Source organism: Molossus molossus, unplaced genomic scaffold (assembly GCF_014108415.1).
Source record: "Molossus molossus isolate mMolMol1 unplaced genomic scaffold, mMolMol1.p scaffold_m16_p_18, whole genome shotgun sequence".
NCBI lineage: Eukaryota > Metazoa > Chordata > Mammalia > Chiroptera > Molossidae > Molossus > Molossus molossus.
This window is the reverse complement of record NW_023425353.1, coordinates 2,054,829-2,631,544: the sequence shown is the minus strand read 5'-3', so window position 1 is coordinate 2,631,544 and position 576,716 is coordinate 2,054,829. Positions and strand designations below refer to the sequence as shown.

The window sequence follows — 576,716 nt, the reverse complement described above, 5'->3', positions numbered from 1 at the left end:
TGCTTTTAATGCTGTGACTAATGACACCATGTAAAGGTGATGTCTCCTGTCCTCTGCATATAGCGCCGATGAACCATTCAAGGTAATAACTCAAAGAAGCCAGAGCGGCTATTTGTATGGTGAGATAAGGGAAACTAATCCCAACGCCCTAATATGGCCCTCCTCACACTAAAAATGACTTAGAAGCGCGAGTCCCTTTCGTGAGAATGTCTCGGGAAGCCAACACTTAGAAAACAAACACGGCAGTGCACCCTCGTGTTTCCACGGGAAGCACTGTCGTCTCCCGGGACTGGAAGTCGAGGAGAAGGGTTGTTTATAAAATGCAGAGCAAAGAAGACACTGAGGAAGCAAACATGGTCATGGACCTTCAAGAAAGGGAGGATGATGTTAATTAACTGCATGTCGTCACTCTCCTTCAATCCTTATAAAACCTTCCATGTGCTTTGCAAACTACTCTAATTGTCTCATCTTCACCGAAACTCAGACACTTGGAGCTTAACTTGTAAAAAATAAATAACAGAGCTGTGAGCAAGAGCACACCTAACAATGGCGAGGCCTCAGGAAGAGTGGGCGGGCAGAGTCCACACCTTGGCTGCAAGACCAGCAGGAAGGCAAAGTGCAAGAAGAGCCCCGCCCTCTCCCACTCCCCGAGACTCAGCCCCTCGCCGAGGCTGCGCTGGGAGCGCTGAGAAGCACCACTGCCCCTGGATCCACTCTCCGTGCTGGCGCCACGGGGCAAGACTGCCACCCGTCCAGCTGCCCTGTGAACAGTCCTCACAGAGCGCCCTCTGCTCCAGGCTCGGACCAGCATGTCATCTGCATGCCCAGATTGCAGGGGGCTTTGGCAGCAGCAGGAGACCCGCCCTAGCAATGTGGAGGAGTCTTATTTATACTCTGGGTCTGCAGACCAAATTCTGGGGTCTGCTCCAAGTGGGCACAGCTCCTCCCTCTCTCTCTCAGTTTCTCTCCTCTCCCCTCTCTCCTTCCTCCTAGCCCCCGAACTCTCTTCCTTGCATAGCAGCTGAGGGGGCCAGTGGACAATGCGCTGCAGACCGCCCCCCCAGCGTCTCCCCGTGCGCTCAGCAGGGCACTGCCCGGCTCCTCCAGGGCTGCCTGCCACAGGGGCGAAGGAAATGTGTGTTAAACAAAAGAACGAATCAATGATTGTGCCAAGGTAGGGAGGTTCTTGTAAGACCCTAGCTTTCTTTGGATTTATTTTAAAATATTTTTAAAAGAAAAAAAATGGAAAAGGCCTCATCATCTCAGAGGTAGGAATGCGTTTCTGGGGCATAACAACAACAACAAGCTCAGAAACTATAAAGAAACAACTGATAAATACAATCATGTTAGATTGAATATGGCAGAAATAGTAGAGCAAATTCAAAAGATAACTGAAAACACTAATAAATAACTGCATTTCAATAACCTGGGGGGGAAGGTCTAATTTTTTTTTTTTTTTAAATCCTCACCCGAGGACATTTTTCCATTTTTTTGCACAGATAGAGTGGGAGGGAGAGAGCAGGAGAGAGAGAGAGAGAAACATCGATGTGAAAGGAACACATCGAGTGGCTGCCACCCACACAACCAACCAGGGCCGGGGACAAACTGCAACCAAGGTACGTGCCCTTCGCGGGAACCGAACCCGGGTCTCTCCAGACCGCAGGCGGATGCTCCAACCGCTGAGCCAAACCGGCCAGGGCAGAAAAGGTCTAATTTTTATGGTACATATAAATCTCTCATAAATCAATAAGTCAATAAATAAATTCAATAGAAAATTAGGCAAATAACATGCAAGAAAATACAGATGTTGCCTAACCAATAAAAAAATTGTGGCTAATCTTACACTAAGGGAAAACTTGTATATAATTTTATTTATTTGTTTTCATTTTTTGTCCATGTATTTCTGAACCAGATGTCCAGGGATAAGCAGAAAGCCTTGAGCTCCAGAGCAAAATGGAAGTATACTCAGGCAGAATAATGCAGCAGCATCTTCCTTCATTTGACATATATTAATTGCATAAGCAATTACAAACACCGGTCCCATCTGTGAAATGGGAACAGTCTCAGCACTGCCCTCCTTCAGTCAGCCTGGCGACTTCACAGAGGTGCACTGTCACTGGATCTAAGCTGCCTTTCATCCTACGCCAGACACTGAGCTACAGCAAGCAGGGTGCTGACAGCTTGCACAGAGAGCAAGCGCTGCAAGCTCCCAGGGAGGCCGACAGCGCCCAGTCCCAGCTGTCAGGGGTTCCAGGAGGAACTGGGGCTCAAACCACACCTGAAGGGCAGAAGGTCTGGACGTGCCTCACATAACGTGCTTCCACAGTTCGGCGTGACAGACAGCCAGCACTTCGTGGGCTGGGCGCCGAGGAACAGACAGCCTCCACTCTGGGGAGTTCCGAGTTTAATAGGAAAGAGGAATTATACATGTTTGAAAAGCAAAGAAATAACCAATCCCACATCCAGCAGGAGGGTCACCTGCCTGCATTGGCTACAGGAAGAAATGCGGGTTGTGTGCATGGCCATCCTGGGACAGGCGGGGTGTGACGGTGTGCACGGTGCTGATCACATGATGCGTTACGACTTAAGTGTGCTGCATACTGTATTTAATAGCTGCTACGGTGCCTTGTTGTTTTTCTCATTTTAACATCTCCCAAATTGTGATGCCTCTTAAAAGAGATAAGAAAGCACATGGGTTAGTTGATTTGGCTGACATTCTCACTTTATTACTGGTATATAAAAGCAAGGTCTGAGTGATTCAATAAAATATAGTATATTCTTTTTTATGTACCAAGTATTACATTTTAAAAGATAATAAAATGTTTTTAAAAACTACATTATGCCCTTTTACCAGCTGGATAGGCTGGGTATGATTGTGTGTGCGTGGGAGCAGGAGGGGCTTGCCGTCCACGCGCTCAGGCACAGGGGGCAACTCATGGGCGAATCCTGCTGCCATCGAATTCAGTTCTGGCTGGGAAATCAGAATCCATTAACACAGAAAGTTTTTCTGGGACTGTGATTTTGTTTTCATCCAAATCCACAATCAGTGCATGTCCTCACCCCACACCCTCACCCTTTCTGTTGGTGAAAAGGCAATGCAGTGGGATTGGAAATTGTTTATCTACAAAAGCGACCATTACTATTTACTCAAATTATTATCAGCGTCCATAACACCAGAAATGATTTAGTCCGTAACTTACCCAGGTATCCCAATCATCTTGATACATGATCTAATTGAAAAATAATTTGGTTCTAGATGGCCAGAGGTGCATCAATCCGCGCGCTCCAGCTGGGGCACCTGCCTGATCCAGACGACTTCCCCCTCCCCTGAGCCCGCTCTGGGTGCCTCTGGGAGAGACAAGGGAGAAGTCGACAAGTGTGGGGGCCACTCCTGGGAGGGAGCAGACCGCCTGGTATTGGCAATGCAGGCATCTCTACTTTCTTTTCAGAGCGATTATAATTTAATATGGTAAAATTATGTCATTAAACCTACTCAACAGGAATGAGTTCTCCTGATATGCAGTCAGAAAGACAGTCCGTTACTCTATCCCTAAAATATATCTATTACCTTTTTGTGTCTACCCACTACTTCTCTTTTTACCATGATACTTGAGATGAGTTTCAGACAGTCTGGCAGGAGGAGAAAAAAATAAAACAACCCTGAAACTTGACACTTATCTTACTCATCAAGACCTTTTTGATCTTTGTGAGTGAAAATTAATCCTTAACTATAAGTACGTTCGCTGACTCCCCAAAGCACAAATTTCTAACGTCTTCTTACATTCTCTACAAGGGCCATTACTTATTATTAGTGCCGTTTCCCCTCTTTGTTAGGAAAGCACGATGATTTAAGTTAATGAGTGAAGCTCACACCCAAGGGGAGGACTTCGCATGCTGTTTTCCAGTGGTGACTCTTGACTATAAGCAGATTGGAAGTATCAACTCTAACAGTTCCCTTCTACCTCCACCTGGAGAGTGTGGGTTGTTTCCTCCAGGGTCCGGGCCTCTGAATCTTGTTGCATTGCTTCTATTTGTCACCCCGCTTTCCTGAGTTCCTCTGGGCCCTTACAGGCAGGTATGATGGGGTCCAGAGTGGGCTCTGAGGTTTGAAATCCCGCTGTTCACCTTGCTGGCTAACAGCACGGTTCTGTCGGGTCCTACATGTGAGTACGGATTTCTGCACGGCCACTGGTCACTGTGTCCCACTGGGCAAGTTACTGTGGAGGCGTCTCAGTCTCCTGGACTGTCACATTGGAACACTGCTACCGAGAGCACACGTTTGTCTGGCGCACAGAGCAGAACAGCCGAGCCTTCACTAGCTACCTGCCACGCGCGGACGCTGCTGATGCTGTGTTATCCACGTTCCTTTGTCAAGACCCGGACGCCAACCCATACACACCAAACTGGCAGCGACTAGTCAATGTATCGGGACTGTCATGTCATAGGAAGGCTGTCTAGGACAAGGCGGGCACAAGGTTCGGTGGAGGAAAGACCTGTGCGTGTGGGAGACAGGCAAGGGGATTCTGAATTCTGCTCATCTCTGTCCACCACCTAAAGACCCAGGGACCACTGCTGCCCGCCCACGTGTATCTGAAAGGCTATAAAAAGAGCCCCTGGAAGACACAAGGTCATGATCGCTGCTCTGCTGGACAGAAAGCCACAGGTACAGTCAGTAGTTTGGCAAAACCAAATTCCTTTCAGTTATGTCTAGTAGGAGATGCATGTCTGTAGTCTTTTGTTGTTGTTGTTGTTTTGGACAGAGCTAATGAAACATACTTAATTACGTACTGGTCATACTTTGCACAGAAAACTAGTAAAAAGAATTATGACATTTAGATCCAGCAAGAACTTAAGATCGGCTGCTACCCCCAGGAGCTACTTTTTTCCACTGGCCTCTTCTACAGATAAGAAACTGGAGGTCCACAGAACTGTGTGCTGGCCCAGAGAACTTTGGCAAAATTGTTCCTGGAGTAAGGTCCTAGGACTTTCAGCATATTTTTCTTTCTACTATATTAGCCTGACTTTCTCCCCACACGTTAGTGTGTTAGTTCACAACAAATCATGCATCTTCCCAGCTTCAGTCCCTGTCACCCTAACAGCGACCCGGAAGGCACAAGCTCCCAGCAACCCCCTGGAAACATGCACTTGTGCTCGGCTCCCCTGGGCCCCACAGAGGACCCAGCAAACGTTGGCAGACACTGTTCACAAGCATCACCGACGCCAAGCCCACTAAAGGCTGACCATTTCATTTACTACCACAAAATGCAACAAGTGTCATTATCTGCAGTTTACAGATGGAGACGCTGAGGCACAGAGAGGCAAAGCAATGTCTTTATGCTCTCATGTGCAGGAAATGGTTGGCAGGTCCTGATCACAGGGCTGCAGAGCCCGGCTGCCCAGCCCAGCGGCTCCCAGCACCTCTGGGCTCTCTTCCCCTCCGCAGTTCTGTCTCCCGCTTCCGTCCCTGCAGAAAGCCGAGGAACCAGCATTCATAAGAGTGTCCACGGCGGACAGAATACTAAGATGACCCCAGTGACCCCTCTCGACTAGCGCCTCCTGTGAATATGGGCAGGACTTGTGAGTATGAGGGTATACCAAACCCTTGTTTATGTCACTTTACATGACACAAGGGATTTTGCAGATGTGATTAAAGTCCCTAATCAGTTGACTCTGAGTTCATCAAAAGAGAGATTTTCCTTGTTGGACCTGGCCTACCTAGGGAGCCCTTCAGCAGTCTGAGGCTCTCCCTGACGCTGATGAGAGACGTTCTTGCCGTGGCCTCGAAGAGACAGACGGCCGTGTGGAGGGCAGGGCTACCCGGCAGGGAACAGTGGGCAGCCTCGAGGGCTCCAGGCCTCACTCCCATAGCCACGAATTCGGACAACCAGGAACTTCAAAGAGGACCGTGAGCCTCAGGGGAGATCAGGACCCGCTGACACCTTCGTTGCAGGTGGGTGAGAGCCTGTGCCGAGGCCCAGGGAAGCCAGGCCTGGACCCCACAGAAACTGTGACACGATAAACATATGTTGTTGTCAGCCACTAAGTTTATGGCATTTTGTCCCACAGCAACAGAAAACACACACACACACACACACACACGTCAGCATTTGCTATTACTCAAATACACATTCCTGTTCACTGGGCTCAGTGTACCTACCTGAACAACCAGAAGGGTAGAGTGGGAGGGCTCTGAGCTCCCTCCTGTTTGGAGGTGCCTAGAAAGTCTGCCTGACAACTCAGCAAGCCTGCGGCAGACTGTCTCCCTGTCCTCAGTCCGCACGCCCAACCAGCCACCTCCAAGCCCACACTGGCCCGTCTAACCCAGAACACTGAGCTTTGTGACCGAGGGTTTCCAACTGTTGTCACCGTTCAGCTAGATAAGCGCAGCCTGCTTTCCATGACTGTCAGAGGCGGAGGTGAGCCTGGCCATGGCGCTGTGTCTGCTGCAGGGCCTCCTGCACACCTGGGCGTCCTGTGCCAGAGCCAGGTGAGCCCACACGCCGGCAGACCGGGAGAAGGAGCTAACACAACGCCGTCACTGTAAAGGTGTATTGCAGTTCTCATAAATCCAAGCTTTATCTTGAATTAAAGGGACTTTTCCCAGTCCAGCAACACTTCCTCCTCCCGAGTCCAGCCCAGACGCTGTGCGCAGAGCTCACTTCAGCTCCCCGAGTGAGCTGAGGTTCTGAGCCTTCATCGCAGCCCCACCCCACCCCACCCCCACACGGTTCCCACCCACCTAGGGATGAGTCTGTTACTTGAAAAGAAAATAATACATCACTGCATACTAATCCTGTTGGGTAAACAGGGGACGACAAAAGACACACAGGCAGTGACCTGGTCGCGTCTGCTGGGAGCGGCTGCGCCAGGCACGGTGAGGAGGAAGGTCCGGCACAACACAAGGAAAACCACTCGAAGCTCAACTCTAATCAAAGGTAATTACTTTAAGAAACAATCATACGTGATGAGAGAGCACACCACATCACGTGTCAGATAATTAGTGGAATGAATGACAGCACTTTTTAAATACTGTATTCTTGGCTTTCTAAAGTTGTGTTTTCAGAAGCACAGCAATAAACATTCATAAATAACACTGACTAAGCCCCTACCAGACATATGTGACACACGGTGCCCAGACCTGCAGTGACTGTGTATGACTGAGACCAGCCTCAGAAACAAGGTTTATCACTGTCTAGATACTGTGCAATCCATTTTCCTACATAATTCTATCATGGAATTGCTTAAGCCTGATTCCAATGGTAATGGGCCTGGGAAACAATGTATTCTTTGAGGAAAGCTCTAAAACCAGGATACATCTAACTGCTGTACAAACTAGAAAAAACACACTAAGGGAAAATATTTTAGGTATATGCTGTAAAATCACGACAAAAGATATCCATGAAAAAACATGTTTCCTGGGAGCATGCAGTTGCTACTGGTTCTCTGCCTCTGTACACGGCTCACTGGAGGACACCATGGTAGGGACAGAGTTGCTCTGCGGGAGAGCACAGGGCTCAGTGCCTGGTCACCTCGTTGGCCTCGGCGCTGGCCGCACCTACGACGTGACGACAGCAGCAGCCTCTCCTGGGTGCGCACACTGCCTGGCTCGCCGCTCCCAGGGACCCAGCTCCCCCAGTTCCACTGCGGAGCCGGCGGTGGTACTGTAACAAGAGCAAGGGGTGTTGTTTTTTTTTTGGTTTGGTTTTGGTTTCTACATTTGCAATAAAATTTCAAAATAGAGATTTTGAATTTGTTAACTTGGGGAAAATACAATTATTCAATTATTGCAACAAGATGTCTGCTGCTACTCCTATGAAACACTGTATCCATACCCAATCACAGCGAGTCTGGGCAATTATTTCTTTTTGACAAGATGCTGATATACAGGCCACACATACCGAGTTCAGACTGAAGCTCAGGCTTGTCCCGTCCAGAGTTCATGTCTTTACGATGTGTGTTCTCAAAGGTACACAAGGTACAAGAAGGAATACGCCCGGAGAGCGCACACAGACTAAGCAGTCCTTGGGTTCTGTTTGACACAGAAGCTTTTGGCATAAAGCTGCCCCAAGAGAAATAAAATGCTGGCCACATATTATTTTAAATTTAAATTTAAAATGTAAATTTAAGTAGTTTTAAATTTCTGGTAAATTTAAGTAGTTTTAAATTTCCTAGTAGCCACAATAATAAAAGTACAATGAAATGGGTGGAATATTAAATATTATTTAACCTATATGTTAAAAATATTATTACTGCAACATGAAATCGACCTAAAATTACCAATGAAATCCTTTGCATTTTTAAAACACTAAGTCTACTGTCTTAAACCCTGGTGGTCCCACTTTGAGCGACCTCCAGAGCCCAGCACCACTGGGCGCTCAGCGGGCACCGGGCACTGGGCTCGGCTGGACTGAGCAGTGTGCCAGCTCTTTGCCAGGACCACTCGCGCCGAACGACACTGAGAGACCATTTGTGCCACTGGACAGCGCCGGGGAGGTTTTCTCTGGCATACCCGGGATTTAGAAACAACTCGAGCCGTTCACCTTGTTCTCAGGTGTGATTGAACATCCGTATTCTCAGCTGCCAAGACTCCGTGATATTCTCGCCTCTAGCGGGACATCAGGCCATGCTCAGGGCTGCGGGCAGAGTGCACAGCTCCACCTGCGTTCTTTCTTGACATCAGGGAGACGCCACAGGACGCAGGTGGGACAGACAGGGTGGCCCTGCAGCGCAGGTGACCACAGAGCCAAAGGCTGGTGTCTCTCCCTGGGCTTGTGGACAAGCAACAGAACAAGCCTGTACTTGCTGAATAAAGAGAGACCATGCGCTCCTTTGGGAGGCTTGGCCCGGCTAGGTGCGCACGGACCCCCCGGCAACAGCAGTCCCTCTGCAGGGGAGTCCCTGGCAGAGCACTTAATGGCAAGAGGAATCAGGGCGACTGCTGAAAACTGAGTGACCTCTGGCAGCAAGACATCCCAAGGAAAAATGGAACTAGCTCTGGAAAGTGGAAAAGTTTCAAGAGAAGGTGGAATGAATAGCCAAGGGATCCTGCTGTCCACCCAGGCCGTGGGAGTGAGGAGGGGCCTCCTTCCTCCACCCACTCCTCACACAGCGCTAGGCAGGCACAGGAAGGTGTCACCAGCCCCAGAGGCCTCATGGTGGACACGTCCGCCACCCACCAGCCTTGGGGCCTGTGCTTCGAGGAGGGTGCACACCCAGGAGAAGAAGAGAAAGGCTCTTTAAAAACAAAAAAACAAAACTGAGCCTGGATGAAAAAGAACAAAAATGCAGGGGGGACAAAAGGTATTTCAGGGATGAGCTCGAGGGGCAAGGAGGCCAGGGCGCACAGGAGGGCAGGCCTCCTGGCTGGCTGTCCTTCTGGCCTACCCCTCGGGAACAGGGAGAGGTGCTGGCCAATCAGGACTGAAGGGCGGGGAAACAAGTAGATGTCTTGACCAGATGACTAGGGGAAACCCAGCCTTAAAGCCTGGAGAAAAAGACAGGCCGCCTGTTTCGGGTGGGGAAGGAAAAGCGCCCGGAGAGGATGAGAAGAGACCTGCAGGGAGAGTGGACTGTGCGGGCCGTGGTTAGTGACGGGAGGGGCTGCAGGTCTGGAAGAAGCCAGAAGACTAAGTAGGCACTGCTGGGGTGTTGGGATATAGAGATGAGGTTGGGGAGAAGGCAAGGGTAGGAAATAGTCAAATACAGAGAGTACTTAATTGTGAATGCCTGCACCTCTGAGTGCCTTTTAAAAACTTGTGCTCTGGGCCCAGGAACAAAACAACGAAGACATTGAAAAGATGAGGCAGAGGTCAAGTTCATCCCTGAAATAGATGGCTCTCAAATGCAAACAGAAAGGCTACCCGCTCACCTGCACCCCAAAATGGTAGACATTCAGTCCAGTCACTGAGTAACGGGGGGCAGAGTTGAGGAGACTGAGGGAACTTCTGAACACATCCTCTAAGCTCTTCGTTACAGAGAAGGAATGGTGCCAGCCGTCGGTGCGGTGCCCAGCGTCACACCGCACACCAGTGGCATTCTTGAGACAAGAATGTCAGCTCCTGACACCAAGCTGTTCCTTCACTCCTGCCTTCCACCCAGAGTCACTGCCAGGCACACACGCTAGCGCCCAGGCAGAGGGTGGCTGGGCATTCCCTCCGAGCCATCGCGCCGATGTGCAGATGACCGCCACGGACAGCAGGTGCGGAGGCAGGGTCCAGAGGCCTGTGAGCTCAGCAGCCATCACACCTGCCCTGGCACCGGCCCACCCCTCCGAGCCATGGCTGTTTATATACAGGCAATGGGGAAATGGTCCTTCCACAAAATACCACAAAATAGCCAAAGAAAAGAATGAACTCCTAGAGACAGACAGTGGATTGGTGGTTGCCAGAGGTGGCGAGTGGAGGTGGGCAAAGGGTGCAAATAAATTAAAATAAATTTGTATATAAATACGTTATAAAATAAGTCATGGGGACGTCATATACAGCATGGTGACTGTTGTTAATAACACTGCATTGCATACTGGAAAGTTGGTAAGAGAGCAGATCTTAAAGTTCTCATCACAAGAAAAAACTTTTATAGCAACGTGTGGTGATGGGTGTTTGCTAGACTTACTGTGATGGTCATCTTCAATATATACAGATACCGAATCACTATGTTGTACCCCTGCAGCTAATTTAATGTTATATGTCAATTATATTCCAATAATAAAATAATTTAAACAATAAATAAAATATTTAAGGACCCCAAACGAAGATACAGATTAACACAGGATTGAACAATGAAGTCCTCTGTCTGGCCTCTGAATTCCTCTGAATTCAGCCCCCAAACCACACTCTAAAATTATAAATGGTTATCACCACTCCAGACACGGGGAGCCAGGAGCGGTCAGCCTGACCGTGAAAACGAAGTGTCGGAGACGACCTGAACCTGAGAAGGGAGCGTCTGCCGACCGCGCGGGCCCTCCGTGGGGCCTGGAGCAGAGCACGGAGGGGGCTCCTGGCGGCCACATTTTCAGAGGACAGCAGGAGGCTGGGCAGAAGCCAGGGAAGGCGAGGGGAATGAGTGCAAGGGAAACGGGACCTCTGAGGAGAGGTTAAAAGGGTTGATGATTTAGCCTGAAAAAGCGAAGGTTAAGGGGTGGCTTAATCGCTGCCTTCAAGTGTATGAGAGGTTGTTACAAAGGGGCCTTCAGCAAGCTGTCTTCTGGACCAGAGGACAGGTTTTGGTGGCAGCAGGAGACAGAGTACGCAGGTGACAGGACCGGCTGGGTTCTGGGTGGGCCGGACCCCAGAGCTGCTGTGACGCCCTCTCCGAGGACAGCCTTTGCACAGCTCCCGTTCTCTCCACCACAGAAGGCTCTTCTGAGGGTCACAAGGTGGAGTAGAGACCAAGGGAACCTAAGGAGTCACTTCTATGCTGCTTCAACTTCTGGTTCATAACTGGGATACGGCTTTAACTAAAACTCCATTCCCACCGCGTGGGGGTTAAAAAATCAAGTCCTGGCAAGATCCACAGAATGGGTTAGTGATGACACCATTTTATAATGTAATAAAATAGATGGGGCTTTTCTGCTGTTTCTTTCTTTTTTTTTAAATTCTTTATTGATTTAGCAAGAGAGGAAGGGAGAAGGAGAAAGAGACAGAAACATCAATGAGAGAGAACATCAACTAGCCGCCTCCTGCATGCCCCCACTGGGGATCGGGCCCACAACCTGGGCATATGTCCTGACCGAGAATCAAACCAGTGACCTCTTGGTGCAGGGTCAACGCTCAACCACTGAGCCACACCGGCTGGGCTTTTCGTTTTTTGTTTTTTAATGACAGTAAACATAGCAAGAAAAAAGAAGCTTTAATGAACAGTTATGCTTAGAAGGGAAATTAGCCCAAATGTAAGACACCCTCATGTCCCAATTCCGTTAAATTATAGATGGAATGTAGATCTGCCAAGTGCACCCCAAATTCAAGCTAGACCCCAAGATTCTCTTTCCTTCCTTCAAAAAAAGGCATTTATGGCAGAGGCTCAAGAACCCACAAAGAAAGTCATTTTACAGCATCTCCACGCACCCCCAGTCATCTGAGGGGCCGGAGGCCACCCCGCACGGGCCACACGGCAGACTTCCAGCTGCCACCGGCACACGTGTACTTCCCCGAGGTCGGCCTAGCAGAGCTTTGCCGAGCACTGGATGGCACACCAGGCGTGGGCCTCGGCACGACTCACCCTCGAGGGGCCGCGGCCCTCACTGCTCCGGGCAGAGGGAGGCTCTAGGAGCCAAGCAGCATTCCCGATGGGGAGGAGAGCTCAGAAACTGGGCCCGCATTCGGCCACGGCTCTTTGGCATCTGTGGCCCTGACAGTAGAGTGAATTCTGACAATCCGTAAGAACCAAGCACAAAGCCTTCGCTGGCTTTAGGTGGAAACAAATACTCGCACTTCAACCCATTGACTCTAGAGCAGTCCTGTTCACATGGTCGCGACCAGCCACTGTGGCTACTTGCATGTGAACGAGTCACAACTGATAAAATGTAGAGGTTAGTTCCCAGTGGCACTGCCGCAGGCCCAGCACGCGAGCCCAGGGCGCAGAGGCTGCGGAGCTGGCAGACGGACAGCATCGTCCCGGCGCACAGCGGCCCAGGGCAGCCCTGTGCTACCACACCGAAGCCTACAACAGACCGCAGGAGTCAGCTACTTAATTTTCTAGATGTGGAAACGGAGGCCCACAAAGAAAATGTTACTAGTCCAACCAGTAAGCGGTCACTTCCCGCCTCAACCCCAAGGAAGTGCAGCTTGAACAACAGTGACATGTCCCTCAGTCACGAGGGCCCTGGGGAGACGAGAGAAGGCGCTGGCTGACCTGATGAAACTTCTCTTTTTCTGGTTAGTCCTCACCAGAAGGTATTTTTCCCATTGATTTTTAGAGAGTGGAAGGAAGGGAAGGGGGGGGGGGGGGGAAACATTGATGTGAAAGAGACACATCAGTTAGTTGCCTCCCATGTGGGCCTCGACCATGGCCAGGGATCAAACCTGTTTCCCAGGTACGTGCCCTTGACCGGGAACTAAACCTGAGACCCTTCGGTGTGCAGGCTGATGCTATGACCATTGAGCTACAGTGGCTAGAACCCTTATGAAATTTGACAGGTAGTAAAAGTAGATGAAGAGATGGTCCAGGTGCCTCGCCAGTGTGGCTCAGTGGTTGAGCGTCATCCCACGCACCAAGAGGTCGCCGGTTTGGTCAGAGCACAGGCCCAGGTTGTGGACTACCTCCCCAGTGGGGGGCGTGCAGGAGGCGGCTAATCGATGTTCTCTCTCATGGATGTTTCTCTCTCTCTCCCTCTCTCCCTTCCTCTCTCTCTAAAAATCAATAAAGAAAGAAAAAGACAGGCCTGGTGGATGCTGTAGTATACGCAAAGGGAAACAAACATTTCTGTGGGCTTATGACTCAACCTTGGCTGATTTTTAGGTCCATGGAAATGTGGCCAAGGAAGAGAGGAGAAACCAAAGCTTGGTTTCCAAGGCTCCTCTTTCTACTGCTGCGTAACAAGCCACCTGAGAACTCGGGGGCCTGCAGTAACTCTGCCTTTTTTCTACAATCGTGGGGACTGGATGTGCTCAGCTGGGTGCTTCTTCACTGGGGGTCATTATGCAAGTATACACAGCTGGGAACTGGTCTGTCCCTCCGGGATGTGGTGTCTCTGTTCTTTTCTGCCTGTCCCTTCTCCAGCCGTGGCCGCTCATGACCCAGCAGTGCTGCCCGCGAGTGTGTGCCTGGAGAGCCACGCAGAGGCGCCAGGCCCGCGACGCCCAGAGCCTCACGTTCTCCAAGTCGCCCACGGCGGGTGGAAGGCTGCCAGGGAACCTGAGGGGACTTCGAGCCACCTGCTGATGAAAGGACGGTGAAGACGGGGCCGGTTTTAGCAAGGCATCCGCACACGCTGAGCTAAGGAATGCACGCACTCAGTTCAGGAGGAAACGAGGCCTGAGAATAGAGCATCGGTGCTGTGCTTGGGGAGGAAAATCAGGTTTGGTGAGTGGGCTGCAAAAGAGCAGTGGCCACAGCGGTGTGCTAGGTTGTTACAATTTCAGCGACGTGACAACAGAGCCCAGGCTCCTGGGAGGCAGCGTGGAGCTGGCAGGAACTACTCCAGAGACACCGGAAGGCGCCGGAGAGAAACTGAGTCAACGTCTCTGGTGAGAGGAACTAAAAACATGATGCATTATTTACCCAATGGGAAACACCTGCTCAGTAGGTTAAGTTTTAGCTTGGGACAAATTTAGAACAATCCTACCTGCAATTACGTTCAGATTCACAAAGAATAATGACAGCCACAGGCCCAGCCAAGTCGATGCCGACACCCAGGGAAATGTACCTTGGTGCTTTCTAACCTGGTTTCAGTCGTCACTTACAATCATTACAATTCTGCTGAACAGGTAGCTCCCCTGATTAAGAAAGTTAAACACTGGCCATTAGCAAGCCATTACTTGGAAAGCTGAAGCTGTAGGCTAGATCACAGGGTGTAAGAGCTACTTAGCTAACTGAAACCAGGCCAGCATACTGGACAAATGCAAGGACACACGGCCTGGAGTTCTGACTGCCCCTGCTCTCCATGGTCTGTGTTTCCTACATCTCTCCGGAAACGCGCATGGCCAGGGCCGCGGTTCTCACGGGAGGAGCTGAGGTGGTTGGAGCTGCTGCCTGCTCTAGTTGGGTGCATCCCCAGTTCCTGAGCAGAGGGGCAGCGGGGACGTGAAGATCCCCATCATCTTGTTGGAATACATTTTGTGGCAAAAAGACACATTATAAGCAACTCCATCTGGGATATTTTTGGATCTTTTCAATAATGAAACGCGCTGTGATGAACACCGAAAGGAGCCCGGGTGAGTGGTGTGTGGGAACTGCCTCCAACGGTCTTCCCTAAGGTCCACTCTGGCAGACAGAGACTACAGGGCCACATGCTTTGGGGACCTGCAAGATTCATTTCATACATTATTTTCTTTAAAAAATATTTTTGTTAATCCTCACCAGAGGATATTTTTTTCCATTGACTTTTAGAGAGAGTGGAAAGGGGGGAGGGAGACAGAGCGACATCGACTGGTTGCCTCCCTCATGCACCCCGGCCAGGGCTGGGGCTCGGCATCTGCAACCCAGGCGTATGCCCTTGACTGGCCAGGGCAGGCACTGGTTTCTCAGAAGGAATATTTCCCTTCTTCCCTGAGCTCTTTAAAACAAGAGGTCCTTTCCCAGTTTTGAAGCTACAGGAAGTAGAGAGCAGGTGGGACTGGGAGAGAGGGATAGTTTTCCGGAAAGCCTAGAAAGTAAGCCGTTTCTGAGCCATCCACTGCTACGTACCAGCACATGGAAACAACCCACGAAGCTTCTTGGGGAACACAGTGCCCCTTCTGTGGCCTGCGCCAGCTCATCAGGGCACCTGGCTGGGTGCGGCATGGGCGGATGCGCTGGCTAGAGGAGACTCCGGTTGGGGACAGCTCTCCACTTTCACTTTTCACGTCTCACAAAATGTTCCTGGTGGCCCACATGGCTCGTCACCGCTGCCATCGTTCTCCCAAGCACGGTCAGTCTGCCTGTCCTCGTTGGAAGATACACCGAAGCCATGAGGACAACGAGATCAAGCTGATACCCCATCTACACCGTGTTTCCTTCAGTCACACACACACGTGAGCTCACAAAGAACAGTTCCTGAGACAGAGCTGCGGCCTTGTGCAAGGCTGGCGTCAGTAAGACCTGTGAGTCACACGTGAATCAGTCCCTCTGCTGGCAGAACCTTTTTCCCAGGCACTCTCAGGGTAGGCCTTTAACAGGCCCTGATACTTCAGTGAAAAACTGAGGTGCCAATGATTTGTAGGCTAAATTAATGTTAAATACTTCAAAGGACTGGACAAATAAGTCAGCAGCAAAAGTTTTACGAGTTCACCTCCTTCAAGGGAACGTGGAGAGCAGGGTTCCGCCGCGTGGCTTCTGGTCGCCCCTTCTGCCCTCGGCATCTGTCTGAAGTGTGTGGGAGACAGCTGCGTTGTGGCTGTGACGCAGGCGGCGGAAACACAGGACAAACAGGCTACAGTACGCGAGCGTTCCTGCAGCCATGAACGTCCTGCTCACGCTCGCGGCGAACGGGGCGCCGTGCAGGCCCGATGCGCACAGCACGGTCCACACACTGACCATTCGCAGATCAGTGCCGGTGGCCACACGTGGCGTCGCCACGTGGAAACATGTCCACTCTCTGTCCCTTCACATTCCAGAAGTAGGGAAAACAGTAACGGCAGCAAAATCTTTTGTTCAGTTTAGTTAATCACTCATATATGAAAAACTTCAACGAGTACTACATATGAGCTTTGTGCATAAATACGTCCGTCCTGCCAGAGGCCAGCAACACAAACGAGTCTCACAGTTCAAAGCAGCAGAATTTTCACAGAAGCCACACACACCTGCCGTTTTGAATCAATTCTTCACATTTCCTCCCAAGACAATGAGATGTCAGAAGGTGACCCGCACCCTGAAGTGAGGAGGGCCTTATCCTCTTCACCACGGCCACTGTGGGAGGTCAAGGGCCAAAGGTCTGCCGGCCAAGCACCGGTCTGCCTGCAAGCCCGACACAGAGCATAGCCAGAGCCTCCGCCTCAGCCAGCGCCCACGCCCACGGCGATGACAGAGGCCTGGGTGGGGGCTCCCAGCCGGCTCCGCCTCAGGACCCAGCTGCCTGCACACTCAGGAGGTTGGTTTAAGGGGTGAAGGGATGGAGGACACCAAAGCAGAACAAAACACATTTTGCTAGAAGCAGTGAAAACCATCAGGACAGAAACTGCCTAACACTAATTCCCAAAGACTAGCAAATGTATACAGAAAAACAGAGCCATGGTTGTCACCACAGCCTTCAGCAAGACCGTCTCACACGGAGACAGCATCATTCTCAGAGGCCTGTCTTGTGTCTCCTTGTATTGTGTCTGCTGACCATTGCTATCTTTAAAGAAATAAAGCTTATTTTCTCCCTTCACTTACAAGCTAAGATACATATTATCGCACAACAAACACCGAATTTCCTTGGAACTTCGAGCCACCCACCCCAGCCCATTACACTTGAAATTATTTGCCTCCAAGATTATAAGGGAAAAAGTAAGTGGTTAAGATGACCAGAGTAACAACTGTTTTTCTTCCTTGAACCAATTTGCATAGCATTTTTTCTAGTTGTCCCAAAATGCATATTCTTCAAGGAATATTTCAGGCATTTAAACGGAAAGTGAACTCCCATGAATTTTGGCAAAAATAATGGAAACAAGGACTGAAACAAAAATATCCAATAAAACACTTTCTCTTTCCTGAAAGAGATGGAAATAAAACACACCCTGAAAAGAAAATTATTTTATAAAATGTTACTAGGAATAGCTTTCACCAAATTGAAAGGAAACACTATTCTTTTTTTTTTTTTTGTAAAAAATCAAAACCTGTTTCCCAGAATGACTTCTCTAAAATCATCAGCACCTCACAAATTTTTTGTTTAAAGAACATTAAACTCAATTAAGCTTTCTTTATATTCACAAAAAGTTAAGAAAGGGGGCCAATTCTGCCAAAAGGCCTTATAATTATTTCAAATAAAAGTAAGTAAGTCGCAAAGGACTAACCAGACATTTCAAAAGTGGTCATATTTTTTTCTTAAGTGTGAGAACTGTTTCTTTTTCTATATAAAAATCTATTGAAATGTTTGCTGTAACTGATACAGGCCTGCCACGGAAGAATTTCTGTGGAGACGGACGTTTCCTGGCTTACTGCGGGTGCTCACCCCCCCGGCCGTCTCGCCTCTGACTCGTCACGTGGTCTGTTCGGGCGAACCATGGGAGAGGAAAGGGTAAGTGCGGATTTCAGTCAAACAAATCAGAAAAAAAAAAAGAAAGAAAAAACCTGGCGAGAATGGTCTAGACATCACCCAGCAAGAGACAGCTAAGACAGCCTGAACCACAGGAAGGCCTGGACCCTTGGGGTCTCCGCACGATTCACAGGTGAAGTGGGCAGCAGGGTGCATCAGTCACCGGCCTGGGGCACCTCCTCACAACAACTGGCATTCTCTGCACGTGTAAAATGAGAAGCACCGTTATCCTCAAGGAACTGCTGTGGCTGGTTGCAGCAGGAACATGACTTCCGAACAACGGGGCTTCGTTCCCAACTAACACAGCACGAAAGCAGGGCGAGAGGCAGGTCTGACGGCGCGACTCGAAGAAAACAACTCGGTTTCCCAAAAGGACTTTAAGTTACAACACTATCCACATTCTGGAGACAAACATCTCCTAAGTATTCATTTGAAAAATATTCAGAGAGAGAGCCCAACACTCACTTCCTCCTCCACTCCTGCCACATGCGCGGAGCTTGCGGAGGGCCGTCTCCCAGGCCCGGGGCCAGGGCAGGCCGGGGGTAAAGGGCCACCCTTGCCGCCCAGACACCAGAGCCACAGGGAGGAGAAGACAAGTCCAGGAGAGGCCACCACAGGCAGAGGGCCACGGTGCTGCCCGGGGACGACCTGCCACCACTCACCTCCCAGAGACTCCAAGTTCCGTCCTTTAAACTTTCCTTGAACTCTGTGTAATTAAACACCAAATCTGGCAACCCATGCTAATTTTGAAAGGCACTCCCTGGGAATTTAGCAAAAGTTTAAACAACTTGTTTACATGTATTTGGCCCATCTGTTTAAACAAAAAGTTTATTTTAATAGGAGCAGACCTTGGGTGTAAGCTCCTTTTGTTCCTGGGGCCACTGCGGACCTCGGACCCGGCTCGGTCCCCAATCTGCATTCTAAATCTCCTCTGTAAACAAAACTCGAATAACAACTTTTTATGATAAATGTCGAACACCTCCAAGATGACAGCTGCAAAATAAACCCCACTTTTATAACCAGGGAGCATTCTAAACACACAGCAAACACTTCTCTATATGCTGTTCCCTTCCAGGGAAACACACAAAGAAATGCGCGCAGATTCCCGACGACCGCTCTGAAGTGCGTGCCTTCCCATCATGCCCAGTGTGTTCCCGCCCCATGATGCCCTCACTCTTGATTGTGGAGATGATGGTGAAGTGCACAGAGTATTTACTGATCCGGTTATCTTGTTCTGTGACAGGCAGAATCAATCAATCAAGAGGGCAGCTTCGCGCTTACATATTCCAGGCACATCTCCGCACTTCAGGATACGAGATCACAGTGTTATCCAGCCAAATTTGATCAACAAATGCGGTTCCCCTGCGCACAGCAATCTCAGATGAAGATGTTATTACGTGGGACTGAGCACAGTGATAAAGACAGCCCGGCGCAGCTCTGAGGAGCGGCTGGCCCTTCCTGACAGCCTCCGTGGCCAAGGCGGCGAGGTCCCCTTCTTCCAGGATTACACACGTTCCCTTGATTGGAAGAAAATCATGCTGTACATCACTGGTGACCCCCAAACACTGCACTTCCCCATCTAACACGAAAATCCTCGAGGAAGAAGCAACTACATGTAGTGTAGCATCCCTGGCACAGTGCTTTAAGGAGTGTCGTGTTTAAAGCCGAGAGACAGTTCACCTGAATTTTCATAGGGCTCTTCTGATGCTGTTGTTACTGTTACCATGAAAATGGTATAAGCTAATGTCTGAAAGACAAAAACATGTTTTCATACTTCAGTCTATAAATAATATCACGTCTATGACACTGCGTGTAAGTTGGTGTCAGTATTTCAAGGGGATCTCAAAAAAGTAGGAGAGAATCTCTTATTGTACTAATAGCTGTACCTCAGTACTGCCCTGCAGTGATTTTACATTATTTAATCCTAAATCCCATCTTTTGGATTCTACCTTCCTCTTGCATTTTAAATCTTTAATGGGAGCCTTTGGCGGTCTATGGGTTCAATGATTAGATTGCTGCAGAGAGAAACTGGAGAATTAATCATCATTTCCATTTTATGCTCTTGTACCACACCAAAAATGACTTGCTCGTGGGGCTCAGTCCCCCACTCCCACAATATGTTCCTTAACACTGAAATGTGGAGCTTGGTTTCAGATGCGGCGTGTCCAAACGGAGCCAGCAACAGCCTTAACTTATTCTTTAAGATTTGTATTCTGGGTTTTCATCCAAATTTCATTTAGATTCATTTTAATTAAAATAAATTTATTGGTAGAGGTTATGTTACATGCAGCCTCAAACCAGGGCAAGACTACCCCAAACTAATTGTAGGAATGATGTTAAAATTGTTTATTATCCTTTTATGAATTTTCCTACTTAAATTACAGCATCGCACCACTCGATGCAAAATGTGAAACGCTACCCACAGTTTATTATAGAAACGATAGACGCATTAATCCGACCTTTGCCCAAATAGCTCCACGAGGAACGAGAAAAACCCACCTAGTCAGCTATCACGTTGCGAGTCCCATCAAACTGCTAAATCTATTAACTTTGTTTTCTTTTTTCACTATTATTAAACTGGAAGGAAAAATTCAGCTGGAAAACCGTGCCTTTTCAGTTCCCTTGTCATCATGTAATAAGTATGAGAAATATATGTGCAATGGCCAAGTGGCCGGTAGACAAAACACCCACTCTCCGTGACGTACTGTTTTCCATACCACTCAGACAAAATCAAAACAACAGAGCTGCTGCAAACAAAAACAAAATAACATTTCCCATCAGCGTTCCAGACAGAGACGCTTGCAGGAAAGGAGCTGGGACAGGACCAGGACAGAGCTGCCTACCTCCACCCCTGCTGGAGCCATTTCTGCAGACACACGGCACTCACTCGAACACTGCCATTTAACAGTTGATAAAATGTTTGCCGGGGCTGGAAAACTTTCATTTCTTTTTTGGGCACACATTTGCCCTGTTGAAAGTGATGAAGTGCTCCTACTGAACCAAGGGCCCACAGTACTTTTTTAACAGGGAAGACTTATGATAGGGGACGGAGCTCGGGCTACAGAAGCCCCGAGGCAGGTGTGTGATCTGCTTAAATCTTTCACTGAGAAACACAGCCGTCGTCCCTGGTGCTGCTCAGCCCACCAGGCAGGAGGAGGTGATACTCGGAAAACCGAGTAATGCTCTCCTTTCATAGCTGAGTCACATTTCTGTAACTTTATTAAGGCGCTGGCTCCCTGGAAGTTACGGGATCCTGGTCTCCCTAGATACCTGCTCATAAACGGAGGCAGCGCGGTCGCCGTGAGCAGCTGCGGCGGGCTGTTGTCTCTCAGCATCTCCAGCACAGTGGACTGTCAGCGGCCCTGAGCTAACACAACCCCTGCGCTCTGCCCTCGCCTCGTCTAAGCAGCTCCGTTAACATCTGCCCCCGAGCGGCTCTCTCTCCGTCCAGTCCCTGTCTTCTAACAGATGTCATCCAAGCCTAATCAAGCATAAAATGGTCATAAATATTTCTTTCTGGTAGATTTCACATTCGCATTTCATGCAGGCACATGATATTTTTCTGCTACCTCCAGGGAGAGACTAATGCAAAAACCAGCTACTTCCATTCTGGCCTCATGTTCCGTTAGTAAAATGCAGAACATGGTCTCAGTTCACAGACACAGAAAGGCACAGGCTTTATCTCTGGTCTTTTAACTGCCCCTCCGTTGTCCCCTTTTCCACCCTGAGTACATCTTCATTCTACGATGTGCACATATGCGTGGGAAAATACACAGCAAGATAAAAGTGAGACCATGTCTGCCAGAGTTCAGTAACTTTAGGTTTTCAGTTTTCAACATGACACTCCTCAATGACTGGCCAAAAGAGATTTGTTCAGACAGCCAATTCTAATAACAAGCTATTTAGAAGGTAGATCTAGGAAGTAGATACAAAGAGGGCTTTTCTATTTCAGTTTATTTTAGGCACAATTTCGCAACTTTCTTCGTCATATGTAGTGAAAACTATGGGACGATCCCATGTCCATATTTCAGGTTCATGCCAACCTACCAGCTGAACAAAGGGGTTCACCACGAGACAGGCCCCCTTCCAGGTCTGAAGCCTGGACCAGCTGGGAGCCCTGCAGAGCATCAGGGAGCCCCCGGGACGAGAGGAGGCTCCGTCATCAGCACAATCCCATTTGTGTTCAGCAAACTTCATAAATAATGAGTCTTAATCTAAAATAAAACTACCCTAATAATACTGTTACGGCCATATGTCTATGTTTCTCTTTCTTATTCCTTTTGTCAAAACAAAAATCTTATACTGCTATGTGAAGTGAACCGAGAACACTTTGCGGTATATATCACAACAATGGCACCCCTCACTCAGTTGAGCTTAATATTTGATTACTGCTAGTCAAATCAAGCTTTCAGGCAAATAATCTCCATTTTTAAAGTTAATGAGATATGGTCATGTCGACAACAGCTTGCAGAAATTTTTAATTTTAATTCCTGCGGGCTGTGCTGGCCTCTTTTACAGTGACTACTGTATGAATGAATCAAATTTGCCAACATGGCTTATGTAGACAAGTGCACACTAATTAAAAATACCCACTGGTACCATAATTTAAATACCATGAAAATAAACTGTGAAAGTCGCTCAGATCTGGTCTCGTGGTTGCCCGAGAGCGCGCTTCCTCTGACTGTAAGATGTTCTGTTCCTGTATGTTCTGAGCTAAAACTGCTTGCAAATTTGAGAAATTTGGGACTTTCATGTAATTATACAGTTTGTGTTAATATTTGTTTAACATAAGCTGTTAAGCAGGCCTCCCACAAGGACCCCGTTGAGAAAACCATGTCGCTGGGGCAAGTGACACATTAACACTCGTCATTTAGGGCCCACCCAACGCCTCGGCTTCTGTGGGGCACTCTCTCTTCGGAGGCTGAGCCAGGGCGAAATCAAACTAAAAACAGTGTATTTCTGTCATTCTTTCTTTTCTGTTTTTATTCTTTTTAATATTTGTATCTTAACCACTTGTCTTCCTCCTAAAGAAGGTAGGACACGCTTCTTTACCTAAATCTAATCCTTAAATGCAGCCATAACTTCCTTTCATCCACCCACCCATCCATCCTCTCGCTCTCAGCCCCCCAAACATTTTGTTCCTTAATTTAAATAACTTTTGGCAACAAAATTCCAAAGTCTGTCTTTGCTGGAACAGAAGCACATTCCATACACTGTGAAAGTCGACAGCTCGAGGGGTCGAGCTATTTGGGGGGTTAAATATGCAATTACCTTTGACTAAACCAGAGATACAGAGATAAACCAAGGAAATGAAGTCCCCAGGTCCCCTTCAGAAGCCTTCATCACACTCTTTAAGTGCCATTTTCAGACGTGCAATCACGGCTCGCTCTGTGCACGGCCTCGCTATTCCTGGGGGAGCGGGTCTGAAGACAGCCGCTCGCAAATGCCATCCCGCAAACAGGCACTCCCCTTGCTGCTGGTACCTTGTGTCCGGCTCCTGGCTCTGCCATCCAGGCCTTTGCTCTGCTGTGACGTTAGAGTACGGAATGAGCGGTCACCCACCACCCAGAGTGTGCACGGGGATTATAAATAAGAAGTCAGAGAGACTCGTGCACACTGCTCTTGCATTAGCAAGCCGCTTCGCTCTCTTCCTCCGTCCTTCACACCGCACAACCAACAAGCTACTAGCACCTCGAATCTCAGGGTTTCTCCGAGGGACACGGACCAGGAGGCGAGGGTGGGATGTGGGCGGCTGCACTGCACACACCGCTCTCGTCCCAACCTCATCTCCAGATGTCCTTCAGAGCCGGTGTCTGGTGATGGCCTTCATCTCCATTTACATTTCTTCTGTTGACAAACAGAGTCCATGAATATTAATTATTCTGAAGTTTATTTGCAGAAATGGCACTTTCTAATCCTGATCAATTATTTATTGAAAATCTCCACCACCTAATAATCTCATTAGCATTATTATACTAAGGCCAACAGCAAATATTCCTTTGATAAGTAACCACCCAGCCGCTATCCTGCCTGCCAGGCCTCCCGTAGCCCCCTTGCTCGGTCATGGGTAACCCAGCTTCTGTGTCTAGGAAGCTTCTGGGTTGGTCCTCCATTTCTGTCATAAAAGAAAATTCACATACAGCGCCTTTTGTTTTAAAACAAAAAGTTTCTGATACACCAAAGGAAAAATTGAGCTCTCATCAGTGTGATTCAGTGGTTAGAGTGTCGGCCCTCGAACCAAAGAGTCACGGGTTCGATTCTGGTCAAGGGCTTGTACCTCGGTTGCAGTTGGTCCCAGCCCTGGTAGGTCATGTGGGAGGCAGCCAGTCCATGTGTCTCTCACATCGACTCTCTCTCTCTCTCTCTCCCTCCCACTTCTATCTGAAGATAAATGGAAGAAATATCCTCGGATGAGGATTAAAGAAAGAAAAAACGAAAACTAAAGCCTTAGAAAAGACACGTGTGCCTACTTTCCTATCTTGCAGTGTGTAGAGTCACTAAATGAAAATCTACAGGGGCCAGAACCCCAGTCATGGGGCAGGGGCGCCCCAGGGCAATGCACTGGTTTGGGGGCCCGAGGCTGAGAGGACAGATGCAAACAAAGGACACAGCCCCACAGAGACTCCACCTCACATTCCCACGTGGCCCTTGGCTTAGGGGGCATGTGACCCACAGAGCCTCATCTGTGTCCCCGAATGCCCGTTGAAGTGTGTGGGACGTGACCAACAACCTTCTCTCACAGATGAGGAAATGGAGACTAAGCAGGGCAGGGACAGAATCCAGGAGTTTTTCACCCCAATTTATTGATTGGTTCTATCCTAAAGATGAGAATTTCTTTTCACTTACTTCTGCCTTTTTGACTCACAGCTGGCATTTTAAAGGGCATTCGTACATGGAGCTTTATGTTTTAAAGGTGCCTCTTCTTCTGCCGGTGTGGCTCAGTGGCTGAACGTCGGCCCACGCACTAAGAGGTCACTGGTTCAATTCCCAGTCAGGGCACTTGCCCAGGTTGTGGGCCCGATCCCCAGTGGGGGGCATGCAGGAGGCAGCTAGTGGATGTTCTCTCTCATTGATGTTTCTATGTCTCTCTCCCTCTCCCTTCCTCTTTCTCTAAAATCAATAAAGAAAAAAAAAAATTTTTAAGGTGCCTCTTGGTGATTTGTTAGGTACCACAATTTCCAAAAATCACCACAGTACCAAATACCTAAAACAGAGCCTTTGATCACAAACCAATGAGAAAAAGAACAGCATGCAACGTTAGAAGCAAAGGCATCTGGAAATGACTCCACTTGTGAGCTGGTAGAGCAGGACCCAGAACAGCGGCTCACTCGTCGGTGTTCTTGGGTCTCATCTGCAGGGACCTGTGTTTCCAACCTGGAGCTCACTTCTTACCCCCATTAGTCCAGGGTCACCTTCTGTCCTACTGCAGAAGCAGTGTCTCATCTATTGCTGAAGAACATGAGTCAGTCAGTATCCCTAAAGATTTCTAAAAACTGACATGGTTGGATAGGAATAATCAGCCAGGAAGACAATTCAGTTTCACTCTCAACCCCCAAATCTCCATCCTCTCTCCTCCTCACCTCCGCCGCAGGACCATCCTGACTCCATTTACAAAGTTTCAAGAATGGAAAGGGACTCCACCCCCCAAAAAAGTTTCTGGTTTTTGGGGGTGAGGGGGTGGGGGGTCTTTTGTCCTGCATAAAACGTTGCAAACATAAAAGAGACAGAATTGTCTTTCAATGCAACATAGTAGCTGTTATCCTATTAGTAAAACTATCCATTTCTCACAGAAGGACAAAACCTGACCCAAAGTCAGGATGCTGCCCATCCAGGCAGAAACCCTGGAAGGTACATGAGGGAGGGGCGCCGAGTCAGCAGCCAGGCATGCAGACTCTGCATGTCTAGAAGGACCCACAGAGCTCTGGCAGGTCCCATAAGAACGGGGCATGGCCACGAGGACTGAAGTCACCTTACCAGGGACCGCTGGCATGTTCTGGGCATCTTAGCTTCTTTCCCCAAAGCACAAGGAAATGTGTGCTTGCAGGAGCCAAGATAAGCACAGTAACTGAAGCTTTACGGAATGGGAATTGGGAAACGGACCCTGGCAGGAAGGATGGAGCTGGGAAGTGGTTGTTTTTTCCCAAGAAGAAAGTGAAAAACAAGTCACCAATCTTGAGGCACGGTATGACCAGCAGAGAAACTTGAACACCTGCTCCACAGAAAACCTTCCCCACCTGCTTCTGTGGTAAGACAAAACCTTCCCTGAGCCACCATCGGTGCACCCGCTAGGACAGGGCTTGGCAAACTGCTGCTTGAGCCCAATCTGGCCCTCTGCTATTTCTGTAAATAAAGTTTTATTGGGACACAGCCATTCCTTTCTGTGTTCACACACAGCACGTGTGACAGTGACAGAAAAAGCCAAAAATGTGTATTATTCACAGTAAGTTTAAATGTCAAGTTTACTGACCCATGCCCTAGACCAGTGGTTCTCAACCTGTGGGTCACGACCCCTTTGGGGGTCGAATGACCCTTTCACAGGGGTCGCCTAAGACCATCGGAAAACACATATTTTCAGCTGCTCTATCCGTCTCCAGGCGGGTCGCCCACATACGACGGGCCGCGGCGAGCGGAAGGCTGAGAACCACTGCCCTGGGCAGACCACAGGGAACAGCAGGCACTTCTGGTAACCGAGGGCCAGCGTTTAACAGGGCGCCTGCGCGGGTCCCAGACAGGCCCTGTGCGGGCAGCCGCAGGAATGGCATTTCTGAGTCTTCCATCCTGACAGCCCACGGAAGGGCCCACACCACAGGAGACTGTTTCTAAGCACCTCAGGGGCGCCCGCGCCCACGCCCACGCCCACCGAAGGGTGAAGCCTCTGTTTGTCTGAGCTGAGCTGCTTCACCCACAGTGTGAGCTGGGCGTCTGCGGAGCGTGAGATGCTCTGAGGCTGCGGAGAGAAAGGGAAGGGAAGGGAACGCATACCCACACCTTTGGGTGGGGAGGGAGGGAGGAGCCCCGGGACCTGAGAAGGCAGGCACAGTCAGGAGACGTTTCCTGGGAGGGGCAGGTTCTGAAAGAGCTTGGTGCCCACAGCGAGGGGTGGGAATGCCCCATTACTTAAACAGAACATGCGCAAGGAAGATCTGTGAGCTGGCAAGGAGACGGGCAGCCCGGGGCCTGTCAGGGCATCTAAGTTGCTCGAGGGGCAGACATCTGAGCCCCGGGGCCCAGGGACCCACCCCCCCCTGCTGGGAGCTGAGGCAGCGATTCCCAGCCTACCAATGACCGCACCTTTGCGGTCCTTACTTCTCAAACAGCAACCAAAAGTGGGAGGTTTCACGTTATGACTTTTCTTCTAAAAACCTGATTTCGCACTCACTCTGCTGCCCTTGTCAGAGGCAGAGGTGTCCGTTTGTCTTTAAAGGAGAGAGAGGAATCTAGACCCAAAGTGGGCACTGCGGCCTGGGCTCTGGGCTTTTGTGTTGGTGCAGGACACTGATCAACTAATAGGCAGCGGATCTGATGGTTAAAGCAAGACCTGGGTGTAATCAGCTGACTTCCACAATCAGCCCGGAAAGTGGGTGCTGTTTCCCAAACGGGAAACAAACATGCTTTATGCCAGGGAAACGCAGTTTGACTTCAGGTCTTTAGAACTCCGCCCCAGCCCTATTCTGCGGCCTTCGGGAGGGCCAGCTTCTAGTTGCTGTGCTGAGCACCTGCTCTTTGCTGACCCGAGAGGCATTGGACGTCAGCAAAGCAGGTGAGCCTGGGAAACATTAACACGGAACACGGCTCCGGAGCAAAGGAGACTTTGTCAGCAGAGCTGATCACTCTGGAACCGTCCACTCTTCCACGTCCTAGAACCAGGAAAACAGCCGCAGCCACTTCAAAAGGGCTGACTCGTTCATCTGTGCGACTAGGCGAACACTGTCTTCAGGAAGCACAGGGACCGAAAATGTGGTATCCAAATGCGTTGTTGTTGACTGGGAGAGGGTTTGAGCCAGTTCCCTACACTAAGAAAACAGCGGTGTCTCCCATCCTGCCAGGCCCGACGCTGGGGGGCACCGGGGCCCAACATGAGGGCAATGAGAGGCACGTGTCCAGCCCAGATGGCACTCTAAGTTGTCTATAAGATATCTGTGCAACCACGCAGCTTCTTAAGAGCAGACTTCTTAATAAACCGGGCTTTCCCCTTTCTTAAAAGCGAGCACTCTGCCCTGACTAGTTAAGGGGACAGCCATCTGGAGTTTTTCAGGGTGGCGTCCTGGTTCAGAGGTTCCAGAACCTGAACTGTCCAGACTCCTCGTCCGAGCACACTGCCCAACTCGTCATGTCAGGGTCAGACACAAGCCTTCCCCCACAAGGGTTTGACACAGAAGGGACTGGGTTCACTTCTGCCTGGTGTGCCCCCTTGGGTGTTCATTGGATGGAGGCAGCCATGGGGGAAGCAGGACCCTCCCCCCGAAATGGAAAGAAAAACTCAGGCAGCCAAGCACAGCCACTTAAGAGTAAAATTGGGCACATTTGCTAAAAATAGGGGTACGGCCTGCAAATTGGAAAGGGTGGAACCTAAACAGCTCCCGTGTGTGGGAGTACCTGGCATTTTCTGACTGACGCAGCAAGAAACAATGGTTGAAATGGATGCCTCCGAAGGAGAAGGCTTGGGGGCCCTGCCGGGAGGGAGGTCTGCGACAAGAGGGTTCCCTTCGCTCCCGGCTGTGGGAGCAGGTGCGTGTGGGGAGAAGTGGCGTGTCCAGGCCTCAGCTGCGTGCACCTGGGAAGCTAATTAAGTTTCTTCCTGTGAAGAACAGGAATTGAAGAGCGCTGAGCTCAGAGGGCGCCCGCGAGAACAAACCCCCTAACTCGCGCCCGAGCCCGAGCGCAGACTGGGAGACAGAAGCGCCCGGGCATCCGGCCACCAGTACCGGCACCGCTTCTGATCCTCAGGATGCTCGCAGCTCCGACCCACAGACCTGCGACAATGGAAGCTTTGGGGCTCGACACAGAGACGTGAGCTCCTTTACCGAAAACGGGGGATTCCCTCCCATCACACCAGGGCAGAGGTTTCCCCCTGAAAGTAACTAAGAAATGTGCCCAAATACTGAATTACCTGGCAAAGCTGGGGGACGGTGAAGGGGTAAAGTTAGGAAGGAATTAACTAGACCATGAACTATGAAATTTGAAACAAAGAAAACAAATTTACCCTAAAGCTAGAAACACAAAATATGAAATTAAAACTTAGATGAAAATGTGAACCACCGTGTAAGAGAATCAACCTTCACAATCCCACTGATAGCATTAGTGCTGGATTTCCCTTTTAATCTCTAAAGTTCATGGTGGGGATGGGAACAGGGATGGGTACAAAAGTGAAGGATGATTAAAAAAGGACGCCCTGGCCAGTTTGGCTCCGTGGTTAGAGCACTGGCCCACAGACCAGTAAGTCACGGGTTCGATTCTGGTCAAGGGCACATACCTGGGTTGCGGTTCATCCCCAGCCCTGGTCAAGTTGTGCAGGAGGCAATCAGTCGATGTGTCCCTCTCACATTGATGTTTCTCTTTCTCTCTCTCTCTCTCCCTCCCTCCCACTCTATCTGATGATAAATAGAAAAATATCCTCAGATGAGTATTAATATAAATAAATAAAAATAAAATAAATAAATAAATAGGATAAAGCATGTCCACCAAAGTGTCAGAGTTGTTACTTTGATGAGATTTTAGGCAATCTAGTTGGGATGTCCTCTGCTTTCCTAGCTGCATCTTCAACCCTTTCTACAGTGAACATGTAACTAACTGCGCAGCAGAAAATTCAGAATTTCTCGACATTCCATTCTCAACTGAGGACATCTGAATGACCCCACCTCCACAGCGCCCACGCCGAAGGTCTCAGCCCTGCGTGGGCACGGGGCACTAGTGGGCATCTCCTTCAGCACATTCAGCAGCCCTAACTGTGCAGATATTTTATGGGAGTTTCACAAAATGCACCTATAGCTAATTATACGCACAAATTGGAGAACCACTAAAATTCTGGCTTAAAAAAAAAAAACTCCCCCCCATTCTTGAGAAACTTCTCAGCCTTCACAGGAGCCCAGTGCTGTCTCAGTGGACCACGAGGGGCCTTGCCGGACAGCATCTTAGGGAAGACCCTGTGAGTGCAACCTGCAGTATTTGCTCACCCAGATCCAGGTCCACCCCGCAGAGACCACACAGCGGCGGCAAGGACCAGGGAGACATGAAATCCCTAGCGTGTGTAGAAACTTAGATGTCAGAGAAGAAAATGCAGGCACAAGGAGCTTCCAGGAAAAAAAAATAGACATGCCCATAAAAAAGTTGCTTCTTAAAATCTGGCCAAGCAACATCCCCGCCCCCCCCCCCCCCCCTGCTTGCTTGCAATGGATACTCTTAGTAAAGAAAACATGGTAGATTTTTTTCTCCGTAGCCTGTATTTGATTTCCAATTAAAATTAAATATAAACTGAAATGCCACCTGGATTTTAGCAAAATCCAATCCCTGCCCTCCACCCCTCCTTTTTCTTAAAAGAAGGACCTGGGCTTACATATACAAACATTTCGCTAAATGACCCATGGCAAATTGCGTAATGCCAGTAAAAGTTGTGTTTTTTAAGTTATGAGCCCCAAAGATTTTATCTGAAATAAAACCCTGATTCAATTCAGATTCTGAAGGCAAACTGTGTCCTGGACTCGGCCCCTAAATTTAAAACATTTGTGTGTGGGGCCCTTCAGAAATGTTGCTAGTAGGTGAGGAGAAGAAAGTCTGTGTTTGTCAAGATGTTTTGTGTTCTGGAATGATAAACTGGGCACTAATTGCCTACCAGAACTGGTCCTCTGCAGTCTCCGTGCCGTGGCCGGGCTCAGCGAGGAGCTGCGTGGTCCGCCTGGCTGGGCCCCCATCTCACCCGCTCCGGGAAGGAGGACGGGAACTCCCTGCTCCAGGCTGAGCTCTCCCAGGAGGTCTCCCAGGTGACTGGGTCTGCATGGAAGGTGAGGGCAGCAGGCTGGAGAACAGAATGGCACTGAGACACACGTGGTCCCCTCCTGGCCCACCTTTGGGTCCCTAGGACTCCCGCCACACCTTTTCCTGTTCTCAGAAGCCGAGCGACAGCAGACAGTGTCCTGCGCACTTCTCAGGGCTGACCGCCATGCCGAGGCCTTTCTGCATGCTGTTTAATGCGCTCCTCACCACCTTCTCTGGAAGCTCTGCTTTCCCATTTGCAGATGAGAAGAGCAAGGCCGGAGAGCCGGGGCTTCATTCATGCAGTAAGTGCTGGAGGTGGGGCTTGAAACCTCTGTCAGCAGGGTTCCGGGGTGTCCTAGCTCCTCGCAGTGACAGAGTTCTCCAGGGGAAAGGGCGTGACTGGGCAAGCAGCTAAGGATCTGCCTGACTGCCCACACCAGGCACAAGGAAGTGCTCATGACAGGGAGGAGACTGGCATGGGGCAGACAATAACCTATGGAGAACTACTGCATCGTGCCACGGTGTGCGTGCACACGCTCTCTCGTTGTTAATCCTCACCTGAGGATATTTTTCCATTGATTTTTAGATAGAGTGGAAGGGACAGAGGGAGAGAGAGAAACATTGATGTGAGAGAGACACATTGATTGGTTGCCTCCCACATGACCCCAACCGAGGCTGGGGATCAAATCTGCAACCCAGGTACATGCCCTTGACCAGAATCGAACCTGTGACCCTTGGGTGCTCCGGCTGACACTCTAACCTCTGAGACAAACCAGCCAGGGCAAAGTGCAATTCTTAATTGGTATTCAATATTACCTAAAACATATGTGTAACCATTTACTTAACCTTTTCTCTAATGTCAGAGATCCAGGATATTTTTTTTCCATCTTATAAATACTACTGTAATGAACATCTTCAGGTTTAAATCTTTCTATATGTCTCATATTATTTCTATAGGTTAAATTCCTGATAATTATGATCATAAAGAATAACAACAGCTAATACAGACCATTTACTGTGTGTTGTACAATCTTGTAAGCATTTTACATTATACTCAGAATATTAAATATTAATATTACCCCCATCCGATGAATGTATAAACTGAGATACAGAGTAATGAACTGATTTGCACAATTACCCCACTAGTGAAAGCCAACTATGCTGGCTCCATAGTCCACGCTTGTAGACACTCTTTTTAGTGTCTATCATAGTGTGACCCTCCCAACAGCAGCAGAGAACAGGTTAAAAGTATCAGAAATGCAAATCATTGGGCCCTACTCCAGACACTACAGAATCAAGTCTTGAGAGTGGGTCCAGAAGCTGATTTGAAGACACCCTCCCGATGATTCCAATACACATAAAAGTCGAAGACCCTGCTGAATGCCACACACCGCCTCAGTAAGAGTGTACCCCCAATCCAAGGAGGTGTCTGTGCCAAGCCTCTTGATGCCCAATGCCAACAAACTAGCCCAGATGGCGACACAAACTGATACCCCGTTGGCCCAGAAGGCAGAGCCGGCGCTGTACTTATCGTAAGCTCTGCCGCTGTAGCCATGGATTCTAACCAGTTTATAGGTTCTGCAGTTAGAAGAGCAGAGTCTGTAAACATGGCGATCACATCTGGACAGACATAATGCCTGAGGACTTGCAGAGACTGCTTTATGCGACTCCTTGCACTCAGTTTCTTCAGAGCTGCTACTTAGTGTGACATCCGAGACACTCACGGACGAGGTCCAGGGACACGTCGTAAGCACTCACAGCCCAAAGAGGAACCTTCCCCACAGTAAAGACAGGTACAAACACACGATGAGACATAATAGAAAAAGCACGAATACCTGAGGAAAGGACTGACCAGCTAACAAATCTACTCAAGCTGTAGTAAGGCTCCTGCAGTGTTTTAATGGGGTTGGGGGCACATGAAACTAACAGAAAAGTATACAAACACACGTACACACACTTTTCAGAGCAAAGGATGCTGGGGTTTCATCAGATTCATAAAGAAGGGACCAGGTCCGGCTGGTGTGGCTCAGTGGTTGAGCAGCGACCATGTACCAAGAGGTTGCCGGTTCGATTCTCGTAAGGGCACATGCCCAGGTTGTGGCCCCGATCCCCAGCGGGGAGCATGCAGGAGGCAGCCCATCGATGTTCTCTCTCATCGATGTTTCTATCTCTCTCCCTCCCCTTCCCCTCTTTCTAAAATCAATAAAGAAAAAAAAAATTTTTTTAAAAAGGGACTATAACCTGCAGAATGTAAGAATGACAGAATGAAAGATAAGGGTTTGCCAGAGAAACCCATCCCCTTAGAAAACTGAAGAGACCTCACTAACTGTGAGACACATCTGATAACGAACTTAAACAGAAACCAACACACGGCCACTGTGTCTCCTGGGAAGATCGTCAGTTCCTAAGCCGCCAGACTGAGCCAGTGTCTCCAAAATCTGACAACTATGTTAAAATTAGGTATTAAGGCTTCAGCTGTTCTAGCTATCTAATAAATACCAATGAATTAGAAAAGTTTTAATATAAAAGTACATGAAATATGGACACCAACCAAATGACCAGCCTTGCCGGCTGCACCTACTCTGCAGATGGTCCACGCACTGGGCAGTGGCCTGGAGCCCGCTGGGCACAGAGCTGGTGCCCAGCCCAGATCTCGCCTCAGCACAACCTCCAGTTGCTGCGCAACACAAATCCACCCTTTCTTACCCCAAAATTAAAAATGGCAATGTGGGCCCTGGCTGGTTTGGCTCAGCAGTTGGAGCGTCTGCCCAAAGACTAATGAGTCGTGGGTTTGATTCCGGCCAAGGGCACGTACCTTGGTTGCAGTTCATCCCCGGCCTCGGTCAGGGTCATGCGGGAGGCAACCAGTCATATGGCCCTCTCACATCGCTATTTCTCTCTTTCTCTCTCTCCCTCCCACTCTATCTGAAGATAAACAGAAAAAGAAAATGTCCTTGGGTGAGCATGAGAAACAAAAAAAAGCCAAAATGGCAAAAACATGTCTCTCAGACATGTGATACCTGAGCGTAGCCTACAGTTCAGTACACGCAGCGGCCCAGCACCTCCTCACTGACAGGGCTTGACTACAGCAGGTGTAACCTACTGAATTGGTTTCCTAAATTTTTCCATGGTTTTTAAAACCCCACCAATACAGACACAAAGAAACTCTTCTTCTCTGGGTTACTGAGGACTTACTGCTTATATCACTCATCTGTGGATTAGGCATACGCATCTCTTCTACAGCTTGCCTTTATTTGCTTGGAATTTCTCATCTAATTAGATATTTAATGCGTAGGCTGATGTCCTGTTCCACTCTGGTTAGATGATGAATTGTATAAATGCAGGGAGACATATTCAGGATACGCTTTGTATCTTCCTGCAAACATGGCCCCCATCGTAGGAGAGATGACTTCTTCTTTTTTTTTTTATCCTCACCCGAGGACATTTTCCCATTTTTTTTGTTCAGGTAGAGTGGGAGGGAGAGAGAGGAGCAGAGAGAGAGAGAGAAACATCAATGTGAAAGGGACACATCGAGTGGCTGCCACCCGCACGACCGACCAGGGCCGGGGACAAACTGCAACCGAGGTACACGCCCTTAGCGGGAACCGAACCCGGGTCTCTCAGGACCGCAGGTTGACGCTCTAACCGCTGAGCCAAACTGGCCAGGGCGAGAGACGACTTCTTATGCCCATTTTCTTTGGTGAGACAGGGTCAAGGGCTTTGCTCTCCAAGTGACTCACTTGGTGTCCAATCTCCATTTCACTAGTAGGCCACCTGACTAGTTTTAGAACAGCCAATAACGCCAAAACTTTTCATTTCTAAGATATATTCAATGAAATGTTTAGAAAGAAATTCTGCAAGTAGGATGATACCTACAAGTTAATTTATCACTCCAGAAAATGCAAAGTGATGTCTTAACTTGTGGTAGTTTCTTTGATGAATAATTTAGAAAAGCACGTGGGAGGGATGGCCCCTCAGCTCGGGAAGGCTGGTCCACGCCGGCCATTCTCTGGCCCAGCTCACAAACTTCTTCTGTAAGGAACCAGACACTAACGGGAGGGGGTGGGGGGCGCATCTGTAACAAAAATAAATAAAGTTTTTTAAAAAAAGAGACAGATAATAAGTGTTCTTGTCTTTATGAGCCATGTGTTTTCTGTGGCAACAACTCACCTGCTCTGTCGTAGGAAGAAAACTGCCACAGATGATCACAAAAAAGTGGTGTAGCTGTGTTTCAATAAAACCTTCATTAAGGAAAATAGGTGGCAGCCTTGACTAGGTGGCTCACTTGGTTGGGACATCATCCCTTACCCCCAAAAGTTGTGGGTTTGATACCCAGTTGGGGCACGTATGGGAGGCAAGTGATGATTGATGTTTCTCTCTCTCTCTCCTCCCCCTTCCTCTCTCTCTAAAAAATCAACAGAAACATATCCTTGGGTGAAGATTTTAAAAAGGGGGGCAGATTTGGCCAGATCTGGCTTTCTCCTGCTGGCTTAGTTCACCAATTCCTAGTATAGTCTATAGGCTTCACAGTGTTTTGTACCTAAACCTACCCAGTGAAGGTACTAGATCAATGGCTGAAACAAGTTTAAAATTATTACCAGAATGTAATCTTGACAACTGTAACTGAATCACTATTACAGAATATAATCTGGACAATTATAAATGTGAAGAGCACATATTCAGCTTGTGCACAGTGCTTGTCCCCTTAAAAGATGCTAATGACACAGTAAGTCTCCATATAAATGCATACACATATCACACACAGCACAAACTCTGTGTTTCTGCGACAAGTGTAAAATTAATGAGATAATCAGGAGATCATCATAAAATGCACGTTGTGAGGCATTTTCACTTAGTCCTTTTGGATGTTGAATTCCTATTGAGTTGAAATGGAAATATCACGAGTAGGAGGGAAAATGAGGCCAGGTGAGCAATATTATCACAGTATTATTTATCATACACATTAGGACCAGAATAGCCAGGAAAGAATGAGCATTATGTCATTCTCTCCCAGTCTTTAACCTTGCAAAAGGTTGTTGGGTTTGCAGAGAGGATAACAAAAGTCAATACAAGAGGCTATAAAAATGGAACGACTTCTTACCATGCAACCTTGAAAAATTAATACTTAATAATTATAATAATAAAAGGCCACTTTTGCCTTATTTTAGGATGTTATATATTATTTTATTAAATTTGTCCAAAACTCTTTTTTCTTTGGCTCTTAGAGGCATGGCTCTGCTGTTGAAAAGCAAAAGACATTTTACGCACAATTTTCCCTCTACTGGAAAGAGGTATATTGTGCCCTTCAGTGAACATCAAATTGATATTATCATCTCTTAGTTTATATCTCACTACTTAACCTTCAGATGAAAAGTTATTGGCTCTGAATGACTAAGAAGACACCGTGTCAGCTCCTCCGACATGGAGAGGGAGCTGGGGCAGGAACAGAGGTAAGACGGGCTCCCCACCGGCTGAGCCGACCCTCTCCAGAGAGGCTGTGCATCCGACAACTGTGCACAGTTGTGTGGAGGAGGAGTTGTGTAATAAAGGGTCTGCTTAAACTTTGCTGAAGATGAATCTGTTAGGAAGTTAATTTTATTTTGGGCTCAGTCTTTTACAGGTGTAACAGCATTAGCCCAAGAAGAACCACAGGGTTACCAACTCAGAAACTGAGAAGTATCCTGGCAGGAGGATTAGGACAACAGAGGCCCAGCAGCTTTGGCTCAGCAATTAGAGCATCGGCTTCCTGGACCTAAGGGACGTGTACCTAGTGACAGGTTCGATCCCCAGCCCCTATTGTGGTCGTGCAGGAGGTAACCATTCAATGTGTCTCTATCACATCGATGTTTCTCTCTCTCTCCCTTCCATTCTATTTAAAAGTCAATGGAAAAATATCCTCAAGTGAGGATTAACAACAACAACAACAAAAAGACAAGAGAGCTCCTTCCCCTCCATTCAGGTCTGTGCAGGGCGCAACTTGAACACAGGAGCATGGCCTTCACATCTGAAGCAGTTCCATCTGGACCTTGCCAACAGGCTTCCAACAAAGAAAACTGTCTAATGATTGCACGTTGTGTCTTCCAACAGAGGAAATGTAACATGCAGCCCCTCACTCTAAAAACAAATTCATTCTACGAAGCTGTGTCAATATGGAACAAAGACTTTATCAAAGACCTAACATCTTAGTTTTATTCTCTAAAAGAGATAAGTTCATTCCACGATCAATAGGAAAACAAGCAGTTTATCAGCACTGCCCATGCAACTTTGGAAGATATGATCATTAGTAACTGGCCAGGGCTAAACGGAAAATGCCAGATAATTTTATCTGAATAAACATATACAATCAAAATAGTGAGTTTTAGTGAATATAAGAGGGGTCTTTTATAAGAGGGGTCTTTTTTTTAAAGGATTTTCTGAAATAAGTCTGTCCTTTACTTACAAATGTGTATCTGTTCTCTTTCTCACATCACCACAACCCCGTTAGGGACAGGTAAGAAGGAGCCTGGGTTCTTCTCCCCCGAATGCTTCTCTGCTGTGGGGAGGCCTCAGATAGACATCCTGCATCATCCTCCACCACTCCACTCCTTGATGTTCTCACATCCAATTCAAAAGGCCCCGCCGAGAGCAGAAGCTTCTATTTTTATTACGTCTTTTTAAAAATTGATTTCAGAGGAAGAGGGAGCGAGAGAGACACACATCAGTGAGAGAGAAACAACCATCGGCTGCCTCCTGCATGTACTCCACTGGGGATCAGGCCCACAGCTGGGCATGTGCCCTGACTGATAATTAAACTGCTGACCTTCTGGTGCATGGGTCAGTGCTCAACCACTGAGCCACACCAAAATAAGCCAGTCAAAGACAATTATCACATGATCTCACTCATATGTGGAATCTAATGAACAAAATAAACTGATGAAAAAATACATTGAGAGCCCTGGCCGGTTTGGCTCAGTGGTTAGAGCGTCGGCCTGCGGTCCGGAGAGACCCGAGTTTAGTTCCCGCTAAGGGCACGTACCTCGGTTGCGGTTTGTCCCCGGCCCTGGTTGGTCGTGTGGGTGGCAGCCACTCGATGTGTCCCTTTCACATCGATGTTTCTCTCTCTCTCTCTTCCTCTCTCTCCCTCCCACTCTATCTGTACAAAAAAAAAAATACATTGAGAGACATGGAAGCAGGGAACAGACTGTGGAACCTCAGAGAGAAGGGGGTGGAGGGAGGAGGGTAGAGATAAACCCAGGAACGTATATGCACATATGCACAACCGGTGAACAATACAGTGCAGAGAAGGGAAGGGTGGGGGGAGGGGGTCAAAAGGGGAGAAATGGAGGGACATCTGTAATACTTTCAACAATAAATTAAAAGCAAAACACAAAACAAATAAACAATAAAACAAAACAAAGGCCCTGCCGATTTCCCAACACTGGACCCAGGCCGTCCCCGTGCCCCTGGCTCCCTCCCTCCCAGTGAGCCCGAGGACTGCACTGTGCCAGGCACTGTGTGCGTCTAGGCTCCCAGGCACGAGAAAGGCCATCCCTGCCCTTATGGGGCTTACAGTCAACCAAGATTCAGCTGTAGCTGGAGAAATGCAGGGAGCAAGGAGGGTCAACAACCGAGCGCCCTCAATTAAATGAGGTAAGGGTTAGTTCCCCGTTACTAAATTCTGGACCAACTGCAATCTCTTGTCACTGCTATTAATCTCCCAGGGGGCCCTTTCCTTCCAAGCCAGGCCATATCCAACCTGCCAATTAACCTTTAGTACACTTCCTCCTGTTCTGAAACTTCCCCTGGCTTGGTACTCAGGCCTCCCACAAGCTGAGCCCATTAACCACCTGCCGCAGCTTCCACCGCTACTCTTCAGGCTCTGGGCAAGTAACCCCATCACTGTCCCATGCTTCCCAACATCCCACTCAGCAGTTTGCTCCCCATATTTACTTACACGCAGACAGGCACAACAAAGCCGTTCAATGAAAGAATGTGCAAAAACAGGAATGAATGAATTTTAAGAAATCCAGAGCTAGGAAACCCGGTTATGGTTTCCAGCGCAGCATGTTCACCACCCACTTGGGACAAAGCAGAGCCTGGTCCCCATCTGAAACTCCCTTGACCACGTCTCCGTGGGAGAGGAAAAGAGAAATGAGGTTGTATTTCTCTGAACCATATCAAACAGCATTTAGTGAAGGGTCTCTGGAATGTCACAAGTAACACTTCACAATTACAATAGATTTGAGTTCAAAGACCAAGTGATGAAAAGAAACTTTCTAATATGGGGCTCAATTCCCTGTATAAACTTCCTTTCTGTGGCTCCATCTACCACTTGCATTTATAATGCTATTCTACTTCGTCATAAAAGCAGTCACCTTGTAACCCTTTTTATCAAGTAATCTATGCACTACCTAAAAGTACATTGGACCCCATCAGGGAGCTACAGGTTTGCATTATACAAACACGCCAATTCTGCCCACTCAGCACCCGTGGTCAATAAAAGCAAGTGCTTGCAAAGCAGCGAGTGGGCTCCTTGCCTTCAGAGGACAGACAGAAGCCAGTTCTGTAAAACAAACTCTTTGCAATCACCAAAGCTAATCTGTCAACAAATTACCATTAAAGTCATACCTCCTAAATGTTCAAAAAGAGATTTCTGATTAGACGAGAGGTAGCAAGTATTTTTTTTATTATTATCATCAGCTCACGGGTCAGGGCGTAAAATCACCGTGTCAGAGTCATGAAGGGCTGGGCAGGAGAGTGCACGTCCCTCCTCGAGAAGCATGGTGCGTGTGTTGCTGTCACAGGCTCGCTTACCCGTGTGCGTGGCTCTTTCCTTCCCGTCTCCTGTGCCATCTACTTTTCAATGGAGACGTCAATGTGCAAACTGGTACCCACCACTCGAAAGAACTTAATGCAAGGCTCACATCGCATGTGACATAAATCTTTGAGAACAATATTTGGATTGGGGGGAGGGTCTAAGCTAACAGAGTAGAGACTAAGTCTAGCATTCAGGGTGAAATATGCCTTTTCCAGAAATAGCCACAAAAGGAATTGAGAAAGTGGAAATCATTATTGTTGTGGCTGCTTTTTCCTTACTGGCCAGAATGATCTGAATTCCTGTCTCAGTTTGTATTGTTTTGCTAACATTTTGTGGCATCGATTCCTACGGGATAGTTTTGACCATTAATATTTTCTATGATATTTGAACTCAGTCTCCAAAAAGAGTATAGCTTAGCAGAGAAAAGCTCCTTTAAAATTATAGCTTGGGTTTTCTCCTACCTGTGAAGGAAGGTTCTCGAACCCACCACGGTGCCTGGCCCCATGTGGGCAACCCAGTAAATATTAGTCCTCTCTACAGTCCCTTCCAAAAGCTTCCCTGTTTGGACACAGATATGCCGGCATGTTTTCCCTCCCAGTGGTGGCCTTTCAGACAGTACCTGCAGCCGCAGTGAGTTCCTAACAAAGGTCTTAACCTTTTTCAAAGAAAAAAGAGAGGTGAGGTGGTCCCCGCGCTGTCAGCCCACACCTGAGCAGGGGACAAGCCAAGGACGGCCAGTGGGTTGCTGGCACGAACCCCGGAAACACGGGTAAGAATGAGAAGCAAAGGGCTGGGTCCCTTCCCACAGGGTCACTGCCCATCCACCCTGACCGCTGCTTCTTCCAGGTCTGTCTGGACAGAGGCAGTCAGCGCTGAACGTGTGGGCAGAACAACTCCCTCTTCTGCTCGGTATCCACTGGTACTGGCTGCAGCAAAAACTAAATGAAGAATGTACCTGCCAGCTTGAAAATGAAGAGAATTTTACATTTTGTATTGATTTATGCTAAAACATGGACACTCCGGTCATTATGACTCCATGCTGCCTGCGCAGACAACCCCGGGGTATCGCTCAGGACCGCCTGGCCTGCTCAGACAGCTCTCTCCACCCACAGGGCGCACGGCCAGATGCCCTCCGAGTCCCGCCTCATGTGTCTTGTGTCCTGACTAACCCTTACCTCCTCCTCACTCAGCGGCAAAACCAACCCGAGGAATCCTCTTCCTTCCCTCCCTTTCATGACTGTCAGATGCTCCCTATTCCTATACCTGTCTTATCTCCTTAGTAGTCACTCCAAACTCCGGCTCTCTCTTACCTTCACCTGAAACATGCACCACTATCTTTCTGGCTAAAAGGTCCAACACCTTAAACCAAATATCAAAAAGGCTATATGAAGTACACACAGCACTTACCCACACTCTACATAATACATTTTCAAATTCCATATAGAGTTTCTCTTTTTGTGTCTTTCTCACAGACTAGCTCTGACGGCCCCCACCCCTAAATGACAGCCAGCCTCAGAACCACAGCCACCGAAGCTCTCCCGTGATAGTCTGCAGACGGCAGTTGCCAGCCAGGTGGGACACGAAAATACAGAAATCAGAAAAGCCATCATCACATAGGATGCTGCTAAGAAATAGCCGTTTTTCTCGACAGCCCTCATCTGCGCCGAAGGAGCATCCGCAGCGCCGCCTGGCCGCCGCGCTGGCCGTGGACACTGCTCCGCGCTGACTGGCCGCAGCGACATGAAACACATGTCTGCCTTCTAAACCCCGAGACTTGAAAACACATTAACCCCCCCAGTTTATGAAATTGCTTTGGACGTTTTAAAACCCTGTCTTTCAGAAGAAAACCTGAGCAACCGAAACGGCACTTGTTGCCGGGCTCGTGCTGGAGGCAGATGGCACGCGGCTCTTCCGGGCCGAGACGCGGGCGGCGCAGGAAGAGGGAGAGAGCAGTTATGGGGCTGGGCAAAGAAGTACTCAGTGGCTAACAGAAAGTGCTCAGAAACTCTATCAGATTATATCATTAGAGAACTATTATTCTAATAGTCTTGTGGCTCAGATACAAGCAGAGCTGAAACATTACAGACAATACATTTAGCTGGGGGAAGGGTGGTCATGGGCAAGTGGATGGCAGCACCCCTCCTTGGCTTTCGAGAGATGAGGGCATCTCCAGACCCAAATCACCAGCTCCCCGCCTGGAGGGCCCACAGGCCAGGCTCCAGGGGGGTCTCCGGCCACCGCGAGGGCTGCAGGCTCCCTACTCCCAGCGCAGGTCAGCTCCCAGTAACTGTCGTCCTTGCGAAAACAGTGGCTCAGGGTGAGCAGATCTGATTTTTTCAAAGAGAAGATGGAAAAGCTAGATTTCCCCCATTTTCTAGGTTGCCGACTATGTAATTAAAAAAGAAATCTATTTGAATACAATTCAGTCAACGCGCAGACCAAACCCAGCACAACAGTCGCTCCTGCCATGTCTTCGGGAACACTCCACTCTGAAGGGCACTCACTATCTCTGGTAATTATCCTCGATAATATGGATCAAACCCGAAGAGGCTTGAATTTATTTATTTTAAATCCTGGCACTAGGTAACAATTCTCCCTGTAGCACGAATGACTGTAGTGGTACAACTGGAAAACCCTCCCCAGTCAGGCTCACAAGCAGCATAATTAACTCATTTTAAGCCCGATCTTTTAGCTCCATGGACTTCTACCGTATCTTACAGCTCTAATTCTCTTGCACTGTCCTACATTAATCAAAGCGGTAACCCTGTTGTCTTTGTACTACAGAGCAGAATGTGCCCCTGGCGAGGAATGGGGGAAAGTCAACAGGAATTAAATTTCAGTGCAACTGTTTACTCAACTGTGGCCTGCAGTTATTGAAATTTTATCCGCGGTTTTGTGTGACTGCCGCAGTAATGAATTCAGCATGGCTGTGATTTTCTCACTTCAAGTAAAAACCTGTAGAATAAAGATGATGAAAACAACCCTAGTCCATCATGTTGATGCTCAGGTTTCTCCAAAATGTTTAATTGGTGCAGTTTCAGTCTGGAAGAAAACTCTGATAACTCTAGTCCTGTGAAACTTTATGAATCCTGCAGTTTTTTTCTTATTTCATCTACAGATTTCCTTCTCCCCCAACAACCTGTTAAAAGCCTCATTGTGCACTTAGGGGAGTCAAACAGCTGTCAGCATTTTATTTTAAAAGACCAAACAGGCCTGCCAGCCACAATATGCAAGGTTACGGCCACAATGGTACACCCAGCTGCTTTCTCTCACCCTAAAACAGAGCAATGGCAAACAGGAACACATAGCTATAAAAATATCCTAAAGAGTTTTGAAGTAGAATCAAAAGACAATGACCTTTATTTGACATATTTTCCAAAGTGGTCACAACCAAAATAAAAAGGGGAGAATAACTAATTTTGCTATTGTGCTTTTTACAGAAGATGCTGTTAAAGCGCACTTCATAACCTTCGTCTATGCCGTTGCTGTAACAAGGTGGGGGGGGGTGTCTGTGTGTGTGGTATATATGCAAAGTTTTTGGCTGACTTACTACTTTGAGATAGTGAATGATTTTACGTTCCTCAAATAAAATTCAGAAGTTAATTTCCCATTTATTTAATTAATGCACCCTAAACAGTCATCACTTGGGGTTCATGCCACACTGGTTAACGGCCCTCCCTCCACTGCTCCGTGAAGCAGAGCTGAGCTGGGCCTCAGCGTGGCGAGGGCACAGAGAACAGCAGCCCAAACACCAACTCCTCCTTCTCCACGTAAACCATACACATCTGCGAGCACAGAGGAACAAGCACATGTAGACACACGGTGCCCCGCCGCCGCCACTGGGCGGCTTGGGCTAACACCTCCATTGTTTAGAATCAGGCCATTTGGATGAACTTAAATGCAGTTTCCCCACAGCCACACTGCACACCCAGCAGACACAACGTCCTAGGTGCCGATGACAGAGACCGAGTCCCCGAGACAAAGTCCTCGCTCTCCGTTTCCCTTTCTTTCCCTGATGGGTTCTATGGTGTCCTGTGGATTCCACCGATTTCCACGAGACCAACAATCTAACGATTCCTTATATTTTAAATAATTCTTAGCAAAGAGAAAACAAAATATGGCTCCATCCCTTCGCTTCTCTCAAAGTCGGGGGAATGTCTGAGAGAGGCTGCCGCTCTCTCCTCCCCTGGTAATTTCTGCTTCTTTCAGAAAGGCCCAAAGAGGCATCATTTTTTTCTCACCTTTTTCCAAGTGGCACCGTAACTATGTACTGTACAACTGAATCAGGGACTAATATAGAACAAAAACCATCCATTATCATTAACAAAAACTAATACTATGTCCTGTCCAAGAGAAGTTCAAAACCAACGCCGGTCTTCAGGTAAATGCTATGTACTCATCTGAATTTTCATCAGCACTTTAGCCACACATCATTCTCTGGAAATACTGTACCTGTCACTCACAGGGACCCATCTACATGCCTACAGAAGACCATAACAGGAATGAGTACATCCCAATTCATGTGCATTTTGGGGAGCCACCCAACAGATAATATAACACACTGATAGGATCTGTCCACACCCCACAGCCATGTGCACACAAGAAAGGCACGTGGGTGGCCCGAGCCCTACATCCCTGCAGGCAGCAGGCAGCACTTCCTTTTTGTTTTATAATCCTCACCCGAGGACATTTTCCCACTTATCTTCAGATAGAGTGGGAGAAAGAGAGAAGGAGTAAAAGGGAGAGACAAAGAAACATCAACTGGCTGCCTTCCCTACAACCCTGACCAAGGCTGGGGATGAACCGCAACGGAGGTCCATGCCATCGACTGGAATCGAACCCACGACTCATTGGTTTGAGGCCCCACGCTCTAACCACTGAGCCAACCCGGTCAGGGCAGGCAGCACTTTCTTACACCAACGACTGCGTATTGCTGTTTTACCTGTTATTTACCCGATTCTGCCTGAATTTCTATTAGTTTCTACTCTTATTCACCCAATCTTTTCTCTCTCACAAGCCCTTATTTTTCTTTTATCTCTTATCCCTTATTTTGATTTCTTCTTTATAAGGCTTACTAAGTCGATGAGCCATTTCCTTTTCATTAATATAAAGCACCGTGTACCACTCCAAAATTTCATTTTATTCCAAATAGTTCAACTTTATGCAGACACTGGGGGCTGGGTGGGAGTGGCCAGGGGTGCTCTCAGTCTCATTCTCAACAACCGCGCCCCAAACGGCTTCCCCAGACTCCGCACTCCCAAGGTCTTGAGAATCTGTGTCCTAAGCCAGCACTTGGACGGCACACTGGGGGCCTAGGAGATGCTGCTGAACCTCGGCGGGTGAGCATGACACACTCCCAGGTGTCAGCGTCCCAGTGAGCGGTAGAAGCACCCACCGCCCTCCAGGCCGACTCCCCAGCACAGTACCTGCTGCTGCTGCGCGTGCGCCAGGTCGGCGGGGCCCACGTCCACGGCCAGCGCCTCCCCGTTGGCCCGCCCTTCCCGGAGGCTGCCGCACTCCAGCAAGTGGCTGCCGCTGCTCGACCCGTTCTGGATGGCTGCACCGTTGCTTTTTGTCTCAGGCCCAGATTCTTGCATCATGACTCAAAAACCTGGTGCAGGGATTTCCAGGAGGGCGTGGGGAGAAAGAAAAAAGGACAAAAGCAGCTGTTAAAACAGTTGTTGTGCATAAGGAGAAGGTCCTGCTGTAAATGTTGCCAAAAATCCGTAAACAGTTGTCATTTTCTTTCACTGGGTTTATCCCTCACTACTGGGCAGCCCCTGGTTCCCAGAATGGACCTGTCCGTCCAAATTCAAGTTCTTGTACTGTTTCAAATACGGTATCTTTTTCCCTTTAGAAAAAACAATATTTTCAGGCGAACCTAGAATTTTTGGTTACATTTTTGTGATTATACTTGAATATTCTGCTCAAAATCCATAAGTCACTCTATACAGCACAGTAGGTATAACACTGAGTTCTGGAGTGGGGACTCAGGGTGATGTCACACTCTCAGGAAAACACTCTCAAGGCCACGGAGGTAATTCGTGTTGAAGACCCTTCCAGTCAAATACCAAAATGCATTTTAGGCTGCATGCTCCTGGGAGTCACTCAGATACTAAAACTCTTCAACACCGGCCATTCTGATAGGTAGGCCACTTTCAAAGAGGAAAAAGTTCCCACTTTTCAGAAGCTAAGTAAGTTCACACTTTGATCTTTGTCTTACAATTAAAATTGTCCTGAGAAATCCCATTCCTATTACGTGTTTCTCATGCTGAATTACTAGCGTCTAGGTTGGTTTATGGCCTGAAAAGTTTGGGCCTCCTTATATTTCTTCTGGAGAAAATCTAGCCTAGGCAAACCAAAGAGCAGCTGAATCTGTAAGTATTAAACATCTAATAAAATGCATATACATATACAGGTGCCCCTAAAATGCACACACACCCTAACAGCTGATAACTCACTGAGTTCTCACCCCTTTTCAGGTTTAACTGATTTGAAATAATGGGTGAAGCCAGGTTAAGCTTTGAACAAAGAAAATTTATCCGCCAGACTTTTATATGGGGATACATAAGAGATAAAGTTTACGGCACAAAACCGGCCGCGGTTGACGTGAGGGCAGCTTTGGAAAGAGAACCCACAGAATAATGCCTGCCATGTGGCGCCCCGCTCCTCACGGGGGGCCTGGGCCAGAAGGGCCTTCGGTCTGAAACAGGCATTGACAAAACAATTAAACAATGTCTGCAGATTCTGTTACATTTTGAAAATGAATATATTTTAGTAAACACTGGCTTTATAATTATTCAAAGTGTATACACATTTTCGGGACACCATATACATGCATATTTACATATGTACACATACACACATACCAGAGCAAGCGGGAGGTGAGCAACCAGGGAGTATCACCTGCGTAAATACATTTCACATGCCACCGCGTTACCCTCTAGGTACAAAACCATTAGCCCAGGGCACCAACACAGCTCTTGGTAAAGGTGTCCACTTACAACAGAAGACAGATAATATTTGCTAATGTCTACTGTCGCCATCTACTGATCACAGTGTAGTGCCTCCTGCAGGTGATTTACGATATTCCCCATTTAGTTCTGATGACAACTTCTACCCCCCTGCGGATGAGAAACCGGGCTCCAGGGGAGTTGCTGTGGTTCGCCCGGCAGGAGCCCCAGCTGGGAACGGTGGAGGCAGAGCTGAGTCCACCACGTGTTTTCCTGACACTGAGGTGAGGGGCTCAACAATGAGCCTGCGGGGTCACACTCCAAGTTCACAGAGGAGAACTTCAAAACGGGAGAACAATAGTCACGAAAGGAAGCCGACGATCCAAACAGGACAGTGGAGAAATGCCTGTGTAATGAAGGCTGCGACGTGAAATCCCAATCCCAGACAGAAGGTCCAACCGGCGGGAAGACTCCAGAGCGCTGCGGCGCCTCCTCGCACGCGGGACACGCGGCAACAGGGCTGAACCCGCACGTTTCAGAGGAGGCTGCCTTCTCGCTGAAACTGGCTAACCTCTCTTCTACAGACTTGCACAAAAACCAAATGGAAGAATTACAAGCAGAGAAAGTTACATCTTTCTCCATCCCCTTTCAGTGCAGTATGACCCAACCTGAGTACAAAGCCACGCTCAGAAGACGCACCTGTCAGAGCCCGTGCAACCCAGACAGGAATCGAGAATGGCATTTTTGTTAACAGGTGGAAAACGGCTCAGAAGCAGCAGCTGATTCACTCTCCTCCCTTCAGATAGGAGTAATTATTGGCCTTTAAATGTCACATCAAACCCTAAGGTTGCAGAGTAAAGAATCTATCAAAAAACCACCACCACTTCCTCTAAAATGTAAGAACCAGGTAGTACAAGTACCTTGTTTATCACCAAAAAAGGGAATCAATTTGGGAAATCTAGTGACTTCCTTCCCCGTGTTTCAGGTCCTGCCCCACAGCTCAACCTGTCTGGGGGAAGGAAGCTGGCTGGACAGAGGGCGCTGTCTCGGGGCAGTCAGCACAGACAGCTACTGGGCAACAAGGACTTGTAATGAGCACACCTAATGAAACAACAAAATACTACTTTATTTGTGTATTTCACCTCTGGAAAGCCTGTTCATATTAGGGACTGGATTCCCCAAAGGCAACACTACCTACACATACAAGCTGCTCTGCCCGCACGGAGCCAAACATCCAGTTCTTGTGGAGCATGGCTGCTCACCCACCAGGTGACTGTCGGAGCGCCCGACATGCAGACGGGGGTCACGAGAGGCTGGCCCTGCTGTGCCCTTGGTCCGCATGCTGGTGGGTACAGGGAGAGCAACATCCACCGCCCAACCTGGCGAGAAGGCTCAACTCCATGCAGTCCAGGGCTGCCAGGTCCTCTGGCCCAGGTCTGCAGGCATCAGGCCACGCAGCTTGTCTTGCGAATCAGGTTGTGGGAATGCAGGCTTTGGGACCGAAGCTGCAGAAAGGATTATTTTGGTCTGAGGATGTCCTTAATTAGTCAGGTGCTAACAGTAGTCTGTAAGTAGGAAGATGTAACATTTCCTGTAATCTCCCACACCGACCAGGAAAGAGAAGCATTCTGAAATGCACATGTGAAAAATTAGGAGTGCCAATGTCTAAGAATGTTTCTAGTAATACTTTGCTGGGCTATATTTCTTCTGATGGAATGTTCCAAGCCATTTAATAAGCCTTTAAATCTGTATCAAGCTTCACAAACTACAAAGCCCTCTGATGTACTTTTCAAACTCATAACACGCCAATGAGAGATCAAAGGCAGGTGATGTGACCCCCAATTCACAGGCAATACAACTAAATCCCCTATTTCAGACATGAACTTGTCCATTCAATAAATGACAGCGAATTTACAATTTGCAAAAGTCCTGTACAAAGTCCGATGAGTAAATCAATGAAAAGAAAACCAAGTTGTTCCAGAAAAGATAGCACTGAAGGTGACCCGTGGACAGAGAAACGCATCTCACGCGCAAAGGTGTCCGTGTTCTGCAGCAACGCGTGCGCATGTCCTTTTCTGTGGAGCTTCACGGTTCTGGTCACCAGGACGCATGTCTGTGTGCGAGGCCCTGCCCTCGAACCTGGAGCCCTTTCCTCCTGGAGGCCATGCCCGCTCCCCGGACTCTACTGTGAGCAGTGGACACCTGCGCTCTGGGACACACGGAACAGGAAAAGGTGCGCATCACCCACAGGGCTGCAGGTGAAGACGGCGCCCAGGGGCACAGCCACCCCCACCCATCCTTCTCCAGAGACGACGCCAAGCCCTCCTCTGGCTGCCCAGTGGCTTCTCAGGGTGAGGCTGGCCTGTTCCATCCTGCAGGACCCATCCGTACCCATGCTGCCTTGTTTGGATTGAGTGGATCACGTGGGATCCCCCCGCCAAGGCTGATGCTCAGATCACACAGACGGCAGAAAACTTGAGGAGCCGAGATGGCTGCCTGTCATCTCGCCTGGAAACATCACAGAGCTTCTCATTTCAAAAGATGGATGTTTGTGCTGAAGGGACTTACAGAAAAGGGTAACAGCTGAGTTTGGCTTATTTGTTGTTGTTGCCAACAGAGCTGCTCTCTGGAAGTATTCTGGAAAATTCATAATGTCCAGACCAATGTATTTATAGTAAATTAGAGCAATGCTTTATTATTATGATTATTTCCTTGGTTACAGTGTTGATGCTGAAAATTTAGGGAAAATAAAGCCCTTGTTATCATGCCGGTGAAGGATTCTAAGCCAACAGAAAGCTCAGTCCTGAGTCCAGGGCAGTTAATTAAGGGTGACCAAGTCAGGCAGAAGTAAATTAACTTGGCTGATCAATTATTTATATGAAGCAGAATAAATGCCCTTAAAGAACTTGGTCTGTTCATGAAAGGATGTGTAAATTAAACTAAACATAATTTTATAAAATATATTTCCACTTCATGGGGAGAAGAGAAGAAAAGTTAACTACAAAATTACTTTTAGGAAAATGATTACAGTGATCACTCAGTCCCCCCCCCCCCATCGAAAAGAAAACCCTCTTTCTTTTTGTTCATCCGTGTGCAAGGAAAGATGGAAAATGGCATACATTCTGAAGAGATAACAGAAGCTTGGGGGAGAAGGGAGTGAGGGAGGGAGGGAGGAATAGAAGAAGGGATGGAGGGAGGGAGGAAGGAAGGAAGGAATAGAAGGAGGGAGGTTGGGGAGGGGAGCAGGGAACCGAGGCAGGAGGAAGAGGTCATTCTAAGAACAGGTGAATTTCTGTATTTTGGAAATATTGGACAAGCAGCTCTCACTTCATCCTCAGTTACACGGCATGAAGAATTCATAGGTGGACAAGAACGAGGGTGGGAGCGCGCCCAGCTCTCGTTCTAACAGAAGTCCTCTTCCATCGCTCATGCTGCACCGTGAAGGTTCAAACTCCGATGATCGTGCTCATGCGAGTCAGGACATTGGAAGGAAAACTGGTCTTTATTAAGATGTAGAGCATTCATTTGCTCCTGGTCTCATGGGGTAAATGGGTTTCTTTTAAATGTGCAGGATGTATACCTGGCCACACAATGCTCTCAAAGGAGTCTCGAGGAGCATGTGCAGCTCAGGGTACCCCACCCCCCACCTCAGGCTCACAGCAGGGCAGCCTGGACACTAAGCCAGCTCACTCTCACCAGCCTACAGCACGTGCTCCTCAGCTGCTCCCCCTCCACGTGGGAAGACACAGGGCTGGTGGGAAGATTACAAGTGAAACTCTGGGTCAGGACAGCGGGTGAAGGAAGGGCATGACGGAGGGGCCACACTGGCCCTGAGATGCTGAATCTCTGTCTGTAGATGGGGTTTGGGAGCATACTCTTAAGGAAAAAGAGGAGGAGACAAAACAAGAGAAACAGCACAACAAAGCTGATTGTTTTCTCCTCTGAGATCCCGCCACAAACTGGACAAGCCCTTCAGACACCTCTCTGCCCACCGCTTCATGGAGAGACCATCCGTGGCCAAGTTTAGGAGGAGATCAGTGTGCTGCCTACCAGGACGACACCACCTTCCAAAACCAAATGTTCATGATTTTAACAGAAAGGCGTAAATATTCTAATCCAGGGCAGTTCAAAAAGTAATCAAGGGAATGAGCCGGAGGGCTATGCTGATGTATGCACAGCTAGTGACCCACAGGAAATGGGAGGTAGCTACAATGCCAAGCCCTGCACTCGCTGAAGTCCTGGTCTGATGAGGGGCGGCTAAAATTAACACCCAATTAATTTCCGAATTGACAAACAAATGAAACCCATAAATCTACTTTCTCATTAATTTTCTTGTGGTATAATTTAAAGCAGTAATATGAGGGCAAAAACTGAGCATTATCCATCATAAATATCAAAAAGATAGCACCGTAACCCCATAAATTATGCATATTACCTGTTGTTAAAAATGATTTATGTATTATCAACTTTATCACGCACTGTAGAGGTCTAGATCTATCTTTAAAAATCTGGAATTTCATTTAGCACTTCAGAAGAAAAAGTTCAGGGGCAATGATATTGTCAAAGCATGTTAACACACACACACACACACACACACACACACACACACCCCCGTGGCCACCTTTTCAGCCATGTAGGACTTAAGGGCAGAATTTGAATCTCCCTAGAACTTAGATTAGCAGAGGCTGAGGGTGCCTCAAGGGTGCAGGGATGGGCAGCAGCAGGGCCCCCCTCCAGAAAGCTCTGGCGTTGGCCCCCTAAAGGAGCTGCTCATCTCTCCCGCCTTCAAGAACACAGGAGTGGTCCAGAGAGTCTGGGGGACCTCCAGCTACGGGCTCCGCAATGCCAGCAAGCCCCAGTGGGTGAGAAGTTCGGGAGGAAACTATGCTCATTGTTAATACCGTAATATGGTTGCTCTCTACTTTACAGTTCAAAGAAGGAAAAGAAAGAAATAGGAACTAATTTGTATTTATCAATTAAACCACTCGTACTTTATATTTATCAATTAAATGAAAGAAACATTCAGATTAAAAGGATCCTTCTCCACCTCCACTTGTTTAATAAGAATTAATTTAAATTCCTTTATCTAAAACTTTACTTTCAGGCACATCATATAATAGGAATTAAACCCATAGTTTCTGAATTTTTAACTAAAAGATTAAATAAGAGAAAACCCAGACCTAACCTCTAAGTCAAATGCGATAAAGGGCTTGCACTAGCCACCACCTTCTATCTTTCTACTTTAACCACCGTTTCCTGTCCACCTCTGGGATGGCCGGCCGTTCGGGAGTTCTGGAGCTCAGAAAGTATCTCCAGCCACTAAGTCATTTTAAGTCTTGATAGAAGTAGGATTGTCCCAGTTGTTGAAAATGTAAAGATAATCAACCAACAAAAACCCATGGTGAACAGTTACTATGCATAAGGACAATCAGATGGGTTGACATTGGTCAAGAATAGCATGTTTAATGCTCCCTGTCCCTCCCACATCGGAGCAGTGAGAGGGACAGGCTGGTAGTGAAAGGATGGTCCTCACCAGAGGTGGCCTCTACGCGACCAGGCTCCCGGTGAAGACCGGGGACGATGTTCCCAAGGACAAGGTGCTTCTGAGTCCCGTGCCCAGGCCACCACCCTGCTCGGGACACTGGAGATGTCTCTCACAACCTGTCTCAATCAAACCTTCCTGGACATGGCAATCTTTATAAGACATCAATGCCTGCAGATAACAAGCCTTCCACCCTCGTAAAAGTTACAGATGTCTACTGTGTATCTTCAGAGCGGAGCTGCTGTCGGCCGGCTCCCTCTCCCCCGCAGCCACGGCGCCCTGGGGAGCCGCCGCGGAGCAGCAGCGCAGAGGAGCCAGAGCTCCACCACACCAGCGGGGCTCTGCCACGAGGAGTCTCTGACGCTGGGGCACTGCACTAAAATGCATTTTCACAGAACAAAATAAGTTTTAAGTCTGAGAACGGAGCCTGCTAAACTTTCCTTATTCGGACTCAAACAGCCGAATCTCACGCAGCCTGGCGAAGTCGCGACCAGCGACCAGTTCAGCCTGTGTCCGCTCCAGTGTCCGTGTTCCGTGGAATTCGCATGCGGGCCGGGGCCCGTGGCCCAGCTCTGCCTGTCATGCTCCAGGGCACACTTCTGTCCCTCCCACCCACCCAGCCCTGCTCACAGCTGTGTGGGGCTCGGCACAGGCCCGAGTTTCTCCACCAGGTGAAAGAAACACTCCTTTTATTCTTTAAAAACTCCAACAGGCACACATGTATCCCCTCAACGTTACTCTCACAGATGATTAGTAGCCTTTTTCTGACATAAAAGGCCACCCTTTGCTGAAGGTCACAACCCCGACCTCCACCCTGGCTGCCTCTGCTGTGTCCCTGTAATTTACAGAAATGCCAGCACATCCTGCCCGTATCAAAAACAATGCGACTCAGAAACAACAACAAACAATGATTGAAAAAACAAAGAACAAAGATGATGTGAGCTGTTTTCACTGCTGTTTGCAAAACAGGACAAATGTTCTGTGTCATCTAATGTGGCACCCAGTGTCCAAGGGACAGCCACACGCAGTCTAAATAAGGGACACATTTCTGCTTTACTGAACTAGAGATAATATGACGCAGAGCCTCACTGCGAAATTGGACAAGTAAAGTAACAGGTGAGAGTAAAACCTGGAGCTTTTAAAAATACATTAATATGTATTAATTACTTGATTTCCTCCCAGTTAAGACGTCTCTGTTTATGAGACAGGGTTTATTCAGAGCACATCGAACTGAAAGTCAATCTTCCTGTTTCAGCCTTGGCCAAGCACACCCACCACGCAGGGTCACATGCAGCCCACACAACACACAACAGACAACGCACACAACACAGAACCCAGCACGGTACCTCTCGGAGGCCTGTGCACAGCACTAGGCTTTGCTCCCAGACTTCCTAAGTCCTGTTTGCTCCATAAAGAGTTTCTAGCCATCTGATGTGCTATCACTGAGCTAGTGGCCTTTCAGGAGCTCTCCCTTCTGAAAGAGCAAACAACGGCATAGATATCATTACACTAAGGAAATCTCTTAGAAAAACCAAACAACTTGCTAATCTCTCAGCCCCTTCATCCAAGCAAAAGATAAGAAAAGCAAACCTAAGTCTGCCTCAACCACATTCCAGGGACAAGTTCCCCTTTTTCTTTCTTTATCAAAATTCTAACGTAAGTTTTTTTTTTTCCATGTGTGTTTTTTTAAACAGACCTTGCAGGATGAACTGCTACTCACACCCGCAAACAAAGCAGTATTTGTTTAATAAGGATCGCTGCCATGGGTACAGTAAACAAGGGGCCGCATTTATGTTTATGAACAAACACATCATCTTACAAGACTAATTTAACATTAACCAGGTGGAATAATCAACAGATTTCATAGGTGACACTGGGGGCAGGACTAATGTCAACAGCACTGGCAGGAGAAAGGGGCCACCTTCGGAATCAAGGTCGAGGTAAATGCATTACAGGGTAAACAGCTGCAAAGAAAGCAAGATAAACAAACAGTCATTCTTCTGACATTTAGAGGCAGAAAGGTTGTGTGTTACACAGATCAGCTGCTGACCACCATGAAATTAGACCATTTGGAGACAGGGCCTGCTTGTTTGCACAATGCCATGTTTGCTTATAAACAACCATTTGCTGTTACCAACCTGGCATTACTCATCATCATATAAGCCAGAGCAAATCGAGTGAGATCCGGTTAACTCTTTACTGGTGACATTACTCAGAAATAAAAAAGAATGGCCTCTTATAAGAATCAAGAGGTCACTCCCCAAAAGGCTCAGTCTACACCAGGCTTGTGGATAAAAATAAAACATCCACACGGTTTAAACTACTGAAGGCTGGACTTGGTAACAGCTTTAAAAAACTGTAATGTTTTCATGCCTGAGTAACTGCATTCATTTTCTAGGCTCGTCTTTTATCAATGAAATATATGGGTCACACACAGTCCGAACCTTGAATGTTTTATCTAGAAGGAAAACCCTGATTTTCCTTTCTCCCCAAGACACCTTGAAGTGCACTGGGTCCACATACAAATAGGGCTGTAGTATTCTCAACCACCCTGCAAAAATAAAACTGTATCAGGTTATAATGTTGCCCTTAAAAAAGATTATATTAAAAATTAATCAGTTGATGTTACATATAATCACTCAAGAGTTCATCTTGTCAGCTTAATGAAGAAATCTTAAGTTGTCAAAGCCAAGAGTGAATAAGTTCAATGGTCTACTAATAAAAGTGTTGTGAAGAAAGAGTTTATTTTCAGAAACTTGCTTCCTGTGTACTAACATGTAAAATAGCTTACTGTATAGGAAAGTTACCATGTCTGATCAGAGATACTATGTTTTGATACATAATTTACAATTAAAGTATTAGTTTGAATCTATCTTAGATGCTTTAACATTATTAAACTACTTAATTGCTATATGTGTGAATAACGTTTTTCCATTACTTAAATTTTTGGGGGGGGAGGGTACGTGCCCTTAGCAGGAACTGAACCCGGGACTCTCTGGTCCACAGGCCGATACTCCAACCGCTGAGCCAAATGGTCCAGGGCCATTACTTAAAATTTAATAAGCAAAACCTACTTGAAAAAGAGTTTGGTAATTGGTATTTGGTAATCTATAGTTTACACTGGATATCCAAAGCAAAACTGGAGATGAAGTTAAGATAAAGATGCACCTCAGACTATCCTGGCAATTACATTAGTAACAAGCAGATTGGTGGGATTTCCATGTGTGTCTAAAAAGACAACAAAATTTTAGTGGCCGCCCCACTTAACCTGGTCCCTACCCGCCTCCACCATAAACTCCGTAACCTTCTCTGTCCGCTCTCTTCCCACCTCCGGCTCCAATGAGCCAATCTGTTCTATAACCTAAGGCGGGTTTTTCTCTGTGCTGTCTGTGCTGTGGTTGATTTCCTAAGCTACTCTCAGCTGACGTTCTCCCTTCCCAGAGCAGCACAGCCCCAAAGCCAACAACGTCTGGAGAAGACATTTCACAGGGCGACGAGTGTGCCCCCCTGGCTGTGGGCCTGCACCACCCATGGCACCTGGAAGGGACACTGAGACCCTCCCTTTGCTGGCCTAGACAGGCATGGGATTCCAGCTGTCCCGCTGCCCAGAGAAACCAGCCTGCTCCACCCCCAGCGAGGGTGCAGTCTCCCCGCTGAGCAGCTCACAGCCTCTTCCTCAGGCTGGGGTCCGAGCTTCTCACGCTTCACCTCCTCGCTCTCATGCCAGCCGGATGACGGAGACAAAGGGAAGGGAAGTGTCTCCCCCAGCGTCCCAGGGAAATTCAACAGAGACACAATGAGTGAGTCACAGCGAACGAGGGCCCCGTCCTGCCATCCTCATGCCCCCTCTTAGGGAAATGCAATCACCCACTATCTATCTATGTCCAGTATTCACCAGGAATTCTCCGGACCATCCTTTTTATTTTATTTTCCTAAGGCCTGAATAAACTAGACTAGCAGGAAAAGATCATAAACAGAGTTTACAGTCCTAAATGGTGATCCAAAGAGTTGTAACCATTTCTCTTAACAAAGGCCAATAATTGAGCCCTGGAGTTTTTAAAGTCAAACCAAAACTAGGCACGTAATCACCACCCTCAGGGACTCTTTGGTGCGGAGATCCAACTGACTCCTTACTGAGCAAGAGGAAAACAAACAAGCTGACAAAACCACACCTGCTCCGCAGCTGGGGGTCCGAGCGCCCTAACGCACCTTTGGTTTTAGCTCATGTGCCCAGTTTACTTAACTTATTTTGTTCCCCACAGACCCCAAATTTTTTAAGTTTCTGTTTTTGTTTTTTGTTTTTCACTAGATACATAAAATAAGTTGAAGAGAAAGATAGTCCATTTATTAAGAAGTCTTTCATATCCTGTTTGGGATATGATTTTACAAACTTGAGCGTCCCCAGGAGGCGCTGGGGAGCCCGATGGGCGAGGACTGCTTTCCTCTTCCTACAGCTCTTCTCGGGGTGGCGACCCTGCAAGTTCTGAGACCTGTGCAGGGTCATGCGTCCAGGCAACGCCAGCGCCCGTGTCTCCAAGCCCCGAGCCCTCCCTTCCTCTACCGCCGTGATTTTGCCATCCCCATCCACACCTCCACCAACCCTATTTTTTGGTTAATCCTCACTTAAGAATATTTTTTCCCATTGATTTTTAGAGCACATGGAAGGGGAGGGAGAGAAACATGGATGAGAGAGACACATCGATTGGACACCCTGACCAGGGTGAGGGAATCAAACCTGCAGCCCAGGTACATGCCCTTGACCAGAATTGAACCCGAGACCCTTTGGTGCTAGGGCCAAAGTTCTAACCACTGAACCACAATGGCCAGGGCACCGCCAACCCTATTTTTAAAATGTATTCACCTTTGACAAACATAAATCTATTTCAGAGGAAACTTTCTATCACTTCGTCACATGGGAAGCCAGTATGTATCCCTTTATGGAAGAGAAAAACTTTATAATAAATGTAATACAACCTAACCAATGTTATTAAATTCTACTGATCCTGCTCCCACAAAGGCCCTGAGCGGAGCCATGTTCTTTCTTTGTTAAATAATGAGCTTACAACTGGAAGAGAGAGATTAAAGACACACTAGTACCAAATGGAGACTTTCTGCTTTGCTTTATCAGAAGGATTAAAACAGCCTGAAAACGGGATTGCTTCAACATCAAATCACAATAATGAGAACTGGTGAATGATTTATTCACCATCTAAAAACGCTCTTCCAACACACCAGTGAGTGGTACAAGCTTGTGTGCTGGGAGCTGAGCTGGAGGAGACTTCAGAGACCATGTGAAGTGTGTGTCCTTGACCCCTGCACACGCCGTTCCTGACAATGCCTTACAAAGAGCCTACTGTGCACACTTACGCTGCTAGAGAAATAAATAACCTAGACTCTACTCCTGCGCCAAACCGAGTGGGCTCCGGAACCACGGGCGTCCCACCCTCACAGAAGACAACTTAACAATCAAACTGGCAGCTTCCACACAAGCCCCCCTCCCAGGCCCGCCTCTTCCCATACCAACCTTTCTGCAACACAGGTTCAGAGTTTATTCAGTACCAAGTGCGTATTATATGATAAAAACTATAAGCATATCATTCAAATGTTTTATTGGTCAAAAAGATAGATGCTTTTATTAGTCCAACCTTTTCTGTAATGGAATGCCACTGACGACCCAGCATTAGCCTCATTCCCTGCTATTAATCATACTTCTAAGAGCTCATTTTGCCTTAAAATCTTAAGAAATTGCTATAATTTAAAGGCATGGTGTCTACATAATGGGAAATGCCTCAAAGATTGTAACATTTCACAAAATAAAGTATTTTTTTAATTGGAACAATGACCATGATGCTAACGTATTGTAAAATGGGAATAATTTATATATATATATGAGAGATAAGCTATTTTTTTATATTTGTGGCTTCCCACATCTGTCCACGTTAATCACGTCCTTTGGGAAGTTTATCAATCCAAAGGCACAGGCTTGTACTTTTACATAGATTAAAATCAACAGAATAGCACCAAACAAAATATAAATATGAAAGGGACAAAACCTAATGTAAAAGATAAAAGATGTCAAAAGGCATCTGTGCTTGACGACAACCCCACCGGTGGTGTGTTCCTCAGCCCCATCACAACCCCTGGCTGTGCCGCCTGAAGGGAGCCAGGGCGAGCTTTCTCAAGTGACTTTAGGATGAACGACGGGTGTTGGCCAACTTACTCTGTACAACTTCAATACTGCTGGATAATGACACCCTGAACTCGTAAGTCCTCATCTCATGAAACCACCCTCATGAACATTTAGTACATCGGAATACTATAAAGAAAAATTTTTATCAAAATACAGAGCTAAAATAAATCTTTTTTAAAAGTGACCCTTAATTTTTACTACTATACAATTAAAACCCAATATATACAGATCTTCCAATCCTGTATGCACATGGAAATGGAGAGAGCATGTGACATGATGAGGGAGGCTGCAGTCAGGTGTGAAGATGATGAACAGATCTGATAGGAAGAGCTAAGGAGAATGAGAATCAGTAGGCCTGCATTCAAGAACCCAGATGCCACCTTGCAGTCAGCGGGGCTGACCTCAGACACTGTGAAGTAGGCAGAGGCCGGTGACAAAGTGCAGGTGGGGCTGGGCATGGACCTGCTCGGGGAGAGGCGCTCACGGCTCTGACTGAGGGGCCCCTTCGCACAGAGATCTGCTTCCCGGGAATGGTGTCCACGGTCAGGTAAGTTCCTAGATGTTGGACCCCTCCGCCACCACCTGACTAGTAAATATTCCAACGTCTTCTTTCTCAAGAGCTAGGAGGAAGTGCTGAGCCAGGGAGGGTACTTAAGAAGAGACTGCCACAGACATGCCAACAAAAGGGCTAGGGCTTGAGGTGCCCAGCACTCTACAGTGGGCACCAACAGCAGGATCCGTGATGGCAGCCTCCCCTCACACACTGGGTATTGTGCCACCGTATGGCTACAGAGTTGATGGTGGGACCATCTCATGTCTGGGGACTGGAATCTCAACAGGACTCATTCATCAAGTAAACATCCAAAGAACCTTTTGAAAGGGTGTTTGAATTCCTTGGCATTTCCATGGTAAATGTGAGGGGAGGGGGAACCGGACATCTTTAAACAGGAATAATACATGGTACCAGTGTGAGACATAATGGAGCCAACGGGCCCATTAGCATCATTGATACGTAAGACTCAACGAAGATACAGCCTCTGGATAACTAACCGATGGAGGTGTCAAGGTGTTCACCCGAAGGGCGGATCCTTGTGGCACTTCCTTTGTAGACCGATACAGGTGCAAGGGCTCGGTCTCATTGCAACGGCTCTCCAAACAGAACCACACACAACTCCAATGGACAAGGAGTGACCACTTTTTGTACTGCTCCTGTGGTACAGACCTCAGCTACACAAAGCATGATTTTATGGAGAGTGGCATAGGTAGCTTCTGGAAATGCAAATTCTCAGGCCCATCTCACACCTAATGAATGAGAATGTGCATTTTGCATTTTAATAAGAACCCCCAGGTGATCACAGGTACACTGTGGTCTGAGAAGGCAGGTGTAGGGAAAAGGGAGAAGCCATCCCCCCAGACACACTTGCACTGGATCCGCTACTCTGCCAAATCACAAGTTTTCAACAAGATACCCAACCACTTTTTCCACTTCCTCATCTCTAAAATCATACTGCTCGGCATCTGGGCTCACTCATCCTCCTCAACAGTTTTCACTTTGTAACTAATATGTTCCAGACTATGTATTAAGTTTGGGGCAACAATGAGGAACAAAAACTGATACAGATCCATCCACGCGGAGGTGGCTGTCTAATGGAGAAGACACACATTAATCAATTAGTCATACAAATAAGTGGAGATTATAACTGTGATAAGTGCTACCATGAAAAATTCACAGTGCTCTGAGAGCACACAAAGCTAATATATGCAAAGTGCCTTGTATGTAGTAGGTGCTCAATAAATCATAGCAATTATTGGTAGCCCATAAAACCCAGACCTTTGGGAAGCTACTAAAAAATTCCCAAGTGCAGAATACTCTTCTCCTCATCATAAAATAAGGACTGTGTTTTCAGTCAAATTATTATTTTTAAATGTTTTCCTGCTTTCTCCTGGCTATAGGGGGAATACTATAACATCAACAAAGTCAACATTTCTTCTAATGACAGCTTAGAGAATGACATTAACTTTCTGGGTTATTGTTCAGAATTAGCCCATGTTTACCAAGCAGTAGTTGAAGGGAAAATGCAGAGCAGGGGCAGAGAGGAATACACACACCGGCCTCATTCCACACAGCCTCTGATTATCATTTTACTTATTTATTTAGATTATCATTTTAAAGCCTCGATACCTAAAGAAAATCTTTAGTTGGCTTTTCAGTGGCATTTGTCCTTTACATATTGCAGTTTGTTGAAGTCAAGAAAGTACACGCTAATAACTGCAGATAGGATTAGCAACCTGTACCTCATATTGTGGACACAGTGGTTAATTATTAGTGCCCTTAACACAAGTCTATGCAGGGAGAAACTGGACTGAACAGGAATCAGAGGGCCTGTGGCCAAGTCCCCACGGCCGAGGACGCCTACCCCCAGAGCAGAGTGGCTTCAATCTACTATAGTGAATGGCAGCTCTCCTGACATCACAGCTGGGTGTGTTGGGTGTTCCTAGATACAGCCCTGCAATCTCTACCAGGGCTTCTCTGTGCTCATTTCCCATGGATCTGTGCACTTAAAAAAATTTTAAATATGACATAATGTCTCCATGTTTATATAAGTTTTTGGTTCTTTTCCAAAAAGTGGGCTTCCTTCCAACAGGTGGATTCTTGTGATGGAAGAATTCCGACCTCACTTGTATCGGGATGTCCTGACTGAAAAATACAAACTAGAGTAACAGCCGATTTGGAACAGGCAGAGATGCTGGGGTGGGCAGGTTATGTGAAACATGATTTGTGTCAAGACATCGATCTCAACGTGTACTAGCTGAGTGATACAACCACCAGCTCCCACCAGATACTAGAGTATCGACTTTGATTTTTACACCCTGAAGTATTGTTAGAGGGAGTAGGACGGTCACCAGCAGCTTGGTTAGCAGGCACAAGTGGGTGGTTGCCATTTACTGCTGCCTGGAATAAGAGATATATTTAGGATAATTTCCCTTGGATCCAACAATTAAGAATGCAAAGCCTGAGAGGAAAGGGTGCCTCCAGGCACACTGGGCAATGTCTGGAGACACTTCTGGCTGTCACAGCTCTAAAGGCTCGCTGGTGGGAAGCCAGGGAAGCTACCGACAACCCCACAATACAGGCCCCACAACAAAAATCACCCAGTCCCCCATGCCAAGTGTCATGGCTACGAGAACTGTTCTATGCAAACTTGGACTGTTTTTATTATGAGATCAAAGCAATGAGTCCTGTTTCTTGTTCAGTAATAAATTTATAATGTGCCTTAAAATTTTAATGACCTGTGGTTTTTGCTTGCATTTCTATTTCACAAACACTACTGACCTGAACACCTCTTGCGGGTCAGGTGAGGCAGGACGCGGCTGGCGCCCTGACATGGGGACGCGGTGTTGGACTGCCAGGGGTCAGGCGCAGGAGGGCCGGGCCGGGCAGAGGGGCGCGCTGGCAGGCCAAACCAAGGACAGGCGCCTGGAAATGAAGTGGTCAAACCGAGAGTGAAGACCGGAGCTGGGCCATTCACTGAGCAGGGAGCAGGGGCGGTCTGGGACAAGAGGAGCTGTTCAGGAAGGAAGTGTGGGTAAGAGCCACGACGCCTCCAGCGAGGAGCCGGGGCGATGCACGAGGGCCTTCGGTCCAGGACTGACGAGTGCTGAGGACAGGCGATGACCAGGGCTGCCTCCCTCCCACCTCCTGCCCTGAGTGCCTGATCCCTCGGGCTCGCTCACCTGCGGCCAGGTAGGCCTGCCAATGTGAACGGTCCCCAACCACCAGCTCCTCCAGCTCCTGCGGCTGACCGAGCGCTCCCTCACCCCACTGCTTATCCTCAGCCCCAGGTCCTGGGCCCAGGACCAGCTGGCCCACCTCACCTCTCTGGGCAGGTATTCCTGCCCATGACGGCTCAGGCCAGTGGACACTTGCCCATCCTGTCCTCACTCGGCCCTGGGGGCACTGTCCTTCACGTTCTCTCCTGAGAAAGTCCCTCTTTCCTTTGCCCCCAGGTTTGCCTGCTCCTGGTGGTTCGGGCCACACAGCTGTCGGCTCCTTCCTCCCCGAATGAGCTTAACGTCTACTCACTCTTAACTGTTCCATCTGGCCTCGGTTCCACTCAGGGCCCCAAAGTTTTCCTGGAGGGTCAGAGGTGTACATTCCTGAGTGTGGGACCTGGGGTCCTTGGGGCAGAGCGCCAGCGCCGTGCACCCGAGAAAACCTGGGCGCATGGGCACGGCTGAGTGCCAGCAACACTTCCCTCCAAACAGAGGCCCCCTGCTGCAGCCCTGACCCTGCTCTGGGCACCCCCAGGACAACACCATCCTTCAGTGCCTCCACTTCACGCCTGCTGGCCCGGCGACTCGAGTCACTGAAGAAGTCAACGAGTATCCTTCCGGACACTTCTACTTCGGCATCCTAAAAGAACCTCACTTTGTCTCAAACTGAGATCACCCACTTCTTCCTCTACCCAACCCCAACCCGGGTTTCAGGGCAGGAGCCACATTCCGTCAGGAATGATCAGACACACGTGCGTTCCCGTGTCAACAGTTCTCCTCCACTCTTAATCACACCTGCTCCTCGCACCCTGCTCCAGGGCACCTGGCCACCAATTCTTAACTGCCACGGGGGCGACCACGCCCTAACCGGCCTCCTCCCTGGCTTCAGTGGCTCCCTAGGGCCTCAAGTGTGAAGCCTCAACGTCAAGGCTCTGGTGTGGGCGCCACGGGCCACGGGAGGCCATCTAGCACTTAAAACGTGGCCAGCATGACTGCAGAACTGAACTTTAAATGTATGTGTAATTGTAATGCAAATTAGTTTAAATTTAAATTTAAAATTGATATTCAGAGCAGTCATTGAAAACCTTTTAAGTATGTATTAAACAACTTATATATGTAAATCTATTAATCTACTTTTTCAGCTGTAAATTTTATGAAATTTAAATAAAGATCAAGCATTTCTGATGAAACTTTAATATCCAAATCAAGGTGATTTTTCAGAATTAGTATGAAAGAAAGGAATGTAATGTGTTTTTCATAAATTGTAATATTGATTATATGTTGAAATGATGATATTTTGGATAAATTGCATTAAATAAAATAAAATTTACATCAGATTCTTTTCACTTTTTCTTTATTTATAAATATGTTTTAATTGATATTTTAGAGAGAGAGGAAAGGAGAGATAGAAACATCAATGTGAGAGAAACATCGATCAGCTGCCTCCTGCACGCCCCCTACTGGGGACTGAGCCTGCAAACCGGGCATGAGCCCTGACTGGAAATCCAACCGGGACCTCTCAGTCCATGGGAGGATGCTCAATCCACTGAGCCACACTGGCTGGGCTCTTTTCACTTTTTAAACGTGGGTAAAAGAGAAGTTAAAATTCCTCACACGGATCTCATTTTATTTCTGTGCTGGGCCAGGCACACAGCCCTTCGGGCTCTGGCTGCACAAAGGTCCCCCTCTTCCCCGTGCTGTGGCCATACTGGAAACTACTCTCAGGCCTCAGCACTTCTACGCATGTCCTCTCTGCCACGAACCTTTCAGGAGCCCACTCCTATCAAACCTCCAAGTTCAGCTCAAGCCAAGGAGCTTTCACAGAGCACCCCCACCACTAAGCCTGGAACAGTTCTCCCATAGGATCTCCACATTTTCCACTAAACTCTCCAAGAGCACTCATTATACTGTTCCAATCTCCTGAATGCTTAACCGGAAGCCAGGCATCATGTCTTATACCTAACAGGTACCTGGCAGTTTGATAAAAATCTCACTGTCATACAGATGGACGGATGGATGGATGGATGGATGGATGGATGAATGAAAAGATATTGTGCAGCTAGAACCAATGACCTGGGAGCTGATTATAAGAGCCTAGGAAGCATCGATGAGGTTTCTCAGATTTCCAGCCCAGGTGATCAGGAGAGTAATGACGCTTCTGTGAAAGAGCCAAGTGAAGGAGAGAGGCATCTCTTGGGGGAGAAGCAGAAATGAAGCCAGAGCCAGACCAACAGCTCGAAGGGGGTGGGCAAGATTTGGAGCAGAGGGGAATTTCCGGAACAAACCACGGTCATCCCTCAGTGGGGGAACAGAGAGACCGCCATTTACTGAGGATTACATTCTAGTCCCTACACGTCCCCTGTGGGGTACACATGAACCCTCTTTTTTTTTTTTTAAAGAAACACTGCAGATCAGGAAGTAGTAACACACATACACACAGCTGGTGGACAAAGATTTGAATATCAACATCATCCATCTGTCTACTGTACTACAGTCAGGGTGGAACCAGCCTAGGCAGTGACAGAAGTTAGCGCGGAGTTTCGAGAAGGAAGGGTGGTTGGCTTTTCAAGTGGCTCGGAGAGCTTGAGTATCATATGATGGGGAAGGCAAAAGGGAATTCCCCTACCTGACACCAAACACCTACATCCTCCGCCCGTTCCTCCTTTTCTTCTGAGAGCAGACCCCTGCCGCAGCAGTCACCGCCACCCCCTTCTCTCCTGCCCCCCACTGCAGGCTCCCATGGCCACTTCAGCTCCATGTCTCCACAGCTGCTGTCTCCACTTTTCATCTCCCACTTGCAGTGTCCACACTGTGCATTCTGAATCCTCCAGGCGAGGCAGTCATCCCTAAACTCTGAAGCCGATGACAGTCACGCGCTTCCCCAGGTCGGGGCAGGAAGGCGGGGCGGGCCCAGAAGGGGCGCTCCCAGCAGGCAGGCCCCAGGCAGCAGGTGCAGGTGGGCAAGCCGTGGACCCAGCAGACCAGACACTGTCACACTGGACAGCCAAGGCCACTCTTTGAGACTTCTCCTGTAGCTCCTGGGCCCATGTGCCCGGTTCGCGGACTAGTTCTACAACCCTTCAACTCTTTTGTCTTTTTAAAAGACTTCAATATTTCTACTTGCCCATTCAACGCTGGTATTTCTTATGATTCCCACGTGCCCTCAATGTATGCTTTAACCCCACCTATTGGGGGTTAGTTAGATCGGATACCCAACAGTTACTTCTCTCTTTATTGCTTATTTCCACCACTCATTGCTTTCGATTCCCTAAAACTCAGGATGTCCAGCACCGAATACTCTTTCCTCAAACCTTTCACTTTCTCTGATCAGGAGAAGGTCGTTGTCATCTCCTTTGGCAGTAAGCTGATCACCAAGGCAATTCTTAGCCTCATTTATTTGCCATATTTATCCCCCCTTTTCACCATGCTTACCCTGCAGTGCTTAAGGAACCTTCTGTGACCACCATGAACATCACTCAAAACAAAGGTCAACCTCTAAAGCTCTTCCGTTTGCAAAGGACAGTCTTAATGTCTTTGCTTGGAGGAACAGGCCCCCTAGGCCCCTTCCCAGACTCCGGCTGCCTGCCCCTCTAATCCAGCACTCCAGTTGCTGCTTCCCAAACATACTTTGCTCTTTCATATTTCCACGTTTGCTGTTTTGTCCCTGTGGGAGGCCCCTTTTCTACTACTTTGATTAATAAACTCCTATAAATGCTTTGAAACCTTGCTCAAATGTTACCTTTAGAGAGAGCGCATCCTAGGTACTACAGGTGCATTTCATTTTTCCTTTGGCCAAGTTCAGGCACACTTCCATATGCCAATGACTAAATGTATCCTCCCACTGGGGCAAAAGCATCCTATCGTGGCTTCACTGAAGCCTAAGGTAGCAGGAACCATAGTGCTCAGCAGAGGTTTGCTGACTGCCTGACCGGGGTCATGAGCGAGGGCGGGTGTGGCACAGAGCCACGGGCAACCACAGCACTGCCCGGAATCCACAGCTGCCTGGTGCCCTGGGGGTGCCTTCCCTCCTGCACCCTGAGGAGGTGCTCTAGCAGAAAAGCACCGCAGACTCTGAGTTTAGAAAGGGGAAGTTTAACAAGTCACATGACAGCCATCTTTACAGTAAAAGAGGAATTAAACCATATGCTGAGATCAAATGCAGGCATAGCAGAGGCTCAAGTGTGGTGGGCAAGTTCTACGAAGGTCAGTGCAGGAACTGAGGGGCATCTAACCCACGAACCCCGGGCCAGGAGCCCACGAGCGCTGGCCTCGGCAGAGCTGGGCGTGTGGCGTGGCTCTGAGGGTGCCAGCTCTCCAGGAGCCCAGGCATCCAGGAGCCCAGGCACGTGGTGGAAGCTGGAGCTGCGAGCTGCCAGGGCCAATGCAGTGGGGGACCAGAGGCGAGGGCGAGATGGGAGACAGCATCCGATTGAAATGTCTGGCAATTGACTCGGTGCTGGGTGGGGAGGAGGCAGACACAGGACAGAGAATACAAAGTGCCATCAACACAAGTGGGAGCTGGCTGTGGCCAAAGGGAAGGTTTGAAGGCCCAGGCACAGCCCACAATCGGCCGCTATCAGGGGGAGACAAGCTCCAACACCCCCGTGGACGCCCGGATCCACGGACACTACCGAACCCTCTACACCAGTGGTTCTAACCTTCCTGATGCCACGACCCTTTCATACAGCTCCTCATGTTGTGTGTGGGCGTGTCTACATGTGGGCGTGTCTGTGGGTCTGCGTGTGGGCGGGTCTGCCTGTGGGCGGGTCTGCGTGTGGGAGTGTCTGCGTGCGGGCAGATCCGCCTGGAGATGATAGAGGATGGTGTCTTGGTTCCTAAGTCGATTGGAAATGTTTTCCGATGGTCTTAGGCAACCCCTGCGAAAGGGGCGATCAACCCCCAAAGAGGTCGTTACCAACAGGTTGAGAACCGCTGGTCTACACACTGCCTTTTCCGATACATACACCCTTATGGTAAAGTTTACTTTATAAATGAGACACAGTGAGAGGTTAACAATTACAACTAATACTAACAGAAGAATTATAACAATATACTGTAATACAAGTTACATGAGTGTGGTCTCTCTCTCACAATGCCTCACCTTACTGCAAGACCCCGCCCCCCGCCACTCTCTCCATGCTGGAGATGGTACCTAAGCGAGGAGATGCAGGGAGGTGAGTGACTCAGGCCTTGCACCTTGGTCTGGGCCACGGCAGGGGGCCTTGGACACAGCAACTGCGATACCAAGGCAGTCGATCTGAGAACCGAGACAGGCCTGTGACGGACGGAGAAGCTGGACAGAGGTGTGCCTCCTGCCCGGGAGGACGGAGTGGGCTGCAGGTAGGTAGCACACGCCTCAGAATAGCATCTAATTTAAACTGACCAACTGTTTACTTCTGGAATTTTCATTTAATATTTTAGGACCCAGGTTGACCACAGGTAACTGAAACCACGGATCGGGGCTTACTGTATCCCCAAAACAGACTGAGGTTCAGACAGGCTTCTAAAGTCACCAGCAAGTCAAAGGGAGCGGATCCAGCCCCTCACACTGTGGCAGGAGGCATTCCGTACACATCTTTAGACATGTGAGCCAGTGACTGTGGGGACAGAACCATCCCCTCACCCAGGGGTCCCACACGAACCGCCAGTATCTAATTTATCATCAGGCTCGTTAGAAAATAACCACAGATTAACAGGGCACACCAAGGACAACCCACAGACCATTTTAACAAGGTTATATTGGACATAGGTTATATCTAACATGATATAGGCAATATGCTTAAGAGCTAGAAATACTCAGCTACAAGGGTTACTCAAGTCTGCCAGGCCCTGGCCCATTACAGTCAGTAAACATCTCTTGAATGAATGAACAAATACTATAGGTTCAGCGTATAAATGAATGATGCAATATACTTTACTTATAACACCTATAATAAACACCAGCTACCTTTCAAAATCATCACTCAAGGAACAATATTCACTGAAGTCAGACTGAACAAGCAACATGGAATGAAGGCATCTTGTGTCTCAAAATTTTAGCTGAGCCTGGCCAGTGTAGCTCACTGGTTGAGCATTGACCCCTGTACCAAGAAGTTGTTGGTTCAATTCCCAGTCAGAGCACATGCCCAGGTTGTGGGCCCGATCCCCAGTGGGGGCTATGTAGGAGGTGGCCAATCAATGTTCTCTCTCATCAATGTTTCCATCTCTCTCCCTCTCCCTTCCTCTCTAAAATCAATAAGGAAAAAAAAATTTTTTAATTTAACTGAGAGGTGACAGTGTGTGCAGGTCCTAATTCTGCCACTTGCCATGTTATCCCAGTGCATCTGACACATGATGGCCATGCTGCCCACGCCCTTTGCCTGGTGGCCACGGTGCAGAAGCAAGCTCTCCACTGGATGGCCGCACCTCCCCGTGCTGGTGTGAACGACCGGAAAGGAAACAGCTAATCGGAGAATGAACACTCTCGTCCCAGATCACATCATCCAGGAGAGAAAAAGTATGTGAAACAAATAACTCTTAAACAGGAGAGAAACATTTTCAAGCTCTAAGCTAGCTGGTGTTTGTAAGTATCATGGGGCAGGAAAACTCCCCAGCTATGTGGCAACTGCTAATGCTACAGATAGATTCTGTCTGAGATAAACACAGATTTACATATTGGTCTGTCTGTTAAACACTCCTTTTACTATGAAGAATTTTTCTTTATACGAGTGACTTTTTCACCACTCATTTCCAATCCCTGCCCATGGGCTTCCCCTGGCCAGCACTGGGGATTTCTCCCGCAAACACCAGTGCCAGAGGACCCTGCAAGGCCGGGTCTGGAACAGAGGCCAGTCAAGGGGGTGCGAGGTGACCTCAGGGCAGAGCAGATGGACACACGGGCCCACGGAGACTGAGCACAATCCTGTCTTCAGACGTTTACACACTGTTCATGGTAAGACAGTAGGTTCACAGAAACTTTCAACTTCTAGGAAGAATCATTGGACCCGAGTGCTACCCAAGTGGAGAGAGGGAGAGCAGAAACCTGTGTGTGCTTCTGCTTCTCAGCAACTCTCCTTGACACACCAAGGACATGGCACGTCTTCCTGCCACGTGGACTCCTCCGGGAGCAGAAGTCTAAATTACATCGATTTCAATCTTCCCATCCACTAGTGCCAACTAAAGTACTGCTTAGGAACCCGCGCGTCTCGCTGGTTCTAACTCGCAGCAGCAATCTCGCATCTCTCTCATAGTGAAGCTGGGTCCTTCCAAGTGCAGGCGCCTGTACTGAGCCTGCAGGCACGGTCACCGCCTTCCCGGGGTGGCTCCTGCCAGCACCCACACAGGTTGCCCGGGCCTCTTCCCACCTGGGTGCCTTCCCTCTCTCCTCCTCCTCACATGGCTGGTCTCACTCTCTGTCTGCCTTCTTGTCACAGTCTCGCTGTCACAATCACTAGCTCTGTCCGCCACGTCTCAGAATTTTCTGTCTTCCTTCCATTAGTCTCCCCCGTGGCCCCTCGGTCTCTCTCAGGATTTCTGTCCCTCCATCCCTATCTCTCTCCATGGCCCCACCTTGCCCTGACAGTCTGTGTGTGCCCTGGGTGAGCTGTCACCAGCCAGTGAGGGGCGTGGCAAGCACCCTGGTCGGACTGGTGCTTCCCACACTCGGCATCAGCCTTGCAGGGACACCCGGGGCTGGGGCCCAGGCCCTCCTGAGGCCCCCTTCATGGTCACCGCCACTTCGCATCTGCTCAGGATGCCCTCATCATGCGGCCCACGTGCCAGGAGCAAAGCGCCACGTGTGAATGGGGAAGGCCGAGAGGCGCACGGCCCTGCATGGGGAGCCCACACCAGCAACACCCGAAGCCCAAGGACTGAGTCGGCGGCGTCAGTCACTCTCAGGCCCGGCCTGGTCTCCGCTTATCTAACGGTCTATTGAGCTCTCAGTAAGTCCTGTGAAAGGAAGTCCTACGATAACGTTTCCTGAGACTCCCAGACGTTTGATTAAGCAGTTATAAATCTTAGAGCCGCCTTGTCACAGCAGAGCCAGACTGCACCAGGCTGTCAAGATCGCGTAAATGGTCTTGCTCTCTTACAGGTCTTTTCCAGCCTCATACCATAGATTAAAGATTTTTTAAGATAAAAAAATGGTTACCGTCATGCTTAATGTTAAAAAAAAATAATCAAAGCGTCTAAAGTGACAGTTTTCAATCTTCACATCCTGAAAGGTGTTTACCCGCTGTTCCCTGGCCAGCCTTCGGAGCAGGGGGGCCGCCGCTGGCCCACGCCGGCCCACGCCGGCCCACGCTGGCCCGGTTCTCCGCAGCAGCTAGGTGAACAACCTGTATTAAGAACGTGTGTGTGATGTGCAACCCCGGTCTTCCAGGAACTGGCTCCAAGAGTGAGACAGAATGAAATCAATACCTCTGAGGATGGGAGGGGATCCAGAAATCTCTTTATAGAAGCTCGTGTCAAATTCTATCGCGAATTTGGAATTGACACATTATTCTAGGAATGACCAGAGGTTACCATCAGCAAACCTGTGGAGAAAGGGGTTTCAATCCCACAGGTCACAGAAGCAGAGGCTACTGAGGGACTCTGGGTCAATGGGAGCATCCTCAGCCTAGTGACAAGATCTGGCATCTAAGTGAAGAAGTCACTGTTTTCAATTCTCCATGTGTGCTGGACTTACTGGGTTAAATAAAGACATGACAAGCTATAAATCAACTTGCTTTTTTCTAGGGCGTTTTCACTCAGGTGTACTCCGAGTGTACATTAAACTGCAGCCCCATTAAGCAGTTACAATGAAGGTAAAGGGCGCGGGGCTAAATACCACAGGACCCGGGATGGATCTCACAGCTTTAATGGAATCAGGTTTTTAACAACTCTTTTTTCGTTAAATACAGTCCGTGTCAGGAAGATGCGTCCCCCTCGTAAAGCAGCGCAATGACAATGTACAGTGGCACTAACACAAGGACATAGTTCATCATGACATTTCCAGCAATTCCCAACTGATTAGGGTCATTATGTTGGAGGTCTGATTTATGTTGTCATTTCCTCTCACCGATCCTGCATCAATGAATCTTAATGAATTGGTAAATAAGGGTGAAGATTACACTCTCTGACACTGAAACATTCCTCATTCTCAACACCCGAGATTTATGTAGCCAATTAGTGACTAACAGAGAAAATTGGCTGGCAGAAAAATAATATTCTTTATGGTACAAAATGGAAAAGCTTGCTCGCTGAAGGGCAAGCCACAGCAAAAGTCCATGAAGTAGCTTGATACGTGGAAACACAAAAGACGTTCACAATGGACTGCAGTGGTTTCTTAGTAAAATGATCCTCCTGCAGGGCTTTGTTTCTGTTTTTTTGATGTATCATTTTTTAGATTATTGGCTTAATAAGTGGTCTGTATTTTATAAACAAGAAAAAGTTGGCCTTTGGGAGGGAAGGAGTTAAGTACACCCCTGTATTAGACCAGTGCTAATTCTTTATACTTACTGCAATAATGGAGAAAAATAAGTGAAGATGACCCATTTTCCCCCAATTTTAACCATTATGCCGGTTTCTCCAGCTTGGTGCAGACAGGTAGCCATAATCATTTGTACCTAATCAGGGAGCTCCGAAATCCTTCATTCTGATTAATTACAGGTAAGTATGCTTAAAGTACAGAGCATGTTTCAATACCAGAACTTTTTAATTTAAAAAATAGCCTAATCATTAACACAGAAATCACTCTGCTTACTAGTATTATTTTACATTCACCTGTTCCTGACCTCATTATAATACCAGATGAAATGACTGTCATAAACAGAAAAAAAGGTAAAAATTCCCCAATGAAACATAATTCAGAAAATCTTGGCTTCACCTAGAGACTGAAGCATCACCCTACGCTGTGCTCATGAATGCAAAGCATTGCTTCAGAGTCATTACTGCTTAAACATGTACTTAATGTTGAATTCTGTCAAGAAAAAAAAGATTCTCAAAATCCACATATTTATTCAGATTTTATCACACAGGTTCCATGATATCTTTGTAGAGTATGCAAATCAGACATGTCTCTTTCTTTCTGCTATTTTCTAGTCAATGTCACCAACAGAGCTTTGGAATTTAAAAATATATCTATTTAAAGCCGAAAGTCTTTTTTAAAAGCATCAGCTTCCGTGGGGTCTCCACGCCATCGTGTGAGGGTGCTCAGCGCCCAGCGACGGTGACCAGGTGGACCTGCAGGGACAGTGCACCTGCTCCTCTCAGTACTGGATGCTCAGGGACCTCGGAGTGTCCTCCTTGAGGGTGACTGCTCCGCCGGGGCTTCGGGGTAACTGGGCTAGTTCTGCCCGGCTCGCATCACCCGGAGGCGCGGCAGCGTTCGGGCCTCCCGGGACACGGTTCCGCAGCGCTCGGAGCAGCGGCGGGCGAGGCCGGGGCGCGGGCAGACGGCCGGCACAGCGCAGCTGCAGCGGCTGCGGCCTCCCCGAGCGTCGCCGGCGGCCGGAGGCCGGCGGCCGTGTCCAGAGAGGCCAAGCGAACGGCGCCGCTCTGGAAACAGATCGCTCCGCTGTTGTTCTCTGAACCAATTTGTCCGAGAGCCAACAGAGCAGGCCAGTTAAGTCACAGAGCAGGTGGCACCTCTGACGTGTTCTGTGCCAAGACACACACCGGCATCGCACAGGGCCCTGGGCACAAGACTGTCCTCAGCAGTGGCACTGTGCGTCCAGGACACGTGAACAGCTCAAGTTGTAAATTTCTTCCCCTCAAAGAAAAAAAGTCAAGAGGCAAAATGCATCTCCTTTACCTGTGACAGTGAATGGATAATATTTTAAAGGGCTAAGTGCTACCACCATCCAAAAAATAATAATAAATACAAATATGCTGATCCAATCCTTAGCTAAATACCAGCACATGAAACCTGCTCAGCCAAAGCGGTGTGCAGAGCGCCGAGTCTGGGGAGGAGAGAGGATGGCGCGAAGCTCACAGGTGGCGGGCGACAGGCGGCTCTCAGACCTGGGAGGAGCCAAAGAAAACTCCACACATGTTTTATTTTAATATCACTATTTGATACCAATTCCAAATGAAAGTGTTTTGTAAAATATTTTCACAGTAGGTGGCATCACTTATCAACTGTAGGAGGGGTGTGGTGGTTTGAAGCATTTTCCTTTATTAAACTATCAAATAATTATATAAATGGCTTTCACACATTCTGTTCCATTCGAGATACACCTCCAAGTGCAGCATCTTGCCAGCGCCAGGGAACATTCCAATAGCTTCTGACTATCCAGACACTGCTTTTTTCCTTTCCTATTTAATTTTATGAGAAAAAACCTGCAAGTTTGCAAATCCACTTTTCTTCGGTAACAGACCATTTTGGTGGAAAACTGTGTTTCTGCAGCTGACAGCAAGTCCTCCTTTTCTCAGTGGGGACAATTTAGTTTAAAATAGCTTCTTTACTTGAACCATGAATCCATTTTACTCATCCCGACATGGAAAAATGAAGATGCTTTAAAATTAAAAGGAAAATACAACTAAGAATGAACAGTGACTTCCAGGCCCAATAGCACCCAACACACTTCCTTCCCCTTGCACTCAAAGGAAACAAAGTAACTGGTACTCCTTTCTACATTGTAAATGCAAGGAATCAAACAGCAAGACTTCTGATGCTGTAAACACTCCAACAAGAAAGAACCCATCCACCTATGGTTACATTATAAGAAAACTCCTAGAGCTTCTCTGAACTTTCAAGAGAGAATTGATACATTACAAATGTCCAAAGCAGGAACAGATGAGCCAGCTCAATGACCTAGTGATTACTTTGGAGAAAGTATGAATTCTGGACACTCTAAATTTCTCCTTATCAGAAAAAAAGTAGGGACGAAAAACACTATTTTTCAGGCAAAATTTTTAAAATATAGAGCTAGGAAAAGACAAAAAAATCCAGAAAAAAAAGCTAAACAGTTAAAATAATGACAAAAGATGAGTAGATTGAAAAGGCTTTTCCATTTTTGTTTTTTTCATTCTGGTGCATAAATAACTTGGTGGACTCTACTGGATCGTGGTCTCTGATGAAATCAAAGAATGTAGGGTGTCAGGACCTAGAATCCTAGAAATTTAGAATAAGAGGCACCGGCAATTTGCCAAAAGGTAAAGAGTTCATACTTCTGCTATCTCCTGTAGGAAGGACTCATCCATTTCTTGGGTGTTCCTCCCACTGCTTGTGGAAAGAACTCTATACCTGAGAACGAGTTACATAGCTCAGAGGGGAATTGGCACCTGTCCTACTTCAGAACACCACCTGGAACAGACTTCCTGGGACTGTCTAGTCTATTCTAGGCCACTTCTGAAAAGAGCATGTATCCAAAAAGAGCGAACTCTAAAGAGGCTAAATAGATAGCAAACTGAGATAACATAAGAGGAATCTGATGGCATTGAGATCAAGGATGTGTCACGATTTATTAACAGCATTCAATCAGCCACATTCACATACGGTATCTCATCATGCGGAGAGCAGGGAGGGTAAATAGGTCCCACGCCGGAGGCTGGCACTCTTGAAGAGAAAGACTCACAGGCCATCGTCAGGGTGGCCGACAAGTGCTGTGATCAGTGAGCAGTGTCACTGTGAGCACGGGTAGCGGGGGCAGTAAGGAGTCTTACCCACTCGACAGTGACTATGGCAAAGGACCCTCAACTGGTGCTCCACGTAATCTCCATGGTTGTGAACAAACGCTAATAAAAAACATGATTTCTCAAAGCAGCAAGCCTGTCCATATCATCCGATCTCCAAAAGCGAAAATAAAGAATAGATTTCCAAAAAGAAATGGTTTGAAATCTGTATCAGAAAAAGGGCTCTGATAGGACGCTGAAGGCGAGTCCAGAGCCCAGCAGTACTGAAATAAACGTCCACGCACGCAGGGGGGTTATAACCACACTCCCTGCACAATTCCTGTGGATGCATGAGGCCAGAGAAGAAAATAATGTACATGTTTTTGGACTAACATCCAGAGGGGCAGTGAAGAAATCATTTGGAATGTATAAAAATGGGATCAGAAAGAGGAGTTAAGGCCTTGGTACATCAAACTTCCTTTTAGCCCAAATCAAACATCGATACATGATAGAATCTTTGCCTTTGTTTTGGTGGAGGGAGGTGTGTTCTCAACGTTCTCTGGGATTACAGCTATTATCTTGAGTGTCAGAGCTGTTACACTAGCTTTAGCTTTTATTACTGACCTTTGAGGGTACACGCTTACTTCCAGAGGCTCAGCAGTGTGGTGTTCTTTGGTCAATTAGGAGAGATGGGGGAAAGAAGGCCACACCTCCAATCACAAATCACTGAAATACCTTTCACATGTATAACAGTACAAGCAACCACATTAAAAAAAAATAGGTTTGAACCATTAAATCAAAAAACCAAAAAAATATTTTAGACAACCAGAGTATTTGCCAAACAGCAGTTAGGGACCAGCACCTCAAAACACAGCACAGTGAAAGGAAGGCAAGCTTTCCTTTCTTCCACCGATTTACTGGCAGCATGCTCGGACCCCGCACTGGAGGCGCCAACTATGTGCACCACCAGCCTGGGCTGGGCTGGGGCGCAGAACCTTCCAGAGCCCCGAGGACAGCTTAGGAGCAGCTGCTCACTTCCGCTCAGAAGGGGAGCTGCTGACAGGCAGGGCAGGGGCACGGGTGGGGGTGGGGGCGGGGGCGGGGGCAGGGGAGGGGAGGGCACCCCTCCGAGGCATCTGCACAGAATGTTTAGTGTAAGTGAACTGAAGCCGTTTTCCTCCCAGTTGTGCACAGGACAAAACTACCACTGACATGACTCCCCAATGAAGTCCCAAGAGTCAGCAGGAGGCAACAAGGGGTCAGGTGGCTGAAAACAGAAGCACTATGTGGGACACTTCAAGCAGTAATTACAGCCAGTAGCCAGTGGCCCAGAGACATCAATACACTAAAAACCACTGTGTGTTGGGGACTGACCTTGTCCAGGACCCATTTCCTTTGGCTGTGTCACATCTAATACCCTGTGCCCTGATTCCTTAAGGACCAAAAAGTAAGGGAGGATAATATCCCATTTGAATGATGCTTTTAATGGATGAAGTGACAACTGTAATTTCCACGTGTTCACTGCAGTGAAGGCTGCCATCCATTGTGATGGGGAAAATCTTAGAAAAGACTGCGGATCAACCTTCCCTGGGTTTTTAAGGACTGGAATGGATGTTTGGGAGTGGGGGGCTTGGAGGCATATAACTCATTTTTGGGGGGTTACTGGGAATTTACAATTAAAATCATGATTTCCCTAAATCATCTGTATAGTAAATAAAATGTGGGGAACATGTGAATCTTTAGTGAATATGGATAATAAATCCTCTTGAAAAATCAAAGAATCTTTTTATTAGACCAACAACACAGCTCCAACTTGGCAACCCCTGCATTTTGTGTCTTAGATTTACATGATCTAGGACATTCCTTACTTGTCCAGATAGTATACACGCTTCTGCAGGCGGAGAGCCCACCATGCCTAATAAGACAGGTTCCTAATCAATTATTTGTTGAATGATGTACATTCAGATAATGTTGTTCTCTTTCTTGGGGAGGGGGGGAGAACACCAAACTATATTTATACTTACTGTTTACTTAAGGCAGGATACACCTATATTGTAAAGCATATACATCACAACAGTATCAAAAAGATAAACGCATCTATTGACCGAAAAGAAATATTCCAACAGGAGCCTGCAGTACCAGGGCCCCAAGTACTGATTGTTATAGGTTATCAGAGCCCAGCACAGACTCATCTGGGACAGTCACAGAATCCCGTTTCTTCCAGGATCACCTGTGCCAATGGGATCATCATGGTGGAGTAGCTCAGTACAAGTTCTTCAAAAAAGTGGGGCACGCGCTACTCTCAATCTGATCAGGAAGGACAAGGTGTTGATGAAAACAAGGGGGTTATTTCCTTTGTATGTTCCATGTAGAAATACTCACTGTCTGGGGCCTCCTCCTAAACCCTCACCCAGCCTGCCCTGTGTGCATGTCCTCTGCCAGGCACCTACTGTAACTTTCTCTCACAGAAACATCATCAGAACCGCACAGTGATTTCAAAGTATCTACCAGCCACATTAAAAAGGTAAAAAGAAGTGAAATTACATTAAAAAATATTTTCAGTTAACCTAATGCATCCAAAAATATTTTAATTTCAACATGCAATCAACATAAATGTTATAACTGAGCTCACATCCTTCGTCTGTCTGTGCTGGCACGCCGGGTATTTTCTGTGCGTGGGCTCCGCCTGACCGGGCCACATCTCAAGGGCCACATCTGTGGGGCCCCCCGCTGGACAGGGCAGGCCTCAGAGAGCTTCCCGAGAGTGAGGGAAGGGGTGCCGAGACCAGGCAGAGGGAAGGGCTGGAAAGGAGCCCAAGGACAGAAGGCAGACTTCCCTCAGGTCCCCGCTGCCTCCTCTACAAGCGGCCCACCCCTGGCTCAGTGAGACACGCTGTGAGTCTGTACTGTCCACGGGATCTGTGCAAACATCTACAGACCCATGTGTCTGTAAACTCTGCAGCTGATCGTCACGTTGCCAGCTGTCAAGAGCAAAGGAACACAGCTTCAGTGAGAGGGAGGGCGCACAGCTCTTCCTCCCTCCAGAAGGAGCTGTGTGTTTGGGAGTGGGGTGGTGCCGAGAAGTGGCTTCCGGCCACGCCTTTACATCACCCCAAAGACTGGGAAGTCAGGGCTGTCTCAGCTACTCAGGGTACACAGTGAAAGTCTAAATCCTCCAATATGAAAAGTCTTAACTACCACAGGCACAGGAACGTATCTGAACTATCTTAGGAGCATGGAACACCCCAGTTCCATCCAGCTCCATGGGGCAAGTAGAGGTGATAGAGTGAGCAAAGCCTGTGCTGGCAGAGGGCCTGGGTTCGAGTCTCAGTCAGTCTCTTACGACCTGCGCAAGCAAGTTCTTCAATCTGAATGACCGTCACCTTCCCCATCAATAAACAGGCCAACAACCGTGCCCTTGCCCAGCCTCCACGGAAGTGAGATGGATGAGATGCGTAGCTGCTGCTGTGCAGTGAGTGTGTTACACACACCATACAGTCATACAGCGAGTACCAGCGGTGTGTCTACGGCGTGTCCACAAGGATGACCAAGATTGAAGTGCAGTGGCCAGGAGTGAGGCCTACGGCTTTCTGAAGGGGCACAAGTCCCGGTTCCAGCCCTGCAGCTGTGTGACCTGGGGCTGCCACTTCCAGGATATGAGACTAAGCACCCGCCTGGAAAGGCCCTTGAAGCGTGCAGTGGCAGTCACCCCGGACGGGCACTCGCGCAGGGCCTGGCCCCAGCTGCTGCGTGGTGCTGTTGGCTGTTCATCACAAGCAGTCAGCACTACCCTGAGCGAGGCGCTGCCCACCCAGGACCGCTCTGGTCTAGCTGCGGACACTCGCGAAGGGCTCCCACACGGGGAAGGGGCCCATGAGGAACAGAACAAGGGCTTCACCATCTGAATAAACCTGTTTTTCCCGTAATACTTACAAGCCTACAGGAGCGAGCATGTTGATTTTAATCAGGAACTACTTCTTGAACACCTACTGTGTGCAAGGCACGATTCCAAGTGCTGAGAATCCCTGGTCTCCAGGGAACTTACGTTCCGTGGTGACTGTCCTGCTTGTGCGCTCTCCTTCCTGAGATGCTACAAACTTGCCAGTGGGATATTTGTTACAGCTTGGTCTGAACTGAGAAAGTCTAGACTAGATTATTTAATACAAATGAAAATGTTCTATGGTACATAAAATCATTTTCCCCCTACCCCCCTCCCTCAATTATATTGAAAACAAGAAAGTTCCACTTTTTTTTTTTAATCTTCGCCCAAGGATATTTTTTAATTTATCTTCAGACAGAGTGGGAGGGAGAGAGAAAGAGAAACATCGACGTGAGAGAGGCACACCGACTGGCCGCCTCCCACATGACCTGGAGCAGGGCCGAGGACTGAACTGAGGTAAGTGCCCTTGGCCAGAATTGAACCCGCGACTCTGGTCTGCGGGCCAGCGTTCTAACCACTGAACAAACTGGCCAGGGCAAAATGTTCCACATTTTTTGAAAAATATAATATTGGATACAGAATTATAGCCATAGACAAATATTTTTATAAGCTTTTTTACACATTTTTGCATTCTAGGGTACTTTTGAAATTATATCAAGGAGAGAGTTTAAATTGCTTTCCAACAGCTGGACAAGTGGGCGGGGTGGCAGCATTTGCTCAATAACAGCACGTGGGAGGGGCCTGTCACCTCCACTGAAGTCCCAAGGGTAGGCAGCGGTGCCCTGTGCAGGTGCCCCAGAGCCAGGCCGAGACAGCCGAGCACACTTAGCCCCGGCACCACCAGCACACCCTGCTGCCAACCGCCAGACAAGGCAGCCTCCCTGCGGGCAGAGCTGGGGGAGGGTGGAAACCACTGGCCAAACTTGGGTCGGGAGGCACAGAAATGGGGAATGCTTCAAAAGGGAGGGCAGGGCTTCCAGTTCCAAGAAATGAGATGGACACAGCCAATTACTCTTTTTAATACTCTCCTATTTGCTGAGGAAGTAGCCTGCAGGAGAGTCAGGCAGCTTGAACTATTTTTAGGCCTATGACCCTTTTAAAAACACAGCTAAATCCAGTCCTCAGTTACACCCACTCAACTCCCACTGGCTTCAGCTCGAGCCACTGGAGAACCCGAGCACAATGCAGAAGAGCTTAGCTATGCCCTTTGCCGTCTTTGTTCAGACTGAATGACAGCTCACTGGCCAGGGCTACCAGAAGCCACAGGGCGGGTCTCCTGGCTGGAGGGGGGCGGCCACCAGGGCTTCTTTCTGAGGGCGGCATGTGTGCCATGTTAGGGTTCGCAACTGGGTGACACTTGTGTTTTGACAACCCAGGCAGAGGAAAACACAGGAGCTCCTCTGGAAGATGGCAGTCAGTCTATCCTGGAGTGTGGAAAATTAGAATCTCATCTGTAAGAGTCCAGATTTGAAAAACTGTAATATGTGGGCTAATTTTTATCTCCAATTAGCAAGGGGTAATTACAGTAAGGGATCTCATGAAGTTCACTGCTATTCAATGCAACACAATTCGCACCTGTAACTACAGTGCGGTGAGAACAAGTAACTCAGAAATAACAGAGCCCAAGTCTGACCTGGGAATGAAGAGCATTTGGCATCTCACATCGCTGACCTGGGAGCCTTCACAGACATGGGAAGGACACTTTGTCCCCCTCACCCTCTCTAATCCTTCCTTCTTAAGGAACACTCAGCAAGATAATGGACCCCTTAAATGTTACATCGGCTGTCCTGCCTTATTGTGGCGAGAACTCTTCACATCAAACAGTCATCAGGACTATTACAAAGTGGGCTTAGAAGAGGGGCTGAGAAGGAGCGGTGTGAAAAGAAGTGGAAAATTAAAGCGGAGGCAGTTGAAGAAAGGGCTTAATTTACTGGCATGTACAGTATGCAAATGAGATTACTCTCAGCTTAACTGCATCATTTATGTCCATAATAACGGCATCATCATTACAGGGCTCAAATTAAATTACACCGTAATTAGCATATCAAAGTGATTGGTTAAAGTTTAAAACAAATACCCAATTTTGTTAATGAACAGCTGTAATTGTCATGTACACTTCAGTGAAAACTCTCTAAACAAATATATGTTTTAGAAGAGATGAAATTTTTTTTTTAAGTAGACAGGTCTATAGCTGAGGTAAATTACTTAAAAAAGAATGACATGGACTATTCTATTAATGTTAATATATGCTGATCATTTCCTGGTAATAAAGCGTTCTATCAAAACAAGGCTTCGCTTACATTTAGACACCTTCCCTGCTCCTGAATGTGACAACCCCAGAAACCTGTTTCCACTTGGAGTGATGATAACAATGCAGGGGTGACCTGTCTCCAACAAGAAAAGGACATGTTCAATAACATGCTATTTCTAAACCCCACACTTATTGAAAAGATATCCGTGTTCAAATCGTGCCGAGTCAAAGCTGATTTTCTCTACATTCCAACCCAAACAGGGAAGAGTGAAGAGCCAGAGAACCAGCCAGACTGACGGGACAGACCAGAGCTCCCAGCTGACGTCGTGATAGCACATCACACAGCTTCCAGCTCAGTTGCCCCTTTCAGACCACAGCCACACAGCAGATTCAAACAGGATGGCACCAGGCAAGCTTCCGCTCTCCCACGATCACAATGACCAGAGGGCGGCTGGCTACTATTATGTCAGCGTCGCTGGAGTGAACAGGCACACACATTCGAGCTGTGCAGAACCACACACAAATAATAAGCTTGTTTTCAAACCTTTTTGTTATCATTTAATGTCAGAAGTGTCTACACAAACATCAATAATCTTGAGGCTCACACGCAAAGCGGCACTTTGCCTAAGATTCTTCCCATTTCTTAAAAATGTGCCCCATATGTTGCTCTCTGATGTATCTGTGAGGATAACCATCCACTGTGATGTACAACAAGGCAAGCCAAACTATATTTTTCCCCCAAAAGAAAAAAAAGCACTTTCAAATATACTTAACAAGCAAATTGAATGTCTTATTAAAATCGTATTATCTAAACAGTGTTCAAAAATTTAAAGAAAGTAGCTTTTCATTTTATTCATCAAGGAATCCATTAAAGCTTAGGCTCTGAAGTAGTATGTAAATTACGTGCCTTTCAAGGTAGAGCTGGGGCAAATCCACTCCATCAACTAATGATGAACCTCATTATGGCAGGGAGGATTCATAATGAGGAGAGAACCACGCCAGTCCATGTTCTAACATAAATCCCTGTAAAATCTGAATATCTCCCCGCCTAATTAAAGGCTACTAATTCCAATCACCCCTCCATGGCTCCAAAGTAAAAATAAACCTCTTTATTAAAAGCACAGTCTACAGTTATATTTCTAAAGCAGTGCTGGATTCTGTTTGGACTCAGAACCTACCACTCAGATATGTTTTACGACAAGCATAATTAGCAGCTTTCTAAGATACAAACTTTGAGGCTGTTCAAGCCCATTTTGGTTAAATCCACTGGATTTCTCTTTTTCAAAGCGCTTCACCTTGACGGGGCTACAGTGCACAGAGATAATTCGCAGCCAAGAAGCCGACAGGAGTGTGCAGGCATGGTAACAATGTAACAAAATTCTTAGCACTGCGCTCGCAGAAGCTGAGATGTTCAGAAAAAGCCAAGCACTGTGGCATGAACCTGAGGTTGCATTTGGACAGGGACACATTCGAATCTGCTTGGGAACGACACACTTGGTTCTGCTCACTTTTAATGCGGTTTGAACTAATGAACAAGTCAGCCCAGCATCTCGCAAGCCAAAGAACTATTCCCTCTTCTAATCACCAACTTTGATTTTTTTCTTTTTTTACTGAAAACTATAGAATGCAAACACAGCGTTGCCAAACATATTTATTATGATTAATAGCCTGTAATATACCTCACTGAGGCCTAATTTGCCCTTGTTTTCAATTATGAATCGACACCACTCTATTCCAGTCCCCCTTTCGGGTGGAGATAAAATAAATGTCTTGCAGTCTTCACTCTTTCTATTGTATTGCCACTCAGCAGGGCACAATTAGTTAAAAACAGCAAACCTCTACCTTGGCTCTAACAGAGCACCAGATTACGCAAAATTCAAGAACAAAATCACGGAGAAATAAGTAGAGGTGTCCAGGGAATTAAAGTAATTAGACCCAAGAAAGAGGAAAAGCACATATGCCAGTCATCCAGACACTGACACCTTTACATTACAATTCAGAAGAAAAGAAAAAAAATTCCGAGATCCTTTATTTAATTTTGATAAACTAAATGTAGAATCCAAGGAGGAATCTTCTCTGCTGTCATAAATTCAAGCATCCCCAAATGTCTGAGCCCCAGCTTTGTAATCAACGAACACATCAGTGTGATATCAAGTGTAGAATTTCAGGAGCTAACGAGTCCATTCCACCAAAGATGCTGCTGCTTCTTTAAGTTGCAGAAAAATAAACTCCACTACATAAAAGCTGCCACAGTGCGTGCTCTCTCATCCCTGGGCTCCAAGCATGATCCCCTCCTTTTAGGTCAGCCACTCATGCGGTAGGAAGACATCCCTCCCAAAATAACTTGGCCCTCCCCCCGAGCAGAGTTGAGCAACCTACCTTTGTGCTGGAGTTGCAGAGAATAACAGGCAAGCCTCAAGACCATGAGGATTTGGCAAAGACCAGGTCAGTTGAAGGAAAAAAGGGAGAAAATAAGAAAAAGAAATAACACAAGTGGAAAAGAAGAACTGGAAGAAACAACAGGAAAGCCTCCCCATGGAAGCGGTGTGGCTGCCAGGCCACCGGTGTCTTCACCAGCCTTCCCCAGTGTTTACACCAGTGAGTACACTTCTCCTTCACAACTGGTGGCTTTTTTTCTTCTTTTTTTTTGCAAATCCATGCATGACAATTAAAAGCAACTACACCTCTCCGTTTGGGTGGGGGCCACAAAGACCTCGGCAATATTTCTTTACAATGTCTCTATCACTGATGAGCATTAGTTTGAGTGACAAAGGTCCCAGGCTAAATCAACATTCTTACCTTAATGTTCCTAGTACAAGGCTCCAGGAAACATAACTCATGAGACATGTATGCAAAGATATGTCTCAAGGAATTAATCCAGAGCCCTCAGATGAAGTGAGGGAAAAAAGGAAAACGAACATGCAGTGGCTTATTTCCAAACAAATGCAGCTCAGCCTGGGCAGCGATGGCATAAAACCAGGTTTGCACTACACGGCGCAGTGGCAGAAGCGGGAGTTCTGCAGGATTTATTTGACACTTTTTCCGGGAAGCCTTTTGTGGAGTTGCTCCGCTTGTTTCTTATTGTCTGAGCGGCAGTTAGGAGCTTTCTCCCGGAGGGGCCTCTCAGCCCCTGGGCTTGGCCGCTCGGACGGGGAGGTAACCATATTAGGATGTGTATGGTAAAGTAAACAATAACATAGTTGCAATGAAATGGAATTTTTTTCCCCCAGCTAATGGTGTCGGGGCCAGTCCTGTCTTTTTAGCCTTTCCCACTAATTTTGTTTCCTAGTTCAAACAGGCCCTCCTCCTCCTTTTTAAAAAGTGTTAGCTGTTTCCAAATATCTGACTGTAAATTTGCTGAGAATGTTTGCAATGTAAGAAAAAGCTTTTAACATCCAAATAAAGACCCTGCCAGTTTAATCATTAAAGGCGATGTGAATTTTCAAACCCTCTCAGATCCCAGCCCTGGTTCCTCACCTCTCCATTCTTCCTGAAGGTTACAATTACTTGGTCATTGAAAAGTGCCTTCTAAATAAATCAGATATTTAAAGAAAGAGGCTATCACCTTCATAAAAATTCCACATTCACATACTGTGTCACTGAGTGGAGTCTTAACTGCTCATGCGCCTGAAAATTTATTACCTGAAATTTCTAGGATGGTTACTTTTACGTGATCTAGCTCTTTCACACCTCATCCAAACCCCCTCCCAAAAGAAAAAAGCAAGCATAAAATACTGTTGTCAAGTCATCCTTTACCAATTAGCTGATAAAAAAAAAATCCAGAATGAGTTTCCAAGATGTTACAGATTCAAGAAAAGTTCTGTGGGTCCAAAGACAACAATAAAAAGTAAGCCTGCTTTCTGGCCACTGTCACTCAGTATGAGATCCCTGCCCCCAACCAAGCAGGAGGGAAACACAACCCTCCAAGGTCAGGGCTGGCTGGGGAGGACAGCAGGGCGGTGAGGACCACAGGCTGGATCTGGAGAGCACCAGGCAGCTCTGTGAGCCCGCCTCCGCCCCCACACAGCAAGCTTCCATGGCTCACCCCTAGGTGCGCGCCCCGGCTGCTCCTCCCAGCAGTTTCCTGGAGAGATCTGCCAAGATGAGGGCATTTAAATAGCACCCAGCCCTTGGTGTGCAAGGGGGAGCCGAGGCCCGGCCCTGCTGCCCGGGAGAACCCCAGGAACCAGGCATCAGGCAAAACATGTGGCATGAGCAAAAGGGCAGAGCAGGGGAAGAAATGATACATGCAATCAAGAATGAAGCGGGCTGACTAAGCCAGGAAAATACAAGTGGCCCTGGTGAGACTCCGGGGCTCAGGGAGGAGCGCCTCAAAACCGCCGGGCTCTTATCAGATGCCTAACACACAGAAACCTAAAACCCCACTACTCATGTTTTATTAAAACATGTTTAGCATTCTTCTTAAAGATAGGTTTTAACCCCAAATACCCATGAAATTAAATCTCCTATGCCATTTATCTGCACTGCTGGGCAAAAACTAAAGTTGAGCTAAACAGAGAGATAGCAAAATCAATAAATCACATGAAACAAGTAGCAGTTCAAAAGTTCAAAGATACGGCGGCCAGCTCGGTGCTTCTTAGCGCTCACCCCATAGCAACTCGTCTCCGTCACTCCTCACAGTATAGACAATTTCATGGCATCGTTTTCATTAGCCTGTCTCATGGAAAATTGCTAGCTATTTATGTATACGCTAAAATAAATTAGCCATTTCATCGAGCAGTGTGATTCTTATAAAATACATTAACACAATACTCGATTTTCCAGTTGGAGTAAATAAATAAATCAATAAATTCAATACAGGGTGATTCTTTTATTGTGCCGCTACAGCTCTCAGCATAAGTGTTTTTATTGGGTTTATTTGTTTCAATAAAAATTGAAATGGACCAGTGATCTCAGTGCTAGCATCTCAAAAAAAAAATCTATCCAATATTTGGGAAAGTATTGTGCAGAACACTCAAACTTATAATTTTATTCAAAAATCATATTCATTTTAATGATCATTCCACTCAGTTCTGCGGGGATTTCACAAAGGAAGAGAGAAAATTCTGCCAGGTGTGTGGCTCCTGCAGTCCCCTCTGTGCTCCAGACCGGGTCTGGGGTGAGGCCCTGGAGGGCCAGCGGCTTCGCTGGGCTACAGCCTTCTGCCGGGGGTGCACCTGTTCTCTGGACAGGGACAGACATCGGTGGGAGACCTGCCAGGTGGCCTTCCCTGTCACACCTTGCGGAACGCCCCTGCTGGTGGCTCAGAGAAGGCCATTCACTCTCACCTCTGGGGAAAGACTGGGCCATTAAGACAGCAGGAAAGGCAAGAAGGAAGCGAGAGCGGCTGCTGCGCAAAGCCCGGCTGAGGGCCTTCAGCAGCTCTGCAGGCAAAATGGAGACTCCACCATGCGTGAGATTTTCCCGGAGTCCCTGGCACGGCTCAAGTCAAAGGGGAACAGGCTAGTGGACACCATGTCTGTGCCTGCCTGACATCCATGCTCCTCTTCCTCCAGTCACGGCAGCCTGACTTTTCTTTGGGAAAACACCCCACTCTCCATCTCAGTCCCTGGGGTTCACAGGAGGTTGGTGCCAATCTCCCAGCTCCAGAGAGTGAAGCCCCAATTCAGGTCTGACCAGTCAGTGTGCTCCTCTCTGACGGCCACCCTGACCGACTGTTGGATGAACGTGTCCCACACCAGAAAGTGGCTCAACCACTAGTCTTCTGCAGGGCCCACTGAGAGGGGGACCCTTTCGCTGGGCTTCGGAAAGCTTTATGAACACAGACTGGGCTGCCCCGACAGAGAGACAGCCGGACGAGGCAGGACACAGTAACTGAGAAGTGAGCACAGAAGCAGGACAGACTCCCAGGGAAGCCCACAGCCTCCTCCTCCTCCTGGGCTTTGCAGGTACCTGAGCCAGTACAATTCTGTTATTTCCTTAGCCAGCCGGAGTCGGCTTTGGATTACTTGCAGCCAAAAGGTACAATACAGGAGCTCAAAGTACATGTGCGTCCCATGTGTTTCTCCCTCTACCCAATGCAGGTTAGCTCTCACGGCGCAGCAGGCCACCACTCCCGTGGCGAGTACACAGATTCGTGGTCCTCACGTACCCTATGCAACCAGATCACCAGCCATGTTCTCCCTTCCGCTAACACCGGGAAGAGTTGGAAGAGTAAGTCAGGAGCCACCGTCAGAAAGGACTGAAGATGGTCTCAAGGCAAACCGAATGGAAGATCTGAAGCAAATCCAGCATGAGGTCTAAGACAGACCCGGGTGGGGTCAGGTGAGGTATGGACAGACTCATCAGTTAGGTGCACAGCCTTGGCTCCCAAAACAGGTCTCACGTCTCCTGACCGGATTCATGGACCAGGAGTAAAGATCTGGTTCCTTCCTCCTCTGAGAGGAGACGGTGCTGTGAAGAGGAGGCAGGAGGGAGAGGTCCTCAGTCACTGATCACAAATAACGAGTGAGGGAGCTGGTGAGTCCCTGACACAAGCTGCACATACCTGCCAGCCCCAGTCCTTCTGAACCTTCACAGCCCCATTAACATGCATATAAAAATTACCAGCCGTTTGCCCAGCTGGGGTGGCTCAGTGCACTGAATATCATCCCATGGTCTGAGAGGTCCGGGTTCAATTCCCGGTCAGGGCCCATGTCTGGGTTGCAGGCTTGATCCCTAGTAGGGGGCGTACAGGAGGCAGTCAATTGATGTTTCTATCTCTCCCTTTCTCCCTCTCTAAAAAAATCAATAAAAACATATATTTTAAAAAATGACTACTAGTTTGACCAAATACCTTCAGCCTACCAAAGTCTCAATCTGCTGAACAAATGAAAAATTATTTTAAGACACATAAACTTCCAATTGGCGAATGTGATAGTATTGACAGAGGGGGAAGGAAGGTAGACAGTTATCAGTCACCCTCCAGTCTCACCCTGCACTGGTTCTTGAATCGTAACACTGCCACTTCCTGCATGGACAAGAAGCAGACATGTGTGCCATGGAATTCCCAGTGTTTTCCTATTTCCAGACACAGCAAACCGACTCAGGTGGAACAATCAACGCCACAGAGCGAGTGAGCGGGCGAGAGCTCGGCTCAGGTCCGGCAGCAGCAAGCTGCAGTGGGCTCCCCCGCCACGGCCCTCCCTGTCCTCGCTCCCCTGAGCTCAGCTTCACTGCCATAGGCATACTTCTCAAGTCTCTAACCCTAACCCACTCCGAGCTAGAGGAGATGACCAGGAAAACACAAACGTGTCGTCACAAAACTCACCATGCTGTACGGAGGAGACAGACGTGAGTTGGGGACGAGGCGACACCGGGCTTGGGGAGGGAGCTCATTCAAGCAGCTGCACAAAAAGGGTCCGGAGAGCAAGGCTTCGCCCTGGCTCCAGCCCAGCCAGACTGGCAACCAGGGCCCCGACTCCCCCGAGGGCAGGAGAGGACCCCAGATCCATAGAGCCAGCCTTTCTTGGGCCTAATAATCATAGTAACACAAACAATAACAAAACAACAATAAAAGCTAACAACATCCTTATTTTTAACATGCTAGAGACTGTACCAATCACTTAACTTGCATTTCCTCACTGAACCTTTAAATAACCCTGTAAGATGCAAACTGTTACTATTTCCATTTTGTAAAGGAAGAGACTGAATGAAGCTCAGAGGAGGGACAGTGACTTGCTCTGGGCCACACAGGAGCTAAGCAGCACAGCCCAGGTCTGCAACCAGCTCTGCCTGGGGTGCCCGGTTCCTAGACGTCACTGGCATCCACCTGCTGCCAGGAACAGCTGTCAGCAGGAGCCCTGGCCGCTCACACTGGTATCCTGGCTCCTGAGGCTAGCCTGGGGGAAGGACAAGCCAGCCCCCTGGAAAGTCCACGTGCACAGTCAGGGACAGTGAGGGCAGAGGAAGGAGAGGAAACACCGTGAGTGACAGCTGGGCTTCCCCGGCAGCCCTATGATCCTCCCTTCCCTCTAACTAGGGCCCCTGGACTTGGGACAAGTCTTTTCTACAATTAAGCTCAAGTTTTACCCCTACTTTGAACCCATATCATATCCAAAACACAGACTCTGTACAATGTTGGTACTGAGAGTTGCTTTAAAACTCCATCTGAGGAGCTGGAGACACAGGGCCGACCCACGCTGGAGAGCAGTCTCTCAACCCAGTACTACTGACAGCCCAGCTGGCAACTCCTCCCCGTGGGAGCTGTCTTCTGCGCTGTAGGATGCTCAGCAGCATTCCCACATGCCGACAGTACCATCACTACCCCAGGTAGTGACCACCAGAAATGTCTTCAGATATTGCCAAATGTTCCCTGGTGGGGACAATCACTTCTGGTACATTCATCTAGAGAAATATTGCCCAGTAGAACGTTCTGTAATGATGGAAATATTCTGTCAATGCAAAAGCCATTAGCCACAATTGAGCACATGAAATATGGCTAGTGCAGTAGAGAAATGATTCTTTAAAAAAAAAAAAATGTTTTTATTGATTTTTTTTTTTTTTTTTTAGAGAGGAAGGGAGAGATAGATAGAAACATCAATGTGAGAGAGAGAGAGAGAGAGAGAGAGAGAGAGAGAGAGAGAGAGAGACATCGATCAGCTGCCTTTTGCACTCCCCCTACTAGGGCTTGAGCCTGCAACCTGGGCTTGTGTCCTAACCAGGAATCGAACCAGGACCTCTCAGTCCACAGGACGATGCTCAATCCACACCAGCTGGGCAAAAAATGAAATTCTTAAATTTATGTAATTTTAATTATTTTTTTAAATCCTCACCTGGGGATATGTCCATTGATTTTAGAGAGAGGAAAAGGGCGGGGAAGGAGGGAAAGAGAGAGAGCAAGTCAGAGAGAGAGAGAGAAACACCAAACTAAGAAACATCGATCAGCTATCTCCTGTACGTGCCCTCACTGGGTATCAAGCCTGCAACCTTTTGGTGAATAGGACAATGCTCCAAACCACTTAGCCACCCAGCCAGGGCTTTGATTGTCATTCATTTAAATGCAATAGCCACACACATCTAGTGGCTACTGTATCATAAACCATGCAGTTCAGAGGTGTCAGCAAATTTCCATGTTCATGAGACTCCTCACACCCACAGTTGGAGATTCTATGTATCGAAATTTATATTCTTTTCAACAGCAAACAATAAAATCTCTGAAATGTATTGGTTTGGTCATGACTTTTAAAATTCCATTCTCATTTTGAATCTTTTAATTTATATAAAAAATATCATCCAGCTCCTGGCTGGTTTGAGTGTCAGCCTATGGACCTAAGGGTTGAGGGTTCGATTCCTAGTCAAGGGCATGTACCTGCGTTGCAGGTTCAATCCTTGGTTCCAGTCAGGGTCTTGTGGGAGATAACCAATTGATGTGTCTCTCTCACATCAATGTCTCTCTCTCTCTCTCTCCACCCCCACCCCCTCCACTCTATCTAAAACTAAGTAGAAAAATATCCTCGGGTGACAATTAACTATATAGATAACATCTAACTTTTACATAAATTATAACCAGAGTTTTGTTTAGAGCTGTAGATTTATTTCACTGAATAACTCGGTGAGAGTCATACTTGAGGATTAGAACCCAGTACTCTCTTTAAGACACCAATTGCAAATAATTGTTTTCCCTGCAGAGAATGTACTTGCTGCCATCTTCCCAATACCGTACCGCGAACCGGAACTTCAGAGCCGGCACTCACTCTGCCCTCCAAACGGGAGCACCTGGCACAGTGGGAGCCGGGACACTGTGATAGGGCTCTTAAACAGGGACTTTCCTGTACGCTGTTGCTCCCCACAAACTAGACGACACGCGTCAGGTGGAGTTTTTATCCCCGTGACTCCAAGTGGGATGAGTTTTTCGCTTAGGGAAGAAGATTAGTTTGGATGTTACAAAGTGACTGGAAGACCAGCCGCACAACATTATAAATACATCACAGCTGTCAGGATGTGTCTTTCACAATGAGTGAATACAGAAGCAAAGAGCACTCTGGGGGGAGGGGCAGTCATCCCAACTCCATATGCAGGGTGTGGAGCATCTAGAACCATGGCTCTGAGCAGACGCTAAGCCATCTGCAGAATGGGTGATACACAGAGAGCCCGAGATGGGATAAAGCCTGGGGAAGAGGAAAGTAAACAAAGAGTGTCTGCGTTACCCACCTCCTCTCCATACTCAGAACTGCAGCTTTCGTTATAACGTGGGTATCCACAAATGCACTGTCATTCTAAATAATACTGGCAATCCTAACACATTCAGACCCTTTACTAGGCACAATCTCCATCTGGATCAAGTGAAAAGTGCCACTCCACGTGTACACAGGGCCAGACAGTCCTTCAACAGCCATTCCCTACTCTTTCTGCCCCTCCTCCTACTCATCAAGCTGAAAACAACAACCACACGTTCCCTTGGCCAGCTTCCTCTGCATTTAGGCAGAGGTACTGAACTTAGTTCTGATCCAAAGATACTGGGGGGAACTGCCTGAAAACATTTTTCCTCCTTGATTAGATGAACAGGACTCAAAACAGGTCTCTCTCCCTCACCCCCCTCTTTTTCCCTCTCTGACGTGCTCCCTGCCCCCACTCTGTGCCTTACATGCAACCCTGTGGGAAGGCGATGCCTGGAGCCTTAGCAGCCCTCTTGTGGCCTGAGGGAAAGGTGGGAAGAATCAGACTTGCCAGCCCAGCAACCAGATGCCATGCAGGTGTTCAGCTGATCTTGGGACGGCCTAACTTCAGACTCTGGGCCAGTAAGTAATAAATACCCTTATGTTTTCAGGCACTATTGGTAAAGTTTTCTGTTACTAAATGGTGAACATATGCTAATGAATCAATCACAGGAATGACAAGAGAAAAATCACATACATGGGGGGCAGGAAGAGATAAACCAAAGAACTCATACACACATGCATAACTGATGGACACAGCAGTGAGGTGAAGGTGGGGGTGAGGCAGGAATGGGGAGGTGGGTGTCACTGAGGAAAAAAGGAGAGACATTGGTAATAGTTTCAACAATAAAGATAAAAACAAAACGTATCCAATGGCACGTCACAAGGTGCAGTTTCCGTCATCAACTCCACCCCGGCGAGGGTGGGGCCGATGGCAGCCCTGAGCTGAGGAGGGAGCCCCTTCCCTTCTCCTGAGCACCGAGGGAGAAAGGCCTGTGGCCCGTGGCCCAAGGACCGCAGTGGCCCTCACTTTTATGCGCATGGCACTCGTCACAGGAACCTGCTAAAAGAACACATTTGAGGGCCTCACACCCAGAGATCCGAACCTGCATTTGAAATAGGCCCTCCAGCCCGGCTGCTGCCCAGTGGTTAGCGCTCCAGCCCACTGCGATTCCGATCAAGGGCACTACCTGCGTTTCAGGTTCCATCCCCGGCCCTGGTTGAGGTCTCGGGGGAGACAACCAATCGATGAATGTGTCTCTCTCATGTCGCTGTTTCTGTCTCTCTCTCCTCCCCCTCCCTTCCACATTATCTAAAAATCAATAGAAAAATGCTCGGGTGAGGATTAACAGAATAATAATAATAAAAATAAATAAATAAAGTTGCACCCTACATGATTTTCCTATAAATGGGCCACAGGCTTACCTGGAGATGCCCTGAACTAGGTACAATCAAGACACCAGGAGAGTGACAGGGAGTGAGAGGGCATTGACAAAAGAAAAAAAGAAAGAAGTCCCTGGAATGACCAGAGAAAAATCACGTCCTTGAGGGAAGTAAACTAATCAAAGTGTGATTAGCCAGTTCTCCTGTTACCTAAGAAGGTTCCCTTGTCACTTGAGAGCCTGTCACTGAAGGAAGTGATTCTCAATCTTCAGAGGATCCCTGAAGAAAAACGCCACCAACTTGTATCAGTGCATGCGACCTCTGCAAGGCACTGGCGTGACCCACTGTGCCGCCCCTCACCCAGCCTCCAATGACTCTGCACCAAGGTAGGATGCTTAGCCCACTTTTGAAGAAGTAACAGAAGCAGAAAGAGGTGAAACAAAATGTCCTAGGGCAACAACTGTTACAAAACAGATGGTCACACGGTGGGGGAAGGGTTACATGCATGGCCCCAAATGCAAAACGCAGAGAGCGCCACGTGCGTGATAAACGTCTCTTGTCCTAAGACCTAACAACAGAAGCCTGGGCCCAGGCACGCAGGCCGCACGCAGTCCTGTGAACTGAACCCTGGCGCACCCACGCTGAAGCCACCGTCCGAGCAGGCAGGTGTCTGTCTCCACGCCCTGCACGGAAGGGGTGAGGCCTGCATCACGTAGCGCTTCTGGTTCACCCAATGCTTTATCGCCAAAGGGGGAGAAAAAGGTAAAGATAACCTACAAAGGAAGCATAGGCTAGGAAAAACAGCTGGAGACACTGGAGGTGGGTTAGCATCATGGATCCGTGCTGGTGTGGGGAGTGGGTAAGGCGAGGTGCGATTTAGCTTATGGTGGTTCAGAACCGTCATCAGCCAGTCTGGCTTTCTAATTCCAGGCTGTGTGATCTTGAGTAACTAGTCTGACCTCTCTGAGCCTCAGGTTTCCCATCTATAATATGGAAATGATAGAAATAGCTATACTTTTGAGTTCTGATGAGGATTAAATAAAGTGATACACGTCCAGATTCTCACTTAGTACGCACTAAGCATTCAATCACTGTTACTGTCATCATCCTCGTCATCGGAGCCAAAGGGTAATGAATTCAAAATTACCTTAAAGTGCCCAGCACAGGGCTCAACATGCACTAGGTACTCGATAGATGTGTATCCTCTGCTTTTCCCCTCTCTTCTCTCTGCAAATAACTCAAAGATCTCATTCTGATATGATGCACTTATGGCAATTTTTCAAAATATTAATGAATTCATCCACTAAAATGGTGCTGAGCTTGATGTTATGGTTGATACAAAGTGTCAATGCATGTGTGCATTTAATAACTGTTTTTAAAAAGACAGTATGTACTCATTAAAAATAATTTAAAATATGTAACATTAACAGTTATATGTTTTTATGTATTATACATGTAAGGAGCCCCATTCCATTTTCTGCATTTCTCTGAATTGAGGACAAAGACCATTTATAATTTTTAAATGTTAATTTATAGGTCAAATTTTCTGCTATAAACATGTTCTACTTATATAATTTTGAGGAAAAAATATTACTTTTCAAAACATAAAAAAAGATAAGAACAATCCAATTTCTATTTTTTTTTAAATTGGTTTTCTAACAATTGGTAATTTGTCAACTACATAAATGACAACAAATCTATGAGAAATAAAAATTTTTCTAAACATTTAACTAACCTAACCTCGATGCCCTTTATAAGTTACTCTTCACTGTTCCTCCTCCTTCCTCACTTACTGTCCTCACCAGGAACACATTCCTCCCCAGGCTCAGCTCTGCCTTTCTCTTCCCAGGAATATCTCAGGGGGGGCATCTTTGAACCCCCTACGGGTGTGGCTGGAAATCTACATGAGAGTTGGGAACACAAAAATAAAGAAGCCATTAAGGGCCACGAGCACCTGGCTGGCTCCTTTATGGAGCTCTGTGAACTGCTGTTTGCTCAAAAGTTTTGCCTTTTTGGTTGGCTGGCCTCAATCAGCTCTGTGAATGCCAAGACTTATGACCAGCAATGACACACTTAACTGTTACATATTAATGTTCATGATAATGCAATCTTTCATTTGGGTGATTTAAAAGTCCCTCTAGTCCGACTTACAGTTAGACACACACTGAATGCTTCATCAATCATAACCATTTTTATTCTCAATCTTGTGCAAAAATACTAGAGAAGGTGAATTTCAACTACACACTGAAGAGGGCTTTACTATTAGCCTGAAAATGTCTCTTGTCATTTACACACTGGATCCCCCAGTTTCTGCTTAAACAACGCCTGCGTCCTCCCCTGCAGCAGGCTAACCTGGAGTCCAAGGAAAGCCACGCTCGGCCTCTCATGCGGGCCGCATCTCCCTCGTGCGGACGAAGAGAGCCTGCCTCAGCTGTGGACTAGACCAGTAGCTCAACACCTCAAACACTGAGGAGCAAGAAGCTGGAGGGCAGAAACCTGGGCTCGACTGGAAGGAGGATTTCGGATGAACTCACACTGAGAACCAAGGAGCCTGCCGGGGTGGAGCCTTTAGTCAGCGACCACACCTACCCCAAAAAATGCACCAGAAAGAACCAACACTCCTCTCCACTGCTGTGAGGGCTTGGCACAGGCTCATGGCCAAAAGATTCCCACAGTCAACCCTGGACAAGGCAAGGCAAGCTGGGGGCAGAAAGCAGGCCAGGCACTGTCCACACGGCTGTGGACCCACCACAGCTGCGACGGTCTTTTAACATAGAAACACAACTTTTCTAGCAACACATAAATCTGAACCCAAAAGTGCTTTGCTTGGGGCAGGGGAGAATTAACCTATCCCTTAAAAAAAATGTGTTTTTAATCTAACATATAGTCCCTGTTAAAATTTTGATTTTATAATCTTTCTTCACTTTTATCTTCTTGAATTTGCCATCTCAACAATCACCTTTTAGGTTAATACATTTATGTCTTTATTCTTAGGTATTTATAGGTTGATCTCTTGAGGCAAGGAAACAGTGAATTATTGGAATTCAGTGTGGAGATGCTTTCAGGGTAAAGGTTGTCTGTTTATTAGCAGAAGAAATGCATTCAACTAATTTGACTTGTAAGTCTGATAAAATCTCCCTGGAAAACGGATTCTATTATGATGAATAATCCTTTGAGGTGAAAAATGAGAAATTTACACACTGGGTTTTATTATGTATTAATTCTAACAGGGTCTGAAAAGAAACTCGAGTAAGCCATCTTTTAGATGTTGGAAAATGGCAAACTTTCCCGCAAACTACAGGCAAGAAGTAATTAAAGTAAATGAACATGAAATTAAACAGCACCCCCATAAAGTGGGATATAAAAGTAAAGATTATTACGGGAAAAAAAGATTGTCTTCCTGCTCTATATTAATCTCATGAATTGTGCATTTACTCTATTTCTTTTATTATTTGACGATGGGTTTTTAGAACTCAGGTTTTATTAAGACTTGCTGGAGGAAGGAAGGACGTCAGGAGTAGCCGGCTACAGGTCTGGGATATTCCTGACCTTTCCCAGGGAGGTAACGACCAGAGGAAGCCATCCAAGGTGAGGGGGTGCAAAGCTGGGAGGTGTCCTGACACCATCAGTGAGAGTCAGAACAGTGGACACAAAGAAGGGCAGACGCGGAAAGGGGGCTGTGTTCTCGCAAAACCCGCAGCTCTCTGCAGTAACCCGCTATCCCTGCAGAGTTCAGGGCGGGTACTGGAGAGCTGGGAGGCGATCCAGAATCCACTCTAACTTCCACCTCCTTGGGAGAACTGTGCCCCCAACCCTCTCTGAGGCAAGCAAGGTGGGGTTCCCAATCGAGGTCCCAGGCCTCTCTGCCACGGGGTAGACATACGACGCACACAAGGCCCATCTGATTCATCGACGTGGACTGATGTGAGGATGGACAAACTCACGTGTAAAATGAATAATAACCAGATCTGTAATTCACAAACCGATTAGCAGGAGCAAATCTGACAATACGCACGACATATCCAGGTGTCCTGAGGTGCAGCTGGCCTCCCCAAAATAACTACTGTGCGGAACGGTATCTGTGCTTGGGGCAGACACACACGAGTGACCCAGGTCTTACCTCCAGGCAAGAAAATGTGGCTTTCAAGCCTGAAGAGAACACAATGAAACCCAGAGCAGATCTGAGCACAAGTTATCCCGAAGCAGAACACACTGTGGAAGCCACACAAAGGAGTCGCACTGGCCTCACAGAGACGTCCAGCCAGCCTCCAAGGACGGGGATGCAGTCAGGTATGGAGGGCGGGGGAGGCCGAGGGGCATCCATGCTGAAGGAAGTGGCACACAAGCTGCCCGGGGCAAGGGCAGGGCAGGGCAGGAGAGGGAAGAATAAGGGGTCAGGCGTCAGCTCCAGGAGCCCCAGGACTGAGCTGGACTCTTGCCCCTGCATCTACCCTGAGCTTCCAGGGCAGGGCCTGTGCCGCAGAGGGCCCAGGGTGCCTCCGTGGACAGCAGACAGGATGGGGTTGGGCGGGCAGGGCCTGAAGGCCATGCTGAGAAGCCAGGTCCTCCCACAGTCAGAAAGGCCAGGGAGGAACAGAGCGGGAGCAGCCAAGGGAGGACGTGGGAGGAGAAGGCAGAGCACGGGAGCTCTGGCCAGGCTGCGTCTGGGAACGTGTTTTTGAACTGAAATGATCCTGTGTCTGGCACAATCACTGACACCCTCGAATCCAGACCGCAGAGACGGCTTCGGCCATCCGCTGGCGACGGGGTGCGCCGCGAGGAGCGACAGGAGCCAGGCTTGTGCACAGCCTGGCGGCCCGTCTGCAGGTCAGCGGGAAGCCTGAGCGGAGAAGACCCACGGCGTTGACCAGGACGGCTCAGGCACACGGCCTGCAGGAACGCTGCCCGCTGGGGCTCCTGCTGTTTCCTGACCACCCTCATCCGCCGAGGATGGTGACGGACGTGCCCAAGGTCCCCAGGACTGGTCCCAAGTCAGTGATCCTTATGTTGGAAGAAAACTGAACCCCATGGCATCTGGTAAAAGGTCAACTCCAGGCAACTGCCCATTTTCTACAGATGCACGAGATGGTTGTGGGTAGCTTCTGTACCACGGAAACGCCTACACATTAACCCAGTATCTGTACAGGGGAGGGCCGCCAAGAGCCACCGCAGGGACTGCTGGGCGGGGCTGCTGTGCGCGGGCTCAGCCTGTCACTGTCCCAAGCCCTCGGACAGCGATAGGGCAGGAGGCTGAGGGTGCCCAGCTGGCGCTCAGGATGCACCAGTGACATAGGGGAGGGGGAGGTCCTGCCAGGAAACAGCCACAGGGGTAAGGGGACACCTCCTAGCTGGGAGAGGAGGGGGCAGAGAAGACGGGGCGCCCTGCTTTCCCACTAGGCCTTCAGCAGGGTACCCCTTGGGCCACGTTTTAGCCATGAACGTACGTGACGTCTGTGCGTTGGAATCACCTCTGTCAAGTCTTCACCCCCATATCCCAGACAACACACGCAATGCTGACTTGCTTCTGTTTCATATTTGGACCAGTTTTTTAAACCATGATTTAGGGTGAATAACACTAACACTCAAAGGAAAGTAAAAAAGCGTAAATACAAGGCAAAAATAATTACACTATGACCCAAGATTTGGGCACGGCCTGCATGGGTGGTTAGGAGGGTGAATGCACGATTCAGTTGATTCCCTTTGTGTCCACAAAAATATGAACAAGGCTGTGCCTTCATGTAGGAACTTGATACTGAGCAGCATCTCTGGGTCACCTTACATGCAGAATGAAATCGGTCCTCGCCTACTGTGGCGGGAACCATGGCGTGCGCTGGGGACGCCACAGGTCGCCATCCTCAGGGCCCTGACCTGCTACAGGTGGGAAAGGCCCTTTCAGAGGACCCGGCGAAACCAGCCCTCCACCTTCCTATTTATTGACCAACAGAGGAGACCCAAAGCCATGGGGAAAGGTGAGTTAGACTTCAGGTAGATCACCGCCTGCCCTGCCCCTAAGCACGAGCTGCTGATAGAGTCTGGACTTCGCTAAACCATGCGCCGCATTCCCGTCTGTGAGGTATCCTTTCAAGCTACGCAGCCCCACAGACACGTTAACGTAAAACAGAAAGAGTCCCTGACAATAAATGTAGATACAGGTAGGAAGAGAAGCATCACACACCCCGTCATTTATACCTTGGGAAGCACAGTGCTGCAGGTCCCTGCAAGGCTGCCCTATCATCAAAGTGGTTATCTTACAGCACATTAAGCTTTAGATGGTGTTCAATACTTAATAAATCCATATAAATAATGCCACTTGTGGTAAATTATCACAAAGTTTTCAACACAACATAAAGCACATTAATAAAAAAAATCTTAGTTTTTTTTTAAACTGTAGTTTCCAGGTCTGCAATCTGAAAGTAAGACCAATTCTTGTACTTTGACATATTTAGTTAAGAAAACATAAAAATGAACAAAATAGTAAATCACAGGAAAAAGTCTTATTTCTGAAAAAACTAGGCCAAAATATTAAAACAGGACCTAAAGCCCTGGCCAGTTTGGCTCGGCAGTTAGAGCATCAGCCCACAAACCTAGGAGTCACAGGTTCGGTTCTGGTTAAGGGCACGTACCATGGTTGCAGTTCAGTCCCTGGCCCTGGTCATGCGGGAGGCAACAAACTGATGTCCCTCTCTCACATCGACGTTTCTCTGTGTCTATTTCTCTCCCACCCTCCTCCCCTCCCACTCTATCTTAGATAAATGGAAGAATATCCTTGGGTGGGGATTAAAAAACAAAAACTAGGACCTACATTTGCTAAGGTCTGATGTAACACTTGATTAATATGATATTCTTCCCCTTGCTGAATTCTGACATTCACACACCCACTCTTGAAGAAGCACAGAACAGCGAGACAGGCACAGGTCCCTTGACACGTCGCTGAGCAGGAGTCTAGGTGGCTATAGAAATACTCACAGACTCCTAGATGACCTTATCTCTGGAAGGCCTGCTCTCCTGTCCACGCCAGAAACACCAATGTTGTTATCAGGGGACACAGGCAGTAGTCCCACTGTGAACTACTTTACCTTGGACCATCGTGGGTCCAAAACAAAGCCCAATTGCACAGCCTACAGGATATTCATTTCTCAATAAGAAGGCACCAAGTTATCTAGAAATATACTTTTTTACTACCTCCACATAAGTCCTGATTATTATTAAGTATCATTTATTAAATCATTTATCTACTGGTTTACTCAACAAACAGCATTTATCAAATCCGTACTTTATACCAGACACTGAATGTTGAACCTACAAAAAAAGATAGGAGCCCAGCCAGCACCATAATTTTGGGGCAGGAAAAAGAGGGTTAGGATATGCCTAACACACCCAGAAATAAATAAGCAATATAATTTTTATACTCATGGTTTATTTCCAACGTCAAATTTATGTAGAAAAAAAAAGAGGCTGCCCTTTAAAAGAAAAAAAAATGTCAGCAGATCAAAGCATCATTAATCACTGTCTCTTTTAAATTAAAAGGTTCACAAAAAGGTGGGCATGGAACCAATGTGGGAAACAAATCACTCCCTTGCTGAGTGAGGGTCAGAGTCCAAATGGGAGGGCCCCGGTGTTTGCCCAGCTCATCTCCGGTGCGACGGATCCAGAGGAGAGACTTCCGCTGCAGCTCTGACAACAGGAGGCTCGGCTTATGCTTTTTAAGAAGTGACACTTGGGTGGTTACTCCAGTGTTGTGACTGGTTTGAGAAATAAACCTTCCAAATGGTCTCTCGATAAGGCTCTCCTTTCCTGATTGGCCTGGCAAACCCTGAGCCACTGGGAAAGTGTTTCATAATGACTGTTTGGGTGCACCAGGCCTTGCACCCCGAATGCCAGGTACACCCATGCACCTGAGAAAGGACTTCTCACACAGTGGCTGCAAGAATTCATGGAACCCCAAAAGGGACTCATTTAAAATCAGGACTATCTCACCAGCTGGTGTGGCTCAGTGGACTGAGCGTCCTCCCATGGACTGAGAGGTCCGGTTCGATCCCCGGTCAGGACACATGCCAGGCTTGCACTCGATCCCCAGTGGGGGCGTGCAGGGGGCGGCCAACCCATGTTTCTCTTTCACACTGATATTTCTATCTCTCTCTCCCTTCCTCTCTAAAAAGTCAATAAAAACATATTTTTAAAAAAATCAGGAATGCCTCAGGAAGCAGCACTCTGGTCAGGGTCCCGTTCCCCCGCCTCAGAGTCCGCACCCACAGGCTGGCAGGGCAGGCGCAGGAGGCCGTGCCCACGTCCTGTGTGCACACCGCCGGAACACCCACCTCTGAGGGAGCCAGGCTTCCAAAGGAATTTAAATGTTTACAAATGAAAATGAAACAACTTAACCCTAGTCTATGCTGCGCGTAAAGCCGGGATGTCAATAGCTGCTGAAAGGGTGCATCACAGTTAGGATTTGGGGATGGGCTTTAATGGTTCTACTGCAGTTTATCGCAGGCTTGACTGTCTAATCAGGTGAGGGCCCATTTTTAAAATTCCACTCTTGTGGAATGTCCATGGCAACAGCGAGGCACCCCTGCACCAACCCTTCTTCATACTTCACACTCGTCATGAAGCTTATATTCATTACTCCATCATTGTCTTCTGTCGTTTCATTCATTGACTTATTTATTTTTGTGAATCCTCACCAGAGGATATTTTTCCATTGATTTTTAGAGAGTGGAAAGGAGGGAAGGGGAAAGAGAGAGGGAAAGGGAGAGAGAGAGAGAGAGAGAGAGAGAGAGAGAGAGAGAGAGAGAGACATCAATGTGAGAGAGACACATCAATCGCTTGCCTTCTGCATGAAACCCAACTAGGACGGGCATCGAACCTGAAACCCAGGCATGGGTCTTGGACCCATGACCTCTTGGTGCATGGGCCAACACTCTAACCACTGAGCAACAAGGGCCAGGGCTGTTTCTTCTTCTTCTTTTTTTTAAAATAAATATATCTGTGTTAGAAAGAGCAAGTGGAGATAAAAATATAATGGATACATTCACAGTAGTCACAATGATGACATGCACCAGTCACTGAGTGTTCACCGCATGCTGGCACAGTCCCAAACGCTGCACACACCTTCTCAGATTTATCCCTCTCGACTGCAGAGTAGGCACTACTCTAGTTTCCCATTTTAAAGGTGAGAAAACTGAGTTCAGGGTAGAAGGGCTGAGATTTGAACCTGCCAAACAGGTGATTAACCAGTACCTCTTATGCTTAATACATAATTAACCCTGAACAGAAAATAACCAGTGGAAGAGAGCCAGTTGGGGGAAAGTTTTACAACTACAGCACAACACAGCTAATCTCATACTAATGGTGAAAAGTTGAAAGATTTTCCTCTAAGATCATGAACAAGACAAGGATGTCCACCATGACCATTTTTATTCAACATAGTATTTGAAGTCCAAGTCGAAAATAAGATAAGAAAAAGAGAAGCACCAAATAATTATTTGCAGGTGACATGACACTGTACAAATAAAATCCTAACAACTCTACAAAAAATGACCAGAACTAATAAATGAAGTCAGCAAAGCTGTTGGATACAAATCAGTACACAGAACCCACTGCATTTCTACACACGAACAGCACATGATCAGAAAGAGAAATAAAGAAAACAATCCCATTTACAACTGCACCAAAAAGCATAAAGTACCTAGGAACAAATTTAACTAAAGAAGTTAAAGACTTTTACTCTGAGAACTATAAGACACTGAAGAAAGAAATAAAAGATACAAATAAGCAGAAGAATGTATGATATTTGTGGATTAGAAAAATTAAGTTAAAAATGTCCTTACTACCTAAAGCAATATACAAATTCAATGTAATACCTATTAAAATACCAATGGCATTCTTCTCAGAACTAGAAAAACTAACCCTAGAAATTACATAGAACCACAAAAGACCCTGAATAGCCAATGAAAATTCGAGAAAGAACAAAGTGAGAGATATCAAACTATACTACAAAGCTACAATAATAAAAATGATATAATGCTGGCATAAAAACAGACATATAGATCAATAAAATAGAATAGAGTGTCCAGGAATAAGTTCCCACTTATAAGGTCAATTAATCTACAACAAAGAATGCAGGAATACAAAATGAAATAAAGGCCTGGCTGGTCTGGCTCAGTGGACTGAGCGTTGTCCCATGGACTGAGAGGTCCAGGTTCAATTCCCAGTCAGGGCTCGATCCCCAGTAGGCGGCGTGCAGGAGGCAGCTGATCAATGTTTCTCACATCAATGTTTTTCTCTCTCTCTTAAAAAAAAATCAATGAAAAACATATTAAAAATTATTTAAAAATGGGATAAAGGCAGTCTCTTCAATAAATGGTGTTGGAAAAACTATACAGATACATGTATAAAAGAATGAAATTAGACCAACTTCTTACACAATATACAAAAATAAACTCAAAGTAGATTAAAGACAAATATAAGACCTGAACCCATGAACTCCTAGACGAAAACAGAGGTAGTGAACTCTGACCTTACCCTTTGCATATCTTTCTGGATATGTTTCCTCAGGCAAGAACAAATAAACAAATGGGACTGTATCACACGAAAATGTTTTTGCACAGTGAAGGAAACCATCAATAAAACCAAAAGACAATGTACTGCATAGGAGTAGACGCGGCCAGTGATACATTCGATAAGGGTTCAATATCCAAAATGTGTAAGAAACTCATATAACTCAACACTAAAACCCCATAAACAATCCAATTAAAAATAGTCAGAGGACTGAACAGACACTTCTTCAAAGAGGACATACAGGTGGCTAATAGACATATGAGAAGATATTCAACATCACTAATCATCAGGGAAAAGTAAATTAAAGTACAATGAGCTATCACCTCACACCTGTCAGAATGGCTACCATCAAAAAAAATCAACAAGTGCTGACGAGGACGTGGAGAAAAGGGAACCCTCGTGCACTGTTGGTGGGAATGCAGACTGGTGCTGCCACCGTGGAAAGCTGCATGGAGATTTCTCAAAACACTAAAACTGGATCTACCATACGACCCGGCAGTTCCAATTCCAGGTATTGTGCCAAAGAAAACCGTACCCTGAGAAGACACAAGCGTCCTGTGTTCACTGCGGCATTATTTACCAGAGCCAAGGCATGGAGGCGGCCGGAGTGTTCCCAGGAGAGGAATGGCCAAAAAAGAAGTGGTGCATATACAATGGAATATTACTTGGTCATAAAAAAGAATGAAATCTTGTCACTTGCGAGAACATGGGTAAACTTAGAGGAGATTGTACTAAGTGAAATAAGTCAGGAAGAGAAAGACAAATACTGTTTGATTTCACTTATATGTGTAATCTAAAAAAATAAAAAAGAAACAAAACAGAAACAGACACACAGATACACAGATTAAGCTGATGGTTGCCGAACAGGAGGGGAATGGGAAAAATAAAAGCCATTTTCAGTCCGGCACACCACTCCTCCCCCTCACCCAAGAAACCCTCCAGCACGGGTTCCGCTGGTTGCTTCTCCAATCACCCTCCTTCTTCCTCAGCACCAGGATCCTAATCTTGTCTAGGCAGCAATGTGCTCAATGAAAACATTTGCCATTTCAGGCTCTTGTCATTGAGAGTAGCCCTAAACAAGGCCCTGCCGATGAGATGTGGATGGGCCTTCGGACAGAGATCATTCCTTCTGAAGTAAGAAGGCAAATCAGGAAGATATATTTCACTTGACAAAGAGGCAAACTCTGGAGAGAACAAATGTCTTTGTCCTTTACTCTTTCATGTTCTTCCTGTACCTTTGATGTCTGAAGGTCCAGGGGCCACCTGTGACCCTTAGAACAAAGCCATATGGAAAAGCCCCAGCTTGGACCAGGGGTGCCAGCCTTGGGGGGCCTCCTTCTAGAGCACTCTTGTTAACAGAAATACCCTCTCCCCCATGTCATTAAGCTGGGGGGCTGCAGCTGTGGCCCATGGGCCAACCCTGGAGGCTATTTATGTCAAGTTTTATTGGACCAGAGCCATGCCTGTTCATTTAAGCGTTTTCTGTGGCTGTTTTCATGCTACAACAGCAGAGTTGGATTGTTGTAACACAATGTACGGCCTACATTGCTGTCGGGCTATTTACCAACAAAGTGTGCCAACCCCTGGAAGAACTCATGTAGTCAGGTTCCTGGTCTGCACCGATGCAATCCTGATGGAAACACAGCTAGCCATGGCAAACTCCCAGTGTGTAAAGCACATAAATGCACTTCCTACTCAATCGATGTTCAATGGATGAGTATATAAGTTCTACCGTGTGCCAGGACCGTTGGGATCTGCTAGGCACAGAGAGTGAACTCTGTCCCTGACCCTTCAGGACTGGAAATCTTTGTACAGTCACATGCTTCAGAAACAGTCATTTAAGTTGTAAGTGCTCAGGAACAAACACCATACTGTGTCAACATATAATCAGGGAGCCTAACATGAACCGAACTAGTAAGAGGAACCATCTCTGAAAAAGTGACAATTACCTATTTCTACAGAAAGTTGCTCTACCTACCCAGCTTCTAGTCACACATAAGCTACTCCAGATTAGTCCCTTTTCAAAGCACTACAGGGCTATTTAATAATTGCCATCCTGAGCACACCCAAAGGAAACCAAGCTTCTCAGGGGGCATCTGTCTAGAAAATCTCACTCGGTGACTTGAACACCTTCCATATGACGGAACTGCACATCCGGAAATAGTCTGAAGGGGAAAAACATTTTGGCTTCTATATCCAATAGATAATTTAATTCTCAATGTAATTTTTGCATCAGTGACCCCGCGATCAAGCCACATGCCTGTCACCTTATCATGGACACCCAACAACCCTGGAGACTTGCCCTAGAGTGACTTCCAGAGCGGACAGGCTACTGTGCCCTGAAAGGAAAGAAAACAAAAGGGATGTTTCTAGACCATGAATTCAAAAGACCATGGAATATTTATGATCAATTGCCAACAAATATAAAATCCGCAATTCTAGAATGCAGTCAAGTGAGAAACAGAAATGCAAGACCATAAAATCTCGACATCAGTGTGGAGAGCCATGGAGGGCCTTATAGAGAAATCAGTCCAACCCCGAAGTCCTCACAACTCCAGAACACTGGCCCGCGGAGGGTCTGACTGAATGCTCTAATGCTCTGGCACTTGTCCCTCAATCTTCTATGGCTGGTTTGCCAAATTTCATACTGGATTAGAAGGGCAAGGGGGCCCAGTGTTCTCATCATCAGCCTCCCACTCTGGGTTTCCAAGAACAAAACTGTCCATTAAACAGCCATCTCACAGACGTACACAACTAAGCAATTGATAAGAGTCCTTTATTAGATACTCTGAACAATATAAAAACAAAACAACTCACATTTTATGTACTGGGGCTCTCCTCTACTGCCTTTATACTTACTCATTATTGTACTTACTTTTCATAGACACCTTTTAAAAATGGGCCCAATTCCCCCACTTCCACAGAGGAGGGAAGGAGCTCAGAGAGGTCAAGCAGCTGGCACAAGGTCACACAGAGAGACTGCTGGGATGAGGACCTCGCTCCTCTGATTCTAGAGACCTCCCTCCTTGCCACGTGGACACCCAGCGCTCCCCTGCGCTTCTGGGCAGGAGGGCTCTCCCTGAGAGGTCCCAGCTCCCACCCCAGGAATTAGAGGTGGTAGGCCAGAAAACAGAAAGAGGGAACAACAGATTCTGTTTCCTCATCTCTCTCAGGAAATGTCTGGGCTGCTGCTCTTCGGTCTACTCACCACCAGCACAGCGCTGGCCAAACGACACCATAGGCCAACATACTGAGAACTGTCAGCGCTGTTCCAGGGACCCTGCCACTGACCCAGGAATGCAGTGGGGAGACCAAGTAGGGGTAATCCCATCTCCTTGAAGTCAAAGACCCAAGAACTGAACAAACAGCTGCCCTGAGCTGCAGACTCCCGTGGGGCAGCCCTGAGGCCGGCCCACCGTGCGAGCGGCACCCACGGCCAGTCCCCTTAGCTCCCTTCAGTCCCGGAGGGTCAACCTGGTCTCCTTAGAAGACAGCCACGAGTGAGAGAGACCCACGAAGCTCGCTGGCTTGACAGGCAACCTGGCTCTTCCTCCAGGACGCACACACCGACAGCACAGACTCTGCAGACACGGGGCAGACGGGCTCCCCAGGCTGAGCCCGTCGCCTGTGAGCCTGGTGACAGCGTGATGAGCTCCACGGCCACAGCGTGCGTAGGGGACACAGGAACAACGCCGAAAGAACTGATAACGTGCAAAGGAAACAGAACAGCAAACACATGCAAATAACCCTCATCAGAACCCCACTGAAGGAAGGGGGTGCAACAGGAAGGCAGCCCTCAGGCATCAAAAGCAAGGGCTCGCCTTGTCCCCGGAAACAGTGAGGGTACCACAGGGGGAGAACCAGGCTCCCAAGTGCAAGCGGCCACAGGGGCAGCATGACCCAGAGCACGCTGGCCCTGAGCCCAGCAGACGGTGGGCTCGTTTTTACAATGGGAAAGTCCCTGCAGGCGGCAGGCAGGGCAGAGCCCGGACAGCACCTGGGCGAGCGGCCTGCACATGTGTCGGTCATGGGGAAGCATACAAGCCACCCAGCCCAGACACATTCCAGGCACACGCCTGCACTTTCAATGCTCTCCGAAAGTCAAGTCTACCCTCCGGTCACAGGAGCCCATGGGCAGGGCTGCATTTAACCCGAAGCTCCTGATGGAGCATGTCACTGAAATATATCAGAAGCAGTATTTTTTTGTATTGGTTAATCCTCACCCAAGGATATTTTTTCATTGATTTTTAGAAAGAGTGGAAGGGGAGAGGGGGGAGAAATATCGATGTGAGAGAGACACATAAATCAGTTGCCTCCCGCACGACCCTGCCCAGGGCCAGGGATCGAACCTGCAACCCAGGTACGTGCCCTAGACTGGGAATTGAACCCGTGACCCTTTGGTCCACAGGCTGATGCTCTAAACGCTGAGCCACACTGGCCAGGCCCAGAAGGAGTACTTTGGATAAAGCATGTGACGTACGCTATCATATTACATATCACTGTATGTCACATGTGTGGAAACGTTAACTTATTTAAGGTAAATGTTGGGAAGACAGGGTAAATTGCATTAATCTGTTTGGCGTTTGTATTACCTATTAGTACCTCATGAGCCTGACGTACGGGAAGTGGCCCAGGGCTCTCCCGGCTGCTGAGAGCCTTCCTTTTATAAATGTTGTGAAAAGAGAGTCAACATTAGACGGTCTTAGAAAAGTGCAAAGGAGTTCACAGTAGATCCATGTGGACAGAATGCAAAACCAAAACCAAAGGCGAGAGACCAACAGCTGGACACTCTCAGAGCGCAGCCCAGGGCAGCAGCACGGTGCCCAGAGGGCGGCAGGGCGAGTGAGCACTGGCTGAGCTGCCCTCAGCGGGCACCGGTCTACCGCCTGTGATGTGTGGGAGGGAACAACCGTCACCTAAGGAAGGACAAGGTCATGCAGCGAAAAGCAAGAACAGAGACCCAATTTGCAAAAGAGTCAACAGGCAGGGCACGGGGACACTGCTGTGTGAAACTGGGCATCAGACCAGGCAGGTGTGACCACCTCTGGTGCACGGGCCGGCAGACTCTTAAAAATGCCTGCGCTTTAATAATTTTGACATTATTTCAGCTTCTAAATTGCCATGAGCTAAATGAAGGAGGCAAAGAATAACTCTCCAAGTCACTCAGTCACATCAAGGACATACACTCAGTGTCCCAAACTGCTTGAGAGCCAAGGACTGTTACTTCAGAGACACAAGGGGCAGACACACCCAGAAGAGTGGGAGGGGCAGGTAACAAAGCACCCCTCAAACAAGCCGAGGAATTCAAATGGACCTTCAACCCTGCATGCCAGGGAGACACCGGGAGAAAGGAATTCTTTACCATCACTGAGAAGAACAGGTTACCAGGCAACAACCAATGTGCTTCTGGAGACACGCAGCGCCAGCCCTCTGACCTAGTGACAAGTCAGGTAGATTAAGGAGGAATAGCAGATGCACTCTCACGGACTTCTGCTCCTCCCCCAAGGCCGTCCCTGTGAACTGTCATCAGCAGGCAAGGAGAATGCCAGCCAGCACGCCACACCCACCAGGTGTTATCATCGGTGTGCTGTCAACCTGTGGACACCTAACAAATGATGTTCCACAGGTGTCCGCCAGGATTATTTCATCTCTACCCTGAGACCAGAAGAGCCTCCTCGGCCCAGCGCAGGAGCCTGCATCAAACCCCAGGGTCCTCTATCGCCATCCGGCATCACCGCTTCTCTTATTACCTCCAACGTAGCCGCGACTCATCTCTGTGGTGAGACAAAAGCGGGGAAGGTGCTGAGCACAGAGATGGAAATCCGCTCGGCAGGAGCACCATCTCCTAGGCTCACCGCCACTCACCGCAGTTCCTGATTGTCATGTAATGACACACGGCACTGCCCGCCAACTTCAAGGGCGCTGATGGGGAAACTGTCCCAGGAGGCCTCAAACCCAAGGGGGCTCCAGAGGCTACGGAACTGCCAGCCTGCAGTCCATCCACAAAGACCACATCCAAAGACCATACCCAAAGGGTCAGCTGTGAGTGGCTGTGTTCTGAACGTCGCCTTGGAGGCTGCAATGTCTGAAGCAGCAGCTGACCCCAACCCAGAGCTGCCAGGAAACACTGTCCCTCACACACCCTAGGAAAGTAACACCGAGGTCACTCCAGCAGAAAAAAGAAGAAACTGCAAAACTGAATGTAACATGCATTCATCTAGACCTGAATTAATAAAATTCCACCGAAAAAGGATTTTTCAAAATGCTAGGTCCAAGAATACAGCCATAAAGTTTCATCCTGAGGAGCTCCATTGCTTCGGTTTTATTGCCAGTCTCCCCCACTTCTAAGTCCCTCCTGTAAACATTTACACATTTCATCTCAGCATTAGCACTAAACAATATTCATTAAGAGTCTCGCAAAAGTGCAACATGTAAGTAAGTCAAACCTTTGGTGCTCTATTTGCAAATTTCATGGGCCACTAGGGATAATTAAAAGGGCAATTATATAAAGTTGATACAGTTTTGAGAAACAAATGGCATTTTCTGCTGAGAGCACTTGATAATTTGATATTTCGCTTTCAGGGGCATCCCGTGCTCTTTTATAGCCAGGCAGCCAAATAAACAATAAATGTTCCCTAACAGCCTCTAATGATTGTTTTTGCCCACTGATATCACTCACCATTTCAGTCCATAAATCATATGCTAAGAGATTGAGGTAAAGATAATGAAAAAGTATTAGAAGCCATTAAGCCAGAGGAGAAACAAGTCAGGCTAAAGGCGCTGACGTCTCTCTCCGGCTTTTCTGCGAAGACACCGGGCAACGTCTGAGCTCCGCAGGCTGCGGTGCCGGCCCCTGTTTAACCACCACTCCCAAGCCAGCGAAGTACATTACAGTTCATGAAAAATACAGCGGAGAGACTGCTAGTGGCAGAAACATTTAGCTTCCTTGTTAGCAGCCTCCCCAAGTGGCACCTTTTCACCGGCAAGTTGTTTATTATGCTCTGTGCCAGGCAAAACTGATTAAATGGCGCTCTTCAGAATCAAAGCGTTATAAATTCATGGAAATACAGCAAGCAATAAATTCCACGGAATTAAAAGCTTACTAGTGCTATTAGCATTTCAGGGCGTTTGAACTGTTAATACTGATGTGTGGAGATGGTGTGCCTCTGAGACCGGCAGACAGGCGAGGCAGGCGAGCAGCTTGGGACATGTTTACATTGAAGGCACTGGCACTTGGCACTTGTTATGGCCACAGGAATGGAGGAGGGGAGCCATTCTCTCCCAAATTCTCGTCAGCCCTAAAAAGTCAATTCCCCCATGAAGAGAAAGGACACCCAATAAAGTTTGCACACGGGAAAACAAGCGTAAAAAACAGTTTACGCCAAGGATTTGTGCTTTGAAGGAATGGAAATTTCATCTTAACAACTAAGAGGGATAAAAGTTTTATCTTGTCCCCGGGTCTTAGCAGGGATGGGGTGCACAATGTAACTGAGTTGATCTAGGTTTTCCTACAGGACAGATTACCCCACATCAGGCCCCAAAAGGTCATTAAGGAAGGTTCGGTGCATGGGTGAGGTGGCCAGTACATTTCCCTGGATTGTCCATGTCTCATCTTTGACTCTCTGGAGGTTTACCAAGTGTTACTCTACAGTGACAAGGCGTAAAAGTCATCCCTTATGCCGTCAGACCAGTGCAAGACACAAAGTAGTGCCCTGGCCGGTTTGGTTCAGCGGTTAGAGCTTCGGCCTGCGGTCCTGAGAGACCCGGGTTCAGTTCCCGCTAAGGGCATGTACCTCGGTTGCAGTTTGTCCCCAGCCCTGGTTGGTTGCGCGGGTGGCAGCCACTTGATGTGTTCCTTTTACATCGATGTTTCTCTCTCTCTCTCTGTTCCTCTCTCTCCCTCCCACTCTACCTGAACAAAAAATGGAAAAATGTCCTCGGGTGAGGATAAAAAAAAGAAGAAAAAAAAAAATACACAAAGTAGCAACTTCCTTGCACCCACCTATTCCTCCCAACAGAAATGCATCTGGGGATCTTGGCCAGATGGATGCAACTATACAGGAAAGAACAAAAATTAAGAAATGCTTCTTAGCCCGGCCAGTGTGGCTCAGTGGTTGAGCGTCGACCCAAGCATCAAGAGGCCACTGGTTCTATTCCTGGTCAGGGCACATGCGAGATTGTGGGCCCAATCCCCAGTGGGGGCGTGCAGGAGGCGGCCAACTGATGTTCTCTCGCATCAATGTTTCTGTCTCTTGCTCCCTCTCCCTTCCTTTCTCTCTAAAATCAACAAAGAAAAGTTTTGTTTGTTTTTTTTAAATGCTTCTTAAAGCCCTGGTTTGGCTCAGCGGTTAGAGTGTTGGCTTGCAGTCCTGAGAGACCCAGGTTTGGTTCCCGCTAAGGGCATGTACCTCAGTTGCAGTTTGTCCCCGGCCCTGGTCGGTTGTGCGGGTGGCAGCCACTCGATGTGTCCCTTCACATCGATGTTTCTCTCTCTCTCTCTGTTCCTCTCTCTCCCTCCCACTCTACCTGAACAAAAAATGGAAAAATGTCCTCGGGTGAAAATAAAAAACAAACAAACAAAAAAAATAAAATGCTTCTTAAAGATTTAGATATTTTTGAGAAAAGGTGTGAGAATATATTTTCCTTCTTAAAAGAAATAATGATTCTCAACAAGTATAGTCTGATCACTGGAAAATACAGCTTAAGACAGTGGTTCTCAACCTTCCTAATGCCATGACTTTTTAATACAGTTCCTCATGTTGTGGTGACCCCCAACCATAAAATTATTTTCGTTGCTACTTCATAACTGTAATTTTGCTACTGATATGAATCACCATCGGAAATATGTGTTTTCTGATGGTCTTAGGCGACCCCTGTGAAAGGGTTATTTGACCCCTCAAGGGGTCGTGACCCACAGGTTGAAAACCACTGGTTTAAGAGAAAGTGCGCTCTTAAATCAAGAATTACCAAGGTTCTGAAAAAAAGGCAATCTAAAGCTGTCAATCCAGACAGATATCCAAAACATGTCGCAACCATTCCAGAGTTGGCCAAAATGTGCCACTTTCTAACAAATCAAGAAAACCTAGTTCCTGTAAGAAAAGATCCGTGTGCACAGCAAAACCTGATGACGGCCCGCTGGTGTGGACAGTCACCTCCGAGGCGAGGGTCCACACGCACCTGGAACGCACGCACCCCTGCAGCTTCTGCTGCCACAGAGGCAGCGGACATTTACCAAAACAGAAGGAAGACAGAGAGGAAAACCTTACGGAGAGAAACTCGTACCCACTCATATGCTCCCAGGGGCTCGTCCAAGGCCAGGCGTGGTTACAGGTAACACCTCACAGGTGCCTGAGCTGTGAACATGCTGTTCACAATGTTCTGTCTCCAAGACAAGACCTACTATGTGCAGAGCACTGACGGGGATGAACAAACAGAAATTGCTGTCCCTACACCCGAAAGCTTACGTGCCACTGGGGAGAGCACGGTAAAGCACCTGTTACATACTCCAAATCAGGAATCAGAAGAGTCTTAAAAGACAGGCTCTATCCCCACTGGGATTTTAGGGTGACTTTAGGATAAGGCATACACCCCAATACAACCCGTGAATAAGGCAGTACTGTATCAACATTCTATACACATAGAATAATGCTTTTTTGTACGTGCAGTAGAGTCTCTGATTTTAGGAGAATGAAGAATAAAACCTGGATAAAGATCACTGGGGAAATTTTATATCACAATGAAAATGAAAAACAGTATGAGTAATTTGCTCTTGCCAGTGGTCTCTGCGTCACAGGCAGGTGAGCCAGAGGGTCCACGGGAGGCTGCGTGGAGGACCAGTCCCACACTCACACCCCACTCTTCTCTAGTGACCTGTTCCCCTTCAAAACCAGAAACTCCCATCCCAGTGCTTCATTCCCACTGGCCGACAGCCCTGTAATGTCAAGAAGCGTCACTCAAGTGTTCATCAAAAGAGAAGGCATTTCCACTGTCAGCGTTGATGACTCGCTGGGATACAAACGTCTGGCCCTTGTTAGTGGATCACCTTGGTGCCCTTTCTGACTAGACAATGGGATCGGTGGAGAGCACTGGGCCTCCCTGACGTTCCGACTGCTAACCTTTCAAGGGTAACAGACACTGTCCAGAGCTGCCAGGGGAGGGCGTGGCCCCAGCACAGGCCCGCATCTGGGGCTGAGGTCTTCCTTGGTTTAGCAGCTGCAGCACCCGCAGAAAGGAAATCCCTCTGCACCTCGTTGGGGCAGGGCCTCCTCCTTCCCACTAAATGCAAAATAGGACCAAGGAGAGGCCTCACTTCACTGCACAGATCCGTCTCCCTCTTTCGTAGTCAGCTGCTGTTGTCCACGGCACAGAGGTGGTCAGCTGCACGTCCTCTGCTTCCATGTGCCACCAAAGAATAGCCAGGGTTGGCTTTGTGGGAGGGACAGAAACAGCCAAGGCTGGCCATGTGCTCAAGCTCAAATTCCAGAACTATAGGTACCGAGGGGCTGGGAAGGGGCAAGTCTGACTAACTCTCCACTGGTCACTGCCCTACTGCCCCGGGCAGAGCGGAGCCAGCTTCTAGCCCATGCCCAGGCCCACTCCCTGCCTCTTCCTCCTCAGCCACAAACCAGGAGGCTTCCTCCCCCGCTAACTCCTTGTTTTCATGGGCTTTAAGACCTCGGTATGTGTTTCCAGCACAAAAGTTGGCTGATACTCCCATGCTACACCCACCCCCTTCAGTCTTCCTTGAAAAGAGCCCCAGGCTGACTCCATGATTTCAATACCTGGGAATAAAGATGACAAAGCCTGTCCTTGGAACACAACCCTTTTGCTAATGGGGGGGGACTACTGCTTGAAAATAGGGCACTGATTGTGCAGCCCAGACAATGAGCAAGAAAAGGAACTGGGGAAGGACACCTAAATAACGATACAAAGGAATGGATGCACCTGCCAAATGTGTGCAGTGGACAGAGGAGGGCCTGAGGGCGGGGCGGGGCGGGCGGGGCCGGCTGGTAGGCTCTGGATGGGAGGCCGGGGCCCTGCGGCTGGGCGGCTGTCAGATCTTGGTGGGAACTGAATGCTCGCCTGTGCTCTTCTGAGACTGGCCTTCACCCTGCGCCTCCGGCCTGCCTGATGACCGGGCCGCCCCTCGCAGGAAGCTCCGCTCTGCGTTTCCCTGAGGATCTCCCACTACGAGCTCGGGGGGAGATGAGCCCTCCCTACGCAGAACTCTTCTTCGTCCAATTCACATCAAAAAGGATTTCCAGCCCAGCCGGCGTGGTCAGTGGACTGAGCAGCGTCCCATGGACTGAGGTCCTCGTTGGATTCCCGGTCAGGGCACAGGCCCGGGTTGCAAGCTCCATCCCCAGAAGGGGGCGTGCAGGAGGCAGCCGATCCCTGTTTCTCTCTCACATCGACTTTTCTCTCTCTCCCCCTTCCTCACTCTCTAAAATAAACCAGTAAAAATGTTTTAAAAAATTAAGAAAGGATTTCCATATTAGCTTCCCTACCATCTCTTACACACGGTGACCTCCCCAAGATCTGCAGAAATATTTTATCATCTTAATGTTCTCAGGCCTCCAGAACCCAGCCTGTAGAAGGGGCTTGGGGTTTATCAATTTTAACTGAATCACAAGCAGAAATAGAAGACAGAGATGAGTGAAAACTGACCCTCAGTCCCCCAAGAAGCAGGAGGCCCAGGGAAGCCTGAGAGCGGATGCTGCGCCCGGCCTCCCGAGCTGCAGCGCTGGACCGAGCTGGGGAAGGGGGCCCATAGCAACGGCGACAGGGAAGAAAGCAGAGGCAGAAACGTAAGGACGAGCTTTAGGGCTGGAGGGCGTCCAGCCAGGCCCAACCTGCCCGGTTCAGTCTCTTTCTGCTTACGCCTGCATGGGCGGCAAGTAAAGCCGCGTTCTAGGTGACACGATAGGAGTCTGTCACCAAATTAACACTGCACAGAAGACAAGCCACACAGAGTCAGCAGCCCAAGTGAGAACATGGTTGATCTGGGCTGAATCAACTGTTTCTTATCACTGGGTTTTGAAATAATCAGCAATCCTAGCTGACTACAGTCCAGTACCTGATCTTCTTCAGCAGGCTGGCTGCCCTGCAGGGGGCGACTCTTCCTCCCTGTGTCCCAAACAGCCCTGTCTACAGTCACAGATGCAACAGCACAGGGGCGCATGGGGACCTTCGTTCTGCCCCGGCGCCAGCCCGCCCTCCGGAGGGGACCACTGTCAGCGGTGTCTCCACTCCTTCCCGAACACGTGCCCCCCCACCGCCTGCTCACTCCACGTGACGGGACGCGCTCACGTTGTCCCCCCGCCGCCGGCTCACTCCACGTGACGGGACACGCTCACGTTGTCCCCCCGCCGCCTCACTCCACGTGACGGGACACGCTCACGTTGTGTCCCCCCCCCCCCCGCGGGCTCACTCCACGTGACGGGACACGCTCACGTTGTGTCCCCCCCCCCCCGCGGGCTCACTCCACGTGACGGGACACGCTCACGTTGTCCCCCCCCCCCGCGGGCTCACTCCACGTGACGGGACACGCTCACGTTGTGTCCCCCCCCCCCGCGGGCTCACTCCACGTGACGGGACACGCTCACGTTGTGTCCCCCCCCCCCGCGGGCTCACTCCACGTGACGGGACACGCTCACGTTGTCCCACCCCCCGCGGGCTCACTCCACGTGACGGGACACGCTCACGTTGTCGCCCCCCCACCCCCGCCTGCTCACTCCACGTGACGGGACACGCTCACGTTGTCCCCCCCCCCCGCGGGCTCACTCCACGTGACGGGACACGCTCACGTTGTCCCCCCCCCCCCGCGGGCTCACTCCACGTGACGGGACACGCTCACGTTGTGTCCCCCCCCCCCCGCGGGCTCACTCCACGTGACGGGACACGCTCACGTTGTCCCACCCCCCGCGGGCTCACTCCACGTGACGGGACACGCTCACGTTGTCCCCCCCCACCCCCGCCTGCTCACTCCACGTGACGGGACGCGCTCGCTTGTCCCCCCGCTGCCTGCTCACTCCACGTGACGGGACGCGCTCGCGTTGTCCCCCCCCACCCCCGCCTGCTCACTCCACGTGACGGGACGCGCTCGCGTTGTCCCCCCCCACCCCCGCCTGCTCACTCCACGTGACGGGACACGCTCACGTTGTCCCCCCCCCACCCCCGCCTGCTCACTCCACGTGACAGGACGCGCTCGCTTGTCCCCCCGCCGCCTGCTCACTCCACGTGACGGGACGCGCTCACGTTGGCACACACAGCGCTGGGTTCTCTTTCCGCAGCTGCACAGCCCATCGGCCCACCCAGGAGTGGCCCGCAGTCTGACCGTCACCCTGGCAGACATCTGGGGAGTGTCACTGCTTTGCCCCGCGTGTGCATGCTGCACCCCCACAGACCCTGCCAGCCCAAGAGCTCCTTCCCTGAAGCAGCAGCGGATGTCGGCCGCGGCATTTGTGAACTAAGGGTCAACAATCTTATGGCTGGAAAAATAAGTTCCCATTACCTTTCACAGGCTCTCTACCTGGGCTTGCTTTTTTGTTTTTTAATTTAATCTTTACCTGAAGATTTTTTTAAAATTGATTCTTCAGAGACAGGAAGGGAGAAAGAAAGAGAAATATTGATCAGCTGCCCCCTGTAAATGCCTCGGCCTGCGGCTGAACCCACAACCTAGGTGTGTGCCCTGACCAGGAACCAAGCCTGCAACTGAAACTCCAACCACCTGCTGAACCACCTGGCCAGGGCCCCATGGGCTTCTTTTTTTTTTTTTTTGGCATTCATCTTCAGACAGAGGGGGAGGGGGGGAGAGAGAGAAACATCAACGTGAGAGAGGCTCATCAAGTACTTGCCAACCACATGACACCAACCGGGCCGGGAACAAACTGCAACCCAGGTACGTGCCCTTAGCGGGAACTGATCCCGGGCCTCATCAGTCCGCAGGCCGGCGCTCTAACCGCTGAGCCAAACTGGCCAGGGCCTGGGCTTCCTTTTTACTGGCATCTGGTGGGATCCAATGATCAGATGCCGTTGAGGGACACTGTGAACGGAACAAAGAGGCACAGCGCTGGGGTGTCAGCTGATACCCAGCAGCAGAACCCAAACAACCAGGTGAAATGTCCCACCACCACCCTTTAAAAATTAATACATGTTATAGACCTTTGAGGAAATCATTTGTGCCCACAGCTAGGGAACACGTGTCTGCTGGCACATCTCACGCCCCAAAAACCAGAAGCAACACGTCATTGTCCTTCCTGTGCCCCAGCCCTTGAGCAAACACAGGTCACGGGAAGGTGCTCACTGGTGTGCATCCATCAGACAGCACGGAGCAAACGCCTGACTTCTGCTGCACAAAACACTCAGATTTCCACACACAGCTGTCGTCACCAGCAGGGGCACTGGAGTGCCGCCGGTCTTCACGGGTGGGGAGGCGCGGGGGGCTGCAGCAGCCTCCTCAGAGGCTTCAGAAGGTTCCGGAGCAGGGAAGGAGGAAGTGAAGAGGGAAAGTGGACATTTTCCGAGATGGACACTTGCAGACACGCCTTTCCTACTTCGACTTGAACACTTGTGAATGGTGTGATTCCCCTGTCACCGCTGGGAGGGCCGCCCTGGGGATGGAGCGGGGGCGGCGGTGGGGGGGGGGGGACGGGACATGCACAGAGACACATCTGTTTTCATCGGGTGCTTTTAACAGTCAACTTCTTAGTAATCAAACAAATGTTAGTGTTTTCACTTGTTTTTGGTATTAGACCTTAAAAGGAAGGAAAGGGTACAGGAGAAGAGACAGGGATTCCCCATAAGAGGGCAACCACTGGGCTGAGCTTGTGGCTGGGCCGGGTCCTTTCCCCTTTCTGGGTCTCAGTTTCACCTTCAGTGAAGTACAAGGACTGGAACACAGAAGTCCAATACTCCCTGTGAGTCCTCTCAGAAGCCACGAATCTAAGGCTGCGTCACCGAGTGGCCACTGGGGTTTTAGAACGAGATGGTGTGAGGGCCACACAGCAGAGGGGTACAGCGCAACCGTAAACCCCCATGGACCTGGTGTGGCCACAGTAAGCAGGCAGACAAGAGAACTGACATTGTATACCATAAAGCTGTAAGTACATTTTAACTTTCCAGGGTACACAAACTGAGACCCAAACAAAGCAAAATTTGGGGATGTAGAGGCAATCAAATGAAATGGATGATTTGCTCTGGGACCCGAGGGGGACGGCAGTGGAATTGATCATGGGCGGAAGGATGACCGCTGTCCCCAGAAAGGACACAGCTCTTGTGGCTCCGCTGCTGAAAGCCAAGCTGGAGACGGGGAAACGGGACCATTCAGATCAGAAAAGAAAAAGCCTAGCAACTTAACGTCCAGAAATTTTGCAGTCGGTTAATTAACGCAAACTATGCCTCACATGACAGGAGGGGACACGGACAGGCCGACGCCAGGTGTGATGTCAGGTGCCTCAGGTAAGTTTTAATATTACTTCAAAGTTGCGGGAGCTGGGTGACCATCTAAAATCACAACAGCATTTATGAAACTAACTCTAGAGACTGGGCTGCCCTGGGTAACCCAACGAGACCGGCTGGCAGGGTCTTCAGAAGGACCCCGAAGACCCACTGCTGCAGGACGAGGCACAGCAACAGAAGTCGCCATGGGAGACTAAAGGTAAGACTTACACAATATGTAGTAATGGGGGAAATAATTAGGATATTTTCATGTGAAAGCATGAAACGAAACAGCATATACCATGCACGTCGATGTATACAAAATACTGGCGAGAAACAGATGCAATGCTGAGCCTTTCAGGGGACGCCGCCAGTGAAATTCTTCTTCATACATTTTCTTTCTAAACTTTCATGCTTCCCTAATTTCTTCTAATAACATTTTACAATGAAAAACAAGTTTAAAACGCATGTATGTGTTTTTTTTACAAAGAGGAACTGTTCTTCCTTAATGGTGTTTATTACCCAAGTAGAGACCCAATGCATGTTTTCCGTTACTTTACTTACAATTTCCTAGATGCTGGAAGATTTGGGACCAACCTTAGAAATCTCAAAAATGTTCAACCGTGTTTTAGAATTTTTGAATAAGCTCGAGTCTGATGCTCTTAGTTGATTTGAAAGATGGATGAACCATCAAAGACTACCTATATTAGTATCCAGTAAAGGGACAGACTGACATGTGGCTGGGGCACAAACTAGTCCTTTACTAATCTAGAGACTCTGTTAACCACACCAAGCTGTGATGTACTTTAGATGATTAAAAATAACACATTTCAAGTTAGAGATGTAAGTATATCTCCCTCCCCCTCCGGTCTTTGATTTAAACTTTACATCTCAAAGGGGCGAAGTGCACAGGACTCCTGTATGTCGCAGTCAGATCTCTGATGGCTTTCCTCAGACTGCACTGGGACGCCCTGACACGGGGCCCAAGGGGCGGGGCATGTGCCAGGACCTTAGCCAAAAACCTGAGGAGCGAGCACCACTCCTGGAAGAACCAACCACCAATCACGGTGCCTAATTTCCACAAGCCAGGGTATGTTAGAAGAGCAAGATTCAAATATTTTGACTTGTTTCAGTTAACTATGACTTCCACGTCGACAAACCCAGTGGTCAGTTCTTCGTCGTCTTGCTCTGGACATTTTGGGTGCGTTTCCCACAGCTGGCAACGCTGTCCTCCCTGAAACCGTCCTCAGTAGGCTTCCGTCCAGCTCAGTCCCTGAGCCGTCCTTCCACCTCTGACCCCGCTGTCTCTGTGTCCTGTCAAACCTCAATGGTGCTGTCGTCAGAAGGCCCATCTCAGACCCTTCCCTACTGGGCTCACCACTCTCCTGCCCCTTCTATCACCTGCGTGCTTCACAGCCTCAGGGTGCACCCCAGGGGCCACCTCTGGAGCCACGAGCCCAAACCCCAGCTGCCATCTCAACCTGGGTGAGCAATCAATAGCTCAAACCCCGGAGGCGATTGGTCTCCCCTGCTTCCTTCATCCACTCTGGACAACGTACTTAGCTTAACCAAACTTCGTCACAAAACTAAGCCCTCTGTGCACGTCCTTGTAAAAGCCAGTTTGAGCAAGATTCCCATCAACTGAGTTCAACCAGAACCCCTCTGCATATCTGGTCACCCTCCACCATCCCCGGATGGCTGATGCCTGTTCGTCCTGGACTATCTGAATCGAGTCCTCTCAGATCTATTTAGCCAGGACCCTCCCTTTACCCCTGATGATTTTCTCTTAATAATTTTCCACCCACGGACCCCCACCCTGTCCCTTGGCTATGAATTCCCATGTACCCTGGCTGTACTCGGAGTTGAACAGTCTGTCTCTCACATAGAAGATCTCACTGCTGCCCTGGCTCAGCGGCTGGAGCGTCGGCTTGCGGACCAGAGAGTCCCGGGTTCAATTCCCGCTAAGGGCACGTACCTTGGTTGCAGTTTGTCCCCGGCCCTGGTTGGGTCGTGTGGGTGGCAGCCAGTTGATGTGTCTCTCTCACATCGATGTTTCTCTCTCTCTCTCCCTCCTTCTCTCCCTTCCGCTCTATCTGAAGATAAATGCAAAAAAAAAATGTCCTCGGGTGAGGATAAAAAAATAATAAAAAAATAAATGGAAAAAAAAAAGATGTCACTGCTACGTCCCTATACCTACTGTGATACCCTGAATGAAGTCTGCCTCACTATCTTTAACAAGAGGAAATGGCCCTGGCCGGTTTGGCTCAGCGGTTAGAGCATCAGCCTGCGGTCCAGAGAGACCCAGGTTCGGTTCCTGCTAAGGACATGTACCTCGGTTGCAGTCTGTCCCCGGCCCTGGTTGGGTCGTGTGGGTGGCAGCCACTTGATGTGTCCTGTTCGCGTCGCTCTCTCTCTCTCTCTCTCTCTCTCTCTCCTTCCCACTCTATCTGAACAACAACAACAACAAAAGGGAAAATGTCCTTGGGTGAGAATAAAAACAAAAAACAAAAAAAGCAAACAAGTGGAAGTGTATTTTAATCCCCTCCACCCTGGCCAGGCAAAGGCTTCCCTATTCCAGTAAATGGCAGATGCCCCTTCCAGCACCTGCCCGACGAAGACCAGGTGCAGTGGACTTCCCTCCCTGCCCAGCAGCCGAGCGTCAGGAGTCCTGGGGGCACCACAGGCATCCCAGTCCTCTGCTTCCCCTTCCAGGACACCCCGAATCCACCACCTCCCACCTCCTCCTCCGCCGTCCTCGTCCTGCCACCATCAGACCTCGCTGGGTTATTCCAAGTGGCCTCCCAACAGGTCCTCCTGCCACCAGTCTTGTCCACCCAGCGTCTCTCTGCAAACCAGCTTCCAGAGGGACCCAATAAAGCATGAGTCAGATCTGTCCCACCTCAAGCCCATCAGTGTCTCCACATTTCACAGAAAGACTGAGTCCGATCAGCCTGAATGCAGACTCAGTCTGGTCCTGTGACTTCCTGACCTCATCTCCTACTCTCTCACTCGATGACTGCTTTGGCCACAATGGCCAATCTGCTCTCCTTACAATACGCCAAGTCCTTGTTCAAAGGCCTGTGCATCACTGACTGTTTGCAGGGGCAGCCCCTTCCCTCCTGCAGCTCAACCTCTGTGGCTCCTCCCTTTCCTCCACAGCACCTATCAGCTCACAGGTACGCATTCCACCCTCCCAGTGCCCTGCCCCACAGAGCTTGAGCCCAGGGGGCTTGTACCTGTCACTCATCATCTGAGCAAGCTGTCTCATAGAAACACAATGCTTGCCACATACATAATTTTAACCACACGGTTAAAAGTAAACAGAAACAGCTGAAATAAATTTTAATTTATTTTACTTAACCCAATATATGCAAAATATAGTCAATCCAATGTATAATCAATAAAGAATTATTCAAATATCTCACATTCTTTTTTCCATATGAAGCCTTTGAAACACTTTGTAGACTTTAAACTCACAGCACATAGAAGCTCTGGCTAAGTGTCCAGTGCTCATGGCCACTCGTGTCCGGTGGTTTCCATGTTGACGGTTAGGCCTACTATACTTTATTGCGTGTTTATTCAATTGTTTTAAAAATGATTGTGCACAATCCACTAAATTAAGTTTCTAACCTACAACTGGGTCCCCATGCCCACTTTGAAAATCACTGTCCTTAGTGAACTCGAAGCGTGCAATCTGTAATGAATGACTTTAGGGCACTTCCTCGGGCCTCCAGGGCCTGCTCAGGACCCTTTAGGGAAACAGACTTCCCAAGAAAAGAGGCTTGATGGGCAGGGCAAGGAATTAAAAATCCATGACCATCCGCTGACTGAAGTCATCACAGTGCAGCCAATGATGCAAGTCTGCTTTTAATTAAAAGGTACTTTTAAATAACTCACTGCACTGCCAGATAATTAACAAAACATCTAATTACCTAAAATTATATACTACATACATGCTAATATAAAAATTCAAGGGAAAATCTGCACAGTTTTCACACTTCAGAAAGAGTGTATCTGAATTGAGCAGAAATCCGTCAAGTTCCCCCTTCTCTTCTCCTTCCTCCCCCCACCCAAGGCAAAGGCCATGGGGTGCAACAGTTTACATTTGGGATGAGGTACAAACGATTGATCTGCGTTTTCCATTTCTACAAAATCTCACTCACCAATAATCTTTGAAAAAGCTCCATGAACTTCAAATCCAAACTCAGCCCTGGGCAGAAAGTATCAGCTCTTAAAATGGCCTAAAAATAAAGGCTGTACCATCCATGTTATCTGGTCTTTCAAAGTTCTGGAGGTCACTGGATACAAGGGTGCGCAGTCAAGGCTACACGATGACCTCCCCTAAGCAGGGGCTGTTGTTGCACAGCTAAGCTTCGCATTTCTCCCCGAGGTTTCTTAGTTACCAAAAAAGGACAACCGTTCCTGCATCTCTGTTACGCTGCTACACTGTCACCTGAGCTGGGAACTTCTTGACAAGATGCTCAAGGTGAATCTTATGCAGCTGGGACATGTGTGCCCTTAACAGACAGAAGAGCAAAAATATCATCGTGAAAAAGTGAATGAAACCATTTGTTATTTGGTTTTGTATTTTTGATTGTTCAACTGTGTAAAACACAGCCCCTGGATAACGGCTGCAAATATTGTCCTGGCTACGAAGTATGTCTTCATGCACATTTCAGCAAGCGTCTTTTGCTTGAAACGAAAGCTAGTGAGCATATTTCCCTGGAAATCAATATTACATTTTTTTCTTTGAAACAAACATTCAGAAAACAGCTCTTGTTTACGGAGTGACTTAGTTTAGCATTATGGTCGACAATGTTTAAAAACAGCTAACTTTCAAATTCTAAAGCATAACTGCTGACAGGTCAAGTCAGCTCTGTGGAAATATAAACAACATGAAAACAGTAATTTCCCCCCAATTCCATCTCTTGTGAGAGCTTTTCATTCAGGCCACTTTGTTCCATTTAGTACTGAGAACTCGTACAATTCTGAGGTTGCAGGACAGTTAAAAATGGAAAAGTTTGGATGGACCGTGAACACACTCTGCTAAGTGAAAGAAGTGTCACAAAACACACACAACACTCGACTGGATGTTGTGAGCGGGCTTGGCCGGCGCCTGATACAGTTAGAAAGTAGACACTGTTGCCAGTGGCTGGGGAGGGCAGCGACCCAACGGGCATGGGCCTCTTTCTGGGGTGACAAATGTTTTGACACTGGATTGTGATGATTGCTGCGACTATACAAACACACTGAGCAGTGCCCTTTCAATGAACGAATGTACTGTGTGTGAATTATATCTCAATAAAGCTATTACCAAAAACGTGCCATGGCTGATAAAATTCACAATACTGACATGAAAGATACAAGAAAATCAAGTTAATCCAACATAGTTTCCATTTAATACTATATTACATAAATCCCTGACCCCTGGTCTCCCTGTTATAGAACACATTCTCAGAGCAACCACTATCTGCCTTCCTAACACATGTCCTCATCCTTCAGTGCCCGTCTTCCTCTGCAGTGTAAGCCCTCTGAGGGCTGAGGACAGAGATGGTGTCCTTTCTACACAGTACTATGATCACAGCACCTGACACACATCATCATGAAGTATCTGCAGTAGAAACTAACATCTGTATGCATGTAGTATGTACATCTGTATGAATGTATGAATGAATGAATGAATAAAATTATTGGATTGGGGCAAGTCAACTAATCAAGTTGATGTGTACTAACTGTCCCCTGAAGTCTGTTCTCCAATCCTCCCACACTTGTGGTCACCCACATAGAGACATTTTCCCAGCAGCCACTGCAGCTTCTTGTGATCATATGAGCATGCTCTTACCAATCAAATGTCAATGGAAATAGTGTGTGCAATTTTTAACTCATTCGCTTCAAAAAAAATCACTTGCTTAGACGTCACTGCTTCAACTATGTAGATAAGGGCAAATCCCAAAGTAGGAGGGCACAAGAGGGAGAGAACCTGCCCCGCCCACGATGCTGGCTGAGTTGTTATGTGAGAGATAAGTAAACTTGTATTGTATCTGTCATTGCATGTTTAGATCTCTATGCTACAACAGCCTAGTCTGCACGCTGACTGTGGCAGCGCAGGCACGTTGTGTCTGTGTGTGGCTGTGGGTCTGGGGGAAGCCGGAGGGCTTCAGGGCTTAACGAACAGACTGACTGGTGGTTTCTGTTCAATGAGACCCTCCCCCCGTGTCTTCATAGCAACTTCATGAATTAATAGGCACGTCATTCAAATGCTGAATGTTACAAAGAGGTCACTTTGAATGGATTTAACTCAGAATATTTTCATTATGTAAATATTTACATCACATACATATACACTCTCCAAAGAATCAATGAATACATTTTAAATGGCTGAATAGTCAATTTTTGCTTTTTGTAACCAAGAAATAATTTGCAATATGTAAGACACAATGAGTAGAGTCTATAAGAATGAATTATAACTCCTTGATCTAACAACAACAACAAAAAATAGCTCAGATTGAGGGTGGGGGAAAATTGCAATGGTTACAAATTCTTTTAGATTGTTGAACTTTCTCTCAAATAAGGTGACTATTAAAAAAACGAACCACCAGATGCAATGTGAAGTTTGAAGATGCTGGTGTTTTAAAATAACCATTTATTATAATCCGTATGATCTATTGTCCTCGATTCCCAATGCCATTCAGAATTGAATACAAGATGATGAATTTTACAAATTATATTTGAATTTGAAGCAAAATGTATGTGGGTGAATTACCAATTGGGGGCGGGGGTGGTAGGGAGAAACTGATACACAAACCGTATTAAATCACCAAACCAAAGCAACCATGATAGAATGACATCTATATAATTGTGACCAGAGCGAGCTGTCTCTTTACCTCCAGTCTTGACATTCTAGATGACCTTGGGTAAGTTCCTAACCATCTAAACTACCCCCGTTTGTAAAGTGGGGATTATAATAATTGCCAGCTACCTCTCAGGAATGCTAGCAACCAGAACCGTTTTATAAAATGCTCAGATCTACTTGGAAAAAAATTGTTAATACCACTACCAAGTATGATGACTGTTATTTATGATTCTTCAGACCTTTGTAACTAAATTTGAAAAATGGCTTCATCTGGTTTTCTGTTTGCCTGACCACCTTCTGCACATAGCCAGTTGTTCCATAATGCCAACGCAGGCAGATTTATTTGCATCTATGCTGACAGCTAATGATTCCCAGATTTCAAATCTGGGCATGGCATTTACTAAGAGCTCCTGGCATCTACAATCTGCATCCTTCTCGTAGTGTGGAGGGTAGTGCTGGTTTCTTACCCACCACTGGGCAGAACAAACTTGTTTTTCTTTAAGGTTTATTCACTGGGAAGAAACACTAACCGTTCTATCCACTTTAAAAATCTGTTCCTAGATTTTATATTTTTAACAAACCTTTTTTTCCTTTATATATAAGAGCTCAAGATATATGAGGATTAGTTTTGTTTGTTTGTTTGTTTGTTTTTTCATCCTCACCCGAGGGCATTTTTCCATTTTTTGTTCAGATAGAGTGGGAGGAAGAGAGAGGGAAACATTGACGTGAAAGGGACACATCGAGTGGTTGCCACCCGCACGACCCAACCAGGGCCGGGGACAAACTGCAACCAAAGCACATGCCCTTAGTGGGAACCGAACTTGGCTCTCTTTGGACTGCAGGCGGATGCTCTAACCACTGAGTCAAACCGGCCAGGGCATGAGGATTAGTTTTAAAGGATCATTGAGCTTGTTACAAGGTAAAAAAATTTCATGTTATTTATTACTTATTTGAATCCAAATACCTTAACTTATTTCTAAAAAAATTTTTAAATTAGAGTCAAAACACAGATGGAATTGATATTGTAGCAGAAAACAAAAAGAATTAAATAATAAAATGTTAACTGGGGGTTGGGAAAAAAAATCAAGTTTATTTTAAAATACATCAACAACAAAAAGTTGTAACAACAACAAAAAAATTGAAGTTGAAAAACCTACCAAGATTGAGTACAAACTCTTACTCTGAGCTTCCTAGCAGTCAAGTCAACATAAAAATGTTGTGATGTTGTTATTTAGCTTCTTTGTGTCACAAGAGGAGGCATCAGAAGAAAAATGTACCTGGAATTTAAAAAGGGTTCCTTGAGCAACAAATAGATCCTGAGACGTGGAAGCAGAGAACCAAATGAACCCTCAGATTGGGGGGTGGGGCCAACCAAAGAGCTCGCACACACATACACACAGCCCACGGACACAGACAAGGGGAGGAAGCAATGAATGAAAAGGGGAGGGACATCTGTAACACTTTTAACAATAAGGGTAAATTTTAAATAAATAAATAAAAAGGGGTTCCTTATGTTCAGGATATTACATAATGCAACTATGTTCTTGACAGTAATTATGAAGAAATCATGTTTTGGTAATATAACATTGAATGTCAATTATAACTGAAAAATAATATATTTTAAAAGAAAGTATTTTTTTCTCTCTTAGTCCACACTAATGACAAATTTTAGAAACTTTTGTTTTAATCAAACTCACCCGACTCATGATATTTGTAACTTTGAGCAATATTACAAAATTTGGCAAAATCACATTGCACAAATTTGATTACGTCCATTTTCTGACCATGGGTATAAGTGTGGACGTTGTAAAAACATCGAGTCGGAAGAAAATCATTCATGCTCACCGGAGACTCCAGAGCAAACAGTGAGAGCCTCCTGAGGACGTCCTGCTTGAACAGATACAACTCTCTCTCCAGCTGATCTTCAGCTTTGCTTGATCATAATTTGTAGCTTCATCAGAAAACTTTGCTAACAGCACGCTGGGTTAAGCACGCAGCACGGTTTGCAGGAGAACCCTGGGCTGAGACCGCACCGGTTCCAGAGACGAGGACACACTCTGAGGAGCTGAGCAGAGGAGCACGGCCCGCAACACAGGAACATCACTGTGCGCCCTTCCAGACAAACCGAGGGTTCCGAGAAAAGACGAAGCTTTTCCTTCTTACCAAGAGAAGACTGAGTCTCAGCACAGGGAATGCTCTGCAGAAGCCATGCTCTGAGCTGACAGCCCAAACCGCTGGCTGGGATCCCCCCTTTCCAGGCTGGACCATCCAAAAGAGACCGTCCTCGAAGGACCAACGGGTTAATTCAAACTACAAAGATGGTGAGAGGCGGCAAGCTGACTTTTTGGCCCGGATCAAATGTGCCGAAACGCAAGTAAGGAAACAAATCATTACCCTTGTGATATGTTCTAGAACCCCCAAATCTGGGTGAGGTGAAGACAAAGTGACATAAGAGTCTTCGCCTTTCAAAGGTTCCACGAGAAAACTGCTCAAGGGGAGCCAGGAGCCTGTACCTCACAGACCCAGGGACCCGGAGCAGCGAGAGCGGGGCACAGGCTCGGGGCGGCCAGCCGGGGCAACCTGCTGAGGACAGACCGCGTCCGTGCTGCCGAGGGCACACAGCTCTGGCCCAGGTTCAGAAACACAGGGAAGACACTACCTGAGGAACCTAAGATGTTAAAATGACGCGAGACCCACTGGTAGGAGATGAAATGCACACTTTAGGGATAGAAAATGCGCACGCACAAGCCATTTCACCGGAGTGCTCCTTGTCCAACCTCCCAAATGTGAATGAGAAAATTCATTTAGCTTTGATTAATCAAGCAACATTAGTCTCTCAGAAAACTTCTAATTTTAAAATCAAGCACTTGTCTGATTTTTACACAAGGTTAAGGGACAAGGCACTGACATCACAGGGCAGCCCCACACCGTTCGGCAGTGGCATCCATGTGGCATGTTGCTGTGGCGCCAGGTGACTAATTTCTGAAAGAAGTGATTCTGAAACTGCTCCATGAACATCAGTCGGATGACACGGCTTCAGCTCGGAACACACACTTGCGTCACTCGTTCCGGCATATTCTTTCTACGAAATCACCACTTTTGTACTGTGACTGCCTGTCTAACTTCCAACCTACCATTCAACATACCCCCCGAAAGTTCAGCGTCAACAGAGGGGAAATGTTTGATATTTGGGGGGAAATGTGACTCTATGGACCATTTCTTAAGGGCAATCTTTTCTTTAAAGACCTTCCAAAATGCGCCACATACCCACTTACACAAACACACACACACTCTGGGAAGCACGAGACCAGAAGACACCTGAACCCAGGTGCCGCCCCGCACCTGCCCCGCTGACAGTATCTGTGTTTACCTGTTCTGGCTTCTGCTAAACGATCTTCAGTCACAGTCACCTCAGAAGGTCACTTCTCACCCTGGAAACAAAAGAGAACATCACAATCTGAATGTCAAGAGAAAGTGGGAACCACCTCTTTTTCCTGGGAGAGGAAAAGAAAGCAGAACGAAAGGACTAGATTATATTTGATGGCAAGTGACTTTCAGAGTTAATAAAAACAAGCCCAAAGACCTCCACTTTTCTGGACCGTACGCCTCTTCAAGACAACAAAACAACCCTGATGGAAAAAGTGGAGGTGAAACAGTTCAAATTCTGCGTATGAACTTTTTCTTGTCTTGCCGTCTATCAATTTATTTTCATGTGGAATAATACATGAGTCATAGGTCTTTGTTTTTGGAAACCAGACTGCTATTTGAGTGGTCTGTTTGGTGAACATCACCCTCTGATTTCATTAGAGCAGGGGCTTCCTCTTCTCCCTTTTCGGAGGAGGTGGTTATTGCAGACAAGAGGCGGTGGCCACCCTGGGCCTTTCGGAATGAATGAGAGTGTCGCGGTGTTCAGTCGGGGAGGGAAGGGCTGATCAGCTACTGAAAGCTGTTCTTAGAATGTTTTCCATTTAGCACATCTACCAGATTAGATGAACTAAGTCAAATTAAAATGGTTCGTGTCAGATGAACCACACAATTGAAATCGAGTTGCCAGGATAAAGGAAGGATGACACTTCCTCGCACGTCACTCCTCGGTCCACGCCCTTACGCGGGCAGAACAGCACACCACCCTCTGAGGACGGCACAGGCTGCCCCTCTCTGCCCATGGAACTGGGCCAACATGAGGCACCAGGGCAAAGAACAACATTTCTTTACTAATTTAGATCAAGTTAGCAACAGGGTACAGGATTCATTCCACATCCATTAACCAAATGCTCTTATGATTTTTTTAAGATGGTGAAATTATATCATTTTACTGAAATGTTAATATCCTACTACTCACTCTTCAGAACAACATGTAATAACATGGTTTAAATTTCATACAGACTGTATTCCTGCTCATCCCTCTGCTGCGGGCCCTTACGGTGCAAGGCAAACCTCACTGACAAGAGTTAAATCCTACTCCACGGGGGCTAAAATTCTGAGAGTGGGGCTTTGCTGTGTGCTCTCTTTGAGGGATTGATCCAAGGCCAACTTATGACATTCCCACAAGCAAGTGTATGCAGATTCTTGCCATGAAGATTGGAAAGAAATACAGGCTCTGGGTGAAATCATAATTTTCATGTTTACTCTAAGAGGAAATTGGAGGTTTTCACCATAAATGTTCACCATTTGGGTGGGGGAAAACCCTAGCTCTGAGACTTAAAATTACTATTTTGCAACCTGTCCGAACCTTTTGTTTTTACACAAAACAATTCAAACAGAAAATGGCAGTCTGCACTTTCCTGTTGATGTGTGAGTCCCCAGGACAGGCCTCTCCAGTGGTGGGGATCCACCAGAGGGCAAATGTGAGGAGGATGCCGAGCAGGGGCCCAAGGGCCCTCCCGGCAGCGAGCGCGTCCGCAGAGCAGCCCGGCCACACAAATCAGAAGAGCTCAGTAGCTAGGAGGTGCAGGGATGATCTCCCACCTCACAAACCCCATCTCCACCCCCCATCCCAGGCTCAGGGGAGGTGAGCCGGGCAAGCCCTGCACAGCGCACAGACCTCCACGTCCCCACCCTTCCGCCCCTTCCGCGGGCACTGCCTCTGCCGGAGCTCCCCCGCCGGCCCTCCTGCTTATCGACGGGATCGAGCTTCTCTGCGTGGTGGGCGCTCAGATCTGTAAATGCAGACTCTGCGGTGCAGATGAGACTGCTGTCACATAGGCCTGGCAAACAATTGGCCTTATTACAATTTAATTTTTAAAAGCTGCTGGAAATGCCTGCTTGGAACAAAGTTCTCGCGCGCCCTGTGCGGCCGGCAGGGCGGTGCCGCTGAGCCGCTGTGGCTCCCGCAGCCTTGGCTCGGTGACGTGGGGTGGAGGCTGGCGCCTGCACATCAGATCCCCCGATTTATCAATACCAAAGCAATACAAAGTCGGTTACATGTCCACGTGGAAACTGCCGCAGGCCACCTCTCCCTCCTGGGGAAGTTCCGCACATCTTAGCGCCTTCTCGGACCTGCCCAGAAAGTGATGCGTTTCTGTGGACTTCAGCTTTTAGTACATGTTAGCAACGTCATCTGAAAGATACTTCTCTGGCTTTGCTGAGACTAGATTAATAGTTCAACAGCTGATTGACATCATGCTGAATTAAGTGCAATGTGTCAATATAGCAGACAAGAGGGCACAGTTATGGGGCCTAGAAGAATAAGAAATCAACCACCAGAAGAAAATCTGCATTTCATTTTTTCCAAAGTATAAAACTTGTTTCCAAACTATACTTGCTATTTTTTAAACAATCAGTTTGCTTATCAAATCTTTCAGTCATTTACCTAAATGCTTACGGGCAGCGTGATCGCTAAAACTCAAATTATATGATTATGTGAAGCTTTCAGGTTAAAAAAAAAGATAAAAGAAAAATATTCTTTTCCAGCCCACTTGTCTTCTAAAAAAAATGCAGTCAGCATATGAATTGCGTTTTTTTTTTTTTCCTTTTTCTTAAGTTTCCTGTTGGTTTTAGACTAAGAAAGCGAGCCAGGGATACGGTTAATAGAATCACTTCTTTCCTTCACATCATTCTCCACACTTGGATCCTGGGCACTCGAGTCACCTGTGCGGCCTCTCCCCTGCTGTTCCATGGCCACATGACCCTGGGGCAGACACCCACGGAGCTGTGCCCCAGGTCAGGAGAGCGCCAGTCCCTCCCCTCCTGAGAGCTGGCCTCTACACCCCTGACAGGTTACACGGTGCGTCCCTGTCACCTTCCCATGGGTACAGCGGCCCCCACTTAATCCGTGTGGTGAATGGTACACCGTGCTAACTGGTGTGGCTTACCTGGAACCAAGTTGCAAGTAAATGTGGAGGTGTGATTTCATCTCACAAGATGGCAAAGAACAATATATCCTCTATTTTCCCACAGAAAACAGCCCCCTTCTCTCATGGCAGTTCGAGGGAATGATTTGCATCAGGGTTTCTGAATTATATTTCATTTTAACGACTGCACAAAAGTGACTAAAGGATGGCCAACATATGCCGTCTCGAACTTCAGCCCAACAAATGTTGGCTGAGAAGCTACTGTGTGTCCTGTCACTGGGGATGCAGGGAGGTGACGGCTGCTCCTGGCCCAGGATGAGGCAGCAGCTTAGCAGTTCCTGCTTGGCCGGAGGACCCTTCTCCTGACGTCCAGAAACATGGTTCAAACTTCCCGTACTTCCAAACACTCCAATCAAATGCCATATCCTTCGTTAGAGAAACAGATCTACATGGGCCAATTTCCAAGCAACTGGAAATTCTCTTCAGTGAGTCTTGGCTCGTGGGCTTTACTGTCTCATCGAAGATCTCCTGGACAAGCAGGAGCACACCAACACAAATCGGCTAGCTAAAAATCTGATACAAGCGTAACCTCATTTTCTGCACTCACGAGACAATCCGCTCAGAAATCAACCCCAGCGTGTGTTTCCTCCTCTTCTATTGACTTAAAAATTGGCCACATTTTGAGTCAGGTTTACAAACAAAAACAAAAACAAAAAAAAAAGGGAAAAGAAAGAGAAGGAAAGAGAAAAGAAGGAAGAAAAGAAAAAGGAGACGAAACAGAGAGAACAAAACAGGGGGAAAGGAGAAGAAGGAAGGAAGGGAGGAGACGGGAAAGTAAAGAAGGGACAAGGCAGCCGTGTGGTTCCGGCGCGGGGACCAGAGGCCACTGTGGACCGAGCCTGGCTGGATGGTCTGCAGTGAGGACGCGTCGCGGTTTCTCACTGTCCAGGGAAGCTAGCACTCTGCATCCACCTTCCCCACATCCCCTCCCACCGCCGCAGAACAAGACTTCCTTCCTCCTCACCCTCGGGGACCCTCGCCAAACCGCAGGACCTAGCTTCGGGGTCCACTGGCAAGGAAACCCTCAAGCCCCACACGTAAGCCACGTGGTGTGGGCAGTCCTGGAGGAGGCTCCCGGTGATCTCTGGGCTGGCAGCCCCAGCAAGTCCACACTGGCCCACACTTCATTCAGAAAAAGCACTCTCTTTCCGTACAGAATGTAAAACCCTGAGCACGGCCATGTGAAAATATTTTATAGTATCCTTTAACAGCCTTTAAATGTTGAAACCTAAAAACAATATTTGCTGTTTTCTCTTTGAAGCGCGAACAAAGCCTTTGTTTTAAATTTACCTTCAGTGTGCAATAAGAGTTAATAATCAAATCCATCCCAACCCCCACACATTAAACAAAAAGATAGAAGAAATGCAAATAGCTATTGTCATGGAAAGTTAAAGTACCTGTCTGTATTTTTAAGTGAAAACTATTATCTCTATCAATCAAAATTTAAGAATACAATAGGGCTAATCACAGAAGGTGCTCTGACTGAGTTACTTCTCCTCATAAAAAAGTATTTTTCCCCTTGAAAACCCAGTGTAAAAGTCATATACTTACAATTAGATAGGGTATTTGTAATTTTATTATTAAAAACCTTCAGCAGCCTCACTGTTAATAAATGTTTCTAAGTCTTTAAAGTGATTTGTACCCGAGAAGACCCAAGTCCTCACATATTTTAATAAGGTTGATACAATTTTATTTAAATCTTACAGTTCCCAGCTGCGGGGGAACAGCACACTCTTCTGTTGAAAGGAGTGACTCAAACCGAGGCCACAGTGACTGTAATAAAACTCCTAGACCAGGGACACAATTCCCAGTCCCCGAAACATCCTCGCAGAGGACATGCTCCCTCGCATGGCTTGTCTTCCTAACCGGTGATTCACGTGGAAACTGTGACGCTCCAAACGGAAGCAGCATTCCGCCCTGGCCACCAGCACAGTCCAAGTGCACAGTGCATCCATTTCTGAGTCTTTTCTTTTTAATTCAGTTTTAAAAACACTGCATTAGCCCCTGAATATGGTAATTTCTAAAGAAAGCACAGGAAAAAAAAATAGCAAAATCTAGTAAAACAAACAGCTCAAGATTCAAATTCCTAGAGCCAACAGTTAAAGGGGAGGCCATTGTGCGGCTAAGCCTGGATGGATGTCTCCACCGCGGGGCCAAGGGGCTGCCTGTCAGCCTCCCCAGCAGGATCAGATTTCCTTCCCTGCAGACCGCCTCTCTGAGCATCAGGGCCAAAGTCTCAGTGCTGGTCACACCAGTGAAAAGCCCCTTCCTCTGCACTGGAGGAAGCCTCCTGGGGCACACCCTGCCGAGGACCCGTGGACAGCCCCGCTTCTCTCCACACTGTTTGAAGCCTGTTAGAAACAATGGCAGCATTATCTCCACGACAGTCACAAAACAGGATTTGTTAGGACAAAGAATAATAAAGCTGCCCCTGCTCCAGCCTCCAAGTTCCTTGGTGCCCCTCCCGCCAGCCACAGCTCAGCCGCATTTCCTAAGGGCACCTGTACTTGTCCATTTCAAGGGCCAGCAAGTGACAACAGCCCAGGAACCGGACGCTGTCAGGAGGCACCCAGAAGAGCGGCAAAGTAGCCTCTTAACATGTGTAAAACGAAACAAAAGTAGCCTTGGCTTCCCACACACTTACCAGCTCATGGTGAGGCAGGGAAGCTTGGGGCCCCAGAGGCAGTGTTCACAGGAGAGAAAGTTGAGAGTTGGAGGAAGGAACTCGGGCACTGGGAAGCCTCGGGCGCTGGGCTAGGGCTGGCGGCAGAGGGAGGCAGGACTGGAGGTATGTGGGCTAAACACAACAAAAGCCTACCCTAGATTCACTGTGCAGGAAGAGGCCCCTTTGCATAAACACAAACACTCAGCAAATGAATCACTGGCTGGATAGACGCCCCTGCGCCTTCTACCTGTCCTCTCCCACCCGGGACTCCGCAGAGCAGGGGCTGGGACTGAACCAGAGACAGCTAAACGTTATGTAGCTATAATAACAATTAAAATGGATTGCATTCATTAGCAGTTAAGCACTGACTCCTGGGGAGGGGAAGGGAGGGGAGGGGCAGCAGGGCTGCTGTTAGATGTGCAGCTACTCCACCAAGACCCGCAGACCAGGCCAGCACCAGGGCGCTCATGGGGGCCCAGCCACCATCACTGGGAGGTGGAAGGGCCACGTTTTTCAGCCACAATTGAAGGCAAACGTAGTCGTCCTGTTTCTCTGCTTTGACACATTATAAACTGATCCTTGTGAGTCTATAAAAAGGTCTATTTTATATATGTGTAAAATATACACATATAAAATACAGAAACATTTATGTACATGCATGTACCTGTGTATATACTCACACATATAATATTCACGCTTATCTAGTTAAAGAGAATAAACCAAAAAATGCCACTTTACACTCCTTAGTTCACTAATGATTTAAGGAAAATAATTTGAATTGTTCAAAAATACATCCCGAATGCCTGCCTTTCAAATGCCATCAGTCCGTGACCACTCATCTAAAAACATTGCCCATGTATTAGAAAGGATGCTTTCAACTGAGTGGTCTAACCACTTATAATTTCAATTAAATAACATAATTACAGTCAACAATTTTCTCCATTTCGGCAGAAAGTATGCCGTACCTCAACATAATCTGTCCTCAGAAGCAAGGGACTGAGGGGGGAGCAGGCGCTGGGAACTCTCTGCCGCCGCACACTCAGCCTGACTCTGCTGGAGCCCGGCTCCGCGTGGGTCCTAGTGGCCTAACAATTCCATTAATTTTTGGCAGTTTGAATGATTTTGATTGAAACGTAAATAAGGTTATGCTCAGCTAGTAATGTCTGATGCACCTAGTTCTTTGGGGGCACGCCCAGCACCGTGGTACCACAGGATGTGTCCGGTGTCACCTGGACTAGAACAGGGTCGGACCCTCCAGAGCCTCAGAGAACGTACCCCAGTTCTGTTAGCCACGGGAAATAGGTGGTTTCTAGTTCAAAGCAATTTTACTGTTTATACAGCACTGTTTTGTGGCTGTATCAATCTGCCACAAAAGCATAAGAATATTACTGAAAAGTCTAAAAAATTGCAAACAAACAAAAAGCCCATTTCAAACGTATGTCATGATATAACATGAAGACAAGAGAAACAAAATTAAAAGATTCTTAAAGTCTCAAAGGATGAAACGCAGGATACCTATTCTGTTGTTCACCATTTGTCTTAAACGACCTTCCAAAGGAGGTGTTCGATAACCTACTTCTATAGATGGTAGTGATCTAACCTTGATGCAAATAAACCACAGAACCAAATTTAATCAGTATATCACTTCGAAAAGCCTCTGTCCATCCCCATGGAGCTTCTAATGACTATTTTGGCAGGTCTGGCAGGTAGTTAGCTCCCAGCTCATCTACATCTCTTACTGGGTGAGCAAGCTAATGGAAGTGCTGTTAGTGGAATCCAATATTAATGCTCCGGATTGCGCAAACCTGGATGCAACCGAATATATTACACAATTATATGTGGTATCTAATTCCATAGGTATTAGATACTGTACTCTAAATTAATATTTTAATGAGGACAGTGAAATAAAGACAATCCAGGTAAGGGATCCGTGCCTGGTGGTCCAGCTAAGCGCTTTGCTGCAGGGGTGGGGGACGCTGGAGCAGTCACGGATTGACACACTAGCCCTGTGCAAGCTTCAGATGCTGTGCAGAGTTAAAGATGCTACCCTCACACAAACACCACTCACTGTCAGCTCCAGCGCGAAGAGGGGGTAGTTGCAGTGAGACCTCCAGAAAATAAACAGGGTGTACAGTTTCAAAGGCTGCAGACACAGACATTTCATTGTTCAAGCCAATTATCAGTGGAAAATAATAACAACAGATGGATTCAGAGTCACTGACTTTTCATATGCACTTCATCTCAGCGGAACAGATGATGAAACGCGAGAGCTATCTCAAAAAGGCAAAACATCTTTCAGTAAAAGAACTCTTTAGTCCAGATGGGGACCTTCTAAGTCTGCTGATTATCTTCGTATAATGTTGTAAGATAGACTTACTAAAACATTTCAAGAGCTGATCAGAGATGATGCTCACAATGGCTTCATTATTGGAAGGAGTTGCCTCAGATGTGTGGCTAAATCGGCAGAGATTTCAACGAGGTTAGGACTGTACGCTTCCTGTTTTCTCTTCGGGGACGGTAGGTTCCAAGGAAAACTGGAAATCCGTGCACAGTGGGAGAAGAAGCCATTGCCCAAGGACCCTGTGTTTGCGCTCTGCTCTTGTTTGAGCCCAGAGAGACAGACAAACAGAGACAGAGACAGACACACATGCGCGCGTGCGCGCACACATACACACACACAGAGAGAGAGAGAGAGAGAGAGAGAGAGAGAGAGAGAGAGAGAGAGAGAGAGAGAGACTGGAGCTGTGCAAAGGACGTCGAATTATTCTGAAGCACTTTATCAATGGGGAAAAGAAGGAGCTGCAGAGCAATTCTCATCAGAAGCCTTCAGTGACAGAATATCATCCCTTAGACGCAGTTAGACATCTCAAACATCTCTTGCCACAGTGATCGCAAAATAGAATTTGCTTTTAGTAGGAAATAAATATAAATTTCAATGGCGGTGTAATAAAGAGTTCTAATAAATGCCAACCAAACACACAGGCAAAAAACTCACCAACCTACCCAAAAGCACTGCCACTTAATTTAAATATCAGCAAATCAGACATGCTGATAAAATACAACAGGGAAACCACGACCTGAGAACCTGCTACAAGCAATAAAAAAAGTTAAAATCTCTCATCAGATAAGCTTCACCACTATTGGAATAACAATGTATCTGTCCTGTCATCTGCCCCTATCCATCCATCCATCGTCAATTCCACACTCGTAATACTGCAAAACTCTTTCCAGGAACTGACGTGGGATGCGTCCGAAATTGTCGTGCGAACAAGAAAAGCTGCCCCTCCCGCCATCTACTGACATACTTAACATTTTAAAAATATTTTTATGAACACACTGTTGACTTCACAAGTTTGCAACTTAAATAACAAATAAATGTGTAGAGCAAGGCTTTCTTTCAAAGCACTCTGACAGAAGTAACTTCACAGCAGAACATGCGCGGAGAAAGCATCGCCGAGGGCAAAACTCTGCAGCTGCTCAGAAGCAAAGGAGAACGGAGCCGTGTCCTACGCCTTCTGGATGTCCTCAGACTGCACGAGGCCCGCCCACCGGCCGGCCCGCACCAGGCCACGGGACCAAAGGGCTCGCTCTGCGTCCTGCGCAGCCAATTCACACAATGCACCGGGAATATAGAAGTTGATTTTTACACATAAACTGGTATCTTAATTTTTTTCCCTCCACTTCAACGACTGTTGTTGCTGTTCCTATTCCAAGTGGGGCTGTTGTGGAAACCCTCGGAGGATCTTCCTGGGATGAGATGTAGCCGCATGGACTTATCTGTTTAGGCTCAAGACAAGACCCCCTTGGACACCCTGATCTCAACCGTTTTGTGTTTTCTGTTACAGCCAGAAACTAGATGTGGACATCAGAAAAAAATCCAAAAATTATTCCAGTTAAACTTTTACCTTTTTTGCTCTAAATTGTGGGCTGTTTCCCCCACTTACTATTTGAAACAACTGCACTCATTTTTAATCACCCTCCTTGAAAGTCAGCTTGTTGACAGGGATCGTCCTTCCCTGGCTCATTCCAAGAACATTCCCTGAGCAACCACCTTGGTGTCAGGGGCTGCTGGACGATGGGCAATCAAAACCTCTGCTGTGCCCCAAGAGTGGCCTGCTCCCGCAGACCAGGAACTCTGCACTTCGTTATTATTTTTTTAATCCTCACTCGAGGACATTTTTTTCATTTTTTGTTCAGATAGAGTGGGAGGGGAGAGAGAGGAAGAGAGAGAGAGAAACCTTGACGTGAAAGGGACACATCGAGTGGCTGCCACCCACACAACCAACCAGGGCCAGGGACAAACTGCAACCGAGGTACATGCCCTTAGCGGGAACCAAACCTGGGTCTCTCTGAACCACAGGCCGATGCTCTAACTACTGAGCAAAATGGCCAGAGCAAACTCTGCACTTTATAAAGAATCTCCTGCCCTGGCCGGTTTTGCTTAGCGGTTAGAGCATCCAGAGAGACGTGGGTTCGGTTCCCGCTAAAGCAGTGGTTCTCAACCTTCCTAATGCTGCGACCCTTTAATAGTTCCTCATGTTGTGGTGACTCCCAACCATAAAATTATTTTCGTTGCTACTTCATAAGTGTAATTTTGCTACTGTTATGTCTTAGGCAACCCCTGTGAAAGAGTCGTTTGACCCCCAAAGGGGTTGTGAACCACAGGTTGAGAACTGCTGTGCTAAGAGCACGTACCTCGGTTGCAGTTTGTCCCCGGCCCCGTTGGGGTTGTGTGGGTGGCAACTAGTCGATGTGTCTCTCTCACGTCGATGATTCTCTCTCTCTCTCTTCCTCCCTCTCACCATCCTGCTCTAGGTGGGTTCTGTCTCAGGCGGGCACTCAGCGGGAATCAAGACTTGCGGGGGCGGGGGGCGGACAACAGGGACGAGGGGACAGGAGCCGGGGTCAGAGAGCAGGACACAAGCATCTGATATACTCCTGCTTTCTGGCTGACAATGGCTGTCCCCTCCCCACGTCCCTCTCCATTCCTGTGTAAGACGACCTGGCCTAGATTCTCGGGGGGCTGATCTGTCTCCGCTCTGGGTGTTTCTGCCCGACAGAGGCTTCTGGTCTGGACAGCAGCTGTGATCCTGGGCACAGAGCAACGGCAGCCAGCGGGCCGACAGGCGCAGGGCTGCCTACCAGGCCCAGGTCGGCGCAGCTGGGCCAGAGGACAGTGCGCAGGGACAGTCTTCCCAGGGCCACATCTGGCTCCGGGCAGCCCCGATCTGAAGCTAAACCAGTTTTGTTGTTTTTTTTCTGGTAAAGTTCAGACAGCAGATGAGACCAGTCATATTAATTTGACTGTGTGCAGATCAATGTGGGACAAGATGTCAGAATGTAAACCCTCTGAAGACCTTCACCTGTCTCCCAGCACGGAACAGTGGCCACACGCGGTGGAAAGAACTACCCTGGCCAGCGTGGAAGGCGAATAAGACCCTTCCTGTGCGCACTCCAGCCCCTCCCATCCCACGTGTGTGTGATGGTCACACTCTGGATCCACGCAGCAGAGGCCCCCGTGGCTCCATGTGCTGTGGGCGCCTGGCCCAGGGAGGAGACGGTGGAGAATGAAGCCGTCCAGAGTCAGCACAGACCCCCGACAGTCCGTCCTCAGAACCAGTGTCCCAGCACGCAGCATATCCTGACCTTCTGGGTCCCGAAACTCACACTGTGGAGCCATGGGCCGCAGGGCGTGCAAGGGTCTGACAGTAGAAACTTCCCAGAGAAGAGTCAAATGATGACGTGACTTTTCCTGGCACCTTTCGGGCCAGTTTCCTTTCCCATGTCCCTCTTCCTGAGTGCCCGGACACCTGCAGATCCCAGCGCCCTTCTGCGCTCAGCCCTGACCCCTCTCTAAGCTTGCCCAAAGCTCGCCACCTCCCTGGCTCCCAGTGAATTGCCACCATGATTCAGAACCAGGCGGGACCCACCGTCTGGGCTCCTTGGCTACAAAGGCTTCTGATACTTGGAAGATGCTATGCGAATAGCAATGCTAGGGAACTTCAGACCCTAGGACAACACAGCTCTGCGGAATGGCCCAGGCCCAGGAAAGGAGGAGGGCTGTGAGCAGAGGCTGCCCCTCCCCAGTAAGCAGGTTCAAGTTCCTAAGACAAGAATGCCTGATATGGCAGACCCCTGGGCAAGCTCAGCATGTGGTCTTCCAGGAAGGGAAGCTACTCAGAAGGCCCCTGGATGAAGCTGTGCCTGAGCTCCTCCCTTTTGTTGTGGAAGCAGCAGGGGTGGGGCTGTGGGTGGGGGCAATTCTCTTCACAGAAGTGTAGAAGGTTTTTTTTTTAATCCTCACCTAAGGATATTTTTTTACATTAATCTTCAGACAGAGGTGGAAGGAGAGGGAGGAAGAGGAAAGAGAGAAACATGGATGTGAGAGACAGACATGGACTGGCTGCCACCCACACAACCCCAACCGTGGCCTGGGACGAACCGCAACCGAGGCATGTGCCCTTGGCTGGAATTGAACCCAGGACTCTGGTTCGGGGGCGATGCTCTTACCCCTGGGCCAAACTGGCCAGGGCTAGAACGTTTCTGAAAGAAGCTCCTTCCACGGAAGGAAGGGCAGTCCAAGGCGACCCACACCCAAAACACACCGGTCCGTACACCTGGTCTGTGGAATTACTTTAAAAGCAGAAGTGCCTTTGCAGTCACAGGGAAGTCTGAGCTCATCACGCTGACCCAGGGCGAGGGCTGCAGTGACGGACGCCCAGAGCGTGGCTGGGCCCAGCGTACAGACAGCAGAGCAGAAAATGTTCCAACTTAGGAAGGATGGGAGGAGGGGCCAGGCTGAGATGTCCAGGGTGCACATATTTCTTTCTTTTGTTTTTTGGTTAATCCTCACCCAAGGATATGTTTCCCAGCTGATTTTTAGAAAGAGTGGAAGGAGGGAGGGGTAGAGAGGAACATTAACGTGAGACATATCAATTGGTTGTCTCCCACATATGCCCCGACCTGTGCCAGGGATGAACCTGCAACTCAGTGATAGGCCCTTGACTGGGAGTTGAACCCACAACACTTCAGAACGTGAGCCGATGCTCTAACCACTGAGATAATGGGCCAGGGCAATATCTTAATGCTTCCTTGGCTGTCCCAATTAAAACTAAGTACCTGCCCAGCCGGTGTCACTCAGTGTGAGCGTCAACCCTGCACCAAGAGGTTGCCAGTTTGATTTCCGGTCAGGGCACATGCCCAGGTTGTGGGCCTGATCCCCAGTGGGGGGCGTGCAGGAGGTGGCCATCGATGTTCTCTCTCATTGATGTTTCTATCTCTCTCTCCCTCTCCATTCCTCTCTCTCTAAAATTAATAGAGAAAAAGTAATAAATAATAAACATAGCGAAGTGCCGTATCTCAGTCCTCAGTGTGCAGCTCAGGCTAGTTCACGCCCACGAGCACGCATTCCAGTGCCTGGGCCCACTCAGCTCGGCTGCCGCTGGGGGACGAGCACACTCCTTCACTCTGGCCCGTGTGCCCACCACAGCAGGACGGCGATGATGGCGCAATGCGCTTCTGGGGGATAAAAGCCGTAACGCAGAAACATGCTTAGAAAAGGGCCTGGCACAGGGTGTCGTTACAACCGGGGAGAACGCAGCTGCAGGAGCCCCGACGCCCCCACACCGCAGGGCCACCTTCCCAAGGGCGATACTATCTGCTCCCGCGCGTGCCGGGCTGGCAGACAGCAGACACGTGCCACAGACTGTAAACTTCTTAGGAACAGGGTCCAAAACAAAACCAAGGCACTTGCTTCCCCTGGGTGTTAGCTGGAGAAGCACACACGCTGCTCGGCGCCCGCCTGCCTCAGTGGAAGGGAAGTCATGAGCTGCACGGGCGGCCATCTGCGCTCCGTGCCCGCTGCTGGGCCCACGACAGGCCCACGGGGGCTTTGGGGGGACGTTCAAAGAAGGCAGAGGGGCATCGGCCTGGGGCCCCAGATATTCAGACAGTTTCTGTCGTTTCAAGTCTGTGCATAGGTTCTGTTACTGATTTAGGAACTTAAACAGCTTGTTTATTTTTTAAATGCCTTTTAGCTCACCTTTAATAACATGTTTCTTTGACTTGGCTGAACTATGCCTCAGAAGACTTCCAAGCGGGAACACGGCTGGGTGAAAGGTTCAGTGAACTAATCCACACCTGGTCCATGTAAAAAAAGGCTCATATTTTCCATATAGAAACAAGTCTCTTTATACAAACCATGCTTTTATTTAATTGCTGAGGCACTTTCCACGCCGTACAGTCTTTACAAGCTCCTCCAGTGGGGTGGGGAGAACCACCACCTCGTCACACCTGTAGCTGTATCAGGGACAGAAACAATAATTATCTTCACCACAACAGGGAAGCGCAAACTCCATTCAGAATAGAAAGTGGTAGATTTATTTTACCAGAAATTCCCTGACCAAGTTTTACTGATAACAAAAGACAAGGCAGGATGTCCCCCAAGACAGACTGGGGATCAAGTGAGATGCACTGTGTCTCCACAACCCAAACTTAGATTTCTTCTGTACCTGTCGTGTGGCCCAGACTTTTAAGCGGAAGGAAAAAAGCTTAAACGGGAAAGATCTCAAGTGAGAGAACGAACCACTCTAGAGGGAGAGGCACCGGGGAGCAGTGCAGCCCCGCCCGGGAGGACCCGGCGGACGGAGGCCATGCACAGGTGTGGATGAGGCAGGGACTGGTCCCCACTGCCCAAGCATGTGGGACGCAGGGGCCTGACTCAGGGCTGGACACCGGCCCTGCAGCTCGATTCCACACCTCCCTTCTCCCGCCAGCGCTCCGGGCGTCCTGTCCCTTCAGTTTCATTTCTATTCATTCATTCATTCATTTTAATCCTCACCTGAAGGCATTCTTGCATTTATCTTCAGATAGAGCGGGAGGGAGAGTGGGAGGAAGAGAGAGAGAAACACTGATGTGAGAGAGACACATCGAGTGGCTGCCACCCACACGACCCCAACCGGGGCTGGGGACAAACTGCAACCGAGGTACGTGCCCTTAGCGGGAACCAAACCTGGGTCTCTCTGGACCGCAGGCCGACACTCTAACCACGGAGCTAACCGGCCAGGGCTTCAGTTTTATTTTTAAAAACATTCCTTTCAATCAACTCTGGTGTGAAGTAAGCAGACAGGACATATTCCCACACCTCAGTTAAGAGGGGGCACAGTTATCTCCCTGGAAGGCAGGACAGTGGCTCCGCTCCTGGGCTGCAGTAAGGCGCTGGCATCGGGTAAGCTCCTTCCCTCCTCCAGACCTCAGTCTCCTCGTGGGGACAAGACATGGCCCTCGGGGACGATGACCAGCTGGTACACGTGGTCACCTACTGAGTTGTTAAGACGGATACACTTGAGCACTGGGTGGGAAATGCCTCTGCCCCCAGGCTATCTGGGTACAGGCTTGGCCACTACCCTGGACATCCCAGAATCCTGACAGGCACGGCAGGGCTGCCCAGGGTCTGTCCCAGACAGCCAGTGCTGTGCCCATCACCCAGGTGCTCTGAGAGGCCCTTTCAGGCTATTGGCAGAGACCGCCAGCCAGCTCATGCCCTGGAGGAAGCCCCCACCTGAGCACAGAGAGGGACAAGCTGCATAAACAGCCAGAGGGGCCACCTCCCTCCTCAGGTCACTCCCCTCCCTTGGGCATCTGTACGTTGGCTTATGAGGCAAATCAGTGGAATCTGAGGGCAAATTCCTGGGGTGACATTTGTTTTCAAAGGCTGGAAAGAAATACATCATTGCGAACCAACCCTCAAAGTGAACGCCTGGGCTCAGAGGGAAATACCAACACATGTAATCAAGTTATATCTACCATGGAAATTGCTAGTAGCTCGTACCTTCTGCTCCACTTTTACAGCTCTTTAGGAAAAGGAATATCCCTCCATCCACGCTCCCAGCACAGCAGGGCTGAGGGGTTACACATGCTGAAGTACCCGGGGAAGGAGAGAGTGTCCCATTGTTACCCTCTTCTCCACCCCCCCCTGCCCCCGCTACCACGACTCAAAAGTCACTCAAAAATTCTGCTGGCTGACATGACGCCATGCCGTCACTTGATCAGGTGTGGGGTACCACATGGTATGAATAAATACTTATCCACAACCGCATATTAAATGGGAATTTGCAAAGGCGAGCTCTGGAGACAAAGACGTTTCTATATAGAAATATTAACTAAGAATTTAAGTAAATGGCCCCACTGGAAAAAAAAGTTCTAAAGTAGCAATATAAACTATATTTAATGGCAACAAAAAACATTTTCCTTTTGGGAAAGCAATCTGGGCTTCTAAAAGTCACTGCCTTTCACGTGACTTAGCACGGTGTGCCTGAATTCTTTCGCTTCTGAAAACACAGATGCCAGGCCCCAAAATTCCACTTTGTGAGAGTTAATTTTTTAAATTAATATCCCAAATATAATACTCAAACCATTTTGGCACCTTTCCCCCATAACTGTTATTTCCTTGAGCCTGAGCATCATGCCTCCCCAAGGACATCTGCTCCCGAAAGGGGAGAGACCGCGCTCGACACACACAATGGAAAATAGATGCACAGCAGCCTTCTGGTCTGACATAAGAATATAAAAATGATATGAGCAAGAACAGCTTCGTTTACATACTTTTCAGTCACAGCTGCCGCTCCGAAACCACAACACCTTTAAAATGACATTTCAAGGAAACAGAGCCGGCCGGCGCTGGCCATGGCTCGGTCGCTACGCCGAGTCAGGGCGTCTCTGCACGCACACACCTCACCGAACCCTGCGTACTGGCTTGGTCGAAAAGAAAAGAGTGACTCATTTTTAAATACTGTCGTGATAAAAAAAAAAAAAGAATTACAAATAATTTTACCCAGCAGGAATTCTTTCTCTTTCTTTTAAAATCTTAGGAGTCAGCCGTGAAGCAGAGTTGGGAGAGGAGGGACGTGCCCACTCTTCCTGGCTGACATTTCTAGGTGCTCGGCTCCTGGGAGCCCCGCCTGGGAGGCTCCTCGCTCTGAAAGAGATACACGCTCTGCCCTGGACAAACGAAAACAACACACAATTAAATCAGGCGACTCAATTAATAAATTACTTTGGTGGACCTTGCAGGCCAAGTCCTATTTAATCACATAATTTAAAAAATATTTGCACACTGCAATCACCGAAATTGCCTTTGAGGTTTCATAATACATACTTAACACTTGAGTAGGAGAACAAATTTATTTAATAAATGCAGCCCTAAGTGCTAGAAGGCCATACCACTCAAACTGCAGAATCACTTAGCACATCCTCAGAAAAAGCAAATAAACTTCCCCTGCTTAGCCTCAGACCGCGCAAACGTCAGGAGGCGGCGCTTCCTCCCTCACGGTACCTGTAAATCTGACCATTTGGAGAGGCCACAGAACAGAGCTGATGCATGGAATGGTTCCCGTTAAACACAAATGAAAGATAAACTGAGGTGAGAGATGCCAAGAAGCCCACAGTAAAAGCGCATCAGAGTGAAACAGAGAGAGGTCACACTCCCTCCCCACCTTCCACTTCGTAGGACAACAAAATGCACCAGGAATCCACGTGGGTGTGGAGTGTGGAGTGTGTTCTATGAGGGAACCACGTTCCAAACCAGGAGTGTGGCCCGGCCAGTGCAGCTCAGTGGTTGAGCGTCAGCCCTGCACCGCCGGCTGGTCTTGAGGTCAGGGCACATGCCCAGGTTGTGGTGCCGATCCCCAGTGGGGGGTACGCAGTGGGCGGCCAACTGATGTTCTTTCCCTCTCCCTTCCTTTCTCTCTAAAAGCAATATAGAAAAAAAGACTTTCAAATGTAGGGGTGAGAGGACTTTCTCAGAAAGGATGGAATTACATGGAACCCAGAAAAAGGGCAGAAACCTTTGCAGGGTCGTGGCACTGCTGGGAGGGGAGGGGACCACTGGACTGCTTCGGTCACCGTGCTAGGCCCACTCATCCCCAGTGAGCCTGCCTGCATCACAGCCACGCCTCCTACGGCCTCTGCTCCTGGGGCTGCGTGGGGACTGTGCCAGGAGCGCCCAGGGGCCGTGCCCGGTGCTGCGTCTGGGCTCCACTCCTGGACTTCTGCCCAGTGCAACGCAGCTTGCTCCTCCCACAAAGCCTCCGCCTGGCTGTTAGAAGGCATCTCACATTCTGAAACTTAAACTCTGCCCATAAGGTTTAAGTGAAAGAGTCTGGTGAGACCTTATTCTCTGTTATCAAACAAAGTAAGCAAATCCGCCTCAGTCCCATCCCCAGTCCCCAGCTTCTACAAAGAGCTGCCTCCACTCCACGCTGCGTTCGCACCCTGCTCGGCGACCCCTGCACCGAGCCGGACCTCGCGGCCAGGCACTTGGCACCAGTTGCTCCTCGTCCGGTCTGGTGGCCGCACTCGGGAGGTTGACACTGTCTTCTCTCCAGTGTTCCCCTGAAACTCTGGCTCTCACCATCACTGGGCCCTCTGCTCCACCTGCTCCCCCCACCACAGTCCACCGGCAGGCGAGGCCAACGCCGTGGAGGCAGCCTGGGCACCTCCTGACCACAGCCAACAACAGACCAGCTCTGTCTCCCTCCTAAACCCCGCCAGGCCCACCAGCCCGCACCACAGCCTCCTCAGGGCCCCTTCAGCCTCCTCCTCAGACGTGTCGTGCAGAAGGCAAGCTGATCCCGCTCGACGTGAATTCACGAGTCCTCTCAATGCCGCCTCGCCTCCCTCGCAGTGTCTCTGACCAGGATGCATCTCAGACTCCACGTGGAGGCTGAATGTCGCCTCCCTGTGCAGGTCCCGCCTGGGCCACACCAGTCTTCGCTTCCCAGGGCCCAGGAAGCCGAGCTGACATGCCCAAGGTCCTAGAGGCTCCTCTCGATGTCGGCCACTGTCTGTCTGTCCCCTCACCTCCACTCCAGCAGCAGAGCGGCCACACGTCTCGCTGGCCGCACAGAGCCCGCCTGCACCCATTACTCAGCCCCTTTCCGGAGAAGCCACCGTCCCGCACGGCTCCGGCACACATGCCACGGCCTCCTGGACCATGCTCGACCTCCCGTTAGGTCTGAGTTCTGCCGTTTGTCCCACGGGCCCACAGCGCTCGCCCTGACATAGGGTACGTCCATGTCATCGTCTGCTCCAGGCGACGGTCTCTCCCAGTAACCATAGACCAGTCTACCAGGCCCCTAATATACCTACTCATTCGGTCACTTATTTAACTGAGATATGATAGACAGCCAATAAACTAGTTTCAGGCGTAACACTATCTTCTTGAATAAATACAGTTATTAATTCTAATTAACAAAGTTAATGACAATTCTTTGGTTTCTTCCTAAAGTCTTCTGGGTAATAACTCTAGCTCCTCCCCCCATCAGGCGCCCCACAAGGTGGACTCGGGCAGAGTGTCTGCAGTTTGTTCATAGCTCTGAGGAGTCAAAGATGTGATCCCAGCTGATATCGATGTGAATGACTGAGGTTTAATTTGGAGAAAAATATCTAATGCTCCCTTGAAGTGAAATCACCTCATTGTTCATGATACAGTGCAAAGAAAATAGAACAAGCAAGGAAGCTATAAGCATTTAATCAAATAGACTCCTTATAAATAAGAATTGAGATTCACTATCCACCAAAAATGCAATTACCCTCCCCTCCTAACAGCACCCTGACTTAAACTGCACAAGGAAAGAGCTTCCAAGTTCCTAGACGATTTTACATGAAGGTTCAGATACCCATGCCCAACCCTCTCCTGGCCCCGTGGTCTGCTGGGCTTCGGCCCTGAGCGCCTCACCGCGCCCCAGCTCCAGCATCTCCGAGTGCGGCCCTGTGGTCTGCTGGGCTTCGGCTCCGAGCGCCTCACCGCACCCCAGCTCCAGCATCTCCGAGTGCGGCCCCGTGGTCTGCTGGGCTTCGGCTCCGAGCGCCTCACCGGGCCCCAGCTCCAGCATCTCCGAGTGCGGCCCTGTGGTCTGCTGGGCTTCGGCTCCGAGCGCCTCACCGGGCCCCAGCTCCAGCATCTCCGAGTGCGGCCTGTGGTCTGCTGGGCTTCGGCCCTGAGCGCCTCACCGCGCCCCAGCTCCAGCATCTCCGAGTGCGGCCCTGTGGTCTGCTGGGCTTCGGCTCCGAGCGCCTCACCGCGCCCCAGCTCCAGCATCTCCAAGTGCGGCCCCGTGGTCTGCTGGGCTTCGGCCCTGAGCGCCTCACTCCACCCCAGCTCCAGCATCTCCGAGTGCGGCCTGTGGTCTGCTGGGCTTCGGCTCCGAGCGCCTCACTGTGCCCCAGCTCCAGCATCTCCGAGTGCGCAGTCAGCCTTCCAAACAGTGGGAAGGAAAGAGCTGTTCCAGTCACTCCTGTGACCTCCCGTCTCTGGCAGATTCAGTAATGGTGTTCAAACAGAAAACCTGGCACCAGCCCACCACTCCAGAAATGACAGGACGTGAGTGACCAAGGACAGAGCCAACCTCTGGAGACGGGCAGCACAAAAGGGCCGCAGAACATGCTTTCTGGGTTCACCTTTCAGAAACCCAGAACTAAAAATATCGGAAGAAATTTGCTGTTTACAATGTAATTAAAGGTAATTGACGGATGCAATCAAATCTTATTTTGCATAATTATGACTTGGCTGAGTCACTTAACTTCTCTCATCCTTAATAATTCCTTCATCTGTGAAATGGGGCAGGAGTCTCAGAGCCATGGGGACCGCGGTCTGCTCCTGGGGGGTCGCCACCTCGAGTGCACAGTGCGAACAGGGAAGACAGCCCTTCTCGACACAGTTCCGACCTACTCGCTCGGCGGGCCAGCCGCTGTCGGGGACCCACAGAGCCCGTGGGTGTCAGTGAGCAGGAACTGGGTCCCTGCCCTCAGGAGCGCAGTCAAGGTCTGCACTTTCCAAACAGGAGTCATCAGTGGACACTTCAATTAAATCACACATGTCTACTCACTACACGTAAATGAAAACTGGAAGTCCACTTCCTCGGCCGGCAGGTTTCCAGTGCTCAGGAGCCACACGTGCGCCGGGCTGGCCCTCTGGCCGCCACCCTGCGGCGTGGGCACGGCCGTCATCTGTCATCTTCCAGGGCTCGCGAGCGGCTCTGACCTGGGGGGGAAGCAGCCAGGGGTGCGGGACCAGGAACACACCGGCACCACCCTGACGACGGTGCAGTGGCAGTCACGTTCCTGAAGAGCAGAAAGGAGGTGGCAGGTGGGGCAGTCCTCGGGGCAAAGGCCCGGCATCCTGCGAGGCGCCGAGGCCCAGGAGGGCGGCCGCAGTGCACCAGGAAGCCCTGGCCAGCGGGCAGCCCGGCACGGGGGAGGGGCCGCACAAGCCAGAGAAGGAGTGAGGACCCCTCCCTTCAGAAAACAGTGCCGCAGAAGCGCGAGCGGCCCATGGGAAGTGTCTCATGGAAACAGCCGCCACGCAGGCTGTCACCTGGAGAAGGCACGCAGGAACTCCACAGAGCTCCTGGGGACGCTGAGGGTGAGCTCCCCGACTGAGTTCCTCCTTCTCCAGACTTGGAGCTGGCCTCAGGGAGTCGCGAATCCCAGTGCCACCGAAGTGCAACCAGGGTCGAACGCCAACGGAGACGAGCGAGAGCGGAGACTGCGGCCAGGCTGGAACACAGAAGCGCAGGACCAAGGCTCCCGCGCTGCCAGGAGGTGACCGGGACCTCGCGTGACGCAGGAGCACAGGGGACGAAGAGAAATGCTGATTTTGGTAAACGTTTCTAAGGCCATCAGTAGGACCTGGAAATGAGCATGACCCATCGCAAAAGAGAAAAACAGAATACAGTATGACAGCTCTGTCCACGGCAATATGACTGGTATTAAACCGCAAAAACTGAGCAGGTTTGCAGGGAGAACAGTGGCAACAGCGCAGTGCTGGAGGTGAGCGACCCAGAGCATCCGGTGGGAAGGTCCGGGCGGCCAGAGGCGATACTGCCGGCCCGCCGGGAAGCAGGCAGAGGGAAAGGCAGAGGAAGTGTGCGCCCCGAACCCACCGAGCTACGCAGCTCCCTGCACAGCAGCCCACGGGACCCTGAGCCACAGGCACCTCCACAGGCGGCTGCCTCCTCACCTCCCCCCCACCGCACGCCAGTGCCCGTCTGCCCGTGTCACCCGCAGGCACTCGTCCCAACAGGACCACAGACTGGCTGTGCGAGCCTGAACAAGCCATCGGACTCTGGGCCTCGGCGCCGTGTCTTCACAGTCACAGGGGAGAGCTGGGCTAGGACAAGATGCCGCCAGGGGTCCCTCCAGTGTGAAAACTGATGCGTGACAGTCAAAAGAGCAAAAATGATGCAACACTTATAATTTCTAGCAGTTATATATGCACCAATTTATATAAAATTATATTTATTTATATTCCAGATATAGTACATAATCCTAGGATTTATATATATATATATACACACACACATTTCATAAGTTACATATAGATTTTTAAAAATTATATGCATATATATATATATATTCCCTGCCCCCCTTGTCTTAAAATTAGTCATCAGCAAGACATGCCCCGCACCCTGCTGAGTCTCGCATACCAGCGGTCTCGTTTCTCCTTTGCTCAGGTAAGAGCTGAAATTCCAGTGCAGGCGAGGCAGAGCCCGTAACAGCGCCGCCCTGCAGGCCCGGCCCAGCGAAGCGGACGCCCTGTCTGGCTCAGCCCTGCTGCCCCTGGGAATGTGAGCCCAGTGTAGCTGCACTTTCTTCACACAACAACTTCAGAAACTGTTTTAGTGCAATCTCTTCATGTTTAAATGCTGGCAACCAATACAAATTATTTAAAATGCTGTGCAGACTGCCTGGACAGTGTGGCTCAGTGGTTGAGCATCTACCCCTGCACCAATAGGTCACCGGTTCGATTCCTGGTCAGGGCACATGCCCAGGCTGTGGGCCTGATCCCCAGTGGGGGGCATGCAGGAGGCGGCCAGTCAATGTTCTCTCTCATCATTGTTTCTATCTCTCTCTCCCTCTTCCTTCCTCTCTCTAAAATCAATGAAGAAAAAATATTTTTTAAAAATAAGTAAATAAAATAAAATGTTGGGCAGACCAAATACAACAGGCCCAAGGCTGCCATCCTTTAAACCTGGACAACATGAGACAAGACAGAGGCCGTCTTAAGTTCCCATGACCGTTCTGACCTCTGGTTTCAGTCTGAGTTAAGTCTGACCCGCAACCCTAGCCTAGGACTCAGCAACCACTCTAAGAAATCTTGTACGAAATGCACACATTTTTATGAAACATCTGTGTGGGATCTGAATGGAGACGATAACACCTGATGAATAAATTCTGTGGGTACACAATATCAGGTGGATTTCAACACTTAAAGACAAAAATGTGATGTGTTATAGTCCGGCAATACCAGCCATATACCCCTCAGCGTATTTAAAATGAAAAAAGCCGTGCTGGTTTGGCTCAGTGGTTAGAGTGTCGGCCCACGGACCAAAGTCTCGGGTACGATTCCGGTCAAGGGTACGTACCTCAGTTAAGGTTCTTCCCCAGCCCTGGTCGGGAGGCAACCAATCGTGTGTCCCTCTCACATCGATGTCTCTCTCTCTCCCTTTCTCTCTCCCCTCTCACTCTATCTGTAGATATTTGAGAAAATATACTCAGGTGAGGATTAAGAAATAATAATAAATAAATAAAACATAAAAATGCTCTTTGGGGCGGCAATATCACTCTCTTTTTTCCTTTCAAACAGGGAAAAATACCCTTCTCTTTTCGTTATACTTTTGTTGTTGTTAATCTTCACCCAATAATAGTTTTCCCCTGATCTTTTAGACAGAGTGGAAGGGAGAGAAACATAGATGTGAGAGAGACACATCAATTGGTTGCCTCCCTCACAGCCCTGACTGGACCAGGGATCAAACCTGCAACCGAGGCAGGTGCCCTTGACCAGGAAAAGAACCCACAACCCGACGGTCCTTGGGTCGATGCTCTTACCGCTGAGCTGAACCAGCCAGGGCTTATGATACCTTCTTAAAAAGTGGAGGGTAAGTGATCGGCACACATCAGCAGGAGGCCGTGTGCACGGAACAGGCACACCCTCTTCTCCGGAGCAGCGAGATGGGTCCCTCTGCCCCTAGATCAGCCTCGAACCCATGTCTCAGGTCAGGGAGAGCCACTGCTAACCAGAAGCAGTCTTCACTCAGAAGGGCTGTCCTGTACGTACCCAGTAGTTGAGAAATCCATGTGAAAAGCACAGAAAGAAATCCAGATAAAAACAACAATCCAATGACAATTATACTAAATCTCCCAATGACCCCCCTCCCCCCCAAAAAACCAACCCTGGTAGCAACGTGGGTTTCAAGCTCATTCTCTATGTAATGACTGTGAAGGCTCCGCACAGACCCTGTAACAGTTCTTCAGGAGGGACAGTGCGTTTTCGAGGACCGGAAGGGAGTGAGGGAGCATCTGAGGCCAGGAGCCTGGGCATAGGATTCCAGTTCATGTGAGGAAAATGCAACAGAAGCAAGAAAGGCTCTCATGTCACATGTCCTAGGTGGGTAAATATTAGGGTGAAGTTGTAAGCAAATCCCTAACCCCACAGGTAGTTGGAAGGAAGGAGAACACAAAGGCTTAGGCGTTTGGAAAGATGGGCTGGGCTGGGCTGTCTGGTGTAGGAGGGTCCTAGTGAATTTGAAATCTGGGGGAACCTGCGGGAAGGGGGTGCAAAGAGAGAATAACCCAAACTAACAACAGCAGCAGTAGAAAGAGGAGGGATCATCAGAAAGCAACACTTTGAGTACCAGGCACAGCACTACACTGTTCTTACTCCCATTTGACAGATGAGCAAAGTAAGGTCCACAAGTGGGCCCAAGTCATACAGATGATAAACGGCCTATCACGGGTCTGAATCCCACTGTCCGCACTGGAAGCTCTGCTGTCTCCCGGAGTTAGAGACAAGAGGGCAATGTGGAATAGAAGCAGGTAAAGGCCAAACCAGAGGTGAGGAAACAAAGGATGCCTTCAGGGACGCTTGCGAAGGGGCGACCTTGGAAAAGCAGTGCAGGAACAGCAGAAAGAGAGGGAGTGACAGGCAGGCGGCCACTCCGAAGGCAGAGTGAGGTCGGCTCTCGGGCGAAGGAGGTCTCCCCGCTGCACACAGACATGTCACTTGCTTCCCTTCTCACCCGGCCAGCGGTAACGGGACTGAACTGTTTAAATGTGTACCCACAAATTATGAAATGTGACCACCAATCAACTTCTCAGACAAAGTTATAAACAGAGCAAATGACGTCCTATAGAGCGTGGTTCATCCTATGACATGTAAGTGCTCATGCGTGTGTACTGATGACAGGTTGTATCTGAATCTCAAAGCTCCTCTAATCTAACTCTCACTCTTTTGCTAATTATAATTAGCCCTTTCAAAATCAGCAGCACATAGCCCTGGCTGGTGGTGTTCAGCATGGGCCCCACGTACCAATGGGTCTCAGGTTCTATTCCCAGTCAAGGGCATATACCTGGGTTGCACGTTTGATCCCTGGCCCCAGCTCAGAGCACATGCAGGAGGCAACCAATCCATGTGTCTCTCACATCATCGATGTGTGTTTCTCGCTCCCTCCCTCCCTCCCTCCCTCCCTCCCTCCCTCCCACTCTTTGTAAAAAAATCAATGAAAAAATACCCTCTGCTGAGGATTAACAATAACAAAAATTAACTGCACATGTATGTTTATTTTTTTATTAACAAGATGCAGAAAATTTTTCTGAATAAGAAATGTCCTCCCAGCCCAGCTGGTGTGGCTCAGTGGTTGAGCGTCAACCCTGCATCAAGAGGTCACCAGTTCGATTCCCGGTCAGGGCACATGCCCAGGTTGTGAGCCAAATCCCCAGTGGGGGGCATGTGGGAGGCAGCCAGTCGATGTTCTCTCTCATCAATGTTTCTATCTCTCTCTCCCTCTCCCTTCCTCTCTCTCCTCTAAAAACCAATAAAGAAAAAAGATTTTTTAAAAATAAAAAATAATGTCCTCCCAGGACCTTCCTTCATCCCTCTAAACACAAGAGAGGGCCATACATATACTTCAAATATAGTTATTTAAAACTACATCTGAAAGTCCATTCCCTAGCATGAAAAATGTTTAAAAATATTTTTCATTGGAGAAACAAGTAGAATTCAAGATACATGACTAGCTGAAAAGACTGTGTCAACACTGAAGAGCTTCATATCTTGAGAATTACTCTGGGAACCTAGCTCCCATTTGGTACTACGGAAGAACCCTGTCACCTTTCAACCAGAAAGGCGGCCAGTTCTGCCATCAGAAAGAGTGTCCTTTGCTCCTCAGAGTAAACCTTCCAGCTGAAGTACGTGGGTGCAGCAAAGATGGACTTCAGTCCTCAAAGAAACAAGTGTATGACTTCTCTGGCTTACTTCCTAATATATCTCTGTCCATCAGCAGGACCCTGGGTAAAATCTGCATCCAGCACGAGCGGCCGTGGGGCAGGGGGGCTGTGAGAAGCAATGCATAACTCCATCTACTGGTGACCTCAGCAGCTACCGTTTGGCCAAGAGACTGACAGTTTAGAAATGGCCAAATTGGCTCTATTCAGTAATCAATACCTTTACCTGGGGATGTAGAGCCTGAGGATCAGCCTGGTGTTGACTGACCAATTAGAATGTGACCTTATCGATTCACTTGGCTGTGATGGTTGAAACAGCTGGAATATTGATTCAGCCAAACACTGAGATCTCCTTTCACAAAGTCTAGACCTATTACATGTCACAACAAATGGCAATCAGCATACATCTGTCAAGAATTACTTTAAATGTAAATGGATTAAATTCTCCTACAAAAAGGCACAGAGTGGCTGAACAGGAAAAAAACAACAACAAAACAAAACCCATCTACCCACTGCCTATAAGAGACTCAGTTTAGATGGGCCCTGGCCGGTTTGGCTCAGCAGTTCGAGCGTTGTCCTGCAGTCCAGAGAGATCGGGGTTCGGTTCCCGCTAAGGGCTCGTACCTCGGTTGCAGTTTGTCCCCGGCCCTGGTTGGGTCGTGCAGGTGGCAGCCACTCAATGTGTCCCTTTCACATTAATGTTTCTCTCTCTCTGTTGCTCTCTCTCCCTCCCACTCTACCTGAACAAAAAATGGAAAAATGTCCTTGGGTGAGGATAAAGAAATAAATAAAATAGATGTAAGGACACACACAGACGGAAAGTGACGGGACGGACCAAGGTACTTCATGCGAATGGAAACCGAAAGAAAGCCAGAGTGGCTACACTTATATAAGACAAAGTAAACTTTAAAACAAAAGCTATACTAAGAGACAAAGAAAAATGTCACATAATAATAAAAGTGTCAATTAAAAAAGAAGATATAACATGTATGCACCCAATGTAGGAGCACGTAAGTGTATAAAGCAAATATTAACAGACCTAAAGGCAGAAACAGGCAGCATTACAAAAATAGTAATACCACACCTACATCAATGGGTAGATCACACAGACAGAAATCAATAAGGAAACACTGACCTACAGTTTTGCTGGACTCTGCAGGACTTCAACCAATATTTACAGACTGTTCCATCCAAAAGCAACAAAATATACATACTTCTCAAGTGCACATGGAACATTTTCCAAATCAGATAATAATTTAGACCACAAAACAAGTCTAAATAAGTATACAAGAATTGAAAACATATTTAGTGTATTTTCAGACCACAATGGTATAAACCTAGAAAGTAATTGCATAAAGAACACTGGGCACCTGCTACAGGAGCTACGGGGCACTGCCATGTCCCATGGTCCCAGAGCTGGTTTTGACCCCGCCCACTCCCCCTGCCCCCAAGTAGTTAGGACTCTATGGAAATGAAAACAGTGTTGGGGGGTGGGGGTGGGGGGGACTGAAAAATCACCAATATGTGAACACCATTTTTTCACCCAAGGGCCAGCTCTCCAAGTAGAACATGCTTTTAAAGCTATTGACCAGCGTGGCCTTACATCAGTCACCATCAGAGGGAAAGACTGTGCAGCAATTGTCACACAGAAGAAAGTACCTGACAAATGACGGGATTCCAGCACAGTGACTCACATTCACGGTAACTGGAAACACTGGCGGTGCGATGACAGGAGTGACGGCTGACAGCAGCCCCAGGTGCAGAGGGCATGCTATGAGGCGCCAACTGCCAATCCAAGTGTGGCCACGAGGTCCCTGCGGACACGCTGTGCAAAGAACGGGTGCTACTTCCAGGCGTCAGAGCGCTCAAATGAGGCCTCTTGGTTGCAATGTGATCTTAACGGGTACAGATGAAGGGCAGGCCCTCAGGTACACAGGTGTGACTCTGCAGGTTCCACCATGGGTTTAAAGCCACTGCAAAAGGCCTTCAATACACCGAGTCAACAGCTTTCTTGGGGATAAAAAGTGTAGAAGAAATTTCACTGGACATTAAAACACACAGTGGAAACTGTAATTACGTCAACTGTTATATCAGTTTCAAACCTTCAGAAATAGAAGTTACAGTAGTTACAGCTGAAATCCATAAATTCAGGATTCTTACAGAAGCAGAGATTGACGATCACCTTGTTGCTCTAGCAGAGAGAAATTAAACATAGTAGTCAGCTTACCAAATCCATGAAGCCACTTGCCTGTGTGTTTGGTAACAACACACCAACATGACGGTGGCCCCTGGATTGAAAGAGGAAACCCTCTCACTCCTCCTGCCCCTGCAGTAGTTAGGACTCTACAGAAATAAAAACAGTGTTGGGGGGGATGGGGGGAAGAAAACTGCAAAATTCACCAATATGTGGAGATTTAGCAACGTGTTACTGAACAATTAATAGGGTTAAAAAAAAAAAAAGTCAAAACAGAAATAAAAAAATATCTTGAGCCCTGGCCGATTTAGCTCAGCAGTTAAGAGCGTCGACCTGCGGACCAGAGAGTCCTGGGTTCGGTTCCCACTAAGGGCACATACCTCGGATGCAGTTTGTCCCTGGCCCCAGTTGGAGTCGTGTGGGTGGCAACCACTCGATGTGTCTCTCTCACATCGATATTTCTCTCTCCCTCCCATTCTGTCTGAAGATAAATGAAAAAAAAAAAAAACTATCTTGTGAAAAATAAAAATGAAAATGTGACACAAAAATTTATGGATGCAGCAAAAGCAGTTCTAAGAGGGAAGATCATAGCAATAAATGCCTGCCTAGGAAATAAGAAAATCTTAAACAACCCAACTCTGTACATCAAGGAATAGAAACAGAAGAGCAAAGGAGCCTAATGTTAATGAAAGGAAGGAAATAACAAAGATTAGAGCAGAAGTAAGAGATTAAAAAAATAATAGAAAATATCAATGAAATTAAAAATTGGTTCTTTGAAAAGATAAACAAAATTGACAAATTTATAGCTAGATTCACCAAGGGAAAAAAGAGAACTCAAAAGAAGTGATGAAAGGGGAGATGTTGAGTAACCCGGGAAGATTTTCCTGTCCATTTGGAGGATTAAGTCTGCTTGCCCGCAGTTTCCTGGAGTGTGAATGCACCTGTTTACCAGTGAACTAGATCCCTGCTACCTGCTTCACCTTCCCAGACAGATGAGAACAAGTATATACAAATTCTGATTTCCAAAATGGAGATAAGCAATTCATCAGATGCAGAGTTTAGAAAACGGGTTATAAGGTTGCTCAAGGAATTTGGTGAGACATTCAAGGGACTTAGTGAGACCTTCAAAGAACTTAAAGAGACCTCTAAGGAACTTAGTGAGAACATCAACAACATAAAAAAGGACCAGTCAGAAACGAAGGATGCACTAACTGATATATAGAATAATTTACAGGGAATCAATAGTAGAGTAGGTAAAGCCAAGAAGCAAACTATCGACTGTGAATATAAGGAAGCAAAAAACACCCAATCAGAACAGCAAAAAGAAAAAAGAATCCAAAAAAATGAGGAGTGTAAGGAGCCTCTGGGACAACTTCAGACATACTAATATTTGCATCATGGGGGTGCCAGAAGGAGAAGAGAGAGAACAAGAAATTGAAAACCTATTTCAAACAATAATGACAGAAAATATCCCTGACTTGGTGAAGGAAACAGACATACAAGTCCAAGAAGCACAGAGAGTCCCAAACAAGATGAACCCAAAGAGGTCCACACCAAGATACATCATCATCAAAATGACAAAGGTTAAAGACAAAGAGAGAATCTTAAAAGCAGCAAGAGAAAAGCAGTTTGTTACTTAAAAAGGAGTTCCCATAAGACTGTCAGCTGATTTCTCAAAAGAAACTTTGCAGGCCAGGAAGGAGTGGCAAGAGGTTTTCAAGGTGATGAAAAGCAACGACCTACAACCAAGATTCCTCTATCCTGCAAAGCTATCATTTAGGACTGATGAACATATCAAGAGTTTCCCAGACAAGAAAAAGCTAAAGGAGTTAGTTCATCACCACCAAACCAGTATTAATGAAATGTTGAAGGGTCTTCTTGAAGGAGAAGAACAAAACTATGAACAATAAAATGGCAATTAATATATATCTATCAACAATTGAATCTACAGCCCTGGCTGGTTTGGCTCAGTGGTTGGAGCATCGGCCTGAGGACCAGAGAATCCCAGGTTCAGTTCCCACTAGGGGCAAGTAACAAAAAAAAGAAAAAAAAAAATTGAATCTACAAACAAAATGAATAAGCAGAACAGAAACAGACTCATAGATACAGAGAACTTTTTGTTGCTTGCCAGATGGGTGGGGGTTGGAAGGTTAGGTGAAAAAGATGAAGGAATTAACAAGTTCAAATTTGTTGTTAGACTGATGAACCTCAAAGGGAAGGCGGAAGGGCAGGATGAGATAAACCAAAGAAGTTCTATGCATATGTGCATAACCAGTGGACACTGACAATAGTGTGGAGAAGGCAGATGTGGGACCGGATTGGGGAGGAGGGGGTCAATGGGGAAAACAAGGGGGGCCATCTGTAATACATTCAAGAATAAAGATGAGTCAAAAAAAAAAACAAAACAAAACAAAAGAGCGATGTTACAACTGATACATAGAAACATAAAGGATCATAAGAGACTACTCTAAATCAATTATATGCTAAAAAATTGTACAACCCAGAACAAGTGGATACATTCCTAGAAACAGAATTCACCAAGACCAGTGGAATCTTGATGAAATAGAGTATCTACACAGACTGATTACTCAATAAACAAAAACCTCCCAACAAACACAAGTGCGGAACCAGACAGCTTTACTAGTGAATTCTGCCATGCGTTCAAAACCAGTACCAATCCCTCCAAACTCTTCCAAAAAAGAGAAGAGGAGGGAAGTCTTCCAAACAATTTGATGATGCCAGTATTATCCTGATACCAAAAGCAGACACAAGAAAATAAATTACAGGCCAGTATCCCTGATGAACATAGGTGCAAAAATCCTCAGTGAAGTATTAGTAAACAGAATTCAACAGTATATTAAAAGGATTATACATCACTATCAGGTGGGATTTATTCCAGGGATGAAGATGGTTCATTATCTACAAATCAGTCAACGTGCTATATCATATTAACAAAATGAAGGATAAAAATCACATGATCATCTCAGTAGATGCAGGATAAGCAGCTGACAAATTCAACATCCATTTATAACAACAACAACAACAACAACAACAACCTCTCAACAAAGTTGGTGTAAAGGGAACATACTTCACCATAACAGAAGCCACGTGTGACAGACCCAGAGCTAACATCAGACTCAACAGTGAAGAGCTGAGAGCTTTTCCCGTAAGAGGGGGAACAACACAAGGACACCCCCTCTCCCATCGTCCAGTGGATACTTGAAGTCCGAGCCAGAACAATTAGGCCATAAAAAGAAACAAAAGGCTTCCAAATGGAAAAGAAAGAAGTAAAACTGTCACTATTTGCAAATGACATGATATTATGTATAGAAAATCCTAATGACTCCATCCAAAAACTGTTGAAACTAATACAGAAATTCAGTCAAGTTGCAGGTGGCTCATTTGGTTGGAGCATAGGCCCATATTCCAAAAGGTTGTGGGTTTGATTCCTGGTCAGGGCACATGACTAGGTTGTGGCTCGTATAGGAGGCAACCGATGGATTTTTCTCTCTCACACTGATGTTCCCCCTTTTTTCCTCTTCTCTCTCTCCCTTCCTCTGTCTCTCTAAAATCAATAAAAACATATCCTCAGGTGATTAAAAAAAAGGAAGAAAGAAAACCATCCCACTTACAGTTACATCAAAAAGAATAAAATGCCGCCCTGGCCAGTTTGGCTCAGCGGTTAGAGCGTCGGCCTGCGGTCCGGAGAGACCGGGGTTCGGTTCCCGCTAAGGGCACGTACTTCGGTTGCAGTTTGTCCCCGGCCCTGGTTGGTCGTGCGGGTGGCAGCCACTCGATGTGTCCCTTCACGTCGATGTTTCTCACTCTCTCTCCCTTCCTCTCTCTCCCTCCCATTCTATCTGTACAAAAAATGGAAAAATATCCTCAGGTGAGGATAAAAAAAAAAAAAAAAAGAATAAAATGCCTAGGAATAAATCTTCCAAGAGGTAAAAGAACTGTTTACTGAACAGTAAAAGACACTAATGAAAAAAACTGGAGCCATAAATAATGAAAAAATATTCCACATTCATGGATTGAAAGAATATTGCTAAAATGTCCATACCACCCAAAGCAATAAACAGATTCAGTGCAATACTATCAAGATTCCAAGGATATTTTTCAGAGAAATTATACAACCAATCTTAAAATGTATATAGAACCATGAATGACCCCAAAGAGACAAAGCTGAAGGCATCACACTCTCCAATTTCAAACTATCTTACACATTTAATTATTATAGTAATTAAAATAATATGGCACTGGCATAAAAACTGACACCTAAATCAATGACACAGAAAATAGCCCAGAAATCAATGCACACATGTATGGTAAATTAATTTATGACAAAAGACTCAAGAATATACATTGGGGAAAGGACAGACTCTTCAATAAATGGCAACCCTCCAGAAGAGATAATATAATTGAAAAGGCAACCCACTGAATGAGAGAAAATAGTTGCAAATCATGTATCTGACAAAGGACTACTATCCAAAATATATAAAGAACTCACACATCTCAAGAGCAAAAAAAACAAAAAACCAATTCAATTAAAAATGGGCAGAAGATCTGAATAGATATTTTTCCAAAGAAGACATACAGGTGGCCAATAGGCACATAAAAAGATGCTCTACATCATTAATCATCTGGGAAATGCAAATTAAAGTCACAATGAGATGTCACCTCACACCTGTTAGAAGGCTAATACAAAAAACAAAAACAAGAAATGACAAACAAGTATTGCTGAGGATGTGAGAAAAGGATCCTTGTGCACTGTTGGTGGGAGTGTAAACTGGTGCAGCCACTATGAAAAACAGCGTGGGGGTTCTCAAAAAGTAAACATATAACTGCTGTATGTATTTATCTGAAGAAAAGGAAGCCAATTGGAGAAGACAGATGCTACATCATTTACAGTAGCCAAGACATGGAAGCAGACAAGTGTCCATCGACGGATGAATGGGTAAAGAAATTGCAGTACATATATACAATGAAATATTGTTCAGCATAAAAAACTAAAATCTTGTCATTTGTGACAACATGAACGGGACTTGAAGACATTACAGTAAGTGAAATAAGACCGAGAAAGGCAAATATGATATGGATTCTCTTCTATGTGGAATCTGAAACGGCTATGGTCAGTGCGCGGGGCCCCCGAGAAGGCGGCGGGTGCGCAGGGCCCCCGAGAAGGCGGTCAGAAGACTCTGGAGCAATCACAAGCATAGGGCCCTCAACACCGAGCTGCTGGGACTCCATCTAGGACAGGAGCCACACTGAGAAGCACTTGTAGAAACAGAACCAAAATGGAAAAGGGCTGAGGAAAGCAGGAGGGCAGAAAGGATCCTCCAGTGCACAAGGAGAACACAGTCCAGGTGCCTGGAGAAGGCAGGACAGCAGTGGCCCAGTAGTAGAATTAGACCTGAATAGGAAGCTCTATGAAGTCAGAAGAGCCTTCCAAATCGAGCCTCCCTATTAAAAGTTCAGAAAAAATACTTACAAATAAAAATGAAAAATAGAAAAATTTTGAGATCAAATACTACACAGTTATAGGAAAAAAAGGAAATAATAATAATAGCCTACAGAGAATGGAAAAAAGCACACACCAAAGACAAACTGTAACCTATTACTTTTAAATGAGCTGAAAGAGATTAGGAATATGATATGAAACATAAAAAAATAACATAAATCATAAGTAGAACAATAAAAACGGGTGAAGAAAGAACAGATTCTGAAAAACAGAAAAAAATTCAGTCTAATATTAAGAAATATACTTAGGCTCAGCTGCAGGCACCAAGAGGTGAGCAGTCCAATGCAGGGCACACGCCCACATTGCCCGCGAGCCCCACTGGGGGCAGGCAGGAGGCGGCCAGTCCATGTTCTCTCTCATGGATGCTCCCATCTCTCCCTCTCCCTTCCTCCCTCTCTAAAATCAATAAAATGAAAAATTTATTTTTAAAAAAGAAGAACTATAATCAGGAGGATACAAGAGTGAATAAATGCAACAAACAATGCCTTAAAGGTAATAAAAGATTTTTTTAAAAAAACAGAGGAAAATTTTAAAAGTCAGCAAGCAATAAAGATAGAGGATCTAAGGCAGGGCCCACTTGGAAGATAGGTGAAGTAGACGCAGCGTGTGGGAAATACGAGTCTTCCTTTGAAAAGAAAGCAAAGGAAGAGACCTGTCCAAATACTAAAAACTGTAACTCAAAGAAACTCCTGAAATAAACAAACACCTGGGACTGAATGCTTAAAGAGGACACTCACTACTTGAGCACACTGAGCCCGAGTAACCAACACCAAGAGTACTCTAATAAAATGACTGGACTTTATGGCTTTAGACAGAAGAAAATGAAGTAACATAGTCAAGATACTTAAGAAAAAATGTGAACCAATAATTGTACACCCGACAAACTACTTGTCTTTAAGTATAAAAGAGCAGACAGCCAACTGTTATGAAAAGACCAGAATTCAGGGAACAGAGTCGTGTGAGCCCTTCCTGAGGTGCTTCGCAGAGAATGAGCATTGGGTGCGATGGCCATTCACACCAGGACAGCTCTGAGCCCCGAACACACTTCCTGTAGAACTGAGACTGGCTGACGGGAAAGTCCACCATGGATGCTTATGTGCACTAAAAAGACAGACATAGTAAACCATTAGAAAATAACAGAGATTAGGAACAATGTATGTAATAAGATGTCTAATTCTTCTTGGTAATCATAAGTGAGGTTGTAGGGTTAGTACTATTATTCTGAAACTGTTGTATGTGTAACGTGGATCAATAAGCAAATTAGTAATTATATATTCTAATTCTCTCATCCCCCATATTCTTGAGAACCAGGATTCTCAGCAAGGAGCACATGAGATAAACATGTAATAAATAGTCCGGCTGGTGTGGCTCAGTGGATCGAGTGTCGTCCCATGGACTGAAAGGTCCCGGTTCGATTCCTGGTCAGGGCACATACCCGGCTGTGGGCTCGATCCCCAGTAAGGGGTGTGCAGGAGGCAGCTGATGGATGCTTCTCTCTCATCCATGTTTCTACCTCTCTCTCCCTCTCTAAAATATCAATAAAAACATATTAAAATTAATTTATTAATTAGTAGGTAAGAAGCTAACTACAAGCCCTCTAATCCTGAATATGAAATGGAAACAGTATAACTTCATGAGGCCTAGACAACACAATAACCAATTCAGCAACAATGACATTGTTAGCACTAAGATAATTGTCTTGAAACACATATTTCCACCAAAAGAAACAAAGTTTTCTTGGCCAAATGGCTAATTTCAGTTCTCAGGCAAGACCATAAGGTGAGTCGGAAGCACCCTGCCCAGCAGGGAGCAAAGGGCTGTCAAGACCAGGAGGATCAGCTCGGGGCGGTCAGTGCACAGAAGTTCCATGATCAAAGATGGACCATGTGATCTTCAATTAAAAGTAAGAATTTCCATGGGTGGAAACCATCAATATTTAAATTCATGATTCAGAAAGATATTAAAATTCACTGTTACTTTCAGAGGGTGACATAAGACCAGTTTATTATTTTTAAACCTGTAAATAGCTGGAAAGAACCAGACATGTACCCTGTGTCTCTATATGAACAGTTCCACTGAGTAACCAAAAAGCAGATGAAAATCACAAAAGTATTCCCGCCAATACAGTAGAATAAGAAAATCACCATTTTGCAAGTCCCAGTGAATGAATGGATCTAGGCAGTGAGCTTTAATCTGTTAACATCACAGAAAGAAAGGCTAAGGCAGTATGTCCCTCCTGCATGAAAAAACACACCACCACTTGGTGTTGCCGAAGGGACCACACATGCACTCTGGACACAGCTGCCCCGGTGCGGGGAACAGAGGCGCAGAGGGGCAGAGGAACACAGGGGCAGAGGATGTGATCAGCAAAATCCAGACTTGGAAACTCCAGCTCAAGTGGCCAGTTCTCCAAAAGGGGCAGAGTAAAGAAAAGAAAAGGAGAGAAAACCTGTAAATTAGGAAACTTGGAAACCATATCGACGTTTAGAAACTGAGCGGTGCTGGACTGTGGCATGTGTGGGCGCAGACGTGGGTGATGAAGCAGCGGCGTGAAGCGGCTGCTAGGGAAGTACTGGCTCTTTTGGGAATGGACTGGAAGTGGGAAAAGGTACAGTAGGGGCTTCTCGGTGACAGGCAAAGTCTGATTTCTTGACTTGAATGGTTGTTGTAAAGATATCACCTTAAACAACAAAGACACGTGGTCCACTAGCCACACTTAGCTACTACAATATACATTAATCAAAATTAAATAAAATTTAAAATTCAGTTTCTCAGTCATCCTAGCCACATTTTAAGTGGTCAGTAGACAGTGGCTACATTTTGGACAGCGCAGAAATAAGATGCAATGTATAGAACGTGTGTGTGTGTGGGGGGGGGGGGGTTCTATAATCGTGCTTTACTTTATACTAAAAGATTTTAAGTGCTTACCCCCAAAATACATTACACAATTGCATTTATTATAATTTATCTCAAATACACAAATGTTGGCTATTTCTTGAAGCAATGACAAACGGCATACACCTTCCAGATGAGGGATGAATAATGTAAAACCACTTCAGAGCATTAAGTAGCAGGAACCCAACAAATCCAATGGATATGATTTTAAAGTGCTGGTGCATGACAGAAGAAACTTTCATCTCAAGGACAATGTAGCTGTGCCTAGAAAAGTTTAGTGAACTCTTCTTGGCAATGGACTGATTACTGCTCATTTTGATCACTGTGAAACATTTTTTAGACATTGAGAGATGACAAGGCTGTGGCAAAACAAAGTAGCAGAGTCCCTGCCAAACGAACACTGTGAATGAAGCAGTTAAGACATGTACCCGGATTACATGGGAGGACCGAAGCGTTCCTTCCACAGGGCTGGGGACCCCTAGGTCACACACCCCATACCTCTGACCTCGCTGGGCTCACAGTAGGTACGGAGGGGGATGTTCCCCTGAAGAGACTTGAAGGGGTGTATGAACAGGAACAATGAAAGCTTGGCCAATAGAGTCATACAATGTTTTCAAATAAGAGCAAACGAGACCCAAGAGAAATAGGAGGTAAGATGTCCACACAGATCAAAATTGGATCTACAAAAATAGGTTACATAATATAACAGAGGGCTTAACAATACATAATTTAGGGGTAAGACCAGAGAAGCTCAAGGAACAAATGCACAGAGGCAGGTGTCTATGAGGCTCTCTGGCGTGGGCGGGTCAAGCATGAGGGCCATGGCAGAGGACAGTTAAGGGGCATTTTGAATCAAGCAGAAAAAGGGAAGGAGGAAAAAAACATCATAACTATAAATATCCTTCCAATGGGGTCTTTAATTACCCAGGGAGAATATCAATATTTTCTTTAAAATAACATCATTGATGCTGAAACATGAGGAAAAGTACAAGACTATGGTCCTGTGTCCAGCACAGAAAGGAGGGCACGCCGGGGCCTTCCAGCTACAGGGCGTGAAAAGCCAAGCTCACCTTTGCTCACCATGTAAAGTTCTACACACCAAAGAACAGGCGAACTTTAATTCAAGCGAAAAGACACCTATCTAGCCCTGGCTGGTTTGGCTCAGCGGTTGGAGCATCAGCCTGCGGACCAGAGAGTCCCGGGTTTGGTTCCCGCTAGGGGCACGTACCACCCCCCCCCCCCAAAGAAAAGGAAAGAAAAGAAAAAGACACCTATCTAGAACACAAGGCTGGAATGGGTTAAGGGCAAATTATAAGAAAAAGAATAAAAACAAAAATCAACAGGGCCTAATTTCCTGCCATATTGCAGTCTGAGCTTTTTAATCTCAGAAAGTCCATCATACATTTTGTGTCTGGATATGATCCAAATACTCTGTACAGCTCTCTTTTACATCTTATTCTATAGAGAAAGGGTTGGCAACTGAAATCTATTATGATGTCAAAAGGTAGTTGACAACATAAAATGTACCCCGCTGAGCTGATGCCACACATGGTTAAATTTACAACAACAGAAGTGATCATAAAACTGTAAGACTGCAAATTAACCACTGATTTCTAGTTCACTGACATAAGCAATGGTAAAGACGTGGCTAACGTCCAAACATCCTTACCACTGTTTAGTTTGTCAAAATCTATCAGGAGCATTTCAACCATGAACCTGTCCTCCAAGGTCCGTCGTCATTCCCACACTTGGGTCAGCACGGGTGGCACCCCAGTGAGCCTGGGTGAGCACAGAGCCCCGAGGACGCTCCTCGGCTTTGTGAGTCCTCCTCCTGTCAGGGTCTCACTCTTGGGTAAGGACCGTTCTTCCTTTTAATTCCTCCAGATCACTTAAAAATTTGGCTCTAATTCTGTGAGCTATGTCTGTCTGCTTAGAAAATTAGTTCTCATTCTAGTGTAAGGTTCCTACTGGGCTCAAATTAGCAAGATTTTCTGTTTACTTCAGATTTGGGAGCCAGAACGCGGCAGCAGTGTGTACTGGAGGAGTTAGCTGACTCCTCCAGTGGGAAACCCCGCAGGTAGGGAGGTCACACTTTAAAAGGAAATAAACACAATAATTCCTTTCTCAGAGAAACTTAAGATACAGAACCTCATGGCTTCCTCCACCAACAATCAACTCTCTGACATATGCTCAGAGATGACAAAAAAGGAAAACATCTTTAACATGTAAAATCTCTTCTGAAAACTATTTCATTCACAGTGAAAGCATGGCTAAACTATTTCATTGCTCATTGATAAATACCAAAATGTGGTTAAGGATAATAAAATGGCTAAAGAAATAAAGAAATCAAAGACAAATGCCTTTTAAAAATGTATTCAGTGAGGAATTCTCTTTTTGCATTTGTGTGTATGTACAGTCCCCCACCCCCCGCTTTTCCATTGACATATGTCTGGAACAAATTTAACATACTGCTGAAAAGAAAAAAATTAAATGTTTGGCCATAACACTGCTGGCGAGAACAATCGGCAAGCAGCACCTTGTCTATCTAGGAGCTCTGTGTGCACTTGAGCAGGAGCCTGCAGGCCCAGCTCCTGACTCGTCCCTACAGCGCGTGCAGACAGACGCGACGGACACTGAATAAATCTGGCACACACTGCTTGTGCCCAGATCGGCTTGTTTCACGTTTCTTGTCTGGAGGAAGCAATTTCTGTGCGACACCTGCACCTGGAGCCCACCGCACGGCCCACACACAGGGAGGGCTGCAGAGCCACAGATCTACGGACAGTGAGAAAGCTCCATTCTATTCTTATTTGCAAAAAAAAAAAAAAAAGGTGCTTTTTTCCCCATGGAACATGTCCGCACTGAGGAAGAGAAGGCAGAGACGCACCCCGGGCCTTACATCTGGGGGGTCAAAGCCCCAGCCACCTCCACTGAAGGTAACGTGGGTGTCCCTCAGTAGCCTCAGGCTGCCTGCAGTAAAAAATACATGGACCAACCTGTCGCTTCCTTCCCCCGCGTGTGTGGCCTAAAGGCCGCTGTCAACGTCAGGGAGCTGCCGCATTAAAAACTAAGCTTTTTCACTTGTGTGTAGTTTCTAAACCCTAAAACTAAATGAAGTCCTGAGAGCAGGTGACATAACAAGGGTGCTCTTTTTGATTTCCTCAAGAAAGTCTTCACCCTGGCCTGTTTGGCTCAGCGGTTAGAGCGTCGGCCCGCGGACCAAAGAGTCGCAGGTTCGATTCTGGCCAAGGGCACACACCTCAGCTGCGGTTCGTCTCCAGTCCCGGTTGGGGTTGTGCGGGTGGCAACCATTTGATGTGTCTCTCTCATGTCGATGTTTTTTTTCTCTCTCTCTCCCTCTCTCCCTCCCACTCTGTCTGAAGATAAGTGTAAAAAAAAAAACACAAAAACACAAATCCTTGAGTGAGGATTAAAATAAAAAGTCTTCACCTGAAAAATGGCCCCAAAATACAGGAAGTAAAACTAATAGTACTGATGAGAGAACAGACCATTAAACAATACAGCTGGAGACTCCAATACCCACTAACAATAATGCCTAGAAGTAGACAGAAGACCAATGAGGAAATAGAAGATGCAGACAACACCAAGGACAGACAGACATCCAGCAGACACCTATAGGCATTCAGCAGACACCTGCAGACATCTACCAGACACCTAGAGACATCCAGCAGACAGCTGGAGACATCTACCAAATACCTACAGACATCTAGCAAATGCAGACATCCAGCAGATACCTGCAGACACCGACAGACACCTACAGACACCGACAGACATCCAGCAGATACCTACAGACACCGACAGACATCCAGCAGATACCTACAGACACCGACAGACACCTACAGACACCGACAGACATCCAGCAGATACCTACAGACACCGACAGACACCTACAGACACCGACAGACATCCAGCAGATACCTACAGACACCGACAGACACCTACAGACATCCACAGACACCTAGCAGATACCTACAGACACCCGACAGACACCTACAGACACCCAGCAGACACCTACAGACACCCAGCAGACACCTGCAGACACCCAGCAGACACCTACAGACGCCTACAGACACCTACAGACACCCAGCAGACACCTACAGATACCTACAGACACCTACAGACATCCAGCAGATACCTGCAGACACCTATAGACATATAGCAGACATCTAGCAGAAACGTATAAAAAATTCCACCCAACGATATAATACATTCTTTTCAAGCACATCTGGGGCACTCTCAAAATAGACCATACGCTGGGCCATAAAACACATCTCAATAAATGTAATGGAATTAAAAATAAATAACACAAAGAAGTTTGAGAAATTCACATATGTGGAAATTAAACCACACATCCCTAAATAACAGGTCAAAAAGAAATCACAAAACAAATCAGAAAATACTTTGAGATGAATGAAAGTAAAGCCACAACCTAACAAAGCTTCTAAGACACTAGGTAAAGCAGTGTTCAGAGGGCAACTTGTAGCTAGAAATAGTTATATTAAAATAGAAGATTCCAAATAATCTGACTTAATCAACCAATTAACAAATGGACCAATATATCCTAGCGCTTCATTCTCCAGTCATAAGAACAAGCACCTTCCATAGTAATCATTTCCACTCGGGGAAGACTCGCATTGGCGCTTTGTTACACGAATGTGACAATGCCATTTATCCATGGAAGTTCTTGGCAGAACATAATTCTCCACTTGATAAGTTCCTACACGAGGGAACGAGAACACAGAAGTAAGCGGAAGACGGGCTCTAAGAGCGAGCCCACGTTCTCTCTGCTCACACGCGCTGAGGCAGCAGGTGCCTGGCGCACGGCCGCCGCTCCTTCAGATGCCCACATGCACCCCGTGTGCTCGGGGCACTGCACACCAGTGTGGACACCAGGTGCAGGCCATCTTCCTTCGCCAGAAAGCATTTACTGGAAGTCTCCAAAAAGGAGATACATGACCTCTGCCCTCTCCACTAAGACCAGAGGGGCTGACTTTGGAGTGGGGGAGGGAGAGGAGGCACATGGTAAGGAGAAGAAAATGAGAGAAGCAAGGAAAATTGTTAGTTCCTAAAGTACACCGAGTTACAGAAGACCATGTCATGTGGTCTGGGTAACCAGAAACCCTGACCCTAAAAAGACAATGGAACAGAGACCACCTTGTTGAACAAGTGATGTTAGAATGCAAAAGAGTGAACACACTGGATTTTAAAAGCAAACAGACCTTGATTCCAGTGTGGCTCAGTGGTGGAGCCTTGACCCCTGCACCAAGAGGTCACCAGTTCGATTCCTGGTCAGGGCACATGCCCAGGTTGTGGGTCCAATCCCCAGTGGGGGGCATGCAGGAGGTAGCTAATTGATGTTCTCTCTCATCGATGTTTCTCTCTCTCTCCTCTCCCTTCCCCTCTAAAATCAATGAAGAAAAAATAAATAATAAAATAAATGTAATTTTGAATTAATTATAGACTTATAGGAAGTAGCAAAAATAGTGCAGAGTCCCATATGGATGACATCTTACACAGCTGTCATATAGTATCAGAACCAGGAGATGGCCTTGGTACATTCATGTTAACTGGACTACAGTCCTTCTTCAGTTTGGTTACTTTCTCTATAACCTTGGCTGACTTCATGTAGCTACTTCTTTGGTCCTCCATCTCCTTCTCTGGAACATGAAGGCACTGGGAGGAGCAATGTCCCAGTACCTGTCAGGAGTCAGCAAGGTAGCGCTAGTGTCGCTTACAATAGAAACTGACACACAGCATCAACCTCATAGATTACCAGCATCTAATTATTAACAAGACTTGGGGATTTCTAGTTCTGCTTTGACACCTTTCGGGGGGCCCTTCCTACTACCCACTGATGTGGACCTGTCATCTGCCACCATGTTTAGTTTGGCCAAATCCAAAGCAAATCTAGTTCAAAATTCCTTTTTGGGTGAGCACATGCCCTGACAGAGAAGTGACTCAGGCACCACCAACAATGCCTTCTAAAGCCTTTGACGGGGAAAGCAGTGAACCATCATCTAAGAATAATCTTAGACTTTAAATAGCTTTGCTTCCCCTTTTTGGGGGGTGAGGGATAGGCTTTGTGGGTTGTTTTTTCTAATGTAGGTTTTTAAATCTTTAGATTTTTTTAATCGAACAGAATGAATGCAAGCCGGGATCCACCTGCCAGTTTCCAGCCCTGCTTGGATCACCAGTCAAGGGAAGCAAGGCTCTGCAGAAGGTGAGCTGTTCAGCAGGTGCTAACTGGGCCTTGTGTGCACACCAGCCAAGGCTCCACTCTGGGGCTAACCTCTCGCTCCCATCAACTGCTTATGTGAGCTCATCCAAGCTCCTCCCACTTGGGCAGGGCAGACAGGTGCCAGTACCCAGAATGCTCCTGGGCCCCCTCACAGCTACACTTTAAGGGCACCAGTGCTTGTCATGGGGAAAGAAGACCTTTGCTGGATTTTCCAGCAGCTTTGAAATGTTCAAATCTTGAGAATGAATGAATCAGAAACTTGAAGGATTTTTTTGTTCTTTTTCTTTTTGCAAATTGGCTGCATTCTCAAAACCTGCCCCCACACACAGTCTGAAACACTGAAGTGTCTGCTCTGTTTCTATCAACAGACATTATTTGGAATCACTCAAAAGGACAAATAATATGTCCACTCATCAGCCAAATGGCCAGAGAAGACATCTTCCATTCTCTTCAAGTCAGACCAAATAAGAATCGTAGTTGGATATTTTCAGCTTTGGTTTCAAATTAGAGCAAGCACCTCAACCCAAGAGATCACAGGGATATCACTCAGTATTAACTAGACCACAGGAACATGATTTAACAAACACAGAACTATTACCAATTAAGTAGCCTATAAGCTTTGGTTTCCCAATCTCAAGATTTATTTTTAATTGGATCAACAAGACTTGGACCTGTAGAAAAGCAACTGATTTTTTATTTTATAAAATACACCAAAATGATCAAAACCTGATTTTCCACCTGAATTAAAAAGATGTCTTTAGTCTTGTGGGCCATGGTCCCCTGTCCAGTTTAGCTCCTCTTTTCCCAACTTGAACATGTTTCCCTTAATATCGCTTCTTTTTCTCTGTCCACGTGCTATGCCAGATGCCTGCTTATGTTGGCAACAGAATCAAAGAAGGGGAGACACCCAGAGTGCGTCCCACAGGGAGCAGCCTCCCCAGGAAGCAGGGCTCTGCTGCTCCTTTCTGCGCCCTGAAGGCGCACAGCCTTCTCCAGCACCTTGGGGTGGGCTGGGGCCCCTGAACTACCTACTGGAACCGTGAATAGCAGGTGTGGGCAGGGACCGTCTGAAGGTTCACGATCACTCAGCGCTCGTGAAAACAGGAACTGGCCAAAGAAAATGCAGGAGGGAGGCGGTGAGGCAGCCCGACGTGAAGCAGGACAGGCGCTCTTCCAACACCAAATCCGAGGTACGGAGATGCCTTTCATTTCAGAAAAAGCCCAGCAAAAGCCACATCCTCAGACTGAGAAGGTGAACTCTGACTTCGGTTCTGGGATTAAAATCCTCACCAAATGGCCATCGGGCCAGGTGAACGCTCTACGGTGTGAGGAGGGGCTGGCTCGCCGTGCAAGGACAGCAGAGCGGCGGCCAGGCTGCCGGTGCCACGGGGAAGGGCGCCAAGCGCAGTGTGAGCACCAGGCACTCACAGCACGGATCACCGGAGCAAAGCTCTCCTGCAGACGCGGGTTAGTGACCTAAGCCTCACACTTGGAACGGCCGTGTGACTGAGGCTGTGATATATAAAGTAAGACCCGAGTACCAAAGTTTTGATTTAGCCAAGAAACCGTGTCTGGTTCAGTTGGGTGGAAGAGGCATTCTTTGCACTGAGCAGAGAGTTATGGTGAACAGCTGCTAACCATGCCCACAGAGGGGGTGACTGTTTTCTTCCAGAGCACTTTAAAAAAGCAAATGTAATTAATGAAACCACACAATAGTAGTACCCAACCTTCCAACAAGTCTGCGTGCTTCCACCCACACACCTGAGTTCATTAAAGAAGCACTTCACTGAAGAAGTGCCCCGACGATGCCATTAGACCGCGTGGGGACCACTCACGTGGACAAGATTGTTCTGTGTCTAGGGCTGCTTCACAGCACAGGTGGCCTTCACCTCCTCCCTCGCTCCCTGGGCAGCTGGCTTCCAGACGGTTCTCTTGCTCTACCAGCTACACCTTATTATCAGTGTGTATTATCCAGGTAACTAGATCCCTGTTTTTAAAACAAATTCATGTTCTAATGAGTTTGCCTTACACATAAAAGTCCCAGAGTACCTCTCTCTCCAACCACCTCTTCTGAAAATGACTAAGAATCCACATAATCCAGAAGGTTTGGGTTCTTTAAAACTCCTTATTTGGCTTGTTCTTTCAGAAGAAATGGGGAGGGAGGGAAACTGAACTATTCGGGCTGACTGTCATTCAAATCTGTCAAGGTAGAGCTCAAAACATCACTTTACCTTTGAACAACCAACTCTGAGCCCCTCCACAGAGTCACCCAGGAGTATTTTTAAATGTTCCCAATTAAGAGAAAATAATCAACTTCCATTCTGAGTTAAGCAAACTCCTGCTCCATCTCTATTAGAAGGGTCTTCTAGACTCAGAAAAGCCAGATTTACATAAAGTAGGTGCTACCATTCAATACAGCTAAAATCTCAGGTCTCTCCTTTCTCCCCTATAGTCATGTCAGTATGACCAACGGACAACACACTATTTCCCATAAAGCTAGAACACAGCAATCCATGAAGTTCAGACTTCAGTAAGCCTATTTAAAAAGTAGACAATAAATTCATTAATCCCATTTATTCCATGGTTGCAGAACTGGACAGGGTCCCGGACGTGGACCATCTCTCGGAGCAGCGTAGGAGCCTGGGGATGGGAGCTATCGAATCTCCACTCTTCTGATCAGCCTTCAGCAAATACCAACTCAGCACCTCCTGGGTGCCAACACTGAGTTGTGTGTGTGCGTGCGTGAATGCTCACACGTGGGCATGTGTGCCCAGCAGGGAGAAAGTGTGGGGTGAGGTGTTATCTTTTTAATACTACTGATAGCTGATAGAATCTTGAGAGGAAATTAACACACGTTTCAGGGTTCGGTGGATCTAGAGTATTATTCTTATGCTTACTGGTCTGCTCACTTTCCACAGGTGAGTGTCACGTGCTGACAGGAAGGGAAGCGGAGACAGAGGTGGGGCCAGCGAGGTTCGACCCCCACCTGCCTTGAAGCAATGACGGACGTTAGACAGACAAGAGAAGGGATGACAAAGGCCCAGTTTCATTTACTAACTGTCCAGGCCGCAAAGAGCGAACCTCAAAGTAACCCACTGACTACCCAGCACAGTCATGATTCATTCTTACCAGTCAGTCCAGCATCAGAGGCCACTGTGGTCGGAGTAAAATGTAACCATGTGCTGCTACATGGAATTCTGTCTGTGCAATAGAAGGGTTAAGTCAGCTACAATTTTCAAGCTTTAAAGGAGAATTCTAAGCTTTTAGGTATATTCCTAGTGAATGATAATGTGTTGAATGTTATCATGAAAAAAAATTAAGGGAAATAATTCTTTATTCTCTTTAAATTTTCCTTATGAAATGCATCATTTTAACCTAGTGCATTTCAACATACTTATCCATAAATGTAAATTTGTTTTCATAAGATGAAGAGCCTTTTAATCCAAATTGCACAGTGATGCTTCTACAATGATCTGTTGTAACTTAGTAATCAGAGTTAACAGACTGCCTAATTAACCAAGTCATCATTTGCCAAGATCCAAATATGGGATGGATTGTGGGCCAAGGAGAAATATGATGGACATGAAATTATTAATTCAGGGAAGCATTAAAAGCATGTGGAGCTCAAGTTCTTTGCTAAATCTTACCAACTTTAATAGCCTTCGTTTTTATAATATAAAGTAATGTGAAAATAAAAATATATTCTATACAGGGTGTATAAAAACATTTAAAAATCAACGAGTTACTGATATACTTAAGTAACTTTCTGAGCCGCTGACAACCTACGAGGTAACCACCCCAGATGCTCTCAGTACTGACAAGGAACCCGTCAAGTGCTCGGGGGTGCAGCACCACAGTGACCGTTTCGTGTGATCAGGATGTTCCTTCTCTACCTAACCCCTAACCACTGGAAGGTACAAGTTTGTTGGTTTGTTTTTGAGAGTATTACTGATAGTCCTGTCCCTCTCCCTTCCCCACCTCCATTCAGCCCCTGCCCCACCCAGGCCTTCCGCACACTATTGTCTATGCTCATGGGCTATGCATATAAGGATATGTTATCTGCTTAAGCTCTTCCTGTCCCCTCCACCCCACTCCACTTTGAGATCTGTCCGTCTGTTCCATGTAGCCTCTGGACCTATTTTGTTCCTCAGTTTATGTTCATTTGATTCCACACGTAAGTAAGATCATGTGATACTTGTCTTCCTCTGACTGGCTTGTTTCACTTAGCATAATACTCTCCAGGTCCCTCCATGCTGTCCCACAGCGTAAGATCGCTCTTTCTTACAGCTGCATAGTATTCCATTGTATAAATGTACCACAGGTTTTTAAAAAATGTGTTTTTAGTGCTTTTTAGAAAGAGAGGAAGGGAGCGAGAGATAGAAACATCGATGTGAGAAACATCAATCATTTGCCTCCTGCACGCCCCCTACTGGAGATGGAGCCTGTAACCCGGGCATGTGCCCTGACTGGGAATCAAACCAGGACCTCTGAGACCATGGGACGAGGCTCAATCCACTGAGCCGCACCAGCCAGGCTGCTTCCAGATCTTGGCTATTGTAAATGACACTGCTATGAACACAGGGGTGCATGTACTGAATATGATACTGCTATGAACACACGGGTGCATGTATTGCAAATAACTGCTGTGGTATCAGATGCCAAAACCAAGCTTCAGAATATTTCCTGCTCACAAGATTATGGATAAACAAACAATATCCAAACTTTTCAAAATCCTTAGGGACGTATTTCTAAGAATTCTACCATTCACCGCACCAAACCTTAGCCGTGGCAGCCTCACACCTCACTCACTCTCTCACTTAGGAGACGGAAGAGCGCGGTGAATGGACAGACGCACGTGGCTGACCTGCACAAAGCGGCTCCTCGCCAGCTGGTGTCCCTACAGTGACGTCGCCAGCACAGCCTGAAAAGACCTGTGATTTTAACTGAGCTAAGATACTTATGTCCGTGTTTAAAATACTGAGCCCACCTGTATGTTAGGCCTCAAATGCAAGTCCAAACACAGGGTTCAATCTGAGAAGAGATGGGAAATCCACCAATCTGACCGTTTTCCCCTTGGTTACTTGGTGACTCCTATTCATCCGCTGAGGCCCCCGCCGAGACACTCTGGTTCTGTGAGCCCTTCCAGTTTGCCTCCTCCCCACCACACACCCGCAGTCCACCAGGACTAGACATAGGAACAGACGGGCAGTGTGGCAGCGGACACGGCCCTGTCTCCTGGGGAAGCCGTGGGTAGCATCCAAGGCACAGCCCACCTCCCCTAGTGAGTGTCACTGAGACGTCAGTGTGGAGCAGACAGCTTCATGGGGAATTCTCAGGGGATACTCAGCTGGCTAGTGGGCTCTGGGATACTCAAAGGCTCCTTCCAACCCTCTCGCCCGTGTATTTACTGTGCACCAAACACAGGGCTCACTGGATGCAGATACAGCCACCCTTATAGAATTCTGCCCCCTCTTCTGAAACCAGCACCCTTTCACCCCTTTCCACTGCCTTGTGTAGACTGAACGCCAACCACAAACACCACCCATGACTCCAGGGGCCCACTGCAGGCCACACACTTTCATACCCCTGCCCCAATCAGCTGCAGCCCCAGGGAGTCTCAGCGACAGGTGACCCCACACACGGGACCGATCGCAGAGCCAGGAAGACCCCCACCCTATGACAGTGGCTAGCATTGTGAGAAAAGGTTCCTTTCTGTTCAAGTTGCTATTAAAAGATTCCTGAAAGCACACCATGCCAGCCTGGCAAACACCTGCATGAACGTGTCCAGAGCAGAGCCCAGCACAGGCGCGAGGCGGAGAGCCAGACGTAACCGTGTGGCACGGCCCCCTGCAGCTGACCTCCCTGCAGTCTGCTCCGCCACTTGACTGCAGACTCTCTGGGAAATCACGGGTGACCCCTGGACAACACGGTTTGAACTGCATGGGTCCATTTACACACTCCTCCCCCCTGCAATGAACACCTGTGCTGACCTGCGGCCGGGAGCCCAGAGACACAGAGGCCGACTGTGTGCGCTGAGCCACGCATTTTATAGACGGGCTGGAGCAGCCGCAGACTTTGGTGTCCGCGGGGTCCTGGAACCATTCACCCTCAATACCAAGGGGATGATTTAAATTTTGGAGAAGTCAAAAGTTGTATGTGGACTTTTTGTTTGTTTGTCTTGTTAATCTTCACCCGAGGTCATTTTTCCATTGACTTTTAGATAGAGTGAAAGGAAGGGAGGGAAGGAGGGAGGGAGACAGAGAGAGACATTGATGTGAGAGAAACATATTGATTGATGTCCTCACACATGACTCTGACTGGGGCTGGGGACTGAACCTGCAAGCTAGGCATGTGCCCTTGACCGGGAATTGAACCCACGACCCTTCGGGCCACAGGTCAACGCTCTAACCACTGAGAAACACCGGCTAGGGCTCTATGTGGATTTTCAACTTCACGAGGGCCGGCACCCCTCACCCCATGTAGTTTGAGGGTCAGTGGTAATTCCTCTTCCTGCCTATTCTGGTCACAAGTACTCAGAGGCCTAACATACAGGTGGGCTCAGTATTTTAAACATGGACATTAAAAATGGTCCACTGTTTGTGCTAACAAGGAGATACTGATACTTCAAACCCTGTAAGTAAAAATTGCTTATGTGTGGTCCCACACAACTAGCTTTTATATAGTTTTTCAATATATTTACTATATATGTTTTTACAAACCTAATATTTTCATTTTTGAAGGTGAATGTCCTTGAGGTTTAGCTTATGAACTTGTGATTCTACTGGCCAAGTAGCCAAAGGTCTCACCATGCTAACCAATGCGACCTCCAAGTGCCCAGGTCTTCACGGGTAAACAAGTTACAAAAGAAGGCATCCCGGGAACCAAGGATGCGCTGCACCGCTGGCCGGGAGGGGCTGGCAGGCGGGACGCACCTGGGGAGGGAGAGCCCCTCACGCACTACCCTTTTCCACACAGGTGATCGAGAGGAACAAATCAATTGCTGGGTGGTCAGAGGCTAATACAAAATAAGATGAGGGCTACCAAGATGAGGTTAATTAGGATAATGTACCAGAGAAAAATGACTCAAAGATCTAGAGAAAATGTCTTAACAGGCACATCCAAGTAAGGACAGAAAATGCCAATGACAAGATTGTCCTTGTTCCTAATAACCCTGGGACTTACTTTTTTCCCCATTGGTCTTGATCTAGCAGGAAGAGTCAAAGCATCGGGACAGTCAGGGGTGCCATGCAGCTGCAGCAGCCCTGGGGACATCACGCGCAAGTGGCGCAGCGCCCACACGGTGAGCAGCCTACGTCTGGGGGGTTAGAGCATGGCCCCAGCGGAAGGGTGCTGGGTTCAAATCCCACACTACGCCTCAGTTTCCTCATCGCAAAACGAAGTTTTAGAATCGTAGCTCTCATTGAGTTTTTGTGGCTTAATATGTACCAGGTGGATTTGTGTCACCGTGAACGAATGATTTGGGACAGATATAGACAAAGGCAAGGCATGGCCTCTCTGGATGAGAACACTCAGGGTAAAACATCAGGTTTACTGATGGTGTCTAAGTTGGCATTGAGAAATTCCACCCCAGCACCTCTCAACCCGGCTCACCTGGCACCGAGGGGCCACTGCGCCAACCTGGGCCCGGGCATGCACACCCAAGTCCCACCGCACGTGGGCTGCTTCCCTTCCATGTCCGCTGTTGAGTTTCTGAAATGCTCTCTGGGGATGGGGTGTCCCATGGCCTCCGAGATGTGAGCAGCAGGGACTCGGCCACTCGGAAGAATGGTCAGTCCCATGCAAGTCTCCCCAGACTGTGTGCAGCACTTGACGGAATTGCGTTGAATTTATTTTTATAGGTTGAGAGGGTATAAATTAATAAAAATCAGTGGCTCTTTTCATTTCTTAGATAAACCTCACTATTCATCGTGAATCATGTAAATAACAGTATGTGATCAGACCTAGTTCACCTTCTTAAAACAACTTTTCTAATGACTGATTTGAGAGAGAGAGGAAGAGAGAAAGAGAGAGAGAGAAACACGAATCTGTTGTTCCACTTATCTGTGCATTCACTGGTCGGTTCCTGGGTGTACCCGGCCAGGGATCAAACCCACAGCCTCGGTGCATCGGGACGATGCTCAAAGCACCTGAGCTCCCCGACCAGGGCGACGCAGTTCATCTTCTACCAGCAGAAAGTTAAGGGACGCAAAGACAGACAAGTCCCTCTGCTCCGTGTCCCCATGCACAGGAACAATGCACACCGAGCACACGTGTGCCAACACAACACCGTGACGATACCCTGTTCTCCGAGGCGGGGAAAGAAACCCACTAACGCGGAGGGTATTTATATCTCTCTCCTATCTGTGAGATGGAGTTTTCGTTAGAAAATAACATGTAAATTCTCAGGACAGAACATCAAGGGTAGTGTTTAAAATATAAAAATTTTCAAGAATTTAAGACACGGTCTATTGTGAGGGGAGATCAGACCAGCTCTGAAAAACATAAGGGCAAAACGCACCCACAGCCAGTGACCAGGACGGAGCCGCAGCCTGAACGCGGACCTCGGGCAGGTTCACCACCTGCACACCCGAAACAAGTCATCAGCAACCGAGAGCCCACATGTCAACAGCAGATATGAAACAGACCACCCCACTGCTTCCTCATTTTGCATTTTTCACTTTTAAAGGGAATTCAGTGCATGAAACACGAGCAAATACGGTAGGGAGTTAAGGCTCTTCACTGCGTTAATGAACCCCTTTAAAACGAAGGCTGCAGGAAGGGCAGTGCGTTCTGACATCATTTTGGGTGCCTCTGCTGATCTTTCTAATCGTCTGTCCAGCCCCGTGCCAAGCACCGGCATCACCTCACTGCATCCTTGCAGCGACGCCACGAGCCCGTACCCTGCCTCAGGTCAGTAAACTGAGGCCCAGAAAAAGGAGTCCGTCCATGGAAAAGCGTGAGTGAACGCGAGGGCTTAGCGGGAGCTGGGAATCTGATGTCCTTGCCTCCCACCCTGCTCCACCCACACGTGTGCTGGGCCCAAATGGCAGATGACTGTGCCTCCGGGAGGGTGATGAGTAACCCCTTCTGGATGGGACACATGTGCACGGTGAACACTTTCCAGAGAAAGCCCGAGGGCAGTATCCTATTTCTGTAATTAAAGGGTTTTATTTCTTCTGCTCTGTCACCCAGATGTAGTACATGGAAATACAGAAATTCACAGGCAATTTCTCAAATGTACTTGGACGGATTCGATACATCCTGGCTGTGAGCACGCCTGCCATATTTAGGCCTGTCCCCCAGGAGGGAGTCACCCTAGGGCAGACACCTCCCTTCCCCTGGCTGAGACCCGGTGAACAGGTACATACATTCAAAAGGGGCAGATGCTGCCATACAGGGAACAGGCAGGAGCCTGGATGGAGAACAGTGGGGGGACTTCCTTCAACATGGGTGACTGGGGAGCCTGTCTGAGAAGCAGATGCCACACTGAGCACAGGGCGCGAGCCTGCGGACACAGAAATGGTTCCGGGCGGAGCGCATGGACGCAGCGTCCAAACAGAACATCTAAGCCAGACACCGCTCGGAGTTCACAAGTCTTCTGAACAGGCGAGATCTTCCAGCCTCTCTCTCCAGAGTCTACAAAGCTTATGTGAAACACTCTTCTTTTTAATTCCTCTGTTTTAAATTTTGTAAAATTGTGGCAAAAGGCAGGTAACATAACGTGTCACTGTAAACATTTCTAAGTCTACCGTCCAACGGTGTCACCATCTCCAGAACCCTTCTCATCTTCTCCACCTGAGCAGACTCTCGATGGGCACTAATAAAGCCTGGGGGTCAGCCCCCCAAACCCAGCACTCTGTGATACCTCACCGCCCGTGAGTTCGCTGCAGGCTCCTGTCCGCAGGTGGTGTCCCCTGACTGACCATTGCCCCACAGTGCTCAGAAACTCAACAGGCGGCACGGCTGAGACACACTGCTGCTCCGGCCACCTGGCGCCGCTGGCCGTCCCTGCCCAGCCACGCAGCCGCTCGTGTGCGATGCCATGGCTGTGTGAGGGCCATTCCCAGACCCGTGGGCCCGGCCTGCTGTGCAGACTCAGCACAAGGCAGGAACTGGGATGAGGTGGGAAGTGAGCATCGTGGAGCAGCCTATACAAGTGAAACCCCAGTTTCAGATTATCATCAGCAATACTGACATGAAAGCAGTTCGTGAATTTTGCTTGCTAGGCAGGTCCACTGTCTGAGTAAGTAAAAAACAAAAATTAAAAAAAAAAAAAAAGAACTGCACACCTCTTGGGGGAAATTGTCAAAATGGGGCCCAGCAGGCAAAGTCCTGTTAGCAGGGCTGTCCAGCGGCCTTGACCATGGGCACCGAGACCACCTCCCAAGCTCCACTGAGAATAGGGGACCATCAGGCAAGAAGTAACAAACGTGTCTACCAGTAAAACCACTGCCCACGAACCACCCAAAGGACAGTAAAAGTCCTGGAAGACAGGTTTCTGCCCCACATCCGGAGCGGAGCACTGCCCGGCTCTGTGCCCAGCTCTTCACAGGAGCGACATAAGGAGGCCATGGTCCAGACAGGTTAAGTGACTTGCCAGGGTCATTGGCCACTCAGGACAAAAGGCTGCATTCACATCTGGGCTGATCTAACTTCAAAGCCGTCACTCTTAACCACACTGCTGACCACACGTGGACACAGCAGGCCTTCCTCAACGTCGCTGCGTGCGTCAGAGAGCACGTTTCAGGAACTTCACGGCGGCAGGTGCAGCAGGGGGCGCTCTGAAGCACAGGAAAGTCTCATTCTGCTTCTGTGAAGGGGAGATTTTCACAAGAATAACACCGGCCAGTCTGGAATGGAAAGACTGGACGGGCTGGCTCCCTGGTTTCCCATCCTCCGAGGTGAGCTTTGAGCAGAGATTAGGGGACAGCAACCCACAGAGGTGCTGAGTGGGGCGCACCGTCCAGCCTGGGGAAGGTGAGGCGCAAGGCTGCCCTGTGGCCAGGAACCGAGCTGGGTGGGCACCGGGCCTCTTGCCGGTGCTCAGGCTTCAACAAGAGCTTATGTCTAGAGGACAACAGATCCAACAGAAAATTCAGGAGTTTAAGTTGATAGGTCTCTTGAGAAAGAAATTTATTTCTCAAGATTTGCTATGGTACTTTCAGTAAGAATATTACGGTCCTAAAATATTTACTGAGATATATATCTCTGCCGAGAACCAAATATGCTGAAATTCTAACATGCAAAATTCAAGTAAGACATCACCCAAGCAAGTCAGTGGAAGACAAGGCATTAGAAAATAAATAAAAATTAAACACGTAAGAAACAGACTGATACGATTTTGTGTAACTATAGCCGTTGCTCAGTAACCATCCCCTTTCCTTCATTATTGCTGGACCCTGGAGTTCATCTGGGACATCAGATGTCTCAAGTCTCAGGATATATTTCCAAAATGCCCTCATGTTAGGTTGGCAAAAGGGATGTAAGTAGAAGTCACTGAGTAGACTTCAGGCAATGTTCTTTAAGAGGGAAAATTCTTTAAATTTCCCAGCCTCGGCTCGGGGAACACATTTTGTCCCTTGCACTTCTGCTTCCTCCTTTCAGGATGTAGAGGTGATGGCTGGAATACAGCAGCCACGTTGTGACCTTGAACATAAAGCAACACCTGAAGAGGAAGACAGAGCAGAAAGAGGGGGTACACGTGCTCTCCCCGACATCTTTCCTGAGAGCAAACACATAACTAATTTTTTGTTGTTGTTAATCTTCACCCAATGATATTATTTCCATTGCTTTCTAGAGAGTGGAAAGGAGGGGAGGGGGACAGAGAAAGAGAGAGAGATACAGGAAGAGAGAGACAGGGAAAGGCCAAGGATAGAACCTGCAACCCAGGTACGTGCCCTTGACTGGGATTCAAACCTGCTACCCTTCAATGAGAGCAGGCCGACGTTCTAACCACTGAACACACTGGCAGGGCCACAACTAATATTTTAAATTAATGTAGTGCATCTTTGTGATTAGAGAACAATTCTTAAGTGACATAATAATATGAAAACCTATTTAAAGATTACATCCATATTTTTGTGAGGAAACGACCTGGAAAATTCACAAGTTGGGAGTCTGATTCCCCTTCCGTTCACCGACTGTGTGCCTGTGTGACCTCCGCTCAGCATCACAGCTAGTCCAGGAAGCATATTTACGGAGCCCATCTCCATGTTTTGACACGCAAGACTTGTGAAATTCAAACATACATGTAGGCAGCCAAAGCATTATTATTTATTAAGGCCTATATTAAAGGTAGAAGATCTTAAAACACTCTCAGGTTCTGATGATTAAAGGAAATGTAATCGTTCTGCATTGGCACTTGATCTTCCACCTGCCAACATCTGCCCGCTGATCCCTTCATCCATATTTGATACGGAAAAGACATTTCAACAGCCTGTCCATCAGCTGTAAACGGAAGCAGCGCACCGACAAACCACAGGACTCAGAAAATGAGCGCTTCCCTCCTCCCTGTGGGCTGGCGGAAGCCCAGAGAGGAAGGCGAAGAAGCCGCCCCGCAGGCTGAGCCAGGACGGCTGGGAGGGGTCTGTCCCTACAGCGGCCCTGCGTGGTGCTCAGGGCAGGTGTTCGTATCCCCATTTCTCCTTGATAAACAGTTTGCTCACAAATGGAGGGACTGACACCCAGGGGCGTGTCTTGTTACAGCCCAGCTGTCCCCCTTCCATGCACTAGATCAGGGTCAAACTGTAGTCCGGAGGCACACTTGGCCCACTGCCTGTTTTTATGAATCAAGTTGTGTTGGAACAGTCATGCCCGTTTGCTTCCATACCGTCTATGGCTACTCTGGCGCGATACCAACAGAGCGCACTAGTTACAACAGAGACTGTGCAGCCCAGAGGCTGGCAGTCCTTACTCTCCGGCCTTTACAGACGGCTCGCCAAAGCTGCCTAAGGTCAGCTTTCCACAGCGTGACCCCAGGTCTGGGTTCTGCTCCTGAAAGACGGCGCATCCTGGCTGGCTCTGGCTTCCATGCCTGGCAACCAGCTTCCTTCGCCTTCCTGGCGAGTCCTATACCCAACACTCGCCACCTGCAAGGTGGATGGCAGTTTTAAATAGTGTACACTATTAGCGTCGTCTACCTCTTACCTTTCGATGTGTCTCACAGCCATAAAAAGCCTGGAAGTCACTGGCTGGGGGCGTGCATGATGCCACAGGACCGCAACACACAGAGGGCAGGCACTGTGGCAGAGAGAACAGAGTGGGCGGGTGAGCAATGCAATACATGCAGCATGTGTACTACATGTAACACACATATAGCACATGGAGCCACGTCAGAGGTGCCTCAGCATGTATTCTGTTCTTTCCCTTCTGCAATCGGCGTGAGTTCACGCAAGTGTGAGATTACACAGTCACGTGCAACCGCCACTGGAACACAGCGTGGCTCATGTGCAAAGTTTGGTTCCTTAAACTTCCATCATTTCTTTTTTTTTAGGATAAAGTCTCGTAATCACAATGTCATCTCATCCTGAGAAATAAGGGCAGGTTATCCATGAGTTCCAATGATGGTTCTGCTTTGGGTCTGGTCCTTTAGTCGCTCAGAGAAGCCAACAGGGTGATGAGAGGAAATAAACACACATGCACACATGTTCTGCACACACACATGCAAAATCTTGCTTGCCACCATGTACAGCTGTTTCCAGTTGTCTTCAAACTACGATAGAAGGAAGCCCTGGCACAGCCTCCCCGCGGAAACAGCCTGTGTGCGCGCGTCTGAGGCTGAGTGCTCAGGGCTCAGTCGGGTAATTAGGATATTTACCAAATTCAACTCCTAGTATGCTGAGTTGCTAACAGAAATCAACTCATCCTCAAATAGTTTCAGAAAGCTTTCTGTGAATGCCAGCCAGGGGCAAAGGTCTGCATGCCAGGCCTTGTCTGCGTAGGTCCTGGGAAGACATTGCCACTGTGCGGCCCTCGGGAGGACAGGAGGGAACCGGACCTGCAGAGTAGAAAGCATGAGCAATTCCGTGTGTGTGTGGTTCTCTTTCAACAGCAAACGCAGGTAAAACTCCATGAATGTATGTGTTTTCTAATCCACTCAGACAGATAAGTAGAAACCGAAAAAGAGATGTGCGAAGCGCATGATTTGAATAGCCACGCACCTGCGGAAACTGCGTGGGCTGAGGTCTGCAGCCCAGGAGGCTGGGCGGCTCCCAGCGAGTGCCTCTCGATAAGAGGGACTCAGGCAGCCCGCTCCCCACGACCTCTAGGTGCCTATGTGAGTGTCAACTGTGTGCCTGATACATTACGGCTTAGAAGCTTCCTTGTCATGTGAGTTTGCCATGGTGTGCTGGTACTGCCCGTCTTCAGCTTGGCAGCTGAAGAGTATGATAAGAATGCATCGAAAATATTTTTAAAGTGAATTTCAGTTGGCAAAAGCTGTGCTCGTCCGAACTCAGTTGATGAACTCGTTGATGGGCACCCACCACCACAAGCTAGGGCCCACTGTCCCCAATTATAAGAGCAAGGAGAGGACAGAGTCAATCATATTGTTTTCCATCAATCTACATGCTTCCTTCAGAGCTGACATTATCCAAACGTGTCTGCTGCTTAACAGAAAGTGATGGGCCGCGGGCTCCGCACAGGAAAGCCGGCTGGGACCACGGCTGGGACCACGGCTGGGACCACGGCAGGGACCACGGCAGGGGCTGGAGCGCTCCCGCCGCCAGTGTCCACCTGAGAAACGCTGTACGCCTGTGAACCACTGCACTGTGGGCCACGTTAATAATGTGCTCACTCCGGACGTTCCGGCGACGCGGAGGGGGATGTGGGTCCGGCCCCGCCCCTCACGGGCACTCACTGACGTGACATTGGTGGGCACGGCGCCACCAGACTCCACGGCGTGGCTGTCCGCCTGTCGCACGCCAGGAGCCAGCGAGCTCTCGCGGCTGCTCAGCACACGGCGCCCCACTAATTATTCAAACAGCGACGTTAATGAGAACCCTCGTGTTTATTTTCAACAGACTATCCAGTGCCGAGCTTCTGTTTGTCTGATACGGTCACTAATTAAAATGTGTTTCATGAATAGTAAATCCGAATTTGAATGTAACAAAGCAGCCCTGGAGAAAAATAAGGAACAGCTGATTGGAAACCCATCCTTACCAGGTCAACTTCTGTTTCTGCTCCAATACTGTCAAGGACAAAGTGACAGCTAGCAGAAAATGCCATGACTATCAAGGAAAGTGAAAGGAATAGTTTTCGTCACGTGTCCATGGACAGTCTTGGCTTCCCAGCGAGGCCGCTGGATACAATGTGGCCAAGAGCGACTCTCGGATAAACCTCACCGACTGTGATGCTGAACAGAGACCCTTTGAAGTTTGTTTTTCTGTGGAACGACCAAGAGCTTTGTTGACTTTACTGTGCTCGTCCAACCTTACAACAGTTTGATTTTTGATGAAACTGTCTCAAATATGATCTTCACAAAATCACTAGATGCAATTGTGTTCTTTCAAAATCTGTTGTGAAACTGTACTATTGAGAGGTGTGCTTTTAAGTGTCTTTAATATCCTCGTTTCTATGCTGCTAAACCTTGCCATCGAGTGCTCTCCACTTTAAATTAAATTTCTATTTTGGTGTGATTAATTTAGTCCTTCATTTTATGGAGTTATAATACTAAAATAGTCATATAATGATAATTTAAAATGAATAACATTTTAAAGAGTGTGCTTAGCTCTAGCAGAGTGGACACCCTGAGAAGCTCCTGGTGCCGTTTGCTGGAAACTGTGCACTTTCAACGAAACAACAGTGGCTGCATTTCAACAAATGTTCTGTCTGCCACAACTGTAACGAGTCTCCTCAGAACTGTGAGTGACTACTGATTTTAAATAGCAAAATAACTGTGTGTCTACACAGACCACCTTAAGAATAAAATGTCGCTGTGTAACTTCTGGGGTGTGCACGCCTGAACTTGGTGTGTGCACACGTGATGTTCGAGTGCCCAGACACGTAAATGCACACAGCATGTGGGAAGCGGGAGCCGATCTCAGACTACTAATGTGTATTTACACACGTATACAGATCAACTGTCCCAACCCAGCACTACCTTCTCCAAATCCTGCTATTTCCATGGGTACCTATTACAGACAGGTTTGCAGATTATTAGCATATCTGTGCAATTTATATATTCAAGCATTTGGCCTCCTTAATGGTACAAGAGGTGGCCAGCCTGTGGCAGAGCCTGACTCATCGAATCCATTCCTTGTTCCTGAGCCCAAAGCTGGGATGTACGTCCCAGCCTCCCTTGTAGTTGGGTGGGGCCCTGAGTTCTGGCCCAACAGATGGAAGTGGGTTTGTTCCTTTCCTTCTAACCCTGAGCCCTCCGGAACCATCCCTACTGCCCTCTCTCCCCTTCATTATGGGCCCAAAGGCCCAGAGGACAAGCCCCAGCCCCTGCTGAGGGTGGGGACCCTGCACAGTCCCTGAAACACCACATGAGCACAGCCCCCAGCCCCGTTCCCCACCAGCCAGCAGAGGGGCCTGAGAAATAAGCCTGCGTTGAGGTAAGCCTCCCAGACTCAGGGATGTTTGCTACAATTGCCAGCATCTTCCCAGACACACAGACAGGCCTTTCTGAATTCTCCCTGGTTCCAAGGGTACCCTCGAATCCCAGGCCCCCACACATATTCAGAAGCACTGTGGATTTGAACAAAACTCCAAAGATACTTTATAGTTGTAGTGATTACTCCTCTAACTAAGCTAAGGGCAGAAAAGAGAGAGGACACCCAAAGGTCATGTGTTAGGTGTGTCTGTCCTTACCGAGTCCCCACCTCTAACGAGGGAAATATACGCCAACGCCATGAAATGCAGACCCAGCTAATGTTTTCCCTGTCAAATGTCTCTTAGCTTTCAATATCCAAATTTTATAGAAAATGCTGATTTCTAAATCAAACATTTTTGGCTGTTACTAAGAAAAGGAAAAATTCTGTGACATCCTCCAAAGTGTAACACAACATTTTAAATAAAATGTGTCAGGTTACAATACAACTGGGGGACACTGGAACCTCTGCGGAGGCTTTGAAAGCCAGCTGCAAAGGGGACGTGTCTCAGATGTTCTTGGTGATTCAAAGAAAAAGCCACATTTAAAAACAAAACCAAACCAAAAGATAACAAGTATATTTTGAAACCATATTAATTGTTGAGTAATTAATATTTTAGACACTTACATTCTTAATGTGAAGGTGTTGAGTGTACATAACGTGTTTTGCTACACGTTAGTCATGTTTTCAAACGGGGCTCACAAACCTCTGTGCAAGGCCAGGCAGGGACACTCCAGACCGCGGGCAGCGTTCTCTCCTGCAACTCACTGCGCCATCCTCCTAGGAAAGCAACCACTGGTGATGGGTGAACAAATGGGTGTTGTGTTCTGATAAAACTTTATTTCCCAACACAGGCGGTGGCCAGATTTGGTCTGAGGGCCAAAATTGACAACTTCTGTTTTAGAAAACTGATTGGAAATTTTGCATATTGACATATAACACATTCTGATTTCTCCTACGTAAAATATGGATTCGGATCTGGTGAGCACTTTCAACCATGATATTTGGTCGCCAGGAGTGGGTGGGTCACTGATGTCCTGCAGAGCGGCCTGAACTTGCTGAAGGTTCAAGAGACCGACAGTCAGCCACACTCAGTTCCCATGTGAGTTCTAAACTGACTGCCAGTCCTGCCTCGAAGTCATGCTACCTTCAAAGGGCTCGTGTGTCCATATAAGGTGTTTAAAGGCATTCCATGGCATTTTGAACAAAAATCCCAAAACTATTGTACCAAAAACATACAGCAAATGGTTTTTCTCAGCCTGCAGAGTGAAGTCCCAGGGTGCAGGTCACGTAGGCAACAGTCACCTCATATCAGTGCCTTCTTTAAAAAAGCAGATTAAGAAATATGTAGATTTAAAATTTCCCTGTGTGCTAGGAACAAGAAATGATCACCTCTAAAAGTTTTGAAATCAGGCAAGAAGTCTCCTCAAACTAGACAGAACAGCATTCCTGAACCTGAAGGCCATTCTCCACTAACCCATTTCAGAGGAGGTGCAATGTGTCCAATGACAGAATATGCCAGAAATAATGTAGCAAATATATTCCCCTATTATTCTCTCAAAAATGAAAAGTTGTTGTAACAAGGTTTCAGTTCACTTTTTTTTAACTGTGGCAAAGTTCAGAAACATACGCACATAGAAAGATGCTTTAAAAAAAATCTGTTTCCCATTAATGTGTTTTTGTTGTTGTTGTTGTTTTTACAATAGTTAAGTGTACAAGATGATTTGAAACAAATAGATACATTTTGTGAATCCATTTTTACCTAAATTGTCAATCAAAACAGAACAAAGTGCTCTTTCTGCCACCTCGGGGCCTGTGGAGGCTGCTGGGAATAGGACTTCTACAGTGACATATATGTCTGGAAGGCTGTGGTCCAGGCCATTTTGGGGGCTACCCGGGGGTCTCTGGGAGCAGAGGGAGCTCACGGTATTCTTAAAATTGATGATGTTTATGCGAGAGATGAAACCGAACTCTCTCTAGGCAAGAGACGTGCTCATGTGTACAAAGCAAAGGACAACAGTGACTCCAGCGGCAAAGGAACCCAACCAGTCACCTGCAGAAAGGATCTGGCTCCTGGAAACAGTGGGTGGTTTGGGCCAAATTCCGAAGCAACCATCCTGCTCAGGCCATTGGACACAAAATGCATGTAGCACTGGACCCTCAAGGATTTGAACTATCGAAAAATAAGTAAATAAAAGTGGATTTGTTCTCTTGTAAAACAAACAGAAGAAAAGCAAGTAGATGACAAAGTCTGAAAGGAATATTTTGTAGCCACTGAAAAGGATGCTGGGAATGGGTGAATATTTGCACGTGCTTGTTACAATGTGACATGACCTGAGCAAGGTAAAAAGTCAGGTCTTCAACAGGCCCACCATGGAATAAAACTGTCAATAAAGAATAGAAAGAAAAAAATGGTGTTTGCCCTGGAGGGAAAATAATCAGGTGATATTTTTATTTAGAATGTTTTATGTTTTTTATTTTCTAAAACAAAGCTATTTCTGAAATATTGGTTAAAGAACATGAAAAAGTTATCTGAACTTCAAGAAGAAGACATTTACAGCCATTTATTAATGGTTTTTTATTGCCTTTTTTTCAAACCAGAAGTGTCTTGAGAGCAGATTCATGTTATCTCTCATGTCTCAAACAGTATTTACAGCATCTTCTACCCTCAAGTAACATTCCTTCAAGCAAATGATAGTCCATTTTACTTTTAAAAGTCATCTTAATGACATTCTATAAATAAATTTTTTATACTTCAAACGTTTAAAAATTAAGTCATTTAAAAAGGTTGATTGCTTGCAGATTATAGCTGTAAATAAATTATTTGATGCAAAATTATACTTTCTCCTCTTTCCTTTTTCCATGATGGCACACAATAATTCGTCTTTTAATAACTTAAAACAATTCTGAGTCATTTGCTCATTAAAAACAAAATACATCTTAATCACAAAGCTTGTCATTTCATAAATATTTACCCTAAATGCAATGCCTGCTTTAAAGCTGGGACAAAGCTCCTGACTGACAGGTAACTTCTGTGAAGAAGGAGGGAGGAGACCTACTGTGTCCTCTGGGAGAAGGGCAACCTGCTCCCTTCACACTCCCTTTCTGTGGAGACTCTTTTCCAACAGCCAAAACACACAGCAAATATGCCCACCATTCATCATCGTTCTCTCTCAGCTGCACACACATGCACATGTGCACACACGCGCACACATTCCCCTGCACTTACTCCTGGCTCACGTACTTCCAGTGGCCCCCAGCGCTCTCGGGGTAGAGAGCAAACCTTTCCCTTGGCCCTTACGTGGTCCTCATGCTCTGGCCACTGCAGCTCTCTCCAGCCCCAGCTCAACCCCACACCTGCCCTGGCCCTGCCTGGCTCCCCACTGCGCTTCGCGCCGGCTGGCAGAGGGCAGCCCCGTCTGAGGAGGGCACAGAGACCTCAGCTCCTTTCTGTGGACTACCAAGGGCAACAAGAGGGTGGGAGAAGAAACCGATCTTCAAAAAAATAGGGCATCCTGAAGTAAGCATTTTATATTTTACTCCTCTTGATGTATCATGAGAAACTTAAATAAACACAAAAGTAAAAGCCTTTAAAGCAACTTCAGTTTTCTCCTTACACACGCCGCAGCCCCAGCCCTCCGCAAGTCCACAGCACCGGCACGTGGGAGGCTCGGCCAGCCCCCAGCAGCAGGGAACCCTTTCCTCCGAACTTGTCAAGTGTGAAGTAGAAGAGAAAAATAGGGCCCACTGCAGGAAACACGCAGGTCCCGCCACAGGAAAGGGCCTGCGTGTACTCAGACTAGTTCCCCACTCAAGGTGGCGTTGTCCTTCATGGAGGAAGGGAGCCAGCTGCCCGGGGCCCGTCGGCAAACTGCCCTGCTGAATCCCAGGGCAGGGGAAGAGGAGCTGTTTCTCGAGATTTCCATGAAAGACACCCTACCATGCCATGCAACGCCAAGGGCTCTGAGGACCAGCCCTCTTCCTACACGTCAGAGAACGAAGGTATTTGCTGATGAGCAGGCTGCAAAGACGGGAGGGGCTCTGCCTCTTTCTGACCCAACCTCAGCGGCTGAAAGCAATGTAACATACTGTCCAGGACTATCACATGCTAACTAACTCCATTTCACGTATTTCCTCCTGGGTGCTCACGACTGCGTGGCCCGTCCTCCCCGGCACTGAGGTCGGGACGAGGTGCCTGCTCTCCATCAATGGATGTGACCGGAGCAGGCACGCCACTGCGCAGCCTGGCAACAAAAGCCATCCGTCTCCCTGTTCCTCTTCCCCCAAGAGACACCAAGTTCCTTGTGACAAACAAGACCGTGGAGGTTCACGGCACACACTGGCATGAGGAGACTACACACACCTTTACACTGTTAAGCTATAGAAATGTGTGGCTTACCAGTCGCAAAAGCCTGCACAACACACCCTGAATCCATAGGTCACACCTGCTTATCGCCTTCATAAAGATTTGCCTTAGACAGCCGGTGACGACGGTGGGCAGGCAAATGCTGACCTCACCTCTCCCCACGACCACATCAAATGTACAACCAAGCTAACACCATCATTCAGAACCGCCCGACCTCGAGCTGCACAGAAGACCCATAACTAAGAATATAAAGAGGCCACATAGAGACTGATAGGAGGGGTGCAGGTGTGGACGGGCTGGTCCCACACCCACGTGTGACAGATAAAGATCAGGTGGGATGCCTCAGATGCAGAGGTTCCCCCTGAAGAGCAAGGGGTCCCTGTCCCACACGCGGCCCCCACCCGGGGCTCCAGCGGCAGGAAGAGAAGTCCTATAACTTCCGGCTGTGAAAACCAGGAAGATGAGGCTGCGTGAGACGGGGCTTCTGGAGTCCCAGGTGCTCCTGGAGTCCCAGGTGCTCCTCTCCAAGGGCTGCGCACGGACTGCTCGGACTCCTGTGCTCTGGGATCCAGAGCGCGGACTGCAGCTCAGAGGCACCAGAGACACATGGGGAGGAACGGAATTGCCTGGTTTCAGGGCGAGAGCTGGACGGGCAGCTTTTTTGTTCCTTTGCTAAGCCCTCCCCCTGTAGGCACAGCCTGGCATCCAGTCTGAGTCTCTGTCAACCCATTCACACTGTTCCTCCCACCCCAGGGATTCCCCGAGACCCCGCCCACCCAACCAATGGGCCATCCAAGAAGCTCCAGTGACTTTTCCAAACAAATAGCCTGTCTGGGCTCATGCCCATACTTCCCTAAAATCTCTCAAAGGTTCGCGAACTCCAACAAGCAGCACTGACCTCAGCGTGCCCTGCAGCACCTGACGAGCAGCTCCATGCCGGGCCCCAGCGGCAGCCAGCTGCACCTGGAAGCTCAGCCCTTCCCAGGCACCTCTAAGCCTAGCACAAGTGGCAACTATCTGCAGACCAGTTTGTAGTTCATACCAGGGGGCTCCAGGCAGGACACAGGCAGCAGCTGATGTGAGCCTGCACCTCCCAAGAGGCCCCAGAGCAACTACACCCAGTGGCCTCCTTCAGATCACAACAGACAACCACCCAACCACCTCCACAAACAACATACTCCGAGTGCACACCCAGCAGGCACTGGATCTTGCTAAAGGGAATCCTGCTCCATGCCACTCCTCCACAGCTTGGGGGCAATCCCTCCCACTGACATGCCAACAGCAATCAAGCTTAACTACAACAGGGGGCACATACAACCCACACAAGGAACACATCTGGAAAGCCCAGTTAGGTTACCAGGGAGACTGGACCCCACAGAACACCTACTACAGGAGGCCACTCTACCAAGACCTGGAGACACAGCATCTCTGCTGAATACATAGAAACAAACACAGGAGACAGCCCAAATGAGCAGACAAAGAAACACATCCCAAATGAAAGAACAGAACAAACTTCCATAAATAAATAAATAAATAAATAAATAAAATGGAAACAAGGAATCTACCAGATGCAGAATTGAAAACATTGATTATAAGGATGCTCAATTATCTCAGTTAGAACTTGAACAAACAGGGAGGAAACGAACAAACAAAAAAAATGGAGACAGAAAGAATAAAAAAGTATCAGAAATGAAAAATACAATAACTGCAATGAAGAATATATTAGAGGAAATCAACAGTAGATTAGATGAAGCAGAGGATCAAATGGCGATTTGGAAAATAAGATAGCAGAAAATACCCAATCAGAACAGCAAAAAGAAGTAAGAATCCAAAACAATTAGGACAGCTTAAGGGACCTCTCAGACAACATTCACACCACAGGGGTACTAGGAGCAGAAGAGAGAGAGCAAGAAGTTAAAAATCGATTGGAAGATACAATGACAGAAAACTTCCCTAATCTGCAAAGAGATACACAAACCTAGGAAGCAGGGAGTCCCAAGGCGATGATGCCAAAAAGGCCCACAGCCATACACACAAGAATTAAAATGCCAAAGATTAAAGACATAGAGAGAATCTAAAAAGCAGCAAGAGAAAAGAAGTTAGTTATACTTACAAGGGAGATCCCATAATACTGTCAGATGATTTCTTGACAAAAACTTTGTAGGCCTGAAGGGACTGGCGTAAAATATTCAAAGTAATAAAAAGCTCTGACCTACAACCAAGATTACTGTACACAGCAAAGCTATCATTTAGAAATAAAGGGCAGATGAAGAGCTTCCTAGACAAGAAAAAGCTGAAGGAGTGCACCACCACCAAACCAGGATTACCAGAAATGTTAAAGTAACTTCTTTAAGAAGAACAGAAATATGAATAATAAAACGGCAATAACTACATATCTATCAATGCTCCAATCAAAAGACGTATTCTGTGAAGTATATGATTGATCACTATACTGTACTTCTGAAATTAATACAAAATAATACTGAATGTAAACTGTAATTGAAAAATTTAAATAATACTTCGAGTCGGAGGGGGCTCTTAGTTTTAATAAAAATATACAGCGTGGCTGAATTGAGAAGAAAACAAGACCCTTACATATAGTGTGTAGAAAGACACTTTAGATCCAAAGACACACAGATTAAAAGTAAATAGATGGAAAAAGGTATTTAATGGAAATGTAAATTTATAAAAAAGCTGGGGTAGCAATGCATAAGTAAGACAAAATACACTTTAAAACAAAGGCTATAACAAGAGACAAAGGACCAAGCAATTCCACTTCTGGGCATTTATGTGAGAAAAAAACAAAAAAAAAAAAACAAAAAAAAAATACTAATTCAAAGAGACAAATGCATCCAGGCCTGGCTGGTGTTGATCAGTGGGTAGAGCGTCAGCCTATGCACAGAAGGGTTGTAAGTTCTATTCCTGGTCAAGAGCATGTACCTAGGTTGCAAATGTAATCCCTGGGTGGGAGTGCATGAGGGAGGCAACCAATCAATGTGTCTCTCTCACATCAATGTCTCTCTCCCTTTCTCTCTCACCCCCCCTCCACTCTCTCTAAAAATCAATGGAAAAAATATTCTTGGTTGAGGATTAGCAATAAAAAAGGGATATATGTATCCATATGTTCACTGGAGCATTATTTAAAATAGCCAAGATATGGAAGCGAGCAAAGTGTCTACCAGCAGATGAGCGGGGACAGAAGCAGCAGCGCAGACAATGGAATATGACTCAGCTGTACAAAGGAGTGAAATCTCGCATCTGCAACGTCGGTGGAGCTAGAGGGCACTGTGCTGAGTGAGATGAGTCAGACAGAGGAATATAAACACCATGTCACTTCACTTATATGTGGCATCTGAACAAAAAACTGAAACAAACTCAGATACAGAGAACAAAGTGATGGTTGTCAGATGGTAGGGGGTTGGGAGACAGGTGAAAAAGATGAAAGGATTAAGAAGTACAAATTGGTAATTACAAAATAGTCACAAAGACGTTAAGTACAGTATAGGGAATATAGTCACTAACACTGTAATAACAATGTATGGGGATCAGATGGGTACCAGATTTATTGGTATAATCACTTGATAAGATACATTAATGTCTAATCGCTGCATTGTTCACCTGAAACTAACATAGCATTGCATACCAACTATAATTTAAAAAATGATTTTAAGAAACTGATTTACTTTGTAAATAGTTTTGGTTTTGTCTACACTTCTCTGATATTGGTATCATGGGACTGTATCTTAATATTTTGTTTATCCCCTTTTTTATAAAGACTTGCCTTCCAATAATCAGTTAAAAAGAGTAACAGATAATTAAGTCATTAAGAGAAAAAGCATACCAAACAGGAAAAAAAAATTGGGGTAGCAATACTTATATCAGACAAAACAGAATTTAAAACAATGGCCATAATAAAAAACAAAGAAGGACATTACATAATGATAAAGAAATCAATCCAACAAGAGCATATAATCCTTGTAAACATTTACACACCCAACAGAGGAGCACCTATTCCATAAAACAAATGGACATAAAGGGAGAGACTGACATAATACAGCCTTGCAGGGGGGCTCTAACACCCCATTTTCTCTACTCTTGTTCAACGTAGTACTGAAGTCTGCTTAGCCACAGCAATCAGACAAGAAGAAGAAATGAAAGGCATCTAAATCAGAAAAGAAGAAGTAAAACTGTCATGTTTGCCAATGACACGATACTGTATCAGAGAACCCTAAAGATTCCACCAAACCATGAGAGCTGACAAACAAATTCAGTAAGAAACAGGATACAAATAAGTATCCAGAAATAAGTTGCATTTTTATATACCAAAGAACAATCAGACAGAAAAACTAAAAACAAAAACAAAACCCAATTGTATCAAATAAAATACTGAGATATAAATTTAATCAATGAGGTAAAAGACCTGTACTTGGAAAATTATAAGATACTAAAGAAATCGAAGAAGACACAAATAAATGGAAGCATAGACTATGTTCATGGACTGGAAGAATTAACATCATTTAAATGTCCATACTACCCAAAGCAATCTACAAATTCAATGCAATTCCTATCAAAATACCAATGGTGTATTTCACAGAAACAGGACAAATAATCCAAAAGGTTATATGGAAACACAAAAGACCCTGAATAGTCACAGCAATCTTGAGAAAAAAGAACAAAGTTAGAGGAATTACACTACCTAATATCAAACAACACTACGTACCTATAAAAACAGCCCGGTGCTGGCAGAAAAACAGACACACAGATCAGTAGAACAGAACAGAAAGCCCAGTAATAAACCCACACCTATATGGTCAATTAATCGTTAGACAAGATACAATGGGGTAAAGACAGTCTAGTCAATAAATGGTGTTGAGAAAATTGGGCAGATACATGCAGAGAAATTACACGCTATACAAGAATAATCTCAAATGGTATTACTTGAAACCATAAAACTCCTAGAAAGAAAAAAACATAGGCAGTAAAATCTCTGGCATTTCTTTAGCAATTGGGAGAGCATACTCTCTAATACATCTGATAAAGGGTTACTATCTTAAACTGTATAAGAATTTACGATACTCAACACTAAAGAAACAAACAACCCAATTAAAAATGGACAAAGGCCCTGACTGGTTTGGCTCAGTGGTTGCAGCATCAGCGCACAGACCAAAGGGTCTCAGGTTCAATTCCTGGTAAAGGAAAAGTGCCTGGGTTGCAGGTTTGATCACCAGCCCCAGTTGGGGTCGTTCAAGAGGCAGCCCCTTGATGTGTCTCTCTCACATTGATGTTTCTCACTCTTTCTCCCCTTCCCTCCCTTCCACTATATCTACAAAAAAAAAAAATCAATGGAAAAATGTCCTTGGGTGGTGAGGATTAACTTTTAAAGAGCAAAGGACCGGAATAGACGCTTCTCCAAAGAGGACATACACATGGCCAAGACATATGAAAAAATGCTCAGAGTCACTACTCATCAGGGAAATGCAAATTATCACCTATATTACCTATCAGAATAACTACCAACAATAAATAAACACCAAGTGTGGAAGTGTTGACGAGGATGTGGAGAAAAGGAAACCTTCATGCCCTATTGGTGAGATTGCAAATTGGTGCAGCCACTAAGGAAAACAACATGGAGGTTCCTTTAAAAATTTATAATGTGCCCTAGCCAGTGTGGCTTAGCGGTTAGAGCGTTGGCCTGCGGTCCAGACAGACCTGAATTCGGTTCCCGCTAAAGGCACGTACCTCGGTTGCAGTGTGTCCCCGGCCCTGGTTGTGTCGTGTGGGTAGCAACCACTAGATGTGTCCCTTTCACGTCCATGTTTCTCTCTCTCTGTCTCCCTCCCACTCTATCTGAACAAAATATCGAAAAATGTCCTTGGGTGAAGATAAAAACATAAATAAATAAATAAATACATAATAAAAATTTAAAATGTAACTGCCTTATGACCCAGCAATTCTACTTCTGGATATAGATCTGAAAAAACTTAAAACATTAAATCGACAAAATATATACACCCCTGTGTTAACTGCAGAGTTATTTAAAATAGCCAAGATATGGAAGCAACCCAAGTGCCCATCAATGAATGTGTGGACAAAGCAGCTGCAATGCATATGCACAATGGAATATTACATGAAAAATAATGAAATCTTACTATTTGTGACAGCATGAATGGACCTAGAGGGTATTATGCTAAGTGAAATAAGTCAGACAGATAAAGATAAATAGCATATGATTTCACTTATGTATGAAATCTAAAGGACAAAATTAACAAACACACGAAAATGAAACAGACTCATGGACTGATGGTTTTCAGAGGGGTGGAGAGCTGGGGGCTGAGTGAAAAAGGTGAAGAGTTTGAGAAGTACACATTAGTCGTTACAAACAGTCATGGGGGTGTAAGGTACAGCATAGGAAATGTAGGTAACAATATTGTAACAAGTATGTATGGTGCCAGGTGGCTGCTGGAAATATGAGGGGACACTTTGTAAAGTAGATGGTTGTGTAACCACTATGCTGTCGCCTGAAACTAATCCAAAATCATATTGAGTGTAAACTGTAACTGATTAAAATAAAAAGGCATGCATTTGACAGCTACTTTTCCAGCATTGATTACAGGCCAGACACTGTTTGAAGCCGAGTACAGCCTGAAGTGAGCCAAACAAGACCCGTGTCCTCGTGCGGCCCACAGTCCAACAGGAAACACCAACACATGCGCATGGGAATCTGACCCAGGCACAGGAGGCCAGAACAGGCTTCAAAGAAGAAATGACCTGTGAGCCTGAGACACTAAGGTGAGCAGGGCTGAGCTGGAGGTCAGGAGAGCAGCTTGGGTCCTCCAATGGCTGAGTCTCTGGTGCCCCTCAGAAAGATATGAGCAAGAAGAAATTCTGGGCCTGAAAATAATCAATCTGCCTTCTGCAATGACTTTTAAAACATAACTTGGGAGCATCAGTTCTTCCAAACCCCACCAAGGCCAACACATTGAGCAATACAGAAATAAAGAATGCTGTTACCCTCTCCTCGTGGCTCGATGGTATAAGTAACACAAAACCCTTGTTTTTCTACCACTGACAGGAGAAAGGAGTGGGTTATTCACGCTAAAATTGCTTTTCTAAATTGTGAGAAAACAGTGGCAAGAGAAACGAGGCAGCTTCAGGTCACAGACCACAGCACTACTCGTTCTTAAAGGTCTATCCACCTCCTCCTGTGTAAACAGCATAATTATCCCTCCAAAACACAAAGTGGGTTTTGGTTATTCTGTTCTTTAATTCCATAAACCCTTGAGCAAAAAGACTCGAATAAGGTCGAGACCAGGCTTCATCAGCACTGGCCCACCCCTTGGCTGAGCTGCCTCATCCACGGAGGGACAACAGTGGCTTGGGGAACTGGACAAGTCCTTTCCAGCACCAGTAACTCATAAAGGGGTGTGCGCATCAGAACTGCCAGGGGAGCTCATGGCAGCTGATTGCTGGGCCCTTCCCCGAGGGTCTGATTCACTAAGGCTGGGTGAGGCTGCTGGGGGTGCCGCTGGTACCACGTGAGGCCGGCACCACATGAGGCCAGCGCCCCAGCGGCCCTGCTCCCACACCTCTGAGTGTGCACCTGTGCGCACCCCCGGAGAAGTGGGTCTTCTCCTAAGTGGCACGAGCTGAGTCTGTGTGGGCGTGCCTCTGCCTTTTCCTCCATCCCCAGGAAGTCCACGCTCAGAACCTTTCTCCAGCAGCCGGCCTGGGGTTGACTCTGACCCGAGTCACAGCAGCTGCCCAGGGAGCCTCGCGGCAACCTCAGAGGCGCAGGCCCCGCTGCGCTGTGTGGCTCCCTGCTCCCATCTGCGCCTCTCCCGCCACACACTTGCTCCTACTTTGAGACTCGACCCTCATGACTCCTCTGCCTGGAAAGTTCTTCCTCCAGCTCTTGTATATGGACGTCATTCTTAACCTGTAGATCTGAAGTTAAAAGCCACCCCTCCCATGATGCCTGTCCTGATAGAACTAAGTGATCTTCCCAAGGTCTGCGCTATCCTTTCCGTCGTGCACGTTCATCAGGTGAATAGACTGCTCCTTCATTCCGCTCCTGGAAGGAGCGCAGGTCGGCCTCCCTGCCCCTCCCACCACGCACAGCACGTGACTCTCACATGCAGTAGGCACTCCAGTACTGGATGCACGTATGACAAAATCGAATTCTCCTGTGCTATTCTTCAGTTAGACAACGAAGAAAAGGAAAACCCCATAACTTCAAGCTGTACTGTAACAAGTCACAGAACCCAGGGTGAGTTGCAATGGCATTTGACAAACTATAAGCTACACTGTAACAAGTCACAGAACCCAGGGTGAGCTGCAATGGCATTTGACAAACTACAAGCTAGACTGTAACAAGTCACAGAACCCAGGGTGAGCTGCAATGGCATTTGACAAACTATAAGCTACACTGTAACAAGTCACAGAACCCAGGGTGAGTTGCAATGGCATTTGACAAACTACAAGCTACACTGTAACAAGTCACAGAACCCAGGGTGAGCTGCAATGGCATTTGACAAACTATAAGCTACACTGTAACAAGTCACAGAACCCAGGGTGAGCTGCAATGGCATTTGACAAACTATAAGCTACACTGTAACAAGTCACAGAACTCCTGATGAGCTGCAGCGCACGTGACAAAACTAAAGTCACAGGAGCACAGCACCTATGCCAGGACTTCAGGCATCAGAAACTGAAGTGGGCTGAGAGCTAGAGGACCACCCCTCCTACATCGCAAACGCCCCCAAGAGACCCACTGGATGCTGTGCAGCCGTTTCACAGAATATCTGCAAGGTTGCACCCTGACCCTTGACATCTTGAATGTCTAATGTCCCTGCTCCTGCCAGGTGCAAGGGGGAAGCAGGTACTTGAGTTCTTTGCAGGCTGAGCTCCTCTCCTGCCGATGACTCTGAAAAACCACTTGTAAGTAGCATATGTTAACCACAGTTCGTAAATTTGTCACAGGTGTTTGACTAAAAAGGGGATACAGCCTTTTATGATAGCTCACCTCTGTTACGTCATTGTTGTATTCCACACCACACCTCAAAGCTAGCAAGTCTTTTCTACACCATGGCAGCCAGGACGGGAGTGCGGCATGGTTTGCGTAGGGGCGTCCGCATGCTCAAAATGTTCATGCCTTTAGAAAAGCACATACTATGTAGAACTTTAACATACTTATCATAAAAGCTGACACTCACCCAGAGGAGGAGAGGCAGCCCGGTGACTGCGCTGCACCTGGCAGCTCAACAGAGTGTGGGGTAAACACTCTTCACCTGGCGGCCGAAGCCCTGGGAGACGACGGGAATGAATATTCCAAGTCTACTATACCAAAAGATTGTTCTAGGATTGTTTTTTCTAATCACTGAAACGCACTGAGCTTTTTAGCAGCCTGGCGAGATGAGATCTGTGCCAGTGACACTCATTTACTTCCTGCGTGGTCTCGAAGGTCACCTCCTTCTGAAACTCATTCTGTGGAGATTTCATGGGTTCCATCCTTTCAAAGGTTCCTTCCTGTCCACACACTCTCCGAGTCTACACGTTTCTGGACTTGCCACAGGTGGACAGATGCAAAAACATAAACACTGTGAGAACTGCCATCCTTCAGCGAGAGCGAAGGTGTGTGTGGGGGGCTGTACTCTGGTTTATTGTATCGATTCAAATAAAGTTATGTTTCCATGTTCCGCAGGAGGGTGAGTTGATGTAGTAATTACCTGTTCCTCTTGACAAGTAAGGTAATTAGTGTAGCAAAATACTACCGCAATGTGTGCAAATTTAGGCCACCATAATTAAAGCACCCGTCTGTTCAACAAACTGTTCAATTAAGAAAAAATATTGATGGTGCACATTTTTTGAAATTAGAAAACGTATGGAATGACTGGCTCTCCCTTGGTTGACATCCATCTCCAGAAGCTTTCTCAGCAGGCCACCCCCCGCAGGGCTGTCACGGGGCGGCTCCCCGGGCAGACCACGTGTTTCTGCACGGCCTCAATCATGAGAGTCTTCTGTGGAAGTGTTTTATTTAGCATCCATAAAAAGTACACCAGTCAGAAAATGAACTCAAGGAGTACCTGAACCCCAAAACTACAGCAAGTAGCAAAACACTGAGAAGTTGTTACTGTGCAACTATCAGCAACAGGCTGTCGTCAAGCTGTGCAAGTCCAAGGAGCGAGCTGTCGTCGGCATCATGACCTGGCAGGAGCGTGTCTGCTGGCCAGCGTGGACGAGCTGGGGATCCCACACAGAATGGCTACCTCTGTGTTCCTGGCACAGAGACCGTGGTAGCGAAGTTGGCCTCCCTGTTTACTCTGCTTTCCTGTGTCTACAGGTCGTTTTCGACTCAAAGGTTAACGTGTGCAACAAGAATGCCTCCCGGTCCTTTACCCGAAGCAAAATGACCTCCTAGCTAACCTGCCACGTCTGGAGGCAAATGCCCAAAGACGTTCAAGCAGAAAATCTGCCATAAGACTGGAAGGAAAAGAATCCCCCAGTTTCCAGACTGAGGGGAAAGCGATTCCCTCCAAATGTGTTCACATTCGCACATGCACACACCATACACATGCACAGACGTAACATACACACACGTGTACATGCACACGTGCACACAATACACACACAGCTACATAAACACAAGAGCTGGCTATTATCTACAGGAGATGTGGGGAACTGGTCAGGGGTCTCACAGTTTACTTAAGGAAATCCCAAGGGTTTTTTCCTCTTAATCTTCTACTCAGATAAATTCGAGGAAGACAGCCGTTGGCCTGAGGAAAGAAACAGCTGTGACGCAGGAAAGACATGCTGTATGATCTCAGTGTCATTTAAAGATGCACGCATTTGTTTGGGGTTGTGTTTTCACATTTCCATTTAGCATATTTTAACTTGGGAGACATAAAGATCTAGAGAGAACTAACTAAAAGTTACCTTCAAGTGAATTCTTAGCTTATCATACTAAAATTAAGTCCTAAATGTTCTGTGTCTGAGAACTTGGATGTATCCCCAAGTAAAGAATAAAAAGTACAAGGAGACATTCTAGACCGAAACATGGTGAGAAAATGAAATGGTTTCTCCAACTAAAATACTCTGATTTCACATTTGGAAATAATAATGATGTCATGAAGAGGACAAGGATGAAGAAATCCCTGCCCTAGCTGTTGATAAAACAAGGCGAGAATGTCCTAGCGGGGAAAGGAGTGTGGAAAAGTCCCCTTGGAACTCAGGTTACACGGTGGAGCCGAGCATTAACTTTTAAAATGAACATTTTTATTTTTAACTCTCAAAATTTGAAAGGATGCTAAATCTAAATTCAGGTACATGAATTGAGGACCTGACAGAAGATTCATGGAGAACAAACCAAACTTCTGATTCTCAAATGCTGCAGAAACCTCTGAACAAGCCAAGGACATTCGGTACCGTCCTGGCCCCTGGTGTCACAGCGGCGGAGCCGCAGGCGCGTCCTGTGGAGACTAGACTGGATGGCCTCTGATGGCCTGAGATACCACCAAATGTCACAGAACTATGCATATCGATTCTGTCCTTTGATCTCACCAACCACTGAGCTAAGAGTAAGTCCATCTTACAGACAAGTAAACTAAGGCCCAGAGCAGCAGCTGACCAGTGTGGCTGAGCTCCCCAAAGTTACCGCACCAACTTCTGTTCCCATTGGCACAGGGAGAATCCGTCCCCTGCCGGCCCCGCTGCATCCATTCAGAGTATCTGAATGATATGTTACTTTCGGCGCTTACAGTTGTGACTCATGTCTTAACACGTGTACCTTAAAATTACCTGGCATACTGGTCAACATGTTCCAAAGCCATGGTGGCGTCACCCAAGTTGGAAAAAAAAAATCTGGCTCCAAATTCTGGCTGAGCCATTTGGTGAAAAGACCAACCTGGAACGTGCGACCCTAGGAACCCAGAAGAGCAAATGTGTCTAGAATTTGCTTTACCCCAAAAGAGGACTCAAGGGCTCACCATCTTCAACTTCCAACTGCACGTGAGTTAGGCCCTGGGTTAACTTCCCCTGCCTGGTGGCGTGGCACTGAGGTCTGCTCAGCTCCCAGTCCTGGCCGTGGGGCTGGGGGCAACTTGGACAGGTCACGTCCATTCTCCAGATGTGGAAACTGCTGCAGGCATGGAAAAAGGTGACGAGTCGAGAAAGGAGGAGGTGAGGAAGGTCTAATAACACCTGTTACATCTGTTCCTCTTTCACCTGCAGAAATGTGAAAGTGAGAGAAACGTAGAATAGATTCTTCATCCTTTTTCATTCTCAAAATTAATAAAAACTGGAGGAAAAAACTAAATGGCAACGGGTGAACAGATGCAAATGAAGTGATGTTGTTAAGGTGTTAAACATGTGAGTCAATGTTTCCTGCGTTTAAACAACTTTAAGAGAGTTCAGGGGGCCACAAAGACTCAAATTACCCAGATTCTGATCTTTTTTTTTTTTTTTAAATCCTCATCCAAGGATATTTTTCCATTTATCTTTGGACATAGCGGGAGGGAGGGAGGCAGGAAGAGAGAGAGAGAAACATTGATGTGAGAGAGACACACCAACTGGATGCCTCCCACATGACCCGAGCAGGGCTGAGCACCAAACTGTAACTGAGGTACATGCCCTTGACTGGAATCGAACCCACGACTCTTTGGTCTGTGGACTCTACTGCTGAGTCAAACCGGCCAGGGCCAAATTCTGATCTTACCTGAATGTCATGCACACTGCCTTTTTACACAGAGAAAATTATTTGAATCCAGACATAAAAAAATATGGGAAAGCGAGATGGACATGTCAAGTGTTACTGACCCTACAGCTACATGTCCTCTACTATTTAACTCGTTTAGGCATCCAGCAAAACAACAGCAATTGAAAGGCTTTTTATTTAATTAGGTAAATAAAGAATATTTTTTCCTTATCGCCCAATGTGTTCAGAACTATTTTTACATAATCCCATTGAACACAAACGCATCTGATAACTGGGATACACAGTCCCCGGTTCATGGTGGCTCCGCTGAACCAAGCTTGGTCTTTACAGTGGTGCCAAAGCAAGATTCATCCAGCGAAGCCCTTTTTCAAATTTTGAATTTCGATCTTTCCTGGGCTGGCAATCTGCGGGACAAGCTCTCATCACTGGGCATTAGGAAGTAGGCTTGTGCTCGAGGCTTGTGCCCAGCTGAGGCTACAGTGAGTGCTGTGCACACCTGAGGTGGTTGGGCAGGCTGAGGTGTGGCAGGTGCGGGGCAGGTGCGGGGCAGGTGCGGGGCAGGTGCGGGGCAGAAATGCTGCTTTGAGGCATGATATTTTCAGGTTCATCAGGAGCCGCAGCCGCAATTGAGAGCCCACAGTGAGGTAGATACTGCTTCGCCGCCATTGTGCATGGAAAACTGAGGCTTCCAAAGGTGAAATCTCTTTCCCAAGGTCACAGTGTCACTGAGCCACTCAGCCAGAACGGGAAACCAGATCTCTTCCCAACGTGAGAAATCACTTAACAACTGAGGACGACCCTCAGACACGTCAGCTAAGACCCTGGTGTAAGGTTTCCTGGTTCGTGTTGATGCTGGAAAGTAAAGCAACTTGAGAAAACAACTATGTTTTAAGAAACTTGTTTTGAAATAAAAATCAGTTTTTGTACTGGTAACATGAAGACTGACTATTTTCCAGGTTACAGTAATAATCTTTACCCTATGAATGCTATAGAAAATGCTTCCCCAAAATTTGGTGTTATTTGCCTATCTCTATACAAAGCAAATATATTTGCACAGTGTTAACATCTAAATTCTTGTATCCTCAAGACTCCTGTCCCAAGTATGCGATGAAGCCACACAGGTCCTGGTTTTCTAACACAGAATGTCGTCAAGAAGTAACCAAGGGTTCCTGTCCAAACTGTGCACAAAATGGAATCAACAGAGGCCAAGGGAAAAGCCCGCACTCGCGGCTTAGCACAGAACTGACCACCACACAGGGACAGTCAGATGAAGACACACTGTCCCGAGGCACTGACTCACTTTGCTCCTCTGGCCAGGGGAGAGGGAAAACGACCTTCAGAAACTTCTGGAAGACAGTGATGCAAAGCACTCACAACAAAGGGGTTGCCGCTGGGAGACGGGTGGGTGCTCCAGTACTACACACTGTGAGGCTAGGAGATGGGTCTGGGTATTGACTGACTGACAAAATATTCAAGCTTTTGGCAACTCCTGACCTCAGAAGTTCTTCTCTTCCCTCAGATACTTGCTCCCTCACCAAAGCAGACCTTCCTTCCCGCCTCTGCATCGCTGGCCTTGGCTTTTTCCGGTTTTGTGTTGGAAACTCTCCCGTCATGCACGTGCTGTTGTGTCTGTCCTGGTGCTCTCTGGTTGGGACAGCCGGGTCACAGGGACAGACAACGGCAGTGACGCCGCAGTTCCAGATGTCCCAGCTCCGACGCGAGCACATGGTCTGCCGACCTGCCGCCGGGCTGCACCCTGGGCGCCTTTCTCCCTGCTCCACGCCAGTCCCCCGTTTCACCAGGACGCACCCCGTGCCCTGTTCCGACACCAGCGGTGCCTGGCTCGGGCTCCAGGCCTGGCCGCGAGCAGGCGCCTGCCGGCCACAGCAAGCCGCGGGCCCTGAGCTGAGAACGGGTTCTACCTTTTCAAATGGGGGGGTCAAAAGAAGAGGGATGTTTCATGACATGAAAAGCAATTTCTGTGTCTGTAAGTGAGTCTTCGTGAGACACAGCAGGCCCGTGTCCGTGCTGCTGCTTGCTGACGCGAGGTCACAATGCAGGTGGCGGCAGCAGCAGGAAGGAGCCACCCGGGAGCGGAGAGCTGCTGGCGGCCCTGGCGGGAAGGGGGCGCCATGTCCCTGCACCGTCCTTCTGCCTTCAGTGTTTACCAGGTTACCCTACAGCTCTGGCAACTGACACCAGTTTTTCTTAAGGGATAATGTAAACTCTCCTTTTCAAATAGACTGATTTATATTCCAAGAAATAAGGGGACTTAAGAGGAAGTAGAAACAGATAAAATATGGGTGCTATTTAAATCAAAATCAGGAAAACAAAAGCAAAATGATGAAGATTGCCTAGGAATGGTGGAGTTTTAAAAAGAATAAACCAAGAAGATGGTGCAGGCAGGGAGGGGTGGGGATATAAAACTAAAGACTAGGTAAATAAGCTATCCAGATGGGGGCAATCTCTCTGCTGAGGTCACCGTGGAGCCTGAAGGGTGGACCCCGAGTGTGCAGGTCAGGCAGGCTACCCAAGAACATCGGGGTGGCTGTAGGGAGCAGGTTCCGACTTCACACCCACAAGACCCTGGCACACTGGCCAAGAACCCCTCGTCCGGCCATCAGTGAGATGGTCCAAAACAACCAAGGTCTAAGTCAGGTAAAACAACAGCAAAAAGCCAAGAGCTCAGTATGAGTCCAGGCCAAATGCTTCACAGCAAACACCCCTTTGCACGGATCATGTATCGAGTGTGACTTAAGAAGGTTCCCTTATCCTTCTGCCCAAAATGCACTACACGCGAAGGCTTCCTGCAGGTGACAGTAAGTTCGCGTCGCACTGAGGACACTTCACACTCTGCAGTCTGATGTGCACCGTGCTTCTTTAGCAATGGAGTTGCCTTGACAGTTTATACTCTTTCCAGAAGTTTCTATTTGTATAACTCTCACATGATCGTGTTTGCCTCTCATTACTTGTACTGAAAATGCATCTCTTCTGGGGTTTCTCAACTAAACATTCCCCCAAGACGCAGTTGTTTTTTGAAAGTTCCACTAACAAGAATTTCTGTTGTTGAGTCATAGATACTATGGTAGCAGGGTTAAAAGTCATCACCTTTTTCTTTCCATATGATTAATATTTTTATAACAGGCTAGTAAAACTTAAAACTTATCATATTTTTTTTTTTAAAAAAAGGCTTGAAATGCTGAATTTTAAATTCTGGAAATAAGACGAGTACCACCAAATGTCATTCTTTCCACATCTGCACAGTACTCCAGCTGGTCATCACTCCGTAGATGTCACCACTAGTTTCATCTGCGACTGACTCTGAGGCTGAGCCGAGAGCCCCCTCCTCTAGGCTCGATGGACACCACTAAATTCTAAGCATGCCCCCAGCACAGACACCCAGTTCCAGAAGACTCTACTAGCTACTACTTATTTGTTAAGTATTAATTAACTTATACAGAGTATCTACCAAATTGCCCATCAGAGCTACAGATGGAAATATTTGTGGCCGAAAGCCAAGGAACTTGACAGTCTGGTTACCCCAGAAGCCTTATCTCATGCAAATGAATGTATTAACTTCAGTCCTTCTGAAACATAGAAACCAGCTCAGTGACATGCACTCCAGATCCCTCCCAAACAGCAGCATCTGACAAGGGGGGAGTCACAGGGTTCTGGGAAGGGTGACTCCATCCCAGCTGCAGTGCTACAAAAAGACCACCAAGGATATGCAAAGAACACACAGTCCATCCTCAGGGCATCAGGGGTGGAACGTGTTAGAAACCAGTCCAATTAGAGTTTCAAGGAGTTTTCTGAAAACCTTGAGAGAAGATTCCCTTTTCCTCTCTCTGTTTGGCGTGTTCAAGGAAATCCGTGGCCCCGCAGTTGCGAGGAAGCCTCTGAGGGCTGCAAACAGGCCCGTCCGCAGAGGCCACCGCTGTGGCTACAGGAATGGCCGTGCTGGACCAAGTCTCTCCTGCGGCTGAGCTTCGAAGGCCTTGCGTGAGACCGCGCGAGCCTAAACTAGGCTTTGTCACTCACAACCGAATCACTCCAAGGTAACGACAGGACACTCCGGGGCTGCATTTCCTGGAACCCCGGGCTTCCGGGGCCCTGGGCTTTGGGAACTACTGCTCTGCTGATGAACAGACTTCATATATTTAGACAGCATACCAGAATGTGTCAACCAATAAGTGTGTATTTCAAACTTGACTATTTGTCCCCGTTTCTGTAACTCCAGCCCACCCGGCACTGTGAGAGAGAACACACGGAACTGCCCGATTATGAGGAGCCGTGAGGAGCCCCTCAGGTGGCCACCGCAGGCAAACCTCCCAGCTAGCTCTGGACCCAAAGGCGCCGCTTACCCAGCTCGGTAACACCCTTCACTTCAGGGGAAGGGACAACATCATCATCAGAGAAGACGTGCTCTACACATGCCATTGGAGTGCTAAGCCTGGCCAGGGTGGTGAGGTGCTCAAGACACAAACGAAATGCTGTTAAATATTTCCAGAAATTAGGTGTTTGCCAGACTTCTGCCCCAGGATTCAGAGGAAAGAGACCGCGGTCCTGGTGTAAGAAAATAAGTATCAATGAGAAAATGCTGGTATCCAGGGCCTGTACTTTGAGAAAACCCATCTGGGCTGACCAGGGCGCAGATGTCAAGAACGGGGTTTGTTGGGCCAACACTAGACCACAGCCTCCGCCAAGCAGTCCGAGCACTGCAGAGGGCGAGGCGGGACGGAGTCGCTGCCTGTGCAGGTTCAGAGACAGCGGCTCACCCCGCGTGGGCCCTGCTGACATGCTGCCTGGCGAGTGGAAAAGCAGGCCCAGGAGCCCGGCTCCGAAGGACTGGGAAGAGAGAGGATGCTCGATTGGCGTTTTTAAGAAACACGAGCAGGTAACAAAAAACACAGAAATGAGAAGAAAAAGAGGAGAGAGAAAAAAGGACAGGTTCGGCCACTGGAGGTCGTGACTTTCAGAGAGAGCCACCCAGAGACATGCCAGAGCCGGCGAACATGCACGTAAGAACAGGTGCTGAACACTGGGTTCTCGTTCTGAGGAAAACGCCCCCAGATCCCAGCTCCTGGACGCCCCGTGAGCCGTGCGGGAGGACGGACACCCTGTGAGCCGTGCGGGAGGACGGACGCCCCGTGAGCCGTGCGGGAGGACGGACGCCCGTGAGCCGTGCGGGAGGACGGACACCCTGTGAGCCGTGCGGGAGGACGGACGCCCTGTGAGCCGTGCGGGAGGACGGACCCCTGTGAGCCGTGCGGGAGGACGGACCCCCGTGAGCCGTGCAGGAGGACGGACGCCCCGTGAGCCGTGCGGGAGGACGGACCCCTGTGAGCCGTGCGGGAGGACGGATGCCCCGTGAGCCGTGCGGGAGGACGGACGCCCCGTGAGCCGTGCAGGAGGACGGACGCCCCGTGAGCCGTGCGGGAGGACGGACCCCTGTGAGCCGTGCGGGAGGACGGATGCCCCGTGAGCCGTGCGGGAGGACGGACGCCCCGTGAGCCGTGCGGGAGGACGGACCCCTGTGAGCCGTGCGGGAGGACGGACGCCCCGTGAGCCGTGCGGGAGGACGGACCCCTGTGAGCCGTGCGGGAGGACGGACCCCTGTGAGCCGTGCGGGAGGACGGACGCCCGTGAGCCGTGCGGGAGGACGGACCCCTGTGAGCCGTGCGGGAGGACGGACCCCTGTGAGCCGTGCGGGAGGACGGACGCCCCGTGAGCCGTGCGGGAGGACGGACCCCTGTGAGCCGTGCGGGAGGACGGACCCCTGTGAGCCGTGCGGGAGGACGGACGCCCGTGAGCCGTGCGGGAGGACGGACCCCTGTGAGCCGTGCGGGAGGACGGATGCCCCGTGAGCCGTGCGGGAGGACGGACGCCCCGTGAGCCGTGCGGGAGGACGGACGCCCCGTGAGCCGTGCGGGAGGACGGACCCCTGTGAGCCGTGCGGGAGGACGGACCCCCGTGAGCCGTGCGGGAGGACGGACGCCCCGTGAGCCGTGCGGGAGGACGGACGCCCGTGAGCCGTGCGGGAGGACGGACGCCCGTGAGCCGTGCGGGAGCACAGCGCAGAGGGAGCTGGCTTCCAGCTCTGAGCACAGGACAGTGCGCAGCAAGGAGGAGAGACTATGGAGGGTCCTGCAAGCACATCAGTCGTGAACACAAAGCCTGCACAGAGGCTCCCTCCCTGGAGCTCCTGTGGGAACATAATCAAGGCTGTGGCCAATTTTATTAGAATCTCAAAAGTCAGGGTGACCACCGTTGATAAATGATTTCTCAAACCATCATCACTAAGCCCTCAGGAACATGGCCAGCAGAAGCCCCCAAAGAAATGGGGTGAAGACCTGCAGGTTTGAGTTAAATCTCCTCTCCTCACATGAGCGTCATCATCTGCGAGGGAGCTGCATGGCTTTCACAGGATGCAGCAGGAGCACTGGGTGTCACCGAAGCTTTGTAAGGTGTTTCAAACCATCCTAACCCTTTGGTAAATATCCACGTGAGGAATCAAGGAAGAGGAGCTGAGGTCTACTGTCCCGGCGGACAATTTTGTCAGGGTGACATTTTAAGAACCTGGAAGGAACTCACCCGGTGGTGTCTTGGGGACCAAAGAGCACGATCCCCTTCTCCAGTCAGTCACTCAGAAGAGACGTCCCCATAATGCAGCTTCTCTGGCTGCTGGGAAAGACGTTTAAAACCTGGAGGTCTTCACGGTTAACCCGACTGGTAATTAAGTAGACGCACAGGAAAAGTACTCCGAACCACCGCCCTTCCCTAGTACAAGCAGCGAGGGAGCAGGGAGCCTCCAACATGCATCTCGGCAGATGAGCGGGTTTTCACGGGAGAAAATATCACCCCAAATGAAAAGTTAACACATTTATTGACCACACTCTTAGCCCATATTTCACAACATAATGGTAATCTTGCTGAACTCTGTGAAATCCTATTATAGATCATTTAGCATTTACTACAGTATTTAAAGCAGCCAGGCTTCTGTGTTGGAATGTGTTTTGGCAGTGGGGGGAGGGTGTATAAAATTCTCTGTGTGGTCTAAACCTCACACACTCTGGAAGTAAACTCTGTCTTCCCTCTGCGGCTCCCCACCTGCAGCCCAAGGAGCAGAGGTCTCCCCCAGTGCCGCTGGGCAGACTGGGCCCACCCATCCCCTGCCTGCTAACCCAGGTGGGACGGGCTCCCAAGTACACGTACGTGTGCTCAAGGGAACGGCCATGCCCATGATACAGAGCACACACAGCGATACATATGAATGTATATGGGAATACATATATAAATATGTACATGAATATGTATACAAATATGAATATGGATAGGTATGTGTCTAAATCATGGCCCACAAATCTGTCGTCTTCCAAGTGCAGAAAGACTTTCTTTATCTCCTCAGACTGATTTATTTCCTGGTCTCCCTCCCCAGAGACTCTTTCTTCTCCACCCTCACTGAACCCACTGGCCGCCTCCTCCAGACTCACTTCCTCAGCGTCAAACCCACCTGTCCAGCCGGACACCTTCCCCATGTCATGGTCAATGTGTATCCATCATTTTCCAGAAAGGCCCTGCCTGCACCTAACGTGGCACCCAACCCTCCTCTGGCGGCTTCCGGGCCTGCCCGCCCTCCCACTCTGGCACCCAGTGCCGGAACAGCAGCCTGGCTCCCAGTCCTCCATCTGGTTCACACAGACCAGCCCATGCAATGTCGCCTTCCCAACCCCTTCAAATACCAGCTGAAGGCTCTGCCTGTGGCTCTTCCGTACAGCTTCCTCCGATGGGCTCCACACCACGCGCTCTGAAATGATCCACCCAGGGGTCCCCTGTGCCTGGAGAGCCGGCCCGCCCACTGGCTGTGCACTCAGATGTCAAGAGGCTGACACAGTAGGCCAGTGCCCACAGCGGCCACGGCTCTGTCACCACCCTGTGCCAGGGGAGGATGCACACCCACTCCAGACTCAGTGTCCTCACCTGCAGGGTCGTCATGGAGAATGCTAGCCCCCGTTCCCTGAATGTTATAAGGAATAAAACATAAGTCATTATGCTTGGTAACCAGCCCATAGCAAATATTTTCTGCTATTATTATTATTATTAATCGATGTAACTGAAGAAAGCCCTTGCTTTTTAACCTTAATTTGAAGTCCTCCATGGGCAGGTACCTTTCCGACTCTCCTCCCCTTATGAACTCTAGGTCCCAGCCAAGGGAAGTGTTCATTGTCCTCCTCGTGGACCAAGCTTCTTCTCTGGTGCGTCTTCACTCTGTTCTCATGAGCCAGAAAACCACCTCTCTTTCCTAACCCAAATCTCCAAAGTTTACATTTTCAGCAAGCTGTAGCTTAAATTCTCCATGGGGATTAAAAAAAAAAAACAACAAAAAAAAACCCTCACTTTTCTTAGCACTTTATTCCTAAGACAGTATTTGAATATGAACTTTTGTTTTCTCAAAATTGCCTATAGCAATTCTATACACAGACTGAGCTCCCAGCTCCTACGTGGTGGATTGGCAGGGTGGGGGAGCCAAGCCACCGTCTCCGGTGCTCCGTGGGCCCCTGCAGCTCCCCTAACAACAGAGCCCAATCTGGCTTCCAAACTACCAGGAGTTAGTAAACATATCATCTTTTTTTGGTTAGTTTAATATTGATATAATTGGAGTAATTAATGATCATATATCTAAAATATCTAGAATTATATCTCATTTCTTTTCTTTTCCCACTATGAGCAGGGATTTTAGATGCTTTAATAGATCATCCAGAACAGATTTTAGCTGTCAATGAACCCACTTGATACCTACATGACTCCATGTTGCTTGAAATCTGTCTCTTTGAATTAATGTTTATTCTGTGCAGACATGTAAACTTCTTACAGTGGAATATGAACAAATGTGTACCAATTCTTAAAAGTGATAGATGCATCTGTGCTTATTACATAATGTCAGCTCAATACTACTCCGTGTCATCTTCACGTTGTATTTATGGGAGCCCCAGGCGCTCCCGCTGCAGGTCAGAAGCAGCCACTGCTCAATTAAATTCGGCAGCCATTCCAACCATGAGCATCTTTAAGAGAATGGGCGGTCCTCTGCTATTAAAAGTTCAGAGCTGTCAGATCAAGAAACTGACTTGGTAATAGTCAGGGGCCTATAATGCCAATAGTGAAACAATGCTAGAACATACAGTAAAAAGAAAAGTTCTGTCAATGTTTCCCCCTGAAAGTCTGTTTCTATACATTCGCTACATATCCAGCAACGCCAAGGCCTGGAAAGTAAAACCCTTTGCACTGTAGCCTACACAGCCAGCGGGTTTCCTTTTCTAACTTTATATTTTTAATGTCCTGTGGACTCGTCATAAAGCATTTCCAATGTAATTCTCCTGCTTCCCAATTTTAACCATCGCCCTTATTTAAACAATTGCCTCTATATTTAACAGATCCCGCATCCATTCTGAGGAGCTAGGATGCTGAAAAAGAGCGTGTTGCTCTAAACCACACCCTTCAACTGCCTGACGTTTTAAGCAGCTCAGATGTTAACCGTCCCAGGCCTCACAGCAGGGGCCTGGAACCACATGCGACTGCCCAGTGACCCCGAGAAGCACTGTGGGCAGGCTCGACAGTTCTCACTTCTGGGCTTCGGGTGAAATGTTTGTATAGATGTGGTCTCTAAACTCACCCTCATCAACAACAACATGCGTAGGTCTGCAACACACCTGCATATTTCCTTTGAGGTGAGACACTGTAACACAGTCATTTTTTAACCTGCAGACTAATAGGCCTCTCATTAAAATAAAAAATTAGATGAAGTTTCCCAAAGCATAAGGTGACCGCTGACGCTCCATTGCTCCCAGGGTTCTCCAGGGAGGAAGGGGAGGAAGGAAACAAAGTAACAACAGTAAGAATGTCCAGCCGTGTGTCTGCCGCCAGGACAGAGCCCCCGGCGTCTGCAAGGTGGGCAGGTGGAAGATGACCTGCCGTGTCTTGAGAAGAAGAGAAAACGTTGCCCCTGCTGTGTCACAGGTGACGCTCGCACCTGGATGTGAAGTGGACGGAGCCATCTCCCCAGGAACAGCAGGGACCACGGAGAGTAGCCTTTTCACTTCCTACTTTCTGTCCTGAGAAGTCAGGTAACAGGAATGTTTGAGTCACTCTTCCATGGAAGGTGTGGCTTTGGGAGACGTTAAAGAGAATCCTCGCCTCCATCAGCAGAGGAGAGAACAGGAACTCGCCCTCTCCACTGACAGAGCACAGGGCAGGCCACTGGTCCCCACAGCGCCCCGCCAGGCCCGCACCCAGCCGCCTCGCCCCTGCCTCGCCCGCCGGGGCACAGTGCCAGCCGGTCTGCGAGGTGCACGCACGTTTCCAGCAAAGGAAATGCAGGAAATCGGACACGTGCCTAACAGGCAGTTGCTGTGGCATAACTGAGGCCTGGATGACTTCCCCGAGGGGCGGGACGCCCCGGGGCCAGGACTGTCACCTGGACAGGTGGGGGTCTGCGGCAGCCTTGGGCTCACAGTGACCCTTCTCCAGGCAGAACCTCTGCGACAAGGAGGGAGGACTAACACACTGACATGTAAAGGAATAAAATCGGAAATGAAAATGTTGAAGCTGAAGAGCTGGTGTGAGGAGCCCTGCTCCTCACAGGAAAACAAGCACCTTCAGAAGCATCTCTGCGAGGTGATACAATGTGTAAATCACAACAATTAAAAACCATTAAAGACAGAGTCATTGAGAACTCCTGTTTGGGTAACAATGACTTTCTTGAATTCCTTGTAACAGAGGGTCTATTTTTAATCACTCTTTTTGCAAAAACTTGCATAATTTAATAATAATTGTGGATTTTTCATTTTTATGCATCCACATGAACATAAAGAGAAAGCCATAAATTATATACTGACTCCAGCTGCTCAATGTTGGCATTTTGTCTTTAAAAAGAGAAGTTGGGAAATCGGCTGGCTGGCCCAGGGAGGGAGGCGGCCCAGCCCAGGAGCCCCGCGGCCCAGCGCTGGTTCCTGCCGGCGGCCAGGCCCCGGGAGCCGCCTGCAGACCCCCGCGCTGCAAGTCTGCACCGGGCTCGGAAGGGCAGTGGCCCCGGGAGGACGGAAGGAAGGGACAGAGGTGCCAGAGCTACTGTGCACTGGTTCTCGCCTCCCTACCAGCCAGTCGCCTCCCAAAACGCACGAGGCCTTCTCCTGGCCCGGCCCAGCCCTACCTGCTGTGATTCAAAACCTCCTTTCTCCAAGTCCACCAGCCAAGAGACTGCAGACAAGGCGGGGAGCGAGTCTCCCAGACAAATAAAACACACTCCTTCGGTGGACTCCGAGGGCCAGCGAGCTCAGGTTCACAGGGAGTGACAAGGCTTCTGTGGAGCCGGCCTGACCCCAACCAGAGGCGCAGAGCTCTGGTGTAAGCCAACAGCGGGCTGTGATGTTCCCACCGCCCAAGACCCTCCACGTGGCCCCCGGAGCCCCAGGGACGATGTCGCTGAGGGTGTGCAAGCAGGAGTCAAGAATTCTGCAGGGAGGGAAAATAACCCAAGTCCCCAAAGAGCAAAGGGTTATTCCATGGCAACTTTTCTCTCTAGTTTCCAGGAAACAGAGGCTGACTTCTCTGTGGAATGGCACCCTTTGAGCCCCAGATTAAAAATGGTCAGAAAGGGAAGATTTTCTTCCTTTCCTTTGCCCGAACTGCTTTGAAATAACAGTTAAAATCATTGTGCATTTGGTTTATATGGTCAATTTCATGTTGCGCATATTTCACCACAATGAAAGCGATGTCCTCTGCCTCGTGCAGCCTGGCTCACTGTCGCCCAGGTCGGACAGCTAATCATTTAAGGGCGAGTCCTTTTCGAGGAAGAAGTCATACTGTTTCTTCAAAAACTCTGCTCCAACTAGTTGCCTCTTCCTCCAGACACTATTACAGAAAACAGCTCGCAAACATGTCACAGGCTCAAACGCCGACGGGAAGGGAACAGGGGTCTGTCGGAACGGGGATCTAAATGTTCTCCACCTACAATAGCAACGCTTATTTCCCTCAGGGCAAAAATATCACCTATTTCCAATTCCAGATTGAACCGAGGAGGGTTTCAATATTAAGAATCAACTTTAGTGACTTCCTCTAGTTTAAAATTAGAAACCTTTTTCTTACTGTCTTAACCACCCACGCCTACTGCCCCCACCACAAAAAGTTTGATGTTTTAGACACAGGTTGAAAAAAATCTGTCCAACTAAACAAAGGCCGCCTTTCTTCTCAAGTGAAGAGGAGAGTAAGCATTTGCCAACTGTCCCCAACGCAGCCCTGCAGCAAACTGTCCGAGGCTCCAGTGACTGTGCTGTCCTCCTCCTGTCCTCCCGCCCTACCTGGTCTGGTCGCTGGCGAGAACCAGAAAGCCACAGGCACACCCGGGCTCTGCTTGCGCAGGCCCCAGCCCTCCGGCGCCAGGTTCCTGCCAACGTCCTCGCAGCCGGTGGCGCAGGCCGCAGGGTTCACGGTCGCTGCAGAGTGCCACCACACTGAACATCTGGTCATGGGTGGAGGGACTGCCCGGTGACTCGCAGCACTGGGCAGCTGATGAAAAATTCAACATTTTCCTTGTTGGCACAGTTGTTTTGGAGAATTCTCCAGAGCTTCCTGAATTATATTAAGAAAATTTCACTGCAGCAATCTGTATCTGTGAGAACAGCTGCTGCTGAAAGGGACCTGCTGCTGTCTCCGAGCTGCCGGACCTCGTGTCGGATCAGGGCAGTTGACTACATTTGTCCTTGAAAACTCAGCCCTCGCTCTGAGGCGCTGGGCAGAGCCGCCGGCAGAAGGGCAGCTCCCAGGTGCTGCGTTCCACACAAACACACCTCCTCATCGGGGTAAAAATCTGCTCCCAGCTCAGACCTGTCTCAGGGTTTCTCTCAGCACAATGTTTCCAAACAGTCACCAAAACTGTTGCTGGGCCGCGAAAGCAGAACCGGTCCTGTCCAGCCCGCCTGCCCTGCGATGGCCAGCCCCACGCTCCCTGTCCTTCCCCAAGCCCAGTGCAAGGCAGGGGCCCAGACACTCGGTTTCACCCTGAAGGATTCTGCACTTGGCTAAGTCTTTATAACCCTCAGGTGACATCTGAAGTGACGGGGCCATGCGCCGTGCGGGGAGTCACACGCAGGGCCACTGCCGCCTAGGGAAAGACATTCTCTAAAGCATAACAACAGCCTTTAAAGAAATCAGCGTGTTAATATGCGATATATTATTATTCGTTGCTGTTAAACAATAAAGGAAGTGGTAAGCTGAAGCCCAGCTAAATTTAGGCTATATGCAGCATAAATTTCACTTCTGTGTACAAATGCTAACTTGCATATTTCTCCATGGTAACTAAACTGATTAAAACAACAGTGAAGTCAGCCTTAAAACCACCTTTATAACTAGAAACAACCTAATTTTCTTTTTTTTAATCCTCACCTGAGGACATTTTTCCATCTATCTTCAGACAGAGTGGGGGAGAGAGAGAGAGAGAGAGAAGGAGAGAGACAGACAGAAACATCGATGTGAGAGAGACACATCGACTGGCTGCTTCCCACAGGACCCCAACCCGGGCGGGGGACCAAACCACAACCGATGTACGTGCCCTTCCCTGGAATCAAACCCACAACTCTTTGGTTCACGGGCTGATGCTCTAATCACTGAGCTAAATCAGCCAGGCCAGGAACAACATAATTTTTAAAAACTACTTGAACTGCCCAGCCGGTGTGGCTCTCTGTTTAAGCGTCATCCCACGGACTGAGAGGTCCCAGTTCGATTCCTGGTCAGGTCACGTGCCCAGATTGTGGGCCTGATCCCCTGTGGGGGGCATGCAGGAGGTGGCCGATCGATGTTCTCTCTCATTGATGTTTCTATCTATCTCTCCCTCTCCCTTCCTCTCTCTCTAAAATCAATTAAAAAAAAAAATTCATGAACTGTGGAAATTCCACGGGCCTGTGTTAGGTCCCCAGGAGAAAGTTCACCCCACAGGCACAGGACTGCAACATGCTCAGCCCAGGTCGCAACCAGTCCTTTTCAACTAGTCAATGTTTTCTTGTGTTGGCCACTCTAACATAAGTGGTATGTTAAGATTATAAAGGCTAAGACTCTAATACTTCTTTCCAAAAAGGAGGCTATTGTACCACTTGGAAGGGATTCACTCACCTAGAAAGCATCTTAACATTTTACAAAAATATAGAATGAAAGAAGCAAGAAAACCCAGAGTGCAGTGGCCAGCGTGGTAAGCCACTTTCGGAAGCACCTTTTCTTTGAGACAGTCTTATAATTTACTAATGAAGAAACCAGCTACTTCACTGGTGAAATTAAAAAAATAATTATAATATGTCCAAGAATAGTAAAAATATAGGTATAAGCAATATTTTCTCATTTAATCATAAAACATAAAAGTAGATTTGAATGTGAATCATTCTGAAACCTTAGAATTAGGTTTAGAATTTAAATCCTGAAAACCCCTTGAAGTTGAAACATAATCATAATAGGTCAGGTTTGGTGTGAAAATCATGACTCATATTCATGACACATATTCAGAAATGCCTCATATTAAAACTTTATTATAATCAAAAATTGATCCTCAGGTTTTTTTTTTTTTTTGGTCTCCTGGTCTTTACATGATGTAATCTCTAAGGCCACATTTCACACCGTTAAGTAATGATGACTATAAGACTCATGATAAAAAAAAAAAACTCATAAAATGACACAATTTATAATTTCATATACTTGCCTCTTTAATATCACGTACATTTGCACAGTGCATTCTAATTAGATAACAATGGTATTCCTATAATGTCTATAAAACCTGTCTTTAAAACCAAATTCTGTTAAAAATAGTCTTTTCAAGCTGACATAGCCCATTTCCAGGGTCATATTTAAAATAATTAGCGCTACTGCTAGTAAATGTTCCAATAAAACTAAAAAATGATTTCTAAGCAGAATGCAAAATTCTCTAAACCTTAACAATAAAAGTCTTCAAGTAATCTGAGATCATCTTTCCAAGGGGTATCTATGAAATCAAAGAAGTGTAAGATTTTTTTTAATCCTCACCTGAGGACAGTTTTTCATTTTTTTGTTCAGATAGAGCGGGAGGGGGAGAGAGAAAGAGAGAGAGAGAGAAACATTGATGTGAAAGGGACACATCGAGTGGCTGCCTCCTGCACCACCCAACCAGGGCCGGGGACAAATTGCAACCGAGGTACACGCCCCTAGCAGGAACCAAACCCGGGTGTCTCTGAACCACGGGCCGACGCTCCAACCGCTGAGCCAAACTGGCCAGGGCAAAGTGTAAGATTTTAAAATTCAGATTCCCTGGGGCCAGGCACAGAGCTCCTGAAAACGAAGCTGGGAGAGCGGCCTGACGCGACCTGCTGCCCCGATCCTCCGGCATGCCCAAGTGCCAAGACCAGAAGCCCGGGAAGCAGGGCTCCAGGACGCGGAGGACTGTCTGGCAGCCCAGGCTTTACAAGAGAAGGTCAAACAGCTGTATCTATGAGTGTGACTGGTCCCTGGAAACCATAAGGAACAGGGTGAATATATCCATCATGAATGCATCTGCTGGGTTTCTCCAAAAGTTATAGAAAATCTCTTCAGTGAATAAAAAATGAATTTTTTTATAATTAAGAACATTGGGTATTTTAGTAGGTGGAGGGATCATCAGTAATAATGGCTCCCGAACATTTATAAACGATGTTGCACTTATCCAGTCGTTACCACAAGCAGTAAGTCATTTCATCACTATACCAACCTGTGCTGAAGGCATCATCAACCTCGTGGGTGAAATGACTCATCGGGGACACTGAACCCTGTCCAGATAAAGTTGAGACTTGTCCTGGGACTCTCACTCTGGTGTCCCTTCAGCTCTATGCCTCTCGATCGGAGAGCTGAGGGTAAATCCAGGTACAAGCATCCATTTCCCCCAGGTAACACCTGAAGACTGCTTTACCACTTGAATTCTTTAGCTTATGACTGAAAGATTCATGGTTCCCTTTTACCTTGAAAATAATAGAGCAACAGAGCTCCGAGGTTGCATGAGTCCTGGCATACAGGGTCCAGGATCAGGCCACCTCATCTTCTGCCCGAGCGATTTCCCTCTCCATTTGGCACACCTCATTGCTGCCTTCGTGGTGCTCCAGACCCGCCAAGCTCCAGTGCCTTCCACGGTGAGCACTGATGCCCCCCGAGTCTGGAGTGCTTAGCGCCAGCTTTCTCCCCACTGCCCCCCGCCACTCAGACTCAGCTCCCATCACCTCTGAGAAGCCGTCCACAGCGACTGTCTAAGTGCCCAGACGCATGTTCCCCATCACCTTGCTTCTCTGCACAGACTTCTGTGTGACCCTGTTCTCTGCTGTGCCCGGTACCCACACCCTACCAGGGAATCGGCCGTAAGCAGCCAGGCTCTCTGTGGGGTTCTGTGCAGTGATGCCCTGTACTGACCACCGCCCAGCACACAGAGTCTTCACCCCACCTCACATCGTCCCCAATAATGAACCATCCTTCCCCAGGAACACGAGTCCCTTTGGAACGGTCAATTCCTTTCCAGTTTCTTGCATGAGTGGTGGGGGGTCATTTATGAAAACTTGGCTGCTTCTGAAGAGAGCTGGGTTCCTTCGATGACATACAGAGTGAGAGACACCTCTGGACCACTGGGTTACAAAATGCTGAGTTTAGTTACATGGAAATCCTTTGTTAATTAACCCTAATGTTAATTAATCACTCCACATAAAGGAGGAAGCTAAAGACAGGGAGCAGGCTTCTGTGTAGAGGGGGAGTCAGCAGACTGAACCGAGCCACCCCCGGGGACCCTGAACACTGGCGCCTGGAGCAAGAGGACAGTGAGGACCCACAACGCCCACGAACCGCCGCCACGAGAGCAGGCGCAGCCACACCTCACGGGCTGCGCTCACCTGAGCCAGGTGCCCGGAGCTGCCACACACTCGCTCACGGTCCCCCCAGCCCGAGAGGAGGTACACCACTGCCGTCTCCTTTCTGGAAGCTGCAGAGCCAGGGTCGGAGCCCAGTCTGGGTCCAAGCCCACACTCTCATCCTAAGCTGTGTCCTGGGGGAAGAGGCTTCCTACCAAGAACTCGGCAAAGCATGGAGAAGCCGTGGGCAGGTGAAGTCAGGCCTGAGGCAATCTGGCTTCCAAGTAACACGAGTTCTGGCAAGGGGAGGAAAGTCAGGCATAAATGTCACATGTACTTAAAATGACAGAAAGAATACATACTAATGGGCAGGACCAGCTACCTAATGTGTGGGGCCCAGTACAAAATGAAAACGCGGGACCCCTTCTTTGAAATGGTCCAGGACTTGCACCTGGGACAGGACAGCACTAGCCAAGCGGAGGGCCCGCTGAGCACAGGCCTGGGCAGCCACACGGGTGCCCGCCCCAGACAGCCCTGCCTCTCAGTGTTCATTTCTTTGGAACTTTACTCCCTGCATTCTAATTGTATTCATCTCTTCTGAGGTTCAATGTATGAGTCATGAAGAACATACATATCTGAACGGAAGGGACAGAGTTAAGGAGGATAAAGCAGGTGTCGTTTTCTGGGTGTACTCTCCGCCGGTCTCGGGCTGGGTACGAGCCACCAAGTGGCAGTCCCTGAAATTGCAAGGCGAGTGCCTGGAGGCCAGGTGGGCAGGGAGCCTACCTCACTGGGTTCCAGGCCCCAGGCTGCAGAGCAAGGGGATGGAAGGAGCCACCGCACCGCTCGGGGAGCTCTGTGGACTATTACTTATCACTCAGGACAGTCTCTCTGGGTGGGTGTGTCTGTCTTCTCCAAGCAAGAGGCTGAATGTGGGCTGCCGTCCCTGCGGTGCTTTGCCTCAGTCTACAAATACTTCTCGAATGTACTTTATGAGCCGGATAATGTGACAGGCCCAGGGACACAACTCCTGCTTCTGTGGAACTAACTAACTGGAATACGGTGAGGGGAGTCACAATACACGCGCCATCCCAGAAAGGTGGCAAACCGCGTCTTAGACCCGGAGGAAACGCCGGGAGAGAACAGGCGGGCCAGCGTGGGAACGCCGCCCAAGCGCCCACAGCCCTGCAGAGCTCCGCTGAGACCCCCAGGCCTCCCGCTGACACGGGGGAAGTGTCCTGCCCACCCGGACGGGACAGGGGAGTCCTATGTCCTAGCAGTATTTCCAGGTTCCCGCTCTGCAGACCCGACCCTACACTGTGCCTGTGCTCCACACACTCTCCCAGGGAAGTGCGGAGGAAGACCGCGCAGACGGGCAGGGAGGGAGAGCAGGCCACTCCTCGGACCGCAGAATGGCTTCATATCACCATTTTCTGTTTCTTTCTTTCTTCCTCCAAACGCTAGTAAACACTGTGTGTTCCAGCCACTCACAGATCCGATCGCTCCGGGTCTTAGCATTATTCTAACAGCTTGGCCTGTGTGAGCAGCAGAGCACCAGGGACGGACGGCGCGTCCCCTGCGAGGAGACCTGACCTGACTGTGCGTCTAGTCTGTGTGCGGTATGTATGTCAACAGTGCTTAGGTGAGGCCCCACTTCCAGCCCCTTCTCGTTTCTCTGAATTCTCATATTTAACTTCTCTCTTTCTTTTTTTTACCAGTGCTGGGATTTTCCCTCTTTGAAACCTGACAGAAATGTAAGACATCTCAGTTTTGCTATGAGACACTAAGCAAATTGAAAATATCACTAGCACCTCAGTCTCATGCATTCCCTTTAGACACCTGCTTTGCTGGTATAAGCTCATGTGAACCTTTCTCACCCCGGTTGGATTCGGACGTCAAGTCGGTACACAACAAGCACACCCGTGGCCCACCCGCCACGCTCCCCACCAGGGCACACGGCCGCTCCGCTCCGTCCGCCACACTCCGTGAGCCTCTGCAGAGAAGCTTTTAACAGCACATCTGGCCGCTCATAAATCACCACACTGTGTCTTCCTGCCAAAACTCCTCCTTTATCTAACTTACATCTTCATGAGGAGATAGGAAATCACACGGCGCAGCAGTGACAAACAATTGTAATTATGTCATTAGTAGCCGTTTAGTGTACAGAGGTGCTCGGAAGGGACTCAGAGGCGCAACGAGACCCCGGGGAGCAGACCGGACCCTTCAGCACGTGCGTGCCAGGAGCAACATGCGGGCCTGGTCTGGGGCACGGCGGCAGGAAAGGCACGCCACTCCGCCAGCCACGCAGCCATTTCATTCCCCGATCGACCTAAAAATAAAAAGCATTTAATAGCTTGATAAAAGTTATTTGTGATGCCGATTATAATATTTATTTTTCAACTTTTCATACAAGTGACTCTTTGTGTTAGGAAAGGAACTCGAATTATTTGGGTTTAGACAACCGAACGACCGGATGTGCGCACGCACGTGCACGCACACACGCCTACATTCTGGTGCCCATGCAGGGGCATGTGCATGTGTGCACACACATTCCTGCAGGGGTCAAACACTCTGTAAGGACCCCAAGCAGTGAAGGAAAAGCTACAAAACAAAGATTTAAGAAGATGTGTCACTTATCCCACACCCTCCACCTCCTGCCGTGATGTTTAATCCTCAGAAATTCCAGCAGGCTCCAAACTACATTCGACCCTTGAACAACACTGAGGTTGTGACTCCCTAAAAACGTAACTGGTCGGCCTTCAGATCCACAGGGATTGGTTCCAGGACCCCTGCGGACACTCAAGTCCCTTACATGAAGTGGCCCAGAGCTATGCACACAGTGGCCCTCCACAGTCCTGGATTCCCAGCCACAAGTCGAAATACTGTTTTCAATCCATGGTTGAATCCACGAATTCGAAACCTGGGGATACAAAGGCCAACCATATATTTCTTGAAATGAGTGCAAGTATGCGGTTCGAATTCTTGTTGTTCAAGGTCAGTTGTACCTGAGTGTTCCCAAAGTTCTACAACCCTATGCACTTCTCCAAAGACAATAAAGTCAAATGTGTGCTTCTGCACAGCACAGAGCTCAATGTCTACCAGACTGAGGCAGCAAGACGACCAGGGGACAGAAAAGGTGAGGCAAAACCTGGGAGCGCCCCAGCCAGCTGGGATGGAACATGCTGAAATGGCCTCTCCCATCTCGGCTCTGAAACCCGCACACCTATGACGGGTGAGGGGAACACAGCGGAAGGCAATGGGCGGACTCCAACAGCAGCAGCATCACTGTACAGTGACGTCGGTCGCCTGCTCGACCTCTGCACTTCTTAAGACTTTCATTCTACTGTAAAATCCTTACATGAGATCACCTTTGAATCAGTGGATAGAGCGTCGGCCTGCGGTTCAGTTCCTGAGAGACCCAGGTTCAGTTCCCGCTAAGGGCGCATACCTGGGTTGTGGTTTGTCCCCGGCCCTGGTTGGGTCGTGCGGGTGACGACCACTCGATGTGTCCTTTTCACGTGGATGTTTCTCTCTCTCTCTTCCTCTCTCTCCATCCCACTAGATCTGAACAAAAAACGGAAGAGTGTCCTCAAGTGAGGATAAAAAAAAATAGTCAACAAACAGCAGCTGGCGAGGATGTACAGAAGAGGGAACCCTCGTGCACTGCTGGTGGGACTGCAACTTGGCGCGGCCACCGGAAAACAGGATGGGGGGTCCTCTGAAAATTAAACATAAAACCGCCTTAAGATCCAGTGACTACTTCTGAGTATATGTCTGAAGAAGATAAAAACACTAATTGGAAAAGATATCTGCATCCTTATGTCCACTATAGCTTTATTTATAACAGCCAAGATATGGAAGCAACCTAGGTGTCCACTGAGAGATAAATGTATAAAGATTGACACACACACAGTGGACTATTGCTCGGCCATTAAAGAAATGAAATCTTGCCATTGGCGACAGGATGGACAGAACTAGAGGATATTAGTAAGTGAAATAAGTCAGACAAAGACAGACAAACACCACATGATTTCACCGCATGTAGGATCCACATGAACAAAACAAACAGATAAAACAGACCCAGAGATCCAGAGAACAAAGAGGGGAGGGGATCAGAAGATGAGTGGAAAAGGCGAAGGAAAATAAGAGGTACTAATTCTACTTATAAAATAAGCACCTGACCAGGATGTCGTGTGTAGTGCAGAAGACAGGGAAGGTGACAGGCCTGGCGCCGGCCGGGAGGCTGGCGGGGGGGGGGGGGGGGCAGTGGCGTACCCCCGAGGCTGCCAGCTGGGTCCCGGTCGGGGGCGTGTACAGGGGCAACTGATCAGTGTTTCTCACATTGACGTTTCTCTCTCTCTCTCTCTCCCCCCCATCCCGCCTCTCTAAAATCAATAAACATATCCTTGGGTGAGGATGAAAAAAAGAATGTAATAACTGCATGGTGACAGATGAGTACTAGATTTATCATGGTGATCACATCATAAAGTATATAAACGTCAAATCACTATGTTGTACACCTGAAACTAATATAATATTGTATGTCAGCTATAATTTAATTTAAAAACTTTATGGCAAGCGAGTGAAACATTAGGCTCTTTCTTAAACACCGAGGTAAATCCTGTCGATACCAGCTGTCGATTCGGCCCAGTACAGGCAAAAATGTGATAAAGCCATTTATTTGAACATCGTAGTAAACAATCTGAAAAGCAGGTGTGTAACTAGTCTGGGCGTTTTAAAGCACTTTTCTGTTTCTTTAATTGACTTATAATTGTTGCTACATGTTTACTTTTATCTGAATACAAAGCCTCAGACTTTCAACAGATACCTGGGAAGTAACAGAAGCTGAACTTTTATTCCAGAAGTTGTTAAGAACAAATTCCCGCATCCATAACACGTGTTGTATAATCTGAAGACGTGTTTTCAATGCACGGGTGAATAAGAATGTGACTATTACAGACAAAAACAACAACGATCAGAGATCTGGAAGAATCCACAGTGAAGGCTCCAGCCGCTGGAGACAGGCCCTCCACTGGGCACCCCCCACCGCAGCTTGGTCTTCTCTCCCGGGTCCCAGGTCTAAGGACATCTGTCGGCACTGAGCCCTCCCTACCCCCACTCAAAAACTCTGACATTTAAAATCTCATTTTTTCTAAGGAAAGCTTATCTGGAGCTTGCTCGCTCTCCAGTGCAGGCAAAGGAAACTGCTCGCATCCACATTATCTTTATCGAGTCTCCCGCACATGCCCGCGGGCCCTCGCGGTTCAAAAGTTCAACCAGGTTTGTGAAAATAAACCAAGACAGAAAACAGGCCCCCATTCCTACTTGGGACCTGCTGTCTCCTGCCTTCTCGCGCTCTCTCGACTCTGCTGACGGATCGGGAGGAGGGATAAGGCAGGAGGAGCCGGAGCTGCCAGGGCCCTCACTGGGGTGGATGGCATTTCTCACACTGACTGGAAACCCACCCTGTCCCCACGGCTGTGGGCCCAAGCTCGGGACAGACCCACAGACCACACCTCAGGATGAGGAGGAGCCGTGGAAACCTCGTACACTCGGAAGTTCCTCCTCCCTTTCATCCTCACAGGTTTCTTTTCTTTTATTCTACTGGTGGGGGCGGCTGCTTCGAGCATCCCTCCCTGGGTTCTGTCAGCCTCCTAAGGTGGCGGCTGAGCGCGGAGGGAACAGTCTGTGCCAGGACCACCTCTGCGGGCACCTGAGAATGCGCCGCTCCTGCTGGGTTCCAGCGGACGCCTCTCCCTGCGACAGTCGGCGAGGTCCCTGCTCCTCCGCCAGAACAGTGGGCCCTCTCTCCCAGCGGGAAAGGCCGGGGCAGGGGCAGCGGTGGAGTGCAGCTGGCACACGGCTGCAGGCAGACCTGCCCTCCTCGTCCTCACCACACTGACCGGAGGGACTCCTGACACCGGCTTCGGCTTGGGGTGGCGGCGGCTCTGGGGTGCCGTCCACCTTAATAAGCGCAACCAACTGTCCTAGTCATTCTGCTCTGGAGAAAGGCTGGTGCATGCCACAGGTGTTCACAGAAATAGAGATGAAGTTACAAATGCCCGTCAACATTAGCCTCAGTAAGAACCGTCATGATTGCCCCGCTGGTGTGGCTCCACGGACTGAGCGTCGTCCCATGGACTGAGCGTCGTCCCATGGACTGAGAGGTCCTGGTTCGATTCCCGGTCAGGGTTCGATTCCCCGTCAGGGTTCGATCCCCAGTGGGGGCTGGGGGGAAGCCAATCGACGTATCTCTCTCACATGTCTCTAGCTCACTCTCTCTCCCTTTCTCTCTCTCTAAAAAAAAAAAAAAATCAATAAAAAATTAAAAACCTATTAAAAAAGATTAAGAATGGTTTAATATCAAATGACGAAATAGTGTGTAGACTTTTAGCAGGATACGCTAATTGTATAGGTGTTCACACTGCATCTTTCTCAAAATCAAGGCTGAATAAAAAAGTGTGAAGTACTCAGGACACAAGGTAGTTTGATGCTACACTTACGAACTAAATAAACACTCTCAAAAATGGCCACCTGTGTGAGTAAATGTATAGAACTGGAGTGGAAGGAGCCGCCTCCCACGCCTGAAGGATTCATGTCTGTGGAATGGGAAGAGGAAGGAAGGTTCAAGGGATCTTGGCAGCTACTGAAGCGTTTCATTCCTTTCAAACGCATCGACAGGCCGATAGGACCGAGTGCTAACGACTGTCACTCGCGGAAGAGGGGACGCGGGGTCTGCTCATCTCCGTGGCCCCGAACTCGTGTCCTGGCTCCTCTTTCAGCCTCCCTGGCGACTCCCTCTTAAGACAGTTTAGGGATCACGCAGCAAGCAGCGGTCTTTGCGCACACGCCCAGAGATCTTATAAGCAAAGCCAGATTCGCTTCTGAAAAGGGAAAGTCTAGTTTTGGGGGTTTGCTCAGGGTGCAGTTTGCTTGCTTGTTCTGGTTTGTTTCCTTGGTGTGAACGCTGTACCCCAAGGTGGCTGGGAACTGGGGTAGCGACAGTGGGACGTGTTTGCACAGAACTGACCAGAGCTGCTCCCCTCAGTCCAGGGGGGACGGACGGAGCCCTGGGCAGAACGCTCGCCTGGGCCTCCGCGCTCCCGGCCACCGAAAGCCTTCGGGCCACACGAACGTGAGGGTGCTGCGGAGGCCGGGGCGGGACTCAGAAAGGGTCACTGAGGCGGAAGGGGTCACACATCCCAAAGACCACGAAACGGCCTGTCCAATGCTGTGAGCACTCAGATGATCAAACTGAATCTCGCCATTTGCTTTTAGTAAAACCGATACCAGTGAAGACAAAAGATGTTCTATTCTCTAAGACAAGTGAGGCAGGACAATGACCCACAGATAATTAACTACCACGAAGGCAGGGCCAGTGGTGTCCCCTTGGAGCAGGGCCGGGCACATCTGACCTTGCTAACTGGTGCCCAGCATGCAGGTTTTCTGAACGACACTTGACCGGGTTCTGAAACCTGCCACACAGGCCATTAACACAGAAAGGAAACATAATTGTTGACTTTAACTATGCAGCAGAAGTCAGAATAAATAACAATAATTTGTAGAACATTGTTCATGTAGCATTTCCCGGAAAACCAGCGTACAATTTGTGCGAGAGTGCGGGCAAATTAACTGCATACCTTCACCTTTCCACTCAGCTCACACCTGAGAAGAATAACATTTCACCCTACGCCGAGGGGCCCACAGGCCACACGGGGCTCTGAAAAGAACCTAATCAATAGCATCCACTGAACCCAAGATTAGACTAACCGGCAGACAGAGGCAACCGCCGCCGACTGCTGAGCACCCTCACCCCCTGGCTTCCACGCCCCTTTGCCTTGACAGGGCCACAGGGCACAGGGCTGGTCGTGCAGACTCCCCCTGGTGGAGTGCCGGCTCCGAAGGCGCCCTGAGCACACCGCTGCCAGCCACACATTCCTGCACAGGGGCCGGGCGAGCCCCGGCACGGCCACGCGGAGGGCCGGCTTCGGGTCCAGCTCGGCTCCTTACCTTCGTTTGCGGCGGTGCCAGGTGGTTTAACTTTTCAGATCCGCCCTCCCCTCCTGGAAAGGGTTAAAGACAGGCGCTGCCAGAAGGCAGTGGTGTGCACAGGCATGACCACTGGCCTGGCGCTGGCCTGCCTGGCTCCAGCAGGGGACAGCAGCTCCCTGCATCCACACACCGCGAGAACAGGCCAGGCCAGAGCCCTCACTGCGCAGGTTCTGGGCTCGGGCTGCCTGAGGGGCGTTCACAGCACCCCACGTTACAGGCGGGCAAGGGGAGCCCAAAGAATGGTTGGTGCTCATACCCAGCGTCCCGAGGAAGATGCCGCAGGAGGCCAAGCTGACCTACTGTCCAAACCGACACCTCAAGAGTGTCCCACCTCCCGACTGCACCTCTGAGGGACTTGGAAGACTTGCAAAATTCCCAAATCCCTGTCCACTCTCCAGCCCAATGACACTGGACCTTCCGGCTCCAGGACCCAGGCTCAGCACACTGAAGCTCTCCGGGTGACGCCTGAGCAGCCGGGTGACAGGCCACTTATCCCTGTGGCCGCACACACCAGCCGTGGTCCTTTGCTGTGTATTTCCTCCTGCTTCTGTCCATATCTCTGCACACTTGGGGATGTAACACACTCACTCACTCATTGCCTTCCAGCCTGGGGCTCCGAAGTCCACAGTGGGTCTCCCTGGGCCAAAGTGATGGTGTGGGCAGGGCTGTGTCCCTCCGGAGGCTTGGGGACAATCGGTCTCCTTGCCTTTTCCAGCTGACAGACGCCTGCACCCCAGGGCACGCAGCCCCTCCCCGTGTCCTCAAAGTCGCCAGCGCCTGGCGAGCCCTCTCACAGCCCTGCCTATTCTCTGCACGGGGAGACGCTGGATGGTCTCCCACACGGACGGCCAGCCATTCGGCAGCCTTCACCTCCTCTCCTAACTCAGCCCCTTTGCCAGGATCCGGGGTCGGGGACAGACGTCTTCGAGGGCATGCTTCTGCTCACAATGGGTAATCCTGCCTGCAGGCCAGGATCCTGGGCCAAGGAACACGTCCCGAAGGTGACCTGGAAGCAAACCTCAGTATACGGGCCCCAGCGTGCTCGAGCGTCACTGAGGGCTCGTACCTGACTCTGCTGCTCAGGTGCCCAGCGTGGTGTTTGCGGAAGCAGAAAGCAAGGCTCTGCTCTGCCCGCCACACCTTCACCAGGCACCGTGAGGAGTGACCAGTTGTTTCTGACCGGACACTCACAGGAGAAAGTCCTGCTAGGTTCTGACCGCGGCTCCCGCTCTGCGCCCACGGGCCCCGTGCCTCCAGGCCCAGCACACAGGAGCCACACCCAGCTCACAAGAACTGGGAAATAATGTCCTTGAACTTCAGTTTTCTTTGCCAGTGGCCCCCACAGAAATAAGTTGCTTTCAGTTGGGTGTTTTTCATTGGGTTTGTGTACTGGGTTGTTTTTCAGGGTCGGGGGGAGGAATAAAATACTTTGAAAATAAAAATCATGCTTCTAATCCTTGAAAAGACTAAAATAGTCTCATCCTTTCATAACCTGTCATCAGGCATGTTTCTCTAAAATTAAACACATATGGCCCAAGCCAGCTACATTATGCACCATATTATGTAATTATCTTTTCAATTTATTACTCCTCAAAATAGAAAAAGATTAGCCTGTGTTTCTTAAGTCTAAGTAAACATATGGCCCGAAGATTGTAAATGACATCCTATCTCTGAAAGAAGTTCCAAGACTAAACAACACACAATAGTCCGTCAGCAAAGGCCGTACGTGACATCAGGGTTGAGAGATACAGAGCCGAGTGTGTGTGTGTGTATGTGTGTGTGTGTGTGTGTGTGTGTGTCTCCTTGCTTTCTGCCCTTGTGTCTGATGCCATCAAATATTCCTGCTGGCAGATTATAAACAGCACTACAGTAGGGACCAATAAGAACTCCATCTCAGCATTTCCTGTTACTCTCAGTGCACTCGGAGACTGCGTAACACCCAAATTATCCGTCTCCTGACAATGCTCTGTGCCTGCTTCCCCCGCAGCCTGTGCACCTCCCATTTTTCATGTGACCCATGATTAATATCTCCTCTGAGACCCTCTGCTTGATCACTGTCCTTTGCTTCCTCATTAGAAAGACAGACCCACAAGGGACCCTCAGTGCCGCCCAGGACTCCCCTCCCAAACTTGAGGCGTGTCCCCAGGCTCCCTGCGGTGCGTCCCGGAGCTAAGGGTCTGACGATGACCCTATATCAAAATCTGTCTTCATCGGGTTGCAACGTGAAGATTTTCCATTTGTAACAAGCAGACATTTTGCTTTGGAGTGCCACACAAGCATTAAGGAAATATTTGGGAGATAATTCATAGTCAAATTACTTTAATTGTTTATCCCATGTTGAGGGGCATCAGAAATGAAATGCGTCAGTGGGTTTCTTATGCCTTCATAGTCTCCTTAACTAGAAAGTATGGTTGAAATTGATGATAATAATCCAGCAAGTTGAAAGGCAGCTGATGGGCTTTCACAGAAGTGTTGCCATGCACACATATCCACGGGGGCTCTGAGTACAGACTTTGCCATGAATGTCTGTCAGGAAGTCGTGGCTTTCATAGGACTCCTCAAGAAAATATATTTGCCAATGAATCAATGTCAATCGTTTACAGTGATGTTGCAAAGTACATTAGAAATATAACATCTGAAAACATTTTATTGACTAATAGAAACCCTTTCGGATGAGAGATTAAAACAGTTCAACGTGTTTTACTCAATTGTCACAGACGATTGTTTCTTTGCCCTTCATGGGTAACCAGAGTCATGAGGACCAGACACTCATCTTGCAATAACCAGTGCACACTAGAACACATGGAACTTGGTTTCCAATCCCTAGGATAAGACTGAAGTCCACTAACAATAACACTCTTGCTTAACTGAGAAAGGATGTATCTCAGAGGCAGAGTCACTGAACAAATCTCTGGGCTGCATTCCATGTTTACCAACCTGTGCAAGCACCAAAGCGTTTGATACAGATCAACACTGACATCACCTAGGGAAATGTGCAACAGTCAAATCAGGAAGGAATGCAGAGCTGTAGGTGCATCTGAGCAGGCTCTCACCCCAGGGCCTTTGCACTTGCTTTCTCTTGCAGAATGCTCTGTCCCCAGATACCCCCATCGCCCTTCAGGTCTCACTGTTCTTCCTCGATATTCCTAGGTGAGAACAGAATACCCCCCCACATGCTCCATTTCCTGATTTATTTTCTGTAAACCAGTGATCACCATAAGACACACCATCCATCTACTGCACCCCACCTTCCCTAGGAGGATGTAAGCACTGTGAGACCAGGGAGTGGTTTTGTCCACTGCTGTCCGCCCCGTCTGTGAAACAGTATGTGGAATGAAACAGGCACAAAAGTACTTACTGAGCGAACAGACAGACAAGCAAATGAGTGACTGAAATGTCAACGCACAGGGGTGTGTCCCTCAGCAGCACCTGCCGGACGCTGGCCGATCCGCCTGCCGTGGGCGGACTCGCCCAGCATCTCAGCGAAGAGCGGCCCCGGCCTGACTCACTCCCCTTACAAAAAAGAAGTCGTAGGCTATTCTGAAGTGAATAGTGTGAAAAAATCGAAACAAAAACCTTGAAGTAAAAACAACACAGTCCAGTAGTTCGAGGCTTTAACTCTGGGGTCATACAGCCTGGGTTCGTCTCAGTTCCTCTACTAAAAACTGTGTGACCCCAGAAAGTAACCTCACCTCTCTAACCCTCAGCTCCTGCAGTGTGAGAAATGGTCAGTAACAGGCCTTACCGCTCAGAGTCTAGGAGGATAAATGAGGGCCGTAAGCCCTGGCCAGAGATCACAGTGGTTAGAGCGTCAGCCAGGGCACTGAGGGTCGAGGGTTCAATTTTCGGTCAAGGGCAGGTACCTTGGTTGCAGGTTCAATCCCCAGCCCCAGTTGGGGTAAGTGTGGGAGGCAACCCATCCGTGTGTCCCCCCCTTCCACTCCTTCTAAAAAGCAATGGAAAAATATCCTCTGCTGAGAATGAACAAAAATAAAACAAAACCAAAAAAAAAAAAAGGGCATTAAAATAAGCACAGCGACTGCACACTGTGATGCTCACTGATTATACCTACAGGTATTTTCTGTTTCAAAAGAGCAAATAGTTAAGAGAGTAGAAAGCAGATTTTGTTGAACTTTGATACTGTTTTACCTACTTGATTGTCCATAATTTTTTTAAAGGGAAAGTTTATTTCCATATCTGCAATTTATAGCATTTATAACTTTCAGGTGGATTATCATTTTTGTTTCCATTGTTGTTTCTATTCCAAGAAGGTCTGGGGTGCTCCAGCTCCTAGTTCCTGTCGTCACTTTGCCCGGAGAGGCACTTCCTGTGCTCGCTGAGACGCGTCCTTCCGGCGGCCACGGAAGTGCCCACGGCCAACCGACGTTTCACACTCTCCCAGGAGTTGGGAGACAGAAGCCACACCTGCCACGATGCCCCCAATGCACACTTCATGCCTGCGATGTCTCTGAGGAACATGTCATGAGAAAGTCGGGACTTCAGAAGGAATATGCTTTGTTTCCTGACACCTTTTCAAAGTTAGATACACACCATATTTTTGTCCTTTGCATAAAAAAGCAACAATGTTTTTCATCTGAGAACAAATTGTGAGAGTCTTTCTGAAGAAGGGCTGGCGGTGCCTGTTTCCAACCTGTGCTGGGAGAGCCCACTGGAGGTGGGCGCTGATCCTCACCGCGCACGGTTCACGTGTGTGGCACAGGACAGACAAGCCAGCTTCCCCTGCGAGTCGGAGTTGCTAGGGTGTGTGTCAGGGGCTCCGCTGTTTCGTATGGAGAGATGTGACAGGCTGACACCCCTTGTCAGAGGGGTGCCACGGGGCATAAAATAGCACTTGTAAATTTACACATACTAAGTATCAGTGATTACAGGTTGTCACAACACCATATATAAGATTTCTACAAATCTGCACCCTGGCTCCATCCATGTGCACATGAGGTCTGCTCCAGGTGCCCTCCAGAGTACAGACCCATCTGGAATTACAGCACAGGCTATTTTCTGACCTCCTGATGCCCATCAGAAGCCTCAGAAGGAGGGCAGGAGGGATAGTCTGAGAAAGGAGGGAGTAAGGATCACAATATCTCTGTCACTGGTTGAGCAGAGAGAGAACACTGCCCAGCACTGTGACTGACAGGCAGGGATCTACCTTCTCCAACCAATCAGAAGTGTCTCATCACTATGGGCGTGGAAGGGCGTGTGTGCCTGCAGCAGGCACGCCCACCCCAAGGCACCTGTCTCCTCCCACAGACTTCCAAACAGCCTGTGCTTTCTGGACAATGGGTTCTTTTTTCTGTTTGGAAATCTGTTCAAAATCCTTGGGACCCTCAGCCAGAGGAGTGGGCAGGGTGACCTACATGACCTGGAGATACCCAGGCTTAGTCCTTGTGCTTGGCACCCTTGATCAAGTGATCTAATATCTCTAAGTTTCTAAGAGCTCAAAATAACCACCCTAACGTCTCTAAGTCTCAAATGCATTGTCTCTAAGAGATCAAAACAACTACCCCCGAGACTCCTGTAGGTGACTGAGATTCACAAAGCGAAGTGAGGACTGGTCTACGGGCTGAGTGCCTATCGGATTTCAATTCGGGTCCAAGGGGTCCCCCTGAGCATTTGCCGAGCTCAGTGTGAGCCTGTGACGAAGCTGAAGGCAACAGAGGGGGCTAGGCAGGGACTGGGGGTCGGGGAGGCAGCACCATGCGAAGCCGGAGCACCCAGCTACTCCTGCACAGGAGTGTAAACTGAGGCGGGAGCCCTTCGGACTGCTTTGCACTGGGGAAGGAACAGAAAGCAAGGCGACAAGGAGAAAAGACGAGATTTCACACAGGGTTGTGGTCCTAGCAAGCCCAGGCTTGGTCCTCACATCCCGCAGATCCCCCTATGCTGAGCCCACTCTCCTTCACCTTCAGTCTGGGGGGGCCACTCTGCAACTAACTTGGGAGACATACATTTTTAAAAAACAGAAGAGAAAGAATAAACACATTTTGGGTGAAATATATTTGCCTAATTAAAAATACCGTCCTGTGTACTACAGGCAAACCACTTGGGAATCAACGTGTGCCTGTGCCCACGGTGAGCGTAAACCTGAGTGGAGTTTCAGGAGGTGCTTTTCATCTCGATGTGTAGGGATGACTGCCCAACGCAGACTCGGGAAGTGCGGCAGACACGTGTGGGCTGCTCAGCTCGTTCGCACACACACCCATCCAGTACGGACCTGCCTGGACACGGGCAAGCCGCCCCTGCGGCCAGGCTGAGCGCACTGCGCTGTATGACGTGCATTCTGTTCACTGACACGGAAGGTGTCCACTCATCCCGTGGGGGTCTCACGACTTGTTTAATTCCTGTCACTCATTGGCTTTCCCCTCAACGCTTTTTGCGAAAATATACAACCACCCAGAAGAGTTGAACAGACAGTACACTCACCAGCCACACATCCGGGTGGGACAGGGCACCACCGTCGCTCACTCTGCCTGGACCTCTATCCACCGACGGGCACCTCTGCCCAACGGTAGCTCCACGACGCCGTGTAAGTGGAGAGGACGAACCGCCGAGCCCACTCTCCGCAGGGACACAGGGTCAATTTTAAAAAAGGTTGGGCATGTGCCTTAACATTCTAGAAAAAACAACGGAAGGAAATGCCACCACACATTACTGGCAACAATTTTATCTTTTTCCTCATTAGCTGTATGCATTTTTTCTTCTTCCTCCTTTCTGGGGGCAACAAGACTTACTCCTTGTGAAGTAAACAGCTCACAACTCCAGGGAGGGGACACGGGCAAGGGAGACCCCCCAGCAGCAGCAGAAAGGACACCAGGTCACATGCGGAGCCTCCTCGACCGCCCTCCCCAGACCCTTGGCCACCAAGTGCCAAAAAGGCACCAGCGGAGTGACCTGGCACAGTCCTGCCGGCCACGCAAACCCCTGGAGACGGAGTTCTAAAACCTTCCCAGTGACCTGGCCAGGCTGTCGGTAGGCAGTGACGGGCTTCCCATCCCAAAATCAAATTGGGACCAGCTGTCATCACAGTCCACAAACTACGTCCCTCTCCGCATCCAGCTGGGGCCTCCTCATCGAAAGCACTTGGGCAGCGTGCACCTGGCCCAGGCCGCCGGCCTGGGGCACCAGCCACAGCCCCCCGTCACCCCAGGCAGCCCCAGGCTTGCACCTTTCAGCAACACGTCTGTCTGCCAGGTCAGGGACGTGGTGGAAAAGATTAGGTCTCGTCTCAATGACTGAAAGAGGCACCCACAAGGGAGGTCCCTCTGCCCCAGACCCTCCCGGCCACTCTTGCAGACTTCTGGACATAACCCAGACTCTGAATGAATGCCACAGGCAGAAACCATAAGACAGTCACGGGGCACACAAAACACAGTGAATGATACTGGGATTGGCCACTCACGGGGGGGGGGGGGGGGTGAGGCAGAGGACAGTGTCCTGGTTAAACTCTCCAACCCTGGACCTCGGTTCACACGAATACCCCATACCCCATTGCCGGGTCTCCCTTAGAACGCTGTGTTCTCCTGGCACTTCCTAATTGTTGTTATTGTTCATTAAAAAAATCAAAAGGTACTTCCAAAGTAAACTGCAGTCACACCCTAGAATATCCAGGTATCTGGAAATTCAACATGAAGTTCTCACTCATACCTTCAGGTCATCGGTATCACGGCCGGTTCCCGTCGTCCACACCCACACCCACGCGTATCCCACACAGCAGTGCCCCTCGCCACGGAACCACACGGCTCTGTGTTCCAGTGCGTGGAGCGCGCCCACCATGGCAGTTCACCGCCACGCGTACGTCGGAGGCTCAGAAAGAAACCAAGCACAGTCCAACCTGGTTTGTCAAAAGACCTTTTATTTCCTTATGAAAGAAACATGGGGGATTGGGGATCCCAATCATTAAAGTTAACATCCTTAAATATGATAATACATTTTCAATCTATAAATTATGAGTCTAGTTTTCACTCCCATTGATACCAAAGCTGTTTCAAGCCTCCATGAAACCTGTGAGCTGTGTAACACATAAATGCAGAAACCTAGAGCCAACATTCACACAAATAGCCCAGGGAGTCAGAACCAGAAGGGAACTCAGACTCCACGCAATCTAAGTCTTTTGCTGGACAGGTCAGGACCCTGAGGCCGAGGGACGTTTGAGGCTCCTGCATGGTTGTTGGGGCACAAGTGTCCCATCACACCGAATAAGGGGGCTGGCATTATCAGGAAACAGAGTGGGAGCAGAAAAGAACTCGAAGACCGGTGTTTTACATTGCAGGCTTCTTTACCTAATGTTGGATCTTTACGTATGAAACAGTCATGACCACAAATTGCCCTTAACCTCACAAAACACATAATCGCTCCCCAAAAAGGACTTCACTTCTGCAACATCAAGGAAAGTTTAGAACACAGAAAGCAAACCACTTAAAGAGTGGCCGCCTGGTCTCTGCGCGGACCCCTCGGTTTGGTCTATCACAGGGCTTCAAGGGGGCTCAAAATAACACTGTTGAGACTTCAGCATCTTTCCAACAGGAACAACAGACCACTTACAGAGTCGGCCCTGTGCCCAGCGCTGCGCAGACACCGCAGCAGCAGGCCCCCGCCGAGGCTGCGGGCACACGCGCTGACCTGCAGGGGAGCAGAGGTCACGCTGGGCGAGCGCTCCAAGAGGCTGCATGGGGGGTGTGGCACAGTCAGAGACCACGGAGGAGGCTGTGATTGGCCTGAGAGCTGCAGGGCGGGTGAGGGAGGAAAGGAGACCCCCCCCCCCAGGCAGAGGGAGCAGCCCTGTGGCACTGAGGGCATCGCAGACATAACTAGGTGGTGGCGGGGGGGGGGGGGGGCAGCACAGAATGAAAAGGCAGAATTCATGCTGTACTGATTCTATAACAGGATCTTGTCTTTACCGTAAGCACAGTCAGGCCAGTGAAGGGACCTCAGCATGGTAAACAGGTGAGAGGGGTGTGATCACATCTGCATTTCGAAAAGATCATTCGACTGCTAACGGAGCCAGTCAGTGTCTGAGGAAAAATGAACCTTATTCACTGGATTCCCAGTGCATGCAAACATCAGAGAAGGTCCGTATAAAATGCCCACAGCAATTCTTCACATACATGTAAGATGACAGGTAGAGCTGGCAGTGGAGCAGGGGCCTGCAGCAACTGGTGCAGACAGAGCCCCTCAGGGCTGGGCAGGGCTCGGCTCCAGGGGCCGCGAGCCCTCTGGGAACGGATAGGGGGTTTACCCCAGCATCTGCTTCGCGGGCTGCACTCGTGGGTACCAGTTTCAGACTTCCCAGTGTCTGTCTCTGAGCTGTGGACTAAGATGTGGAAGCCCAGCACCAAACCCAAACCCTCCTCCACTCCGTGACCCCAGCCAGGAGGCTGCTTCTGGGCTCTCCCGCACGGGCTCGGGGCGGCGGTGTGCCGCCGGCCACATCGCACTTGCTGCGGTCCTGCCTCTGTGAAAGCTCCGGAGCCTCTGGGTTTCTCCTTCGTGTCTGAGACGATCTCCTATTATGTCCCCAGCTCTTTGAAGACAGAAAGTGACTAAATTTCATACGGGGCTGAATTCCTTTCACTGCAGAGACAGGAAACAGTTAATGCATCATTTCACTTTTTTCTCTGCAAATCTACAAGTGTGGACAGGTATCTTCGCTGGCCCTGGACTAGCATAAGTCAGGACAGCTGAGGTTGCCGGGCTTTATTTGGCCAAATACAGGAGCGCTCAGAGAGCATTTGACGCGTGTTGCGGCTTCACTTCCTATTCCCACCAAGGAACCGCGCAGGGCCGTGCGGGGAAAGGGCCCCAGGAGACAGAGCGGACAGGAACGTGGTCTGCTGCGCTGTTATCCTAATTTTTCCTTCTTCCTTCCCTCATGAGAGCTTTTCCTGTAATTTTTACTCATGAAGTTGCCAGTGTTAATTTTCCAGGCCAAATCTGGCTCACTCATTCCTTGCCAACTCCCCAGTCAAGTTCTGTGTGCGTGTGTGTTTCCACTGAACTGCATCTAAAGCCAAAGGGATTTCGGTGACCAGAGATCAAGAAGAACGTGGGTAGCACCTCTTGGGCATCTCTGATGGACGAAATCTGTCTCTATCAGCAGAAACAACCTAACTCTGAGTGACACAGACTGAGCCGCACGAGACGCAGGGCCCCACCGGTCCCTGCAGGCCAGTGCCAGGGCGGAGCGAGGCGGCACCCGGCCCACCCAGGACGCGCCCCCCGCAGCCGGCTCTGCCGCCTGCTCCTGACACGTCCTCTCACGGGCTCTGCAACTCAAACGCACCGTTCACTTAGGGAGCTGGGTTCGAATGCAGGCAGAAAGCAACGGTTTATTTCCTTATACTAATTTGGTACTGGTTCTTTTTTATTATTATTTTAAAGCGATAAAATAAATGAATTTTCCCCTCCATTCAAAACGGCCAATAGAGAAAGGAAGTATTAACAGTCAAAACCAAAATATTGTATTATGTCCACCTCAGATCCCAAAACCCAAAGATAGAATAGGAATTCTTAACCAAAAGGCTCATCTGGGGCAACCACAATCTTCATATTTTATTCTAGTCTTTCACTCGAGGCCAGTATTACTGGAAACTTAAGAAAGCATTTGTTCACTCAGCTGTGCACGTTTAAAGGGTAATGTAAGAGTGTAAGGGTCAGAAGTCAACGACTCCCCAGCAGACGGAAATAAAAGCACACGCTATCCCAGGTCACAGCTCGCCCTGCGGGACAGGGAGGGACAGCCAGCAGCACCCTGCCGGGCTGTCAGCGGGGGCGCCGTCTGCACCAACCGGTCCTGGGCGCCATCTCCCCTCAGGGCACACACCTGGGTGCAGGTTCGAGCCCATCCCAGAGCCCAAAGGGAGGCAGCTGATTGGTGTTTCTCTCTCATCGATGTTTCTCGCTCTCTCTCTCTTCCTCCCTTCCTTTCTCTCTAAAATGAAAAAACATATCCTCAGGTGAGGACTAAAAGATAAAGCCAACGGCCCTGGCATATTAGAGTGTCAGCCCGCAGGCTAGAGTCACGGGTTCGGTTCCAGTCAAGGGCACGTGCCTCAGTTGCGGTTCCGTCCCTGGTCCTGGCTGGGGTCATGCGGGGTGTGACCAGTGTGTCTCTCACATCGATATTTCTTTCTCTCTCTCCCTCACACTCTGTCTGAAGATAAATGAAAAAATGTCCTCAGGTGAGAATTTAAAAAATAAAAAAGATGATGCCAACAGTAGATGCTGGCAGATGTAGCAGACCCTGGTGAGGTGGTACCTAACACCTGCTATCAAAAGCTCAGAGAGACACTGAGTCCACAGCAAGATTCTTAGTCTCAACCAGCAGCATATTAAGGGCAATGAATGTCCTTTATATTTTTAAGTTTAAAAAAAATTTTAATTAATTTTTAGAGAGAGAGGAAGAGAGAGATAGGGAAACATCAATGTGAGTGAGAAACATTGATTCGTTGCTGCCCACACTCACCTCAACTGGGGCTCAAACCCGCTACCTGGGTATATGCCCTGACTGGAAATCGAACTCACAACCTCCTGGTGTACAGGACGATGCTCCACCTGACTGAGCCACCCCGCCAGGGCAAGGGCAATGACCTTTATAGATTGGTCTCGCAGATGTCATATTATCTGCAAACTGATGTAAAGGTTTGGGATCTAACTCAGTGTGGTACCAGTACTGTGGGTAGTACACACAAGGGTTATATACTACATGCATGTGTGCGCGCGCGCACACACACACACACACACCTGATAGTCAAGTATTTATTTTCACAGTTTACTGTCCTTTATGGGCCTCCAGCATACTGGCTTTCTAATAACAGACAAACTCTGAAGTGCCTTTTATTAAAAAATATCAACGAAGAATGACTAAATAAATGAACGAATAAATATTTAAAAAACAATGTAAAGGTAGAACATTAAGTGTATATTTCAAATATATAAAGATGTGGCCCACACCAGGGTGTGGCGTTAGACAACCTGTTGCCCTGAAGCGTGAGGGGTGCCAGGGGACAACCACGCGGAGGCGGAGGCCTACCCTGCCAGAGCGCCGTGTCTCTGTGCCACCGGAGTGTCGCGTCCGCCTGCAGCGTGGCTCAGCCTGCGTGCCGAACGTTCCTAGCTGCTACTCCGAGTGGTCTCCACAATGCACGCAGACGTGTGATGTACACACAAACGTCTCTAAGGTTCGATGTCCGCACACAGCCCTAGGATCCTACACAAGGTGGGGCAAAAGTGGGGTTACAGTTGTTCATATGGAAAATAATACAATAATAAATAAATAATAATACAAGAATAAACTCTGTGTTTCATGTACTCACAACTGTGAACCTACCTTTGGCCCACCCTGTATACAAACATATAAACATAAACAGATACCGACATGTACACACACCACACACATCACAACAAAAGTATATATATACACTACACATAATACACGCCTGTAAAGCCAGACCCCACCCAAGGTGGTTCATCAGGAAAGCAGACAGCGACCAAAACCACCCTGAACGGGACTTCCCCGCCTGAGGCGGTGTACCTGGGCCCTGCCTCCTGGCCCCCAAGTGCACAGCGTCCTTCCAGTCCTGTGTCTGGTGCCAGGGTCCCAGGGCGGCTGCCTGAGGGTGGCCCTCCAGCCGCCACCATCAGCACCCACGTCACCAAGGAGGCTGCTCTGCTCTGCAGGGACAGACACAGCAAAGGCGAGCTCGCGACCACCCGCCAAAGCCAGGCGTTGCCTGGGAAGTCCCCAAGCAACACGCTCTTTGAGAGTAAACCACACACGAAGAAGCAGAGGAAGAAGAGAACTGTGGAGAAGGTAATGAATATCATCTTCCTCAGTTCTGACATCAGGATAAAAAATTAAACAAATCGGAGGTGATTGCAGCTGGTGGTACCGTCCTCTGCCCTCAGGTAAATTCTACCCTGTTCTTCATTTCAGAATAAAGAATAAAGCTGTATCTGGTTTCAATATTTTCTCTGTGCTAGGGCAATCTAGTTATCTTTTTATTCAATAAGGCAACCAAAATTGCATGTGTTTCCTAAATAATCTTGAATTTATACAATTTGACATTTTTCCCTAAAGAAGCATAAATCGTCTGAGGGCCGTCGCCCCGATGCATGGCAACGCTATGCAGCCTGTCCTATTTTAGGATGACCACAGTACGCAAACGTCGGCCACCAGCCGGCTCAGGATACAGACACCTGCATGATGAATGGTCCACCCTAGAAACAGAGAGACCACTGGTCTCAGGACCTCATGCCCACAGAAAAGCCAGGCTCTTTCGTCCAGGTGGTCTGATGTCAGCAAGCCCCTGCCAGGGCCTCTGTCGGATGGCAGACAGACTCCTCCAACCAACACCACCTCTATAATTCTCTCAAACCCACTGGCCAGTGGTCACTGCCTGCGACCAGGTCCCAGCTGCCCTGCACTGCTGACGGGGCAGCTCCCTGGGAGCGGCCCGAGCCCAGTTCCTCGTCCCTGCTGACGCGGCCTCCTCTCTTCTCATTTCATGGACGCTTCTCTCTGCGATGCTCAGACAGCCCAGCCGGTCCCCAGGCCGCCTGCAGCCCCTGGGCTCTGTGGTGCTGAGCATCTCTGCTTCAAACATTCCGACCTCCTGATGGTGTGATGTGAGGCAGGAAACACGAACTCACCTGCTAGTTTCAGTCACACTTCACAGCTTTGTAACACGCCGAGGACGACAAAGGAGTCGAAGCCAAGGGCAGTGCTACAGAGGCTCTTTGTGGAATGAAGCATGTAACAGTATCATGTAGATACGACTTCTCAACCCAGAACCACCAACACCCCTTTTTACTGCTGGTGGAACAAATCCATGTAATTTTAAATGCTGTCGTGTCTCTCAAACCTAATACAGGTATGGACCACCGGGTGATCTTGGCGGGCAGGACAGATTCAGTAGGACTCGCGCCCAAGATCTTGCATTTGTAACAAGCACCGGCTGATGCTGAGGCTGCTGGTCCAGGGGTCACACTGAGCCCCTCGTCTCCACTCTCTCCCCACTGTCCCGGGGAGGTCAGGAGCCCACTGCCGACAACAGGGGAAACAACGAAAAAGAACACAGAAAGAGTCATCACCCAGACTGCGACACTCCTTTCCATTGGAGTGGGAGTGACTGACCGGTCAGGGTGGCTGTTCTGGCTCAGAAAGGACCCGGTGGCCAAGCTGGGCCACTAGAGAAGAGAAGGCACTGGGTCTCGCCCAGCCGTGCAGGTCTCGGAACGCGTCTCACGCTCACTGAAGTTACCTACAGATCACAGGCCGATTCTCTCTGTGCTTTCACAGGGAAAAAGGCAGAGCGGAACTCCCACGGAAGTCCTTGTGTCTAAGCTAAGACAATAAGCCATGTTTTTCTTAGAGAAAAATAAAACTGGGCCCACAGCAAGGTCAGTGCAAGGGAAGCCCAGCACCCAGCCCCAGGGTCAGAAGCCTTCGACCCCGGCTGCAATGGCAAAGCCAGAGACGGAGCCCCCAGCCGTGCCGGCCCCCGGCACCCAGCCTGCGGAGATGGCGTCCCATCTCGGAGCACGCTCTGGGGGACCGATGGACACACAGAAGCCCTGTGCACTCCCCCTCTCCTGGCACAGCTGAGGACCTGCACCCACAGGGTTCTGGGACGTCCACCAAAGCCTCCCGCAGCGAGGGGAGGCTCCAGCCCCTCCCAAGAACACCCTGGTCACGGGCCGAGGTCATGCTCCTTGGGCAAGGACAGGGACTCCTCCTAAAGGTCCACTAAGAAAAACACATCAGTCCTGGGGTGTACCCTCTGCCTCCTCTCACCCTCTGTTCCACTGAACAAGACAAGACAGTTTCTGCGCCCAACAGGAGCACCTGCTGCGGGGCACTGCAACGGGTCTGAGCTGGGCACAGCGGGCACTGCGACGGGTCTGAGCTGGGCACAGCGGGCACTGCGACGGGTCTGAGCTGGGCACAGCGGGCTCTGCGACGGGTCCGAGCTGGGCACAGCGACAGGTCTGAGCTGGGCACAGCGACGGGTCTGAGCTGGGCACAGCGGGCACTGCGACGGGTCCGAGCTGGGCACAGCGACGGGTCTGAGCTGGGCACAGCGACGGGTCTGAGCTGGGCACAGCGGGCACTGTGACGGGTCTGAGCTGGGCACAGCGGGCACTGCGACGGGTCTCTGAGCTGGGCACAGCGGGCACTGCGATGGGTCTGAGCTGGGCACAGCGGGCACTGTGACGGGTCTGAGCTGGGCACAGCGGGCTCTGCGACGGGTCTCTGAGCTGGGCACAGCGACGGGTCTGAGCTGGGCACAGCGACGGGTCTGAGCTGGGCACAGCGGGCACAGCGACGGGTCTGAGCTGGGCACAGCGGGCACTGTGACGGGTCTCTGAGCTGGGCACAGCGGGCACTGCGACGAGTCTGAGCTGGGCACAGTGGGCACTGTGACGGGTCTGAGCTGGGCACAGCGGGCACTGCGACGGGTCTGAGCTGGGCACAGCGGGCACTGCGACGGGTCTCTGAGCTGGGCACAGCGGGCACTGCGACGGGTCTCTGAGCTGGGCACAGCGGGCACTGAGACAGGTCTGAGATGGGCACAGACTGCTGGCCCCAGTGCTTCACATCTCCTCCCTCCATACACCTGCCGCAAGCTGGCAGCAGGGTGACGGGCCCCCTGCCACACGGGCTCTCACTGAGCCCAACATCTTCAGTTACACTCAGTCCACTTGTCCCAAGTCATAGAATTTCTCATGTGCCCTAAATGTACCCACAGGTCTCTGTAAGGATGCAAAGCAAGAACAGACGCTAACATCTGTGCCCAGAAACACACCTGTTCCCATGAGTAACAATAAAGAGCCGGGAGAGGCTTTAATAACAGTCTGACTGACAGTGATATAGAAGGGACAGCAGCCCAGAAATGGGGCGCAAAGAAGCACCAGCCCACGCGTCAAGCTGGGAGAATCCAGACGCCCACCGAGGCTCTCACACGGCAGGAGGAAGATGTCACCTCCCATCAGCTCCGGTCACGGTGCGAAACCGGGGGGGGGGGGGGGCGGCCCGTTTCTCACCGACAGTCCACCGTGACCTTGTGATGTGACTGAGGAGACAGGTGCCGATTGGCACCATGCCCAGAGCCGCAGAGCCAGGCAGAGGAGGGTCAGTGCCGGGTCCCCTCAACTCTGACTTCATAATGCTTCTAGCCCCGCGCCATGGGGGTTGAGGGCTCAGAACGTGCCATTAGGACCACCATGCCCTAGAACCATACATGGCTGCTAAATCCCACTGAAATCTTAATTAGAACCTAAAATTAGCAGGAGGTTTTTAAAACCCCATGAAAACCGACAGTCCAGTTTTGCCATCGATTTAGGAGAACCACCAAATGAACAGTGTCTCTGCAGAGCCAAAAGTGGCCCCGGGATTCCCCAAGCTGACCCCGTGCTGCCCCCAGACGACGGAGGCAGAAGCCAGTCTTTGCCTCACAAAGCCAGTTGTCCGACGGGAGAAGCCCGCTCCGCCAGCCACCTGCAGGAGGCGGCAAGGGGACCCGGAAGACAAGGGACGGCTCCCAGGTGGAGGAGAAGTCACGGGGCAGCTACTGCCCTCCAAGTGTTTACTGAGAAAACAACAAACCACTAGTTTGATTTTTTGATATCCTGGGAGTATACCAACTTGAAAATGTCAGATAATCACCTGGGAGGTGTCCTCACGTTACTGTCCCCACTGTACACTGCGGTTTTCAAACTCTGTTCCCAGCGGCCCTGTGGCACAGGACGGTGGGGAGGAGAGACCAGCGGCTCCAAGCTGAAAGTCACTCAACTTCCTGATGCACAACTGTCTCCTCAGCTCCTGGCAGGGTCCTTGGCAAAATAAGTGCTTAATAAGTATCTGCTGAATGAAAAAACAAGAAAGGAGCTTTGAACTCATGCCCCTGGTCGACCATCAGAACACAACTTTCGTTCATTTTGAAGGTGGGAGGGGGCCTCCAAGTGAAACTCCATTTGGGCAAGGCAGCCAAAACACTTAGGAACAAAAGAACCAAAAAAGGACATGAGATTTATGAATATCTCTACATTGCCCTAATTTCTTTCTCCACCATGACATTCATCCAACATGAAGGGCCCTAAATTAAACTCTTAACAAATTCCCAGGATCACAACCACCTTCAGTCAACCACGCACTGCGGAGCCACATCAACTGATCGTGTGGCCGTTCAGGACCCGAGTCTGCAGGCCAGCAGGCTGCACACGCTGGCTCACCGAGCGTCTGCCCAGGCTGGAGAAACCCACCTCCACTCCGAGCTCAAGGCCTGCGCCTCAGATGCCAGCCCCAACCCCACAGGAGGCCGAAGGACAAGAGTAACTAACACCAGCTCCTCCTGGCCTGACTGGGGAACGGGTGCTCTGAAAAGGCAGGTCAACGTGAGGACAGACAAGATCCGTGAGGGCCAGGGGCCAGGGGGCCAGGGGGTCAGGGGAGCGAGGAGACGATGTTAGCTCCACTGTTGGCCAAAGGAACAGAGCAACTGACTTACTTATATTTGAAACAGCAATAAGTAATTCACCAAATAACCTGTATGTTTTTGTTAGCTACAGTCTCTTTTGTGGGAGATGCCAGAGGAAGGATGAAATGTGCGGGGTACAGTCACAGGTCTCAAGATATTCCAAAGAAACTCAGTCAACAAATTCAATGTGAGGCAGAATGGAGGGGTGCTCCAAGGGAGACCAGAGTGCTCCATGCCCACGGCGGGCAGAGGGGACAGCTGAGCCCACCCGGGCACCGATGCCCATGGCGGGCAGAGGGGACAGCTGAGCCCACCCGGGCACCGATGCCCACGGCGGGCAGAGGGGACAGCTGAGCCCACCCGGGCACCGATGCCCACGGCGGGCAGAGGGGACAGCTGAGCCCACCAGGGGCTCCTGATAGGAGCAGTAGAATGGACACATGGAAAACACATTAAAAACTCATGTAAGGCTCACCCGCTCCCACCTCTGGGCCTTTGCGGGCCGTCCTGCTGCCAGGAAGGGTCTCCTCTCCCACCACACCTTCTCTAAACAACACCTCCCTGGAAAGTCTTTCTCGGACCCACGAACAAGCTACAACTGCCTCGCTTCTCTCACTGTCTCCAGATGCAGTGTCTGCGTGGGATCACCCTGACTTACTCAGCCATGCTCCCTGGGGTTTGTTATCTGACTCTTCCCTTAGACGCCCCTGAAGACCGGAGCCACTGCCGTCCGCATCACCTGCGGCCTGGCAGACAGGACTCAGTCTGTGACTGCAGAGACCAGAAACTGACGAATGAACCAAAATGGACAAAAGTGGCAGCAGCCTGATGGGAAGATGTCAGCGGTTTCGGGGGGCTGGGCAGAGGGTCTGGCTGTAGGGGTTAAGGAGAACCAGAGCAACGCAGCACAGAAGTTTTCAGGGGGACCGCAGAAGGCCCAGTGTTCCACTCAAGATCTGGGCTGTTCTGTACATAAAAGGAGCTACCGAGGTTCTTGACAAGCTGACGGCATAAGGCAGATGACCCACAGGGGTACAGAGGCAGAGCCGGCAGCCAGGATAACAAGGGCGAAACACCCGAAGGCCTAAGTGAGAGGAAGAACCCAGCAAAAAGGGGAGGAGGGTGAGAGAGCGCAGGTCACATTACAGGCTTTAGAAGCTCCGTGAACAGGAGGAGCAAGGGCAGTGGGACAGGATGGGGACAATGAGGAGGACTCCTCACTCTGCCCGGAGGGCCTGGGAGATGGGATGGAGTGTGGGAAGTGCGGAGGTGAGCGGGACAAAAGACACCAATTCCCTCAGAGAAGCCTAGCCAGAGATCTGGGAGTAGGGGAATCTGTGTGAAGATATCTTCCAGGAACCTGAAAACAAGTACCCAGAGCCCAAGAGAAACAGGGACCCCCTGGAGCCTGCCATCTGGAGGTGAAGAGAGGAGGAGCTGGTCTAGAGGTTGACCTAAGGCAGAGAAAAGTCACACCTTCAAGCAGCAGAATCACGGCTTCTAACCAGGTCAATAAATACTGTGTTGAGGGGGAAGGGCGCCTCCCCCCCCCCCCCCCAGACACAGGAAAAGAAGACTGTCCCTTCTGCATGCGAGGAACGGTGGCTGAGCACTCCTGGCCCTCAGGACCGTGCTCACCAGGGCGGTCTTCTGAAAGCTCAGATGTCTGCAGCCCACCTCGAAGGGAAACACTGTCAAGTCCTCTGCAAGTCCTCTCTGGTTACACAGCGGCGTTGTCCCCACTACTCCCGCTCTGACCGAGGCCGGGGACACAGACACCAGTGCCCGTGCTGACCATGGCACAGTCAGTGCTCAGAGCGAATCCCAGCTGCTCTCGCCAAACAGCTCGGTCCGCCCTCCGGTCGGTCGGGAAGGCGGTTTCTTATGGCCCGCGTAGCCGCGCAGCTCAGGGCGTCTCGTTCGCAGGTCGCGGCGGGTTCCTCCCCGGGAAGTTCCCCGGAGAGCAGCTCAGGGCTCCGGCAGAAACTGTCTGACGACAGCCCTCGCCAAGAGGTAGTCGCAAAACCCAGGACAAGTGGAAGAGTCAAAGGAAATGAAGCAACGGCCAGAGGTGGCCGGGACACCCCACAGGCCGTGGAGGGTGTGCTCAGGAAGGGCTGTCACCCTGCTCCCGGAGCCACCACTCGAGTCCCCTCCGCACGGCTCTGGCTTGTCCACCCCACTGCACAGTCACAGAACCAATCAAACCTCCCTTTGAAACTCTGGGGACTGGTGCGGACACGCAGACAGTAGTTGGCTGACATTTTTTGCTGTTTGCATTGTTGCAGCCAGCAAACCTGAGAAGACATCAAAACGAGAGCATGGCCGGGCAAGGCGGTGGACGGCAGTGCGGCTGCGGCCGAGCACTCTGTCCACCGCTCCCGGCCCCTCGCCCTCCAGTGGGGCAGACCCGGTGGACACCTCGCTTCTATGGGACAACGAGGAACACTGGGGACTGTATCTGCCTTCACCACTCTGGGGTGGGGGAGCAGCAGCAAACTATTTTTTAAGGAAAAAAAAATACATTCTTGGCCAGGCTTACCTGAGAAACACCTTTTTTTCCATTTTGGTCTGTTCTAAGCATTTCAGGAATCAGAGGCCTGTGCCAAGAACAGGCGGCCAGGCGGAACGCGGCGCTTGGGTGGCTGGTGAGAACGGGGGGTGGGGCAGGAGGAGGGGTCCGCAGTGTCCCTGCCCATCTGCTGAGGTCTGGGCAGCAGGGAACACTGAGACAGAAATAAAGTAAGGATGATGCTAGTAGCAGACTCGAACGAGCATTGTATTTGAAGGGAATGTAGACTGACGGTGTAAGATGGAAAAACAGAATTAACATGTTCCATAATGATTCGTCTGTGTTAACTAAATATTGAGCTGAAACTCGGTGAAACCCTCAAAGTAAGACTTTCCAAGGAAGTCGTTGTGTTCAAGCAGCATCATTATCTAGTACAACTAAACAGCTCCACAGGGCCCCCTCGGGCTCACCTGGTGGAGGGCCTTCTCATCCCCTTCATTTAAGAAAGCACGAAATTAGGTAGCTTATTCCTTATTCCAAAACCCCAAGACGAGCCCGTCACCAGCATTCCTCAATACATATTTGCATATCCAGTGACAAACAAAATTCAAAATCTTTCCAAGCGACTTCTGTTTCCCTGGGAAGCCATGAACCTGGCAGCGTAGGAAATGAGAACGCCTGGTTCTCCCCTGTCTAGGCTCACACAGGAAGCGACAGGAGAGGTTTGCTCAAACTCCCTGCTACACTGACCACATCTCCACAGAGAAAGACCACCCCGGGAAGGAGGCGATTCATGTTTTTAACTGGCTCCGTCCTGACCACCCCCCAAAACAGCCAGCCTCAAACCACTGAGCGCCCGACGAGGACTCTGCAGCGCGAGCGATGCCAGCGTTGCTAACTCAACCCCAGCATCCTCGCTTAGAAGACACAGACCACAGCCATGCACACGGAGTGAAATGAGCAGGCGCAAATCTGGCATGGTATTGCAAGCCGAGTGAATAATAGTACAAAAATATCAAAAAAAGAAAGGTTATGAAATTTTATAACAGATGACAAATTGGTAGCTTTTCCCTGCTTTTTTGGAATAGATTCAGTAACAGATTTTTAAATCTTGGGCTTTGATGCTTGTGTGTGATATGCAGGGATCCCAAGTTCAAGGGGAAAAAAAATAAAATGACTAGTTATCTGCACGGTACTATCCTTTAGCATTTACCCTAGAAATTATTTGGTTCCTTATTTAATACACTTTCATTCACAACATCAAATTTTCAATCTTCACTCTCAGGCCTTCTGTACGTGAGCCTCGCAGTTGTGTCTGAAGGACGGAACTACCTGCTCGGGTTCCAGAAGCGCTGCGTTCTGCCGCGTTGGAAGAGGCGCTCGGGCCTGCCTTCTGGTGTCTGTCTGTTCCCCAGCTCGCTGGGTGCGGGGAGCGAGCGACATGTTTCGGGCCAGAACGTCCACAGGACAACGCCTTGTACAGGTCACTGGTGAGCTGACTTTGGAGCAACTATGCAGCCACAGCCACCAGGGGCACAGGCCGGGGCCACGGACCCGCCCACTACAGGAAACCCCTCCGCAGACGCCCTCCCCACACTTGCAGCTCCTCCCAGGGAGGCATCGAGAAGACGCCTGGTGGGAGGAGGCCTGCAGGGGGTGAGGGCCAGAGGGGAGATCAGGAGACAGCCCTCGCCTCCCGGTGGCTTGGGTCACCTCGGGAGGCGATGGGCACGCGACGAGCCACGTGAAAGCACCCGGACAGGAAGACACCGCTCCCGAGTGCCTCACGAATCTCCAGTGGAGCGCAGTCCAGGCTCACTCCCTGGCTGGCGAACAGGGTCAGAAAAGGCTTCAAGGAAAAGAGAAGCCACGAAGCAGCAGCCACGTGCTAGGACACACCTCCCAGGAAGTGCCTGTGTGGCCGACTCTCTGGGTGACGTACTTTCCACTCCGTAGAGAGCAGCTCCCTGGGAAGGGAGGACACGACCGTTCACATTGTGCCAGGCACGGGCTGAGCCACGGGCTGCCCACACCCAGTGCTCACAACGACTCTTTCCCACTTTACGGATGGAAAATTGAGGTTCAGAAGGTTAATGCGACTTGCCAGGTCACCAAGCCAGTAAGCGGTACACAGTGATTCCAACCCTGGTCCATCTGGTCCCAGATGGCCCTTCTGTCCGGTCTGGATGGTTATTTCAACCAAAATAACCATCAGTCTGTGCATAAGTTCAAGATACATGAGACCTCTACACTGCCAAGTCCTGGCTTCACTAGGAGCAAGCACACCCAAAGGGCAATGGGGACGACGTTTTCATGAAGACACCCTAGGACCTTGGGCCATTTTCAGAACCCAAAGCTTCTGCCTTCGCCAACAGTCTTCCTTTCCACATGTTCACTCTGACTTCACTGTACACGTAACATGGGAAACCAAAACCAGAAAGCGAGACAGACTAAATGTAAACCCCCAGTCTCTCCAGGCCTGCTCCTCGTCATCACCTGAGCTACGGGAGCTGAGCGAGCCTAACAGCCGGTCACCCAGCTCCCTGGGGCTGCGGGGCTGCGGGGCTGAGGGCCTGCAGCAGGCGTCTGCAGGGCCGACCACGGTGTCAGAAAGGATCCTCAAAGAGCTGGTACTTGTACCACTGTCCTTGAGAAACATCGGTTCCTAGAGCCCGGAGGACGGGCTGAGATCTGCAGAGGGTCAGCCCTGAAGCCAATCCAGCCCAGCCCCACCCCCCAGCCTTGCACCACAGGCCCCTGCCCCACCCAGTGACTTTCCTTCTCCTCCCGGCTCTGAACAACACACTTTCCTCTCCCCCACCCTGCCTTTCCACCCAAGCCAGGTTTTGACCCTGCGCCCCTCCCTGCATTCAGAGCACAATGGTGCGCCCCTCCTGGGCCCTGGCCCAGTGACCCTCATTCTTCTCCCTGCGGAAGCTTCCTTTTCCTGTCCCTCCCTGGTTAACAGCCTCATTCCACTGGGTGGTGGGCTGACCTCCACCTAAAGGGCCTGTGCTGGCGCTGGGACCCCAGCCCTGGCCTCAGCTGCCCACAGCAGACCTGCTCCTGCCGGCCTGGCCGCACCCTCAGGCACGGCCCCCGCCCAGGACTCTGGCACCGCACCTTCCTCAGGCTGAAGTGTGTAGCTCCTCCCTAGTCTAGCCTTCGAAGCAAGTCAACACTCCGCTCTGACAGAAGATGTGAACGTGTAAAACAATTTTTTTAAACAGAATTTGGCTGAGGAGCTGTTCTTTGCGGTTTCCAAGGATGTACCCGAGTCTGAGCAGTGAGATGGATAAAACGGTAGCGGGTTTGAAGGATTCCAGTGGCCAGAGCTCCCTGGCCGCCCTGCACCTGCTACAGTTCTTTTGGATCCTTACGTATTTAAACAAATAAAAATCAGTGACAAGAGTGAATTGCTGTCTTTAATGCCCCACACCCTGACATAAAAAGAGTAAATCAGGGATGATGGTAAATTCGTATGTAAGAGTTCACCCTTCCACGGGGGAAGTGGAGTCTAAACTCAACTCCCCAGAGCCCTGAACAGAGCCAGTCCCCTCGGCCAGCTCAGCCACTGGAGTCCCGTCTGTGAGACTCGAGTCAAGTAGCAGGTGCCAGACTGATAGATGCTTTTCCCTGAACACACAGCGCTCTGTGCCACCCATCAGAACAGGGCAGGGACGCCTCGTGCTTGTCACTGTCACGCACACAGTCGACCAGAGCAACAACTCTAACCACGAGAAATAACAATGTTCAAAGGCTTCCCGGCATGTCAGGTCTCTGACACCACCACGCGCGAGCAGGCAGGGGCCCTGGAATGACCCCGCTGTGCAGGGGGAAAGGCCCTACACTACCCAAAGCTCCTGTTAGAAACACGTAGCTCTTCAGACAGAGCCGAGCAGGTTCGGGGCTGTGGTTTCCTCCCGGGGAGCCGCGTCTCCGCACCCCTGCGGGCCTGCTTCTCCCGGAACAGCATCTCCTGGCCCGCGGTGGGCTCTCTCCTGACCGGCCGGCTGGTGGGGCAGGCCTGGGCTGCAGGTGAGCGAAGGTGAGCCTCACCTGCCTGCACCTCGTGCCTCCCTGAGGGGCGGTGGCCCACGTCCCGGCTGCAGCTCCAGGACCGACGGGAGCCAGGCCCATGTCGGAGCTCCCGGCAGCTTCCATTGCGATCACTTGTCTTCACACGTCTCCGGTTTAGGTTCTGAGAAGTATTTAAAGACCTAACACCCCAATCAACATTTCTCCTACACAGTACTTTTTAAAAAATCACAGAGTAACTCTGAGAAAAGTCCCAGAAAAGAGCGAAAGGTCAAGAATCAGAGTCTGCTTTGTGAGGAGGCTGCAGTCCAGGTGAAGAAACAGGACGCCCAGACAGAAAACGCGGGACAGTCAGAGGAGTCCTGGGCCGGACGCGACCTCAGGAGACCCCACCTGCAGCGCACCTTCTGCTTCTCCAGCCTGCTCAGCTCCAGGCCCAACCTCCCCTGAAGCGGGAGTCTGGACGGGGTGCCCAGCCCCAGAAGCGCCAGGGGCCACTTTAAAATGCCCTGCAGGTGCCCACTATGGTGCCATGTCCGCCCACGAAGGAGACGCACGGGCCATGCAGGCCCCTCGGCCGCCCTGCACAGGCGGGGTCTGTGCGCACCGCATGGGGCTGGGGCCACCGGCCCTGAACTGGGGGCGGGAGGACGTCTTTCATCACAACGTTGTATCTCTTGGAGGTGCCAGAGTAGAAGTGAGCGTGACAAACGTTGACACATGATTCTGGGTGCGGGAGAAGTGGGCACAGACACGGAGATTTCCAGTTTCACAAAGGGGCTCATGACCCCAAACAGTTTCAATCTCAACTCACAGGCCCCTAAGGCCCCCTCTCCTCTGCCCTTTGGTCTCGGGTCGCCAGGCACAAGATGACCACGTCACAACCCATCTGCTCAGCTTTACAACATTTCTTCAACTTCTAAAATGGTATCTACATATCACCATCTTTTCTTTATTTTTCACTGTTTTTCTCTCCCCTCTTCAAACTAAACTATAAGTTTTTGAGGCCAAGAAACTTAACTTCGGTCTGTCCTCGTTCACCAACTAACACAAAACTGTCACCACACTGAACCGGTGCTGTCAGGGATATTTAAGACCGAGAGTCACACAGCACATAGCAACAGGGTGGCTCCCTTTTCCCCGGAACACAGCTGTTCCCAAAGCAGTCAATACTCATTTCCACAGCAGGAGTTACCTCCTGGCTGTACGTGCTCACCGTGTGCGAGTGTGCACCCAGACACACACGCACAGACACACAGATACACACAGACACACTCAGACACACACACACACACACACACACATGACTTTCCAGTTATGTTATTATTTTTCTCTTAAGACCTTAAAGTAATAGGCTTTCAGACCAAAAAGAAAAGGAAATAAAACAAGCAAGGGGTGCCCTGGTCAGTTTGGCTCAGTGTTTAGAGCATCTACCTGAGGACCTAAAGGTCAAAGGTTCAATTCCCAGTCAAGGGCACATACCTGGGTTGCAGGTTCAATCCCCGGCCCTGATCAGGATCATGTGGGAGGCAACCAATCGATGTGTGTCTCTCTTACATGTTTTTCTCTCTCTCTCCCTCCCTCTCTTCCTTCCGCTCTCTCTAAAAAAACTGACAGAAAAATATTCTCCTGTGAGGACTAACAACAACAACAACAACAACAAGCAGCAGCAGCAGCAGCAGCAGCAGCAAGAAGAGGGAAGGGGAAACCTCTACATATATCAACACATCTTCATTCTACAACTTAGGAAACATTTCTGAACTTGACCCTCCGGGAGTGTGGGTTTATGCCATGTAGGAATCTCTGATTATTCCCACGAAGATTTCCCAGCTGGATTCCTGGTGGGTTTGTGCACAAGCCAAAAGCACTGCTCCTCGATGCCCACCCCATTCCATGGACAACGTCTAATTTGGAAAACTCTCCATATGTTCCAGATCCCTCTGAAGTCGACAATGCACATTAAAACCTGAGAAGTCCTGTAGTTAAAAATAAAACAGAGTTTAGAGTCAGCCTGGTATAAGCCCATGTTTCCAAGCTTGTTTTCACCACAGAGTCGTTTCTGTGTGGAACAAATTAACCAGTGGAGGACCTCGCGGTCCGAGGGGCACCTCCTACATTGTACATGACAGCCCACACTGCAAATATTCCATTGTCCCCACAAGGATGACTCATTCTCATAAAATCAGAAATCCCAGTTTTGGTTTAATAAAATGCCCCTTCTACAATGTCATGCATTTCCATAAACCCTATGAACTCACTCACATAACCCTTGTGACACTAAGAGAAGAAGGTGTCGGGGGCCAGCTCAATCAACCCCACCGCGTGACTCTGCTGCAGTCACAGCCAGGTTGGACCCGTCCCCAAAGTGGTGACGAGAGCACAAGGAGCAGAAAGGCCAAGCCTGCTGGGGCCTGTCTCCCACGGACAGGTGCTCGCGGAGTGATGCAGAATGTCTGTTACAATGACCTGACCTTATATAAGTCTGAGATGATACGTATCCAAAACACGGAAAAAGAAGGTGAGCCCACCACCAATCAAGACCATGTCAATGAAGACAATTCCATTTTTAATCTATGAAATTAGGGAATATTTTCATACAGAATGACCTTACCAGCGGTGTTTAGGGAAACTAGCCTTCAAACACAAAGATGGTAGGAGACACACTTGGTACTGCCATGGCAGAGTGCTGGCATTAGAATTTTGCAGTCTCTCTGATGCAATAATTCTACTTCTAAGAATGCATGACAATGAAAACAAATCATGAATGATACAGATTTCAGGGTACAAAGGCAACAGCGTCTCGGTTGGGCTCCCCCAGTTCAGGAGGCATGGTACAGGGCGCACAGATACCCCAGGGCTCTTGAGTGTTCTCCACCCTGCACTGGCCATCCGCTCTCAACCCAGCAGGGACCTCAGGCCACATGGGGGGGCACGGACTTCCCTTCACATCTGGGATGAGCATCTGCTCACAGAGCACCCTGAGTCCTTTCGGAACCAAGAGAAAGACACCTTGCAACTCCAGGGACTGCTGCTCCGGCCACAGCACAGGAGACCGAGACCAAAAGGCAAGTGGAGAAAACAGGAGCTGCCTCCAAGGACAGGGCTCCCTGCAGACAGAAAAAGAGCTTGGTCCCGAGGGAAAGGCCCCACCGCAGAGAATGAGTACTAGGCACCCACATGAAAGTTCCCGTGGTCCTCTGAGGCAGGTAGAAAATAAAAACGAATTCAAACAATAACAATGGCTTATTTTCAGAAGAAAAGTGTTTCTGTGTGAGTCTGGCACTGGGACCTATCTCTAATATTTCTACAAAACAAGAGATAAAAGCCAGTACAGGAATCAGCTGGCTGACACCTTCAGGAAAACGTGTACGCAGAAGCCTGGGTTCCACGTGGGACGAGAGGGGCACGTCAGGAGGACCCCACGAACAACGCTCTGGCTTGTTCAGCAGCCCTTGATTCTTGGCTCTTAAAAAAATCTGTTTCTGAGTGAATGAAGGAATAAATATTGCCCCATGTTCCTTTATTTTGCCAGCCAAGTCGAACACGAGCCGCACTGGCCTGAAGGAGCTGGGGCTTTGGATCACTTTCACAGACACGAAGCAGCGAGCCCTGGCCAGTGTGCTCAGCAGTCAGAGCATCGACCGCGGACCGATGAGTCCAGTCAAGGGCACGTACCTCGAATGCGGTTCGTCTCTGGCCCTGGTTGGGTCAGGCAGGAGGCAACCAGTTGATGTGTCCCTCTCAATGATGTTTCTCTCTTGGTCCCTCCCGCTCTTATCTGAAGATAAATGGAAAGATATCCTTGGGTGAGGATTAAAAAAAAAAGCGAAACAGCAAGACTAGTCCTGTTTCCACATATCTACCACCTTCACGAGCGATCTGCCGAGGCTGTGGGCCCTCGGCACCCACTGTCCCTGGGGACTCTGCCCCGCGCTCAGCAGGGGATCCTCACGAAAGGCGGTGGTAGCACAACAGGCAGGGATTCCAGCTTCTGGCCCCCTCTCCAGGCTCCCTCCACGCCCATCAGTTCATCCCACAGGTTGAGCCTCTCCCTCCCTGGGCCTGTGGAGTGACTGACACCCAGGGGCTGACAGCCAGGATCTGGCTCTCAGGCACACGGCTTGGTAGGCCCAGTCTGCAAACAGAATTATGAGATTCAGGGAGGTTTCAGTGTAATTGGAAAAGAAAACAGGCAGCAAAAAGCAGTCTCCATAGATACAAGCTTTCCAACATACTGCTTTTCCGCTGTCCTGTCTCCTTACACCGAGAATGTCAATGCCGAACTGAAATTTTCGGAAGTAAACGATGAGTCCCACCCGTCCCCCACACCCCAACGGGCGACACCCCACTGGAAGACCCCAGGGCAGCAGGTGCGGGGCACAGGCTCTCAGGGCGAGCCATGCACCGAGCCTCCAGGTCGGAGCTGCTACGTGCTCTCCAGGCTCCACGGGGAAGCAGCGCCGCCTCACGTCTGGAGGACACCCTCCCCTCCCGGCGCAGAGAGCTGCAAAGGACGTGCCCTCGATGCAGGTGGCACGGGGCGGAGGCGGGCGGAGGCGGGCAGGCCTTGCACTCCCACATGCAGAGGTCAGGAAGCAGCACGCTCCCAGGGACAAAGTGATCAAAGTGTCGCTATTTATGGCTGCTGAGAACCACCGGCCCATGGACGCAAATGACTGGCCACCGGTGCTGGTCCCCAACAACATCTGAGTGTCCACGGACACAAGAGGGGTGGCAGAAATGGGGCAGCATGGTGTCATGAGAAGCTTCAAGGAAGGGTGCGAATGGACCTGGAGGACAGTGGATTCCACTGCCACTGACTAAGAAAAGGCGAGAACATTTAAAAAAGGAAGAAAAAAATAAAATTACCATATGATCCAGCAATTCCACTTCTATGTAGCCAAATTAATTGGAAGCAGGGACGAAGGAAGATATCATACACCCCTGTTCCCAGCAGCATCATTCACAACAGCCAAAACGTAGAAGTAATGCAAGTGTCCATCATCAGATGAAGGAAAAGCAAAATGGGTCTGGACACACAGGGGAGCATCAGTCAGCCCCGAAGACGGGGCTCCTGGCACAGGCGCACGGCTCAGCCTCGAGGGCGGAGCGGGGAGTGAAAGCAGCCACCACAGGAGACAGAGACTGGGGCTCCACTCCCACGAGGTGCCCGGAGCCGTGGGCTCACAGACACAGAGTGGAGTCTGGGGGTGCCTCTCTCCTGGCGTCTTCCTGTTAGAGCACCCCTCTCATTCCTGTGTGTAAGTAAAGTGTTGGAACTGCAGAGAGGAGGAAATGGGGTTGTCGTTGAACAGATACAGATTCACTTTTGTAAGATGAAAAAGTTCTGCAGGCTACTTAGTTGCATCGCAATGTGAACTACTTAAAACACTGACCTGCATACTTCACAGTGGCTACGATGGTCAATTTCATGTTATTTGCATTTTACCATAATTTTAAAATTTTTTAAAGAAGAAGGAAAGAGTCTTGAAAAGATAAACAGCCCAAGGAACCTGTCCCTCATTATTTATTTATTTATTTATTTATTTTGCATTTGTCTTCAGATAGAGTGGGAGGGAAAGAAGGAGGAGGAGAAAGAGAGAAACATCAATGTGAGAGAGACAAATCAAGTGGCTGCCACCCACACGACCCCAACCGGAGCTGGGGACAAACTGCAACCGAGGTACGTGCCCTTAGCGGGAACCAAACCCGGGACTCTCTGGCCTGCAGGTCGACGCTCTAACCGCTGAGCCACACTAGCCAGGGGATCCCTCGTATCTTAAAGATGCAGCAGAAGCAACGGAAGGCCCTGCGAGCGCACGGGTAAGCCGGGGTGGGAGGGGCACTGGGACTTAGGTGCTGGGGGCTGTCTAAGCGCTCACTCACTACTTCTCCGCTGCAGACATTACAGAACTCTTCTCTAAGCTGCCCTCGCGTGTTCCGTCCCCATGTCCTGGCCGAGCATGGCTCATTCAGGGTGAATACATTGTAAATCAGGCGTGCCCTTCAGTGGCCTGTGGTCTAGACCAAGGGTAGTCATCAAGGTGACCCTGGCCCCTGGGAAACAGGTGGAAATGTTTTAAAAGTATTCTGGTGCCCTGGGGAGGGGGTGCTATGGGCACCTGGTAAGTAGGGCAGGGTCCCTCTGCTACCCCACAATGCACAGCACCCCACACAACAAAGAGCACTCTGGTCCCAAATGTCAACAGTGCTGAGGTTGAAACCCCGCTGGAGACTGGCCCGGAATTCAGAGACCAGGTTTGTTGTGGTTTGTTTTTTTCCTTTCTCTCTTTTACACACGCTTTTGAGCAGCCAGCAGAGTGAGTGGTTCCGAATAAGCTCGGCACAACGCTCAGCTCTCTCCACATTTTCCATCAGTGCTCGGGCTGTCAGAGGGGTCCTGCCTCACAGGGCGCCCCGAGCCGTGCGGACCCCTCCACCGCAGGGCCTGGGAGGGAGTTCAACAAGCCCCACAGACGCCAGAGGGCATTCTTCCCTCCACGCCCGGAACCCTCGTGTTCCCAGACTCCCCGAGAAGCACTTCAACACGCTGATGTCCAACAAGACGGAGGATGCTGGCCCAGGGGACCCTGACCCCGGGCGGTTCCCCCCACCATCTGAGTCCCTCAAGCACCGGGCAGCCCGGCAGCCCCACGTGAACTATGGAAGAACTTGGGATCCAGCGCGAAAATTTCAGGAAAAAATATTTTCTGTAAGATATAAAAGTTACAGCCCTTGGTCCATTGTAAAATACTTTCACTCTGCCAAAGGTATTTCATCAAGGGGGCCTTAACAACTACATTCTACAGTGGCTTCACCAGAATCTTCCCACTCAGAAGTCATGCCTTACACAGCTTCAGAGAATCCCCATACATTACACATCTCAGGAGGCACAGCTGAACGCATCCCTCGCTACTGCCTCTGCCTACGCGATTCTTCCTCCGGAACCATCTGGAGGAACTCCTGTTCACCCATCAAAACCCTGCTCCACCTGCACCACTGCCATGACGCGTTCCCACGTGCTTCGCAGCCTGACATGCCTTTTCACCCATTCTACACTGTAACACCTTCTATTCCCCACACACTTCTCTACATCAACTGTCAGCCACCGAGTGGGGCCTGGACCCCGCGGCTCTGGGCACCTTGTGTGTACACAGTGCAGCCGACCCTTGGTTCTGTCTGCCATGTTCTACTGCTACAGCTCATCAGCTCAAAACTGTATCCAACCCCTGGCATCTTTTGCAGACCTTTACAAACCAAAATGTGTACATTATGGGATCAAGTTAGGCATTTGGGGAGATACCTACAGGAGGACACGCAGTTTCCTCCGACTCTGGAGAAGGTCCAAGTACCTTCAGCAGACTTAACAAGGGTGTCTCAAAAGGAAGGATGAATTTCTTAGCTGCAGAAATTAGTCACAGAGATTCTCACAATGAGTCTGGCATCGGGGACATCTGGGAAAGCGGCCCAGGGGCCAAGGTCCTCTTTACATCTTCATATACCAGATTAGCAAACAGGAGACACTTCCTCTGTTCCACAGTTTGGGTTTTCTGTTTTCTATTTGTTTTCCTAACAACGATGATAGCCACCCCCAAATCAGGGTTTCTCAAAGGTCAGAACCACTGCATCGAAACCTCTGGTGGAGGGGCACGGTGGCCAGGGTGCTTGGGCAAAGAACGAGAGCACGGCCAAGGACCAGGCCCCGCTGGCATGGCTGCACCCCTCTCTGGGGCGACGCGAGTCCCTGGAGTGTTAAGAAGCCAGTTGGCCCTCCACCTGATTCTGAGGTGCTCAAGTTTGACAGCCACTGCCTAGGTCTGTGGTGCTCAAATAGTGGCATGGCCAGTGGCCATCAGCAGCACGGAGGACTTTTTAATAGATTTTTATTGATTTTTTCAGGGAGAGGAAGAGGGACAGTGAGAGAAGCATCAGTAGGCTGCTTCCTGCGCACCCCCGGGCCAGGCCTGTGCCCGCCTGGGGACCCAGCAGACCGGCAGCCTCTCGGGACCCCGGAGGACGCCCAGCCCACTGGGCCACACCAGCCAGTGCTCACGAGGAATGTTTTAACAAGGCCTTTAAAAGGCAGGGTAACTGGGATGTGCTCTTGACCTGCAATCGAACCCATGACCCTTCTGGTCCTCAGACTGACACTCTAACCACAGGGCCACACCGACAAGAGTTCCATTTCATATCCTTCTGCAGTATTTCACCTCCTTGTGCATATTACATACAAGGAACGGGACTGTTGCTCAGTTTGTGAGAACATTCTATCGTATTATCATGACAAGTGAAGAAAGTAAGCTCATCAGCTGAAGGCTCACCTCCTCCACCCTCTCCCGACAGGCCCCGAACTTGGCACCAGCAGGACCACACTCAGCCAGCCCCGCCCGAAGGCTTTTTACCAACAACCTGCTCCCTCAGCATGGGGCCTGCCTTCACCTCCAGGTGACTTCTCCCCGACACCCGTGCACCCTCAGCGGGCACGGGTGCTGTGACGGAGCAGAAGGCCCGCACCACGCGCACTCGCGGCCCACGTGCCAGGCCCACGTCCCTCTCGGGGCCCAGGGACGGCGGCCCTGCACACCTGGGCGGCACGCCGGGCCTGGAGGAGGGCGCGGGCAGCAAGCCTCCAAGTACAGACAGGTTCCTGGTACTCCACGCCAGGGCCGGGCCTGAACAATCAGGGATTTTTTTTTTTTTTGGAGAAATGATCAAACCGGGGTGGGGAGGACAGAACTTCCTGCAAGAAACCGCATCCTGAGCAGCACCGAGGCTGTAAATAAACACTCTCTCCATGCAGCACTTCCGCCAACTGTCGCCAGGCTCCAATCACCTCTCCAGTCCAAACAGGAAAGGGGAGGGAGGGCGAGATGGCAGATAGGCGTCTAATCTGCGGCCGCTGCAGTGTCACGGGTGGGCACTCCCCATTCCGCGGCCGGCCGCGGTGGCTGGAATCGCTCCTGGACCCAGGCTTTCCTGCTAACCTGAGGGCCGGTCGTTACAGGGGCCGGGCTGGCCAGCCTGCGGAGCAGCGCAGCCTCTTCCCTGGATCAGATAAGCAGCCCGACCAAACCGGCTGCTGCAGACAGAGGTGCTGCCATCCGTGAGGGACGCTCCCGCTCGCCTGTATCACCCCCCAAGGGATGCGTGGGGAGGAGAGGGGGGCTGGCAGCGGAGGGTTCAACAGGGAAACAAGCAGGTGACCTTGATTTTCTGGAACACGAGTGTGAAGGACACCCTTTCAGAGTGCCCCGTGGCCCGGGGGGAGGAGGTGTTCATGAACAGCCATGGTGAGGGCAGGCGGTACACACGCTTGATAAGCCTCTTCGCCTTAGTCCTCACCTGTGGTCACTGTGAGGCAGACTCCGTAACCCCCAATTTACAGGTGAGGGGACCAAATCTGGGAGAGCTAAGAAACACTGGCTGGACTCCCACTCAGCTGGTCTGAGCCGGGGCTGCCAGGAACGGCAGGAAGGGCCCACACACTGCTGCGAGGTGAGTGGAGCCTGGGGCCTGGCCTGGGACTCGAAGACCACGTTCCGACCACGAACAAGCTACCTCCTACATTTTCAGGAAAATCAAAATGAGCTCTATCCAGGGGGCTGCTGAAGAAGCCAGCTCGAAGATCCTAAGGGTGCTTGAACTCCATGGTATTCAGCAAAGTCCGCTCACCCTTTCCAAGGCCTTTCTTGGCTGCATTCCCCACGATTCCAATTCCTCGTTTGTGGTTGTCAGGGCCGGGCGGGAAGCCTGCCTCAGACTACTGGAAGAGCACTGCCCCTCAGCACAGGCATCAGTGCACGTATGGGAAGAACTCATGGGTGAACGAAGGAATTCGGGGTTTGGTGTGGAAACCTGGCTGCCACAAAGACCAGAGCAGAAGCTCGCTCTGGCCCTTCGCTGAGGAGCCTGGGCGGCGGAGAAGGGGCTTTGCTGGCCTGCTGAGGCTGACTCCCAGGCGTGGCCGCCCTTCCTCGGCGCCCAGTGACTCTTCTTGATCCTGCAGACACACAGGTTCGGGCACAGGGGTGGCATCGCTGGAGATGGGGTGATATAATGTACTGCTGGCAGCCCCTGAGGGCGGGGGGGGGGGGGTAATGAGCAGGGAAAAGCATGTTCAAGAATGAAGGAGTGGGTGAAACCTCATAAACTCTTTGCAGACAGGACTTGCTCCTGGAGCCTCTGCCCTAAGGAGGGAGGGACCAGGCCACTGCCTCCGGGCAGAGAAGGGTGGGGCTGGAGACAGCACCCAGGTGCCCAGGGCACACTTGTGGGAGGGGGGTGGGGGGGTAAATGGATAAAAGTAAAAATGAAGCATCACAGGAAGCAGCAAAGTGTTATTAAAATGCTGTAATGTCTCAAATGTCTCAGAGGCTCCTATGAAGTCATGTTCTTACAATTCACTCGTAAGATTTACACACAATTATACGCCTCATAATTCTCCAATGAGTATGTTTTCTATGGACCCCATTGTTTATATGGGATGCACGACTTCCAGAAAGCTGAAATCATTTCAGAGATTAAAAAATTGGCACCTTCCAGAATCGAGCTGTACAGTCCTCAGTGGGGCCCCTGTCGGTGCACCAGGGAGACCTCAGGAAGCCTCCATCCGGAACTCGGCTCAGATGCCCACAGTGCCAGGCAGATGCCAGTGACCAAACCCAGCGGGAATCACACCAGGGAGTGTGGGCGTGTCCCTGAGGGACACCTTGGGAGCCTAGTGAGCACGTGGCGGTCTGGGAGCAAGGCGGATGTTGCCGTGTCTCCTAATTTTTGACAAGAAGCCAGAAACCTGAGTTTTCCATGGGAAACTCAGTAAACAGAATTGATAAATTCAAATGTTTTATTTAGAATATCATACAAGTTAAATAAAACATGCTAGTGGCCTGAACATCTCTGTCTACACACGTTTGCATATGCCAACGGTGACTGCTGTTTAAATTCAGCCACTGTAGCCCTGGCCGGTTTGGCTCAGCAGCTGGAGTGTCGGTCTGCGGACCGGGGAGGTTCAGTTCCTGTAAGGGCACGTACCTCGGTTGCAGTTCGTCCCCAGCCCCGGTTGGGGTCGTGTGGGTGGCAGCCAGTCGATGTGTCTCTCTCACATCGATGTTTCTCTCTCTCTCTTCCTCCTGCTCTATCTGAAGATAAATGCAAAAATATCCTCAGGTGAAGATTAAAAAAAAAAATCAGCCACTGTGTGCCCAGGCCCTCTGCAGCGAGTTCCCGGGAGGCCCCAAAGAGCTCACAAAGAGAATACCCACTTAACAGGTGAGCGAACTGAGGCAGGGGGGTACCTGGGCAGCGATGGCAACCAGCTGCCACGGGTCTGAGTCGGGTCCAGAGGGGAATCACTACAGCAGAAAGGAGCCGATAGCTGGTGTAAGCTACCTGGGGTCAGATCGCTGACCTGCTCCATGCCCACCCGCCTTCCACTCGCGGAGACTTGAACCATCAAGGCCTACGTTCCAGTGACCACACAGGAAATGAGAGGACACTGAAGAAAGGGTGGACAGGCCTCAGGCTAACAGCAACATGGCTAAAAGAAAGGCCATCCAAGCTCACAGTGCCTTTGCCTGTTAAGAAACAGGCTATAACATAGAAGCAGGGTCCTACTAAAAGACTCTAGCCTTTTAAATACATTTGTATCAAACCTGTACACTCACCCGAACGGAGGAGAGTAGGCATCTGTTTCTCGTCCTTTGTCCTACTCGGGATCACAGAGAAATTTCAATGCTGTAGAGTCAGCCAGAGACAAGCGCAGACATGTTTTGAGAGAACCTAAAATGACTCATTCTTCCAGTTTTCTTAAACCAATTTCAACTTTTAAGAAAGAGGCTTCATTCATACACACCACACATCAGACAGCGCCAAGTCTCATGACCCCACTGAGTTAAGGGCCCGAGAAAGCTTCCCTGCTAAGGAATGTGAACGCTGCCCACCTGGCGGCAGGGCTCAGTGCACACATGCCATCCGAGCACGGCAACTGCAGTGACTGACAGTCAGCTCTGCTCGGTCGGAGATGCCTCTGCCCTGACGGGAGGTGAGGACTCCCACCGCCTCTTCCCTTACACGGGCTTCTGGGTGGCTTTCACAGAGAAAGGTACCGGATCCTGCTCCACTGAAGTCTGCACAAACCTGTGCTTGAACAGCTCAGCCAGTGAAGGCTGCGGACTGGCAGGGAATGATCAGCACTGCGGAGCTCCCGGTGCCCTGTCCACGGCAGGCGCACCTGCCCCCAGGTCCCCGCTCAGCAAGCGGGAGGTTACGCAGCGGATGAGAGCACTGATAGTAAGAGTCAAGAGTTGGGCTCTGTTGTTTTGAGCTGCGAACTTGGGCGGATCATCTCGTTTCTTCAGGCAGGGATCCCCTCACTGGGAGCCAGTGGGTAATGGTGATACCCACCAAACTGGGTTTTCCTGAGGATGAAATGGGAGGAATCGGAGGCGAGCTCTTCCCGAGACACACACGACTAGGAGATGGCGGCTGTGTGTCCGGCACAGAGGTCATGCTTGTCAACTGCTTCACTGTCTCCAGTGAGGGTGCCTGGAGCACCCTTCACTTCTCTGCTTTGAACCCCCATTTCCACGACCTCAGAGCCAAATAATGGCCAAGTATCAACCCTTCCAAACCTGCTTGGCACACTCCAACCTAGTAATACCAGCACATGCCTTCTGAACAGAGGGCACTTGCAAGGATACAACTTAATAAGGTGTGTGGCTGTTCGTCAGCGAGGCCGAGCCCCAGCTGCCACGGGATCAAAGGAAGGAATACAAGTTACGACCAGACCTGATGCAAAATTGCTTTTTAGTTCAGACACAGATGCCGCTCACTGGGGCAGCGGCGTGGAGACCGTGACCACACAGCCCTGTCGAGTCACATCCGCTGCCTCGTTTTCTGCTGAATGTCTGAGAAAAACAGGGTAGGTCACAGAAATTGCAAAGTGGTTCGTGAGCTTTACATAGTGCAAGGACTTCTTTCGACTGCAAGAACGCAGACCAAACACAGCCTTCCAAAAGTGTTACAGCCAGTCCCAGAACGAGGGACACAAGCAAGGAACTTAGGGTGCGAAATTGAAGAAGGCATCCACTCTCAGAGTTGTTCAAGTTCAGGGTCAACACCTGACAGTGAGCGTCTCCTTAAACCCTCACCCCAGGCACCTTGCTGTCCTCTCCTTTGTCTGGCCTTCGAGGGAGAGGAGCACAGTGTGCTTCCCACGCACCTGCACGTGGGGCAGTGAGCTGCGGCCACGCACCAAGGTACAGACCGGCGTCAACATGACAGCACTCGCTCCCTTCAAACCAGAAGCTCATGGCTGGAGAGGCAGGGCAGGGACAAGCTCCTGCAATCTTACCAAGTTCAAAGGCAGCAGCCCTTTGCAACTCTGTGAGCATTTCCTAAACAATCCCTTCCTGTCCACCCCACGCAGATTTGGATGAATTCCAAAACAGCAGAAAATCCCATTCTCCGACATCATTTCTGCCTAAATCCTGAAGAAAGAGAGGATGTAACTTAAAATTAAAAGGGACCACATACGGATCTTGCCACCTGACCACTCAGATCGATGAGTCAGTTTTCCTTTCAAGGGCTGCTTGTAAATGAATTATTGTTTGATTAGATAAATATTCATAGAGTTTATTTTTAGAAAAAAAAAATATATCTAATTACATCCTAACATAGCTCTATGGAACTTGGGTTTAAGAAGTTTTACAAATCTCCGAGAGGCAAATACAACCTTACGACATGAGAGTTCTTTCGAACTGAGCACTAGAGGAGGGGGTTTCGTTTCAGAGAAGAAGGGCCCCCGTGTCCCACGTTCCATGCGCAGCCTCACTTACAAACAATATGCTTCTAAAGACGGGGTGCAGTAGAACAAGAAGCAGGGGACGGGCAAAGAAAAACCACAACTGCGTATCGAGTCCAAGAGTGTGTATTCCGAATTTCGATTATTAAACCAAAACCACTTTGGTTAGAAATGCTAAACCAATAGATTCCACACTGAGACGCTTCGTGAGGTCTCTCCTCCGCACTGGCAACGTTGAGAAGTGCCTCAGGAGTGACCCGAGCAGAAACCGCGCACGTGGACGAGCCCTGGCCGGTTTGGCTCAGCGGTTAGAGCGTCGACCTGCCGTCCAGAGAGACCCGGGTTCGGTTCCCGCTAAGGGCACGTACCCCGGTTGCAGTTTGTCCCCGGCCCTGGTTGGTCGTGCAGGTGGCAGCCACTCGATGTGTCCCTCTCACGTTGATGCTTCTCTCTCTCTCTCCCTCCCACTCTATCTGAACAAAAAATGGAAACATGTCCTCGGGTGAGGAGTAAAAAAAAAAAAGAACCAGGACAGATGAGGAACCGGCTCTCCCCACCCCCTCCTGTGGAACTTCCGCACAGAACTGCTGGCTCCACACAGCGCCCCCACGCCCGCCGCCGGAGCCCTGCACCAGCTGCGCAGGGCCCGGCCCAGGTCCGCCCGCGTGCCGGGGTGTGACCCGTGCCGCTCTGTTCCTGACATGACAGCTCATGTCTAGTACCCTCTTTCCGAGAAACCCACCACCCTATGTCAGTTTTGAACAAAACTAAGGAATGGCATAAGAAAAGCTAAATTCAGTTTCTCTTGAAGGAATAAAATAAGTAACATGATGAGTTGGTCATTTTTTTTTCTTTAAAGAGAGGGAAGAATACACAATTTTGTGGAATATCCCCCCCCCTTTTTTTTTTATTTTGAGACCTAATTATATACTAAGCAAGAAGTAATTTTCGCCTCCTGCCTATATTTTATGGTTTGGGCGCTTCCACTTTATGTCCCTTGACACCTTTCCCAATAACCCACCTACTTGGCATGGGAAAGCCCGCGTGAATAAAACTTTACGCACTGCAGGCCGCCGCCTCCCACCGACATTCCTGGCCTGTTCAATTCTGCAATTCAATCAAAATCAAATCTCAAAATCCTCTTGTCAGCCAGCACCGCTTTCATATGCCCGAGTCTGTGTAAGGATAACTGCATCCAATCTTCCCCCGAGCAGTGCTTATATTGTTTTATTACAGTTCGGTGCGTGGAGTTCAAAATCACATGCAGCTGCCTGCTACTGCGGCTGGCCACGCTGCGCATCGACACGGACACCGCCACCAGGCCTGGGAGCATGCACTCGCGGGCTGGCCGGGGAGGCGGGGGCACCCCTTTGTGTGGGAGAACATCCTGTCTGTCAGACCTGACAGGGAGATGTAACAGATCGTCCCTTCCTCAAGGACCGTGGAGCCCAGTGAAGAGCGACTCAGACGTGCTCAGTGGTAAGCACGTGGCTGGAGCACATGCAAGCACAGATGAACCTGAACATACGTGCTCTCAGAAAGCGTGCGAAGGAAGATACAGAGGCCTGCAGTGAAAGACAGTTAAAGAATGTTTATATGTGTTTTAAATAAGAGAGCTTCATTTAAATGGGCTTTTTAAAAAAATATTCCAATAATCCTTTATTGAAACAAAAAGACCAAACACAAAGCCAATTAAATACAATGTGACCTGATGAACATACTGCAATGACACCACTAGTGGTCTGGAGATGCTGCTGCTCAGCCGGGGGGGAGGCAGAGAGGGGGTTAGATGTCAGGGATGCGCCATCTTCTTAGCACTGGGACCAACACCACCTCGAGTGCTGTCCCCAGTTTGAAAACAAACACAGAAATGGAGAGAACATCCCGGACCCTAGAAGGAGGCAACACTGGTCTGGTTTGTGTAGCTGGTAAATCCCCAGCCGCCATCAAACAGGAGAAAGGGTGGGCAGAAGAGGGGTTGCCCGAGCGCCAAACAGCACGTGTGAGCGCCAGGCCACCTGCAGTCACTCCGCAGCTAAAACGAGCGCTTCGGGCTGCGGCTCTCCAAGGAACACGACGACACCGTTCTCATGTTGGAAGGCGTGTGTCCTGTGTAGGTGGTCACACACCTCTCTGTGGCAAAAGTCAGAGCAACAAGGTAAAGGTGCACGTGTGATTGTAAAAATTTTACCTGTAGGGGCCCCCAAAGGTGAATTTATATCCATTTCTGATACCTACAGCCCTGTGTCTGAAATGCCACCAAAGGGCACTGTAAAGGGAACGGGAAAGCTCACAGAAACTTGACACAGAACAGAAATTACTCTCAAGGCTAAACACTCGGGAGTTCCAGAACCGAGTTAGCTCCGAGCGAAAGGAGCAGATGTAAGCGGAGATGTTCTGTGGAGGCTGTTATGGGTAACAGCTCAGAAAGGTGGGTGATTTGCATGCAATAATATCTTTTTATTAACACAGGTAGATCTAAAAAAACAGCAAGGCAAGACACCTGAACTTCAGGCACAACAGTGGATGAGTTTCCAGATACGAGTTTATTCTCTATGGGCTAAATGCTCGGTTCATTCAGGTTTACTGTCCCAAAGCAGGTTCTTGTTATAGTTACTATCTGAGAGGGCTGAACTTGGGAGATGAGGCTAAGTATTCGGTTGTGGACGCTGCTTTGGTCAAGATCTGTCATCCTCTGAGGGTCACAGAGCAGAGGGCCTGCCTCCCTCCCAAGTCAGCTGCGGTGAAATGTTATTGTTTGATAGTTTTTCAATTGCTGACAAAACCTGCTCGTGTTCCCGGAAAGTGGAAACGTACTCCACACTTGCCTCCCTCCCTTCCTTCCTCAGTCAGTGGAGTCTCCCAATGGGTGGACCAAGCCGGTACGCGGCCCGCCCTGCCTGTTGGCACCTCTGGGACATTCAGAAGACCTGACACGGTGGCCAGCAGTCCTAGCAGCAGTGGGAGGGCTGGGGCAGCAAGGCTGAGCTCCTCCGCTCGCCCTACCCAGCCCACATCCTTCTTTCAATTACCTGTGTGGCTCCATTGACAGGGTGAGCACAGGCTGCTTCAGGGTACTCCCAGCACCAGCACCCTCCCGTCCTGCCCCACCCGGCACCAGCGAACGTCCCCACACTGCCTACTCCCTAACTTCCTAAGAAAGGAAGACAAGGAGAATAGGACATTTATGGCTTCATGATAAATTCCAATACCAGCCAACCAAACACAGATAATAAGAATAAAGCAGGGTTCCCCACAAGCTTATCCCTACCAACCCCCCGTTTCCTAATGTCCACTGGGCAAGGGAGTTATTGGTTCACAACCTGAATTATCAATACATCTTCCAGCTGAGTGATACATGCAGGTGGGTATTTTGAGAGCAGGTCACCTTGGTTATACCAACAGCTGAAGGAGATTCCCGGTGTCATCTGGGCAGCCGCACAGGCTGAATAAAAGGGTCAGATGTAACAGGATTTCAACACAAGGAGTAACAATGAACATATAAAGCTCATTTATCTAAAGCCCACTTTTTAGCAAATGAGACCAAGCTCCCCCAGCCCCAACCCAGAGATCTGGTCCAAAGTCACTCTGCCGCCACAGCTTCGGGCCCTGGAGCCCTACCCTCACTGAAGGAACGCCAGGGAGCCCCGAAGCGCTGCTGAGCCCGCTGGCCGCGCCTCCCACACACCCCGGTCTGAAGGGAACTCACGAACAGGTACAAAGCTTGACACCACAGTCCAAACTAGGAAGTCTTCAAATAGAAGACTTTTCATGCAAAGTGAAAAAAATCCTAAAATCTCATTAAGAACCAGACATCTGTGCTTAAGAGACAGGGAGCAGATGGAGTCCACAGGGTGCTCTCTGAAGCAGAGAGGGTATACTTCGCCTCTGTCCACCCTGCCATCTCCTCTGCTCCCAAATCCCTTACAGAGTCCGTCTTCACACTCTGGCAGGGAGTCCTGAGCCGGAAGGTGACTTCCCACCTCCCTCTGCAAACGTCCCTCCCCGGTGACCCTGGAGTCTAGACACAGTCTCTGCTCTGCTACATCACAGCAGCTGTGGAGGGTGAGACAGAGTGGCGGAAAGTCCTCACTGCCCCTCCGTGCAGAGGGACGGCGCCCCCACGGCTAGGTGAGACTCTGTGCCTCCACACAGGTGCGTCACCTGTCTCTTCACTGTTTCTGAAAACGCTCCTTCACCTTCAGAGACATGGTGACACTCCGAAGCCAGCCTGAGCCAGAGAGAGAGGGGGGTGTTCAAAAGAAAACCACAGAGACAGAAACACCCAGAGTTGCTTTCAAATTTTTTGTTTCTTTTCAAAAACTCTGCAATATATATATTTTTAAAAATGATTGAGCCTTGATGTTCTGAGTGTGGCCTGGACCAGCATCCTCTGCGTCCTCTGGGAACTTGTGGGAGCCATGGGGTCCCAGGCCCCACCCAGCCCCACGGAGTCAGAACCGGCATTTTGATAAAATCCATGCCTGATCCCTCTGATGCTACCTGAGAGATTTTCATCCAGCTGCTCTTGATGGGGGTGGGGGGGGCTAGTAAGGACGATCCCCTGGCTTCTACAACACAGATAATAAAAGCTGTGGCCCTGGCCGGTTTGGTTCAGCGGTTAGAGCGTCGGCCTGCGGTCCAGAGAGGCCCGGGTTCGGTTCCCGCTAAGGGCGTGTACCTCGGTTGCAGTTTGTCCCCGGCCCTGGTTGGTCGTGCGGGTGGCAGCCACTCGATGTGTCCCTTTGAAATCGATGTTTCTCTCTCTCTCTTCCTCTCTCTCCCTCCCACTCTATCTGAGCAAAAGATGGAAAACTGTCCTCGGGTGAGGATGAAAAAAAAAAGATAAATAAAGGCTGTGGACCTAAATTCGACTCATCAAAGGGGCTTTTTAAAAAGTCCAAACTTCTGGATCCCATCTCAGACCCTCTGAAACAACTCCTGGCGCGCGGCGGCCCTGCCCTGCTTGCTGTCCACTCTGGCTGAGAACCACGGGCCATCTTCAGGTTCAAACGCCGTCCACTGTTCTGATGGCTGCTCAATCCCCAGCTGAACCGGTCAGCACACTGCAACCGCACGATGTGCAAAGACTTAAGAAGCATGTCCTGGCTTTGTGTATGTCCCCAAGTGTTGTGGAATTGTTAGGAATGATACACATCTCTTTGCAAATACTCGATTTCTTAAGGTCAATGTGTGGATTCTCAGTAGCACCCGCACACACACGTCCTCTGTGCTGAACTTTCCGTGAGAAACGACCAGGGCCCTGGGGACACGGCAGGAGCACCTGCCGGCCAGGCGAGGCCGCCACGGAGCATGTGCCCCGGGCGCAGACACGCGGACAGACAAGACCAGCCGTCATGAAAGCGCTTCCTCACTTCCAATACTCACTCTATTTACGGCCAAACCAATCAATTTAACCAATAGCAATAAATAACCTGTCATATGTTGGCTTTTAGTCATTAAACTCCAGTTCCTTTAATTAAAGAAAACTAGCTCTCAACGGGATCCTAAATAAAAATTCCCGTAACTGGTTAAGAAAACATGGCTTTTGATACAATCTGGATAAAATGAATGAGGAAAACTCTTCCAGGTTGGTCAGGGAGGTATTTCAAAGAATTAACTGACTGCAACGCGAGAAGGAAACAAAATGCATTTGAGTCTGAGTCCCCCTCACATCATGCGTTCAAAGATCCGAGTTTTACGGTTGTTTTTGTTTTTGTTTTTAGATTATTATGAAGAATCAAAATATTTTAAAGGTTTGCACTTCCAACTTCCTTGGTGCAGGTCATCTAAAAAAGAAAAACACTGCGAACAGTTACGTGGGGGCTCCATGATGGGGGTCCCGTACACAGTTATGTGGGGGCGCTGTGATGGGGGCCCCGTACACAGTTGTGGGGGCCCCGTACACAGTTGTGGGGGCTCCGTGATGGGGACCCCATACACAGTTATGTGGGGGTGCTGTGATGGGGGCCTGTACACAGTTGTGGGGGCTCCGTGATGGGGCCCTGTACAGTTATGTGGAGGCCACGTGATGGGGGCCCCCCCCATACACACTTACGTGGGGGCAACATGATGGGGGAGCAGTACACAGTTAGGTGAGGGCGACGTGATGGGGGGACCCCTGTAGACAGTTACATGGGAGCGACACGATGGGGGCCCCGTACAGAGTTATTTGGGGGGCTCCGTGATGGGGGCCTATACACAGTGAGGTGGGGGCTCCGTGATGGGGACCCCTACAAAGTGACGTCTTCTTTACCTGCCATCCAGGAGTGAGGGAGACGTGAGAAGAGTGTAATAAACACCACCCTTAAATACACGCACAAACGGAACGGGAAGAGACCCACAGACGCCAAGGACAGGTGGGGGCTGCAAAGTGGAGGCCTGAGGGTCTGGGTGGGAAAGGCAAGGGACTGGGCAGCACAAACGGACTGTTACACAGGGGTCCTGGGGTGTAAATACGGCTTCGGAAATACAGTCAATAATACTGGATGACTGCAGTGCCAGGTAGGCATGGGAACTTCGGGGGGAACACTTTGTCAAGTACATGAATGTCCAGCCACTATGTTGTACACCTGAAACTAATAAGAAATAATACTGAATGTAAACTGTACTTGAAAAATAAAATTTAAAAAGATAGATAGCACTATTTTCCCTTTCAGTGCAAAGTGCTCTTTCATTCAATTATTAAAACATGACTATAATTTCACTACCTTAAAACAATAAAGCATGCCTTGGTACCTGGACAAAGGGCCCCCCCAAAAGCACAGCCATAAAGTCTGGAGAAACTGAGGGAAAGGACTTGGTGTCTGTGGAGAGGGCCGCGGTGAGGCGGGTCAGGGGTGCCGGAGGTGCAGCAGCCCCGGCAGAGCTGCCGCAGACGGACAAGCCTATGAGCACGGGGCAGGGGGGGGGGGGGCACAAAAGTCTGGCAAAACAGGAAATTTGAGGAAACTATTTCTGAGATGTAAATAAGGTTGCTGTTACTTTCATTATTGCAGAAGCAAAAAAGCTACATTCAAGAGAAAGGGCTGGTTTTCTGGTGAACTCTTAGTTTTCCAGAGATGAGCATTAGTGCCCCACGTCCTGAGCTGACATTCTGCATACAAGTTGACCACATCATAATAGGGACCAAAACTTATTTTAAGTGATCCCTGGACCCTCAGGCCTCTCCCTTTTCCCTTGGAGACCTTGGAAACAGACTGTTCAAATATCAAGCCCTCTGCACAGCAGCACCGGGACTCGGGACAGTGCTGATCATCTGCAACACCAGTTTCTTCTCCGGGAGGGGCGCAGGCCTGCCCGGTGCAGAGAGGCTGTGAGGCGTCCCGCCGCAGGGGCGGCTCCAGGAGGTGCCCAGTGTGCTGCGCACGTAACAGGACAGTGCTCTTACACCGACCCAGGGAGTAGCGAAGCTGGGGTTTCTTCCTTACAAAATATCTCTATCAACTAACACCAGTAGCTCTGTTTTTGAAGAAAGAGTATTTGAAGGTTATTACTGAGAAATAACGCCTCATCTGAGAAAGAATGCCCTGGCACTGATCTCTGAGGTGCGTCCTCAAAGCAGCCGCTCCTGCCACGGGTGTGGGGAGGGTCCGAGGGCTGGTGGGTGCCAGGCTCCGAAGGCTGGCTTCACTCCTCACACACCTCTCCCATGCTCTTGGTATCTTTGCTAATCCTCACTATGCAACTTAAAAAAATAGAAGATAAATAAAAGCATTCACAAATTCATAGGAATCAGAAATCGTAGAAAGTTACATTAATTAAAATTAAGATGTCATATTAAAATGTAAAAATCCAACGACATAAAAGCCTGTTTGATACACTAAGCACTGCTGGGCAGTCCTGACTCGGCTGAGTCAGGGGCACCGAGCAACACCGCGTCGTTACCCACGGGTGTGCACACTGCCAGGCACCGCAAACGTCCTCAGCGACAACAACAGAGACCGAGTCCTGATCAGGGACCTAGCCACGTCTCCATGTTCACTTCCATGAAAGCAAATAACAATTTTATCAGAGTGGAGGACCAGAGTCCTGCATGTTAAATATCACGGCAGCACTGACTCAGAATTACAGTGATGTGCACATTCAGATTTGGTGCATGTCCCTTTAAAGCACACTTCGGTGTACCGTGTCTCACGTTTGGGCAACTGGGCACTCCCAGGCACATGAACAGGGAAACAGTTCAACCACTGGGCAAAAACATGCAGTTTGTCCAACATGCGTGATGATCGAAGCAATAAAAAAATATTCCTGTGAAAACATGTTTTTATTGATATTTGCTGGTATGTGTGTTTGCCACAGGTCACAGCCCTTCCTCCTCCCCACAACCTTCCTGCCACACACCCACCACGGCACAGGCCAGGAACCACGCCGCACGGCAGGCGCAGCAGCGCTGGCTCCCGCTCCGGTGCCACGCGCCAATTCCAAGAAAATGAGAGTTCAGCCCTTTCTTCTCTCTCCATTTTTGTAATCTCGTGGAAACAACTGTCCCAGAAACCAGCTCCCTACCAGTCAGATATTTGCACTGAAGGGTCTGCTATTATAAGCTCTCTCGTCGATACAAGATCACTTCTGAGCCACATCAAGCTGTAAAATGCTCCCGCAATCAAAGCCAGTGCCCGCAAGAAAGCTGCAGCCCGATGACTCCCACGTGCTCTTGGAGCAGAAGGCCAACATTTCGGTGTAACGCAATGCAAATCTCCAAAGAAAGTCCGAGTTTAACTGTGAAGGCAGCAGGGAGGCATACGTCCTCGCAACATGGATGTGTCCACACACATACTTACATGCACGTTACATGGGCACAGGGCAAGCGACGAAGGGCCTGTGGACCAGCTCTGCATCAGAACTCGAAATATTTTCAATCTCGAAAAGTGCAACTCCATTTTCAAAAGACCAAATAAGCCTCAGACAAATAAAACATTTTTAAGAAATCTTAGGTAACACATAATATCCCAGCTCATGACAAAGGGAAATAGTCTGCCTTTTTATTCTGATTTGCAAAATATGTATGTAAGAAAAGTAACAGAGAACAGCATTTACCTACCCATTTGGCAAATAATACGGAAGACCTATTCTACATCTTTATTAAAATGAAAATACTTTCCCCGGCATTTATTTCTTCAGCTGCTAGAGACCCACCCTGCAAGGAACACAAGCGTAAAGCAATCTCTTGCAATGGACCATTTTTACTTATTCTGCAATTTCTTACCCAAATTACACAGGTATAATTATTTTGACACTATAATGAAAAGAAAATGGGATCTGGGCACCGCAGGTTTATCTAATAACTGTTCCTTGCCAGACTTCACAGCGCTGACAGGCACAAAGAGCCCTGTCCGTTCCAACAGGAAGTGTTTGATTTTACGGTAGGGACATTATTTATTTTCACCAAGTTGCTATTATCAGAAAGGATATGATAGCTGAATAATAAAAATGAAATCAAGAAATTCTGGTGTTTCAAGGCTTTATTTTTTTTCTGCTCTCACTTTTGACATTTTCTTCCCCTGGAGAGACAAGATAAAGTGCTGTCATAAACGGGTGACTTTTCTTGTCAAATGACAGATTTGATTCTCCATGGCAACCACAAATCAAGGTGCTAGTAGGAATTAAAGCTTCTCTTAAAAGGCGTCTTTATGTTTATAAAATGAATTTAAATTAAATGGGTATTAGGTACAGTCTTTACCTCAATTTATTTGTTGACTGAAGAGCTCCGTGTTGCAGGCAGACATTTGCATTTTTAAGAGAAGATGACATATTGTCCTGACAGATGCATAAACAAAGCAAGGTACAGGTCAGGCTTCATGCACCAGTTAGAGAATCAGGAAGGGTGTACAGATGGACACCTGGCAGTTAGGAATTACTCGCATACCGAACAAGGTGTAGAAATCACCCCACAGGGGAACACCGAAGGGGTCTATTTCTTCTAACAGGCTTTCTTGTATTGCCAAGTAACAACGATTTTTTGTAATTGTCACAAACAGTTCTAACAGGCAATCTTGCTCTTCATCTCTGTCCATCAGGTAATAGACACGGATATTTTCTTAAAACCTCATCATTGCAAATAAGTGTCCCACTGCATATGAGATGATTTTAACTCCCATATTCATGCACTGTTCAATGCAACATTGCTTTCCAGTGTTGTTCATAAGGCAAAGCACTCACCCACCAAAACGTGTGATCCCAGAGGAATTAGATAATTAATCTGTGCATTAAGAGGATTTCAATTTTCATACAAAATGAAAGCTAATTTTTTCACTTTTTACAACATTCTTGGCCATTAGAACTTCGAAGCCAGGTAATGTGTTAGTGGCCCCGAAATAATAAATCAGGTCCCATCTTCTCGATATTAGCAAGCCTTCCACCTAGTCTGGAGGAACGAGGGCTTTAAGGTCATAAACAGCATTTCAGAAGTTGAAGCTCATTTATGGCTCAATTACAGCATGGAGCACGCCCGTCATCTGAAATGCATGTCGTCAACCGTGTGGCCGCCCAAGGCACGTTTACCCCGAAATGAAGAAAGGGGAGGATAAAGTTTACACTGTGCACCGGGAGCCGGGAGCTCCATCATTCTCAATGACACCTTGTAATCTCAGCCAACTCTGACCGGACGCCACCCCTAGTTAAAAGACGATGCGGAGGCTTGAACCCTTCGCGCGGTCATCTCAGCGCAGCCCTGACCACCGGCCCCTCTGGTCGGTCGCGTGGGAAATGGCCGGTCCAGTTACAGCAAAGAGACACACAGAATGGCTTCATCCAGGAATGCTTGGGAGCTGGTTTTTTGGGGGGTGTTACTTTTATTTTGTGGGAGCCAAAGGACTTTGGCCACGCTCAAGTTTAATCAGCACTAGCCATAATAAAATGGTGCTAAAAGCTATAAATCTCTGGGACTCTATGTACAAAGCACATTTTATGGCGAGTGAGTCACTTCGAGCTCTCTATTTCAGTCACAATGGCTTTTGTTTCATGTTAGAATGAAGTGGGATGACGAGCATATTCTCATCCCGTGTAAAAAGTCAAAGTAACATTATGTCTAAAAACACAGGTCGACATCACTCACACCCGAGAGCTCATGGGGACGGCAAGCTGCACAGACACGTGGCTGGTGCTGGGGGCTCAGTCCAGCGACCCAGGTCTCTGTGCCAAAGCAGTGCCACCCGGGAGTGGCCAACAGCAAGCTCCTCTCCCTGCTCAGAGTAACAGACCCTCCGAGTGCCCACGGGGCCCCCACGGTGTCTGCCGAACAGGGCGCCACAGGCAGACGAAGCCGCTGCACGCACACCCTCGGGGGCACGCGCCCCGCGGCGCCCAGCAGTGCACACTGGGCCAGTATGCCCCCGCACAGGGCCTGACAGCCAGCAGGTGGGAAGTGACGCCCTGGAACCGGCCACTCCCCGGCGGGAGGAGGGTGGGGAAGAGGAAGCTGTGACCTATGTCTGGCGTGCAGGTGGGCTCTGTTTATATGTTCCTGTCACAAAACAGGCTACAGACTTTCTAGAGAAAATAAAACATGGTTCAGTTCAAACACCTCCCCCTGCCTTCAGGACTGCTCAAGGCTATTCCGAGATGCACGCCCCTCACACATCTCCCGGACGGGCCCCCCAAGGGTGGTCTCCCCCTAGTAAGTTCCAGGTATCCTCTAACTTGCTAAACACAGTATTAACAGGTGAGAACCTATTCACGTACAGTCGGAATCTTGCAGTGTCTTCAGCCAAATCCCCACCCTCCATGTGAAACCGTTTCACCAGAGTCAGAAACCTGGCCTCTCCTTAGATAAATTCTGCTGAGTCCCACTGTGTTCGTCATCCAACCGTAGGAAATTCAAACCAGCCACCACCTACAGCATGGCTTTTGTTGTTGTTGATCCTCACCCAAGGATATTTTTTCCACTGATCTTTTTAAAGAGAGTGGGAGGGAGGGGGAGAGGGGGAGACAGAGAGACAGAAACAGTGATGGGAGAGAGACGCATCAATCCATTGCCTCCTGCATGCACCCAGACTGGGGCCAGAGATGGAGCCTGCAACCCAGCTATGTGCTGAAATCAAGCCCACGACCATTTGGTAAGTGTCCTGACGCTCTAATCACTTAGCCACACCGGCCAGGGCTACGTGTTTTAGTTTTATTTTTTAATTTATTTTCCCTTTAATGATATTTTTAGACGGGACAGGGAGAGACAGAAAGAAATATTGATGAGAGAGAACATCAATCAGCCACCTCCTGCATGCCCCCCACTGGGGACCTGGCCCACAGCCTGGGCATGTGCCCAGACCAGAGATTGAACGGGTGACCTCCTGGTGCCTGGGTCAACGCTCAACCCCTGAGCCACACCGGCAGGGCCAGGGCTACCTGTTTTAAAGTCTGTACGTGATGTAGTTTCATTTGGTCCAAATTAAGGACTCCCAATATATACTTGTGATCTGAGTTTACTGGTCTGGGTGCATGGCCACTGGTCAACCCAGCTGTCCTCTCCAGCTCCCACGCTTCTGCCCTCCAGCACCACCAACAGACCCACCTCCTGCCCCAGGTAAATGAACTGATGGTGAGTTTTCACCGGAGAGGCACCTGCCTCACAATCCAGAGCCTGACCACACCGACCCCTCCCCTGGTCTCCGTGCCCCTCTGCCGAGTCTTCTCATGTGACTCGGCACTCAGAGCTCAGAACTCGCTGTGGGCAGCTCCTGACCAGCACATCGACCCTGGAAGAGAGCTCCCGCTCTCAGTGGTCGTGGGCTGGGACCTTTCAGGGCCCTGCTCAGAAAAGGCAGTCAGGGAAACTGCCCACACACAGGGCCGCCAGTGACGGATGTGCCCATGGCCCGGGTGTGGGGTTGCTGGGCTTCTCTAGCTGGGTGGGCTTTCTCCCAGGAGAATGAGGACGACACCTCTGCCCTCGGAATGAAGAGCTATGACCCTGAATCAGGGCCCAGGGCAGTCCGTGGGCGCACACAGCTCGGTCCAGTTACCCCTCTCCCTGAGGCTCTCCTGGGGCACACGCCATGGACCGGACGGGCAAGGCCAGAACCAAGCACAGGCCCGCGGAGGCACACACTGCGTAACCAGGAGGCACTGCGGCTGGCAAGAGGGGTCCCGCCCGAGGGTTCCTCAGCTGGCACCCAGCACCGTCTCTGCAAAGGCTTGGAGCTGAACAGTGGGAAGTGAGCATGTTACTTACGAAAACACGACACTTATGCACAGGTCAGAGACGAAGCAGGGGACCGACCGCCCCTCGGGGAATGCCCGCTCACCCCATGTGCTCCTGGCACACTGCCAAGGCAAGGACCTCTGAAGGCTCCTCCACATCAGGGCTCTCTCGGGAGGGCAGGTGAGCCATAGCCCAAGCTACTGCTGTTCCACCGTGACCTCGTCAGGGACCCGAATGAGCCCAGGATGCCTCTGGCTCCTGAACCAGATCAATGCGAGCAAGGCTCTCGCTGCCTCCCCACCGCCCTTCTGAAAGGCCCTTTTCCACGGGCCGGACTCCGTGCCCCCTGCCCCCGCCAGGGGCCTCTCCCTGCCAGCTGGAGTCCCTGGCTCCACACTGCAGTGGCAGGACTTGCTGACCGCCGTCCGCCGTCCCGTTCTCCTCGCAGAACCTCACCTGAGTCCCCGCGCATCGACACCTGTCTCCTGGTCTGTTACCAGGCGTAACGGTACCCATCTCGCAGGGCTGTGTATCGTGTGTGCATTAGATGAGTTATTATAAAAGAGTCTTTTATTTTAATCCTCACCCGAGGACATTTTCCCATTCTTTGTTCAGGTAGAGTGGGAGGAAGAGAGGAACAGAGAGAGAGAGAGAAACATTGATGCAAAAGGGACACACCGAGTGGCTGCCACCCACATGACCAACCAGGGCCAGGGACAAACTGCAACCGAGGTACGTGCCCTTAGCAGGAACCACACCCGGGGTCTCTCTCGACCGCAGGCCAATGCTCTAACTGCTGAGCCACACCGGCCAGGCCAATAAAAGAATCTTTCTTAAAGTCTGCCTAGCCCTGGTCGGTGTGGCTCAGCGGTTAGAACATCGGCCTGCGGTTGAGAGAGACCTGGATGTGGTTCCCGCTAAGGGCACGTACCTCGGTTGCAGTTTGACTCTGGCCCCGGTTGGGGTTGTGTGGGTGGCAACCAGTCGATGTGTCCCTTTCACATCGATGTTTCTCTCTCTCTCTCTCTCTCTCTCTTCCTCCCTCTCTCCCTCCTGCTCCATCTGAAGATAAAGGCAAAAATGTCCTCGGGTGAGGATAAAAATAATAAATAAATAAATAAAAAGAAAGAAAGAAAGAAAGAAAGAAAGAAAGAAAGAAAGAAAGAAAGAAAGAAAAGAAAGCAAGCCTGCCTAGAACTGTCATCATCTTCCTCAGAACAATAATACGCAGTGGACACTAATGTCACCTCCACAGGCAAAGGGAGAAATACGGGTCCAGGGCTTAGAGAACTTGCCCACGACGGCAGCACTGACCTGAGCAGTCACCCCAGAGCCTGCCCTCCGAGTGTGACTCCACACCGCCGCACAGGGCTCACACCTATTCCATGCCCCCGAATGGCACTGCATCTCATCCACGCAGCACTCCACAGGTCCGCTCACTGGCTAGGATGGCGCACAGTGGGGGCACCCAGGGGTGAGTGACCGAGCAGACCCATCTCCCATCCATCAGCAGCTCGTCAGGCAGGAAGAATTTGAGATTTTTAACGCCGACAACTAGGAGCAGGTCAGAGTCACCTGCAGTAGAGGCGTCCAGCTCCTGGTAAGCCTCCGCAGACCTCCCCTCCTCTCCACCGCCCCCCATCAGCAGTCCCATGTGCTCGCCTTTCTGGCCTGCCCTGACTTTTGTTCCGGGCTGGGAACATTTGGACAGGGACAAGCTGCTAACTCTGCTCTACAGACTACTTTCCCAGATATTTGTCAACTTCTGTCATTCGAACAGAAAGAACACAAATGTATATCTTTAATGAAATTCAGTCAAGAAAAGTTGTCATCATCTAGTTATATCTGTTATGACATACATTTCATTTTGTTCAATGCTTAACAGAGAAGCTATTTAATCAAACAGAAGATTCTTGCTAAAATGACAGTCCAAGCAATGTCCAAACAAGCGTTTATTCTGCTATGTGAATCTGATCAGAACTGGATTGTTTTCAGGAGATTTTTCCCTTCCCTTCCTTGAGAAGATAGCTTGAGGAGGTGAGAGCAGACGACGGACAATACAGGGTGCTGATGCTGAGTGCTGGCGAGCCTGGCGACTTGAGACCCCGAGTCCATCAGGAGATACAGTCCACTATCTGCAGGGTCATCAAAGGGTTTGCCAGGACAAGAGGCCGTCTTGTTTATCCTCACCCTATAATGCCACACAAGAGAGGTACCCAAATGTAATAAACAATGTAAGAAATGGCGACATCTGTGTTTCTCAAGTGATACTTATTCCCTTGGGTGCATTTTGTCTTTATAATTTAACGAGCATTTAGCTTCTATGAGAAAACCCATGTACCTGCAGAATTTAGTGGGCTGTAGAGCTAGAAAGCTGAAGGCCAAAAATACAAAAGAAAACAATGTTGAAGAGGGAAACGGGTACTGGGGCACCACAGAGAGTGCAAGCTTGAGGGGAAAACGATACCAGTAATATTCAGAGGACGACACGCCCTCCTTCTGCTCCATCCATGACCCAGTGGTCAGAGTGAAGCGGGGTACCAGTAAGGAACTGTGGCCCGGGTGAACAGAAGCACCCGCAGTGGGAGACGGATGGATGGACGGATGGATAGATGGATGGACGGATGGATAGATGGATGGACGGACGGACGGACGGATGAACCCCCACCCCAAGGAAAGGATGACAAATGATTTTCATACATTATCACAGGGAATTCCTCCTCACCTTGCTAACAGGGCATCTTGAGCCATGTCGAGGCAGTTTCTATGAAGATATATACGTCGCATCAATAAGACACCTGGCCGCCTGTGGTTAAGAAGCTTTCCTTTTCCTATGTCAGGTGAGCTAGTCACCATGACAACAATGCCACAGATTGCCCATTAGCCCACGACTTTATATTACTATGTTCTAGTAATGAGGGGTAGTGCAGACCACTGGTGCTCACACTGGAAGGCTGGTTAAAACAAAGACTCTCATCAAACAGCAAGTGCTGGTGAGGGTGTGGAGAAAAGGGGACTCTAATACACTGCTGGTGGGAATGCAGACTGGTGCAGCCGCTATGGAAAACACTATGGTGTTACCTCAAAAAATTAAAAATCGAACTTTCATTTGACCCAGTGATCCCACTTCTAGGAATATACCCTAAGTAGCCTGAAACACCAATCAGAAAGAATATATGTACCCCCATGTTCATAGCAGCACTATTTACAATAGCTAAGATCTGGAAACAGCCCAAGTGTCCATCAGTAGACGAATGGATAAAAAAGTTGTGGTACACATACACAATGGAGTTCTATGCAGCGGTAAGAAAGAAAGATCTCTTATCCTTTGAGATGACATGGAGGGACCTGGAGAGTATTATACTAAGCGCAACAAGCCAAACAGAGAAAGACAAGTATCATATGATCTCACTTATTTGTGGAATATAATGGACAAATAAATTGATAAACAAAACAGATTGAGAGACATGGAAGTAGAGAACAGGCTGACAAACCTCAGAGGGAAAGGGTGAGGGGACGAGATAAACTGAAGAACTTATATGCATGTATATGTAACCATGGACATAGACGACAGTGTGGTGAGGGGGGGGGTGTGGGAGGGACAAGAGCAGGGAGGAGGGCGTCAATGGGGGGAAAAGGAGGGACATCTATAATACCTTCAACAATTAAGAAAAATAATAAATAAAAACGAAGACTCTGGATCTCCCCCTCCGTCTCTGACTCACAGGTCTGGGCAGGACCCAGGAGCCCCTTTCTAACCGGTGCCCAGGCAATGCCGCCACTGCCCAGAACCACAGACACACATGGTGCTGGGCTCTGATGCCCTCGTCGCCCTTCGTGCGGGCTCCTCTGAGCAGAACGACTTGATGCGCAGACCCAGCACCATCCGAGGTGCCACAGAGGCTCAGGGCGTCGCTAACTCTGAGATCAGGGTATCTGTCTTTGCCACTGTCCTCGCCCTGGGATTCTTTAATTCTGACAGGAGCAGTTTTTATATTCCTGTGTTCATTTTCGGAGTTAAAAATGTCTATCAAAACATTTGGAAAAAAAAAAAAAATGATTTCACAAAGTCGGTCACCATAATATAACCATGAACTCAGGAGCCTGTGGAGGACCTCTGTAGGTCCGTGGAAGTCATTGCTGGCTTCGACAGGACCGGCCAGCTGGCCAGCGGCATGTCGCAAGCCTCAGTGACACCAGGGAGGAGGCTGGCCCTGCTCTTGGGCTGCTGTCCACAGCCTGGCCAGCCCTAAAGACAGTGCCTGCTGGCACGTCACACGGAGTGTCACCCTGGTGACCAATGCCTTTGTGACGACAGGTCTTCCGAAAGCCAAGGAGTGAGAACCCTGACAGTCACCTTCTCAGAGAGGTCCTGTGAGCTACCCTCTCATCATTTTCACTGATCATCTCTGGAATTCTTCCAAAATCCCTGCCCTTCTCTCGTCCTCCAGCTAGGGTCGGTCACGTCGACGGTCCTCTCGTCCATCAGCACCCTCTCACACCCTGAGCCCCGAGGGCAGTTACACCCCCAAACACCCACAGCCGGTGTGGAGGGCGGGGCTGAATGATCCCACCCACTGGACACAGACGTGGTCTAGAGAAAAAGGAGAGGCCCTGGCCGGTTTGGCTCAGCAGTTAGAGTGTCGGCCTGCGGTCCAGAGAGACCCGGGTTCGGTTCCCACTAAGGGCACGTACTTCGGTTGCAGTCTGTCCCCGGCCCTGGTTGGGTCGTGTGGGTGGCGGCCACTCGATGTGTCCCTTTCACGTCGATGTTTCTCTCTCTCCCTCCCACTCTATCTGAACAAAAAACGAAAAGGTGTCCTTGGGTGAGGATTAGGAAACAAAAGCAAAGAAATAGGAGTGGGCCAGGTGGTCAGCGGGGACTTGAGCAGAACTCAGACGATCATCCAGGAATCACTGTCCAGAATGAGAATGTGGCCACAGGATGCAGAAATCTGGTGTGAGGCCCATGGAGAGCTTACAGCACACAGCGATCCACGGCGCTGGGTATGGCCTTTAAATGGTGATGTCCAGATCAGAGAGGAAATGACAGTGCATCCAAGCAAAACTGCAGACATTTAGACTAAGAAAATAGCAATAAAAGTGCAAAATTTCTTCTGCATGTGTGATTGTGATTATCATTACCTCACCTTCCATATATGCCCGGCCAGAATAAATATTAACCCATCTTATAAATGACTTTATACTGCATTTGTGGATACAGCTCCACCCCAACCCAAAACAACACTGTTTCCATAGTAACCGCCAGATTTCAAAGGAAAAGGGAGGGGAAGACTTCAGACGGATAGCAATCAAATAAAATAGCCAGCACCAACAAAATATGTCAGCATCATTTAAAACACACATTTAGAACCATTCTCTACTTTAATCTATTTCCCAGAAAACCAGCTCCTCCTAAGTCACCTTCTTGTGAAGCTGGTCCTTCCAGCAAAGAACGAAAAAAGAAAGAAAAAAGTTTCCATTTTAACTGAGGAAAGAAGCAAATTTCTTGAGTCATTCCTGGGACCCAAACTGGAGAATAATGAAAAAAATAACATCTCCTCGGTGACTTGTCATACACACTGAAGTTCAGATGAATCACCAACTGGTGACCGTGAAACCTTCGCTGGGCTCAGATCCTCCCCTCAGCGTGTCCACTCTCTTGCTGAACATGGAACGACAGGGAAGAAGCACAAGCCAACACTCAGAGTCAGAAGCTCATGACGCTGCAGACCCTCGCCCCTGACTGCCAGGATCTGTGGCTGGAACTTGATCAAGCAGACACATCAGCTTCTCCAAGTGAGTACAACCCACGGACGAGGTGCGTGGTTCACCAGCATCGGCACACTCGGTCGGTCTCAAGCCTGTGGCTGGAACTCCAGGCGCCCTGGAGGTAGCATCTTGCCTGCAGAACAGCGCTGAGCTCACATCCCGGCCAATCTCTCCCACTGCCTCCCCATTCAAAATAGCACAGACTAACCAAATACAATATTCATAAGATGTGAATGGAGATAGTTATTCTGAGTCCCTGGCTCCTGCTGTCCCTCTGAGAGAAGTGCTCGGTCATTTATAACCTGCTCTGCCCGTGTCTGGCGGCAGCCTTGAGTGCGTCACCAGCCTCTGATCCTTCCGGAACTGCAGCTTCCTCGTCGGTGGAACAGGAATAACAGAAGTACCCGCCTCACGGGGTGCTCGGTGAAATGAATCGACGCACACAAAGAGCGTAGCAGGGGGCCCAGCACACAGCAAAGAGGACGAGTGTCACTGTGATCGGTGCTCACAAGGAGCCCTCGTGAGTGGAATACAATCCTGATGGGCTGTCTTTAGGAAACACCTCCCAGGGTTGCAGAGAAAGATACTGCCAAACGATGGCCTTAGGGACACTCTCCCGGAGAGCTCATGGCCTGCAGGTTCTCAGCCTGGGCGCTCGCCTTGGTGGCTCACACCGTTGGCCAGGGCGGCCCTTGGCCTCCGAGCCTCAGCCTCCACAGTGGGAGCCGGCGGAGCCGCCCAGAACTGTGGCACCATCGAGCGGGAGGACCCTGCGGCCTCGCCCAGAGACCTGCTGCATACGAAATGCTGCATTCAAACATTTCGTACCTGGGGGCCACTGTTATGATTACTTGTTCACACAAAACACTGATTCAACAACTGCCTACTGGATGTTCCCATGTGCTGGACGGTGTGCAATTCAAACAGTCACCGCAGTCTGGCCCTGGCCAGTTTGGCTCAGTGGTTAGGGTGTCAGCCAGAGGACTGAAGAGTCTCGGGTTCGATTCCAGTCAGGGGCACGAACCTGGGTTGTGGGCTTGATTCCCAGCCCTGGCAGGGGCATGTGCAGGAGGCAACCAATCACCATCTCTCTCACATCAATGTTTCTCTCTCTCCCATCCCTTCTTCCCTTCCACGCTTTCTAAAAATCAATGGAAAAAATATCCTTGGGTGAGGATTAATAAAACAAACAAATAAATAACTGACACAGTCTGCGCTCTAGTGAAGTCTACAGCCCAATGGGAATGCTTACATCAAGTAAACAGACACAATGTATATACTTACAAACTGTGTTTTTGACAAGTGCTTGATGAAGAGAAAGAACAGGAAGACATGACTTAGGTTTATCAATGACAATATTATGCCACATTTTAAAGTTTTCTCCTGTACCCCACAGAACACAAAAATGCTGTATCCCACCAGTAACTGTCCAGGTCACTGCTGTGGAAGTCTGACAGACACCTTCTAGCCCTTCCTATATGGGACTCAGCACTACTACAGGGCCTTATTCTTCACCAAAACCATAGCCAACTTTTCATTTTTTCGAACCCAGATTTAAAAAACAAACAGGCCAGGCCTATGGTTCACAGCAGACTTGCAAGCTGGAATACGTACATGATGGGGGTCAGGGGGAGACAGTCCACCCTTACAGCCATCCTGTCAGCCTCAGTGTGCTCTGTCCCCGCGGCACAGCGTGAAGGCGGGACCCCGAGCACGGCCGGAGCTCAGCACGCCGACAGCTCCGCAGCGTGGCCGGCCAGCCGGGTGCAAGGGCCACGTCCTGACGACCACAGCGGGACACCAGGGCCCCCCGGGGTGCAGGCGCACCTGCATCTAGATGTTCCACAACCCTGTCACAAGTTTTCCCTTAGTACTTCCCCAGTCTGTCTAATGGCAGAAGATGCACAAAAGCAATTACATTCACATTTTGTCATGAAGTCAGCAGTCACCAAGAGTACATGCTAGAGGTCCCATTTTCCTGTTTTCCATCGCAGCGTGCGCTCCGCTGGCTGCCAGGCCCTCGCCGTGCGGGGGAGGAGCGATGAGCGCGGGATGCTTGTTTGCGGAGGACACAACTTGCTGTCAGGGTGTGTTTTAATGGCACCATCACTTGGTCCAGATCACTGGCATTTCCCCCACTTACATGAGCTCCCCGATCCTCAACACACGACGGACCTGGACTCGGAGATACAACAGGCAAACCGTTCACACCCAACACACACCCGATGCAAACTACAATGTGACTGACAGAGAATAAAGGAAACCACCGAGGTGCTCAAAGAGTACGCAGCAGAAGTCTGAATACCCCCATTCTTTCTACACCTCATTTCAAGCCACGCTCTCCAACCTAGTATCTTGGGTGTTGGCTTCATTTGCTTTACTACATGGCATTCATATCCAGTGAGGGGAAGACAGACACCAAACCTGAGGAGAAAGGTCTGCCTACTGCGCCTCGCATTCGGGAGTTTGAAACCAGCCCAGAACTCCAGCAGGAAGTCCAAAGACGGACAAGAAGGGCGCACCTGTTCACCTCGGTACCTGTGACAAGGTGGTTCACAGATCTTAATTATTTTAGCACGAATGGTAAATACACCCAGAAAATGTGTGGCTGGACATATTAGTCATGTCTTCCCCCAACTGAGAAGGGAGATCCAATGTAGACAACCCACTGATGACTGAGTGGCAGCAGCCAGTGCGCAGAATTCCATCCACGATCAGGCCCTGCCCGCCCAGCCCCGTCTCCATGATGGTCCAACAGGAAGGGTTTTCATATTCTCATTTCACAGATGGGAAACTAAGGCTCGGAGGGGCAAAGTAGCTAATAAGTGAGTGAGTCAAGATATGAACCCCCAGCCTGGTACCAGCTTGTGCCTCTGACTACTACACATCAGCAGACAAATGCTGGTCTGCAGTGTGGCAAATACACGCATCTCCAGTGCACAGCTCACCCAGTCTCCCAGGCCTTGCCAGGGTGCGCGCTCATGGGACAGCGGGAGACAGTGATGTGGCTGTGCTGAGCAGCTTCCCGAGGACACACAGCTAGGAAGCAACACATCTGGACCTGAGGAGAGTCTGACCACATGCCTCCAAACCCTCCCCAATACCATGCTCAGCACGTCCCCGGGAACCATCCTTCACTGTGCCTGGCAGGGAGGTGCACAGGACACACCTGGGGGAAAGGGTGCAGCTAGGGGGGAGAGACAAAGGTTTTCCACTTGAGACCTTTGTCAAGATTATATCATCTGCCCTTCCTCCAAGACTGTCAACACACTGTCCCAAAATTATGAGAAGCGAAATTCTAAAGCTGGGTGGGGAGCCTTTCTCTGCCCAGGGCCACTGGGACACTTACAACACCACTTGCGGGCAATACAAAATTGACTTAAAAATCAGCCTGCTCTGATTGGTCAGGCTGATTTGGTGAGATGGGTGGTGTGAGCTGGTGTTGCCCACCCCTGCCCTAAAGTAACAAGGTAGCGTGGACCATCGCCCTGTTCAGGCCCTGCCCCACAATGAAATGGCAGGACCATCACCCTGTTCCAGGCCCTGACCCACAATGAAATGGGAGTCCTAGATACAAGTGAGGTGTAACCGGCTGCCTGCCACCAAATGAAAGAAAGAAGAACACCAAACGGTACCTGACTTAAATGTCCAACATTTAATGTCCTGTCTAGTAGGAAAACAGTAAACCGAAGTCTGGTTTAAACCAGTGACACTCAACCGCGGAGTTGGAAAGTAGGGCATGTGGAGCTGTGTGGGAACATCCTGGTGACCCCAGTGACGGAGACACCAGGCAGGAATGCCACACCGCGAACAGTGATGGCACCCCTAGCACAGGAGCCTGCTCATAGCCCCACATGGATGAGAACCCGGCTTTGCTCTTCCAAGGACACCGAAAGGCCCTGGCCTGCAGAGCACCTCGGAAAGCTGTGGATGCCACACGAACTTTCACAGCAACGAAAGGAACTGCTGTAAACATAATGGCAGGAAAGAGAGGAAGACATTAGAGACAGAAAGCAGGATATAGTTATAAGACAAGACAATTATAACCACATATTTATTTAAATTCTGTTTCCAGAAAAGACTAGAAGGGAAAATACCAAAATGTTCAATTTTTGCTGTTTCACAACAGTGAGACAATTGATAGCTTTCCCCCTCTATTGGTTAAGCATGGTGTCATTTATGATGAAAGAGTAAAAAATTTAAATTGTGTTTAATTGGCCAAAGAGGCCCAGAACAGAAGAGTCCTGGAACATAAGCCCTGACTAAACGGGGCCAGAAGAACGTGAGCGGCTTTCTGAAGGCTGTCACCTGCATATTTCTGGACTGGGTTTCACCCTCACCTCCACGTGCAGAGCCCTGCCCCCCAGTCTTCCCATCCGCCTCCCACTTCTGCTGAGCACACCGCTGTCCACGGCCGGGCAAGTCCAGTCTGAAGCCATTGCCTTCTCTTCTGCTCCCGCCTCCATGTACTCCCCACAACCTCCAGCCTCGGCCGCAACATGCAGACCATCCATGCCCACCGCCTCCCATGCCCAGGGTCATCGCCCTACCTGGCTCTCTCCTCCCCCGCGGGCTGCCGCCCTGCCCTCCTAACTGCTGAAGGGCCTCAGTTCCTACTCTGTGTGAGTGGACCAGCATTTTTATTAAGCTGGCTAAGATCAAACCCACTATTAAAATTCTCAATGAAAGTAGCAGCTATATTTCTTAAATTTTTTTTTCTTTATTGATTTGAGAGAGAGAGGAAGAGAGAGGGAGAAAGAGATGAAAACATTGATGAGAACATCGACTGGCTGCCTCCTGCGTGCCGCCCACTGGGGATCAGGCCCACAACCTGGGCATGTGCCCCGACCAGGAATCGAACTGGCGACCTGTTGGTGCAGGGGTCGATGCTCCACCACTGAGCCACAGCAGCCAGGCTATTTTTAAAAGATAATGATTAGTATTAAGTTTGGTCTCAAATATTTCTCCAAATGTACATGAACGGTAATTGGGGGTGGGAGGCAGGATGGTAAACGTCCACTCCGAGGAAGGAAGGGTCTGGAAGCACCCGTCAAGGGGACCTAAGAATCTCGCATTCTAGGCCAGTACACATTCTACGCCACTCAAAAATGTAAAAATGATGTCTTTTCCCACCAAAATCTTTAAGAAAAAAGTGCCTCTTCATGCAGGGATATGAGAGTACATTATTCAGTGGTGTGCCGAGATCCTGCCTACTCTGCGGGAGGGTTCCCGGTGGGCACACGCGGTCTGAGATCCCCAGTCCACAGGCCCAAACCCAGACCCTGGGCGGCATTCAATGTGAGCCTCAGCGGCGGTGCACCGAAGGGCTCTTCACCCCACACCATCGGTGGGAACACCTGGAGACTGTTCTCACAGTCAGACCAGTCCCAGGGAGTGGAGACTGTTCTCACAGTCAGACCACAGTCCCAGGGAGTGGAGACTGTTCTCACAGTCAGACCAGTCCCAGGGAGTGGAGGCTGTTCTCACAGTCAGACCCCAGTCCCAGGGAGTGGAGACTGTTTCTCACCAGTCAGACCAGTCCCAGGGAGTGGAGCTGTTCTCACAGTCAGACCACAGTGCCCAGGGAGTGGAGACATGTTCTCACAGTCAGACCAGTCCCAGGGAGTGGAGACTGTTCTCACAGTCAGACCACAGTCCCAGGGAGTGGAGACTGTTCTCACAGTCAGACCAGTCCCAGGGAGTGGAGGCTGTTCTCACAGTCAGACCACAGTCCCAGGGAGTGGAGACTGTTCTCACAGTCAGACCAGTCCCAGGGAATGGAGACTGTTCTCACAGTCAGACCAGTCCCAGGGAGTGGAGACTGTTCTCACAGTCAGACCACAGTCCCAGGGAGTGGAGACTGTTCTCACAGTCAGACCAGTCCAGGCGAGTGGAGGCTGTCTCATCAGTCAGGACCCACAGTCCCAGGGGTAGGAGACTGTTCCCTCTCTCACAGTCAGACCAGTCCAGGGGAGTGGAGACTGCAGACGACTCACAGTCAGACCACAGTCCCAGGGAGTGGAGACCGGTTCTCACAGTCAGACCAGTCCCAGGGGAGTGGAGCCTTGTTCCTCACAAGTCAGACCAGTCCCAGGGAGTGGAGACTGTTCTCACAGTCAGACCAGTCCCAGGGAGTGGAGACTGTTCTCACAGTCAGACCAGTCCCAGGGAGTGGAGACTGTTCTCACAGTCAGACCAGTCCCAGGGAGTGCTTCCTACCGCGCCCCTGACGGCCTGGGTGCCAGAAATTAACTTGAAAAGTATTGTCTCATCTTATCTTTTATAAAATAGTACAGTGTTTCCTCAACTTGAACAATGTTTGAACCCCATTTTAAGGAAAGGGATTTTTTAAAGATTAATAACTTTAGAAATATGAATTGAGCCCCGACAGTGTGGCTCAATGAAGTGAGCGTCGGCCCATGCACCAGGAGGTCACGGGTTTGATTCCCAGTCAAGGCACATATCTGGGTTGTGAGCACAATCCCCAGTAGGGGGGCAGCCAATGGATGTTTCTCTTTCATCAATGTTTTTCTCTCTCCTCCTTCCTTCCTCTCTCTCTCTCTTAAAAAAAAAAAAAAATCAATAGAAATATGAATTGATATATTCTATAACAGCATTGTCCAACAGAAATATAAAGTGAGCCCCATAAGTAATTTTTAATTTTCTAGTAGCCACTTGAAAAAAAAACAGATAAAATTAATTTTATGACACATTTTATTTAACCTAATATACCCGCAACCTTATTACTTCAACATGTAATCAATATCTTTGAAATCCAGTGAGTATTTTACACGTAGCCCATCTCAGTTCAGACTGGCCACAGCCACTCATGGCTGGTGCCACGCAGTGAAGACCACAATGCTAGAGGGTCCCTATTACCATGTCCCATGGAGCAGAAATTTCCTTAAGAAACCCTGACCTGACTGTGTTTTAGAAAACCACCAATATTGTCTGGGTTGGCTGTATTTATGCCTACATCTTTACCACACCTGGATGGGAGCTCTGAGGAAGTCCTATATAATGGACATGTCTCTCACCAGCCAAACTATAGTCACCTCTTTAAATTCTAAACAAAATGGACAATAATTAATCAGGCTTTTTGTTTGTTTCGAATTTAAAGTTCCTATCCTTTGGTCTTATAGGTGAATAATAAGTAATTAGGACTAGGACATTCCCTAGGAATTCCACAGCTTTAAGAATCTATTTCATTAAGGAATTACAGTCTACCCTTAGCCAGACTCACCAAGAAACAGAGAGCAAGGACCCAAATAAATAAAATCAGAAACGAAAGAGGTAAAGTAACAACTGACACCACAGAAATACAAAGGACTGTAAGAAAACACTATGAACAATTACATGCCAACAAACTGGACAACCTGGGCAAAATGGACAAATTCCTAGAATCACACAGTCTCTCAAAACTCAGCCCTGGCCGGTTTGGCTCAGCGGTTAGAGTGTCGGCCTGCGGTCTGGAGAGACCCGGGTTTGGTTCCCGCTGAGGGCATGTACTTCGGTTGCAGTTTGTCCCCGGCCCTGGTTGGTCGTGCGGGTGGCAGCCACTCGATGTGTCCCTTCACGTCGATGTTTCTCTCTCTCTCTCTCCCTTCCTCTCTCTCCCTTCCACTCTATCTGTACAAAAAATGGAAAAAATATCCTCGGGTGAGGATAAAAAAAAAAAAAAAACTCAACCAGGAAGAGTGAGAAAACCTAAACAGACCAATAACCACTGAGGAAATGGAAACAGTGATCAATAAGCTCCCAGCAAACAAAACCCCTGGTCTGGATGGCTTCAGAGGGGAGTTTTACCAAACATTCAAAGAAGAACACCTATTCACCTCAAACTATTCCAAAAAATTCAAGAAGAAGGAAGATTTCCAAGCTCTTTTTATGAGGCCAGCCTAATCCTAATTCCAAATCCAGATAAAGACACTACAAAGAAAGAAAAGTACAGCCAATATCCCTGAGGAACACAGACACCAAAATCCTCAACAAAATATTAGCAAATCTAATCCAGCAACATATTAAAAAAATTATTCACCACAACCAAGTGGGATTTATCCCAGGGATGCAAGGTTGGTACAATATCCACAAATCAACAAATGTGATACATCACATAAACAAAATGAAAGATAAAAACATATGATCATATCAACAGATGCTGAAAAAAGCATTTGACAAAATCCAGCACCTATTTCTGATAAAAACTCTCAGCAAAGTGGGAATAGAGGGATCATACTTCAACATGATAAAGGCCATACATGCAAACTTACAGCCAACATCATACTTAATGGGCAAAAACTAAAAGCATTTCCCTTAAGAACAGGAACAAGACAGGGATGCCCACTTTCACCACTCTTATTCAACATAGTACTAGAAGTCTTAGCCACAGCAATCAGACAAGAAGGAAAAATAAAAGGCATCTAAATTGGAAAAGAGGAAGTGAAACTGTCATTATTTCTGGCTGACATGATATTGTACACAAAAAATCCTAAATACTCCACCAAAATTCTACTATATTTAATACATTAATTTAGCAAAGTAGCATGATACAAAATTAATGTCAAGAAATCGATGCCATCTGTATACACCAATAATGTACTTACTGAAAGGGAAACTATAACAATCCCATTTACCATTACAACAAAAAAAACTAAGATACTTAGGAATAAATTTAACCGAGGAGCTAAAAGACTTCTTCTCAGAAAACTGTAGGACACTGAAAAAATAAATAAATAAATAAAGGAAGATATAAAAAAGTGGAAGCATATACCACGTTCATAGGTTGGAAGAATTAACATCATTAAAATACTGGCCCTGGCCGGTATGACTCAGCAGTTAGAGTGTCGGCCCGCAGAACAAAGAGTCGTGGGTTTGATTCCAGTCAAGGGCACGTTCCTCAGTTGCAGTTAGGTCCCCGGCCCTGGTCAGGACCCTGTGGGAGGCAACCAGTGGATGTCTCTCTCTCACATCGATGTTTCTTTCTCTCTCTCTCTCTTCCTCCTCCCACTCTATCTGACTCTGTCTGAAAATAAAATGGAAAAGTGACCTCAGGAGAGGATTAAAAAAATAGATAAATAAAATAATCATACTATCCAAAGCAATGTATAGATTCAATGCAATCCCTATTAAAATACCAATGGCATATTTCAAAGATCTAGAACAAATATTCCAAAAGTTCATATGGAATCAAAAAAGACCCTAATAGCCACAGCAATCTTGAAAGAAAAGAACAAAGTAGGGGGGATCACAATACCGACTGGATATCAGGTTATACTACAAAGCCACTATAATCAAAACAGCCTGGTACTGGCACAAGAACAGGCCCATAGATCAATGGAACAGAACAGAGAATCCAGAAATTGACCCAAGACAATACACTTAATTAATATTTGACAAAGGAGGCAAGAGCATACATGGAGTAAAGACAGCCTCTTCAATAAATGGTGTTGAGAAAATTGGACAGCTACATGCAAAATAATAAAACTACACCACCAAGTTACACCATACACAAGAATAAACTCCAAATAGATAAAAGACTGAAATGTAAGTTGTGAAATCATGAAAATCCTAGAAGAAAATGAAGGCAGTAGGATCTCAGACATCACATGTAGCAAAAATTTCAACAATACATTGCCTAGGGCAAGAGAAACAAAGGAAAAAATTAATAAATGGGACCACATCGAACTAAAAAACTTCTTCACAGAAAAATAAACCAGCATCAAAATGTAAAGGGAACCCACTATATGGGAGAACATATTTACCAACGATACATCGAATAAGTGGTTAATTTCCAAAATATATAGATCACTCATACAACTCAACAAAAAAAAGACAATCCAATTAAACAAGGGGCCAAAGACCTGAAGAGACAACTCTCCAAACAGGACATACAAATGCCAAGAGACATACAAAAAATGCTCAACGTCACTAATCTCATCAGAGAGATGCAAATTACAACGACTATGTGGCATCACCTCACACCTGGCAGTACAGCTGCCATCAACAAATCATTGCACAAGTGCTGGTGAGGGTGTGAAGAAAAGGGGACTCTAGCACACTACTGGTGGGAATGCAGACTAGTGCAGCCACAAAGAAAATAATACGGTGCTTCCTCAAAAAATGAAAAATAGGACTGCCATTTCACCTAGTGATCCCACTAGTAGGAATATATCCTAAGAAGCCTGAAACACCAATCAGAAAGAATATATGTACCCTTATTTTCACAGCAGTGTTATTTACAATAGCTAAGATCTGGAAACTTCCAAAGTGTCCATCAGTAGATGAGTGGATAAAAAAGCTGTGGTATACCCAGCCAGTGTGGCTCAGTGGACTGAGCATCATCCCATGGACTGAGAGGTCCTGGCAAGCCTCCAGGTCAGGGCACATGCCCGAGTTGCAGGATCAATCCCCCACAGGGGGCATGCAAGAGGCAGTTGATCAATGTTTCTCTCTCCCCTCCTTTCTCTCTCTAAAAATAAATAAATAACATATTTTAAAATAAAATAACTTCATATATTTATAGTACAAAGTAGAAATATAATATTTTGAGTCAAATACACAGGTAACCTAAAAAAAAGGCAATTCTGAACTACACAAAATCATACAACATAAAGTTAAAAAAACATTTCTAACCCCAAAAACACTTTCTTTTTGCAATATTTAGCCTTGCATTCAGAAAGCTTATTTGAACGCTAGTGGTGACCGTGATGCTTCCGAAACAAGACAGAAGCAGAAGTCCTCTCGGGCTACCCCAGCAATGTGTAGAACAGTACAAGGTAACTTCTAACACTGAGGACTTGTAGCCATAAAGTAGCAACTGAAATAGATCTTCAGAATGAAGTTTCCTAAAATGATTAAAGTAACATGTGAAACCTCACAGTTTATACAAGACAAGAAACATTTGGCTGCAAATGGTTTTATAATTTTGCTAATTAAGAATTATCCCATTTTCACTTTGGATCCATCCTGTAACAGAAACAGGAGCAACCTCACCAAGCCAGAAACACAAGCAAATGATTAAAGTTCTACTCTGAAAAAAATCTTTAAAAGTTGGCAAAACATTTCATTAGGCTACAAATCAAAATCCGTCTATCCTTGACATCTCTTTAATGTCTTCCAGATTCTACATTTACTTTTTAAATCACTCACTGACTTGTTCAGAAATTAAATATGTTAAAATACCACTCATCTTGAAACTCTAGAAAAGCCTCCTGATATAATGTAACCTTCATGGCCCCCTCCACACAAGCAATGAACCCATAATGCCACCAAGTGATTTATGTAAAGTATTTAATAAATTTCACAATGAGAAAAAAAATTATATTCCCAGAATCATGCTTTCATCAATAAATCTGTTACATGTGAAGAATATAAATAAATACGAAAAAGGGGCCACCATGAACTCTCTTCTGACGTTTGCCAAGTAGAAATGGGTACAACTATAATTAAAAATAAAATCATTTTCAAGTTTCCAAGGTGTTACCAACAAAATATGCTTTAAAAAAAGAAGCATTCGAGAGGCATGAAGGTTGACTGATGAACACATATTTCTCTGTAAAGGAATGAGGGCTGTTTAGATGTCTCGATTTCTGCCCCTCCCCCGGCCGCCCTTCCCCCAACAGTCTCCCCCCAGCAGTTCCTCCCCAGTGGCCCCTCCGCAGCCACCCCTCCATGTGCGCCATGGGAGTCAGGGTGCAGGAAGCACAGGGCACCTTCTCACTGTGAGTCACAGCATCCCGAGTCAATGGAAACAGTGAATCACAGACGTTCAACCTGGGATGAGCTGTGGCAGCACCTTGCACGTGTCACCCACGAGCCACGAGCCACGAGCCACGGCTGTTGTCATGGGGAGGCTCCATGTTCGGGAACGTGTGAAGTCTAGAAGGCACCCGCCATCCACCGAGTTGCCCTGCCCTGCATGTGGTCTGGTGCTGCAAACACTGCGACCTGCTTCCTCTCTGGGAGCCTGGCTGGAAGGAGGGAAGAACACCACTTGGGAAACAGAAAATGAAGCAAACCCTAGGGTCTGCACGGCGGGCCCTAGTGCTTTAAAAATAATTTGTTTAAATGGTTTCAGTGGAAGAAGTGAACTATCCTATAAAAGGGAAATAATTCTTATGCTACATGTATAATTTCCATGCATTAGAACAGGATAGAACAAAAGAGACCAAAATGTGCACAATTTCTTAGGTAAAAGAGAAAAATTCTATGGATTAAAGACATACAGATGAACAACTCTGATGATGTTCACCAAATGTCCTCTCCGATCGCCTGCCTGACCCGAGCTCTTGTCATCTGAGAACGGCACGGTCATCTGCCTTGGAGGCTGAGCGAGCAGCAGGTAGGCACACAGAGCGGCTGGGTCCCGGAGCCACAGTGACAGCACTGGGCCTCACCCAGCCACCTGGCCTGGACAAAGGAGCCCACTCCAGCACACCGAGTTCCAAGGGAACAGGTAGGATTCTTTAGCAACAAACAGTTCATCATGCACCAGCTGCCCACATCTGGAATTTAAGTGGGTTAAGGAAAGTCAAAATGTTTCTCTTCCAAATGACAGACAGTTTTGTCAAAAAGAGGCCCTTCTAAGTGAACCATGTAGATGCAGACACAGGGGAAGCAAGCCCGTGGCTGCTAGTGCTGAGAGAAACTGCGGGTATATACTACAGGACCCGAAAACCAAGGAAGTCAGGACGGCGTAGCCCGGAGAAGACCTGAGAAAGACTTGTTAATAACTGGCAGTTTGTCACAGAAGAGATGGCTTCTGTCCAATCCCGAGGCACAAAACTGAATTAAGGCCGTCCAGCAGAAGAAAGACTCCCTAGCCCAAATGGCAGGTGAAAGACAAAGGGGTTCCTCCAGGACCGAAGTTCACACCCTGCAGTTTCTGAGGCAGTCTGTTCCTGTGGTAGGAACACACGCAGCCTCCAGGTCAGGCACAGGAAGCTTGGGGCACCAGAAGCTTCCCTGTTCCTTGGACCACAGCTGGTCTGGGAGATGGGGACATGTCTGACGCACTCCGGGGAGAGAGGCACATCTGTGCATGAGCTCAAACCACGTTTGTGTTAGGGCACACTCTAGGGCTGACCGCTAGCGCGCTGTCCACGGAGCACGCACTGCTCTGTGTAACGCTGTGTGTACGACCTCATTTAATCCCGCAGTCACCTGTAAATCAGGTGTTATTGTTGTCATGTTCAAGGTGAGGAAATCGAGGCAGAGCAGTGTAATCTACCCCAGATTACACTGCAAGTGGCAGAATCAAGATTCAAACCCAAGTTGTCTAGCCAACATCCTGTGTTCTTAATCACCACATTTAGCTGTTTTTATACATTGAGGGCTCCACGTCTTGGCCCGGATCATGAAATTACGTTTACTTTTTATTTAACAAGAAAACAAATCATTTGCAAAGCTTTCATCGTAATTCTGCCTTTGTTGTGTCTCTTTCCCACGTCCTACCTTCTGTGTCACAACAAGCAGTTGTGTGAAAGCACATCTGCTTCTTGTGGGTGCGTCTTTCTCGATGTCTGCTCACCAACTGCGATGACAACACCTCGGTTCACAGAGTGTGGCTCGCTGACGGCCAGAAGCTCTTTCCCTTCATGTCCAGTTTTATCTTAATTCTTGATAAAGGAGTATTCACCCTGGCTGGTGCGGCTCAGTGGTTAGAGGGCTGGCCCGTGGACTGAAGGGTCGCGGCTTCAATTCCAGTCAAGGGCATGTACCTGGGCTGCAGGTTCGGTCCCCAGCTCCAGTAGGGGTTGCTTGGGAGACAACTGATCAATGTGTCTCTCTCACATCAGGGTTCCTCTTCCCCCCGCCCTCCCTTCCATTCTAAAAGTCAATGGGAAAATATCCTTGGGTAAGGATTAACAAACACAGAAAAAAGAAATCTCCTTCTAGATGCTTCTCCGAGCCTTTTCTTGGAAAACATCCTTGTCACCTCCCCTCCCGTCACACTCTCTTACTGGATGGCCCCTCGCTCTGCCCTGGCCTCCACGCTGGGCTGTCCCGGGAACTCCCTCTTCCGCAGCCGTGACCCCTCCCTCCTGCCCACAAGGGAAAAGGCAGATCTGCAGCACAGAGGGGAGCAAGGACACTAATTCAAGCATCTTCTCCAGAATGCTCACTCACCGTGGCCCATTCTTGTCCTCCAGAGAGTCCTTTAGAGAACAATCAAATGGCTCCCATGGTGTGTCTCCCGGTCTCTGCTCCTCCCTCATGACAAAAGGGGCACTTAGAGGGGACTGTCCCACTGCAGCCGGCCAGCACCACCTCTCAGGGGTGCCGTGCGCAAGACCAACATGCAGACATTCTTGCATTTTTCCTTAAACCTCTCAGTTTTCTAAATGCTGCATTTCAGCGATGGTCTGAGAAACCACACTTGATGGGCTAATATTTTGCCACATATTTAATATATAATATATATGAAAAATGTCTTACTCTTAAATTTTCAAAACTGTTCAACTGTGTCTCCTGGAAAAGTCTCCAGTCACCTGGTGAGCTGTGCGGCGCTGGCGTGGGGTGCAGGGGCAGGCGCTTCGGAGACCACTTTTTCTCTGACCAGCTTTGCCTCGCGTGCACCTGTCACCTCCTAGCCTCACTTTTACTTCTAGGTCACAGCTCCCATTCAAGTAATGGAAGGGGTGGGACCCTCAGGAATTTCACGCTAAATCAATAAGTAACCAATCACACAGAGCAGCTCTCTCAAGAGAGACCTGAACAGAGCTGATGACTTTATTGCTCCATCAGAAACTGGGGAACAGACGAAGGAGATGGCGCGTCCAGGCTGAAACAGACACTGCTACCTTCTCCAGACCAGGCTCAGCAAACCGGGCCTCCCTCAGCCAGACCGAACCCTGCACTCCGGAGCTATGAATGGTTTTCACATCCTTAAAAAGGAGGTTGGAAAAAAAATTAAAATACTACTCCTAATGAATGACACAAGGAAATTACAAGCAATCCACATTTCAGTGTCTGTAAATAACTTGTATTGGCCTCGCCCATTGTTGGGCGTCCTCAGTGGCTGTGTTCCCACTGCAAGGACAGAGTGCAGTCGCTGTCACAACCAGCAGCCGGCAAAGCCGGAAAGATTTACCATCCGGCTCAGAAGAGGTTCGCTGATCCCTACCACAGCCAGAGAAGTCCGAGTAACTTTTCACCATCACACATGTGCACAACTTGGTTTCAGTTTGGTAGGAAGAAAAGCACAAGGACTGCGTGTGCACTTGGCCAGGGCTGGAAGGAGAGCATGGAGGCCGCAGTGACCAGAACGCGGGGCCCACCGCCCTGGTTCTGGCTCCTGACCTCCTCATGCAGTTCTGGTGACTGCTAACCATCCTGAGAAGCAACTATCCTGATGCCTTTTCCAAGCAACAACACTAACAAGTAAAAAGCTGCCTCCACACATGCAAAGTAACTTGCTGGTATTTTAATATGCATATCCATAGTCTGATTACAACAGCCTGGAGAGATTGACAGGAAGTGACTGAGTTAATGGTTCCACAGGAGACACTACACCGATCAGTAAATAATACACGTTTTTTGGAACGTCTAACGGCATATTTACACTTGTCAACCCTCATACACTTGGTGACAGAATTCCTTTTCAAACATCTATGTGAAAAACCCCAACCTGATTTTTAAAATGTTTTTTTTTTAGGAAACGTGTTATATGCTTTTTATTTTTTTTGTTTTGTTGTTGTTGTTTTTAATTTTATTTTTGTTACAGATGTTTCTCCTTTTTTACCCCACTGACACCACTGACATGCTCCTTCCCAACCCCCCCCCCCCATTCCCGGCTTTACTGTCCATGTCCATTGTTATGCATACATGCATATAAGTTCTATGGTTTATCTCTTCCCACCCCCAACCACCCCCTCTTCTGAGGGATGTCAGTCTGTACCCTACTTCCGTGTTTCTGGGTCTACCCTATTCCTCAGACCGTTATATTCATTATATTCCATAAATAAGTGAGATTGTGTGGTATTTGTCTTTTTCAGCTTGGCTTGTTTCACGTAGGATAATACTTTCCAGGTCCCTCCATGTCGTCTCAAAGGATAAGAGATCTTTCTTTCTTACAGCTGCATAGTACTCCATTGTGTATATGTACCACCGCTTTTTTATCCATTCATCTACTGATGGACACTTGGGCTGTTTCCAGATCTTCGCTATTATAAATAGTGCTGCTATGAACATGGGGGTACACATATTCTTTCTGATTGGTGTTTCAGGCTACTTAGGGTATAGTCCTAGAAGCGGGACCACTGGGTCAAATGAAAGTTCAATTTTTAATTTTTTGAGGAAACACCATGTTGTTTTCCATAGTGGCTGCACCAGTCTGCATGCCCACCAGCAGTGTACTAGAGTCCCCTTTCCTCCACACCCTCGCCAACACTTGCTGTTTGATGATTTGTTGATGGTGGCCATTCTGACAGGTGTGAGGTGATACCTCATTGTTGTTTTAATTTGCATCTCTCTGATGATTAGTGATGTTGAGCATTTCTTCATATGTCTCTTGGCCATTTGTATGTCCTGTTTAGAGAGGTGTCTATTCAGCTCCTCTGACAATTTTTTTTTTTTTTTCCTCTGACAATTTTTTAATTAGGTTCTTTGTCTTCCTTTTGTTGAGTTGTTGAGAACTCTATATATTTTGGAAATTAACCCCTTATCTGATGTATCATTGGCAATTATGCTCTCCCATACAGTGGGTTGCCTTTCCATTTTGATGGTTGTTTCTTTTGCTGTGCAGAAGCTTTTTAGTTTGATGTAGTCCCATGTGTTCATTTTCTCCTTTGTTTCTGTTGCCTTAGGTGATGTATCAGTGAAAATTCTGCTGCGTATGATGTCTGAAATTTTGTTGCCTGCATTTATCTTCTAGAATTTTTATGGATTCATGGGTCACATTTAAGTATTTTATCCATTTTGAGTTTTAATAATTACAAAAAACATTCTAGGATATAAAAGGTTTAAATTATAGCCACCAAATAGTGCCACCTGGAGCATTAACTGCTGCATCCTCAGTCCTCTGGTTCTGCCGGGTGTCGGCACTCCTCACAACACTTAGATACAGCAGCAACGAACATATATCCAGAGACACCGGGCACCGTCCACATGAAGGACTTTTCACAGACAACAAGGTAGATGCTACCACTGTCCACACCTGGCAGGTGAGGAAAGTGAGGCTTGGAGGGGAGCCCTGCCTTGGCCAAGGTAACCACAGGCCTGGGGCTGGGAGCTGAGGCCACCTGCCCTAACTTCGGACCCCAAGCTCTGCTCACCTAAGCCCAGGCCGTGCCAGGTGTGGATCCAGAAATCTGTATTTACTACGTTTCCCAGGCAGACTCATGTCCCCAAGGACTTGGAGGAGAGAAGGAGAGCCCTGGGCTGAGGGCCCCTCTGTCCCCGCAAACACTGCCCAGGAAGCAGGGAGAAGGCCCTGCGCAGGTGCATCTTCAGCCCTGGTGAACTGCACATGCTCAGCCCTAACAGCTACCAGACTCCTGTCAGCTTCATAGGTTGGCCAGGGAATGCTTTAGTGTCAGGTAGTCATTTTCTCAACATCGTGCAGAAAATTACCTCAACCCTTAGCTGATGAGCTTAGCATCTCCTTGCGCTAAGACTCTGTATCAATTAAATTATACCAGTAGCCAAGGGCTGGCCAAAGTGGGGGAGACAGGTTCTAGGCAGTGACTGGTTTGTCAACCACTACACTACATAATGAGCAAGGTAAGTTCCTCATCTCGCCCCCCACTTACACTTTTTTAAACTATAAGCAACAAAATATATAAAGAAGAGGAAATGGTATAATGACCCCGATATCCCCATCATCCAGCTTCTAGAATATCAAGATTCCATTCCATTTTGTTCTTTTCTGAAGATTTGCAAATGAAACTGCAAATGACATGCCATTTCACTTAATCCAATATCCAACTCTAAAGACGATGGAGAGAAATACCCTTAATGATAACTAAATGCACATTGGAAAAGGAACTCCATAGAGCACACCTGAAACACAGCCCTGCCTCCAGCCTGCCGGCCGCAGACAGGCGGCGTGGGTAACACGGCCAAGCGGCAGGCTAGACATCACTATTGCCCGGGTGTTCCCTTCCCGCACCCGCCTGGAGCAGCTGGTCCTGTGTGGTGTGTGCAGTTGTCAGGAAGACAGCCCCTCTGCTCAGGTGTCGGGGGGCCACACACCACACTGAGCCCCACCATGCACCCTGGGAGCCCTATGCTGAGGAAAAGGCCAGAGGTCAGGAATAATTCGGGAAGTACTTATTCCCTTTTATATCACTTGTTCTGCAGAAATTCCGTGTGCAGATTAAGCTGTAGTTTTCAATGAACTGGATTCCATTTCTTCCATAACGACAACTATGAGCTACAATATCTTCCCCATCTAAACCAAATTAGAGGAATCTATTTTGAGGTGAGGGGCAGCATGCCCTGGTGGTGAAGACAGGGCACTGAACAGTCCCAGTCTGAGATTACCCCCCTGCAGAACTTGCTGCGTGATCCTGACCAGATTATTCCGGCAGGAGCTTCTGTTTTCTCAACAACAAAACCAGAGTAACTATGTCCAGAACAGAAGTACTGTCAGGATGACATGTGCAAACTACTGCAGGAAAAGAAATGCCTAATGGTTGTTATAAAGAGTCTAAAATCTCAGCAACACAAAGAGGGATGAAAAAGATTTCATCTCATGAGCCTATTCCAGTGGACTGGTCACAGAAGTTCTGTGCAGGGACAACCCGGGAGCCACCATCAGAATAGAGATGACAGGGCCCATGGACTGTCACCCTGACCAAGGCTAACACACCGTCCTGCGGACACAGGCTGAGTGGCGAGTAAGATGCAGGCCTGCTCACAGTCATGTTCTCGAACCTGGTTACCATGACCCACACACATGATCAGACAACATGCTGAAATGAAACTGAAATGTGTGTGAACAGAATGGTGCTTACACACACTAATTGCTCATTTTCCTTTAAGAAGGAATTAAGACGGTGGCGATTCTCCACAGGGAGCTCGCGGTCTACATACACTGAGTGGAAATTTCCTTCTCAGCCTCTGTGCGCTGCATGAACCAAGTTAACAGAAAACAGAGTATTTTCAAAAACAACATGCAGTGTAGTTTAAGTTCCTAGAATTTTATATCACGGAAGACATCATTTGAAATATAATAGCTGAATGCCTTCCTCCCTGGTACAGCCTGCTGCAGTGTATTGATAAAAACCAAGATTAATATGCAAAAGGAAATTGCCAGAAAGCTGCCCTGCTCAGGTCAGCCCCGCACAGACCACTCCCCTCTGTGCAAGGAGCTGGGCTGGGAGGGCGGTAGCTCTCCCCCCACCACTTCCTCGCTGGGTTCGAGCCTCGGTTGATGTACAGGTAACAAGAGGGCAACATTGTCTTTCTTGTGTTTTCAAAGTTATAGCAATAGAAAAAAACCTACAAAACTACAATGTTACATATATGTAACACCAAAATCAGATGAAGGGTGGAAAATACCCTGCCTAACAAATCATACAAATATAGCGTATGCATGATGCCAACACTAATCGTTACACAACCAAGTAACTGCAGAACTGGGCCTGCGTCAAGTTCTCTCATCAATGTAACGTGTCCTGAGTAGCCACTGGAGGCAGGTACCAGAGGCAGGTACTGGTAGGCAGTACCGGTAGGCAGGTACCGGAGGCAGGTACCGGTAGGCAGTACTGGTAGGCAGGTACCGGTAGGCAGGTTCCGGTACGCAGTAGGCACACAGAGAAACACCACAGACTGGTGGGTTAAAGCTATTGCCTGACATGATCTTACCTGCTCTCTCGTGATCAGTGTACTCGTGAGCTTGCCTACAAGAACTGAAGTGTAGTAATTCTGAGGACACTCATTTGATGAATTAGTGTGGCCAGTCAGAGACGTCTGCCAGGGCACAGGAGTGGGGGGAAGGTGGGGCTGAAGAGTGTTTGCCACCCTTAATTTAAGCACAGGTTTGATGCTCTGTACAGATGTCATGTGAACACAAGCCTGTCCCATATATTAAATTTATTCTACAGTGAATATGTATGTCCAGATAAATGTGTGTGGAATCCCATAAGTGGCTTAGAGAAAAGTGGAAAATATCTGTAATATAAATGCAGATTATCTTCATCACAAAATTGGATCACATTCTCATTCCTAGCCTAATTTCCTATACCATAAAACCTATAGTCAATTTTATAAATAGCATACACCAAGAATCATAAATTTAGTTAATGTAGAAATTTAACAATTTTTTAAAAATAAAAGTGAGAAAATATTGTTTTAGAACAAGTATCTGAAAAAAACAAATCGGGTTCTTTCTTTTAAAATATGTTTTTTCCTCTCACTACTTCCTTGGGGACATGACTAGAGAAGATATAAATTTCATAGCTAATATATATGAAGTAACATGTTTAACAGTATCCAATGAATTTATATCTACCTACACCATATCAATTTATCTCCCATAAACTGTCACACCCAACAGAATTCATGAAAACAATGTTATAGCTGTAGAGTTAAATGCAACCTTCTAAGTGGAATTTAATCTTATAATAGTAGTTGGTGGGTTTTCTCTTTTAACTGACAAATGGAGTAACTCATTAGTTTGTCTTCAGTTCCAGTTCCATCTGAATACCTGGGAAGCGAACCTGCCACAGGGGTTGGACTGGCAGGACACTGCTGGGAGGTATGGGGGGTGCAGGTTCTCACCCCATGTTCAGAACGCTTGCTGCTGAGTATGGGCAGGAAAGGGAATTACTGTATCAGTAGTGTATGCCATTACCTCCATGTAAATGTCATGTTAATTTCTGATCTTCATCAAGGCACACAATGGCTGTCACCTGGCCTCTAGCCAATTAGCTACGGGGAAAATGTTCAGCCAATTACATTACTTCTATTACATTAGGGACTGGAAAGAAAGGCAAAATAAATGCCTCAAAAACAGTTCAGAGATAAAATGTAAGTTGACACTGTCTTCGCGCTGGAGCCCAAGTTATACAATCTGATAGGCAGCTGCCAGCCCGCATAACCGCTTATTAAATCTAGGCTCTCTGTACAGCCTGAGTGAAATCTGTATTTTTACCAATATTAGGTTCGTTGTGTTATGAAAGAGACCAAAATACTTAAGATCACTCGCTCCAGCCTATAAAACATATTATGTAGTTTATTAAATTGTTAAAATTACTTTTCAAAGTCAAACTTTCCAGACTGGAAGTTGAACACAACACCATGGGCCAGCCCACGGCCTGTGCCCCACACCAGGTGGCTCGGGGGCAGGGCCCACGTCAGCTCCCCTGTCCTGAACCCATGACCTGCCCCTCACCGGAAGCTGCACCCCACACCCACCCCAAGGCCAAAGACAGCAAATCCATACTCATGGGTTTTATAAGAAACCAAGAAGGAGCCCATAATCAAGTCATGAGAAACATTTTCCTCGTTTTCACCTCTTCCTAGCAGGTTAAATACTAGGAATCTGATTACGAGAGAGAGCAAAAGAGGAACTGTGGGCAAAGGAGAAAACGCCAGTGGTGACAGAGCGATGTCACATGATGCTCCCACTCACACCGCAGTGGATGCACATGGACAGGGCGGCCCAGGCGCAGCCGAGACTCCAGTTCCCAAGAAAACACTGTGCAAATCCCGCCTGGTGTGCCCACGTGGCTCACCACAACGTGGCCGACCACCTGTTACACACGCAGACAGCTGCTCTTCACTCAGGTCCTGTGATGTACATGGGGCAGGCACCAGCGTCACCTACAGCCTGGTGCCACGAGAGTCTGACTCCCTGCTGGGATGGCAGATTCAAGAGCCTGGCACTGGGACACACCTCAGTGCTTAACCCGTCTCCCTCCGTGTCCTGCCCCCGAGTTCATTTGCTGGGCAGACATGACTGTTGCCCAGTCCTGGCCTTGACGCTGAGTGGCAATGACCTGCGTGCACACACCTGGCTACACATGTTCCCCTGTGTCTGCGTGCAGTGTCTGGCTGCCCCGGCTGCCACCCCTGTGCCTGGGGCCCATCCCCTCAGGAGGACACTTACTATTTCACTCAGAATTACAGTGTATTTCAAGCCTAAAGACTCCAAATGATCCCCTGGTGTTTCTTTGGTTACGTGTTAAGCTGTGAAGCTCTAAAAGCCACAGGGTGGTGGCCAGCTCTGCAGTGGAAGGACCAGCCTCGCTCTCAGGTGCACGGCGCACGCAGCCAGGCCACAGCGTCTCGGAAGGAAAAGACAGCCTTCCAGCACACGGAGGCGAGCTTGGAGGACACGCGGGGAGGACAGGGCTTGGGCCACGCGCAGCAGGTGGATTTCCGTGGCCTCCACCCTGGAGAACAGGGGCGCCTGTTCCAGTCTGGTAAACACAACACACTTCCATGTATGTAACTGGAATTCAAAGGGCCTAACGGTACATTTTATCAATTCAAAGGAGATAACATTTTCATTATAGGAGTTCGGATTGATTTTTCAAATAGCAGGTCTTACTCAATGAAATTAATGAATAAAATGAACCTAGACTTCAATAAATCTATTCATGTGGTTTTGTTAAATTTCATACATCAATTTTATGAGAGTGAGATTAAGTCAGACTCTCTCAATACTGAAGACAGAGATGACAGGTAACCTCAAACTTGAGTTTGTTGCCATTTCAGTACCTTCAGAATTCCAGCCACTTCTACAAATTCTCCAGTGTGTACACGAGACAGACCCAGGCTTTGTTCTCAACTCTGCCTGGATCCCCAAAGATGCCATTTTTCACAACACGTGCTGTCTGCTCAAGAGTCTGCAGACCACATACAGAAGCCCAGCCTGGCTGGGCACCAATGGGAGGCCTCAGGGGGACGCCACAGAGAGGGCGAAGGACTCGCCGGGTGACCCAGTGAGAAGGTCTCCTTGTGTGTTCCTGTGCACTGTTTGCCTTACTGCTGGCCAGTGAAAGAGAGATCACTGTGAAGAAGACAGAAAGACTCTCCCCTCTCTCTAGCTTCAGCAGAACTGATGCAAGGACAGGCCATCAGACGAGCCGCCTCCAGAACCACAGGATCACCTGGGTTGGATTTACACCTGGCTCGATGTTTCATAAGGCTCTTTCCTTTTCCATCTATAAAATGGGAGGGATTTGTCAAAATGATCTCTAACTAAAATATTTAAAAATCTGGTCCAGCCCAGTCCGGCCGGTGTGGCTCAGTGGTTGAGCACTGACCCGTGCACCAAGAGGTCGCAGGTTCGATTCCCAGTCAGGGCACATGCCCAGGTTGTGGGCCAAATCCCCAGTAGGGGGCACGCAGGAGGCAGCCAATGTTCTCTCTCATCGATGTTTCTCTCTCTCTCTCCCTCTCACTTCCTCTCTCTCTAAAATCAATCAATTAAAAAAATAATTTGTTTTTTAAATAATCTGATCCAGCCCAGCCAGTGTGGCTCAGTGGACTGAGCGTCGTTCCATGGACTGAGAGGTCCCGATTCGATTCCCAGTCAGGGCACATGCCCAAGATTTGGGCTCAATCCCCAGTAGGGGGTGTGCAGGAGGCTGCCTATCAATGTTTCTCTCTTACATTGATGTTTCTCTCTCTCCCTTTCTCTCTAAAAAAAAATCAATGGGGAAAAAAACATATTTTTTAAAATCTGGTCCATATAGCTGAATTCATAACAAGATCTTAGAAGAAAACTTGTCAGAAAAGGTTTACTGAACTGCATGGGCTGAATCCTCAATCTCTGTAACTGTGGTCAGGTAGAACAAGAATCACTGACTGAGACAGACAGACAAGTTCCAATCCTGACCAAGCCCAGGTACGTTCCCCTCAAACTCCTGCAGCTTCCGCTGCTCCATGTGTGAAGTGGGGATGTAAACAGACCAGTCCAGGGCCTTGCTCATTTCACAAAGAGGACACTGAACTTAACTGCCTCGTTTTAACAACAGAAATCAAAACCCAGACTAACACACCCCGTGCCGGGTAGCTCGCGGGTCTCCCAATGCCCAGTATGCTGTCCTGCCAACTTCCCTTACGACCCTCCACTCATTCGAATCTGCCTCAAACACAAGCCCACTGAGAAGGGAAGAGGTTATGCGATGGCTCTTACGTGAATTGCCATTCAGTACAAAACCTGCAGCCCACGGTTCCCCATGAAGCTGACCTCATTCTATGACAGACCTACCACTGAATGATGCCAGAGTTTTCCCCAAAAGGCCAGGTCTCAACCAATGAGTGTCTGTGGTAAAAGCAAGTCACAATTATTCATTCATGACTATATAGGAGCCATCAATTTCTGAGGAACATGATAGATAATATCACACGAAACAGAAAAAGATCACATCCCTTTTGACCTCCCCCTAAAAATGACAATGAATAACCCAATGAGGCAAACTGTGATTGAAAAAACACCCATCAGTCTTCCTGAAAGTCGGTGCATCCAAAGTACTGAATTCTTAGCTTTCTCAAGAGCCCTGACTACGAGGAAGGCTTGGGACGGGACATTCTAATGCACAAGCAAACCTAAGTCCCCATAAAACACAGGAGAAGGTCATTGCAGCCTTGTTTCGTGGTGGTTCGTTCATCACAAGCAATCCTTTCGTTTGTGCACGTGGCTCCCCATTTGGAGAGACCACCCTTCAGAGTGTGGTTGAAAGAAACAGGCAAGCAACAAGCATTCTCCTGGTCCTACCACGCCTTTCACACATCCTCAGATCCCCGCAGGTTGTCCACGAAGATCACAGCAGGAAATGACGACCGAGTGTGTCCCTCCTTTCAATGAGACTCTCAGTCTCACCGCCATTGTTCTGATCGACCTACACCTTGATCAGGTCCACACTGGGCAGGCCCCTTCCGCTGACATTGTCCCGTGAACCCAGATGAGTAACTGTGGACGTACACTCACCCTGTTGGCCAGCAGGCATCACATCCACCCATTCATGGTTGGCAGCAAATCAGAGAAGGGATCGCAGCCCTCACCATGGCCCAAAACTGACGTCTGGAACCGGGATTGTCAGCAAGAGCTCCTGGGACACTGCGGCACAAAAAAATTGTTACACATAACTCAGATGTCACTTCTGAAACCACACTTCCTCACGCTCGAAAACAGCAAGACAGACGTCGAACCCAGAGGTGGGGGAAAGCACCTTTCAACCAGGGGGTGTCAATATCGAGGGTGATGCTGCCAAATAGGAACCGGAAATACTGCCGTTGAGAGCTACATTCACCAATCAGTTCAACACAGCCAGGCAGGGGCTGTGTGCACCCAGACGCTGTCCTGGCTGCACCAACACCTGTGCCCTTCCAAAGTGCTCCAGCAGCAAGCTGTTCCAGTGAGTTCTTACTGCTCCCTAGGAATGGACGGTCTTTTCCAGAGGAAAGCCATGAACATATTAAATAAGAATAATAATTTTAAAGTATTTTTTAAATAATTACAAACACCATAACTAGTAAAGGGAGTAACCATAGTCAGTTTTCCTCCAAAATAATTCTAACAATGTTAAGAGTTAATAAGGAGCAGACTCATGGAGGTATTTGCATCCAGAGAGAACACACTGTGTAACTTCAAGCAGCGAAGCAGAGAAGTCCGAGTTCTGGGCCCGGTACTGTCACCAGTCAATACTGTGGCCCGGAGAAAGCCGGTACCACCTTGGGATTCCAGGGTCTTCCTCACAGGGCCAGGGCATAAAGTGATGCCCCCAAGTCCATTCTTCCCCTTAGCTCTCTGCCGTTTTGGGTAAAGCACACTGTTCCAAACAGCCTAAGCACAGAGGACTTCTCACTCTGGCGCCAGTGCCCGACCCCAGCACGCTGGCACCTTGGTGACGGATGGCATCCCCTGGGTTCCCACGCAAGGCGTCCATTCCTCTCCAGAGGCTGCAGCACCAGTCCTACGGAAATCTGCCCAAATGTATCAGAGGAGAGTTTCCAGACATCAGTGTGCAGAAGCATAACTTGGAAGCTTTTTAAATCACATGTCCCTTCCCAGCCAGTGTTGCTAAGTGGTTAGAGCACCCGCCCACAGACCAAAGGGTCATGATTTCGATTCCAAGTCAAGGGTATACACCTGGGTTGCAGGTATGACCCCAGGCCCAGTGGGGGTCATGCAGGAGGCAACCAATCGATGTGTCTCTCTCACATGGATGCCCCCCCTCGCTTCCCTTCGACTCTATTTAAAAGTCAATGGGAAAATATCCTAGGCTGAGGATTAACCAAAATTAAAAAGTACAGATCCCCACGGCCCACCCCCAGAGTCTGGGCCTTTCTACAAAACTAACAGGGAAGGCGCATACTTCTGACCAGGGACCCCTGCTCGAGTCCAAATAATGCAGCCCCTTTCTCGGAATCTCAAGAAGCCCTGAGACCCAACAGGTATGTCCAAGGCTCAGAGGCTCTCCAAAACCACTGAGCCACACAGCCGAGAGAAATGGGCAAGGCTGTCTGCCATCTCTGGGATAAAATCCAAATGTCTTTCTATGGCCCAGAAGGCCCTGCCTGATCTGGTCGCTTTCTGCTTCACTTGTCACCGCCAGCCCCACGCAACCACCACTCTGACAGACACGGGCTTCCCCAGCGTTGTCCGCAGGCCTGGCGCAGCGCCTTCCCAGCTGCCTGGAGCTCCCAGGGCCTGGGCCTTGCCTGCTGGCCCTCTCTGGTCCCTGGGCCTTAGGGGCAAAGGCCCTTCAAGAAGGCTGACCTGCCTACCTACTTAAGCTAGGTCCTCAGTGACTTTCAATGACATCATGCTGGGTGCTTTCTCCAGAGCTCTTGTAATAATCTATAAGCGTTTTTCTCATGTCTTCACTTGTCTTTCCCACTGGCTATAAGCTCTGCAAGGCGAGGGCGCCTCTTGCTCGGCGCAGCACAGGCCGCCGCGTCCACGCACCAACAGACCGCTGCGAGAATCCCTCGCATCCCGTGAAAGCAGAATCTCCATTTACTGAAAACTCAGGATGTGCTGGGTATTGTTTTAAGTATTTCAGAACAGTTACTTCATTTACTTTTATTTTTACAACAAAGTTCTTATGAGCTCAATGTCGCAGCTAAGGAAAATGAGGCAGAGTGTGTGGGCCTGCCGAGAACACAAGCAGGTGGCCTGACTCTGCAGGACGTGTGCTCCTCGAACTCAGGACTGTCCAGTCAACACAGTCCCACAGAGACTGAGTGCTCGCCTGTAGGACACGTCCCGCCTCAAGCTTGCCTGAGCGGTGGCGGCAAGCCCTGTGCAGGGTCTCTGTCCTGACCCTGAGCTGAGGCTCCCACAAGGCCAGGCAGGTAATGCAGCTGCGCCAGCAGGCCAGGTGTGGGCCAGGTGTGGGCCAGGTGTGAGGTGCAGGGTGACGAGGGGTGTGGAAGACCGACAGACCCGCGCTTTCTCAGCTGGAGAGCGGCCAGTACACCCAAGCCAGCTTATTGCCACTTGGGAACATAAGCTCAGGGTTTCAAGAGTTTTCAATTAATTCTACAACTGAAGTTAGCAATCCAGATTGTTTGTAAAATGTCATAGTTTTTCAAAGACAGGAGCTACTCTTTTAATAGTATACATTTAATAGTACACACTAAAAAATATATATACATATGTGTGTGTATATATGTATATATATGTATTTATGTGAGTATATATGTGTGTGTGTGTGTGTGTGTGTATATAAAATATATATAAAACTATGCAAACCCTGCATCAAATGACTTTTGAGGTCATGCCAGGCATCCAGGTCGCGACCGCAGGAGCACAGAGCTGTATAGGGACACGGAGAGGACAGGGAGGACAAAGGGGAGGGACATGGGGGACACACACAGAGAGGCACACACAGACACATGGCATCTGGGCATACAGGCTTTCCAGGGAATTATCTTGAGCAAGCTTTGGAAGGAAGTGGAAGTGGAAGTGGGGTGGAGAGAGGCATCCCACAGTATAAAACATGGTGTTCAAAGTGCCCCGAAGAGCATCAGGGTGCGGGGAGCAGGAGGAGGGTGCCTGGTCTTTAACCCCGGTGCAGCGCTGCCGGTTCTGGCCAAGCCAGCCGCCGCAGACACGCTGGGGGCATGATCACTGGTGCTGTCCCGCCTGGCTTCCCAAACGTTCGTGTCCGCAGGCACACCCGAAACAAAGGGCCCATTGCCGCTGTGTGTGTGCAATGTTTGTGTTAGTGTTTGTGTCTTGTTAAGAATCCAACAAGCCCAGCCGGAGTGGCTCAGTGGTTGAGCGTCGACCCATGCACCAAGAGGTCGCCAGTTTGATTCCCAAGGGCACATGCCCAGGTTGTGGGCCTGATCCCCAGTGGGGGGCATGCAGGAGGTGGCCAATCGATGTTCTCTCTCATGGATGTTTCTATCTCTCTCTCTCCTTTCCCCTCTCTCTAAAAGCAATAAAGAAAAAAAAAAAAAAGAATCCAACAGACCCAAGACTGAATTCCATCCCAACCAAGCTCTATAACTCCAACCAAATGTTATATAAACAACACACAGTATAGTTCTACGTGTGTTTGTAATATATGTACTATAACATGCAGTATGTGCATACATATACACTATAATGTTTGCATACATACACATACATTTATAAAATATAAAATATAAGCTCTATAGTTCTAACCAAATATCACATAAACTATGTATGCTATAGTGTTTATAAATATTTAGTGTTTATACTATAAAATGCATACTATAAACACATACACTATATACTATGAAATACAAGCCCTGTAACTCTAACCAAAACTCTGAGCTTTAAAAATGAAAAATACAGCAATTTAAAAAAAATTTTTAAACCACCAAAAAAAACCCTGGCTGGTTTCTCTCAGTGGTTAGAGTGTTGGCCCCAGGAATAAAGGGCCATGGGTCCCATTCCCAGTCAAGGACGCGTACCTGGGTTGCAGGTTTGATCCCAGCCCCATTCGGGATCATGAGGAAGGCAACCAATCAATGTGTCTCTCTCATATTGATGTTTCTCTCTCCCTCCCTCCCTTCCACTCTATTAAAAAAAAAAAAACAATGAAAAAATATTCTCAGATAAAGCTCCAAAAAAAAATCCACCCCAAAAGAAGATAGATATCTAAAATTATCCAGAACACTGATCAAAGGCAAATACTGTACCTAGAATTACATATTTGGAAAAACTATCCTTCAAAAATTAGGATGAAATAAAGACCTTTTCAGACAAACAGAAGTTTATCACCTCTACAAGGACATTCAAAAAATGTATCTCAGACCAAAATAAAATGATTTTAGAAAGAAGGTTCTCAGGGTTAAAAGGGGGGGGGGCGGGCAGAATACGGGAGACCTCATGAGTGAATGAAAAGTAAATGCATTAAGATGATGTGCAGGTCTTCAGAACACCAGAACACGTGAGAATGTCTGGTCTGGCAACACCATCACTGGCCCCCATCCTTCCTCGTCCCTGCTGCAGCGACTTTGACCACCGAGGCCTCGGGCTGCAAACCGACCACCCAGGCCATGACTGCAAACCAACCACCCAGGCCTCGGGCTGTAAACCTTCCTGTGCTCCTGAACTCCAGCCTAAAATGCAAGTTCCTACCACAAAGTCCAGCGTCAATCAGGCCCCAAGAATCTGCACTGCTACCAGATGACCCAGTAAAGCTGACAGAGGCAGGTTCCTGGCTCCAGTGAAGAGCAGGGCATTCTCTTAACCACTTAGGGCCAGAAAGCCAGTGAGGCCCCAACTCAGCCCCGGAGGCCCTGCCTGCCTCCAGAGCAGGCCTTAGGTCTTCTCCACTTCAGCAGAGCCCTGAGCACCCTGGCCTGGGGTCAGCAGGGACCCTGCCCCAGCCTGACAATCAGGAGCTGCGATAAATTAAAAGCCCATTAAAATATTATTCAGAAAAGCCTAGAAGTGCAGAACATTAACGGTGCTATACTCAATCTGTTTTCCTAGAGATCTGAAAAGCCAGATTACCATCTTGGGAGTCATTAGAAGGAATGAAGTTTTCTCCTTTTCAATTTACATATTTTTAAATGCATACATCTCGCAGGCTCTCTCCCCAAGCCCAGTGCAGCCTGGAGAAAGGAGCCTGGGTCACAGGGCCCTCCTGCCTGGTTTTATAAAGTCAAGAAACCTGTGGTTACAAAACAGCACCAGAGAAACAGGCAGAGGCAGCCACAGAACAACACTGATGTTTTCTTGTTTTGTCCTCCAGTTTATTTTTCCCTGAAGCAATTCTTCTTGGTACAAAAGTCTGTAGGGAGCTGCCGGAGCAGCTGCGGTTCCCCGAGGCCAAGACCTAGCAATCAAGTTGTTTCCCAAACACTGCCAGGCATCAGGGAAACAACAGAACAGGCACCATTTGCATCTGTTTTTCAAAACAACCTCCAAAAGTCTGGGCCCTGCCTGGGAGGACCTGGAAATTAAAGGCACGCCCTCGCTGGGCGGCCCCAGGGTCTACTGCACTCCATTATTCCACTGCTTCTGAAGGGTGCCTGTCTTCAGAAAGGGGCGAAGGTGTCCAGAGCCGCAAGCAGCTGACGACACAAACAACACGCTAGTCCCTGGGCTCTGCGAGCGAATGTGGCCAGCTCTGCAAAACAGCATCACCACTGACCCTCCAGCTCCTCCAGGTGCCAGCAGGGTTTCTCAGCCATGAACAAACACCAGAGCCCCAGAGGGCCCCTTCCCCCACTGTCCATTCAGTAGCTCCGAGGTGGGGCCTGAGAACCTCTAGCATGTTCCAAGGGGGTGCAGGTGCTCTGGGTCCAGTACCACCTGGAGAACCACTGCTCGGACACCTAGTGCTTCCAGTCATCCTAAGGGTGTGGAACTCAGGGCCCACCCTGGCCTCTCCCACAGAGTATCCGTGGCAGCGGCAGACCCACACAAGTTCGCGGAGCAAAATGCACTGGATGGCCTTCCATCTGCTTTTCCCCCAAATCCTGCACCCACCGTCCCCCCGGCTCTGTGCACTGTGCCAACAGGACCCTCCCTCTGGCTTGCAGCAGCAGACCACCAGAGAGGTCTCATCTCAGAACAGAGCCGATCACCCAGGCTCCCTCCGGCCAGGACGCTGGATGCGTGAGCGCCAATCCTTCTCCAGTTTACTAACGTGGTTTCCTTCGTTGCAAATGGCACCAAACAGCAAGGGAACAGAGGGGGGCAGGCTCGTCACGGGGGGGGGGGGGCCTTCTGCACTGCTGAGCCTGCTTCCCGAGAACGTGGGCTGTGCCCAAAGTGAGCTGCGGTCAGGTCCCATAAACACCAGTCGGCCTCAATTCATAAGGCTCGGAAAGGAAGAACAAATAATAATTATGTTCTTAAAAATAATAACCTCAAATGTCCCCTAAATAAGCATCTGTTTGAACAGCTAAATTCTCAAGTTCTAGTAAAAATGTCAACCAGATTTTTAAAAAACCCTCCCCCAAGGATAGTTTTCACTGATTTTAGAGGGAGGGGGAGAGGAAGAGAAACATTGATCGGTTGCCTCCCGTACGTGTCCTGATGCGAAATTGAATCCACAACCTGGGCATGTGCCCTGACTGGAAATCAAACCCACAACCTTCTGATGTATGAGATGACACTCCAACCGGATGTACCAGATCATACGCCCACATCCGTGGCTTCAGTGGCCCGCCTGGCCCCGTACGTGGCGCTGCCTAGGACTAACCTGGGTGCCGTTGCTCAGCGAGGACGCGCGAGGACGCCCATGGGCGAGAATGCCTGGGCGCACAGCGTCTCTGTGGTCACTCTTCTCATCCTCTCAGGCTCGACCGGGAACCCTTTTTATTTGTTTATTACTCCTTTTCACTAAAAATTTTCTTACCATTTCATTCAAACTTGAAGGCTGGTCTTCTGCTGCATGTGCCTGCCCCCGGCCCCCAGCCCCCGGCGTGTTGCCCAGCGCGCAGCCCAGCTCCCGTCGGAACCTGCAACAGGACGTGAGGACGGAGACGTCCGCACCTGTGCCTCTGGCCGTGCCGGCCCATCTCTGCTGACAGATCTCCACTCCCCTCCGCCTTGGCTCCACGGGGCGCCCATTCCCACTGCCCTCCGCGATCTACATCATGAAACATCTAGAGACTTTACTTTTCCTTAAAGATGCCCCTTCCACCGATTCCAGAAGTCGTGCACTGGGCATCCCTTGACTTTAGGCGAAGAAAAAGGGAAAATCGGCCTAATCCCCGCTCTCAGAGCCGAGTCACTGCTCTGCTGACAGCCCACCGCGCCTGGTCCCCTGAGGAAAGTACACAGTCCCTCTCCACTGCGAGTCCTCCCTCCCTCGCATCCCCTCCTGTGATGACCGCATGTGAGGGGCCCCCGCCCCCGACCCAGCCGCAGGGCCCCACCGCGTCCACGCATTCTCACATACGTAATATCTGGTTCACAACCTCCGTCTAGGGCCTTCAGTGTGGCCACTTCTATCAACCGAGGGGCCACAAAGACGGTCCTTCCAAAGCCCAGCCGAGGCTGACACCAGGCCTGCACTGGGAAACCTCCGTGGTCCAAGTGTGAGCACACACCTGTCTGCCTCACTCCTGACCCAGGTGGCGTCCAGGCCCCGAAGGGTGGTGCCGCGCCGTGGCCGAGCACAGGCGTGGGCAGACTGCCGGGCCCACTGCTGTGCCACGTGCTGGCTGCACGCGGACAAGGCCCTCTGTCCCTGAGAGCGGGGATGTTTGCCCAGAGGGCTCGAGTGCGTACGGCGGCTCCTTGATGCACTGATGGCATGGCCGAAGCCTGGGTCTCCGCAGCGACCACGTGCCCGCCTCGAAGACTGTGGATCCTAAACTTCACTAACACCCTCCCAGCTAGCCACCTCGCTGTCTGCCGTTTCCCGGGAACCTGCCTGGACTGCCCTGAGAAACCATCATGACCCCGGTCCGCCGGCCCCCGCCACGCTCAAATCCGCCTGCTCCATCTCCTGTGAGCAGAAACAAAATCTCAAGTGAGCACGCCGCTGGCAGGACCAGTCATCAAGTAGACATCATCTAAAGCTCACCCCATGATACCCAGTACCCCGAAAACCCATCTCTGCTACCAACTTCCTGCTCGAGCTCTTTGGTTCCTTCAGCAGAGTGAGCTGGGCGAGGCAGGGCGGGTGTGATTCATGCTTTGTATCCTGGGTGTCAGCACCATGGGCCTGGGACACTGAGGGTTGCTGTGTGACGCTAGCCTGGGGCTCCTTCGGGGAGACAGAAGACCCCCGAGCCTGCTTGGCACCAACTCTGACAAGCTGCTAGATAAGAATCATGGGAATTCCGGGCTCAGCTTCACAAAGATCCACGCGTGGCTCAGTCCAAGGCACAGAACACACACCTGGCAGTCCCACTGGCCAATCCCAGCGAGGGGCCGCGGGGCCGCGAGGCAGGCGCCTGCTGGCCGGGCCAGTGGCGGCCCTGCCGCGCCCCAGGGACCCGCAGCAGCTCCCAGGAATGGCCGGGCGCACAGGGCACTGCTCTCGGGCTCTTTATACGGCTTCTGTGGTAAACATGTTTACTTTCTTCTCACTGGCTGGGCTTATCACGGTCAAGTATTTTGTTTTCAGTCTTGCTCGATAAACATGTTTACTTTGGGAAGAGATCTTTTGATAGCTAGCACACTTGTTTTTTCACACTTTTAAATTCAAAACATATTTTTCCACAGCCCCTGGTAAACAGTCCAGGTGGCAAACACGTTATATTCACTCTGGCGAGGCGATTCCCTATGTACCTGTTCAGAAGCCTGACGTGTGTGAGCCGGTGCCCAGGCTCCGCTGGAGGAGAACAGAATGATGCTCATGAGACCGTCACCAACAGGAAACGTCAGCGGCGGGCCTGCAGTCGGAGCGGAGCAGGTGCGCCTCGGTTCCCCAGCAGTGACATCCCCGCCGCGGTCACCCCGAGCTCAGCTCGCTCACGGCTGGGTACACAGTCCTCCTGCACACTTAAGGTCACACACGCAGCACACACAGCTGGCGGTGGGTCGGGGGATAAAACCACTTCTCACAGAATGAAGAAGCCAGCCAGGTCACACAGACTGCAATTCTCCTGAGACTTGTTCTCTGGTGGGGTTTGCGTGCTTTAGTTACAAAAGGGTAGTGGCTTCAGCCGTAAAACAGAAAAGTCCTCCCTTACTGGAAAAGGACAATGACAGGAGCCACGGGGCTGGAAGGAGAAGACAATGAAACCTGAGAAAACCGCAGTCAGAGGGCAGAAGTAAAAGTGTTGGCCGAGTCACCCTGGGCATGACGTGAAGACAGGGGCCACATCTAGACCCCGGCTCCCAATGTTCTACCTGGAAGCTAAAGTCACTGTAGCACAAGCATTTGGGGTTAATTACAATCACATAAAGGAATAAAGACATAAAGGCCACATTCTTTGTTAAAACATATAATTTCCACCTCACTCTCAAATCACCTTCTAAGGCCATCCTCAAGTTAAAGAAGTTAAAATGCAACAACAGAAGAGTTACGATTGTGGTACCTATGAGATCAGCACCCTCATTTACTGTGCACTGTCATCTCATCACCCAGGCACTGTGGGGTCGACGCTGGGAGGCACAGTAACCCCACACGGCACCTCCTCCTGCTGGGCACCGATGCGGAGCAAGTGGCAGAGAAGGAGCACACTCAGTAACCTCTTGCCTGGTGACGACGGGCTGCAGGCGCCTGCAAGCCAGGGGGAGGGGCCGAAGACATCTGGAGGCAGCTGCCACCGGGGCATCCTGACTGTCCCTCCGATCAAGGGAGCCGAATCCACATAAATGGCTTCCCAGGCCGTTTGTAGCGAAGTGGGAAGGCAGAGATGGCCCACTAGCCGGAGGGGCAGGCCTGTCCACCTTTGCCAGCTGTTTAAGGTTTGAGACCTCTGGCAAGTCAGGGAGCTCCTCAGAGCCTGGGTTCCCTTTCCACAAGCTGATGTCACAGAGTCCCACCTCTTCGAACAGGACCATGTCACAGTATGTCTCAAACTCAATCAAAGCACCACTTTAGGGGAACACTGCCCACTCCAGGCTCTGAGAGTCAATACAATCAATACAAAAGAATACTTGGAGTCCTTTCACACCCCCCCAAAGGCATCCAAGCGCCCACAACTCTGGAGCAAAAAAGGAATTTCAAGTGAGCGCTGCTGGCCAGTGACGAGTCATGGAGCAGACCAGCTTCTCGAAGGAGCAGACGGCTGACTCAGCGGGAAAGGCTCACCCCGCCGGCCACGTCCACCTGACACACGGCTTCCAAGTCATTTGTCTTCCATCTCAGAAACCATAAAATGACTAATGAAATGACTGAGGAACTTCCAGACAATCCCTACAAAGTTAAAAAAAAAATCACCCCAGCAAGTAGATAAAGACAGCCACCAGGCTAGAGCTGCCTCTGGGCCACATCTTCCTGTGGGAAAGAGGCCAGCATGATGGCACCGGGGCCTGGTGCTGAGCACTCGCACCCCGTCGCTTACAAGCCCCCAGCAGGGGCGTGAGTAAGGGCTATGACCTTACAGAAGAGGAAACTGAGGCTGAGAACCTGGAGTCCCCCCCCCGAGGCCAGGGCAGCATGCGCAGCGACACCGTCGGCGGGCGCCTTCCTCGGCAGCACAGGCGGGCGACGGGGCCCTTCTGGAAAGGCTGCCAAGATGAAGCCAACCGGGCACACAGGTCACAAATCTCCCACAGCGGAAGCCCTCAGCTTCCTGCCTGCAGCCAGGAGAGGTTGCGAAGGGCCGAGTGAGCCTGGCAGTGAGTCTGAAGCCCCTGGCACACCCGCACCGAGAGGGAGGGGCGCCCGCAGTCCTTTGCTGTCTGCACAGAGGGAATGCTGTCCCTCCCTCTCCCAACCCCTCGCTGTTCTCCCATTTCTCAGATTCACAACCTGGACGCTGTCCCCCCTTCCCTCCCCACCCCGCCCTCCCCCTGCAGGGGTGCGGCCTGTCTGAAGTCCCCATGAGCCTCCTTCAGTGACGCTCTGTCGAACACCAATGGAGCCCCGCTCTGATGAACTGTGGTACATGTTTGGGGGTCTGGGGTCATCATCTTCCCAGCATGAGAACTTGAGTAACAATGATGTAAATAACATTTCAAGACAACAAGGGGAGCCCAGTCACGGGTACATGGTTAACCGCCAGATAAAGTCAACGGACAGTTGTTGGTGAGACGTTCAAAAGGAGGGAGAGGACACCCAACAAGTACATCCCAGGTTGCCACACATGCCCGAGCTCCATTTCCCAGTCTCCTTTGGTCAGAGCATCAGAATTTGGCAGCCTGGGGTCTGACTCTGGCCGTGACACTCGGGGACCATGCCATTCAACCTCTCCGGGCCTCTGTTTCCTCAGCTGCCACAGGATGGTTGGAGGGTGAGGTGGCGTAATGCACGGAAGCTGTGCTGTTCTGTCTCCTGGCAGACCTCCGCCCCTTTCCACAGCCGCATGTACCACCTGAAGCCTCACCCGCTCTGCCTGGCTCCTCTCCCCCACTGCCCTGTCGGAGGAGGGCAAGCCTTCTGCTCCCACAAGCCAGGCCCCCTGCGGTTCCTCTCCGCCCGTCCCGCACGGCCTGCCCAGCTCCTACGCCTCGACGCCATCTCCATCCCCCAGGACAAGGGCAGGAACCCCAAGCAGCACCCCTGGACTCATCTCCCCACCCTGCACAGAGCAGCCTACTGTGTGATCGCAGGCAAATCGCGTAACTTCGCTAACCCTGATTCTGTGTGTATAAAATGGGGTTAGAGGCAGTACCTAGGAGGCCCCCTCACTGTGCTGCTGTGAGGACTACATCACAGGGTTATGAGCCCAGCACCCCACACCTGGCCCACAGTGAGGGCTCCTTGTCGGAGCTGCTGGACCACACCGCAAAGTGACACCAGTGTCCGATGGGCCTCTCCTCTCAGTTCTGTGTCCTCTGTGACGCCAGGTTTGGGTCAGTGACCCAACACAGCACAGTTACGCCCCACTTTTCCCCTGTGCCCACCAATCTAATGTCAGTCACAACTGAAACGGCACGCCCATACACAGCCAGGTGCAGATGAGCTAGCGTGTGCCCTAGACGCCTGCATTCCTGTCCACCCCTTGCTCTTCAGAATTGATCCTGATAAAACAGTCATCGCTGGGGAACATTCAGCTGCAGGTTGCAGAGAAACACATCACAGTATTATTTACCATAAATAAAACTGGAAAAATAAATATACAATAAAAACTAAACACATTGTGATTCATACTGGTGATGAAGTACTATGCAGCCGTTAAAAGAGCTGTAAAAATAAATATGAACAAAGAAAGCAGGGTTCCCGAATCCTCTCTTCACACGGAATGTTTGCTGACTAACAGGTTGCTAAGTAACAAAGATGTGTTACAAAAGTTGATTCCTTTTACGGTTGTGACTTGTATAATTACTGAGTACCAGTTGCTACAAAAGAGCACATTATATATCCTGGGCTACTGCAAACTCCAATGAACTAGCTTTATTTATTGACTGTCCCCATGTTAAAGACAGAGAGAGAGAGAAAGTAACTTGTCCAAAGCCGTGTTGTTAGTAAGGGAAAGCTACCACCCAAACCCAGCTCGTTCCAAAGGGCTCACTCTTTCCTGACTAGTGCTGCTGCTCAAAAACACTGTTGGCACATTTATCGTTACAGTGAGTGCACTTCCGTGGGAAACAGACAGAAAAACAGTAGCAGCAATTCTCCAGGGTGCGGGGCTACAGATACATTTTATTTATTTTTGCTTTGGTTTAAATTTTTTTTTCCTTTATCATGTCACTTTTGTAATAAGGGGAAAATGGACATTTGTTTTGTTTTAAAAGCCCAAATGTCAGCCACCGTCTTCCTCTTCCCCTTCGCTGTGACAGATGTGACGTGGGGCAGGCGCCCCAGGGCGAGGGGTCCGGCCCTGTGGGTGTGCGGCTCGGCGCTGGCAGGGCACACAGGCCTGAGATCGGGCACCCACGGGAAGGCTCCGTGACTCCAGTGACTGCTAGGGGACACCACCACGCTCAGTACACTTCAGAGCCTCTCTCTAGAAATGGGACCAAGACGTGGTCACAGACAGTGTCCCAATATCTTCCAGCTGATGACAACAGACCCGGCGGCCACCCCTTACCCGTCTCCCAGGCTGGACAGGCCTCGAGAGTGACTCTCTGGCTCTGAAGGCCACAGGTGCCCTCATGGCCTCAGTCTCCTCCCGTACCAGACGGGGACAGAACAGGTCTGCCTGTGCAGGACTCTGGTGCCCAGCCCCCAGCGAGCTTCCAGTCGCCGGTAACACTCCACTCGCCACGTGGACTCGATCGGCCTCTGTAGCTTTCCCCTGGATAAGCTCCTCGACCCCCCTTTCTGTGCAGCGCTGTGCGGAACAGCTTTCCAGCTCCCCGCTCCCTGCACCTGGAGGCCCGCTGCGCTCCGCCATCGGGACCACGGAGGAGGTGGCTTAAACAACCTAAGGCACCTGTAAGTCTTGAGACCCAGGTGTCTGCAGGGACGGTGTCTCCTGAGGTCCCTCTCCTTGGCGTGTAAGTGGCAGCCTTCTCCGGGGCCCTCGCCCGGGTGTTCCTTGTGGCCCGGCTGTGTCCCTCTCCTGTCCTCGGGAGGGACACCTCTCCTACTGGGTGAGCACCCACCCTGATCACCTGGTTTTCAGTTGATTATCCCCTTACAAGCCGATCTCCAAATGCGGTCACATTCTGAGACCCTGGGGGTTAGGACTTCAACATACACAGTCGGCAGGGGACACAGTTCGGCCCACAGCAGCTCCCCGCCTGGAAGTGCAGGAGTGGACCTCAAACTGGGTCTGTGGACCCAGGCCTTGGCCGCCGGAGCGGGCTCAGTTCCTGAGGAAGATGTGGGCACCAGGCAGTCTGCTTGCGTTTCCTCCAGGATCAGGTGTCCCCTGCCCAGCACTGTCGGTACCCAGGCCGCCAGCCCCTGGGTCTACTCAGCCAGCGCCTCCCGGTGAATGTCCAACAAGGCTCTGCCAGTGGCCCACAGACCCCGCCGCTGCTCACATTTGACAAAAGACAGGATGAAAAGTGTCCATTCCTGCCACACACTCCCCAATGTGCCTTGTGAAGTCCACGTAAACCACAGTCAAAGGCCATTTTAAAAAATCAGCACATACTTCATTAAAACGATTTTTTACAAAAACACATAAAACAGAGTTTCTTGAACCACAGCATATAATTTACAAAGTGCAAGTATCTAAGATACATGTGCAAAATTTAAAGAAAAACTATTATTAAACAGCCCCTCATTATGTGAGGCAGTGAGATCTATTTCCATGCTGTACATCGTCACAGGACTTCGACTGAGGCTCACAGTATTCGGCAGTGTTTCCCTTTGGTGATAATAAAAGGCTTTTCTTTCCATTAAATATCTAAATTAAGTCAAACAGCGTACGTAAAATAAGCCCGTAAGTCCTTTTGTATGATGCAATGAAGTCTTGAAATGCTTATCTGCTGAGCACTCTAACTTACGGCCCGTGGTTTACATCCCCTGCAGAGCCCAGGAACCCTGCTGGCTTGGCCAGACTGTGAAAATAAGCTTCAAATGACCAAATGCAACTGCAACTTTCAAAGTAGGAACCAGACCAGACACAACAAACCACAGAGTAGTCGCCTCACTTGTCATAATTCATGTGTGTGGAATTCAACTGTGAAAGCATTCACCGAGCGCTAACCCTCCTTCCTGGGCATTCCGCTTCGGAAGGCTGCTGATAAGCCTCTCGGTGCAAGACTGCAACTTGTAGCCTTAACCAAAAAATATCTATCCCACCCCCAGAAGAGCTTTGTCTGTGCCGTCCCCCCAACAATGCAGGGAAGCGCCGGTACTCTTAAACACCCAGGTTACAAAAGCACACACTCTGCCGGGGGCTTGCGTTAACATCAGGCTCCAGTTTTATTCCTTTTCATTTAATTTCCATTTCTACATTAGTCCCCATCTTGTTCACTTATAGAAATCTTCTTTTGAAAAACAATGTTATCATGGTTCAATGACTCAAAAATATAATTCTTCCAGATTTTTAAAAGACAAACTTGAATGAATATATATGTGTGTGGATTTCAAACTATGCAAGTATCTCTAAATGCACACCATGCATGAAAGCGCAATAATCCAAATAGCCTGTCTTTTTTGGAAACGGAATTACTCTTAACAAAACTGGCCGAAGCATCAGGTGGGGCTGGCAGAAATGTGAGTGACGACACTGACAGCGGTGACGACGGCCGTCCTTAACTCGACACTGACTGCGCCGAGCGAGGCCCTGGCCGCGGGCTGCTCGCCTGGCTCCCCACGAAGCTGATGCAGGGGTGAGTCTTTCCAATGAGGAAACTGGCTCAGAGACGTTACGTCAGCGGCTCACGGTCACAGAGCAGTTGAGTGGAGAGCAGCTCGAATCTGGTTCAAACTGTACTATGTTGCCTCCCAGTGGCGCCTCAGAGACAGGGTGCAGACCTGTCGAAGGCAGGGCCACACACCTGGTCTGACCGCTTATTTTGGCCTGAGACAGGCAGCTCGGCTAGGCCCCATCTCAGGGGAAGACCCAGCACGGTCCGCAGGCAAGGTCACCAGCCGAGACAGCCACATCCTGCCTCTCCCAGAGGCACAGAGAGAAGTCCTCCCAGAAAACGCCCTCCTCGCCCTCCTGACATGGCCGCACCGCCTCGTTACCACGGCGCCCACGGGTGCCCTGCACAGTTCGCTTGCCCTTGCTGAGGGGCACTCAAGGACACATCTTTAAGTTGGGAAACCAAGAGAAGTCTTCTTTCTAGAATGTAGCCCCATTCTCCCTGGGTGACTAAAGGCAGGTGAACGGATGCAAGAAGCAAAGTGCTGCATTTCCTGCTTCCTGAGCAAACGCCTCTCCAAGCAGGAGCTGCTGGCTGCCCGGTGGCGCGGAGAGAGAATAGGACGGGAGCCAGCCACCTGGGACTCCGGCTTCCACTCTGCCCCAAACCCAGATACCCGGCCTGCTCCTCTCACAGTGAAGGGTGAGAAAGACCTTCTCCCAGCCTGCGTGGTTCTCGGCTTTCCACAGCTCAGGCCTCCCCTGCGTGCACCAGCCAGCACCCCAGCCCTGCAGTGCTCACAAGCTCACACCTAACCCCAAGGCTCACATCACCCTAAGGAGCTAACCACCCAGTGTCTCCTAACAGGGAGCACCCAGGACAGCGTGCACAGGAGGATCCCTGATAACCAGCAGGTCAGTTTTAGGGTAACATGGAAACAGTCTGCCCTGGCAACATCTGCTAGGCAGTTCCAGCTCCCCCAGGCTCCCACCCCACACCTCCTTCCTCAGCTGCAGACTTGGGTACCTATCTGCCTCCACAAAATGTCCTGTGGGACATCTATCTATCTTGGACTCAACACATCCAGAACCTGATCTTCCCCTTAAAACAGGCTCCCATCAGTTCACGGCAACCACATCCTTCTGGTCACACTCAGGACAGTCATCTTTGAGTGGATCTTGACTCAGATTTCCCATCAGGAATCCCACACAATCTGCCTTCAGAGTAGATCTAAAAGCCAACAACAGTTGCGCTGCCTGTTTGGCTCAGTGGTTCGAGTGTCGGCCTGCAGACCAATGAGTCGCCGGTTTGATTCTGGTCAAGGACATGCCCCTGGGTTGCGGTTTGGCCCTGGCCCTGGTCGAGTCCTGCAGGAGGCCACCAGTCGATGTGGCTCTATCACATCGATGTTTCCCTCTGTCTCTCTCTCCCCCTCTCTCCCATTCTATTTGATAATAAGTGGAAAAATATCCTCAGGTGAGAAATAAAATAAAAAAGTAAAAAATAAAAGCTAACAACTGCTTCCCACTTTCACCCCAACTTTCCTATTTTGGCCTCCAACACCCTGTCCTGGGTCACTGTGCAAGCTACCTAGCAGGCCCCTTAGCCCCCCCCCCATTCCCTCCTGGTCTATTCTGAACACAGCAGCAGTAAGGACCTATGCATGTGCATACCAGTCGGGACCGCACTCACCAGCACACTCAGGCACAAGGCGAGTCTAGGGTGAGGCCCGCGGGAGCTCCAGAGCCCGTCTTGTCTCCCCCCACACTCCTGGGTCCCTCCCACAGTCACGTCAGCCTCCGGACTGGCCTTCAGTCCCGCGGGCACGTCCCGCATCGAACGCCTTGTGCATCAAGTGGTTCCCTCTGCCTGGAGTGTTCTACAGGACTAATCCCCTTGCCTCCTGTAAGTCTTCGCTCAAACAGTACCTTCAGAGAGACCCAGCTGGCCCCCCGCCCCAGCACTGCCCGCCACCCGGCCCCTCGCCCTGCTCACACCTTCTCACCACCTGCTGGTGCTCACGCCTGTCTCCCCGTCTCTCTCTAGAACAGGAGCGTCCACGAGGGTGAGGATTTGTTTTGTTCACTGATTTTCCCACATTCTCAGAACAGTGCCTGGTACACACACACACACACACACACACACACACACACACAAAAGGCACTAATAAAAGTCTGTTGAAGACTGACTGACTGGCCCTGGCCGGTTTGGCTCAGCGGTTAGAGGGTCAGCCCGCAGTCCCGAGAGACCCAGGTTCGGTTCCCGCTAAGGGCATGCACCTCGGTTGCAGTTTGTCCCCAGCCCTGGTTGGGTCGTGCGGGTGGCAACCACTTGATGTGTCCCTTTCACATCGATGTTTCTCTCTTTCTCTCTCATCCTCTCTCTCCCTCCCACTCTATCTAAAAAAAAAAAGACTGACTGACTGAATGAATGAACCCAGGACAGTGGCTATTCTGAGTTGGCCCTTCCCCATGGGGCAGGCTGCGCCGTGTCTGCTCCCCAGATGAAGTAGGGAACACAGACATGTCCACACTGAGAAGACCTGGGCACACACCACGGCTCGATGCCCACACACGGAGCAGGTCCACAGAGGGCTCAGCTCTGCCCATGCCAGCCATGGCTCAGAACCGTCTCCCTTCCTCCGAAGCTCCTTCCACTTGCTGGTCAAATGCCCTCACACAAGAACACAGTCTGAACACACAAAACTGTGATTGAAGAAACACTAAGTACATCCACCGCAGGCAACTGCAACGGGAAAATACAAAAATTACTGTTTTTTCTAGAAATAAAACTTTATTTCCACAGCATAAAGATAATCGTGCTATCTACTTTCAAGCTTTATTTTAACTCAAAAAGTCCAAGAATTTTAGGAGAAAGCATAATTCCTTTTGGTACAAGCTGGCTTCTCTTGACTAACTCATAATACAGACCTTCTGGCTGAACATACGCCCAGGCTTCCGTGTTCGCCACCTGTCCCGCCTCTGCCTGCGGCCGAAGCGCTCGGCACAGTGGGGTCTGGGAGGCCTGTGGACCCAGTCCCCCTTCTTTCCGAGTCTTTAGCTCACATCTCCAATGCCACATTATTCCACGTGATTCAATACAAAGAAACATTGAGTTAAATGGTATACGCATTTTCCTTTGATCAAAATTTAAACAGCAAAAACCCTGTGTGTTTATACAGCTGAGCTTCCTGCAAGTCCTAGACTCGGGCTTGCAGTCCATGTGCGAGCTTTCATTAGTGACCACAGTGATCGAGGACGGACCCCGCCTCAGCCTTGTCTTCAGGGTCCTGCTGTGGAACTCAAGGGTCTACAGACAAGAGAGGAGGAGGGAGGAGCACGGACACTGTGCTGTGAGGCTGCAGGAGACAAAACTGGCCACGTGGTAGGTGACCCGGGAGGAGACGGCAGGTCACGCTGGTGCTGCCACGTTCGCCGTGGTAGAGTGGTGACACCATGGGTGTATTGCTAAGAAAAACTGCCAAAAAACCAACAACAAAAACCCTCATCTTTTTAAGGAAGGAACAAGAGGTCTGTGCCTTGGATATTCACAAATGGTTATGACTACACCCAAGAGAATGGGTTAGAAGGACGCCCAATGTATGCACTTGGGATTCTATAACAGAGTTTGGTAATCAAATGCTCAATAAACACAATCTTACAAAAGACATGACAACTAAACGCATAATCCTGGGCTGGACTCTGGGCAGAGAAAAATAATGGCGATAAAAGACCTTACTGGGACCACAGTCTTGCATCATTGTTAAACTGTGTGTGTGTGTGTGTGAGAGAGAGAGAGAGAGAGAGAGAGAGAGAGAGAGAGAGAGAGGGAGAGAGAGAGAGCGCGAGGGAGGGAGGGAGGGAAGGGGAGGGAGAATAGTCTGAGAAAGAGAAGGAGAGTGATGGGGCAGAGGCAGCGATAAGCAAATGGAGACAAGTGTAAACAGCTGCCGAGTCTGCTAATCGGTACATGAAGAGTCCTCATGTCAGTCTTACAACTGTTGTATAAGTGTGATATTATATCGAAAGAAAAATGAGCTCATAGTTTGTATCCTAACCTCATGTCTGAAACATATTCCCTTGGTCACTTCCAGAAGAATGAAGGGATGAAGGAGAACAAGGAGCACCCTCATGCATTCACTCGGGCACTCGACAAACGTCTGCGAAGGCTGCCGAGCGTGGCGCCGCAGCGGCGGACGGCATCTCTCTGCTCAGCCCTGAATCCCACGTGGCTGCTCTGGTGGCATGAGCAGAAGATGGCTTCTCAGCTCGGAGAGAAGGTCACCAATGCTAGTTAGTACTGAGAAAATAACCCCCTTTTTAGTACAGTGCTTTAAGTAGTCAGAAAGAGCATCAAAACACTATGCCTTACTTTCCCTGAAAGTATTAACCTACCCTGAAGGTGATCTACCAACAAAATAAATAGACGTGGGATGCGAATCCAGACAACAGTGACCACACCGTGCAAACCCACCCAGACCGCGTGCCGGAGGTCGCCACGAACGCTCTGGTGGGTGGGCAGGAGTCCAGTGAGAGCCGAGGGGGAACGTGTGAGGCTCCCACTGCCCAGGGGCTTCCTGGGTTTAGCAGCCAAACTGGCAACAGGATTATAGTACTAAGTAGTATCCAGACCACTTTATTAACTCTCAGGGAAACATCTACTACAGTATTGTCAGTGTAATGATGCTTATTTTACTGCCGCTGGAGCAACCTGGCCAATTAGACTGGGATTTTTCGTCCATTTGTCCTGAGAGCGTGGCCGACCTGCCACCAAGGCTGCACGGCCACGCTGCTCCCGTCAGGCAGGACGGCATTCTGTAGAGCGCTGGCTTCCAGGCGGTCTGGCCCGAACCCCAGCTTCTCCACTCAGTCACACGTTATCTCCAAAAGCTACTTAATCTCAGGCCTCCGTTTCCTTGACTATAAAATGGGAAAACACCCTCAGTGGTTTATTGCAAAGATAGGAAGATATCACTAGGCCCTGGATGGGCGGCTCAGTTGGGTGGAGTACCTTCCCCTGGACCAAAGGGTTCGGGTTAGATACCCAGTCAAGGTGTGTATAGGAGGCAACCCATCAATGTTTCTCTTACCCCTCCTCTCCCTCAATCCTCTCTCTAAAGCCAATAAACATATCCTTGGATGAGGATCTACGCTTTTTTTTTTTCCTTCTTTTTTTTATCCTCACCCGAGGACATTTTTCCATTTTTTGTTCAGATAGAGTGGGAGGAAGAGGAAGAGAGAGAGAGAAACATCGACGTGAAAGAGACACATCGAGTGGCTGCCACCCGCACGACCCATCCAGGGCCGGGGACAAACTGCAACCGAGGTACATGCCCTTAGCGGGAACCGAACCCGGGTCTCTCTGGACCACAGGCCGACGCTCTAACCGCTGAGCCAAACTGGCCAGGGCTGGATGAGGATCTAAAAAAAAAAAAAAAGACATTACTAGTAGAGCTGTTTGGAGCTGTGGTTGCCAACAATGAGTAAGGTCTCATCTTGCCTCCGGTGTGTAAGTGATAAAACCCATCAGGTACACAGGAGGGCACCTCAGAAGTCCACACCCACTCCATCCTGAGCTGTTCTAGACATGGTACAAAGGCACCTTAGAATAATAAACCCTCCAGTGAAAAACCCGCAACTCGCCGTCTCAGGGAAATCAGAATCACGGGGGATGTTTCAGTGACGTTTGCCTTTCGTCCAAGGCATGCATTGCTGTAAGAACAGACACGCGGAGCACACACAGCCAGCTGGACACATGACCTCATCAGATCCCTGGCAGAACAAGATCCCCAACCCCAACTTTCTGCCCTTCCAGGCAAGCAGAATTCTCCCCCAGAGGAGAAAACAAAGGCTCCAGGTCGATCCACCAAAAACCTTCCCTCTCTCGTTATTGTGCAGAAGGTGCCGACTGCCATGAGAGATGAGAACAGAACTCTCTCCCACGAGAGGACATCAGTTCCTAAAGGACCCCTGGGCCTTCCCCTCCTCCAGGAGCACTTCCATCGGTGCAAACGGTGCAACGTGCAGGGGATGCACGTTCCTGTCCACAGTCCTCCCTGCTCTTTGTTCTTTTCCCAAACCTTCAAACCACATGCAGAAGGCGGCAGAGCCACCACACGGAGGACAAAGGTGCCTGACCCAGCACCCGGTAGAGTGGCCCTGAAAACGAAGAGGAGCGCGTGGCCTGGGTTCGAGCCACTGAACACGTGCAGCTCATTTGTCCCAGCAGCGAGAGTGTGACGGCAAAAGTGCCCTCCTTCCCTCTGTGACCTCATGCTCAACGCCCCACCCTTACTGAGCTCACACTGAGCGCTGGGCTCCCTGCAAACGACCGAGGAACCCGTGAGGAGAAAGAACTGGCAGGGCTTGCCCTGGCCGGTTTGGCTCAGCGGTTAGAGCATCAGCCTGCGGTCCGGAGAGACCCGGGTTCGGTTCCCGCTAAGGGCATGTACCTCGGTTGCAGTTTGTCCCCGGCCCTGGATGGGTCGTGCAGCCACTCGATGTGTCCCCTTCACGTCGATGTTTCTCTCTCTCTCTCTCTCCCTCTTCCTCTCTCTCCTTCCCACTCTATCTGAACAAAAAATGGAAAAATGTCCTCAAGTGAGGATAAGGAAAAAAAAAGAACTGGCAGGGCTTCTGAGGATGTGGCAGCAGCAAGGTCACCGGGACAGCAGAGGGGCGGAGGAGATGCGCGAGCGGTGAGGAGGGCTGGGCACAGAGGCGAGCGAGTCCCTGAAGAGGCCTGCACCCCAGCGTCCCACTCCGGACCTCAGTCCACTGCGGCCCACGGCCCACCTTCTCCACACCGCCTCCACGTCCGGGGCCGGGACACGGCTCCTGACTCCTGCTACCTGAAATCAGGGCTCCCTTGAGAAGTGAGGGACCTTCTCTGGGGACCCACTCTACTCGTTCATCCTAAGGCCTGGGTTACCCACCCCCCTGTGCCCCCGTTTCTCTGGATCCGTGGAAGAAGCCCTCATATTTATCTAATCTGGGGCAACTTGAATTCTGTTCTTTGGCTTAGAAAATGAAACACCTCGTCTGTGGGCGCCTCAGAGAAACAAGTCAGAGGTGCAGTCCCTCCCAACCTGTGACACCAAGGACACTGGAGTCAGTGCTGTGAATCTCAGAAGAGACCCTCGCTGCAGAACCTGTGAGGACGCCAACCGCTCCGCCAGGACGTGAGCAAGAGCCTTCTTCTCTCGCGTCCGGAATGCTTTCCCACAAACGGGCCAGGCCCTGCCGCACACACGCCTGCGCTCACTGAGGCAGACACAGCTTCCCAACTAGCGTCAGCTAGTCAGTCTTGCCATCTTCTGATTTAACTTTTAAAATTAGATAAACATCTTATCAAGTTCAGGACACAGAGGGACAAAGAGGAAGAATGAAGAAGAAAGCACACATACATTGGTTCCTGCTCCTACACACATGCACGCATGCGCACACATGTGCATTCACGTACACACACACGTGCCATTCACACACATACACGTGTGTTCGCATGCACACACGCACACATAGGCACACATATGCATGCACATGCACACCTGCATGACATGCACACAGACACAGGCATACATATGTACATTCACACACATACATTCACATACACACATATGTACACACACAGGCACACATATATACATACACACACACACACACACACACACACACACATACTCACACCACTCCTGATTAACTCTGTATGGCTCCCCAGTGATCTTGAGACAACTTTTCATCCTATTACAAGTGTCTGGAACACAGAACATGTTCCCTTCTAACCCATAAATGAACCACTCATAGACTTCTGTTTGCCTCATCAATTTCTACACCTTTTTGAAAAATAGATCATTTTACATTCCTTTGCAGTGATGGAAAAGAGTTCACATTTTTGAAAGACATATATCCATTTCTTAGCACATGTGCAGCGTGACTTCCCAGCACGAAGCTGGCTGACCCCTCTAAATGTTCTGACTCCAAATCGGAGGGAAAGCCCACTTACGTAACTCCGCGGGAACCCGCCCAGAACTGCATCAGATCAAAACTCTCAGCGGCTCGTTAGAAACAGTGCCCCTCTGTCACTGAGGTGAGACGTGTGGACATCTTTACAAGGGTGTGGGGGCCTTTCCCGCCCATTTCCCAGAGCAGTGACACGGTGCTTGTCCCGGTGGTCTCAGCATGCCAGCAAGACGCTGCCTCCGAGAAAACAGCCCATATGGAAAACTCCCAGCAGAGGGAGGAGAAGTCCGTTGCCCCCAAATGCTCAAGACTGTAGCTCAAGGGCCTGTGGGCCCTGTGGTCTGCACTTAGCCTCCAGGAATCCAAACAGGTGGCCTTCATAAGGCCACTGAAATCTCTATGACAGTCAGTATTTTTTCTCTGAAGCAGTGCAGGTGAATGCAGAGGCATAATCCACGATGAGAGCTGCCACCTGAGAACCGAGGGCTACCCTGACGCCACCCTCCCCAAGCAGAACCCACGCAAATGACACCGGGCGGAAAACACTGCAGGTGAGAGAGGTCCGCTCCCCACCCGACTCCGCCACTGTGGCTGTGTCAGTGCCAGGCACGTGCCAGGGAAGGGCCACCATGGAGGGTGGCAAGGACAATTAAAATATAGGCAAACAAATGCAAGGCAGGGCTCTGGGGGACACAGCAGCTGAAGACAGCTTCTGACTCCAACGAAGGAGACAGAGGAGTTCGGAGTCAGCTGCGTCCCGGGACCTGTCACCTGGAGTGGGGTGTTGGGCCAGGGCTCTGTTGTGGGCCCCGAGCTGCAAACAGACGGCCCAGAGCCCAGGGGTAGAAATGTGCTGTGCTTCGGACGCACACAAAGACCGTGTCTCGGCATGGTTTCCAACACAGACTTAACAGTTTGTTTACATTTTATGGTTTCTCTAGAAGGTACAGAAGTGGAGATCTGGCCACATCAAAGTGACATTTCTCCCACAACAACAACAAAGAGGCGAAGCCCATGGGCCCCGTTTCGGCTGTGTGCTCACCCTGACGCCGTGTGCACCCCACCCCGGCAGAGGGGCCTGCATGTGCGAAGGTCCAGGTCCCTTTCAGCACGCCGCCAATGGCCCAGAGGTCAACCTTGGCTCCAAGACACCAAACTTCTCTTAAAGCCCTTTGACTTGGTACATTTTCAAGTATCTTTGCTTGAAAGCCACAGAACATCTGAGCAGCAAGAAATGATGCCAATGTTACTACTACAAAGGGCAGATAACAAAACCAAAATAAAAAACAGCCACCCACAAACATCCCAAACACGGTGTACCAGAAACTGCAAGCAAACCCTTAGGCCTGGCGAGAGGTCCCAGAGACGCAGAGCCCGCAGGCAGCTGGTCAGAGAGACGAGGGCCCAGGCTCGTCTGGCCATGTGGGCACGTCCAATCCTCAGAAACTTCTTTTTTAATATTCGTACTGCTCAGACTAAACTCCACTCTGTTTAAAGAGAGACAAACGAAAAGGACAGGAAATACCACCAGATAGCTTTCCTGTAATGCTGTTTTCCAAACGGGACGAGGAAATCAGGGCTTCATAATTATTGTCAGAGGCAGAGACAGAAAGAAACTAGGATCTGGATTCACAAAGGCTTGGGTTTCAATCCTAAATTAGCCATGTGACCCTGAACAAGGAAACTGGTTTTCCTGGTCCTCTGCATCCATCCCCAAGCTGGAAAAGACACTGGTCAGTGCCCAGCTTGGTCAGACAGATTTGTAGAAAGGGCCTCACCTATAGCAGGTGGAGTGAGAGAGCTTTAAGAATATACCATGAGCCCAGCCGGTGTGGCTTACTGGTTGAGCATCGACCCTGCACCAAGAGGTCGACAGTTCAATTCCCAGTCAGGGCACATGCCCAGGCTGTGGGCCTGATCCCCAGTGGGGGGCATGCAGGAGGCAGCCAATAGATGTCCTCTCTCATCAATGTTTCTATCTCTCTCTTCCTCTCTCTCTAAAATCAATAAAGAAAAGAAAAACAAGAATGTACCATGACCCAGGATCTTCTGGGGCAATACCACTCCCTATCAATCACCCCATGTACTGGTATAAATTCATCAGAACACTGCACTGATGTCACATAAAAAGAAAGAAATACGACTGGTGACGTGGCCTGTCTGTTGGACACATCAGTGTCTGCCCCTCGGACACAGGGAGCCGAGCAGCACGGAGCCTGCAGTCGAGTCAAGGGAGACCCGTGTCTCTTCCTCAGTCTCCTTTCTGATTCCCATGGGAGCCGCATGCTGCCTCATGCTATTCTGAAGAGTCATGGTGTTTCCACATGTGCTTCTCCGAAATTCAACTACACCCGCTGAGCAGAGAGAGGAGGGTCAGAACGTGAGCTTACTTGGAATCAGGGTCACTGCAGACGTCAGAGAGGTCATACTGAGTAAGGCGGGCCCCGTCGGAGGACAGGTGTGCTCGCAGGAAGAGGCTGGGACACAGTAGCCAGCAGCAACGGGGGGAGACCCAGCCTCAGCCTCAGGAGCATCCCGCCTTGCCCACCCGCACATCTTGGACTCCCGGCCTCAGGACTGGGAAACAATCCATCTCTGTTGTTTACGCTGAGGGAAGCACCGAAGGGGGGAGCAGGAGGGTGCGAGGGGTCCAGGGCCACCCAAGGGCTGTGCTGGCCTCTGAGGGACAAATCATGCCCCTTTCTCGCCCGGCTGCTGCCCAGGAAACAAGGGGTGGAACCTGGAGTCACCAGCACCCTCCGTCCTCCGCCTGGACTAAGCCGCTGGTGGAGGAGGTGGAGAACATCAACCACAGGTACTTCTACGTAGGAGAACCAGAGTTTGCTTCCCCAAAACACACTTCTTGGGGATACTGATTATTTTAAGCTGGTTATTTTTAAGAAGCAAAAGAATAAAAAAGAACCTTTGACCTCCCCCCTCACTGCCTAAAAGGGGTTCAGACCGAGGACCAGCCGGCCCTCTAGGAAGGCAGCTCTCATCATAGATAATGTCGTTTGATATGAACTAATATGACAAACAGGGGACCCCGGAAGGCCTGTCTGATCAAAGTCTTCTCTGCCCCATTGCTACCGATGGCCCAGCAAACATGTTCACCAAACACCTCTTCTCCATCTCCACGGGAACTGCCTTCCTGCCCTCTGACGTCTCAAACCACTAACCCACCCCCCCAACACACACGTCCTTAGCTCGCGCCGGCATTCACACCTTGACGGTCCAAGGTGTCCTCGGGTCTCGTGTTCCTAGAGAACCCCGTATGTGCACACAGAATCGAGTCTGGACATTTTCTCCTGGTAGCCTGTCTCGTGCTGATTTGATTATCCAGGAACCTGGGAAGGTGGGAGGGGATGACTGCTTCCTCCCCACGGCACTAGGCTGCCCAAGGCTACACAGGGTGGGGGTAGAGACAGAGACCAGCACCGGGTCGATGAGAGAGGCGCTCCAGAGGATATTTCAAACTGAATTCTGTTTCCCATCAAACACAAGGTTCACGTAAATTTAGAAAAGAAGCCCTAGCTCGTTTGGGTCAGTGCTTAGAGCATTGGCTTGCAGTTTGGGTTTGATTCCTGATCAAGGGCATGTACCTGGGTTGCAGGTTCAATCCCTGACCCCTGGGGTCATGCAGGAGGCAACCAATCAATGTGTCTCTCTCACATCGATGTTTCTTTCTCTGCCTCCCTCTTTTCCACTCTATCTAAAAAAAAATCAGTGAAAAAATATCCTCTGGTAAGGATTAACAACAAAAAAAGGAAAGAGAGAGAGAGAAAGGGAGAGAGAGAAAGAAGGAAGGAAGGAAGAAAGGGAGAGAGAGAAGAAGGAAGGAAGGAAGGAAGGAAGGAAGGAAGGAAGGGAGGAAGGAAGGAAGGGAGGGAGGGAGGAGGGAGGGAGGGAGGGAGGGAGGGAGGGAGGAGGAGGAGGGAGGGAGGGAGGAGGAGGGAGGGAGGAGGAGGGAGGGAGGAGGGAGGGAGGGAGGGAGGGAGGGAGGGAGGGAGGGAGGGAGGGAGGGAGGGAGGGAGGGGATCCAATTTCGCAGGAAGGAACGCAGGAGAGGAACTGTTGCAACACACAGTCCCAAGCCCTGGTTCTGCCCTTTTCTGCATTTGGACTCCACGGGGTCCCTTTTATTCTTTTTTGTTGTTGTTAATCCTCATTCCAGGATATTTCTTCCACTGATTTTGAGAGAGGGAAAGAAAAATATCAATGTGAAAGAGACATATCAGTTACTTGCCTCCCGCATGTGCCGTGACCAGGGCCGGAGATCAAACCTGCAACCCAGGTACGTGCCCTCGACCAGGAATCAAACCTGAGACCCCTAGTGCTGCGGCCGGTGCTCTAACCACTGAACCACTCTGGCCAGAGCTACCCCCTTTTTTTAAATCCTCACCTGAGGACATTTTTTCCCCATTTTTTGTTCAGATAGAGTGGGACTGAGAGAGAGACAGAGAGAGAGAAACATTAACATGAAATGGACGCATCGAGTGGCTGCCACCCACACGACCAACCAGGGCCAGGGACAAACTGCAACCGAGGTACGTGCCCTTAGCGGGAACCGAACCTGGGTCTCTCTGGTCCACAGGCCGATGCTCTAACCGCTGAGCTAAACCGGCCAGGGCTACCCCTTTACTCTTAAAACAAATGCTCTTTTTTCTTAAATTAACTGGTTCTGATTTCTGGTATTTGTAAGCCAAAAATTTTTTTTTCACCTAAATATTAAGTGTGTACACACATCTCTGGATAACAGCATCAAGGACAGTTTTTATCTTCTCATTTTAGCTCATTTAAATTTTCTAAATTGCCTACCATCACTACTTTTTCTTTCTCAACAGTTTCTCCACTGACAGCACTCTTCTGCTGTCTTAGCAATTTTTTTCCGGGCAGTCCTCTCCCTAACCCTTCAAGCCAAAGAAAGGCCGGACAAGCCTACTGATTAATTATTAGGTCCAAACGACTATCATCAGCCCTAACAACTTTGTAGCTATCAGGGAAAAAACCTGGAAAGCAGATGTTATTTTATTCTGAAATGTCAGGATGGTACCAATGGGACGTGCGTGCCTGTCGCATGCCGCACAATTTCTCGAACCCTGGAATCAGACTGGACACGCCACCCTGTTTTCTGTTCCATGTTGTTTTTCAGATGGTTTTATTCATGGCAGCAAACAAAATCCCAGCTGTGTCAAACATGGCACTATCAACAGGAACCCAATCGAACAGTAAAACTGAGTTACCCTGCGGTCTGCAGTGTCAGACAGACCTCGGATCATCCCTCCAGCCCCTGCCGGTCTGCAGCCCAGGGCGCCTTGGCACACAGTATGAGAAGTGCTTGTCTGTGCAGTCACACAGGTATGGGTGTGTACATGTCCCTTTGGATTTTATGAACCCTTTCCATACTAGCAAAATGAAGTTTTCACCTTAAACCAAAGAGGGTACAAATTTTCTGATAAAGGACCCACTCTGTCCAGTGTTTAATGAGATTACCCTTAATTCACAAGGAAACTGACCCGAAAAGGAAGTTTAAACAAAATAGCTCAGATAACTGCAACTCAGAGAAAAGCAGTTTATCTACCTACAAGGTACAAAACAGCCATTAAATTTTAGCAATTAAGGCTTTCTTTCTTAAGCAAATTATATGTAAATATTTTAACCTTAAACGAATATTTTATTTTGAGTAATACATTCAAAACAGTAGAAAGAGGCACTTCATTTTTTTTCTTACGTGTGTACTCTATTTTCGAGCGACTTCTAGTCACCCTGGATGACATTCTGAACTCACTGCTTGTGAACTACTCTTCTAACTGGATGACTACCTTTGTCTTTGTTTGTTCCAGTATTTTCCCAGGTAAGCATTTGTAAAGAATCAACTGCGTGAAATGTGCGAGAGCAAGAGAGCGAGCAGGCGTGGATGGCTACAGCAATGGCGGGCCTGAGACGACTCGACGTGACAGAACTGTGAGTTCAAGCTGGGCCAGATCATCTTTCAAGCTTAATCCCCACCCCCCATTTAATGATTCTGTTCACTCACAGGGAGGACATAGCAGCCAGGACCACTTACAAAGCTGAGATACGTAGCTAACGTGAATTATTTAATTCATAGACACAGGGAATGTGTCCGTGTAACTTCTGAAAAAATTTTTATTATGTTACCAGCCAACAAACAGCAACACCAAATAACATCGTGACATGAAATAACAAAGGGTGAAAAACCAAACTGGGGGAACAATCTTGAACCCGCTGTCTGGCCAGAATGCACCCCCTTCCAGTTCCCGGGCCGAGAGAGGCCTGGTCTGCTCAGTCCTAACTTGGCTGAATTTCTACAGGAGTTAATTTTAACTTGCTGGCAAATGCAAATACATTTTTTTTTTAAGCAAGCCAATTAAGACACAAGTGTTTAAAGACACAAGCAGTAATTACAAATGTATTATTCATATCTAATTTACAAGATGAACTTCTTTCCGTAAAATATTAAACTGTTTACATGCAGGCTGGGAAGACGATTTTCAGACGGTGCATGTCCCACTTCGAAGCAATGACTATTAGTGATGCCACAGCTTCTGGCCGACTTACTTACAGTGTGGACAAGGCTGTAATCAGAAAATGTTTGACCTCGAGATATCTACTTGACCCCACAGAAACACAGACTAGCCTGCTATAAAATCCTAAACAATGGGGCAGACAAGGTCACCGGGTCAAAGCAAGTATTAACAGGTCACCGTGCGGCCCACTTGGGAGCAATTACTCCCAGTCATGGCTAAGTGGACACTTGATTGAATACCACTAGGACAGCTCACATCCCACAGATAACAATCCTCACAGCGATTAAGAATTAAAGCCCCCATGATTCAGCCTTTATTACTCAAATGAACCTAACTCTTCCATAAAAAACTCTTGGTATATGCCTGACGCAAGGTCTAAATTGAAATGCCACCTCATTAAACAATAATATCTAATTTTATCTAAATGAATTTTCATGAAAGTGCACCACACAGCTCAGGAATTTTTAAAATGAATTATCACAAGTGATACATAATTTCACCAAAACTGGGGCAGGAAAAAAATAGCTTCAGGAATAAAAGGAAACATCACTGTTGAATGAAACGCCTAGTCTTCCATGGCTAACGAGGCCAGCAGAGAACAGTGGCCACTACCAAAAAATAGTAACCTATTTTAAGAAAAATCCCTAATTTTTGCTAATGTCAGCTAAAAACAAACTGGTCAGTCACTTGAAGGAACATCAAAAAAAAATAAAATACAGCCCTGCCGGGTTGCTCATGTTTAGAGCATCAGCCACGAACCAGAGAGTCCCAGGTTCGGTTCCCGCTAAGGGCATGTCCCTTGGTTGCAGTTTGTCCCTGGCCCCAGTGGGGTCGTGTGGGTGGCAACCACTTGATGTGTCTCTCTCACATCGATGTTTCTTCCTCCCTCTCCCTCCTGCTCTATCTGAAGATAAATGCAGAAATGTCCTCTGGTGAGGATAAAAAAATATATATACATATATATATATATATATATATATACACACACAGACTTGAGGTCCTCACTCTAAATCAACTGGATCTATGGCCATAGGAAGTCCTATTACTTTAAATCTCCTAGGTGACAGTCACACACACCCACTCCTGAGAACCTGGTACATACTGGGTAGAGGCCAGGAAAGGGGAAGGAGGCAGACCCTCTGCTTCAGAGCCTCTGGGGCCCTGCCTTTGTGTTTACCTTCCACACACAGCAAGTGGTTGTTTCCTAACTACGATGAGAAATGTAGTTTCTTTCCAATGTAAAATGATTTACATTTTTAAAACTTAAGTAATAACAAGAAATGAAGAGTTAACAGAATCCTGGTCACACTGATGTCAGTCAGCACTGCCCACAGTAAGGCTGACCACACGACGAGAAGGGGGCAGCCCCTTCCCCAGCCACTGGCAGATTCCACAATATGCACATGAAGTGACAACCCAGAGCTGGGGCACAAATCTGTCCCTTAACTGACACGGTGGGCCTTCTCTGCCAGGGACATCTTGAAAACCAGGTCGACAGATGCAAATAACCCCTCCTGAAAGTGCCCAGTAACAATCTAAACAACAACTGGTATCTCACAGAGACCCGTCAAGAATAAAAACGGGTGGGGGGGGGGGTGCTATAAGGAAATTACATCCAAAGAAAAAGTGAAGAATGGGTTCTAAGAAGCGAATGAATCATTTCAGGGTCTTACCTTGTGATCAGTGTTTATTAGAAAGTCCTGAACTTGGTACTGAGGCCGTGCCCTGCGCCCTGCCTCCTGCCCCCGCCCGTGCCGCAGCGCCCCCTGCCGGTGCCCTGCCTCCTGCCGACACCTTGCCCACACCCCTCGCCCGTGCCGCAGCGCCCCCTGCCGGCGCTCTGCCTCCTGCCGACACCTTGCCCACACCCCTCGCCCGTGCCGCAGCGCCCCCTGCCTGCGCTCTGCCTCCTGCCGACACCTTGCCCACACCCCTCGCCCCTGCCGCAGCGCCCCCTGCCGGCGCTCTGCCTCCTGCCGACACCTTGCCCACACCCCTCGCCCGTGCCGCAGCGCCCCCTGCCGGTGCCCTGCCTCCTGCCGACACCTTGCCCACACCCCTCGCCCGTGCCGCAGCGCCCCCATGCTGCACTCACAGGAACTTCAGAAGCACAGACCCGGGGGAGGCAGTCCGGCAAGCAGAAGGCGCAGGTGCCATTTGTTAAAAGGCTCCTCTTCTCTAGGCTAACGCGGCCGGGCCGAGGCGGGGCCTGACAAGACTCGGAAAGGCAGGCTTTCAGCCCCTCCTCAGCCCCCAGCCAGGCTCACTCACGCAGTGAACAACCCACTTACCCTCCGGAGCAGCCCGCAGAACAGTAACGGGTCGTAGACAACTACTGTGCAACTTTCCACCAACAAAGACTTTTTTTCTTTATTATTATTTTTTTTAGAAAGAGAGAGGGAGGGATAGAAACATCGGTGAGAGAGAACATCGATTGGCTGCCTCCTGCGTGCCCCCTACTGGGGATCGGACCCACAACCTGGGCATGTGCCCTGACCGGGAATCGAAAAGGTGACCTCTTGGTGCATGGGTCAATGCTCAACCACTGAGCCACACGGCCAGGCCCCTATAAAGATTTATTAAAGTAATAACGGCTAATGATTCTTCCAAGTACTGCGAAGAAGCCCCGCTGGTCCTTGGAAGTGAAGACGAGGCCTGCCCTCCAGAACTCACTCCCGCCCAGCAGACTGGGAAGACCCAGTTCTGAAGACCAGCTCCCGAGCTGGGACCCTCACCAAGTCCTCAACCAGTGAGGACCTTCAATTTGCACATCCGAACGGTGGATCTGACTACATGAGCTAATGAAACGCAGACTATAAAACTATAGCCCTGGCCGGTTTGGCTCGGCGGTTGGAGCGCCGGCCTGCGGTACAGAGAGACCCGGGTTCGGTTCCCGCTAAGGGCACGTACCTCGGTTGCAGTTTGTCCCTGGCCCTGGTTGGTTGTGTGGGTGGCAGCCACTCGATGTGTCCCTTCACATCGATGTTTCTCTCTCTCCCTCCCGCTCTATCTGAACAAAAAATGGAAAAGTGTCCTCAGGTGAGGATAAAAAAAAAAAACTATAAAAAAGCACCAAGCTCCGGTTCCATACAGACCGGATCTAAGTCCAACCCCATCAACTACCGTTGTGACTCCACGGAAGTGCCAGCTGAGCAGGGTCCCAGCCCCTTGGCCCCTGTTCTCTGAGACGAGGAAGAAAAAGGCCTCACTGCAGTTTAATTAAAAATAAGGTTTTGGTTTTGCTTTTTTCAATCTGTGCAACAGGGAGAAAAACAAACAGAAAAAAAAATGTTTGTGTTATGTTAGGTCATTCTTTTAAAAAGGATCCAACACAGAATGCCTGTTATTTAAGACTCAAAATCACCCGGACTTTTCAACAATTCATCCTGTACTACCTACACTTTGATTTCAAATAAATTTGGTTCCTTTCAAAATAAAGCTTGCCATATTTATTTGCTTACTATCCCAACTTTAGAGAGCTTACCAATGGCAATTCTGCCATATTGATACAAAGTCTGGTCCGTTCAAAGACAAAGACCACGGTATTTCCAGGGTACTGAGATGCCAGAAAAATGCAAAAGCAAGGGGCTTAGTGCATAGATTTTAAAAATTACTCACACATCTAAAAACACAGATCCCCAACAAAGCAGGCACCACTGTGGTTTCTTTTTGTTCTCTTTATAAAACATGTTTGTACTTACATCTCCCAGCACCTGTACAGTGTTAAATAAAAACAACTCTAGTACATTGCTGACAAACAGGTAATACAAGTAGAAAAAATTCCCTAACTTTCAAACTGTCAGCTCAGGAGGAGAAGCTAAAGTAAAAGAGAGCCCCAAAGTCATCTGGTAAACATGCTTTCCCAAAGAGAATGTGAAATGCATAGCAAGACAGACATTTAACTAATTCTAAATGCCTAATTATGCACCGCCTAAACGGAATTATCAAGAGACTTGATTGACTTCTACAGAGCTCTGATTGCCAAGAAGCAAACTCAGAGAAATAATAAATAATGTTTGACCTTCTAATGTCCTCAAAAATTATTCACAATATCCAAGTATGCGAACCACTGACACTGCACTCCAATGTTGCCAGGGACACAGAGGTCACAGGCTAATGTGAAGTTAGTGCCTCAGACGCACTGGCCCTGATCTAGAGTCCAGTGTGAAGAAACACGTACATGGACAGACAACACGATAAGGGGACTGACCACCTGAATGAGAACAGAGAGGAACTGGTGGGTCGACATACGGAACATGTGGTATTTAGGACAGCTAACCCAATAGAAACAGAGATGTATACATTCACAGAACTTAAAGTCAAAGTGCGGGCCTGAGGGTGGAGCACTGGTGTGAAGGCAGGAGGCCAGGAGGGCCCTGCACCGGCCGGTTCCTAAGGAGTCTTCACGTGTCAAGTTATCCCCAACAAATGGTGACTGTGGAACATTTCACTTCAAGGAGTGCTAAGCCAAGGAGCATTCCTGGTTGGGAAAGAGATTGCCGTATAAGGGAAAACTTTGCCCTGAGTGTAATTATAAGACATAACAGATTTTAACGCAGGAGACTTTTCTGACTGATAAAAAGGAAACCAAAAACCAACCCCCCCAACATCAGATTCTGCAGCTCAGCCGGACAGAAAATGGACCCCCTCGCTCTCAGCCTAGTGACTTGGGTTGTGTGCTGGGGGGACTTTACAGAAATGGTTCAGTACAAGAATGAAATTAAGGTCTCCCCCCTAATTTACCAGAGCCCATGAGTCCGTGTCAATACTTCACCCACATTAGCCCGAACAGCGCTCTCTTCACGTGCATACTTCCAGCAAAGACAGGGAGCAGCACTAACACGGACGTCATCTCACGCGGGTCTCTCTCGTCCTCTGCAGACGTCACCAGATTCCCAGTTGGAGGGACTGTCGGACCGGGGCCTTGCTCACATGGCCATTTCTCAAAGCAGCCCCACTGCGCTCACCGCGCATCTGTGCCAAGCTCTGCACGAGCTCTCATTTCACTGTCACGACACCACACCAGGTGGGTGAGTGAATTATTTTGCAACAAGAAAACTAAGATTAAGCAATTTAGCTAAAATGTGCTGTGTTCGTGGATCAGGATTTGCACCCAGGGCCATGTGGGTCCATGCTGTATGGAAGGGTGGGCCCAGCACTCAGGAAAAGCCCACCGTCCGGGAAGGGAGGAGGAGGGAGGCCTGAGCGGATGCCCACGCACTGGCATTCTGCTGCCCAGCTGACCCCCTTAGAAGTCGATGGTGACTTATACCCAAGACTTCCCAGGCGCAGTTGACACAGCACGCCGAAACCTGTTCTCCACCTCCTTCCATTTCACTCCGAGTTCGGCTGTGAATAAAACCTTTGTTCTTTATTTTCACTATCTCCACCTCCGAAAAGGGACACACATAAATAAATATAATTTCTTCCGGGCCCAGAATCAGAGCAATGCTCAGATAAAGCAAAGACAGCAGTCCAGACCAAAGCTTATGATTCAATTCCTGAATCGCGAGGAGATATGACTTTAAAAGCTTTGGCTTTCCAAGGTCACCTGGGCAGGCCTGCCTCTTCACCACCAGCCCAGGTGGCTGCCTGGCCAGCGGACCTCGGCGAGAAGCCAGTGCCCGGCTTCCGTCCCTACTGGAGGCTCCCGTGGCTGAGCCTGGAAGGGACCGGACCCTCAACGAAAGGGGCTCAGAGCACTTCTCCACTCCAAGCTGGTTTGAACAAGGGAGGTCTGCTTGGAAAACAACTTGGCCAGAAAGAAAAGAAAAAGAGAGAGAAGCGGGAGAGAATAGGAAGGAGGGAAGGAGACCAACCTGCCCTGTCCGGCAGACAGGAGTCTGTAGAGTCCACGCTCTCAGGACCACCTCCCTTTTCCTTTTGCTTCCCTATCTAGCTGCAGGTTGTCCTTCGTGTGAACACTGAGGACGAAAGTGACGATCAGATCTGAGGGGTGAAGGAAACAGTCTTCAAGCCAAAGGTGTCTGGGAGGGCCGGCAAGGGGAAGCCCACCGGGAAGGAGCCTGACGGGGCGGGAGTATACGTAGGAGTCCTCCGGACTAGGGTTCTACAGGACTCCGCCTCATCACGCAGGTCGGTGCAGGACAGGTGGGATCAACAAGGCAACCCATGCATGGGTGTCTGGCATTTCAGAAGAGACTCATCTCGTGACTTCCACATGCTCAATTCCACCCTCTATTTATTTACTTTTATGGAGTCTCAGATCCCACAGAATCTACACGCAGCCACCATTTAACCCCTCTTGCAAAGCTTCCTCCCCTACGCCCACCTAGCACAGAAGAAACTATTCGTGAAGCTGCTCAAACACCAGAAGGTGAATGGTCCCACAACAGAACCCACTCCTTGGATGCTGATCATCTTACCTTCGCTTTTCACCTAAAACTGTCAACAAGACAGAGGTCTTAGCTAAAGGTTTTTAATGAATTTGTTGGCAGTCTGAGTTTTCTTAGGGTAGAAAATTTAAAATTACACCTAGCCCTGGCCGGGCGGCTCGGGTGGTTGCAGCATCATCTCGTGCACCAAAAGGTCACAGGTTCGATTCCTGATCAGAGCACATGCCTGGGTTGAAGGTTTGATCCCCGGTTGGGGTTCCTACCGATCGATGTTTCTCTCTCACATAGATGTCTCTCTCCTTTGTCTCTCTCCCTTTCTCTCTCTCTAAAATCAATAAACATGTCCTTGGGCAAGGATTAAAAAAGAAAGAAAGCAAAAGCACACCTACAAAAGTAACTTGCTTATTAGAACTCTCAATGATGCCAAAAATCTCCTCCCCATCTGTACCCCTCTGTGCCTAAAGGAGACCAAGAGAAGGTGGGGCCCTTTTTCTTTTTTTAGTGAATTTGGCACGAAAAGCAAAGGGAAGCTACTGCTTGGAGGTCCCCACCCGCCCCGCCCCTCTCCCCGCAGAGAGAACAGAAAGTGCCTTAGGCAACAATGAGGTTCACACCACCGCGCCGGTTTCCAGTAGTACTTTCATGATGTGTGTTTAAGCATAAATGTCTGAGAGAGAGAGTAAGAAGTACTGAGATGTACATATTTCATCTTTGAAGGAAGCAAAAATGAGTCATATCTAAACCATTCAAATCAGAGCACAGGACCTCCGCCATCTATTTTGCTTATATAACCAGAAATCAAGAGTTCAGAATCTACCATACATTGTATCATACCAGTTTTATACAAGTACAGCAGCTAGTGAAAACTCAGCTGTAAACAGTATTTTCAATGTTCATACTATGAAGTAAAACAATTGTTTCAATATTCACAACTGTTCATCCAGCAAGACGCACCTCAAAGATCCCTATTTCTACAAGCACGTTCGAATGCTTGCCCTTGCCCACGCTTTTCAATTTTGCAGAACGATTTTTTTGAATGTCTTTTTTTAGGGACAATAGCATGCGTTGGGAAGATACATAAAACAACTTCCAGACAAATTTCAGCTCAGTGTTATTCTTTATTTCTAACAGAGTTCTCAATCTAACATGAAGGGGTTCTCCACAGAGATTCAAGAATTATAAGAGATTAATAACAGATCCCAAAATTTCTTCTTACTGACAACCCACATTGCTTAAAATAGATCCGAAATGGTTCTGACCTTCAATGAACAGAGACAGAGCCCAACCTTCGGGCCACGCAAGGCCGTGTGCCCAACAGCACAGGAGTGGCCCGGGCCGCAGCTTGACTCTGAAGCAGCTGGAGCAGCCCGGCAGCCATCTGAAGGGCAGTCCTCACAGTGCTGAGGGGACAGCACTCACCTTCCGCCTGCTTAATTAAGACCGTCAATCCTAGGCTCTACGTCTAGAGAACCAGATGTCGCAGGCCTGGGACCAAGTCACAGAATCCACACTGAACCTGAACAAGTGCTCTGTTCGGGGTCCCGCCAGGGCAGGGACCAGACTGCCCCTGTCATTTTCTAGGTGGTAGTTTTGTCTCATTCTTTTTCGGGGGGGCGGGGGGGAGCCTAAATTAAAAGCATGAGCATTTCCTGAATGTAGCTGCAAACTCTGAGTCAAAGCTGACTGGGCTAGGAACAGGCACATGGCCTGAGCTGGGCCAATCAAATGCTTGAAGTTCTTCCCCAGTGAACTCAGTGGAGATACAGTAAAATCGCATTGTATACAAGTTAAACAAATAAAAAGGCAACCGCCTTGGAGGAGGGGCAGGGGAAAGAAAGCATGTTTATTAACAGTGCAAACTAGGAACTAGTGATCTGGAGCAAAAGGAGCTGAGAATCTGCCGGTCCCTTTAGGACCCTTCTCTCTGCTCCCCACACCCCACGGAGCACCTCTCCACACGTACCAGTGATCTCCGGGACTTCCAAACGAAATTCTAACTATAAGCAATGTTCACCTGGCATGCAGACTTCAGAAGCAAACCTCAGGTAAGCCAGTTTCCCGGGAGAGGGCCCAGCAGGTGCACTAGAGCTGGGGACCAGCAAGTGGTGGCTGGAAAAGCCGAGAGAACAGCCAGAAGTGACTGGACCCTGTCTGGGCTCCTCCTGATTCCACTTCCTGTTTCTCCGCCCTCGGAGACGAGGCTGCGCCCCAGGGCACCCCGGGGTGTTTCAGGAGCCACCATGCCTCCCCGCTCCCTCTCCCTGGCTTATCTGTCAGCGACCAGCAACACCAAGACTCTTAGGAAAGCACTAAGGGTCCAGACAGGAAAAGACAAATCCCTGTCCTCCAAGTTCCAGAGCCGGGCTACCCTTTCAGGGCAGTGCCGCCGCCGGGCCATGTGCACAATGTGTGCCTGCAGGGAGAGAAGAGGAATGCACAGCCAGACAGAGACCCGACGGGAGGGACACCAGAGAGGGTGCCTTGCTCCCTGGAGGGTCCCAAGAGCCCAGTTCTCCCCACATGTTCCATCACACTCTACACCATGCCAACAAGCCCCCCTTTGTCTCATGACCAACCTCTCCAAGTAGATCTCTGAAATATTTTAGGGCAAAGAAGGAAAGTCTCTGGACTCTCAGTAGTTCACTGGTGACCCAGGACTTGCCGAAGAATGTGACACCCACTGTAGGTTAGCGCTCCTTACCCAACACCACACTTGGGGTCAGTGCCACCCCTAGTCCAGTCCGCCTGGCCCTCCCATCTCCTCCAGCCCCCCAGTCCGGTCCGCCTGGCCCTCCCATCTCCTCCAGCCCCCCAGTCCGGTCCGCCTGGCCCTCCCATCTCCTCCAGCCCCCCAGTCCGGTCCGCCTGGCCCTCCCATCTCCTCCAGCCCCCCAGTCCGGTCCGCCTGGCCCTCCCATCTCCTCCAGCCCCCCAGTCCGGTCCGCCTGGCCCTCCCATCTCCTCCAGCCCCCCAGTCCGGTCCGCCTGGCCCTCCCATCTCCTCCAGCCCCCAGTCCGGTCCGCCTGGCCCTCCCATCTCCTCCAGCCCCCCAGACCGGTCCGCCTGGCCCTCCCATCCTCTCCAGCCCCCCAGTCCGGTCCGCCTGGCCCTCCCATCTCCTCCAGCCCCCCAGTCCGGTCCGCCTGGCCCTCCCATCCTCTCCAGCACCCCGGGGATTCTGCCCTTGTTGCCCAACTTCTCAGGATGCAAACAGTGCTAAGTCCAGAGTCTTCTCAGCTAGTGAGTCATAGTAAGGCACTCACACTGACCGTTTAAGCCCCTCGGAACCATTCTTCCCTTTCTTTCACCTTCCTGCCTTACTCGTGACATTCATTGTTTGGACTTGTTACCCCGTCTCAGAGGAGCACAGAAAACACAGCTTCCAGAGGAAAACACTTGCACAAATTGGAGGTGTTCCAGAAGCGACCCTGATCCTCAGAGGTTAGCAAGCTTCCTGCTACTTCCCCACTCGTGGGAAAGGTCCGGTGGTCCCACTGGACATGTTCTAGATGGTCAGGTACAAACCCAGGGTGGAGCCAGAGCGGGAGACACTCCACTTACAAGGCCCCGCCCTCTGCCCCGCCCCACAGCAGCACAGGTCCAGAGCAGTAGCATGCGGGCCATGCAGAGACAGAAGGCCCCTCCCCACGGCCTCTGCCCCTGCCACCTGAGTTATGGAGGGACCGTGACCCAGGAAGGGAGATGCGGGGCAGAGGAGCCAAGCCCAGCTACAGATCTCAAGGTGCCATGGTCCTAACTGCCTAAAACCCTGAGTTCTGGGCAGTAACTAAACAGAGGACTCTGAAGTATAGTCACTGCAGCCCTGGCCAGACTGGCTCAGCAGTTAGAGCATCAGCTCACAGACCGAAGGGTCTCGGGGTCAATCCTGTTCAAGGGCATGGACCTGGGTTGCAAGTCTGATCCCCAGGTCCAGTCAGAGGCACAGGCAGGAGAGGCAACCAACTGATGTGTCTCTCTCACATCGATGTTTCTCTCTCCCACCCCTGCCTTCCACTCTCTCACTGAAAAATAAAAATAAAAACCAATCACCCTGGGTGAGAATTAACTAACTAAATAAATAAAATAATAATTATTATAATAAAACATAGTCAATGCAGAAGGTTTAAACGGGGCACAGCCAAGCAGCCTGATGAAAGGCAGATGATGGGGTGTGCAGAGGGCCAGCGAGGGACTTGGGGTCACAGGGGCTGAGGCACCCCTCCCCAGGAGTCATGAGGCAAGTCTGGATGGAGGGAGGCAAGGTGGTGACCGATTTCCTGAGGCCCAGCGGTAGGGCCGAGCAAACGGGAAGAGCCTGGAAGGGAAGGAGGGCCCAGGGAGCGACGCGGCAGCCTGAGACGCGTGCCCTGACCCGCACTGCTGAGGGTCTCCGCTGCCCGCCTGACCAGGCCGGGCCAGCAGGACACAGTGCCCGGCGGGCTAGCGCACGGGTTCTGGACCAAACGGGACCGAGGCCAGCCCTGGAGGACCCGCTGGCTTCAGCCCGAGGCTCTGGAAGGTTTCATCTGAAACACCACAGGGCTGGCAAGGCTGCGGGAAGGCATGTAAAGCTCAGTATGGCAGCCGCAGCCCCGGGGTGCACACCCCACCCCCCAGAGGTCAGCTCCCTCTGAGCACCTCTTTAGTCTGCAAGCCAGGAAAGGTTTTTACATTCTTACGCAGTTAGGAAAAAATAAAAATAACATTTAGTGAATAGTTTTGTGGGGACACCACCACACCCTGTACGCGCTGTGGCCACCGGGACCCTGCAGAAGGGACACGCAGTCTGCAGAGTCTCCTGCAGCCTTCCCAGGAACACCTGCAGGGCCAGAAACCACCCCACAGCAAGGGCTGCCTCTCCTGCTAAGTAAGAAGATGCAGCAGAGATAGCGAAATCGTCTTTGGAGATATAACTCACATTCCTTTGAACTGCGCCCTTGGGCGATTTCAGTCTGTTCAGAGTTGTGACACCCCCGGTCACAATCAGTGCAGAGCATTCTGACCCGCCCAGAGGAAGCCAGCCAAGCAGTCACTGTCATCCGGCCCCGCCCGTCAGGCAACCAGACCCAACGTGTTTGCGTGGGTTCGCCAGTTCTGGACATTTACACGGGTTATAAAGCACGGCCTTGTGCCCTGGCCAGTTTGGCTCAGCGGTTAGAGCGTCGGCCTGCGGTCCGGAGAGACCCAGGTTCGGTTCCCGCTAAGGGCACGTACTTCGGTTGCAGTTTGTCCCCGGCCCTGGAAAGCACGGCCTTGTGTCCGCTCCTTTCCTGGGCACCGTCGCCAAGGTGCTTCCTCGCCGCAGCCTGTCGGTCTTCCGTGCTTTTCACGGCTGAGTACTAGTCCACGGCACGTCCAGAGCACATTCTGTCTGTTTCTTCATCAGCTCGTGGACTCTTGGATGGCTTCCACTTTATCATGAACAATGTTCCTGTGCACACTGATGAGCGTGTTTTTGTGTAGGCATGCTTTCATTTCTCGTGGGTACACACAGAGCGGAATTGCTGGATCCCACAGTAACTGTTTAACCTTCTGAGGAACTTTGAACCGGTTTCCAGACGAACTGAACCATTTTACACTCCCATCAGCAACTTACAAAGGTTCTAATTTCTATACATCTTTCCCAACACGTGTTATTATCTGTCTTTTTCATTAGAGCTACCTAAGTGCCTGAAAAGTAGGATCTCGACGTGATTTTTTTCTTTCATTTGCCTAATGACTAATGATATTGAGCATCTTTCCTTGTGCTTATTGACCACTGGTATATCGTCTTTAGGTAAATAGATATGCATACCTTTTGTCCATCTTTTAACTGGGTTACCTGACTTTTTATGGTGGAATTGTAAAAGTTCTTTATATATACTGGATACTAGATCCTTGCTATATATATGATGTGCAAATATTTTCTCCCATTCTGTAGGCTGTCTTCTCACTTTTTTTTTTTTTTTAAGACAGAGAAGAAGGGAGAGAGAGAAACATCCATGTGAGAAACCTTGATCAGCTGCCTCCTGAACGCCCCCGACTGGGGATCAAGCCCGCAACCTGGGCATGTGCGCTGTCTAGGATTGGATCCGGGACCTCTCCGTCCACGGGACGATGCTCAACCATTGAGCCACACCAGTTGGGCACCCTTTCTTGATAGTAAGTATCCTTTGAAACACAAAAGCTTTAATTTTGATGAAGTCTAATTCATCTGTTTTTTTTCTTTTATTGCTCATGCATTAGTTGTCATATGTAAGAAATCACCGCCTGATCTAAGCTGGTGAAGATTTAGTCTTATGATTTCTTCTACAAGTTTTATATGTTTGGCTTTTACATTTAGGTCTTCCAATATATATGTTATGAAGTAGGGGCCCCACCTTGTTCTTTTGCACACAGACATTCCGTTATTCCTATACATTTGTTGAAAAGACTATCCTTTTCCCATAGGATCGGCTTGGCATCCTTGTTGAAAAATCCATTGCCCATAAGTACGAAGGTTTATTTCTGGACCTCCAATGATCAACTGATCTACACGTCTATCCCTGTTCTGGCACCACACTTTCTTAATTATTGTAGCTTTGTAGTAGGTTTTAAGATGAGAACTGTGGCCCAGCTGGTGTGGCTCAGTGGACTGAGTAGCATTCCATAAACTGAGAGGTCCCAGTTTGATTCCTGGTCAGGGCACATGCCTGGGTTTTGGGCTCAATTCCCCAGTAGGGGGCGTGCAGGAGGCAGTCAAATGATGTTTTTTTCTCACATTGATGTTTCTATATCTCTCTAAAAAAACAAGTCAAAAAAAAATTTTTTAATCAGAACTGTGATTTCTCAAACTTTGTGAGTTTTGTTTTGTTTTTCAAAAATGTCTGGCTCTCCTGGACACCCTGCATTTCTATGTGACTTTTAGGATCAAAGAGTTAAGTTTTACAAAAAAAAAAAAAAAAAAGACACCCAGGACTTAGACAGCTTGAACCCTGTAGGTCAGTTTGGGAAGTACTGCCATGGTAGCAACACTAAGTCCTTCAGGCAGTGACCATGAATATCTTTCCCTTTGTCTAGGTATTCTTGGGTGCATTTAAACAATATTTTGTAGTTTCAACATACAAGTTCTGTACCTCTTTTGTTTTTTTAATCCTCACCCAAGGATATTTTTTTCCATTCATCTTCAGATAGAGTGGAAGGAAGGGAGAGAAACACAGATGTGAGAGAGACATAACGACTTGTTGCCTCCTGCACAACCCCAACCAGGGCTGGGGACTGAAACGCAACCAAGGTACATGCCCTTGACCAGAATTGAACCCACAACTCCTTGGTCCACAGGCTGATGCTCTAACTGCTGAGCCAAACCAGCAGGGCAGTTTTGTACCTTTTTAATTAAATGTATTCCTAAGCAATATTTTTTTTAATCCTAACCCGAGGACATTTTTACATTGATCTTCAGACAGGAAGGGAGAGAGAGAAATATAAATGTGAGAGAGACACATCAATTGGCTGCCACCCACACAACCCCAACCGGGGCCAGGAATAAATTGCAACCGAGGTGTGTGCCCCTGACCAGAATCAAACCGGGGACTCTGGTTCACAGGCTGACGCTCTAACCACTGAGCAACACCGGCCAGGGCTCCTAAGTAATTTTTGTTGCTACTATAAATGGTATTCAAATAAATTCTACTTCTGGGTATGTAGCCATAGAAAATAAAAATACTAATTTGAAAAGATATATGCACCCCTATTCTCACTGTGGTATTATTTATAATAGACAAGATACGGAAGCAACCTAGGTGTACACTGATAGATGAATGGATAAAGACAACTTCTTTTTCTTATTTTTTTTTTCTTTATTGATTTGAGAGAGAGAGGAAAGGAGAGGGAGAGAGAGATAGAAACATTGATGAGAGAGAACATCGACTGGCCGCCTCCTGCATGGCCCCTACTGGGGGTCGGACCCACAACCTGGGCATGTGCCCTGACCAGGAATCAAACCGGTGAGCTCTTGGTGCAGGGGTGGATGCTCAATCCCTGAGCCCCACCGGCCGGGTGACACAGTTCTCATTAATATGAATTTTAGCTTGGAGTCCTAGAGAATGTCGTGAGTGTGCAAGAAAAAAGGACCAAAGAGAAAGCAAAGATTAAAATAAGCTGGATTTCAAGGAGATTGAATGTGGCAAGATTCATGCCCAACTTCAGACCTCAAGCTGCCCGAGGGCAGGCACAGTGCCCACCCAGCTCGGCCTGCACACTGAGCACATCAGGGGGCACTCGGGAAACACCTGCTGAATGAAACCGTTCTCAACACCAGCAGAAAGAATGTAATCCATGCCCTCTATTTCAGGCGAGAAATATGCCTATTCGTTTCTTCGATCTATAGTTGGTTCTAATAGTGTGGCTGCAGATATTACTGACTATAATGGGGCAAAATATTCACATGCAAAAAAAGTTTGGTGAGGACTCCCCAAGGCAGCTGGTGAGCTCCCCTTTAGCTCTTCCAGCTAAACAGCTGAAGAAACTGTCACCAAAAAAGAAGATACGGGTGAGTTATACGTGGCACAGGAAGCACTGAGCATTTTACAAACAGCACTGGTCCCCTTGACAACGATGTAAACAACATATAATGACACCCAGAGGAAAAGCAGGAATGTGCAGAAGGTGCCAGGCAGGTAAGGAGTTGCAAGGAGGACGAGGGTGGGCAAGAAGCAGGAACCAGTCTAAAAGCTGAGCTCTAGGCTAAACGTGGCATTTATCACGACTCTAGCTTTCTTCTGTAGTCAAGGACAGGGATAATCAATTAAAATAGTAAGCGTTCACTAAGGACTGTATGGTGTGCTTGCCTCATGCCAAGTGTCTCAGGTACATAATCTCACTAACTTCTTGTGACAATCCTGAGGCACTGTGACCGTCATCGTGTTTGAATGGAGAGAACTGGGATCTGCAGATGTTAGGATAACTTACCCAAGACTCGTGTCTTCCAACAGCACAGCTGGTGTTTAAGCCCAGGTCATAACTCCAAAATGCACACACTATGAGAGGTGTGTATGAATCCACACACAAAGCACATATTGTATACACTTACAAGTGTAGCAAATATGTAATACCCTGATACAGTTACTAATTCTAATGCAGTCATACTAATTACTAATTTGATTCCAAACACAAATCAAAGTTTGGAGAGAGACAACTGTTATTATTCTTTTTAAGTCAACAAGTTAAAGGGATATGAAATCTGTAACAAAAAGGTTACAAATATTTTGTCATTAAAACCACACGTGTCATGAAGCCTGAGATTATGTGGTTTCCTGAAATGCTGGGTTTGAGTGTTGGATCTGTCTCAAACCAAGACAATCCTATATGCAACTCTAAAAGGTCCCTTATCGTACTAAAATGCACTGCCCTAATCGGCAAGGTCACAGCCAATTCTATAATTCTACCAATTCACTCTTTTTCTAAGCTTCCCATTATTAAATAATCAATTTTTTGCACACATATGTATACCTTTATCAATTATGGTTCACAGCCAGATTAGCAGAAAAACATTTGAAGTTAAAGAATTACAGAGAAAACGCATATTTAGAAGTGCCCTTGATCCGAAAACCATTTCTTAAGTAAAGAAAAAAGAAGGTTGGGGGGCTGGGCAGAGATTGGCTTTGATACAGGGCATCTTGAGCCCTTCCCCTGGCTGGTCCATATTCTAAATCATTTCCTTGCTTTCACATAGTAAATTTTCTGCTAGATGTCTAGATATGCTGGAGATCAGGTTACAGAGTGAAGGACAAAAGATAAAAACAATCTGCATACTTCCATCTGGCTCCTCAGAGCACAGTGCAGAGGCCTGAAATGTGAGGAGAGAAGGTCTCTGGCTGCTCTGCAGACCCCGTGGAATGTCACAGAGACAAACCCTCCTAGAGCAGAGGCCCGGCTGTGTAATTAACCAGAATTTACTCTGAGAGAATGTTTTAGAAAGTGAGACCTGGATACTCAATGTAACGTCGCCTCTGCTACAAGTCGATGGAAAGCTGAGAACAGACCCGTGCACCAAGGCCCATACTGCAGAGATGCCTCTTATTGTGACCCAATGACTCCTGTTTGAAACAACACACACAGAAACAACAACGTCTATGTATTTATTATTAACAGTCTTGCCTCGTCTTTAGAACTCAAAAGTCAACACTTGAGGTTTGAGTCCTGTCAAACTGTTCCTTCACCACATGGCAGTGGGCCACGCAAGATGGATTTTCAATATGAAAGAAACCAGAAGGTCCAATACAAACACTGGCTTTCCCATACATAAAATGTAAGAAAAGCCAGGGTCTGTGCAGAAAACATTAAACTGGTTTGTATATCAAAATCATGAGGTTTAAGCAGAAATGCAGCATTAAAATAATTTACAAAATGGCTCAACGATGAACATTTTCCTCCATGAAAAAACAACACCCTAATGTTTCTCATATGGCACATAAATTTTACAATACCTGCAGGAATATTTTCATTGGTTAAACCAACACCATAGGTCTTTTTAGCTTTTAAGCATATTATGATTCTTGCCTTTTTATAGCATTTTTGTTGTTGTTTGCACCCAATGTAATAAGCTTTTGAGAACAAGAAATAAACCTCAATAAAAAGAAAAAAGGACTACCCTCTGTAAGTGCAAGTTTCCCAAGAAGGGGGAGCGAGTCAAACCTCGTTTTTATAGCTGCTATCTTGGTGCAATTAGTGTAAAATAATTGTCTGCACAGGCCAAGGAAGAGGCGAAGTTGAGGCCCTTGAACGCATTCCCGAGAATGATTCCCGCCTCTCCTGCAGCCTGCCGCAGCAGATGTTGGCTGTTAAGCCGCACAGAGGACACAGTTCATGACTCCTCTAAGGCGGCTGTGTGCCACATCTGCAGTTGATGAAATGGGGAGCCGAAGTGTGGCAGACACACAGCGGAGAGCGCGCGGAGGCAGGCAGGCGCGGGCTGGCCTAAAAATAGACGCACACTTGCACTCCCCCACCCTGCACATCCAACCTCATAAAGCGGGTCCTGCCTGTCCTATTATGGAGTCGCCGTGGCAGACAGGAGCGGCAGGCGGGAGGAGGCGGACTGCGGCACCCTCGTGCAGCGTCGCCTCCGAGCCTCCGTAGAACCGGGCTGCGCGCCAAGTTCAGCTGGGCCCCCAGAGAAAGGCAGTGCTTGTGTTTAGCCCGCACAATACTGACATAACATTAACAGATTTACATATGCAAAACTGTGAAGCAACAGGCATTCCCCCTCAATTGACCCACAGCTTGTAGTGTCTGCCGAGTTATTCCCCGCTCCGGCTCTGTAACCAAGTGGGCGGCATGCGAATACCATCTGGGTACCACTTATTGAAAACTGGCAGTCATTCTGTAATAGGCAAGCTGGCAATAAGAGGAAGGGAATAAATTGCATCATTTAGTTAACATCCACTTGCTTTGCGGCTGTTAAAAACCCATGACTGAATAATAATTTGGTTATTTCTTTTGCCAGAAACTGCTGTCAGCCAAATTGTACTACGCATGCTGCAGAAGCCGACTTGCAAAATTTCCACTTGCAAAAGAACCGAGGGGATCAGGGCAACATGGGCACCGATCTCTGGTGGCAGTGGCCACTCACTCCTGCTGCATGGTTCCTCCGTGTCCTCCAAGTGTCCTGCCATCCCACCTGTGGTCCACTCCAAGCCCTGGTGAGCCGCCCGGCCACAGCTGACCATGGTGACAAATGTGGACAGGCAAGACTTGTCCTAGAGTTGACACCCTGGTCTCTGCCCCAAAACCAGGTGGGTGAGCAGAACACCCTAACCTGAGGCTACCTGCCCGCATGCCAGAGCAGACTGCACCTCTCGTCTCAGGCTTACTCAGCGGCGTCCCCGGGACCAGCAGAGTCTGCCTGACCCTCGCCCAGAGGAGTGACCCTCAGGGATATGCCTGTGTCTGGCACAGTTCTCTTTGGGATATATCTGTAAAGGCACGAGATTATTTCCTTATTTACTGTGCACTGTGTGTACATATACCACACACATGCACATATTTATGTCTTTTTAAACTATAATATTGGTCACTTAATACATTTCAGCCTTGATCTTCCTAAAAGACTTACAAATGGAAAACATAACTAAGATATAAATAAAAATACATTTACATCATTTAGATGTTGCTGTAGCGTGGCAAGTTCTTATACATCTCAGCCTTGATTTTCCTGAAAGACACAGGAAAGTGAAGAAATAGAAGACAAGAGACAAAAGACAAAACTGGAACACAAAAGGAAAATGCAAGAAAGAAAAGACATGGAAGTCTTACAAGTGGACACAGTTTGAGCAAATAAAAAAAAAGAGGAAATGAGAGTGTTTGCAGTGATGTTAATGGCAAGAATACGTCATTAACCTGCCCCTGTTGCTTCGGAGCAGGGAAGGCTGGACACGCACCCGAGGCCTCGGAGCAGGGGAGGCTGGACACGCACCCGAGGCCTCGGAGCAGGGGAGGCTGGACACGCACCCGAGGCCTCGGAGCAGGGGCGGCTGGACACGCACCCGAGGCCTCGGAGCAGGGGCGGCTGGACACGCACCCGAGGCCTCGGAGCAGGGGAGGCTGGACACGCACCCGAGGCCTCGAGCAGGGGAGGCTGGACACGCACCCGAGGCCTCGGAGCAGGGAAGGCTGGACACGCACCCGAGGCCTCGGAGCAGGGGAGGCTGGACACGCACCCGAGGCCTCGGAGCAGGGAAGGCTGGACACGCACCCGAGGCCTCGGAGCAGGGGAGGCTGGACACGCACCCGAGGCCTCGGAGCAGGGGAGGCTGGACACGCACCCGAGGCCTCGGAGCAGGGGAGGCTGGACACGCACCCGAGGCCTCGGAGCAGGGGAGGCTGGACACGCACCCGAGGCCTCGGAGCAGGGGAGGCTGGACACGCACCGAGGCCTCGGAGCAGGGGAGGCTGGACACGCCACCCGAGGCCTCGGAGCAGGGGAGGCTGGACACGCACCCGAGGCCTCGGAGCAGGGGAGGCTGGACACGCACCCGAGGCCTCGGAGCAGGGGAGGCTGGACACGCACCCGAGGCCTCGGAGCAGGGGAGGCTGGACACACACCCGAGGCCTTGGAGTAGGAGAGACTGGACACACACCCGAAGCCCACGACTAATCAAAGGGGCTGCATCTTGTAAGTGGGTGGTCTTTCTGAAAATATCACAGTCGGCAGTTTGCACAGTAAAACAGGCAGGATCCAAGGACAGAGAAGAAAGGCAAGACCACATCGTCACATACCGTACAAATCGCAACATCTGTCCGTCAACACATGTTTAAGTGAAACTCCAGCAACAGTCGTTTTCAAGGGAATGAGATAGACCAGAAAGATAACAGAGGTCAGTCCCGCCCTCCCCCCAATTCAGCTTATGATTGTAATCGTACCTTGCCCTAAACAGCTTACAAAGCAAAGACTAAATCATTCCTATATCTAGAGATACCAACAGATATCAGGACAATGAAGTAATAGGCCAAATCTCTCCCTGGAAGGATGAGAAACAAAACCGTATCTCCGAGTCACTGAGCTGAGTGCACAATCCGTTTGTCAGAAGAAAGCAGAACAGTTACTTCATTCACACTACCCAGCGCGCGAGCGCAGACACCCCCCCCCATGGAGTCAGCAGGCTGGCCTGAGGGGCCGGAGAGCACCTCTCTCTGAAGTCTTCTGCCCCTTCCCAGCTGTGTGACCTTGCGCAAGTCACAATTCTCTGGGCCTAATTTTCTTTTCTTGGGAAACAGTGATGCGTAGCAAAGGCAATGCTAGAATTTCCCAAATCTAAGCAGAGTAATAGTTTCCTAACAGCTTTTTATTTATTACACATTTATCATTACAAAATATGAATCCTTCCTATGAAAATACAAGAATCCAAGTTACACAGGATTTCAAAACTACTTTCATTTTACTTTGCAAATCACACTTAAGGTAAATAATGCTGGGGTTTTGTTTTTAAAAATACGCACGCTGAAGGACTGGACTGCCTTACACAAACATTTGTCTTTCGGAACTTTGTATGTTCTTAAGTATTTGTTTCAAATTCAAAAAGTATCCAGTAACTGAAAGATTTCTATTTAATATGCAATTCCTTAATAAATAACCAAGATACAATGTTAACTTATGTAGCACATCATTCTGGCGATAGGCAGGCTCAAGAGTTAAATGTCTGAAGAACCTACAACCCAAACATGACTTCATCCGCCCTAGGATTTCAGAAAACGGCGCATTCCTAGAGAGCATCCTTTACGCCACTGCTTGTCCATCCTCACTGCTGCGTATTTAAGAGTCATCCTGGTCTCCTTGCTGGTTTCCACCGTTTTATTCCTCCTAAGCTCCTTCACCAATGACCCACAGCACAGTTTCCCTAAATCACTTTAAATAGTGCACATGCCCTGGCAAAAGTCCAAAATTCTAGCAGACATCAGCATTTTCCAGTTAACCTAATCAACGCTGTTGTCTTTCAGAAGCGGAGACAATGCGAGACCCTTGGTGAGGAGCGTGCATGAGGGTTCTCCAGGAACGGCCAGGGGCCAGTGCTGAGCCACACACTGGGCTGGTGAGCCTCGGTGGCCAGGGGGGTGCGGTCCCCAAGAACCAGAAACTCACACTTTGGCCTCATTAGCAAGCAGGCGGGGCAGCCACGACTGAAGTTAACATTAGCCAAATACACCTGGTTCACCTTGTAAAGCACAGAGTTGCTCATTAACTGAGCTTGGAAAGGTGCAACCTACAAGCCTGAAGACTGTTTCAGGTCCTTAACGGCACCGACTTCGTGATCGAGTTACAAACCCCAGGTGGTTCTTCACAAGTCCCTTTAATTTTTTTAATCCTCACCCGAGGACATTTTTCCATTTTTTGTTCAGATAGAGTGAGAGGGAGAGAGAGGAGAAGAGAGAGAGAGAGAGAAACATCGATGTGAAAGGGACACATCGAGTGGCTGCCACCTACATGACCCAACCAGAGCCGGGGACAAACTGCAACCGAGGTACGTGCCCTTAGTGGGAACCGAACCCGGGTCTCTCTGGACCGCAGGCCGAGCTCTAACCGCTGAGCCAAACCGGCCAGGGCGTCACAAGTCCCTTTAAAGAGACTTCTGCTACTGGACAGTGAGCTTCGCCCCGACACAGGCCGCTTCTACGAACAGAGGCTGAACACCGTCCATCCACTAAAATAAAAGCCAACCTCCCCCCCTAGGTACAAGCTACCTGGCTGCCACACTGACGCCTCCCCTCGTGCCAAGCCACCTCGCCACGAGTCCAGGATGGCAATGACCTGTGAGGTCTGCCCAGGCCCGAGAGAAGCCGCGTGCTGGCCGTTCTTTCAGCTGGAAACGAAACGTCAGGGTCCATCTTCACTGGGCTCAGGAGGAGGACACGGGGAGAGGGACGAGGACAGAGGCCGAGGCCCCCGCGAAGGAGAGGGGCTGAGGACATCAAGTGCTCGCCATGCAGACAAAACACACGACAGAATCTAGAAATAAGCACTCAGGGCTGAATTCCAGCAGAAGTCGCCTTTGCTGTCAGTCTTAGGAGAGAAAACTCTCATCAAAGGCAGAGGTGCGCGGGGGATTCAGTATATCTGGGCTCCACATAGACTCAGACTCACAAGTTTCTAAAACAATTTGGATTAAGCCATATCCTTCCTCTCAGCACTTTAGACGCTGACCTTTTCCCCGCATCTGACACTGGGTTCCAGACCCACAGACAAAGCAGGCCGAGGAACCCCGAGGCTGGCAGGCGGGGCCCGGGGAGGCCCTGAGGGCCCAGGGCCACATTTTTGTAAGTGGTTCTGGAGGCCACTGAAGGCCGTTCCCAGGCACACAGAGCCGTTACCAGGGCAGCACACGCGTCTTCTCCCTTCCGCAGATCGAAAGGGAAGTGCCACTCCTGGGGCTTGAGCACAGATGAATATGAACTAGCCCAGCCGGGGTGGCTCAGTGGCTGAGCGTCGGCCCTGCACCAAGAGGTCGCCAGTTCGATCCCTGGTCAGGGCACATGCCCAGGTTGTGGGCCTGATCCCCAGTGGGGCATGCAGGAGGCAGCCGATCAAAGTTCTCTCGCATCGATGTTTCTCTCTCTCTCCCTCTCACTTCCTCTCTCTAAAATCAATAAAGAAAAAAAATTTTTTAAAGATGAATGTGAATTAGACACAAAGTGTTTGTGGGGAATTCTTTCTGTACACAACTACCTAACATCCCCTTCAACCAAACACCTGGTTGGCTGCTTATCAGTAGCAACTCTTTAAGCTTTCTAGCACATCCCAGCCAGGTCCAGAGAGGGGGGGACAGCTGCTGGGCTTTTCAACCCTTCAGTGGCCATCACCTCCCCTATGTACAAGGCCTCTGGCAACCCCAGCTGAGGCCCGTTGTGTACATCCACACTGGCTGAAGCAAAGACCTACCGTTTCTTCCTCAAACCAGAAAATGCCTCTTCAACCCAATCAACTGACCAGGCCTAGGGGAGGAGCCAGCACACACAGCCAGTTTCGTAACAGGCCGAGGGCAGCTTGGAAAAGCGAAGCAGAGGGATAAGGCCCCGCCCAGTTCCTCTGCTTCCTCTTCCGTGGCCTGACGGGGAGCCACTTGTCCCGAAGAGATGAATGCGTGGAGGGCACAGCATGTGCAGACACACATCTCACGACACGGGTGCCTTGCAGGTTATTTTAAACCACTGACCACACCATTCGTGTGGGTGTTTAAAGAAACTGGCCCTATTTAAATTAAAGGCTAATAATAGTGGAAGTTGAATAACAGGGAGTGCAAGATCCCACCTCTAATCTAAAACTAAGATACACACACAAACACAGAGTAAGACTTCATGTTGAGAACATAAAATTATTTTTCTCCCAAATAGCATCTTTACAAAACGAATAGGCTGTAACAATTCCACCGTGTACCTGTCCCTCTCCGCCAGGCTCCTCCCTCTTAGGTATTCCTTCCTCTATATGCCTTCTCTCCTCAAATTAGACTTGGCCTTTGATGCCCCATAAAAAATGAGGCCAAAAAAAGGACAAAGCTAGTACAAATAACAGTCACTAATTATTTACTCAGCACTTGCTATGAAAAAAGTTTTAAGTGTTTTATTTGTACTGTGTTGACTCATTTAATCAAGACAAAAACCTAATGAGATAAATCATCCCATCTTACAAACTTAGAAACTAAGGCAAAGTAACATCCAAGCTCACACACTGGTAAAGGGCAGGGCGGGAATTCAAACCCAGGTCCGTTAACCACTACACACACTGCCTCAATGGTCCACTAACCAAATCAGTTATTCGTTTACTTTCCGCTGTTAAGGGTCCACAGGTTGGTTACATACTGGATTTTCAAGGTTAATTTTAACTCCAGGAGATTTCTGCCCTGACTTCATGTATGACGCAGCTCTCCTCTTGGCAACATGCTACTCCTTCCTGCCACCAAGCGCCTGGGCCAGGCCCCGCTCAGCCTGGTCGCTGTCTCACCTCCAACGTCTGTGCGGCCTGCACACATCCCTTGGCCTGTGAACAGACACACTGGCCCCCGGACACGCTCATTGTTAAAGGTTCTGTTTTTTATGCTTTTTATTTAGAATATACCTTTTTAAAGTTTGAAGCATATATCAAAATATATTTTTCAACTTTTATCTTTAACCCATACTGCAAATGCAACACAGGGCCATTTTGTAAAAGTGCTGCAAACACAGCGAGAGTGAATCCAGAGCCCGCCCACCCCTGCCTGACGGCCCTTCTCAGAAGCAGCCACACTGGTCTCACGGCGATGGCCTGGGGGTCAGCGCAGAGGTGCAGCTCTAGGCCCCGGGCCCTGCCCCCCAGTGAAATCACTAAATCAACAGCAAGCCAGTTGAGAGCACAAATCCTTGAACAAGACTGTCTGGGTTGAATCCCATCTGCTCTACCTACTAGCTGTTTGGCCTTGAGCTGGTAACAAACTTAGTCACTCGGCCTCGGTCTCCACCTTTGCAAAGTGAGGGTATCAGCAGTCCTTCCCTCCCAAGTCATGGGAGAGGAGTCAATGCATTCCATGAGCTAACAGTTACAAAATAATTAAAACCCGCCGGGCACACAAGTTCTATTTAGGTATCACTGAATATATATTTTAAATAAATTAATATCCAGTGAATAAAAAGCAAAACCATAAAAACGTGCCCAAATGTGTGCAGGCAACTTAATTTGTGGGAGAAGAGAACAGTGAAGAACAGGAAACGCTGTCTCTGGAACCCACATGTGTGCAGCATGCGGACACACCCACGGTCACTGCTCACCTCGGAGGTTCGGTGCAGACCTGGAGGAGCCCCAGCAGCAGCTCCCCCTGGGCGGGCCAGGCAGCACTCGGACGGCGGAGCCCACGGGCTGGGCACCCTGGACACGCCACCCCCTCTCCCCACCACACATGAAGAGTCACCACTGCTGTGGTGTCCCCTCGGGCTCCAGAGCCTGGGACTGTTCTCAAGGGACAAATTATATAACTAGAGACACAAAAACTTATGCTCATTTCAAAAACGTTACCAACAAACCCTGGGGAAGCTGTTTTCCGGATACCTGTGCCCTTCAGGCGAGCCGAGAGCTGGGACGGACGGCCTGCCTGAGCTGAGTTGGGCGCACACGTTCCAGCGTCAACTCTCAAAGGAGTAAATATAAATTGTTCCAAAGGAAACAATGGCGGCAGCATAAAACTATCAGGCTCTGTCCACAAACAACATTCTTCCCCCGGCCAGACAGAGAGGAGGAGAGAGCTATAAAACAAAACGATGTAAATTATAGATCGTTTTATTTGTTGATTCCAAACACAACAACATATAACTGTATTTCCCCAAAAGTACTTCTGGGATTACTCAAATACAAGGGTAGGAGATAGAGAATCACCTTCCTCCTTGGTGAACGGTGTTTCTCTGGTCAAAAGAAACCCTTAGACGCATACCAAAAACCAGCCATCGACGTGGCGATGGCCTGGAGACGGACCGCGAAGGTCACAGCCACAACTCACACGCATAACGTTCTGACTCTTCAGGCTGGAGTTCGGACCTATACACACTCTGACTGTGAAGAGAAAACACTACTCTGAGCTGCCACCTGGGCACTGTCCAGTCTGACCATCCTGCTCACAACTGCAGTCCGGACACTCAGAGAAGGACCTCAGTTTAGGGTTTCCACCCCAAGTTCCCACTTTAAGTTTCCTGGGGCACCTTTTATAATAACCACTTAACATTCAGCCCTGAAAAGTGTGACCTCTCTGCAATCACCTTGGAAGTAACAGGTGCTTCCCCCTGCTGTGTCCCACTTGCCCGAGCCCATGGACAGAGGGCTGCTGCCCTCCCCTGGCTCACTGCGCTCCACCTGACCCCCAGTTCTGGGGGATCTGTTGGTAATTAATCTTGTGACTGTCTTCCTTTGTGGGAGCGTATTACAACTCAAAACAACCCGGGCTTCACTTCCCCAGGGGGGAGCACAAACACTGGGGGTCCTGCCACCCCATGGCCAGCTCTGGGTGAAGAATTCTCGGATACGGAGAAATTAAACAAAAAGGAAAATGGAGATATGATTATCTATCAGAGACTAAATCTTTGTTTTTTGAAATATAACAAAAACATAAGCCCTAATGAGAGTTCAACAAGGTGATAAATATACAAACAGAACTGTCTACATTTAACAAAAACAGTAAGTCAGACTGTACGAAAGATCTTTCTTTCCAAGGAACAGACAGACATACACCTATAAAACTTTTATAAGCAACAAAAGGAATACTTGAGTAAAAAGATAATTAAACTATTTTCATGGATGGACAGAAAAAAAACAATTCTTTTGAGGAAAATTAATTATTCTGAATTTCAATAAAAATGCAAAAAGAAATAAATTGTTAACAAAAAATCAAAAGGTGGTTTAAAAAACTAAAACAAAATAAAGTAAATTAAAAAGTTTTTCAAGTGTAATAAGGATTATAAAATATTTAATATTAAACATTATAAAGCCCTAATAATTAAAACACCATGGAAATGGCAAAGAACTAGGCAGAAAAATCAATATAATAAGAATACTGATGATAGTTATAATGATAGTTAATGTGTTTGTATGCCAAGTGTTTTATATTTAGAGTTATCAACTAACTTATCATCCTAACTTAGATTACTTTGTAATCAACATTACAAATAACATAAGTAGAATCATTTTCTTAGCTAATATCTCTGTACTTTAATTTTAATCAGTTTCTTGGCTATAACTGTCCATTCTACCATATCACCAATACGTTTCTGAAAAAATGTTGGGAAAAGTATGGTCTTAATAGTTTTCTTATTTTCATGAAATCACCTGTAATATTCTTCAAAGTTGTATTTTATGCTAAATAAATTGAATTTCTAACACCTTCCGACGTCAGTATCTCTAGTCCTTGATATCAAGTGAGAAAATACACTGTGGTGCCATCGGGCCTGTTAGCTGTTGCAAACTCCACTAAATTAAGGATATTCCCAAGTTTATTATTTTGTATTGAAATGTGTAAATATTTTAGCCCAAATATATTGCCAGGCCATCTTTTTAGCTCTATTCTGAGTATCTTTCTTGGAAAAGCATTTTTACAAAAGAAAACTCTTTAAATAAGTAAGTTTGCTTTACGATTCCTTCCGATGTTTGGCCAATTCAGACGCTATAAAACTGCAAGCCATATCAATTTCATTTCTTCTCTGCACAGAACTCACACTACCTGGTTTAAAGTAGACACTTCATCTCCCACTGGAGGAATACTACAAAGTACAGCTACAGAATTTCAAAATTAAACTTGTTGACATTTTGAGCTCCTATTATTTAATTAGGTCAGTTATTCCCTTGCCTTTGCAAGGGTACAATTATAATGTTCTATTTGCAGTCTCTCCCCCACCCCACGACTGGAATTTGCTAACAGTCTCCCAAAACATTGTGGGTAGGCACGCTCCAATGAGTTATTAATATTTCTAACTGATTTTAAACAAAATGCAACCAAAAGTCAGAGCAACTTATACACAAAAGTTTAACACCATCACGAAACACAATGATTTGCAAAAGAGTATCTCAAAGTCTCAAACAATTATAATTCTAATTGATAGCTGAAGTATTTGGATCCAATATTAGCCTCAACACAAAAATTGTGTAATTTGATTATCTGTATGTGTGTATATGTATATATAATATATAATATATAAATATTTATAATTGCAGATATCTACAGCTTCCTTTTAATTGATAGACTTTTTTTTCCATCACCATTTATCCCTTCTTCCACCTTCACAATCACCACACTCTTGTCCATGTCCATGAGTTGTATCTTTTTTTTTCTTTTTTGCTCAATCCCTGCCCCCAACACCCTCCCACCACCAGAGCTGTCTGCCTGCTCTCTATCCATGAGTCTGTCTCTATTTCGCTTGGTAGTTCAGTGTGTTCACTGGACTCCACACGAGTGAAATCATATGGTACTTATCTTTCTCTGACTGGCAAATTAAAGAGAAAACTGCCTTATGACCCAGCGATTCCACTTCTGGGAATTTACCCTAAGAAAACCCAAAGCACTAATTTAAAACACTATGTTCACTGCAGCATATTTACAACAGCCAAGGCTGGGAAGCAGCCCAAGTGTTCAGCAGACAAGTGGATAAAAAAACCTGTGGTACATGTACACAATGGAGTACTACTCTGCTGAAAAAAAGAAGAAAATCTTACCCTTTGTGGCAGCATGGACGGCCCTGGAGAACGGTATGCTAAGTGAAATAACGGACAGATACTTCAGTTTGGGCACAATGATGAAACATGCATTCACGACAATCACCTCTAAGGACATATTTATTCCACAGGTTTATCTAATAAAAACTGCTTTTCCCACAGTTATGTTCTCCACCAAAATTCCTATTTATATCACCACAAAAATGATTTCATCTGCAATATTAAACTTTTTCACAGAATTTACAATATCATCTATAGCAATGTAAAATGTTTACCTTCAAAATTCCAAGAGCTTTATTTTGATTCTACAAATTGGACGGGGGGGCGGGGAGTCAAATTATTATTAGAATGACCTTAACTGATTTTTTACTTGAAGCATCCAATGATATTGATATAAACCTGCTAAATTTACTCTCTATTAAGAAGGCCTATACACCGTACATACTAACAGTTCTTAATTCAGTTTTTGTATGTGCTGAAGAAAACTTGAACTCCAACACAAGTAAAGTAAATGCAGAAAAACAGTCATCTGATCTCCATGAAAAGTCACGCTTCACAGAGTGCAACACAGACGCGGCTGTGTGGGCGCCGTTGCCGTAAGTAACGACCCCTTGAAAAGGATGCGGGAGCTCCTCACAAAGGGATCTCTAAGTCTATGATCCCGCTGAATGGTAAATGTCAAAAACATTTTTTTTTTAATCCTCACCAGAGGTCATTTTTGCATTTATCTTCAGATAAAGCAGGAGGGAGAAGAGGAGGAAGAGAGAGAAACATCGACGTGAGAGACACATCAAGTGGCTGCCATCCGCACAACCCCAACTGGGGCCGGGGACAAACTGCAACTGAGGTCTGTGCCCTCAGCAGGAACCGAACCCGGGGCTCTCTGGTCTGCGGGCCGATGCTCTAACCGCTGAGCCAAACCGTCCAGGGCAAGTTTTGGTTTTTAAAAGTTCATTGTTGCCAAAAAGAGTTTATTACAAAATATATTTTTTAATTTACCAAATATTAAAAATAAATGATTGCGCGCGCGCGCACACACACACACACACACACACACATTTAATGAATTTTTTAAAATCATCAAATGCCCTGCTACGAGGACAGGCAGACCGCTTCCTTGCACTCTGCAGCGGGACTCCTCAGACTCTACTTCCCACGTTTCGTGTGGACTCCCCTGAAACTTACCATGTGTCCCCTGACCCACCAACCAGACCGTTACCAGCCCCAGCCACTCACACCCTTGCAGTAGAGGTGCTGCGATGAAGGTGCCCAGGCAGGGTCAGGAGCGTGAGAAGGGTTACTGCTGTCCTCTTTCAGAGGTCACTACACCCGCATCTCACACACCACAGAAATAGCACATAAAGTAAAGGTATATGTATAATAACACCTTGTGCTAAAATGGAAAAGTTGAGACAGATTCTAAGCAATACAGGATTCCTGAACCAAGTGCAAACCCAGGACTGTCCCTTACAAACCGATAAGGGGTCACCCTTTTATTGTTATCTCACCCTCCCCTCACACACAGCATCGCCACTCGATGGCTCTGTGGTGACCTCCACAGGCAGGTGAGACACAGGTGCAGAGCCATGCGGTGACTCGTCCACCACAGAACTCTGGAACCGAACCTCAGAATCTAAGCCCTGACTGCTGTAACACTGCTTCTCTGTAACACAGAACAGGAATCATGGAAACAAGTCTCATTTTAGACTGACATTTAGTGTTCGCTAGAACATGTGACATGAACACTGTATAAGTATCACTTAATAATTCTGGAGCCAGAAATTACTTATTTTTTTGTGTTTGTTTTTTATTTCAGAGAGAGGAAAGGAGAGGGAGAGAGGGATAAAAACATCGAGGAGAGAGAAACTGATCAGCTAACCCCTGAACACCCCCACGCAGGATCAAGCCTGTAACCCAGGCATGTGCCCTGACCAGGAATCAATCCAGCAGCCTCTGGTGCGTGGGACCAGGCTCAACCAACTGAGCCACACTGGCTGGGCTTCTTCTTTTTTTTTCATTGTTATTTATGTTTATAACAACCAAGTCAAATCCTTGCCTCATACCATGCACTGAAATAAAACTTAAGAAAGATTGACGCCCTGGCCGGTTTTGCTCAGTGGTTAGAGCGTCAGCCTGCGGTCCAAAGAGACCCGGATTTGGTTCCCGCTAAGAACATGTACCTCAGTTGCAGTTTGTCCCCGGCCCTGGTTGGGTCGTGCGGGTGGCAGTCACTCGATGTGTCCCTTTCACGTCGATGTTTCTCTCTCTGTCTCCTCCTCCCATTCTATCTGAACAAAAAATGGAAAAATGTCCTCAGGTGAGGATAAAATAAAAGAAAGATTGAGAGGTAAACACTTTTTTATAAAAGAAGAGAAACAGGAAAAAAAAGAGAAAGAGAAAGAAACTATAAAGCAATTATATATATAAAAAAAATACATGTTGGGTAGAAAAAAAATCTGTCTTAGAGAAAATTAGAAGGTATAAATAAAAAGATGAAGGACATGCCCCGGCAGGTTTTGCTCAGCGGTTAGAGCATCAGCCCCAGGACCAAAGAGTCCCAGGTTTGATTCTGGTCAAGGGCATGTACCTCAGTTGCAGTTCAGTCCCGGCCCTGGTCGGGGTCGTAAGAGGCAACCAGTCGACGTGTCTCTCGCACATCAATGTCTCTCTCTCTGTCTCTCTCTGGCCCCCTCACACTGTTAGAAGATAAATGGAAAAAAAATATCCTCAGGTGAGGATTAAAAACAAAAGATGAAGGACATAAAGATGGGGGTAATTACCCCCAAAATACTTTAATACAATATTTAAGGGGGAAATTTTGGAAAAATATTAAAAGCCATAATATAAAAAGATATCCTATAAATCAGTAGTATGAAGTTTTAAACTCAGTGTATACTACAAACACATACATCACAAAAGTGGTACAAATAGCCAAAAGGCAATGGGTGTGGAAAGTACAATTTCATTAGTTATGAAAGAATAGTGTATTTCCAGAATTCTATACCAACTTCCACCTTGAGAAAAACTCAACAGTGAGAGGAGAGAAGGTTGGTTTGCTTGGTGTTGGCCTTAGCTGGATGAGGTGGGAACTGCACAACTCTTTGTGGAAAACCATCTGTTGACACAGCCCAGACAGGGTCAGTGTTCCCCACCCTTTCATCCAGCAAACAAATGACAGAATGTATCCCACGGAAGTAACGAGCGGTGCAAACACATGTGCACAGCACCTTCAGGGCAGCATTACCTCTAGAACCAGAAGACTGGAAACAAGCTAAACACCCAACGAAAAGAGAACGGTTAAATAAAGGATGGTGCCCTGTAAACAGAACGGAAGTGTACCAATCTTTCAAACTCACACTTGCAGAAATGGTATAATGATACAAAAATGTTAATAAAGTGATGGTAAATGAAAATAAGCAGAAAATGAAATAGTTTAATCTCTCCTGCATGCGTTTGTTCATATGAATGGGAAAAAATGTTAGATTTAAATATGCCAAAAGTATTAACAAACTCTTTTCGTATGAGTGAGGGATATACTAGGAAGTTTTACAAAAATCACAATTCTCAAATTGGGACGTATCACAAAGGAACCTTTCTGAACAAATAATTAGGGAATCACTAGCTTATTAAATGGATGACAGAGGAAAAATTAAAATTAGTAATTTGTACATTCGAGGGAAAATTACTAAATATTGGCACACCTCCATATTATTTTCTACATCTCAAAAGGTCAACATATAACTTTCCCTGGGGAAAAAAAAATCTGATTATTTTAAAAAGTAAAAATTCCATTATGTCCAGAAATTACTACACACAACAGAAGATATCCACCCCTCTCTTAGGGTTCTTAAAGCTATTAAAAAAAAAAAAAAAAGTCATGAGCTATTAAAAAAGTAAAAGCAATTCTGTGTGGCTTGCTGTGCGGTGAGACCCACAGCGGGGAGAGGCCAGCCAGCACTCGGCCACCCAGCCCACCTCCACAGGTGAGCAGGAGGGGAGAGAGGGTCTGCTGCCATTCTGCCTGTCCCTTTCTGCTCAAGTCCCTTGTTCATTCGCTAAAAGGACGAGTAACAAGGCACCTCCCATCGCACATCCAATGGGAAAGCGGGCTCTGCCCATGCTACTCCCTTCGCCGGACTGTCTGCCCAGTCTCCTTGGAAACCTGAATTTCTTTAAGGCAAAGAAAGATTGGCGTTGCTAACGGGCTTTCCCACCTCCTTCCCACCTTCCCCGGCAGGGAACCTTCATTTGATTCAGACTGCACCCTTCTCTCCCAAGTCCCATGAGCCTGAGGAAAAAGCTGCCCCCCCACTCCAGGTGGCGCTGAGTGATGACTGTGGTTTGGAAACCCAGGCAAAGCCAATCAAGGAATGACGTGGGAATGGGCAACTCAGGCTATGACAGCAGAGAGGATGCTCGCTGGGATGCTGCTGGGAAGGTAGGTTCTCACTTTTCAGAGGGGGCCCTGGATGGACAGCCTCTCTTCCCCTGGACGTGTGGCATCAGGTCAACAACTGGCATTTCGCCTCTGGGTCATGACTGGAAATCTCTGAGAACAAACCCCTGGCTTCAGCTATGCAGAAAGGCCCCCCAGCTCTGAGCTTCCAGGGACACGAGCTGACAGCATCCCTGACTGTTTGAGCAGGACTTCGGGAGTGTGGCTTGCTAACTGGCAGGATGGACAACTGCTGCTGTTCTCAGGCCAACGTCAGTTTTTCTACACGGAGAACCTGGGGTTTCCCTTTGGGAATCACAACTCGTCCATTCTGGGTTCCCATGGCTGCGTGGGCACCCCCTCGACAAAGCAAGGATGGCAGAAGCACGGGCTGTCCCGGGCTCGAAGGCTGTGACCTCAGGCCACTGAGTCCCATATAAGCCTCCTGCCTGAGTTATGGGGAAAGAAACCTGGTCTGCTGGAGGTGCTTCTGTGGCAGCCCTCAAAAAGGAATGGCATGGCTAAGATGGAGGAGTCGGTGAGGACAGACCAGAGTGAGCCAGCCTGTCCACGGGCAGCCCCTCACAACACTGCTCTCTGAGCCATGGGTCTGCCTGCACCTGAGCTCATCGCCACAGACGCTCAGCGACATGAGCCACTCAGTGCTCCTCTGCTCCTTACAGTGTGAGACAGGTTTCCCTTCCCAGGAACCCGCCACACCCTGTGTCCCCAGCTAGGTAGTTATGGTCTTACTTCCCAAGGACAGTGAGCTTCTGCCATCAAGACCACGGTTTTTACTCTTGTATCTTCTACACCTGGGAAAGAACCTGGCTCGTGCCACTGGGTATGGTCATTAAAACCCACCCTGGCTTGATTTCCTAATTTTATAAACAAGATGGTTAATCACAAAAACAAACAAGTGTCGGGGAGGATGTGGAGAAATTAGAACCTCATACATCACCAGTGAGAATGTAAAGTGTGGAGCTACTTTGAAAAACAGCCAGGCAGTTCTTCAAAACATTCAACAAAGAAGGTACCATACATGATACAGCGATTCCATGACTGTGTATACACCCAAGAGAACTGAAAACATATGTCATAGCAAAAACGTTACATGAATATTTATAGCAGCCTTAATCCTAACAGCTGAAAGTGCAACAAGTCACATGTTCATCAGTGGGTGATGGACAAACGTGGTGTACCTGTGCCATGGAACACTACTCAGCTATGACCAGTACTCAGCTATGAACAGTACATGGCTATGACCAGTACTCAGTACTGAGCAATGAAGAGTGCTCAGCAATGAACAGTATTAAGTATTCAGCTATGACCAGTACTCAGCAATGACCAGTACTCAGTACTCAGCTATGGACAATACTCGGCTATAAACAGTACTCAACACTTGGCCATGACCAGTACTCGGCTATGAACAGTACTCAGTACTCGGCTATGAACAGTACTCAGCTATAAACAGTACTCGGCTATGAACAGTGCTCAGTACTAAGCTATGAACAGTACTCGGCTATGAACAGTACTTGGCTATGAGCAGTACTCAGTACCCAGCTATAACCAGTACTCAGGTATGGACAGTACTCAGTACTCGGCTATGAACAATACTTGGCTATGACCAGTACTCAGTACTCAGGTATGAACAGTACCTTGCTATTGCCAATACTTGGCTATGAACAGTACTCAGCTATGAACAGTACTCGGCTAAGAACAGTACTCAGTACTCGGCTATGAACACTACTCAGCTATGACCAGTACTCGGTACTCAGCTACGACCAGTACTCGGCTATGAACAGTATTCAATACTTAGCTATGACCAGTAGTCAGTACTCGGCTATGAACAGTACTCGGCTATGACCAGTGCTTGGCTATGAACAGTACTCAGCTATGACCAGTACTCGGCTATGAACAGTATTCAATACTTAGCTATGACCAGTAGTCAGTACTCGGCTATGAACAGTACTCGGCTATGACCAGTGCTTGGCTATGAACAGTACTCAGCTATGACTAGTACTCAGCTATGAACAGAACCTGGCTATGACCAGTACTCAGTACTCGGCTATGAACAGTACTCAGCTATAAACATTACTCAGTGAGGTATTGATTCTGCTCTAACATGGATACACCTTGAGAAACATCATTGAGTAAAAGGCAGACACAAAAGACCACACATTGCATGACTCCACTCTCATAAAATGCTCAGAACAGACAAATCTATAGGAACAGACACCAGGTGAGTGGCTGCCCAGTGCTAATGGGGTTAGGAGTAAATGGGGGAGGGGTGACTGTTAAAGAATATGGGATTCCTTCTGTGGGAAGTGAGAATGTTCCTAAACTGATGGTGGTGGTGATGGCTACAAAACTATGTAAATACACTGAAAGCAGAAATCAGTACACAGTGAATTGGTGAATTTATATCTATATGCATAAGAAAAATTGTTACCAAAACAACCCAACCAGTTGAATAAGATGGCCAAGGTCCCTTGCCCCCATGACCTGCCATGATTTTCTACATTACTTTAGACAGAATAGGAAAGATCCAATTCTGTCACTCAGTTTTCTCATCCATAAAATGGAGAGGAAAGTACCTTCCCCATTAAATTGTCTGCAGATAGAATATCTTTCACGTAAACAGCACTGCATCAGCCCTGCCCACGGTGGGCGGTGCTCTGGCCGCTGCTGAAGGGCATGTGCTCACGAGGCCCTCCCATGGCCCACACAGTCACTGCAAATCAAACTATGCCATGCAGGTCATCAACAAGCACCAATAGGTACCACATGGAGTCTTCACTACTCCACTAACCTAGGAACCACAGATGTATTCCCACTTCAGTTTCATTGTTTCTTTCTCCTGGGGGATGAACAAAGGAAGAAAGAAATGCAAGTAAGTTACACCAAGTAGCTAGTAAACATTTTTCATTTTCCACTTGCAAACCAAGGCCTGCTAACTGACTGCTACAAACGATTTCCATGTGTCTCCATCCCAGGCGAAGAGGAAAAGGGGCCAAATCTTCAGGCCTGATGATAGGAGTTTGGGTTTAAAACCAAGACTCTCAAACCAAGTCTCAGTTTTGGGTGCCTGCCCCCACGCTGTCAAGAAATGGACATATTTGAAAGAATTCCACCTGAGCCCTCTCAATGGCTGGTCTGCCTGGACAGGGAGGGGCTAACAGCATCATTGTGGTGTAATTAGGACAACCAGAGTAGCTCCTTCGACTTATGAGGGCCCCTGGCCCAGATGCTCTGTACTATTCTAAGTGAACTACGTGCATTAACTTACCTAATTCTCACCACCAGCTTTATGTGGTACACACTTATCATACCATTTTTTGGGTAAGAAAACTGAACTGTGGGTAAGAAAATTAAGCTGAAGCGTTTAATAACATGCCCAAGGTCACATGGCTCATTCATGACAAGGCTGGAAGATTGAACTGCACTGTCTGATTCAGTGTACACTGCGCTGCATGTTAGGTTAGATTCTTGACTAGACACAGGAAACCACCGCCTCCACACATTAGAATATCAGGGGTGATATTATCTGCCGTCTAGTGAAGGTTCTGAATGTGCTGGACATCGGGCATTACATGGGTTACAATCATACCATCCCTAATCGGTTCCTCATCACCTGAGCATGTTACAGAAGAGCACACCGAGGCTGAAGAAACCCACTCAAAATGACCCAGATTCCAAGACACCACATTGAGACTGCATCTTGTTCTGTCTGGTTCCAAGGCCATGCACACCAGCAATGGAATAATCTGGTTTTCCTATGGTGAGGTTGGGTCTTCCTCAAATAGGCAGCTGAACAATGACATATGGACCCCACATTTGGACCTCCTGGGCCCAATCCTTTGTCTTTATTGCTCCTCCTTTCATTTGCTATTCCCTCCCACCCAAGAAGTCACCCCCCTTCCAAATCCCATTCCCCCCTTCAGGAGCAATGGGAAATATGGGGTGTGGGTGGAGTGAGGATGGTAAAGTGAACGGCAGGGCCAGGTTGGCCATGTGAATGAGTGGGAACAAACCAGGGAGGAGAGAGTGTGGCTGTGTGTGTGTGAGAGTGTTGTGTGTGAGTGTGTGTGTGTCTATGTGTGTATATGAGTGTGTGTCTCTGTGAGAGTGTGAGTGTGTGTGATGTGTGAGTATGCATGTGTATGTGTGAGAGAGTGTGTGTGTGAGTGTGACCAGATAGTGGCTGGGAAGAATCAAGCTAAATGGGAAGAAACCAAGTCCTGGCCAAGTAGAGCCTGGAGGAGAGACGTCAGTGTGCGGCTGCTCCACGGGGTTAGGCAAAGTACTTGAGGTGCTCTCTTACCCAAAGCAGAAACTGGATGGACACCTTACACTCAGGAACCTGGCCCACTTCAGGCTCAACAAGGAAATGCCTCCAGGCTCCTCCAGGATGGTGGGCCATGCTGGGCAAAGTCCACTGCAGGCGACGCAGGTCTCAGGGTACCACATGCAAAGACAGGTGTGCCACGGACACAGGCAAGGCAACTATGGTCCCCCTCCCCAAACACTCTGGACAGAGAACTACATTAGGCCTTAAACAAAACACTTTCTTTAGATACAGCCACTGGACAATCTGAATATTTGAACACTGGAGAAATTCAGTACTCTAGCCACAGGCCTTTGGTTTCCAAATGTTTCTACATGTCAGAATACGGAGCAGTGTGTATGTCTAAAACCCAGAGGAGCCTTTTTAACTCCAGAGACATGGAGCCAATTCAATAATTAAAAATAACGTCTCCACAGCCACGAGCTGCAGCCTCAGCCATCCCATGAAATGCAGCAGCGACGCGCCCCGCCCTGCGCCTGCGGACACGCGAGGAAGCTCCTACAGCCTCTCCGAGAACCAGGGCTCTCCTCTCGCCCTTCCCAAGGAGCCAGGCGAGCTGCTGCCAAGCCGCTGTGACTTCACCCTCTGTAATCCGCACGGCACGTGGAGTGCCCACAGCATGCCAGATTATCAGTCAAGTGATAACACTTGTATATTATACCTGCTTGGCACGATTTGAATGAGGCTCCCTTGGGCGGCCTAGGGTTTCGCTTCCTGTCATCTGCACCTGCACAAATTTTAGAAGCAAATATAAACACCCAACAAAACCATACGAGGAGCTTATTCAAAAATGAAGACACGACATGACACAAACCTAAACACAACCAGGTAACTAACCTGCAGCTCTGCCTCCCTCCACACATGGGGGGCGCATCTCCTTCTGTATTCCAGTGATCTTTGCAAAGTTCTGCAGCTTTCGTCCATGTCGGATATTTAATATAACTTTTAATCAACACAGGCAGAATAATCACAATCAAAAGAGCTAACGTGTTAAAGCTCCTTCCGATATACGCCAGGCACCATGGGTCACAATCTACATGGATGACTTCGTTTAACCCACAGAATAAATGGATAAGTTGTATTATTATCTCCTTTTATACAGACACGCATTTATGAAAGAGGAAAGTAAATTAGAATGTTGAAGCCCGGAGGAGAGACGTCAACAAGTGTTAAGAAAGCTCTTTGAACCCTCGCCTGCCAAGCTCAAGTCCCTGCCCCCACCGGCACAGCCACGTGTGGCCAGCAGCCTGGCTGTGTGGCCCAGGATATGGGGCTGCCACACACCCAGACCAGGTGCTCAGCACTGATGGAGCTTGTTATCACTACAGTCACATGATGTCTGCAACTCTGGCCAGCGTGGCTGAGATTTATAGCATTGGCCCTCGCACCAAAGGGTCTCGGGCTTGATTCCTGGTCAAGGGCACGTAGCTGGGTTGCAGGTTCGATCCCCGGACCCAGTTGGGGCATGTGCGGGAGGTAACCAATGGATGTGTCTCTCTCACATCAATGTTTCTTTCTCTCTCTCTCCCCTCTCTCTCCCCTCCAACAACAACAACAAATGGCTTTTGCAGTGTGGTCTCTTTTATTTTATAAGTGCAAATATATATTTCAATGAATGAGAAAACAGTCCTTTTGATGAGTTCTGTGCCATTTGGAGAGGATGAACACTGATGAACACTGAAAAGAAAGAAGCAAAGAAATCAAATCATCTACAGAAGGGTCAGGGCTGTGGACATCGGTGTCTCTGCAACCCTGTCCTTGACGGAGCACTAGGGTAACAAGAATGAGGAATCCAGACTTCAGGGACCTCAACCTGCTGCTCAGCGTCACTCAGGGCGGCCCGCCGGGGATGCCAAGAACGTCGCAGGACTACGTAAGCGGATCACTCACCGGTACACCACTTACTTACCAGTACCTTTTGAACATGCACTTTTACTCAGATATTTTGTTTTTTTCTTTACCAATTCATTGCATAAAACTCATCTGTAAAAGAGAGTCCTCACCAAATAATGTACACATATTGGGGGAGGGGCTAAACAGACTCTTAAAAAGAAATTCAAATCAAAAATTGCTCCAGCTGACACCTACCTTCCAGCCTGATGGGAAGTGAATGTCAGGTCTTCAGTGCTAAGGCTGGAGGAAGGCAGCTCCTTGCTTGACTTGGCATACTACCCAGCACCGTGCTGGAAGTCCAGATGTAACTGAAAGCTGTAATTCTTACAGAAGCAATGACTATGTCCACAGGTAACTCATCTGCTTCTGGGCAGCCACAGATTCAGTAAATAAAAGGTGGACAGATGACGGCACAAGCTTGTGGACAAAGATCTCCGAGCATGAGGACACCTGGATGACCGCGCTGGAACACCCGAGAAGGGTGTCCGCGAAGCGGGAGGACAGGGGACCAGGAAGCAGCACCCCCGGCCGGGGAATCGGTCAAGGAACAAGAAAGGGAGCAAGAAGTAAAGAAACAGTGAATGGATGCCCTGGCCGGTTTGGCTCAGCGGTTAGAGCATCGGCCTGTGGACCAGAGAGACCCGGGTTCGGTTCCCACTAAGGGCATGTACCTCGGTTGTAGTTTGTCCCCGGCCCCGGTTGGGGTCGTGTGGGTGGCAGCCAGTTGATGTGTCCCTTTCACATGGATGTTTCTCCCTCTCTATTCCTCCCTCTCTCCCTCCCGCTCTAGCTGAAGATAAATGCAAAAATGTCTTCAGGTGAGGATAAAAAAAAAGAAACAGTGAATGAGTGAATAATAGTAACCTGTCATGTGTCACTTCCACGAGAGTCACAGAAAAAACTCAATTCCCAGTTTCAGTCACTAAGGAACACGCAGGGAAGTGAACACCCGTGCCCTCGAGGGCGTGCGTGGACAGTCAGCGGCTCGATCACAGATCAGCACTCTCAGCGCCAACGTGGCTAGGTGGACGGGCAGCTGCCCCCTAAGCCAGGGCACGGTCATTAGGGGCAATCCCAGCGGCCAGCGTGCGGCCCCTCTTCCTGACCTGAGCACTGCCCTGGCGGAGGCGGGGAAAGGGCACCGGAAACTGTGTGGAGGGCACGCCGGCTGAGCGGTCCTGAGTAGACACAGCCACAGACTACACACACATTCGAGCCCACCCCACTCTGCCCAGTCACAGCTGACCCGCGGGAGGCCACTGCCAATCCCCCAGGGAAGGGGGGCAGCTGTGCAAAGGCAAGTCCACAGCAACCTGGTAAACAGCTGGAGCCACAACCCAAGGCAGGGAGCAGGCCCCCGGGTCCCTCCTGTGATGCACAGGCGTCCCCTCCGCACTCCACACCGACCGGGTGGGTAGTCCGCTCTTGTCTGTGGGAAAGCATAGTGCCAACTGCTGCTGGAAAAGCATCCTCTTCAGGCAGCAGGCAGACAGATGCCAACCTGCTTCTGGCCAGAGACATGAGAGGTCCCTCCCCAGCCTGGCCTGGGTGCTCCAGATAAAGCCAGCTTACCCTCCCAAAGAAACATACATCCACCTGCCCTGGGCTCTGGAAGCAGCCCGCACCCACTCGGAAAGGCCCTCCACCCCCCACAGCGCCTCCACTCTGTCCGATGAGTCTGCACAGGAGAGGGGAGGTGAAAGTTGCAGAAAGCTCGATGAAGCAGGAAGGCATGGGGATGATGTTCCATCTCCCAACTCCTGCGGTCACTTTCTAGAGACAGGAGAGTGCCCAACTCTGTCCTCACAAACACGATGCAGAAGGTGGATCGTGCTGACTGCCAAGGAGCAGTCTCTAAGAGTCGGTGTTCCCAGCCAGCAAAGCTGTGCTCAGGGCTTTCCACTCATGCTCATTAAGCCTCCCTCCCACCCAACGCCAGGGCCCACGCCTACCCCCACATACCAGGGTCTCAAGACTCAGCCCTGGCTCAGGATGCCAGAGTTCAGGGGCAGAGACGCAGTGCATTCCACAGGGGGCAGAAAGGACCGACCGGGCCCAAGGTGAAACATTCCTGAATGGACCGACTTTGTAAAATTGAGTACTACAAAAACCCTTCTCTTCAAACCTGCTTGAGGCCGTTTCAATCAGCTCATTCTACCTTTATCAGTGGGGTGCCCCCACTGCCTGCTGCGGGGGTTCCCCCACTGCCTGCTGCGGAGGTGCACCGCCCATGAATGACCTCGCATTTTGGGACCCTGTGGTTATCTTCCAGTTCCTGAGGGCAGTTAATCAGCAGGGCCCTCCTGACAGCTCTGCTCCTCAATAATTCAGACTTGGGGGGGAAGGAGGAGAACAATTCTCTGAGACTTGCCTTCAGAAGTTAGGTCCAGCAGGTCTCTTCCAGAACAAAGTCAAGGGCAGGTGACAATACAGAGCAATTAAAGTGACAGAGGCCAAGTGGCCAGATCCCGGGAGAAGGGCTAAAGAAAAGCAGAAAGAAAAAGCAGGACCGCGGTCAGCTTCCCTCACAGGACGCTGCAAACTGCCCGCTGGGGATACCCCGTCCAGAAGATGGCCAGCATTTTGCACTCAGTGACTATCTTACACCCAGGAAGAGAAATGAGCTTTAAATAAGGTTTGCAGTCCAACCTGGATTCACAGCAGAAAGCCCACATCACGAGTGTGGCAGGAGGGGCCCCCTGCAAGGCTGGTCCTGGGCCCCTCCTGTTTTATTGCAAGAGAGCACCACCACCCAAGACCCCTGAGGAGGGCAAGCAAGGTGGGCGTCCCGGGTGTGTGTCTGCGCCAGGCCCCCAGGGCCCCGGCTGCCGTCCACCAGGAAGGCACGGTGGTTCTGCGCTGGGCTCCGCCAACTGCTCAGCCGCCGGGCTTCCACTTCCTGTGCGTTCTGTTCTTTGTATCTTCAACATCTCAACTTGGACTTTACTTCTACTTTTTCATAGATAACTGTTCGCAGGGGCTGTTTCCCCTCTGCATGACCTGGCTGGGTGGTCCCGGAGCCGCAGTGTGCAGCGCGGGCTTGCCTGCAGCTCTCCCTGACACGCGCTGCCCACACCAGCACCTGCTCGGATGGGCTATCGGGCCCAGGGGAAGCAACACACGAGCGCCGTGGGCTCCACGGAGGGATGACAGAACAGGTGTGTTTTTAATCTTGGTGTTGTGCAAATCGAAGCCAGTTACTGAAACTCTGTTCTAGACCCTCCACCTTGTCCTTCACTCACAACAGAGTTTCAGCTCCCAGACGTGCACACACGGGCCCAACACGTGTCCAGAGAAGACCTGTGGGTCCAGAGACCCCGTATACCCCTGGTCCCATATATGCTACAAACTCAGAGAGAATCTGGCCCTTATGGTACTGTCCTCACACAGGGTTTCTTCACAGAGGAAGCACATCACATAAAACGCCAGTGCCGGAAGACCCAGCGGTCCCTACCAACTGTACAGATGACCATGGAGACATGTTCCTGATACGGGACACAGTAAAGATGTTAGAAAGGTAAACAAAGTGTGATCAGTGTGTTTGTGAAAATGCACAGAGCTACAGGCATGAACAGCACGGCTGGGGAGCAAGGCTGGTTGGATCCCAAAGGCCACCTCACTCAGCAAAAAACCCTTCCTGGCCAAGGGCGCCGGCTCCAGGCTCCACCGCGCGGGGGCTCACAGGCCCCCACGCGCGCCGGCTTCACGGTTCTCCAGGGAGCCCGAGCCCTCCTTCAGCGTGACAAAGGGAAAGAGGGCTATACTTTTCTGAAGATATGGCTATTAATGGCTATCATACCTTACAACCCAGGATTTTTTTTAAATTAAGACTTTTTTGGAGCAGTTTAAGGGTTACAGCACAACTGACAGGAAGGTGCAGAGCGGCCAGGGCCCGCGGACCCACACGCACAGCCTCCCCACGAGGCACGCCGTGGCCACCCGAGCCGCCTCGGGCTGTGCACTGGGTCAGTCGACGGGGCAACGAGGAGTCATCCACCGCGAGATGGCACAGGGCGGCTCTGTGCCCGAACCTCGGGTGTGCCTGATCACCCCGCGCCCCTCAGCCGAGCTCCCGCCGCGTCCTCCAGAACAGCGGAGCTGCCTTCAGCCCGGCCGCGCCCAGGCTCCCCGTCTTCTCCGGCGGCAGCTCCTACCCCTCCAGTGCGGAGAGTATTCCGTTGTCTGCAGGCACTACAGTACTTACATTTATCCATCGCCTAGGGAAGGACATGCTGGTTGCTTCAAGTTCTGGCAACTGAATAAGCTGCTCGAACATTCCGGGTCTGGCGAACGCAATCTCCCGCCGGGGAGTAAGCAGCGACGGCAGCCTTGCTGGGTCTCTGCTCGGAGACCCCCTTCCAAAGCGGCGGTGCTGTTCTGTGCTCCCACCACCACTGAACGAGAGGCTATTTTTTAAAACATGTCTTCGGAGGCATTCATGACAAGACTGTTTCCTACCCCGGGAGGACACTTGCACAGGGCACAGTGGACGTCCAAGAGGGGCGTCGGCCCGCCGGGGCCTCTCCCCAGCCTCCCGCCGGCAGCCCCTCGGAATTCCCCGTCTGAAGAAGCTGCTCGCAGAGCCGGCTGTGACCACCCATGGTCTGAATTACACACAGGTGTTCGAAAATACAGAGGAATCCAGCGTAATTAAGAGCATTAAGCAATCATCTCAGCCCAAGGAGGCAGCTGAAGGAAAGAAGAACAGACTTTGGGCAGCACTTTGGGAAATAAATTCCACAGCCTTTCACCAAGTTGAAATCTTGGCTCTGGACACACATAAAAACGAGCCCGTCCCGGTCTGAGCTCCCAGTGGACACCAGCCAGATCACAAAGTTGACCCAATTGGCCTGCCTCACCGAAGAGGCCACTGCTGGGACAGCAGATGGCATTGCTGGTGCCCGCCAACGTGCTCGGACCGGGCAGCGGACGGGAGCCACAGACTCGGCGCTGCACCCCGGCGCGGTCTCAACTTTCCCAGATTCACTCTGACCACGCATAAAAAGAAAAGTCACAGTGGCCTTCGATCTGATTTTCTTCTTTTATAGACTTCACTCGCTCTTTCCTTACAGCCTATGAAACACAGCTAATTATTATTTGATTTTTCTCTCCTGTCCCGGGGTACCGCTGTGCCGCACGCGCTGAACTCCACCGGGACGAGCGCCCCGGAGACCCTCTGCAGCAGGGAAGGCGGCCGCAGTGTTTGCCCACAAGGCTTCAGGGACCTAAAAAAGATGCTAAGTAACAAGTATTACTTCTCTTTAAATAAACCATTACTACACATAACTTTGTTATGAGAAACGCAATTTAAAAAAAAATAAAGCCATTGTTTAATGGATAACACTGACTCTAATGGTCCCTGCTTAACACACACCAGTCTCTTAAAAGGAGCCCTGTCCAGACATCCGCGCTGCTGTTTCTCCCCAGGCTTCGGGGAAACACCACCCACCTTCAGACTCCTTTTGTTTAACATCTCCAGTCATTTACGCTATTTAATGAGTATCTGCTATTCCTAATAAAACATCAGTACAAATATCCAAGTTGTCTAGGAGGAAAAAAATGTTTTCCCACCTCCCTGGCTGATCAAGGTCAACATTTCTGCGACCCAAGTCTGTTAGCCACGCTAAACAAATGCATCTTTCCTCTTAAAATACAAGATTTTCATTTTACTCAGCAATGAGCCCGACTAAATCAAAATTCCATGCATCAGAATTAAATACGTTCTATATCCTCAAAATGAACACTATTATTTATCACTAATATTTAATGACCAAAACACGGAAGCCCCTCCGATTACACCGCTGCTGCCGTCCGCCTGCCGCGCAAATTCCTCTGGTGGGTAGCACAGTCACAGAACAGAGCATCGGCTCCGGCTCCGGCTCCGGCTCCGGCTCCAGCGGCAAGTTCAGTAACAGATGAAAGCAGACAGAATTTTACACACACGTTCAGATTTTCACCTAAGGATACCTCTACTTATACAGCTTTCTTGCCATAAAGATGCCAGTCCTGTAAAATACACAGAAGTCACTGTCTCTACGGAAGAACAAGATGCTATGTCCATAACAAGGACACAGACGTCTGAAGCACCTGTTAATTAAACATCCCTTTTTCACTTGCTGCCCCGCATGTGACGGCTGGGTTCTCGGCCGCGTCTCTCGATGAGATGAAATGGCTAGGCTCCTTCAAACGAATGCCTTGCCTGTTTTGTTTCGTTTGTTTCTTAAATGTAAAAGATCAGCCACTTGCTATATTATTTTTATAAATCAAATTCCCTAGTAGATGTTTGATTTTAAAGTTCCCCTACCACAGAAGAAACAAACAAACAAAAAAACAAAACACCCACTGGCCGACGAACAAGTTCGAGGTTCATCAGGACTGGTAGTTTCAAATTAATCTAAAGTTTCAACATATGACACTGCAGGAGGCCGCTGGGCGTTAAGTTCAAATGCAAAGAGCTTGTCTTGAATTAATATACAGCACTTCGAAAGGTTCACACGGAAAAATGAGTCAACTACAGCTACAATGTATCTGCACAGATGAATTTCACTAACTCTATTGACTAAACAAACGCGTTATTAAAGAATACATACAGTAGGATCCCATCAATATAAATCCTTAGGAGGCAAGAGAAAACCTATATTCTGGGGAATACATGCACATGTATTAAAAGTGCAAAGAAATCCTGGGGATGACAAGCAGCTGAGAGCAGGGTCCCCCGGGACAGGGGAGGGGTGAGCGGAGGGAGGGGCAGGCCAGGAGCTCTGCTGCCTGGACAGAGATGTGTTCTTTCTGAAGCTGGCTGCAGGTACATGGGTGCTCACTGAATTATCCTTTGTTTCTTTTTGATGTGACAGGGTTCCATGATAAAAATGGAGAGGTAAAAACACATAGTTTTAAGATAAATAGCTTTGTAAATATTTGCCAGATTTCTCTCCTCAAAAGTTGCTCTCAGCTCAAAGATCAAAGAGCTTGAGGCCAACGCATCCCATTTCTTCAACAACAGCCAATGCTTATGACACCAGCCTGTGTCCCAGTACGCAGCACGTTCCCACTATTCGAAAGTGCTTACTTCTGCCTGGAAGACTCTGTCACCCCGTCCTCTGCTCTGCAGAGCATCCCTGACAGAGATGCTCTCCGCAGTTAGGAAAAGGGACTGTCCTGCTTCCTAACAAAACACAACAAAAACAACTACAGAAAGGAAATCGCTCTTCAAGTATCTTTTTAATTTTGAGTTGATGCAAACACATGCCCGGGAAGCAGCTAGAAGCAAACCTTGTAATTCTGAGACAAAGGAGTGGAAGAGAAAGGTCAGTTTTTGACAGATGGGCAGCTGATTCCACCACGCCCCCCCCCCCCCCGGAAATGTAAACCTGGCTGCCAGAAGGACAGGGAGACAAAGGGGGAGCACTTTGTCGGCAGCAAGGGTGACGCTTGCTTCTACAAGTACAAGAATTTGTTGCAAGCTTACTGAAGTTACAACTGTGCGTTTACTGTCAACAGAAGTCACAGCAACAACAGCCATTATGCAGAAAATGAGAGGAGCTCATTTCAGGGCCGAACCCTCCCTGCGCCCAGAGAAGGCCCTCCAAGCAGCAGCCCGGCAGCAGCTCACTGGGGAAGGCCAGCCGCTCACCGAGATGCACCGACTCCCTCCGTCAGGGCTGTGTTCTCGGAGCGGTCAGCTGCACGTGGGCCGCGATATTGTTTTAAGAAGCCCCACCCGCTTTCTCCAAGTCCAACCAGCTTCCTTCCAAATAATTAAATGCGGCAAATTTTCTATTAGGAAATTTCTACAATACGTCACTAAAAAGGGTCTGTCATTGATTCCCTCATGATAAATCAGTTAATTACCTAATCTTTCTTAATGAAATGATTAACACCCACTGGACAAACAGGGCGGAGGGAGGGAGCGCGCGGATCTCATCACCTGGGGCCAGCGCCTCGCTGGGCTCGGACCAGCGCCTGCTCGTGCCCTCACTCCTGTCTCCATCTTTTACAGAAACCCTGTCTTCCAGGACACAGACATGCCAGTTCTAAACTGGCCCATCAGAGATTATTTTTAAAAGTGCTTCAGGGTCTGAACAGAAATAAAAGAACTCTGGATTATAGGGGTACTCCAAATGCCACCCGAACCGCGAGCCAAGGCAACCATGAAGCTGTAGACATGAAACAATTGACACCTTCCTGGTGTCCATTAAAACCCAGCCACACCCAAAACACAAATAGAACTTTTAAAAAATTTATGTGAGGGCATTTTGGACAAACACTTTATTGCTAGGTAACTTCAAAAGGCACGTTACTAACACAGACAAAAAATGTCTGTACAACTTTTATTAAATAACTCTTTTGATCTTCGTGGTTAGATCTTTAGCTAAAGCCCTGAATATTTAAACAAGCCTCCTTCGAATTTTATCTACCTTCATCTCATAATCTCGTAGGATGCATTCTTCTTAGGATTCTGCTTTCTTTATTTGTGTGGCAACGTTGGCTCAGCTCTGTCCATCAATACCCCTGCAGGCCCCATCACATACGACAGTGAATTCCCCAAGATGCCCAGGAAAATCCAAATACTTGGGCCTGCAGGGTTAATCTAACAAGTAAACAGCTCAGATTTTAAAATTAAGATGAAATATTCAGAGAAAAAAACAATCCCCAAAGCCTTGGACACTGACTGGTAGCTACGGAAGGAGAATACCACCAGAAGCACAGGCACCGCAAAGCATGACTGAGGGGAATGTCTGGCACTTGGTGAGAACTGCCGAGGCTCCGGGTGGTCCCTACACCCTCCAGCTGGGGGTCTCTGGCTCGATCTGGTTCTTGGCGCGGCTAAGGTTCCCCTTGGTGCATCCTCTTCCCAGGGCTCATGAGGTCCAAGCAGTTCAGTTACGCCCTTCAGAAGAGTTGTAGGCTTTCCATGGACGAGTCCAGTGCCCCCACTGAGGTGGGTGTCAGAATGGTGGGGAGCTGTTTGGAAATGCAAAGGCTGGCCCCACGGACCCCACCCTCAGCAATGCGGCCAGCCTGCAGCCTCAACACTCCTGCACACCGTAAACCACGGGCTTCGGTTCCCAACAGAAACTCAGACGCGCTACAAGTAACACAGGCCTTGAGATGAAACAAAGAATCAATCATTAACATCCAGGGAGGATCAAGCCTTCAGCCCCAGAGTCTCCAGCAGCACAGTCACTTGCTCACGGGTCTCTGTTCAGTGTGCACCAGAATTACCAGGGGACATTCATTAAAAATGTACATTCTCACATCAGTCAGCAAAAATTCTGGCCCAAGAATCTGTATTTTAATAAATCTCCTGACATTCAAACCACAAACACATGCAATGATCAGGAAGCAGGTGAGCGAAGGACCTCCCCTTGGACATGCTGAAGCGGGGCCAAGCGAAAACATGTTTCCACTTCACAGGAGACCATCACTGCTCTCAGCTCACCTGCCGCAGGAGGAGGCCAACGCCTCGGACCCCACGTCACCAACTCAGGGTCGGGTCGCACAGGAAAGAGTCGGGCTAAGCTCACCCTTCCCCCAAGAGCCGTGGCCAACGTCCTGACAGGACCAAGAACATCTTTAAAAATATGGGTAATAACACAGCACCTGTGCCTTCCAATCAGCAAGCTCAAAGAGCATACCTTCGAATACCACCCCGATCCACAGACAGGGAGCCTGGTGCAGAGACAGTCACATGATGACTCAACTGCTGAGCCAGGAGGAAGAAAAAGAAACCTCAAGAATTCAGTTTTTGAGTTCTATGCTAGAAATATTATTAGGGTCCTGGTTAATAAAGCTGATCACAGACTCAGCTAAAAATCAGAGAAACTGGCAAAATGTGGATGGCCACTTGACTGAGTCCTAATAAATAAATACATATCCACATGTAAAATTCAGGAAGAAACCTTTATCCCATCCTAAGTGAATCTATTCTATTGAACGTAATCAGAGAATAACGCCGTGCTCAGACAGGTCTCTCTCCCTCAGTGAACTGCCCTATAACAAACAGCCTAGCCTCTGAAATCTTCAAACAGTGGAAATAAAACAATGACATGAGCTCTCCAGTCAATGATCCCTGCACGTCGGCTGTGGATCTGAATTAGCAGCAGCAGAAGGAAATAAACCCATCAGAGCGATCCTGGATTGAGAGAACCAAATAGTCAACAAAACACCTGAACACAATGTTGCATGTATCCATGTTCCTTTTGCAAAGAAAACTGTTATTAAAAATGTGACTTGGAAGGAAAGTGCGCTCTGCTTCGCACGGGTCTGCCTGCTGCCGAGGATCCTGAGCCCCCAGACATGTGTAAATACTTCGTGACATCAGTTCCATCTGAGCAGACCTGTCAGGATGTTTACAGGGCTTGACAGTACTTCTGTCTTTAATTAAATTTTTGCCCAGATACTTTAATGTAATTTAAATAGATTATTAGTTGTCAGGAGCTAATATAAATTTTGTTTATGACTTAGTTCCTTTAAGTACTCGAATTGAAGAAATTAATTTAACCCCATGACTGAGACGCTTTGGCATCAAGGTGAGACCCCTGCAAAGCCCCTGCCCCGTGCTCTCCCAGGCCCTCATCCCTGAATTGCAAACAGCAAGGCACTAAATTGAGCCCCTCCCCCACTTTATTTTTTTAAAAATAAAATATGTTTGTTGGGGAGCGTCATAAGGAAAAGCCCATTCACACTTGTTCAAATACAGGTTCTTTCTTTTAGGCAGCCGATTCTCCCAGTGGCTGGTGAGGTAGAAAATGTTTTTCTCTCTTTAAATCCCGTAACGTAACTACTAAACAAACACCTGTGGTGCACAAGGCAAGACCTGTATTAAAAACCGGTGTCAGGAGATTTTAAAAAGGAAGGCAAGCCTTGCAGAGACACCCACAGATGTGTGGTCAACAGGTCCCAGCCTGGTGGAACGGTCCAGGACGAAGACGCCCACAACTCGGGGGACTGGGAGCCGACTTCTAAATAAGGCCTGAAAAATGCCTCAGCACAAACTGACTGTGATTAATAAGAATAATTCATTAAAACACAAAGAACACTGTCTAATTGTCTTTCCCGACTGCCATGCGATTCACCCCACTGTACTTCCTCCTTGCAGAACACCAGCCTTGTAGCCGTAAGTGCGAGAACATTATCTATGGGATGCAAAACCAAAGCACTTCTTGAAATCAAACGTTCCTTACGACATTTATTTTTAGATTGGTGACACAGCCAAATCCGCTTAATTTCCATGAACCACGTCGTCACATGCACAGTGAAATAAACTATGTGGATCCCAGGGGAAAGGAAAGAAAAACAACTGTCATGCACAAGGTACCCGTGTTTGGCCAGGTTCTCCGGTTAAGGGATCCGTCTCATCTCACGGCGCTGATGTTCCAGCTTTGGGCACCTCCAGCCTTTATTCATCCAAGGACCACGAAGAGAAACATTTTTTTTTAAAAAATCAGTTTAAGATGGCTCCTTGGATGGCACACACATAACAAAGTGCAGACCAGTTTAACAAGTCACAGGAAAGACCATTTAGAAAATACACGTGCCTAACTGAAAACTTCCTTGGCTTGCTGGCTTGACTCACAAACTCTGTGTTTGATCACCTGGTGGAATTACTACCTTCAACTAAAGAAATAAACAATTCTCTGCAAACAGTAAGAGTGTATGTTGGCTCATGCAGAAAGTTCACCTGTCTATTCAGCAGATGCCTCTCTTAAGGTTATTTTCTTTAGAAAACAAACCCCTAACTTGTCTTAGACCTTTATAAACTCCAGGTTCAAAAAACACATTTTTAAAAAAGGAAAATACTCTTGGCTTAGCTAAAATGGCATTTATTTTAACTGAATTCTGTAAAAGGACTATGACATCTAACAGGATTAGAAACAAAAAAAGGAAAAGAAAAGCCCTAAGCAAAAACAATTTTTTTTCTGAAAATCACAAATACCACCTGTGCAAATCTAGCTATGATCTGAAAATCCTTTCTCCGCCACAGAGAAACAGCTCATGCTCAATGCCTTGAAGTTGCAATTAAATTGTAGTAATTTAAGATTACCGGGAGAGCAAAGGGCACCGGGAGCACTTTGGAAGGCTCCCTTCCCTACTTAATGCTCTTCAGTCAGGGGTTAAATGAGTTTCTGTAATGTAAGTACCTTAAAGTAACTGAATCATAAACAAAATTTATACTATTTTCTGACATCCTGCAATCTATTTAAATTTTATTAACGTGTGCCTAAAATTATTTTTCAAAGACAGAACTCTTGCAAAGCCCTGTAAATATTCCTGGCATACCTACTGAACTGTGGTGCTGTAACTCCTAACACTGTCTGAATACACGTACTTTCTGGTGATGCGGAATCCTACAAGGTAACATTTCAAAACTGAGTTTGAATCTTAAGTAAAACATGAAAACCAAGTACACAGCACAATAAGACTGGGTTCAAAAGGTGTCACAGCTGCTCGGCTCTCCCTTCTCTTGCTCAGTGTTGGCACTGGATGTGCTGTGGTTTAAATATATTTGTTTAGGAAATATCACAATTCTTTTGTTAATTTAAACTGCTGAAAACAGATATATCCTTCAATAGAGTCTGAGAATGTAAATATACAAGGTCAGGGATACAGTCTCAAGAGAAGCAAGGAAAAAACTTAGTGACAGAAAACTATGCCTACCTAGGCTCAATATTAATCCAGTTAACTTCTGTTATTGTTGGTATGAATAATTTAACTAGAAAATATTTATAGCTTTTAAAAAATTACATATTGCAGAAAATTGCCTAATAGCATCCATGTGTATGTTTAACTCGCTTTGTTTAATTACACAATAAAAGGTATACCCAATAAAAGCTACAGACTTCGAAACATGTTGGGCACTATGGTTATGAAACTCTGACTTATAAAAAAACAAAGTGCTACTATGTGATTGACATTTGTTAATTAAAAATACAATTTTTAAATGACAATTGTTTTTATTTTGTATGTGTTAACTTGCCCTATTTCCTACTTTGTTGTACTTAACTAAAATGACGTTTAATTTGGGGAGAGTTTATAGGAAAAAAAAATGTTACAGTTTATGCTCCAAAATTTAAATATAAATACAAAATGTTACACACATCTTCAGCAATATAACCCCCTTAATTTCAGACACTTAATTTCAATACTCGATGTTTCTTTCCTTTCATTATACTTTGATAAACCTGTGAAAAAACAAAATGCTAAAGTAATTACTGTTACTACTCCCTTTAAAAATGTAAAGCAGTTATATTTTCCTAGAAAACAAGCAAGGACAAGTTACAGAGAACTTGAATAAAAGTAGCAACCTGGTCGTGGTGAATGCCAATCTAAAAAAAGGGGTTATGGCTAATCTGCAGACTACTCCCTCATACATTTTTAAATTCCAAGAGTGGGCTGATACAGAACTTCATCACTGGGTTTTGGTCGCCCGTGTGCGTGTGCGTGTGTGTGTGTGTGTGTGTGTGTGAGCTGCACATCAGATTAAAACCCTCGTCTACAAAGCCCTGGCTTCCCTGACAAGGCAGATCTTCTAAACTTGATGTGAGAAAACGTTATCTAACTCTAGTGTAGGAGCCTGATGTTAGTAAAAAGAATTCCACTGCACAGTTATGAGTAGCAAGGAAGCCTCTGAAAGACTTAATATTCTTTTAATACCTTTTGGATGCATTCTCCTCAGAAATAATGCATTAAAAAAATAATAACTTGTTTAGCAACTCAGCATCCATAAGGAACTCAAATGCTGCCTAGAGAGAGGCTAAGTATTTCCTTCCAATTGAGCCTTCGCTTGCACAACAAAGATCAGCATTTGCAATGGTCCATTTCTGCATTAGTGAGTATATAGCTTTGCTGCTTGATCCAATAGTCCAGGGTTCCCGACGCAGAGCTCCTGACAACAACCCAGCAGCAGTTCCGTTTGATCTCTCCTGCTTCCTTAATTTGGGTTGTCAAGGCTCAGCAGTTGGAGGCTGTTTACTTTACTTTTCAAAAAAAAAAAAAACCTGATTTTTTTTCCCCTCTCATACTAACCCAAAATCTAAAGGGGTTGGGGTGGGGTGGGGGGTAAGTATGCAGCCAGTGGCAAGATGTTAAACCTCTTCTCCCTTTGTGCAGTGAGATTTTAGCTGACACCTTTTAAATCATAACTAGTTGAGCTCCATTTTATATTTTCAGTGCTCTTTAATTATTAGACATTTCACGTAGGAAAATCAGAGAGGAAAAAACCCCATCCCCAATCCCTGTAACTGTGAGCCCAATTTTCTTTTCCCGGATTCAAAGAGGTGGGTATTTCCACTTTGAAAATCAAAACTGCAGTGGAGTTCTTAAAAAGATTTGATACATTTCTCTCTGGAACCAAAAAACAAAACAAAACAACAGGAACTCCTCTGTCATAATTATGCTGGTTAACCCTGGGTAGAAAACACCTGAAATCTGACAATTTCTCCTCAAATTCCAGTTAAGACATCTCCCCCTCAACCGGATTCTCACTGTGAAAAAACAGGAGGGGGGGAGGGGTTGAGTGGAAGGTAAAAATTTTGCAGAGATTCTTCAATATATTTGCAGCAGTAGAAAAATCTTTTAACCATCCTTTAGGTTTTCTCAACACAGCTATTATGCAAACCAGAAATCCTGAAGCCTATGGACAACCGAAGGTAAAGTGCAGACGTTTCCTGTACTCGTAGACGCCGTTCAAAGGGAATACAGAATGCCCCTCCAGCACTCCTGCTCAAAGAGCAGTGACAAAAAAGGACATCCAACTTAGAAAATACCTGTGACCAGACACGAGAGCAACAGCAGCCTCAGAAGTGGACTGGAGAAGCTCAAATGCAACCGAATTAAATGTTTATATTAATTTCACTTCTGTGCCCAAGCCTCGCAGATGAGGGCTGGGGGAGGGGGTTGTTGGAAAGAGGAAGAAATGTTTCATTTTGGGTTTTCTGGTCGAGCAAAAAGAAAATGAATTAAAAGGACCGCGTAGGATGAGCCCAGACTAAATCAATACACTTTGTAATCAGCCCTGCAAGGATATTTGAACACAATGACTTGGAAATAATTAATAGTTATAAGGGGGGAGTAGGTTGGAAGGGGGGCGAGAGATGTCACCATATTTTATCGGGGCACTTTACACTCCACGCTAAACTTTGATCTCTAGACTTTCGGATTTAGGAAATAAAGGGGGGAAAAGAGGAAGTCCAGTATTTGAATGGGCACATTTCTGGCTCTGGCGCCTATCGCTACACTCGCGCCGCTTTGGGCGCAGAGAGCCCCTGGTTTCAGCCCGGAGCTCTAGTAAGGCCCCTGCCCCTGCCCCTGCGCCTCCGCCCGCCGCCGCCTCGACTTACCCGCGGAATCCGGGGAGGGAGTGGGAGCGCCGCCTTCACGCCCGCGGAGGAGGCGCCGGCAGTACCATGGTCCCCGGCGCCGCTGCCTCTGCCCCTGGCCCGCCTGCTCGCCGCGCGCTCTCTTCCTCTTGCAAACTTTCGGGTTCTGCGGTCGACAAGACACCAGGGCGACCCTCAGCAAGTCTTCCCGGTGCAGGTTGGGGGTAGTGGAGAGGAGAGGGAGAGTGAGCAGGCTGAGGGGCCAAGACAGAGGGCAACGGGTTCGGAGGACCCGCGAGCGCGCGTGGAGGGAAGAGAGACTGGCTCAGGGAATCCCTGCAAGGATCCCGAGACCGGGAAATCGGCCCAAGCAAAGTCTGAGCACCTTCCCCGGGATCTCACAAAGTTGCAACAACAAAAAAAGGAGGGGGGATAAAAGGGGGTGGGATAGGGAGACGATCGCGGGCGCAGGGTTTGGAGTTACAACTGTTTATTTAGTCCTTATTCTCATAGGGGGCGGGAGCTGCGCGGGAATGGGGCGGGAGGGGGGTGGGGGTCTGTAGGCAGCAATTTCGAAGCAAACACTTGAGACGGGAGCATGCGACTTTGTTTCTGGGCGCGGAGCTCCCCGGCGCCCGCGTGTCACCTCCACTCTCCCGGGACTGAGGCGGAGGTCACAACAGGTGGGGAGGGAGACTCGCCGAAGGCCAAAAGGAGAAGGAATCAGTTTCCGATCTCGGTGGTATCTAGGGAGGAGAGGGCAGGAGGCGGGGGCAAGAGGAGGCGGAGGCAGCGTACGACCGCGACCCCGCGGCAATTGGCAAACTCCAGGGCTCCAGGCGCCGCCGCCGCCACGCTCTCCACCCGAAGCGCACGCCGTCCCGGCTCGCCGGTTCAGCCGAGTCCTCTCTGTCAGACAGGAACGGAGCTCGGGAGGAAGGCGGCGCGCGGGCGAGGGACGGAGCGCCATCGGCTGCCGGGACAGGGCCGGAGGGACACGGCGATTCTCGCACGTCTCAGGATAGATCGGGTCTTGGGAATCCCACCCCCGTTCCCCAAGCTTAAGAGGGGAGTAAAAACAAAGTGTGTGTGGTGGAGAAGAGGAAAATTCAGACGCGAAGACTCCCCGCAGCGCACCCTGCTCCCACTCCCACCCACCGTGTTGGCCCCGTCGCGGGGAGGCCGGGTTCGGTGGGCCGAGCGCGTGTGGGGTACGTGTCTAGCCGGGGCTGTGCTGGTGTGTCTGAGTTTTCTGGGCTCCCGGAGACGACGAAGGAATGCCCCCGCCGCCGTTTTCGGGGCAAAGTGTGCGTGGCACCGGGGATGTCCCCCGGCGCCGGCATCAAGTCATTCCGCTGCGGCCCACGGAGCAGCCCAGGGGCACCGAGGGGGCATTCGCTCGGGAAGAGAGAAGGGAAAAGTTTGCTCCAAGTCCAAACTTTGGGATCCAGAGGCGCCCGGCGTGCGCCCCCAACCCAGGGACTCATGCCCGCCCCGCTCCTCCGCAGGCACCGGGACGCCAGACATCGAAAGTTGCCCCCAGCGGCCTGGGCTTATTGACTTCTCTTCCAGCACAAATCAAGGCGTGAAGGGGCCGAAAAGAAGGAGATCTCGCCTCCTCGCAGCCCCCCACCCCCTCATTTGACTTATGCTAATAGACCCGAGAGCGGCGCCTCCGGAGCCCCTCCACCTCCGCGCCGGCCCACAGCCCCCACCCTGCTCCCAGAGGCTGGGCCCCGACCCGGGGGAGAGAGCCTGAAAGGGGAGGGCTGGGGGAGATGCACGTGGAGTCTGGAGGTGGAAAGTAGTTTTGTTTTTTTTTTTCCTTTTCTTTTTTTTTTTCTTTTTTTTTTTTTTTTTTTTTTTTTGCGCTGGTTGTTGTTTAAAGTGGCGGAAACAAGGCAGGAGGCTGCTTGGGAAAAAGTGGAACAGAAATGGAAAAATACAAACTCACCCGCTGCAAATGATCTCTCGGTGCAAACTAAGGTGTTTTCGGGCCTTTCCCCGCACGCGCCCACTCCCGCCCGCGCGCGCACCCTCGCGCACACACTCCCTCGCGCACACACACGCGCGCACACACGCACTCGCGGGCGAGGGACGGGCCGCTGCGAGTACGGCATGTAACCGCCACACAATAAATAACAATAGATTCCTCCGCTCGGGACTAGCTTCTCGGAGCACAGCCAGCGCCGGTGGCAGCGGCGGCGCGGGTGGCGCCGGCCGGGGGCGCTCCCTAGCCGGTCGGCCGGCCTCCTGCCGGGGCAGCTTCTTCTCTTTGGACACCCCAAGGCCCCAGCGCCCCGAGATCGCGAGACACCACCCTCTCCCGGGGCCACTCGATCGCTAGCACCCCTTTCTTTCCGCCCCGTCAACCCCCCCTCCCGGCCTCCCGGAACAAATAAATAAATAAGGCGCGCGAGAGAGTCCAGCTCGTCGCGGAGGAAGATGTTGTTATTTTTTGCTGTTGTGCGTCCCTGACGTCACATCCACCTGCTGGGTAAACAACAAGGCTCGCCGCAAAAAAGAAAAAAAGGAAAAAAATCGCAACTGCCAGAGCCAGGGGGGGGCGGGCGGGCGAGCGGGCTGGGAAGGGGGGTCTCGGGAGGCGCGCGTGGGGAGCGTCCAGGCTAGATGGCAGAGGAGCCGGCTGTAGAGCCCCGCAGACCGGGGAGGGAGGGGACGCTGAGCAGCCCGGCTACGGAGGGCTCTGCCTGGAAAGACCTGGAAAATAAGGGGCCTGGAGAGGAGGGATTCCTCGGAAGACGGGGAGGGGGCATTCAGACTCCGGGGAAGCGCGCGGCTGAGCCTTAACGAGGGACGAAGATGGGAATACGAGGGCCATTTGCTTGGTTTCTGAGCTAAAAATACAGAAGGAAGGGGAGAGATCGGCTGGGCTGCGAGTCTGCTCCAGTTAAAAGTGAAAGTGTTTCGCCCGCAGTGACAGTTGAAGGAGGGGTGGTGGGGTGGTGTTTTCCACCCCCCTCCCCTCTCCCGTCCTTTCTCGGTCTCTCTTTCTTTCTGCACTTTGTCCAATGAAAGAAGGCGAGTTCGGGAGGTGAAAGTTCAACAGAAGGACAAACCCCCGTTTGCAAGAAAGCAGAAACCCGCCAGCGAGGGGTTCCCCCCCAGTATTTAGAGTTAGGAGAGTGTAGTGTGGGGCGCACTTTGTCTTTCCCTCCGTGCCCGAGTCCCCGCAGGACTGTTTGGTAGATGCCCTTTGGAGGAAAGCGGCCGCATCTGGAGCCAGTTCTCGCCTGGGCTTTTGTAGGAAACCAGGGGCTAGCCTCAGCAGTGCCGCGCAGGTTACCTGCTCTCCAAAAGATCAGCCACTGATAAAAAGCTTTGTCCAGCTTTTTTTGAAAAGGTGAGATTTTGTGTGTGCTGCTTGAAAGTTGGGTGGGATTTAGAAATTTGAAGGAGTAAACTAGGAACCTGAATGAAATGTTTTGAAATATACATATAAATGTATAAAGCAACTTGTACTTCTCTGGCTTTTATCAACTCAAATAGAGAAGAAAGAAGACTTTGTTTTCCAAAATGTGACTTAGAAAGATACAGAGCTCTAAAGTTTGTCGTTGCTAACAGAAATAATTTTCTTCAGATCCATCACCCCAGACGCTGCCAAATTCCCAAGCCAGTATTTCCGGCTACTGACTGCTGGTGTAGCAGGCCAGCTTTCCCCCAGAATTACTGAAGACACTCCTGTGGGTTCCTACAAAGTACATGGGCTGGGCTGGGCTGGGGGAGGGGTGAGTGCTGTCCCATTGGTCTTGAGACCAGCACAGAGATAGATAATAAATATCCTGAAAATGACATAAATTCTTTTGGATAATTTTTTACAGACGTTGTTAAACATTCATTTACAAAAGAATTCTAAATCTCAATTTTAATAATAGCATGAAACTACCATTTTAAAATTGTATCTCTTTTGCAAGTAAAAGAAAAAAAAAAGCCACTCCCTGGCGCTCCAGTATAAAGCAGAGAAAGGCAGCATGGTAATTCCAGCATGGTAGGATTCCTGGCGAAGGCATTCTGCACACAGCTCCATGGTGTCCAGACAAGGCTGTCCACTGGTCCTTTAGACAGGAATCTAGATAAAGCAAGTGCATTTTGGTTTGAAGGGAACTTCCTACCTTCCTGGAGGCTGCAGTTCATGTTGTCTTTGAGTTAAGACATTAGTTAAGACTTTAATGACACACCTACTAAGTTCTAGACCATACAGTAGGTATCAAGGGATGCAAAAAATAAAATTCCTGCCCTTGAGGAGCTCAGAGTCTATGCTGTCAGTAGTAACATCGGATATGTATTGAATGCTTACCATGACTTAGGCACTGACGTAAAATCTTTATGTCAACTCAGTTAATACTCTCCATAGCACTTCCACATCACTGGAAATTCCATATGCTGAATTCACATGGGGTTAAATGGAAATCTACAAACTAGTCAGTCTGTTGTGGGGTGGAGGTTTTCATTTCTAAAATGTTTGTGTTAGACACAACATGTTTATGGTATATGTTGGGTTGCTGAGTTATAACTCAGAGAAATAGCAATTTATTTAAATGTGACCAATTCATTACTGGTCTGAAAAGAACAGATCATGCTCTGATCTTGTTTTCAGATTAAACAGTGAGTTTTTTAAAAATCACTAGTCTTGCCATACAGAGTGATCTTTAGATTACACCCATCTTATTCTGCACTTGAACTGCCTTGGAATCTGCATTCACTGGAAGGTGGGGTGACGGCATAAACAGTCTGCACAGAAGGGAACCCTGTTTGTAAACCCCATGACATACTGCGCTCAGTGTTGTATGTACTGCTGTCTGATGTGCCACCTTATTAAAGACCGTGTCCATTTGGCTTGCATTAGAAGGACACTTAACTACAGCTTAACATATTGTTCATTTTCAACACTTCACATTATATTCATAGGGAGCATATTTTAATTTCTTTATCAGTAATCAACTGGAAGTTTCTTTTTGTTAAAGCAAGAAGGGTTTTTAAATAAAGGGCATGGGGGTAGGACGCCACCTTTTGGTGGTAAAACAAATAGAAATCTCTTTTAAAACAGATGCTCCTAACATCATTTCAGTTTTAATTACACCAAGGCAAAGGTGCTTGTCCCCATTTTGTTATGTTTTAGGTAACAAGGGGGAAAACACTGTAAGTGGAAAATTGGTAAACTGTTGTTAACTGTGGCCCAAATTTCCCCCAAAGGTATCAGAACATGTGCCTTGTCATATACCATTAAGTCAAACACCAACTTTGTTGTGCAAATATATTACTGTGTCAAGTATTGATGCACATTTGGGGGAACAGAAACTGGAGTGGGTATTTGCCTCTTACTGAGATACCTGAACCTTGTGTAAGTTTACAGTAAACAGAAACTTGAAAATCACCTAATTCAGTGTTTCCTAAACTATAATTACTATCTTCCTAATTTTCACCATATCTACATAACACAATAGTTCCTGAATAATTAATAGGCTGCACTCATTGGAGTACAGTTATTACGGTAATTGTATTATTTCCCTTTAAATCAACCTACATGTTATTTTTTTCTATTCCTATTTAAATGGGGACTCAGGATCACCCTCCATAAATGAAAATCAATCACAGTGCAAACAGTCATTGCTTTCTCTTTGTTAGGGAGACTGGCAAAAAATATAAAAATTAAAAAGAATTTTTAAGAAGAGAGTGGCAAGGGCTAAGAAGCGTTCATGGCAAGGGTGTCATCAGAGAACTTTGTTTTCTCTTTGTTTTTGTGAACAACCACAGGGATTGGAAGGGACTGAAGAGGGAGTGTCCTCTTCAGTCACAGTCAGTGTCCTCTAAGCCACCCCAGTGGCCACACTCCTGCACTGTGAAAATGGCATCACCCAGTGTATTAAATCACAGAGCAGAGAGCTGGGGCCCAGGGAGGTGAGTCGCCCTCCAATGCCGAGTAATTGGCTAGCGGCTGGACCAGGAGGAGAAGCGGCCACCCTGACTCAGTGTCCGTGTATTTTCAGCTCAGTTTCCACTTCACAAAAGTGACACCATCATCCTCACACGCTACAAGGCCTGACTGGCTACCAGAAACAGCCAACCTACAGGTCACTACAGACCGAGGAGGAACGAGGCCACAGAGAGTCGAGATCGAACTCAACCCCTGCTCACCCTCTCTCTCCCGCAGGTGGGGTGGGTACAGAGGCAGAAGGGGGGAGAAGCAGAGGTGAGTGGAAGGGGCCCAGCTTGTCAGCGACAGCTCACACTCCTGTTCCTTCCGGAGAGAAACACAACCCGTGAAAATCGTGTGTCCTAGGGTGTCGTCTGCATGCTGCGCCCCTCTATGTCCACCCTGAAATTGACTCAGGACCCCGCTGTGAGGCATACAGTGTCACCAGGACTCTGAGACACAGTACGTTTGATGGCTTCACCAGCTCGTCACAGAATAGCGAAAGACCCAACAACAAAACTCGTTCCAAGGCTCAGAGTTAACACTCAGGACAATAGTGCATTTTCCCAGCTTTTGATCTCAGTTGCAGAGGGTGCATTTCCTGCTTTTCTCCTCTTAAGGCTGCAGTCTATAAGCAAACAAACATGGCCTGCAGATATTTTCATGTTTTCCTAATTGGTCCTGGAGAAAAGAGGTTCTGGTAACTACTCTATCGGTCTTTGCCCTGTGGGTTTCAGTGAGTTGTAATCCCGATAAACTACAAAAGAGTATTTGGCCAAACACCTCTACTCCAAAAAGCTATTCAGTCCCCTGGCCCCGGACATACACAGTGCGGCGTGGTGGTGATTTGCAGACACATCCAGGGAGAAAGAGCAGCCCCATCCTCCCTGCCAGAGGTACTAGGACAATTCAAAGCCTCTGTGCAAAAGGAGGTGTGCAGACCTGCAGCACAGGCGCCACCAGAGCGCCAAGACCTGCAGCGCCTCTGCCCAGTCCCTGCACCTACTGAGTTGAAATCTGCGTGGTAACAACACCGCCCAGCTGAGCCTCACAGTTTGAGAATCACAGGTCTGCAGCGCACAGAGCCTCTCATGGAACAGGCACCATCGCAGCAATCTTCACAATCTCGAGACTGGAAAGTTTAAACTGCTTGACAGAGCCCTGCAAGCAGTCTGCCATGATTCTCGGAACTGGTGTCTCTCGTAAAATTTGTTGGTTCTTTGTTTTCATCCACTTGCCAAGTTAAGCCATGATTAATTCCTTTGACATTAATAGCAGGGTGACTTCTCTCTCCTGTTACCCCAAAGACATTGCTAATTGTCCTCGGATTGCTTACCTTTGCATTGTTTCGTGAGTGCTCAGACAGGCAGCCCCTCCCCAGCAGGCCGGAGACCACTGCCAGACCGCTGGGGAAGACTGAGCACATGCGGTGACTAGACCTTGTTAGTAAAAAGGCTTTGCTTTCTTTGTTTTGTTTTCTTTCTTATCGAAGGGATGACACCTCCATAATTATAGGTATTGCTGTTTAAGACCCAGAATGTTTTCCAAGCCATAGGGGGCCACCCCTCCAGCAGCCCAGCAGCCATGCCCAGGTTGGACTCTCTCTCCAGTTCTCTACATCGTTTATAGAGACAATGTAACTACCACTCGATTCCTATTAAGTATAAGGAGAGGAAGGAGGACCTGATCTAAGTGTGGCTGCTTCCTGAATGAACATGGAGTCCCAAGGAAACCCCAGAGCCGACAGGCGATTGTTTCTGTGACATCCTGAAGACTCCCATCACTTCACCTTCCTAAAAGATAACAGGTTACTTTTGCAACCCTCCCCCAAATAATTAAAACTATTGTTATAATGCTATCCCAAGGCAGTATAATTGAGTCAGTGAGTAATTATGTACCTGAATTCAAAATAAGATTTCACATGTAAAGCAAAGTTCTGATTATAATCTCTGAGAAGAGTCTTGGCTCATATTTAGAGCCCACAAGTACCCGCCCTGTTGCAATAGGCACTGTTCCATGGGGCTGAGACAAACTGTGTCCCCACGGGGAGGGACATGAGGCAGGTCTCCCACCTTCTGGAGCAGTGAGGCCGTTGCTCCAGGTTGGAGCACGTTTCAGAAGGAGCTAAGGAATCCTGAACATGGGGGTAGGCTGACATCTTTGTTATGCTAAACTTGGAGTGTTTTTAGTGACATCTATAAAATAGCTGTCAAGAGAAGCTTCTTCCCTGTCCCATGATATACCTGAGCCTCTGTCAAAATGAAAAAGCCATACAAAGATTAAAAACCTGATGTCCCCAAGGCCAGTATGAATCCCATGGTGATGGGATAGAGTTGAAAGTATCCATATGGACAGTTTTAACATATATACTTACAGATGAACTGATATAGCAATAAATCTATAGGTGTCTGCATGAGTATGTATATGTATTTCCTAGTTCTGTCCATTGAAAGGGACGAGAAGCAGCAAATGTACCCCAGTAGCAGTGAGCACCCCTACCACCTGATCTTGGTATCTAAACACCTTTCGACAATAAAAGAAACCAGGGATTTTTGGAGAACTAGTTAATTTCAGGGCTAGAGCAGGGGAGATGCAAAATAAGGCTGGAGCGTCTGGTGGGGCAGGAAGTGCCAAAGGACATGCCAAAAAAAGACACGTACTGAAAGGGAGACACCAGCCTGCAAGAGCTCCCCATGCCACATCTGAGACGTCCTGAACAGGAAAAGAAATAACAAAGCATTGTTTTAAGACACACACATGTGCATGTGTCCATGTACACATACACATAAAGGGGAAAGGGAAAACTTTCTCACGGGAGAGCAGGGGGTCCAGCATCAGTGTTTTAACACATTTAGCCAGGTGATGCTGATACCACGGTCTGGCAGTCTCACCAGGTAACTTACTATCTAGAGTGGACTTGGTGTAATTAGGCGGGGTGGGGACTGTGGGAAATTTGAGCAGGCAGACCTCAACTGAAAGGGACACTGATCATCCACAGAAGAGAGCAAGTCCAGGGCAGGAAGAACTTTTGAATGTTCAAGAGAGGCAAGAAAGCCAGGTTTTCATCCATACAGTCCTCAGTTGGGAGTTCGCCAGCTGGTTATGATGTACATGGAGGTTTTGAGTCCTTCTCTGTGGGTTCACACTTGTTCTCTATCCTGGGACTATCTCCATTTTACAAAGGAAATTTAGGGGGCAGGGTGAAGAGTATAATGAATACAGACAACAATATTGCTCTATAATTATGTAATGTAATATAGCTACAAAGGCCATCCTATTATAATATATACACATATCAAAGTAACAAGTTGTACACCTTCACTTTATACAATGTTATATGTCAGAGATATCCAGTGAAAAATACAGCACACAAGACATGCAACAGTTGAACAAGGACGGACAGCACAGCGTTGCAGAGGATTCCTGGAAGCCATGGGCTTTAACTTACTGTTTTCCACATGTGAAGACAGTCTCAGAAAGGTCACCTGGAATGCCTCCGAGCTGGCAGCTCAGGTCTTGGTTACCGGCAGAGGCTTGGGCACCGGACACACATGCTTGGAAATCCCAGCCCCGCAGCCACCAGCAGGCCACTCTGGGCAAGTTCCTGAACCTGTCCAAGTCTCCGTCTGAACTTTTTTTTTAAAATTTATCTTTATCTTAAAGTACAGGTGACATTTAACATTATATTAGTTTCAGGTGTACAACATCGTGATCCCACACTTATCTTATGATGTGATCATCACACTAAGTCTAGTAACATCTGTCACCATAGAAAGTTATTACAATATTACTATTTTCCTTAAGCTGTACTTACATCTCCATGACATATTTATTGGAAAGTCACGGGGGTGTAAAATACAGCGCAGGGAAAATAGTCAACAACTGGACATTTGTATGTCTTAATCCCTTCACCTTTTTCACCCACCCTCCTGCCCACTTCCCACCTGGCAACCATTAGCTTGTTCTCTGTGTCTGTGGGTCTGTTTCTGTTTTGTTTGTTCATTTGTTTTGTTCTTCAGATTCCACATGTAAGTGAGATCATGTCTCACTTCCTCTGTCTGACTTAGTCACTTAGCATAATATGCTCTCTAGGTCCATTCTTCCTGTTACAAATATGAAGGTTCCATTTTTTGTGGCTGAGTAAGAGTCCACTGTGTCCGTGTGTGTGCATGTGCACACATACATATAAAATCACCTCTTCTTTATCCATTCTATCAATGGGCACCTGGGTTGCTTCTATATCTTGGCTATTGCAATTAATGCTGCAGTGAACATAGGGGTGCACGTACCTTTTTTACTTAGTGTTTCAAGTTTCTTTCGATAAATGCCCAGAAGTGGAATTGCCAGATCACATGGCAGCTCTAATTTTAACTTTTCGAGGAAACTCCACACTGTTTCCCACAGTGGCTGCAGCAGTCTGCATTCCCACCAGCAGTGCACAAGGGCTCCCCTTTCTCCACATCCTCACCGAGATGTATGTATTGATGGCAGCCATTCTGAAGGGGTGAGGTGATATTACATCATGGTTTTAATTTGCATTTTTCTGATGATTAGTGACCTTGAGCATTTTTTTTATGTGTCTGTTGACCATCTGTATGCCCTTTTGTTGTTGTTGTTAATCCTCACTGGAGGATATTTTTTCCATTGCCTTTTAGAGAAAGTAGAAGGGGGGGGGGGAGAGAAACATCCATGTGAGAGAGACATCAATTGGTTGCCTCTTGCATGTACCCCGCCTGGGGCTGTGGAATCAAACCTGCAACCCACGTACATGCCTTTGACCAGGAATCGAACCCTCGACCCTTCAGTGCTAGGGTTGTATGTCCTCTTTGAAGAAATGTCTATTCATGTTCTCTGCCGATTTTTTTTTTTCTTTTGTTGGTTTTTAGAGAGAGATAGAAACATCAATGAAAGAGAACACCAATTGGCATCCTCCTGCACGCCCCCACTGGGGATCGCGCCCACAACCTGGGCATGTGCCCTGACCGGGAATCAAACCGGTGACCTCCTGGTGCAGGGTCAATGCCCAATCACTGATCCACACTGGCTGGGCTCTGCCTATTTTAATTAGATTTTTTAATGCTGAGGTGTATGAGTTCTTTATATAGTTTGGACATTAATCCCTTATAGGACATATGATTTGCAAATACCTTCTCCCATTCAGTAGGTTGTTTTTTGTTTCGTTGATGGTGCCCTTCACTTTTCAGCTTGGTGTAGTCCCGCTTGTTCACTTTTCCTTTGTCCTCATTGTCTGAGGAGACGTGTACAAAAAAATTGCCAAGACTGATGTCAAAGAATTTACTGCATATTTTTTTAAGAGTTTTATGGTTTCAAGTCTTACGTTTAATTCTCCAATTCATTTGGAGTTTATTTTTGTATCTGGTATAAGAAAGTGGTCCAGCTTCACCATTTTGCATGCATCTGTCATTTTCCCAACATCAGTATTGAAGAGACTGTCTTTTTCCTGTTGCATATTCTTGCCTCCTTTGTTATAGGTTTCTTAACCATGCAAGTATGGGTTTATTTCTAGGCTCTCTCTTTTGTCCCATCGGTCTTGTGTCTGTTTTTAAGCCAGTGCCATCCTGTTTTGATTACTGTAGCCTTGTGGTGTAGTTTATTAGAAAGTGTGATACCACCCTTTGTTCTTTCTAAAGATTCCTTTGGCTATTCAGGGTCTTGTGCAGTTTCGTGTAAATTTTAGAATAATTTGTTCTAATTCTGTAAAAAAAAAAAAAAAAAAAAGCCATTTCTATTTTGGTAGGGTTTGCATTCCATCTGTAGTTTGCTTTGGGTAGTATGGACATTTTAGCGATATTAGTTCTGCCAGTTTATGAGCACAGTATAGGCTTCCATTGATTTGTGTCTTCGTCATTTCTTTTCACCGTGTCTTACAGTTTTCAGAACACAGGCCTTTTGTCTCTTTGGTCAAATTTATTCCTAGGTACTTTTTGGGAGGATGTAATTGTAAAGGAATTGTTTTCTGAATTTCTCTTTCCGATAGTTTATTCTAGGTGAATAGGTACATCACTGGTTTCTGTAAATTAATTTTGCATACTGAAACTTACAAAATTCATGTATTATCTCGCATAGTGTTTGGTCTGGTTTGATATGTTTAGCATAATTGCGTCCCTCCTACAGTTGGCTGAGAGGAGGGTGCGAGCAGGCCTGTGCCATGCTGAGCTCAGGGCTGGCCACAGAGGAAATGCCAGCACACCGCGGGCATCTGAAGAAGCAGAGCTTGCCTCGCAACCCAGGAATCCGGACTGTCCAGGGCTTGCCCAGGTGTCAGCGGAAGGGATGCATGGCTGAGGAGCTGGGAGGCAGGGGACCGATTCGTCTGTATTCCCAGTGCCTTTCAGACCATTCCTCAGGCCCCGCCCATGTCTGGCATCAGCGCTGCCTCCTGGTGCGAGGATAACATGGGGACACCTTCTCAAGACACTGGGAAACAGCAACAGGACAGCCACCTTCCCAGGCAGGACGTTCTCGTGAAGCTGAGCAGGGTCCTTCAATCAGGGTTCTTCACCTGGGCACTACTGACGTTTGGGACTAGACAACTGTTTGCTGTGGTGGACGGTCCTATGCATTGTAGGGTGTTGAGCAGCATCCCTGGCCTCTGCTACTGGATGCCAGTACCCCCACACACCCCGCCCCCCAGCTGTGACAACCCAAAATGTCTGCAGCCGGGCTCGGAGTCCCCGGGGAGCCACAACTGCCTCAGGTGAGAACCACTGGCCCAGCGCACCCAGGGCAGGTAGAAAGGCCTCTCTGGACCAACATTCTTTCTGCTGCAGGAAGAGCAGAATTCAGTCTCATTTCTACCTACGGCTGAGCGACAAAATAATCTCCTTTCCAAACAGAGTGGCTCAGCATGAGGCTCTTTGTGACTGGAGCCCACGCTCAAGGTGAGCTCTTTCCAGTTCTGACAAGGCTCCTTCCTGGCGGTGAAGCTTGTTGTATCACAGCCGAGTGGATGTTATTAGAATCTGTGACTCCATAAACAGTGTCGGATATTTGTGTCAGACTCGTAGCGCTCAGCCCAAAAAAACATGTAATAAAGGAAGTGCCGATGAACAGAATCAGAACTTTGGGGTACTGCATCTCGTAAGATGACATATGGGGTTTAAATTAGGCAGAAACTTCATCTAGCTATTCTAATTAAAATGCCCCTTCCTCTGGGAAGCCCTCAGGCATTTCCATCTCCGGTGCAGGAAGCTGTGGAACCACCGGCACAGTTTACCATGTGGGAGGAAGGCCCGGGCTGTCACACACCCCACCTTCTCCAGACAAACTCATCCTCTCTCTGCGGCTCCCGGACCACTTACGGAACCAGCTTGTTGCTGTTTGAATGGCTAATAATGGAAATGTCTGGGTGGTTACTAGACGGATCAAACAGCTTAGGAAAAACACGTGTTTGTTTCCAAGACGTTTGCTAACCGTGGCATTTTGAGGGTTTTACAGTATAACATGATTCTAGGGGTTCGATCCAACTGTGGAGGCCCCTTTTCTGAGGGGCAGAAGTGGGCACCTGCCTGGCCCCGTACAGCAAGCCGGTTTCAGCCAACCATTCTGCCCACAAGCGCCCCCTGCAGGTGGCTGGGGGCCAGGCGTGGGTTTAGATGTCGGACGAGTGGGGACCAAGGACTGAAGCCCTTGCCTTCCTGCACTTGCATTCTCATGATTTCTCAGTGGGGCGTAGGTTTAGAAGTTAGAAGCTGCAGCCACCAGTAAAAACTGAACACATCAGCAGAGAGGATGTATTTTGTTAGAATTATCACTTAAACTGTAAGAAAATACCAAATAAAACTTTTTGAAGATTTTGAGGTAGTGGATAAAAATAGAGAAATCAATGAATTATAATGGTAAAATGGTCACTAAGAACCCACCACAAGGAAGGTTGAAGGTTGCTATACCAACCGTGGAAAGATTAGGCCACCTGGAAATATACTGAGCCTCCCATTTAGCTAGACGTACATAGGTCCTAGAAAGATGCAGCAAACCAAACATGCCAAAATGTGTGCTTTTAAGATGGGGTGGGGAGAGAGTCAGAGGGAAGGAGGCGGGGATGGATGGAGCGAGGGAGAGTTGGAGCGAGGGAGAGATGGAGCGAGGGAGAGAAGGGGAGGGGTCCTCTCCTCCAGGCAAGGCGCTGTGGCAACTCCACTGCGCAGACTCGGGGCCCAGGGAGAACCAGCGGAAGGAAGATTATGATTCTGGCGTACGTACAAGACTCCAACTGGCACAACAAAACCAGTCTTTCCTCCAGGAAACAGAAAATAGCCTCTCTGGATGCTTCTCTTAGCACTCAGAACAGCAGAAGGTAGAGGAGGCCAATCAAATCTTCTTTGGTCGTTCCAGCAGGGGCTGGGGCAGCATGAATCCTATGCTCGGGGGAAACAAACTGTACATTTTCTGGGTCAGAATTTGGAAGTTAGAATTCTGGAGAGGAGATGATAATGGTCTGTATACTTTGTACCTTTACCCTCAGGACCAGCGGCATCTATGTTCCAAAAGAAGCAAGCACGGCTGGCCGGCGGCTGGCCTCGGATGTCTGCTGGCTGGACAGTCACATGTCTGAGCGCTCGGAAGTGTGGCACCTGCTGTTTGTTGGTTCCCATCTTCCCAGAAATAGTTTGGCCTCCTTTTGGGGAAGAGAAATGCTGAGAGCAGAAAGAGCACACGCTCTCAGAACTGCTCTGCTCCCACCCGTTCGGCCAGGTTGCTCAGGGCTGGGTTCCTGGGACACAAGCAGGAGAGGACCCAGCTGTTCCCAGTGTCACCCCACGCTCAGAGCCAGTGAGATGCTAGAATGCTCACAGGAGCTCTTGGTTTCCGTGGCGGTGTTGGCGGTTCTGGCTTATAATGACAGAAAACAGTTTCGAATGCCGTCCTCTCTCGTGTCCTCACCAAGCCTTCTCTCTGAATGCACCTGTGTCAGGACCACGCACCGAAGACCCCGCTCGTGGGGGAGAGGCTGGAGCCCCGGGCGCGGCGGGAGCCCTCCCTGGCTGCTCCGTCCCCGGGCGGCGCCCTTGCATGGCGGCTCCTGCTCGCCCTCAGTTCTCAGGAGAAATGTCACCCCTTTGGAGACAACTTCCGACTCCTTCCAAATTAATATATAAAATTCTGACTTGGTTCTTGATTTATTTACTCATTTGTTGTCTGGTTCCCTCCCTAGAAGTAAGCTCGACGAGGCCAGAGGCCTGCTCACGAGGGGTCCCTCGGAGGCACACGTGGACACTTAGTGTCTGCAATGGCTGAGGCCGCGCCGCCGGGGTGCGCGCGCCCTGCCATCAGACCTCACCTCATGGGGCCTTTTTTCCCTTCACTATGAAGTCATGATAATGACGCCCAACTCAGCAATGAGATTTTCAATGGAAATGAAGTTACTGTTTACAGGGACCCCAAAGACAAGAGTGTGGCTGCCCTGAGCAGGGGTCACAGGGGCACCAAGTAAGCGGTGAGGGAGCCCCACAGCGATGAGCTGCTTGGGGAGGGCTGTGGGAGCCCCTGGGGTCCCCGCTCAGCCACACTCGGCCAGCACCGCGCCCTGCATGTCAGGTGGAGCAGACGAAGAGAAGCCTGGGCCTCTGGTGGCCGCACAGCTCCCAGCTCCACATACGTATTTGCCATGTTCTTAGACTCACGGGCTCACCTGGACCCCACCATCACCACAACCTTTCAACTGTATGAGGAGACACACAGGAGAACTTCCAAAGTTATTTAAAATTGGAAACATGCCGTAGAGAATAAGGCCAGGAAAATACAGTCAGAATTGAAACACATGACGCATAACCATAAGATAATACAAATGAACACATGCACGCACACGCACGTACCCACATACACCTGCACACATGTACACATGTACACACATGCACACGTACCCGCACACACACACGCACCCCTCTGAATGGGGTTTCAATGGGCCCCGCCCCTGGAAGCAGCCACCTGGAGGGCCTCTGCCCTCCTAGCAATGACCCTTCATAACCCATACCTGGATCTCCCTTTTTAGAAGAGAAAATTAAGGTGCTGATTAAAACATTGCCCCTCATGTTACATTTTATCCGTCTGGCTCTACCTGATTTTTGAAAATGACCAAACAGAAATTCATAGCACGGCTGCGTGAGGGGAAACAGGCAGTCGAGTGGGAGATTGCTGGAGTTTTTCCGAAATAATGAAGCCTGGGTGTCCTGTCTGGTTCAGAGAGTAGCTTTAAAGGCAATGCTTGCAATTCAAACTCACGGGTAGCATCTCTGAAACAAGTATGTGGTTTCTCAAGGCAGGAGATCTTGAAGGACAACATTCTTTTGGATCCAAAACATGTAATATATATATTTTAAATTCCATATGATGACTTGCAGAACAACCTCATTTGGGGAAAAATAGTTCACAATGTGTACAACCCCCACTTTTAACCATGTGTTGCATGAGGGCTATGTTTCCCTTCTGGCCTCTAACATGAGAAATTAAAACATAATTCCTGTTGCTTTTCAATCAGTCATAAACAAGATCAAACAAACAGGAGACAGACTGTTGTAAACATAATTAATCACTTGTTTTATAAAAGGCACAGGACTGCGGCCCAGTCAGTGTGGCTCAGTGGATGGAGTGTCATCCCACGCACCAAGAGGTCCTGGTCAGGGCACATGCCCAGGTTGTGGGCTCGATCCCCAAAGGGGGGCACGCAGGAGGCACCTGATCGATGCTTCTCTCTCACATCCATGTTTCTAGCTCTTTCTCCCTTTCCCTTCCTCTCTCTCTCTAAAAATCAATAAAAATGTATTATTTTAAGAAGTCACAGGACTGCATAATAATAAGTGTTTTCTAATACTTAAAAACAAAAAAAACTATGATTGCTCAAAGCAGAAAATTTGGAAACCAGTAAGTATAAGTAACAAATATCCATAACCTGTCATCTATCAATAATCAAGGTAAACATCTTGGCACATGTGCTTCCGAACCCGCTTCTCTGGCACGTGTCGGGGTGCACAGCAGCCAGGGTGGACGCTGTCTGCAGCACAGGGCGGGGCCCGGCAGACACGGCCTCGGTTCCAGCATCCGCCCCCGCTGAGATGACGCTCACACGTGCATCGCAGCACTGAGATGGCATCAGGAACGTTAAGTTCATCACCTCGTATCTAACACATAATGAGTATTCAAGTTAATTACACTTGCATCATCATCATTATTATTATACAGTGTGGAATGTAGTTGTTATCACTGAACATTTTATTGTGAGCATTTTCTTTGACATGATTTTAAATTTTCTTACAAAAGCACAACCAGAAGTTGGAGCTATTGAACTGTGACTTAAAAATGTCCACAGGCTGGAAACAGAAAGAGTTGTTGCCTGATAGGAAGACAGATGTCAAAGCCACCGATAAGAACCACAAAGAAAAAATAAAGACTCCTTGGAGCCCAGCAACAAAACCAACAGAATTCGTACCCCTGACAGTGGGTTCAAGCACCAACAAATTAACATTTCTAGTGAAGTTGGGTCTTTTCCAGTGGTTCTTACCTGGCGAAAATTTGCCCCCAATGGACATCTGGCAACGTCTGAAGACATTTGTCCCAGTTTTGGGGTGAGGCTACGGTGCCAAGCTGGTGGAGGGCAGAGATGCTGCTGAATGTCCTGCGAGGCACAGACAGCCCACGACAAAGAAGTAGCTGACTAATTATCGACAGTGCCAAAGCTGAGAGACCCTGTCTCTTCTGACTGGCTTTCAAGTTGTCCACAGTCCCCTTCCCTAACCGTGACAACAGTGGTGGTACAGTCCACAGTCACGGAGCCCTGCTGCTCGCTTTGTGTGGGTCGCCCTGGCTTTACCTTCCCAACACTCTGTGATGTGGCCTCTGTTGTCACCCATACTTGACTGGTCAGGGCACCGGCCCTGGGATGGAGAGCTCGGCCCCGGTCCCAGGGGAGTGGCGTTCGTCTGAGGTCACTCATCTCACGCTTGAGTGTACGCGCTTAACTCAGACACTCTTCCGCCGCACTGTGAATGCCCCCAAACGCAGATGTTTATGAAGACACATTGCGATCTGCTCAAAGAAATGCCATTTCCTGTGCCTGCGGCACTGGCCCGTGGAAGCCTGGCGCACACACATGTCGAGAAGAGCGTGTGGCAGGGATGGCTCAGCAGAGAGAGCTGAGGCTGAGGGCTGGTGTCTGCTGCAGACACGGGGCAGCGTGGTGGCAATCATGCCGCGTACAGGATGTCTTTGGACTGCTGCTATGACTTAAGGTCTTTCCGAGAGCCAGCACTGTATTCCTGACTCCTTCCCACCGTGAGCAGCACAGGAGCGCTCGGCCCAGAACCAGGGCAGAGCTGCGCACATAGAGCAGCAGGGCCTGGGTCATCTGCCGCAGGGCCTCCTGGAATGTGCAGTTTCCCTGGTTGCAAGCCAGGTGCTGAAACTGTCAGGTCCTGCCCTACGTGAGACGGAAACATCGAAGGTCATGAAAATCACAACACACCTCCGCCTAGAGTCACAGCCAAGAGCAAACAACCTTGGGGTTGGCCTGATTTCATAGACGAATCTGAGTGACAGCCTGGACTCAGCCGCTCAGGGGTGAGCGCCGTCCTGTGCACGGGCCAAAGGCTGCCAGTCGGGAGCGTGCTCGGGGTTGCTGGTTTGGTGTGGATTGGAGCACAGATGGAAGGCAGCCGATCGATGTTTCTCTGTCATCTCCCTCTCTCTCTCTCTCTCTCTCTCTCTCTCTCTCTCTCTCTCTCTCTTTCTCTGTGTGTGTCTCCCTAAACATGTTCTCGGGTGAGGATTAAAAAATAAGAATAAGAATCTGAATGACTCAAGTGAAAAATAGCGATGATCACAAAGTTTAGGCCCATTGCGAATCTACAACATTTAAATATGTATGCCATGTTTACCAAACAGATTGGGGGGAGAGGGACAAGAAAAGGAATCCCATAAACTTTAATAAACAAAACCACACACTAACAAACATTCGAGCCACTGTGTCACCAAGACGAGGAACTGAAGCTCATTTTTAGTTACAAAGATCTGAGGGATGGGGCGGGAAATAAACAAAAATCCAAGGGGAACATCATTAATAAGATGCATTGAACTATTTTCCCACAAGTAATTTCTTTAAAAAAAAAGAAAGAAAGAAAAGCTATACTTGTGTTTTTTAGAAAGCCAATGTCCTGCATTTGTGTCCAAATAAAATCTCTCTGCTAGCCGTCACCCAAGAAATTCCATTGTCATAACATGATGCCTGTGGGGTACCACTTCAGAATATCTGCCCCAAAGAATACAGAATAGAGATCTGTGTAATTAATGCAGGACTCTGCAGTGGGGGGAGAGGAAAGGAAAGAAACCCACCCAAGAAGAGCGACAAGAACCCTGGACTTAGCCAGCCGTGCAGCGTGTCATCACAAGGCTTCCTGTTTACTGACAGCGAGAACAACACGCAGCCCACAAGGGTTTTCCAGGAAGTCAGATATTTAAAGCAAACAACTGGAGACTTGTCCTAAACCACCTCCCGGGGCGGAGAAGCTGCCGTTAGTGGGAAACGGATTCTAAGGGATCACATTTCTATCAGCCTGAAAGATTCCAAGACATTCCAGAGAAAACAATATATGATACATTGTTCTAAGACTCTTTTTAATCAAAGTGTCTTACAAGCAAAATAATCCATCTCTCTAACAAAAAAAGCAAATAAGTATTGAAAACTTGACTTCAGTAAGATGAATTTTGCTAATGTTCAGCTTAAGGCAACTCAGCAAAAAAATGACAACACATGCTAAATTATTTATATCGTGACATCCTAGCTGTGTCTACAAGGCATCGCCACATTGTCATGATAAGAAGTCAGAAATTGCTCAGATGTTATGTCAGGCCCAGCAGCTGGGGTTCCGGCAGCATGGTTCTCACCCTCCGAGCTTTTGAGAAGTTCCCTGGGGGGCTCTCCTCCGCCGGCTCCACGCCGGCCACCCTGGCTCCTACCTGCCATCCAGGGAGGTCACCACACAGCCACATCTTACTCCCGTTGGGCTGTTCCTAGCCTTACATGGTGAATCTGAGTAAAACCAAATTCTGGTCCACGGGTGTTTTCTCAGTTACAAGATATTCTCTCTGTTCAGCCAAAGATTTTGACTCTGCCGTAAGCATCCCTCCAAGTTCTCCTCCCACCGCAACCAAGAGGACCGGCTTCCCTGGGGAGTCACGGCTGTTCCTCTCCAGTGCCACAGCCAGCAGGCGGGGTGCATGTTCTCCAACCCCTGTCCCCCTCTTTCCAAGCCTCCTTCAAGGTCACCCTCACTTGAAGTCCTACCCACATGGAAGTCCGTGCCTCTGTAGCCCAGATCATGACCTTCAGCATGGTCACGACCAGCTGTACCTGTAGTCACACTGGCCTGGGCCCTATACTGGTTTAGCCAGTCATGACTTGTGTGACCTTCTCCAAGTCTGCACGCCTGCACGACTGGCACAGCGATGGTGTGCTGGTCCCTTCAGGCGGCAGCCTAGGAGCACCACACCCTGGGAGGCTCAAACAAAAGACATTTTTTTCTGCACAGTTTTGGAGGCCAAAAGTCTAAGAGATGGGGGCCAGCAGGGGTGGCTTCTGGTGAGGGCTCTTCCCGACTGGCCGATGGCTACCTTCTGGGTGTGTCCTCTGTGCACTCCTGAGAGAGAGACCCCTGGGTGTCCTCCTCTTACAAGGACCCCGGCCCTGCCAGGTTAGAGCCCTACCTGTAGGACGTCATTTAACCTTCATGACCTCCCAGTAGGCCTCATCTCCAAATACAGTCTCATCGGAGGTTAGGGCTTCAACATAGGACTCAGGGAGACACATTCCGTCCATCAGAGTCTTCCTGCCTCCCGAATGGGTTGAGGAGGCACTGGTGCAGGGCCCTGAGCAGCAGACCGCAGAACAGGCTGCACCTGCAGGAGCAGTCCTGCGGGAACCTGAGAGGGGCCGGGAGCTGCAGCAGGCGGAGGGAGCTGCCTGACCAAAGCGCAGGTCTGTGTGACGCAGTGGGTGGAGGGGAGGTCTTAGGTTGGGTCCACTTCTGAGACAGGTTCAGCAAGATCAGTGAAGACCTGGGGCCAATCCACTCGAGCTTCCCAGCAACGGGCCTGCCCTGGTGCTGCTCCCCAGGACTGCTCGGGAAGAGGCTGGCAGAGTGCGGCACACCGCCGGTCAGACACAGTGCTGCCAGCCTGCCTCCTCTGCAGGGGCGCGGGGCAGAGCGCCTCAGGCACCCCAGCGCCTGGCCCACACCAGCTCCTGTCCTCTGGGCAAGCGCTCTACGAAACAGCAGTGGTGATGACCCACTCTTCATGTGCTGCTGCGTTTGTGGAACCAACTCAGTTGTATCCACGCATAAGCTGCCATCGCGCTGGGGCTGCACAAGCTCACCTGGCGGAGCCTCGTTCTCCTGCCGCGATGGGCCTTCCCTCCAAACTCTCCCACAAACACCTGCTGGACAACAACTTAGGTTGTATCGTCACCCGGAGAATGAAGATGCGTCTAACGATCACCGTGGCTTACTGCCTGGGAAATACCCCCGCTACTGGTGGAGGAAAGCGAACGAGCAGAGCCAGCCGACTCCCTGAGCTGAGGGTGCAGAGGTGGAAGCTCAAAGGCGAAGGTGGCTACGGTTTGAAGGTCAGAAAACCAGAGAAGAGAGTGACATGGAGCAGGTACCCCAGAGAGTTTCAAGTCCCTTGATTATGAAGCTAAGAACTGATCTTATATGTATGTGAAGAAATGACCCAAAGCCTGAAGAAAAAACACTCAAGAGAATTAAAAGGAAAAATTCCTAGAGCTCACATGCTACCAGAAATAGCAGATGATCCCAAAACCCAGAGTGGAAAACATCCAAATTCACAGGGCATCAGGTGGAGGACTCAGAAGGGTCTTTCCACAAGAATGAGGAAAATTAACCCTCACTAAATGACAGTTTGGTCCCACCTACAAAGATTAAGAGAAAGACCCACAAAGAACAAATTTTCCCAAGTAACTTAATCCTGTCCCAGAACAAAGTTTAAGAATATAGGAATATAAAAATGTTTAGCACTCAACAAGGTAAAATTTTAAATGACTGAAATCTATCACAAATTAGGCATGTAAAAAAAGCAAGAAAATATGAATCATATGAGAAGAAAAAGTAATCAAAATCAACACTGACTTACACTAAAGTTAGTATTATCAGGAAAAGACATGAAAAATTATTAAAACTGTGTTCAAAGGGGAATTGGAAAATATTTTAAATTTAATAAAATAAAACAAAACAAAGCACATCAAAATGTGTAGGATGCAGTTAAAGCAGTGCTTAGATGGACATTCATAGCACTAACTGCTGATTAGAAAGAAAGGTGTTCAATGAACAACTAAAGCCTACTATTTATTTATTTATTTATTTATTTATTTATTTATTTAATCCTCACCCGAGGACATTTATCTTGAGATAGAGTGGGAGAGAGGGAGGAAGAGAGAGAGACAAAAATTGATGCAAGAGAGACACATTGAGTGGTTGCCACTCACACAACCCCAAACGGGACCTGGGACAAACCGCAACTGAAGTACATGTCCTTAGCAGGAACCAAACCTGGGACTCTCTGGTCTGTGGGCCGACACTCTAACTGCTTAGCCAAACTGGCCAGGGTCAAAGTTTCCAATTTAAGAAACAACAAATATATGAACAAATAATCCCAAGCAAAAAGAAGGAAGACCTATTAAGTGTAATAATTAATATATTAAAAACAAAAATAATAGAAAAAACTCAATGAGATGAAAAGCTGGTTCTTTGAAAAGATCAACAAAATTGATAGACTATTAGCCAGACTAATAAAGAAAAACAGAAGAGCCAAGCTGGTGTGGCTCAGTGGTTAAGCATCAACCCATGTACCAAGAGGTCACCAGTTTGATTTCCGATCCAGGCACATGCGCAGGTTGTGGGCCCAATCCTAGTGGGGGAGCATGCAGGAGGTGGCCAATAGATGTTCTCCCTCATTGATGTTTCCATCTCTCTCTACCTCTCCTTTCCTCTCTCTCTAAAATCTATACAGAAAAAATATTAAGATAAAAAACAAAAAAACCTGAAGACACCTATCAATAACATTAACACTGTAAGAGGAGATATTATTACAAACTTCACAGACATAGAAATGATAAAAAGAAACACTATCAACAATTTATGCACATAAATTAAAAAAACTTAGAAGTAATGAATCAAATTTTTAAAAGTAAAAATCTATCAAAATTCACTGAAGAGGACTTTTTCGAAGATGGCGGTGCGCAGGACCAGAGGGAGGGTGTGTGTGTGAGAGAGTGAGCAAGTGTGTGGGAGAGTGTGAATGGATGCGAAGGTGGACAACCAAACCCGAGCAGTGCAGAGCCATGGAGCAGAAGGTCCCTGTGCTGTGGACAGAGCAGCCAGCTACCATGGTAAGCGGCCCTTCAGGGCGCTTCTCCCTGTGCACGGGGAGGTCCCACCATTTTGGAAGATCCCGGGACTTCCTGGGAGGAGGCAGTGGGAGCAGCTAGAGCCCAGCAACCTGAGCCCACCAGTGCACCTGGCACCATAGGACCAGTGGACACTCTCTGTCAACACAGACCAGCACATAGTAGTACAGCTGTCAAGATGCCAGTCACAGAAGCTGCAGACAGCGCTGAGCCCAGCAGCATGCCCCACAGTAGCAGCCCCATCAGAGTCCAGATATACCCTCAGCAACAGAGGCTGGGAAGCAGACATCCATCCCCAGGCAACAGAAGCACAGACAAGAAGCTGAGACCCATCCCCAAAATCTACAGCAAAAGCTGAGCAGGAGGTGAGCCCCACAAGGCAGCAGCACCCACTAGCCACCAGCGGCGGTACCTGGGGCTCCACAGAGGCCTGTGCAGTCCAGTAGCTCACAAGAGCAGTGGGAAATCGGAGCCTGAGAGAGACTGGTGTGAACCAGCTGCCCACCCACGGGAAATGCAGGGTGTGAGGGCACCAGAGAGGCCTGTGCGACCCAGCTGTGCACAAGATAGGCTTAGAGGATGTGAAAATGGAGGCGGAGTGAATAGAAGCTACGCAGGCAATCTCCCAGGACCAAACAGGAATTACAACTGAAATAAAGACAAATCCTTGGAAAAAAAGCAACAGAAAAGCAGCAGGACAGGACAATATAACCAGGGACACTGGTAGAATCTGAGGAGGCGCAAGAGGGTGGCGGGCTGGGAGCCCATGGACAGCAGCAGTCTTAGCTGTGAGCAGAGCCCTTGAGGAATAAAGAACAAGCCTGCTCCGCAGCACAGAGAGCCTGAACAGAACACTAAAATAGCCACAGCCACTCACCTGAGGGCTACGGCAGAGGGAGGGCAGACTGGGTTGGAACTCTGTGGGGACACATGGGATTTGGACGGCACTCAAAGTTTTTGCTGAGTTGTGGCCACAAAGGACGGTGGCCAGTGTGCTCCTTCCTCAAGCTGTAGGGAAAAGCAGCAGGCCCACCCTTTTGGAGAACCAACCTTTCCCAGGTGAGGCAAAGAAATGAAAATTGAGGCTCATTAATAACAAGCATCTATACCACCCTCTGGAAATCCTCTTATGCAGAACACCAGGACTACATTCCAAGGCACTGAGTAACTGAGACTGCTAGCCACCAGGAAAAGGCTAGAGGACAAGAGAATGTTTCCTGGGCTTGCAAATCTACCCAGGAAAGTAAGAATTGACAGTGGTGTTTAATGTGGGCCCACCTAGGCTCATCCAAACCCAGTAGAGGGAGCCACAAACAGCAGAACACCAACACCCACAGGGAAAATTGGGCAGGGTCCAAAACCCACTGAGATAGCCAAAATGGTGAAACAAAGAAACAAACCCCAAATGAAAGAACAAGAGAACTTTATCGAAGATGAGAGAAATGAAATGCAGCTAAGCAAATTATCAGAGGTAGAATTCAGAGCCATGATCTTGAGGAAGCTCAACAGCATGAGTAAGGACATCAGCATCATGAGTAAAGTTATAGAAACAGTGAAAACCAACCAAATGGAAATGAAGAATGACATAGCAGAAATTAAAAACACATTGGAAGGACTAACCATCAGAGTAGTGGAAGCTGAGGACAGGATAGGTGAATTAGAAGACAGGGTAGAAAAAAATCAACCAATCAGAGAACCAAAAGGAAAAAACAATTAAAAAACAGGAAGACAGCTTAAGAGAATTGTGGGACAACTTGAAACGTAATAACATTCGCATCATAGGTGTCCCTGAATAGGAAGAAAATGGGCAAGGGTTAGAGAATAAATTTGAAGAAATAGTGACAGAAAACTTTCCTAACTTGGTAAAGGAAGAAGGCATTCAAGTTCGAGAAGCCCAGAGAGCCCAAGTAAGAAGAACCCAAACAGGCCCACACAAACACACACAGTAATTAAAATGCCAAAAATTAAAGACAAAGAGAATCCTAAAGGCAGCAAGAGATAAGCAACAGGTTACCTACAAAAGAAATCCCATAAGGCTCTCAGCTGACTTCTCAACAGAAACACTGCAGGCCAGAAGTGAGTGACATGAAGTAATCAAGGTCATGAAAAACAAGGATCTGAATCCAAGACTACTCTATCCAGCAAGGCTATCATTCAAAATAGAAGATCAAATAAAGAGCTTCCCAGACAAAAAAAAAAAAAAAAAAGGCTAAGGGAACACCAAACCAGCACTGCAAGATATTCTAAAAGGACTGCTGTAATTAGTAGAAGAAACAGGAAGAAAAATAGAACCACACTAAACAAAAATAGCAATAAATAAGTATATATCAATTATCACCTTAAATGAGAATGGTTTGAATGCTCCGATAAAAAGACACAGAGTAGCTGACTGGATAAGAAAGCATGACTCACACATATGTTGTTTACAAGAGACCCACCTCACAACAAAAGACTCACATAGGTTGAAAGTGAAGGGATGGAAAATATCTTTCAAGCAAACGGAAAGCAAAAAAAGCTGGGGTAGCAATACTCATATCTGATGAAGTAGATTTCAAAATGAAAACCATACCTAGAGACAAAGAAGGACACTACATAATATTGAAAGGATCTATCCAACAGGAAGATATAACCTTGGTAAACATGTATGCACCCAATATAGGAGCACTAACATATATTAAAAATCTTTTGGAGGACTTCAAAGGAGAAATCAACAGCAAATCAGTCATAGCAAGAGACTTCAATACCCCACTGACATCACTGGATAGATCTAGAAAAAAAATTAACAAGGAAATACAGACTCTAAATGAAGCACTAGATTAAATAGATTTAACATATGTCTACAGAGACTTATACCCTAAAACTGCAGAATTCACATTCTTCTCAAGTGCACATGGGACATTCTCAAAGACAGACCACATGTTAGGATACAAACTAAGTCTCTACTAATTCAAGAAGATTGAAATCATATCAAGCATCTTCTTAGATCACAATGGCATAACCTAGAAATCAATTGCAACAAGAACATGCAAAGACATTAGAAAACATGGAGGCTAAATAGCTGTTATTGAACAATGAATGGGTTACCATGGAGATCAAGGAAGAAATTAAAAACTTCCTGGAAACCAATGAAAATGAACACACAACAATGCAAAATCTATGGGATGCAGTGAAAGCAGTTCTGAGAGGGAAGTTCATAACACTACAGACCTACCTCAAGAAGCAAGAAAAATTTCTAATAGACTATCTAACCTCACAACTTACAGAACTAGAAAGCTAACAAAAAGAAAACCCCAGAGCAAGTAGAAGGAAGGAAATAGTAAAGATCAGAGCATAAATAAATGACATGAAGACCAAAAAAACAGTTCAAAGGATCAATGAAACAAAGAGCTGGTTCTTTGAAAAGAGTGATGGATTCTTAGCTAGAGTCACCAAGAAACAAAGAGAGAGAACCCAAATACACAGAATAAGAAATGACATAGGATAAATAATAACCGACATTACAGAAATACAACAAATTGTTAACAAATATTATGAACAATTATATGGCAACGAATTTGACAATCTAAGCAAAATGGACAAATTTCTAGAAACACATAGTCTCCCAAAACTGAACTGGGAAGAGATAGAAAACTTGAACAGACCAATAACAACAAAAGAAATTGAAGATGTAATCAAGACTCTTCCAGCAAACAAAAGCCCAGGCCCAGATGGCTTCATGGGGGAATTTTACCAAACATTCAAAGAAGAACTAATACCCATTCTCCTTGAACTATTTCAAAAAATTCAACAAGAAGGAAGACTTCCAAACTCGTTTTATGAGGCCAGCATAATTCTAATTCCAAAACCAGAAAAAGACACTACAAAGAAAGAAAACTACAGGCCAATATCCTTGATGAACATAGATGCCAAAGTCTTGAACAATATACAAGCAAATAGAATCCAGCAATACATCAAAAAAATTATTCACCATGACCAAGTAGGATTCATCCCAGGGATGCAAGGCTGGTACAATATTCGCAAATCAATAAATGTGATACACCATATAAATAAAAGATAAAAATCATATGATCATATCAATAGACAATGAAAAAGCATTTGACAAAAATCCATCACCCATTTCTGATAAAAATGCTCAGCAATCTGGGAATAGAGGGATCATATCTTGACATAATAAAGGCCATATATGAAAGACCTACAGCCAACATCATACTCAATGGGCAAAAACTAAAAGCATTTTCCTTAAGAACAGGAACAAGACAAGGATGCCCACTTTCGACACTCTTATTTAACATAGTACTGGAAGTCTAAGCCCCAGCAATCAGACAGGAAGAAAAAATAACAGGGATCCAAATGGGAAACGAGAAGTAAAACTGTCATTATTCGCAGATGACATGATACTATATGTAGAAAACCCCAAAACTTCATCAAAAATTTACTAGACTTAATAAATGAATTTGGAAAAGTAGCAGGATACAAAATTAATGTCAAGTAATTGATAGCATTCTTATACACCAATGATAAACTCACAGAAAGAGAAACTAAAAAGACAATCCCATTTACTATTGCAGCAAAACAATTAAGATACCTAGGAATACATTTATCCAAAGAAATAAAGGACCTATTCACAGAAAACTACAGGTCATTGAAAAAAGAAATAGAGGAAGATATAAAAAAGTGGAAGCACATACTTGCTCATGGATCGGAAGAATCAACATCATTAAAATGTCCATACTACCCAAAGCAATCTATAAATTCAATGCAATCCCCATCAAAATACCAACGACATACTTCACAGAACTAGAACAGATACTTCAAAAGTTCATATGGAACCAAAAAAGACCCTGAATAGCCACAGCAAGCTTGAAAAAGAAGAACAAAGTAGGAGGGATCACATTACCAGATTTCAGGTTATACTACAAAGCCACTGTAATCAAAACAGCCTGGTACTGGCACAAGAACAGGCACATAGACCAGTGGAACAGAACAAAGAACCCAGAAATGGACTTAAGGCAATATGCTCAATTAATATTTGACAAAAGTGGCAAGAGCATACAGTGGAGTAAAGAGAGCCTCTTTAATAAATGATGTTGGGAGAATTGGACAGCTACATGCAAAAAATGAAACTAGACCATCAACTTACACCATACACAAAAATAAACTCAAAATGGACAAAAGACTTAAATGTGACTCATGAATCAATAAACATCCTAGAAGAAAATGTAGGCAACAACACTTCAGACATCATACGCAGCAGAATTTTCACTGATACATCACTTAAGGCAACAGAAACAAAGGAGAAAATGAACACATGGGACTATATCAAACTCAAAACTTCTGCACAGCAAAAGATAGAATCATCAAAATGGAAAGGCAACCCACTGTATGAGAGAACATAATTGCCAATGATATATCAGATAAGGGCTAATTTCCAAAATATATGGAGTGCTCATACAACTCAACAAAAGGAAAATAAAGAACCCAAGTAAAAAAAACGGGCAGAGGAACTAAGTAGACACCTCTCCAAACAGGACATACAAATGGCTAAGAGACATATGAAGAAATGCTCAACATCACTAATCATCAGAGAGGGGCAAATTAAAATGGCCGCCATCAACAAATCATCCAACAACAAGTGTTGGAGAGGGTGTGGAGAAAAGGGGACTCTAGTACACTGCTGGTGGGAATGCAGACTGGTGCAGCCACTATGGAAAACAATATGGTGTTACCTCAAAAAATTAAAAATTGAACTTCCATTTGACCCAGTGATCCCACTTCTATGAATATACCCTAAGAAGCCTGAAACACCAATAAGAAAGAATATATGTACCCCCATGTTTGTAGGAGCACTATTTACAATAGCTAAAATCTGGAAACAGTCTGGTCACAGGCATGTACCTGGGTTGCAGGTTCTATCCCCGGCCCCAGTCAGGGTGCATGAGAGAGGCAACCAATCAATGTGATGTTTCACTTTCTCTCTCTCTTTCTCTCTCTGTTTCCCTCTCTCTTGACTTTCTCCCTCCCTTCCACTCTCTCTAAAATATCAATGAAGGAAATGTCCTTGAGTGGGTGTTTTCTCTCTCTCTCTCTTTTTTTAACCATCACCTGAGGATATTTTTTCCATTTATCTCTAGACAGAGTGGAGGGGAGGGAGGGAGACACACACACACACACACACACACACACATCGATGTGAGAGGGACATATTGACAGGTCACCTCTTGCATGACCCCAACCAGGGCCATGGATGAACCGCAACCAAGGCACGTGCCCTTGACTGGAATCGAACCTTCAATTCATTAGTCCCCAGGCCTATGCTCTACCGCTGAGTCAAACCGGGCAGGGCTTGAGTGAGTATTAAAAAATATTATTAAAAAAAAATAATAATCCATGCAATCTATCATATAAAAGGTCTAAAGAAGAAACACCACATGATCATATATACTTGAGGCAAAAAATTCTATGGAATTCAATATTTATTCATGATAAAAGCACTCAAACTAGAAATATAAGTAATCTTATTAATATAATAAAAATGGGATATGTACTCCTATGATTGGGAGCAAGGCAAGGATGCCCACTTCTATCATTTCTTCCGACATCACACTGAGAGTCCCAGACAGGGCAGTAAAGTGAGCAGCAGAAATAAAAGACACTTGGCTCAGAAAGAAGTAAAACTGCTGATTCACAGTTGATATGATTGTCTGTACAGAAAATCCCAAGGAATCTACCAAAAAAAACCCTTTTAGAACTAATAAGTGAGTTTAGTTTGGTCACAGGATTCAAAGTAGTATAAAAAAATTAACTTTGCAAAAAACAAAAAACAAAAACAAAACAAAACAAAACAAAACCCCAATGAAATGAAAAAGTGGCAGTGAATCTGAACAGATGTTTCTTTTTCTGAAGAAGACATACAGATGGCCAACAAGTATGTGAGAAGACCCTCCACACCATTAATCTTCAGGGACATGCAAATCAAACCACATGAGACAGCACCTCACACCTGTAAATGATTATTACCGAAAAGCCAAGAAATTGCAAGTATGGGGGATGCTCGCAGCTGGTGCATGGACATGGCGGCAGCCACTGTGGCAAATAGCACTTCTTCATTGCCCTGCTCCTTCCTCGTGGTCCTCCAGGACTGTTTTCTTTCTTATGGGGGACTCTTTAGCATGTCCTAGGACTGCTATATTCCAGCCCATTTCTCCATGAAATGGTCAGTTGTGTGAGGACAAGGCCGGGTCCTCGTGTGCTTCGGTGATGAGTGTGTTTCTTAGAAGTGTGTTAGGGACCCTCACTGGGAGTTTACTCTGTGCAAGCCACAGCGGGGGTGGGGATGAATTTATGAGCAGAGAACACAGACACTGAAGGAAGCTAATAATAGGCAAGATTGATGCTCCCTAGACCTTGACTCCTTTTAATATTTATTCTAATACCACTTTTCCTCTGTAATAGAATATGAGAGTCACTCAGATTTCAATAATTCAGAATAATTCCTGGCGTGAACATGGGTTAGTTCTCCAGCACTGTTGCTGTGCTCGGAGCCTTCATCGGCTGTCCCTCTTTCTTGTTAATCAGTTCTCTCATACTCAGTTTTTCTTTTGCTATATTATTATATTTGTCTTCTTTAAAAATATTTTTGGATTTCAGGTATCCAAGATACACTACTTCATCTGAAAGAACTTGGCTATGATGCTTTCATGCTGACGTTGAGCAAGTCAAGACAGCAGAGTCATCCCTCAGACCTGCGTGAGGGACCCTGGGCCCACACCCACCAGTGCTCGGACAACACACCCTGCGGGGACTGACGGCATTTCAAGTGTCGGAGAGCCCTGGCTGATTTGGCTCAGGTTACAGCACTGGCCCACAGACCTAAGGGACGCAGGTTCGATTCCAGTCAAGGGCAGTACCTGGGTTGCAGGTTCGATCCCTGGCCCGGTCAGGGCCTTTCTGTTGGGGTCACAGTGTCTCTCTCTCATGTCTGTGTTTCTCACCCCCTCCTGCCTTCCCTTCCATTTTCTCTAAACGTCAATGGAAAGGACGTCCGGTCAGGATGGTGGCCTTGCCTCCTCCACGACCACATCAAAATGAGAACTAAACGACAGCACAGCCATCCTTCAGAACCGCCAGACACCGAGCTGAATGGAAGTCCTACAACTACGAGATTAAAGAAGCCACATGGAGACGGGTAGGAGGGCGGAGGCGGACGGGCTGGTACCACACCCACGTGTGGCGGATAAAATCAGGGGAACACCTCAGCTGGGAAGGTCCTCCCTGAGGACTGAGGGGTCCCTGTCACACACCAGACGCCCTGCTCAGGGTTCCAGTGCCAGGAAGAGAATCCCCATCACTTCTGGCTGTAAAACCAGTGGGAACCGAGGCTGAGGGAGGCTGAGTCTGCTGGATTCCCAGGCAGCTGCCCTTAAAGGGCCCATGCACGACTTACTTGAACCCGCTCCATCCAGGTTGCAGTGTGGGGAAGGCAGCTTGAAAAGCACCAGAGACATACAGGGAAGAACTGAGTTGTTCTGCATTACGGTGAGAGCTGGAGGGGTAGCTTTCTTCCAGACAGACGTGCTGGCAGAGGCTGTTGTTCCTTTGGTGAGTCCCCCACCCCCACCCCGAAGCAGCAGAGGGCCACCATAACTGGGACTCCAGCCACCTGGCTCACACTGTTTGCCCCGCCCTGGTGATTCCTTGAGGCCCTGCCCCACCCAATTTTCGGGCCCACTGAAGCTGTTTCCAGTGGCTTTACCATAGGATTGGCCTGTTTGGGCTCCTGTTTCAGATTTTCCTAAATTCTCTCACACAAGCAACATCTGGTCTCAGCAAGCCCCATACCTCTCACTAAGTGGCCCCAGGCCTGGCACTAAAAGCAGCCAGCCTTGGTTCACAGCTTGGCTTTGTCTGGGCACCTCCAAGCCCAGAAGCAGCCATTTGAAGATCACTTTGTAGCTTACGCCTGGTGCCCTGGGTAGAACACAGGTGGACAGAGGCCAGTGGTCAGTGGGCACAGCCAGTCCTTGCAGCTGATCAGCCTGAGTAAATCCCTCCCATTGATGTGCCAACAGCAATCAAGACTCAATTGCAACAGGAGGGTATAGAATCAACATGAGGGGTGGACCTCGAGAGCCCAGCTGAGGTGATCAGGGAGGCTGTGCCACTGGACCCTACAGGACACCTACTACAATAGGTCACCCTAGGAAACCCAGGAGACATAACAACTCTACCTAATACAAACACAGGGAAGCTGCCAAAATGAGGAGACAAAGAAACATGTCCCAAATGAAAGAACAGAACAAAACTCCAGGAAAAGAACTAAACAAAATGGAGATAAGCAATCAATCAGATTCAGAGTTCAAAACATGGTTATAAGGATGCTCAATGAACTTAGTGAGAATTTAAAGGAACTTCATGAGAACATCAAGGAACTTAGTGAGGACCTCAAGAGCATAAATAGGACCAGTCAGAAAAGAAGGATGCACTAACTGAAATAAAGAATAATTTATAGGGAATCAGTAGCAGAGTAGGTGAAACCAAGAAGCAAACCATTGATTTTGGAATATAAGGAAGCAAAAAACACCCAATTAGAACATCAAAAAGAAAAAAGATCCAATAAAATGAGGACAGTGTGAGGAGCCTCTTGGACAACTTCAAGTGTACCAACATTCGCATCATAAGGGTGCCAGAAGGAGAAGAGAGAGAGCAAGAAATTGAAAACCTATTTGCAAAAATAATGACAGAAAACTTCCCTAACTTGCTGCTGGAAACAGACATACAAGTCAGGAAGCACAGAGTCCCAAAGAAGATGAACCCGAAGAGGCCCACACCAAGACACATCATCATCAAAATGCAAAAGGTTAAAGACAAAGAATCTTAAAAGCAGCAAGAGAAAAGCAGTTAGTTACCTACAAAGGAGCTCCCATAATACTGTCAGCTGATTTATCAAAAGAAACTTTGCAGGCCAGGCAAGAGATATTCAAAGTGATGAAAAGCAACAACCTACAACCAAGATTACTCTATCCTGCAAAACTATCATTTAGATTCTATGGACATATCAAGAGTTTCCCAGATAAGAAAAAGCTAAAGGAGTTCATCACCACCAAACCGGTATTATATGAAATGTTGATGGATCTTCTTGCAGAAGAAGATACAAAAATATGAACAATAAAATGGCAATAAAGACATATCTATCAACAATTGAATCAACAAATAAAATGAACAAGCAGAACAGAAACAGACTCCTAGTTACAGAGAACTTTTTGTTGGTTGCCAGATGGGAGGGGGGAGGGGTAAAAAAGATGAAGGGATTAAGAAGTACAAATTGGTTATTAGATTGACTAACCTCAAAGGGAAAGGGGGAACAGGGATGGGAAGAGATAAACAAAAAAACGTATGTACATATATGCATAACCAATGGACACCATCAACAGTGTGGGGAAGGCGAAGGTGGGGTGGGGTGGGGAGGAGGGGATCATTGGGAGAAAAAAGGGGGGACATCTGTAATACATTCAACAATAAAGATAAATTTAGCCCTGGCCAGTTTTGCTCAGTGGTTAGAGCATTGGCCTGAGGACTGGGGAGGCCCGGGTTTGGTTCCCGCTTAGGTCATGTGCCTCGGTTGTAGTTTGTCCCTGGCACTGATTGGGGGCATGTGGGTGCGGACCATTCAATGCGTCTCTCTCACATTGATGTTTCTCTCTCTCTCTCCCTCGGGTGAGGATTTAAAAAAAAGATAAATTTAAAAAGAAAATAACATTAAAAATTAAAAAAAAAATAAATAAGAATCAGTGGGAAAATATCCTTGGGGGAGGATAAACGAACAAAATGATTACTTGGGGCAAAATTCCCTGGCACATACTGAGCGCCACGCGTTGCGCTTCGCCTCCAGTTTCCTCCCAGGCTGCCCACAGGGCACCGCCCAGAACGGTCCCAGCTCCCTGCCCTGTGGGCTGCTGACCTCCTGCCAACGTCAGTGCATGCGCCCCTGAGCCAGCCCTGCAGCTCTTTCTTCTCCTTCTTCTTCTCCTTCTCCTTCTCCTTCTCCTTCTCCTCCTTCTCCTTCTCCTTCTCCTTCTCCTTCTCCTTCTCCTTCTCCTTCTCCTTCTCCTTCTCCTTCTTCTCCTTCTCCTTCCTCCTCCTCCTCCTCTCCTCCTCCTCCTCCTCTTCCTCTTCCTTTTCTTCTTCTTCTTCTTCTTCTTCTTCTTCTTCTTCTTCTTCTTCTTCTTCTTCTTCTTCTTCTTCTTCTCTAAATCCTTATCTGAGGATGTTTTTCCATTGATCTTCAGACAGAGTGAGGGAGGGAAGGAGGGAGAGAGAGAAACATGGACATGAGAGAGACACATCTGACGCACGACCTGACCAGGGCCAGGGACTGAACGGCAACTGAGGTACATGCCCTTGACCGGAAATGGACCCACGACTCTTTGGTCCTCGGCCAATGCTCTCACTGCCGAGCCAAACTGGCCAGGGCTGGAGCTTTGTATTTTTAAGGCCAGTCATAAACTATAGTTTTTAAGAAAGAGACTATGATCTTGGGTTCATTTTTTTAATGTATTATACAATGAACAAAGTTTGGGGGTTCATGTATACCCAACACAAAAATATTTTTAGCCTGCTCAAATTTATGTAAATTTACTCATTTACAAGTCATATTATATGTATTTACAAATTATATACAATGTATGTTTACTTCCTATGGCATATTTCACAAAGACATCTCCAAACTTCTAAATGAAGACCCTGAACACTTCGAATACATGATGTTGAAACAACTGTGGCTATGCACACACTTCAGGAAGATGAGTAAACGTCTGTATGATGACTATCTTTCAACCTGCTTATTGCAGCTCAGGGGTGTCGGTGGCCCGAGCCTGTCCCAGGAGCTCAGGGCCCCAGGCGGGACACACAGGGACAGGAGCCCCTCAGTCAGGGCCACACACGCTCACACTCACTGGGCGGGGCAGTGGGGATGTCCCTGGAGAAAACCCACAGACATGGGGAGAATGTGCAAACTCCATACAGGCAGCAGCTGGCAGGGAATCTCGTGCTTTTTCTCACCAGGGTCGTAGGAATGATGAGCAAAAGGACATGAGTCCAGGACGCCAGGACCCTCTGCACCCGGCTGTAGAAGCCAGAGAAGGCCTCGCTGAAGCAGCCGAGGGAACACCCGTGAAATGGCCTGGGGCAGAGTGTGCGAAGTAGTCTGGGAGGCCAGCATGGCTAGGGCAGAAGGATCCAGAAAAGACAGCGAGTGGTGGAAGGTAACAGGGCAGGTCACGTGTGCCGCAGGGGCCCGTGTGGGTCTCTGGCTTTACTCTGAGTGAGGACGCTTCTGCAGAGCTTGGAGCCATGAAGTGATGCGGCTGACCCGGTCTACGGTGTGTTACATGAGAAATCTGAACAGAGCTGGGGATGTCCATCCCAAAATGCTCCCAGGACCCACAGGGCGGCGCAGCCTGCAGAGCCCTTTGTGCAGGGCGGGTCTCTGAGCTGAGGAGGAGGGTCTGGATCAGGGCACAGATGTGGCGCTGACCAGCTGCCAGGGTGCAGACCAGGGCAGATGCCCTGTCACTCCATCCACCCTGAAACCCACTGGCGGTGGCTCTTGGGCATTGGGCCACCACCAGCAGCCCCTAAAGACTTGGCGTCTATGGTGTCTCTTGAGTCAATTGTTGTCCCCCACCATCCCCCACAAATCACCTTCACCTTAAAAAGAACCTAAATGTAAACAAGATCTTTGGAGCTGTTTCTGTCCAATTTTCAAAATTGCTGGGTTGAGTTGTGAGAATGATCCAGTCTTAAAGGTACCTGCCCTGTGAGCAAAACCCCATCCAAATGACATGACTATGTCATCTGCATAAGCCTGAGCGGAGAGCCCCTTTTCTGTGTTCCAGGGAAGCTTTGCTCCGCCTCGCCAGTCTCCCAGGGGGGCCCGGGGCCTGCTGAACGTATCTTTTGCCTACTGGACAGTCAGCATGACCCCCACTTGCACTCGTGCCCTGTGAGAGCAGACCGCTCTGCTCACCTCATGGGAATGAGTGCTGGCTTCTCCACGGCTGCCGGCTGGCACGGTTGGTACCGAGTGTCTGGAGGGCCGTGGGAAGCTGGTGGGATTTTCAAGGAAGCCTGGCAGAGGAGCCAAGTATGGCACTGAGTAGCACAGTACCAGCCCTGCACTTGGCAGGTCAGAAAACCAAAGCCGTTCTCCCCACTGGTCACGTGAAGCCTTGACCAAGAGCCCAGTGAGACGCAGTCATGGACCCACACTCGCCATAGTTGCGAGTCTGGGCTCAAGCTACCGAGGGTCAGCTGTAGGCGCGGGCGGCTGGCCAGTGCCAGCTCCCATGCTGAAAGGGTCCGGCACCTGCAAAGGAGCCTCGGCGTCCCCCCGACCTCCAAACCCTGCCACTGCACATCCAATAAACTTCGAGTTTCTCCTTTGAATTAAAATGTTAATATCCTTGGGTAGAGGTAACAGGAAATGATTTATGTCTTGTCTCTCTTAGTATGAATGATATTATTAGATACTTTCCAGTAAAAAATCTTTTTTTAATGGTATCATTTAAATTTAGACAAAGAGCATAAAAACCCCACAATTATACCCAAAGTGAGTGGACGAGGACTGAGCAGTGAGGACCCCGAGCCGTTAGGGTGGGAAGGAGGAAACAGGGGACAAGGCTGGCAGGGCCCCCGAGCCTGCTCCGCACACTCTACGCTGTGGCCTGGAACCCACCCTGCTCTGTCTTCTCCACTGGCTGAATGACTGCATTTCTGATGGAAGCCATGCCGGATGCAAGTGACCCTTCACTGTCCCACAGTACACAAGTCATGGTACTTACAACATCAAGCATAGATCAAAGCCAGGTTTTATCGTTCAGCCTTTATTTTCCAAGACTGTTTATAAAAAAACCCTCTTCCCGTCAATCAAACAACTTTTTGTATCTTCCCCCATAGTAGTGGAGGTGAAGGACAGGTGTCCAGGGGTGCTGGGCAGACGAGAACAAGAAGACAGGGCCAGGTTCAGATCATCACACGCACCCGGCGTGAGAAGCGGGGGGGCGGGCGCTGGACAGAGCATGGCCACCTCTCGGAGCAGCCCCTCCCCTCACAAGGAGCAGGGCCAAGGGCCAGGCTTCCAATTTCTCAGCAGAGTCAGGAACATCGAGCTCCTTGCATGAAATATCTTGATTTTTACATGTTGACATTTAAATTTCTAAGAGTTGAACATTGTGTAAACTGATCATAGACATCTTCAGTCAAGTTTGGCTTCCTGGTGTCCACTTTGCTGTCTCTGCTTTAAGGCATGGACTGGAAAACTACAGCCATAGCCCTCAAGCCAAACCGGCCTCTTTCTGTTCCTGTAAATAAAGTTTTATTGGAACATAACCACTCCCGTTCGTTCATGCATTGCGTTGTGCCGCTTTTATGCTCATAGCAGCAGAGTTTAGCGTATCTGTGTCATAGACCGGACAGCCCGCAAAGCCTTAACTACTTGCTATCTGGTCCTTTACAGAAGGTGTAATGATCCCTTGCTTTAGGGTCTTGAAATTGATAGCTTCTCCCAGGATCTTAGATCTTTTCCAACAGGTCAGCTGGCCACCCACAGGAAAGTCTGAGACAGCTTTCATTGGCCTGTCTGTACCACGTGCAGACCAGTCACAAACAGAATGTCAGTCTGAGTACTGAACAAGCCACGACCAGCAGAACAGTGGCTTGGTGAAGAGCTTCTGGGTACTCAAGCAGACGCCCTGTTAGAACCCCACCTCTGCGGCACCAGCTGGGAGGCACGAGGCGGAGGCTGTGACTGGGAGTGGGTATGACCGCTCACATCATCCACTGAAGGGAACACTCCTGAGTCAACAACGATGCCGGCCTGCAGACGCTATGCTGAGGCTTGGGAGTGATGTGCATCAAGCATCTGACAGTGCAGATTCTAACTGTTCTGCCAGTACATTTCTCTCGCAGGTTTTCTTTGCTAAGAAAAATGATTCTAGGATTCTTGATGTTTCAAAGGATGTCTCAGGAGAAGCAGAAAATTTCCTCCTAAGACCCGGTGCTCATCACAAGGCTGCAGAGGGAGTCTCTTCGGTGGGCTCAGGGGACAGTGAGGGTTCCAGCAGTGTTGGCTGGTTGGTTCTGATGAATAAGTGTACGGATGAAAGGATCGAAAATAGTGTCAAGCTACAAAAAATCTGAAGTTGGACTGTAATATTTTTCCTTTGCACTGTTTCTGAAGAAATTGTCACCAAGCACTGTGAGACCACCTACAGGCAGACTGGCTGTCCTCACAGTCAGCACAGTGAAACACCGGAGGGGCGGGCTGTGGTGGGCGAGTTCTCAATTAGAAGAGACTTGGGACACATGATGACCTAATTGTGATGCACAGCCCTCGACTGGATTCTTGTTTGAGCACATCGGTTATAAAAGAAATTTATTGGAACACTGGAAAAATTTAAATATGACCTAGGTACTAGATAATATGAGAAAATTAATATTAATTCTGTTAGCTTGGAGTACAGTATTGTGGTTATGTCATATTTTAGGGATATATAATAAAATATTTAAAGTCGAGATGTAATAGCAACTGTGGTTTATTAAAACATTAAACCAAAAATAAAAAGGAAAGCCCAGCCGGTGTGGCTCAGTGGTTGAGCGTCAACCCTGCACCGAGAGGTCGCCAGTTCCATTCCCGGTCAGGGCACATGCCCAGGTTGTGGGCCCGAGCCCCAGTGGGGGGCGTGCAGGAGGCGGCCAGTCGATGTTCTCGCTCATGGATGTTTCTCTCTCTCCCTCCCTCTCTATAAGTCAATGAAGGGGAAAAAAAGGAAGCAAAGAGAAAGAAAAGTAAGAAATATGGGGAAAGGTAACCACTGTTAAATCAAGGTGCTGGGTATACTGCTGTTTGTAATTTTACATAATATCATGTGAAGACAAGTCAATAAACGTGCTCACGTTCCTGGATGCCAGACGGTATTCATTGGATTTGCAACTTGTTCCTCTCCTCTCTCCAGAGAAGCCAAGTCGCCTTTTCCATTGAACTCCAGGCACTTTAGTGATAAATAAACAAGAAAATGTAGTACTACTAATAGTACTGGTATCAGTCTGCTAAGTTTATTCTTGCTGCTCTGAGAAATTCCACAAGCCTATTGGCTTAAACAACATAAGTTTATTATCCTATAGTTCTGTAGGTTTTAAATGTTTATTTTTTTTTCTTTATTATTTTAGAGAGAGAGGAAGGGAGAGGGAAAGAGATAGAAACATCAATGTGAGAGAACATCGACTGGCCGCCTCCTGCACACCCCCCAGTGGGGATCAGGCCCACACCCTGGGCATGTGCCCTGACTGGGAATCGAACCGGCGACCTCTCGGTGCATGGGTCGATGCTCAACCATGAGCCACACTGGCCGGGATGTGGGTTAAGAGGTCTTAGCATAGACTTACTGAGTGGGATTGTGCCGTGGGCTCCTGGAGGCCCCGGTGGCTTTCCTTGCTTTACTGGGTGGGATTGTGCCGTGGGCTCCTGGAGGCCCCAGGTGGCTTTCCTTGCTTTACTGGGTGGGATTGTGCCGTGGGCTCCTGGAGGCCCCAGGTGGCTTTCCTTGCTTTACTGGGTGGGATTGTGCCGTGGGCTCCTGGAGGCCCCGGTGGCTTTCCTTGCTTTACTGGGTGGAATTGTGCCGTGGGCTCCTGGAGGCCCCAGTGGCTTTCCTTGCTTTACTGGGTGGGATTGTGCCGTGGGCTCCTGGAGGCCCCGGTGGCTTTCCTTGCTTTACTGGGTGGAATTGTGCCGTGGGCTCCTGGGGGCCCCGGTGGCTTTCCTTGCTTTACTGGGTGGAATTGTGCCGTGGGCTCCTGGGGGCCCCGGTGGCTTTCCTTGCTTTACTGGGTGGGATTGTGCCGTGGGCTCCTGGAGGCCCCGGTGGCTTTCCTTGCTTTACTGGGTGGGATTGTGCCGTGGGCTCCTGGAGGCCCCGGTGGCTTTCCTTGCTTTACTGGGTGGGATTGTGCCGTGGGCTCCTGGAGGCCCCGGTGGCTTTCCTTGCTTTGCTGGGTGGGATTGTGCCGTGGGCTCCTGGAGGCCCCGGTGGCTTTCCTTGCTCTGCTGGGTGGGATTGTGCCGTGGGCTCCTGGAGGCCCCGGTGGCTTTCCTTGCTTTGCAGGCCCCCTGCTCTTCTTCTTTTTTTATTCTCACCTGAGGACATTTTTGCATTTTTATCTTCAGATAGAGTGGGAGGGAGAGAGTGGGGAAGAGAGCGAGAGAAACATCAACGTGAGAGAGACACATTGAGTGGTTGCCACCCACACGACCCCCAAGCAGGGCCGGGGACAAACCGTAACCGAGGTGCGTGTCCTCAGCGGGAACCAAACCCAGGACTCTGGCCTGCAAGCCGAAGCTCTAACCGCTGAGCCAAACCAGCTCTTCTGGACTGTGACTCCTTCAAAGCCAGCAACCTCTATTCTCTCTGACCTTGTCTCTGTCATCACCTCTCTCTCATCGCATCAAGGTGAGGTTCTCTGATCTTAAAGACCATGTGATCAGATTGGGCCCACACATAATCCAGGATCATCAGTCCATGCAGGGGTCCACAGCCTTCCTCACCTCTGCAATTCCTGTGTGCAGGGTGAGGCAGCATTTCACAGGTACCAGATTTGGTGTGTGGACATCTCTAGGAGGGGCATTCTTCCTCCCACCAACATGGAAACCCAGCCCTCTGTAGCACGTGGCATCGCCAGCCGTGGTATGCTGCATTACAGTCAGCGGGAGCAGCCGCTGTCCCCCCTGCACCCCTGTGATCCGCTGCTGAGCACACACCAGGGCTTCCAGCGTGTGTCCCGTTTGACCTCCTAACACCACGTCCTCTTATTCTTAGTCTACAGAGGAGGGAGCTGCAGACTGAGAGGCCGGACAGTTGCCAAAGTGGAAACTTGAATTCGGGCAGATCTAGAGGCCAACTTCAGTGCCTCTCAACTAGTTCCTCTCAACCAGTTCCTCTCAACCAGTCCCTCTCAACTAGTTCCTCTCAACTAGTCCCTCTCAACTAGTCCCTCTCAATGTTTCCCAGTTCCGATTCTTCAGAGCCTTCACCACCTTACACACCCAGCACGTTACCTGAGGTTGCCCACCCACCAACTGGACACATTGTTATTATTCATTTACTTCATCTCTTTCATGCTTTTCATTTATTTCTGAAAGAAAAATGTCCACTTTCTGTTAGATTTCCGCTGGAGAAAGCCCTCCCCAATACTATCACCATTAAGAACAAGTCACTCACTCACGCAAACAGATCACGACAGCTGTCCCTTATAAAGCATCTGACTTGGAGGTCATGTGGTTTTTGGACCAGATACTTTCCAAAACGAAGTTTCATCAGAAAACGTTGCTTCAGAGAGCTCATGGAAAGAAACGCGTTGATGTCCACCAGAGCGGCGGACAGGCTGACCGGGTCTGCTGCTCTGTGGTCTGCCAGCGGAGAGCAGAGAAGCCTGGGACCTCGGCTTTCCAGGTCCGTGAGCGAGTTAGCAGCACCACGCGTTCATCTGCAATCACCTGGGCCCTGGTGGTTCTGGTCCCACTCCCTCCTTCCCGCCCCGTGACAGCTGAACAAAGTTACACTAAGGTATCTTTTGTGGCAAAGATTGTTCATTACCCTAAAAACGATAAAACTAATTCTCATTTATATGTCTTGATTTCAAAATGGTTCATGGCAATTATATTCCTTCTAGAGTTCTTCAAATTTTTGCAGTTATTTTATCTAACAAGCTCTCTCCAGAGAGCTTGATTTAGCATACATACTTATTCTTAGACAAGCTTAACTCTTTTCCTTGAATAATCACAGAGGCTAAATTCAAAGGTGCTTCTATTTGTCCTTAGAGAAAATCTCTTCATATAATCTCTGTAAAGTGCATTTAAACCAAAGTTGTGATATCACCTCCTCTTCTTACAGATGCAACCCTCTACGCCCACAGGCTGGAAATGGGTCATTGGAGACCCAGCCCTCTGTATGACTGATCAGTTTCTCCTTCCTTCCTTTCCAGCAACACAACCTCAGGATAAGTGGTCACGAGCATTTTATCTGGGGAAAATTGGGAAGACTTCAATCCAACGAACAGTTTTATGATTCACACACCATCATTCCACATAGACATTGTATACACCTTGTAAATGACACAGCCCTCTGGTTGGACAATGGACTGAAAAACTGCACAGAAATCTCTCCCTCCTAAAGGCTATTAAGAACCTCTTACATTTAATTTTCTCCCTTTATGAAATAGGAATAATACGAACACAGGATGGAAGCACTTTGCGCTTCTTAGTTTCATTTCTCTGGAGCGGAGAGGGCTGCCCAGGCCGCACACAGAGCTGCCTTTTCGGTCTCCAACTCAGCTCTTCTCAAGACATTTTTAGGGCCTCCTCCAGAGGCTCAGGCCCAAACAGATGCCCCTCTCGCCCCCACTTCAAACTGGTGTGGCATGAAGAAACATAAGAGAGAAGAAGGAAAAAAAGCCTTGGTAACCATGTGTCACAGCATGGAAAGTGGCTTATGTATTGAGGGAAAGTCAATAAGAAGCCAGAAAATATGTAGTGGGTTCATGGACATCGTGGGTTCTTGCTGCTTCCTAGGTGAGCCAAGTCGGTGTGAGCCTCAGATGACTGGATTGGGGACGTGGCAAGCTGGTTGGGGTTGGAACGGAGGACACATCTGAAGGTCCAAAGGAAACGTGTTTCAGCCTCAGTAGCACTGACACCTCGAGCCAGAGAACCCTGTAGGGGCTGCACTAGGTACTGCTGGACGCTCAGCTGCACCCCTGGCCTCTGCCACTGGACGGCCATAGCCTTTGTGGTAACAGTGTCAAATGTCCCCTGGGCAGATTCGCTCGCTGGTCAGTGCGTCCGACCAAGGGAAGCCCTGGAGTTTGCATGATGCTCGAGTGACAGCTGAACCTCACAGGCTCTTTGTGATCCTCAGGACGGGTTGGGTACATCTTGGAAATTCAAATCTCAGGAGCCTTACAACCAGAGAGGAACAAGGGAATTAGGCAGCCCAGGCTGATCAATTTTCCAGATCCAGAAACCGAGGCCCAAGTCAGGGGACTGCCTGACAGGGTGCTTGGTTTGGTGGCTGTCACAGGAGGGGGAGGTATGAGTGGAGGGCAGGAAAGGCAGGGGCAGGGGAGGAGGGGACACGTGACCACAGGAAGCACAGACATGGCTCAGGACAGACTCCCGGGACACAGGCGCTCTCAGCCAACCTGCGTTCTGGAATCACTTGGGAAGCTTCAGAAGAGAAGATCAGCCTCAGGCCTGGACTTTGCTCAAACTGAATCAGGGGCCCGGAGAGCAGGCCTGGCTGGGCACCTCTATCCACAGATGCCTCGGACACACCCATGCGCAGCCAGGGCTGGATGGAGGTGGGCCCAGTGCCTGAGCCAGGTCGGGAGGAGCCGCCTACCATGGCCCGTCTGTGACCAACCAGGGCCCTCCTCTCCCTTACAGGTGAAAGGGGAGACCACCATCACCAGTAAGCCTCCGGCTCTCCCAGGCACCTCGGGTCACGGGAAGAGCCTGGTCCTCCTCCCACCAGCACACCCTTTAGGAAAAGGCCCCCGCCGCAGACGGGCCTCAGGACAGGTGCACGCATAGGCTGGGCACACGTGCGTCTGCAGCAATTCTGTTTGCATTCTGCGTGGAAAACGAGGCACGTGAACTTAACCTGGTCTGGCCCTTCTGGGCCTAAGCTCAGAAAGGGGTACATCAGCTGCTCCCAGGCTCTCAGCGCCCAGGGCCGGGAGAAGACCGAGCTCCGCTTCCTGCGACCCTGTTCTGCTCCCCAGCCCCTCAGCAACAGCACTCCCTCCCAGGACCCCTGGGAGCAGCGAGCCCCAGGGCCAGCCAGGGCGGCAGGCAGGCAGGGCAGAGGGTGGAGGCGGCCCCTGACCCAGAGCCTGGGGCGCTCCACCCGCTTGGTGTTCCTGCGGGTCTCGGAGGGCTGTGCGCACAGCTGTGGGACTGCCAGGCCCATGTTCCTCCTTCTTGTAACAACACCCTCGTTTTTTGTTTGTTTGTTTGTTTTCTCCAAAGGAACTGTTCCCCCTCACTCTGGTCCTCAAGGCCCAGGGCTGGCTCCACCTCCAATCCCGGGGTGTGGGTATTAGGACTTAGGACTCAGGCCCGGTGCCCCTATCCCGGGAGATTGGTTCAAAAATGGGCGCATGAGCCTGTCAGGGCCCAGAGGCCGGATTCCTGGCAGGTTGGCATTTTTGTTGAGACAGCCTGACTTTTACCAGGGATGTTGCTGAAAGATTAGGGCTGAGGCTGGGGTAGGGGAGCCATCTAGACGCCTGAAAACGGGAGAGAGGACCAAGGGGTGGAGAGTGACCCGGGCCACAGTTTGGCTTGCGCTTCCAATCTGGTCCTCTCTGCAACCCCAAACCTTATTCTATTCAGTTAGTCCCTTTATGTTTAAACCATAGGGGGTGCGGGGGTTAGCTCTGTCACTGGCGACTGAAGCGGTCCCCACGAGAGGCGGACACACAGGACGTCTCTGATAACCAGCCAGCTGCAGATCCCAATTCACTGCGTATCCAAACGTCCTTCCCTCTGGGTTGCTGCTGAGGATGGCGAGCGGCCCCAGAGCTTCTCTCAGCGCCTGTGAAGTCCATCTCTCTAGCCTGTCGCGCTCGCTGTCGCCTGATGTGACTCACCTTGGCTGGCCTTTCCTCCAGTCTCTCCTGCTGGTATCTCACTCTGCGCCCCGTCCGGTCCCACATCCCTCCGGGCCTTGTCCACCTGCTGCCCGCCCACCTAGGCCCGCCAGCCATCCAGTCTCCGCTCGCCGTCAGGTTTTCCGCGATGCCTGGCTCCGAGCCGCGGCTCCCTTGTCTGAAACCCTGAAGTTCTGGAGCAGACACCTGTCTGCCTCGGGGAGCCTGGCACACTGCGGAGGCCCACAGCGGCGGGCACGAACACCCTGGCCCTTGCTAGTGATGCACGACTTGGTTCTGTATGCCCATCCCTTTAGCCCAGCTACCAAACTGTAAGTCTCCGGTGGGTCCATGCCCCATTACCCCAATTTCCCTTACAGCACTAAACAGGTACGCTGCTGAATGCACGGGTACGTGTGGCTAGTTTGCTGTTACCTTATCAACAGGGAAATCAGGTTTTATTGCCACTGGGAAAATCATGAGCTGTAGGCGCAGGCTCAGTGACGGGAACCTCTGTCTGAGCCCCGGCGAAGCAGGCATTGGGCCGAGCGGAGGGACGTGGGCAGAGACCGCCCCGGCTTCGGAGACCAGTTGTCGGGGTTGCGTCCTGGCTTTGCGGGCGTGGAGTTGGGTCCTGATTGGTGAATGGCGCCCCTGAAGCTCTCGGGCCCGCGTGCTCCAGCAGGGGGGAGGGGCGTCTGGCAGCCGCGGAAAGACGTCCGCGCACAGGAGGCCGCTCCGGCCTCGTCTCCAGGGTTGTTTCAGGGCCTTCGGTTTTTCCCCGGTTCCCAGGTCTGGGATGTCAGTTTCCATCTCAGGCAAGTTTAATGCTCCTCTGTTTCTCTCTGAAAATTAATATCTAACAAATCTCTTGATCATCTCTTTCTTCGTCCCCCTCCCCATGCTCACTCTAAGCTTGTCCTTTGAGTCCCCACTTGCCAGTTTTAGTCACTGGAAGACACACCCAGCTGCTCAGGAGCTGAGGAAGTCCGTGGGACCACACTGGTGACGATCCTTGCCTGGTGCCGGGGCTGAGCTGGCAGTCGGAGAATGTGTCCTTCCTGCGGCTGTCGGTCAGGGAACAGCACCCAGGGCCCTCGGAGGAGCAGGGGAGAGGGAGCAGACGGGCGCCGCCCCGCCTTGGCGCTGTCCTGGCCGCCCTGGAGACTGGGTCTGCGCCAGGGCCTCCTCCCGCCTCCTCTTCCAGTTGCAACACTGGAGACGGAGACAACAACCTTCCTCCAAGAAGGAGCTCGTAATTACCTGCCCAGTCACTGGGAAGTGAACATGTTCCCTGCTTCTTAATTATATTGGCCTTATTGTTTCATAAGAAAATAAAAAACAGTCTCAGCAGGGAGACTGCAGAGGGGAGGAAGCCAAGCATAACCGACGCCCCTTATTAAAAACAATTAGGGATTGTTTGCCACGCGGATCAGGCTCCAGATGGCCAGCTCCACACACCTCGGCCAGGCTCCTCCTCACCTCCCCCAGCCCTGCCCAAGCTCTGCATCATCAGTTTTCTCAGAGCACAGGATGGGCTGTGAGGAGCTGTTCCCACGCCCGCCCTTGCCTCTGCTCTGCTCGGGAACCACGTCCTGCACACGCACTGGCTCTGGGTCCTTGGGCTCCTTTGTCACCGCCTGGCTGCAGCTCCCAGGCTGCCAGGAGAGACCCTCTCCAGCCTCTGCAGACCTCTGGGCTGGGGGGGAGGGGGCACGTTCTCCTCAGGAGACGGTGGACAGAGCACAGATCATCTCGAAATTTCATGTCAGGCACCAGAGGGCCCGGGGCTGTGCCACCTGCCTGCCCTACACAGACTTCTCCCTTCCCTTCTCCTGCGCAGCGCCTCCTCCTTATGCCCAGACGGGAGCTTCCCCACCCGTGCACGCACCTCTGCCCATGCTGCCCTTTGCCCGCATTGTGGCTCGGTGGGCGGCTGCTCACCTCCCCTCCAATGGAGGCACAGCTCCCTCCCTGCACCCATCCAGCCCCTACACCTGGCCTTGCTGGTGTCTTCTGGGCAGATTCAGATCCCTGGGAGCTGTCCAAGGGTCTGTTTGTACAACAAACCATGGGCTACATAAGTGCAAGACTGAACTGTAGTCATTGCCGTCTTCCCAACACTTGGCACAGTTTAGGGTACACAGTCTGGGGGCTCTCCGTCCTAAAGGTCAAAGAAGCCTCCCAGCCCTGGCAGGCTGTCAGCAGTTAGAGCCTGGTATGCAGACCAATTCCAGCCAAGGGCACGGACCTCGGTTACTGTTCATCCCCGGCCGGCCCTGGTCGGGTCGTGCCGGAGGCATCTGGTCAATGTGCCCTTCTCACGTCGATGTTTCTCTCTCTCTCCCTGTCTCTCCCTCTCTCTCTACCTGAAGGTAAGTAGAAAAATATCCTTGAGTGAGGAGTAAAAAAAAAAAGGAGCCTCCCAGAGCCACCCCTCCTGGGGAGGGGTTGGGGTGGCCCCACACCCTGTGTGTGGACACAGCTCCACATGGTGCTCACGGGAGGAGCCAGCACAGCTGTCGTTGGTGGGAGAGGAGGGGCCTCTGGACCACCTCAAACAGGCTCGTCCAGGTCATTCCTCCAGGACTCTGGGGATCCAGATGTGTGAATACAGGGGGAGTGACTATTCCCATGTTTCACTCTTCTCTGACAATGAGGAGAGGGGACGAGCCAAAGTGAGTGTGAAAGTGCAGGGGCTGGTGACCCGAAATGTCCGCTGAAGGACTGGCCAGTGGTTGTGGCGTCCCCACACTGGGACCTTCCGCGGCCTGGAAAAAGGCAGCTCCCTGCACAGGTGTGGACCAGCACCCGAGACGATGGGAAGGTGAGTCAGAGCAAAGCTCAGTGGCGGTTGTGGTTGAACTGTGTTCCCCAAAATATGTTGCAGTCCTCACCCCTGTACCTTTGCATGCGACCTGATCTGCAGAAGAAGGAGGTCAGGATGAGGTCGTGCTGGGCAGAGGGAGCCCTGCTCCTGCGGACTGCTAAGACGAGGGGATCGGACACAAACCAAGCACCACGCGAACACGGAGCGAAGACGAGTGATGCGCCTGCAAACGACCGCCGCCACAGGCTGCTGGCGCCCACGGGAGCACCGGGCGGGCAGGAGCCATGTGCCCTCGGAGCCCCCAGGAAGAACCGTCCTGCCAGCAGCGGGGTCAGGCCGCCGCTGTGAGCGCCGAGTTCTGTGGTTTCAGGCCACCCAGCTTGTGGTCATTTGTTATGATGTCTGTCTTCTGTCTATCTATCTATCTATCTATCTATCTATCTATCTATCTATCTATCATCTATCAGTCATCTATCAGTCATCTATCATCTATCAATCATCTATCATCTATCTATCTCTACTTATTTATCTATCATGTCAATCATCTATCAGTCATCTATCATCTATCAATTATCTATCCACCTATTATCTATCTATCTATGTATCATCTATCAGTCATCTATCTCTACTTATTTATCTATCATCTGTCAATCATCTATCATCTGTCTATCAGTCATCTATCATCAGTGATCTATCTACCTATTATCTATCCACCTATTATCTCTATCTATCTATCTATCTATCTATCTATCATCTATCTATCATCTATCTATCATCTATCTATCATCTATGTATCTATTCTTTAATACAGAGATGCTGAAAAGTACCCAGGACCCTGAGCACAGACGTGGCCTCTGGGAGTGAGGGGGCTGCGAGCAAGGGGAGGGGCAGAGAGCAACTTCCCACCACACGTTCTTTTGAACTTCTTAGGTTTTGTACTACGTTCACATGTTATTTATCTAAAAATCAACAAGTTTATAGTTATTGTGATTTTTAAAAAAAGATTTTTATCGACTTTTTAGAGAGAAAGGAAGGGAGAGAGAGATAGAAACATTGATGTGAGAGAGAAACATTGATCCTCCTGCGCGCCCCCTACTGGGGATCGAGCCCACAACCCAGGCATGTGTCCTGAGTGGGAATCGCACCGGGACCTCTCAGTCCATGGGATGGCACTCAGTCCACTGAGCCACATGGGCCAGGCTTGCTTGTTGTGATTTTATTAAAGCTTAGTCAGTTGCAGAAATAACTCAAGTATGTGGCTTACACTATCTGTCCTGAAAATGGAGATACTGACAGTAACTACCTTATACACGGGTGTGATGCAGCTGAACAGTGCCTGGCACAGAAAGTCTCCAGGAGTGTCCAGTGGCTGCTGCTGCCATGGCTAGTGCACGATTCAAGGGATCCAACAGTAGTCACAACCCAAACCAGGGACCGTGAGTGGAATGCTGGGCAGCGGACTAGGCTGTGAGGCAGGCAGTGAGACAGGACCTGGTCCCCGTGACCTGCTGCACGAGGAGATGCTCCAGCAGGGTCTCAGCAGCAGCGCTACATTCGGACCTGCGCAGTCTGCACCGAGGGGCCGCGCTGTGTGCAGTGGGGCGGTTGGCAGCACTGCATTCGGACCTGGGCAGTCTGCACCGAGGGGCCGCGCTGTGTGCAGTGGGGCAGTTGGCAGCACTGCATTCGGACCTGGGCAGTCTGCACCGAGGGGCCGCGCTGTGTGCAGTGGGGCGCTTGGCAGCACTGCATTCGGACCTGGGCAGTCTGCACCGAGGGGCCGCGCTGTGTGCAGTGGGGCAGTTGGCAGCACTGCATTTGGACCTGGGCAGTCTGCACCGAGGGGTGTGCAGTGGGGTGGTTGGCAACACTGCATTCGGACCTGGGCAGTCTGCACCGAGGGGTGTGCAGTGGGGCGGTTGGCAGCACTGCATTTGGACCTGGGCAGTCTGCACTGAGGGGTGTGCAGTGGGGTGGTTGGCAACACTGCATTCGGACCTGGGCAGTCTGCACCGAGGGGCCGCGCTGTGTGAAGTGGGGCGGTTGGCAGCACTGCATTCGGACCTGGGCAGTCTGCACCGAGGGGCCGCGCTGTGTGCAGTGGGGCGGTTGGCAGCACTGCATTCGGACCTGGGCAGTCTGCACCGAGGGGCCGCGCTGTGTGCAGTGGGGCGGTTGGCAGCACTGCATTCGGACCTGGGCAGTCTGCACCGAGGGGCCGCGCTGTGTGCAGTGGGGCGGTTGGCAGCACTGCAGGCCTCAAACCACTGATGCCAGTCGCACACCCCCCTTGCTGTGTGATCAAACACGCCTCCAGACCTTGTCTGTGTCCCCTGTGCACCACACGTGCTCCAGGGGAGAACCAGAGGGCTCTGCTCCCCAGACCTGCAGCATCAACATCACCAGGAGCTTGTGAGAGACTGAGACTCTGGGCCTAACTCAGACCCGAGTCTGCACCTCTAACAAGATCCCCACACGATTCATAAGCACAGTGAAGTCGTGTGAGCATCGAGCTACCTCTGTGATCTCGCCTCCTACAAGTAGAAACCTGCCCCTTTTGTTTTTGTTTTTAATCCTTATCCGAGGACATTTTTCCACTTTTTGTTCAGATAGAGCGGGAGGGAGAGAGTGGATGAGAGAGAGAGAGAGAGAGAGAGAGAGAGAGAGAGAGAGAGAAACATCGACGTGAAAGGGACACATCGAGTGGCTGCCTCCTGCATGACCTAACCAGGGCCGGGGACAAACTGCAACCGAGGTACGTGCCCTTAGCAGGAACCAAACCTGGGTCTCTCTGGACCGCAGGCCGACACTCTAACCGCTGAGCCAAACCAGCCAGGGCGACCCTGCCCCTTTTGTTAAAAACACAGGTTACTGCCCTGGCCGGTATGGCTCAGGGGTTGGAACATTGGCCCACACACTGAGAGGTCATGGGTTCAATTCCTGGTCAAGGGCATGTACCTGAGTTTAAGGTTCATCCTTGGCCCTAGCTGGGGCGTGTGCAGGAGGCAACCGATCAACATGTCTCTCTCACATCGGTGTTTCTCTCTCTCTCCCCTCCTCCCTCCCTCCCTTGCTCCCTTCTACTCTCTAAAAAAATCAATGGAAAAAATGTCCTTGGATTGAGATTAACAACAACAACTAAACACACGCACACACAGAGAAACAACTTGTTGGGTCTCACCAAACCGGTTGCATCAACTCTCCAGGAATTTATATTTTAAGTGGTTCTTACAATCAAGTGTGGGGACTCTCCAGGGTTTCTACAGATGGACACACTTAGCAGTCACTTTCTAGAACTGCCTACGGTAAGAGAGGCGGCTCGAGAACGTGCTCTTTGAACACCCCACACCTTCACGGGGCCCTGCGCGTGAGGCTCCAGGAGGCACGCTTCCCGCCAGCGCGGAGCCACAGCCCAGCAGCGGCGCGTGCTGGGCACAGCGTCCAGAAGACGTGGCTCGAACTCCTGGGTCCAGCGGTGGCAAACCCTCTGCCTTCCTACACACAGGAGGCAGTGAGGTCGTCTCTGCTTAGCACCTTTCAGTTTGATTTCTAATCATTGTCTCTGGGACAGTCTTCGTAAACACACTGTGCTCCTGGGTCACAGCACGACTTTTCCATCCTATCACCATGTTCATGAAGCAACGTTCTCTCCCTAGAACAGCTCTCCATGAAGCTCTGTCCACAGGGAGACGGCGCAGAGCTCAGTGATAGCACTGGGAACTAATTACATTGCAGCTTTATACATTGATCTCCTGTGAGTTTTGTTCCTATGAGTCAGTGTCCAGGTTTTAACACACGTGGGTATCTTAGCAAACTGAATCTGCAAACCAACACCATACCCACACCCACACCCCACTATTTTTAGGCAGCACTTCTTTAAGTGGTTAAACCCAGCTGGTCTGTACACCTCCTTCCAACATATGCAACAGAAGGGTGACCTTTCCTTCTTCGCTTCCTTATAACTTTATTTAGTTCCACCAGGCATGTTCCTTAGCAGTCCTGACCGCGGGGCATCGCCATCAGTGTTCCTTCTCCGGGTCTCTGTCCTAAGCCTGTTTCCTCGCAAGGTGTTGCTGCAGGTGTCTCTCTGGGGTCCAGGCGGTCACCCCGCACTGCGACACACTAACAACACACTCGCCTCGGTGTCAGTTCTGAACCCTGCTTCGCGCTGTCTGTGCTGGCGTCACGCAGCCCGGCAGGAGTGGTGCTCACACCCCTGTCGGGCGGGCTTCCACAGGGTGGGCGTTCCGGAGGACAAGCACAGGGTGTCCAGCCCTTCCCCAGCAGGGGCACGTCCAGGGACTTGTCCTAAAGCAGCAGTGAGATGAGTATGCCACGTTGTCTGGTCCGAGATGCCTGCCATGTTTACGATGTGGGCCAACCGCAGTGACCTGACGGTGCGATGGCAGGGTCAGTGAAAACAGCCCAGGCCGGTCGGTATCCACAATGCGGGGCCTGCGCTCTGCAGCGGGGAGTGAGCTCCGGCCCCGTCTGCTGGCAGACAGAGGTGCGCTGGAGGTTTCCCCGTGTGCTGTGGGGGTCAAGGGAACGGAGGTCAGGTAGAAAATTCCCATCTTATTTTAGGAAGGAGATAGGCGGACGGTGGGTAATGGAACGGATGCCGTCTGGTTGGAAGACCCCAGGAATTGCCATCACTGGGAGTCCTGGCAAACACACCCAGGTTGGCTCCTGTTGTCATCGAAGCTGCAGTGGCCAATCACAGCTGAGAGGTGTCAAAGTGGGACTGGCAAGGCCTTTCAGCTGAACCCCGAGTCCTACCCCACACGCTGCCTGCATTCTCTCCATGTGCACTTGGCTAAGACCTTGACGGCCATCGTGGCCCGTCCCCTCCTCTGTAAGTGGATGAGAGCAGGCTCAGCGCACACGCTCATCCCGTGCGCGAAGAAGCCACTGGCCCGTCTGCTGCACTTGCTGTTGTTACTGTGGGAATCAGCGTCATCAGCGAGCTTCTCCCTTCTGTGGAGCCTGGACTCGGGGTGGCGGCTTAGCAGTGTGGTGCCTCCTCTCCTCTCGCGACAGGGTCACAGGCAGCAATCTCTGCGCCACCACCCCCTGGGCAATTCGACATCATTGAACTCTGTGCACCAAGTCGTGAGCATCAACACCACTCAGTAGTGGTCGTGTGCTTCAAATTTTGGCAGCAAAGTCATTCATAATTTTTTTTTATCCTCACCTGAGGCCATTTTTTCCGTTTTTGTTCAGATAGAGTGGGAGGGAGAGAGGAAGAGAGAGAGAAACATCAATGTGAAAGGGACACATCGAGTGGCTGCCTCCTGCACAACCCCAACCAGGGCCAGGGACGAACCGCAACCAAGGTCCGTGCCCTTGACTGGAATCGAACCCACGCTCGTTGGTCCGCGGGCTGACGCTCTCAACACTGAGCCAAATCGCCAGGGCATCATTTATAAATTTAAAAAATGAAAAACAAAAGCAGCCACCTAGCATTTTGTTTGTGTGAATCAATGCAGAAGGTAAATACTTAACTAAACCGTGGCTTCAATTGTGCTCTCTGATGGTGATTGTGGGATCACACTCTGCTTCTGCATCCGTGTGTTTTCTTATTTCCCCCCAAGCTGACTCACAAACGGAGCTGTCGGGAGCCTGTTGCTCAGGGTCCAGCAAGCAACACGTGAACAGTTTCCCGTAAATGTAAAACCAATTCACTGCGGCCAGGGATAACTGCGTAGCACGCAGACTCCAAGTACTCAGTCTCTATCAACAGACAAAGAGCCCTGATGATAAATGCGATTAGCTGGGTAACTGGCAGTCTCTTAACATGGGAACTGGCCCTGCATACCCCAGCTGTCAATAAAAAGAGAATAATACAAAGAACAAAGCCCTTTGTGCATAAAATATGCTCTATTTTGAAGAGCTCACAAAATTCTGTACCTGGAGTTGTGAGGGAAATGGCATATTTATGTAATTTGTGGATATTTAAAATCCCTACATTGCACAAAATCACATACTCTTCAATTTATACTCCACTCAAAGTGGGGAGAATCCGAGGTTTTAAACCCTAAAACCCAATATTCTCTTAAATGTCATTTCGCTCCCGTCCTTCACGTCCCAGGGCGCTGGCTCCCACCCGCAGCCTGCGCGGCCCACGCGCGTGCCCACCTCGCTGGCCGAGCGGGGATGGGTCCAGGGAGAGGCTTCCGGGCTCGGACCAGCTTCTAAAGAGTTGGGAGTGCGGGGCCACGGGCTCCCAGGCCCCTGCGCCCACCGGAAGCACCGCAAATCCGGAAACCACAACTCTCTGAGATAAATATTTAAGTAAAAATATGCTTCCAATTGTTCTCCTTGATGGTCATTGCGGGCTCACTCCCTGTAATGTAGCAATGTGGTTTGATCTCCGGGTTTCATGCTATTGAGTCAACTTAAGATTCAGAAGACACAACATTGCGAACCCTAGTGACAAGGGAGATGACTGTTCACAGGAAGCGACTCTCCGCCTTCCTCCACCTTCCAGTGGCTTCTCAGCCAGGCGGAGGGGGGCTGGAAGCTGAGGTTAGGAGGCTTCGGATCACACGTGATGGGGTGTGGAGGTCCATGCCCACAGTGAACGGCGGCAGTCCCTTCAGGTCCCCAGTGAGGAAGCAGGTTAGCCTCACTACCAATTCTGTCTACTCCACTCACACGGGTGACCCCAACCACGCTCAAAGCACCCCTGCTAGGTCTTGAAAAACTCAAGGGTGCGAGAGAAATACTGCTGTCTAACCCAGGAAAGAAGTGAGATGGGGTCTCCCCTGACAGTCTTATGTGGTAGGTTAGAGAATTATTCAGAAATACCCATTTCTTACCCCATCATTTCCATAGATGGGGCAGGGTCCTCTTGACTTTGGGCGTGGCCATTAATTTGCTCTGGCTAATGAGATGTGAACTTGTCTGATGTCAAGAAAGCACCTGTGAGCTTGGATATGTCTCCTGTGCTTCCAGCCTGACCCGAGCTGCCCGCAGTCTTGGGTGAGGGAGCAGAGACAGTGGGACCCCCCAGCCAGCCCCAGCCTCTCTCTTCGAACCCCAAGCTACCCTGTGGACACATGAGTGAAAAAGATGCCTTTTTAAAAGTGTCACTGACATGGTCTGGCCAGTGTGGCTCAGCAGTTGGAGTGTCGGCCCGCAGACCAAGGAGTCTCGACTTCGATTCTGGTCAGGGACATGCACCTGGGTTGTCGTCTGTCCCCGGCCCTGGTTGGGTCGTGGGGGAGGCAACCAAGCAATGTCTCTCTCTCTCTCTCCCTCCCTCCCACTCTGTCTGAAGATAAATGGAAAAAAAAATATCTTCAGGTGAGGATTAAAATAAATAAATAAATAATAAATAAATAAACAAATAAATAAATAAATAAAGTGCCGCTGACATTTGTTTCCACTTGTTACTTGGTTACTGACACCCGCTGTTCTGACACTCACTCTGTGCCCCTGCCCTGCGGGCAGACACGGTCCTCCTGTTTTTCAAGGCCCTTCTAGCACGCGAGACACAACAGTCATGTACTGACTGAGGAGAAACCCCTGAACCCAACTTCTGGATTTTGCTCAGGACTTTGATCCATCAAGTCCCTCCTGCCCCTGCAGCTCCAACAGCTGCTCCTGCCCTCACGTGTCTGTGCCCCTGCCCCTTGGCTGGGGCTCTCTCCCACCTGGTCCCACTCACCCGTCTCCCCACCTGCTGCCCACACAGTTCTCGAATGCTGGGAAGGCACCAGGCAGAGAAGGACATGGCAAGGTCATGAGGGACACGAGACTGCTGCAGGACAAGAGCAAGGAGGAGGTCCCCGAGGGACACGTGTGCTCCATGGCCACGGCCGCCCCCCCAGCCCACGGCCTTCACCGCCTTGTTATCGGACCACCTTCAGTCAGCGTGTCTGACGTGCCCACTCTGCCCAGGGTTTTGAGTCCCCAGCTCCTTCCTGCAGGTGTGCAGGCTGCAGGCAAAGCACCCAAGAGATGACCCGCATCTGGCAGGGCTCACGAGCTAATCTAGAGAAGGAAAGGGACTCGGCAGCGCCGCCACAGCGCCTCGATGGGGGAGTGCTGCTCATGCCACAGGGAGGTCGGGGCGCAGACCAGGAGAGGCCCGGCGGTGCTCCAGGGCAAAGGTGTGGGCTGAGGCCGAGGTGGGTGGGGTAGGGGCTCCCAGACACAGATGTTCATGTGCAAAGGCCCCGGAGGAAAGAATGCGTTGTTTGGGGGGACCCGCGTGGAGTTCGGGGATGGAGGTGTGAGAGGCAAGGCCTGGTGAGTGAATGAACTGTGGAGACACAGCCGGAAGGAAGGAGACCCCAGTCTAAACGTTGAGACTTTCAGTACTGCCTGTTGAAAGTGTAGATGTACAGGACAACCAGACGAGAGTTAGCTCGGCTCAGGGAACGCTTCCTGAGCACTTGGTACCTGCCAGTGTCCTGTTAGCTCTGCATCCCTGATGCCGAGCCCTGGAGCCCTGGAGCCCTGGCTCTTGCACGGAGGCTCAAAGGCAAATGGCAGCTGTAGGCACATCATAGGCTGTGCTCAGATGCTGGGAAGACTATTATTAACAGTGAGGCCCAGGATGTGATTTGTGAGGGTTTCTGACCATGGTCTCCGTCTCTCCCCTTCTCTACATTTATCTATCTATCTATCTATCTATCTATCTATCTATCTATCTATCTATCTATCATCTATCTATCTATCTATCTATCTATCTATCTATCTATCTATCTATCTATCCATCCATCCTTCAATTCATCCATCCATCCATCTATCTATCCATCCATACATCCATCCATCCATTCATCCATCATCTATCTATCCATCTATCTGTCATCTACCTATCCACCTATCTATCATCTATCCATCTATTTATCATCTATCATCTATCTATCCATCTATCATCTATCTATCCATCTACCTATCCATCCATCTATCATCTATCTATCTATCTATCCATCTATCTATCTATCTATCCATCATCTATCTATCAATCTATCCATCTATCATCTATCTACCCATCTATCTATCCATCTGCCTATCTATCTATCTATCTATCTATCCATCCATCCATCATCTACCTATCCATCGATCTATTCATCCATCTATCCATCTATCATCTATCTATCCATTTGTATATCTATCTATCTATCTATCTATCTATTATCTATCTATCTATCTTCTATCTATCATCTATCTATCGATCTATCATCTATCTATCTATCTATCTATCTATCCATCATCTACCTATCCATCGTTCTATTCATCCATCTATCCATCTATCATCTATCTATCCATTTGCCTATCTATCTATCTATCTATCTATCTATCTATCTATCTATCTATCTATCATCTATCTATCCATCCATCTATCTATCATCTATCTATCCATCTATCTATCCATCTATCATCCATGTATCCATCTATCCATCTATCTATCCATTTATCTGTCATCTACCTATCCATCTACCTATCCATATATCTATTCATCTATTTATTATCTATCTGTCACCTACCTATCCATCTATCTATTATCTACTATACACACATACAGGGTTAGCATATGCAGCTTTACAGTTTATTCTTGTATTAGTATTTATTAATTATTATATCATTTACTTAAATTATTCGTCTTTTTCAATACAAGCACCGATAAACATATTTTTGCACACTGTTCTCACACCCTACTGTCCACTCTCCATGAGGATCCCACTGTTCTCAACACCCTACTGTCCACTCTCCATGAGGATCCCACTGTTCTCCACACCCTACTGTCCACTCTCCATGAAGATCCCACTGTTCTCCACACCCTACTGTCCACTCTCCATGAAGATCCCACTGTTCTGTACACCCTACTGTCCACTCTCCCTGAGGACCCCACTGTTCTCTACAACCTGTTGTTCACACTCCATGAAGATCCCACTGTTCTCTACACCCAACTGTCTACTCTCCATGAAGATACCACTGTTCTCTACACCCTACTGTCCACTCTCCCAGAGGATCCAATGTTCTCCACACCCCACTGTCCACTCTCCATGACGATCCCACTGTTCTCCACACCCTACTGTCCACTCTCCATGAGGATCCACTGTTCTCCACACCCTAATGACCACTCTCCATGAAGATCCCACTGTGCTCTACACCCTACTGTCCACTCTCCCTGAGGACCCACTGTTCTCTACACCCTACTGTCTACTCTCCATGAAGATCCGACTGTTCTCCACAACATACTGTCCACTCTCCATGAGGATCCAATGTTCTCCACACGCTACTGTCCACTCTCCATGAGGATCCACGGTTCTCCACACCCTACTGTCCACTCTCCATGAAGATCCAACTGTTCTCCATACCCTACTGTCCACTCTCCCTGAGGATCCACTGTTCTCTACACACTACTGTCCACTCTCCCTGAGGATCCACGGTTCTCCACACCCTACTGTCCACTCACCCTGAGGATCCACTGTTCTCCACACCCCACTGTCCACTCTCCATGAAGATCCCACTGTTCTCCATACCCTACTGTCCACTCTCCCTGAGGACCCACTGTTCTCCACACCCTACTGTCCACTCTCCGTGAATATCCCACTGTACTCTACACCCTACTGTCCACTCTCCATGAAAATAACACTGTTCTCCACAACCTACTGTCCACTCTCCATGAAGATCCCACTGTTCTGTACAACCTACTGTCCACTCTCCCTGAGGATCGACTGTTCTCCACACCCTACTGTCCACTCTCCATGAGGATCGACTGTTCTCCACACCCTACTGTCCACTCTCCATGAGGATCCACTGTTCTGCACACCCTACTGTCCACTCTCCATGAGGATCCACTGTTCTGCACACCCTACTGTCCACTCTCCATGAAGATCCCACTGTTCTCCATACCCTACTGTCCACTCTCCCTGAGGATCCACGGTTCTCCACACCCTACTGTCCACTCTCCATGAAGATCCCACTGTGCTCTACACCCAACAGTCTACTCTCCCTGAGGACCCACTGTTCTCTACACCCTACTGTCCACTCTCCATGAGGATCCACTGTTCTGCACACCCTACTGTCCACTCTCCATGAGGATCCACTGTTCTGCACACCCTACTGTCCACTCTCCATGAAGATCCCACTGTTCTCCACACCCTACTGTCCACTCTCCATGAAGATCTGACTGTTCTCCACACTCTACTATCCAACCTCCATGAAGATCCCACTGTTCTCCATTCCCTACTGTCCACTCTCCCTGAGGATCCACAGTTCTACACACCCTACTGTCCCCTCTCCATGAAGATCCCACTGTGCTCTACACCCTACGGTCCACTCTCCCTGAGGACCCACTGTGCTCCACAGCCTACTGTCCACTCTCCATGAGGATCCACTGTTCTCCACACCTACTGTCCACTCTCCATGAAGCTCCCACAGTTCTCCACACCCTACTGTCCACGCTCCATGAAGATCTCACTGTTCTCCACACTCTACTATCCAGTTTCCATGAAGATCCCACTGTTTTCCACACCCTCCTGTCCACTCTCCCTGAGGATCCACGGTTCTCCACACCCTACTGTCCACTCTCCATGAAGATCCCACTGTTCTCCACACCCTACTGTCTACTCTCCCTGAGGACCCACTGTTCTCCACACCCCACTGTCCACTCTCCATGAAGACCCCACTGTTCTCCACACCCTACTGTCCACTCTCCTGAGGACCCACTCTTCTCTACACCCTACTGTCCACTCTCCATGAAGATCCCACTGTTCTCCACACCCTGCTGTCCACTCTCCCTGAGGTCCCACTGTTCTCCACACCCCACTGTCCACTCTGCATGAAGACCCCACTGTTCTCCACACCCTACTGTCCACTCTCCCTGAGGACCCACTGTTCTCCACACCCCACTGTCCACTCTCCATGAAGATCTCACTGTTCTCCACACTCTACTGTCCACTCTCCATGAAGCTCCCACTGTTCTCCATACCCTACTGTTCACTCTCCATGAAGATCTCACTGTTCTCCACACCCTACTGTCCACTCTCCATGAAGATCTCACTGTTTTCCATACCCTACTGTCCACTCTCCATGAGGATCCACTGTTCTCCACACCCTACTGTCCACTCTCCATGAAGATCCCACTGTTCTTCATACCCTACTGTCCACTCTCCATGAAGATCCCACTGTGCTCTACACCCAACGGTCTACTCTCCCTGAGGACCCACTGTTCTCTACACCCTACTGTCCACTCTCCATGAGGATCCACTGTTCTCCACACCCTACTGTCCACTCTCCATGAGGATCCACTGTTCTGCACATCGTACTGTCCACTCTCCATGAAGATCCCACTGTTCTCCACACCCTATTGTCCACTCTCCATGAAGATCTCACTGTTCTCCAAACTCTACTATCCAACCTCTATGAAGATCCCACTGTTCTCCATTCCCTACTGTCCACTCTCCCTGAGGATCCACAGTTCTCCACACCCTACTGTCCATTTCCATGAAGATCCCACTGTGCTCTACACCCTACGGTCCACTCTGCCTGAGGACCCACTGTTCTCCACAGCCTACGGTCCACTCTCCATGAAGATCCCACTGTTCTCCATACCCTACTGTCCACTCTCCCTGAGAACCCACTGTTCTCCACAGCCTACTGTCCACTCTCCGTGAATATCCCACTGTACTCTACACTCTACTGTCCACTCTCCATGAAAATAACACGGTTCTCCACACCCTACTGTCCACTCTCCATGAAGATCCCACTGTTTTGTACACCCTACAGTCCACTCTTCCTGAGGATCCCACTGTTCTCTACACCCTGTTGTTCACACTCGATGAAGATCCCACTGTTCTCTATACCCTACTGTCCACTCTCCATGAAGATACCACTGTTCTCTCCACCCTACTGTCCACTCTCCCTGAGGACCCACTGTTCTCCACACGCCACTGTCCACTCTCCCTGAAGATCCCACTGTTCTCCACACCCTACTGTCCACTCTCCCTGAGGAACCACTGTTCTCTAGACCCTACTGTCCACTCTCCATGAGGATCCAATGTTCTCCACACCCTACTGTCCACTCACCATGAGGATCCCACTGTTCTCCACACCCTACTGTTCACTCTCCATGAAGATCTCAGTGTTCTCCACACTCTACTATCCACTCTCCATGAAGATCCCACTGTTCTCCATACCCTACTGCCCACTCTCCCTGAGGATCCACTCTTCTCCACACCCTACTGTCCACTCTCCATGAGGACCCACTGTTCTCCACACGCCACTGTCCACTCTCCATGAAGATCCCCTGTGCTCTACACCCTACTGTCCACTCTCCCTGAGGACCCACTGTTCTCTACACCCTACTGTCCACTCTCCATGAGGATCCACTGTTCTGCACACCCTACTGTCCACTCTCCATGAAGATCTCACTGTTCTCCACACTCTACTATCCAACCTCCAAGAAGATCCCACAGTTCTCCATTCCCTACTGTCCACTCACCCTGAGGATCCACAGTTCTCCACACCCTACTGTCCACTCTCCATGAAGATCCCACTGTGCTCTACACCCTACGGTCCACTCTCCCTGAGGACCCACTGTTCTCCACAGCCTACTGTCCACCCTCCATGAGGATCCACTGTTCTCCACACCTACTGTCCACCCTCCATGAAGATCCCACTGTTCTCCACACCCTACTGTCCACTCTCCCTGAGTATCCACTGTTCTCCACACCCTACTGTCCACTCTCCCTGAGTATCCACTGTTCTCCACACCCTACTGTCCACTCTCCCTGAGGATCCACGGTTCCCAACACCTTACTGTCCTCTGTCCCTGAGGAACCACTGTTCTCCACACCCCACTGTCCAGTCTCCATGAAGATCCCACTGTTCTCCACAGCCTACTGTCCACTCCCCATGAGGATCCACTGTTCTCCACACCCTACTGTCCACTCTCCATGAGGATCCACTGTTCTCCGCACCCTACTGTCCACTCTCCATGAAGATCCCACTGTGCTCTAAACCCTACGGTCCACTCTCCCTGAGGACACACTGTTCTCCACAGCCTACTGTCCACTCTCCATGAAGATCCCACTGTTCTCCATACCCTACTGTCCACTCTCCCTGAGGACCCACTGTTCTCCACAGCCTACTGTCCACTCTTTGTGAATATCCCACTGTACTCTACACCCTACTGTCCACGCTCCATGAAAATACCACTGTTCTCCACACCCTACTGTCCACTCTCCATTAAGATCCCACAGTTCTGTACACCCTACTGTCCACTCTCCATGAATATCCCACTGTTCTCCACATCCTAATGTCCACTCTCCATGAAGATCCCACTGTTCTCCACACCCTACTGTCCACTCTCCCTGAGGATCCAATGTTCTCCACACCCTACTGTCCACTCTCCCTGAGGACCCACTGTTCTCTACACCCTACTGTCCACTCTCCATGAGGATCCACTGTTCTACACACCCTACTGTCCACTCTCCATGAAGATCTCACTGTTCTCCACACTCTACTATCCAACCTCCAAGAAGATCCCACTGTTCTCCATTCCCTACTGTACACTCTCCCTGAGGATCCACAGTTCTCCACACCCTACTGTCCACTCTCCATGAAGATCCCACTGTGCTCTACACCCTACGGTCCACTCTCCCTGAGGACCCACTGTTCTCCACAGCCTACTGTCCACCCTCCATGAGGATCCACTGTTCTCCACACCCTACTGTCCACACTCCATGAAGATCCCACTGTTCTCCACACCCTAGTGTTCACTCTCCATGAAGATCTCAGTGTTCTCCACACTCTACTATCCACTCTCCATGAAGATCCCACTGTTCTCCACACTCTACTCTCCACTCTCCCTGAATATCCACTGTTCTCCACACCCTACTGTCCACTCTCCCTGAGGATCCACGGTTCCCAACACCTTACTGTCCTCTCTCCCTGAGAAACCACTGTTCTCCACACCCCACTGTGCAGTCTCCATGAAGATCCCACTGTTCTCCACAGCCTACTGTCCACTCTCCATGAGGATCCACTGTTCTCCTCACCCTACTGTCCACTCTCCATGAGGATCCACTGTTCTCCACACCCTACTGTCTACTCTCCATGAAGATCCCACTGTGCTCTAAACCCTACGGTCCACTCTCCCTGAGGACCCACTGTTCTCCACAGCCTACTGTCCACTCTCCATGAAGATCCCACTGTTCTCCATACCCTACTGTCCACGCTCCCTGAGGACCCACTGTTCTCCACAGCCTACTGTCCACTCTTCGTGAATATCCCACTGTACTCTACACCCTACTGTCCACGCTCCATGAAAATAGCACTGTTCTCCACACCCTACTGTCCACTCTCCATGAAGATCCCACAGTTCTGTACACCCTACTGTCCACTCTCCATGAATATCCCACTGTTCTCCACATCCTACTGTCCACTCTCCATGAAGATCCCACTTTCTCTACTCCCTACTGTCCACTCTCCATGAAGATCCCACTGTTCTCCACATCCTACTGTCCACTCTTCCTGAGGACCCACTTTTCTCTACACCCTACTGTCCACTCTCCATGAAGATTCCACTGTTCTCCACACCCTACTGTCCACTCTCCCTGAGGTCCCACTGTTCTCCACATCCTACTGTCCACTCTCCATGAGGATCCACTGTTCTCCACACCCAACTGTCCACTCTCCATGAAGATCCCACTGTTTTCCACACCCTACTGTTCACTCCCCATGATGATCTCAATGTTCTCCACACTCTACTGTCCACTCTCCATGAAGCTCCCACTGTTCTCCACACCTTACTGTCCACTCTCCATGAAGATCCCACTGTTCTCCACACCCTACTGTCCACTCTCCATGAAGATCCCACTGTTCTCCACACCCTACTGTCCACTCTACATGAGGATCCTCTGTTCTGCACACCCTACTGTCCACTCTCCATGAACAACCCACTGTTCTCCATACCCTACTGTCCACTCTCCCTGAGGATCCACGGTTCTCAACACCCTACTGTCCACTCTCCATGAAGATCCCATTGTGCTCTACACCCAGCGGTCTACTCTCCCTGAAGACCCACTGTTCTCTACACCCTACTGTACACTCTCCATGAGGATCCACTGTTCTCCACACCCTACTGTCCACTCTCCATGAGGATCCACTGTTCTGCACACCGTACTGTCCACTCTCCATGAAGATCCCACTGTTCTCCACACCCTATTGTCCACTCTCCATGAAGATCTCACTGTTTTCCAAACTCTACTATCCAACCTCTATGAAGATCCCACTGTTCTCCATTGCCTACTGTCCACTCTCCCTGAGGATCCACAGTTCTCCACACCCTACTGTCCACTTTCCATGAAGATCCCACTGTGCTCTACACCCTACGGTCCACTCTCCCTGAGGACCCACTGTTCTCCACAGCCTACTGTCCACTCTCCATGAAGATCCACTGTTCTCCACACCTACTGTCCACTCTCCATTAAGATCTCACTGTTCTCCACACCCTACTGTCCACTCTCCATGAAGATCCCACTGTTCTCCATACCCTACAGTCCGCTCTTCATGAGGATACACTGTTCTCCACACCCTACTGTCCACTCTCCATGAAGATCCCACTGTTCTCAGATCCCACTGTTCTCCATACTCTACTGTCCACTCTCCCTGAGGACCCACTGTTCTCCACAGCCTACTGTCTACTCTCCGTGAATATCCCACTGTACTCTACACCCTACTGTCCACGCTCCATGAAAATACCACTGTTCTCCACACCCTACAGTCCACTCTCCATGAAGATCCCACTGTTCTCCATACCCTACTGTCCACTCTCCCTGAGGACCCACTGTTCTCCACAGCCTACTGTCCACTCTCAGTGAATATCCCACTGTACTCTACACCCTTCTGTCCACGCTCCATGAAAATACCACTGTTCTCCACACCCTACTGTCCACTCTCTATGAAGATCCCACTGTGCTCTACACCCTACGGTCCACTCTCCCTGAGCACCCACTGTTCTCCACAGCCTACTGTCCACTCTCCATGAGGATCCACTGTTCTCCACACCTACTGTCCACTCTCCATTAAGATCCCACTGTTCTCCACACCCTACTGTCCACTCTCCATGAAGCTCCCATGGTTCTCCACACCCTACTGTCCACTCTCCATGAAGCTCCCACAGTTCTCCACACCCTACTGTCAACTCTCCATGAAGATCTCACTGTTCTCCACACCCTACTGTCCACTCTCCATGAAGATCTCACTGTTCTCCACACTCTACTATCCAACCTCCATGAAGATCCCACTGTTCTCCATTCCCTACTGTCCACTCTCCCTGAGGATCCACGGTTCTCCATACCCTACTGTCCACTCTCCATGAAGATTCCACTGTGCTCTACACCCTATGGTCCACTCTCACTGAGGACCCACTGTTCTCCACAGCCTACTGTCCACTCTCCATGAGGATCCACTGTTCTCCACACCCTACTGTCCACTCTCCATGAAGATCCCACTGTTCTCCACACCCTACTGTCCACTCTCCATGATGCTCCCACAGTTCTCCACACCCTACTGTCACTCTCCATGAAGATCTCACTGTTTTCCACACTCTACTATCCAGTTTCCATGAAGATCCCACTGTTCTCCACACCCCACTGTCCACTCTCCATGAAGACCCCACTGTTCTCCACATCCTACTGTCCACTCTCCCTGAGGACCCACTTTTCTCTACACTCTACTGTCCACTCTCCATGAAGATCCCACTGTTCTCCACACCCTACTGTCCACTCTCCCTGAGGTCCCACTGTTCTCCACACCCTACTGACCACTCTCCATGAGGATCCACTGTTCTCCACACCCTACTGTCACCTCTCCATGAGGATCCACTGTTCTCCACACCCAACTGTCCACTCTCCATGAAGATCCCACTGTTCTCCACACCCTACTGTTCACTCTCCATGAAGATCTCACTGTTCTCAACACTCTCCTGTCCACTCTCCATGAAGCTCCCACTGTTCTCCATACCCTACTGTCCACTCTCCATGAGGATCCACTGTTCTCCACACCCTACTGTCCACTCTCCATGAAGATCTCACTGTTCTCCACACTCTACTATCCAACCTCCATGAAGATCCCACTGTTCTCCATTCCCTACTGTCCACTCTCCCTGAGGATCCACGGTTTTCCACACCCTACTGTCCACTCTCCATGAAGATTCCACTGTGCTCTACACCCTATGGTCCACTCTCACTGAGGACCCACTGTTCTCCACAGCCTACTGTCCACTCTCCATGAGGATCCACTGTTCTCCACACCCTACTGTCACCTCTCCATGAGGATCCACTGTTCTCCACACCCAACTGTCCACTCTCCATGAAGATCCCACTGTTCTCCACACCCTACTGTTCACTCTCCATGAAGATCTCACTGTTCTCCACACTCTACTGTCCACTCTCCATGAATCTCCCACTGTTCTCCATACCCTACTGTCCACTCTCTCTCAGGATCCACTGTTCTCCACACCCGACTGTCCACTCTCCATGAAGATCTCACTGTTCTCCATACCCTACTGTCCACTCTCCATGAGGATCCACTGTTCTCTACACCCTACTGTTCACTCTCCATGAAGATCCCACTGTTCTCCATACCCTACAGTCCACTCTCCATGAGGATCCACTGTTCTCTACACCCTACTGTTCACTCTCCATGAAGATCCCACTGTTCTCCATACCCTACTGTCCACTCTCCCTGAGGATCCACTGTTCTCTACACCCTACTGTCCACTCTCCCTGAGGATCCACGGTTCTCAACACCCTACTGTCCACTCTCCCTGAAGAACCATTGTTCTCCACACCCCACTGTCCACTCTCCATGAAGACCCCACTGTTCTCCACACCCTACTGTCCACTCTCCCTGAGGACCCACTTTTCTCTACACCCTACTGTCCACTCTCCATGAAGATCCCACTGTTCTCCACACCCTGCTGTCCACTCTCCATGAAGACCCCACTGTTCTCCACACCCTAATGTCCACTCTCCCTGAGGACCCACTTTTCTCCACACCGCACTGTCCACTCTCCATGAAGATCCCACTGTGCTCTACACACTACTGTCCACTCTCCCTGAGGTCCCACTGTTCTCCACACCCTACTGTCCACTCTCCATGAGGATCCACTGCTCTCCACACCCTACTGTCCAGTCTCCATGAGGATCCACTGTTCTCCACACCCTACTGTCCACTCTCTTGAAGATCCCACTGTGCTCTACACCCTACTGTCCACTCTCCATGAAGATCCCACTGTTCTCTACACCCTACTGTCCACTCTCCCTGAGGACCCACTGTTCTCCACACCCTACTGTCCACTCTCCCTGAGGACCCACTGTTCTCCACTGCCACTGTCCACTCTCCATGAAGATCCCTCTGTGCTCTACACCCCACTCTCCACTCTCCATGAAGATCCCAATGTGCTCTACACCTCACTGTCCACTCTCCATGAAGATCCCACTGTTCTCCACACCTCACTGTCCACTCTCCATGAAGATCCCTCTGTTTTCCACACCCTACTGTCCACTCTCCATGAAGATCCCACTGTTCTCCACACCCTACTGTCCACTCTCCATGACGATCCCACTATTCTCCACACCCTACTGTCCACTCTCCATGAGGATCCACTGTTCTACACACCCTACTGTCCACTCTCCATGAAGATCTCACTGTTCTCCACACTCTACTATCCAACCTCCAAGAAGATCCCACTGTTCTCCATTCCCTACTGTACACTCTCCCTGAGGATCCACAGTTCTCCACACCCTACTGTCCACTCTCCATGAAGATCCCACTGTGCTCTACACCCTACGGTCCACTCTCCCTGAGGACCCACTGTTCTCCACAGCCTACTGTCCACCCTCCATGAGGATCCACTCTTCTCCACACCCTACTGTCCACACTCCATGAAGATCCCACTGTTCTCCACACCCTACTGTTCACTCTCCATGAAGATCTCAGTGTTCTCCACACTCTACTATCCACTCTCCATGAAGATCCCACTGTTCTCCACACTCTACTCTCCACTCTCCCTGAGTATCCACTGTTCTCCACACCCTACTGTCCACTCTCCCTGAGGATCCACGGTTCTCAACACCCTACTGTCCACTCTCCCTGAGGAACCACTGTTCTCCACACCCCACTGTCCACTCTCCATGAAGATGCCACTGTTCTCCACAGCCTACTGTCCACTCTCCATGAGGATCCACTGTTCTCCTCACCCTACTGTCCACTCTCCATGAGGATCCACTGTTCTCCACACCTTACTGTCTACTCTCCATGAAGATCCCACTGTGCTCTAAACCCTACGGTCCACTCTCCCTGAGGACCCACTGTTCTCCACAGCCTACTGTCCACTCTCCATGAAGATCCCACTGTTCTCCATACCCTACTGTCCACGCTCCCTGAGGACCCACTGTTCTCCACAGCCTACTGTCCACTCTTCGTGAATATCCCACTGTACTCTACACCCTACTGTCCACGCTCCATGAAAATAGCACTGTTCTCCACACCCTACTGTCCACTCTCCATGAAGATCCCACAGTTCTGTACACCCTACTGTCCACTCTCCATGAAGATCCCACTGTTCTCCACATCCTACTGTCCACTCTCCATGAAGATCCCACTTTTCTCTACTCCCTACTGTCCACTCTCCATGAAGATCCCACTGTTCTCCACATCCTACTGTCCACTCTTCCTGAGGACCCACTTTTCTCTACACCCTACTGTCCACTCTCCATGAAGATTCCACTGTTCTCCACACCCTACTGTCCACTCTCCCTGAGGTCCCACTGTTCTCCACATCCTACTGTCCACTCTCCATGAGGATCCACTGTTCTCCACACCCAACTGTCCACTCTCCATGAAGATCCCACTGTTTTCCACACCCTACTGTTCACTCCCCATGATGATCTCAATGTTCTCCACACTCTACTGTCCACTCTCCATGAAGCTCCCACTGTTCTCCACACCTTACTGTCCACTCTCCATGAAGATCCCACTGTTCTCCACACCCTACTGTCCACTCTCCATGAAGATCCCACTGTTCTCCACACCCTACTGTCCACTCTACATGAGGATCCTCTGTTCTGCACACCCTACTGTCCACTCTCCATGAACAACCCACTGTTCTCCATACCCTACTGTCCACTCTCCCTGAGGATCCACGGTTCTCAACACCCTACTGTCCACTCTCCATGAAGATCCCACTGTGCTCTACATCCAACGGTCTACTCTCCCTGAAGACCCACTGTTCTCTACACCCTACTGTACACTCTCCATGAGGATCCACTGTTCTCCACACCCTACTGTCCACTCTCCATGAGGATCCACTGTTCTGCACACCGTACTGTCCACTCTCCATGAAGATCCCACTGTTCTCCACACCCTATTGTCCACTCTCCATGAAGATCTCACTGTTTTCCAAACTCTACTATCCAACCTCTATGAAGATCCCACTGTTCTCCATTGCCTACTGTCCACTCTCCCTGAGGATCCACAGTTCTCCACACCCTACTGTCCACTTTCCATGAAGATCCCACTGTGCTCTACACCCTACGGTCCACTCTCCCTGAGGACCCACTGTTCTCCACAGCCTACTGTCCACTCTCCATGAAGATCCACTGTTCTCCACACCTACTGTCCACTCTCCATTAAGATCTCACTGTTCTCCACACCCTACTGTCCACTCTCCATGAAGATCCCACTGTTCTCCATACCCTACAGTCCGCTCTTCATGAGGATACACTGTTCTCCACACCCTACTGTCCACTCTCCATGAAGATCCCACTGTTCTCAGATCTCACTGTTCTCCATACTCTACTGTCCACTCTCCCTGAGGACCCACTGTTCTCCACAGCCTACTGTCTACTCTCCGTGAATATCCCACTGTACTCTACACCCTACTGTCCACGCTCCATGAAAATACCACTGTTCTCCACACCCTACAGTCCACTCTCCATGAAGATCCCACTGTTCTCCATACCCTACTGTCCACTCTCCCTGAGGACCCACTGTTCTCCACAGCCTACTGTCCACTCTCAGTGAATATCCCACTGTACTCTACACCCTTCTGTCCACGCTCCATGAAAATACCACTGTTCTCCACACCCTACTGTCCACTCTCTATGAAGATCCCACTGTGCTCTACACCCTACGGTCCACTCTCCCTGAGCACCCACTGTTCTCCACAGCCTACTGTCCACTCTCCCTGAGGACCCACTGTTCTCCACACCTACTGTCCACTCTCCATTAAGATCCCACTGTTCTCCACACCCTACTGTCCACTCTCCATGAAGCTCCCACAGTTCTCCACACCCTACTGTCCACTCTCCATGAAGCTCCCACAGTTCTCCACACCCTACTGTCAACTCTCCATGAAGATCTCACTGTTCTCCACACCCTACTGTCCACTCTCCATGAAGATCTCACTGTTCTCCACACTCTACTATCCAACCTCCATGAAGATCCCACTGTTCTCCATTCCCTACTGTCCACTCTCCCTGAGGATCCACGGTTCTCCACACCCTACTGTCCACTCTCCATGAAGATTCCACTGTGCTCTACACCCTATGGTCCACTCTCACTGAGGACCCACTGTTCTCCACAGCCTACTGTCCACTCTCCATGAGGATCCACTGTTCTCCACACCCTACTGTCCACTCTCCATGAAGATCCCACTGTTCTCCACACCCTACTGTCCACTCTCCATGATGCTCCCACAGTTCTCCACACCCTACTGTCCACTCTCCATGAAGATCTCACTGTTTTCCACACTCTACTATCCAGTTTCCATGAAGATCCCACTGTTCTCCACACCCCACTGTCCACTCTCCATGAAGACCCCACTGTTCTCCACATCCTACTGTCCACTCTTCCTGAGGACCCACTTTTCTCTACACTCTACTGTCCACTCTCCATGAAGATCCCACTGTTCTCCACACGCTACTGTCCACTCTCCCTGAGGTCCCACTGTTCTCCACACCCTACTGACCACTCTCCATGAGGATCCACTGTTCTCCACACCCTACTGTCACCTCTACATGAGGATCCACTGTTCTCCACACCCAACTGTCCACTCTCCATGAAGCTCCCACAGTTCTCCACACCCTACTGTCCACTCTCCATGAAGATCTCACTGTTCTCCACACTCTACTGTCCACTCTCCATGAAGCTCCCACTGTTCTCCATACCCTACTGTCCACTCTCCATGAGGATCCACTGTTCTCCACACCCTACTGTCCACTCTCCATGAAGATCTCACTGTTCTCCACACTCTACTATCCAACCTCCATGAAGATCCCACTGTTCTCCATTCCCTACTGTCCACTCTCCCTGAGGATCCACGGTTCTCCACACCCTACTGTCCACTCTCCATGAAGATTCCACTGTGCTCTACACCCTATGGTCCACTCTCACTGAGGACCCACTGTTCTCCACAGCCTACTGTCCACTCTCCATGAGGATCCACTGTTCTCCACACCCTACTGTCCACTCTCCATGAAGATCCCACTGTTCTCCACACCCTACTGTCCACTCTCCATGATGCTCCCACAGTTCTCCACACCCTACTGTCCACTCTCCATGAAGATCTCACTGTTTTCCACACTCTACTATCCAGTTTCCATGAAGATCCCACTGTTCTCCACACCCCACTGTCCACTCTCCATGAAGACCCCACTGTTCTCCACATCCTACTGTCCACTCTTCCTGAGGACCCACTTTTCTCTACACTCTACTGTCCACTCTCCATGAAGATCCCACTGTTCTCCACACCCTACTGTCCACTCTCCCTGAGGTCCCACTGTTCTCCACACCCTACTGACCACTCTCCATGAGGATCCCCTGTTCTCCACACCCTACTGTCACCTCTCCATGAGGATCCACTGTTCTCCATACCCAACTGTCCACTCTCCATGAAGATCCCACTGTTCTCCACACCCTACTGTTCACTCTCCATGAAGATCTCACTGTTCTCCACACTCTACTGTCCACTCTCCATGAAGCTCCCACTGTTCTCCATACCCTACTGTCCACTCTCCCTCAGGATCCACTGTTCTCCACACCCTACTGTCCACTCTCCATGAAGATCTCACTGTTCTCCATACCCTACTGTCCACTCTCCATGAGGATCCACTGTTCTCTACACCCTACTGTTCACTCTCCATGAAGATCCCACTGTTCTCCATACCCTACAGTCCACTCTCCATGAGGATCCACTGTTCTCTACACCCTACTGTTCACTCTCCATGAAGATCCCACTGTTCTCCATACCCTACTGTCCACTCTCCCTGAGGATCCACTGTTCTCTACACCCTACTGTCCACTCTCCCTGAGGATCCACGGTTCTCAACACCCTACTGTCCACTCTCCCTGAAGAACCATTGTTCTCCACACCCCACTGTCCACTCTCCATGAAGACCCCACTGTTCTCCACACCCTACTGTCCACTCTCCCTGAGGACCCACTTTTCTCTACACCCTACTGTCCACTCTCCATGAAGATCCCACTGTTCTCCACACCCTGCTGTCCACTCTCCATGAAGACCCCACTGTTCTCCACACCCTAATGTCCACTCTCCCTGAGGACCCACTTTTCTCCACACCGCACTGTCCACTCTCCATGAAGATCCCACTGTGCTCTACACCCTACTGTCCACTCTCCCTGAGGTCCCACTGTTCTCCACACCCTACTGTCCACTCTCCATGAGGATCCACTGCTCTCCACACCCTACTGTCCAGTCTCCATGAGGATCCACTGTTCTCCACACCCTACTGTCCACTCTCTTGAAGATCCCACTGTGCTCTACACCCTACTGTCCACTCTCCATGAAGATCCCACTGTTCTCTACACCCTACTGTCCACTCTCCCTGAGGACCCACTGTTCTCCACACCCTACTGTCCACTCTCCCTGAGGACCCACTGTTCTCCACTGCCACTGTCCACTCTCCATGAAGATCCCTCTGTGCTCTACACCCCACTCTCCACTCTCCATGAAGATCCCACTGTGCTCTACACCTCACTGTCCACTCTCCATGAAGATCCCACTGTTCTCCACACCTCACTGTCCACTCTCCATGAAGATCCCTCTGTTTTCCACACCCTACTGTCCACTCTCCATGAAGATCCCACTGTTCTCCACACCCTACTGTCCACTCTCCATGACGATCCCACTGTTCTCCACACCCTACTGTCCACTCTCCATGAAGATCCCACTGTTCTCCACACCCTACTGTCCACTGTCCATGAAGATCCCACTATTCTCCACAGCGTACTGTCCACTCTCCATGAAGATCCCACTGTTCTCCATACCCTACTGTCCACTCTCCATGAGGACCCACTGTTCTCCACAGCCTACTGTCCATTCTCCATGAAGATCCCACTGTTCTCCACAGCCTACTGTCCACTCTCCAAAAAGATCCACTGTTCTCCACACCCTATTGTCCACTCTCCCTGTGGACCCACTGTTCTCTACACCCTACTGTCCCCTCTCAATGAGGACCCCACCTTCTCCACACCCTACTGTCCACTCTCCATGAAGACCCACTGTTCTCCACACCCTACTGTCCACTCTCCATGAGGATCCACTGTTCTCCACACCCTAATGTCCACTCTCCATGAAGATCCCACTGTGCTCTACACCGTACTGTCCACTCTCCCTGAGGATCCACTGTTCTCCACACCCTACTGTCCACTCTCCCTGAGGACCCACTGTTCTCCACACTCTATTGTCCACTCTCCCTGTGGACCCACTGTTCTCTACACCCTACTGTCCACTGTCAATGAGGACCCCACCTTCTTCACACCCTACTGTCCACTCTCCATGAAGACCCCACTGTTCTCCACACCCTACTGTCCACTCTCCATGAAGACCCCACTGTTCTCCACACCCTACTGTCCACTCTCCATGAGGATCCACTGTTCTCCACACCCTAATGTCCACTCTCCATGAAGATCCCACTGTGCTCTACACCCTACTGTCCACTCTCCCTGAGGATCCACTGTTCTCCACACCCTACTGTCCACTCTCCCTGAGGACCCACTGTTCTCCACACCCTACTGTCCACTCTCCATGAAGATCCCACTGTTCTCCATACCCTACTGTCCACTCTCCCTGTGGATCCACTGTGCTCTACAGCCCCACTGTCTACTTTTTCTTTCTTGTCTTTTTTTTAATCCTGTCCCCAAAACATTTTTTCTTTTTTTTTTTTTCCAGATAGCATGGGAGTCTATGAGAGGAAGTCCAGAGAGAGGAAGAGAGAGAGAGAAACTTTGACGTGAAAGAGACACATCAAGTGGTTCCCACCTGCATGACCCAACCACTGCCGGGGACAAAGTGCAACCGAGGTACATGCCATTAGCGGAACCGAACCCGGGTCTCTCTGGACCACAGTCCAATGCTCTAATCGCTGAGCCAACCTGGCCAGGGCAGGGCTGTCCACTCTTTTTCATGTCTGTTCCTCTGCTGTGTCGTACTGTAGCCACGACCCAAGGTGATCGTGGAGGAATTGGATAATAATTTTTATATCGATTACATGTTAATATATGTTGAATGTCTAGGTTAAATAAAATATACAACTAATATTAATTTCCGCTGTTTCTTTCCACTTTTGAAAATGTTCTTATTAGGAACTTAAAATTACATGCATGGCTGACCTTCGTGGTCCATCATACACAGACAGGTCATCCATAATGTTTATTTTGAAAATGTGAATTTGTTCCAGTAAAAATTATATATATTGAGGAAAGATCTGTGTCTGTTTATGTGTGCCAGCAACACTAGGGGACCCCAAAGACCTTCACCCAGCTGAACTGAGCTGTGTGGGAACACACACACACTCGGACATGTGTGGACCTCACACATCTCCCAGCTACTTCAACACTGTGGGAATTATGCCCCCACCATCCACATCTGGGGCACAGCTCTCTGTCGCATCTCAGGGGCACCTCCTCCCTGCAGAAACCCTGCCGCAGCAGCCCACTGGGGAGTGAGTGCCAAGTCTCTCCCCAGGTGAGTGCAGGACGCAGCATAGCCCTGGTGTGTTCTCATCGTGGGACAGATGCAAAGTGACCCGTTGCTAGGTTCCTCTCTGTTATGTGTCCTTGGCAGAGCTTTTGAATATTATGCTCCTCACCCCACTTTCTCCGTAAGTCCTGTGATTTTATTGTGAGATTTTGCTCACAGTATTTTCCAGCGTCTTTTGGCTGGATTTCTACTGGACAGGCTGCACTGTTGAGCCATAGTCACCAAAGAAATTCACCTTCTCAGTCTTTGTGCTCAGCCATCTGCTTTACAGGGTGCTGGACCTTCCTTTAAACAACCTCAACAAACCCAAAGCAGTATTTCTAAGGTACTGTAGGGCCAAACACCACATAACCTGTATGTGTGTGGCAAATGGTCACTTTGATTGGATGACATCACGGCTGATGTCACTGCAAACCGCGGCCGCGGCGGTGCTCTCTGAGCAGTGCTCGGGCTGTGGTGTCAAGGAGAGGCCTCGCTGCGGTTGTGTGGACGTGTGACTGTTTAGGATGGGTCTGCCTTACCACCTCAGGGGCCACTATCACTGCGACGTCCCTGGAAAATCCTGGTGCCTGGAGTCCTGCTTCTGCGTCATGACCCTTCCTCCCTTTCTGTCTCCGCCAGGCTGTGCGGACAGGCCCGGGGCTTGGCTGGGAAGCCAGTGTAGCACGTGGACTCACTTAACACAGACACTTCCTTAAAGGGTTCTGTTCGATGTGAAGGCAAGTTGTTTTAATTACTCAATTTCTATATTTATTACGAATGATAAACCAAAGTACTTGAAAATAATTTCAGAGCCGATGAACTGTGGCGCTCGATCAATGGGGACACCACAGTCAATTACCCTTTCACTTTATTTTGGTCCTTGGCAATCAGTTGGGATCAATACTCTGAATCTCGATTGATAGCAGAGTGCAAATCACAAATAATTTTCTAAAGTGGCTGTCAGTGTGTGCGGGCCGTTCAGCCGGCCCAGAGCTGTCCCTGCGCTCCCGCCTGGGTGGGTATTCAGCTCTGTCTCCCAACAGACCACAGTGTCTCCTTCAAAATGCAGCTGCCGGAAATCACCCAAATGTGAAACTTGGTGAAATCAACTAATTGAGCAAAGAGAAGGATCTGGAAGGTAAATCATGCAAAACTGAGCAATCCTGAGAAGCACTGTGAGCCAGGAACAGGTACCCACACATTCTCAGTGCACTTTTTAAAAAGTAGGGGTGGGCCCAGGCTGCTGGTGCTCAGTGGTTAGAGCACAGGCCCACAGACCGAAGGGTCACTGGTTCAATTCCCAGTCGAGGGTACGTACCTGGGTTTCAGGTTTGACCCCCAGCCCCAGTTTGGGTCATGCGGGAGGCAACTAATCAGCGTGTCTTTCTCACATCGATGTCTCTCTCTCTCCCTCCACCCACCTTCCACTCTAAAAGTCAATGAAAAAATATCCTCAGGTGAGGATTAACAACAACAAATAAATAAAAAGTAGGGTGGGAAGGGAGTTTGAAGGCACAGACCCTGGAGAAAGGCTTTCCGAAGTCATCCCACACGTCTTCCCTGAGGAGGCAGGAAGACCCCTGGCTGCCAGGAGGTCCTCCCAGTGCTGCTTGCTCAGGACCCTGGGGACAGACTCACCTGACCTCTGGGGAGACGGGCCCTGGCATGACATGGGCAGGTTGGAGTAGGTTGCTGGTTTCCAAACTATGTTCCCTGTGGTACTCTGCACTTCAGAGAAAGGGGCACAAGGGTTCAGGATAGAAGGCGGGAACGGGCTGAGGGAAAGCCAAGGACCCTCACTCCCTATAAGTAAAAGCTGCCGCTTGGTGAGCTGTTCTGTGCATGTGACTCATGCCAGGTTTTGTGTGAAGCAGCAGCCTGAACAGAGCCAGACTGCCTGGGTGTGATCCCAGCTTCCACTGACTAGCTGGGTGACCTTGGGCCCGTTACCCAGCTCTCTGGGCTTCAGTTCCTGCCAAAGAAACACTGCAAAGCAGCGGCGGGTGCAGCGGAGAAGACGCGCTGCCGATGCGCGCTCCCGCGGCAGCGCCTGGCACGCGCCGAGCCCTGCACAGGTGTAAGTCAAGGGAGTTGGACGCTGCCTTTGAAAAGGTTTTCAAATTGTAGCTCTAAACCCATTGCCCACAGAACTTATCAGAAAGAAAGTTCTGAACATGCAGTCCGTGTGCACCTTGTTCCAGGCTCCTGTGTCTGAAGGCGCCACGCAGTGTGCGGCAGCGAGTGGGCTCCGGACCGCGGCGAGCTGGCCCTCGGCCCCTCGCGTGTCTGGGTGCAGGTCCCTGCACGCGGCCCTATCTCGCCCTGTGGAAGCAGCTGAGCCGCGCGGGCAGGAAACAATACGAGAGGCGGTCTGTGTTCCTCAGCAACAACCCCCATGTGGTGAGAAGCTAGTACTAAAACCTGCTCCAGGATCCCGGCAGAGGGTCCGTGCAGAGCACATGGCCCGGGAGGGCACCTGTGGAGCCGGAGGGGTCCCCTTTCCCAGCAGCACCCTGGCCAGCATGGTGAAGCCCACCTTTCTCCCCTGCCCTGCCCCCTGCCCCCACCCCTGGAAATCCCAGACCAGGGATCCAGGTCTTTGTGACCTGTGTCCAAGGGCATTTCCTCTAAGACCATGGTCTGTGGAGGCACAGAGCTGGGGGAGCTACGGACTTTCCACATCTGGACTCGGGGTGTGGCACTGTCACCAAGCACCCCGCCAGGTGGTGTGCGAACTGTCCAGTCTGAACCTGAGATCAGAGGAGCCCTATGACAAGCCTGCCGCTTCCACTGGGGCTCTGAGAAATGTCACACAGACAAGAAACATTGCACTCACATCATGACGAACATCGAAGTCCCTCTCCCCTGCAGGTACTTCTAAAAGCCAACGTTTCTCGGGAACCAGCCTCTGGAGCTGAGCATTTATGTGTGATTGTGGTAGAAACGTTCTGGGCCATCGCTGAGCTCACAGGGCCCTCCTGTCGCGCCACCTCCCCTACAGTGACGACCAGGCAGAGTTCCTCGAACCCCAGCCTGGTGCCCTGGGAGCTCGCAGACACGGGGCTCCCATTTCAGGGGGTCTCTGGTCTGAGGCCACACTTCTAACAAGCCTCCACACTTGGGGTTGTGTGGAACCCCATCCCTAGCCAGAGCCGAAGGGACCTGGAGTGCACACCTGACCAAATCAAGCCAATCAACATCTTTCCCAAACATTGAAACTCGGGACAAAGAAGACTCTTATTTTTAAACTAAATTTATTGGGGTAACATTAGTTAATAGTTACACAAGTTTCAAGTGTACAATTCTGTACTACATCTGCATATTCAGTGTGCTCCCCACCCACAGCCCAGCCCCGTTGTCACCATGTATCTGACCTCTTCATTTCCCCCCCTTCCCTGCAGATAACCATTACACTGTTGTCGTTTCTAGTAATAAAAAATATGTCTTTATCGTTGAAAGCATTACAGAGGTCTCTCCTTTTCCCCCATTGACACCGTCCTCCCTGCTCCCACCCTCCCTTGTCTTCACACACTGTTGTCTGCGTCCACTGGTTGTGCATAAATGCATGTAAGTACCTTGGTTTCCCTCTTCCCGCCCCTACACCCCTTCTCTTACAAATGGAGCTCCTGCTTCAGTAGGTCTGAGGTTTGTCAGTCTGTTCCCTACCTCCATGTCTCTGCATCTATTTTGTTCATCAGCTTCCTTTGTTCATGATATTCCACAAATAAGTGAGATCATGTGATATTTGTCTTTCTCTGACTGGCTTATTTCACTTAGCATAATACTCTCCAGGTCCCTCCAGGTCGTCTCAAAGGATAAGAGATCTTTCTTTCTTACAGCTGCATAGTACTCCATTGTGTATATGTACCTCAGCTTTTTTATCCACTCTTCTATTGATGGACATTTGGGTTGTTTCCAGATCTTAGCAATTGTAAATAGTACGGCTATGAACATGGGGGTACATATATTCTTTCTGATTGGTGTTTCAGGCTTCTTAGGGCATATTCCTAGAAGAGGGATCACTTCCTAGAAATGGCAGTTCCATTTTTAATTTTTTGAGGAAACACCATATTGTTTTCCATAGTGGCTGCACCAGTCTGCATTCCCACCAGCAGTGCACTAGAGTCTCCTTTTCTCCACACCCTCGCCAACACTTGTGGTTTGATGATTTGTTGATGGCAGCCATTCTGGCTACTGTGGGGTGATACCTCATCATTGTTTTAATTGGCATCTCTCTGATGATTAGGGATGTTGAGCATTTCTTCATATGTCTCTTGGCTGTTTGTGTCCTTTCTGGAGAAGTGTCTCTTCAGGTCCTCTGCCCATTTTTTAATTGGATTGTTTGTCTTCCTTTTGTTGAGTTGTATGAGTACTCAATATTTTAGATGTATCATTGCAAATATGCTCTCCCATACAGTGGGTTCCCTTTTCATTTTGAGGCTGGTTTCTTTTGCTGTGCAGAAGCTTTTTAGTTTGATGTTGTCCCATTTATTAATTTTTTCCCTTGTTTCTCTTGCCTTAGGTGATATATCAGTAAAAATTCTGCTTCGTGTGATATCTGACATTTTGCTGCGTACATTTTTTTCTAGGGTTTTTATGGTTTCATGACTTATAGAGAGATCTGCAAAGTCAGAAGCTGCAGGATGGTCATTTTCTACTATGTGGACTGAGCAGAAAGAAAAACCAGGGCCCTGGCCGGTTTGGCTCAGTGGTTAGAGCATCGGCCTGTGGACCAGAGAAACCTGGGTTCAGTTCCCACTAAGGGCACGTACCTCAGTTGCAGTTTGTCCTTGGCCCTGATTGGTCGTGCGGGTGGCAGCCACTCGATGTGTCCCTTCCATGTCGATGTTTCTCTCTCTCTCTTTCTCTCTCTCTCCCACTCTATCTGAACAACAACAACAAAAATGTCCTCGGGTGAGGATTAAAAAAAAGAAAAAGCAGGAGGCACAGAAGAATTGACAAGTTCAAAGAGGAGAGACACAGGGGGACTGCTTTTACACGCCTGGATCCAGCTCCTGTTCATACCTCTCGGGTTTCCTTCACTGGGTTCCACAAGATACCCCATCATCATTATAATTTTCTGTTTTTCACTTAAGCTTTTTGTAAGTTGCTTTCTGTTCCTTGCTACAGTGCTACAGACTGTAAACAGTTACTGGGCAAGCATTGACCATGACGCATTTGGGGTCCTTTTCGTCCCAGACCCCACTGAGAGCGCACACACGGAGGTGCCTCGTAGACACCCGATGTGTGAGTGAGTGGACACAGTGCCTCTGGTGTGGTGTTCTCCACAACTCCCTGTGCCCCGATCTGGAGAAACCCTTTACTTCCTGTCTCACAGTCAGTCCTGGAGATGCGACTGTGAACGCAACACATGACTGTCGGTCTTTCTGTCTGCCGTCTGCTCCCTCAGCACTGACTCCGTGCTTCCTATCTGGCAAGGGAAAAGGGGCCTCAGGAAGCTGTAGTTCCCTTTTCAATATCATGGAAGTTATGAATATATCTTTCCCAAACTGCCAAAATAATTGTTTCATTTACAGAACTGAAATTCTCGAGGGACCGTCCCAGTGATGTTCTGAATTGCTCACATCAGATCTGCAGAAAACAAATATGGAGCGATCCATATGCTCTGGGCCCCGCAGCGAGCACCTCCGCTCAGCAAGCTCGCGTCCATCACCTCCAGTCGGTCTCAGGCCGGAAGTGGATGCAGGCTGAGGGCTGAGCTGAAGCCATGGCCTGGAAACTTCTGCCGAGAAGGGCTGGTCTGCACAGCTGAGGCCCCTGCACAGGCTGCCACCAACAGGGTCACTTTATTTATTCATTCATTTATTTATTTACTCCTCACCCTTGGACATTTTTCTGTTTTTTATTCAGATAGAGTAGGAGGGAGAGAGAGAAACATTGATGTGAAAGGGACACATCGAGTGGCTGCCACCCACACGACCCAATCAGGGCCGGGGACAAACTGCAACTGAGGTACGTGCTCTTAGTGGGAACTCAACCCGGGTCTCTCCGGACCTTAGGCCGACGCTCTAACCGCTGAGCCAAACCAGCCAGGGCAAGAGGGTCATTTTAAATGGACATTTGCGGCTTCATATCCCCAATCACAGGGGAGACCTGAGTAGGCACTGGCTGTGTGGTTGCAGAAGCTGCCAAATCTCCCTCTTCTTTTTTATCACGATTCCAAAAGTCCTACTGCATGGGGCCGGCTCAGCCAGGAATTACTGCTGCTCAGGGCTCCATTAGGAAAAGGACTCTAAGAAGGAATAATGCATGAGGAGCTTGGAAGGAGGGGGAAGGGGAAAAACAGGGAGGAGGGGAAAAGGGAGAAGGGGAGGGGAGAGGGGAGAGGGGAGGGGGAGAGGGGAGGGGGAGAGAGGGAGGAAGAGGATGCTAGAGCACATTTATATTCTGGGCATCATTCTCTGCACCTTACATGTGTTATCCCATTTAATCTTCAAAATAACCCATGAGGTGGGAATCATTTTGACCCCGCTTTGCATATGAGGACACTGTGGCTCAGAGGAGTGGGCACACACTGTCACAGGTCAGTGTTGTCTCCCCCTGCAGCCACCAGCTCCCGCGCCTCAGTTTTCCCTCCGAGCACCATGCTTTCCTTCTGCACATTATTTTTGTGGGACAGAAGTTCTAATTTATACCCCAGGACCGAAAGGTTCTCTCTAATTCCCTCACTGCTGGCCTGTGAACTCCATGAGGCAGGCTCCGTCTTTTTCGTCTCAGACTCCTGCACAGGGCACAATTTAGGCACGTAATAAATATGTTAGGAACAAAGAAATGGACATAGCATACAACACATAATATATCAGAGTGATGTTTTCTACACTGTGTGGGTAGGAAGCGTCCTGATTGGTCAAGCTTGGGTAGTGTTTCCCCTAGCCTAGACCAATCAGTAGCTCTCTTGAGAAGTAAGTGGATGTATGTGGACAGAAGATTTCTAGAGCTGATTTATCCTGACCATGGTGCCCTGGAAGGGTTGCTACCTGTCTCCTGGACCTGACCCCAGGTCCTGTACATTATAGGCCCAGATGTTCAGCTTGTCCTTCAGTTCTGAGATACCCCCCTAGCCCCACAAATAAATGCCCTTTTTGCTTAACTACACTATAGTTTGTTCGTGTTGCCTGCAGCTAAATCACCCTGCATTCTAACAGGCATGTCTGTGCCCTTCACAACATGGTGAGACCCACACACAGAGCAGCACCGAAGCCCAGAACCTGGAGGCAGGCACAGCCACTGGCACAGAGCACACACACACTCATAAACATTCCCCGGCATCTCTGTGCGCCCAGAGCTACAACAGGTCTTTTCCACAGATGTTCCTTTTCAGCAATTACAATACTACTGATGTCACCATGCCCACTTTGCAGATGAGGAAACTAAGGTTCAAGAAGGCTAAGTAACTTGCCCAAGAACATGATACAATGAGTGGCATAGTCAAGACTGAAAATCATGTCTTCCTGAAGCCAAAGCAATTGCTCTCACAATCACCGATGGACTGGGAACAAGACTCACTGGTGAGGCTGAAAAATCCAGATGCTAGAGCCTGGGCAAAGGGAAACAGGAGGCTGAATGGAGGCTGACTTCAATGGGGGTCATAGTTCAAGGGATGAGGACAATAACCAAGTCAGTCATACACTGCACTATTTAATGATTTCTTTTAACATTAAAAAAAAATCCTCACCCAAGGATATGGTTTTTATTGATTAAGAGGGAGGAAGAGAGAGAGAGGGAAACATTGATGCAAGAGAGAAACACTGATGGCTGCCTCCCTGACCAGGATAGAACCCACAACCCGGGCATGTTCCCTGACCAGGAATCAAACCTGCAGACAGGATAATGCCCCAACCAACTGAGCCTCACCAACCAGGGTGACTTTTTATTTTTTAATTTAAAAAAATATGTTATTATTGATTTTAGAGAGAGAGAGAGGAAGGAAGAGGGTGAGGGAGAGAGAGAAAAAAATTTATGTAAGAGAGAATCATTGATCAGCTGCCTCCTGCATGCCCCATACTGGGGATTGAGGCTGAAACTCAGACATATGCACTGACCGGGAATCGAATCAGTGACTTTTTGGTGCATGGGATGATGTTCAACCAACTGAGCCACATGGGCCAGGGCCAGGGTGACTTTTAAAATTAAATAGAAGTTGTCTCTCTTAAGGAGAAATTTGTCTGAATCAATAAAGGCTCTAGGAATGGGCTTAATTTCTCAATCCCACTAGCTTCCATGCTTCAAGTCCCCAACATCTTCCACCATCATGGTCAGATGCTTTTGCCCTCAAAGCATTCATTTCTCCTTCTTTTGATTTCTCTTTCATTATGCCACTCTTGGTGCTTGGTCCATGTGTGGGGCTGACCTTGAATTCTCCTCTCTTCTTAGATGCAAAATAAGCATATGATTTAGGTCTGCCAAAAAAAAAAAAAAAAATGCCTTCTATCCCTCTGGCTCCAACATTCGGTTTGTGGTTACCTCCCCTTCCCCATGGTCTCATGATTCAGTCCTGGGGTTTTGCTGGACTAAATGTAATGAAGAAGCTCTCCTTGCAAAGACATATCCTGGAGCTGCTTGAAAATAGAGGCAACACCAGAGATGGCAGAGCTGTTGAGAAATGGAGAATAGAAGGAAAACACACTGCTTTGTTTGCCTGCTTGAATGCAGCCATACCTGAACTCTATGCCTTGGACTTCGCAGTTAGAAAGTAAGTCAGAAGCTCCCTTTGGTTCTTAAGCCAGTTGTGTTGGGTTTCTGAACCTCCCAATCAATAGAGACTGAAGTAGTAACATTGACTCAGCCACATATTTTGGAATTATATTTGCCTACTGTGAATTGTTCCTATGTTTTCCAAAATCTTAGTCAAGTTGCTTAAAATTTAACGATTTTCTGATTTTCCTTTTTCATGTTCGTTTCCTAAAGTTCTTTTGCCCAAAAATTGTGTTTTAACAAAAGAAACAGCCAATCCATTCTTAAATGGATATTTATTAGATTTTTATACAATTCTGTGTAATAAGTCTAGGTATTGTACTAAGAATATTTAAGAAAAAAAATAGGGAGAAAAATGGTGGCAGAGTAAATGGAAGCTATGCTGACTGTCTCCCAGAACCAAACTGGAATTACAAGTAAAACAAAGACAAATAATTGGGAAAAAACAACTGAAAGGCATCCGGAGAGAACCCGTATAACCAGAGACAGAAAGAGGGCACCAAACCAAGCCTGTTAGGAACTGCAATGCAAGAGTGTGGGCTGGGAGCCCATGGGCAGCAGCAGAGGGATGTATTATCTGTGAGTGGTTCCTGCTGAGAAAGTGAGGGTTTTAAAAAGCACCAAATCAGCTACAGCCACTCACCTTGGGCTCCAGCAGAGGGAGGGCAGACTGGACTGGAATTGTGTGGAGAGAGTCCAGGGTTCCTGGCTCAGGAGAGAGCTAGAAGGGAGGATACTGGGAGTTTTGTGCTGAATCACTCCCTCACAGGACAGTAGCTGTCTTATTCAAAGATCCCCTTCCCAGAGCCCCAGGGGGAAACAACAGCCCCTCCCTCAGGAATTCAACACCACAGGCCAGGCCAGAGAAATGCATACTGAAGCTCATTAACATCTAAAGTCTGAAAGGAAGCAAGTGCCCCACTCACTAGAAATCCTCTTACACCTGAGTGATTTTATATTGAGCTGAGGCCTAAAACCAAGGCTCATCAAGTAACTGAGACTAATCGCCTTCAGACAAAGGCTAGAGGACAATTGAACCTTTCCTTGGCTTGCAAATCTACCCATGAAAGTAAGACTTGACAGTGGTGTTTAACATGGGTCCTGCCACAATCATCCAAACTCAGTAGAGGGAGCCACAACCAGTGGAACACCAACACCCATAGGAAAAATTTGTCAGACTCCAAAACCCATTGAGAGAGCCAAAATGGTGAAACAAACAAACAAACAAACAAAAGAATCAAATCGCAAATGAAAGAATAAGAGAATTCTACACAAGAAGAGATAAATGAAATGAAGTTAAGCAAGATATCATAGGTAGAGTTCAGAGAAATAATTATGAGGAAGCTCAACAGTATGAGTAAAGATATAGAAACAATGAAAATCAACCAATTGAAAATGAAGAATGACATAGCAGCAATAATGAATACATTGGAAGGATCAACCAGAAGAGTAGAGAAAGCCAAGGATCAAATCAGTAAATTAGAAGACAGGGTAGAAAAAATATCACCCAATCAGAGAACAAAAAAGAAAAAAAACAATTAAAAAACAGAAGACAGCCTAAGAGAACTGTGAGACAACAAGAAATACCAGAAGAAGACAAAAATGAGCAAAGGTTAGAGAATACATTTGAAGAAACAATGACAAAAAATTCCCTTAACTTGGTAAAGGAAAAAGGCATAAAAGTTCAAAAAACACAGAGAACCCCAAGTAAGAAGAACCCAAACAGGTCCACACCAAGACACATAGTAATTAAAATGCCAAAAAGTAAAGACAAAGACAATACTAAAGGCAGCAAGAGATAAGTAACAGGTTACCTACAAAGGAACCTCCATAAGACTATCAGCTGACTTGTCAACAGAAACACTACAGGCCAGAAAAGAATGGCATAAAGTAATCAAGATAATGAAAAACAAGGATCTGAATCCAAGAAAACTCTATCCAGCAAGCTATCATTCAAAATAGAAGGGGAAATAAAGAGCTTCCCAGACCAAATAAAAAAAAAGAAAGAAAGAAAGAAAAAAGCCTAAGAGAATATATTAGCATAAAACCAGCACTGCAAGAAATGTTAAAAGGATTGCTGTAATTAGTGGAAGAAATAGGAAGAAAAATATAACCACAATAAACAAAAATGCCAATAAATAAATACATATCAATAATAACCTGAAATGTAAGTGGAATAAATGCTCCACAAAGTAGCTGATTGGATAAGAAAGCAAGACATATATATCTATTGTTTATAAGAGACCCACCTTACAACAAAAGACTCACATAGTTGACAATGAAGGGATGGAAAAAAAACCTTCCAAGCAAAAATAAAGGAAAAAAGAGCTGGGGTAGCAATACTCAAATCTGATAAAATAGACTTCAAAATGAAAGCCATAACTAGAGACAAAGAAGGCCACTCCATAATACTGAAAGGATCTACCGAAGAGAAAGATAAAACCATGGTAAACATATATGTACCCAATATAGGAGCACCAAAATATATTAAAGAAAAACTTCTGGAGGACTTCAAAGAAGAAATTGACAGCAATACAATCATAGCAAGGGACTTCAACACCTCACTGACATCACTGGACAGATCCTCTAGACCAGTGGTTCTCAACCTTCCTAATGCCATGACTGTTTAATACAGTTTCTCATGTTGTGGTGACCCCAACCATAAAATTTCTTTTGTTGCTACTTCATAACTGTAATTTTGCTACTGTTATGTCTTAGGAAACCCCTGTGAAAGGGTCGTTTGACCCCCAGTGGGGTTGAAACCCACAGGTTGAGAACCGCTGCTGTAGACAAAAATTAACAAGGAAACAGAGACTCTAAATGATGCACTAGATCAAATAGATTTAATAGATATCTACAGAGAATTACACCCCAAAACTGCAGAATTCACATTCCTCTCAAAGCTAGACCACATGTTAGGTCACAAACTAAGTCTCTACAAGTTTAAGAAGATTGAAATCATTATCAAGCATCTTCTCAGATCACAATGACATGAAACTAGAAATCAATTACAACAAAAACATTTAAACACATGGAGGCTAAATAGCATGTTATTAAACAATGAATGGGTTACCAAGAAAATCAAGGAAGAAATTAAAACTTTCTAGAAACCAATGAAAATGAACACACAACAACACAAAATCTACGGGATGCTTCAAAAGCAGTTCTGAGAGGGAAGTTCATAGCACTACAGGCCTACCTCAAGAAAGAAAAAAAATTTTTTTTAATAACCTCACAACTTAAAGAACTAGAAAGAAAATAAAAATAAAAACCCAGAGCAAGTAGAAGAAAGAAATAGTAATGATCAGAGCAGAAATAAAAGACATAGAGACTAAAAAAAATAAAGAAAGAATTCAAAACATCAATGAAACAAAGAGCTGGTTCTTCGAAAAGATAAACAAGATTGATGGACCCTTAACTAGACTCCCCAAGAATCAAAGAGAGAGGACCCAAATAAACAAAATCAGAAATGAAAGAGGAGAAGTAATAACTGACACTACAGAAATACAAAGGATCGTTAACAAATACTATGAACAATTATATACCAACAAATTGGACAATCTAGGCGAAATGGACACATTTCCAGAAACACATAGTCCCCCAAAACTGAACCGGGAAAAGATGGAAAACTTGACCAGAACAATAACAATTAAGGAAATTGAAGACGTAATCAGGAAACTCCCAGCAACAAAAGCCCAGGTCTGGGTGGCTTCATGGTGGACTTTTTTTTTTTTTTGTACAGATAGAGTGGAAGGGAGAGAGAGGAAGGGAGAGAGAGTGAGAAACATCGACGTGAAGGGACACATCGAGTGGCTGCCACCCGCACGACCAACCAGGGCCGGGGACAAACTGCAACCGAAGTACGTGCCCTTAGTGGAAACCGAACCCGGGTCTCTCCGGACCGCAGGCCGACGCTCTAACCGCTGAGCCAAACCGGCCAGGGCTTCATGGTGGACTTTTACCAAACATTCAAAGAAGAACTAACACCCATTCTCCTCAAACCATTCTAAAATATTCAAAAAGAAGGAAACTTCCAAATTCATTTTATGAGGCCAGCATAATTCTAATTCCAAAACTGGATAAAGACACTACAAAGAAAGAAAACTACAGGCCAATATCCCTGATGAACATAGATACCAAAATCCTGAACAAAATATTAGCAGATCGAAATCAGCAATACATTAAAAAAATTATTCACCATGACCAACTGGGATTCATCCCAGGGATGCAAGTCTGGTACAATATTTGAAAATCAATAAATGTGATACACCACATAAACAAAATGAAAGATAAAAACCATGGATTATATCAATAGATGCTGAAAAAGCATTCAACAAAAACCAGCACCCATTTCTGATAAACAGTGCTTAGCAATCTGGGAATAGAGGGAGCATATCTCCACATAATAAAGGCCATATATGAAAGACCTACAGCCAACATCATACTCAATGCGAAAAAACTAAGAGCATTTCCCTTAAGAACAAGAATAAGACAGGGATGCCCACTTTCACCACTCTTATTTAACATAGTGCTGGAAGTCTTAGCCACAACAAATAGACATGAAAAAAAATAAAAGGAATCCAAATTGCAAAGGAGGGAGTGAAACTGTCATTATTTGCAGATGACATGACATTATACATAGAAAACCCTAAAGATTCCATCAAAAATCTACCAGAGCTAATAAATGAATTTGGTAAAGTAGCAGGATAGCAAATTAACGTCAAGAAATCGATGGCATTCTTATACACCAATAATAAACTCACAGAAATAGAAACTTTAAAAAAATCCCATTTACCACTGCAGCAAAAATAACTATGATACCTAGGAATAAAGTTAACCAAAGAAGAAAAGGACCTGTTCATAGAAAAATACAGGATATTGAAAAAAGATATAGAGGAAGATATAAAAAAGTGGAAGCATATACCTTGTTCATGGATTGGAAGAATTAACATAATTAAAATGTCCATACTACCCAAAGTAATCTATAAATTCAATGCAACCCCCATCAAAATATCAATGACAAATTGCATGGAACTAGAAAAAAATACTTCAAAAGTTCATATGGAACCAAAAAAGACCCTGAATAGCCACAGCAATCTTGAAAAAGAAGAACAAAGTAGAAGGGATCACAATACCGGCTGGATATCAGGTTATACTACAAAGCCACTGTAATCAAAACAGCCTGGTATGTCACAAGAACAGGCATATAGATCAATGGAACAGAACAGAGAACCCAGAAATTGATCCAAGACAATATGCTCAATTAATATTTGACAAAGGTGGCAAGAGCATACAATGAAGTAAAGACAGCCTCTTTAATAAATGGTGTTGGGAAATTGAACAGCTACATGCAAAAAAGTGAAGCTAGACCACCACCTTACACCATACACAAGAATAAACTCAAAAATGGATGAAAGACTTAAATGTGACTTGTGAATCCATAAAAATACTAGAAGAAAATGTAGGCAACAAGATTTCAGATACCACATGCAGCAGAATTTTCACTGATACATCACCTAAGGCAAGAGAAACAAAGAAAAACATTGATACATGGGACTATATCAAACTGAAAAGCTTCTGCACATCAAAAGAAACAAGCATCAAAATGGAAAGGGAACCCACTATATGGGAGAGCATAATTGCCAATGATACATCAGATAAGGGGTTAATCTTCAAAATACATAGAGTGCTCATACAACTCAACAGAAAGAAGACAAATAATCCAATTAAAATCATCAGGGGACCTAAACAGACACTTCTGCAAACAGGACATACAAATGGCAGAGATATGAAAAAATGCTCAATGTCACTAACCATCAGAGAGATGCAAATTAAAACGACTATGAGGTATCACCTCACATCTATCAGAATTGACTGCCATCAACAAATCATCAAATAACAAGTGCTGGCAAGGGTGTGGAGAAAAGGGGACTCTAGTACACTGCTGGTGGGAATGCAGACTGGTGCAGCCACTATGGAAAACAATATGATGTTCCCTCAAACATTTAAAAGTAGAACTGCCATTTGACACAGTGATCCCACTTCTAGGAATATATCCTAAGAAGCCTGAAGCACCAATCAGAAAGAATATATATGTACCCCCATGTTCATAGCAGCACTATTTACAATAGCTAAGATCAGGAAACAGCCCAAGTGTCCATCAGTAGATGAATGGATAAAAAAGCTGAGGTAGTCGGTCTGCGGTCCAGAGAGACCCAGGTTTGGTTCCCGCTAAGGGCACATATCTCTGTTGCGGTTTGTCCCCAGCCCTGGTTGGGTTGTGCGGGTGGCAGCCACTCGATGTGTCCCTTTCATGTCGATGTTTCTCTCTCTCTCCCTCTGTCTCCCTCCTACTCTATCTGAACAACAACAACAACAAAAAAACAAAAACAAAAAAAAACAAAAAAAAGCTGAGGTACATGTACACAATGGAGTACTATGCAGCTGTAAGAAAGAGAGATCTCTTACCCTTTGAGATGACATGGGGGGACCTGGACAGTATTATGCTGAGCGAAATAAGCCAATCAGAGAAAGACAAATATCACATAATCTCACTTATTTGTGGAACATAATGAACAAAATAAGCTAGTGAATCAAATAGACCCAGAGAAATGGAAGTAGGGAAGAGACTGACAGACCTCAGAGCAGGTAGGTGGGGGGAAGGAAGAGGTAAGCCACATATATTCATAACCAATGGATTTAGACAACAATGCCAGGGGTGGGGGCTGGGTCAGAAAGAGAGTGTCAATGGGGGAAAAAGGAGAACCATACATAACAAAAATAAATTAATAAAAATAAAAAACGCGCTGCTGGTGTGGCTCAGTGGTTGAGCGTCACCCCAAGCACAAGAGGTCGCCGGTTCAATTCCCGGTCAGGACACCTGCCCAGGTTGTGGGCCTGATCCCCAGTGGGGGGCGTGCAGGAAATGGCCATTTGATGTTCTCTGTCATTGATATTTCTATCTCTCTCTCCCTTCCTCTCTTTCTCTGTCTAATATCAATAAAAGAAAAAAAATTAAAAAAATAGTTATGTACCTTACATATTATATAATATTTACTGAAAACCTACTAAGTTATAGGCTACTGGGGATAAAGCAGCAAGGAAAATCAGGAAAGATTCCTGCACTCAGGGCCTTTAATCCTGGTGGAAAAAAAGTGAAAATAAACAAATATATAAATAAGCACAGCAGGGCAGGGAAGGAAAACGGTGCAGGACGTCAACCTGCTTTAGACAATTGGCCAGGACACTCTCGAGAAGGCCCATCTGAGCTGGTGCCCAGGGAGCTAGCTTGAGGCTCTGAGATAGGCATGTGCCTGGTGTGCTCCATGAACACCATGGAGGCCCACGTGACGGGAAGAGCGAGCGAGGGGAACCGTTACTGGTAGGAGAGAAGTGCCGGCAAGGTGGCCAGAGGTCAGCTCCTAGGAGCCTCCGAGGGCAGAAGGACTTCGGGGTGGTTTTCTGTGGTGAGAAAGCACAGAGGCAGGTGCGGCAGAAGAACGGCAGGAGGGAACGTGTATGTTCCAGGCTGACTCTAGCACCATGTGGAGAAGGAACTACGGAAGGATGAGTGGAAGAAGAGAAAATCAAAATTACAATGGAATTATAGAACAACCCTCTTGGAATTACCTGAAGTCTAACTGAATAGAAGTACTGTAACTAAGGAGACACAGAAGAAGCCATTTTGAAGCTGATAGGAGGGGCAGAGCCAGAGAATGAGCTGGCCCCACACCCACGTGTGGCAGTTAAAAACTCAGCTGTGGATGTGCCCCTGAGGAATGAAGAGTCCCAGCCCCACACCAGGTCCCCAGCCCAGGGTTCCAGTGCCAAGAAGAGAAATCCCCATAACTTCTGGCTGTGAAAACCAATGGGGATTGTGGCTGAGGGAGACGGAGGCTGCTAGAGCCCAGCCCGAACCTCTCTCAGTAGCTGTCCCTCACAAGCTGCCAGCCTTGGCCTACGTTGCAGACATCCCTAAAATATCCCAAAGGTCCGAAACCCCAAACAAGGAACAGCTGGCCACAACATGTCCTGTACCTCTTACTAAGCGGCCCCAGGCCCTGCACTGGAGGCAGCTGGCCTCAGTTTGCAGCACAATTTCTCCCAGGTGCCTCCAGGGAGATCATTTTGTAGCTCCTACCAGGTAGCCCTGGGGAATGGTACAGGCAATAGCCTACCTGGTCTGTGGAGGCCACAGAACCTATACACCAGGTAACTGGCTTCAGACCATACCAGATACCACCCAATTAGTTCCACAAATGACACATCCAAAGGGTAGACTCGGCAGACACGAGAGTCCTGCTAAAGTGAATCATGCTCTGAGGGTTCAGCCCCTAAACAACAGCTCATCTGTTATAGTCACAGCCAGTCCTTATAGCCAGTCAGCCTGATGGTCAGTCCCATCCACTTACCTGACACAGCCATTGAGGATCAACTCCAGCAGGAAGGTACACACAGCCCACACAAGGGACACCCCCAGATTAGGTGACCAAGGAGACTTGGCCACTGGGCCCCACTGGACACCTACTCAATGAGGCCACCCTGACAAGACCAAGAGATGTAACAGATCTACCTAATACATAGAAACAAACACAGGGAGGCACCCAAAATGAGGCAACAAAGGCATGTCCCAAATGAAAGAACAGGACACAACTCCATACAAAGAACTAAAATGAAATGAAGACAAGAAATCTATCAGACGCCAACAAAGACATGTCCCAAATGAAAGAACAGGACACAACTCCATACAAAGAACTAAAATGAAATGAAGACAAGAAATCTATCAGACGCAGAGTTCATAACACTGGTTGTTGTTGTTTTTTTTTCCTCGTTAATTTTTCTTTTCTTTTCTTTTCTTTTCTTTTCTTTTCTTTTCTTTTCTTTTCTTTTCTTTTCTTTTCTTTTCTTTTTTTGGTATGTGCCCATAGTGGGAACCGAACCCAGGACTCTCTAGTCCGCAGGCTGACACTCCAACCGCTGAACCAAACTGGCCAGGGCATTACACTGGTTTTAATGATGCTCAATGAACGTAGGGGAAGAACAGGTGAACTCAGAACTTCAACAAAGAGGTAGGAAATATAAGAAAGGACACAGAAACCATAAAAAAGAACCAGTCAGAAATGAAGAATACACAGGAAGGAATTAGTAGCAGATTAAATAAAGCAGAGAATCACATCAGCAATGTGGAAGACAAGGTAACAGAAAACACCCAATCAGAAAAAATATGAGGACAGTTTAAGGAACTTCTGGGACAACATGAAGTATGACAACCTGGGGGTACCAGAAGGAGAAGAGACAGAGCAAGGGGTTGAGAACCTATTTGAAAAAATAATGCCTGAAAAGCTTCCCTAACCTGGTAAAGGAAATAGACATACAAGTCCAGGAAGTGTACAGAGTCCCAAACAAGATGAACCTAAATAAGCCCATACAAAGATACATCATTATAAAAAATGTAAAGGTTAAAAACAAAGAGAGAATCTTAAAAGCAGCAAGAGAAAGGCAGTCAGTTACCTACAAGGGAGCTCCCATAAGACTGTCTGATGATTTCTCAACAGAAACTTTGCAGGGCAGAAAAGAGTGGTATGAAATATTCAAAGTGATAAAAAGCAAAGACCCACAACCAAAACTAATCAAAACTATCATTTAGAATAGAAAAATAGATAAAGAACTTTCCAGACAAGAAAAAATTAAAGGAGTTCATCACCACCAAACTAGTATTACAAAAAAATGTTAAAGGACTTCTTAAAAAAGAAGAAAAAAAAATGATCAAAAGTAAGAATAATAAAAAGGCAATAACTACATACCTATCAATAATTACTTTAAATGTAAATGGATTAACTGCTCCAAACAAAAGACACTGAAAGGCTGAAGGGAAGAGAACACCAGACCCATACACATGTGTCTACAAGAGAGCCACTGCAGACTGAAAGGTACACACAGACTAAAGAGATGGAGAAAGACATCTTATACAAATGAAAATTTAAAAAAAATGAACACCCGAGGTAGCAATATTTAAAGCAAACAAAATAGACTTTAAAAACAAAGTCTTTAACAAGAGATAAGCATGGTCATGTCATATACAGTAGCCATAATAGGAAAGTAACCTAAGTGCCCATTGATAGACAAATGGACAAAGAAGATTAGCTTGTATATATAATTGAATATTACTTGGCCATGAAAAAGAATGAAATCTTACTATTTGCACCAACATGGATGGACCTAGAGGGCATTATGCTAAGTGAAATAAGTCACAGGCAAAGCAAATACCATATGATTTCACTTACATGTGGAATCTAAAGAACCAAATAAAGAAACAAACAAAACAGAAACAGACTCATAGATAAAAGAACACCCTGGTGGCTGGCGGGGGGTGGGGGCTCATGGACTGGGTGGAGAGGGAGCAGGGTGAGAAGCGCAGACCGGTAGCTACGGAACAGTCACGGGGTGTGAAATACAGCCAGGGAACAGTCAGTAACATGTGTGGTGCCAGGTGGGTACCAGTCTTACCCAGGGGGTGACTTTGTAAGTTAGATATGTGTCTAACTACTATGCTGTATACCTAAAACATAATATTGAATGTCAACTGTAATTGAAAACTAAAAAGTAAAATTATAAAAAAGAGAAAAAAGTATTAAAAAACAAACAAGTCTAGTGGAAGCAGAGAGCGCAGCTGTGTCCTGAAGGCAGCACAGGGCTTAGAGATGGACTGAATGTTGTGGGTGAGGACACGGAAGGAACCAAGGATGACAACACCACGTTTCAACATGTGCCCAATGTTCCACGGAGGCAGAAGGGAGTGGTATGGAATATTCACTCACTAAGGTAAGGACACGGGCAGAGTGAAAACTGTTAGTTTTGGGTGTGCACTTTTTCCACTATAGTAAAATATACAGACATGAAATTTACCATGTTAACCATTTTCAAGTGTATATTTCAGTGGCATGAAGTACATACACAGTGTTGTGACCATCCCTACTATTTATTTCCCAATTTTTTCCATCATCCCAAATACCAATTCTGCACCCATTAGACATGAACTCCCCACTCCGCTCCCACAGGTCCTGGCCACCTCTTCTGTGCCTTCTGTTACCTGTGAACATAAGTGTAAGAGGCCGACCGGGCTCCCCAGGGAGGACACGGAAGGCACTGACACAGCGCCCGGACTCGGAGCTCGGAGCAGATGTGAGCACTGGAGGCTGAGTGTGGAGCTGCCAGCATATGCATCAGTCGGAGCCGTTCCCATTTATCGAGGTGCACATTTGATGAGTTTCTCTCTGTGCAGCTCAGAAAATAAATGTGGTGTCAGACACAGTGCCTGGTGTATAGTAACCATTCGATATATGTTTGTTCAACTGAGCTACTAAATTTTTTCCCTCCACTTTGTGGGAGCAGCAACACTTTAAACAAGAATATTTAAAGCACAAGTCTTTAAAATAAATATCCCTAAAAAGTATAAAGAAATTTTAAAATACACTGGCACTCCTATTGCAGTTCTCAAAAACAATGTTGATTTGTGATTTCTTTGGTTGGCAGTCACGTCCCCACACCGCGGCACGCATGCAACGGCAGTGGCGTGAGCGGATGTGGCGTGTCCCTGCGAGGCCCGCGAGCTCGGGACGCAGGGCGAAGGCTCTGTCCACACCAGGTGTGCGCAGTGTGCTTCACTCACCAACCTCTGTTCTCACGACCCCGGTGACGTCTGAAACAGCGTGAGGTGTGCAAGAGGTGCACTGCGGCCAGCCAGAGGACAGGCAGGCAGTGACTGATGTCCTGTGGACACGTGGACTGGACAGAGGACCCTCGGAGCAGCGACCCTGATCCCCTCAGCTGGTGTCTGGAAGCACAGCCCATGAACGCAGCAGCTCTGGGCATCGCCCTGTGCGGCACCCAGTAGGGGTGGGGACACTGAACTGATCTTTGGTTAAAGTGTTGGGATCATTTTCTCCAGCCCTGCAGCCAGCAGTTTCGGAAAGTCGGGGATATAAACTTGTGGGGCAAAGGGTCCAAAGCCTCCGCGTTTACTCCAGTCTCAGGACACTGGCTCCCGCCGCCTGGACTAACCACAGGACAGTCGTCAGCCACCCATGCCATGACGGAAGCCCAGAGATCAAAATAAAAGGCCTCTTCTGTGTCCATCGAGGTGGCAAGAGGCGGCCGGAGAGGAGCCAGGCAGGCAGCCGCTCACAGGCCGCGCGCACTGTCTCTGGGAGATGAAGCCCGCCACGGGGAAACCGTGGTGACTGCTCAGTCATCACACCCTCTTGACTCCCAGGGGCTGTGTTGGAGAACGTCAGAGTTTCTGCATCAATAACATTTCAAGAAGCCAAATACTTTCTGAAAGGCATGTGAGAAATTCCAATTACTTGGGTTGGAATTTGAACTTTGAAACAAGAAAATATTTGCCTACTTTAAAAAAGGATGAGCTATTCGATGCAAAAGGCAGGATATCCACCTGCAGTTATGTGGGGAAGGACTAATAACCCTCCTGCCCCAGGTTCCCACTGCGTTGGAACTTCCCTACAAGCATTCCTCCATGTTCTCTCTTTAGGATAAAGAGTATGTTCAGGGTGGATTCCACAGAACGCTTTCTTAACCTGGTGCGAGGCGGAGTCACCACCAATCCCAACAGGCATTTTCTTGGGGGTACACGGGCCTCCATCTCTCCTCAGTGATGACAGAAAAACAAGCATTTCATTGCTACTGTATCATGAAAAGACTTAAGGACCCAAGTAAATGCGTAACGCCCTGCACCTGGGCGCTGACGAACCCGGCGCGGGCCTGCAGTGGCACCAGCGAGACACGTGCAGTCCCTGAGACGCACCCTCACATTTTCTACAAGTCCCATCGCAAGACAGTAATCCCTCTCCGTGGGGTTTCCGAGTGAACCAGATATTTGACGTACAGCCATACTTTTTAGTAATGTGTCCCATTTTTAACTATTTTTAAGTTACATGTCCCTGCTGGAGGCTGCTGTCGAGCACTGTCAGCGGAAAGCGTGCCTCGCCCTCCCCGGTCCTGTGGCTCAGGGCCCGTCACCTCCCGTCGTCTGTGGCCTCCTCGTCAGACAGGTTGTTTGTTTTCAGCCAAGTTTCACAGCTTTTAGCACTTGTCCAGGAGATAACTCATGCAGTAAAAGACATTTTAAGTATATGCAGAGGCCATGGCCTCTTCTTCCGTTTTGTCGTTGGGGACAGCGAACCCCAACTGCCCCGGGAGGCGGCGGGGTGGCAGCAGCACGGGCGGCACCCAGGGACTGGTCAGCCCTAGCTGACGAGACTGAGGGTAAGGCGGGGGGTCCTGGTGGTCTGAGCAGCTCGGTGAGGACAATCCGCCCAGCCTGGAAGGCGCTGAGAAGCCAGCGGACCCGGGCGAACGGCACAGTGTTGCTGGGCTGAGGAAGGACAATCTGCAGCCTCACTGCACGGGAGGGATGACGGCCTGCGAGTGGGCAGCACTGGGCTGAACAAAGACCCCTGGGGGATCTGGACCCTGCTGGCCTCAGTCACTGATGGGGCAGAAAGTGTGCAGGGCCCCCGACTACCAGGTAAATCCCACATTGGTGAAGTGGAGCAGGAAGAGGAGCTGGGGTTGGTTGGAGAGAAAGGTGGGAGGTCTGTCTGGACAGGACAGTGTGAGTCGCTCGGGTGTCACCTGCCAGGAGGGGCACCTGCACTCCGGACCGCAGAGCGGACGGGAGGGAGGTTCTCCGAGAGCACCACTGAGCTGCGTCGCAGGAAAGGAGCAGCAGAGGCCAGGCCTGGCAGGAGGAAACGGGATGTGGTGAGGGAAAGACGGAGAAAAAGGAGAAAAGGTCTGTAGTGACAGAGACACCAGGGAGGGAAGAGTCGAAGCTGCAAGGATGCAGTCAGCCGAGGAGCGCCGGAGGAGCCCACGGCTCGCTTAAGTCAGGGCTTTGTTTCTGTTGGGTCAGATGAAAAGTGAATAGATTCTGCACAGCAGAGAAAACCACCAACAAAGTGAAAAGGCAGCCTGCTGAATAGGAGAAAATATTTGCAAGTCATATATCTGATAAGGGGTTAACATCCAAAATATATAAAGAACTCATATGATTCAACAACAACAACAACAACAACAACAACAACAACAATCCGATTAAAAAATGGGCAGAAGATCTGAATAGACATTTTCCCAAAGAATGTATACAGATGACCAATAGGTCCATAAAAAGATGCTCAGCAGCACTAATCATCAGCAAAATGCAGATCAAAGCCACAATGAGGTATCACCTCACACCTGTCAGAATGACCATCATCAATACATGAAGAAAAACAGGGAAACCTCATGCAGATTGGGCAGCCACTGTGGAAAGCAGTACGAAGGTTCCTCAAAAAATTAAAAATAGACCTATCCTTCGACCCAGCAATCCCACTTCTGAGTATTTACCGGAAGAAAACAGAAGCGCTTGTTCGGAATGACGTATGCACCCCGGGCTCACTGCAGCCATTCACAATAGCTACAATGGAACCACCTCAGTGTCCATTCACAGGGGAACAGATAAAGATGAGGTACATACACACAGTGGAATATTACTCAGCCATAAAAAAGAATGAACTCTTGCCATTTGCTACAACATAAACAGGCCCTTGAAGGCATTATGTTAAGTGAAGTAAGTCAGACAGGGAAAGACAAATACTGTCTGATATCACTTATATGTGAAATCTTTTCTAAAAACTGAGCTCATGGATACAGAGCACGGGTTGGTGGTTTGCCAGAGGTGGGGCACAGGGGTGGGCACAAAGGGTGTCAGGGGTCAGAGGTGCAGACTTCCAGTCACTAAAATAAACCCAAGTGGGGTGTCATGTGTGGCACAGCGACTGGAGTTCATAATACTGTACTGCATATTTGAAAATTGCTAAAAGAGTAAATCTCACATGTTCTCACCACGAGAAGAATAATTTCTTGTAACTACGTAAGGTGACAGAAGCTGACTCGACTTACTGTGGTACTCATTTTGCAATATCATTATGCTATACACTTGCAATAAATACAATGCTATATGTCAATTATACCTCAAATTTAAAAAAAATGAATGAGAAGAGGGGACAACATTCAGAGACATAGCTTGTGTGGCTCCTGGAGAGATAGGACTGAGGCCTTCAATAGCGCATGAGCGGAACAACGGGAATAATGCCAGTTGCAGGAAAGTGGGGTAATTCTGTTGTATTCAGTGCAGGTAAACACTGGCCATGGCTGCCCAGGCTGAGTAGGGAGGCATCAAAAGCAGAATGGAAATGGTAGCAACCACTCGAAGCCAGGAGGGTGAGGTATACGTACGGTGTGATGTATGTATGATTTTAGTGCTAGTGGAACCACCATCAGTAATAAGTTTTGTATGAAATTTAAAAAAATTGAATTAGTTGCTAACATTTGAAAATTGAGACTATTTCAAAACTGTTTTCCAACCTGCCACGATGAAGGGCATGACCTGCGACTCCCACTTGCAGCAGGCTGTCCGGCCTGTCCGGCCACCTTGGCGACACGGGGCTCTCCCACGGCCTGGTCCTCCACACTGCCTGCTGTCTACCCCACGCCACGCGGTTTATATTACCTCTGGGTCCCTTAAGCACACGAGTTTGCCACCTCGAGATGGATGCTCTAATCAGGCAGTGAGATGGGAAAAGCAGAAAGCAATGAATATGCAAAGAATATGTAAATCATGTATTATGATTAGAGGCACTTTCAGAGCCAGATCTCAGAGACTACCTTTTTATAATCTATAGATTTTTTTTCTTTATTGATTTTTAGAGAGAGAGGAAGGGAGAGGGAGAGATAGGAACATCCATGAGCGAGAACATCGACTGGCCGCCTCCTGCATGCCCCCCCACTGGGGACTGGGCCCCCCACCTGGGCATGTGCCCTGACTGGGAATCAAACTGGCGACCTCTTGGTGCAGGGGTTAGTGCTCAACCACTGAGCCACACCTGCTGGGCTAATCTATAAATTTTTTTTTTAATCCTCACCAAAGGACATTTTTGCATTTATCTTCAGATAGAGTGGGAGGGAGAGAAAGGGGAAGAGAGAGAGAGAGAAACATCGATGTGAAAGAGACACATCGACTGGTTGCCACCCACACAGCCCCAACCGGGGCCGGGTACCAAGCTGCAACCAAAGTACATGCCCTTAGTGGGAACCGAACCCGGGATTTTCCGGTCCACGGGCCGATGCTCTAACCACTGAGTCAAACCGGGCAGGGCATATAGATTTTTTTAATTGGAACTTCTACATAACATTTCTTCTAAAATATAAACTCACACATATAATATAGATATAGATCCACATTCTCTTATTCACAATTTTGAAACTGAAAGTCTTGTTTATTTTGCCCTGGCCAGTTGGTTCGTTTGGTTGGAGCGTCATCCACACACCAAAAAGGCTGTGGGCTTGATTTCAGGTCGGGGTGCATATAGGAAGCAACAGATCAATGTTTCTCTTTCACACTGAGATTTCTTTCGTTCTCTCTCCCCCTTCCTCTCTCTCTCCAATCATTTTTTTAAAAAGTATCTTCAGGTGAGGATTAAAGAAAAGTCTTGTTTATATTTAAAAATTTATTCAATGTTGGCAAGACCTGATATAGGATCTTTCTTTTTTTTTTTTTATTGATTTTACAAAGAGAGGAAGGGAGAGGGAGAGAGAGGTAGAAACATCGATGAGAGAGAACATCGACTGGCCGCCTCCTGCATGCCCCCCACTGGGGATCGGGCCCACAACCTGGGCATGTGTCCTGACTGGGCATCGAACCAGCGACCTCTTGGTGCAGGGGTTGATGCTCAATCATGGAGCCACATGGGCCCGACATACCTGGAGTTTACTTGTACCATTAATGTGAGCTCGACGTCTTCACTGCAGACAGCAGCAGCGGTCGGGCACGGCTGTGCTGAGCACCACAGTGCTTCCCCCAGGTCTGCATTCTGGAACAAGGGCTTCGGGCAGGGATCGGGGCTCTAGGTAAACTTTCACACACCTGCAAACTGAAGTATACACTCCCCAACTGAGAAGAACAAGTACTCTTGGAAAAGGGGTGTCTACAGTGCCTTGGAAACAGCACGTCTGAAGACAAGGCGCTAGGGGGCAGCAGAGTCACCAGGCGCTGGGGGGGCAGCAGAGTCAGGAGATCAGAGGGTCAGAGCAGGTGGAGGGTTGTACAGCAGATTTTCGCCAGCAGAAAGCTGAGGACACACGTTTATTAAGAAGAAAATCCTCTCCCCTCTGTCCCCAGACAAACCTCCACTTTCCGGTCCCACCTGACGATACGACACCTTCAGACCACAGCGTTTTCCAAGGGAGGCGAGAAGCTGCCATCGCCCTCCCGGACTCCCTGGAGGAGACTGTCGCCAGTGCCCTGCTGCCGCAGACTCTCTGGTACCTGGCTCGCTCACCAGGGGTACCAGCCTGCCTTCCCCAGCGGAGGCTTTGGCCACCTGCGGGACCCCGCCAACCCACCAGCCGGACGCTGGGCTCTGCGGGCTTCGGGGCCGAGGAGACCGTGCTCCCACTGCCCTGGGCACCCACACTCTGCTCACACTTCTCACTGGACTCGCCCAGTGCTGTCTGGCCGGGTGGTGGAGAAAGGTCGTGAAGACCGGAGCCCACGTGCCCACATGGAGCCAGGCTCCCCAGGGCCCCCTTCACCAGGTGGAGCCACGCTGCTCGCACGGGTAGCATCACTCGGAAACCACCTCCGGGACGTTCCCACCTCCGGTGCCTCTCCCGCGGTGCACGGCACTCAGCAGGGCCGGGGCACCTGCTTGCTGGCAGAGAAAAGCATGCACCTGCTCTTGTGCCAAGTCTAAGAATATTCCTGCTTGGTGTCACAATGACCTAAGATCTCTAAGAAACTGTGATTTAAAAAAAAAATGGTTTCCTATGAAGCCAGAGAATATGCTGGCGAGGTTGCTGTTTCACCTGCACCTGAGCTACAGCCTCAACAAAGGGCTGGAGGGGCTCTCCTCCCCCGCCCTGGTCTCTGAGGGCTGCCCCTAAGCCAGGCCCTGAGGCACAGGCAGCTCTGGCCGACCCTTTCCAGGGCACGGCCAAACTCACCAAACCACACACACACCCACCGCCACCACCATGCCTGCTCGGCAGTGCCCAGAATACATCTGCTCCGCATGCCCATCTGTAAGAGACAACGCTTCCTTTGTGAACGATGGGGAGCAAGGTGTGGGCCCGCAGACCCACGGCCAGGCCTGGGGTGGCGCTGTCCGAGCCCCTGCGGCTAGAAGGGCTGGGACGGGGCTGGCAGGGTTCCTCTGGGGTCTGAGCGCTCACATTCCTCACACAGAGCCCTTGTGGTTTCGGTCTGATTTCTCTCATTATTTTTAAAACATTTTACTTCAGGTTACATTTGAATTTATTTTCTCTGAAGTGTAGGAGGGCCGTGCACAGTGAATTCCAGACAGCGTCTGGCTGGTCCAGAGCAGTGCAGGTATCAGACTCAGAGTGCTTCCGGTCAAGGATCTCCGTGGGAAGGGCCCTTGTGCTCACCTGCACACCTGCCATTTACTGTAACTTCTTCAGTCCTTCCACACAGGCTGGCTCTGCTCATAACTTATCCTGCAGTGCCATCCGATGGTGGTTCAAGACGGCCCTCTGTGGACGGAACAATTCTGGGCTGTCTCTTCAGCGTTTTGAAGAAATGATCATCTTTAATTAATCACACTGGATCAACGTGACAAAAACGGTGGTCTGTAAATAAGAAAGCTCTTTGTAAAGGCCAGAAACTACCCACAGCACTCAGCAGCCACACAGGCTGCAAGGACAACAGCTGAACTATCTTGAAGGCATCTGCTCAGTCAGGCCATCACCGCCTGTGGGCCTCAGCAAGCCCCTCCACCAAGGCCCGACGTTTTGGGAAGACCCTCCGAGGGCAAGTGACTTGTGGCCCAGAATTTTCAGCCCTGCGTTCTCATGGGCCTCATCTCTCCCTCTTCATCTCCAAACCCCCACAGGACGCTGCGTCCCTGATGCACGACACCAGGAAACCACTCCACTTTTAAGCCTGATCATCTGCAAATGTATTTCAGTCGCAGGTTCAGTTCCAGAAGATGCCTTGGAGAGGCTCCTCCAGGAAGTCTGCCTGCCAAGTTCTGGGGGCTCCGAGGCTGTTTCCTCTCTCCTCCAGGTTTATCTCCACCCACAAAGCTAATGCACACTGAATGGGCCTGAACGTCGCTCCCCAACCAGGACCTGCCAGGCCTGCGGCCGCTCTGCCGACACTCTCAGGAAGGCACGTGGAGGAAAACGCTTTAATTCTAGGCTGGCGGGGGCAACGGGGAAGGGAAACCCTGGTGGTCTGGGAGGTAGCAGGGTCGCCTCAGCCCATCTCTGCACCCCAGTGACAGATGCTGACAGCTATGGACTTGTAACCCACACTGAAGAAGTCTTTGTTCGAACGCTGCCCCCTTGAGGCGGGCCTGTGGACTCTCCATTCCTGTGGGATCCAGACAGGAAGGCTGAATTCTCGGTGCACAGCGGGTGGGCAGCGCTCACTGCCTGTGCGTGGACACCCATCTGCTCTCCATAAGGGACACAGGACACTGAGGTTCGGAGAAAGAAGCAGCGACATGCACTGGGCCAGGTGCGGATTCAGAAGTCTGGAGCAAGGCAGTTTCTACAGGCATTTGAAGGTCGGATGTTGCTCGGGTTCCTCCCACCTGTCACAATTAGACTGATTTCTTTTTTATTTTTATTTATTTTTTATTCTCACCCGAGGACATTTTTCCATTTTTTTGTTTAGATAGAGTGGCAGGGAGAAAGAGGAAGAGAGAGAGAGAGAGAAACATCGACGTGAAAGGAACACATCGAGTGGCTGCCACCCGCACGACCAACCAGGGCCGGGGACAGACTGCAACCGAGGTACATGCCCTTAGCGGGAACCGAACCCGGGCCTCTCCGGACCGCAGGCCAACACTCTAACCACTGAGCCAAACTGGCCAGGGCCTGATTTCCTTTTTAAAGGCTTCATTTTCAGTGAGTGTAGGGTCAGGTCTGGTGTTGTGCATATTCGGGGTGTGACCATCCCTACACAGCAGGAGGCATTTGTGCGCAGGGTGCCTGCTCGCTGTGCTCTCCTTGGTCGCGCTCCGTCCCGCCACAACTGTCCCTGTGGACGTCCCTTCGCTGATCTCCCCTCCCCACCCCAGGCTGTTCTCCCTTCAGTCCCTGAGGAAATCTTCCCTCTTCACTGCCACCCTTCCATCCGCAGGGCAGGCTGCTGCCGCAGTCCCCCATCTTCGGTTGTGTTTGTGTGGCTGCCACTGTGTCCCTTTGATCAGAAGTCTGGCACTTTGGGATCAGAGAGTGCAGCGCCCACTGGGAGTGTCCTGCGTGGTCCTGGGCAGGTGCCATGATGCCTGGGCTGCCCCACCCCCGTAGCGTGTGCGGGTCTTCCTTGCCACTCCAATCGAAATGTCTCAGTCTAATATTCAGAAAGACGCTGTTCTAACATCCATCTTGCAGACTCCATCTGGGACCCCTGACAAGCTGTCCTCTTCTGCCTCTCACAGGCGTGCCTTGTGACAAGTCCGCAGGGAGGAGGTCGGGCCTCGACCCTGGACCATGAGGCCCAATGGTGGAAACATGCAGGACAGGGGAAGGTAGGAGGAAATCCCACCTGCCCGGTGACCTGGGGGCTGGCCACCTCCCAGCCGCTCAGCCGTCACACTGCCACCTCATCACCGCCCAGCTCGTGGCCAGGTGCCCTGTGAGTGGAGAGCCAATGGGAGTTTGGTGGCTAAAGTGGCTACCCCAATTATGTATAGATCTGGACTAAAGATCAGGAGGCTGCCTTCTGCAGAGTCCCGTCTTCCAGCTCAGACTAGAACTAGACACAGCTGTGGGCCGTCTGGTCATTCGCCATCATCCTGAACATGAACTGCACAATGCAGCGGGCAGCTGAGCCTAAGGGATTTTAGGGAGCCTCTGCAGAAGAGTGCGACTTTAGAGCAGTCTTTGGGAATCTCTGGAATGAGACCTGAGGGCCGAGTCTCCACTGGCTTGCTCCTTGCCATGTCTTCTGGCCGGAGACCCTTTACAATCAGACCCGACTGCTTGCATGGCTTGGTGCCGCCCTCTCTGGGGTACAGAGACACTGTCCCTGGTACCCGACACACGATAGCCGCGCCATCGATATTTACGGAAAGGGTGAAAGAAAACAGAACTTTGATTAGTACAAAGTATATGACTTTGCATTATTTGACAAAGTTTTCTTAAGTTCTCCATTTTATTTTACTAATTTTTTTATTACTATTGCATTTTAGAGAGAGAGGAGGAAGAGAGAGGGAGGGAGAGATAGAAACATGGATGAGAGAGGACATCAACTGACCGCCTCCTGCACACCCCCCACTGGAAATCGGGCCCACAACCTGGGCATGTGCCCTGACTGGGAATCGAACCGGCCACCTCTTGGTGCATGGGTCGACGCTCAACTACTGAGCCACACCGGCCAGGCTATTTTACTTATTTTTTAATCCTCACCCAAGCATATGTTTATTGGTTTAGAGTGAAGAAGGGAGAGGGAGGGTGGGAGGGAGGGACAGACAGAAACATCCACCTGTGAGAGAAACATCGATTGGCTGTCTCCCACGTGCTCCCTACCTGAGCTGGGGATCGAACCTACAACCTAGGTATGTGTCCCGCTGGGACTCAGACCCACAACCTTTCCGGTGCATGGGATGATGTTCCAACCAACTGAGCCACCTGGCCAGGGCTCCATTTTATGTTCTAATTTTGACATATATGTAGATTATTGTCTTTCTTCTTGGGGTAGGGGGAGGAGGGAAGGGCACCATTCTTGGGAGATTTCTTTGCTCTGCACCAAGCACCCCAGCCGTGCTGCTCACGACCTAGCACATTCACAGGGCGCAGTGCCGAGGCTGCCGCTCGTCCAGGGGCGCGGCCCGCCTGCGCGGCTCCCAACACAGCCTGTGCCGCTGTGTCTCAGCATGGAGACCCGTTTCCTGCTGTCGACCACACATCCAGAAATCAAGAGGGAAGACATCTTTGGAGAATGGCTGAGCCCATTACAATGCTTTCGGAATGCTCGCACTGTCCTAGCCAAAAGACCATTCAAGGGAACCAGTGAAAGCTTCTGCTTTTGCTTGTTTTTTATTTCTTCACTAACGCGCCTCCCGGAGGACATGAGCATGACCGGGGTCGCAGGCCCGCCCCGGACTGTCCTCTGCAGGCTCGCACTAGTCCACAAACCCCTGGGCACTGAAAATGAGAGGAAAACCGAGCACTGGACCCGTATCTGGTGACACTGAACCTCGACGCACGGTGCTAATTCTAAAATAAGCTATTTTATTGATTTAATTTTTATTGATATCCATCTGAGCATACATAACATTGCTAAACACGTGAAAATTAATAACTTTAATGACGATTTACTTAGAAAAAGTCCTCATTCATCCAAAAGTGAAAATTCTGCTACTCTATCAAACCTGCTTGGCATCTGACCAGAGTTTTCCAGTTTCCTGGGTAACCGTCGTTCTCGGGGAGGCTGGTTTCCTGGGTGGGGAGGAGCAGTACTCCAGGGCACGCACCAGCCGCACAGAGGTTGCCGGCCGCAGACTAGAGTGTTGAGAACAGTAGCCTCAGGCCCTGCGCTCCCTGTGGCTTGAATGACGTCAGTCAGAAGAAAATGACAACAAAGCATGGAGTCATCAATGCCAAGTGTGCACAGGGGACACTCCCAGCCCGTCAGCTACGATGAGAGAGGTTTTTGATGCAGGGGAGCTGCAAAGGGCGACAGCACTTCCCCTTGGGCTTGAACCTCACGCTCCACACATTTCCTGCTCGTGAAGTGTCGGAGGGCCGAGCGTCCTGGCGAGTGTCCCCTGGCCCTGTCCTGTCCGAGAGCCCTCACCGTGCCCTGGGAGCGACTGCAGCACACGGGGCAGGTCTGTCTTCTCTGGAGCTGCTGCGGCAGGCCCCGAGGCTGGGAAGCGCAGCCAGGGCTGCCAGGCTTGGTCGCGTGCCCGCTCCTCCGGGGATGTAAACATCCTGCCCTGGAACACTTCGCCCACCTGCAGCTAGAAGACTCTGTGGCAGAGCGTGCCGCCGGGGAGCGGAGCCCTGAGCCACAGCACCGCCAGGCCCTACTGGTAGGAGGAGGTCAGAGGGCTAAGCCTCCTCCCCCCACCAGCCCCGGTGCAAGGGTGGAGACACATACAGGAACTACAGGGCAAAGACGAGAATGTCCTGAGCACCGGCCCGGCACAGGCCTGCCCCGTACAGGTTCTTCATGTGGCCTCTGTCACACTGAGCAGGGCTGCTCCGTGGGTGGACCCAGGGGCTCTGCAGACAGACACCTCTCGGCTGCCACCGGTGGCTGTAGTCTTGCCACTTTTGTCCTCCTTCTCGTTCTCAGTCTTCTCTCACCAGCAAGTGGGCACATATCAGTTACAACACCCAAATCCTTTCCTACCAGAGGGTCAGGAGCAGTTGCTGAGAATCCCCAGACACACACCCTCCGCTGTTCTGGCTGAACCAGCCCCTCCCTGGGTCTCACCCCCCACTGCGGGCCACTCTGCCATCCAGGGCCCGAGGGAGATGAGGGCCCAGAACTCCAGGGCCTGTCCAGCGACAGGGCCGTTTGCTCTCGGGGGTTGGTACTCACGGCATGCCAATCGTTAGGTAGTTTTATAGGGCTGTCCCAGGGGCGGGGGGACAGATTCTGAAGAGCTGATCACATGATGAGCCCCGAATACAGGGTAGTAGTTATGCCCGCACATGGGGGACAGCGGAGCTGCACGAGGTTAAACACCACGGTGAAAAGCAGGGATGGAACCAGGACATGAGCCTGGCTGGCGGACTCCCAGCCCACGTCAATCCACTGTGCCGGTCAGTGTGAGGACGAAGAGCCCACTTACGACGGGACAACAGACCGCCCCCCAGGAGAGCGTCGCCTCAGCGAGGTTTCGGATGGCCACGCTCATCTCGAAGGCCGCCCTGAGGATTCCTTAAAAGGCAAGCTTAAATCCCGCCGCACGGACCATATTTAACTATGTCCTCAGACTTAGCACATGGGAGTTGCTTCTCCCCCGACCGACTGGCGCCCGCTGGCCTGCGCTGAGCAGCAGGGTCGGCAGGCATGGGGTGCATCTTCTTGCCAGTGAGGCGGGGTGTCGGGGATGACAGGGGCTGTGTCTCCGTGGCTGTGTTCTCTGAGGGTGGTGAGGAGGGTGGGCAAAGACCCAGCGCCTAACTTTATACTGTCGACAAGGCCACTCTCGCAAACTTGAATCAAGGCAGGACAGTCGGACACGGAGGCTCCCGCTGGAGCGCGGCCCTCACGCAGACCCTGCACCTGCTCTCCAGGGCACAGCCTTCTGCGTGCAAGCCCGTCTCCAGCGGCAGGATCACCTGCGCGTGAACGGTCACCTGGGGCGGGACGGTGCGTCTGTGGGAACAGCGTACAGTAGCTACGTTTCGAGGGAAAGGGGAAGAGATGAGAACATTACAGGGGAGGTCAGCGCAGAGATGATTCCAGACACAATCCAAGACTTGTGACAACGTGTGGCTCCTGGGAGCCCTCAGAAGTCGGAATGAGGCGCTCCCCGTCCAATAGGTAACAGTTTACGTTTTAATCCAATGTCCAGCCGGTTCCTACTGGGGGGTTCAGCCTCTGCTCAGACGTGGTGGGGCGTGGCCTCCCGCAGAGAGTGAAGAGAGACCCAGCGTCTGCTCGAGGTCATGCTGCCTGGACCGGCGGGAGGAGATGCCTTCTGGCGTGGCCGCAGCTGCGTGCGGCATGGTGGCCACCTGTGTGCGTCAGCCGAGCAACACTGAGCAGGGCTGCGGAGCCGGGGCGGAGGCTGAGCACCGCCAGGTGTCTGCGCGGGAAAGGCCGTCTCGCAGATCAAAGGCGAGCTGATGTAAAAGAGAACATCTTGCCCACCAAACCCAGGGCCTCTGCATGGAGAGAGGGTGACATCTGAACACACCAGATGTGAGCAGCCGGGGGATCTGAGGGCCTAGAGTAAACGTTCTGGAAGAGCTCTGTGGCATTAAAACCTCAGTCTGCCAGGCCCACCACTAACCCCAACACAGCCTCCGGGCGATGGGAGACCCTGCGAGGCACCCGGTGAGCGGGACCTTCCGGCCCTGTGGGAACGGGCCGTCGTTAATCACAGGACAGGTGTGGAAGCCCAGCAAGCTCTCTGTTGCGATGACAAGGGGCACAGTGTTGGGGGGAGCTGGGCGAGCACCCCGAGCACCCTGCACTTGCCAGTCTGAAGTCACAGCAGGTACCATCCCTGCAGGCCTGGGATGGGCGGCAAGTCACCGCTGTGCACAGTAGGGCTGGCGCTGGCTGGAAGCCCCGCCCTCGAGGCCCTACTCCGACCTGGTTCCGGGACATGGTCACTCCGCCAGCCGCCCAGCAGGATCGCGGGGGATGGGCAGGGAAGGGGTGTTTTGACAACTTGTGGATTTTCCACAAGTACCAGCTGGTCTCCTCTTAATTGCCCCACAGAGATTTTCATAAATACATTAAATATAATAATTATTGTTGTTATTTTACTTTGTACTTCTAGATGCCACCTTTCCTTCAAGCAGCTCAAAGAACTATTCTGAAATTATCCAATTAATCTTTGCAAAATTCCTGTGAAGAGGGTGGGTGGCGGTTTCTCTGCATTTCTGGAGGAGACCAGGTACGGCTGGGAGCAACATGGGGATGGTGCAGAGATGGAAACTGGACCCAACAGCCCTCTCAAGTTCAGACCCTCCCAGCTGTGCAGCGGTGGAGGTGGGGCCTTATGTGCAAGCACTTGTATTGTACCCTGGATTCACCCCCTCAGTTGGACACATGGATTTCTGCTGCTCACTTAGCCCCCCTGGGCTGCCCTCCACCCTCCAAATGTCTCAGCGAGTCACTGGACGGCTGGCTGGGAAGGGCTGCTGGGTGTCCGGACAGGGCTCTAAGCAGCCGCGCGGACATGCGTTCTGTGGGGGGTGCCCAGCCTCGGAGCCCATGCCCTGGGCTCCTGCGGTTTTATGCATGCAGTGTAGGTGGTCTATTTTGGCACAGAAGAGAAGAGGGGGGGCCCAAGGTCTGGCCTGGGAGGTGGACAGCCTGACTCGGGTCTGACTCTAATAACCCCTAAATCTAGGACTGTGGGCAGGCTGCCTAAGCACACTGTCTCCACATCTGTAAAACGGGGTGGTGATGAGATGGGGCAGCGCAGATAAAAGTCTGGCATCCGTGGATACGCAAGTAAGTCCCCGAAGTGGTTACAGGATGAGGAGGCTGCTGCCTGACTACCTGCCCTGGAAGCCTGGCTCCCCATTTCCGAGCTTTGTGACCGTGGGCAGGTCACCTCAGCTCACCAGACAAGGAAGAATCCTGGGAGAACTAAGCAAGTTCATACATATAATTTATAACAGAATTGGGTACAGAGTCCAGCTTGATAAATGTAAATATTAATCATGTTATTATTGTTGCTTCATTTCTTGTTTCCGGTTCATCTGTGGAGCCTGAACGGCCTCCCCACCAAGGGAAGAGATCGTGCCCCAGCTCGAGGGCAATGTGGAGGGGCCAGCCCAGGGTCAGGCCGCTTTGCCCAGTCAGTGGGAAGAAGAGTCTCTGAGCTGGAACACGCTCCTTCTGGGATCAGCTGGGCTCCCCCTGGCTCTCCCCAGCTCCGTGAGGCCGGGCGAGTCCTTCATCTCTCCCCGCCAGCGGGTCTACAGTGACGCGACACGCTCCCCGCCTTGCTGTCTTAGAAAGGTGACTCCAGTTCAGGTATACAATGCACTTGGAAACGTTGAATACAGTAGAGATTTAAATGGCTATGGATTCAGAAACACACACATACTTTAAGGCACAGAACGACCTGAATCTTCCTTTGCACAAGGGGAAACTAAACACTTCTATGTGTACTTCTATTTTTTGTTTCTTTCAATAAAGAAAAAATTTATAAGCTCCTGTCTCAGGTAGGAGAAGAACAAAGACGCTTGAATTTCTGGGGTGTCAGCACCTTGGGTTGCCTTTATCCCAGCTGCAATAAAACCAAATCAACAAACAGTATGTCTCCCCACCCGGGAAACTCAAAGTAACTTGATTTCTCTTTGCCGGGTTTCCTGTGGGGACTTCAAAGCCTGGAGACTGCAGATGTCTTGCTGGTGCTGCCCCTCTAGCTAACACATGGAAACACTGCAGGGAGAGGCATCAGCCCACAAGAGGAGGCTGGGGCAGAAACAGAGGGACGGCCGCGCCAGCCGAGCCCGAGGGCACAGCTGCCCCACAGGCAGGCCTCAGGTGGGCGCCCCGGCTTCAGCTCACCTCCAATATTTACGGCAAGGAAGGACTTCTTGGGTTCTCGGTGGTAAACAGTAAAAACTGAACTTGAAAGAATCAAATACTTCACTTTGTCAAGACCTTCCCTGCAGGTGTTCACACCCTCCTACCACAATGACATGGGGAGGGGGACAGGCAGAGGGACGGTCCAATCGCCCGTGTGTTATTTTCAAATCGATGTTCTTTTACATTTTTGATTCTCCTTCCAAAGCAGATTTCCTTTGACACGTAGTCAGGACATTTCTACCTTAAGTGGCTAACATAGAAAGGAGATCTTTACTTTCAGGAAAGTTCTTTTGTTGATTAAAATCTGCTTCTGAATTGAGAAGCGGGCCAGCCTTTTGAACAGGATTCATTGGGACTGCAGTGCTGTCTACGAACCTAGACAGAAGCCCCGAGTCCGTGCCGCCGGCAGGCGCCCGCCCTCTGCGGGTCACCAGTGGGGCCGGGCCGGGGGCACGGGGGCCAGCACACTTTCCCCAGCATCAGGAGGGTGCTCTGCAAGGCAGGGGCCTAGATCTGGGGGTGAGGATTGAAGCTGCAGGTCAGAATGGAGCCCCTCATCCACTGGGGACCGAAACCCAGAGCCAAGAGGACCTTCAGCTGGGAGAGGTCCGGGCTGCCCTTACCCTGGGGTTTCATACACTGAAGACTGAGCACCTGCGCTGAGCCGGCACGGTGGCCTCCTGCGTGGCCGTAGAGTGATGGCGCGCACGGGGACCCTCCCTCACTGCACGCCTGATGTCACCAGTTACTGAAATCGACTCGATGAGATTTTAAATTCTTACATTTAAAAAGTTGTGAAATTTTCACGCAGGACCTAAACGGAGGCAGAAGAAGTCAGAAAAAGGCAGAGCAGACCTGGCGGCGCCATCCAGCCCACCGTGCAGTGGCGGGTGGCAGAGGGCTCTTCACGGCAGGCCCTGCGCGGCTCACCAGCTGTGGCCTTGGGGAAGCGACCCTTTCTCTCTAAGCTCGGACACCATCAGCAATAACGAAGTGTCGCCGAATGGGCCCTGACTCAGGCTGGGGAATGCTTCCCAGGCTGCTTTTGAGTCACCCCAAGTTGAGTAATACAGATTTAGGAAGCCTATGCACATCCAAAGGCAAATGGAGATTTATCTTCCTTCCAAGAGAGTCCACACCTGTTTGTCTCTGGCAGGTGCAGCTGAGAGAGGCCCACCATTGGGCTTGTGCCCAAGAAATGTAGTCACATAAATGACAAACCCCAAAAGACCTAACTTGAACCGGATCTCAGGAATCTCAAGTGACAGTGCTGCTAGATGGTCTCCAGCCTGGCTGGAGCCCCACCGCCCGGCGACCCAGAGAGAGGACCCTCCCGCTCACTCCCGCGTCACCCAGCCTCTGTGGCAAACCTTCTTATGAGTTCCTAAGGTGTGGCTGCTCCTGGCTGGTTCGCAGCACCAGCCAGTGACTGACAGGATTTGTGGCCTGAGGGCTTTATTTACTTATTCCATTGAAAATTAACCTTCGAATTTCTACAACTTTTAAATAAATACTTTTCACGTATTTTGACTTCATACAGTGAAGAAAGTATCTATAAGAATTGGAGGACCCTGGCCAATTTGGCTCAGCGGTTAGAGTATCGGCCCATAGACCAAAGGGTCATGGGTTCAATTCCTGGTCAATAGCATGTACCTGGGTTGCAGGTTCCATCCTAGCCCCATTTGGGGTTGTGCGGGAGGCAACCAATCAATGTCTCTCTTACATCAGTGTTTCTCTCTCTCTCTCCCTTCCACTCTATCTGAAAATCAATGGAAAAATACACTCAAGTGAGGATTAACCAAAGTAAATAAATATAAACAAATAAAAAATGGAGGTACGAGTCTGTCAGTGTAATAGACTTCATTGAATACAATCTGCTTTTAAACCTGTATTGTGTCAGATAAATACATTTTGTTCTCCGAGAATTCTACCTATGAACTAATTAGGTGTTGTTGTCTGCAACATAGGATTTTACATTTTGTTTTGTGAAAAAAGAAACATGCAAACAGCTATGTGAAAGGGCTGCTGAGATCGGTCAGAACAGGGCAAGTTACAATCTGCATCACTCACCACTTTCACAGGCAGAGGCTGATGGTCTCAGCTCAGGACCCCAGGTCCTGCTTGCTCTGAGTCCTGGGGAGGCCCTCACGAGACTGTGACCCCCACCCTCTCACTTGAGTGGCACTCTGGGGCTGCTGTGTGGGGTCCCACCAGCGCAGAGACCTAACAGACCACCGAGCAGAACAGAAAGGGGAACAGCAGAGTAACTGCCAAGTTTTCGCTCTAGGAATTGGACATTCTGCCCGAGCACAATGCCCGGCAGGAACTGTTAACAGCACTCAGGTGCCATGCACACAGAGGGCACAGCCATTCTTGAGGACAAGACACAACACTGACAAGAAAAACAATTAGATTTAAAGCTGTACAATTCCACTGACATTTCTTCAGGGCCAGTGATTTCTGCTTCTTGGTGTGAGGACGATGCATGTTTGTTGGTCAAGGTGAGTGATGACTTGGCTGCCTATAGAAGGGTTTCTGACCTCTAGTCAGAGGGGCCCACACAAGAAAGTTTAATGGCTGCAGTTCCTTTAAAGAATTTCCTACCTGGGAGGAGACAGGTGTTGTGGCTAGTTATCACTCGAGGTCAGTCGTCCTCTTCACAGGACTCCGCATTTCTTCGGTCCCTCCTTTTTCCTATTCATTGTTTGCATTTGTTAAAATGAGCATGTATTACTTTGATCCTAAAAAATGTTTTTGTAAGAATAAAAGGTTTCTGGACTCTCAAATGTGCTTTTAAAACAACTGGTTAAGGCTCTAAAACCCAGGCCCCCTTGGCGAGGACCCGCAGTGACGTGGAGTGGCAAGGTCTTGGACCCGCAGTGACATGGAGTGGCAGGACCTGCACAAGACCCAGGCCCCCTTGGCGAGGACCCGCAGTGACGTGGAGTGGCAGGGTCTTGGACCCGCAGTGACATGGAGTGGCAGGACCTGCGCAAGAGCAGCACTCGGGCTGAGCAGGGCCCGCAGCTGTTTCTCATTTAATCTTCCCGCAGAGATGGGGACACTCGTTCTTCCTGCCACCCCCGGAGGAGCACACTGAGGCTCACCAACACCGGTGCACTGAAGGTCACAGAACTAGCAGGACGGGCGCAGGAGGCAGGAGTCTGTCTTCTCAAACACCCACAAACACGGTTCCCAGGAGTGGAGGGTGGGTTCTGAAGGACGTGGCTCCAGGGAATGTCCCTCCCCCGCCCCCCACACACAGCAGAGCCTCTGAGGGGGAGTGAAAAGACCTGGGAACTCTCAAGTGAGTGCTACACCTGTGCAGGCCGCATGAGCCAGGGCCACAGGGGCTGCAAGGACACTGGAGCGTCCCCTGGACGGCCACACAGGATGGCTCCGCGAAAGCTCAGAACACACTCCCCAGTGGAGGAGGAACCCTGGCTCACCCTCGGAGCCCTGGAACCTGAACTACAGCTTTAAACGATTAAGGCCCCAGAGTGCCATCAACATGCCCATCAGGATCAGACAGACACCTGGCGGGAGGACCTTCAAATCAAGTGTCAGAAAAGAGGTGGCCGGGTGACCCCACTTCACTCGCATGGCTGAGCAAGCATCAGCTGCCACGGTGGGCATGGCCACGAGGAAGTGGACCCACAGACTCACACATGGGGAGCCACTGTTGGGAGAGGTGCTGTTTTGCTCACATATCAAAGGGAAAGACCGTCAGGGCCTTCTTCCTACAGTGGTGAAATAAGGGTAGAACCCTTCATTTTTGGAAGTCGTCTTGGGAGAGGCGCGAGGCCCGCCCAGGGACTGTCAGGGAACTTCATTCTGTGCAACAGCAATTCTTCTAAATATAGGACGCGGAGCGAGCACAGAAGGAGGAGGCTGTGTCCCGGCATGCTCCACGGACAGGCGGACAGGCGGCGCCCGCGGAGGCCCCCTCCCCGCAGCGCGGGGTGGGATCACGGCCACGCCAGGCACTCTGCACTTTGACTTGACTTTGTCCCCGGGGCACCCTAACAGGCAGGAGACCCCCCGCCTCTGCGCGCAGGGCATTTCCTGTTCAACCAGGTAGAAGTAAATTTCCTTATCCAGACTGGGGCCATCTCTAACGTTTGCCAGATATCACAGGCCAATTTCTTTTCTTTTTTAAACTCCATCTTCACAGCAGAAACATAAAAGGGGGGATCTATAAACATTTCAGATTCATAATATACTACTTCCTTTAGGTTCATCTAAGCGGAAACTCTGCTCTTGAGAAAAGGTGAGCATCTACTAAAAAGTAATTTTCTCTGTCAGGAGGGCTCGCCATGCACTCGGCCGCAGCTGAAACGCGTTTTAATAAAGGCCTTTCTCCTTTACAAGCCGCGCTCACCCCACCCCGCCCCTGCTGCAGCGGCGGCTCCAAGGTACCCTTGTGACTAATCAGAGCCAGAAGGGCTCATGGGCTTTCTGGCCTTGGGGAGTTGCAGTTTTTGTATCCATCTCATCCAAGAAAATCAAATTTGATTAATTTGTCATCAAAACGTGTGGCCCTCTCCGCGCCAGGCCTTTGAAGCGGGGTCAGCCAGGGGCGCAGCCCGGCCAGCAGGCGAGACCTCGGAGCCGGCCTTTGCTCACAGCACTGGAAAATACACCACGAAGCCTTTCCACGCGTGTGCCGGCGGGGGCGCTCCCCGCCCACGGTCGCCTTCGCTTACTTTAACTGTGACCCTGGCGACAAAGCGAGGGCCGCAGAATGCTCTGCCGTGTCTCCGAGCTCGGGGGTGGGGAGACGCGACCCTGCCACGCCCAGGTGCCCACGCCCGTGGCAGTGGGCGGAGCACCATGGTGTCAGCGCGCTTCTGGAGTGACTGACTGGAAGGGGCCCCCAGCCGGGTCAGGGGACAGACGCTCTTTATGATGGTCTGTCTTGTTGACCTGCACTTAGAGGAGGCCCCGAACTGCTGAGAAGGCACTAGGCAGTGGCCCCGAGACACTATTTAATCCCAGAGTTAGTGTCATATGTCTTGTTCAGATGCTATACATACTTTATAGAGAATTACAGGGCTTTTAAAAATTACAGAGTAAGCAATCTTTAGACATTCCACAGCAAAAGAATCCCCATATTTAACATGTTGGTGCACAGGCCTTTTTATGATGGTTACCCCTCAGGTATATACATAAAGACAGTGAATTACTGAGCAAAAGTCAAGGGCTTGCATGGCTTCTAAAGATGTTTGAAAAGCACCAACAAATTATAAACAGCCTTTGTGGTTAGTGAATTCAGTGTCAAAACTATTATTAGAGAAGTTTAAAACAATAATGAGATTAATGAAACACTCAGCTTTAGAAATCTAACGTTATTTTTACTTAAAAAACAAAACAAAACAACAACCCTCTGTTTATGACAACGTTTAAACATTTCTTCATTCAAGCACGCATTGAGTTCATATTATGTGGAACTCAAAGATGTTTAATATATACTTTGTGCCTTTTTTATGGTCTAGTAGTTTGGAAGTTTTAATGCTATTTACCAATCCACTAAATTGTAAGCTCTGTGAAACGGGATGATGTCCTGCCTTCCTTATTTTTGTATCCTCAGTGCCTAGCACTTCATAGTTGCTCAATAAATATTTACCGAGTGAATAATTCAATATCCCAAACAGTCCTTATCTCAGCTATATTAATGCCTATCAACTTTCCTTTCAGGTACCCAGGATTACAACGTGCAGGAGATACAGGGAACTCTTGGGGACCTCTTCCAGTCCTCCTCCATTGATAAGTTGAACACCTACAACCCACAGAGGACAAGGTGAGTGCCTACAACCCACAGAGGACAAGGTGAGTGCCTACAACCCTAGAGGACAAGGTGAGTGCCTACAACCCTAGAGGACAAGGTGAGTGCCTACAACCCTAGAGGACAAGGTGAGTGCCTACAACCCACACTGGACAAGGTGAGTGCCTACAACTCACACTGGACAAGGTGAGTGCCTACAACCCACAGAGGACAAGGTGAGTGCCTACAACCCACAGAGGACAAGGTGAGTGCCTACAACCCTAGAGGACAAGGTGAGTGCCTACAACCCTAGAGGACAAGGTGAGTGCCTACAACCCTAGAGGACAAGGTGAGTGCCTACAACCCTAGAGGACAAGGTGAGAGCCTACAACCCACACTGGACAAGGTGAGTGCCTACAACCCACACTGGACAAGGTGAGTGCCTACAACCCACACTGGACAAGGTGAGTGCCTACAACCCTAGAGGACAAGGTGAGTGCCTACAACCCTAGAGGACAAGGTGAGTGCCTACAACCCACACTGGACAAGGTGAGTGCCTACAACCCACACTGGACAAGGTGAGTGCCTACAACCCTAGAGGACAAGGTGAGTGCCTACAACCCACACTGGACAAGGTGAGTGCCTACAACTCACACTGGACAAGGTGAGTGCCTACAACCCACACTGGACAAGGTGAGTGCCTACAACCCACACTGGACAAGGTGAGTGCCTACAACCCACACTGGACAAGGTGAGTGCCTACAATCCACAGAGGACAAGGTGAGTGCCTACAACCCACACTGGACAAGGTGAATGCCTACAACCCTAGAGGACAAGGTGAGTGCCTACAACCCACACTGGACAAGGTGAGTGCCTACAACCCTAGAGGACAAGGTGAGTGCCTACAACCCTAGAGGACAAGGTGAGTGCCTACAACCCTAGAGGACAAGGTGAGTGCCTACAACCCTAGAGGACAAGGCGAGTGCCTACAACCCACAGAGGACAAGGTGAGTGCCTACAACCCTAGAGGACAAGGTGAGTGCCTACAACCCTAGAGGACAAGGTGAGTGCCTACAACCCACACTGGACAAGGTGAGTGCCTACAACCCTAGAGGACAAAGTGGAACTTATGCTTCAACATGACTTTGTTCAGCGTGGCAAACATTTTCATTAACTGAACTTCCGTCTTCTATTCTTGAGTAATGATGGTGAGAATATCCGTAGAAAATAATGAACTGGAAGGTTCATTCAGTTTTTAAGTTGGTTCATGGCAAATTGAATCAAAAGTCAGACACAGAGCTCAAGTGAAGACAGCACATTCGTCTTCCCCGATATGTTATGACAAGGTAGAAAGACCAATAGACAAGCAGTTAAGAGACTAGAAAGTTTGGACAGTGTCATCACCAACAACTTGCAGGATCTTAAACAACCTAAGCAGGACCAATGCCTCAAGAGGAAAGTGTCAAGTTGGACCAGTCCATTCTCTTCACTGTACGGACAAATGGATGCAATCAACCAGTGGAGGTGCCAGTCACTGACTCTGCCTGAGCAAGGTACTGAGCTCGGTTTCTAAGTATGTTATCTGCTTTGGAGAAACTCTGCCTCTTCCTGTCTGAAGATAAGAGCGCTGGAGCTCAGAGAAGATGAGTAACTTACTCCTGGCACAAGCTAATGGGATTTCAGCCCATTAATGAGAATTCCAAACTAAGCTCTTTGCGTCATTGCTGTTTGCTCCCCTTGTGAGGTTAACATCCAAGGCTGAGCTCGAGTCCTGCAGGGTTTCAACCCAGAGAGAATCTCACAGCCTCCTACCAAAACTCCAAAACTTTCACCAGGATATGTAACACTCTGCTCAAGAAATCACATTTCATCTTCTCTGCTCTTCTTTCCAATCCCTGGTAGAAGCACTTGCAAACACTAATAGTTAAAGGTCACCAGTAAGAAGCAAAAGAAGGATTCTGCATGATCCATCTGTGCTAGAATAATCCAGAACTGGCTGTGAACATGTTGGAGGCCTACACTGCACCAGTCATTCTTTTCCACCTGCCATCCACACCAGTCAGATGTGTTACTTTGTACGCTCCCCAGAGAAGAGTGTTGAGCACGTGCATCCACAGACCGGGCACTCAGTGAAGGAGACAGAAAAGCAGATCTCAAATATACATTTTCCAACTCCCAGTTAGAACCTTGAGAAAGTAAGCAAGTGGATGGTGTGTTCTAGTTATAAAGTGATTTCAAGTCAAATCTGTTTCGTGGAACTGATATAAAGAAGCAGATGAGAAAATGTGTACTTTTCCCACATAAGGTATGGAATAAAAGAAAGATGATTGATTTTAACAGCCAGAAGATTTGGGGATCTGGCTGCAACTCTGCCACCCACTGCTTAAACACATTCTTTATACCTTCTGGGTCATTTCTTCATTTGTAAAATGAAAAGGTTAAACTGGACCAGAGATTTTTCAGTTTTTTTTTTCTTAAAGCTGTAGATCCCTTCTTTTAGAAATAAGCTCTTCTAAGAAATCTCTAAATTATTGTCCATCACGGAATCTTTACTTTCCATCGGTGCAGCCTTGTGTCGGGAGAACTGGCTGGAGTCACACTACCTGCAGGTGTCCTGGGTCCGGGACACACCGTGGCCGTGGGTAAGCTATTTCACCTCTCTCAACTTCGGGTTCCACACACCGCAAATGGGGACAATAACAGTACCTGTCCCGTGGGGTTTTAGGGAGAAGTGTATTGCTTAATCTAGATGGATGGCACGGAGCTCCACATGTTCGCTGTCATTACCGGCAGGGTGACTACGGACAGAGCCACGCGCGGCGGCAGAAGCGTTCAGACTCTGCCAGCTCACTGGCTTATGGGGTGGCAGCTGCTCAGTGTCCCTCTGCACTTGTTCACAGGGCTCACACATAGCTTTTGTGGACTGAACTTTCTTTAGCAGAGGAACTTCTATATAAAAAGAGCAAAGTAATGTTTATCACTTGAGTGACACAACCAGAAAGAAGTGCCTACTGCAGTCCAGGGTAAGAGCTAGTTCAGTGTGCTCGGGAGGGGCTCGGGAAGGGCCCCCCGGAAGCTAGCAAAGCTCTTTTCTTGACCTGAGCGCTATTAGAAGAATGTTCTCCTTATAACAATTTATAAAGTCACACATTTGTTTGGGGTAGTTTTTCTTTATCATTGTTTTATTTCACAATAAGAAGTTTTAAAAAGTGATGTTTCATGAAACAAAATCAGTGAGCACATAAATTACACTTACTGGCTTCCAAAACGTTAACATCTTGCCACACAACACACGTCAGTATGAATGTTATTGTTTTACTGCACTTTAAAAATACATATTTTACAACAGGAGCTGTGTTTGCAGCATCTGAAGTACTTCTGTAAAGCCAACCACCTGGGGACACTCTTTGAAAGCCAAAGACTTCTATTAACATTGTATTTATGATTCTGTGATTTGTTTTTATTAATCCTCACCTGAGAATATTTTTTTCATTGATTTTTAGAGAGTGGAAGGGAGGGAGGGAGGGGAGTAGAGCGACAGAGAGAGAGAGAGAGATCAATGTGAGAGAGACACATCGATTGGTTGCCTCCCGCTCGACCCCGACCAGGGCTGGGGATTGAACCTGCAGCCCAGGTGCGTGCCCTTGGTGGGAATCGAACCCATGACCTTCCGTGTGCGGGCCGATGCTCTAACCACTAGGCAACAGGCCAGGGTGTGATTCCATGGTTTTTAAAAGCTACGTTGTGTATATCAAAGTCTTGCCCTTATAACTTGCTATCTTCATGAAACACCAATTATTTTTGCTCAGAAAAGGGCACATTGCTTCAGCGTCTAACCCTCATTTCCATCCTTCTCCAGTAAGAGCGAGTCACAGAACGAACTGCCCCGAGACCTGAGGCCTTCTCCAGGCTGTGCTTTCTAGAATTCTCTAGGTGTGAAAACAAATGAGCTGAGTTTCCCGAGTAAGGAGGAAATGAGGGAAGAGTTTGTCCCCATCTCTGAGGCTGGGAGGAGCACAAACATTTGATCAGACCGTCTGTACAAATGGTTCCAGAGCCCAACACGCCTGTGGCCAGAAGGGCTTATGATTTACTCTTGCTAGTTAAACGTGCTTATGATTTAAACTTATTTTCTCTGGCAAGAAATAAGTCAGCCAGCACCACGGCCTGGCCAGATGATGGGGATAGAAACTACTTCAATGACACACCTGAACTTGCCTTGTCAACACGACCGCTTCCTTTTCTTCCTGCCGCGCGAGACCCGTCCCCTGTAGGCGCCCGAGGTGGCAGCGCACTGCGAACGCAGCCGACTCCCCTTCGCAGCGGTCAGGCACTGAAGATCGCTGCTGCTGGCTCTGCAAGCCGCATCTCAGGTGAGCAGGCACAGCTCACGCTTACAAAACCAGCAAGAACACGTTCCGAAGTGCACGGCTAACCCGAGGCCTGAGCACACGCGGCGTCACGGCAGCAGCGGCCACATGGGCGGTGAGGAGGCGGCCCCAGGAACTCTGGCTGTCCAGAGTGGCAGGCCCTGCCCACGGGTGGCTCCCTGACACTCACTGTGTTCAGATTCAGTCAGCGTCACACAGTCATCTTGAATTGCTTGCCACTACAGTGAGGAACCAGAAAAGCTCTTTTCTGTTTGTTTTTAAGGGGATAGCTTAGCCAGAACGGAAGAGTAACTCGCACTTTACTTGGTTAAATAGGGACAAGTGTCTTAGGGCACACTGTAGGATGAACGAGGAATCAGGGTAATGACTTATTCGAAAAGTGAAACCATTCCCAGTAAAGCATAAGAAAGAGAATTAAAATAAGTGAAATGTTTCCTAATAGACCAAGTAAGCCCTACCACCAAATGCGCTCACGGGGCAGGCTGCTTCCCGTGGGCGGGGCCCCACACAGCGAGCACCGGAGGGGTCAGCTGTGCTGGGCAGCAGGCCGTGGCACCCAGCACACATACACTTGGCACTCAGCTGAGACGGAGCAATGTGGCAGAAAACCGCATGGAATTTTAACCTCCAGGGAGGAGAATGACATCTCTGTCCTCCAGAACTCAGTTATAGAGTGAGAATCACTGGGAAAAGATCACATTCTACAAACTAGCGAACACTCAGACCCACCAAGTTATAACCCAGGAAGGAAGGACAACCCTCATAGCCGTCTGGTCCCAAATTAGAAAGGTGCAAGAACATCTGCATGAAAGGTCTGAGCATTTGCACGAGACGCGTAAATCACTACATTTCCAAGTAAGAAAAGGGTCGCCCCGTCTTACCTTATCGCTGTGAAGGCTGGAATAAAATTACTGACTTAGAGAAGCAACTTTCACGTGTATCTGGACATCAAACACAACACACAATATAAAATAAAAAATAACTAGAACAGAAAAGTTTTCATTCTGACCTTAAAAGTCCTGAGCAAAGCCCTGGATGAAGCCAGATCAAAGGCAGGGCCTTCCCCCAGCTTGGAGCCATATGTGCGGGGCCCTCGCAGGGCGCAGATGGCATGCAGTTGGGGGAGGGGCCGCAAGGGGATCCAAACACAAAGCAAATAAACTTGCTTCGAGGGATCCAGGTAAGGTGCCCCCAAAAGAGGCAACTCCGAATACAACCGGGACAACCGGTGCAAACGGAAGTGTGCTCCCCAGCGGAAGCTCCGAAAGCGTCTGGTGTAAGAGTTGCCATGAAGCTGGAACCCCACGGGGCACATGCGAAGGAGAGAGCTGCACCCCCTATACAGCCATGCACTGGTGGTAAACCTGTTACCTGAGGAAGGTCTGAGAAATTTCGAAGGGATTTAATCTAGGCTCACAAAATTAATAGCTCTATTGAAAACAGAAACCCTATACATCTATTAAAATGCTCAAAGTCCATTAATATTTTCCACTCATCATATAATGTAAAGTGCTGAAATTAAAATTTCACCTTCTTAAACCTTTACTGAAAGTTGCTATTCCAGATGTAAAAAGATGAGAGGTAGCATTAATTTTCTATAGAAACCCCAAAGCGCTCTTACTCACTTCATGCTCATTTCTAGAACACAAAGTTGCTGGCTTAATAATTCCCAAATGAACACTTGTTCGAAACTAAAACTTTAAAAAAAATTCTCTGACTTGAACATTAAAAGTTGAAATTTTCATAATGAAGGCTTGCATTTTATTAAATGAGTTGATCACTTTTTTTTCAGGCAGCAACCAAAACAAAAACATTTAACACAGATCCCTTCGACCTCATGACTTCTGAAGGACACGAGAACATAGAATATCCAAAAGATGATTTTCATTGGATATTCTAGTAAGGGACACTCACCACACACAGATACAATGGGAATCTAAATTTCAGTAGCAATGATGAACAAGAAAATACTGACAATGACTTTGCTTATCATTCACATGGTTTAGGGAATACTTGTTTGATTTTTTGACACTTTTTTGTAGTGAAGAATCCTTCTAGTTTGGTAACAGCTTCGCTAAGCTACAACTAGGAGTGACCATTAATTTTAGTGGAAACTCACTCTCAGGCTACTTTGATAGTCATTTGAACAGTTTTGCGTTATTTTACGTGCAACTTTATGGCTCTATAATGTTCAGTTAATCTTGCTCAATGATGCTGAACCCCAGAGCCGCAGACACTGTAGGAGAGTAGTTACTGCACAGATGGAGTGACTACCTTTCTCTTAGCAGGCTGAGATGGTCTTTGGAAAGGCACCGCTCTACAGTAAAGGTCTGTGCTGCGGCCTTGCAGACAGGCTACCGGTCACTGCCGGGCCCTGCCGTAAAGCTCTCCTTTGCGAGCATCAGCCTCTCCCGGCTTGGTGATGACGGTGCTCTCCAGCCTCCTTAAGGCTGCTGGTATTGAACATTCTAATCAGGGCACCTGCGAGGGCTGGGGGTGGGGACTCTCCCTTTTGTGGGGTTGGATAGAATCTGGGGTTCTCAAAGTGAGGTCTGGGGACCACCCACATGAGCACCACTGGGGAGCTTGTGAGAAGGCAGAGCCGGGCTGGGCTGCTGACCGTCTCTAGGGCCAGGGCTGGGCAGTCTGCAGTCAGTGCCCGGAGAGTCCCTGCCAGTGACAGGCCGAGAAGACTGAGATGATCTCCAAGGTTCCTTCCACTCTAAAATTCCAAGAGTCTGAGAGTTTTAAAAGTGGTGTCCTGTCAGCTGAGTGAATCTGTACGATAGCAAAGGGGACTGTCAGCCTAAATCCGGAGTCTTAGACTTTCCTATTGCATAAACAATAGGCAATAAAGCAGGGGGGGAGGGTCCGGTGTGGGGAGCCTGGGGCTCTCCTCCAGGAGAAGCAGAGGAGCCCACTGCGCACCGCCCGGCCCGGCTCCCAGGAGCTTCGCCTGCACCGCCTCCCCAGCTTCCTCGGCACCTCGGCCCCTCGCTGCTCAGAAAATCACCCAGGCCCCTTACGATCCGAGTCACTGAGCTCTGAAGTCATTTTTAATTGATCTGAGTATATTCTTTTAAGAAATAAACACTAGAGGCAGTCCTCTACTTTCCTGTACGAGTCGACCTCCCGGAACAGAGGGTGGGAAAGGTAAACAGCAGGGGGCTGTAGAAGGGGCGTCCCTGTCTACAAAGCCATCAGACTGCAGTTCTGCTTGTCCCTCGGGCACGAGATTGCAGAACTGTTCCTACACCTCACTGTGCTTCCTTCTTTCTCTGCAGAGCTGCTGCGGCTCAGCGGGGGCCTGGGTTTGAAACTTTCAAGCACATGGTGGGGGTGGGTTCTATCTTTGACGCACGTGTCAGGTGCAGTAGAGCTCACCTGCTGTGGCATCTAACTTCATGAACCCGGCGGACGCAGGAGCCTCGGCGCCCCACAGGGCTGCGCGCCGCGCTGGAGCGCAGGCTGGAAGGCAGCGCCACCATGTGACGGCCCCGGCGAGCTCTGTGGGAGCACACGGGGGCTCTCCCAGGACGGCTGTCTCCTGTGCTAACCAGGCTCCTTTCAAACACCGCCCTGGGCCAGTGCTGCGGTCACAGAGGGAGTGGGACCAGTGAAGGCTGTTATGACAAGGAAGAAGTTTCATTACGTATCCAGGCTCATCAGTGGCCCAACTGGATCAGAGACCTAGTGCTCGACTGGGGACTTGGCTGACAGGCTTGGCGTGTTTCTGGCCTAAGGAATCCAGGGCTGGATCTGGCCTGCAGACTCCAGTGCCCAGCTCTGCCGCCTGCTGGCCCCATGTCCTTAACAAAGGACAGATTTGGGGACGGTTCTGTGGTCAGGTTGTACATTGTATCTAGTGGACTCTATTTTATTCAAAACTTCTTTCAACTATCAAGTCTTGTGACTGTGTACATGAGGGAAATTCAAGAAGCAAGTTGAGGTCAGAGTGAGGATAAACTCCTTTCATGTGTATTAGACTTGTTTTCTTCTCATCGTTTCTCGTCACCTGCTGCACAACTTTAACAGCCACGTCAGGATGAAGGCGCACGTTCCTGTGAACTGTCCCCTCATCTCAGAAGCGGGCACCAGGGGAGGAGCAGGGAAGGCCACCTCCCCTGAAGTCAGCACTTCTGGTGCTTCCAAAGAAAATGGGGACCCAGCCAGTCACTTTGAACACTCTGGCCGCCCTTACCTAGCAGGTGTGCCTTCTTGGGGTAAATGGTGAAGCCCTGAGCACTGACAACCTAGAAATAATGGGAGGTGCAAAAACAGACTGGTTTCAGAGTCCCTGGCTCTTCATCCCAGACCCTGAGGGTTTACAAAGACAAGAAGGTGAGCCTGTGGCTCCTGTGCGTGTCTGTGGGGAGGTGAGGCTGCACCTGCCAGGACTTGGCTGAGAACACCAGACTTCCACTGAAAGGTCCCCTTCCCCAGCACTGGCCGAGGGGGACACGCCCCAGCACTGGCCGTGGGGGACACGCCCGACATCAGAGTCACACCCCACAGCATGTCCCGTGTGTCTCGGAAGAGCACTGGCCTCCTCATCCAAGGTAACGTGAGGTTCTTAAACTGGTTAATCAGCTTCGCTCATACACGTCTCTTTTGAACTAAATATTCAATTAAAGCATTTTCAAAAGCAAAATCTGACAAAATCCTCTCTTCAAGTAATTTAGATGATAGGTTCTTAACTTAGACAAATTAAATCCTTCTCACAGTTGGTATTTTCCACAGGGTCAGAAATAGCTGCACAAGCCCTCTGGTCAAAACCCTGCCTGGCGTGTCAATTCCTGCTTCATGAGCGTAAACAATATAAGCTAGGAAACATCAGTGTGAGCCTAACATTCCTATTTATTTTATTTTTTACTTCCAAAGCTACATACATGCAAAAGTTGAACATATCATCACAATGCCTTTAAATAATGTTCAAAAATAAAAATACTTCAAAATCCCTTTACTTATAGAAGTATACATGACAATTATAATGAAGATAAGTCAATTATATCCTTTTTCTAATCTATCAGAAAAATATTTATATTATAAAAAAGATTTTTATTCATGTCCAGAATAATTTTTAAAATTCTTGATGAATAATAAAAACAAGTTGGATGTTAGTACAATATTTAAAGAAACAAGTTCCAGGCTTTTGAAAAATGGGTATGATATCTCATTTTAAAGTCACTACAGAAACTCAAGTTTAGAACAAAGCATTTAAGAAAACTGCTGTGTGATGCTTGTTACTGTGGCCGATGTGGGCAGTGATGCCAGTGGAGGGCGCGGCGTTCGTGACAGATGCGGTGACAGTCCTTTAGGGTCTGAGTGAAGAGCTGTGTCTGCAGACGCAGGCTGGGCTCGCAGGACACTCCATGTCTCTGCTGGTCAGCACTGCAAGGGGAATGAGAGATCCCGGGAAGGGACGTTCCGAGCTGGGGCCCTTCTGCCTACTGCGTGAGCGTGTGCCAGCAGCCCTGACTCCAAACCACCAGCAGGAGGCGGCATCTTCAGATGACCTGCCTCTTCCAGGTGGGACAGAAGGAGCGGGCATGCCGGGGGGCTGGGGGGACACACAGGCACCTGAACAGTCTCCGTGTCCAGAGGGCGGCTGTCCTGCTACTAGAACCGCACTCTTTGGTGACGTGGTGCAGTATATACAATTCCAAAAATTAATACGAACACATACGCATTCGAAGTTCAATGTTGTGAATGTTCACATTTATCCTGGAAATGAGATTTAACTTCCTGCTCCTAAACAAAAAGGCAAGGGAGAGCTGCCCGTTTTGGGGGACTGCTAATCACTGGAAATTACATCCGACAGGAGCAGGAAGGGGTCATTTAACAAAATGTGTCAGATTGATGTGGAGCGCCCTAAGTAGGTACACCTCCAAAATCTGGAAGACGCTTCATTCAAACAATTAAAGTGTTCCCTCCTCTTTAAGTCAGATGTATAAGGCTTCTTATTTGGAGAAATCCCTTGTTACTGTTTTAAACCTTGCTTTAAGAAGGCCAAATTGAGATTCTGGTTAGAATTATGTTCACAGCGTCCACACCTAGAGTTCGATGTGTATCCTGATACTCAACTGTGATTACAGTTTTCATGGTAGGCAACCCGATTATTACTTTCCTTTTATAGCTAATAAAAAAGTTTTTAAATAGAAGAAATCCAAGATGCGTGTGCTGTCAGTACAAAACCTGACTCAGTGTGTTTCTGTTTCCCCAGGACAGAAGAAACAATGCCCTGTGCACAGAACACAGGAGTGTGACCGTCAGGACAGGCCCGCCCACGGCCTCTCGGGCTCAGGGTGGTGCCCGCAGGCCGTCGGGACTATGTACGTTCTCATGAACCAGGTATGTGCAGCTGCTTAAAAGGAGAATGATTTCTTGTGCCTCAATGAAAGGGGAGTGTACAAAAAAATAATGAGACCGAATAAGGAATTTAAAAGGGCAAAATAAAAACTGGAGTGAAAAAAACACAATTTAGAAAGTAACAATAGACAAAAGCAATGTGACGGTAGAAACCCCCAGCCGCACCCCACCTGCCACTCCAAGTCCTAAGTGCCCATCTGCAATGACAGAAACCCACTCTAAAGCGACAGCATCGGACTTCGGCAAGTCTTCTCGTCACTCTCCCTCCTGTTAAGACCGTTTCCAAAACCACTCAGCAAAGGACAAAGAATTCTTTACAGAGTGCAATTAGGGTTTCCACGTCCACCTTCAAAAGCATGATGCTCTTCATGGGCTAAAGGACAGAAAAAAACAAAAAAGAAAAAAAGGAAAGAAAACTTTGAGCAAAGGATGGGGCAACCCTTCTCTAAGGCATCCACCTCATTCAGTTTCCCCAAATGTTGGCAAGAACTAAAACACTTTGTGCCAGCGACTGCTGGCTGAGCCTCCTTTCCTGAGACGTGATGGCGAGGACCGGACCAGCAGGGGGCAGGCTGCTGCCCTCTGCTGCACTGGACGCTGAGCGACCGACAGGCTGACGCAGAGAACACGTCGGGCTCTGAGCAAGGGCTGCAGGGAAAATGCACCCACAGAATGCAGGGAAGGAGGGGCCCCATCTTACCCGAGACAGGACCATTCACAAGCCTATCTTTAAAAATAAAGTAGGACAAAAATAAAACAAAACAGAAAAAAACACAAGGGTGGTAATAATCATGTCCCCCCCTGAACACCCTGTGTGGGAGATGAGGTTTCATAAAATGAGGGGCCTTTTCCTTTTCCCAAGAGTGATTTTCCCTCCCAGCCCTATTGTCAGGCTTGTAAAATTACTAATTACAATGTAAAAACTCTAGAATAAAAAATTATCAAAACTATTTTTCAAAGACTGAAAACTTCAGCGAGTGGAGTGGGAAGGGAGGCCTGTGGAGTCCACCACGCCCTCCACGGCCCAGGGCGAGGCTGGGTGCTCAGGGACCTGGTTCTCCACCATCGTGAAGCACAGGGCTCTTCTCTCAGTGGCTCTGTGGCTGGGGTCCGATAACCAAGGGCAAGTCAGGTTACCTGAGCTTTGCCCACCACAGGAAGCAGCGAGGAAGGCACAGGTGCACTGGCCCATCCACCCTTGCAGCCCCTCCAACTCTCTGCTTCTCACAAGGACTGAATTCTTCAGGCCGGGGTGGGGAGGGGCCCTGAGAGGGGCCCACCCTGTCCTCAGGATCGCCCCACCTTTTCTTCCCTTGCACAGAACTTTGGGAGAAGCACACCTGAGCTCTCTCAAGGGTGGCTTATAATCCAAAATGATTTAATTGAACATTTTTCACAAGGAAAACTATAAATATTTCAGTTTTTATGCTTTTTTTCTTTGTCAGGAAGATTTTTCAGAGCAGACACAGAAGAAAACCTGGTTTGCTTTGCAATAAAATATACAGTGAGGCTGGTCGCCCAGGGGCCATGACCTCACAGTGACGCCGGGCTCCGAGGATCGAATCAAGAGAGAGGCACTATGCCCGACTGTATCACTTCTGGCGTGAGGGACACTGAGTTGCTGCTGGCCATGGGACAGGGGAAGGGCACAGAACTGGGGAGTCCTGGGAAGCAGAGGAAGCTCGGTTTGCCTCGGCTTGGCAGAGAGGGAATATAGAAATGCTCAAACCCAGGACTCAGCAAACGTTTTCTGGAAAGGTGCAAAAAATAAATGTTTTAGGCTTTGCAGGCCACAGGGACCCTGTGCCAATGACCGGCTCTGCTGCTGCCTCATGCAGCGGCCCCAAGTGATCCGTGCCCAGCGGCACTGTGCAGGCCCGCGCAGCGGACACGACACACGTCGCACAGTGTGCACGGGCTGCAGCTCGCCTGCTTCCCCAGCTCGGGAAGCTGCACCCACTCTCACGGGAGCCTGCACAGAATCAGGCGGAGAGCGGCCAGGCTGGCTGGGTTTGCAGCCTGCCAACCTCTGCTCTAGACCATCCTCACTTCGGAAGAGGCATCTGTCACTGAGCTACTCGAAATAATCTAACAAAATGTGGGGAAAGGGCTTTCTGCACATTGAGAGTTTCTTGGTCAAACCACCCACCTTTATCTAAAATCACATATAACTTATCAACAGCCCCGTTCTCATCCGCCCTGCTGGGAAGCCCGTGCATCGCTGGGCTCTGCGCCCTGTAAAGGAGCGCCACCCCAAGTCCTGGGCGGCCCGTGAAGCGTGCAGGTGCCACCCCGAGTCCCTGGGCGGCCCGTGAAGCCTGCAGGCGCCACCCCGAGTCCCTGGGCGGCCCGTGACGCCTGCAGGCGCCACCCCGACTCCTGGGCGGCCCGTGAAGCCTGCAGGCGCCACCCCGAACCCCGCTTCCAGCTGCTCACGCCCAGCTGCTCCTCGGCAGGCCCAGCCTCAGCTTTGAGCAGCGCCCCGCAGCACGGGCGAGAGCCCCACGAGTGAGGGACTGCCTGCTTCGGATGAAATGAGGAGTCGCTTCTACTTTCCCGATTCAAATTTTTCTTTGAATAATTTTTGCATCTTTAAATGTTAATTTATGCCATTAAAATAGGAATTTCCAGCTCTGTATTACCCACAGACGTCACACTGGTATCTCTTCTTAGGGGTCCACTCAGCTGGATTCAAGTGGCCAAGCTGCACCTCCCCCTCTCAAGAGCCTGCCTGTCACAGAAGCTGAACAGGGACCATTTCTGTTCAGTGTCACCCAAGGACTGCGTCCTCCCTGACAGCAGCTGAACAGCCCTGTGGCCAATGAGCTAATGGACACTCATGTCCCGTTGCACCTGCTGCCAACCCACATGTCACCTGCAAGTGTAATCGTGTAATTTTGAAGTAGAAGGGTCCTTGGAGATCATTTAAGACCAACTTCCTCTCAGTTAGGTGAGAAAGTGGAGGATGGGAAGCTGTGACCTGCACAAGGTCACGCGGTTGAAGTGGCACGGAGTCCAGAGTGCCTGACAAGACCCCAAACTGCTCTCCCCTGGTGAGTGGAGCGTTCGGCCCGCCTAAGTGGCAGACACACTTCCAGAGCATTCCCTGTGGCCGGTCTTGTGGAGAAGAAGGAAGACCGTCCCATCAACATCTGGGTTGGAAATACAATGAACGTTCCCGAAGGAACAAACAGTGTGTCTGCAAGGGTGCGGTGCCCTCTCCTGTGCCCGTCGTCTCAGGCTCCAGGCAAGCACCTGGGGACCCACAGCACCTGCTGCACCTCACTGCTGGGGTCCAGCCACCTGGCCGCTGGCAGGATGTGACTCCCGCCTTCCTGGCGAGGGGCGGGGCGGGGGCACTGAGTGCTCAGCAGTGCTGAGACCTCTCCCAGAGGCACCCTGGGAACCGCCTGTGTCAGTTTCAGTGGGGGCCTCGTGCTCCCCTCAGTGACACTGAAATGAGACGTGTCAGGGCTTCTCAGAGTCAATGAAATGCAGTCGGTGAAAGAACTGGGTTATTGACTTTCTGAACAGTTTGGGAAACGGGACATTTGTCACCCTTGGGAAGGGCTGTCGAGGCTTCGCGCTGTCTCACTGATGAAGTGGTGCCTGGAGTTTGAGCCACCAAACTGGTTTGATAGCACTAAGCTGATCTCATCAGGACAAAAATGACTGTTCAAAAGAGCACACAAAGGCAATGAACATGAACCATGATGGAAACAATGGGCCCACACAGCTATTCACACTTTTAATGTTTCACCTGCGCGTGAATCTCCCTCAGTCCTGTCAGGGTCGTGCGTGATGAGGAAGCTGAGCATCTCGGTAGGGCGTTCAATCATCCCTGTGCTTGGAAGAGTCCTCCAAACACACGTTACACATTCTAAACTCCTGTTTAGGAAGGGATGATTGAATATCCACCTGCCAGCTCATATAGTAACATTTTTGTTATTGTTGCTTCAAATAGAAGGTAAATTTTTCTGAGAATGACAAATTTAAGATCAGGTTTAAATGTTTGAAATGATACATACAACATGTATCTCTTTTTTCAGATCCATGTATTTAGGCAAGAATTAAATCTCCTTCTAATTTCTGAGACTAACCTTTTTATATTAAACATGTTATTGAAATATTTTCTAGATTATAGAATTTCAAATGATTCTGCCTGCACCTCATCTGCAACACTGTTTCTGTGTTTAAAGGCATGACAATCATCTAAGAGGCAGTCACGGGAAACGAAGCACTCACGTTTATAAAACACGGCTCTAAAGGACGTGCGCGGCAGCAGGCCATAGATCTTCTCCAGCACGGTCGCCTCGCCCGCGAGCGAGGCCTTCACATTCCAGACCTGGACCAGGTCGTCTCGGTCGCGGATGCTGACGCTGACTCCGACCACCTCGTCGCCTGAGGGCAGAGGGAAGGAGAAGGGGAGACACTTCAGCTGCGCTCTCTAGGCGCTCACTGTTCTACCTGTGGCTCACGAGTAGGGTGATGAAGAGAAGGTGGCACAAGAGAACCCACAATAAATATTTGTTTCTAAGGAGAATTGTTGGACAAACAGCACGTTACTGGGCGAGAGCCATAGCAATGACATCACGTTTCACCAGGGACTTAGATAAACCAAGTGTTCTGGCCAAACACATTTTCCAGATAAGTAATTTACCCCTTTTAACACGTTACCAAAGCTTCTTGACTATTTCTTACTGTTTCGATGAGACTTTTTCTAAAATGAGTTGCATAACTCTGTCCTCTGAAAGCCAAATGAACTCAAATGAACTTTTCCTAGATGCTTGACTGTTTCAGTTGAAAACAGCAAGTATTTCTCCTGACTTCCTGCCACGCGTTCAGGTGTCTTGGGGTGGCAGCACCATCTGCCTCAGCACCAACTGGAGGCCTGTGCCTTCCCAGGTGCTCTTTCTGCGGTTTGTCTCTTCCCTCCCAGGTCTGCCTGTTCCAGGGCTTCCTCCAGCCATCATCCCCATGCCGTGTGGGCTCTTCACTGAGGGCCAGAGAATCCAGGACCATCTCTGTGTCAGGACTGTGTATAAAGGACGAGGACACATCTTTGGAGCGTGCTATGCTGTGACGGTCCTGCAGTAGATGGACGTTAAAGCATTCATCCATGTGAATCAACAAGGTCTTAACAACGACGCCATTCTGGATATTTGGGGACAGCAGGTATCTCAGAATGGCTGCTTGTAAGGTGCTGCTGTCCTCGCACACATTCCCTTGCAGCCCGCTCTGTGCACAATATCTGCAGCCCACTGTGCACACTGACCTGCAGCCCGCTCTGCGCGCACGGACCTGACCTGCAGCCCGCTCTGCGCGCACTGACCTGACCTGCAGCCCGCTCTGCGCGCACTGACCTGACCTGCAGCCCGCTCTGTGCACAATATCTGCAGCCCACTGTGCACACTGACCTGCAGCCCGCTCTGCGCGCACTGACCTGACCTGCAGCCCGCTCTGCGCGCACTGACCTGACCTGCAGCCCGCTCTGCGCGCACTGACCTGACCTGCCGCCCGCTCTGCGCGCACGGACCTGACCTGCCGCCCGCTCTGCGCGCACGGACCTGACCTGCAGCCCGCTCTGCGCGCACGGACCTGACCTGCAGCCCGCTCTGCGCGCACGGACCTGACCTGCCGCCCGCTCTGCGAGCACGGATCTGACCTGCAGCCCCCTCTGCGCGCACTGACCTGCAGCCCGCTCTGCGCGCACTGACCTGCAGCCCAATGACAGGAGTGAAGACTTCAACTCCTGGTTCACATGCTCCTGACATATTGATTAGGGCCAGCTCTCTGCACTTGGACACTCAGCACCAGTACGTAAAAGGAGAAAGGTAAGCATCAAGATTAGATGTTGCTTTAGTAAATATGCTTTGCCCAGTTTGTTGCAAATCTGTAAATCTAAATAATTAATGGCATCAGGTCTTCCAATGGTCTTCTGCAAGTTAAAACATTCTAGTATTTAGATACAATTTAAAAAGCACATGTCCAATTTACTAAAGGAATTCATCTTTACTAAAATAATTCCTTTCTTTCCTCCTTAATTCTCTCCCTCAGTCCCTCTTCTTTCTTTCCTTATTAAATAATTCTGGTCCAGCTAAACACTCAAGATGTGGCCCTAAATGGTTCCATTTACACAAATGTTTGAAAGCAGGTAAAACTGGCCCCTGATGCTGGAAGTGGGTTGGTGGCATGTTTGGGGTAGGGGGAACAAAGAGGGTTCTGGGAGGTGGATGTTCTTTCTGCCCCTTGATGTGCTCCCCACAGAGATCTGTTCACTGTGTGAATATCTGTCAAGCTATGCGCATTGGGGCTTGTGCGCTCTCTCATTGTGTGTCGCATGTAACAACCTTCAGAACACGAAGAGCCTGGCCGCGCTCCCAGAGCGCTGGCCCGCAGAGTGTGTGTTTCGGCCACACCCACAGTGCCCTTGCGGGGCTCAGTCACGTCCCATTTTGCGTGAACACAGTCACTGCATGAAGACACAGCTCACCACTCTCAAGAACGGTCACGAAGTTGCCAGATCTGTGTTTTAGGAAAATATCCACGTTCTCCAGGCTTCTGACATGGCCCACATTTACGCTTTGGCGAGGGTGCCGGAGGTGCTGACAACTGGTGTCTCAGTGTGGCCTGGCTCCTGGTCACTGGGCAGAGCCCACTGGCACCGCACTTTCAGGAAAGACAGGGAAAAGGCTGCCACTCTTACCAAGGGCAGGTCCATTAGTAGACATGGGCCAGCACAGCAGAGGCAGTCAGCAGACCCCGACTCACAGGGTGCTGCAGCACAGGCATCAGAGCTGGGAGGAGCTCGGTCTGCAGCAGGCTGGCCCTGGACGGGGAGCTGACCTGGTCTGCGTGGCAGAGCCAGGCTGGCCCTGGACGGGGAGCTGACCTGGTCTGCGTGGCAGAGCCAGGCTGGCCCAGGACGGGGAGCTGACCTGGTCTGCGTGGCAGAGCCAGGCTGGCCCTGGACGGGGAGCTGACCTGGTCTGCGTGGCAGAGCCAGGCTCATGGGAGACGGATGGTTGACAGACAAGGGGCTCCCCTTTCCTGAACCAACCGCAGAACAACAGGTCTCCTTTACTCATCCTGACTATCTACCATTACTTGGATAATTTTCCCTGGTTCTGGAAACAGGAATAGTTCACATGGAAAACTTCCTCTCCCAGGGATTTCTGCATTTATAATTATACCCAGGACACATTTTGGCTGCACACTGTGAAACTGCTAACCACTCCCTATTAAAATAAAAGGAATCTATTTTTTTTTTAATGCTCACCAGAGGATATGTTTCCATTTATCTTCAGATAGAGCAGAAGGGAAGGAGGGAGGAAGAGAGAGAGAGAAACATTGATGTGAGAGGGACACATCGAGTGGCTGCCACCCACACGACTTCAATCGGGGCTGGGGACAAACCGCAACTGAGGTACGTGCCCTTAGCGGCAACCAAACCCGAGACTCTGATCTGCGGGCCAACGCTCTAACCATTGAGCAACACGGGTCAGGGCAAGGAATCTGTATTTTTAAGACAATTTCTTCTCACCCAGGTGTGTGAATAAAAAGGTGGTGTGAGGAGAAAGCAAAGCGAGCGTGGTTCTCGGGAGCGCGTGCGCGGAGCCCGCACAGCTGGGGCCCGGCTCCCCGGTTCCCACACGCCTGCGGATTAGTCAGCACATTTCATTAGAGCAGAGTCATGACTGGAAGCTGCACAGGAAACATTTTGTTCTAAATGTTACATCAGAAGCATCCAGAAGGAATTACCAAGAAAAACAAAACTTAAAGCAAGCAATTCAATTCCCCTTTCTGAGTGATTTCATGATTGGCAACAGAGCAGAAGAGAAACGGACTCACAGGGCTCTCAGACGTTCCCTCAGTGTTTGAAAACGGTCTTCAAAGTCAAGTTCTGAAGATCTCATATTTTAGCCTCAGTTGTGGGGAGTCCCAGCTAACAGTGTGGGTGCCTCCTGCCTTTCCTTTACTGCTCCCTTTGAGCAGGGATGAAGGGAGGACCAGGCGGGAGGGTAAGGAGCCGAGAGGCTCCGAAGGAATGAGGCCCACCTCCCTGCAGACATCCCCGGACAACCCGCAGACAGCCCTGGATGACCCATGGACAGCCCCGGATGACCCATGGACAGCCCCGGATGACCCGCAGACAGCCCTGGATGACCCATGGACAGCCCCGGATGACCCGCGGACAGCCCCGGATGACCCGCAGACAGCCCTGGATGACCCGCGGACAGCCCTGGATGACCCGCGGACAGCCCTGGATGACCCATGGACAGCCCTGGATGACCCGCGGACAGCCCCGGATGACCCATGGACAGCCCTGGATGACCCGCAGACAGCCCTGGATGACCTATGGACAGCCCCGGATGACCCGTGGACAGCCCCGGATGACCCATGGACAGCCCCGGATGACCTATGGACAGCCCCGGATGACCCGCGGACAGCCCCGGATAACCCATGGACAGCCCTGGATGACCCGCAGACAGCCCTGGATGACCTATGGACAGCCCTGGATGACCCATGGACAGCCCTGGATGACCCATGGACAGCCCTGGATGACCCGCAGACAGCCCTGGATGACCCATGGACAGCCCCGGATGACCCATGGACAGCCCTGGATGACCCGCAGACAGCCCTGGATGACCCGCGGACAGCCCCGGATGACCCATGGACAGCCCTGGATGACCCGCAGACAGCCCTGGATGACCTATGGACAGCCCCGGATGACCCATGGACAGCCCCGGATGACCCATGGACAGCCCCGGACGACCCGCAGACAGCCCCGGATGACCCATGGACAGCCCCGGATGACCCATGGACAGCCCTGGATGACCCGCAGACAGCCCCGGATGACCCGCGGACAGCCCTGGATGACCCGCAGACAGCCCTGGATGACCTATGGACAGCCCTGGATGACCCATGGACAGCCCCGGATGACCCATGGACAGCCCTGGATGACCCGCAGACAGCCCTGGATGACCTATGGACAGCCCTGGATGACCCATGGACAGCCCCGGATGACCCATGGACAGCCCTGGATGACCCGCAGACAGCCCTGGATGACCCGCAGACAGCCCTGGATGACCCATGGACAGCCCGGATGACCTGCAGACAGCCCCGGATGACCCATGGACAGCCCCGGATGACCCATGGACAGCCCCGGATGACCCGCAGACATCCCCGGATGACCCGCAGACAGCCCTGGATGACCCATGGACAGCCCCGGATGACCTGCAGACATCCCCGGACGACCCGCAGACAGCCCTGGATGACCCATGGACAGCCCCGGATGACCCGCAGACATCCCCGGACAACCCGCAGACGGCCTCGAACGACCCACGGACAGCCCCGGACAACCCGCGGACGGCCCCGAACGACCCACGGACAGCCCCGGACAACCCGCGGACGGCCCCGGACGACCCACGGACAGCCCTGGACTAACTGCAGCGCCCCCCTGGAAGAATGAGAACAGAAAACCAACCACAAGCTGTGTTAAGAGCCCAACTGATACCAAATTTTCTTTTCTTTCCGCCTATTTATTTTGGACAGATGATCAGATACTCTCATGATGAGTTAGGAGGGAACATACATGTGCATGTACACAGATGTATATGTAGTGTACGCAGACATAAATGTGCATGTGTACATACACATAACAGTAAATGCCACATCACATGAAAAAAAGGAAGTGACTTCAAAGTTACAAAATAAACGACTTCAAAACATGTAGCGAGTCAAACGCACGAAGCTGAGTGGTGAGTGGGCAGCAAGCACACGGCGGCCACGGCTCTTTACCTGCTGCGGCGCAGTCCGCGAACTGCTCCCCGACAGCCGCTAACAACAACTCTTTCCAAACTGTGGACTGGGGTGGGAAAGAATGAGAAACAGAAACAAAACCAAAGAACACAACATATATATATACTTTTAGACAGTTATAGCCAAGAAGTCCCGCTTTCCTCAGCTTCATGCACACTCTCCACACCCGAGTCCAGAGCCTACACCTCCACAGTGCAGGAGTCAACACGCACAGTGGTGTGCGTTGTCCCCAAAACTGACAGATGCAGTGATCCAGAGTCACAGACTTCGTGTCCAAAGACCTTGTGTCCTAAGTCACAAAGCTAATTTCTAGCGAAGCCCCTGATGACATTCAGACAATGGGGGATGCCTTCAGTGACGTAACTGATTTCTTCACCTCTCCCTGCCTCACATCCACAGCTACCGTGAGTACTGTTAGCAACATCTTCCTTTTAAACCCTCTCCTCTGTCTTCCCTGCAGTTTATAAAGTACTTCAAAGCTTACACAAGTAAAGAACACTTCGCACTTCTGGGTCATTGAATACTAGACACGTGCAAATCTCCACCCCTCACGACAGACTGTCTCCGAGTGACAGTGGTCATCAGCCTGTGTGCGCATCCCCCAGGAGGGTTACTGCATGGCCTGTCTACCTCCTACCAGCGAGAACAATGGAGTCCTTTCTACTCAAGATCTACTAATGCCATCCAACAAACAGGTTATTGAAAGCCTGAACGTTCTTCCAGTTATTCCCCCCTGGGAAGTTCTTAGTCCCATCTATTCTCCTTGCCCTGGCCCACAGGCTCTGAATTCTCCCAGAACCGGGTTTGAAGCCCGTCAGGCTGCTTGTACCTGTGAACCAGGGCAGGTTATCGGGCTCTCTGAGCCTGTCTCCACAGGCGAACATGGAGTGATAACAGGGCCCGACCTCCCAGGGTTGCCGTGGCCATAAATTAGTCAACAAATGGGGTCCAAGGACTTGGCCCTGTGATTGTAGCCAATGGACGCAGCTGCTCCATAAACAGCTGTGTCTGCTTTCGCCAGGGCCTGCCTACAGGTCAACCACAACAATCGTGTTTATTATTACCCCCTAAGGAGCTGGAAGCAGCCTAGCTGAATTTTTAGCCCAGATGACAGCAGTTAAGCATTGTGACCTGTTAGTCTCAAGAAGGGTTTTCTTTTCTCTTTCCTAGACTTCCCTTCTGGTCTACTTGTCTCCCATCTAGAAGCCATCCCTTCCATTTTCTGTCTGTCCCAGCTGCAGCTGGTCTCACACTGCTGGTGGTGAAGCGGAGGGGGCGGGGGGAAGCTGGGGAAGGCGGAGTCCCTGTCCTGTTTGGGTGCAGACGAGGCTGGCCACGGGCCTCGCCCTCGCTGACAATGGGGCGTGCACGGCTCAGGTGATGGTGGTGCAGACGGGATTATTTGGGGCTGGATGTGTCCATGTGGACTTCACCAGGGCAGGACAGACAGGCCTTTCGGCCTCTTCATGGAAAGTTGGCAGCATGATTGTTTCTACCAGAATTCAAAGTCAAGTGTCAGAAAATCACATGAAAAGAAAAACTCGTTCTTACTGAAATTTTAAAAACCTTACATTTCTCCTCTTACACCATCCGCTTTCTCTCCTTTTTAAGGGGACAGTGGATTCATAGGCCTTCCTGACTTGACGGGTAGTCCACTCCCCTGATATTTTTATTGTTTGCCAAATATCAGGCAGATCTTGGAGCTCTACCTCTTGACTAGCAGCATGCGTCTCTAACAAGTAAGTCTGGGAGATCTGTAGGTGCTGAGAGAGAAAGGTCCTGTGCAGACCCACGTGTCGGTCCTCTGAGCTCACCACGTGAAAAGGCCGTGGAAAGCTAAGAAAGAGCAGCATTTGCCCTTTCATCTGTTTTCAAAGAAGCTTTCGGTTTCCCAGGGCTCAGGGACAGACCCGAACACTCACTTTCCGTCGGCAGGATACAGGAGAGCCCACCCACTCCTGAGAAATCGGGGTTCCCCAGGCTTGGCAGCGGCCCAGGCAATTCACTCCTCCAACCAGTTCCCACCAGCCTCAGGTGGAACCTCCCAGCATCCCCCTCTCCACGCCATGGTCATTCTCAGAAACACTCTCCTCCAGTGGAGGCAGGACAAGCCTTCAGTGGGAAGGTCGCTGCTTCTCGCTTTGTAAAAGCAACACCCACTTGTTGGTCATGGGTGGTGACGAAACGATCCCCATGACGACAGTGAGCTTTCTGTGGAAGGGTCAGGCACTCAGCTCCTCCCACCATGTGACAAGTGCTACGCCACGTGTGTGACTGACAGCCAGGGGACAGCGTGTGGCAGAAAACCAGCAGGGTCGAGATAGCACCTCCCAGCCCTGTTCTGAGGTGACCAGCAGGCTCTCTGAAAAGCACATGATGTCACCATTTGCCACCACAACCCCAGGCTCAGCCAGTTCCAGAAAAGGGTCAGAGCACACCTACCGTGCTGTCCTTGGGGACTTTCATCTTCCACACGCCGCCCTTTGCATTACTCTCCTCCTCCCTGGATCAAAGACCAACGGCTACAGTTATACTCAAGGATTCAGTGGTTGTGCACAACGACTTTAACAACAGATGGCATTAAAAACAAAAAACAAGCAGCGTTCCTCAGTGAACTCTCCTGGCCCTCTAATGGAAACGCAGCAGAGGGAAGAAGAAGGGGTGAGGATGGGAGGAGAAAGCAGGAGGCCACAGGCAGGGACCGTGGGGGACCCAGGTTCCAGGCCCAAGCAGGTGGCACCGTGAGGCCCCCTGGATGACCTGGGTGGACAGTTAATACAGCGTCCCACCTGTGTGCAGGTCTTCACATTTCAATAGTGGGACAGCGGCCTTGGATCTGAGGTCCGTTAGGAGACCCAGCCTCTTCGGTGGGAAGTTGCTGTGTCTCCCACTTTCCTACCTGCTTCCTCTTCTGAGAGCACCCTGATGTCCCTTTCAGGAGCCCCCTGTCCCTACTCTGATGCCAGGCCCATTCGGACAGGGTGACTGCACAGCCTGGATTGGCCAGGGGACACTGCCTCTCCTCATGCCTGTGACCTGCCAGGGATGAGAGGTGACCGTGCGACCAAGGAGCGCTGGCCCTGGTGTCTTCCCGGGGCTGGTGAATGCTGCCGTGACAAACTCGTGAAGTGCGAGCCTGGAGGATGTGAGCCACTCTGCCACCACCAGTGGGAGGGCCTGGAACCGCCCAAGTGGAGGAAGCCGAGCAAACCTGAGTGTCACGGTTCTGTGACTCCAAGCACTTACCTGTCAGAGAGCAGCCCGGCCCCTTCTCAGGTACAGGGCCCAAAATTCCATTCTTTGGCTGAGATTTAGTTCCTGTCACTTGCTACCAAAGAAGCTGACATACATCCCCATTTTATTCACGAGTATGTAACTCAGAACAGTTAAGGTACATGATGTAAGGAAGTGTTACTGACTGGGACCCCAGCCCGGGCAGACTGGCTTTCTGGGCAGCACCTTCACCACTGCACCGAGCCATTCAAGGAGGACAATGCCCGGCCAGTGTGGCTCCGTGGCTGAGCACTGACCCTGCACCAAGAGGTTGCCGGTTGAATTCCCGGTCAGGGCACATGCCCAGGTTGTGGGCCAAATGCCCGGAGGGGGAGGCATGCAGGAGGCGGCCAACTGATGTTCTCTCTCATCAATGTTTCTCTCTCTCTCTTCCTGTGTGTCTAAAATCAATAAAAACATTTTTTTTAAAGGATGCCCCCTACCCCGCCCAGCCTCCCAGCCAGTGTGGCTCAGTGAATTGAGCAACAGCCCATGTACCAGGAGGTCACTGGTTCAATTTCTGGTTAGGGCACATGCCTGGGTTGTGGGGGTCAATTCCCAGTGAGGGGTGTGCAGGTGGCAGCCAGTCGATGTTCTTTCTCATCAATGTTTTTCTCTCCCTCTCCCTTTCTTTCTTTGATATTAAGAAAAACATATTAAAAAAAAGGATGCCCTCCCCTGCCCAGACCCTAGGCCAGGGTCCGTCCCACACACTTTCTGTGGTCCCCGTGAGAGAGGCGTCTTTGGTGGCTCCATCTGCTCAACCACTCCACAGGCATGGACCCCACACCTGTCTTCCTCTGCTCCCCACCAGTCTGGAAGCTTTTCCACTCAACTGCCAAAGTCCTTCCTGGCAAGTGAAAGACACCCCAGTGGCGCGGGCCCCACACACGGCCGGCATTGCCCCTCTGAGGTGAGTGTGCCCTCTCTGTGGAGACTGGGCGGGGCCCGGGGGGGGGCAGCGGGAGCAGGGGGGGCAGGGGCTCACTTCGCAATCAGGCAGGAGCTTCCCCGAGGAACGTGGGCGGCACTGCCCTTCGGCAGAGTGTGCAGTGCGGGCGGCCACCCCCCCCAGCCTCGCGTGAACATCAGACACTTACCAAAGTGGCCGCCTCTCTCCTCGCATTAAATGATAACTACATCTCAAAGGCAGGCTAGTCACAGGAGGAATATTATTGTACACACTCCAGAATATCTTTAAAAGAAAAACACTTTGTTTAATATACCCAGTATTGATCTTTACTATGCCACTAGATTATAAAATTAATGAATTAAAGAAAAAAATCAGATCCTCATTAAGTTCTATCAAGTCAAAACAGATTTTTCTCAGTGTTCTAATCATCTGCTAGAAAATGTTACCATGATATTGAGCACTGTCCCTTGCCAACATGGCCCAGCCCGCACTTCACCACACGTGGGCACTGAGTGACCCTCCCTGTGTGTCTCCTCGTAAAACTGGGCGGGGGGGGGGGGGCGGGGGGCGGCTGCGACGATTCCCGACAGCCGGGTGGCATCGGTATGGTCTGCAGGGCCAACGTCTGTGCTGGTCCCGGGGTCCTGTCAGACTCCTCTCCACGCCCAGCACCGCCCCCTGGGATAGAGGGAAGAAGGAATGGAAGGATAAAGGGATGAAGGGACGGAGGGACGGAGGGATGAAGGGACGGAGGGATGAAGGGACGGAGGGACAGAGGGAAGGGACGGAAGGATGAAGGGGTGAAGGGACGGAGGGACGAAGGGACGAAGGGACGGAGGGATGAAGGGACGGAGGGATGAAGGGACGGAGGGACAGAGGGAAGGGACGGAAGGATGAAGGGGTGAAGGGACGTAGGGACGAAGGGACGGAGGGAAGAAGGGACGGAGGCAGTGCAGGGCTGGCCAAGCTGAGTGTCTCTGTTCTCCCCAGGTTCAGAGTGGCTTCACGAGGAGACATGGCCTTTGGGAGTGATGAGGACACCAGGGTGAAGCTGGAGACGGCACAGGTGCCCTCTGGAGGAGGAAGAGAGCTCTGTCTGCAGCAGGGAGTGCCTCTGTCTGAACACCAGGACCAAGCTCCCCCGCCCCAGCCCACCAGGCTGGCACCTGGTCCTGGATGCCCAGCCTCTGGGACTGAGAAATTGCTGTCTGTGCTGGAAGCCACCTCTACAGCACTGTTACAGCGCCCAGATGAATGGAGACAGAAACACTGCACAAAAGTAATAGAGTAGTAACAGCAGCAACAGTGCAGGCTCTGTCTCTTCAATTTTGCATGTTCGTATGGCTGTCGGAGACCTGACATGAGGTTAGTGCCTCTGAGAAACTGATCTCTAGTTTATGCAGTTTTAATTACTTTACATTTGAATAGATCTATGTGGCTAATGGGTGCTCTACTGGACAATGCAGGTATAACATCTACTTCATTAATATTTTACTGTAATATTAGTGCTCATTTAAATCTAGTGAAGATACTATGTATAACATAGAATACATTTCCATGTTTATGGAATGTGTTCCAATGACAACTCATTAGGAGACACTATTATGATGCTTGCTTCATAGACAAGACAACTGAGGCACAGCGATGACCTGCTCAGGCGTCACTGCCGTGACCGGGAGGGCCTGATGCGAATTCGGGGTGAAGAACCAAGCCTCCCCAGGGGGTGGCGAGGTGAGCAGGGGCGACCGCGTCAGCACAGCGACACAACTGGAGGAACGAGGCCTCCAGCGTCCTGAGAATCAGCGCTGGTGCTGAGACGGTCTGTGCTGAATGGCACCCGGACTGGGTGTTTGGGCCGGTCCTGTGAAAACATTAAAGCTGAACTAATTGCAAGGGCGGCAACAATAAACTGTAAAATACAACTGAAGGCAAAGAACTACCTGCCAGTGGATGTACTAACTGGGGTGCCTTTGGTCCCCTGAGCTAAGCAGGGCTAATGTGGGCAGCAGCTGAAGTGGATCTGTAGGGACAGGAGGTCCTCAGACAGCACCCACCTTTAGGGAAGCACTGAAAGAGACCAGAGTTTGCTACCCCAAAATATGCCTTTTGGCACACCGATGACTTTAGGCTGGTTAACCTTAACAATCAAAAAACTCAGAAAAGAACCTCAGACTCTCCCGTTCCTGCTTAAGGACTCAGAGGAACACCTGCTTTGGCGGCAGACTCAGCAGGTAAGCTCAGTGGGCAGACGGGGAGGGGCAGAGTGCCCGTGAGCCCCTCTCTGCCCACTGCTCCGGGTGTCACGTGCGCTCCTTCTCACCGCCCTGCGAGCTGCCCTGTCCTCTGTGTAGCCCAGAACGGCACAGAAACTTCAACTGCCCGATATGCCTGGGGTCTCATGTTCTTTTGGAATCCCCATATATAAGACATAATAAATTAGGTAATTTTCTCTGGTTAATCTGTCTCACATCAATTTACTAGTCCAGTCAGACTTTAGAAAGCTGGGGGGGCCTGGCCGGCGTGGCTCAGTGGCTGAGCATCACCCATGCACCTAGAGGCTCAATGCCCAGTCAGGACACATGCCTGGATTGTGGGTCCGATCCCCAGTGGGGGGCATGCAGAAGGCAACCAATTGATGTTCTCTCTCATCGATGTTTCTCTTTTTCCCTTTCTCTCTCTCTAAAATCAATATAAAAAGAAAAAATATATTAAAAAAAAAAAGATGGGCGGGAGGAAAATGACTTTCCCACCCTCATAGTTTCTGCCCTATAAATGATGTGCTCTCAGTGCACAGGTTATGCCGATATTGTTTCTGTCCGTGGTGTGCACATGATGAGGCAGAGCTGGAGTCTGATGCCAGGCAACGTGATTCCAAAACCTGTGTTCCCAACCACTAAGCTATTTCCTCTGAAAATGTTTCTGTGTTTCTGACACACCTGCCCTCCATCTCGGAAGCCACCGCCAGGCCGGAGTCCCAGAGCGAGGGCATGTTTACAGGTGCTCTCAGCAGCAGGCCCTCCATGGCGTCCCGTGCTGGTGCCGGAGCTCCAGCCTGGGCTCTGGCTGCGATGGGCGACAGCCACGCAGAATCCATGGACAAGGCGATGCTACACTGGACACCCTGCCTTAGGTGAACAAGAAGGACTTGGGTGCAGGCGAGCGTCAAGTCTCCTGAACAGCGCCCCCCAGAGCACCCGCCTCACAACTCGGCCCAAGGTCTTGAACCCTGACCATTTACCTCCTGTTTTCAGCAACCTGAGGAAAACAACAACAAAATCTTCTCCTGTTCCAAAGATAAGAAAACACCCTAAGGATTGTGCTGAAGTTTATAGCTTTACAAGCTTCTCCTGAAAACAAAATCAGAAACACACACTGGTTCCCTTAGTCTCGGTGAATGTGACAGGAGGTGACAGACCCAGCAGACAAGCCCTGCCTTGCGGACTCGCTGGAGAGCAGCCGCGGCCGCAGCCTGTGCCCGAGGACACGGAGCGGACATGTGTGTGGCCCCACGGGGCCCATTCCTGCTGCAGACCGCACACAGCATTTGCTGCTTTGCACGACGGTGGAGCAGCTCCAAGGAGCCACGTCACACGGCCCCTGACTCTCTCCCTTCCTGCAGAAGAGAAAGGGCTGGAAGCTTGATAATTCACGATCCTCGTCCTTGTAATACTTTTTATTTTTTGGTTGAAACACTTAAATCTTACTAGAGATAGAACCCTGCAAATAGATTTCAAAGGCAATTAGGCTTGAGATGAATTCTATTTGGACCTGCCAACAGTAGACTGCAGTAAAACTGAAACTAAGCCCAGTGTTTATCAATGGTGGTCAAGGGCTTTTCCCTGGACATGTACGAGCTGGGAGTCATGCATGGTCAGCACCTGGATCCAGGGCCCCTGGGGAGCGGAGCTGACCATGAGGGGCGGCCTTCCCAGGGCCCACTCCTCCTTGATGGGCGAGTTTGCGAGCATCGTCCTGGCACCTCCTCTGCCTAAGAACCAAGGCAGATCAGATGCTTGTCCAATGGAGTCTTACGTCCGGTGGCATCCGCCTGGGTCTAAGACCGATGGCCTTCACTGGCCACAGCCCCGAGACCCAGGCTTCCTCCTCCATGAACAGGCATGCAGCAGCCTCTCTGGGCACCTCACGCCAGGCTCAGGAAGCAGGTGCGCTTACACTCATCTGCCAGAGACGACCCGTGCAAAGTCCCCAGCTCCCTGGCTCTGCTGGGCACCGACGCCCACCTAAAAGCCTCTGCAGAGCAGATGACCATCCACCCTCAGGGAAATCAGACATCTCTACTGGAAGGTTCTAAAGGAAAAACAAGAGAATATACTTGAGAAAAAAGAAGCCATGTGGTGACAAGACAGGTGTGAAATAGACACACCCAGCAGACACCTCCAACCCCAAACCTGCGAAGTCCAGGGATTCTGGCGAGGCTGCAGCATATGAAGCGAGAGAGTATGTCTGAAATACTAAACAAGCATTTTCTTGCATCAGGTATTTCTGGTTACCTGGGCCTCACTTCCCACCAACTGAGTCACTGGTATTTGTGGGGAGAGCAGACAGCTCGGAACAACGGAGGCGACCGAACAGCGACGGGCGTTTCTTGTTTTTTATTTATTTTTTATTTTTATCCTCACCGAGGACATTTTTCAATATTTTGTTCAGATAGAGTGGGAGGGAGAGAGAGGAAGAGAGAGAGAGAGAGAAACATCGACGTGAAAGGGACACATCGAGTGGCCGCCACCCGCACGACCTGACCAGGGCCGGGGACAAACTGCAGCCGAAGTACATGCCCTTAGCGGGAACCGAACCCGGGTCTCTGTAGACCGCAGGCCAACCCTCTAACCGCTGAGCCACACCGGCCAGGGCGCGACGGGCGTTTCTAACTGACAGCGACACAGGGCTGAGGGCAGGATGCGGTGCCACGGGCTGGCTCCCTGAGGGAGGGCAGGGCTTGGTCTGGACTCCCGAGGGCTCACTCAGGGAGAGCGAGGACTGACAGCCACGCAGAGCAGAGGAAGGGTGTCGGGCCACCCCCACCACGCAGGACCGATGAGAACAGTCTGAGCTGGGACCTAAGTGGGGCGTGGACTTTAGGGAAGTTCCTGAACAGCTGGGAAATGGAGCAGAGCAGCCATCGGCCGACGACTCATCATTGAGACTGATATTTTTACGTACACAGGGCTTCAGAGAAAACCCAAAGAACGGATTGGACTGAGAGACAACATGTAACAAAGGGTGACCCTCTGTGAGGAGGCGACCAGGGCTGGGCCACAGGAGGCAAGCCGAGGGGTGGCTAACATGTAGGCAGACGAGAGCTGTCTGGAGGGGAGGTCGGCTCCGTAGACTCAGCGCTGAGAGGTGCCGCCTTCGCCAAGGGAAATGCCCCGGGCTGCCCCTCCTGTGCCTGCGCTCAGACCCACCCCACAGGCACAGCTGGCTCCAGGGTGACCGCTTTACCTCAGAGCCACCGAATTACTTCACTTTGCAAGTGTCCTCTCCTCCACCCTCCCACCACACAAGGATCTGCGGGGCAGCTGACTGGAGGGTCTCGGGTGATCTGACCTCCATTCTCTTCCTGCACAGCTAGGCTGTGACTGCACATGTTGGTCCCATAAACGCAATGACTACACTAAATAATAACAAAGAACCCTGTGAGACTTGTCACTGGTCTGTGCTGGCCAGACTCCGCTGCACACCTTGCTTCCGGTCCTTCCTCTCTCTGGTATGCAGTTCCTCTCGTTCCCCACCAGCTGCACCCAGATGGCTCCCCCCACACTGTCCCGCTGCAGGACCCTGCCCCCCGGGCGGCCTGCTGTGTGCAGGGCACTGAGCGCTCTGGCTCAACCTCCACCACTGTCCACAGTCAACGCGCTCTGGGAGACCTCTCCTGAAAGGCAGCCCTTTTCCCAGTGTCTGGAGGCCATCGCATCGCTGTCCCCTCCGTGACCAGGAGGGGCGCTGCACGCTCCTGAGAAGGGGCGTCTCCGCGTCACCAGCAGCACTGGCCGAGGGCACCTTCCTTCATTTCGATAGAGCACACACATTTTTAAGAAGCCATTTGTTTATGGTAAACGATTCTGGATATTCATTTACAGAGGAGATATAAGTGTCTTTTTTTTTTATCCTCACCCGAGGACATTTTTCCATTTTTTGTTCAGATAGAGTGGGAGGGAGAGACAGAGAGAGAAACATCGACATGAAAGGGACACATCGAGTGGCTGCCACCCGCACAACCCAACCAGGGCCGGGGACAAACTGCAACCGAGGTACGTGCCCTTAGCGGGAACTGAACCCAGGTCTCTCTGGACCGCAGGCCGATGTTCTAACAGCTGAGCCAAACCGGCCAGGGCAAGTGTCTGTTTTATACAAGTAAAAATCAGTCAACTTCTGGGGCACACTGGGCAGGGCACCACACAGGTGGGAGGGCCGCCACCGCGCGGGACTGTTTCCAGGGGACAGTGGCCTCGGGGTCGCAAGGCTGGGAGTCAGGGCGAGGGGCCACCCCTGCAGACCACAGCCGCAGGCCGCTCCTCACGCGCCCACCAGTGGAGCAGGGTTGCTCGGAGCCATGTCTGCTCTGCACAGCATCCACTTCGGACATAGCAACACAGGAGAGTGCAGAACCTGGGCACATTCGCCAAAGAGTAGCGTCTTGAAAAAATCTTCATGAAAAATGGAATTTTCCAGGCAAGGGAGGGCAGTCAGCAGAGAGGCCACCTGCTGGCCCCACGAGCGTGTCCTCGGAGGGGTCGGTGGGCCATCGGGCAGCACCCTCGGCGGCCAGGCGAGTGAAAGGAGAGAACAGCGCTGAGGGCGGGGGTGGGGTTCCCGGCCCAGATACGTGGCCCGACTGCTGTTTGCACCAGGCACTCGGGGCCACTGACCTCTCAGCCTCAGGCCCCCACTAATAAACAGGGAACAGGACTCCCCCAGCCTATCAAGATCTCTGATTTGCTGAAGACCTCAAAAGATACATTGTCTTCATGGAAATCATCACTAACAACACATGATTCTTACACATCATGTAAACAGAAGTGGGGGAACGGACAGGATCAGGGAGGCAGTTCTCAGTGCCCACACGGTCCCGGAATCTGCTGCCTGCACCCCGACTGGAGAGACAGTGCCCACACGGTCCCGGAATTTGCCTGCACCCCGACTGGAGAGACAGTGCCCACAGAGTCCCAGAATCCACCTGCACCCTGACTGGAGAGACAGTGCCCACACAGTCCCGGAATCCGCCTGCACCCCGACTGGAGAGACAGTGCCCACAGAGTCCCGGAATCCACCTGCACCCCGGCTGGAGAGACAGTGCCCACAGAGTCCCGGAATCCACCTGCACCCCGGCTGGAGAGACAGTGCCCACAGAGTCCCGGAATCCACCTGCACCCCGGCTGGAGAGACAGTGCCCACAGAGTCCCGGAATCCACCTGCACCCCGGCTGGAGAGACAGTGCCCACAGAGTCCCGGAATCCACCTGCACCCCAGCTGGAGAGACAGTGCCCACAGAGTCCCGGAATCCACCTGCACCCCGGCTGGAGAGACAGTGCCCACACGGTCCTGGAATCCACCTGCACCCCGACTGGAGAGACAGTGCTCACACGGTCCCGGAATCCACCTGCACCCCGGCTGGAGAGACAGCGCTCACACGGTCCCGGAATCCACCTGCACCCCGGCTGGAGAGACAGTGCCCACAGAGTCCCGGAATCCACCTGCACCCTGACTGGAGAGACAGTGCCCACACGGTCCTGGAATCCACCTGCACCCCGGCTGGAGAGACAGTGCCCACACGGTCCTGGAATCCACCTGCACCCCGACTGGAGAGACAGTGCCCACACAGTCCCGGAATCCACCTGCACCCTGACTGGAGAGACAGTGCCCACACGGTCCTGGAATCCACCTGCACCCTGACTGGAGAGACAGTGCCCACACAGTCCCGGAATCCACCTGCACCCTGACTGGAGAGACAGTGCCCACACGGTCCTGGAATCCACCTGCACCCCGACTGGAGAGACAGTGCCCACACAGTCCCGGAATCCGCCTGCACCCTGACTGGAGAGACAGTGCCCACACGGTCCCGGAATCCACCTGCACCCTGACTGGAGAGACAGTGCCCACACGGTCCCGGAATCCGCCTGCACCCCGACTGGAGAGACAGTGCTCACACGGTCCCGGAATCCGCCTGCACCCCGACTGGAGAGACAGTGCCCACACGGTCCCGGAATCCGCCTGCACCCCGACTGGGAAGACAGTGCCCACACGGTCCCGGAATCCGCCTGCACCCCGACTGGAGAGACAGTGCCCACACGGTCCCGGAATCCGCCGGCACCCCGACTGGGAAGACAGTGCCCACACGGTCCCGGAATCCACCTGCACCCCGACTGGAGAGACAGTGCCCACACGGTCCCGGAATCGGCCTGCACCCCGACTGGGAAGACAGTGGCCCAAAGCAAATCTGCCAGTGACTTGACGGTGGCCTAGGCAGCCCTTCGAGGCCTGGGCTACTTTCAGATGCCAAGGGCACTCAGGGCCGCCACCCCCAAGGTCACCGCAGCTTAGCTGCACGTTCTGGGCGGCACAGCGCTGGCACACTGCTGCCTGACCAGAGCGCGGCGTGCTGACGGCAGGGCTCGGGCGGCCAGCCGCGCTGCGGCAGGAGCAGGCAGACAAGGGCCGGCCGCTGAGCAGCGCTGTCCCTGGGCCCTTACTAGTGCTCGGCATGTCCTGCGCCTTCACTCCTCGGCCTCGGCACACCCGGTGTCACAACTGTCCTCCAAGACGAGTGAGCCATACTGAGAGCTTACAGAACATATCCAAGCTAGCGAGCAGCAGCCACGGGACAGAAACCTAGGCAGGGTGACCCCGCCACCCCAGCCCGCACCCTTGCCCAGCACCTGGTGGAATGGGGGGGGCAGGAGCACCTCAGTAAACACTGCTGACGGCGGAGGGCTTACCAAGTGCCATACTAAGCACACCTGCCACCTCGGCTAGCCCCATGACCAGGGGAGCGGGCCCTGTCCTCAGCTCCGCAGACGGGGGCGGAGGGGCGGAGGCGCTGAGGGAGGGTGATGTGCTGCACTGGGGGCAGGTTTCATGATCACCTTGCATCTGGCCGTCCCCATCACTCCTGTACACAATTTTAAAACCACAGTCTCTCTGTGCTTTACGTATTAAAAAGTAACGTTTTTTTTGCCCACCAAGAATCCATTTTTGCTCCATTGAGAATGTACGGCCTATAGCTTAATGGGTCTTTTTTTTTTTTTAATCCTCATCCGAGGACATTTTTCCACTTTTTTTGTACAGATAGAGTGGGAGGGAGAGAGAGGAAGAGAGAGAGAGGGAAACATCGATGTGAAAGGAACACATCGAGTGGCTGCCACCCGCACGACCGACCAGGGCCGGGGACAAACTGCAACCGAGGTACGCGCCCTTAGCGGGAACCGAACCCGGGTCTCTCTGGACCGCAGGTGGGCGCTCTAACCGCTGAGCCAAACCGGCCAGGACAGCTTAATGGGTCTTATATGAAGAGTCTGTTGTGACTCCGGAACGTGGTTCATTTATTAATTCTCCTTCATTCCTTCAATCCTCAACATTTATTAAGTAAAAGGAGCCTGACAAAGCAAGTACTGTGTGATCCCATCTGTATGAGGTCCGAGAGAGCAAGAGGAACGTGTGGGGCAGGAACGTGAACAGTGGCTTCCGGGAGAAACGGGCTGAAGGGCATGAAGAACTTTCTGACGTGATGAACATTTTTGTCTCGATCTGGGACTGGTTACAGGTTTGCATCCTTTTGCCAAAATTTATCAAACTGTACACTTAAGAAATCTGCATGTACAGAATATAAATTATATCCCAACAGTTTTTAAGAAAGTTGTGATGAAAGTATTTCCTACATGTGCCACCTCAGGTACTAGAGTGGTCCTGACTTGCTCTGGATGCCAGAGCTGACCGAACGCGCTGTCACCAGGCAGGGTCAGGGAAACTGCCGCCCTTCCTGATGGGACCAGGCGGCCGGCTGCCCACGCCCCACGCGGGGCTCTGATGACTCGGTGGTGTGACAGAGAGGAGAGTCTATTAAGTCCCTCAGAAAATCAATGGGCTTTAAAATCCAGTGCTCTGGGCTTATGCGGCTTCGGCACAGGAGGTGCGCGGATGCCCCTCTGGACGCTGAGCCGCTGAGCCCGCTGAGCCCTCTGGACAGTGCTCGCAGGGCAGCACCGCTGTTCTGCTACGCAAGTGCTTACGTCATTTCCCAGCTGGATCAGAAACAGCTTCTGGCTGGGTCTGTCTTTACTCCCGCTGACTTCCCTCCCTGGGCCACGGGACGACAAACCCCGGAGCTCCTGCCAGGTGGGGAGAAGAGCGAGCCCCCGTCACTGCATGGCAGAGGCTGCCTACGAGCTGCACTCTGGATGCCGGCCTGTCAGACTTCCTACGACATGCAAAGGTCTAGGGCACCACAGGAAAGCGATTTAAATCTAACCTAGTGGACAATTCAGGACTTGGTCAATGCAGCTTGAAGTGGACTTAAAAGCCTTCTTCTCTCTATAATCGTGCATTAAACTAGAAAAGGGGAGAAACTTGATAGAATTTGCTTTTTAAGAAAATAGAAATGTGATCAATAAACCAGTTTTTTAAAGAAATGTTCATCCTAATAGTTGGAGACAGAAAGAACTAATAGAACTAAACTTACATGGGTTGAGAATCTACTAGGTTCCGGGTGCTCTGCTATTCAGTCCTCCTAACAACCATGAAGCAGTGCTATCAGCACACTGATTTCACAGAAACTAAAAGGATAGTGGAGTCCAGCCAGTGTGGCTCAGTGGCTGAGCGTCGACCCATGCACCAGGAAGTCGCTGGTTCGATTCCTGGTCAGGGCACATGTCCAGGTTGTGGGCCCGATCCCCAGTGGAGGGCATGCAGGACGCGGCCAGTCGATGTTCTCTCTCAATGATGTTTCTCTCTCCTTCTCCCTTCCTCTCTTTAAAATCAATAAAGGAAAAAATAAATAAATAACAGGACAAGGAAATCTGAACACAAAGCAGGAAGTGGTCGTACTTCCTGCTCAGCACGCCCAGCTGCTGCCCTGTGGCGTGCAGGCGGCACGTGCCAGTCCCTGGAGGGAATCCGAGCTCACACAGCGAGTGTTTGCATGGGCACACAGACCACGGACCTCTGCTGCTCCCGAGGGTCTGCGAGAGGCTCAGGCAGCAGGCGTGGTTGGCAATTCACGAGAAAAGAGCCATGTGGGGGCACGCTCAGCCCTCTGGGGCCGGCAAGGGCAGCTGCTCCCAGTGGACTGCAGAGCCGGTACCGGGGCAGAGCCTGGGTGGGCTTCCAGCACAGTGCTGTTTCGGGGCTGGCCAGGTCCAGCACGTGCCATGGCGTCGGGCGAGCTCCTTCTGCATCTTACCTGCACTGTCTGCACCGTGTAGATCTTCCTCAGACTGGATGCGCACTCGGCCGCGGTGGCTCCAGGCAGCGATCTGAGCGAACAAGCACAAGGGCAGAGGCAGGGGGACAAGTAGTCACTGTTCACGAGGGATTCCACAGCCAAGCGCAGCTGTTCACGTGAACCAGGGCTGAATCTCAGAACTGGACATTTCTGGGACCTAGCTCATTTTAAAATGTAAAATTCCTACTTTTCTGAAGTCATGGGTTTGCTTTTCCTAAAAACAAACTGATTTATTCTGTGGAAATTTAGTAGAAAAAAACAGAAATGTATGTAAGAAAGGTATGAAACCTTAAAATCACATTTTAAAAAAGACTAAAAATAACCTTGCAATGACCAAGTCTTTGCCGAGGACTCTGGATGAGAAGCTGAGCCCATGGCACAGGTGACACTGAACATCCAGGGTCTTGACCGCAGTCGATATTCATGAACTCTCGAGAAACAGTGGCTTTGCCCACTTTAAGAAAACATGACTGAAAGTCCATTTCAGTCTCACATGAATCTGCGTGCGTTTCTGGAACACTACCCTTTAGAGAATACTTTCAGTCATTTTCCCTGGCTGGTTTAACAGGCTCCCTGAACTCTGTGGTCACATCCATTTATCTTCAGTTTGCCACGTTCCACTAGATGGCAACATACTGCAGGCTTATTCCCGAGGAAAACCTGCACCGGACCAGCTTTACTCAGCAGTTTCCTGGGACGGGGTACGTGACAGGGTCTCATCAATCTTCAGCAGACTCAGTTACTAAAACCGCTGCGTTCTCACTACATGGAATTTGCAGTTCTTGCTCAAAAATGCTGGTATGCAGCCACACCAGACCTCAGGGGAAAGTCCACCACCGGAAACATGCTGGGAGCACTTTGTCTGTCAGGGAGACAGACGCAGCCTGCAGAGGAGGGCGGACCCACCGCGTCTGGAGTCTGTAAAGGGGAAGCAGTTTACCAGTCACTGGCCTCAGAGACAGTCCCCTGGGAACCTCAAGATGCTGAACTCCCTGGACAGGCATAAAACTCACATAGCTCGGGCAGAGGGATGGCAGAGCAGGGCATGCCCAGTGTCTGTCATTGTGTGTGGGGGACATGAGGCATGAGGGGCAGGACTCTAGAGATGACATTCCTGGAACTATGGGCCAATGAATGTTCCCTGGGTGTTGAGCCTGAATATCAAAAACACATCTCTAAAACCAGCTCCCTACCCAGGAGGTCACTAGGTAAGCACAGTTAAAGACTAATTTGAAGGCAAACAAGGGACCCCTGTTGAGCAGGTGAAGTCTGATAAATGAATCTACCTAAAGCACTGGATTTACAATGCATTTGGTTGTGTATAAATCAGCTGGACATTGGTTTTTAAGAAGCACACCTACAACAGTCACCACGGTCACCTGGCCTGCCTGACATTCCAGCAGAGCGTCCCGCCCCCTCGGCTTTGGGTGCTGAGCACTGACCTGGATAACTATTGGTTTACTGTTTAATGCAGGCCTTGACGTGGTCCTTGGATAAAATTATTAAAACATTGGAGAAAAAAACTTTTTAAAAACCCCTGAACTTGGGGGAGGCCAGACGGTGCAGCCTCAGGAAGCTCCGCCCACTTGCTCCAAGCACAGGACTGGATTTGAGACCAAACTGCAGAACATTCAACTTGAAAACCACCTGAACACGGCAAGTGGGAGCGTGGAGAGGGGTCAGGGGACACGAGAGCAGCTGGGGAGCCAGGGAAGGTGGGCAGCCCAGCTCCTGCCCCCTGGGAGCGGGGACTCAGCCCCACCCACAGATCCCCAAAGGACAGCAGCAGAGAAGGGAAGGGGAGGCCCTCACATCAGACGGTGGGAGTCGGAGGTGATGGGCCCACTGTGGGGACGCCAAGCACTATCCCGGGCTAAAAGCAAGTGCTGGGTCACAACACCAGCCTGGGAAGCTCGCCCTGATTGCGGCGGTGGGAGGGGACACTAAGCAGCACTCTGGACCTGAGGAGGGTCTGAGCGGATCACAGAGCAGTGAATCTGAGGGGCTGGGTATTGGCTGAAAGAACTTTGATGGGGGCCGGTCAGAGTGCCCAGGGAAAGAGGCATAACCCTCCCTACCTTGAGGGGAGGGGAAGTGTCCCTTCCCCCACCAGTGGAACACTGGCGGGAAATCAGCACCCCAGAGACTGGGCCTGGTGGTGCTGGGGATTCTGATATCTGGCTGGGTGGGAGCCTGGGCAGAAGCCACGCCCAGCAAGAGCGGGCCTGGCCTGCTGCCAGATTAGAGAGCCAAGCAGGGCATTTTTGTTTGTTTCTCCTTTTTTTTCTATCTTCCCCTGCTTGGGGTGACCAGGGGGTACCAGCAACCCAGGCAGAGCTGAAGCACTGGAAGGAGAGGACGAGACTGCCTGCCCCTCCTACAAGCTGTAGGCACCACCCCCAATGCAAATCTGTTTAAACCCTTCTGAGGGAACCTAACGCCCTGCAGAGCCCAGTGCCTCGAGGGAAGGGAAGCAGCCCAGAACAAGTACATTCAAGGGGCCAGCCCCAAGGCAGACCCTGGCTCTGGGCTCGAAAAGCCCCACCCACTGGACTACTTGGGGTCCGACCCTGCAGGGCTGCAGCCAGGTGGCCCCGGGCCAGGCGGGGCAGGGATTCACAGTGGCCTGCATCAGAGAACTGCCAGGAGGGTAGGGACACACACAACAAGGGGCCAGACCCACCAACATCCAAGCAAAATCCAGTGAGCTCCATAAACAGCAGATCCAAGGTTGTGGTTTTTTTAATCCTCACCCAAGAATATTTTTCCACTGATTCTTTTAGATAGAGTGGGAGGGAGATAGGGAGGGAGGGAGACAGACAGAGAGAAACATTGATGTGAGAGACACATCGATCTGATGCCTCCTGCATGACTCTGATCAAGGCCAGGGATCAAACCAGCAACCAAGGTATACGCCCTTGACCAGGAATCAAACGTTTGGTCCACAGGCCAACGCTCTAACCGCTGAACCAAATCAGCCAAGGCATATCCAAGGTTCTTTTTGTTGTGGTAGTTGTTTTCTTCTGTGTGTTTTTAATTTAAATTTTTAAAAATCCTTACCCCTGGACATGCTTTTACTTATTTTATTTACTTATTTTTAACTTACTTTTATTGCTGAATGTATTACAGATACCCCCCCTTTCCCTGATTGATCCCCTCCTTCCCAATCCCCCCCATCTTGCCTTCCCCACACTATTGTTTGCGTCCATTGATTATGCATATATATATAAAATTTTTTTGGTTTATCTCATCCTGCCCTCCCACCCCCTTCCCTGTGAGGTTCATCAGTCTAACAATCAATTTGTATTTAATTCCTTCACCTTTTTCACCCATCCCCCAGACCCCTCCCACCTGGCAACCAACCAAAAGTTCTCTGTATCTAGGAGTCTCTTTCTGTTCTGCTTGCTCATTTTGTTTGTAGATTCGATTGTTGATAGATATGTATTAATTACCATTTTATTGTTCATATTTTTGTTCTTCTTCTCCTTCAAGAAGACCCTTCAACATTTCATATAATACTGGTTTGGTGGTGATGAACTCCTTTAGTTTTTTCTTGCATGGGAAATGCTTTATATGTCTATCGAATCTAAATGATAGCTTTGCAGGATAGAGTAACCTTGGTTATCAGTAATTGCTTTTCATCACTCTGAATATTTCTTGCCACTCTTTTTTGGCCTGCAAAGTTTCTTTTGAGAAATCAGCTGACAGTCTTATGGGAGCTCCTTTGTAGGTAACTTAACTGCTTTGCTCTTGTTGCTTTTAAGATTCTCTCTTTGTCTTTAACATTTTGCATTTTGATGATGATGTGTCTTGGTGTGGGCCTCTTTGGGTTCATCTTTGGGACTCTCTGTGCTTCCTGGACTTGTATATCTGTTTCCTTCAGCAAGTTAGGGAAGTCCTTTGTCATTATTTTTTCAAATAGGTTTTCAATTTCTTGCTCTCTCTCTTCTCCTTCTGGCACTCCCGTGATGCAAATGTTGGCACGCTTGAAGTTGTCCAAGAGGCTCCTTACACTGTCCTCATTTTTTTGGATTCTTTTTTCTTTTTGTTGTTCTGATTGAGTGCTTTTTTCTTCCTTCTATTCAAATCGATGGTTTGCTTCTTGGCTTTACCTACTCTACTATTGTTTCTCTGTAAATTTTTCTTTATTTCAGTCAGTGTATACTTCATTTCTGAAACGTCCTTTTTTATGTTGTTGATGTTGTAAGTTCCTTGGAGTTCTCACTAAGGTCCTTGAGCATCCTTATAAGCCAGTGTTTTAAACTCTACATCTGATTGATTGCTTATCTCCATTTTGTTTAGTTCTTTTCCTGGAGTTTTTTTTTTTTTTCATTTGGGACATGTTTTATTGTCTCCTAATCTTGGCTGCTTTCCTGTGTTTGTTTTTATATATTGGATAGAGCTTCTATATCTCCTGGGCTTTGTAGGGTGGCCTGTTGTTGTAAGTGTCTTATAGGATCCAGTGGCATAGCCTCCTTGATCACCCCAGCTGGGCCCTTGAGGTGCACCCCTCCTGTGGACTGTACACCTTTCTATTGTAATTGAGTCTTGATTGCTGTTGGCACATCAATAGGAAGGATTTACTCAGGCTGATCAGCTGCAAGGACTGGCTGTGCCCACTGACCACCGACCTCTGACTACCATGGAGGATCAGCTGTGCAGGGCCCACCACACAGAGCAAGACTTACTTCAGCAGGGCTCTGGTACCCACTGAGTCCACTCCTTCAGTGTGTCACTTGTGGAGGTGGTTGAGTGGTGGTGCTTGATGTGGTCTGAAGCTGTCCACTGGGTGTGCTGGCTCTGGGGCAAGGTCAGCCTCTGCCTGTGTTCTACCGGGGGCTACCTGGCATAAGCTACAGAGTGATCTGCAGATGGCTGCTTCTTGTGCTGGGTGTAGAGGTGCCCAGGCAAAGCCAAGTTGTGAACCAAGGCTGGCTGCTTCTTGTGCTGGGCCTGGGGCCACTTAACAAGCGGTATGGGGCTCGCTGAGACCAGATGCTGCTTGTTTGAGAGATTTTAGGAAAATCTGAAGCAGGATCCAAGACAGGCCAATCCTATGGTAAAGTCATTGGAAACAGCTTGGGTGGGCCTGAAAGTTGGGAGGGGGCAGGGCCTCAGGGAATCACCAGGGTGGGGCAAACAGTGTGAGCCAGGTTGCTGGAGTCCAAGATATGAAGGCCATCTGCAGCCCCTGGGGGAGGGCTCAACAACCTGCTTCCACCAGCAAGTTTGTCCGGGAGAAAGCTACCCCTCCAGCTCTCGCCTGGTGCCAAACAACTCAGTTCTTCTCTGTATGTCTCTGGTGCCTTTCAAGCTGCCTCCCCCACGCTGCAGCCTGGAGGGTGAGAGTCTGAGTAAGTTGGTGCATGGGCCCTTTAAGAGGAACTGCCTGGGGCTCCTGCAGCCTCAGCCTCCCTGAGCCTCAGTTCCCGCTGGTTTTACAGGCAGCAGTGATGGGGATTCTCTTCCTGGCACTGGAACCCTGAGCTGGGAGCCTGGTGTGTGACAGGGACCCCTCACTCCTCAGGAAGGACCTTCCCAGCTGAGGTGTCCTCCTGATTTTTATCCGCCACACGTGGGTGTGGGACCAGCCCGTCTGCCTCCGCCCCTCCTACCAGTCTCCACGTGGCTGCTTTAATCTCATAGTTGTAGGACTTCCATTCAGCTCAGGCGGTTCTGAGGGATAGTTATTCTGCAGATTATTATCATTTTGATGTAGTTGTGGTGGGGAGGCGAGACCGCGGTTATTTATATCGCCATCTTGACGAGAAGTCTAATTTTAATTTTTAATTCATTTTTTTCTTTTCTTTTCCAATGTTTACTTTCCTATGCTATATATTATTTTATTTAGAATTGTTACTTTCTAAAATAATCATTACTATTTCATTCATTATTTTCTACCTTTCTTTGCTTTCATATTCTCCCCCTAATTCTTTTGATCTTGTGCCTGTTAGTATTCTTTCTCTCTTTCGCTCTCTGTGTGTTTTGTGTTTGTTTGTCTTTCATCTTAAAAAAATCTTTTTTTTTCTTTATTGATTTTACAGTGAGATGAAGGGAGAGGGAGAGAGAGATAGAAACATAGATGAGAGAGAACAATGATTCACCACCTCCTGCACGCCTCCCACTGGGATCGGGCCCACAGCCTGGGCATGTGTCCTGACCGGGAATCCAACTGGCAACCTCTTGGTGCTTAAGCACTGAGCCACACCAGCTGGGAATCTTTTAATCTTTTTGATAAGGCTGTTGCTTTTATCATTGATATTCTGACATTTTTTTTCAGGTTCCTTTTGGTTTGGTCTGGTTTGCTCTGTTTTGTTCTGTCAGCACATATATAAAACAGTAGGCATGACAGGGTTGGCGTTGAGACTCACAGTCAGCAACCTTAAGGTCTGAGCCCGTTCACAAATGGACAACAGCAATCAAGTCCCAAATTCAACAGAAGAGCCAACATAACTCACCCAAAGGTTATTCCTAGACCCAGCTCAGAAGATCAAGGAGACTACTCCACTGGTCCCACAAGAAGGCCATGATACAAAGACCAGGAAGCACAGCAGTCTATCTGATACACACCGACCTGCCTACATGTCCCAGTGTGCCGCACTGTGCCCTGAACTACCAGACAGCTTAAATGATGAGACAAAGAAACAACACACAAATAAGAGAAAAAATCACCTGAAAAGGAACTAAATGAAATAGAGGAAAGCAGTTTGTCAGATAAGAATTCAAAGTAATGGTTTTAAGGGTGCACAAAAAATTAGTGAGAATTACAAGCAACTTAATGAGAATTATAAGGAACTAACTAAATTAGCATAAAAAAAGAGGTGGAAGCCATGAATAAAAATCAAGTGGGAATGAAAAATGACGTAGCTGAAATAAAAAATATCCTGAAAGGATTCAATAGTAGATTAGAAGAAGCTGAAGACTGAATTGGCAAGTTAGAAGACAAAAGTAGGAAAAAGACCCAATTAGAGCAGCAAATGGAAAAAAAAAAATTTGAAAAAGCAGAAGGAGAGTTTAAGGGAGATTTGAGGCACCATGAAATGTAACATTTACATCATAGGGGTACCAGAAGGAGAAGAATCAGAGAAAGGAATAGAGAACATATTTGCAGAAATAATGACAGAAAACTTCCCTAACCTGGTGAAGGAAAAAGTCACACAAATCCAGGAAACACAGAGTCCCAATCAAGATGAATACAAAAAGACCCACACCTAGACACATGATAATTAAAATGGCAAACATTAAAGACAAAGAAAGAATCTTAAAGGCAGCTAGAAAGAGACAGAAAGTTACCTATAAGGGAATTTCCATTAGACTGTCAGCTAATTTCTCAATAGAAACAGTTCAGGCCAGAAGGGAGTGGCATGAAGTACATAAACTAATGAAAAGAAAAGAACTGGCTTGTCTGGTGTGGCTCAATGGCTGAGCGTTGACCCACGCACCAAGAGTTCACCAGTTCGATTCCCATTCAGGGCACATGCCCAGGTTGTGGGCCTGATCCCCAGTTGGGAGGAATGCAGGAGGCGGCCAATCAATGTTCTCTCTCATCGATGTCTCTCTCTCTCTCTCTCTCTCTCTCTCTCAAATCAATAAAGAAAAAGAAAAAAAATTAAAAAAAAAATCTTGTTGAATGTAGAATGTATTATAGATGTTCCACATTTTCCCCCCATTGATCCCCTCCTCCCCACTCCCGCACCCCTCCCGCCTTTTCCCACACTATTGTCTGTGTCCATTGGTTATGCATATAAGTTCTTTGGTTTATTTCTCCCCCCCCCCCCAACCCCTTTCCCTTTGAGGTTTGTCAGTCTAGCAATGAATTTGTACTTCTTAATCCCTTCACCTTTTTCACCCATTCCCCCAACCCCCTCCCATCTGGCAACCAACAATATGTTCTCTGTATCTATGAGAATGTTTCTGTTCTACCTGTTCATTTTGTTTGTAGATTCCATTGTTGATAGATATGTATTCATTGCCATTTTGTTTGTTCATATATTTTATCTTTTTCTTCAAAAAGACCCTTCATCATTTCATATAACGGTTTGGTGGTGATGAACTCCTTTAACTTTTTCTTGTCTGGGAAACTCTTTATATGGCCATCGATTCTAAATGACAGCTTTGCAGGATAGAGTAATCTTGGTTGTAGGTTCTTGCTTTTCATCACCTAGAATATCTCTTGCCACTCCCTTCTGGCCTGCAAAGTTTCTTTTGAGAAATCAGCTGACAGCCTTATGGGAACTCCCTTGTAGGTAACTAGCTGCCTTTCTCTTGCTGCTTTTAAGATTCTCTCTTTGTCTTGAACCTTTTGCATTTTGATGATGATGTATCTTGGTGTGGGCCTCTTGGGGTTCATCTTATTTGGGACTCTCTGTGCTTCCTGGACTTGTATGTCTGTTTTCTTCACTAAGTTAGGAAAGTTTTCTGCCATTATTGTTTCAAACAGGTTTTCGATTTCTTGTTCTCTCTCTTCTCCTTCTGGCACCCCCAAGGTGCGAATGTTGGCACGCTTGAAGTTGTCCCAGAGGCTCCTTACACTATCCTCATTTTTTTGGATTCTTTTTTCTCTTTGCTGTTCTGATTGGGCGTTTTTTGCTTCCTTATATACCAAATCAATGGTTTGCTTCTTGGCTTTACCTACTCTACTATTGAATCTGTGGAAATTATTCTTTATTTCAGTTAATGCCTGCTTCAATTCTGACTGTGCATCCATAATTTCTGACTGGTCCTTTTTTATGCTCTTGAGGCCCTCACTAAGTTCACTGAGGTTCTCACTGAGTTCATTGAGTATCCTTATAAGCAGTATTTTGAACTCAGCATCTGTTAGGTTGCTTATCTCCATTTCGCTTAGTTCTTTTCTTGGGGTTTTGTTCTGTTCTTTCATTTGGGACCTGTTTTTTGTCTCCTCATTTTGGCTGCCTCCCTGTGTTTCTTTCTCTGTATTTCTTAACGAGTGGTATGGAGCTAGCTGAGACCAGATGCTGCTTGTTTGAAAGAATTTAGAAAAAACCTGAAGCAGGATCCAAGATAGGCCAATCCTATGGTTAAGCAAGTGGCAACAGCTTGGGTGGGCTTGAAAGTTGGGTGGGGCGGGGTGGGGCCTCAGGGAGTCACCAGGGAGGGGCTACCAGTGTGAGTTTGGTTGCTGGAGTCCCAGATATGGCGGCTGCCTGCCGCCCCAGGGGAGGGCTCACCAAAGGAACAAAGGCCTCTGACAGCACGTTTGTCCCGGAGAAAGCCCCCTCTCCAGCCCTCGCTCCAGTGCCAAACAGCTCAGTTCTTCCCTGTATGTCTCTGGTGCCCCTCGAGCTGCCTCCCCTCCAAGCTTAGAAGGAGAGAGTCTGATAAGTTTGTGCGCGGGCCCTTTAAGGAGCTGCCTGGGGCTCCAGGCGCATCAGCCTCCTTGAGCCTCAGTTCCCGCTGGTTTTTTGAGCCAGAAGTTATGGTGATTCTCTTCCTGGCACTGGATCCCTGAGCGGGGCACCTGGTGTGGGATAGGGACCCCCTCAGTTCTCAGGAAGGACCTTCCCAGCCGAGGTGTCCTCCTGATTTTTATCTGCCACACGTGGGTGTGGGACCAGTCAGTCTCTCACCGGCCCTCATGCCTCCGCCCCTCCTACCAGTCTGGATGTGGCTGCTGCTTTAATCCCGTAGTTGTAGGACCTCCATTCAGCTTGATTTCAGGCCGTTTTGAATGATGGTTGCTCTGTAGTTTAGTTGTATCTTTGATGTACTTGTGGGAGGACGCGATACCGCATTTACCTACGCTGCCATCTTGACATGAAGTCCGAAAAAAATTTTTTTAAAGAAAGAAACCAGCCCTGGCCAGTTTGGCTCAGCGGTTAGAGCATCGGCCTGCGGTCTGGAGAGACCTGGGTTCGGTTCCCGCTAAGGGCACGTTCTTGGGTTGCAGTTTGTCCCCGGCCCTGGTTGGTCATGTGGGTGGCAGCCACTCGATGTGTCCCTTCACGTTGATGTTTCTCTCTCTCTCTCCCTTCCTCTCTCTCCCTCCCACTCTATCTGTACAAAAAAAGGAAAAATATCCTCGGGTGAGGATAAAAAAAATATATAAAATTAAGGGAAAGAAAGAAACCAAATCCAAAACTACTCTTTCCAGCAAGGCTATCATTCAAAATTGAAGGGGAAATAAAGAGCTTCACAGACACACACACAAAAAGACTAAAGAAGTTTATTACCACTAAACCAGCACTGTGAGAAATGCTAAAGGGATGTTGAAATTAGAAGAAATATACAGAGAGAGGAACACAGGCACAAACAATAAAAATGGCAACAAATAAGTACCTATCAATAATGACCTTAAATATAAATGGTATAAATGCACTAAGCAAAAGAAACAGGGTAGGTGAATGGATTAAAAAAAAAAATGACCTGTAAATATAGTGTCTACAAGAGACCCAACTCAGGATGGAGAGAAGGAGGGAGGTGGAGAGAAGGAGGGAGGAGGAGAGAAGGAAGGAGGAGGAGAGAAGGAGGGAGGTGGAGAGAAGGAGGGAGGATGAAGAGAAGGAGGGAGGTGGGGCGAAGGAGGGAGGATGGAGAGAAGGAGGGAGGATGGAGAGAAGGAGGGAAGAGGAGAGAAGGATGGAGGCGGGGAGAAGGATGGAGGCGGGGAGAAGGAGGGAGGCGGGGAGAAGGAGGGAGGCGGGAGAGAAGGAGGGAGGCGGGGAGAAGGAGGGAGGCGGGGAGAAGGAGGGAGGTGGAGAGAAGGAGGGAGGTGGAGAGAAGGAGGGAGGTGGAGAGAAGGAGGGAGGAGGAGAGAAGGAGGGAGGAGGAGAGAAGGAGGGAGGTGGGGAGGAGGAGGAGAGAAGGAGGGAAGAGGAGAGAAGGAGGGAGGTGGAGAGAAGGAGGGAGGTGGGGAGAAGGAGGGAGGTGGGGAGAAGGAGGGAGGTGGGGAGAAGGAGGGAGGTGGGGAGAAGGAGGGAAGAGGAGAGAAGGAGGGAGGTGGGGAGAAGGAGGGAGGTGGAGAGAAGGAGGGAAGAGGAGAGAAGGAGGGAGGTTGGGAGAAGGAGGGAGGGTTGGACGAGAAGGAGGGAAGAGGAGAGAAGGAGGGAGGTGGGGAGAAGGAGGGAGGTGGGGAGAAGGAGGGAGGTGGGGAGAAGGAGGGAGGTGGGGAGAAGGGGGGAGGAGGGGAGAAGGAGGGAGGTGGATAGAAGGAGGGAGGCGGGGAGAAGGAGGGAGGTGGGGAGAAGGAGGGAGGTGGAGAGAAGGAGGGAGGTGGAGAGAAGGAGGGAGGCGGGGAGAAGGAGGGAGGAGGAGAGAAGGAGAGAGGCGGGGAGAAGGAGGGAGGAGGAGAGAAGGAGGGAGGAGGAGAGAAGGAGGGAGGTGGGGAGAAGGAGAGGAGAGAGGCGAGAAGGAGGAGGGGAGAGAAGGAGGGAGTGGAGAGAAGGGAGGGAGGTTGTGAGAGAAGGAGGGAGGTGGAGAGGAAGGGGGGAAGGTGGGGAGAGAAGGCGGGAGGTGGAGAGAAGGAGGGAGGTAGGAGAGAAGGAGGGAGGAGGGGAGAGAAGGTGGGAGGAGGGGAGAAGGAGGGAGGGGGAGGAGGGAGGGCGGAGGGAGAAGGAGGGAGGGCGGGGAGGAAGGAGGGAGGCGGGGAGAAGGAGGGAGGCGGAGAGAAGGAGGGAGGATGGAGAGAAGGAGGGAGGATGGAGAGAAGGAGGGAGGTGGGGAGAAGGTGGGAGGAGGGGAGAAGGAGGGAGGTGGAGAGAAGGAGGGAGGTGGAGGAGGGAGGCGGAGAGAAGGAGGGAGGATGGAGAGAAGGAGGGAGGCGGGGAGAAGGAGGGAGGAGGGGAGAAGGAGGGAGGAGGGGAGAAGGAGGGAGGAGGGGAGAAGGAGGGAGGCGGGGAGAAGGAGGGAGGAGGGGAGAAGGAGGGAGGAGGGGAGAAGGAGGGAGGAGGGGAGAAGGAGGGAGGCGGGGAGAAGGAGGGAGGCGGAGAGAAGGAGGGAGGAGGAGAGAGGAGGCGTGTGGAGAGCAGGAGGAGGGGAGGGAAGGAGGGAGGAGGAGAGAAGGAGGGAGGAGGAGAGAAGGAGGGAGGAGGGAGAGAAGGAGGGAGGAGGGGAGAAGGAGGGAGGAGGGGAGAAGGATGGAGGAGGGAGAAGGAGGAGGGGGGGGGGGGAGGAGGAGGGGAGAGGAGGGAGGAGGAGACGAGGGAGGAGGGGAGAAGGAGGGAGGCGGAGGTGAAGGAGGTGGGCGGGAGGGTGGTTAGGAGTGAGGGGGGAGACGGAGGGAGGCGGAGAGAAGGAGGGAGGCGGGGAGAAGGAGGGAGGTGGGGAGAAGGAGGGAGGTGGGGAGAAGGATGGAGGCGGGGAGAAGGATGGAGGGGGGGAGAAGGAGGGAGGCGGGGAGAAGGAGGGAGGCGGAGAGAAGGAGGGAGGCGGGGAGAAGAGGAGGGATGGGGAGAAGGCGGGAGGTTGGAGGAGGAGGGAGGTGGGAGAAGGAGGGGGAGGTGGGGGGAAGGGGAGGAGGGGAGAAGGAGGGAGGAGGGGAGAAGGAGGGAGGAGGGGAGAAGGAGTGAGGAGGGGAGGAGGGAGGAGGGGAGAAGGAGGGAGGTGGGGAGAAGGAGGGAGGTGGGGAGAAGGAGGGAGGTGGAGAGAAGGAGAGAGGTGGAGAGAAGGAGAGAAAGACTCACAGGATGAAAGTGAAAAGATGGGAAAAAATTGTCCTTGCAAATGGAAACAAACAAACAAACAAAATGCTGCAGTAGCAACATTTGTATCTGATAAAATAGACTTCGAAACAAAGGCCATAATAAGAGACAAAGAAGGTCTTTACATAATATAAAAATGATTAATCCAACAAGATAATGCAACCCTGGTAAACAAAAATGCACCCAATATAGGAGCACCAAAATATATTTTAAAACTTCTGGAGGACATCATGGGAGAGACCGACAGCAATACAATCAAAGTAGGGGACTTTAACACCCCACTGACACCACTGGACAGATCTTCTAGACAAACAATTATCAAGGAAACAGAGACCCTAAAGCATGCACTAGATCATATGGATTCGATTGATATTTACAGTACATTTCACCACAAACCTAAAGATTATATATTTTTCACAAATGCACACTGGACATTCTCAAAGATAAATTACAAGTTAGGACACAAAATGAGTCGCTACAACTCCAAGAAGACTGAAATCATTATCAAGCATCTTCACAGATCATAATGGCATGAAATTAGAAATTAATTACAATAAAAACACTCAAAAACATTCAAAAAAGAAGGTTAAATTGGATGCTATTAAACAATGAATGGGTTACCAACAAGAACAAGGAAGAAATAAAAAATTTCCTGGAAAGTAATGAAAATGAACACATAACAACACAAAACCGATAAGACACAGCAAAAGCAGTTCTGAGAAGGAAGTTCATAGTATTACAAGCTTACCTCAAGAAACAATAAAAAATTCTAACTATTTAACCCTACACCTTAAAGAATTACAAAAAGAACAAAAAAAGAAACACACCTAGAATATGTAGAAGGAAGGAAATAAAGATGGAGTAGAAATATATAACAAAGACTAAAAAAAAAAAATACCAAAAGATCAATGAAACCAAGAGGTAGTTCTTTGAAAAGACAAGATCAATCAACCCTTAGCTAGACTCACCAAGAAATACAGAGGACCCATGCAAATAAAATCAGAAATGAAAGAGGTGAAGTAACAATTACATCACAGATATACAAAGGATTGAAAGAAAATACTATAAACAATTATATATGCCAACAAATTGGACAACCAAGGCAAAATGGACAAATTTCTAGAATTATATAAGCTTCCAAAACTTAACAAAAATTTCAGAAAACCTGAACAGTCCAATAATAACTAAGGAAATTGATCAGTAATCAATAAACTCCCAGCAAACAAAAGCCCTGGTCCAGACAGCTTCTCATGGGGAGTGTTACCAAACATTCAAAGAAGAACACACACCTATTCTCCTCAAACTATTCCAAAAAATTCAAGAGGAAGGAAGACTTCCAAGATCTTTTAATGAGGCCAGCATAAACCTAATTCCAAAATTAGATAAAGACACTTCAAAGAATGATAAGTACAGGCCTGTATTCCTGATGAACATAGATGCCAAAATACTTAACAAAATATTAGCAAATGTGAGCCAGCAATATAGTAAAAACATTATTCACCACAATTAAATGGGATTTATTCCAGGGATGCAAGGCTGGTAAAATATTTGCAAATCAATAAATGTGACACAACACATAAACAAAATGAAAGACAAAAATCTATGATCATATCAATAGATGCTGAAAAATCATTTGACAGAATCCAGCACCCATTTTTGATCAAAACTTTCAGCAAAGTGGAAATAGAATGATTAGACCTCAACATGATACAGGCCATGTATGATAAACCTACAGCTAACATCATACTCAACAGGCAAAAACTAATAGCATTTCCCTTAAGAACAAGGACAAAATAGGGATGTCAGATTTCATCACTCTCATTTAACATAGTACTGGAAGTCTTAGCCACAGCGATCAGACAAGAATGAAAAATAAAAAGCATCTAAGTTGGAAAGGAGGAAGTAAAACTCATTATTTGAAGATGACGTGATATTGTACATAGAAAACCCTAAAGACTCCACCAAAAACACTACTGGTTTAATAAACAAATTTGGCAAACTAGCAGGATACAAAATTAACATCCAGAAATCGATGGCATTTTTATACACCAATAATGAACACTCAGAAAGAGAAACTAAAAAAACAATCGCATTTACCATTGCAAGAAAAATAAAGATAACTAGGAATAATCAACCAAGGAAGTAAAGACCTGTGCGCAGAAAACTACAGGATACTGAAAAGAGAAACAGAGGAGGATATAAAAAAGTGGAAGCATATACCATGTTCATGGATTGGAAGAATCAACATCATTAAAGTGTCCAGGAGGAGGAGAAATGGTGGTGGAATGAATGGAAGCTACACAGATTCCCAGGACCAAACTGGAATTACAACTAAAAATAAAGACAAATCATTGGGAAAAAACAACGGAAAAACAGCTGGAGAGAACCCGTATAACCAGGGGCAGAGAGAGGACTCTAAACCAAGCCTGGTAGGAACTGCAGAGATGCGAGAGGGCAGGCTGAGAACCCACGGACAGCAGCCAAGGGCTGTTTTAACTGTGAGCAGTTCCCACTGAGAAAGTAGGGGTTTTAAAAAGCACCAAATGAGCTACAGCCACTCACCTTGGGCTCCAGTGGAGAGAAAGCAGACTGGACTGAAACTCTGTGAAGAGAGTCTGGGGCTCCTGGTTTAGGAGAGAGCTGGAGGGGAGGACACTAAAAGTTTGGTGCTAAATCACTCCCTCACAGGATAGTAGCTATTTTACTCAAAGAGCCCCTTCCCAGAGCCCCAGGGAGAAGCAGTGGCCCCTCCCTCAAAAAATCAACACCACCAGACCAGGCCAGAGAAATGTAAATTGAGGCTCATTAACATCTAGAGTCTGATAGGAAGCAAGTGCCCCACTCACTGGAAATCCTCTTACACCTGAGGGATTTTTCATTCAGCTTTGTGCTACACATCTAGGCTCATCAAGCAACTGAGACTAATAGCTTCCAGCAAAAGCTAGAGGATAAATGACTCTTTCCTTGGTTTGCAAATCTACCCAGAAAACTAAGACTTGACAGTGGTGTTTAATGTGGGTCCTCCCGCATTCATCCAAACTCAGTAAAGGGAGCCACAACCAGCAGAACACCAACACCCAGAGGGAAAATTTGGCAGTCTCAGAAATCCACTGAGACAGCCAAATGGTGAAACAAAGAAACAAATCGCAAATGAAAGAACAAGAGAATTCTACAGGAGAGGAGATAAATGAAATGGAATTAAGCAAGTTATCAGAGGTATAGTTCAGAGTAATGATTATTAGGAAGCTCAGCAGCATGAGTAAAAATGTAGGAAGCCCGATGGCTTCACAGGGGAGCTTTATCAAACATTCAAAGAAAAACTAACACCCATTCTCTTGAAACTAATCCAAAAAATTCAAGAAGAAGGAAGACTTCCAAACTCATTTTATGAGGCCAGCATAATTCTAATTCCAAAACCAGATAAAGACACTACAAAGAAAGAAAACTACAGGTGAATATCCCTAATGAACATATACACCAAAATCCTTAACAAGAATATTAGCAAATTGAATCCAGCAATACATTAAAATAATTATTCACCATGACCAAGTGGGATTCATCCCAGGGATGCAAGGCTGGTACAATATTTGCATTTCAGTAAATGTGATATACCACATAAACAAAATGAAAGATAAAAACCATATGATATCAAAAACCATTTCATATCAACAGATGCTGAAAAAGCATTTGACAAAATCCAGCACCAATTTCTGATAAAAATGCTCAGCAATGTGGGAATCGGAGGAACATACCTCCACATAATAAATGCCATATATAAAAAACCTACAGCCAACATCATACTCAATGGGCAAAAACTAAAAGCATTTCCCTTAAGAACAGGAACAAGTACAGGAATTTTGGCCTCTCTTATTTTACATAGTTCTAGCAGTCTTAGCCACAGCAATTAGACATGAAGAGAAAATTAAAGGGATCCAAACTGCAAAGAAGAAAGTGAAACTGTTATTATTTTCAGATGACATGATATTGTACATAGAAAACCCTAAAAACTCCACCAAAAACCTACCAGAGCTTATAAATGAATTTGGTAAAGTAGCAGGATACAAAATTAACATCAAGAAATCGATGGCATTCTTATACACCAATAATGAACTCACAGAAAGAGAAACTAAAAAAAAAAAAAATCTCATTTACCATTGCAGCGAAAAAACTAAGATACTTTGGAATAAAGTTAACCAAAGTAAGGACCTGTTCACAGAAAACTACAGGACATTGAAAAAAGAAATAGAGGACGATATAAAAAAGTGGAAGCACATCCCTGTTCATGGATCGGAAGAATTAACATCATTAAAATGTCCACACTACCCAAAGCAATCTATAGATTCAATGCAATCCCCATTAAAATACCAACAACATATTTCACAGAATTAGAACGAATACTCCAAAAACTTTTATGGAACCAAAAGAGACCCCGAATAGCCACAGCAATCTTGAAAAAGAAGAACAAAGTCGGAGGGATCACATTACCAGATATCAGGTTATACTACAAAGCCACTGTAATCAAAACAGCCTGGTATGGCACAAGAACAGGCATATAGATCAATGGAACAAAACCCAGAACCCAGAAATTGACCCAAGACATTATGCTCAATTACTATTTGACAAAGGTGGCAAGAGCATACAATGGAGTAAAGACCGCCTCTTTAATAAATGGTGTTGGGAAATTGAACAGCTACATGCAAAAAAGTGAAGCTAGACCACCAACTTACACCATACACAAGAATAAAATCAAAATGGATAAAAGACTTAAATGTGACTTGTGAATCCATAAAAATCCTAGAAGTAAATGTAGGCAACAAAATTTCAGACATCACATGCAGCAGAATTTTCACTGATACAATGCCTAAGGCACGAGAAACAAAAGAAAAAATAAACACATGGGACTACATCAAACTAAAAAGCTTCTACACAGCAAAAGAAACAAGCATCAAAATGGAAAGGGAACCCACTACGTGGGAGAGCATGCCTGCCAACACTACATCACATAAGGGGCTAATTTCTAAAATATACAGAGTACTCGTACAACTTAACAAAAGACAAAGAATCCAATTAAAAAATGGGCAGAGGTCCTGGCCGGTTTGGCTCAGTGGTTAAGCCTCAGCCTGAAGAATGAAGGGTTGCAGGTTTTATCCCTGGCCCTGGTCTGGGTCATGCAGGAGGCAACCAGTTGATGCATCTCTCTCATATCGATGTTTCTCTCTCTCTCCCTCCCTTCCACTCTATCTAAAATCAATGGAAAAATATCCTCCCATGAGAATTAACAACAACAACAAAAGAAATGGGCAGAGGACATGAACAGACACTTCTCCGAAGAGGACATAGTAATGGCCAAGAGACATATGAAAAATGCTCAACGTCACTAATCATCAGAGAAATGCAAATTAAATGACTATGAGATATCACCTCACACCTGTCAGAATGGCCGCCATCAACAAATCATCAAACAACAAATGCTGACGAGGGTGTGGAGAAAAGGGGACTCTAGTACACTGCTGGTGGGAATGCAGACTGGTGCAGCCACTATGGAAAACAATATGGTGCTTCCTCAAAAAATTAAAAATGGTACTGCCTTTTGACCCAGTGATCCCACTTCTAGGAATATATCCCAAGAAGCCTGAAACACCACTCAGAAAGAATATATGCACCCCTGTGTTCATAGCAGCACTATTTACAGTAGCTAAGATCTGGAAACAGTCCAAGTGTCCATCAATAGATGAGTGGATAAAAAAGCTGCATTTACACTATGCAGCTGTAAGAAAGAGAGATCTCTTACCCTTTGAGACAACATGGAGGGACCTGGAGAGTATTATCCTACGTGAAATAAGCCAGTCAAAGACAAGTACCACATGATCTCACTTATTTGTGGAATATAATGAACAAAACAAGCTGACAAACAAAATAGATCCAGAGTCATGGAAGTAGGGAACAGACTAACAAATCTCAGAGGTTAAGGCGGGGGGGGGGGGGTAAACCAAAGAACTCATATGCATATATGCACAACCAGTGGACGCAGACAACAGTGCAGTGCAGGCAGGGTGGGGACAGGAGCGGGGGGGGGGGGGGGGCAATGGGGGGAAGAAGGAGGGACATTGGTAGTACTTTCAACAATAAAGATAAATTCAAAATAAATTTAAAAAATCCTTGAACTTTTTCTGAAGAGATACTCACATGAAAATATATTGCTTTTATATGAAAATCTACTAGCACTTATTCCAATACTGACTTTTCTTCATTTGAAAAGTTTAGCTGACCTCTCAAATGAATATGCCCAGCACCCACATGCAGGTTCACCCTAGGTACACAGGAGAATGTATACACTGCTCCCCCTATGGATGGTGGGAGTTAACTAACTTTGTCTTTTTCAATTTTTTTTTCATTGCATATTTCAAAAAAATTTTTTATCCTCACTGGAGGGCACTTTTTGCATTCATCTTCAGATAGAGCGAGAGGGAGAGAAGGAGAAAGAGAGAGAGAGAGAAATACCGACATGAGAGAGACCCATCGACTGGCTGCCTCCTGCATGACCCGACCAGGGCCGGGGACTGAACTGCAACCGAGGTATGTGCCCTTGACCAGAATGGAACCCAAGACTCTCTAGTCTGCAGGCCAATGCTCCAACCGCTGAGCCAAACTTGCCAGGGCAAATTTTTTACTAATTTTTAAAGTTACACTTTAATTTGTGATGGTTTAGGAGAATAATTAGAATGTTCACCTCATACAGCATTACATCAACTTAAGCAAATATAATGTGGGGATTCCCACCATCTAACCTAGAGGGAAGTCCACTGATAAACTTTTTTTCTTTTTAAAAGGTTTTATTGATTTTTTTTAGAGAGAGAGAGATAGAAACATGGATGTGAGAGAGAAACATCAATCAGTGCCTCCTGCACGCCCCCTACTGGGGATTGAGCTGGAAACCCAGCCATGTGCCCTGACCGGGAATCGAACCGGGACCTCTCAGTCCATGGGATAGCACTCAATCCACTGAGCCACACCGGCTGGGCACTGATGAACTTTGTAAATGCCTCTGCTCTGTTACTCATATTCTTGAGCAGGAGACCACTATTCAAAGCCACTGAGGTCCCCTAAGTTTCACATTTTTGAAGAAATCTAGTTTCCAGAGTCCATGAAAGGGCTCTAGAATAGACCAAGGAGTAGGCAGTGTTTATCAGTATTTCAGACAATGCCAGAAGCTCTGAGTATGGATTGAATTCTTGCATTTACCTTCCTCCCAGCACTGCGTCCCCGCCAGCCTCCTCACGCCATCGACATGATGTCTTACTGCTGCACAGGTGAGCAGCCAGAACTAGAGGCTCGGTAACTTGCCTAAAGCCCCAGACATGGTGAGAATGCAGTGACCTGTCTGAGACTCCCTGCTCTGTGCCCTTGACGGCCAAACTGTCCAGTCAAGCTTTACTTACATATTTAATGGGATTCTGCAATGGACTCATCCAACAAAATAACAGGAAATGCATCTTAGGGTTCTTTATGTAAAACTGGTTCTAATTCCTTTTCATTTGTGTAGTTAGGAAGGCAGGACATCCAATAAGGCTGAACCTACTGTTCTACTTGAATAGTTTCCAGCCACCTAAGCACCATTTACATGTAGAAATTCAATGTGCTATTTACAAATCACCTTTATGTACTCATTAAAGCAGTTTCCTGAGAATCTCCATAAGACAAAACTCTTAGCGTAATTTAAGTCTAAAATACTTCCAAGAATTTGATCCTCCCTCTCATTCAAGAAATACTAACTGAGCCCTCAGTTATTGAACGGTACATGTCATGTGCTACATGCATGCAAGATCTCATTTCATCCTCATGTGCTACATGCATGCAAGATCTCATTTCATCCTCATTAAACCCACTCTGCAGATCAGCAAACTAAGTCTGAGGGCAGGACTTGCCTAAAGATACACAGCTGGCTAGTGGCAGAACTGGGGCTTGAACCAAGGGCTCCTGGCAGTGGGGCTCCCAGTCATTAGCCTACACGGACAGTTTACAACACGGCCCACACTCTGCTTGGTGCCAGGAACGCAACTCTGAACCACAGTCTCATCCCTCCACGGCCTGCAGTCCTCCGTGCAGACCTGCAGGCCGTGCGCCTTCCCCACCACACCGTCCTCAGGCAGATGCTTGCTGCAGGCTCATCAGGGTCAAGAGTCCCAGCTCTCCTGTCAAGGAGCATTGGGCTAGAAGTGACAATAGCAGGAAAAATCAAAATCCAATAAGGATGCACAAATAGACCATTTAGATGGTGCAGTGGCAGTGGATGCATTATTACACGTTAGTAACATGCCTGAGTCATTGTTGTACGCGACTTCCTCAGACAGCAAGCTACTGTAACCACAAGCCACAGCTCTATCTAAACGTGACTGAGATGAAATCTGTCAGAAAGTGATTTAAAGGGGTGAGTGATCTCAAAGGATGTCGTTCATCACATAACCGCGCCTGAGCAGAGCTTCCCTCCGACAGCTGAGCCTGATGTTAGCAAGTCCAACAAGACTGGCTTTTAGGAGATATATCCCTGCCTCTATAGTTTTTCCCTTAAAGTTGTTCTCTTCACTGAAATGAGATGATCTCATGCATTTTTTCATCAGCCATTGTTTTGCAGGTGCACTGGACATGTGTCTCTTTGCATAGACAGTACCACCTACAGAATTTTAAACATCCTTTTCCCCTTTAACCACTTAATATTAAGTACCACTTACTTCAGTGTGGGAGGTGGGCACTAGACTGGGTGGTGCATAATTATCCACAGAACTCTCACAACCTGCAGTAGGAGGTGCCAGCAGCCCTGTACAAAGAGAACACTGAGGCCCAGAGAAGCCACACATGAGGTCACAGCTCAGGTGGAGCGGAAACAGGACTTGAATGAAGTCCTGTGTGACTCCAAGCTCTGGGCTCCCAAACCCCACGGAACACTGCACCCTTTGAATAGGACAGTTCTCCCATATTTCATATCTGGAACACAGGAGCTGGACAGGACAGGAGAGGTCATGGGGCCCACCACTGAATTTCACAAAGAAGGAAACCAAGGGCCAAAGTCATCAGAGAAATTCAGCCAAAGACTTCCTGCTTCAAAATTTGCAGAGAAAGAGCAGAGCCCTGCCCCAAATCTATATTCAAGTGCCTTTATAGAACTGCCCTTCACTTTAATGATCACAGTCGTGGTAATCTCTTTAAGTGATGGAAAAATGTGTTATAATAGTGATGTGTGTTTGCATTGTTCCTAGGATGTTATCAGTAGTTCACTAGCTTTTACTTCCTGAGATGTCACATTTCTTGTGGTGACCTGACTTACATGACAGGCCAGCACACTTCAGACTTCAACATACGTCTGTATTACCTGGGACTCTGCAGGTGTGAGCGGCGCCTGGGGTCAGCGCGTCCAATAGGCCCCCAGGGGCAGCTGCCCGTGGAGGGACCACTCTTTGAGTGGCACAGATTCGGGCAAGGTTTGGGGCAACCTTTTTAGCTCTTCTTTGTAAGAAGCATCTCCACACGTTTACACTTCTGGTTACGTGGTGCTGTGGCCCTGCCGAGAGCCAGCCAGGTCGTGATGGCTGAGGGAGTTTCCTTCGGTATTCACAATGGCCTCCATCCCCGTGACCTGTCCCACGACGGGGACTCCTCGGACCTTGACGCACAGCTAACCCCTCAGCACACGGAGGCTGACGGAAGAGGCGTGAGTATGTTCGAACCGACAGCCCGACGCAAGGCCAGGCTTCGACCTGGCGTCAGGCGCCAGGCAGCTTCGGTTCGGAAATAAGGAAATGACATCTCTAATATTAAAAAGAGAAAAAGTATGTTTGGAACAGGTAGTACTGTTCAGAACTAGTAACCTTTCTGAGTGAGGATGTTTAGAGACCACCCGTCTCTCTGCAGAAAGCAACCACTGACCCGCAGCTGGACAGGCTGTGAGCCCCTAATCAGGGCCTTTTCCTGCCGGATCTGCCCAGAGACCCTCTGCCCCTTACATGAAGTAAACCCTGGGCCTTTAAAGAACCTGTAGTTTCCGAAAGGCGAGAACGGGGAAAAAGAATAGGAAGAGCTGAGAGGCCAGCCACTCTGTGCCTGTCAGCGAGGGCCTTGCAGGCAGCCTCCTGCCCTCCCCAGTCCCCACGGGCCATTCTATGAACCAGCATAATCTGGGGATCCTCTTCCTCAGGCCAGGCCCACTTGCGTGTATCAGATTTATTATTACGGGGCACACAACGAAATGCATCACACCCTGAAAGGCGGGTCCCCCCAGAACCGAGCACCTCGCTGGACTTGTCACCGGTGCTGGACACATGCAGCACATGAGGCAGCTCTCCTGGGAGGCTGGCCCCATGCCCTTGACCTCTTTGCATTCTCTGCACTTAGAGCAGGGAGTAGTGACGAACAGGCTCAATGAACCCGATCGATACACAGCGCAGTGATTCTCAAGTTTTGAAGACTTAGGCATTTGTTACAAATGCACATCCCACCCGAGGTCTCGCTGAGCAAATCCCGCAGGGTGGGGAGCTTGCACCTTAACAAGCACAGCCAGTAACACGGGGCAAGTGGTCAGGGGCCAATGGCTGGGCAGACTAAGCCCTGACGGGGTGAGGCTGGCAGGAGGGTCAGTGACAGTCACCTCTATGATTAAAACACAGGATCACAAACACTAAGCACCTCCATGGCTTTGGAATGTGCGTTCCCAGGATCAAGAGGCAGCTAGAGCGTTATGACTGAGGGGGAGGGACAGAAGAGGAATCAGTGATCCCTGAATCAAATACTGGCCTTAAAAATGCTGTGGAAACACAAGGTGGCAGGCTTCACCCTGCCTCGGCCCATGGCGACTGAAGGACATCTTAGTAAGGCCTTGAAGGACGCACGGCAAGTGTTCAGTAAGCAAAGGGGAGAAGGGCATCCCAAGCAGAAGAAACACTGTGAGGCTGGCAAGTCCAGGGTTCCCCCAGGAAAAGGACCAGGAGTCTGCTCTCCCTGAAAGAAGGGACAGACTGGTGGAGCTCTGGAGCTGGAGAGAGGGAGACGATGAGCTGAACAGCAAGGGGTTTTGTATTAAACAAAGATGCAGAAGTGTGTACCACAATGTGTAAGTCTGCAGTCTTCACTCTGTTTAAGCTGCGGAATGCTTTTTTCAAATTAAAGTGGCCCGTTTCTAAAGACAAACAGAAACAACAAAACCAGTCACAGCTGCTCTGGTAAAAGCAGGGGTGGGGATCCAGAATCTCACCTGCCTGGTACCTGCAACCCCACGGCAGAGGGGCCCTTAGGTGGTGAGGGACAGAGTCAACCCTGCTGCTGTGGCAGAGGGGCAGGGAGGCTGCGGAATGACACGATCAGAGAGGATTCAAGGGACAAATGAAAATTCAAACTTTAAAAACTTGTAGGATGGCAGTACTGTCACACAGCACAAGGCAGGCAGGCAGTATATGGCCAGAACTCAGGGCTAGTGATGCAGATTTGTGAATGATAATCAAAGTAGTATGCACACCACAGGAGAGGGTAAAGTCACTGTGGGTAAATTTAATAATGCCCTAAATATTTAGTGTGGGCCAGCTTGTGCTAGGCTCTGACCTAGGCGTTGTAGACAGAGCAATGAGGAAAGAGCCTGTGATGTTTACATTCTACTGAGAGAACACAGGCACGTGGGGCTAATCCTATAGAGAAAATAAAGCAGGGTCTGGGGTGCCGGGAGTGCGTGTCTGGATGTGCATGCTATTTTGTATGCGTGCTCAGGGATGGCCACCCTGAGAAGATGGCATATGACCAGAAACCAGAGACAAGAAAAAAAACAGGCACCTAGCAGATGACCAAGGAAAGAGCATTCCAGGCAGAGGGACCTCAGTGACAAAGGACCAGGCCCAGGATAATGGAAAAAGAACAAGAGGGCCAGTGAGCTAGAAGGGTGTGGGCAGGAGGGACAGGGAGACAGGGACAAACGTGTCCTAGGTGGGGGCAGGAAATGCTGCAGTTTCATGGGCTGTTATAAGCACTTTGGCTTTTGCTCTGAAACAGAGAGTAGAAAAGTGACAAGCTTTAACTTAGGTATTAAAGGGACTGCTTTGGCTGCTATGATGGGAATGGGCTGCAGGCACAAGGGCAGAAGCAGGGAGAGCAGTTGGGATGCTCTTACATGCATTCATCCAAGTGAGAAAGGTGGCGTGGTCTAACTCCTAGGATGGAGGTGGTGACAATGAATTGGATTCTGGATACATTTTAATGGTAGAATCAGTAGCATTTGCTGATAATGGATGTAGTGGGGAGGGAGAAGGACAGGAGAGAGGAGAGAGAGGGAAGATGAGGAAGGGAGTCACAAACAACGGCACAATTTCTGGCTAAAGAGATGTAAGGAAGGAGTTGCTATTCACTGCTTTTATCTGAGGGACAGATGAAGGAGGCAGGTTTGGGAGGGAAGGTGAGGAGGTGGTCTGGCACCTGGAGTTTGGCTGTGTGTCAGGCACTCACACAGACACAGGAGGAGGAGCTGGCCGTGCAGTGTCACGTTTGGGGACTGCCAGTGCGTAGGCAAAACGGAACGCCGTGTGACAGGAGAGCTCACAGGTAAGCATGGAGACAAGAAAGGGGCAGCCACGAGACGCAAACAAAGCAGACACACAACCAAGAGTGGCCTCCAAGAATCAAGACAGGGCAGGGTTTCAAATATCCAGAAAATGGAAGGGAAACTCTTCATGTGATACCCTCCACCAAAATTACCTCCCAAATGCTTAAATCCTCAGCCATGTTGTCTACTTAAAAAACAAAAACAAATAGTCTCACACTGGAGTTTACTATTGAAAATGCAAATAACAGGGTCACTGGCTCCCTCACTGAGGTCAGAGAAGCTGTCCCAGGGCTGTGGGTGCGGTGTGTGAGAGTGAGGGGCGGGAGGGGTCTGCAATTTGGGAGCATGAAATGTCAATGTTAGAAGTCAACATTTTAAGCATTTGTGTCAGTGTTTTACATTCACAGCTCTCATTCCATCTTCAGAACGCCTCTGAGATACATCCTGTGATTATCCTCCTTTTACAAACAATGAAAGCGAGGCTTTGAAAGGCTAGATCACTTGTCCATCACCACACAGCAGGCTGCCGAGGACAGGCCAAGAGACAGGTGCCAGGGGAGAGTTTGAAGCTGGGAAGCCTCTGGATGCTATGGAGCTCAAAACTGATGCCTTTGGTGCCAGGTACCAGCTTAGAACCCTATTACTCTCTCTAGAATCTTGTTTCTCTGGAGGAAAAAGTTATAAATGAACCTGTAGAACTCAGTATGTTCATACCCCCAAGAGGAAGGAGGTAGCCTACATAAATGCAATAGACTCCCAGAGTGGAGAAAGTTCAATAAAAGCTATGGGATGATTGATCAAGAAAATGAATTCATCTGTGCAACTATGCAACTAATTATACTTTCTAAATTAAAAGTCATTTCTATTAAGATTTGAACTCTTGACTTCTGGCTTTCAGAGAACAAAAATGTGCAAATACATAATAGGAAAGCTATAGTTTGTCTTCACTGAAGTTACCGTGTCTTAACTTAAAAGATATCGAATATTCTTTAAAAGTTGTGTTGTTCTGTAGTATAAATATCTCAGACCATTCTCAAAATGTTACTCTTGTAAGCAGGCTAATTTTTGACCTGTTCAAAAAGAAACTCTCTTGATATTGTTCTCACCAGTCAATGGTATTCACAATTTAGACCCAAGGTCCAGGTTGAACTCCTTAAAACAGATACTGGTTAACAAATACAGTTACAGCACACCCTTGAAAACACACACACATTATTTCATTCTGACAGTTGGCCCAAACTACTGTTGCTATGACAGTAAAATGCTTTCTTAGCATCCCGTAATGCAAGTGAAAATATTTTGAAAAACGAATTTGTTGTACCTCCCTCACCCCCAACTTTTTCTTTGGGTGCCTGAAAAGACAGTGGCTCCAGGTGTCAATTTTTATAGATGGGTGCTAAGTCCGATCAGAAGAAAAGAATGAGTCTGTCTTCCTTAAAAAGATGAATATCTCTTTTAAAAAGTCTTCAGCCATTCTAGACAAGGCCTTTTAAGACCAGATTTGTGTCTAGTAAGTACATTTCACAGAAAACTGTTACATACATTTCCTTCCAACACTTAACCGGAGTAGATTCAGCGCTCTCCAGAGTTTCCTAAGCTCCTGGGACAGCCCTGAGGTGTCATGCTGGGCACCCTGTATGTGAGATACTAAAAAGGGGCTTTGTATTCACTAATGCTTTAGTTTGTCAAAAAAGGCTTGCGTTCCTACTGTGTGCCAGACACAGTTCTAGGTTCTGGGATACCCAAGTGCCCACGTTTTGGCCCGCAGCAGAGGGAAGTGCTGAGGCAGATGAGTCAACAGATCCCAAGCGCACCGCGGGAGCACGGGGCGTCCGGAGGGAAGACGGGGCGGGGTGCGCTCACCTACAGGAGGTGGTCGGGGGGATTCTGAGCACGGGGCACTTCAGCTGCCCCGAGAAAGCTGTAATGGTCCCCGCTGAGCCGACGAGGTGAGGCACTGTTCCCACGACTCCCCAGCGCCCAGCAGGTGTGAGGCTGCACAGTAAGTGCCCAAGAAATACCTGCACAGCGGACGAGAAAGTCGGCGGCGCGCACGGCGCCTCGGGAAGCGCGGGTGCAGGCTCCGGGCCGGCGGGTCACAGCAAGGTCGCGCCGAGCGCTGCAGCCCAGGGGTGACGGGCCGCCACCCCAGCGCCCTGCCCCAGCCCGCCGGGTCCTTCTCTCCCGGGGAGCAAGCAGGGGAAGTGCGGTCCAAAGTTGCGGAGCTGCGCCCGTTCCCGTCCGGCCGCTCGCCCGGCCCAGCCCTCGGCTCCAGACCCCGCTCCGCGCGAGCGCCGAGACAAAGCGGTGGCGCAGGCCCGCGGCGAGGGCTCACCTGTCCAGCCAGAAGGTCCAGGGCGAGTGCAGCGGGACCCCGCCCGGCTCGGGCTGCATCGCCGACAGCGGCAGGAGGCCGGGCGGCGCGGGGGCGGGGGCGGCCCCGGGCTTCTCCATTTTCTCTGCCCCGCCAGCCAGATCGACGGACGAGCGGACCGCGGGGAGAGCGGCGGCTGAGTCACCCGGCCGGGCGCCCCGAGCCCCGCCCCACCGCCTAGCCCCGCCCCCCGGGCCCGCCCCCACCATCGAGCCCCCACCATCGAGCCCCGCCCCAGCCCCGCCCCAACCACCGATTCCCGGCCCCGCCCCCGCCCGCCCAGGTGCCCCGCCCCGAGCCCAGGTCCAAGGCCCCGGCTCCGCCCCCGCCCGGGGAACAAAAGCTGTTGGGCCCGGAGCGAGGTGGCCCTGATCCACACAGGCACGGAGCCCAGGGCGGGAGGCAGAGCCCGGGCCCGGGATGCCTTGCGGGCTCTGGGGGTGGAGGTCCAGTACCGGTCCCGCGGCTGATGCCGCAGCCAGACCAGAAGTCGGCAGTTGAACGCAGAGGCTACAGAAACATGGAGGAATGGCTGGGTCGGGGAGGAGTGACCACCGCGAGAGGACGGAGCGGGTGGGAGAGCTGGCAGATGGCGGGAGCAGGGATGCAGGAATGGAGGGGCGGATGGAAGCACGGTGGGCTGTGACCGACGGATGCAATGGGAACCTCTAGCCAAATAGATAAAGAGACTGGAATGCCCAGGAGTGCAGAT

General features: G+C 49.1%; 1 protein-coding gene, 2 long non-coding RNA genes and 1 pseudogene across 9 annotated transcripts; 2 read left to right on the top strand and 2 right to left on the bottom strand.

The window, feature by feature from the left end:
• Positions 1–126,414: 126,414 nt before the first annotated feature.
• Positions 126,415–395,554, bottom strand: LOC118633076. Of its 7 annotated transcripts, none has more exons than XR_004960143.1 (7): positions 395,478–395,554; positions 311,643–311,771; positions 184,566–184,658; positions 128,623–128,683; positions 127,416–127,562; positions 127,098–127,317; positions 126,415–126,529 (listed from the first exon to the last, which is right to left on the bottom strand). It is a non-coding gene; the product is annotated as an uncharacterized LOC118633076 (long non-coding RNA). The 7 variants fall into 7 exon arrangements; XR_004960144.1 differs by lacking the exon at positions 395,478–395,554 and adding an exon at positions 320,001–320,033; XR_004960142.1 differs by lacking the exon at positions 395,478–395,554 and adding an exon at positions 312,555–312,638.
• Positions 155,948–156,759, top strand: LOC118633075 (annotated as a pseudogene).
• A 2,381-nt stretch (positions 395,555–397,935) lies between the features above and the next one.
• On the top strand, positions 397,936–399,163 carry LOC118633077. Its single transcript, XR_004960145.1, has 3 exons — positions 397,936–397,953; positions 398,725–398,820; positions 399,058–399,163. It is a non-coding gene; the product is annotated as an uncharacterized LOC118633077 (long non-coding RNA).
• A 122,517-nt stretch (positions 399,164–521,680) lies between these two features.
• On the bottom strand, positions 521,681–576,084 carry EIF4E3 (eukaryotic translation initiation factor 4E family member 3). The gene is made up of 7 exons (XM_036267436.1): positions 575,966–576,084; positions 548,359–548,431; positions 537,130–537,224; positions 535,199–535,259; positions 532,736–532,802; positions 527,180–527,335; positions 521,681–523,307 (listed from the first exon to the last, which is right to left on the bottom strand). Exons 1-7 carry the CDS (start codon positions 576,082–576,084, stop codon positions 523,249–523,251), a joined length of 630 nt encoding a protein of 209 aa, XP_036123329.1. The 3' UTR covers positions 521,681–523,248.
• Positions 576,085–576,716: the final 632 nt, after the last annotated feature.

Coding starts and splice junctions, on each gene's coding strand:
- EIF4E3 (XM_036267436.1), bottom strand. CDS start 576,084: ATGGAGAAGCCCGGGGCCGCCCCCGCCCCCGCGCCGCCCGGCCTCCTG. Junction 532,803..535,198: donor AAGTCCCCAAGGACAGCACG/GTAGGTGTGCTC, acceptor TTCCCACCCCAG/TCCACAGTTTGGAAAGAGTT. Junction 527,336..532,735: donor CGCGGACTGCGCCGCAGCAG/GTAAAGAGCCGT, acceptor CTCTGCCCTCAG/GCGACGAGGTGGTCGGAGTC.